Raw genomic sequence first — 576,716 nt, forward strand, 5'->3', positions numbered from 1 at the left:
GATCATTAAAATGACATACTGTCCATATCTACGTATAAACAATGTTGACATCATTTCAGATTTACATTGGCTACACTCCATGTTGTGATCCGCTGCATTTACTAGCTTATTAAAGGAGACTGATTTACTGTCTGGCAAAGTTAAATATATAAATCTTTCTGAGTCTACACTAGTAGTACTTGATACCATACAGTTCTCGCAGTCATGCTGCCATTGATAAGAAAGCCCAAACAGGTGATCTACATCTACACCCTCATCTTGCAATACATCAAGCATATACATTAAAAACTCCTGACAATCTTGCTGATTATTTTCAGAGAAGTCTGTTTGACCTGAACATTCATCTAACAGATAACGAACTTCAGACACACTTCCTACTTTTGTACGATCAGTGCTACATTTCTCGAAAACAGAATTCAACAAACAGCATAAAAGTTGTTCTGAATTCAACAGAATCTGTTCTTTTAAACTCTCTAGTGAAAAGAGAACATTAACCACTACATTTGCATAGCAGTTGACACCAGAACTGTTTTCAAATTGAAAACCGACAACATCTTCAACAGAATCCACTTTCTTTCTGCTAACAATTTTCGGTTCATCGACTTTTGGTCTTTTTGCTACAACCTCCCTACTATTACTGATATTTCTACGTTTCCGGCCTACCACACGTTTCTCAAACAAAGGATATTGAGGCAAATGTGGCGCATACTCTCTTCTTAACCTATTGTATTCCTTAACACAATCTAGATCCGCACAAATGTTTGTGACATCACAGTCAATCAAGTACAATCCCGATAAAGTTCTAACTCGTGACAATGCCACATATGCCATACCCTCCTTGAACACAGAACTGCCAATATTCACCAATGCACTGTCTACACTTAAACCTTGCGATTTATGGATTGTTACAGCATATGCCAAGCAAACAGGAAACTGTTTACGGCGAACATATAAGTCTTTAACAAGCAAAAACCTAGCAGAACAACGACCAATTACCTGTACTTCCTCAATGCCATCAAATGTAATTTTTAAAAATTCAATTCCATCTCTACTTTTGTATTTCTCAAAATCAACAACATTACCCATTGATCCATTTACCAGACCTCTTTCAACATGTAAATTCCTTCTCAAAATGATTCGGCAATTTAAACACACATTCAGAGTCTTTTCAAAACCCGCTGTTTTAGATATAGTCTTCTCTAATGAATCCAATTTTGATTTCAAATTCTCTGACAAAATAATTGTTGATCCCATATGCTCTATTTTGTCAATTGCTTCAAGTTTCACAATCTCTTGCTTTTCTAAATTCAACATTTTGTTGTTGAAGATGGCACATTCTGCAAGAGTTGGCATCAAACATATTCCGGATTTCTTCTCAGTAATTTTCTGAAAAATATTCTCTGCCACAATCTCTTGTCCAGGATATAAATTTGAAAGTAATCGTGCATTTAAAGCTTCTTTTCCATGCTCGGTCACTTTTCCAATTCTAATATCTTGTAGAATATTCTTGTAATCTTCATCTTTTGCCTGACGCATATTTTCATGCAGTTCAGCATAATTGAAGTTTAACCATATATTGACGTTGCCAATGCTCCCTAAGCACTTCCTGGTATCTTCATGCGTGAGTATTTTGAACACAGGTTGTCCTTTTACTGGTGTCAGCTGCAGCAGATCTCCGAAAACAATGATGTGTTTGCCACCAAATAACACATCATATTCAGTTTTAAGTACTTCTTGCATTCTCAAATGCACAAAGGCAAGCATGACATTGGAAACCATGCTTACTTCGTCAATGATAAGTAGCTTCATTTTCCTCAAGACTCTTGAAACTTCACAGCAAGCATCCCCAGATAACTTGTTGTATTGTAATTTGTTGTCATGCTCCACCGGCAGCATCAGTAGACGATGCAAAGTAATACCTTTAATGTTATGTGCTGCAAGTCCAGTAGGAGCGGTGACAACACAAGATAGCGATGACTCAGTCCTTTCCTGCAGATAGCATGAAATTGCTTAAATGAGGAAACTTTTTCCAGTTCCCGCTTCTCCACTCACATACAGTCGGACAGGCTTCAACGATGTACATGAGCACTCTTTCTTCTCATGACTTAATCCATGCTCAATTTGCGTGGTAACTTCATCATATATTTTCCTCTGCTCAACGTTGAGTTGTTTTTCCAAGTCTTCTAACTTAACTGAATCCTCCTGAGCATGTGCCATGGCTCTTTCCACTTCATTCATAGCAGTGGCAGCTTCATTTTCGATAATAGGTCCTCCAAGTGGATCTTGACTCAATGAAACAGAACTCTGACTGTCCTGAGAACTGTCTCTGGCAATCTCGGCTGCAATCGTTGCTTCCTGCTCAATTTCCAAAGTTAGCATTTCTTGATATTTGTGAAAAGCAGGACATTCTATGGTCTCCTTAGCAGCAGTGAAAGAGTCTTCGTAACAGAGGAAATCTCCAAGCAGTTCCTCTTCTGCACGCCAAGGCTTGAAAAGTTGCAAAAGTGCTAAATAGAAAAACTCCTTTTTTTCTGGAGATTCGCCACTCAATTTTCGATGGTTTACTAATTGGCATTTTCTTTGCTTGACCAGGCATCCCTCACTTCCAATTACAGCATACACTCCTTTCTCAATATCTTCTTTGATGTTCCTCTTGAATATATAATTTTGTAGAACCTCATATAGACAAACATTCTCAAGGTGACTGCTTCGATTTGGATAATATGTATCCAACATGTTGGTCTTCAAAATGTCGGTACTGTTTGGTTCCTTTTATGCCAAATATTCAATTTCCCGGACAGGTTTTAGAACCCGATTTTGCGTTGCAGCAAGACCAAGACTCGCCCAAACAATACTCCTGGATTTGGCATAGAGACTTGCTGAAGACAATCGATCTGAACATTCGTAAGCTCCGATTTCTCGATGCGACAACATCTTCAGACTGAAACTGTACAACTTCTTGCTGAGGCTCTTTTCATGGGAAATGTCCTCCCACATATCCTTCAGTTCTGTCTTTTCTTTTTTGGTGATGTAAGATGTCACATACCGAGCCACAGCCATACAGTTGTCACCCACAAACTGTATATCCATGTTAGCATTCCACATGGACAAAATCACTGGGTTGTAGTCGTTGATGTACTTGGACTCTTCGTTCCTTTTCAAATTGTATGTATTTTTGGGTGATTTCCTCGTCACATTATGTCGTAGTGAAGACATCAAACTGTTCACTTTTCCTTTAGAAATCACCGGTCGTGGAAAGTTGAAACGACATTTGGTGTAGAACTTGTCCTTGTTTCTGAATTTACGACGACAGTACTTTCCACAACAATGGCTTTGGAAACGTAGAACTTGTTCTCTTAGGCTTTTCTTCTCTGTTGCGTTTGGAACAGCACACGTAGAATACTGTTCTATGAAATTCATCACTAAGTGATCCGGATCTGTTCCAAATTTAGGTGCATCCTTGATCCATAACAACATATGTATATGAGGAGCACCTCTTGCTTGGTACTCCTTTCTCCAGAAGAAATCCAACACCTCTCCAAGAGGTGGATTCTTATTTGTGATGAAAGACATCATAGCTTCAAATTTATGATTGAAGTACCTGCATACATTCACAGGATCCAAAGAACACAGTTCTCCAGGTGTCTTGAATTCAATGTTTTCAATATTTCCATTTGCTTCTCGTAGAAATTCAAGTAAGTCTTCCCAGCCATACTCGGCACAGCTCAGAGTGAGGAACCATGTCGGAGTTCCTAAGTTCCTCAGCATACATTTTAAATCACCATGACGACGGTACCAGTACTCATTAGTACCACGCTGACACGCCATGAGATTAATTAAGTGAGAATCCAAAATACTATCTTGGACATTGACTTTATGCATAAAGTCTCTTGCCGAGATATTTCGCATCTGTATACCACTTTTTAAGATGTGGTTCACTGCATATGACAGTCCAGACAGATCGCTTTCAAACAGGAGATGAAACAAATAGGGAATGCATTGACGAAACCTAGGATCTTCTGCATACAATCGTAAAGTCCGGTATTCAGACGCAGGAATTTGATGAGATCGCTCATCATATCTTCCTCCTCGACCTGTGGGAAATAGCTGTGGGAAACACCGAGCTTCCAAACTTTCCTCCCAAACACTAATGGGACTCCCTTTGGCTTGTTTCATTTGAAACAACTCAATAGCATTCCCCATGACTTCCTTGGAATGCAAAGGATGAACACTATAATGTTCATATATTTCTTCACTTTTAGAGGCCTCTACTTTCTCAATTTGGCCAGCACACAAATCGCTATCCTCTTCATCACTTACTTCCTCTTCTGCAACATACACATTCTTATAATACTTATTATTTTTCTTCAAATACACTGTTGCCTTTTTGACTTTCCTAACATCCACTAAATCTTGCCATATTTTCTTATTCTTTGTCGGAACCCCATTAACCAAGATAACCAGAGGTTCCTCTTCCACTTCTTCTACTCCAATTGTGTTAATGTTTTTATTCAAATCTAGAGGCAAATACACAACTCTTCCCTCTAATCCTCTCTGTAAATCTGCTGGAGGCAACTTCCCTGTCTTTGGCTCCATTCTTACAATAGCCTGAAAGGGATGGATACTTTGAATCAAAATAGATTCATAAGTATTTAAATCCTTCAATTCAGAAGGAATCTCAACCAATTCCAGATTATTATGAACTGCCCTAGCAGGCATCTGGTTTTGGTTTAATTTATTACAACAATAAGTACACACACGTTGATCCGATCCCAAATCAAAATTATTTTCTACCATCAAGTATGTGGCAAAATCCTTCCATTCACTATTATTTTCCCTTTCACTTTTTGCATATAAATCCACTACCTTAGTCTGATTCTTATAATAAGTGCGTCGACAACATACACAAGTGAAATTAGGCCTCTCACTTGATTTCATCTGAAACGTGGCAATTTCTTTCTGAAAATTATCTGTACTGTAAACCTGTACATTATCTTCAACATTACTCTCTACTTCAGGGTCAATTTGAACATTCTCATCTTTACTACTAAAGTAACAAAACTCAATTTCTTCACAAATATTCTTCACATCTATTTCAGAACCATGTAAAAGAGCAGCACATAATTGTTTAAGCATAATTGCTGGACTCTTTGCATAATACAACATTCTCACAAATTTTCTCACTTTATTATGATGCACTGCTAGCATCCTGAAATGATGAAAAACACTCTGGCATACTCTCCTGGAAAGACAAGCCAGTGAATGACCACGCAAACCTGTCATTTGTCTCACTCTGCAAGGATCTAAATCTTGCAACAACTTCATTTTGTGCTTCAAACTTTTCTTATTAAATGTCCGTATAAAATCACAAAGCAAATTGATGGAAACCTGTCGCACACTGCAAATAGAACTACACTTCCAAATGTACACAGGACCCTTAGGACGTCTTCCTAAAACCTCATCACTTAGCGCCTCTTCTGTCTCTGTTGTCACAAGTTTTTCTTTTTCAACTGCACAACCATCCTTCACTTCATAAGCTCGACCACTGGTGTCAACTGCATGCACCAAATCATTATCCTGAAAATAACTCTCCTCATTAAAAAATGCCTCAGAACTTGAACTATGCATCCATTCTCCGGAAAAAACTTCACAAAAGTTGCTACGATTTACTACTCTCTTCCATCTACTGTTTGTTTTGAAATCAGAAATTACCTTGCTTAGTTTCCTAATTCTATTGATTACCAAAATAAACAACTTTCGCTTAATTTCAAAAGCATGATCAATAATTTTCTCTACATTTTTCTTCTTCTTATAAAATGCCGCTTTCTGTTTGCATTTCTTAATATTTTTTATTAAATTAACTATTATCCTATTACGGAACATTCGTTTTCGAATGTCCCTAAACTGTTCTTTCCTTCTACTATCATGCACAGAGTTATCTCTTCCTCTACCAGTAACATTTTTCATGGGTCTTTCCTTTCCATTTAAATTACTCTTCTTTTTCTGAACTGAAACATTTTGTCGATAAATACATTTTTTACTACAAATATTTTTTAAGAAAGATTTTGTGCTCTTACCCGGAGCTTTCTTGGTGTTTTGATAAGTATTTAGGGAAGAGGACTGCTGCAATAAAACATCACCGTGCTGTCTTTGACGTTTTCTAGCCTTTCTAATTCTATTTTTTGTAGGCATTTTCCAAACTATGAAAGAATCTGCAGTTGAATCTGTTGAAAAATATAATAAAAAATGTTAATAACCACTATTACCAAACAGTAAATGAATAACCGTCATCAAAAACTTAATGCCCTACTTATTATTTAACATAGCAAATCTTTTGCACCAGCACTGCATCACAAAAATGACACACAGTGCTACAAAACAGGCATACAACAGTCATAAATCTCTCCCTAATATTTTTTTAAGTTTGAAAGCTTTATTAGAGTAAAATCAGATATTACAATAAGGTGACATCAGTAAAATATAAGAAAAAGTTAAAGATTGGAATAAAATAAACATAGGTAACCAATATCACAGTGAAAAAACCAAGCATTTTGAAGTATTTTACGGGGGGAGGAGGGGGAGGTAAATAAAAAACATGGTAATAGGAAAGGAATGAGTAAAAACTAGAGAATTCAATAAATGTCAGTCAAAAGAGTACAGTAAAATACACAATATTTAGCGACTATTTGAAATAAGAACCTTTAGCGAAAAGGAAACAAGTATCCCTCCAGGTATGTTTAATAAATCTCTCCCTAATATTTTAAATGATTAATTCAGAATAACGATAAGGTGTGGCCTATCTACAGGTTTATTTAGGCCCAGATCTTTTGACTGGGGTGAAAGTGTATCATTGATCCTCATTCAGTCCATCGCCTGTTTTGTTTATTTGAGGTAAGGCCAACACATGGTTGCAGATAAGATTTTCACTTAAGAAAAAAAAAGAAATAATACATGTGAAGGCCTACCAATGAAATAAGTCATTATTTGAAATCAATTACATTTCTGGATATGTACTGCTAAAGCTTCTTAGGTTGTTTTTGGTCATATTTATAAGGCATATGAGTGTGTATGATGTTATTTTTCTTTTTTAAATGGAAAGCGTTCTTCATGGTGCAAGTTTCTTGTAAATACGCTCCCACCTGCGAAAAGGAACTTTGCAATGCGAAGCTGATTGGGTCCCCGGTGTCTGTCAACATTCTGAACAGTCCGGAGCGGCCGCCATCTTATCTCTCGGTAGGATCGAGAGAGAAGAACAGGTGAAAAACGAAGGGGAAATTTAATGAAAGGGGGCAAGGTATACCCCTGTTGACCCCCTAGGAATGTTGTTGGGATTTTTAAAGGGTCCCCTGGGGAAAATAAAAAATATATATTTTTCACGATAGAAGCGCTTCCCAAACACCGAACTGGGCCGCAAACTGCACGGGAATACGCCATTTTGTGCTTCGTTTTAATTAAATTACTAGGTATAAGGAGGTGCGGGAGACGTATCCTAATCCCTTATATTTTCTGAGGGTGGCTGCGGAGTCTCACATATGTTGATACATGTGTTCCAGCGGCTGTGCGTGAGCTTTTTTCTTTTTTTTTTGCTGCGTGACGTCTGTTAACGTTCGATTCGAAGGAAATCAGGAAGTGTTGACCACCAATTTCTCAGTGCGATAAAATATTTTGGGGCATATTATCAAGCCTGTGCGCAAGGCTTGATAATATGCCCCATTGTTATAAATGAATCCTTATTGATAAACAATGTCTGCGCCAACTTGCCTTTTTTACAATGCCACAATTTTGTCGTGCACGGCAGCCATTTTACATGCTAGGCTGGTCCCAGCCTATCACCTAGCCCTGCGAATGTAGGGAAATATTATCAAGCCTGTGCACTAAAATTATCGTCGCTTTATCGGCCGAAAACGGCCGATAAAGCGGCGATAATGGGCTTCATAATATGCTCTGTGGAATTCCAATCGAAGCCCATTTTAGATGTCTTCACATCTAACATGGGCTTCGATTGGAATTCCACAGAGCATATTATGAAGCCCATTATCGCCGCTTTATCGGCCGTTTTCGGCCGATAAAGCGACGATAATTTTAGCGCACAGGCTTGATAATATGCCCCGTAGTTTATGGCCCTAGCTGTAGAGAATCAAGACATGCCAACCCTCCCGATTCAGGCGTCAGACTACAGATTTCAGTGCTACTCTCCCGCATCCCGATTCCTGCAAACAAAAACCTGGGGGCATATTACTAACAACTAGCGATAACTTGTTTAGAGACAAAATTTATCGCCGCACATCTGCGATTTTTATCGTAGATAAACATTGCTATTAGCAAGGTTTATCGCAAATGCGATAAAAAACGGCCACAATGCATGAATATCGCTGAAAAGTCAGCGATATTCATGCATTATCCAGCAAATGCTCTTAACCATGTTATCCACCTCCCATTGGATAACATGGCTAAAAACTGCTCAGCACCATTTTTTGGACATTATTAACATGGCTATGTAACTCCCATAATCAAAATCTAAATTTGCCAAGCACACTTGTGTTACTGCATGCCAGAATGCTACACCGAATATGCAATTACAATTTCGCAAAGTAACAAAATCTATTTCTATATCACTACAGACAAAGCCACAGTTTAAAAACACAGCTTTCTTCATCATTTTCTCCTTAGCAAGGTTTATCGCAAATGCGATAAAAAACGGCAGCAATGCATGAATATCACGCTGAAAAGTCAGCGATATTCATGCATTATCCAGCAAATGCTCTTAGCCATGTTATCCACCTCCCATTGGATAACATAGCTAAGAACTGCTCGCAAATGCGAAAAAAAACGGCCGCAATGCATGAATATCGCTGAAAAGTCAACGATATTCATGCATTATGCACCAAATGCTCTTAGCCATGTTATCCACCTCCCATTAAATAACATGACTAAGAACTGCTCAGGGCCCCATGAGGAACGCTTTCCATTTAAAAGAGAAAAAATAACAACATAGAAAAGAATCGTTTTTAAACACAGCATATAAATCAATTGTATACCTGCATTCAAGAGGAAATGACTGAAAATGTCCTTGAGACACATGAAAGCGTTTTCTGGAATGCCCTAGCACCATTTTTTCGACATTATTAACATGGCTATGTAACTCCCATAATCAAAATCTAAATTTGCCAAGCGCAGGTGGGAGCGTATTTACAAGACACTTGCCCCATGAGGAATGCTTTCCATTTAAAAAGGAAAAAATAACATCAAAGACACTCAAATGCCTTATAAATATGACCCAAAACAACCTATGAAGCTCTAGCAGTACATATCCAGAAATGTAATTGATTTCAAAAATGGTTTTTAAAAACAACATATCTGTTTCAGCTTACATAAGAGACCATGGAATGGGCTTCATATACAACAATAACTTGAGTTACTGCATGCCAGAATGCTACACCGAATATGCAATTACAATTTCTCAAAGTAACAAAATCTATTTCTATATCACTACAGACAAAGCCACAGTTTTAAAACAGAGCTTTCTTCATCATTTTCTCCTTAAATCATACTATTCTCTATCTAAAATAAATAAATTTTTTCTCACCTTAGCAAATATTTTTTGAGTTTTGAAAACAGTCTCAGAAATACACCAAATTGTCTTCAGCAGAAGAAAAAGGATGCACTCCAGAGGCTGCAGCTATTGAAAGCACAGAAATACAGATATTCATTTCACATATCTCTCATATTAGCCAATCATAACTCTTCCCTCACTTTTTTCAAATCAAAACCCTTCCCCCCTCTGCCCTCTCTGCCTTTTTTCCATAGCAACGACCTCCTGGAAGACCTCTCATGTTTGCAAATTCACACAACAATGTTTCAATTGAACTCTGAACTCTCAGTGCACCTGCGTATCCAGTGCAATCTTTCATTAAAAGTTTCTTCCTTGACCATTCAAATTACATCTTTCAAAGAACACATCCATGCACCCTAACTTTCTGTTTTCAGAAATGGAATGCACCAATCACTGCTAATGAATCATTAGCATTGGAAATCCACAGTTTTTTTTCTTTACAAACTCCTACTGTTTCAACTGCCCTTTCATTACCACACTTCATCTGACTGCAGCCCAACCTTCTCCCACCACGTTTAAGGTCTGGATTTTGGACATAGTTACATCCACTGGGCTCAAAGGTATGCTGACAACAGAAATTTACACAACCTCAATTTACAAGATGTGGAAATTAAATGGTTGGGCCAAAGAGGATTAAAATGTCACCAATTGATACCATTGGTGAAAACCTTTATGCATTTGCCAAAACCTGACCTGTTAATAGTGCATTGTGGAGGTAATGATTTGGGCACTTTAACAGGAGTAGGTCTGGAAATGCTTTTAAAGGACACCTTTGAGCAATTAATGGCACTTTTTCCTCAAACTGCCTTGGTATATTCCAATATATGCCAAAGACAGAAATGGAGGTGGTCCAACCAATTTGGTCCACAAATTGAGAAAGCGAGGAAGCATGTAAACAAATCTGTTTCAGCTTTCATGAGACACCATGGAATGGGCTCCCTGTACAATAATAACTTGCGTTACTACATGCAAGATATCTACAGAGGAGATGGAGTTCACTTCTCAGATGAGGGCAACAGAATTTTCATTCTGAATTTAAGACTGTGCATTGGTACCTACTTATAAGTACCTAAATGTACCATAAACCCAAAAGCTCTTCTCAGAGCTACCCTTCATCTGATCACTCACAATTAATACTTTTCTCTAACTTATTTCTGTAATTTTCAACAAACTACGCTCAAAGAGCGCTACCCGGTACGCGAACTGGAAGCTAACCGCCCAAAATTATTTAAAAAATGTTTTTTCTCCGCACATATGGTCCTCCTCAGCCACCCTCAGAAAACCTGGGGGGTCAAAATACTTGTACCGTGTCCCCTTCTACCCTTTCTGAACATTATTTAACCTCCATTTTATATCTTAATTCGACCGAAACACAAAATGGTGGACTCCCGTTACGCTTCTAGTTCGCGGACTAAACCGCTTCCCGGGAAGCGGTCCAAACAAAAGGTGGGAAAGTAATTCACAGAAAAAGGACTGGAGACACTCTCACCAAATATAGATTAGCTTATACTACATAACAATCCCTTTCATTTTCACAAATTTGATTGAAATTCCATTTAGCCATTAAGCCTGTAGACCTCTCTAAATACCTTGAGGTAAATTACTTCACAAAACACATCTGAAGTGTTGGAATTGACAACCAATGAAAATGTTACTTTCATTTTCTACTTTTATTACCTGATATTTGATTGGTTATATACCTGAATATATATAAAGGAAGAGAAGAAAACACAGCCATTTTGACTACTACTTCTTGTTGTACATCACATTTCAATACTTACCTAAGACTTCAACTTGTTTCTGAAGGTAAGTTGTTATTTTTAAAACTGAAGTATATTGTGCACTATAATTTGATATGGTAGACTTTTTCTGATAGATATACACTATCCCTCTGTAGTAGTTATGGATTTAGATAGACTTCTCTGTTATAGTTATGAATGGAGTTAGGCTTCTCTTCGTTAAATTACATACACTTTTTTATAGTCATATTTCCACTCTGATACTATACACTGCCAAAAGAAAAATTCACTGATAAAAACTGCCTATCTAAAATTAATCCCAACAGTGCCCAATCTCTACTAATATATATTTTTTTATTCAAAATTTCAGGCAAAATGGAAGGCGAACAACAAGTTACATTTTCAATTGAACTAAAGGAGAGCAGCCAAGACAAAATTGATGACTTTATGGATGAAAGTAGAGACCACGAACTTCTACAATGTGTTGAAGCAGTGGACAACCTGCTTCAAAATGAAAAAAAGTTACACCCTATATTCAATTTTGACATTTCTGACAATGAAATGTTAGAAAGTTTAATAAAGTATGAAACACAATCATAATAAAAAAAATAAAAAAAATAAAGAAAACAAAAAAAACCCAACAAATACAACAAATAATTAACATACAGTATTAGAAAAGTCTATCATTCTTTTATCCTTATAGTACGCTGCCCAGAACGCTTCCCGGTTCGCGTACTAGGCGCTCACCACGCAAAAATATATATATATATATTTTTTTTTTTGCCCTGCAGGGACCTTTTACAACCTCCACATAAAACCTCGGGGGTCAGGGAGGATCTACTATGCCCCCTTATCGAAATTTCCCCCTTTGTTTTGGCCTCCTCTTGTCTCTCGATCCTACCGAGAGACAAGATGGCGGCCGCACCGGACTGTTTAGAATGTTGACAGACACCGAAAAGCCAATCAGCTTTCCGTGCGCAAAGTTCCGAAACGCGAAAAGTACGCGAACCGGATCGCTGCCCGGAGCGCTGTTACAGATATATATCTTGATTTAAACGTTAATTTCTCAAAATCCACTGAAGCACATATATTGAGACCTAGCAAAGGCACATCGGGCTAACAGTCCCTACAATTTTGCCAAGTTTCGTGCAAATCCATTCAGCCGTTCGAGCTAAAAGTGAGTCCAACCGCCCTATGGAAAACTCAATGTTAAAAACGCGTTTTGGGACCCCCCTTTTTTCTCAGCCCCCCCTTGACGAAACCACCCCAAATTTCCAGGAGCTGCTCAGAACCAAAATGTGCCATTTTCCTGAAAATTTCAGCCGATTCCGTCCACAAACGCCAAAGTTATTAGACATAGAATTTTCAGAAATACCATAGGGAAAAAATCCTAACTATATATACCTACTGGCGACCGCCAGCAGGTAATATATATATATATATATATATATATATATATATATTACCTACTGGCGGTCGCCAGTAGGTAGTTATAGTTAGGATTTTTTTCAATGTTAAATCTCAAAATTCTATTTGGAATAACTTTGGCGCCGGTTGACGAATCTAACTCAAAATTTCCTCAAAATGGCCTCGCGGCGTTCCGGTCCTTCCCTGAAAGTTTGGGGGGGATTCGTCAAGCGGGGGCTGAGATAAAAGGGGGGTCCCAAAACGCGTTTTCCCCATGTTAATTTCCATAGGGCGGTCGATTTCACTTTTAGCCCGAACGGCTGAATGGATTTCCACCAAACTTGGCAAAATTGTAGGGACTGGTAGCCCGATGTGCCTTTGCTATGTCTCAAGATATGTGCTCCAGTGGATTTTGAGTAATTAAGGTTCAAAAAAATATATATATCTATAGCCGCGCTCCGGTACGCGCACCGGTACGCGCACCGGGCGCGCCACGCGACTTGCGCGCAGAAAGCTGATTGGCTCTGGGGTGTCTGTAAACATTCTAAACAGTCCGGAGCGGCCGCCATCTTGTGTCTCGGTAGGATCGAGACACAAGAGGTGGCCAAAACAAAGAGGGAAATGACCATAAGGGGGCAGAGTAGACCCCCCCTTGACCTCCTAGGTTTGATGTGGGGGCCATAAAAGGGCCCCGCGGGGCAAAACATTTTTTTTTTCTTTTTTTGATTTTCGCAGGGGGAAGCTCCCGGTACGCTCACCGGTGCGCGTACCGGGGAGCGTACCGGTGCGCGTACCGGGGAGCGTACCATGGGGAAAAAGAATGACAGTTTTAAAAGTAGCTGTTTAAAAAACAAAATGTTTTGTTGTTTTTTTTATACATACACATACATATATATAAATGCATATATGTGTATATGTGTGCGTGTAGAGAGAGGTAGAGAGGTAGAGGTGTAGAGGTAGAGAGGTAGAGAGGTAGCGGTAGAGAGGTAGAGAGAGAAGAAGAGAGAGGTAGAGAGTAGAGAGTGAGTAATAGAGAGTAGAGAGTGAGTAGTAGAGAGTAGTAGAGAGCAGTAGAGAGAGTAGCAGAGAGTGAGTAGTAGAGAGTAGTAGAGTGAGTAGTAGAGAGTAGTAGAGAGTGAGTAGTAGAGAGTGAGTAGTAGAGAGTAGAAGAGAGTAAGTAGTAGAGTGAGTAGTAGAGAGCAGTAGAAAGTGAGTAGTAGAGAGTAGAAAAGAGTGAGTAGTAGAGAGTGAGTAGTAGAGAGTAGTAGAGAGTGTGTAGTAGAGGGAGAGTAGTAGAGTGAGTAGTAGAGAGTGAGAAGTAGAGAGTGAGTAGTAGAGTAGTAGTGAGTAGTAAAGAGTGAGTAGTAGAGAGAGAGTAGTAGAGAGTGAGTAGTAGAGAGTAGTAGATAGTGAGTAGTAGGGAGTAGTGAGTAGCGAGTAGTAGGGAGTGAGTAGTAGAGAGAGAGTAGTAGAGAGTAGTAGAGTAGTAGAGAATGAGTAGTAGACAGTGAGTATTTGAGAGTAGTGGAGTAGGAGAGAGTAAGTAGTAGAGAGTAGTGGAGAATATTCCAAAGTTTGGCACAGCACCACTTTCACAATGAGTCCAATCAAATCATATCACTTAGAGTCCTTATTGAAGCGCTGAATCTTGGTGTATATTCAAATGCTTTTATTTTCCTTAAGTTTATGTACCACAGCCAGCCGAAACGTTTCGTTCTGTACAACAGAACTTCTTCAGGGCGTTCCAATTTCCTTCAAGTTATGTCGGTATCCAGTTGTCATATAACTAGATATTTCTTCCAAATGTTAGACGAGACATAAGTATATTCTTATTCAAAGTGACTAGGTATCAATTTTACCCACACAATTTGGGCAGACTTGAGTAATTTATAGCATCCTCAAAGTCAGTCTTTCAAAAATTCCAAAGTATAGGACATGATAATCCAAATCCAAATGTTTCTCAAGAAAAGTCACTTACAATCGTTCGGAATATCGGTGTTTGGGCAGATATGATCCAGGGACCCCCAGTATGCAAGGGGAATTAGTCCCCCCTCTACAAACGCGCCAGTGGCCTGCATTGCAGAGAGGTGTAACAAGGGTGTGGCCTCATTACACTTCTCTGCAATGCAGCTCCCTCGCGCATACTGGAGGCTCCTGGTGGACTAGTTGACCCCAGGGACCCCCAGTATGCAAGGGGAATTAGTTCCCCCTCTGCAAACGCGGCAGTGGGCTGCGTTGCAGAGAGGTGTAACAAGGGGCATAGTCTCATTACACCTCTGCAATGCAGCCCCTGGCGCATACTGGAGGTTTCAGGTGGGCTAATTGGCCCCCAGGGGCCCCCAGTATGCAAGGGGAATTAGTTCCCCCTCTTCAAACATGCACGGGGGCTGCGTTGCAGAGAGGTGTAAAAAGGTTGTGGCTTCATTACACCTCTGTGCAATGCAGTCCCATGGCGCATACTGGAGATTCCTGGTGGGCTTTCAGGTCTTATATAGTTAGGAATTAGCATTAAAAAAACCTTTGAAATTCACTGAAAAAAACATAGGTTTCACACCAGTTAAAGTTAGGAATTAGCATTTAAAAAACCTTTGAAATTCACTGAAAAAACCATAGGTTTCACACCAGTTATAGTTAGGAATTAGCATTTAAAAAACCTATTAAATTCACTGACAAAACCATAGGTTTCACACCAGTTATAGTTAGCTGGAAATTTTACTGACATAAAACCATTGAAATTCCCACGTTATAGTTAGTTGGACTCACTATAACTTGCGCGCCTGCAATGCACTGCTGATGACGTCACATATTACATCACTCATGACATGGTCAGTGACATCACTCATGACATCACTGATGACACCATCCAGTGAATGTGTGTCTTTCTGAAAAATAAATTTGTTTTATATATGTATTTGTAAAGGTCGGTGGAAGAATAAATGTTTAAATAAGTGTGTAAATGGATGTTTTAAAAAAAAAAAATTGGTTGGTTAACTGGCTTATTAAGTGTATCTTAGTGAATACATATATTAGCGAGTATTGTTTAAATATTTAAATGTTTGTATCAGTGTTTCTCTTTGTGTATAAGTGGCTGCAGGGGTTGGTGACTGACTCACTGTTTGTATGTGTTATGAAGACAGCATATGTGCAGGACTGTATGGGTGGATGAGTGTTTATATGTGTGTGTTAGTGAGTGAATGACTGTCTCACTAGTGTCTTCATTAGTAACGACATATGTTTTAATCTAGTATATGTGAGTATTGATGTATATAAGTGAGTATAGTATATATAGTGAGAGATTGTAGGAGTTCCTGTTTAAATAAGTATGTGTTTCTATAAGTGATTGTTTAAGAGAGTAAGTATGTGTAAGTTTCCTTAGAAGTAAGGTGGTAGTGTGTGTATAAATGTATATGCAAATAAATGGATGTTCAATAGTTTATTTGCATGTGTGAGTATGTGTGTGAGTAACTTTTGGATGACTGCTGATGTGTAACAGGATGTATAGGTGTATCACTTCATATGATGAGTGAGTATGTATATGAGTGACTATATAGAACTGTTGGTGAATGAGTGGATGTGTATATAGATGGTGGAATTACTGAATTGGTTGTTGTTACTGGTTTGGGTATCTCCATTTTTTTGAAAATGTTTGTTTCTATTTTTGAATATGTGTTTCAAGCGTTACATTACACTGAAATTAGGTCTGTCACTCTGTCACATGGTTGGTGTCATCAGTGATGTCATGAGTGATGTCACTGACCATGTCATGAGTGATGTAATATGTGACGTCATCAGCAGTGCATTGCAGGCGCGCAAGTTATAGTGAGTCCAACTAACTATAACGTGGGAAATTCAATGGTTTTATGTCAGTAAAATTTCCAGCTAACTATAACTGGTGTGAAACCTATGGTTTTGTCAGTGAATATATATATATTTTTTATTTATTTTTTTTTTTTATTTATATTTGTCATCACATCAACACATTTTATATTTGAAATATATAGGTATTAATCTTTTAGAATACATTACGTATTTATAGTCGTAAATTCCCTCTTACTTCCCGAGTTCCCCTCCCCCTTTTTATATATAGGCATCTTTAGTAAGATACAATACAATAATTGATGATTCTGTTGAAGCATAATAGTTTACTCTTAACATATGTATGCTCTTTTTCTGCTTACTAAATAGTTATTAATTTTTTACTTTATTTCTAGTTTTAGTGTGCTTTGCAGATTAATTACCTTTATGATAACTGTGTTCTTACTATTTTCAATGAAGCTTTCGAACTTATAAAAGCAAGATTTAAATATTGATAAGACTAACTAATCCAATCACAGCAATTTCCAAAAACTTTACTTTCCGGCTGACTGGACTCACCAGGAGTCTAGTTAAAAACCTAACCACCAGAGTCCGTTTTGCCCGTCAGTCCAGTCTTCCATTTTCTCCATCTTCCTCCTCCTCCATCTTCTCCGCTTCTTCACGGTTCAGCAGCTTCTTGAAGACATGAAACTCTTCTGGATTGGATAATGCAACCTTGGACAAAAACAGATCTTCTGATACATTGATCACCTCCTTTAACTTTGGGTTGCAAATCTGTGTTTGCCCCTTTTTGTCTGGGGTTTGATATCGTCCAAGGCGCTCCAAGAAAGAGTGCCGATATTTTAGCTCAGACAGACTGAAGTCGAAAAGTCTAGACTTCACTACCTCTTGCTGCTGGACACCAAGCCGAAAGTGAGCATACTGAGAATGGAACAGAAAGAAGGAGACAGAAAAAAAAACATGAGTTGGTTGGTTAACAGACAGTTGGATCCTTAACATAACAGAATGGATCAGATGACTCTAAACAGAAACAGGTTTAAAAAAAAAATTTGATTAACAAAATAACTTGCATGCATGCCAATCTTCTCAGGACAAGGGCCTAAATATTTGGTGAATGGAATCTTCATATTTCTGATATGAACTCTTGTCACTGATGAATCACAGAAATGTTGAATGCACATACCACCTACCACAAAAATAAATCCTAGTGACAATGTCAAATACAGCAGTGACGCATCAAACTGTGGTGCAGAGAGGAAACATTGAGGTATCTAATGACAAGGGACGCAATATTATTTTTTGGGGAAAAAGTATGCATGGGCATTTAATCCCTCTCCCCAAAGCGCTGGCATCGCCTGCTGGTCTTAGGTAAGAGACAAAAGGGAATAGTAAGCAGGATGGTTGTCTCAGTATGAACAATAACGGCCTACCTAAATTAGCAACAACAGAGGATAAGGGCTAACACTTTATAAATAGTTTCAACAGTAGAATGAAATATACAGCACACCCATATATTTATCTCAAGAGTCCAAAGCTATGTATAGGACAAATTAGATGGCTTCATTTGTGATACGTCAATGATCATACACTGTTTCTTTTTACACTAGTAAATAATCCAATTCCTTCAATTGTATTAAAAAAGCAGAGTCCATATCACTGGATTTTCCTCAAAGACGGTATTTTTTTTTAAATTGTTTTATGTATAAATAGTTTCGTTACTAGATTTAGGATTAGTACATTGCCATTAAACAGTATTTTTCGTGGGGGAGAACATCTGCGTCTACCTGCAGGTACTTTAGACGGCAGGCACCATTTTCAATACAGCATTTTAATGTTAAGTTGATTTTAAGATTGTATGTTTTACATTCTACATCAGGCTATTATTAGTGTTAACAGCCAATCTCATAAATGCATCTTTATTAGCAATACAGCCTTTGTATCCGTGAAAGCACAAAGAACAACAGATCCTTTTTATGTTTCTTGAAAACTGACCTTTTTGCTGGCATTACCTGGGTCCCCTTGACTGCCGCTGAAATCCCGCAAGCGTCTCCGTGGGGGCTGCTAAGTGGAGAGGGGCGCAATCAAACACCTAGCAGTCTCCCGCAGGTCTCCCTGTCGCCACTACACTCTGACATCTGTGCGCGGCCGCCGAGGGGTGAGACCACAATCCCCAGCACTCCCCGCGGTTGACCTGACCCGGCCCACCTAAGTATTTTGCGCCAGGCGGCGCTTTAAAAGGCGGAGAGAGGTGCTGTGGAGCGGGTGCTGCTTTTTATGTTTTCTGAAAATGGACCTTTTTGCTGGCATTACCTGGGTCCCCTTGACTGCCCTCGACTGCCGCTGCAATCCCGGAAGTGTCTCCGTCGGGGCTGCAAAGTGGAGAGGGGCGCTAATAAACACCTAGCAGTCTCCCGCAGGTCTTCCCCGCCGCCGCTGCACTCTGACATCTGTGCGCGGCCGCCGAGGGGGGAGACCACTATCCCCAGTACTCCCCACCGTTGACCTGACCCGGCCCACCTAAGGATTTCGTGCCAGGCGGCGCTTCAAAAGGCGGAGAGAGGTCCCGCGTTGCGGGACGCGCGTGGGCCCAGCCGGGCCAAGCCCGGGCAAAGGGCGGGCCGTCTGTGGTCGTCCGGGGCCGACCGAGGCCGGGCTGGGCCTCATCTTTTACATCAATGGACAGGACCATATGGACATCACCTACATTAACTACAAGTGAGGTTTAAGAAATTTCTGATTTTATTGATTTGGTAACTCCCATCGAACTGCCGGTTTATTTTGTGTCCAGAAGCCCGTGATATTGAGTATTGACTATACTGACACGTGGCCAAAGCAAACTCCAAAGTGTGTGCAGGGGTTGGGGGTGCGGGGACCTTGGACGCCTTTTCGAAAAGGGCAGAATCTGTCGTGGCCAAAGAGATTGGACCCTTTATGTCATACACTTCTCCCATTAGTAAGCATAGAGCCCAATGTATGTCCTAACATTCCCCCTGACCCCATTGATCCCCCCCAGGTTTCAACCATACTCCCCCAAATTGTCCAGGGGCCAGTCTCAAATGCTATTCTATTACTTACTGATGGATCATCTGTTGGCTCTAGCCCGCCACCCTCACCCCCAGTCACACGCACTAGGCAACTGCGGGCAATGGTGTCCACCAACAGCAAAGTCTCACTGGGGAAAAGGAAAGCGATTGGCGCACCAAAAAGTAGTAGGCAACAAGCCAAACAGGCTAGAAATAAACACTCTGCATCCGGGTTGGGTACACAGGCAGGAAATTTGGAAAATGTAATTAATTTGGATACCGAGGTACGTTCAGTTGGAGGAAATGAGAGTAAGATGACGGAGACAGTAAACAATTTGGGGGAATATGTCAGAGCTGATAAAGCTTATGGAGGGAAAGTTTAAGGCACTTATCTTCCCAGTATTTGATTAACTTGAGGAAATAAGCCACAGACCTAATACCATTGAAACTCATATGAAACAACAGGAAGCCCGAAAGACTGGGCCTAATTCATCTGAAGTTCCTCGTTTGAGCCTCTTACAACCACCGTAACTGATCTGGCAGACTCTATCATAACCACAGTAACCCAAATCGAAGCCCCTAACATCCCATCTATAGTATCAGGAGCCAATCAAGAAGCAAAACCGGACGTTAGGGGCCCAGTCGGGAGATTATATCCTTCAGCCCAGACATCCCACAAAGAGTTATCCCTACACCTCCTTCCGGAGGCATGCCCGTACTCCATAATTCTGGCAAATGTCCTCAAAATGGAAGATGGGAGAGATGAACATTGGACTACACCTAAAAACAAAGCACTCCATTTTCTAAGTAATAAAACAGTATTGGGTGAGCATTTGTTCAACAATTTTAAAATGGTGAGAAGGGTACCATGGGTAGGGAGGACTAAGAAAAGCATGAGCGGTGACTGTGTCGTCGTAAGTTTTGGCACCCCAAAATTGGTGGATGATATCTTGAGACAGACGGGATCAGCCAGGATCCACTATGACTACGTCAATGTACTCCCACTGGGGTACTTTTATCCACCTCTTAATCTCCAAGCCAATATGAATAGAGAGTATCCAACCCAGATAGACCCCCCATCAGCTCTGTCATATTAAGTAATAGATATGAGATACTAAGCTCATTAGATGCAAATGACTGACTTGCATGTGGCCAAGCACAGGAACAGGGAATAGCTTGTACAACTGATCATAGAATGTGTATCCCTGCTGGCCAAGGGATACAGGAATTAAATCCTCCCGTAGAAATAGATAGAATTATCAGAGTACAAACATCCTACAATAAGGTTAGAAGCAAAAATGATCCAGACCTCAGAATCCTGAGCTGGAATGTTGCTGGTTTAGAATCTAGACTAGCTGATACTGATTGGCTACGAATAATATCCTCTCAGGACATAATTATGTTCCAGGAAACATGGGCCACACATGATCTACATATTGAAGGCTTTCATTGTTTTAATTTAGTGGCACCTAAGCCCAATTTTGGAAGAGCAGTTGGGGGGTTATTCATTGGTATTAGTGTAATGTTAGGTGGGAGTTTTAAAACAATACATACAAGCAGCCTTAATTTCTAAGTAATAGAGTATAAAAGTCAAGTACCTTTTTATTTAATCATTTTTTATAACAATGACTTTCACTCTACCCAAAATAAGAATTTGATTAGGCTTTTTAAATTTATTTCCAAATTAGAGAAAGTCGTGGATGATGGTATGGGGATCATTTTGGGCGGGGATTTTAATGCCAAATTATCAATAGATCCAGGAGGTACAGGATTAGACAGGCTGATCAAGCGGAACGGAGGGGAGTGCAATTAGATTCCCTACTTAAGGAACACATTTTGTACAATGTAATGGACCTAGGTGAACCCTCCTCCAACCAGCTGGTACCGACATTTAGAGGAAGGGACAGTGCCTCTACTATTGATTTTATTTTTATAACTCCGAGACTTGCAGATTGCCTATAGGGTAAAGAAGTCCTCGCAACTGATTTTGGGGATCATAATCTGCTTACAGTGTTAAGATTAGCGCAACGCCCTGAGTATACTAATGCATTAGGGGCGAGGGATCTAGCCCCCACAACAGACAAACTAAGATTGAAATGGAGTGGGGTAGATAGTGGGGCAATAACAAAGATCTTATTAGAAAAACACTCTCTTCTAATTGCCTCATGTTTGCCAAATAGAGCACTCTGTCCTAGTATAATTGCAGATTTTATCATACTCTGTTCGGAGATTCGATCCTTATTATCAGTGCCAGTTTGCAAAGGCCCAAAAGACCCAAGATGGTTTCACCACAACTGTTCTAAGGCAAATAGAAGCTTGCGCATGGCACTAACTGCTAAACCAAGAGTTAACGCATATATTAGAGTAGCTAGGAAAGTTTATAAAACTGCTATATCCGAACGCAAGGGGACCTTTTTGAGTGAACGCTGGGGAGCTCTTGTGGTAATAGCCAGAAGATCAACTGGTAAGCCTTTCTGGTCTGCAGTAAGAGATCTATGTAATATGGGCCAGCAGCTAACACCGATTAGCTGCAATATTACCAGCAAATCATGGGAGGATCACTTTTCCAAAATCTATGCATCACCATTATATACCCCAGATCAGTATGTGCAGGGCTACTCAGGAAATTTACAAGTAACACTGATAGAAGTAGAGGATGCTATTGCACAGAGTCTTGGCAATAAGGCCCCTGGACCTGACGGGTTGCCCATAGACATTATAAAATGGAAACCAGATCTTTGGGCCCCAGTTTTATTGAAATTTTTTAATAACCTCCCAGAAGCACCCATGCCTGATTCATGGGCAACTAGTATAATCGTCCCAATATATAAAAAGGGCGACCGGTCGGAACCGGCCAATTACACACCGATCTCCCTGTTGGACAATACCTTAAAGATTCTGGGCCGTATTATTAATAATAAGATTTTGACATGGTCAGAGAAAAGTGGTATTTTATCACCATGTCAACTAGGTTTTAGAAGTAGGGTTGGTACAGTAGAACAGTGCCTGAATTTAAATCTGGTTATTAATAAATATAATACCGCCCGCTCCTCCCCCATTTATTTAGCTTATGGACCTATCATCCGCATTTGATTTGGTAAATAGGTCCAAACTGTGGTCTATTTTAATAAATTATGGTTTGGACGAATCTTTAGTCCATTTCTTAGCATTCTTGCACACTGACCTCAAGGCACAGGTACGGATAAGACAAGGTGGGGAATTGACAGGTGCTAATAAGATAGGAAGGGAATTTAGACAGGGGTGCGTTTTAGCACCCCTGCTCTTCATCATCTATATCAATGGTTTGAGCGACCATCTGAAGAATGGAACCCCAGTTGTTCCTATAATTAATGGCAAACCGCTGCCTATACTCCTTTACGCAGACAATGCGGTCCTAATGGGCCGCACTCCGAATGCCTTGCGCTCCATGGTCCACAGTTTTGTTGATTACATGGATGGGTTGGACCTATGTGTAAACTACAAAAAATCATTTATTATGTCTTGTGGCCCTGGGAAACGCCAACTTAATTCTATACATGTTGGGAGTAACAGACTTACCTCCACCCAGAATTTCCCGTACTTGGGGATGATCTTTGCTGCGAATGGCTCGTGGACTGGGCATGTGGCCCACTCCACGAGCAAATTCTCAAAGGTCATTAACTCCATTTTGAGCCTCCCTCGACCAAGGAAAATAGGTGTCACTGAGGCTATTTTAAGGATTTTTAAATTGCAATGTGTTCCCGTTGCTACCTATGGGGCAGAACTATGGGGTTTGGCAGAGACCAGGTGCATCCAGCAGGAGGAAAATCGGTTTTGTAGAAAGCTGCTGGGAACACCGATCTCTACCTCCCAATATATTTCCCACAAAGAACTATGTTTGCCTTTTATTTGTGATCTTATCAGGGCTCGCCCCGCGTTATTCTGGCACTCAGTCTGGATGAATGATTCAGCTACCCCTACCCAAGAAATTATAAAAGACTGCCTTGGATGTGAAAGAGGGATGGAGATTCCCTGGCTTTTGGGGGTTTATAAAAGTTTGTGCAGTATCGATAAAGGTGATATTTTTCTGGATCTGGGTACATCTAGATCTGTACATAAGAATGACCTGAAGAAAGCACTTTACGATATGGACAGGGTCAGGGAAGAATCCAAGAAAACTACGGTCCTCATTTATATGGGCAGGAAACATTCAATCATATTCTGCTGTTATACCTCATGTTGCCAACGACAAACTGGGAACGAAGTTTATTGTTTCGATTTAGGTCTGGGACTATAAGATTCTTGTTGAATTTTCCTCTAGGCTATCTGTCAACAGGTGATAATATAAAATGCCCCTGTGATGGATTAAGTGCACAAACGGATCTGCATTTCCCTTTTATTTGTAAATATTACTTAAAATTTATAAAATGGTTTTTAATCCCTCTTTTTTAAAAATATAGACCAATTACCACGGGGGAATCTTATCAATTACTGCTCTCCCTGGGTAATGAGGAAATAATTTGTCGCACTAGCACTTTCCTGAGGACCTCGGCCCGTGCACGAAAAATGATGGACAATCCTTGACTACTCTTTATCTAATAACTGGAAATGTTGTCTTGCCTGATTTAAATTTGTTTGCTTGCATTATGTAATATTTTATTGCTTTTTGTATGTGCTTTTATGAATTCATGGAATTCGAATAAAGATTCCTGAACTGAACAACTGATCCATGGCCTCGTGTCATGCTCTTTTCATGTGTCTGGGGCATGTGTACACTTATTTCGGAGCCAGTCTCCTCCTCACCTGAAACTTGTACTCCAGCTCATCTGGCTGCTCTTTCAGGATCCCAGGACAGGTCCGCACAATCTCTGCTAACTGCTGTGCCGAAAACAGGCAACGCTCTTTCAGGCAGCGCACCACAGCATCGGCATGCTTTCGAGAGACCATAAGAAGACAGGGGAAATGAGCGATAACTTGCTGAAGACTTCCTAGAAGGAGAACAGTGAAAAAAATAATAATTAATTGCGGGTTTCTAACACGCTAGAATCGACTCCCGAAGGAGTATCTCTGCGCCATAGACCGCTGGGGAACCCGTCCTGGCTTTCCCTGTGAGATGGTCCCTACTGGGTATCTCCAAGGTGAAACTAGGCATCCCCGGCATATGTGGGGGGCCGTTGTGGAGATGAGGCAACCTAATGCCCTGAGTTGCCGAGTGTGATCCCTGGTTAGAGTAGGCACAGAGGTGAGAATTATCGAGTCCGCTGACCCTGGTCCACAACCCTGCCGCGTCGGGAATTGAACCCTGGTCCCGGGCCGTCCTCTGTTCCCGGGTCTGCCGCCTCTAACCAGTGAGCCACACCACTCCGCAATAGTACTAGGGTAATAAGAAGGGAGAATTGCCACCAACAGTACCGTCATTTAACACCAAAATGCAGAACTATCAGACAAGATAATCACCACAGTGAAATTAGCTCTAAAATTATATACCTTACAGTAACGTTAAAACAAATTAATGTAGAGTTCAGTAATTAAGGAACAAGATCACACTGTATCTTTTAACTGACATGAACTTTGAAAACCACTGGTAAGCGAGTCATGTCAACCACCAATAGGAAGGCCATAATGACAGCTTTTTATGGTGAATGAGGCCCCATGAAAAGAAAAAGCCAAAGTGCTACGAATTCTAAGCAGAAAAGGGCAAGAGAAAACGAGGGAAGGTGTTATGTGTATATTTTACATATACATATATATTACATAAGTCACAGTAGTGGTTATATAGTTAAGGTTAGGTTTGAGTTTCCGCTGAAAATTTATATTTTGTTTTAATATTTTTGTTTTCTTCCTAGCGTTGTTAAATGAATTTGCACGAAACTTTAAAAACAAGGTTCATCCACAGTGTATTCACTATGTCAAGTTTTGCGCAGATCTGTCAAGTAGTGGTAAAAAAAAAACAAGCACTGCTAAATGCACTAGGTTGCGCCTATGCGATTAATAATAAGCTGTTTTTTGTTCCAGCAACAGAACCAAGCTTTTAGACTGATTGTCAATCGCATACCTGCTCACCCTCTTAACTTTATAATGCAGCGCTACACAGAACAATACAATGAGATCTGGGAGGCTGCCAACATGGAGGCACTGGAAGAGCAAGGTAAACAACTTCCGTTTCTGACCCTCTTTAACTCATTCTCCACTGATCAGCACCTAGTAGACAATTGACATGACGGCATGGCTGGTATTTGGCCACTGCATTACCTTTGCTAACTACTGTAACTACACAATGAGCAGTGTGCAAAATATTAACACTGCAAGCTTTCCTAGTATATCTACAGCTAGCACTGCCGATAATGAGTAGTGTGCATACATTAACACTGCAAACCTTGGGGTATAGCGACTGCTAGCACTGCCGAAAATGAGCAGTGTGCAATATACCAATCCTGCATGCCTGGTGGGGTATATCTACTGCTAGCCCAGCTGACAATGAGCATTGTGCATATATTAATACTGCAAGTCTGGGGTATAGCTACTGCTAGCATTGCTGACAATAAGCAGTCTGCAAAGTATTAATACTGCAAACCCTCGGACTATATCCACTGTTAGCACTGTGGACAATGAGCAGTCTGCTAAATGAAAGCACTGCAGGTTTTGAGCAGTATACCCACTGCTAACTATGAACAATATACCTATTGTAAACACGCAAGTCCTGAGCTGAATGCTTATACCCTTTACCCACTGCTGCTACTGCTAGCATATAAGAGGATAGCCACTGCATATACCGTAATGCCTTGAAAACACCTGCCGAACCTCACCCTGCACCTTAATGACATATGTAGACACCCTCCCTTACAGTTTGAAAGCCTCCGTCCAACCATCCTCATACGCCCCAAATCACCTTCTTTTGTCAAGGAGTGGTTCCGTTTGAAGATTTGTCTCACTGCAAGGGAGCGCGTAAGGGTGAAATTGATAAACAATGTCCTCCGCGTTTCTATGGTGATTTCAATGTTTGCTGGAACCGAAGCAATTATGCTAGTAATCAACACGACCCAACTGTGGTTGATAATGAACCAGCTCAGACCCCGCGGCTCAGCATTGTGTTGAAGCTTGCAGTAAGGCAAGTCTGCGGGCTCTGCAGAGCAAGCAACAGCTGCAAAAAACAAAAAAAAACAGCCTTCTGAGCTGAAAATGATGCATGTAACCTGTGAAACAACGAATGGAAGGATGGACGCTTTTTTATCGGAGCTAATATATTTTCTTTTAAATGAATAAGTACTCCTTGTTGACTAGTGGATCTTGCCGGCTGACTGAGAGGACAAAGTTTCCGCCCACTGCTAGATAGAACGCGCTTGAAGAGTAGAGAAAGAAACGGTACCTCGATTGTATAGGAGAGTCTGCTTCCTATGGTTACCCACACTTTTTGCTGTGCTTCACTGGTTTTTCGACTTTAGTATGGCTGTTGCCCTGCTGATCAGGCCCTCAGCCTAGCTGTACTCTCTCTAAATTGATACCATGTACTTTAGGTACATACTAGATTGATTACTGGGTCGCCCTTGTGAGCCCCTGTATAGTGTACCCTAAGTACCCAGGGCATAGGTCTACCAGGGGTTGCAGCATGTATTATGTCACCCCTAGTTAGCCTTCCAAACGGACACAACAGGTCCGCACCTGCAGCCTGGGTAAGGTGGTGTAATCACCCCTTACTGGGAGGGTGGGAGGGATATATATATATTATGCAAGAAAGGACTCCCCAAGCCACCTCCAATCCAGTTGATCGGCGAAGCAAACTAAGGAGACGGACCACAGGATCTGGCCTCAGATGTATTTAATGGCACGGGTGAGCAGCAACAGCAATGACACGTTTCCGGCCCATAGGCCCTTGATCACATACAAAGTAGTTACATATTTTTTAGATTTTTATATGCTGTGAAATAATGGCCAATCCCCCTGTTTGACCAGATCTACTTGGTCACATGACTGTAGACATAGTAGACACACTTACATTGTGACTACGGTGTAAAACACATGTCTCTTGCAAAATAAAGTGCATTAATGCTTATCTATCAGTTATTACCTATTGGCGGTCGCCAGTAGGTAGTTATAGTTAGGACTTAGTTTCCATAGGAAATCCTCAACATTCTATTTGGAATAACTTTGGCTCTGGTGGATAAATCTTTGCGAATTTCTCAAAGAAGATGGCTCGGTCCGTTGCGCTCCTTCCCTGAAAGTTTGGGGGGGATTGGCCAAGTGGGGGCTGAGATAAAAGGGGGGTCCCAAAACGTGTTTTCTCCATGTTATTTTCCATAGGACGTTTAGACTCGGCTACAGGTCGAACGGCTGAATGGATTTATAAGAAATGTGGCAAAACTGTAGAGTCCGGTTCGCAGATTACGCTTTTTTTGGAATGGTGTAAATCCGTTCAGTAGTTGCTGAGAAAATTAAAGTTAAAGTCAATTATATATCTATACGCGCGCACGGGTGCGCGCACCCAAGCGGCTGCGCGTGAGCGGAATTTTTTTTTGCTGCTTGACGTCTGTTAACGTTCGATTCGAAGGAAATCAGGAAGTGCTGACCGCCATTTTGTCACTGCGAGTAAATATATTGTTCATTTCAAAGCGTTGGAACATGGAAAGGGGAGAAGGTAGAGATTGTCTTGCTGCGTAGGTTTTCTCAGGATGTGTAGTAAGGCCCTTAAACGCGAAAAGATATATATATTTTTTTTTTAAAGTTGCGGGGTGCGCGCACCCGGTCGCGCACATCTATTTACAAGAGTGTGAAAATGGAGATAAATTAGAAGTTTGAGTGCTTAGATATAAGGTGGCTCTGAAAAGAGCCCTTGTGTTAATTGAGTTTTTTCTGCATTTATAAGTAAGTACCGATGCAGAGCCTGAAGTTGCAGAGGAAGATTCTGTTTCCCTCATCCGTGAAATGAACACTGTCTCTCCTATAGACGTCTTGCATGTGGTAACGTAAGTTGTTGTGGTAAATAGAACCCATGCTATAATCTCTGAGGAAAGCAGAAACAGATTTATTTACATGTCTCCTTGCTTTCTCAATTTGTGCACAATGTTGATTGGACCAATTCCATTTCTGTCTTTGGCATATATTGGAATATACCAAGGCAATTCGAGGAAAAAGTGTCATCAATTGTCGAAAGGTGTCTTTTAGAAGCATTTCCAGACCTACCCCAGTCATTGTGCCTAGATCGTTCCCACCACAGTGCACAATTATAAGGTCTGGTTCTGTGAGATGCATAAAAAGTTTTCACCAATGGAATCAATTGGTGACATTTCAATCCTCTTTGGCCAATCCACGTTATGTGTACATTTGCTAAATCAAGGTTGGACTTTGGCCTGGCCTGCAAAGATGGCACTGGGCAACCGTGGAACTCGGACGCTTGACTGCTAGGGCATGGGCCCCATTCCCAAAAGAGTCCCCTCAGCCTTGAAGATTCTACAACAGTCACCGGGACCCCCGACTCCCGTAGACTTCCGGTGGGGAGCGACTGCCATGATTGCTCGCGGAATGGCCACGACGTAGCCACAAGATGGTGGTGCTCTCATGCCGACGCCAGCAAACACTGTAGACTACCAATTCGATCACTTCCGGTGGGGCCCCAACGTGACCCGGTAGAGAAGAACTTGCCCTCCCCTCTTTGACTGATGGTTCTTTTTTTTTTTTTTTTTTTTATTTATTTTATATTTTTCTTTGTTACAACAATTAATTATGAGCATTCCAAATACAACAAGCATTGAATATTGAAAATTAAATTATACAATAGACTTTTGGCCAAACACAAAGTACACAGTAATATAAGTCTTCTAAGGTTAAAAAACATAGTCTAAGATCAACGAAGAAGGAGCCAAAAACAAACATTTAACATCAAGAATAAAGGCTACTGCCTCCCTCTACCCCTAGCTATTCCTTCTTTGGCCCTCTTTCCATTTGCATAGTGGCTCCCAGATTCTTCTCCCCAACCGTCTTCCACTCCTTCCCTTCCGGGCAAAAATTTTTTCCTCTATATTATATGCATATAGAGTGTTTGCCAGCCAGCATTGCATATTCGGAGGGTTTTTATCAAGCCATGCCCTGGCTATTGTTAGTCTATAGACAGCCATTACTACAAAAAGGAATTCAGCATATTCGGCATATTGTGTCTGCACATCGTCGCTCACCCCTAACATAATCAAGGCTGGCGTAAGTGTTATCGCAATATCCAATGAATTCGCCAAAAACCCCTCAATTTCCCTAATCAAAGTTCTTAGCTGTGGGCATGAAGCAAAGATGTGTACACTATCTGCTTCCAATTCATTACATCTGGGACAATTGATTCCTTGATTCCCGCCCCATTTAACAATCTTTGCCGGTGTAAAGTACAAAGAGTACAATGTTTTGTAATGCTGCGATTGCAGCGGGGCAGCACATAATATCGTTGATCCAAATTTCAATGAGTCATAAAAATATCTTGGATCAATACCCAATTTATCTTCCCATTTTTTACTAAATTTATCTAAATCATCCTGCTTGTCTTTCACCAATGCTGCATAAAGAGATTTAATGGTACAATCTCCTGACAGTTTTATTTTCTCCAATATATCAACTTTATTAAAGCCTGCCGGACCCCCGACTTTGTTGTTGAGGAAACTTCTAACCTGTAGGTATTTGAAAAATCCCCTATTATCTAGCCCATATTTTCCTCGCAACTCTGAAAATTGCATAAAGCCATCTTGTGCATACAAGTCTCCAATTTGTGTAACCCCCTTTAGTGCCCACTCTGCCATAATATAGTCTCCGAAAATTTCCTTTGGTAGTGACCTATTGTTATTTAATAAAACATATCTATTGTATCTCCCAAGTTTTACCCTCTTCAAAAATGCATTCCATGTCGTAACGGCTGCCTTAACAGTTTTAAACTTAGTCCTCTTGAAGTAACTGTAATCAATACACTTTAAAAAACAGTTCTCTGCATTTACCCCAAGGGTTACAGCATACACATCTGTAGACATTTTCTGGATTCTATCGTCGTCAGGGTTTCCACCAATAAGACCTTGAATATATTGCAGCACACAGGCCATATAATATAAACGGCCGCCGTGGGGGGGGCAAGAGGCCGCCGTGGGGGGGGCAAGATGGCCGCCGTGGCTCTGTAGAGAGAAGTCGCATTCTATACTCTCTCCTATCCTAGGATGATGGAGCATTGGTGACCCCAGGGATGTGGGTTCTGACTGACCGGATTTTCCTTGCCACAGTTGATATACTCAGCCCAGACTGGTTGAGGGTCTTCCCTGTAAGAGGAGTGAAGAAGAAACTGATAGACTGGTTGAGCTATTGGAAAAGTCTGCTCAACGGTGTGAAAGTGCCTCCGAAGATGTCTCAGAGACTGAAGGCGGATAAGGACAAAGCTACAGCAGCAGGACCGATTAAGCCCTCAGGAGCCGCTGTGAGAGAGGGGGCTATCCCAAAAACAGCCCCTGCGAGAAAAGCGCCGGATATCTCGGGCCGAAATCTGAAGAACACACCAGCAAAGAAGCAGGAGAAGAAATCGGAAGCGGGACCTGAGACCCGATCAGCACTACATAAATCTGCGAAGGATATTGCACCAGACGGGAAGCCCCAACGAGTGCATGCAGCTCAAGGAATCGGTAGGGATCAAAAGAGGCAAGCGACCTTACCAGAGTCGTTCACCGCAAGGACCCCTCTGTCGGTTCCTATTATAGAGATTTCCGCAGACACTCAGCAACAAAGGGAGCAGCAATCGACGGTTACCGGCGAGCAGAGGATCAGCAGAGAGACAAACGCGGAAGCAGACGCAGTAGACCGCGAGGACGCAAGCGAAGCCCCGGTTGCTAGGCAACAGAGAAGCAGCGTAGGAGGCGGTATGGTGAACACAGAGCGGCAAGCAGAAGCCGTGAGAGGAGAGGAGACGGAGCTGGCGGCCGGTAAGGCTTCGGGTTGTGACCCGGTCAACGACAATGTTAATGTCCCTAAACAACTTGTAAATACAAATAACGAGCAGATGCTAGACGCTCTCCTGTCAGTAGAGGCAGAACTGCTTAATAATCATCCGAAGGCTACTGAGGCAAGCTGGGGCAGTACGCAGAGTCTAACGGAACAGCAGGGGCTACAGAACGGGCTATGTCTGAATCCGGACTTGGGGAGAAATAATAAAAGCCCAGACAGAAGTGCGAGGGGAGGCTCGCCAGAGTTTTTCTCGGTTAATGAGGGCACAGACTCATCAGAACCAAGTGAGATGGAAACAGAGGAAGAGGAAAGTGGGACTGAATGTACTCCTGACTCAGACATTAGTAACAGTCCCAGTGAATTAGACACAAAAAAGAAAAAGGGTACTCTAGGAGCGAAGACAAGAAGCGGAAGAGACTCAAGAAGTAGCATGTCTAAGAAGCTATCATGGGACTATGCCGCTACTTCAGAGACCTACAAAGAAAGTGAGCAGGAAGGAGGGGAAAAGGAGGGAAGGCAGGATAACCAAAGGGTAACCCTAGAAATGCTGTTTGGAACCCTGATGCAGATGCAAAAGGAGGCAAGAAATGAGAGCAGAAGGGCGAAAAGAGACACAAAAAAACTGCAACTGTCATTAAGGAAAGTAAGTAGAAAACAGGAAGAGGTTGAGGAAAGAGTTTTACAAGTGGAAGAGAGGACAAGTAGGGTGGAAGACGAAGTGACAGATTGGCAGACTTTTAAGACGGATCAAGAAAAAGTGGTTGAAGACCTCCAGTGGAAGCTAGAAAGCTTTGAAAATCGTCAAAGAAGGAACAATGTGAGACTTTTGGGTCTGGAGGAGGGAAAAGAGGGACAGGATCCTAGAGGGTACGTGGTTAGGATCTTGGAAGAGGCCTTTCCTGACTCAAAATGGCAATGGGATGTGGAGGTGCAAAGAGCACATAGGTACCCACTGTACAAAAAGAAAACCCGGGGAGGACAAGAGAAGGAACTTCCAAGAGCAATGTTGGTGTTTTTGGGTAACTTCCTAGCAAGACAGGAGATAATCGATAAAGCTAGACCTGACTCAAGAATTACAGTGGATGGAAATACTTTCTTTTCGAGGCCAGATTTCTGCCACGTCACCGTGGAAAGAAGGTGGAAATTAAGACAGATGATTGGACCTTTCCAGAAGCAAGGGGCAGAAGCATATCTCTTGTTTCCATCTAGATTGAAAGTTATCAGGAAAGGCTATGTTAAAATGTTTACATCTGAGATAAAAGCGGCAGAATATCTGGCAGAAATCGAAGAAACCAACAAAGGGAAGGAGAGGGGAGCAAAAACCAGAACCCCATCACAGTCTCCCCGGAGAACTCCACCAAAAACTCCATAAGTCGGTTAGAAGGTAGCGCCAAATGGTTCATTTGGCACTATCGAAAAGAGGAGTAGAAAGGATGGGAGAGAGTAGCGACACTGCAGAGTACGGTCGGCTACACATAGGCCAGGATTGGCCTATTTGCCTGTAGAGAGGGGGGGGGGGTTCCCAAAGGGCGGGGGGCAAGGGGGGAGGGGGGAGGGGAGGGGAGAGACATACAGGACGGTTATGGGCACAGTTATGGTGTGGTAAAAGGAGGTAAAAAAGGCTTTATTTAAAAAAAAAGGTTGTAGGGATTGAGGTACACAACCTACGGGTATTTATTAATTCCGGCTGGTTAAATTGGGAAATGGTAATGTCAAGAAGTATAAATGTCCTGTAGAATTGTATCAGTTAATATTTGTGGACTTAATGAGATCAATAAGAGGCTAAAAACAGCGGCACTGTTAAAATCTTTTAAACCAGACTTAGTGTGTATCCAGGAAACACATATAGAGGGGACCAAGGCCTGTTTACTTGACCAACTAGGCTTTAAGGTGTTGGCAAAAACCAATCAGAACACTAAAACAAGAGGAGTGGCGATATTGGGGAGGAAACAGGATATAATAGTTAAGAGAAAGTTGGAGGATAACTGGGGGAGATGGGCTATAGTTGAACTACTGTTTAGGGGGGAAACTTTCACACTTGTTTCAGTGTATGGCTCTACTGGAGACGATCCAGATATTTTACAATTTCTAGACACAGAACTTGCTCGTTGGCCTGAGCCTATTATACTATGCGGTGATCTGAATATTCATGACTTAGATAGTAGCTTTTTAGACCCTAATAGGAAGTACTCGGGGAGGAAAAAAAGAACTTATAGGGCCCTAGCAGACTTAGTAAAGAACAACTCTTTAGAGGATCCTTGGGTACACTGCCATCCGAATCTCGACGGGAGTACTTTCTTCTCAGCACCACATCAGATTTTAGTCAGGTTGGATTATTTTTTAATAACAAGAGGGCTGATAGCAGGTGCAAGGATAGTAAGAGAACCTAGGATCATATCAGATCACAGCCCACTCGTATTAGATGTAAATATTGGGCAAAGGAGAAATAAGGAGCCGACACAGTGGACATTTGATAGAGCACTCCTTCAGGATAGTGAATATAGGGAAAGGATGGTGGTATGGATTAATGAATTTTGGACAATCAATAGAGGTACTTCATCACCGGGAATTGTGTGGGATGCTTTTAAAGCTGGTATAAGAGGAGAGACCTTAAGCTACGTTATCAGATCACAAAGAAGAGAAAGGGAGGAATTAGAAAGAAATAATGAAGTAGTCAGGGAGGCAGAGGAGGAGCTTATGTTGGCCATACAAGCACATACGCCAGTGGAGCAGATTTTGCTAAAATTAGTTGCCCTTAAAGCAGTAGTCATGGAAGGGATGGCAAAAAAGACGGTGGAGAAATATCTAGCCAATAAAGAAAAGGCATATGAACTCAGCGAAAGGGTAGGGCATATTTTAGCGGTGCGAGCTAGACAGAGAGATGGGATGGCTGATATTAAGGAGATGAAAAATAGTCACGGAATTAAAGTTAAAGGTACAGAGCAGATTAAGGAAGTCTTTAGGCAGTTTTATATGGAATTGTATCAGGCAGATGGGCACGGATGTGAGGAGGATATGAGGGCATACCTGAGGGATATTGAGCCATCACACCTGGAGGAGTCAGACAGAATCGAGCTGGAAGAAAAGTTTAAGGTGGAGGAATTTGTAGAAGCACTGAAGGAACTCCCATCTGGGAAGGCTGCTGGCCCAGACCAAATCCCAGTTGAATTTTATAAGGTATTTCAGACCCCTCTATTAGTGGATATGTTTAAAATAATGGAGTTAGCACAACTGGGTGAAACTGTTCCATGTTCCTGGGGTGGTGCGGACATCATAGTTATTCCCAAAAAAGGTAAACCACCAGACGTCCCAGGCTCCTACCGGCCCATCACTTTGATGAATGCCGATGCAAAGGTGTTCTCAAAAATAATGGCAAAAAGACTATCTAAGAAAATCGAATCCTTAGTTATACCCTCTCAGCATGGATTTATCCCAGGGAGAGGGACAACCCACCACACCAGGCAGGTAATTACGGCATTCGATGCTGCAGATATCCTGGAAGATCCAATGGCAGCGGTGCTTCTTGACGCTGAAAAGGCCTTTGACAGGGTCTCGTGGGGATATTTGTGGGAAGCTTTAAGGTGGCACGGCATAGGACCAGGTTTTATAAAGGCTATGCAAACGCTATATATAGCCCCGACGGCCAAGATAAGAGTCAGTAGAGGCTACACAGACGCAGTTAACATCCAGAGAGGCACAAGACAGGGTTGTCCCTCTTCTCCCTTACTGTTCGCTTTGTACCTTGACCCTTATATTCGCAAATTGGAAATGAATCAGCAAATATTGCCATTAGTAATAAACGGGTGTAGACTTAAATCACTAGCTTATGCGGATGACGTTGCTATTTTGACTCCAGAACCAGTAGCCGCCATTAGGGTAATTGAATCGGAAGCTGAGAGGTTTGGCAAGTTTTCTGGGTATAAGCTGAATACAACTAAGACGCAGATAGTTAAAAACCAGTGGGTAAGGTGTAATGATGGAAGAGTGACAAATACGGCAACTTATTTAGGGGTACAAATGACGGCAGAGATAAGTAAAATTGTGGAGAATAATATGGATCCCTTGATAACTCAAATGAAAAAAGATCTAGATAGAATGAACAATCTGCACCTGTCGCTAGTTGGCTGTACAAATATCATCAAAATGCTGATTTTACCAAAATTTTTGTATGTATTTAGGGCTGTACCATTGTTGATTGAAGCCAGTTGGTTTAATTGCATAGAGGCTATATGTAATAGGTTTATTTGGGCCCAAGGTAAAACCCGGAGAGCTTATAGGTACATGACACTCCCTAGAGAAAATGGGGGGTGGGGGGCACCAGATTTTCGTTTATATTATATGGCCTGTGTGCTGCAATATATTCAAGGTCTTATTGGTTGACTGATGGTTCTTGTTGCCTGTCCCTTCTGTTGTCATTTAACAGAACTTTTTTGACTACTGAAAGGGGTTGTGTTCCGACCGCTGGTTGGTGGAGACATTTAGACTATATTCTGGACCTGCGTTGTCGCGTAATGCGTCATATGACGCGCCGCGTTAGCGCACCCGGAAGTGCTAAGGTGCGCAAGGCGCAGCTTCCCGGAAGCGATCCAGAGCGCGGCGCGCAGCGCGTAACGTAAGCATAACAGGTCATGTGACTTGTTAATAAAACTTTTCATTGGTTCATTTTACTTTTGTTATTCTAATGATGAAAGGCTTGGTCAAATGACCTAAAAATAACCCTTTTCATTGCTTTCGAACATTTTTTTTTCCCAAATGATGAAAGCCCCACCTTTTTTTTCTCACTCTGACTTGTAAAGCAAAGGACCCAGATGCATTTACAGTTTATCACTAACAATGTTCCAGGCTAATGTATTTTCCCGGGAAATTTACAACTGTCCTGCATGTAAAATATTCCTATTTCGAGACAAAGGGCGTTTCTTCGTCCCATGAGGGAGCAGTTGAACAAAAGAGGCTCAACCTGCTGTCTTAGTCGCTGATAGGCATGAATATCGGATTCTTATCGATCACTTTATGTTGCAGGAGTGGAAAACACAACAGCCCTTGACCATTTATCTTTACTGCGTTCCTGCGTATTATACCTTTTAACCGTCATGTAATCGGGTTGCTTTATTTCACTTGCCTTTAACTGATTCGAAAACAGTGGCTATTATTCAAAACTTTACCAATCTAGGTACTACTACCATGTTTTGTTTTAAAAACCTTTATTGTGAAAATGTCAGTATACAAATACGGGCTTATAACCACGTGGGCCGGCCACGGAGCAAACTGGAATCGTATATGATGAGGGGACATTTACACTGTAGATGAACGTAACGGGCGACCCATTAGGTTGCAAGAACTAAGGTGTCTAACAGTTGCGGAATCGGTGGACGTACATTTTATAATTAAAGTACGACAGGGCCAGTTACAATAAAATGATCTAGATATACATTTGCGGGCAAGTACCATGGGTGACGTTAATTCGAACTTTCAATAGTACAGTAATCAATAACACATCAGAACTTAATATCAATAGGGATGTCCAAATGTTCAATCAGTACTCGTCCCCGCCCGCCATGTGCTTCAAAACTGCATATGTATCTCGTGATATCAAGGTTGGGCAACCAGTACACAACAAGGAGTTACGAGTCCCATTTATACCGGCGCCATTTTGGGCGAGGCCGGGCAGGTCCAGGATATAGTCAAAATGTCTCCACCAACCAGCGGTCGGACCAGAACCCCTTTCGGCAGTCCAAAAAGGTTCCGTTAAATGACAACAAAAGAGATAGGTAACAAGAACAATCAGTCAAAAGAGGGGACGCTTTCGTGAATGGGGCCCATGCCCTAGCAGGCAAGCGTCCGAGTTCCAAGGTGTTCCAGGGCCATTTTAGTGGACCAGGCCAAATCCAAAGAGCCGGCCGTTGTGCGAATAGGCCGAAGGCAGCACAACGCGCCGAGATCCGGACGGCACCCAGGTGGAGGCTCCTCTGCTGCAGTGGGGCGCCCCTTTAGCGTTTCAGTCGCCATTCAGCTGTTTACCGCCCGCTTTTGCTGCACTGTGCCTCATCCGCCATTCAGCTGAGTTGCGCCCGCTCTTGCGGCTACAGCGTCTCGCCCACCATCCAGTTGAATTGCGCCAACTCTTGCGGTGCAGCGATAGGCGGCTGCCACAGGATTCTTAAAATGGCGGCCGGCTCTTCGGATTTGGGCCTGGTCCACTAAAATGGCCCTGGGACACATATGAACTCGGACATTTGCCTGCTAGGGCTTGGGCTCCATTCTCGGAAGCGTCCCCTCAGCCTTGAAGATTCTACAAAAGTCACCGGGCCCCCGACTCCCGCAGACTTCCGGTGGGGAGCGGCTGCCATGATTGCTTGCGGAATGGCCACGACGGAGCTACGAGATGGTGGTGCTCTCATGCTGACGCCAGCTTCAGTCTGAAACATCCAGAAACACTGTAGACTATCAATTCGATGACTTCCGTTGGAGCCCCAACGTGACCCGGTAGGGAAGAACTTGCCCTCTCCTCTTTTGACTGATGGTTCTTGTTGCCTGTCCCCTCTGTTGTCATCTAACGGAACCTTTTTGGATTGCCGAGTGAGAAAAAAAAAAGGTGGGTCTTTCATCGTTTGGGAAATTTTTTTTTTTCAATCCAATGAAAAGTGTTATTTTTAGGTCATATGATCAAGCATTTCATCATTAGGAAACCAAAAGTAAAATGAACCAATGAAAAGTTTTATAAACAAGTCACATGACCTGTTATGCGGCTTTGGGCTATAAAAAGCCTACAAAATCCGTTGGCCTGTGAGGCGGCGTCAGTAGCGGACCGATGTGCGAATAGGCCGAAGGCAGCACAACGCGCCGAGATCCGGATGGCACCGAGGTGGTGTCCAGCGAGTTGCCGCACTGGTGTGGCCATCCTACAATGCTGCGCCGAAAGACGGCGAGGGGTGCCCGGGGGGGGGGGGGGGAGGCGGCGCGAAGTGGCCTCTCCCGCCTCCCCAGGTGGAAGCACCTCATCTGCAGTGCGGCGCCCCTTACCGTTTCACTCGCCGTCCAGCAGAGTTGCGCCCGCACTTGCTGCTACAGTAGGCCGAAGGCAGCACAATGCGCCGAGATCCGGATGGCACCGAGGTGGTGTTCAGCAAGTTTCACTGGTGTGGCCATCCTACAATGCTGCGCCGAAAGACGGCGTGGGGTGCCGGGGGGGGGGGGGGGGGCGGGGAGGCGGCGCAAACGGGCCTCTCCCGCCTCCCCAGGTGGAGGCACCTCATCTGCAGTGGGGCGCCCCTTAGCGTTTCCCTCGCTGTCCAGCTGAGTTCCGCCCGCTCTTGCAGCACAGTGCCTCACCCCCCATCCAGCTGAGTTCCGCCCGCTCTTGCGGTACAGCGTCTCGCCCACCATCCAGCTGAATTGCGCCCACTCTTGCGGTGCAGCGATAGCCGGCTGCAACAGGACTCTCAAAATGGCGCCGAGTTCTTCCAGCCAAATGCGCATGCGCGGTCGCCCGCGCATTTCTCGCAAGAAATGCGCATGCGCGGGTGCCCGTGCATGCGCATTTGGCTGGAAGAACTCGGCGCCTCATCAGAAGAGGGAGCCCCGTGACGCCGCATATAAGGTAAATGCTTTTAATTTACTTTAACTGCATTTTAAATTAAATGAGGCATGTAGAAGAGGGCTGGAGGGAGGCGGGTGGCGGGCAACTTTGCTTCGTCCACTGAGTGTGCGTAATGTTGCCTACAATGACTACTTTGCAAAGAGCGAAGTAGGCAACACTACGTACACTCCGTGGACGGAGCATAGCACTGCGCGCCCAGGGTTAATTATAGGACAAATGCGGCAAATCCATCATTGTGTGGAAAAGGCTGTTACCGCACATATTGCCTTTCTCAATAAGGAAGTCATAACTCTTACGAAGTTTCAGTAACTTATATGGAACAACTGCTCACCAAGCTAAACTATACATCCTCAAAAAATGTATTAGTAATCACATAGGCAAAACCTAACACATTTACCAAAGCTTGCTTAAAATAACAGAGGCTTGAAATAGTAGAGGATGTTGATTAATTTCAGAAACACATCCATCCTCAAAAATACGGAAAAAGGAGAAGGTGGATATGATTTCGAAATGTTCAAAGAAAAAATAATGCATAGAAGCTACAATATGAATTTTAAGGGGGTTTTATTGTAAAAACGAAAAAAGAATTGGTGTTTAACTCTCTGCGTGCTTGCAGGTGAAGCCGCTGTTCTGCTCAACAAATGCACTTGTACTGGGTGCAGCTTAGCTCTTATTAAATCGTGAGGGTGCCTTAGCTGGTGACGATTTTTTTTAATGTAGCATGACGTTGATTAATCCAAGGACATTACAGCGCTTGTCTGATTTTTTTCTAATGCACAGACAGTTTAAGTGATTTGTTCATAATCACAGGAGGTTGAGCAAACGCCAGGACTTGAACCCCATTTCCAATTTCGGCTGCTCTAGCCTTTATAGGAATAACGCAGCTCAGCATGTACTGAACTTGAAAACGATTTTATAGAAGTTTTTACTGTGAGCAGACACAGAAACGCCTTGTCCAGATTGCAGCCTTTCAGTGATCGCACCTACTTCTACTTGCTCCTGGCCTCGTGCTCTGTCTGCTCAAGTAGCCAAGCTGTGTGTATTAGGTTGCAGGAGGCCCCATCCCCAATGTCTGACACTCACGGCCTGGAGGTGTGAGCATTTGCACATCTTTGGCTGACCCATGGAAATGCCCTTTCTTTCTCTTTGCACAGGAACACTGGCCAGAGCCTCTGGGATCTTGTTTACAAGAATCGAGGGAACCACGTAATTTTGAATGCCAGCACATATCAGAAAAGACTCGGCGCTTGACAGCAGGAAAAGCTGTAATTTTAGACATAATCATTAGGTGGAAAATAAGTATGCGTATACTATGGTGCATCATGCTTCTGCTATTCACCTTTCATCAACCAATCATAGACATTTATAGAGCGCTCTACTTACCCGGAGGGTCTCAAGGCGCTAGGGGGGGGGGGGTGCTGCTACTGCTCGAACAGCCAGGTCTTGAGCTTCTTCCTGAAGGCGAGGTGGTCTTGGGTCAGGCGCAGGTCGGTCGGGAGGGAGTTCCAGGTCTTTGCGGCCAGGTAGGAGAAGGACCTTCCTCCTGTCGTCGCTCTTCGGATGCGGGGGACGACGGCGAGGGCGTGACTGGCTGATCGGAGGTGACGTTTGGGAGCGTAGAAGTTGATGCGGTTGTTGAGGTAGCTCGGGCCTTGATCGTGAAGGGCTTTGTGTGCGTGGGTGAGGAGACGGAAGGTGATTCTCTTGTTGACCGGGAGCCAGTGCAGGTCTCTCAGGTGTCCGGAGATGTGGCTGTGTCGTGGGACGTCGAGGATGAGTCTGGCTGAGGCGTTCTGGATCCGTTGGAGTCTCTTCTGGAGCTTGGCGGTGGTTCCGGCGTAGAGGGCGTTGCCGTAGTCCAGTCGGCTGGTGACGAGGGCCTGGGTGACCGTCTTTCTGGTCTCGGTGGGGATCCACCGGAAGATCTTACGTAGCATGCGCAGGATGTTGAAGCATGACAAAGAGACGGCGTTGACTTGTTTGGTCATGGAGAGGGAGGAGTCCAGGATGAAGCCCAGGTTGCGTGCGTGGTCTGTCGGTTTGGGTGCGGTGCCCAGGGCGGGGGGCCACCAGGAGTCGTCCCAGGCGGAGGGCGAGGTTCCCAGGATGAGGACTTCCGTCTTGTCCGAGTTCAGCTTCAGGCGGCTGGTCGACATCCACTCGGCTACCTCTTTCATCCCTTCGTGAAGGTTGGCTCTGGCGGCAGCGGGGTCGTTGGTCAGGGAGAGGATCAGCTGGGTGTCGTCGGCATAGGAGATGATGTTCAGGTTGTGTTGGTGTGCGATGGCCGCGAGGGGGCTCATGTAGACGTTGAAGAGGGTTGGGCTCAGCGAGGATCCTTGGGGTACGCAGCAGATGACTTCGGTGGCCTCTGACTTGTACGGTGGTAGGCGGACTCTCTGTGTCCTTCCGTCGAGGAAGGAGATGATCCATTCCAGTGCCTTCTCCTGGATTCCGACGTTGTTGAGGCGCTGCGCTAGAGTGCGGTGGCAGACGGTGTCGAAGGCCGCGGAGAGGTCTAGGAGGATGAGGGCCCCTGTTTCTCCGTTGTCCATCAGGGCTCGAATGTCATCGGTGGCAGCGATGAGGGCGGTCTCGGTGCTGTGGTTGGCCCGGAAGCCAGACTGCGAGGGGTTGAGGGATCCATTCGTCACGAGGAAGGCGGCCAGCTGCTTGTTGACGGTCTTCTCGATGACTTTGGCCGGAAACGGGAGCAGCAAAATGGGGCGGTAATTCTTGAGTTTGGTGGGGTCCGCTGTTGGTTTCTTGAGTAGAGCGCTGAGTTCGGCGTGCTTCCAGCTCTCAGGGAAGGTGGCGGTGGTGAAGGAGGTGTTGATGATGTCCCGCAGGTGGGGTGCGATGACAGCGTCGGCCTTGTTGAAGATGTGGTGAGGGCAGGGGTCGGTCGGAGAACCGGAGTGGATGGAGTTCATCATGCGGACGGTGTCTTCGGTGTTGATCGGGGTCCAGGCACGGAGGGTGGTGGTGGGGGGCGTTGGTTCGGTCGTGACGGTCGTGGCGTTCGTCAGTTGGGTGCTGAAGCTGTTGTGTATGTCCGCGATCTTGTTGTGGAAGTAGGAGGCGAGGGAGTTGCAGAGTTCTTGCTAGAGCATTTCTTGATATTTCGAAAATATTATTTTAAGAAATGCGAAAATGCATTGTGTATGACCAAAAAGATAACTTTAGTCCCTCATCAGTACATATACTGAAAGAAAGTATTTATTGATGTTTAAACCGCCCACAGTTTTTATGTACAGTGTGCTGCTAGATTTTGCCGTTTTATAGCGCTGTGTGGCTGCTTATCTCAATGTAGCCTATTTAAGCCACCTCGAAAAGGAAGAAAGCCCGCACTGCCCTGCCAAAGGTTTCAACAAAGGCATGCAGTAAGTTTCAATAGGGTGGCAGGAGTGAATACTTAACCCACTGCGCTGTCTCTCTCGCCAGCTTTCAGTGAGTATTCAATACACCGATTGCTTCTGTAAAAAAGTGCACATTGCAATAAAAAAAATAACAAATGGTAATAAAGCATCAATAAGTCTTTATTCTAAAATGTCTCAAGTCAGAGGGCACTGAAATATCAGGCAAGCCACAGGGGTTTTGCAAAGATAAGGCATGTGAGAATATATCCCATTCAAACCCTCATGCCCCACACAACACCCTAACCCATTTGACATACAGCCTAAGTTAAAAATAGCTTTTCAAACTAAGATGGCTACATAAACTTGGTCCAGTCTCTGAACAAGTTCAGATTTTTGTTATTAACTTTAGAAATAGAACAAAAATGTATTTGGGCACTCTTTTAATGGCCAATATTAACAGACAGCCTTAGGACAACATTCAGAAATTACTACACATCTTTCTGATACTAGCTATTGGTGCTAATATTTTAAATGAGGTATCACAGCTTGAGTCCATCTACTGGTCCTGTGGAAAATTTCCAATTATAGTTCTACTATTGGTCTTTTGAAAGTGTGCTCAACAATGCACAGTAGGCTACAGAATCCATCATAACACAAACTATTGTTCAAGCAGGCACAACAATAAAACTAAAGGTTGAAAACATTATGGTTGATTTAAAACTTCCACATACCTTTAAGATTAAGGGCCATATGTATCATTCCAAATTGCGATAGTAAACGCCAAAATTCGCAGAATTTCGGCGTTTGCGATCGTAATTGGGCTCAGTGGTTTGTATGAAAGAAAAACTGCCTCACAAAATAAGGAATCGCAAAACTTGCGATTCCCTATTTTGCCATTGCATTTAAGGAATTGCAAATTGCTATTCCTTAAATACAATGTAAGAAGCACAGAAAAAGTGCAATTTGGCCTTAAGGAACCGCAAATTACCACCAACACCAAGATGGTGGTAATTTGCGATTTCTCTGAAAAATTCACTTTTTGCATTTTTCGAAGTGCCATGTGGCGCACATACAAGCCCATAGGGCATGTATGTATGCCACATGTGCACACATGCACATTTCAGGGGTGCAACAGGGTGTCCTTTTGACACCCTGTCACCCTTGAAATTGCATTCTCAATTTGCGATTCTCTAATTGAGAATCGCAAATTGAGAATGTCTTCCCATTCATTTCTATGGGCCTCTAGGCCCATAGGAATGAATGGGGAGGTATTCCTTAATTGCGAATCGCAGTTTGCAATTTGAAATTAAGGAATATGTAGGATTCGCAAAATTATTTGCAAATCCTACATACATAGCGTTTGGCGATTTTCAAATAGCGATTCACAAAAAATCGCAATTTGAGAATCGCAAAATCAGGGTTTTATACATATGTCCCTTAGTCACTTATCACACCACTTGCCGCTGTGCCAAGAGAAACAAATACTGGTAGAGCCAATATGTCTGGCTTTACGGTAGGAGTACATGTGAACACATGCCGAGTACTACAGTTAAGCTACCCTACTAGTTTTGCCACTGTGTGAAAAACTAGCAAAAATTATTCCTTTTTGCACAGTGTGCACACAGCAGATAAGAACTGAATTTGACAAACAGTGTAATACTTCAGTACTTTTAGAATTTAAAAGAGTCCATGGTGTATTATAATGTAAGCATTTGCTGGAAGGTGGAATACTATAACAAGTAGCCAATAGTATGAGGGGGGAGACTAACCCTCCTCGGGGGAGAGCAACAGACCGCAATATGTATAGTTGAAATAGCTGGTAACAAATAGGGCTTACAGAGAGTTGCATGGTCAAGTTAGATCTAAAAAAGCCACACACAAAGGGCACCTTTGCATAACACACAGAATGACATTTTAGAGGGTAGTGGGAATTCTTTCATGGGCCACAGTCGGTCCTTGAATGATGGCACTAGGAAGGAAGCTCCAAGGCGATAAAAAATACCATGTCATAACCTCCTTGAAGGACTTGTGCTGCGTGGATGACAGTCACTGTACATATTGGAGAAGCCTGTGTCACTGCCAGCACAAATACGAAAGCTTTGTGCCACATGTTCAGAGTCTACAAATAGGTAAAGAATAGCTCAGCTGTTCATGTGTTCTGCCTTTTACAACTGTCCTTTCCTATGCTGGAGGTTAATTGTCAAAATACAGGTCTCTTCAATAGGATAATCCCTGGACCAACAGTAAGTACCATTTAAAAACTCACAAGTTGCGCGATCAGACTACTCTTACAATCCCATCCTTCCACACAAAATACTACATGGCTTTTGAAAGAACTACGGTTGAGTGGTGACTTATTATTAAAGATGAAACTCAACAAACCACATTCACATGAAGACTTTAAGGCAGATTAGCATTTCTGGTGGTAGTCCTGAGTGCGAGTCCCACATGCCATTAACCACATGGCTGCTGCCATGATTTTTCCCGTATGCTGGAAATTGCTCTTTTGCTTCACTTATGACGAGCTCAGCTCGTCATCAGCACACGACACCCGTGGGTGATGACGAGCTGAGCTCGTCATCAGCAGCGAAAGGGTTAAAGGAATTTTCATGAATCTTGCGCTACTATCAGAAGAGGTCACAACTAACATGAATTAATTGTTAGTAAGACATAGGCTACAGCAGGGGCGAACGACCAAATTAACAATTCGGAGAAGTTAAGTGAGGGTAAATGTAGAGGTACACACTATAGTTTAAATTCCAAAACAATGTTGATGTTTTATTATGTAAACAGTAGGCCTACTGCCCCTATCCAATTCTCCGGTTTCCCCATCATTTGAATAATAGCAGATCTAACGGCCACACTTGCTTCAAGACCCCACATCCTGTGCTGCTAAGCTCTTAATAGCACACTGTAATACAGAAAAAAAACTCTTCGCAAACACATACAACAACTTCACACACCTGCATCTACAAACTTAGAGCACTGCCAATCAGCACTGCCCTCACTCAGATCATCACCTCCATCACATTCAACACATGACTGCAAGAATTCAGAAGTCAAAACCCTTCTCAAGAAGCCATCAACCGACCCGAACTAACTGAGCAACTTCCACCCACTCTCCCAGCTAGAGAGGACATGGAAAGCCAGCCACAAAATCACCACTAGAGCCAACTGGAAGGCCACACTCTGACACTACTACCAGCAATGAGAGAGACAAAGAAACCAGTACTAGCAGAATGCATAGAAGGGAGCTCTAACAGCTGCAAGGAGATCTTCTCGATCATCAAGGAATTCAACACACCCTGTGCCTCTGCCAACAGCATCACTCATCTCAAAATCTCTGTGAAGAACTGTCAAACCTATTCCATTGAAAAATCGTACACCCATAACAACTTCACACACAAACCACACCCCAGAGATCTCATTCCCAGCCTGCCCACCACTTTTCAAAACGGCCACCTGAACAAATTGAAAACTCTCACCAGAGAAGATACAGCAACAATCATACTGACCATCGACTCGGGCCCCAAAAAATTCATGCCCCCACTGCATCTACAAACTTGGAGCACTGCCAATCAGCACTGCCCTCACTCATCAACACCCCCATCACATCCACCACAAGACTGGAAGCATCCATAAGTCAATGCCCTTCTCAAGAAGCCATCAACGGACCCCAACCAACTAAGCAACTTCCACCCAATGTCCCTGCTCCCCTACCCAGCCAAAGTGATACAGAAGGCCATCAAAATGCAACTCACAAGCCACCTCAAACTATAAAAACTTCTGGGCAACAATCAATCAGGTTTCAGAAAAAAACACAGCATCATAACAGCCTTCATCGCAGCCACCAATGGCATCTGGATCATCATGGACCGAGAAGAAACAGCAGCCCTCACCCTCCTTGACCTCTCTGTGGCATTTCGGCATATGGTATGGTCTCCCACAACACACTCATCAGAAGACAACAAGAGATCAGAATCCAAGGACCCACACTCAGCTGGACCTGATCCTTCCTCATGGAAAGAACCTAAAAAGTTAGACTCCCTTCACTTCGGAGACCAGGAACCTGATCTGCGGAGTCCCCAAGGTTTCATCTCTCAGCCCAACCCTTTCAATATCTATGTGACATAACTTACCAACATCATCTGAGCCCAGGGCTTCTCCACCCTCTCCTTTGCCAATGACACCCAACCCATCCTTTCCCTGAAGGACATACCAACCTCCACCAGGACCAACTTCACCAACTGCACAACTTTGGTAGATGAATGGATGAGAACCAAATGTCTAAAGATCAGCGCAGAGAAGACAGAAGTACTGATGTTTGGAAAGAAGACCTCCCCATGGGACCACACCTGGTGGCTGACAGGGCCAACACTAACACCCAACAACCAGGCCAGAAATCTGGGGCTCATCCTGGGTGACAAACTCAAGATCATGGCACAATCAAAATCATTGAGTACTGCCTGCTTTCACATCCAACATATGCTACAAAAAATCTGCACATGCACCAAAGTACTCGTCATGCAAGCACTACTCACAAGAAGGCTCGACTATAGCAATGCACTCTATGCCTGAATCGACAAGCAACTCCTGTAGTGTAGTTCCTATATTCCCAATAGACTCTGCGCATTAGTATAGTATATCCTGTTGTTCAGACGTAGGACTGAAGTCGACTATGTCTCTACCGAGTATACTAGACTTGTGTGTGTGCCAGCTAGCTCAGAGGTCACTAGAAACTTTCTCGAATGAACAAGAAGGGATTAGTTTCTGACAACCGCTTAAAACATGACAACTTTGTTTCCCAAGAATAACTAAATATATCTCTAGAGTCACTGAAGCAATAGATAGTTATTTCACTTAGTCAATTGTGCATGCTTCGTTTCATCAGAGGTGCAGAGAAATAGAGAGACGGGCGTTTTCAATAAAAGGTATTTATTGAACAGTCTTCTTTCTCAAGCATAAGAAATGAACTGCTGCAATCGTAATACTTGTGGTAAAGTACATAGCGTACAGTACGAAGAGTATTATAAAACAATATTGTAAAAGCATGATATGGTTTCTAAGCCATAAAATACCTAAAATACATACAGTGATAAATAATGACTAAAAGTACTCAACTGGTGCTTCTAAAATACGCCTACCCTGGTGTACCTAACCAAGGTCTAGTACAAGGGAAGAAGTAAGTAAAGTGTAGCCTATTTTTAGTATTCTTTGCCAAGATTCTATTCCAAGAATTCTCTTAGGGTCTAATCAGCTCCGTACTTTGGTTTAGAATGAAGGAGGTCTGGTATCTCTCTCTCAGGACTCTATTTCCCAGCAACCCGCAAGGGCGGCCTGGACACACTGGAGCTGGATTTCTCGGCTGGAGAAAGTACAGCGTCTCTCAGTGCTTCAGCTGGAGGGTCGGCTTCCTTCGGCACTTGCTGCAGCAGGGCGCGTCGGTCAAGTAGATAGTCGAACTGCTCCAAACCACTGTGTGTTTGTTTGGACAAGTGTGGGCATATTTATACCTTGAAGGTGCCGAGTTTGACGTAAGATTGGACATAATAACGTCATTGGAGACTTAATTCTCTGAAAACTCCATGAGTTCTTGGATAAATTAATATTCATGCAGGGGGAAGTCCCTGACTGCTGAAGGACGGTTTTTCCAAGAAATTGTTGTAGATTTTCGGAACTAGTGGAAGTAGCCAAGCCGTATTAGGACTACTTGAGCTATGTCTTAATATGGTTATGATTTCTTTGCCTATATAAGGATACGATATTTTATACCTATATAATCGGAAAATTACACTTGGGTCCTAAAACGCTATACAACACCCACTCCACATGTTATGTCTAATATTACTAAATCTATAAGCATAAAAACATAACTAAAGCATGTGTTCATAATCCCACCCAAAATACATGAAATGCATCAAATATGGTACATACAAATACATGAGTATTTGTCTTGCACATATTTTATAAGCAATAGCTGTCATTAAAAAATTTTATCTAAATGAAACATAAAATAACAGTCATGAAATGGCTCTAAATTTACAGAACAAAAAAGGTCGACGCCATTCCATAGCATAATATATAAACTGTTAACGTTTTCATGAGATAATGCTAAATATGTGTCTATAGGAAGTGTCAAATGAATTTCTTGTTCTCTAAGAATAGTTCTACTATACGCAGATTACTTTGTGCCAAGTGAAAAGGGTCTATTCTGGGATGAAGAGAAACAGTTTTCAAATGTAGATTGTAGAAACTTAGAGTTCCCAAGTTAGAGGGTTTGTTTAGAAAAGCTGAAGGCCGAATTTCAGAGTTCATGGAACGCTGTGTGCACTTTCAAAAGTTATTCTTGGTGTCGGGAGAAAACATCAAATCATCTAAGCTGGCAAAGAAGCCGTCTACCACAGTTGGTGAAAGTGGAACTACTTCATCAAGTAGATCAAATGTGCATAGATGTGAAGCATCGCCGTCAGCGATATTCGCATTAGCAATGTTCGATGTAGATGGTACCTGTGTGCCTGTTGTTCCACGTACCTCACGAATAGCTGGATTTGCTGGTGAGATCTAAATGAATGCAGTCATCAGGATTGGCAGCCGTTGGGGGCAATACGATGTATGAGTCGTTACAGGACCCAGCAAGGTGTCAACATCCGCTGGCAGTGCTGATGGAAGTGTAGGACAGATGTCTAACACGCATTCTTCTCCACAAAGCAGTCATCGTAGAACAGGTAAGATGCAATCTTGCCAGATTGGTCTGAATGAAAGGAACCAAGTGGTATTCAGATCTCTTAAATGAGTCAAGCCAAGAATCTGTGTACTTCTGTCACGATACTGCATGGCCAGGAGAGCCTGTTCCATTGTAGTCTGGGTATCGTCGGTGACTGGACTTGCCATATCGGAGCAGGAGAAATTAAAATAGAATTCCTGTTACGAGTCCCAAAAGTAGAGGCAGACCACCAAACCTAGAGTGCACGAAATTTGGAAAACTGCTGAGGACTGCTTCGAATGGTGTTAACAGTCCTGAAAGGATCGTCTTATATGTGCGATGCCACTGGTATCAGACATGTTTAAGATTTGACCTACCATTTCTGCGAAATGTACTGGGCAGTTTGTTGATATTAATGCATGTATCTCTGCAGAAGTCCTTGCAATATGTGGAGTTTATGCTTCTAATCAAGATGAACCTTTAATCTTTGACCAAATTAACATGGAATTACTGGGATGGAGGGGTGAGATAATTGTGCTAGGAGATTTTAATTGTATAATGAATTATAAATTGGATATTACAAGAAAAAATGCTTTTCAAAGGATGAGGAAAACTAGGGCTGCAATTTTGGATCTGGCAGCAATTCATCTTTTAAAAGATGTATGGAGATCTTTATATCCTGATACAGGTGGATATACTTTTTATTCTGCTGCTCATAAGGTGTGCTCACGCATTGATATGATATGGACATCAGGCTTGATTCTTGATAAATGTAAATGTTCAATGGATATATATCCAAGGGTGACATCTGATCATAATCCGATCTCTATAACATTTACACTTACAACGGAGGAAAATACTACTCGCTCCTTCTCTTTTCCACGCTACTTATTCTCTGACACCATGTTTATAAATCAGCTTAGGGAGCATATAAAGGAATTCATTGACATCAACAGACAATCAAGTTTACCATGGATAGTCTGGGATGCATGTAAAGCTAGTGTACGGGGATTTACCCAACAATACATATGGCGACAAAATAAAGAACTTCGAACTATTAATCAGCAAAGGTTAAATGAAATAAGGGATACCGAACTCCAGATATCTGAGGCCATATGTAACAATGCTTCAAACTTAGAAGATCTGAACCCTCAAATTAATCGAGCTTAAAGCTGCAATTAAAAACCTTTTGAGGGATAAAAGTATTAATAAACTTAGAAAGTATCATATGGAACAGTATGAAAATGGAGATAAAAGTGGGAAATTGCTGGCTTACAAAGTTGCGGAAGATCGCTCCATTAATATGGTTAAAGAAATTAAAGGGGACAATAATCAATTATTTTGTGAGCCAAAATCAATTTTACAACAGTTTGCTTCTTTCTACCAAACTCTTTATACACCGGAAGATGTTATCTTAGATGATTGTATTAAGAATTATATTGATGTTAATAAAGTCAAGAACTTAGATTTAGACCAATCGGCTCAATTAGAGGCCGAGATCACGCCTTTAGAAGTGAGGGGTGCAATTAAATCTCTTGCAATGGGTAAAGCGGTCGGGGAAGATCTTATTCCCTTGGAACTGTACAAATATTGCACTGAAGAACTATTACCATTATTTGTTGATGTGATCAGTGCTATTGGTAATGGGCAACAAGCACCCAGATCATGGAATTTGACCCAAATTATTTTCTTTTTGAAAAAAGGTAAAGCACCACAAGAGAGGGGATCTTACAGGCCTATCTCCCTTATTAACAGTGATGCCAAAATCTTCGCTAAAATACTGGCTACTAGATTAGCTCTATATATGTCCCAACTTGTCTCTCCCCAACAACATGGATTCATCCCTAAACGTGACACCACAGCACATATTAACATGGCTATATCAGCCTTTGATGCGGCGCGGATTAAACACACCCCACTCGGTATGATTTTATTAGACGCTGAAAAAGCATTTGACCGGGTGGGGTTGGGTTTTCTGTGGGCCGTACTACAAGCATTTGGGATTAAAGGAAAACATTTACGATGGATCCAATCTTTATATGATAATCCTATGGGTAAGGTTTCATATATGGGAAAATGCTCCTCTTTGTTTCCCATTAAAAGAGGGACAAGGCAAGGGTGTCCTTTATCACCATTACTCTTTGCTCTTGCAATCGAGCCCTTTTTAATTGCTCTACAACATCAAACTTTAATCTGCCCTCTTTTTAATGGATTAGAGAAATTAGATATCACTGTATATGCTGACGACATCGCTGTTTTTACCCCAGACGTCGCTAAGACTATGAAAGGTATATTAAAAGAAGCTGGCATTTATGGCTCAGTTTCTGGCTACAAACTCAATACCACCAAAACCCAAGTTGTCATGAACTATCAAGCTACTACCCCTGTCCCTGGAATTAGCAATATAGCCACCTACTTAGGTGTCAAAATCTGTGCGGATATTGATTCCATAATAGGATTGAATTATGAGCCCTTATTAAAAGAAACTGCCATGCTACTTAAGAAATGGCATAAACTTCCTATCAATATCATTGGTCGAATAAATTTAATAAAAATGAAAATCTTGCCTAAATTCCTGTATTTGTTTCGCACAATCCCTCTGCGGGTCAATAATTCCTTCTTTTCCAGGTTAGAAGGTATAATTGGCAGCTTTGTATGGGGGTACAAAAAGGCCCGGCGTGCTTTATCACTACTTAAACTTCCCTTTAGTCAAGGAGGATTGTTATTTCCGGACTTCAAATTTTACTATTGGTCAGCATTTATGACTCGGATCCGCAGCTTGGCTGTTCTGGATAAATGCATATATTTTCACAAGTTTTTACTAGGACTAGATGTCAATATGTTTGTGTATAGGATGAACGACCCCAATTATTTTAAAAGGGTAAAATTTAAGACCATAAGGGATACTGTGAGTATTTGGCGATCTATTATGGCTAAATGCAATACCTCTCTTTTTCATAGTCAAACACCTTTATGGGGCAACCCCGGCTTTCCTATTATTTTTCATGATGCAGCTTGTCAAGTGTTTTTAAACTCTGGTATTAGACTTCTGGGGGATTTATATGACAATCTTGGTTTTATGGCTTTTGATAAAATGAAACTATGCTTCAGTCTACCAGAAATAGCTAGGTTTAAGTACTATCAGATCAGAGATTACCTGGTGAAAAAAATAGAACTTACTACAATCGCAGAATCTGAGATATGGGATTGCATTTATAGGGATGATGATAAATCTATCATAAGTCTGGGCTATAAGCTCTTTTCTGATCTCAAGACCAGTGATGTTACCATTTTAACAGAGAAATGGAATAGGAAACTGGCCATAAATATTCCTACAGATTTGATTGTTAAAACATTTAAAAGCCTAAGCACAACAGTTCAATCTTCCAGCTTAAAACTGCAGATGTTTAAAACAATATGTCAATTATATTACACGCCTGACAGGATACTTAAATGGTCAACGAATAATACTTATTCAGATAAAACGAAATGTCCTAAATGTGATTTGAGGGGGGCTGACATTGTTCACATGTTTTTTACTTGCCCTCACCTCAAGGAATATTGGGAAGGAATCACTAAGGTTATTATTGAGAGACTGGAGCAACCTTTTTTACTCTCAAACACTGATGTTTGTGTAGGCATCAGTGGGGGGGAAAGGTTTAAAGATCTGCTGAATGTTCTAATTACTTGTGGAAGGTTAATTGTTGCCAGAGCCTGGATTGAAAAGAACCCACCAACAGTTCTAGAATGGTGGAGTTTAGTAAAGGAGATTTATAGTATGGAAGCCGCTATTGCAGATTCAAGAGGAGTGCAGGCCAGGCGGAAAATTGACAGAATATGGGGCCTATTCATGTCTTAGTAGGTGTATTTCAAAACACAAGTTTTTCGATCCTTAATTTTATGCTTTGCACTGTTTAAGTAATGCTATTTTTATATTTATCTAAATGTAATTATGGAATATTGTCATCTTCTTATTTCTGCTCCTGTTTTCTTACGTGAAAAAATGAATTGTTTATTGCTTATGTGATCCTTTGATGCAAATAAAAAACATTTAAAAAAAAAAAAAGAAGTCCTTGCAACTTGTAGATCATACGTTTCTCTAGACGAGGTCAGTGGGCACAGTTTTTTGTAAAAGAATGGCTTTCATTCTGCTTAAAGTATCAATTCGTATAGAAGAGATATTCAGTGAAGGCCATAACACCGTCTCCCTGTCTGTATTACTTTTTGGATACAATACTTGCATACAACAAGTGACCCTGGCCGACACACTAACCAGATAGGCTTTTCCTGGCAACATGCCACAACAGCTGTGATCATTAAGCATAACGTAGCTCCCATTTGAAAGTTGCCTGAAAATCGGGTCTATCACGGCCGCTGGAGTACCGTGCAAGTGGCAAGAAAGGTTATTTAACGAACCTTCGCAGGCTCCATGTAAATTAATACCTTCACATAATAGTGTACCGCTTAGTGAATTTTTACAATTTTTTGTACTAAGAAATACCTCCTTTCTCCCACTCCAACATTTGTGTGTGTATGGTAAATTCCGAGTTGACTTAATGTATCCTTTACCCAACCTTTCATACAGGCCTGCTGGTACATGCTGTACTGGATATGGAGGTGAGCAACCCAATATACCCTTGCGGGCTCAGGCAAAACTTGTTATAAGGAAAATGGCCAGCAAGGGGTTTTATTGTTTTCTTATTTCTCAGCACTGTTAGGACCTGTTTTGAATAATCAAAGTACCTACACCTGAGTTTAATCAGTGGCTGTTCTGTGTTATTAAATTTTAAGAAAAGTCCCACAAAGTCAGAACAAAAAGTGTTACCACACTAACACCATATATACAATAAATGATTAATAAAATACGAAAAACCAGGATTTTGTGTTGTCTGAAAGTGATTATTTGTTTTCAAGACAGAATTTATATACAAAAAAATGAGCATTCATGTAGAATAGGGTACATACATGGATATTATTTAGATATTCAAGGTATTAGTTATTTCCCCTTAGACATATCCAAATATTAAGTCCAGACTGCTTAGGCACAGTAGTTAATTGATTTCAACTTATAATCAGAAGAAAATCAAAAGATGACATGAAACAAAACGTGCAGAGTTGGACTAGAATAGTCGGCGTTTCGGTCTTTTTTGAAGTTTTCATAAGACCATCATCAGGACAAAACTAGTTGTATATACAATTGATGACCCTTTTTACTTTGTTAGAAAGCACGTCAATATAAATTCAAGACGGCAGCAACACGTTCAATAGTGGCGTAGATGTGGGGCAAAGAAGTAAATCTTGTATGCCCAAATTTCACTTGTATTGAATACAGGAGTACAGTCTACAATTTCTGACGGAATTGTCCAAATTCGATCAGTTTCAAATCACTTGTAAATTTTTTCAATCTCGCGCCAACAAACGTCAAACGAATCCGGTTGATGCATTATATTTTTATTGTGTATAATTTTGGTGACATTCTGTTTTTAGCATTATGAAATTGTGGAATTTATGTATTTTTAATGTGTAATGTTATAATTCAATAATAAATTTACAACAAACTCAACATCATTTAATTTTTGTTATATTTACAGCATTTAGTTGTTGATTTGTCTAGGAGTATTTTGATCTCTGACACTGGAGTGAATGAAGGGTGGTTGCAACTTTATCATTAAGTAAGCCTTTTACTCAAGGAGTCTTTCTTTTTGTTGATTATAATCAGTACCCAGCCCCTTGATAGGTGGGTCACTTCCTTTTTCCCTTTTGAGTTTCTTCCTCCTTTGACATGTTTGTATAGTCAGATGCTACATCGTTGTAGACAGGAGTTTCTTGACGAACTGATATTTGGGTATCAAGAGGGACGAGTTCCATTGCAGTGTTGCAAAGTCCTTCTTTTCTCACAGCAGGTTTATCAAAAGTGATAAGTCTTTCAGTTTGAACCTCTTGAATAGTAGCCAGATTTGGTTGTCTGCTACTTCTTGGGAGTCCTCTGGGCCTACTACTTATTATCGGCCACATGATGTGGTTTTACCAGGTCAATTGATACTGTTCTGTTCTCCTTTTTCCAGCAAGCGGCGGTAGTAACACTGATCTTGTTCCAAGAATTGCTAAGACAGGTACAGCTTTTCTATAAGAAGGCCCAAATTCCTTCTGTACCGCGATCTTTTCCCTGACTAGATCCCCAATCTTTGGAATCCAGACAGGTCTTGCTGGGACAGGTGTTTTTTCCTCAGTAATCGTTGGGCTTTGTGTTGTGTTACTCAGATTTCTTCTTGTTTCATTTAAGTCCTGTAAAACAGCCAAACTGTCTTTGATGTCAAAGGGTGTCTGTTCCACAACTGAAGTTTGACAATCAAGGTCCTGGTTAAGCTTTCTAGTACCAAATAATAGTTCATATGGAGTGATTCCCCCCACAGAATTTCTTTCCAGATTATTAAGACTATGTTGGACACTATTTAGATGTCTGACCCACCAGTCCACAAACCGCATACCCTAGCTGTTATAGATTGCTTTATGTCATGTTTTTTTCTTTCCACTACCGCATTTCCCTCAGGATGGAAGGGACTCGAAAACCGCAATGCAACGCCCAAGCTGGCTATGGCCTCCTTGTAAGCTTTGGAGCTAAACGCAGGACCCTGGTCAGAATGTAGCGTGCCGATTGCGTATGTGCCGATAAAGACTCTCAAATCTTTTATAACAATGCTGGCGCCAGCCGAGCGAAGGGGCCACATCCAAATGAATCTCGTCTTAATACTTGTGGAACTGCGTACGTGTATGGCGACATCTGCGTGTAGATAGCCTAATGCTGTCTAACAATGGTGTCTGAACTGGGCTTGTTACACTGTAGTTAGGTACCTGGTGGTCTTCGAAGCTGTGCTCTATGTAACAGGTATCACAGTTAATTCCGAATATGTAAATGTCAACGCTCATTCCCGGCCACCAGTACATCTCTTCTAATTCTATTAGAGATTGCTAGATCCCTTGATGTGTCAGACCCTCTCCCATATGTGCTTCCTGAACCAAAGCACCTCTCTTGTTCCTGTTTGGAATTACTCTATCCCCCACTCCAGGGATTTGAGCAAAAGGAACAGAGTTTGCATCAATTATGTATGTATCACCAAGTGGATAGTTTAGTGGTAATGGTGCATAATTGCCTTTCATTGAGGCATTCACTGCTAGCATTGTTTCACCGTCTATTTTTGTTTTTGAACAAGTGATTGCAGCTACGGAAGCCGTTTGCACAGCTGCCTTCGCGGCCTCATCAGCCAATGAATTCCCTTCAACGTGAACGCCGTCACGCTGATGACTCAGTGTATGAGTCACGTTGGTCTTTTGTAGTTCTTTTTGCAAAAGAACTACTTGTTCCCATAGCAGTTTATGCTTAATTGTGCCACCTTTAGTGTCCTTGAAGCCGTTCTGAACCCAGTTCTGCAAGTATTCGTTATAAGACTGGACGCAGTAATACGAATCGCACACTATGAGTGTGGGGAATTCGCAATCGGTATTTTCAAGCGCAATCTTGAAAGCCTGTAGTTCAGCTCGCTGAGCTGTACAGTCTCCGAATGATTGAGTTTTAATGACCATGGGTCTAAATTTACCTTCGTGCCTGCGACCTTTACCAATCGCGCACGCAGCACCATAGGCTCGTTTACCCCCAATTGCGGGTTGTGCTGATCCGTCTGTATAGATTATACAGCCGTAATGTTCAAGTGTCAGAATTTCAGTCGGCAGAGGACATTCTAATTCGTATTGTAGGAATACTTGTGTTTTTAAATACGGGTCAATAACATATTCAACATCTGTTGCAGCAAGAGAATTAAACCACTGTATACATCTCGGATGTAGAGCTTTTGCATTTGGAATGCATGCTTTTGTCACTGCCTCTAAGGCAGGTACAGGTGTAACGGTTTTAATGCGTTTACCCTGTGCGAGTCTCTTTCTTTTGCTACAGCAGTCTGAACCGCTGTCTGTTTTTTTTCTGTTGAAGTGAATTTAATTTCAGATTGTGTGCACAAGTGTGACTTGTATGCTATTGGTACCGTCTCACCTTCGTTAAAGGTTAGGTATGTGAATCCGCATCTCCCTGGGATGATTCGGATCACTAGGTTGCGCACATTGTCGCGTGTTTGTAACTGTGTTTTTGCTAAAATGTCTGTTTGCACTGAAAGTAAAATTTCTGTGTGTTTTTGTGTCCAATTTGTAGATTTGAAATCAGGTTTGATTAGTTCGTAGAGAGGTTTAACCCTTTCTGCGTAGTTTAGAACATAAATTCTTCCAAAATTCAGGAAACCTAGAATTGACTAAGCTTTTCAGTGTTTTTGGAGGTTGAAGCAGCGCACATTTCTCTAGAAAGTTGGCTGCCAGGCTTTTGCCTTCACTTGATAATTCGTATCCTAAGAATAGGATGTTGAGGTGGGAAATTTGTGATTTCTTAAAATTGAATTTGTACCCCTCAGAAGCGAACCCAAGAATGATGGTGTTCACTCTTTTCAAGTGTACGTTCAAATCATCGTCTGTAAGATAGATGTAATCGACATAGGATAATGCCTCATCATCATATCTTTGTGGTAACTATGTTACTCTGGCTGAACATAAACCTGGACTATTCTTGAATCTCTGGGGGAGATGGCAAAATTGTCCCTGTGTCCCCATTGTTGAGAAAGCGGTCAAGTACCTACTTTCTGGTGCAATGTATTGACAGAAGAAACCGTTACAAATATCTAATGTAGTTTTATATTTTTTCCGCACGATATTATTCATCAGTGCTGCACTGTGTGCGTTTTGTACTGCAAAAGTTTTACAACAAGAGTTTAAGTGTCTTTAGTCCAAAACTAGACGATATGTATTGTCTGGCTTGGAGACAGGAAACAAAGGATTGTTCATAGATGAGGTGCATTTTTCAATCACCCCTTGGTATTCAAGATGATCTAAGATCTCCCTGGCCTGTTTTTTTAGCTTATTGCTTAAATGGATACTGCCTCTGTGCAGTAGGTTGATTTTTTAACTGGATTTTATGGTGAGGAGAGTCCTCATCCCATCCTACGTGATTTTTGTATAATGCTGGAGCCTGGGCTACAGCCCATTTCCTGGCATAGGTGTATTTTTATGAATTGGAATGTGATTAGAGAAGGCTGGCATAAATATCTCTTCGCCATGTGGGCACTCCCTGACAAATTCAGGTGACCAGTCTTGTTCAGCTAAAAGAATGTCATAACTCTTAGATAGCTTCTCCCAAAAGAGTGCTTTTATTTTCCTAGTTATGTCCCCCTCCATTCGGAGTGTTACTTCATATAACTTAAGGGGTACACTTGACCCCGTCTTCTCCTCCAGCAAGGACATCTCCTTCAGCCACGCCACCGGACTGCACTGGACAGACCACAGCTGCGTCCACTTCAGCTTCAAAAGGACCACGACCCACCACCACCCGCAACAGGTTGCCCGCAGGAGCTGGAACAAGATCACAGCCGACCAGCTCGCCACATCCCTGAGCCAGAACCCTCCCGCCAGCTCAGCGAACCCCAACCAAGCCGCCAATGACCTCACGAGGTGGATCAGCAACAGCGCAGATGACCTCGCTCCACTGAAGCCCCCCTCCCCCCCGCCAGACCCGGCTCCAAGAAAGCATCCTGGTTCACCGACGAACTCAAGAGCTCCAAGAGGAACTGCCAAGCCCTCGAGAAAGCCTGGCGCAAAGACCCTACTACAGACAACATGACCACCCTCAAGCTTGCCACCCGAAAGCATCACCAGCTGATCCACGCCACCAAGAGAACCGCATTCTAGGAACGACTGGACAACAACGCCCACAACAGCAAGGAACTCTTCAACATCGTCAAAGAGCTCTCAAACCCTAGCGCCGGAAACAACAACATCACTCCCTCGCAAGACCTCTGCAACTCGCTCGCCTCGTATTTCCACAACAAGATCGCTGACATACACAACAGTTTCAGCACCCAGCCGACGCGCCCTACGACCGCACCAACGCCCCCCACCACCACCCTCCACGCCTGGACCCCGGTCAACACAGAAGACACCATCCGCACGATGAACTCCATCCATTCCGGCTCCCCAACCGACCCCTGCCCTCACCACATCTTCAACAAGGCCGACTCCGTCATCACACCCCACCTACGGGACATCATCAACGCCTCCTTCGCTACCGCCACCTTCCCAGAGTGCTGGAAGCACGCCGAACTCAGCGCCCTACTGAAGAAACCATCAGCGGACCTCACCGACCTCAAAAACTACCGACCCATCTCGCTCCTTCCTTTTCCTGCCAAAGTCATCGAGAAGACCGTCAACAGACAGCTGGCCGTCTTCCTCGAGACGAATGGATCCCTCGACCACTCGCAGTCCGGCTTCCGGGCCAACCACAGCACAGAGACCGCCCTCATCGCAGCCACCGACGACATCCGAACCCTGCTCGACAACGGGGAAACAGCGGCCCTCATCCTCCTGGACCTCTCAGCGGCGTTCGACACGGTCTGCCACCGCACCCTAGTGCAGCGCCTCATCAACATCGAAATCCAGGAGAAGGCACTGGAATGGATCATCTCCTTCCTCGCTGGGAGAACACAGAGAGTCCGCCTCCCCCCGCTCAGATCCGAGGCCACCGAAGTCATCTGCGGCGTACCACAAGGATCAACACTCAGCCCCACGCTGTTCAACATCTACATGAGCCCCCTTGCGGCCATCGCACGCCAACACAACCTCAACATCATCTCCTACGCCGACGACACCCAGCTGATCCTCTCCCTCACCAACGACCCCGCCACCACCAGGACCAACCTACACGAAGGGATGAAAGACGTAGCCGAGTGGATGATGACCAGCCGCCTGAAACTGAACTCAGATAAGACGGAAGTCCTCATCCTGGGATCTTCGCCCTCCGCCTGGGACGACTCCTGGTGGCCCCCTGCCCTGGCTAACGCACCCAAACCAACAGACCACGCACGCAACCTGGGCTTCATCCTGGACTCCTCCCTCTCCATGACTAGACAAGTCAACGCTGTCTCCTCGTCATGCTTCAACATCCTACACATGCTACGGAAGATCTTCCGGTGGATCCCCACCCGAACCAGGAAAACGGTCACCCAGGCCCTCATCACCAGCCGACTGGATACGGCAACTCCCTCTACGCCGGAACCACAGCCAAACTCCAGAAAAGACTCCAGCGCATTCAGAACGCCTCAGCACGCCTCATCCTGGACATTCCCCGACACAGCCACATCTCCGCACACCTGAGAAACCTGCACTGGCTCCCCGTCAGCAAAAGAATCACGTTCCGACTCCTCACCCACGCACACAAAGCCCTCCACAACCAAGGCCCAAGATACCTCAACGACCGCCTGACCTTCTACACTCCCACCCGCCAGCTACGATCAACCAGCCACGCCCTCGCAGCCGTACCCCGCATCCGAAGAGCCACAACGGGAGGAAGATCCTTCTCCTACCTGGCTGCCAAGACGTGGAACTCCCTCCCCATCCACCTCCGCCTGACCCAAGACCACCTCTCCTTCAGGAAGCAAATGAAGACCTGGCTGTTCGAGCAGTAGCGGACCCCCCTTCCCCAAGCGCCTTGAGGCCCTCCGGGTGAGTAGCGCGCTATACAAATGCTTTGATTGATTAATTGATTGATTGACACTAACTATTGAACTTGGATACTTTCATTCAGGTCCACTGTCTCCAGATGATCCTTCCGGATCTTGCGAGCTATGGTTACCTCTGCAGTGCTGTCTAGCATTGTTTGGGCCCACTCCCCGTTCTTGAGCTGTGTCCTCAAGATCCTCGGCATGTCTGATCTTTAGACTTGCTACCTTCTTCTTGGTGAATTGAGTTTTCTCATTTTTGGGAATGTGCTGTTCGTCATTGGACTTTACGCATTCTTCTTTTTGGTCTGAATGTCCTCTTTCGGTTTTCTGCGAGGAAGTCTGAAAGGTACGAGAGGAACGTGTATCATTATCTTGATATCTATCAGGTTTTCTCAAATTATCCCTATTTCTAAGGTTGTATCTTTTTTCAGGGGGTTCCTGTTGAGGAGACCATCCTCTGGACTGTGAACGCTTCTCTCTAGGAAGTGTCTGTTTGGTTTTTTCACCACTTCTTCTTTGGAGTAGTGAGATTATTTTTAATAAAAACTTGTTCTGGATTTTACTGGTTTCCCATCCAAACTATCTCTACCTAGTTCTTCATATGATTTTTCAATAATTCTGGCAAGTTCAAAAGGTTGCTCTATTTTATCCGTTTCTTTTAGTCTTTGGCGGATCACCACTGATGCTTCTTCACCTTTTATGTTGGCTAATAGTATAGGCGAGAACTGTTTGAAATCTTTCAGTAACTTCATACCCAGATTTAAGGCCGGTTCTGGACCGTATTTATTTTGAATCTGTCTCAGAACGTCTGGTATTACCGTCATACACGGGACACCATGTGTTTTTGTGTAGATCGAAGCAAAGACTGTACCCCATGTGTTGCAGTCTTCTATGTTTGGTGTAATCCCCATTGGTAAACAGATTGTTAGATTCCTGTCTTTCTCATGAGGTATACTATCAGGGAATACTGCCTCTATTTGAGTTATTTTTTGAGCTAACCAGAACGGAATTTGTTCCCGTGTTGCGGGCAATTTACCAATGACTGACTGTATATTCTGTGGTGTAATTTTGTTTGTGTTCCCTTGACGAGGGATGTGCTGTGGAATTCTTACAGCTGGTTGGACTGTTAAAGTCCTCATGACATATTGAACCAACTGCCTGTGTATTTTAATCAGCTGTTTTAGCTGAGCTAACAGTTAAGGACCGGTCATTGTTTCAATGTCAGGACGTGGTGTATAGCTGGCTGAGACCGGCCATGTTGCTCCTGGTCTACCTAGTGGACCGAGCCTGGTAATGTGATTTTGATGTTGTAGGGCGCCATTAAACCAGAGCTGATGCTCCTGGTAAGTTAGTGGAATTTTAACGTCCTCGAAAGGAACGTATTCCGCTGGAGGTTCCTCTACTTTGTAGTAGTGGAACATATGTGTTGTTGGATTTGCTTGTGGAAAGATAATCCATGAGTAGAATACCTCTGTCTGCCGATATTCAAGTGCCTATATGACAAATATAACTCTACGACCTCTGGGTGATAGACCATTTTCTATAAGTTTTATAGCTATAGTTTTCCTTAAGTTTTCCGGGATGAATATAGCATCATCGTCTTCTTCATCAAACCCTGTAACGTCTACACCCGGCTGGGTTGCATTTACTGCAGCTCCACCGGTTGCGTTATTGTCGCCGTTATCCAGCATTGTTTAATGAAAGTTTGCAGAGCAAGTTTCAAGGAAACAAAGATTAGGTGCACAATATTTTGGAACACTGTATCCTTCAACTTTGAACAAACTAAAAACTAATACATATGATTTTTTCGTCCTACTCTGTTTAAAGTGGATATTGTATCCTTTAACCCACTCCAGACGTCTATTGGAGTATTTTTTACGAGAAAAAGGGGTCTGTGTGAAAAGCACGACTGAGTTACTCTAATATCTAGCGTTAAATTATCGCCTTACCAAACGTTGGGTGCCATGTAGTGTAGTTCCTATATTCCCAAAAGGCTCTGCGCATTGGAATAGTATATCCTGTAGTTTAGACGTAGGACTGAAGTCGACTAGGTCTCTACCGAATATACTAGACTTAATTGTGTGAGTGCCAGCTAGCTCAGAGGTCACTAGAAACTTTCTCAAACGAACAAGAAGGAATTAGTTTCTGACTACCGCTTAAAACATGACAACTTTGTTTCCCAAGAATAACTAAATATATCTCTAGAGCCGCGGAAACAATATATAGTTATTTCACTCAGTCAATCGTGCATGCTTCGTTTCACCAGAGGTGCAGAGAAACAGAGAGACAGGCGTTTTCAATAAAAGGTATTTATTGAACAGTCTTCTTTCTCAAGCATAGGAAATTAAGTGCTGCTATCGTAATACTTGTGGTAAAGCACAAAGCGTACAGTACGAAGAGTATTATAAAATAATATTGTAAAAGCATGATATGGTTTCTAAGCCATAAAATACATACAGTGATAAATAATGACTAAAAGTACTCAACTGGTGCTTCTAAAATACGCCTACCCCGGTGTACCTAACCTAGGTCTATACAAGGGAAGAAGTAATTAAGGTGTAGCCTAGTTTTAGTTTTCTTTGCCAAGAATCTATTCCAAGAATTCTCTTAGGGTCTAATCAGCTCCGTACTGGAGTTCTGGACTTTTTGGTTCCGTCCAGAGGTGTCAGGGTACAACACCCGAAGACCCCGGAGTTCCACCTGCCTTGGTGCACAAATGAACAGAAACACGGGCTTCTCGATGGTGGCGTCAAAGACCAAAGGTTTATTACTGCAGGGACACAGAAGTCACAGAAACTACGCATGGGCAGTAACTAGGAGCCTGTTCAAATTGTACAAAGAGGGTTGCTCCTTATATACTACTTTTTGGCCTTCAGGCGAATTCTTCACATGTTGGTACATTCCCAAAACCTTTGTGTCATAAACAATAAATATTTGGCGTACACAGGAACCGTTGATAAAATCTGATACGAAACAACTACGAAGAGGGGTTCCCACTAGTTCATCACAATCCCTTGTCAATATTGCATTCAAGAGCCGGACCGCCTCATCGTAAATTTCGTTACCTCCCTTTAATAAAGATTCAGAAAGAAAGGAACGGAGCCAGGTGTGCAAGATAGGAAAGCGGGATAAGAGATGTTTGTGGGTTGTAAATGGGCAAGGCTACCGGCTTCGGCCGCCTAATCGTGATCAGGACAATGGACACGAAGACCAGTTTAGCAGGGCTGGCCTCGGGCAGAGGAGGCAGCCTTTGTCGAGTCATGCAGCTACAGCGTGATCTGGTTTAAGGTGTACGTGTCATGAGAGAGGTGAATCTCCGGCTAAGGCTACGTGTCCTTAATCGAAATGAAGTGATCAGAGGTTATTGCGTATGTGAGGGCAAGAAACACAAAATGGCGGCCATGATCTAAGATGGATGCCGTGGGTAGATCAGAAATGTGTTTATAAAAGGAGTGCTCTTGCTCGTAGCATAGCGAAAACACCAGGATATGCTAAATGGATCATTTGCGGTTCGCTGATACCAATATTATGTATTTCCGACAATATTGAATACACGGGTTCAAATCGTCACGGAACCTCAGCCCCTCCTTTTGCCCTTACATAGGCAATTACTCAATCTATGTCAGAATCTAACTCTATGCTCATCAGGTCAGTGACATGTTGTTGTATCATCATCCTTTCTCGTGCCTTTTCTCCAAACGCAGGTGGTTTTCTGAGACAAGTTGCAGCACAAAGACTACACAGAGCAGGACCACACTGGATAATCAGGCAGCATGAGAATAGGAATACTAAGATGACACCAATGACCATTAGAACCTTCCATCCCCACGCTGAGATCAGAGTCCAAAACGACTCCATAAAGGACCAGTTTCCCTTGTCTACGTGAATAGAGTCGGAAATCTTGTGTAGCTTAGAGATCGCCTCATAGACTGTTGGAGCATTATTAGGAATAAAGACACAGCAGCTCGATTGGATCATTCTACATACCCCACCTCGATCTGCAAGTATAACGTCTAGAACCATACGATTCTGCAACGTCATGAGTCTATCCGCCTGAAGCTCAGCTGTCAAATTGCTAAGGGCACCAGCAGTTTCGGTAATAGTAGATTCAACTACCCGTGTTAGCTGACGTATGTTTCTACTATTGGCCATAGGCCCCCAAAATGGAAGGAAGCCTTTGAAGAAGTCTCCAGCTTCCTGACCAGCAGTATCTTCCTTGCTGAAGACACCTCTCGCTACTCTGGTTCTGTGGTAATCAGATGAAGCAGTGTATGTCGGAGGCAACAGTCGAGCAATATAACATGATCCTGAAAAGTCGGCAGGCAGCCATGTATAAGCTCTATCTCGACAGATGAAGTAGGTACCCCTAGCAGTAAGAAAGGCAGGGGAAGAGTTAGCCGGAAATACATAAGTCTCTACGCACTCACTCCTCCCTAGCTGAGCTCTCGGATTTCTCCCATTACCTTGCAAACAGACCTGACCTCGGTGAGGTACGACCCAGATTGGAGTTGAGCTTTTACGCTTGCTTTCTCCCAAACTAAGGCGATACTCTGAAGTATTCCAACTTAAATATACTCGCAATTCGTCTCTAGGGTAAGATGGAGTATTATTGACGTCCTTGACCATGTCAATAATTCCCTGGACTAAGGCTTTGTTGGCAGAGTTATATTTAGTGGAACGTGGTGGACGTGGAGGATAGGTTTCAAGGGCATAAGCAAAGATGGTTTGAAGGGCCTGGAATGATCCATTGTAGCTGAAAGGCAAAACCAGATAGGGAATACCTTTATCCATAGTGTGGGGTATCAAGCCACACACCCAGCAGTCTGTAGTGTTAACTACCAGTTGGTGTTGATGCAAGAGCTGTACAAAAGTGTTGTTAATGAATTCTGAGCGTCGGGCTTGCTCATGTTCCGGAAACGAGTGAAAAGAGTGTATAGAAGAAACAGTAGAAGTAGCAGGATCAAGGGGAGGTACTGTGGTTACTGGCACAAAAATCAAATTTATACTGAAAACAGTTCCACCCACCAACGTTGCTAAAATAATCAAGAATGTAATGGCACATTGCATCAGAAAGCATTTGCTATGAAGAATTCTATAAAGTCTGTTTCTGCGAATATAAATCACATTTTCTCGTTGCAGCGCAGGAAGCTCCATCTTCTACAATCCGCTCGCGACCACTGATGATGTGTACGTAGATGAAAATGCCTCTATCAGCCCTGGGAGTTCCCAGAACCAACAGAAAGATCGACCTTGTGTCAGACCCCCGCAGATTCAACTAGGCACACAGCCACGACCCTACGGCTACCCAGACGGCAAGGCAATTTTTAAAACAATAAAACAATAGCAAACTTCCTGGCTGAAGGCAAAAGTTCAGTATTTCAAAACATCACAGTATGCAGTTGCCTGCTTTATTTGTCCATTTTACGATTTCGTAAGTTATTTCTTTGCTTCGCAGGTACTGTCTGATCAGCAAATAGCGTTTCACTGGTAGTTGTTGCAGTGTTCAGGTTCGCAGATGACAGAGTTCTTTCTGATGCAGATAACAAATGTTCAGTGTTCAAAGGAGTCTTTTCAGAAGGAGAGTCAGAACTTGGAGTGTCATTGATCAATTCGGCATCGCTGAAAGGGATGAACTTCGGCGTACTTTCGAATTTGGAGGAACCAATTCCCTTCTTCACCCAGTCGTCGTAAGGAAGTGGCAAGGGTACACGCTTTACATGTGACGCGTGCACCCAGTGCTTGCGTCCGGCCACACGAACCGCTGTCCTTGTTGAAAGTAGGACTTGGAAGGGGCCGACAAATCTCGGCTGAAGGTTCTTCGTCCTCGCGAAATTTCTGATGACCACAAACTCGCCTGGTTTCAGCTGATGCCCTGGACTCTCCGGAGGCTTTGGCAAAGCATCGAAAACCTGTTGGTGAATAAGACTCAATTTAGCAGTCAAGTCGTAAAGGTAGTCTATCAACATAGGATATTCTAGAGAACAAAACTTTTTAGGCCTCGGCACACCCCAAATATTTGCCGGACGGCCAAAAATTATTTCGTAGGGGCTAAGCCCCACTCTAGAATGTACAGTTGCTCTCGTTGATAACAAAGCCAAAGGAAGTGCGTCTGGCCAGGCTAAACCTGTGGATGCTTGTATTTTAGCTATCTTCAGCTTGAGGGTGCCATTGTAACCCTCCACTAAACCAGCAGACTGGGGATGGTTTGCACTGTGGAACTTTTGTTTCAGCCCTAGGCCTGCACACACACTCTGCATAACTTTCCCTATAAACTCACTTCCGTTATCTGACCATACAATCCGTGGCATTCCATACCTAGGGAAATATTCCTTGAGAAGAATTTTGGCAGTTGATAGGGCAGTGTTGTCCTTTAGTGGATATGCTTCGATCCACCTGGAAAAAGCACAAACCACCACTAGGACATATTTTAAATTATTACAGCGATCCATGTGAATAAAGTCTAACTGAATCACTTCAAAGGGGCAGGAAGGAGGAGCGAAATGACCAGCTGGAGTTGGAGTTCCCTTGCCAGGATTATGCATCAAGCATACCATACAATTTTTCACCACTCTCTCTGCACACTTACTGATCCCATCATTCTTCCAGACTGGAGCCAACATCTTACAAATTCCTTTAGAGCTTATATGCGCTACTCCATGCGCCATCGTCACTACTGCAAGCACATACGCATCAGGCAACATCCAACGCTGCTGTTCTGTCAAATCAATCCAACACCCATTCGAATCCAACTTGCCCGTACTTTCTTTCCATACACGTTTTTCCTCCTCCGTTGCTTCTTTCTGAATCTCTTTCACACTTTCCATAGTATCCTCACACATTCCAGACTCAGCGATCCATCTTGCAGACGTAGCAACATACATTCTGCTCATCGTGTCTCTAGCTGTTTGTTTAGCGGTTTCATCAGCAAAAGCATTCCCGCGACCAACATCATCCGTGATTGCTTTATGAGCACTGCACTTTACAATTGCAACTTCAGTCGGCAAGGTTAGAGATTCCAACAAGTCGTTAACTAGCTGACCATGTTGGATCTTAGTCCCATGGGACGTAATGAAACCTCTTTCTCTCCACAAACGGCCAAAACTATGGGCCACGCCAAATGCGTACTGACTATCTGTAAACACATTCACTCTCTTTCCCTTCGCTAAAACACACGCTCTTGTTAGAGCTATTAATTCTGCAGCTTGGGCAGAATTCTGACTCACTCTTGCAGTCTCCACAATCGTCTTCAAAGTCGTTACTGCGTAAGCAGCAGTCACATCACCATTCTCCAATTTAAAACATGACCCGTCCACATACAGCGTACCATCTGGATCTGATAATGGAGTATCCTTCAAGTCAATGCGTCCTTTTGTCTCTTCCTCCGTTTTAAAACAACAATCATGTGGCTCGGAATCACTCGACTCTTGATCAGTCGGCAACAGTGTTGCTGGATTCAATACATTACATCTTTTGATCTGAATATGACTCGCTAGTAATGTCAGCTCGTAACCAGATAGTCTCGCACTGGTAAGGTGTTGTGTCTTCGTTCGGTTCATGAGTGTATCCACTGCATGAGGAACCATGACCACTAGCATGTTGTTCATCACCAAACCAGCAGATTGTCGAATGGAAGCCGCAGCTGCCGCTGTAGCTCTCAAACAACTAGGCAACGCTCTGGCTACCGGATCTAATGTTGATGAGAAATACGCACAAGGGCGTTGTTTATCACCAAACTTCTGTGTCAGAACACTCAACGCGCAACCTTCTCTCTCGTGAACGTAGAGCGTGAATGGCTTACTGTAATCAGGTGTACCCAATACAGGAGCTGAACACAATGCTTTTCGTAATTCAGTAAAACTCTCTTGACATTCATCAGACCATGGCACCGGACTCGGAACATTTTTCCCAGTCAAGGCTACCAACGGTTTCGCTAAAAGAGAAAAATTTGGGATCCACTGCCTACAGTAAGAGGTAATACCTAGAAAGGCACGTACTTCTCTCTGTGTGCGCGGAACACTCATCTGTGTAATTGCTTTTATTCTTTCTGGGGTCAACTTCCTTCCCTCCTTTGACAAGAGATGACCTAGGTAGGTCACTTCTTGGCAGCAGTATTGCATTTTCGAAGGCGACACCTTGTGATTCAAATTAGACAAATGATGCAATAAGGAAATTGTAGCTGCTTTGCAAGTTTCCTTGTCATCGGCAGCCACTAGAAGATCATCTACGTACTGTACTAGGGCAGAACCTGGAGGAAGGACAAAGGAATCTAACTGGCCTTTTAATGCTTGACTGTAAATAGATGGGCTCTCACAATAGCCTTGTGGAGCGTGTTTAAATCTGAAATTTCGACCTCCTAGACAGAAGCCGAAAATATCTCTGCTTTCCTCTGCTATTGGAATGCTAAAAAAGGCATTTTTTAAGTCTATGACTGAGAACCATGTGGCTGTAGCAGGAATCAATGTTAGCAAGGCAGTAATGTCTGGAACCACAGGAAACTGCGGGACCACAATCTTATTAACTTCTCTGAGGTCTATGACAAACCTGTACACTGGAGGCTTTGTGGGATCAGTTCGTTTCAAAATCGGTAATACAGGACTGTTACAGACATTTCCTCTAGTTTCTTCAATTACACCTTTTTTAATCAAATCTTGCACAATCAATAAAAGTGCACGCTCACCTTCACTAGATATTTTATATTGAGGAATTCTTGGAAATTTTACATTCGCTTTTAAAGTTACCACATAAGGTGGAATTTCTAAGAGACCTACATCATTAGGACCAGTCGCCCAAAGAGAATCAGGGAGAGAACGTAGCTCTGGCGGGAGTGCATCCATTGACAAGTACATCGGAGAAGTGTACCCCTTCCGGAGAACAGTACAATGTCGCATATAATCGTTTTAACAAGTCTAAACCAAGCAGATTTTCATTACAACCTGTCGTCAAAATCAGAGGTGCTTTCAATTGACATGGTCCAACAGAAATAGACAAAGGACCAGATATCGGGTTGTAAACAGGGGCGCCTGAAAAACCTACAGAAACATTTGTTGAGCCGGACAAAGGTGCGCCAGGGAGTTTCGCATGAATGATAGAACTTTTTGCGGCACCAGTATCCAACAGAAACGGTTCGACTACACCTGATGTTGCTACTGCGACATAAGGCCCACTCTGATCCGCTGGAACTGATACTACTCCCTCTCTCTGTCCATGGCTGTCCTAGTACCCATTTTGCTGAAATTCCTCATCCACTTCACAATAATCTTCAACAAGATATTGTTGAGATCTATTTTGCTGAGTAGACTGTCCATTTCGTTGATCAAAGTGATTGGAGGGACGATCATTCGTTTGTGGAGGCATAGCACCTCGTCCTCGACCTCTAGAATTCTGCACAAAACCACCACGACCTCTTTGAGCTGCTGCTGCATTATTTTGCGCTAAGATCGGACATTCATTCTTATAGTGACCCTCTTTCTTACAGTACGCACACTGATTCCACTGATATTGAGGCCTTGATGAACTATAATCTGTCCTTTGGTACGAACCTTGCTGCGTATTAGATTGATTCGTGCGAGGCGGATACGCCTGCTGCAAAAGAACTTTAGTCTTTAAATCCTTCGTTTTCTTCTCTGATTTCTCTTTTTCCTCCTTATCCCTATTTTCGTAATACTGTGCAGTTGCAAGTATTTGCGCAGTTGTGGAAACAGCCCACGCACTCTCTGAATCTTTTAATTTATTGCCTAACTCAGGTAACAAATTATGCACAAATTTATCGACAAACAGCCTCTGTCCTCCCTCTGTACTCATATCCTGACCACTATGATCTACAAAAGTCTCTTCGAACCTCGTGAAAAAGTCGGAGACACTTTCGTCTTTCTTCTGCCTGCATGCGGACAACTTGTCCCAATTAACACGCAATGCGGGCATCAGAGTCTTCATTAAGTCGATTATTCTACCTGGAAGATTAGCGATTAGGGGTTCAGGTTTTGCACCACCCGTTTGCTGACCATCCGCTGCAGTGATAGCTGCCCAATCACCACCTAAGGCAGCTTGATGATCCTCTCTACGAATTTTAGCCCACACTGGTTGCGGAACTACATTGCCAAATAACATATCAATGTCTGCTAAGTTCATTATACAAGCCTCAACTGTCTGTGTTAATTCCTTGTAATATCCAGCAGGATTCTTACGTGGATCTGGCAAGGCCTGCTTCACTGCTAGCACTTCGGCTCGCTTCCACGGAATGTGTATCCACACCCTTTGGAATTGCGCCGGAGCGGCTACAATACCATTAATATTATCAGCTTGCACAGCTTCACGCCAAATTGGAGGAACCTCCCTCATTGGATATTGGCGACTCAACTTCGTCTTGCTTTTCTCTAAATCTCTCGGTGAACGAAGAGATGGATCATTCCTAAAACTTAAAATTAGTTCCATTGCTTCTTCTATGTTTGGGCCTACTATCATTCCTGCAGCAAAGTCTTTCTGAACTTTAATTAAATCTTCCAAATCTGATTCAACATCATCTTCTTCTATTTCTTCACGTAACAACGAGCACATCTCATCAAAGACATACCGTTGCGTTGGTTCCTTCCACTGCATAAATGTATCTAGCACATCTTTCGTACTATATCTTCTACTCTTCGAAATCCATCTGAGAGCCGTGGAATCTAAAATTCCCCGTTCCTCAGTACTTGGAAGCTGACTACGTCTCTGAACAGAGTCAGGAGTAGGAGTCTTAATTAAGGTTTTATATAAAGGAGACAGCATATTAGTAACAGAATCAGTGATTCTTCGACGAACAGAAAGTGGAGTCAACACACTCGCAGACGTAGAGAACGCAGTAGAGGTAGGAATAGATAGTGGAACAGTAGGAGTATCGAGAAAAATAGTTTGTGGAACAGTAGGTGCAAGCGAGACAGATACAGGTATAGAAGTCGGCAATCCAGGAAGAGGAGGAGCTGTAGGAACATTCACATTGATCACAGGAGGTACGGGAACTTGATTCTGAGGGACAGGAGCAGGAATACCAGGTTGTCCAGCAACCGGCAATTGAACATTTGGTACAAGTGGAGCCGTAGCACCTTGTGCATACGGTGGAGGTGACCGTAACAGATAAGACAACAGAGGATCGTTTTCGGAATCCTCCAGTATCTTAGCCATTTTCGATGGCAAGGCAGGATAGCACTTGTCAATCGCTAAATTATGCTCTCTAATGGCCACGTCTATGGCTTTCTCACACTCGTTAGCCTGCAGCTGCTTAGCCGCTTGCTCTAGAGTCAACTCTTCTTGTTCTTTTTGTTCTTTCTTCAACCTTTTCATTTCTCTCTGTTTGGATTCTTTTCGCCAGTAACGGAAAGAATCAAACATTGCCGGCCGGGCTTTCTTCCTAAACAATTTCGCTTCTAAATTGTCGAGAATCTCGGGTTCAAAACTACCATGCAGTGGCCAACTAAGGACACCATCCTTCTCAGTGTAACGGACCCACACCTCATTATAAGATATAGGACCCACACCATGTTTACAATATAAATCATATAGGGGAGTCCCAATCGGAGGAACCAGACAGGAGTCCTCCAATCGTGAGTCACGGTTGCAACCAAAACAAGACAACAAATTTCTCCGACTTACCATTTTTCAGTCCGGAACACAAAACAAACAAAACGAGAAACAGATATGTGCCCCTGAACCAAGAACTTAGGCCTACCAAAACAAACTGATGTATCGATACCCAAACTGAACCAAATAGATTATCGTAACCAGAACAACCAGTGATAATCCTACGAAACCAAACCAAGAACCAATCAAGGATTTTAACAACCCTCACGAAGTAACCAGCTAGCGACCACTAAATACTTAACTGAGTCACTGAAGACGTCACCAAGGAGAAACCCGTCACGTTTCGCTGTACTAAGGACTGCACCTCGGGTCCAAGACAGGGCGACGGTCAAGGCAACGGCCCACTGCAGCCGTCCTGAACGGGAACCCTCGTGGAAGAGAACTTCGGGCCACTTTTGCGATATGCCGGGATCGATGAAGTGGGGCGCCTCCCTCAGGAATCTTCACACGAAGCTTCTCGAACTCTTCAGGCTTTTGGACCGGTACCGAATGACGTCGCCCCACGTTGGGCGCCAATTGGAGTTCTGGACTTTTTGGTTCCGTCCAGAGGTGTCAGGGTACAACACCCGAAGACCCCGGAGTTCCACCTGCCTTGGTGCACAAATGAACAGAAACACGGGCTTCTCGATGGTGGCGTCAAAGACCAAAGGTTTATTACTGCAGGGACACAGAAGTCACAGAAACTACGCATGGGCAGTAACTAGGAGCCTGTTCAAATTGTACAAAGAGGGTTGCTCCTTATATACTACTTTTTGGCCTTCAGGCGAATTCTTCACATGTTGGTACATTCCCAAAACCTTTGTGTCATAAACAATAAATATTTGGCGTACACAGGAACCGTTGATAAAATCTGATACGAAACAACTACGAAGAGGGGTTCCCACTAGTTCATCACAATCCCTTGTCAATATTGCATTCAAGAGCCGGACCGCCTCATCGTAAATTTCGTTACCTCCCCCTAATAAAGATTCAGAAAGAAAGGAACGGAGCCAGGTGTGCAAGATAGGAAAGCGGGATAAGAGATGTTTGTGGGTTGTAAATGGGCAAGGCTACCGGCTTCGGCCGCCTAATCGTGATCAGGACAATGGACACGAAGACCAGTTTAGCAGGGCTGGCCTCGGGCAGAGGAGGCAGCCTTTGTCGAGTCATGCAGCTACAGCGTGATCTGGTTTAAGGTGTACGTGTCATGAGAGAGGTGAATCTCCGGCTAAGGCTACGTGTCCTTAATCGAAATGAAGTGATCAGAGGTTATTGCGTATGTGAGGGCAAGAAACACAAAATGGCGGCCATGATCTAAGATGGATGCCGTGGGTAGATCAGAAATGTGTTTATAAAAGGAGTGCTCTTGCTCGTAGCATAGCGAAAACACCAGGATATGCTAAATGGATCATTTGCGGTTCGCTGATACCAATATTATGTATTTCCGACAATATTGAATACACGGGTTCAAATCGTCACGGAACCTCAGTACCATGGTTTAGAATGAAGGAGGTCTGGTATCTCTCTCTCAGGACTCGATTTCCCAACAACCCGCAAGGGTAGCCTGGAAACACTGGAGCTGGATTTCTCTGCTGGAGAAAGTACAGCGTCTTTCAGTGCATCAGATGGAGGGTCGGCTTCCTTCGTCACTTGCTGCAGCAGGGCGCGTCGGGCAAGTAGATAATCAAACTGCTCCAAACCACCATGTGTTTGTTTGGACAAGTGTGGGCATATTTATACCTTGAAGGTGGCGAGTTTGACGTAAGATTGGACATAATAATGTCATTAGAGACTTAATTTTCTGAAAACTCCATGAGTTCTTGGATAAATTAATATTCATGCAGTGGGAAGTCCCGGACTGCTGAAGGCGGGTTTTTCCAAGAAATCGTTGTAGATTTTCGGAACTAGTGGAAGTAGCCAAGCCATATTAGGACTACTTGAGCTATGTCTTAATATGGTTATGATTTCTATGCCAACATAAGGATACAATCTTTTATACCAATATAAGGGCATGAATCGGGAAAATTACACTAGGGTCCTAAAACGCTATACAACAATCCTACACAGACTTCAGACCATACAGAACTCTGCCGCTAAGCGCATAGTTAACCTACCTCACCGCACTCACATCTCACCTCACAACACTCACATCTTACCTCACCGAGCTCCACTAGCTACCCATCCACACACACAGCCAATTCAAACTCCTTACACACACTCACAAAATTCGGCACAACACAGGACCAACATAACTAAACAACAGCATACACTTTGACCACCCTACCAGACACCTATGCTCATAATCACTCTCACTTATACACAACCCCTGTATCCACAAAAGCAGCTGCTTGTTCCTCTACATTGCACCCAAAGCATTGAACAACTTCCTACAAAAAATCAGAGCCTCCTCCTCACTGCATGAGTTCTGCAAGAAGCTGAAGACCTGTCTCTTCAAATAACTCTGGGGAGACCACATGCATGCTCAAGGTCAGGATACCTCGCAGGTGATTATTGCGCTGTACAAATCAACGTAACATAACAACATAAGATTATAGCTATCGGTTCTCCAAAATGATTCACAATCTACATAATGTGGGCAAAGAACAGGACTGGATCAGTGGTCCTAGGAGACGTGAAGCTAAACTCATCTAAAAGCGGTGAGGTGTGTGAATATAAACTAGCACCACTCACTAAGACACCGTTAGGGATCTTTTAAACAGCCAGAGTAGAAGGGATGATTCCCTATGAGGTATATTTTATGTACCTCAAGAGATTTTGACTACCCTCACCCAACAGTCAAGATGCAACCTAGGGTGCAGTGGATGGGGAAAAAGGCATATTGGGACCTTTCCTGAAGGTTTTTCATGAGTCATGACCTGTGAGGGCACGACGAAGAGCAATAACATGTTGACGACACTCAGGAGAGTTATAAAACAATAATTCTAGTACTTTCAGTCATGTGAGAGTGAGGTAAATAAAAATAGTAGAATATTTGCCAGCCCCTACATTCTTTCACCACCAGGAGAAAAGAGTAAGAAATACTTGCGTTGTGAGAAGAGAAACAGGTGTTCTCTATTATAAGTGGGAATTGGCGTCTAGGATTAAAAAACCTCACTGAAGCGCTCCAAAAGGATCCCTCGTGAATCAAGAAATATGATGAAGCAGAGGCAGAATCCACTTATGCATAATACCACAGTTTAGTAAGGGAGGGTTTCTATGATTCCCATTTTGTTGTGTTCGCTTACTCTCCTCCTACCAATTTGTTTTTGTATGTCACAGGTTTTTTTCCTTCCACAGCTTTGTTGGCACATTTTCCCAAATAAAAGGAATGTCTGCAGTAATGCAATTGTGTCCCCACACTTCTAATCTGCATTAGGCTCGAGGATTACCTTTTAAATCAAAGAAATAAAGTAAACACCATCCACCACTCAGTCTGTCAAAGTGTTTCATATCTACTATTCACAGTTTGCAAATTCTGAAACACCTGTATCCTAGACAGATTTTGTATTTCCAATTAGCTATTTAATAGCAACGTCATGTGCATATACACATGGAATTTTGAAGGGGACTCCCAATATATATTTCTATTTTCTTTTTTTGATCATGACATTGCACTGCTCTCAAGGTTGTGCTCACCAGAGTCTCTGTTTGGTGTGCCTCAGCCGCTGCTGCTATAAGGATATAAAGTCAGCCACATCCAGTGCTGCTGCTCTGTAAGCTAAATTTCAAGGTGCGTGATTTTGCAGCACCTCTCCCTCTCCATTCTGGGAGTTTTTATGCGCCACGTCTCTTTTTAGGCTAATTGACTGTTTTGTGATGCATGATTGAGCATCTGCAAGTGGCCATACCGAGTCCCTGCTTTGGACTCGGGTTTTCTTTTTGTCAGTAGTGCTAGGATAGGTTGGGTTTTCAAATAAAAGTTGATTTCCTTATATATCAAAGATTGAATTGTATTTCCTTTCAAATGGGCAGAAGATAATGTATTATATGACGGGGTGCAACTCTAATGTTTAATATGCCTGCTTTGCCCTAGCATGCTTTAACTTCTTGGCTTTTCGGATTTAAAAAATCGTGTGCGTCTATGCAATTGGCAGAATCAATTTTCTCTGGCAATATTGTTGTTACTAAAGTTTGTAGAAAAATGGGTGGCATTGCTCATTTATATTCTGCGACAAACAATTTGTGTTATCCTGAGCACTCTATAAACTCTTTCAACAAAGATTGCTTTGAATTTCCTGGTGGGAGCCCTCGTCGTCGCACGTAGCCTGAACGTGCCTTAGAAACTGAAATGAGTATTGAGGTTAGGACAACTAGCCTCTAGACTGGGCTCTCCAATTATCACGAAAACACAGTTTTCTCATTAGGTTATTCACATTTATTGCAGTTCAAACATTTCAAAAACTGTTTTTAGACTTGATATTTGATGTTTATATTTCTTGCCAACATAATAAACTCTTATGTTGTGTTAACCATAGTTGAATTAATCCAAAACTTCCAAGTTTTCGAAATACCCAATGCATTTCGGGTCAAACAACAGCCATGACCCTTCGTCAGGGGTCTAGATAAAGGAAATCAAACAGGACCAAATTAGTCACCCGGCAACATGGTCAAAAATATTGTCACCTCGCTATACATCTCACTGTATGGTAAAGGAAAACGGAAAAAGTAGTGCAACAAGAACCCAAATGAGCCAAAGTCAAACAATTCATACCTAGCTAAACAATGCAGAAACGAGCAGAAGAAGGCTCCACCTATGTGCTTATAAAAGAATCTACGCGTTAGTTGCTGGCTTGAGTTAAAACGCACTAGCATTGCTGTACACAAACGAAATGCAACACTAATAAACAAACTTACAGGTTTAAACGCGCGTTCGCGCTTCCATGGACATCAACCAGTTTGTCACTTTCCAACTAACTGCGTACTCATAGGTTGTGCTGGGTGTCACGTGATCGCGGTTGCAACCAATGGCGTTGCAGAACGGCGGTCACGTGAGATGAGTATAATGACTTCAAAACAACGAAAATGCAATGATCGCGTTAAATAAACATGCTAATCAGCGCATAGTGAACGCAAAGCATAAAACATTGCAACTGAAACTGAATGAAAAACGGAACTCACAAATATAAAATGAAACGAAAAGATATCAGAATAATTAAACATAGCTACTATCGAACTTCATCTCATGGCAACTTGACATTTTATGTGGGGAAAACAGGGTCTGGGCACAAGTCGATGAATCATGAAACCCACGCATACTCTATGCGATCATTCAACCCAATCGGCTGGGCAGAGTTCAATTTTTTAATCCAATGAAACTCTGCTTTGAGTCTTTGTTTCATAGGATCCATGTCGGGGCGCTGATGGATGACCTCTAGAACCATGAATTTTAACTGAGATATCTGGTGATTCGATTCTTTCCAATGGCACGCTATTGCTGACTTCAGGTTACTGAGCCTGATGTTACTTTTATGTTCTGTGATACGGATTTTCACTTTGTGCTCGGTCTGTCCGATATATACTTTGCCACATGGGCATTTTATTAAGTATATGCAATTCATAGTATCACAACTGCCAGAATATTCCAATTCAATAGGAAAGCCTTTGGTTGGATGCATCAAGGTGTTTCCACAGATGACGTTGTTGCAATGAATGCAATTAAAACATTTAGACATTCCTTTCCAGTTCTTTTTCTCTTTACTAGGGGTATTCAGCAATTCCTTCAAATTTTTAGATCTTTGATATGCGAAAGTGACATGATCATTGTATATGTCTTTTAAATCCGGCTCATTTTGTACCAGGTGCCAATGTTTGTTAATAATTCTTTTGATTTTTGCAGAATCAGTAGAATATTTCAATACACATACAGTTTTTTGGGTGGTTGATTTGATTTTGGGTGTCAATAAATCAATTCTCTTTATTTTGTCAACTTTAGCTATGGCTTGTATAAGAATGTCATCAGGGTACCCTCGTTTTTTGTACTTTGCTGTTTGTTGCAACATTGATTTTTTGGCTTGTTCTCCGTCCGACGTTATTCGCTTTAGTCGTGTATATTGCGAAAATGGCAAATGTTTTTTCAGTGGCTCCGGATGGAAGCTTTGGAAAAGTAAACTGGAGTTTCTGTCAGTAGGTTTTTGGAACACTTTGGTACTGATCTCATAATTGGCGATGTTGATGTGTACGTCAAGAAAAGATATCGAGTCTTGAGATATGGTGTGGGTGAATTTAATCCTTTCATTTTGATGATTGAGTATCTTAATGTTGTCTTCCAATGTCTCTCTAGAACCGCACCAAATCAAAAAAATATCGTCGATAAATCTTTTAAACATGGTGAGACCTTCAGTCCATGTTCGATTGCCAAGTATATGATCATTTTCAAATTTTTGCATAAAAATGTTCGCATATGAGGGGGCCCCCCCAAAACCCATGGATGTGCCATTGGATTGATTGTAAAATGCTCCATTCCATTCAAAATAGCTGTGATACAGTGCATACTGCATCAGTTCCAATATCACAACTCTCTGGTAATCTTCTAAGTCACTGTTCAATAAACTCCATTCCAGAGCTTCAATACCCTCTTTGTGTGGGATTGAAGTATACAATGCCACGACGTCAATCGTGCATAACCAGTATGTGTCGCTGGGTGATAGTTTCACACTGTTTAACATGTTCAAAAAAGAAGTGGTGTCCTTGATGTATGTAACGCTTTTTTGAACAAGCGGTTGTAAGAATTTGTCGACAAACTTGCCAATTGGTTCCGAGATCGACCCACAGGCCGAGACAATGGGTCTGAATGGTGGTCTAATGGGGTCCTTATGTATCTTGGGCAACATGTAGAGTTGCGGTCTCCTGGGAAATTTAAGATGAAAGAAAGCATGAGTCTTCTGGCTTATCCATTTCATACTCAAGGCGTGGTCTACAATTTGGTACAAAATTTTTTGATACTCTGCTGTTGGATCTGCAGTAAGTGGTAGATAGATATCTAAATTCTGAACATGATCATTAACGCTGGATGTGTAGAATTCAGTGTCCATGACTATCAGGGCACCACCCTTGTCGGCTTTTTGGAAAGTAAGATCTTTATCTTTACTGAGGTTTTTTAGCGTGTTCCATTCTTTGATGCTTAAGTTTGATCTCTTGGCTTTGCTGAAGGAAATTTTTTGAATTTCAGACATCACTGATCTCTCAAATGCTTCTAATGTTTTGTGAGTGGTTGGAGCACAGAAGGTGCTTGGTGGTTTGAATTCTTGATCCCAAACTGGGATGAGATCGGTTTGGCTGGTGTCTTTAAAGAAATATTTCAACTTTAAGTTCCTAAAAAACCTAAAGAGTGAAAGTTCCGTCTCTCCAATATTCGACCTGTAAGTTGGTACAAATGTGGTTCCTTTATTAAGTACTGCCAGCTGCATCGAGGTTAATGGTTTCTCCGAGATGTTGATCACTAGGTTATTTTCTGTACTTGACTCCGTGTTCGCTTCGCGATTTCCTCTGCTGTTTCTTTTCCTTTTTGCCCTTCTTGTTGCGACATTGTAGGTGGAGCGTTTGCTGCTGGACTTATGTCTAAAAAAGTTGGTTGTGACACGTTTGTTTGGCCAGCTGATATTACTTCTGTTTGTTTGCTGGTTTTCGTTAAGGGTAGTCTGTTTTGCGCAATATCTGTGTCGGATACTACGCTTTCTTGAGAGGATGTGGTTGCTGATTGTTTTTGTTGAGATTGTGGTTGCCATTTCCTCTTATTATATATTTCAGCCCAAGAATAAACCTCTTCCAGTTTATAGTCTAATGTATCACGGCGATACTTGCGGATTTTCCTTTCGTTCACCTCCTTAGCGTATCTGTCAAGTTTCAAGTTTATATCCTCCAATAGTTTTTCTAGATCAGGAATATTATTCAGCTCCTCTTTCACAGTTTTGATCTCTTCTTCTATTTCTATCAACACTTTCGATAGTTCCTCGACTATCAACAGTATCAAGTCTAGAGAACACTTGTTCAAAATTTGGTACCACTTTTCCAAAAAATTTTTGTTGTTAGAGCAAAGCATCGGCTTGAGCGCTATCCTGAGTCCCCTGGGGATCCTTTGGTTTTTATGATAATGTATGAGGGTGGTTGCGTGCAACCGTTGATTTATTTCTTTTTTACTTATGTATTCGAATTGCCTGAGAATTTGCGCGGTAGTAGTTTTTTGAGGGGTGATTCGTCTGGTCTCCTGGATGAGTCCATATATTTCCTTGGCGGCTTCTGTTGTATAAACTAAAGTTTCAGCTCTATTGGTGGTAGAGAGTGCTATGTCATACAATTGCATATTTAAGATTGGTGCTCAAGGATTTATGAGGCTGTAATCCTGTGACAAACAATTTGTGTTATCCTGAGCACTCTATAAACTCTTTCAACAAAGATTGCTTTGAATTTCCGAGTGGGAGCCCTCGTCGTCGCACGTAGCCTGAACGTGCCTTAGAAACTGAAATGAGTATTGAGGTTAGGACAAAAGGAAGAAACCATTAACCTCGATGCAGCTGGCAGTACTAAATAAAGGAACCACATTTGTACCAACTTACAGGTCGAATATTGGAGAGACGGAACTTTCACTCTTTAGGTTTTTTAGGAACTTAAAGTTGAAATATTTCTTTAAAGACACCAGCCAAACCGATCTCATCCCAGTTTGGGATCAAGAATTCAAACCACCAAGCACCTTCTGTGCTCCAACCACTCACAAAACAGAGGAAATCGCGAAGCGAACACGGAGTCAAGTACAGAAAATAACCTAGTGATCAACATCTCGGAGAAACCATTAACCTCGATGCAGCTGGCAGTACTAAATAAAGGAACCACATTTGTACCAACATGGCACATCCATGGGTTTTGGGGGGGCCCCCTCATATGCGAACATTTTTATGCAAAAATTTGAAAATGATCATATACTTGGCAATCGAACATGGACTGAAGGTCTCACCATGTTTAAAAGATTTATCGACGATATTTTTTTGATTTGGTGCGGTTCTAGAGAGAGATTGGAAGACAACATTAAGATACTCAATCATCAAAATGAAAGGATTAAATTCACCCACACCATATCTCAAGACTCGATATCTTTTCTTGACGTACACATCAACATCGCCAATTATGAGATCAGTACCAAAGTGTTCCAAAAACCTACTGACAGAAACTCCAGTTTACTTTTCCAAAGCTTCCATCCGGAGCCACTGAAAAAACATTTGCCATTTTCGCAATATACACGACTAAAGCGAATAACGTCGGACGGAGAACAAGCCAAAAAATCAATGTTGCAACAAACAGCAAAGTACAAAAAACGAGGGTACCCTGATGACATTCTTATACAAGCCATAGCTAAAGTTGACAAAATAAAGAGAATTGATTTATTGACACCCAAAATCAAATCAACCGCCCAAAAAACTGTATGTGTATTGAAATATTCTACTGATTCTGCAAAAATCAAAAGAATTATTAACAAACATTGGCACCTGGTACAAAATGAGCCGGATTTAAAAGACATATACAATGATCATGTCACTTTCGCATATCAAAGATCTAAAAATTTGAAGGAATTGCTGAATACCCCTAGTAAAGAGAAAAAGAACTGGAAAGGAATGTCTAAATGTTTTAATTGCATTCATTGCAACAACGTCATCTGTGGAAACACCTTGATGCATCCAACCAAAGGCTTTCCTATTGAATTGGAATATTCTGGCAGTTGTGATACTATGAATTGCATATACTTAATAAAATGCCCATGTGGCAAGGTATATATCGGACAGACCGAGCGCAAAGTGAAAATCCGTATCACAGAACATAAAAGTAACATCAGGCTCAGTAACCTGAAGTCAGCAATAGCGTGCCATTGGAAAGAATCGAATCACCAGATATCTCAGTTAAAATTCATGGTTCTAGGGGTCATTCATCAGCGCCCCGACATGGATCCTATGAAACAAAGACTCAAAGCAGAGTTTCATTGGATTAAAAAATTGAACTCTGCCCAGCCGATTGGGTTGAATGATCGCATAGAGTATGCGTGGGTTTTATGATTCATCGACTTGTGCCCAGACCCTGTTTTCCCCACATAAAATGTCAAGTTGCCATGAGATGAAGTTCGATAGTAGCTATGTTTAATTATTCTGATATCTTTTCGTTTCATTTTATATTTGTGAGTTCCGTTTTTCATTCAGTTTCAGCTGCAATGTTTTATGCTTTGCGTTCACTATGCGCCGATTAGCATGTTTATTTAACGCGATCATTGCATTTTCGTTGTTTTGAAGTCATTATACTCATCTCACGTGACCGCCGTTCTGCAACGCCATTGGTTGCAACCGCGATCACGTGACACCCAGCACAACCTATGAGTACGCAGTTAGTTGGAAAGTGACAAACTGGTTGATGTCCATGGAAGCGCGAACGCGCGTTTAAACCTGTAAGTTTGTTTATTAGTGTTGCATTTCGTTTGTGTACAGCAATGCTAGTGCGTTTTAACTCAAGCCAGCAACTAACGCGTAGATTCTTTTATAAGCACATAGGTGGAGCCTTCTTCTGCTCGTTTCTGCATTGTTTAGCTAGGTATGAATTGTTTGACTTTGGCTCATTTGGGTTCTTGTTGCACTACTTTTTCCGTTTTCCTTTACCATACAGTGAGATGTATAGCGAGGTGACAATATTTTTGACCATGTTGCCGGGTGACTAATTTGGTCCTGTTTGATTTCCTTTATCTAGACCCCTGACGAAGGGTCATGGCTGTTGTTTGACCCGAAATGCATTGGGTATTTCGAAAACTTGGAAGTTTTGGATTAATTCAACTATGGTTAACACAACATAAGAGTTTATTATGTTGGCAAGAAATATAAACATCAAATATCAAGTCTAAAAACAGTTTTTGAAATGTTTGAACTGCAATAAATGTGAATAACCTAATGAGAAAACTGTGTTTTCGTGATAATTGGAGAGCCCAGTCTAGAGGCTAGTTGTCCTAACCTCAATACTCATTTCAGTTTCTAAGGCACGTTCAGGCTACGTGCGACGACGAGGGCTCCCACCAGGAAATTCAAAGCAATCTTTGTTGAAAGAGTTTATAGAGTGCTCAGGATAACACAAATTGTTTGTCACAGGATTACAGCCTCATAAATCCTTGAGCACCAATCTTAAATATGCAATTGGATGACATAGCACTCTCTACCACCAATAGAGCTGAAACTTTAGTTTATACAACAGAAGCCGCCAAGGAAATATATGGACTCATCCAGGAGACCAGACGAATCACCCCTCAAAAAACTACTACCGCGCAAATTCTCAGGCAATTCGAATACATAAGTAAAAAAGAAATAAATCAACGGTTGCACGCAACCACCCTCATACATTATCATAAAAACCAAAGGATCCCCAGGGGACTCAGGATAGCGCTCAAGCCGATGCTTTGCTCTAACAACAAAAAAATTTTGGAAAAGTGGTACCAAATTTTGAACAAGTGTTCTCTAGACTTGATACTGTTGATAGTCGAGGAACTATCGAAAGTGTTGATAGAAATAGAAGAAGAGATCAAAACTGTGAAAGAGGAGCTGAATAATATTCCTGATCTAGAAAAACTATTGGAGGATATAAACTTGAAACTTGACAGATACGCTAAGGAGGTGAACGAAAGGAAAATCCGCAAGTATCGCCGTGATACATTAGACTATAAACTGGAAGAGGTTTATTCTTGGGCTGAAATATATAATAAGAGGAAATGGCAACCACAATCTCAACAAAAACAATCAGCAACCACATCCTCTCAAGAAAGCGTAGTATTCGACACAGATATTGCGCAAAACAGACTACCCTTAACGAAAACCAGCAAACAAACCGAAGTAATATCAGCTGGCCAAACAAACGTGTCACAACCAACTTTTTTAGACATAAGTCCAGCAGCAAACGCTCCACCTACAATGTCGCAACAAGAAGGGCAAAAAGGAAAAGAAACAGCAGAGGAAATCGCGAAGCGAACACGGAGTCAAGTACAGAAAATAACCTAGTGATCAACATCTCGGAGAAACCATTAACCTCGATGCAGCTGGCAGTACTAAATAAAGGAACCACATTTGTACCAACTTACAGGTCGAATATTGGAGAGACGGAACTTTCACTCTTTAGGTTTTTTAGGAACTTAAAGTTGAAATATTTCTTTAAAGACACCAGCCAAACCGATCTCATCCCAGTTTGGGATCAAGAATTCAAACCACCAAGCACCTTCTGTGCTCCATCCACTCACAAAACATTAGAAGCATTTGAGAGATCAGTGATGTCTGAAATTCAAAAAATTTCCTTCAGCAAAGCCAAGAGATCAAACTTAAGCATCAAAGAATGGAACACGCTAAAAAACCTCAGTAAAGATAAAGATCTTACTTTCCAAAAAGCCGACAAGGGTGGTGCCCTGATAGTCATGGACACTGAATTCTACACATCCAGCGTTCATGATCATGTTCAGAATTTAGATATCTATCTACCACTTACTGCAGATCCAACAGCAGAGTATCAAAAAATTTTGTACCAAATTGTAGACCACGCCTTGAGTATGAAATGGATAAGCCAGAAGACTCATGCTTTCTTTCATCTTAAATTTCCCAGGAGACCGCAACTCTACATGTTGCCCAAGATACATAAGGACCCCATTAGACCACCATTCAGACCCATTGTCTCGGCCTGTGGGTCGATCTCGGAACCAATTGGCAAGTTTGTCGACAAATTCTTACAACCGCTTGTTCAAAAAAGCGTTACATACATCAAGGACACCACTTCTTTTTTGAACATGTTAAACAGTGTGAAACTATCACCCAGCGACACATACTGGTTATGCACGATTGACGTCGTGGCATTGTATACTTCAATCCCACACAAAGAGGGTATTGAAGCTCTGGAATGGAGTTTATTGAACAGTGACTTAGAAGATTACCAGAGAGTTTTGATATTGGAACTGATGCAGTATGCACTGTATCACAGCTATTTTGAATGGAATGGAGCATTTTACAATCAATCCAATGGCACATCCATGGGTTTTGGGGGGGCCCCCTCATATGCGAACATTTTTATGCAAAAATTTGAAAATGATCATATACTTGGCAATCGAACATGGACTGAAGGTCTCACCATGTTTAAAAGATTTATCGACGATATTTTTTTGATTTGGTGCGGTTCTAGAGAGACATTGGAAGACAACATTAAGATACTCAATCATCAAAATGAAAGGATTAAATTCGCCCACACCATATCTCAAGACTCGATATCTTTTCTTGACGTACACATCAACATCGCCAATTATGAGATCAGTACCAAAGTGTTCCAAAAACCTACTGACAGAAACTCCAGTTTACTTTTCCAAAGCTTCCATCCGGAGCCACTGAAAAAACATTTGCCATTTTCGCAATATACACGACTAAAGCGAATAACGTCGGACGGAGAACAAGCCAAAAAAATCAATGTTGCAACAAACAGCAAAGTACAAAAAACGAGGGTACCCTGATGACATTCTTATACAAGCCATAGCTAAAGTTGACAAAATAAAGAGAATTGATTTATTGACACCCAAAATCAAATCAACCGCCCAAAAAACTGTATGTGTATTGAAATATTCTACTGATTCTGCAAAAATCAAAAGAATTATTAACAAACATTGGCACCTGGTACAAAATGAGCCGGATTTAAAAGACATATACAATGATCATGTCACTTTCGCATATCAAAGATCTAAAAATTTGAAGGAATTGCTGAATACCCCTAGTAAAGAGAAAAAGAACTGGAAAGGAACGTCTAAATGTTTTAATTGCATTCATTGCAACAACGTCATCTGTGGAAACACCTTGATGCATCCAACCAAAGGCTTTCCTATTGAATTGGAATATTCTGGCAGTTGTGATACTATGAATTGCATATACTTAATAAAATGTCCATGTGGCAAGGTATATATCGGACAGACCGAGCGCAAAGTGAAAATCCGTATCACAGAACATAAAAGTAACATCAGGCTCAGTAACCTGAAGTCAGCAATAGCGTGCCATTGGAAAGAATCGAATCACCAGATATCTCAGTTAAAATTCATGGTTCTAGAGGTCATCCATCAGCGCCCCAACATGGATCCTATGAAACAAAGACTCAAAGCAGAGTTTCATTGGATTAAAAAATTGAACTCTGCCCAGCCGATTGGGTTGAATGATCGCATAGAGTATGCGTGGGTTTTATGATTCATCGACTTGTGCCCAGACCCTGTTTTCCCCACATAAAATGTCAAGTTGCCATGAGATGAAGTTCGATAGTAGCTATGTTTAATTATTCTGATATCTTTTCGTTTCATTTTATATTTGTGAGTTCCGTTTTTCATTCAGTTTCAGTTGCAATGTTTTATGCTTTGCGTTCACTATGCGCTGATTAGCATGTTTATTTAACGCGATCATTGCATTTTCGTTGTTTTGAAGTCATTATACTCATCTCACGTGACCGCCGTTCTGCAACGCCATTGGTTGCAACCGCGATCACGTGACACCCAGCACAACCTATGAGTACGCAGTTAGTTGGAAAGTGACAAACTGGTTGATGTCCATGGAAGCGCGAACGCGCATTTAAACCTGTAAGTTTGTTTATTAGTGTTGCATTTCGTTTGTGTACAGCAATGCTAGTGCGTTTTAACTCAAGCCAGCAACTAACGCGTAGATTCTTTTATAAGCACATAGGTGGAGCCTTCTTCTGCTCGTTTCTGCATTGTTTAGCTAGGTATGAATTGTTTGACTTTGGCTCATTTGGGTTCTTGTTGCACTACTTTTTCCGTTTTCCTTTACCATACAGTGAGATGTATAGCGAGGTGACAATATTTTTGACCATGTTGCCGGGTGACTAATTTGGTCCTGTTTGATTTCCTTTATCTAGACCCCTGACGAAGGGTCATGGCTGTTTGACCCGAAATGCATTGGGTATTTCAAAAACTTGGAAGTTTTGGATTAATTCAACTATGGTTAACACAACATAAGAGTTTATTATGTTGGCAAGAAATATAAACATCAAATATCAAGTCTAAAAACAGTTTTTGAAATGTTTGAACTGCAATAAATGTGAATAACCTAATGAGAAAACTTTGTTTTCGTGATAATTGGAGAGCCCAGTCTAGAGGCTAGTTGTCCTAACCTCAATACTCATTTCATTTATATTCTGCACCATAAATTCATTCACATGCACGCAAACTAAATTACTTTCAACTTGTTGCAAATCATTAAAAGAGCTAAACAAGATGCTCGGTTGCCAAACTGGAATTTCGGGGCTCATTAGATCCATGATGTAAAATGACTTTTATGTGGACTATTGCTAAAAGTAAAAAAAGGATTGACAAAGCCAATATTATTGGCATACGTGCAGTTGGAATGATTTCTTTAAGAACATAGATACACAGATGTATTTGGCAATGAGGACTATTTGGAGGAGAAAACCAACAGAGAGGGTTTCAGAAGAAGCTGTAAAATTACACCACAGGAAATATGTTACTTAAAAGGTGCGCTGGCTATTTCTATATGAAGCCAAATTGATTGGTAAGATAACTTGGGCACAAAAAACGACATAATATCTGCTGAATATGTGGGAATATGATGTTTGTTAACGACTGAGCACAACATTCAGTAATATTTCTCTGATGTATAGAGATGATGGCCTGGTAGAGCAACTGTACATTAACATTTACAATGTTTCATAGAAAACACAAAACGCAGAACACCAACCTGATTACTCTAAGGTGGCGCCTTCATCTAAGAACATATCCAATACTGCATATTATTATGTGAACAAAGGCAAAGCAACACAAATAGTCCAAAATCATGGTACAAGCATTAAAATATACCAATTTGCATGGATGCCTTTAGGATATTTGGGGAAAACGTTAAGATCAGTTTATATTTTATCACAGCGCAGTGCACCATCATTCTTTAATTCTTTATTATTGTTGTTTGCCACTATCAAACAGCAATAGTGACATATTCTTGGATTCAAAACTAACCCTAATTCCTTTTAGCAATGTTTACAAAACAACTAACAATTTTTAGACATAAAGTCTAAATTTAGTAGCGTCATACACATACAGTGTTATTTGAATGAATAGAGAAAAGGTTAATTTGCATGACAAATATTTGGATAAATACTGGATTATGCAGCTTTCCCTTTGAAATGTCACTCCTTTCTACTGCTATCATGTATTTCTGATAAGCAATGTGTGTTTAAATGCAAAGTGTGTTTAAGTCTGCAGTACCACCACCTGTCTCCGGGGGCAGAGCGAGCAAAAATATAAACACACTTGATGAAACACAGGTCCCCACAAGGCAATTTTAAAAAAAGTTGTAAAAAATGACAGACATTCCTGAATTCATTTTATATCATTTAGAAGACACTGCCTTGTGGGGACCTGGTTTCAGGTCCCCCACAGTGCAATTAAGTCCCCACAGCGTGAGTGTGTTATCACACCCAAGTCACCACAAGGATAGTAACACAAACCCAGAGACAGAAAGAGACACACACACATACACACACGAGATATGAGGCCCCTGGTGGAATGTGAGAACTGAAGAGAGAGACAGATTAGACAGCAAGTGTGAGAGCTCCAAGGTGGAATCTAAAAATGAGGTGGGATGAGAATGGCGAGGCGATGGCTCGAAGAACAAGCGAAAGATGCAAGGTGAGGCCTCCAAAGAAAGCTTGGAGGGCTCAAGGTGGAGTCTGAAGATATGGCACCCAGAAGAGAGACCGAGCTGTAGAGGTGCTCGTGCTCCAGGAAGAGAGGGGGCGCAGAGGCCCCAGAGCAGTTGGATAACAGGACCTTAAGCAAACACTGGGTAAGGCCTGGAGCAAGCACCCAAGCAGACAGCTCACAGGGCCAGAACAGGCCCCCGTCGGGTGCCTGGAAGACCCTGGAGTGCTCACGAAGGCAGGCTCCCTGCAGGACCTCCGATTTGCCCCAGAGCGGGCACCTCAAAGTCCCTGCAGGTAGGCACCATGACAGCCACTGACAGGGCCCAAAGGTGGCCATTGGCAGGCTGCTCCCTAGGCACAGAGCTTGTGCCAAAGCATGCAATACCAAGGGCCTCAAGAAGGCATCATAGCTAGCGGGGCTTCATGGCAAGCACCTGGAAAGGCATGAGGGGCACCCTGCTGGGCTGCTCAGTCTGGGGTGGCACCAGGGCATAGCTTCAGGGAAGCACCACCTCAGGAAGCTGGCAGGGACTGGAGTGGGACCCATAGCAGGCAGCTGGCAGGGGCTGGAGTGGGATCGGGCATTGACAGGCAGCTGGTAGAGCCTGCAGGGGCACCAGACCATGCCAGGCAGCTATCGGGGCGCTAGGCCCTGCAGTAGGTACCATAGTTGCACCATGGAGGCATTGCCAAAGTGGTGGAGGGGCCTCATTGCAGGCAGCTGAGAGGGCTCAGAGCGCAACCTATTTAAAAAAAAAAATTATTTATGCGTTTTTATATAGCTCGGACTTTACCCGAAGGCGTCAGAGCGCTTCACCATAGGAACAGTAATGATACATGAGGAGAAAATTACAAGTGAACAAATTACAAAAGCAAACATTAAGTTACATGAAGCAAAAGTAACATTTGTGAGCAAACAAAATACATGAGGTAGCAAACGGTGCATTACAGGAGGAAAAAGTGACATGTGTGCAGGTTACAAGAGAAAACAAAGTACAATTAGAGGTATAATACTGCAATATATGGTAGACACTCAAGCACAAGAACAAACGTTACGTAGGCAATGGTGGCACTTGTGCAAGTATCAAAAAGCAAACAAAAAATGTGAGAGGTAGCAAACAGTATGTTACAAGAAAACCTAAACCTAAAAATGAGACTCTTGCCACACACAAGACCACAACAGTGGATGTGATGTCTGCCTCACCACACAAAACAAATACGGTGGGGTACGCCACGCACAAAATGCACACATGAACGCCACAAGTAATTTGTCGCCACTTTAAGTCCACTGGTTTATAGACTCACTTTCAGGGAATGTACACCCACCCAAAGGATGTATTCCTTTTTTCCACTTAAGTAGAACAGTAAATGGGTATACTCGATGCCTCCTTAACTATATAATATTACCCGCCATAGGGCCACAACATCGTAACAATTGAGGTACCTTGACTCATGTCCATTGCTGCTGCTTTGTAAAGACTCGTCCACTTTAGAAACTTCTGTATTGTTGAACCCCCCAACCCCCCCCCCCCCAACCCGGGCTAATCAAGTTACATTCTCCAGTATGTCTCCTGCTCCAATGCATCCACAAAAGCTTCACACACAAACTAATCCACAAGATCGTACATTACACGTTGGTCATTTGGCAGTAAACGTACCTGCCTTGAGGCGCTAACCGGGGGAAAATAAGCTGAAAAGGACCTTTCCAGAGCTCGAGTATGTTGTATATATGCGACATTGGAAACAGTTGTCGTGTCCTACCCCGCTTTAGTTACTCACCAAACTTACGTGCAAACCCTCCCCCACTCTCTAGATCGATTACATTCTTACCTGCTCAAAGGCCGGCACCTCAACCCGGGAAGGATGAGCTTCTTGCAGGCGGATCGCTTGGCCTCCACAGGCTGGGGGTCGCTTTCGGATTCCGGACGAGCTCGCTTCTACCTGGTGGCCGAGGAGCAGGGGGTGCACACAGCGGGCGAGTCAGTGCCTGGCGGCGTGCGGGCAGGGGGAGCTCGACGGTCCGCGTGGGGCTGAGCGCGGCGGGCTGCTCGGCCAGCAGCTTCTGGCTCTTGCTTCCTCGGGGCCGGGAGCAGGGAAGGGTGCCGGCCTTGCTCTGGGTGAAATAATTGGTCATCCGAAGCTGGGCCATCGCGGGTCACAATGGAAGGGATACACTGTGTTCTGAAAGAGAACCCAGGGGAAGCGGTGACCAATGGACCCGGCCACGGAACGTCTCTTATGGCAACGCCAGGCAAAATCACAATAGAGAATGGAAGGAACCACGGACACAATACAGAGGACGATACCTAGTGAGGGGCGAATTCTCAGCCGGGACCCTGGGGAGAGAAACGAAAACGCAAGGATCAGAGGCAGCTCCCATTTTGGCGGAGGACTCAGACGTTCTCCCTTGCTTCTCCAGCGGCGGTCAAGCAGAAATGGCTCTCAGAAAAGCCCTGTCATTTTCCGATTGGGGGCGTGTTTTTCTTTCTCTCCTCTTCCCATTGCCTGGAATGTAAAATTCCAGCCAATGGGAAGAGGAGAGAAAGAATCTAAAAAACACACCCCTCAATCCCAAAAAGACGGGGCTTAAGTGGAAAGACGCCCGTCTTCTCCAATGGCTGGCCTCCGTTTAGGAAGCCAGCCAATGGAGAAGAGGGGCGGGTTCAAGTCCCACTCTGAAAAACATAAGATCTCCCCAGCGAGTCTGCGCAAGCACAGCCTACGCAGGCCGAGACCTAAAAATACACAAACTTTCACACACAATGTAAAGTCAGAGTAGACTACGGCCAGTTAACAGAGCAGAATTTGTTTTCTTGTTAACATTCAGAAAGCGTTTGAGAGCATGGGCTTGTGTGTCCTTTCATACTGCCATTGCAAATTTTGTCATGGGAGTGTATGGCACAGGTGTAGCGCTCGAGCCGCTGAGCTCATGCTGCAAAAATTCTCACAGGATGGGGTGGATCACATGGGAAGTATGCTCCCTCTGCCTATACCGCATCTGTATAAAAATCACACCATCATAAAGCAAAAATGTAAGAATGCCTGGAAGCTGGGAGGAGAGAAGAGGGCCTGCAGATGCACTCGTATGGAGAGCACAATTGGAAATGAAAAAAAAAGTACTGAGTGAGTGAGTAGCCAGTGGAAGGATACTGGCCGCAAGCCTGTGGCCAGTGACTGGAAGCTGTACTTGGGCCAAGCTCCACACCACAGCATATAGACGGCAAAGCAGAGCAGGAAGTGAAAGCAGATAAGGTGCTGGCCACTCATAAGCATGTAAACTAGAGTGACGCTTGAATCAACAAATTTTATGCTCAGATAAGTATTGGGTGGGACCTTTCAAGATTTTGTTTTTTTTAATACAAGAGATTTCACAAGCAGAGTGCAAGCACTGTGCAGGTGACACCTACAAATTCATTTGATCTTGTGTACTGGTGTTCATGGATCAAATTCACTCTATAAAAAGTACAATAAAAAATGTAATAACTACCCATTTGTTCATGTTTTAAGATTCTGTAAGAGCAGGAGAGTTATGCTTGAAAGGACTCTCAGTCACAGATCAATAAGGCAGCTTTAGACCACATTTAAAAGTGCTTTCGCCTTACCTTTACCATTTAAAATACATACTGATCAGAGGAAAAAACATCGGCTTTGGGAGATTTTTTTAATTTGTGTACAGTCCAGAATATTAAAGTACCTGTCATGCCAGTAAAAATGGTCATGTAGCAACCTTAGCCACATCGATATTGAGGCCCTCGGGCCATTTTATTTCATCTCGTCCGTCAAGCCAAAATGCTGAGCTTCAGGTTTTCACCAATGTTACTGCTTCTATAAGGTTTAAAATACTTACTTTTTTTGCAGTTTTATACAGCGCAAACTCGACCAAAAGGTAATCGTTTAAACAAAAGCACAGTTAAACATTCAAAAGTTGCACAATTTTGGATAGGCCGGGTGGCCACTCTAACCATATACTAAAATAGTGGTATAAGTACCACCTCTCGAAGAATGGTAGGGCCTAGGGCCTTGTGACTCGCTGGGACTACTCGGGACTAACAGTGATGAAGTCGGGAGAGGCCCGCGGGATACGGGTGCAGGGCCTAAGGCACACGCATGCACCAATGCAAAGTCAATGGAGCGTAAAAGTTACAAAGTTACTGTTTTGGAAGTCTTCCGCCTGGATTAGAATTAAGTCACTTTAAACTAGGACACTAGAGGTGTAAACCACTACAGGAGCACCGGTGTTTGATCGTTACCTCACCCACAGGAAACGGGTGCATAGGTGCCAAAGTGTGTCAGGTTTCGTTGTGGAGTTCTATGGAGCCTGGAGATTAAGACGCTGCAGGCGGCCAGGAGAGAAGAGTCCAGGTGGATCCAAGGGTGGATCGAAGATGTAGAGTACCTGAAAGCAGAGGGGACACTAGTCAGTGACCAGGATGGAACCAGGAAGTCTTGTCCTTTCTGGTGAAGAATTGGCTTGGTAGTTTGGTCTGCCCTGTTCCCATCATGCACTGGGACAGGAACAGACTAATTTGCATGTAGCCAGGTTCTGAGCTGGGATGGTGCAGTGAGCTAAAAAACGGTGATGGATCAAGCCCTGATCTCTTGACTGAGTAGGAGTATTCTGCATCATTCAGAAACTCTGTCCATCACCTTTTCCAAAATTGATTTTATCCACACTAAGTGTGGGAGGGTATACTCAGAAGTGAGTCCCTAGCTCATTGCACCATCAGGATTCAAGCAAGCCGGGCCGATGACGGCTGAAATGCCAGAAACCGGTCCCCGGCAGCTTGTCTCCTTTCTGGTGAAGAATTGGCTTGGTAGTTTGGTCTGCCCTGTTCCCATCATGCACTGGGACAGGAACCGACTAATTTGCATGTAGCCAGGTTCTGAGCTGGGATGGTGCAGTGAGCTAAAAAACGGTGATGGATCAAGCCCTGATCTCTTGACTGGGTAGGAGTATTCTGCATCATTCAGAAACTCTGTCCATCACCTTTTCCAAAATTGATTTTATCCACACTAAGTGTGGGAGGGTATACTCAGACGTGAGTCCCTAGCTCATTGCACCATCAGGATTCAAGCAAGCCGGGCCGATGACGGCTGAAATGCCAGAAACCGGTCCCCGGTAGCTTGTCTCCTTTCTGGTGAAGAATTGGCTTGGTAGTTTGGTCTGCCCTGTTCCCATCATGCACTGGGACAGGAACAGACTAATTTGCATGTAGCCAGGTTCTGAGCTGGGATGGTGCAGTGAGCTAAAAAACGGTGATGGATTAAGCCCTGATCTCTTAACTGGGTAGGAGTATTCTGCATCATTCAGAAACTCTGTCCATCACCTTTTCCAAAATTGATTTTATCCACACTAAGTGTGGGAGGGTATACTCAGACGTGAGTCCCTAGCTAATTGCACAAAGGCAACCCACGCAGGATTTGAAGATCGCTTCTTACTCGGAACAGCAAGGTCAGAGCGGCGGCTCCTTTTCAGGGGAGCGAGGGCCAGTCTGGAGCAACCAGACAAGAGGTGTAGTTTCAAAGATTCGTCGCCGTAGAGGCCACTAGCCAACGGGCAAGTGACCGGACAGACGCGTCGAGCAGGAAAATGCAAAAGGGCCCCACGTAGCACTCTATGAGTGTGGAGGGGAGATCTTCGGTGCAAAAGCTGCTCGGGACTGGGGCTTCTCAAACCCCAATGCACAGTTTCGAGGGAGCCTCGGGGGCTGCACAGTCAGCACTTCGCAGTCTTTTCAAGATGGCCGGTCCCACGTCTCACGTCGCCTCCAGGGGTCTCAGCTTTGCTGTGGCTGTGGATCGGGCTGTTGGATGTCTGGGAGTCCGGTTCTTGTCGATCTCTGTCGCTCGAGCTCCGGCGGGAGCTGCAACAAAGCAAACCGTTGGGCGATGGATGGTGCCTGTTTGCACAGGGTGGTCACTCCTTGACCACAAGGGAGATTCTTTAGTCTTCCATCTTTTGTCCAGGCCTCCCCTGCCGGAGTTTCGGTCAGCAGCAGGAGGCCAGACCCGTGTCTGTGGCAGCAGCATCCATTTTGTGATGCTGAGGCTCTGGTTAGATTTAACCGCATTTAAGTAAAGTAACATGTCTTCTCCCTCTAGAAGGGTGGAATGCTACCCCCGTCGCCAGAACTGGCGAGGGGGTAGTATTCCAAAGTGTATGACACCTTACACAACATGTTTTGATAAACCCAAACCAAAGTTAGCAATAACTGCGAGGATTAAAATGCACTTAAGAGTATATGGTATGGCAATACCCTGGAACAGCTATAAGGATATGGTTCCAAAAGCTGCAGACAGGCTCAGCTCATGCTAGAGCACCATCTCACATAAAACCAAGCACTCTGTCTCCAGGATTGTTAAGGCCTGCCATAGGAGTGACTGATAGGCATATATGTGTCCAGATATAGGTTTAGATATAGGTATACTATATCTAAGCAAGGGGTGATTACACCACCTTGCCCCAGATGAGTGATCAGCCAGTCGTGTCTGTTTGAATGGCCAGCCAGGGGTGGCAAAAGATATGCTGCAACCCCTGGTAGGCTTGGATGCACCTATGCCCTGGGTACCTATAGTACACTGTACAGGGGCTGATAAGGTGTCCCAATACCAAATTGGTGATGTACCTAAAGTACATGTCTGTGAATTTAGAGAGAGAACAGCAGGCTTTGGGGTCTGATTAGCAGGCCCAGAGCCACATTATGTCGAAAACCAGTGAAGCAAAAAGCAAAAATTGGGGTGACCATAGGAAAGCAGACCCTACACTCCTACATAATCCCCCCAACGCAGGGACATTAAACTTAACCTTGACCAGATAAGTTCTCATGTTCTAAGTGGATAAACTTGGAGAGACCATCTGCATTGCCATGGTCAGTCCCTGGTCTGTGCTCCACTGTGTCCATCCCCTGTAGGGAAATGGACCACCTGAGCAGTTTGGGATTTTCACCCTTCATCTGATTTAGCCACAAGAGGGGCTTATGGTCTGTCTGAATCTTGAAGTGAGTGCCAAACAAGTATGGTCTCAACTTCTTCAGGGCCCAAACCACAGCAAAGGCCTCCCTCTCAATGGCTGACCAACGTTTCTCTCTAGGGGTCAGCCTTCTGCTAATAAAAGCAATGGGCTGGTCTTGACCATCTACATTAAGTTGTGAAAGCACAACTCCCACCCCCAACTCAGAAGCATCTGTTTGGACAATGAACTCTTTGGAGTAGTCAGGACTCTTTAGGATAGGTGCAGAGCACATGGCCTTCTTCAGGTCATCAAATGCCTTTTGACAGCTAACTGTCCACTGAACCTTTTTTGGCATCTTCATGGATGCCAGATCATTCAATGGTATCACAATGGACCCATAGTTCTTTACATATTTCCTGTAATACCCAGTCATGCCCAATAAGGCTCTGACTTGTGTCTGGGTAGTTGGAGGAGCCAAGTTTTGTATGGCCTGATCTTGCTCTCCAATGGTTGAACTGGACACCCACCTACTAGGTGGCCCAAGTACACAACCTTACTCTGCCCTATCTGGCACTTTGTGGCCTTGATAGTTAGTCCTGCCTTTTGCAGGGCCTCTAAAACCTTCTTCAGGTGGATCAGGTGATCCTCCCAGGCGGAACTAAAGACAGCAATATCATCTAGATAAGCTGCGCAAAAGTCATCCAACCCAGCAAGGACTTGGTTCACCAACCTTTGGAAAGTGGCAGGTGCATTCTTCAAACCAAAGGGCATTACCACAAACTGATAATGACCTCCAGGGGTTGAGAATGCTGTTTTGGCTTTAGACTCCTCAGCTAGCCTGATTTGCCAGTAGCTGTCAAATCAAATGTGCTCAGAAATTTGGCAGAAGCCAATTTATCTATGAGCTCATCTGCCCTTGGAATGGGGTGAGCATCTGTCCTAGTGAAAGCATTGAGACCTCTATAGTCCACACAGAACCTCATCTCTCTCTTACCATCTTGGGTGTGAGGTTTTGGTACAAGGACTACTGGGCTGGCCCAGGGGCTCTCTGATGGCTCAATTATTCCAAGCACAAGCATTTTCTGCACCTCAGTCTTTATACAATCCCTGACATGGTCAGGTTGCCTGTAGATCTTACTTTTCACAGGCAGACTGTCACCAGTGTCCACTTCATGGGTGCACCAGTTAGTCTGACTAGGTGTCAAAGAAAACATATGTCTGTGAGCATGCAGAACTTGTCTGCAGTCCCATTGCTGCTGATCAGAGAGGTTTCCTGCCAAGGCTACTCCATCCACTGAACCATCATCAGGGTTTTGGGATAACAGGTCTGGGAGAGGGTCACTCTCTTCCTCCTGGTCCCCATCTGTAGCCATGAGTAAACCCAGGTCTGCCATGTCCACATATGCTTTCAATCTGTTTACATGGAGCACCCTGTAGGGGCTCCTACGGGTGCCAAGGTCCACCAAGTAGGTGACCTCTCCCTTTTTCTCCAGTATGGTGTGGGGTCCTGTCCATTTGTCTTGGAGAGCTGCTGGGGCCACTGGCTCCAACACCCGCACATTCTGCCCTGGCTGGTACTCAGTCAGAACAGCCTTTTGGTCATGCCAAGCTTTCTGTAATTCTTGGCTGGCCTCCAGGTATTTGGTTGCCTTCTCCGTGTATTCAGCCATCCTGGAGCTGAGACCAAGTACATAGTCCACAATATCAAGCTTAGGCTTTTTGAGAGGTAACTCCCATCCTTCCTTCACAAGACACAGTGGACTCCTTACAGGGTGGCCAAACAAAAGTTCAAAAGGGCTGTAGCCAACCCCCTTTTGTGGGACCTCTCTATAAGCAAAGAGTAGGCAGGGTAAAAGGATGTCCCATCTTCGCCTTAGCTTTTCAGGTAACCCTTTTATCATTCCCTTTAGGGTCTTGTTGAACCTTTCAACAAGCCCATTGCACTGTGGATGGTAGGGTGTGGTGAACTTATAGTTCACTCCACATTCTTTCCACATTGCTTTCAAATATCCAGACATGAAGTTGGTACCTCTGTCTGAAAGCACCTCCTTTGGAAAGCCCACTCTGGAGAAAACTCCAAGTAGGGCCCTTGCCACAACAGGTGCTTTTGTGGTCCTCAGGGGAATTGCCTCTGGGTACCTGGTGGCATGATCCACTACCACCAGGATACATCTGTGCCCAGATGCTGTTTGGGGATCCATTGGTCCAACAATGTCTATCCCAACTCTCTCAAAGGGTACCCCCACCACAGGTAGGGGTATAAGGGGGGCCTTTGTGGTGCCACCTGATTTGCCACTGGCTTGGCAGGTGTCACAAGAGCGACAACACTCCTTGGAATCCTCTGACACGTGAGGCCAGTGAAAGTGAGGGACAATCCTGACCCAGGTCTTGTTCTGGCCTAAGTGTCCTGCTAAAGGACTATCATGGGCCAAGGTGAGAAGGAAGCCCCTAAACTGCAGAGGAATAACCAACCTCCTGGAAGCACCAGGCTTGGGGTCTCTAGCCTCTGAATAAAGGAGCCCATCATCCCAATTCACTCTATGGGTACCTTGAGCATTCCCAGCAGCAGCCTGCTGTCTGAGGGGTTCAAGAGAAGGTGTGAACAACAGGAGGGGACGGAAAAAAGGACAATATTTATAGGGGTCCAGTGTACCTGTCCTAAGAACATGTAACCAAGAAGTTGTACAAAGTTCCCCTGGGAATAATTTTGTAACAGAGTCTCTTTCTCTGAATCAACTTGTGAAGTCGACAGTCAGGGAACCAGACAGGTCCCTTGTCGGAACTAAGAAACCTCACACAACTAATAAGCTGGATGACTTGTTTCATTCAGCCCTATGGTTGTCTTGTCTCATCATCAACTTCTTGCTCCAACGTCAAGCTGGCGCTGCAATGCCTGACGGGTAACAGCGGGTGTTACACTTTTGTGGAGATCTTTTGTTCCTTGCCGTGGTTTGAGAGCGTGTGAGGGACCTAGAAAAGTGAAGTAGTGAGCAGGGTGTGATTAAAAAAGGTTGGTTAGTCCACTAGGTATCCTTTATTCGTGTGGTTAACCGCCTTATTAAAAAGTGAGATGAGGGGTACCGAGAACCAAAGTTACATTAGTATGGCCTCATTCAACCCTCATATGTGGTCAACATGTTTCATGCCCTAAAGGCAATTCTTCAGGACCGGATAGTGCTCATAAACTAATCAGGGGCCCAAAGATGGGCTAAAGTGTATACAGTATACAACCTGGTGGGTCAATAACCAGAGCAGGCTGGTGGTCCTGCGACAAAGTCAGACCTAGGGGTGAAAAGAAAGTATTATTCACAAAATAGTACATGCTAACTTCTTGCATGTCACAACCTTCCAAAGTCTAGAAATATCACCCGGGCATCAGTGATCATCCAGGTGCTCGGAGGTATAGAGGTGAACTCGTGAAGGGAGAGAGAGAGAGAGACTCGAATTGCTTATTAAATATATATAATATATATATATAGCCCATCTTTGGGCCCCTGATTAGTTTATGAACACTATCCGGTCCTGAAGAATTGCCTTTAGGGCATGAAACATGTTGACCACATATGAGGGTTGAATGAGGCCATACTAATGTAACTTTGGTTCTCGGTACCCCTCATCTCACTTTTTAATAAGGCGGTTAACCACACGAATAAAGGATACCTAGTGGACTAATCAACCTTTTTAAATCACACCCTGCTCACTACTTCACTTTCCTAGGTCCCTCACACGCTCTCAAACCACGGCAAGGAACAAAAGATCTCCACAAAAGTGTAACACCCGCTGTTACCCGTCAGGCATTTCAGCGCCAGCTTGATGTTGGAGCAAGTAGCCGATGATGAGACAAGACAACCATAGGGCTGAATGAAACAAGTCATCCAGCTTATTAGTTGTGTGAGGTTTCTCAGTTCCGACAAGGGACCTGTCTGGTTCCCTGACTGTCGACTTCACAAGTTGATTCAGAAAGAGAGACTCTGTTACAAAATTATTCCCAGGGGAACTTTGTACAACTTCTTGGTTACATGTTCTTAGGACAGGTACACTGGACCCCTATAAATATTGTCCTTTTTTCCGTCCCCTCCTGTTGTTCACACATATTGCGTAGGTTGCCCCCACGGGACACTTAGGTTACCAAGAGTGACACTACTTCACTTCTTTGGCCCTTCACACACTGGGTTTCACCCAGAACACCACATGTGTGGTTTAATCAACTGCTTCGAACACACTTAAACCTGGCCACACTCCGCGAAAATATGGAAGATGTACCGGGTCTCAGCTTTGATGAGGACGCCATTGCCGAAGCACTCAGGGCAGCACCCAGCTTACTTAACACCTCGGCTGCCTCTGCCTCGGGCGCTACCAATGATGACTGGGTCGTTCTGACCGAGATGAAGAAAGAACTGATAAGGATTACGATACATGGGACAATGATGACCGAATACCTGAGAAGCAATATTGCCCCACAGGGCCTAATTGGTAACATTATACCCAGTCTCTTCTTAGATGACAAACAATTTAAGGTCGATTGGGTTCAGGTATCCTGGAAATGCACTAAAGATTTACTCTTTCTAATTGTGCAAACAGTGAAACGATTATCTGATGCTCTATTAGAGAAAATCACAGCCATAGAAGCCACTATGAGGAGTGCGGTCAACAAGAACAACAAGGCGAACTTCACCACCAAACTAGCTGATATCAATCAAGAAATGGCTGATCATCACGAATATCTCCTGAATCAAAAAACAGCCAAACTGCAGAAAGATATCTCAAAGTTTGAGAAGGAGAAAGTATACCTGTACTTGAAGGATGGCTTCAAGAATAAAAAGACAAGCTACTCCTCGGATGACAACTCGGACAATAACAGTAGACGAGGCTCTACTAGCAGCGATTCCAGTGGAGGATATAACCCAAAGAACAATTGGTTCCCACAACGTCCTAACTGGCAACCAGGTTACCAACAAGGACCTATGTTCCATGGGCCCCCACACATGGCACCCCCGTGGCAGTACCCCTTCTACCAACAGGGCCCGCCACAATTTTACCCTTTGAACTCGCCACCTTTTCAAGGCAGAGGTTGGGGCAGAGGAAGAGGGCGAAAGCGAGGCGGACAGAAAGGGATCCAGTGGCAAGATCAGCCAACCCCACAGACCACGGTGGAGACCAGGAGTACAACCAGGGGGAGAAGAGTTTGACGGTGAACCTCTCGAAAAGAGTCCTAACCCCCACTGAAAATAGAGTTTTAGAAAAGGGACTTGGTTTCGTCCCCACTTCTACTCCAGACAACTTCCAAGAAATGATTGAAATTAAACAACTCTTCAGAAAGATACGCTTGCAAGCTTTCTTTGATGACAAACCCGAACCAGAGAGTCCAGATACAGGACTACGGAAACCCTCCACCTTCACTCCCACGGATGGGATGGTTCCTCCGGAGATTCTGGCATTTGAAAGAGCAGTTCTAGCCAGCCTTACAAAAAACCGCATATCAATCAATTCAATAACCTGACCGAGGCAGAGAGACAAGCCTCCCTTGCTTTAGGCAATGACAACACTATCGTCATCAAACAGGCGGACAAAGGGGGAGCAACGGTTATCCAAGACTATGATGAATATGACCGGGAATGTAGACGACAGCTGTCCAACAGTACCCATTACAGACCCCTCACCATAGACCCTACCAAACACCTGACTACTACCATCATGAGTCTCGTGATCGAGGGGGAAACAAATGAATGGCTAACCAAGAAGGAAGCAGAATTCCTCATCACCACCGAACCGGTAACGCCCTATTTCTACACGCTACCAAAAATTCACAAGGGGGTCACCCCTGTGCCAGGCAGGCCCATCGTGTCCGGAATAGGCTCCTTACTGGAACCACTGTCCCAATTTTGTGACGAATTTCTACAACCTATAGTTAAGAAAATTCCATCTTTTCTTCAGGACACCAGAGATGTCCTGCGCTTGATTGAAGACATGGACGGTAGGGAAGATGTCGATCTCCTATTGACATTGGACGCGGAAGCCCTATATACGAACATCCCCTAACAAGCAACTTTAGAGGCAGTAGAGTCTGCTTTGAGGTCGGAGGAATGGACATCCCCCACACCCATCTCATTCATTATGGCTTTGGCAAACATAGCTCTGACGGAGAATTTTTTCAGATACGAGTCACAGTTGTACCACCAGATCCGTGGCACGTCTATGGGTTCAACTTTTGCGCCAAGTTTGGCATGTATATACATGGCCACTTTCGAGGAGAACTTCATCTACTCCTCCGATACTAATCCGTTTCTTGAACACTTGACCCTTTGGCGTCGCTATATCGACGATATTTTGATTTTTTGGAAAGGTGACCGGGCCAGTTGAGAAGCCTTCTGCACATGGATTAACCTCCAGAACCAATTTCTTAAATTCACGGGCACCATTTCCGAACAATCACTCCCCTTCCTCGACCTGACCATTAGGTTGGACCCCACAGAGATCACCACCACTCTCTACAGGAAAGAGACCGACAGAAACAGTCTCCTCCTTTACAACAGCCATCACACCAGGGCATTGAGGGAGAACCTGCCGTTCGGGCAATTCCTGCGGATCCGCAGAAACTGCACTTCAGTAATGGACTATAAACGAGAGGCTTCCACCCTACAACATAAGCTCCAGGAGAGGGGCTACCCGACGAGACTCCTCAAACAATCAGCCAAAAGAGCACTCAGCAATAACAGAGAAGCCCTTCTGGAGACACATACAAAGGCTACAGAGGATGTCATTACATGTGTAACGTCTTACACAAAAAACTCCACTTTCATTAAAAAAACGGTAAATTCCCACTGGGGGATCATCAATTCAGCTGGACTAGATATCCCACGTCCACGCTTTGCTTTCAAAAGAACAGCCAACCTGAAGGATACTCTGATCCATACTCGACCTAAGAAGACGAGCACTCTCCCTCAGAACACACTTTGGGATTTACCACCAGTTGTAGGTCACTTTCGATGTGGTAATTGCGTCATCTGTCCTCAGTCCACACAAGGCTAAGATATCAAGCTATCAGATACATTTACTTGGCACTTAAACAAGCATACTAATTGCAACGGTAGCAGATGTATCTACATGCTCACATGCCCTTGCGGTCTCAACTACATAGGAATGACGATGCGCACTGTTAAAGTGCGCATTATTGAACACAACAGCAATATCCGCTGTGCAAAGACACACACACGGTTATACGAACACTGCAAACAGGTAGGGCATTCAGCGGAGAGCATGAAATGGGTCGTCTTAGAATGGCACCCCTCCATTAGTCAGCAAGCACTACACAGAATTGAACAGAGGTGGGTACACCGTCTGCAATTAGACACCTGTGGGCTTAATGACTCAGTCCCTTGGAATCTACTAGCCAGATAACTACTATGATTTTCCATAAGCATTCCCCCTGGTCCTTATTGGGTTGTGATCAGTACACTGCAATCCGAGATGTCCAACACACACGATGGGTTACCCCGTCTCCACCTAAACAATAGACTTAATTTCCCCTTCCAACATGGCGCGCACTATGGGCGCAATATCACCACGGATCACGCCAGTCCCGTGCTCATATACCAGAAGTTCTGGAGTGGCCGCGTCAACCTCAGACGTCACCTGGTCCTCCTGTATCTATGAACTATATAACTTTTGGGTATTCCATAATATCCTCTATTTTTTTGGAGGGACCGGCACTCGGCGCTCTTAGAAGCCCAATGCACGTGAAAGGGGTTTCCCGTTTCCTCGAAACAAGAGATCACAAGCCCCGTTCCAACATGGCGCACCACTCCCCTTCCGAAACACTAGAGGCACCTGATTGGCCGCTTCGCTACAGACGTCATCTGGGATACGCCCCCCACCGGGACCTGTACGCTCCTTACTTAATGGCGGCAGGTTCACCAGTATGCCACCAGCTGTTCTGCATGTCGTTACACGCCGGAGTGTGGGGGTAGGTTCCGAATGGCTCTGACCTCGCGCTATCAAGGTAAGCCCGTATGTCTGTAATTGGACTCCCGTGTTGATTGCTGGCGGACCCCCAAGCGAGGCCGTATGGGTCTCGGTCTTCCGCCAGCCTGTGGTCATTGGAGACTGCCCTCATCTGGTTTCCCGACGATGTTTGTTGGGGGGCTTGCGCTACCACCATGGGACTTGTCCCATGCGGGCCCCTTTACCGATGGTCCTTATCTGAGGGGTTCTACGGCCCTGGTGTTTTCACGCAGCACCTGCAGGCGGCGTCGCGACTCATGGCGAGCGATATGCCTTACCGAGCATTGCAGTCTGGTGGGACAGGACTCCATATGGGCTGCTGGTCGGCCCTATATATCTCCATGACCCCGATCGGAGTGTCTGACCCCTTACTTGTTCACCTTGCAGGTAATTACCTCTAAGCACAGGTCCCACAAGAACAAGCTGCGTGGACTTACACATGGATTGCTAGGGTAAGCCACCACTCCTGCTATCTATCAGTTAAATTCTATCCAAATCCTTGGGTTCCCCCACCCTGCTCAGGGTGACATTGGCCCCTCATCAACGCTATACTAACCTATGAAGTCAGTGGTATCATAAGGAAACAGACCTCTAGTCAGAGTTAGCATCCAAAAATTTTTGGGGTCGTCATATATTTAATAAGCAATTCGAGTCTCTCTCTCTCTCTCCCTTCACAAGTTCACCTCTATACCTCCGAGCACCTGGATGATCACTGATGCCCGGGTGATATTTCTAGACTTTGGAAGGTTGTGACATGCAAGAAGTTAGCATGTACTATTTTGTGAATAATACTTTCTTTTCACCCCTAGGTCTGACTTTGTCGCAGGACCACCAGCCTGCTCTGGTTATTGACCCACCAGGTTGTATACTGTATACACTTTAGCCCATCTTTGGGCCCCTGATTAGTTTATGAGCACTATCCGGTCCTGAAGAATTGCCTTTAGGGCATGAAACATGTTGACCACATATGAGGGTTGAATGAGGCCATACTAATGTAACTTTGGTTCTCGGTATCCCTCATCTCACTTTTTAATAAGGCGGTTAACCACACGAATAAAGGATACCTAGTGGACTAACCAACCTTTTTTAATCACACCCTGCTCACTACTTCACTTTTCTAGGTCCCTCACACGCTCTCACACCACGGCAAGGAACAAAAGATCTCCACAAAAGTGTAACACCCGCTGTTACCCGTCAGGCATTGCAGCGCCAGCTTGACGTTGGAGCAAGAAGCCGATGATGAGACAAGACAACCATAGGGCTGAATGAAACAAGTCATCCAGCTAATAAGTTGTGTGATGTTTCTTAGTTCCGACAAGGGACCTGTCTGGTTCCCTGACTGTCGACTTCACAAGTTGATTCAGAGAAAGAGACTCTGTTACAAAATTATTCCCACAGGTTCAAGAGAAGGGCAAGTTAACTGAGCCTGCCCCAGATCTGCCCTTGAGGGTCCCCCTGTCCCCAGAAACTCAACCTGATCAGGTTCAAGTTCTTCCAGGACAGTCTCCTCTTGGATCACAGAATCAGCCTCCTCGGATGGCTGATCCTCATCCTGGGGCAAGTGGGAAGGCACTGCCTTAACCCTCTTGCTCTTCTTCTTGGGTTGTGGTTGGTCTATAGTTTCAAGATCCACCACAGGTAGGCACTTCTTGGCCTGGGGCCTGGTTACAGCAAGGACATGTGCTGAAATACCTAGCATCTCTGCATGAGTCCTATACTCCACTTCTGACCATAAGGAATCCTCAAGATCATTGCCCAAAATACATTCAACTGGGAGGTCTGCACTTACCACAACCTTTTTGAGGCCAGTTACCCCTCCCCAGGAGAAGTTAACAACAGCCACACAATGTGTAGTAGTGGCATTGCTAGCATTGGTCTCTAGGTAATTTTCACCTAGTACAAGTTGTCCAGGGTCCACAAAGTTAGGTGTCACCATAGTGACACTGGCACATGTGTCCCTGTAGGCCTGAGCCACTTTTCCATTTATTAAAGGTGTCTGCCTGTACTTGCCCAGAGTACTGGGACTCATAGTAGTGGACATAGCCAGGTCCACATCACAGATCAAGACTGCCGGAGTAGGGATCCTGATTAGGCCAGAATCTCTCTCAGTACCCATGGTTAACCCCACTATACCCTTGCGTTGTGCACTACTACTGCTTACTGTACTAGGGGTGCAGGTTCCTTAGGGGCTGCAGTGGTAGGGGCTGTACCTTTTTTAGTGCATTCACTACCCCAGTGTTAAACTGATTTACATGTATTGCACCAAGGTTTCTTTGGACCATCATTCTTCTTCTTTTTCTTTCCATTTTGGGACCCCCTTCATTAGAATTATTTTGGGGGCCTGAAGAAGACTTCTGGTCTTTTTCTTTCTTATCTCCACCCTTCTGGTCTGCCTTCTTTTGATCACCTCCTTGGTTCTGGTTTTTCTCCCCTAACCCTGGTTCTGACCCATTTTTCTGCCTTCATCCCAATTCTTGGGGAGAGGTCAGATCTGAGTCAATCAGGTGTTGATGCAACAACTGGTTCGGGCAATTATTAAGGATCAGTTCTCTCTTTATTAGATTGTATAATCCTGTATAGTCTGAAACTTTACTTCCCAGCAACCAACCTTCCAGAGCCTTAGTGGCACAATCAACAGAGCAAGTCCAGTCCTGAGTTTGAGCTTTTTGGGTATCTCTGAACAACAACCTGTATTGCTCAGTGGTTAGGTCAAACCCATCAATAAGAGCACTCTTCCGAACAGTGTAGTTTTTAGCATCCTCAGGTCTAACAGTGAGGAGCTTATCTCTCCCTTTCTCAGAAAAGGAGTACCATTAGATTGCTGCCCACTGGTCTTGGGGGACCTGCTGTACCATGCAGGCCCTATCCAGAGCAGTCATCCATTTGTGGATGTCATCCCCTTCTTTGTAGGAGGGGAAAATCTTTGTCAGGTTTCTATGTTCATAGGACCTGTCTTTATCTCTAGGGATAATGCTGTTATAGTGGAATCTAATCCACTTAAATTTTTGTTCCTTTGCTAAAGCAAGTTTAGCATGTGCCAGGGCTATCTCTTCTCTCTCTATCTGGAGTCGGACAGCTCTCATCCTAGCCCTATGCTCTTTTCTCTGAGGGGAAGCCATTCCCCTTTCGGAGGCCCTTGAGGCATTAGAAAGGTTAGATTTCCTGGAAAGGGATCTCTCTCTTATATTGCCAGGGTATAGTCTACTATTAGGTCTGGGGAAGTGGAACACCTCCCCATCCCCATGTATACTTAAGTTGGCCTGGCTAAGGCTCCTGACCTGAACCTGGCCATCCCCCTGGTCATCTGAATCTTGAGCTCCATCCACCTCCTCATCTTCTACCTCTGGGGTGGTATCCTCATTATCTGGGGGGTTTACTCCTTCTCCTGACTTATCTGAGGGTCTCCACTAGACTTCTCAAGATCATCCTTCTCTAGGACTCCTATCAGGATAGGAATGGTAGGGTTGTGACCCTTTGTCAGCCCCCTTGTAGTGCACAAGGCACTCAAGTCTCTGAAGCTGAGTTTTCCATAGCTGGAAGGTACCTTGGTAAGGTCACCTGTCACAGGTAGAGAACTGGGAGTTTCACCTGTGCCATACATGGCTAGTGGGGTGTAAGTGGTGCACTTACATACACTAACTGTTTTCCTACTGGAACCTTGCTAGTGAGTTGTAGTCAGGGTGTGCTACTCCATTTGGTCTACAACTACTAAGTTCAGTAGAACTTAAGTATGTTAGCTTTGGTTTATATGTACCTATAGTACTTAATGTGATCTTTCAAATGATATCAAGATTACAATTGGTAAAACAACAGCAAGCTCAAATCCCAACCGCTGAACACCAATGTGAGAAGTTGGCCTGATGTATGATGTTCACTATTCTAGTGAGCACCTTGTATCAGTCCAAACAACCCTTATGGTGGTGGTTGTAAAGTCAACCTTATAGACTGTTGCGTGTTTATCTAGGTTCCTGATCGATACTGTGACCTTATGCCCCTATTCGGCTATAAATCCATTTATTCCCTATATTGGCATAACCGTTCAAGTGCGATTTTCTGAAAAGTCATCTCTGGCTTCACACGAACAGAGCCACATTCCAGCATAGTTCCCTCTGCCACTTCCTTTGCGACCAATTAGTGCAATGACAGAGCAGTAGTCACTATCTGATATTCCTAGATAACACTCCGAGTTCTTCAACAAGATAAAAACTTAGCAAACCTGGAAATCCCCGCTTGCTATGTTTTGATTAGTAATGGAACTCTAATGAGCAACTGATAACTATCACTTCCTAGTGACATCTTTAATTGACGTCTTATGTCCAGCAAACTTGCGTCAAACCCGGCACCTGTCAGGTATAAATATTACCAACGTTGCCTTAAGCAATTGCCTGTTGCCTGTTGCCTGTTGCCTGCTGTTGTACGAGCTACTGATGCCAGCTGCCTGCATGACCCCGTGTTGGTAAATCTAGCACTCTGTCGCTGCAGCCTGCTATCCTGTGGTGGTGAAGCTGCTGATACCATTATCGCCGCTACAGCGCAAACTAGGGTGCAGTACGCTTAAGGAGCTGAACAGCCGTCCCTCTGCGAAGACATCCAGCAGATTCCAGCTGCCCGCGGACGCTGTCCCCCCTCCTTCCTCGACGCGCTGAAGAAAAGCTGCTGCCTTTCTCGTGCAGAGAAATCCAGCTACAGCGTTTCCGGTTTACCCTCGCAGGTGACTGGGATATCGAGAGAGACCCCTGAAGGAGATACCAATCCTCCATCATTCTATTCAGAGGTATGGTGTTGACTAAACCCTTAGACGAGAATTCTTGAAACAAACCTTGGCAAAACCAACTTAACTTAAAGCTACTTACTTACTCCCCTTTCACGTGTTAGGCTTAGGTCAGGCACACTGGGGTAGGCTTAGTTAGAAGCACCAGTTGAGTATGTTAGCCTAATGTATATATGACTGTATATATGTTTTATTACTTTTAAACCATTGTATGGCTAAGAAACCATATCAATGCTTTTACAGTTCTATTTCGCAATACTTATCTTACTGTACGTACTTTTTATAATAACAATTATTGCAATTGTGGCAATACATTTCTCTTGTACGAGAAGAAAGACTGTTCAATAAATGTTAACCCTTTATTGACAAACGCCCGTCTCTCTATTCTCTACATCTGTGAAAGTAAACTGCACTAGACTGACTGAGTGAAATACATGTCTATTGTTTCACACAACCCTAGAGATCGACTCTTGATCTGAGGAGCAAAGTTGTCATGTTGCACGGTTGTTGGAAAACTGAATCCCTTCTTGTCTGTGCCAAGGAAGCTGATCACTTCCCATGCAGAGAAGAAAGTTTCCAGTGACCTCTGAGCTAGTTGGTAACACAACCCAATTAAGTTTAGCATAGTCAGTGGAGGCCTGGAATATAAGCAGTTCCACGTCGATACTACTGTTTATGTTATTCCAATGCGCAGGGCCTAGTGGGAAACTAGGAACTACACTACATGGCGCCCAACGTTTGGTAAGGCGATAAACTAACGCAAGACTTATAGAGTAACTCAGTCGTGCATATTTCACACCCCTTTCTCCCGTAAATACTCCAATAGACGTCTGGAGTGGGTGAAAGGTTAAAATCCGCCCGACCTTAGTAGGAAGAGATTCCTATGTAAAGCTCTGGTCTATTCAACGTTGAAGGATACAGTGTTCCAAAATATTGTGCACCTAATCTTTGTCTCCTTGGAGACCTACTCTGCAAACCTTGCATTTTAACAATGCCAGAAAATAACGGAACCAATGGGGCCGCAGCAGATGCGACTCAGCAGGGTCCCGAACACACAGACCCGGATGCTATTATCATCCCGGTCCACTTAAGAAGATCTATAAAGTTAAAACTTATAGAAAATGGACTGACACCTCAAGGTGGTACGGTCGTCTTCGTGATAGAGGCTCACGAGTATCGGCAGACAGAGGTATTCTATTCATGGATAAACTTTCCAGCGGTAAACGCTAGAACAAAAGAGTTTCACTATTACAAAATAGAGAAACCTCCGGAAGAGTACGCTCCTTTCGAGGAGATTGAAATTCCACTTAAATTTCAAGAGCACCTGCTCTGGTTTAATGGCGCCCTAAAACACAATGATCACATAACCAGGCTCGGTCCACTAGGTAGACCAGGAGCAACGTGGCCGGTTCTAGCCAGCTACACACCACATCCGGACATTGTAAAAATGTCTAGAGAAGAGCTGTTAGTACAGCTAAACACATTAATAAAAATACATAGGCAATTAGTCCAATATGTAATGCGGATTGCAACAGTCCAGCCAGCTGTTAATACACCACAGCTGACCCCTCATCAGGGGAATACAAATAAAATTACACCACAGAACATACCGTCATGTCTTGGTAAAACACCCGTAAGAAGGGAACAAATTCCTTTCTGGTTAGCACAGAAAATCACTCAAATAGAGGCAGTATTTCCTGATACTACCCCTATTGAGAAACACAGAATCTTGACCATCTGCCTTCCTATGGGAATCGCACCACACGTGGAGGACTGTGACACTTGGGGTACAGTCTTTGCTTCCATTTACACAAAAACACACGGTGTTCCGTCTATGGCGGTAATACCAGAAGTGCTAAAACAGATTCAAAATGAATTCGGTCCAGAGCCCGCTTTAAATCTAGGTATGAAATTACTGAAAGACTTCAAGCAGGTCTCGGCTATATTATTAGCCAACATTAGAGGAGAAGCAGCATCTGTGGCGATCCGCCAGAAGTTGAAGGAAACAGATATAAAAGATCCTGTTGAGCTTGCAAAAATCATAGAAAAGTGCTATGAAGAATTAGGTAGAGACAGCTTGGGTGGGAAACCGGTAAAGCCCCAACTGCTCGAAAATCCTGAAAAATTATTTATTAAAAATAATTTAAACACTCCTAAAAAGAGCTGGGATGAAAATAAACAATCCACTCCCAAAGAAAAAGTTTTCCAGTCCAGAGGAAGGTCTCCTCGACGGAGGGAAAGAACTCCGACTCGAGAACGCCAGTCTCCCCAACGGGAGCCCTCTGAGAAAAGATATAACCTTAGAAATAGGGATATTATAAAAAACCTGATAGATATCAAAGTATTGACACACGTCCCTCTCGATCTTCTCCACAGAATTCGGAAAGAAGAGGACGGTCAGACCCAGGAGAGCACACCAAGTCCAAAGACAAGGAACCTGCTCAGAGTAAAAAATCTCAATTTCCTAAAAAGAAGGTAGCCAGTATTAGAGTAATCAACCATGCAGAGAATACTGAGGACACAGTTGAAAAACGGGGAGTGGGCATTGACAATGTTGGACAGTGCAGCAGAAATCAGTATAGCGCGCAAGATCTTGATGAGTCATCTGGAGACAGTGGACACGAATGAATACATTCAGGTTGAAACTGCCGACGCCAGACTTAGCGAGCCCCATAAAATATACGAAATAACATTGCGTATAGAGGGTGATAAGACTAGGAAGATTAAGGGTCTATTTTGGGATAAGCTCTCAAAAGGCTATGATATTCTGTTAGCTGAAAAAGATTGGCCCCCAGAGTTTGTCAGGGAGTGCCCTCGTGGCGAAGAAGTGATTATGCCAGCCTTCTCGAATCACATTCCGATTCACAAAAAATATACATATGCAAGGAAATGGGCAGTAGCCCAGGCACCTGCATTATATAAAAATCATGTAGGATGGGATGAGGATTCACCTCCTCACAAAATCCAACTAAAAAGTGAACCAACTGCCCAACGGCAGTATCCCATAAAGCAAGAAGCTAAAAAACAGGTCAGGGAGATCTTAGATCAACTTGAGTACCAGGGGGTGATTGAAACATGCACCTCTCAAATGAACAATCCTTTGTTTCCTGTCTCCAAGCCAGACAATTCATATCGTCTAGTTTTGGACTACAGACATCTTAATACATGTTGCAAAACTTTTGCAGTACAAAACTCGCATAGTGCAGCCCTAATGAATAATATAGTTAGGAAAAAATATAAAACGACATTAGACATTTCTAATGGCTTCTTTTGTCAAAACATTACACCAGAAAGCAGATATTTGACCGCTTTCTCTGCATTTGGGTCGCAGAAAAAATTATGTCGACTCCCACAGGGGTTCAAGAACAGCCCAGGACTATTCTCAGCTAGGGTAACAGAGTTACTACAAATCTATGATGATGAAGCATTATCGTACGTAGATGATATTTATCTCACAGATGACGACTTGGATACTCATTTGAAAAGAGTGAACACCATTATACTTGGGTTCGCAGCAGAGGGTTACAAATTCAACTTTAAAAAGTCTCGAATTGCCCATCTGACAGTACTATTTTTAGGGTACGAATTATCAAGTGAAGGGAAAAGCCTAGCGGACAACTTCTTAGAGAAGTGCGCTGTACTCCAAGCTCCAAAAACGCTGAAGAATTTACAATCCATTCTAGGTTTTCTGAATTTCGGAAGAACTTACATCCTAAATTACGCAGAGAGAGTTAAACCTCTCTACGAACTAATTAAACCTGATTTCAAACAAATCAATTGGACTCAAAAACACACAGAAATTTTGAGATCACTGCAAACAGACATGTTAGCAAAAACAAAATTAGATACACGTGACAACACGATCGATCTTGTAATCCGAGTCATCCCAGGAAGATGCGGATTCACGTACCTAACTTCTAATGAGGGAGAAAAGGTACCTATTTCAATTAAATCTCACTTGTACACACAAGCTGAAAAAACATTCAGTCACACAGAAAGAACTGTGAACGCAGAGCAAATTGCATTAGCAAATGAACGAGAACTAGCACACGGCAAACGGATTAATATCCTTACAGCGGAATCCGCCTTCGAAGCACTATTCAGCCCAGTAAACCTGCCAACAGTGTCCCTGGATCCGAAATGGATACAGTGTATAGATTCTCTAGGAGCGGAAGACGTGAAATACTATTTCGCCCCGCAATACAAAGAACTGAATGATTTAGAATATGAAGAAGAATATCCTCTGCCAATCGAAATTCTGCCTCTCCCACAATACGCCTGTATAATCTATACAGATAGCTTTGTACAGCATTTCAACGTAGAGAAAAAATCCTACGATGCAGCATGTGCGATCATTAAAGGTCGTTGGCTGTGCGGTAAATTCAGACCGAAAGTAACAAAAACTGAATCAGTAAAGTACTGTTCGGTTCAGAGAACTGAAATCAGATGTTTAAAGATGGCGCTCGAAAATGCAGAACGCGAATTCCCGACACTTATAGTGTGCGATTCTCATTTTTGCGTCAACTCTTACAATAATAAACTGCAGAGTTGGATCGAAAACGACTACAAAGATGACACAGGTGCCACAATAAAGCATAAAATTCTATGGAAACAGGTAGCTCTTTTACACAAAGAACTACAAAAGACTCACGTGATTCACGCACAGAGTCTTCAACGTGATGGCGTTCACGTTGCAGGGAATCCATTGGCTAATACAGCCACCGCGGAAGCAACTAAACCGGCTTCCGTAGCCACAAAAAAGCGTACAGATAAGTACATAGACGGGGAAACCATGCTGGCAGTAAAAACGACCGTAAAAGGCGACTGTGCAGCACTACCCGTAAACTATCCACTCAATTATGCATACATCATCGATGCAAACTCCGTTCCTTTTGCTCGAATCCCTGGAGTGGGGGACAGAGTAATTCCAAACACGAACCGGAGAATATTTTTAATAGCAGACGCACATATGGGTTTGGGTCCTCGGCACAGAAAGATCAAGGAATCACTGAATGAATTACAATCAGTATTCTGGTGGCCGGGAATGAGTGTGGAACACCAAATATATGCAAACAACTGTGAAAACTGCAATAGGGATCGCAGTAGCGAACCTTGCTACCGGCTACCAATCAGAAAGAGCGTAACGCTGCCTACACCCCATCCTGCGTCCTATTAATAGTTAAGACGAAAAGCACTTAAAGAATGAGGCCTCCAGCGCTCGGCTGACGCTAGAACGGTTATAAAAGATTTGCGAGTCCATATCGGCATATACGCAATTACCAAGTTCCATTCTGACCAGGGTCCTGCTTTTAGCTCTTGAGCTTATAGGGAGGCCATGGCTAGCATGGGAATTGGGTTGCGGTATTCTTGTCCGTCATACCCCAGAAGGGAATAGTGTGATAGAAAGAAAAAACCGGGGCATAAAGCAATCTATAACAGCGAAGGTATTAGGTTCAGGCGCTGGGTGGGTCAAACATTTAATAAGTGTCCAGACTAGTCTTAACAACATGCCAAGAAATTCTCTAAAAGGTTTCAGCCCATACGAACTATTGTTCGGAATTAGAATGCGAGTTCAGGACCTCGATAGTCAGATGTCAGTGGTACAAGAAGAAACAACGCACTTTGATGTAAAGGATCGTTTGGCTGTTTTACAGGAACTGAATGAAACAAGAAAATCATTAAGCAACATAAAGTTAAAGCAACAGCCAAGTACCACTGACGAGGCACCACCCGCAACAGCCCCAGCAAGGCCTGTCTGGATTCCAAAGATTGGGGATCTAGTCAGGGAGAAGATCGCGGTGAAGAAGGAATTTGGGCCTTCTTACAGAAAAGCAGTACCTGTCTTGGCAGTCACCGGAACAAGATCAGTTGTGCTACCGCCCCTTGCTGGTAAAAAGGAGAACAGAATCGTGTCCATCGATCTGGTAAAACCACAAGCATGTGGCCTATAATAAACAGTAGGCCCAGTGGACTCCCAAGAAACAACAGAATACCCAAACTTGCAACAATCCAAGAGGTTCAAACTGAAAGACTAATCACATTCGATCAGCCTGCAGTGCACAATGAAGGACTATGCAATAATGCCATGGAACTCGTGCCTCTTGAAACACAGATTGAAACAGTTCGTCATGAAACAACACCAGTCTACAATAATGTGGCATCAGAAAGTGCTACCGAAAGACAGATTGAAAGAACAATCCCATCAATTGACAGAACTGCCTCTGGTTATTTCATCAACTTCGACAACTTCTCTGAAGATCAAAACGACCCCGAAGTGATGCCAGAATCAAAAAAGACTTTTAAAGAAAAAGCAACGGAACTCTTTCATCAACTGAAGGAAATCTACCTAATTTCCCCTTGGCTAGAGTTCTGGTTCGGTCTAGGTGTATTTTTCCTCCTGCTTTGGCTCATCATGGTACTGTGTTTGGGAAAATTCATTGAAGGAAAATATATTACAATGGACACAGCAAGTCAGAACATCAACCTAGTCCTGAAACCACACAGATCATCCCACGTGAAGAAAAGAGAACTGTCAACAGTAAATGTCACAGCAATTCCAATACCTGGTGGGGTAGTATGGGAGAAAACAGACTATGAGATCTATGGTCCGGTCGAAATCCTGAAGTATCCTCATCAACTAAAGGTTTCCTTAAGTGACTTTGTGACATCGAGTACATTCTCTGATGATTGGGACTTTAACAGTATTAATGACATGATGTCTGATTTAGTAATGTCAGCTAGATTCACAGATCATGATTATTTACAAAGTTCATCTAGTTATGAGCAGTTATTCTGTTACACCCACTATGGGGATCATTACTTGCGTAAATCTGCACAGCCTAGAAATGTTTTTATGTATAATCAATGGGAACATTGTTCTACACCACCTAAAAGCAGTTCTAAAGCATTTTTTGAGAAATTCAAATACTTCTCAGGGTTTAACACAAGTAATGCAGAAACATTTTATTACAAACTGTTAGATAAAACAGGAATGAAAACAATGCTGACAAATTCTAAATTGATATATTCAGAAGCATTTTATGACAAAATGATGACATTTGGTTTTGATTATTGGAAAAATAATATTGAAACGAAAACAATTTGGGGTACAAAAGATTGGCAGGTGCAAGGCATTGAAGCACTATTTAGAACCTGCATGATACCAGAACAAATGTTATTTTTAAATGACACAGTACACCAAACATCTTGTCTTGGCCTAGCTAAGAACCAAGACCTTAGAACACCGTCTATTCCAAAGCCAATACCTGAGAATGCAACCACAGATATTGAGTTAGACGTGTCACAAATTTTACATTTCAACAGAACACATCCTGATTGGAAAAAGTGGTTAATCTGGCCTACAGACACAAATAGCTGTCAAGATAGATTCCTGAACAAAACACAGGGTTTAAAAATGACCAGATTAGACTCAAGATACTCCCAGAGACAACATCCAGGGATTATAACAACATACAGTGTAGGGAAACTCTGCCTTGAATGGCTAACAACATCCACACTGGCTGAAATTAAGCAACACTTGTCTTTATTAAAAGATGGTGCTGATTTGCGCGATTTCATTCTTGGACTACGCAAACAGCGTCAAAAGCGTTTCATAGCGACCAGCATCTATGCTGCTTACAACGAGGCTTGGAAAGTAAAGCAAATTGAAACTGCTGAAAAAATACGAGAAATTGTTCGTATTAATTTGGAAAAATCACTTTCTGTGGTAGACAATGGGTTAATGACTGTCTTCCAGAATATATTCGTTGGACAATATTGTATCCTCTGCCTTTGATGTGATAGACAAAGATTTGCTTATGTTACAACATGGCCAGTCTCAATTACGCTCTATTATAGAATTAGGCTGGACGCTGCAAAATCTTCGTTCAGGCTATGTGCCTTGGCGTTTAATCAACACAACGTCATTATTTTCCAGTTTTAACCTTACTGATAAACAGATCAGTTTGGCACAGAAAGGAGCAGACTATACAATCCTGAGCATCGAAAAACTCGAGAGATTACCATTGACAATGTCAGAGAGTCCTGTCATTGAATGGATAATACACGGGATTATCACAATTCCGATAACAACTTTTCGATTTAAAAAGTGCCTTGAATACATACCTGCTGGCCAGTATGAACAATTGGGTAAAGGATATGTAAAATCTATATGGAAATTACCATACACTCATTCTTGCTATAGTGACAGCGACAAAAATGTATTTCTTAGTGGTGAGAACTGTAAACATTCACTGAGCGGTATACTTTTGTGTCAGGGTATTAATTTACACGGAGCATGTGATGGAAATTCAAACAACCTTTCATGCCACCAGCTAGTCACACCTGCAACTCAGATAGAGCCCTTCTTTATGCAACTTTCGAACGGGAGTTACATTCTTAGAACGGATCACAGATGTTGTGGCCTCGCGCCAGGGAAAAGTTATCTAGTTGAAATAACATCCATGGTCAAATGCTGTATGCAAGCATTGTTCCCGAGTGGGCCTGCAGACATAGTGACTCCCATCTGGCCTCGTCTGAATCTCTATTCTATACGAATTGATACATTAAGCAAAATGAAATCTGTACTTTTACAGACAACAGTGCCTATAACGTCATCTAAAGAGACGTATGATCTTCTAGTTGCAAGGACAGCTACTGAAGTTCATGACCTTTTATCAACAAATTGCCCCGTGCATTTCGTAGAAATGTTCAGCCAACTCCTTAACATGTCTAGTGCAACAAGCATCCCAGGCATATTTAAGACAGTCTTTACGGGACTGCTAACACCCTTCCAGGCAATTTTGGGAATCTTTCCTAATTTTGTGCACTCCATTTTTGGCAGCATACCATTATTTTTGGGACTCGTCGCAGGGATTCTATTTTTGACCCTCCTGCTACGTTATGGCAAGCCTCGGCTCAGACATAGCTCCCATGGGAATGGAAGAGACAATCCTAGCAATGCGCTACCGGGACAGGATAACTAACGTCCTCGGCTTGGCCAGGCTGAGAGATCTAAACATGACCTGGTTCCTTTCTTTCAGACCGTTATGGCAAAATTGCATTTTACCTGTGCTACGGTGTATGCTTTGCGGCGATGAATGCGTGTTGGACATCTGTCTTTCACTTCCATCAGCAGTACCAATGGACGTCGATACTTTGCTCAGTCCAATAACGGCTCACGCATTGTGTTGTCCCCAGCGGCTACCAATCCTGATGACGGCATTTGTGGAGACTCCTGTACTACGACTAGGTGGTATCAGTGGAGCAAGCGACAAAAGCAACATCATCCAGGTACAACGTTCTGTGAGCATTGCTGGTCCTGCCTTCGATGACAGCAATCATTCTCACACCTGCCAAGTTACAGCGCTATCTAATTTGGTTGAACTATCACCTGAATTTGTAGACCAATTCTTTGAGAGCCTGTCTGATACGATGTTCTCACCCGTAGAGAAACAATAACTTTTAGAAGCTTTTCCGACACACAGTGTTCCCATGAACTCTGAATTCGGCCTTCAGTTTTGATCAACAAAAAACTGCCAGGAGCTTTGAAAATCTATTTTCTTTGAATTGGACACATTTTTTTTAATAATTCACCCTTTTTGGCACGAACAATTCTTTGCTTAACGTAAAAACTATTCTTAGAGAACAGAAGCTTCACACTTTTATTTCTAAAAACACATCTAGAGACATAACAACATTACACCAGCCTCTAGCACACATGTTATTACAATGCATTTTTATGTGATGATTTATCTCGCTTTTCTTCTGTCAGAGATACTTCATGTGTAATTCCTTTTGCGTAATCGTTCATTGATTTCATATGCAATAATTTTTTGAATGATTACTATGCTTTAAAAAACGTACAGTACCTAAAATCCATGTATTACAAGTACGCCTATTTCGAATGCATTTATGTATTTTGGGGTGGGCAATGTTACACATGCATCTAATTGCTTAGTTTTAGTAATTTTGATGGACATTAACCTGTGGAGTGGGTGTTGCGTGTTTATCTAGGTTCCTGATCGATACTGTGACCTTATGCCCCTATTCGGCTATAAATCCATTTATTCCCTATATTGGCATAACCGTTCAAGTGCGATTTTCTGAAAAGTCATCTCTGGCCTCACACGAACAGAGCCACATTCCAGCATAGTTCCCTCTGCCACTTCCTTTGCGACCAATTAGTGCAATGACAGAGCAGTAGTCACTATCTGATATTCCTAGATAACACTCCGAGTTCTTCAACAAGATAAAAACTTAGCAAACCTGGAAATCCCCGCTTGCTATGTTTTGATTAGTAATGGAATTCTAATGAGCAACTGATAACTATCACTTCCTAGTGACATCTTTAATTGACGTCTTATGTCCAGCAAACTTGCGTCAAACCCGGCACCTGTCAGGTATAAATATTACCAACGTTGCCTTAAGCAATTGCAGTTGCCTGTTGCCTGCTGTTGTACGAGCTACTGATGCCAGCTGCCTGCATGACCCCATGTTGGTAAATCTAGCACTCTGTCGCTGCAGCCTGCTATCCTGTGGTGGTGAAGCTGCTGATACCAATATCGCCGCTACAGCGCGAACTATGGTGCAGTACGCTTAAGGAGCTGAACAGCCGTCCCTCTGCGAAGACATCCAGCAGATTCCAGCTGCCCGCGGACGCTGTCCCCCCTCCTTCCTCGACGCGCTGAAGAAAAGCCGCTGCCTTTCTCGTGCAGAGAAATCCAGCTACAGCGTTTCCGGTTTACCCTCGCAGGTGACTGGGATATCGAGAGAGACCCCTGAAGGAGATACCAATCCTCCATCATTCTATTCAGAGGTATGGTGTTGACTAAACCCTTAGACGAGAATTCTTGAAACAAACCTTGGCAAAACCAACTTAACTTAAAGCTACTTACTTACTCCCCTTTCACGTGTTAGGCTTAGGTCAGGCACACTGGGGTAGGCTTAGTTAGAAGCACCAGTTGAGTATGTTAGCCTAATGTATATATGACTGTATATATGTTTTATTACTTTTAAACCATTGTATGGCTAAGAAACCATATCAATGCTTTTACAGTTCTATTTCGCAATACTTATCTTACTGTACGTACTTTTTATAATAACAATTATTGCAATTGTGGCAATACATTTCTCTTGTACGAGAAGAAAGACTGTTCAATAAATGTTAACCCTTTATTGACAAACGCCCGTCTCTCTATTCTCTACATCTGCGAAAGTAAACTGCACTAGACTGACTGAGTGAAATACATGTCTATTGTTTCACACGACCCTAGAGATCGACTCTTGATCTGAGGAGCAAAGTTGTCATGTTGCACGGTTGTTGGAAAACTGAATCCCTTCTTGTCTGTGCCAAGGAAGCTGATCACTTCCCATGCAGAGAAGAAAGTTTCCAGTGACCTCTGAGCTAGTTGGTAACACAACCCAATTAAGTTTAGCATAGTCAGTGGAGGCCTGGAATATAAGCAGTTCCACGTCGATACTACTGTTTATGTTATTCCAATGCGCAGGGCCTAGTGGGAAACTAGGAACTACACTACAAGACAAGCTATCCTAGGGGTAGCATAGACCTAAGCAGTATTAGGCTTAACTCAAGAGGGCATGTGAAGCCAGCTGTTTTACCATATGCAATCCTTTAATACCAAATGAAAGGACACCACACAAGTTATATATTATAAAAATATATGTATTTATTACTAGAATAATCCTCTGTACTCTTTATGAGTGCAGAGGCACACGCGTTTAAACAAAAGCACAGTTAAACATTCAACAGTTGCGCAATTTTGGATAGGCCCGGTGGCCACTCTAACTAAAATAGTTGTATAAGTACCACCTCTCAAACAATGGTAGGGCCTAGGGCCTTGTGACTCACTGGGACTACTCGGGACTAACAGTGATGAAGTCGGGAGAGGCCGGCGGGACATGGGTGCAGTGCCTAAAGCACACGCATGCACCAATGCAAAGTCAACGGCGCGTAAAAGTTACACAGTTACTGTTTTGGAAGTCTTCCGACTGGATTAGAATTAAGCCACTTTAAACTAGGACACTAGAGGAGCAAACCACTACAGGAGCACCGGTGTTTGATCGTTACCAAACCCACAGGAAGCGGGTGCATAGGTGCCAAAGTGTGTTGGGTTTCGTCGTGGAGTTCTATGGAGCCTGGAGATGAAGATGCTGCAGGCGGCCAGGAGAGAAGAGTCCGGGTGGATCCAAGGGTGGATCAAAGATGTAGAGTAACCTGAAAGCAGAGGGGACAGAGTCTGGATCACTAGTCAGTGACCAGGATGGAACCAGGAAGGAACCAGGCAATGTCGGACGCAATCAGGTGGTTGACGTGAAGCTTTTCTCCGCTGCCACGTGGACTCTGGGGCATCGACGATGACCTGGAGTGGAACACGGACTCACCCACGAAGGCTCTCGCTGTTGGCGGTGTCGGCTTCCGGATCGGAGTCAACAGGCCTTGGCAAAGGCAACCCACGCAGGATTTGAAGATCGCTTCTTACTCGGACTACCAAGGTCAGAGCGGTGGCTCCTTTTCAGGGGAGCGAAGGCCAGCCTGCAGCAACCAGATCAGCAGTGTAGTTTCAAAGATTCGTCGTCGTAGAGGCCACTAGCCAACGGGCAAGTGACCGGACAGACGCCTCGAGCAGGAAAATGCAAAAGGGCCCCATGCAGCACTCGATGAGTGTGGAGGGGAGATCTTCGGTGCAGAAGCTGCTCGGGACTGGGGCTTCTCAAACCCCAATGCACAGCTTCGAGGGAGCCTCGGGGGCTGCACAGTCTGCACTTCGTAGTCTTTTCAAGATGGCCGGTCCCACGTCTCACGTCCCCTCCACGGGTCTCAGCTTTGCTGTGGCTGTGGAGGGGGCTGTTGGATGTCTGGGATTCAGGTTCTTGTCGATCTCTGTCGCTCGAGCTCCGGCGGGAGCTGCAACAAAGCAAACGGGCGCTGGATGGTGCCTGTTTGCACAGGGTGGTCACTCCTTGACCACAAGGGAGATTCTTCATCATCCACGTCAAGTTTTATGTCGAAGGGTCCAGAGTTTCGTATCAAAGTTTCAGTCAGGATTATCTAAAGTCTATGGACACAGCTCCTACCTTTATTCCAAATCAAGGGGCAGGATTACCTGCTAGGTCCCTCCTACGGGTGGGACCCAGGAAGGGGGTGGTTACACCTCTTTCCCTTTGTCCAGTTTCGCGCCAGGACTGGGGCTGGAGAGTCCCAGCACCGGTTTGAACTGAGTTATGCATGGGGAGCCTTGTGCCCCCCCCAGGCAGTGTCTAGTTTCACTCGCTCAGCCTGCCTCAATCCACTATCTCCTGTCTGGGGTGGTGTAACACCTCCCTGTGATAGGAAACCTTTTGTCCAGGCCTCCCCTGCCGGAGTTTCGGTCAGCAGCAGGAGGCCAGACCCGTGTCTGTGGCAGCAGCATCCATTTTGTGATGCTGAGGCTATGGTTAGATTTAACTGCGTTTAAGTAAAGTAATATGTCTTCTCCCTCTAGAAGGGTGGAATGCTACCCCCGTCGCCAGAACTGGCGAGGGGGTAGTATTCCAAAGTGTATGACACCTTATACGACATGTTTTGATAAAGCCAAACCAAAGTTAGCAATAACCGCAAGGATTATAATGCACTTAAGAGTATATGATATGGCAATACCCTGGAACAGCTATAAGGAATGGTTCCGAAAGCTGCAGACAGGCTCAGCTCATGCTAAAGCACCATCTCACATAAAACCAAGCACTCTGCCTCCAGGATTGTTAAGGCCTGCCATAGGAGTGACTGATAGGCATATATGTGCCCAGATATAGGTTTAGATATAGGTATACTATATCTAAGCAAGGGGTGATTACACCACCTTGCCCCAGCTGAGTGATCTGCCAGTTGTGTCTGTTTGAATGGCCAGCCAGGGGTGGCAAAAGAAATGCTGCAGCCCCTGGTAGGCCTTGGATGCACCTATGCCCTGGGTACCTATAGTACACTGTACAGGGGCTGATAAGGTGTCCCAATATCAAATTGGTGATGTACCTAAAGTACATGTCTGTGAATTTAGAGAGAGAACAGCAGGCTGTGGGTCTTATTAGCAGGCCCACAGCCACATTATGTCGAAAACCAGTGAAGCAAAAAGCTAAAATTGGGGTGACCATAGGAAAGCAGACCCTACTCTCCTACAGGAGATAAGCTTTACCTCAAGGCAGCTCCATTTTAACTATGTAATGCCCATTCAAGTCCCAACATCTAATATGACCTATTCCCTCTCGTAGAGCCTTACATTTTACCAATCCAGTAGGGTGCTATTGGCTAACACATTTTACCAGGAGCTTTCTACATGGCTCCTCAAAGAAATAAGCTACACTCCCACCTTGGAATCCTTTTTTTCCTCCCTTGCATCCAGTATTGATTTTTTTCTTTCTATAGATTTGCATCCTTGGTCCATCGAGATGACCATTGGGCAGTGAACCGATGATGAATATAGAATGACAGTCTCAGGCTCCTAACAGAAACTGAAAGTCAAAGGCAAGAGGAAACAGAAAATGATGAACAGGAAACCCAGCGACCAAGATGGATTGCCATAGAGAAGTTTTCAATGCAATTGCTGGTTGTCATGCTGAATTGGGAAGAACAAAACCTTCCACTTCTTGTGACATGGTTAGTGAAAACATGACAAAGTTCTATAAAGTAAACATGCAATTCAAACTCCTTGGCTCACCAAAGCTGTACCTGAAATGGAAGGGCAATAATCTAAATCATAGCTGAGGGAACCACGAACACAACATCAGAAGTAGAGAAAAAGGATTCTGTTGTGACGTCCCGGCGACATGCTCAGGGTGCCAGCGAATCTTCAGCATTCTCCCTGCCGGGCTCGCAAGTCACCATCCAGGCTTCCCCTGTCTCACAAGCATAAACACAGGGGTTCTTCTTCTCTGTCAAGCAGCTGGGAAGACAATAGAGGATGAACGCCCCATATATCAGAAGATGCTGGTAAGTCAGCTTGCACTACACCCAGGAATGATGTCTCCTAAACAGCAACTAACGCATATGTCTGGCTAGCTCTGTTTTAAGTATAGCAATGTTTTCCCTCCCCAGAGCTCCAGGTTGACAGGGAAGGTGTTAAAAGTGTCACAAATTAACAGAAGAAGCTACCACCCAAGACCATTTGCCAGGGGGATATCCCTTCTATTCACTAGGAACTGAAGACATCCTGGAAAGAAATGGGGGTTACACATTTCCTGTATCTCAAATCCCAGGTGACTTTGTACCATGATGGGTGGGGAAACATATTTCTCTATGAAATGACCACGGTCATAATGTTTTCATTGGAAAATGTTTTAATTGGAATACCAGAAAGACTGGGTGGCTCTTCTACGTGCTAGGTAAAGTTAGATGAAAATTCACTGGCATAATTGTCTGTAAATGCAAAACGGATGGCAGGAGCAGGAAGCAAAGGAATAACATGTCACTGGAGTTATTATTCTTGACAGCAGTAGGTGGGCATGTAAATAATGGAGTTTCCCTAGGAAAGCCATGGATGCCCCCATTTTCCGTGTGGAGTGCGCTCTAGGGGGCACTGTTAAAGTGCGTTTAGCTTTATTTGATTTTTTTTAAACAATTTTTATTTTATTTCATCAGTTAAACATAACAATCAAGTACAGTCTCATCCAGTTACAGTTCCGCATGAGCGGTGTCTCATGTCTATTTCTAACATTAGAACACTACATCTAACAGCAGAGCATATTCCTGATCGACCCCCCTCCCTCTCTCCCCACCCGCACCTCTAGTCCTCGTCCAGTACATAAATCTTATCACTTATGGACTGTTCTCAGGTGTGAGCTCTGTACGTGGAGGCTCACAGAGATTCCCTCTGGCTTCATTCCACTTCCCCCATACTCGTGTCCACTTCTTGGGGAAACCTCTGTGTATGTATACCGCCTTTTCAGCTATCATTGCCATGTCCATATCTTCTTCCCACTGTGATTGTGAGGGCGTCACTCCGGAACCCCAATTCTTGGCTATATTCCGTTTTGCAAGTGCCATCGCCATTGTAGCCCATGTTTTTTGTGCCATATTAAGATCTGTCGGTTGCCATATGTTTAGAATACAACATCGGGGATCTGCCCTAACTTCTACTCCACTCACTTTTGAGATTTGTTCCAACACCCCTTCCTAATACGCTTGAATTTTGGGGCAAGCCCATAGCGTGTGGTAGTATGTATCCGTTTCACCACATCTCCTGAGACACAGTGGGTCAGGCGCGCGCGCCCTATTTTGTGTATCAAGGTACGGGAGTAATACACTCGATGGAGGATTTTAAGCTGAACCAGCTTCAATAGGGAGGGGATCGCCACTTCTCTAGCCGACGCAAGCGCCTCCATCCAATCTGAATCGTCTATATCTCCAAGTTCTATCTCCCATTTGCTGCGCAGTACCACCATGGGGTCTGGGAGGTTGTTAACCAGTTTTTGGTATGTTAGAGAGATGGCTTTCTTACTCAGATGGTCAGTGAGGAGCCTGTCCTCTAGTGGTGAGGCATCGACCAATGTGGTGTCGGGGGTGATAGCACCTTGAAGTGCGTGCCGCATCTGGGAGTAGCGGTACAACTCCGAATCCGCCATACCATATTTGTCTTTGAGCGCGGCAAAGGAAAGGATTTCTCCCCTGACCCACAAGTCCCCAATGCTCGTAATGCCTATGAGGTCCCAGTGTCTGAATCCCTTGGTGTTCCCCAATGTGCCTAATCGCCTTGTTTCCCAGAGTGGTGTGGCCAGTGTCAGCACCCCTTCCCATCCCAATGCTTTTTGAGCCATGTGCCATATTTTAATAGTGTGTCATGGTGCCAGTCAGTGTTTGACGTTTTCTGGTGTTGTATAAAACCCTCATCAGCCTGTCATCCGGCACTATCTCTCTGTCCAGTCGATAAGCCGGGTCGTCGTGGGGTGCATGGAGCCACTGGTTGATAACCACTAGTTGCGTGCCCAGTAATATAGCTTGACGCTTGGTAGCGCTATACCGCCATCATACCAACTGCGGGTCAGCTTGGGGTGCGCTATCCGCGCCGGACGGCCATCTCACAGCAAGTTTGACACTTCAGCATTGATGGACTGGAAATAGGAGCGCGGAACCGGGAACGGAGTGTCCTGGAGTGCATAGAGGAATCTCTGGAGCGCCAGCATTTTAAAAAGCGCTGCTCTGCCCAGCAAAGTGAGCGGGAGCGATCGCCAGTGTGTTACGTCAGATTTCAGCCTATTCAGTAGTTTCATCAGGTTTTCCGTCACAAAGATGTTGGTCTGGGGTGCTACATAAATTCCCAAATACATAAACCCCCTGGTCGCTATTTGCACAGGACATTCCAGAGGCAGGGGCGGGCCGTTCCGTGCAGTAGGTAGAGCATAGATTTGGGCCAGTTAATAGTGTAGCCCGACTGTTTTCCGAACCTTGTAAAAATATCCAGGAGGGCCTGTAGGGAGTCTGCCGGGGAGGTCATGTAAATCAGTAAGTCATCGGCATACAGGGAAATTCGGTCTTCCCATCCCGTCTCAACGGTTATCTCCTTAAATAGCGGTGTTGTGCATGTCCAGACTGCCAGTGGCTCCAAGACCAGGGCAAAGAGGAGCGGCCAAAGCGGGCACCCTGCCTTGTCCCTCTGCCAAGCGTAATCTCTCTGGAGATATGACCATTTATGATCACATGTGCCAGTGGTGCCGTATAAAGAGGCCGTACCCAGCCACAAAATTTGGGACCAAACCCCATCCGACCCATAACGGCAAACATGAATGGCCACTCTACCTGGTCAAAAGCCATTGTCGCGTCTAGGGAAAGGATTGCCGCGTCTTGGCGAAGAAGGTGGTTCCGCGGCAGCACGGTGTGTAGGCGCCGCAGACTGAGGGAGGTGCTGCGGCCCGGCATAAAGCCTGATTGGTCTGGATGGACCAGTGTCGCCAGATGCAGTCGTATCGCCAGTGTCTTGGCTAGGAGTTTCACCTCCATATTAATCAGGGATATCGGGCGGTATGATGACGAGCGCTCAGGGGGCTTACCCGGTTTGTGTATTGGGATTATTGTCGCTAATCTTTGATCTCTGGGCAAAGTTCCCTGCTGGAGACTGTCATTGTACATGTGGACCAGATGGGGGGTCACTTTGCTGGTTATCTTTTTATACAATTCCACCGGTAGCCCAGTGGGCCCCATTGCTTCGCCCGTGTTTAGCGCCCCCAACGCTTTCCCAAGCTCTTCCGCCGACAAGTCGGCTTCCAGTGCTTCCATATCCTCCTCCTGCAGCATTGGGAGCGGTATGTCTGCCAGCCAGTGCCCGCATTCCTCCTCCGTTGCCTGTGCAAGTGGAGTGTAAACCTTTTCATAGTGTGTTGCTAGCTCCATGACAATGAGCCGGGGGTCAGTGATTGTCGTGCCATCTCCTAGCGTGAGTTGCGCTACCCACCTACTCGCTCTTTCTTTCTGTTCCAGCCATGCCAGCATTTTCCCGGTTTTGTCCCCCAGCTCGTACATTCTGTGCATAGTGGTCCTGTGCCTTGCCTTAGAGTCTACCTCCGCAGCCGCCCGAAACTCCTGTCCTGCTAGCGCCGCTGCACGTGCCGTAAGTTCATTGGGGTCTAGTGCATGCGCTTTCTCCGCCTGTAGTGCTGTGGCTTCAAGTGAGTCTATGACTAGCCGTCGTTCCCGCTTGTGGCGGGTGATAACAGAGATTGCGTGTCCCCTAAGTACTGATTTGTAAGCTTCCCAGAGTACACATGGAGAATCCACTGATCCCTCGTTCTCAGCAAAGTAGAGATCTGTAGTAGTCACCAGGGTCTTAGCTATTTTGGGATTCTGAAGAAAACCAGGGTATAGTGGGTAAACCCGCTGCAGTCGTGGGCGGTGGGCAGTGTAGGTGAGCTGTATAGGAGAGTGGTCTGAGATTCCCCGGGCTAGGTGGTTAATCGCTTTGACGTGCTCTGGAGGGACCGCCAATGTAAGGATATAGTCAATATGGGAGAGGCTATTGTGTGCTGCTGAGTAAAACGTGTACTGTTGTTCCGTGGGATGTTGGAGTCTCCACATGTCAGTCAAACCCATGGCTGCAAGAAAGTCTCTTACGAGTTGGCTCGGTCTATTGCTGTCTCTGGGTGGGCAGCGGTCTAGAGTTGTGTCGCAAGCTGCATTCAGATCCCCACCTAGGATTAATTCACCTACAGGCAATTCTAATATCAGTTTGCTCAGATCCTGCAGTGTTGTTTGGTGAAGTGTCGGGGGGATGTACACGGAGACCATGTTGTAGCTGCGCCCCTCCCATTGGCAATTGAGTGCTGCAAACCTTCCATAATCATCTCTCCATGTCTTGGTGATCACTAAGGGGGAGTTTTTATGTACCATGACGCCTACTCCTCTAGATCCAGAAGAGAACTTAGCGTGTGCTGCCATTTTAAACCCCCAGCGGTTTAGCGGCTTGCATGCAGCTTCCATTAAGTGGGTCTCTTGGAGGAGAACTACAGTTGGCGCTTTCCGCTTGAGAATATTGCAAGACTATACCCCTCTTAATTCTATGGCCCAAACCATTGACGTTCCATGATATGACTGTCAATGGGGGGGGGGGGGGGGGGGGGGGACACCATTTGTGCTATTCGGGGATCATCCCCGGTGTGACTGGTGTTCTGCATGGTATCTGAGGAGTGTCAGGAGTTAAGCCAGAGTGGATGCACCCGTGCCCTACGTGTGTGTCCTGGGTGTCAGACCTGCGTGTTACTGTCTCTAGGCTGGACTGCATAACTAAAACTTGAGAACAAATGCATACAACTATTGCATAAATACAAACCCCGTCCCTCCTCCCTGCCTCCCAGCCCGGCGGATCTAAAATTATCCACCTTCCCAACAGAGCAGAGTGCTTACAGTCTCTTGTAACCTGCATAATGCTGGAGGGTGAGATCTCGCCATCCCCGGTGAGTCCCTTTGCGGAATCAGTCTCATTAAGGCCATGAAGGTGTAAGATCTACCTTTTGCCGCCTTCCAAGCATGATCTGTAATGTCTGTTCACCTCTGTCATGGATGATCATGATAGAGAGGACCCCCCCCGCTCCCACAAACTCTCCCCTATCATCCTTAGACTGCAAAGTTATGTGCTTGATCCAATCTTCAGGCAAAGCACTACCTCGCAGGTGTGTTCTAGTCCCACCTCTGCAGTGTCTCCTTCGGCAGTTCGGCCCATATTAGCTACCTTCCTCCTGTATGTCGCGGGTCGGTCCTCGGTGTTTAGGGCTCCTTGCTGGTCGCCATCCCTCCAGCCAGTCTCTAGCTTCTCCCAGTATTTCAAAAAACCACGCCTTCCCCTCGGATTTCACACGGAGCCTTGCTGGGAATAGCATGGAGTATTTAAGTTCTCTACTGCGCATCTCCTTTTTTACTTCGGTAAAGCTTCTCCGTTGTTGCGCCACTGCCGCTGTATAGTCCGGGTAGAAGGTGACCTCTGCGTTGTCGATCTTGATCGGAGGGGTAACACGCGCCGCTTGCAAGATGGCGTCACGGTCTCAGATCAGAAGTTGAATGTTCGCGCCAAAATAGGTTTTGGCGGTTTCCCCGGACGCGGTTTCCCTCCTGGCACTCGGTGGGCTCGTTCCACCGAGAAGTATTTGGAGAGGCCTCGTGGTTTCAGCTGTTTTTGAATTAGGTCCTCAACAAAGAGGTCAAGAGCCTGGTCCGCCGTCGTCTCCTGTACGCCAACGAGGCGCACATTGTTGCGTCTTGACCTCCCTTCCTGCTCGTCCAGTTTAGCTTTAAGCGTCATATTATCTTACTCCAGCTGAGTCATTCTGGCCTGGAGGTCTGCCTTGTCTGCCGACAGTTCAGTTGTAGTTTTTTCAACTTCTCCTAGTCGGTCTGTTACCTTGGCGAGGTCTGCCCGCATGAAATGTAAATGTAAATGTATAGGCATTTATATAGCGCACTACTTACCCGGAGGGTCCCAAGGCGCTTCGACCGCTGCGAAACCCTTCCTGGCTTCCCTGAGAGATGGTCCCTTAATGGGTATCTCCAGGGTGAGACCAGGCATCCCCGGCGGTCTGGTGGGGCCGTTAGTGAAGATGAGGCAAGCTAATGCCCAGAGTTGCCGAGTGTGAACGCTGATCAAAGTGGGCACCGAGGCGAGAGAATTATCGAGTCCGCTGACCCTGGTCCAGAAACCTGCCGCGCCGGGAATCGAACCCTGGTCCCGGGCCGTCCTCTGCTCTCGGGTCTGCCGCCTCTAACCAGTGAGCCACACTACTTCGCATGAAAGAGATGTCGGTTGATATTGTGCCCATGGAGGATTGCAGACTCTGCAGTGTTGCCATGACGTCTTTTAGCGTGATTTCCCCAGTGACCCCCGAGCCGGGAGACGGTTGCTTGGAGGACTGCGTCGTCGTACCCGTTGTCACCTCCGGGCCATCTTTAGTATAGGCAAATTTGTCCGGTTTTGGGGCTTGCGTCTGCCCCCTTGTCCCTCTACCGCTCATAATGACTCCTGGGTCCACCGCGTAGTATCTTCTTGTCTTGCGGTCGTCTGACGAGTACTGGGTCACCTGAGCCTCTTTTGCTCCCTTGGTTACCGATGAAGGAGGGGGGGGAAAACACTTCCTACCTCTTTGCACTTCAACAGCTTTCCCAGGCCCCTGTAGATTGGTGCAGGGGGTAACAGCTATGGATCCGCGTTTCTGGCTGCTTATGTGGCACTGGCTATCACATTCCTGTTTGTGTCGGAGCTCAATTCCCCAGGCGTTTGGAATGGGGGGAGGTGGGGAGGGCCCACGATTCAGGAGGCCCAGGAGATCTCCGGTGGCCCACCGCACGTCTTTTCCGTTTCTCCTGCTTCCTCTCCGGCCGCCCGCACTGCGTGTCCTCTTAGCAGGCGGCGGGAACTCCAGCAGCAGGGAGAGTTTGGCCATGTTGGTAGACGGGCGCCGCCGGGAGATTGCCTTGTGTGCCGGGTCCGGTCTTGTTTGGGCGCCCGACCCGCTCCTTCCCAGAGTTTTGCTTTTCCGGGTCGCGCCTCTACGCGAGTCCCTGGCCTCAGCTGGACATGTGGACCTCACGAAGCACTGGGCCGGATCTCCGCTTCTGGTGGGGTCCGGACGGCGAGAGTGGGCTGCGCTGGGAGTGGATATGCTCCGGTTCTAGAATTAGCCCTTCTGAGACCAATTAGAGGCAGGATTCATATACTGATTTATGCGGGAAGCTCCACTGGTCTCGGAGCTCTCTCAAGCTGCAGCCATCTTCCCTGGTCGCAAGCCACGCCCCCGCGTTTAGCTTTTAGATAACATATTTGAATGCATTTAACTATCCATCTGGCTATTCCTGACTTTGAAATGGGATTTCCTTTGTGTTATGGTGCAAAAGCAACAAACAGTTGTTTTGTTTTTCTAAATGATTTAGTTCTGTCCACATAGTAAAGTAGAGCTCTTTTTACGTCTAGTGTGTGCAGGGCTCTCTCAGCTACTGACTGTGGATTCTGAAAGAATACTGGCAGTTCAATTGCTTGATTGATATGGAAATTGGATACGACTTTAGACATGAATTTAGGGTTTGTTCTAAGAACTTACTTGTTAGCATGTACCAGCATGAAGGGTTCTTGAATTGTTAGTGCTTGCAATTAGCTTACTCTCCTGAGTGAGGTAATGGCACTAAGAATGCAACCTTCCACGTTAAGAATTGCAATTCGCATGAGTGTAGAGGTTCGAAAGGAGGTCCCATGAGTCTGGTAAGCACTATATTTAGATTCCAGACTGGGGAAGGAGGGTGTCTTGGAGGGATCACCCTTTTTAAACCCTCCATAAATGCTTTAATTGCTGGTACCTGGAACAGTGAAAGGTGTTGCCTGTTCTGAAGGTATGCTGCTATAGCAGCCAGGTGTAGTCGTATGGAAGAGTATGCTAAGTTACATCTTTGTAAATGCAGCAGGTAGCATATAATGTTTTGTATGGAAGCGTCTAATGGGTTGATTTGGTTATTGTTGCAGTAAATAACAAATCTCTTCCATTTTGCTGCATAGCACGCTCGTGTGGTTGGTTTTCTTGTCTCCCTAATGATGTTCATGCAGTCTGGGGGCAAGTTAAGGTATCCGAACTCTAAGACCTCAGGAGCCAGATCGCTAGGTTCATCTGAATGGGATCTGGGTGTCTTATTTCTCCATGGTTCTGAGTTAGAAGATGTGGAGCAAGGCACAGTTTTTGATGAGGAACTACCGAAAGTTCTAGGAACGTCGTGTACCATGGTTGTCTCGCCCATGTGGGAGCAACTAGGATTAGAGTGAGTGAGTGTTGTCGCAGTTTGAGTGCCACCAGCGGGATCAGGAATGCTGGGGGAAAAGCGTGCGCAAATCTGCCTGACCAGTTCATCCATATTGCATTGCCCAGTGACAACGGATGTGGGAATCTGGCGGCAAAGTGCTGGCATTTGGAGCTTTCTTTAGTGGCAAACAGGTCTACCTCTGAATGACCCCATTCCTCGAAGAATGGCTGGAGAACTTGGGGGTGAATCTCCCATTTGTGTATTTGTTGGCTGTGCCTGCTGAGCAGTTCGGCAATTTGATTGTCCTTCCCTGGGAAGTGTTCTGCTAGGAGACAGATGTTCTTTTGAATTTCCCACTTCCATATGCTCTGCGCCAGATGGGACAGCTGTGGAGAGCGAGTTCCTCCCTGTTTCTGGATATAGTACATTGCGGTCATGTTGTCCATCTGGATCAACACCGTCTTGTTGTACACGTATTTCTGAAATGCTTTTAGGGCTAGGAAGATCACTAGCAACTCTAGTTGGTTGATGTGCAGCCTTTTTGTTTGTTTGTCCAGAGCCCTTGTACTGTGTACTGAAGGAGATGGGCTCCCCAGCCTGTCAGTGATGCGTTCGCTGTTAGTACTAGTTGTGGAACCGGCTCTTGGAACAGTCGCCCCTTTGAAAGGTTTTGTGGGTTCGACCACTGCAGAGAGTTGTGAGCACGACTGTCCACCAACACTAGGTCTTTTAGTTGTCCACGAGCCTGGTTCCATTGTAGTGCTAGGCATTCCTGTAACGGGCGCATCTGAAGTCTGGCGTGGGGGACAATGGGTGTTCTGTTTGGCCTGTGTCCTGCTGCCTGGGAGCCCTGTAAAACCTATTCTCTGTTGCTGCTGGCCCTAACGACCCTTGCTGACCCGTAGTCCTCCCGCTGCCGCAACTTCATCCAAGCGGCCGCCGAGAGGAGGACTACCTTTCCCAGGGGGCTAAGCGGCGGCCACGTCACACACGCGCCCGGAGGCGCCTTAAATCGTGCTCCCCATCGGTGGAGCGGGTGTTCTGTTTGTCCTGCGTCCTGCTGCCTGGGAGCCCTGTAAAACCTATTCTCTGTTGCTGCTGGCCCTAACGACCCTTGCTGACCCGTAGTCCTCCCGCTGCCGCAACTACATCCAAGCGGCCGCCGAGAGGAGGACTACCTTTCCCAGGGGGCTAAGCGGCGGCCACGTCACACACAAGCCCGGAGGCGCCTTAAATCGTGCTCCCCATCGGTGGAGCGCGTGTGTGTTACAACTAGCCCTGTTGGTACATTCCGTCCACCCCTGCTCCCTGACCCATGTTGGGTTCTCCCATCCGGAAGCTCCCTGTGGAATGTTGGTGTGTTCTCTAGTGAGGAGAGTGGATGGTCAATAAACGAGTATTCTTCTTATCAGCTGTGTCCTGTTTTCTTCAGAACTTCCAACACTGGCGACGGAACTGCGCATTCTTTACTTGCGCCCCTTTCAGTATTTCTTTCTTGATCTCTTGTGTGGAAATCTCCATCGCGACACACCCTGGCAAAATGCCCCCTTCTATTGCATTTCTTACAAGTGACATACCTGGCTGGGCATTGGTAATAGGTGGCAAAATGGTTGTTACTGCCACACCGGTAACACTTAGGACCCTTCTCTCTGTACTCTACCTTGGTGTTAGTATTTTCCTTAAACCTCATCTTGTACACATCAATCCTGTCTTCTGCATCACTAATGGTGGCCACTACCTTCCCCTCTGGTTTCATTTCTTTTACACACCTTGCTGTGTGTTCCACTGACTTGGCTATTTCAATAGCTTCTTTTAGCCCTGGATTCTTTGCTAATAGCTTCTCCTGAATGCGTGGATTATTCGTGCACCCCACCAATTGGTCTCTTATTAAAGAGTCTGTGAGATCCCCAAACTCACATAGCTGTGTCAGTCCCCACAAGACTGCGATATAATTCTGTACTGACTCCTGTTTCCCTTGACACCTTTTAAAGAATTTGTGGCGCTCTAGAACCACATTGATTCTATCCCCGAAATGTTTCTCTAATTTTTCCATGGTCTGCATATACACATCAACCTCCCCCACAGCATTACCTTCCTGCTCTGGCACAGGTAGGGATTCATATACTTTGCGCCCTTGCACACCCAGATTATGGAGTAGGATATGTTGTTTTCTTATAGAATTGAACCTTTGCCCCCCTATGGCTATGAGGTACGACTCAAAAAGTTTCACCCATTCCTTCCAGCTTATCTCAGGTTCCCCTATGTCATTAAGAAAAGGTGGGGGTTGATTCATGCTCGCTGCTGCCATTGTGAAAGGGGAAAGGACCTGGAACTACACAACACTGGGGGATAAAATAACTATTAAAAAGAGAATACTACCCAGTGTATTGAAAACAGCTCTAGAACAGGCAATATTCCCTCAGTACTCACTGTCCCTTTATTATGTGGACCAACAACAAAGAAAATATTGGGAAAACGCTGCGAAGATCAAAGTTAATAGGGTTGTGGGTGAAAGTTCACTCTATTCCATCAAGCACCAACAGTCAGTCACTTTACTTGAGGTGCGCAAGCTTCTTACTTGTATTTTTTCATTCCCTTTTGACTCCCCTCGATAAGTCTTATGGAAATCCTCGACAAAACGTGTTCTGATTGAACAGCTGCTCCTTGCTCTTTATTTTCCGGCCTGATAGCAAGACTCCGGATACAGACGCTATCTTAGGGATGTGACAGAGATAGGCGGCCCTTAACACCTTTTGCGCCGGCACTGCTTCCCAGACAGAAACTCGACACACGGACAATTCTTCTGTGAGCTTGAATTTGAGGTAAAGCGCAGGCGCCGACTTGAGACATCGCAAAGCCCCTGATCTGGTTGACTCTCCAAAGATTCTGACAGGAATAGGCGGTCCTAAGCTCCAGATGCGCAGCCGCAATTCCAGTCAAGACACTACTCACGCAGGCAGACAGCTTCCTACCCGCCGTAACGCAGGTGCCCAACGAGTCTTAAATCCGTCAGCTACTTGGCAGTAAACAAAGCGTACTACCAGGAAATCACTCGCCGTCAGCGCTGTTACAGACACCATGAATCGTAGGCATCGCTCGTTACGCCGCCACTTTGCCCACGCAAGCCCTCTATTGCCCGAAAGCAAATGGCCTGGTGGAGAGAGCAAATAGGGTCATCAAGGAAAATATCCAGCTAGCTACCATAAATGGACAAGACGTAGATAACTGTTTGAGGGAATGTCTGTGGGCTTATCACACTTCACCCAGTAGAATAACTGGGGTCTCTCCTTTCGTGTCTTTACGTGGGAGGGAACCAAGTACCAACTTTAATCCCAGTTGGTTAAACGGTGGCGATGTCAGGGATATAGATTGGGAGGAGGCAGGAGAGAAAGTCAGACAACATCAAACCAAGTACAAACAGTGGTACGATAAAAAACATGGAGTTAAGGTTCAAAAGTGCGAAGTGGGGGACATGGCGCAAGCCAGAAGGAACATCAAATCGGGAACTGTCATCAGCAAGTTTCACTCCCCCAGCAAGATTGTTAAAGTGTTGAAAAATGTAGTACAGTTTGAAAATGGTCAATGGTGGAGTTTTGACAACATTGTAAAAGTGCAGCCATAACCTGTTTTCTAGGTACGCCGGTTATTCCTCTCTCTGGTGTGCCCTGCCTACCAGTTGCTACCCTGTATCTGGCCTTACGCATTGTTGGTACTCTTTATAAGGAAGGGAGATGTGTTACAACTAGCCCTGTTGGTACATTCCGTCCACCCCTGCTCCCTGGCCCCTGTTGGGTTCTCCCATCCTGAAGCTCCCTGTGGAATGTTGGTGTGTTCTCTAGTGAGGAGAGTTGATGGTCAATAAACGAGTATTCTTCTTATCAGCTGTGTCCTGTTTTCTTCAGAACTTCCAACAGTGTTCTGTTTGTCCTGCGTCCTGCTGCCTGGGAGCCCTGTAAAACCTATTCTCTGTTGCTGCTGGCCCTAACGACCCTTGCTGACCCGTAGTCCTCCCGCTGCCGCAACTACATCCAAGCGGCCGCCGAGAGGAGGACTACCTTTCCCAGGGGGCTAAGCGGCGGCCACGTCACACACGCGCCCGGAGGCGCCTTAAATCGTGCTCCCCATCCGCGTCGCGGGGGAGCGCCCGGGGCTAAGCCCGGGCAAAGGGCGGGCCCTCTGTGGCCCTCAGAGGCCTGAGGAGACCGGACTGGACAACCTCTCTGTCAACTGCCAACAAAGAGTGGGGCCTCATCGTGAGTAGTCAGAGTCAAGTCAAGTCAAGTCACAAGATTTGTATAGCGCACTACATACCCAGAGGGTTTCAAGGCGCTTAGGAGGGGAGGAGGATCAATTGTCAAATATCCACGTTTTAAGCTGCTTTCTAAATGCTAGGTGATTCTGGGTGAGGCGAAGGTAAGCGGGGAGTGAGTTCCATGTTTTGGCAGCCAGGTATGAGAAGGATCTGCCTCCCATGGTAGTCTTGTTGATGCGAGGTACCGTGGCGAGGGCTTGGTTGGAAGAGCGAAGTTGGCGGGAGGGGGTGTAGAAGGACAGTCGGGAGTTGAGGCTATCTGGTCCAATGTCGTAGAGTGATTTGTGTGCGTGGGTGAGCAGTCGGAAAGTGATTCTCTTATTGACGGGTAGCCAGTGGAGGTCTTTAAGGTGACCAGAGATGTGTTCGTTGCGTGGGATGTCTAATATGAGCCTGGCTGAGGCGTTTTGGATTCGTTGTAGTTTCTTCTGGAGTTTAGCGGTGGTACCTGCGTAGAGGGTGTTTCCGTAATCCAGTCGGCTCGTGACTAGAGCGTGGGTGACTGTTTTCCTTGTTTCGGTGGGGATCCAGCGAAATGTTTTTCTGAGCATGCGAAGAATGTTAAAGCAGGAAGAGGATACGGCGTTGACTTGTCTGTTCATTGAGAGTGAAGAGTCCAGGATGACGCCAAGGTTCCGTGCGTGATCTGTCGGGATGGGTGCTTTTCCAAGGGCTTCCGGCCACCAAGAGTCGTCCCATGCAGAGGGGGATGTACCTAATATGAGGACTTCTGTTTTGTCCGAGTTCAGTTTCAGACGGCTTTGTTTCATCCATTCGGCGACTTCTTTCATTCCTTCGTGTAAGTTAGTTTTGGCGGTGCTGGGGTCCTTGGTGAGGGAGAGGATCAGTTGAGTGTCATCCGCGTAAGAGATGATGTTGAGGTTGTGTTGGCGGGCAATGGCCGCGAGGGGGCTCATGTATACGTTGAAGAGGGTGGGACTGAGTGAGGATCCTTGAGGTACACCGCAGATGACTTCAGTGGCCTCTGACTTGAATGGTGGGAGGCGGACTTTCTGGGTTCTTCCGGTGAGGAACGAGGTGATCCATTCCAATGCTTTTCCTTGGATTCCGATGTTTCTGAGGCGTTGTAAAAGGGTGCTGTGGCATACTGTGTCGAAGGCTGCAGAGAGGTCGAGGAGGATGAGGGCGACTGTGTTTCCATTGTCTAGTAGAGTTCGAATGTCGTCTGTTGCTGCGATGAGGGCGGTCTCGGTGCTGTGTTTGGCTCGGAAGCCAGATTGTGAGGGGTCGAGTGATTTGTTGGCTTCGAGGAAGGCGGCGAGCTGGTTGTTGACGGCTTTCTCGATGACTTTGGCCGGGAATGGAAGAAGCGAGATGGGACGGTAGTTTTTGAGTTCGGTGGGGTCTGCTGTTGGTTTTTTCAGAAGGGCGGTGAGTTCAGCGTGTTTCCAGTCTTCAGGGAAGGTAGCGGAGTTGAAGGAGCAGTTGATGACGTCTCGGAGGTGTGGAGCTATAACGGAGTCTGCTTTGTTGAAGATGTGATGAGGGCATGGGTCTGTGGGGGATCCAGAGTGGATGGAGTTCATCAGGCGGATGGTGTCCTCAGTGGAGATTGGGTTCCAGGCGTTAAGGATGTTTGCGGGGGGAAGATGGTCAGCAGATGGTAGGGTGGTAGGGTGGCTTCCGGATTGGTTGTCGAAGCTGTTGTGGATGTCAGCAATCTTGTTGTGGAAAAAAGAGGCTAGGGAGTCGCAGAGGATTTGAGAGGGGGTGATGTCGTTGGAGTTGGCCGAGGGGTTGGAGAATTCCTTGACGATGTTGAAAAGTTCCTTGCTGTTGTGGGCGTTGTTGTCAAGTCGATCCTTGAATGCCGTTTTCTTGGCTTTACGGATAAGTTGGTGGTGAGTACGGGTGGCGCTTTTGAAGGCGTTCTTGTTGCTGGCGGATGGGTCTTTTTTCCAGGCCTTTTCAAGGGAGCGGCACAGTTTCTTTGACTTCTTGAGATCCTCGTTGAACCATGAGGCCTTCTTGTTTCCAAGTTTGTGTTGACGTTTTTTCAGTGGTGCTAAGGTGTCGGCGGTGTTGGATAACCAAATGGAGAGGTTGGAGGCGGCTTCGTTGGCGTTAGAAGAGAGGGCTGGGGAGGTTCGAAGGAGCGATGTGGAGATCTGATCCGTGGTGATTTTGTTCCAGTTTCTTTGTAGAGTTGGTTGGGTGTGGATGATGGGTTTCGGCTTGTTGTAGGTGAAGTGAACGCAGCTGTGGTCAGTCCAGAGGAGATCCGTAGTGTGGCTGAAGGAGATATGGTTGCTGGAGGTGAAGATGGGGTCGAGTGTGTGACCTGCGATGTGGGTGGGGGAAGTGACCAGTTGTTTAAGTCCGAGGTTGGCGAGGTTGTCTAAGAGGGTGGCGGTGTTGCGGTCGTGGAGCTTTTCAAGGTGAAAGTTGAGGTCTCCCAGAAGGATGTAGTCTTTGGAGGGGAGTGCGTGTGGGGTGATGAAATCTGTGATGTCTTCACTGAATTTTGCGCGGGGTCCTGGTGGTCTGTAGAGGAGAGTGCCTCTAAGAGTTGTCTTGGGATCGATGGGGATCTGGAAGTGAAGGTGTTCGGAGTTAGTGAGGTTGGCGTCGGAGCTGGTGGAGATGCGGATGGATTTCTTATGGACGATAGCGATTCCTCCTCCTGTATGGTCGGTGCGGTCCTTGCGTGTGATCTTATAGTCATCAGGGATAGCGATGGCGATGTCAGGTGCGGAGGAAGCGTTCATCCATGTTTCCGTTAGGAAGGCGACGTCTGGAGAGATGGTGTCTAGTAGATTCCATAGGTCAATGGCGTGTCTGTGGACCGAGCGGGTGTTGAGAAGGATGCATTGTAGGTGGTTGGGGTCGGGAATCTGTGGTGTGGTCGTAGCGGAGATGTGGTCAGTGCCGATGAATTTGCAGGAGTAGCAAGAGAACGGTCCATGGGTGCGTCCGGGGGCGGCTAGGACGCAGTTGGGGGCTCGACCTGGATTAAGGGCTAGGAGGGTGTCAGCATCGTAGGTAACGCGGGGGGGCTGGGTAGAGCGAGGGGCAGGGGGTCTGGCGCTGGGCGCGGTCCAGGCGCGGACGGGCGTAGACGGGCTTACCTTTGGCGCACCTTCGGCGTGTCCGTAGCGCGTGGACGCTGCGCGTGGGACCATTGACCATAAATGGATGGTGGAGGGGGAGGGGCGAGGGCGCTTCAGCTGGGAGGCGGGTCGGGCTCACGAGGGCTACAATAACAAACAAAATGGAGGCGGGGGGGAGCACAGCCGAGCGCTGGAGGAAAACGCGCTAAACACAGTGAAAACAGCGGTAATTTCAAATTTCAATTGCTAATCAAGCTGGGCGACACACAGGCAGACAGCAGGCAAGGCGATTCAGCCGTTTTTAAGCAGTATGAAGCAAGGCAGCAAAAAGCGATACCATAAGTCTCCAGGGGACACTGGGAGCGACCACCCTGCTCGAGGGAGAGGAGCGAGTCACGCCGATTTCAGGAGGGGAGAGCTGTTTACGGTCAGTGGGAGGGCGCTTCAGCTGGGAGGCGGGTCGGGCTCACGAGGGCTACAATAACAAACAAAATGGAGGCGGGGGGGAGCACAACCGAGCGCTGGAGGAAAACGCGCTAAACACAGTGAAAACAGCGGTAATTTCTAATTTCAATTGCTAATCAAGCTGGGCGACACACAGGCAGACAGCAGGCAAAGCGAATTCAGCAGTTTTTAAGCAGTATGAAGCGCTGGAGGAAAACGCGCTAAACACAGTGAAAACAGCGGTAATTTCTAATTTCAATTGCTAATCAAGCTGGGCGACACACAGGCAGACAGCAGGCAAAGCGAATTCAGCAGTTTTTAAGCAGTATGAAGCGCTGGAGGAAAACGCGCTAAACACAGTGAAAACAGCGGTAATTTCAAATTTCAATTGCTAATCAAGCTGGGCGACACACAGGCAGACAGCAGGCAAGGCGATTCAGCCGTTTTTAAGCAGTATGAAGCAAGGCAGCAAAAATTCATCCAATCCATTGAACTATGCATTACTAAGAGGGTCTTTTGAACAGTTATCGCTGTTATCACTGCCGAAGGGTGCTTGTTACTTGTTAATATCTGGTCTAACTATCCCAGTTCATTGTCCGCCACTGTTGTTAACATGCCAGCTAAGGGGGTCCCCAAAAATGTTATTTCCAAAACTATGACTCTCAAGGGGACAATTGATCATTATTTAACCCGGGCTTCCTCTGCCTTAGAACGGGAAATAACACGAGCTGAACAGGGGTTATCTTTAGAAAATCTACCCACTGTGTGTACAACAGTAGGCCCTTCTGATTCAACACAAAAGTCACCAACACAGGAGGTTAATGAGCTTAATGGATCTACTACTGTCACTAGGAACATTGGGGAGTGGGACAAATCAGGGACATAACTGACGCCAACAACGCGGACATCAAGCAACTGGTCCAAAATAGTTGTATTGATGTCCACACATCACCTAGTTTGCCTACAACTAATGTTGCTAAACATCCCAATTTAAGCCAACCCATGGCTACTAGACCCTCATGCCCAAAGGTGCAAGAATCAAACAATCATAAGGGAGTAACTCCTTTACCAAATACTACTCCCGTAAAGACCACGCTCAATATCCCTAATAAGTTAGAAACTCGTGATAATGGGCAAAGTAACAGATCTAATACCAGAATTGACTTGCAGGCTGAGGCTGCCCCCTATGTATGCGTCCTCTCGGGCGTTCCTGAGCTAACCCATGGGGAAAATAGAGAGGCCACAAGAACTAAAGAACAAAGTTGCCTTTTGGCTTAGTAAAAACAGACCTCTCCCCCCCAATATCGATGGGCGTATTTTAAATGTTAGAAGGGTTGGGTGGCTTGGACACACGACCAAAGACATACCGGGAGACTTGATCATTGTTAATTTCAAGAGTACTAGGGTGATCCCATTCCTGAGAAGCTGGCAACCACAAATGGGAGATGGTTGCATTGTAACATGGGAACTTGTTGACTTTTACCCTAAAGTACTATCTACACCACATGTGAGCACTAGGGCTAATAGATTACCACCCCCGGGCCCTGCAAGTTTGCTTAATATCCAACCGTTGATTACTTATGGCAGATATGCTTCACTGTCCCCACTTGATGAAAACGATTGACTTAGTGTTGTTAGTGATTCATTTATCCCAGGGGCTGTTAGGGGTAATATAATAGTTGTGAAAGCTCTAGCGACCTTATCACCCGTATCTAGCCTGGGGTCTAGTGTTGATTCTAACCTGTGTCCCCCTGTAGCTAACATATGCCCGGTTCCATTGGTTAACTTACCGAGCCCGACTATAACTACAAGTGAACACTCTCCTGCTTTGTTATATACCAAGGTTGCAGGCTGGAATGTAGCGGGGCTTGAGCCTAGATTGTCTTTACCAGAGTGGGAGGAATTTATAGACAAAGATAATGTCTGGTCCTTTCAGGAAACCTGGGTGGAAGCACCTGTATTTCGTGTCGGCTTACAAAATTTCTATAAGCCAGCATCAAAAGGCCATAGAGGGCGCCCTGTAGGCGGCCTGACAACATGGGTTCGCCAATCTCAAGGCGTAACGGTTGAGGAAGTTACAATAGACAGCCCAGATGTACTAATTATTAGGATCCAGTCTTCCAAGGGTCTTAACATCCTGCTTGTTAACATCTATGCCAGGGGTGTCCAGGGTGGGAAAGTCTCCCCAACTTGTACACTTTTGGATGACTTTCTCTCTAAAGTACCAGATGTGGGGCATAAGATTGTGGTGGGAGATTCCAACACTTGTTTTGAGCCAATGGGTGATGAGGACAGCTTACTTACCGAGGTTGAAGATATGTCGTGGGGAATCCCCCAGTTGGAATTGGTACCCATAAAAAAGTGGTCACAATCGGCTATGTATATTAAAGGAATGTGCCTAAATCTAGGATTAAGGGCTGCAAATGGTAGGGTGAAATCTGACAGGATGGGCAGGCATACCTTCAACAACGGCAGACACAGTAGTCGTATTGATTACATCTTGATTGACGTGAAGCTGTGGTCTGTCGTTGTTGATATGGAAGTTGTGGCCAAGACCTGAAAGTGATCACGACCCACTAGTGTTGTCCCTACTGGATCATAGTTTCCAGGGGGTCCTGTGTGATGACTCGAATGCTGTCCAAGCCCAGGTATGCTTAAAATATGATATGAGAATGGTCAGGTGGCCTAAGGTCGCTGTTGATGAAGCAGCCAGAACAGAGATAAGACTCCTAGTTTCTCAAACACTAGAAGTATTACATAATTGCGGGTCACAGGACACGATTAATGCTAAAATCCCAATTGTCCACAGCGAACTATTCCAGGGGCTTAAAAAGATATTTACTAAGAGCATATCCAAACGGGGCAGTAAAAGTAAACCAAGATTGGTTACTTGGTATGATGATAAGTGTAGGCAGTCCCAAGGAGAATTGCTCTTAGCAATTAAATCTAAAGCTCATGGTCAAATCCGTATCTGTAGAGCTGCTTATAAAGAAGCACAGAAAAATGCTAAAATAAAATGGGATGAGGAACGCTGGAAGGCGCTGACTGAGGCATGTGATGGTAGAAATATGCAACAGTTCTGGCACCTTCTTAAATGGGGTAAATGCCAAGATGATCGACCAAGCTCCTCTTTTGTGGACCAACAGCAATGGTTACACTTTTTTGAAAATCAGTTCAGGGTGAATAATGACGCTGTGGCAATTTTGCCCCCCCTAAATTCTGACGAGCCGCTTATTTTTACCCACTCTGAGGTTAAGTATATTTTGAAATCAATTCCAAGTGGGAAAACTCCAGGTCCCGACTGTGTTCCTGCTGACCTGTTTCTGCAGGAGCAGGAACTTTGGGTGCCTTATATTACTATCCTGGCTAATGCCCTAGCATCTGGTGCGAAGGTCCCCGATTCTTGGTACAGGGCTGAAATTTTACCGATTTATAAGAAGGGTGACCATACTGTACCATCCAATTATCGGCCGATCAGCCTAATAGACGCGGTGCAAAAAATAACTGCCCGTCTAGTCTTGGGACGCATCCAGTCACGGATCACCGAATTTGACATTTTGACACCATTGCAGGCGGGTTTCCGCAGTCATGTGGGCACAATTGACCAAGCATTCCGGTTTGTGTTGCTTTGCTGGAAGTCAGTTTTTCTTGGAGGGGGCAAACTATATGCGGCCTTTGTTGATCTTAGGTCCGCTTTTGACCTTGTTCCGAGGGCAAAGCTGTGGGAATGCTTACTGAACTTGGGTATGCCAACTGAATTGGTGAGGCTCCTGGTGAATCTCCATACTCAAACATTCGCACAAGTACGCTGGGGCAAACCTGGAGAGGTGACAGAGATTTGCAGTGGCAAAATGTGTAAGACAAGGGTGTGTATTGGCCCCTACCCTCTTTTCGTTATTTATTAACGGGGTCATAAATTACTTTTCTAATTACCCTACAGACGCCCCAACCCTGGCAGGGATAAAGATACCACTCCTCATGTTCGCGGACGGTACGCTGTCAATATCGAAAACGCCAGTCGGCTCTGTCCAGGTTTGAATTGTTTTGTCTCGAGCATGAGTTAGAGGTAAATGTATCCAAAACTAAGTTCATGGTTTTACGTGGGAAGAAATCTGCCAGAGCCAGGGTAAAAATGGGCGGAACCACCTTTGAACAGACCTCTCTATTTACCTACCTCGGCGTAACCTTCAGTGAGAATCTCAGCTGGGCCCCGCAGCTTGATCTTTTAGCTGTAAAACATGCTCAAATTGGTGGAGCTTTACTTAAAGAACACAAAAGCTCCTATACAAGGCCTATGTCTCCTCTTATGAAAATTTATGGTTTAAAAATCTTACCCACAGTACTGTACGGTGCAGAGTTATGGGGTTTTAGTAAATTAGATGCCTTAAAAGTGGCCCAAAACAAATTCCTTAGGGCGGCAGTACGACTACCGCAATCCACACCACGTATACCCCTCCTTTATGATCTAGGTTGTCAACCAGTGGAGGATATAGCAAGATACAGACCCATTGCGTTCTGGCGGCGCCTGTGGATTACGCCAGAGCTTTCGCTTTATGCGAAAGCGTGTCTTGAAGTCAAGGACCTCCAGGGTTCCCACAAGATAGGTTGGTTGAGAGACCTAAGATCCTACCTATATGACATGGGGCTGGGGGAATTGTGGTCTAATCCGGATACAGCTATTTTTCCTACGAAAAAGGTGTTGAGAAGCATGTATTTGGAGTGGACTTTTTGCAAAAGGCATTCTTTAATGGTAGATGGTTCACTTACGGCATCCTTTGTGTTAGTGAAGGATGCCAGTCAGCTGGAAAATTACTGGGATGTCATTACTAGGCCTATGGACCGTAAACTATTTCATCAATTTAGAGTAGGGTCTCTTCCGCTTAGGGGCCTAACCAAGTCATGGAGCCATCCACGGTGGACCAGCGGACTGCCCACTGTGTCTAGGGTTGGGTGAAACAGTTGACCATCTCCTATTTGTCTGCCCTTTGTATAATGTACCAAGACAAAAGTGGTTACGCCCAGTATGTAGCAAAAACAGCCAGTAGAATTTTAAAAACAGATACATCATCACTGGTTGTAATTGGAGTGGCGAAATTCCTGGGCTGGGCATGGATCTTACGGGCAAGGCTGATCAAGTCTCTTTCTACTGCTGCGTAAACTGTAAACTGGAACAGCAGTTTTCTGTACCACTGAATGTTACTGCCTTTTTTAAACTGTTTTTTAACTGGATTTTTATCATGTAAATGAAGTCTGACGTCAGTGATTTAATACTATTCTTATCTTGTTCTTAATTGTATATTAATATATTGTCTTAACATACTTCACAACTTTTAGCTGTATATTTTATCTGTAATTTTGATATATTACTGGTTATGTTGTATGTTGTGTAGCATGTCTTATGATGAAATATTGAATAAAGACTTGTTTGACTTGAATATGCAGGAGGCCATCATGCCTATGAGCTGCATGAAAACTTGGGCTGGCAGGCAGTGCTGTGGCAGGAATTTGCGGATGAGTATCAGCATGCTGGCTATCCTTGCTGTGTTTGGGTACGCCTTTGCCACTGACGTGTTTATAGTCTCTCCCAGGTATTGCTGTATGTGGGAAGTTCCAGATGCGATTTTGTGTAGTTGATTGAAAAGCCTAGGCTGTGTAGCAACTGGATTGTTTGGGACGTGTGTGCTGCACACTGTTGGTACGATTTTGCTTGTATTAGCTAATCGTCCAGATAGGGGTACACATGGACGTGTTGCCTCCTGAGATGCGACGCCACTGTCGCTAAGCATTTTGTAAACACTCTTGGAGCCGTGGTAACCCCGAAGGGCAAAACCTTGAATTGGTAGTGTTGCCCTTCTATTGTGAACCTGAGGTATTTTCTGTGGGCTGGATGGATGAGTATGTGGAAGTACGCATCCTTAAGGTCCAGTGTTGCTTGGAAGTCTCCTTGCTGTAGCAACGGGAGCACTTGTTGTAGTGTAATCATATGGAAGTGCTCCGATAGCATGTATTGATTTGGGGGCCTGAGGTCCAATATTGGTCTGAGAGAACCGTCCTTTTTTGGAATAAGGAAGTATAGGGAGTATACTCCTTTCCCTTGTTGGTGGAAAGGGACATGCTCTATGGCCCCCTTTTCCAACATGCTTTTCACCTCTTGTTGTAGTAGGGTGATGTGTTCTATGGACATAGGACGATATCTGGGTGGTATGTTTGGTGGCGTAGAAGTCAGTTCTAGGCAATAACCAGACTGGAAAATTTCTCTCACCCACCTGTTTGTGGTAATTGCGTGCCAGACAGGTAGGAACTGTTGTAGTCTGACTCCGACTGGTGTTACGTGGTCTGGAGGCAGCGTAATGAAGTCACTGTTTTGTGGTGGCGGATGTCCTGGTGTTATTGCCTCCCCGCCCTCTTCTATTATTACTGTTACATCTGTAACCACCTCTGGTGGTGTTCTTTACAAAGGAACCTTGTGTGTTGCTTTTGTATGAGGCAGATGTTTGTGAAGTATTTCCTTGTGTATTCGCTCTGTATGAGGAGCGTCAAAAGGAGCCACTATGTTGCAGAAATTGCAGTGCACCCATGGATTTTGCGGTTTCTGTGTCCTTTTTCATTTTGTCCAAGACGGTGTCTACCGCAGGACCAAATAAAAAATCTGGATTGACGGGTTGGTTTAGAATGGTGGACTGCACCTCATTCTTAAAACCTGAAACCCGCAGCCATGCGTGTCTGCGACGGAGGACACTAGTATTAATGGACCTAGCGGCGGTGTCTGCAGCGTCCAGTGCACATTTAATGGAGGCATTTGATATGAATTTTCCCTCCTGAATGAGATCATTTGCTTGTGCTTTAAAAGGCTCGGGCAAATGTTGCATAAGGCTTTTGAGCTGATCATAGTGCGCCCTATCGTACCAAGCCAGTAGGACTTGTGTGTTAGCAATTCTCCAAGAGTTGGATGCTTGTGCCGCTACCCTTTTGCCTGATGCCTCTAGAATTTTTGACTCCTTATCAGGGGGAGGTGCTTCTCCTGTTGTCTGAGAGTTGGCTCTTTTATGTGCGTTAGCAACCACTAGTAAGTCTAGTGGCAACTGGCCCTTGATGTAAGTAGGGTCTGTAGGAGCCGGTCTATACTTTTTTTCTATTCTGGGATTGATTATCCGTGCCCTGGCCTTATCCTTGAATATGTCATGTGCGTGTTTTAGAACTCCCTTCAACATGGGAAGTATTTTGACACTTTTCTCTGCAGTAGTGAATGTGTCAAAGAGGAAGTCTTCTTCCACGGGGTCACTGTGCATGTCCACGGTGTGGAATTGTGCTGCCCTGTCTATGAGTTGGTTAAAGACTACTGTTTCATCGGTGGGTGATGGCTTAGTAAGATAAGTGGACACATTAGGGATGGGATGGCTGTCATAAGGGTCTCTTGGCTCATCCCAAAGTTCCTCTTGGTTAGGATCTTGAGGAAAATCATATAGATGCTGTGGTTTATACCCTGTGTCCCCCTCATCGTCCCCGTGGTGAGAAGGTGAGGTAGGTGCAAAGGGTGTGGAAGGCATATTAGGTTGAAAAGGAATGAAAGATCTTGAGGGAGAAGTGCCAGAGTCCTTTTTCTTCAGTGGAATAGGTGAATGAGTTTCAAAGTCCAAAGGTCTCTTTTTCCTATGCAGGATGGTAACTTTACCAGTGTCTGGGTTAATGTAAATTTTAGCTTGGTCGTCCGATGGATCTGGGTGGAAAGCTCTTCCTCTACAGTCCTGGGTTTAGTGTTGGACTTTTTATTGGTCGACAACACTTGGTTTTTCGACGACTTTTGGTGTTTTGCTGGTCTTTTTTGGCTCGGGGCCTGATTTCGGGTCGACAAGTGGTTTTGGGTCGACCGGAGCTTTCGGGTCGACACGTTTTTTGTGCTCCGTAGGCTTCTTTGGATGAGTGTCTTTCACCGGTTCAATGGTCTTTTTTGGATCTACCGGTGTCTTTGGAGCCGTTTTCTTTGGGTCAACAGGTTTGTCCGGCTTCGATGGTTTCGGTACGGCACCGGATGCCGGGTCGACGGTTTTCGGAACAGCAGGCTTGTGCGGGTCGGCGACCTTCTTCGGTTCGGCGCCCTTCGGCTGCGTGCCCTTGTTCTGATCGACCGATTTTTGGGGGTCGACTGCTTTAGGCTGAACAGCCTTTGTGGGGTCGACAGTCTTCTTTGGCTCGACGCTCTTTGGCTGTGCGGCCTTTTTTGGATCGACGCCCTTCGGGTCGGTGACCTTTTTTGGCTCTGGAACCTTCTTCGGGGCAATGGTACTAGGCCCTGGGGTTTCTGAAGGTTTCGGTTCCGAGCCGGAAGGCGGGGCTGTCGAAAGTTTTTTATGATCTTGGCTAAGGCCTGTTGGCGATGCCTCGACCGGAGCCTTTGGTGACGGGTCAATTGGTGTCGGGGGTAGTGTACACACGATTTGGCCAGACGGGATCTCGTCGTCCGAGTCGGAGTAGTCCTCGACTGTGACGATCTCTAGGTCCGAGTCTCGAGCGTCCGGTAGGTCCTGGTTATCATCGAAGATGTTGTCCGGTTCCGGTGCCTGTCGCTGCATTTCTTGCCTTGCGGCCCGTCGGATCCGTATGATTTTCGACCGAAACTGGACGCAGGCCGGGCAGGTTTCTTCCCTATGGTCTGGGGAAAGGCACTTGTTGCATACTGAGTGTTTATCAGTATGGGGGAACTTGGAGTGGCATTGTGGGCACCTTTTAAAAGGGCTTCTTTCCATCGACGGTCGGCTCACGTGGCGTCGTAAAGGCCCAGAGGCCCGCGTCGACGACCTATTCGAGATGGAAGTTTGTATCGAGTAGAGAGGTACCGAACGAGAACAATACCGTCGAAGTCGAAGGCCTTTTGGCCTTTAGAAAGTTTTGTTTTTGATTCAGAGTTGGAGTATAGGAGTTTGCATCCGAACCCAATGGCAGAAAAAAACAATCTGAGCATGGAGAGGATGCCTATGCGCACTGTAGTCCAGGGGAGGAGTCACCTATCTCGTGATACTTTGAAAACTCTTCCAGGACAACAAAGTGCAATCATCCGGACCCAACACTAGGCGGTGATCTACGCACAGATATGAATTCAGCAGCCCACATGCCTCGAACAACAAGTGACTTACCTTCGGTAAGAGACGTAGATTAGTTATAGATTCCTTACCTTAGAATTACCCCCAGGCGTCAGACTGGATCTGAAATTATTTTTGTCAGCAGTACCCCTGCGCGTCGAAAGGTGGGGTAGGTCGGCTACGGGTTTGTCGTCGTAATCGTGATCGCTGGGTTGACGTTGTGGTAGCTACTTACTTAGACGTCGCCCTCACGCGCTGACGTCAGTTCTTTTACACGACATTCCACACCAGAAGCGCGGAGCCATGCAAGACACAGACCACTGGTGCACAAAACTACAGCCCAAAAAGGGATTCCCTGACCTAGAAGTCGGTTCGCAGAACGGGGATGATGGATTGGGCGGTAAGGAATCTATAACTAACCTATGTCTCGTACAGATATATTGTTTCCAAAGGTAAGTAACAAGTGCCTCTGAAAGAGAAAATTAGTTGTAGATTCCTTACCTTAGAATAGATACCCCAGCAATACCAACCCCAGAGGTGGGTCTGCAAACCAAGTTCACACCAGAAAGTCCTGGAGATCAGAACGGCCAAAGAAGCTGTCTCTCCGGACTTGGCTGTCCAGGCAGTAGTGTTTTGTGAACATGTGCAGAGCTGCCCACATAGCTGGCGGACAGACGTAATTGAGAGGGACTCCCCGTCCCAGGTAGTGGTAGGGCCCGTCGCCCTGGTGGAATGGGCGTGCAGTCCCACTGGAGATTCCTTCTTTGCCAAAGAGTAGCAAGCTTTAATGCACAAAACGATCCACCTAGAGAAGGTCTGTTTGCGCAGAACCCGATCATTTTGGCACCCACGTAGCCCACAACAAGCAGGTCATCCACCCGGAATTGCTTAGTGTAATCCAAATAAAATAAAAGCGCACGTTTTGGATCCAGACGGTGGAGCCTTTCTTCCTCCTTAGAAGGATGCAAAGGCGGAAAGAAGGTGGGCAAAGTGATGGTCTGACCAATGTGGAAAGAAGTAACCACCTTGCGAAGAAAAGAAGGGCTGGTTCTCAGGACAACCTTGGCCAGATGAAGAATGAACAGCCAGAAAAGGAGGTTTTGAAGAAAGGGCTTGTAGCTCACTCACCCAGTGAGCATAGGTGATGGCAACTAGAAAAGCAGACTTTAGAGTAAGAAGTCTGAGAGGACAGTTATGAAGAGGTTCACAGGGAGCGCACATAAGGGAGTAAAGAGCAAAGTTCAAGTCCAGCTGAGGCATTATGAAGGGAACAGGAGGAAAAAGATGAGTAATGCCCTTAAGGAAGCGATTTACAACAGGGGACTGGCTGATCAGGAAGCCTAAGAAAGGCTGAAATGGCTGAGAGGTAGCCCTTCAGAGTGCCCAGAGCAGAGCCCTGTTGGGCCAAAAGACAGGGGGAACAAGAGAACCTCAGAAAGAGGGGCAGAAAGGAGATACACAGCTTTTGCTGTGCACCATGCCACAAATTTGTTCCATTTGTAGGCGTATACTGTCTTAGAGGAGGGACGGCCTGGCTGCCTAGAAACATCACTGACTTCGGGAGGAAGGTCAAAGGCTGTCAACTGTTGCCGCTCAATCTCCACGTAAGGAGGTGAAGGCTGGACAGGTTTGGGTGAAGGACTGTCCCCTGCTGCTGTGACAGAAGATCCTCCAGAAGAAGCAGTTTAATTAGAAGATTGATGGCCAGGTGCAATAGCTTGGAATACCAGACTCTTCTAGCACAATCCTGAGACCCAAGGATAACTTGGGGGTGTTCGCGCTTGATCTTCAGCACTCTGGGCAGAAGTGGTATAGGCGGAAAGGCGTATAGAAGAACAATACTCCAGTCACGGCGAAAAGCGTCGCCTGGCGAGTTCCGCCTTGGAAATTCCATAGTGCAGAATTGCAGACATTGCGCATTCACTTCGGTGGCGAATAGATCTAACCAAGGCTATCCCTACTGCTGAAAGAGACCTGCGCCAGTGAAGACGCCATTCGTGATCCATCATGCACCTACGGCTCAGCTAGTCTGCCCTGGCGTTCAGTGAACCTGCCAGGTGTTGAACCACCAAGGATAGGCCCTGATGTTTCAGCCATGTCCAGAGACAGAGGGCCTCTTGACATAGGGTCTATGACCCCACTGTGCCCTGTTTGTTGCAGTACCACATGGCGGTTTTGTTGTCCGTGAGCACCTTCACTACTCTTCCCCAGACAGAGGGAAGGAATACCTTGAGTGCAAGATGAATGGCCCAGAGCTCCAGCAGGTTCATATGCAGCACAGACTCCGCCGGAGACCAAAGGCCTCTAATCTCCGCCTCTCCCATGTGGCCACCCCACCCTAGGAGTGATGCATCCGTCACCACCGTGTACTCCGGTTGGGGAAGGGAGAGGGATCTGCCATTGACCCAGTCCTGGTTCGTTAGCCACCACTGCAATTGACGTGCAGCGCCCTCCGAGATCTGAACGCAATCGGACAGATTCCCCTGATGCTGTGCCCAATGGAGCGTCAGGTCCCACTACAGAGCCCGCATATGCTACCTTGCATGATCTACTGGCAGGATGCAGGAGGCCATGAGGCCCAGAAGCCTTAGGGTCATTCTGACCAAAAACCGGGATAACGGCTGAAAGATCGGAATCATAGCCTGAATATCCCAGACTCGCTGCGCATAAACCCGAAATTGCGTTCTGTCCAGAAGCGCTCCGATGAAAAGGAGCTTCTAAGAGGGAATCAGGTGTGACTTCAGCACGTTGATGGTTAACCCCAGCGAATGCAGGAGGTCAGCTGTAGTCTGGAGGTGGAAGACGACTGCCTGGGGCAAGCCCACCTTCAACAGCCAGTCGTTTACATAGGGGAAGACTAGAACCCCTGATCTGCGCAGATGAGCTGCGACTACCGCCATCACTTTTGTGAACACCTGAGGGGTGCTGGTTAGGCAAAAGAGGAGCACGTTAAACTGAAAGTGCTTGTGGCCTACCGTGAACCTCATGTAACGCCGGGAGGCCGGCAGGATGGAGATGTGAAAATAAGCATCCTGCAAGTCCAACGCTAGCATCCAGTCTTCAGGGTCAGGGGCAGACAGGACATTTTGAACTTCTCCTTGCGGAGGAAGTGGTTGACTTTCCTGAGATCCAAGATAGGACGCAGGACTTTGTCCTTCTTGGGCACCAGAAAGTAATGGGAATAGCAACCACAACCTACTTCTGGGGCAGGAGCTCACTCGATGGCTCCCTTGGCCAAGAGAAACGAAACTCCCTGATGGAGAAGGGCCTGATGATCCTCCTAAATGCGATGTTGCCGAGGTGGTATGGATGGAGGGGCAGTCTCAAAGGGGAGGGAGTAGCCCCTTTGGACTATCTGCAAAACCCACCTGTCCAACATGATGGTTCGTCAGTGAGGGAGATGATGGCGAACCCTGCTACCCACTGGTGATTGGTGGCCCTGAAAGGTCGGACTAGGAGGGTTTGGAGGCTGCTGCAGAGGGGGAGGTGGTGGACTGGCCCGTTCACTGGTCACCAGACCCACGGCGGTGGGTCCCACGTTTCAGGCCGTGCAAGACTTAACAGCTTGCACCGGTCTGTGGCTCTGGGCTGAACGTGGTGGGGGACCCCTTTCGTAGCCACGAAAGGGGTAAAAAGCAGACCGCACAGGGTGGGTTGTGGAGAGGCCCAAGGACTAAGCTGTAGCCTGAGAGTCCTTGAAGAGCTCTAGCGCATTGTCTGCCTTGTCGCCGACCAGGTGATGCCATCAAAGGGCATGTCCCTAAGGGTAGCTCGGACATCTCCTGAAAAAACGGTCAACCTCAGCTAGGTGTAGCGTCGAAGGGCTACCAAAGTTGAAATCGTCCTGCCTATTAAGTCAGTGGTGTCCAGCACACAGCGAATGGTAAACCTGGCTGCATCTCTCCCCAAGGCAACTGCACGGGAGAGTATGGCCCGAGCCTCCTCCGGGCAGTGTGTCAGCACCTGTGCCACCGTATCCCACACCGAGTGGGTGTAACGACCCAACAGACATGTGGTGTTTACCGACCGCAGTCCCAAGCTCGAGGAAGAAAACATCTTCTTCCCAAGATGGTCCAGCTTTTTGGATTCTCTATAAGGTGGAGCGGTAGGGAATGCGCCTTTGAACGTCGAGGCTTGGACCACCAAAGCTCTCAGTTGAAGGGTGTTGGCAGAGGAAAGAGGGGTCGCCCAGAGCCCGACTGGGGCATCAGTCGATCATCCTATCCGCAGGAGCCCCCGTGTTGGCCCTGGACTAGGTGCCCAAAAGCATGTCAGTGAGGGCTTCATTAAACGGCAGCATGGGCTGCGAAGAGCTCGCTGCCGGTTGGAGCACCTCTGTCAGGAGGTTAGTACTGTCCACCACTGTAGGTAGCTTTAGGTTGAGAGCCTCTGCTGTCCTACCCAATACTAAGAAGCTTCCTCCTCCGTAGCCACGGTAGGAGGAGACAAAATGCCACGGTCTGGAGAAGTATCCAGGCCACTGGTATCCCCAACTCCTCTCACCAGTCTGGATCATATTCAAACTGGTCAGTCAAAGGGTCTCCAGACCCCTGCCAGTCCTCCTCACCCTCCTCTGGTTGCCAATCTGGCTGAAAAGAACCAGGGTGGAACAGGGGCACAAAAATAACCTTTGACGCCAGATCCGGTGTCGGTCGACGTCGGTCCGGCCCGGTGTCCATGTCGGGGTGGAGGCCGGGGTTACTGCCGGCTGAGGACACAACTTGCGTCGGCTGCAGACGTGGTGCTTGTGGAATCGGCACCGGGGGAGGTGTCATCAGGTCAACCGGCGCTGATCCAGGCCTGGATGCAAGGGGACCCTGCAGTGCCGGAGCCTAAGCCGCCTGCGTTGACGACCTAGGGCCCCCAGCCAAGTCACCAGGGCCCGCAGACGCACCAGCGGAGTCGGGCTGCCCAAAGATGGCATGCATTGCTTCGTAACAGCTTCGAAACTGGGCAGGGGTTGCTGCGGGTCCCGGGAAGGGAGGGAAACTTGGAGTCATCCTGTCGTGCTCCGCATGGGGAGGAGGGGCACCAACCGCATTTCTCGTCGCATCAGCTGACAGAAGGGGAGAAGTCGAATAGCGACGATGCTTCTTCGACTTCTTCTTGTGCTTTGACTTAGCTGAGGAGTGCGAAGACTTCTACGACAAATGGTGGTGGTGGCTCCTCACCTCAAGCGCGACGGGGACCTCGAACGGTGTGAAGCCGACTGCTGGGCCTCGAGAAGCTTTCAGGACCACTCCCGCAAAGACTTCAGGCTCATGGTCTGGCAGTTGGAACACGACTTGGAGTCATGGTCGTGTTCCAAGTACGGCAGGCACACGAGGTGCAGATCCATCACCAACAACAGTTTTCGGCAGGAACCGCAAGTCTTGAAACCGGGTATCCCTGATGTGTACCAGGAGTCGAAGACACAAAAATGGCACCGACAAACGTTGGCAAAAAAGTCAGTCAAAAAGTGACTGGAGGTACCGCTCTCTCCGGATTTGCGCTGGCTGGGGAGGAAATAGAAAGAATTGACGTCATCGCACGAGGGCGGCGTCTAAGTAGCTACAGCGACGTCATCCTGGTGACCCAGACACTAACGACTAACGTGGAGCCAACTGACACCACCTTTTGACGCGCAGAGGTAGTGCTGATGAAAAATTCATGGATCCAGTCTGACACCTGGGGTTAATACTAAGGTAAGGAAACTATAACTAATTGTCTCTTTCAGATTTACTTTGCTTTGAAAACTGTTTTCCCTCCCCAGAGTACCAGATTGGCAGGGAAGGTGTGAAAAGTGTCACAAATTAACAGAAGAAGCTACCATCCAAGATCATTTGCCAGGGGAATACACCTTCTATCTATAAGGAACAGAAGACATCCTTGAAAGAAATGGGGGTCACATATTTCTTGTACCTCAAATTTCAGGTAACTTTATACCATGATGGGTGGGGAAATATGAATTCCTCTATTAAATGACCAAGGTCATAAGGTTTTAGTTGGAATACCAGAAAGACTGGGTGGATCTTCTACGAGCTAGGTAAAGTTAGATGCAAATTCACTGGCATGATTGTCTGGAAATGCAAAAAGGATGGCAGGAGCAGGAAGCAAAGGAATAAAATGTCACTGGAGGTATTCTTGACAGCAGCAGGTGGGAATGTAAATAATGAAGTATTGAATTAATTTGCTTTAATGCATGGCCGACAAAAGGATGTGCTTCCCCTGACAACAGCTCGTTAGCTTGCCAGGAGTCGTTTCTGGGAAAACACCAACATTTGCCATGCATGCTATTAAAGTCAAAGATAAATATAAAATAACTATCCCAAGTTTCACCATGCACACATGTTACAGTACCTTCCCCAAGTCCGAGCCTCCTTAAATACTCTGCCCGATCCTTCAGTTGCTTCACGGTCACCCTCTGCACATCTGGGTAATTCTGCAGTATTTTTAATATAGTGCCAGGGTTCAGCCCCAACAAGAGTAACTCGGAGACAATAGTCAGACTCTCCTCAAATCCAACACCACCAGCTTGATTCAGAACCAACAGCTGTATGGCCTGAGCATTACTAAACCCCAAGTCAAGGAATGACGCTGCTGCTTTATTCAAAACTAGGTTTTGTGCACTTCCTGACAGGCAGTGACTGGCACATTCCTGGATAGTTTTTCTCTGCTGTGGATATTCTCTGCCTTCAGGAGAATCAACAGTGAATACAGAGTTAATACTGGACTGGTAGCCAGTGCACAGCGTTCGCCATTCATCATGTTGAGAGCACATGTGTAGGATCAGACTTGTGCGTGGAGCACTTGGCTTTAAATACCCATTAGCAGCAAGACACACAGCCAAGAAAGGTCGTCTCCAATGGGGAACCTGTGGAAATAAATACACACTAATAAATTGTATATATTAAATTGCTGCAGTTATTGTGTACTTTAATTATATCTGATTCATTTTGTCGAAAACTCACCTAAATAATATCTTGCCATTAGCCCCATTTAGTGTTGGTGTCGAAACCCAATATTCAATCACACCCCATTATTCTGACCACCCCAAAATTTACCAGACAGCTCAGCTCCTGCACAGACTTCATGTTTTGATAAGAGACACCACCCGCCTCAACATCAGGCCCAACAAATCTAGCAGAGTAAATAATAACTTGGTCCACTAGATTCTACATTAGGGAAAGAGAAAGCATCGTATTACAAAATCTCAAAATAAGCAGTGCAGAATATTTGTCAAATGCCATGAAAACATAGTTACAGAAGTACATAATCAGAAATCATAATAATTATAAGTACCAAGTAAACAGTACAATTGTACTGGACTAGAAAAAAATATTCAATCATTTAAGACCCTGACGGTTAGGAAAATCTCCATCAAATCAGACAGTCCCAGGAGGAACAGGAAGGAAGTCTTCTGGCTCACCCCCAAAACCAGGGTTTTTTAATACATATTTTCAACATAATTAATGAGTAAAAGCTGCAAACTCACAGTAGTCTGACTAATGATAACACCTTCTAAACAAATCAGAAATTGCCACGTAAATATAATGTTAATAGAACAGCGTCTACACTGTTGTTGTCCGGAGATGCACAATACATTATGTTACATTAGTCAAACAATAACCCATATACAATTATTTCAACCAGGCCCACCAGTAAGTTACAGAAGAAGGACCTTAAAAAATTATACATACGAGCTCAAAGGAAAATAACCAGTTACGTCACATTGTTCTGTGAGTGAAGACTACAGAGACTATAGGGAGAGAAGTCATGCATGGGGACATTGATGAAGGGGGAGGGGGGGAAGTGGGGGTGGGGGATGGAGCAGGAGCAGTTTGTACAATTCACCAGAAAAAAACATCCATTTTAATTAAAATAGTGTCCTAATAGAAAATGTGTCACAACTAAAACACATAACTAAATATACTTCTAAATGCTACAGCAACTTAGTTTTAAATGCAATATTATTAATTCATGGGTTACAACTAGAATTTATCATGAATATTATTAGTATTCAAAATACTTACTCACCTAAAATTACACATTGAGAAAAAAGTTTGACAAATACTCCCCGTCCAATTCTATATTTATAATCACACACATTTATAAATCTTTTTTAATCAACTATCAGTAAGTGAATGCCATTGCCATCTTCAGTTGCTTTCGAGAATTCTCTCGGTCATCTTCATCTTGCTAAAGATACTCTCCTTAAAACATGCCATTTCCAATTCCATAGAATCTTTTTGGGTCTTCAACCTATTACCTTGACCTTTTTTAATTGTATGGATAATAAAATGAATCAAAAGAAAAATAGAATTTTTGCACAAATCATTACTACTGGTGTTAATTTTAATTGTAATGTGCCACTAAAGAAAAGAGTAAGTCGTAGCTTTCTACAGAATTCAATGAACTCAGATTTCATTTTTACAAAATCGGTTCTTTTCGATGGAACAAATGATAAACCCTTGGCCAAAATACTCTCTTCCTCTTGTGTGAGTATTCTTTTAGAAAGGTTTTAACGCTGACCCTTCACTAGATAATAAATAGGAGTCGAATCTAAAGGGCTTCATTCTCCCAACAGGTAAAAAATCTTGTGTTTTGCTCCGGTTTTATCCTGTGTTCCCACCGACTTCAGTTCTTATGACGAAGGCCTACATAACATGGACACCAGGCAAGTAGGCTTTTAGATTCTTCTTAAACCTCCCCTTTTTCTATACATCAGGAGGTTAATTCCAACATATGCCTTTGCATTTATAGATAAAAGACAACTGAATTGTGCCCCCCTTCCTCTCTCTCTGAGTTGGATTCTTTTCCATCGGTAAGACACCAGAGTTATGGAACTTCACTCTGTCAAGTTTGCTGATGTGTGGTCTCTTTATTTAGTAAACACTTCTCTCTGTAATTCTTGTCCTTTTGTCTTATTCTTTTTTGCTATTAGATACTACATAAGGCCCTGAAGAGAATCCCAGGAAAACCAGCGGGATTCGAAACGCGTAGGCCCTTGCCACATGGTGTCTGCGAGAGCGACAAGAGTTTACAGTTGTTCTATCTTAGTCGCTAGTACAATACCGAGTTCTACCAGTAGTAAAAGTTTCGTTTGTAGATCTAGTTAGGATTGTACAGTAAAAACCAATTGTCTTTTCATTTTTGTAAATTGTGTCCGCAGACTGTGGCCTGTTGCTTGGTTTATCTTGCTTTTGTTGTAGTACAGTGTACATATTTTAAGGTTGTTATCTTTGACTCACATAATCCCCGTCCCCGAGTGGTGCGAATGTTTTTTGAATGTCTGTGATATGCCTGGAATATTGTATGATTGATGAACTCCAAACACTCCCCTAAGTTTCATGTGTCCTTTTGTAAATATGTCCCTTTGTAAATGAAAAAATAGAGAAGCTTTCTTTTTTCTAAACATTGCTAAAATAAAAAAACTATTAAATAGTTATTCCCGTCCTTGATTTTTTCAAGTTCTGTTTTGGTCATTAGTTGCACGAATATCACTTATATCAGCACTGGCAATTTCTTTTGTTCATTGTTCATTGTTACTTTGGCTCAGCCTTGCTGATTAGAGCCATCCCACAGTTGTTGTTTTTCACACCGCATCTCTAAAAATGACAGCTGTTGTTCATTAAAATAGATATCTCCCAGCCTCAGTATGCCTTTTTCCTCCCACTGCTTGGCCAGATTATCATACATAATGCAGGAAAGAGAGGGGATCTCCACAATGGAGTATATCTCCATGGTGACCCATTTGTGGGACACCCCCGCGCCGCACGGCCACCAGCTGCTGCGTGTGCCCCTTGCATCCCTGTCCCTTTTGACGAATCTTTGTGCCTGTTTTGTCTGAATTTCGTTTTCCCCGTGTTTTGCCTTCCTTCCTTGTTGCCCGCCGCCCTCCGCCCTCCCTTCCCGCCAAACGCCGCTTTTCCCCGCCCTTTTTTGTATTCTGTACCCTCCCCGCTCCCGCCTCCCAGCTGCTCCGCCCACCCGCGCACTTGGCCTTAAATGGCGACCGTGCGACGCAGGTGAGTGTGACCCACTTGTGGGACACCCCCGCGCCGCACGGCCACCAGCTGCTGCGTGTGCCCCTTGCATCCCTGTGCCTCGCTGCTGCCTCGTTCCTGATTGCCGCCGCTGCGGTTGTTTTGCCCTTTGTTTTCACGTGAATTTGTGCCTGCTTGTCATAAACCCGATTTTTCCCTTGTTTTGACGAATCTTTGTGCCTGTTTTGTCTGAATTTCGTTTTCCCCGTGTTTTGCCTTCCTTCCTTGTTGCCCGCCGCCCTCCGCCCTCCCTTCCCGCCAAACGCCGCTTTTCCCCGCCCTTTTTTGTATTCTGTACCCTCCCCGCTCCCGCCTCCCAGCTGCTCCGCCCACCCGCGCACTTCGCCTTAAATGGCGACCGTGCGAACGCGCAGCGTTGACGCGCAGCGGGCGCGCCGATTGTGCGCCGAAGGCGCGCCAAAGGTAAGCCCGTCTGCGCCCGTCCGCGACCGGATCGCGCCCAGTGCCAGGAACCCTGGACCTCGACGATCCCGACCGACCCGCCGGACGTACGCCGCCGCCACCCTCACCGCTCTCAACACCGGCCGACTTCCAGACTGCCACCAAGCCACTCCACGACGTACCCACGGACCTTTCAGCTGCCACGCCTGCAAGTTCACCTGCACCCGGACCTGCCTCGCACCAGCACCCACCAAGTCGAACGCCAGCAGCACCCACCTCAAGTGCATCCTGATCAACACCCGCTCCGTCCACAGACACGCCATCGAACTCTGGAACCTCCTAGACGCCACAGCCCCTGACGTTGCCTTCCTCACGGAGACCTGGATGAACGCATCCTCAGCTCCCGACATCGCCATCGCCATCCCAGAGGGCTACAAGATCGTCCGGAGGGACCGAAACGCCAACCAGATGGGAGGAGGCATCGCCATCATCCACAGGAACACCATCCGTCTCACGACCAGCACCGACGACACCCTGACAACCGCCGAACACCTGCATTTCCAGATCCACACCAACCCGAACACCACCCTCAGAGGCACCCTGATCTACCGACCCCCGGGACCACGCACACAATTCAGCGAGGACATCGCCGACTTCGTCAGCCCGCATGCCCTCCCCTCCGCTGACTACATCCTCCTGGGAGACCTCAACTTCCATCTGGAAAACAACAACGACCGCAACACCACCACCCTGCTCGACAACCTCGCCAACCTTGGACTCAAGCAACTGGTGTCCACCCCCACCCACCTCGCCGGACACACACTCGACGCAGTCTTCTCTTCCAGCACAGACATCGAGTTCAGCCACGCCACAGAGCTTCAATGGACGGACCACAGCTGCGTCCACTTCACTTTCAAGAGAACGACGACCCACCACCACCAGCAACAGGCCGCCCGCAGAAGCTGGAACAAGATCACAGCAGACCAGCTCGCCACCTCCCTGAGTCAGCACCCCCCTGCCAGCTCAGCGAACCCCAGCCAGGCCGCCGACAACCTCACGAAGTGGATCAGCAACTGCGCGGACGAACTCGCCCCTCTGAGGACCCCGCCTAGCAGACCTGGCAGCAAGAAGGCCCCATGGTTCACCGACGAACTCAAGAGCTCCAAGAAGAACTGCCGAGCCCTCGAGAAAGTCTGGAGAAGGGAACCGACACCGGACAACAGGACCTCCTACAAACTGGCCACCCGGAAACACCACCAGCTGATCCGCGCCGCCAAGAAAACAGCATTTAAGGACCGGTTGGACAACAACGCACACAACTGCAAGGAACTCTTTAACATCGTGAAAGAACTTTCCAACCCCAGCGCAGGAAACAACGACGTCACCCCATCGCAAGACCTCTGCAACTCCCTCGCTTCATACTTCCACAACAAGATCACGGACATACACAGCAGCTTCAACAACCAACCAACGCACACCGTGACCGAACAACCACCCCCCACCACCATCCTTCACGCCTGGACCCCGATCAGCACCGAAGACACCATCCGCACAATGAACTCCATCCACTCCGGATCACCGACCGACCCTTGCCCTCACCACGTCTTCAACAAGGTCGACGCTGTCATCGCACCCCACCTGCGAGACATCATCAACACATCCTTCGACACCACCATCTTCCCGGAGAGCTGGAAGCACGCCGAACTCAGCGCTCTACTCAAGAAACCAACAGCGGACCCCACCGACCTCAAGAATTACCGCCCCATCTCGCTTCTCCCGTTTCCAGCCAAAGTCATCGAGAAGACCGTCAACAAGCAGATGGCCGCCTTCCTCGAGACGAACGGATCCCTCGACCCCTCACAGTCCGGCTTCCGAGCCAACCACAGCACCGAGACCGCCCTCATCGCCGCCACCGATGACATCCGAGCCCTGATGGACAATGGAGAAACAGCGGCCCTCATCCTCCTGGACCTCTCCGCGGCATTCGACACTGTCTGCCACCGCACCCTAGTACAGCGCCTCAGCAACGTCGGAATCCAGGACAAGGCGCTGGAACGGATCATCTCCTTCCTCGACGGAAGAACACAGAGAGTCCGCCTACCACCGTACAAGTCAGAGGCCTCCGAAGTCATCTGCGGCGTCCCCCAAGGATCATCTCTGAGTCCCACCCTCTTCAACGTCTACATGAGCCCCCTCGCGGCCATCGTACGCAAACACAACCTCAGCATAATCTCCTACGCCGACGACACCCAGCTGATCCTCTCCCTGACCAACAACCCCGCCGCCGCCAGAGCCAACCTGCACGACGGGATGAAAGAGGTAGCCGAGTGGATGACGATCAGCCGCCTGAAACTGAACTCGGACAAGACGGAGATCCTCATCCTGGGCTCCTCACCCTCCGCCTGGGACGACTCCTGGTGGCCTCCCGCCCTGGGCACCGCACCCAAACCGACAGACCACGCACGCAACCTGGGCTTCATCCTGGACTCCTCCCTCTCCATGACCAGGCAAGTTAACAAAGTCTCCTCGACGTGCTTCAACATCCTACGCATGCTACGGAAGATCTTCTGGTGGATCCCCACCGAGACCAGGAAGACCGTCACCCAGGCCCTCGTCACCAGCCGTCTGGACTACGGCAACGCCCTCTACGCCGGTACCACCGCCAAGCTCCAGAAGAGACTCCAGCGGATCCAGAACGCCTCAGCCAGACTCATCCTCGACATCCCACGAACCAGCCACATCTCCGGACCTCTGAGAGACCTTCACTGGCTCCCCGTCAACAAAAGAATCACCTTCCGCCTCCTCACCCACGCACACAAAGCTCTACACGACCAAGGCCCGAGTTACCTCAACAGCCGAGTCAACTTCTACGCTCCCAAACGCCACCTCCGCTCAGCCAACCACGCCCTCGCCGCCGTCCCCCGCATCCGAAGAGCGACTACAGGAGGAAGGTCCTTCTCCTACCTGGCCGCCAAGACCTGGAACTCCCTCCCCCCCGACCTGCGCCTGACCCAAGACCACCTCTCCTTCAGGAAGAAGCTGAAGACCTGGCTGTTCGAGCAGTAGCGCCCCCCCCCCCCCCCCCCCCAGCGCCTTGAGACCCTACGGGTATGTAGCGCGCTCTACAAGTGTCATTGATTGATTGATTGATTATCTGTTATAGTTAGATATCCTAATAAGCTCTATCATTCTTTTCCATATGCACCAAACTGCACTTATAATCTTAAATTTTGTCTTCTTGTAATAGCTAGGCTCTAGTTGGCGTAGGAGTACTCCTTGTGCATTCCTGCCTATTGCCAGCTCATAGATCGAGGGGGGTTCTATATTCATAGCCTGCTGGTTGTTGCCCACCCCAGGTATAATCGTTATGGCCATTTGTTGTAGGAAAGTTGCATAGTAATAAATTCTGAGATTAGGGACAGACCATCCACCACTGTCTTGTGGTAGCACCAAAAACTTACGGGAGCGCCAAATTTTTGAGTATTTCCAGACAAAATTACTAAAAATAGCATCTACTTTTTTAAAGAATGAATCCTCTATTACTAATGGAATTGATCTAAACAAATAGAGGACCTTCGGGAGCATGACCATATTAAGAATATTACATCTGCCTATAAGAGTTAAGTGTAATCTATCTAGGTTACGCTAATCTTGTCTATCATAGGAGTCATATTTATATTCCAGTTTTCTTCTGGCTTACTGCTGATTTGAATACCTAGATAGGTTACTTCATCGAGCCTTCGAGAGTCATTACACGGGGTGCTAGAGTTACATAGGATCTGGGTTTTCCCAGCGTTTAATAGATAGCCAGACGTACGACCGTATTCATGAGCTAAGTTCTGAATTTGACTAATTGCATTTACCGGATCAGTGGTGACTACTACCAAGTCATCAGCATAAGCCATGATCTTTGTTTCTGATCCATTCCTCCTAACTGGTGTAATTGCTTGATCTTGTAATATTTGTTTTATAAAGATGAAAAATGTACAAGGCAAATAGAATTGGGGAACACAGGCAGCCTTGCCTTGTCCCTCTTGCGATATCCATCGATTTTGATTCCTGCCCCATGATGTTTAACCTGGCGTAAGGCCTGTGGTACATTGCTTTAATTGCTGTTAAGCAACCAGACCCAACTCCTCTCTGTGTCATGGTTGTCCATAAGTATTGCCATGAAACGCGATCAAATGCCTTTTTGGCATCCAGGAGGATCATAGCCAGCCCTTCACTCGCAGTCTCAGTTATGTGAAACAGAGCGATAGCACGTCTGATATGGTCCGTAGTGCTTCTTTTTGGTATGAAGCCGTGCTGCCATGGTGAAACGAGGTCGGCTATGATCCCCCCTAGTCGTAACGCAAATTTTTTTTATTAAAGCTTGGCGTCTGCGTTCATCAAGGAGATGGGCCTGTATGAAGCAGGGGCGTCAGCTGGTTTCCCTTTTTTCAAAAACACCACTATATCTGCTCCCTGCCAAGAATCTGGGGGTATCCCACTATGTTGTATACCAAGATACAGATCTAGGAGTATCGGGGTTATTTCATCTTGAATTGACTTATATAACTCATGTGAGATCTGATCGGGCCCTGCAGCTTTCCCTGAGGCCATTGATTTCAGGGCTACTAGAATCTCCTCCCTCGTAATTTTTTTTCCAGCTCTTGTCGCTGTGCTTCACTGAGCCTACGTCAACTGCCTAAAATTAGCTCCGTTTCATTGCACGGCATGGGATCAAGGTTATCCTGTTGATATAAATCTTGATAACATTTTTCAAAAACCTTGATAATATCCTTTAATTTAGTATGGCATTTACCATCTTGGGTTCTTATGGCAGTGATATTATTTCTGGTTGTTCTTTGTTTGGTTCGTAGGGCGAGTATCTTACCAATAGACTCGCCATATTCATATCTTTCGTTCCTATGTGTCTGATAGCAGGCTGCCCCCTTTTTATATAATAACTACTTACTTCTGCTTTTACAATAGTTATCTTTAGTCGCAATGCTAGTTCTCCCCCTTCTTGTTTTTGTCTAATTGTCTTGGTGTGCTACTCTTCTAATTGTCCCAATGTAACAGTCAAATCCAATATCTCTTTCTTTTCTTGCTTTGTCTTCTTTCCCACAAAACTTATTGTTTCCCCCCAAGGCCTACCTTAAAGCTATCCCAGACTATGCCTCTCGAGGAACTAAATCGATCATCTCATAGTATTGTATGGCCCATTGTTTAATGTGTTTAAGATATTCGTCATTAATTATTAAAGATCTATCAAAGGTCCATTTTGCCTGTGGTTGGTCTTCTGTCTGAGATGCTAGATCTATGAGAAGAGGGTTATGATCTGACATTAACCTAGGCAGTTTCTTTACGCCAGCGGTCGTGATGAGAGAGGATGACACCAAGAAGTAGTCCAACCTGACATACCTCTTTTGGGGATTTGAAAAATAGGTATACCCAGGATCAGCTGGATGTTTTGAGCCGTATACTGTACAGATAATCAGCCCCGTACTGAGCTGTACAATAGCCTACCTTAAAAACTTGTCCTCCAATACCCGTTTAGCGGGACCAAAACTGCTCTTTGCATGGATTGCTACTCCTCTGATAGTAGAAGTTTGGGTGGAACAGGCAAGAAGGTTATAGCCCCTTATTGCCAATAGATCTCTTTTCCCCCAGGGAATATGAGTTTCTTGTTGGCATATTATATCGACTCTTAAACTTCTTAATATTTCACCAACTCTAAAACGTTTTTGTTTATCATTAAGTTCCCCAATAATAACAGAGCAAATAATTATTCTACCCATCTGGGTCATTTAGTTTGTTTAAAAGCGCTTGCTTGTTTAGGGTTATTTTCTTGTTCCTTTTTGTTATATCCTCTCCATTTATTTGTTTTCTCCACCCTGTGCCCAGCCCCTACCCCCTCCTCCCCCGCTCTCCAACTCCTTCCTCTGCCCACGTCCAGCCATCACCCATTCATCTGTAGAAAGGCATCCAGACTGAGAAGTCTGTTGTGATGAGTGCTGCCCCCCCAACCAGACATTAGTTTTACTACAACTGGATTTCTCGACACCTAAAAGCGTAATTAGGAAAAAGAAAAGGAAAAAGAAAAAATAAGAGGGCAGTTCCCAGCACGTTCTCCTCCATCCCCCAACCCTCCCCAAGCATACTAAAACAAAGAAGAAAAAAAAATCTTCCCGCTAGAGTGTTATTGATTACTTTTTATGCCGGACGGAGAGAGGGAGAAAGGGAAAAATCTTGAAAGATTCACATGTTCAGTCACTAAACAAAGGTCTATTTCTTATAGTCCCAGGCTTCCAGATATTCCTTAACTTTAATTTCAGATGTAAAAAAATGAGTATGGTCTCCGTTGATCACTTTCAGGCGTGCCGGATGCAACAGGTATTCTTGTCCCCCCTGATCCTGAATTGGCTTAATCATCTGACGAAGACGCTATAGTCTCTCCACTGTGTAGTGGCAAAAGTATGGTTGGACAAAGAATGAATAGTCTCCTCCAATGCGCTTTGATATTGGCTTAGCTTTATCGTAGATTGCCTGCTGGAGTAGATAGTTGCCAAAATAGACAAGCATCGCTCGGGGCTTTGTGTCAGGCTTCAGCGGATGCTTAAGGTTGAAGGGAACCCGATGAGCTCTTTGCACCTCCATTGACCATTGTCACTCCTCAAGATCCGTAAAAGCTTTTGATAGCATGTCGACCATATAAGCCCGTGCGTCAGACCCTTCCTTTCCCTCTGGTACACCTATCACCCGCAGATTGTTTTGACGCTGTCGATTTTCATGATCCACTAGTTTCCATTGTATATCGATTAATTGTGCGTCATGTGCATCCGACTGTACGTTCAGCTGCTAAGTCATTCTCTAAAGTCTCTGTTCGGGTTTCCAAAGTGGACCAACGCCCTTTGATGTCGACACATGACTTTTCCACCTTCCTTACGGCCCCTTGAATCTTACACATAGCCGTCTGTGCGCGTTTGCTATCTAGGCGCATTTCTTCGCAGTGGAAAAGAATGCACTGAAGGACCGTGTCCAGCGTAGGGGGTTCTGCGGGTGCTGCGTGATCTTTTTCGGGATTGTTGTTATGCAGTTACTAAGTAAATCTGCGCCTGAATGGTCCCATCTAAGGCTTTTTTTTGTGGATTGGAGTGAGTTGTCTTCCTTACTGCTTTACACACTGTAGCAACAGACTCTTTTTTACCACTTACGGAGGCCTCCTCGCTAGAGTCTTCCAATAAACCAGATCCTGACTCAGAGCCTGACACAGGCCAAACCCCCTCTGAGAGAAAAAAACAGTCCAAATCTTGTTCACTGTGAATTGACGAGGCAGTATGACTTGCCGCTGTAGCCTCTATGGGCGGGGAGTTAAACTAAGTGATATTGGATATACTGGCCAATGTTTGCCCCCCGACTGCATTTAGTTTAGTTCCAACTGTGCTGTCATTGAAGTCCAATTGTGAACAAGGAGTGGACACAGTGGAATCAGTGAGGGAAGGCACCAGGGGGTGGTGAACTGGCTTAATGGGCTGGGTATCTTGGGTTGTATCAGCTGCCACTGTACTAGTCATGGACACAAGTTCTTGTATAACACCAGAGTCCCCATCAGCCTCCCCAGTCTCGTCCTCGGCATCTTTGCCTCTCCCCCTCTGTACCTGCTCACCTTTTTGCGCTGGCAGCTTCTTTAACCCATATGTTACACGTAGGAGATCAAAGAAAGAAGGCTCATTAACAGAAGGCAGTGTAATATGATTTTTCTTTTCTTCTGCCTTATCGCTGCTGGAGCCTACATCCCCCACTATTGGTTTTTTCACTCCTCCTTGTCGCGGTTGGGGCTCTGGGTTGGTAGCTTTGGGAATTGCAGCTAAGCCAGACCTCGTTTTTTCTTTAACTGCTGCGGCAGGGATTTTAGGAGCCATGCTTATGCAGTGACACACCGGGGAGCAGCCCAAGCAAAACCAACAGCAAAACCAACAGCACTTCCCCTGCTCTTCACCGGCCGTCAGAACTCGCAGAGAAGCGAGGAGTGCTTTTGCCAACTCCGCGCAGCACAACACAGTCTCCCACTGATTAGAGCCGTCGTGAAGACTCGGGTGAGTAAGAAACGATCTCGCTCCATCTATCTCCGGTGCTCCAGTCCACTTTTTCCCTTCCTCTTGGTTTAAACTCTCGGCAGAGTTATTTCAGCTTCAAGGAAATATTTGGCGTTTTTCATCAGAGAGAATTCACCTATGATTTATGAGGCTCTCACGGGTTTCTCTTAGTGCCGATTATTTGCATCGCATATTCATTTTCTATTCTGTTCCAAATGTCTAGACATGGTTCAGGGGCAGCCGACCGACTGACTCACTCAGTCGCCATCTTGCCTTCCTCCCCCGCTGAGCACCATTGCAGTTTCTAAGCAAATTTAAATAAGTATTATTTCCTTGACTCACTCCCTCCCAAATCTTCTACCTTATCTCTACCTGTACTCCTTCTAATCAAGCATGATTCACTCTCTCTAGTTCCATTCACAATTTTAGATGTAATTTTTCCTATAATTGTTCATCTACAGTCTCCCCTTCTTCTGCATGCTTCACAAATTTAATACATCTCTCATTATAGTTCTTAATGAACTCTATTTAATCTTTACTAAGACTACACACACTTCCATTAATATGATTAACCTCATGCTTACATTCTACGATAGCACTCATATACAATCCTGCTTTGCTTTTCACGCTAGCATCACACCAGCTTCTAGGGAATTCTAGAGGCTGCCAGGGATCTCTCTGCCCTGCACCTCTCGATGCGCAGGCTCCATAAAACAGGCATGTAGCGGTTTATAACGACGGATCCATAGGTGGCAGCTAACTTGGAGCAATTTTGCCCGCTTAAGCCTTCTGTCCCCCTTCCTTGATCTACGGCTCACTTCACTTGTTTATTGCACAGTTCGCCGTACCACACCCCAGGGCAGACAGTGGACAGGTATAGGCCCTGCGGCCTCACAGCACATTAGCAAGGGCTGCAGGGGCTGATGACGGTGTGCTAGTGATCTAGCTACTTTGAGGATAATAGCTGCCATTCATATGCTAGTCAGTAAGCAATACGAATTAAGGAACAAATTAGTCAAGCAAAGTGAATCAGGCTACTCATTTGCAAACCAAGTCACCATACTTGTGAGACATCAATTACACTTGGGCATACTCTCAATTAACAGCCTGCACACAGGCCCAATAAAGGGGACTAGGAACTACCCCATCCCAGAGTCTACAGGTGCGTTAGAATGTTTCAAGGCAGTTGGAAGCTATCACAAAAGGTGATTAATCAGAGGCGGACATCTGCTATGTGCAAAAGGAGAGCCAGGTACAACAGATGCCAAACTAAGAGACCAGCAACGAATAAGACCAATAACAACGTTCACACCCTAAAAGACCTGCGCCCAGGGCCCATGCCCCACCTTACAAGAAATATTTTATAATAGCCGCAAATCCGAAAAAAGAAAACTTCTATGGAAAGTCCACTACATCAAATATTCCTCACTCGGGAATGCTCAAAAACAATGTCAGGATATTAACATTTGAGTATATTTCACATGGAACTATGGACATTCTGAACAGAGCGAATATACTGCAAATTCTGAAAAATATTCCAGATTTAGCACAGTATACTTCTGACGATCTGCTACAAGTTCAGTTTAGGACACTAAGCACACATGCAACCAAAGAATCTATAGTGGTCACCCGGAAACACAGTAAACAAACCCGAAAGATCTTGGACAAGAAGAACAAATTTGCTTTCTGGGGACTCCAGGTCCAGCCCCCCCCCCCCCCCCCCCCAATAAGAAAGGTATCCACAGATACCATAGGGAAACACCAATATACAGCCTATTCAACCATCAGGGAGATGCATATTAAGGAGAACAACATTTACAAACTCCAATAAAAAAACACCTACTCTGAAAATTCTGTGTTCTTTCAATTAAACTAGTCAACAGCTGCGCACATAATTATTGCTCACATGCTAGATCCAGAGCCAGGAAGTGAATGGGATTGGCTAGCCTCCAACCTTGTAGGGAGGACTTTGAACTCTTCCTAGCTCTCCAGACAGATCAAGGCCAATATTTTACAATCCTGCCCCAATGAAGCCCCTTTTAGTCATCCCATTAATCTCATGGAAGGTAGCAGGGATAAAGAGCACCATAAATAACAGTGAAGTGCTAGCATTCCTTCAGAGAGGCGATCTGCTGTGTTTGCAAGAGACCTGGTCCACAGCCAAATTATTCATTCCTGGCTTTGCAGAAATCTAACAACTTGCTAAGAATCTCAATCTCTTTGACAGACCCTCAGGAGTACTCTCCATATACATAAATCTGCCGCTAGATATAACATCTGCAGAAATTGAATTCACAACTAACCTGGCCCAGGCTCTGCTTCTCAACCTCATACAGATTGTTGGACTTGGCCCTTTTTGCAGGGTCATCCCTGAACTTTTTGCCTTCCTCCTGTATTTTGTCTGACCTGGGCACTTTACCACTGCTGATCAGTGCTAAAGCGCATATGCTCTCCCTATTGTAAATTGATGTATGGATTAGTGATTTCATGATTGGCTGGTTTGGTTCAGCTGTCAGAACCTGATACAGTGCACCAGGAGTGCCCAGGGCTGGTAATCTAAATGCTGCTAGTGGGCTTCCAGCACTGGTTCTGCCACCCACAGAAGAAGCCTGCAGAAGTGTGTCTAAGGCCTGCCATTGCAGAGCCTGTGCGCAGTCTGGTACTGCCATGCTGACTGGGCAAGTGCACCCACTTTCCAGTCCCTAAACCTTCGCTTTTCTTCATATCAGACACCCCTATGGTAGGCCCAAGGGCAGGGTGCATTGTAAGTATAAGGTAAGACATGCCCTGGTGTGTGTGGCATGTCCTATAGTGAATTACAGCCATTTTCGTTTTTCACTATTGCAAGGCTACCTGTTCTCCATAGGCCTGAATGGGCAGTTAGATTATTACATTTTATAATCCTAACTGACTCAGGGAACATGGTAGAAATTCGAGTTTAGTATGCCTGAACTCAGAATGATAAAATACATATTTTAGTGAAGTTGGTTTTAACATTCCGTGTTTGAAAATACCACTTTTAGAAAGTAGGTATTTTCTTGTCTAACTATCCAAGCCTGCCTCTGCTATGTTGTGTATTCCTTTTCCGGAGTTTGAGTGACAGGGCTGGGGGATTCCAGGAGACAGTGTGAGTCAGCCCAGTGTGAATAGAGAGATCTGCATCTAGATGGGAGGGAGGAGTTGCACCTGGGACCTGAATAGGGCTGTGCCGTCCCTCCACAATGCTGGCTCCAACTCCGGTGGTGCGTCTGATGTCTCTGCCCTGCACTGTGAAAGGAGAGAAGGAGTCATGTCAACAGAGTGCTCCAGGCTGTGCCTTCCCACCACAATGCTGGCTCCACATCCTGTGGGGCGTCTGATGTTTCTGCTCTGCAATGTGAAAGGAAAGAAGGAGTCATGTAAACAGTGTGCTCCAGAACTGGTTTGGACTAGGCAAAGGCCCCTCTGCCCTCAGAGGACAAAGGATTCTGGGGTATAAGTATTGGGACCCTGATCGCAAGAATTTAGATCACTTTTGGACAACAAGAAGAAACCTTTGCTGAAGAGAGGAACCTGAAGAAACTGAGGAGAGACTATCCCTAAGTTGAAGTGCTGCTTGGGGGATTGGCCTGCAGTGGTTGACTGACTGCCAAAGAAAGGAGAAAGGACTTTGTGTGCACTTTATTCAGCTTGTGAAGGATCTCCAAGGGCTTGAGAAAATACCTTGCCTCCTGCTATAGTCTCAGGGACAGCAGACTTTAACCCCCAGCTTCCAAGAGTTCTTTGGAAGTGCCTGTTGCAATTTTGGGCCTTCTGAGGGACTGCGTATTGCAAGGAGCTGGAAGCGCGACTCAAGAGGGAGAAGCGTGTCACAGCCGCCGCATCGTGGATGTCGCCTCTGTAGCCGACGCATTGCACCGCATCTCAAGAAACGTCCCGCAACCCTCGAAGAAGCGTGTTGCCATCGCAGCCGCTGCCGTTGTATCGTAGATGTCGCCGCTGTAGCTGACGCATTGCACCGCATCAAGCGAAGCATCTCGCAACGAGGAAGAAGCGGGTCGACGTAGCAGCCGTCGCATCACTCAGTAAGAATGTCGCTGCTGTAGCTGTCGCATTGCACTGCATCACAAGAAGCGCCTAGCATCCATTGAGAAGCGTGCCACCGTCGGAGCTGCTGTCGTCGCATCACTGGACAAGGGTGTCGCACCTGCAGTTGTCGCATCGAGTGGAAGCGTCTTGCATCGTCGGAGAAGAGTGTCGCCGCCAAAGCCGCTGTCGTCGGATCACTGGACAAGGGTGTCGCCGCTGCAGCTGACGCATCGAGCCGAGACTTCTCGCAACATCGGAGAAGTGTGCCACATCAGGACGAACTTGGCGTCCTTATTTCTTTGCACCGGATCTTTGTCGCATTTCCATCGTTGCAACACTTTCGTTCCCCTGCGCGTCGCATCTTTAGACTCAAAGTGTTGCATTTTCAGAACTAAGCTAAAACTACCATTTTAAGTACAGTATTGTGGATTTTTGTCATTTGTGGTCTTGTGATAAGTCTATATAAAGTATACTTATTTTTAATATAAATCCTGTGTGGTGTCCATCTGTAATGTTGTCACTTGATTACTGTATGTGTTCACAAGTGCTTTACACACTGCCTCTGAGATGAGCCTGTCTGGTCGAGCCAAGCTACCAAGAGGGTGAGCAGGGGTTATTTTAGGAGTGTACCCACTTACCCTGACTAGAGGCAAGTGTCCCTATTTGTCACAAGTATCAATCAATCAATCTATCAAAGATATTTATAGAGCGCACTACTTACCCGGAGGGTCTCAAGGCGCTTGGGGGGGGGGGGTGCTGCTACTGCTCGAACAGCCAGGTCTTGAGCTTCTTCCTGAAGGAGAGGTGGTCTTGGGTCAGGCGCAGGTCGGGAGGGAGGGAGTTCCAGGTCTTGGCGGCCAGGTAGGAGAAGGACCTTCCTCCTCTTGTCGGTCTTCGGATGCGGGGGACGGCGGCGATGGCGTGACTGGCTGATCGGAGATGGCGTTTGGGAACGTAGAAGTTGATGCGGTTGTTGAGGTAGCTCAGGCCTTGATCGTGTAGGGCTTTGTGTGTGTGGGTGAGGAGACGGAAGGTGATTCTTTTGTTGACGGGGAGCCAGTGCAGGTCTCTCAGATGTCCGGAGATGTGGCTGTGTCGTGGGATGTCGAGGATGAGTCTGGCTGAGGCGTTCTGGATCCGCTGGAGTCTCTTCTGGAGCTTGGCGGTGGTTCCGGCGTAGAGGGCGTTGCCGTAGTCCAATCGGCTGGTGACGAGGGCCTGGGTGACCGTCTTCCTGGTCTCGGTGGGGATCCACCGGAAGATCTTCCGTAGCATGCGCAGGATGTTGAAGCATGACGAGGAGACGGCGTTGACTTGTCTGGTCATGGTGAGGGAGGAGTCCAGGATGAAGCCCAGGTTGCGTGCGTGGTCTGTCGGTTTGGGTGCGGTACCCAGGGCGGGGGGCCACCAGGAGTCGTCCCAGGCGGAGGGCGAGGGGCCCAGGATGAGGACTTCCGTCTTGTCTGAGTTCAGTTTCAGGCGGCTGGTGGTCATCCACTCGGCTACGTCTTTCATCCCTTCGTGAAGGTTGGCTCTGGCGGCGGCGGGGTCGTTGGTCAGGGAGAGGATCAGCTGGGTGTCGTCAGCGTAGGAGATGATGTTGAGGTTGTGTTGGCGTGCGATGGCCGCGAGGGGGCTCATGTAGACGTTGAAGAGGGTGGGGCTCAGCGAGGATCCTTGAGGGACGCCGCAGATGACTTTGGTGGCCTCTGACTTGTACGGTGGTAGACGGACTCTCTGTGTTCTTCCGTCGAGGAAGGAGATGATCCATTCCAGTGCCTTCTCCTGGATTCCGACGTTGCTGAGGCGCTGCACTAGGGTGCGGTGGCAGACAGTGTCGAATGCCGCGGAGAGGTCTAGGAGGATGAGGGCCGCTGTTTCTCCGTTGTCCATCAGGGCTCGGATGTCATCGGTGGCAGCGATGAGGGCGGTCTCGGTGCTGTGGTTGGCTCGGAAGCCAGACTGAGGGGTCGAGGGATCCATTCGTCTCGAGGAAGGTGGCCAGCTGTTTGTTGACGGTCTTCTCGATGACTTTGGCTGGAAACGGGAGGAGCGAGATGGGGCGGTAATTCTTGAGTTCGGTGGGGTCCGCTGTAGGTTTCTTTAGTAGGGCGCTGAGTTCGGCGTGCTTCCAGCTCTCCGGGAAGGTGGCGGTGTCGAAGGAGGTGTTGATGATGTCCCGCAGGTGGGGTGCGATGACAGCGTCGGCCTTGTTGAAGACGTGGTGAGGGCAGGGGTCGGTCGGAGATCCGGAGTGGATGTAGTTCATCATGCGGGCGGTGTCTTCGGTGCTGATCGGAGTCCAGGCGCGGAGGGTGGTGGTGGGGGGCGGTGGTTCGGTCGTGGCGTGCGTCGGTTGAGTGCTGAAGCTGTTGTGTATGTCCGCGATCTTGTTGTGGAAGTAGGAGGCGAGGGAATTGCAGAGGTCTTGCGATGGGGTGATGTCGTTGCTTCCGGCGTTGGGGTTTGAGAGCTCTTTCACGATGTTGAAGAGTTCCTTGCAGTTGTGTGCGTTGTTGCTCAGCCGGTCCTTTAATGCGGTTTTCTTGGTGGCGCGGATCAGTTGGTGGTGCTTCCGGGTGGCAAGCTTGAGGGTGGTCATGTTGTCCGGTGTTGGTTCCCTTCTCCAGGCTTTCTCGAGGGCTCGGCAGTTCTTCTTGGAGCTCTTGAGTTCGTCGGTGAACCATGGGGCCTTCTTGCTGCAGGGTCTGCTGGGCGGGGTCCTCAGTGGGGCGAGCTCGTCCGCGCAGTTGCTGATCCACTTCGTGAGGTTGTCGGAGGCCTGGCTGGGGTTCGCTGAGCTGGCGGGAGGGTGCTGGCTCAGGGAGGCGGCGAGCTGGTCGGCTGTGATCTTGTTCCAGCTTCTTCGAGCAACCTGTTGCTGGTGGTGGTGGATCGTCGTTTTTCTGAAGGTGAAGTAGACGCAGCTGTGGTCCGTCCAGTGGAGTCCAGTGGCGTGGCTGAAGGCGATGTCTTTGCTAGATGAGAAGACGGCGTCGAGTGTGTGTCCGGCGAGGTGGGTGGGGGTGGACACCAGCTGCTTGAGTCCGAGGTTGTCGAGGTTGTCGAGCAGGGTGATGGTGTTGCGGTCGTTGTTGTTCTCCAGGTGGAAGTTGAGGTCCCCCAGGAGGATGTAGTCAGCGGAGGGGAGGGCATGCGGGCTGACGAAGTCGGCGATGTCCTCGCTGAATTGAGTGCGTGGTCCCGGGGGTCGGTAGATCAGGGAGCCTCTGAGCGTGGTCTTCGGGTCGGTGCGGATCTGGAAGTGTAGGTGTTCGGCGGTAGTCAGAGGTGTCGTCGGTGTTGGTCGTGATGTGGATGGTGTCCCTGTGGATGATGGCGATGCCTCCTCCCGTCTGTTTGACGCGGTCTCTTCGGGTGATCTTGTATCCTTCTGGGATGGCGATGTCGGGTGCTGAGGAGTCGTTCATCCAGGTTTCCGTGAGGAAGGCAACGTCAGGAGCTGTGGTGTCGAGGAGGTTCCAGAGCTCGATGGCGTGTCTGTGGACGGAGCGGGTGTTGAGCAGGATGCACTTGAGGTGGTTGCTGCTGGTGTTCGGCTTGGCGGGTGCTGGTGCGAGGCAGGTCCGGATGCAGGTGAACTTGCAGGCGTGGCAGCTGAAGGGTCCGTGGGTTCGTCTCGGGGTGGCTCGGTAGCATCCCGGGATTCGGCCGGTGTTGAGTGCGTTGAGGGTCGCGGTGTCGTAGGTCCGGCGGGTGGGCTGGTGTCTGCGGGGCCCAGGGGTCCTGGCACTGGGCGCGGTCCTGGCGCGGACGGGCGCAGACGGGCTTACCTTTGGCGCGCCTTCGGCGCACAATCGGCGCGCCCGCTGCGCGTATGCACGGTCGCCATTTATGGCGAAGTGGGAGGGAGGGCGGAGCAGGTGGGAGGGCACAGAAGGAGGGGGGCGTGGCCGCACGCAGGCGGCGGGAAGCAGGTGGGGGGGGCACAGAGAGCGGCGCTAAAACAATGCAAGGCAAACAAAGGATAACAGAGGGCACAGAACAGAAGGGGAAAACGATACAGGCAGTACAAAAGAAATAAATAAAACACACGCAAAGTATGACGGCGGTGGGCGGGGTCGAAGGGGCGGGCTCAGCGAGGCTGAGGACAGCAGCGAGGGGATGCACACGCTACAGCTGGTGGCCGTGCGGCGCGGGGGTGTCCTTAGGTCAGGTCACACTCACCTGCGCTGCACGGTCGCCATTTATGGCCAAGTGGGAGGGAGGGCGGAGCAGCTGGGAGGGCACAGAAGGAAGGGGGCGTGGCCGCACGCAGGCGGCGGGAGCGGGGAGCGGGTGGGGGGGGCACAGAGAGCAGCGCTAAAACAATGCAAGGCAAACAAAGGATAACAGAGGGCACAGAACAGAAGGGGAAAACGATACAGGCAGTACAAAAGAAAGAAATAAAACACACGCAAAGTATGACGGCGGGGGGCGGGGTCGACGGGGCGGGCTCAGCGAGGCTGAGGACAGTAGCGAGGGGACGCACACGCTACAGCTGGTGGCCGTGCGGCGCGGGGGTGTCCTGAGGTCAGGTCACACTCACCTGCGCTGCACGGTCGCCATTTATGGCCAAGTGGGAGGGAGGGCGGAGCAGCTGGGAGGTGGGAGGGCACAGAAGGAAGGGGGCGCGGCCGCACGCAGGCGGCGAGAAGCGGGGAGCGGGAAGCGGGTGGGGGGGGCACAGAGAGCGGCGCTAAAACAATGCAAGGCAAACAAAGGATAACAGAGGGCACAGAACAGAAGGGGAAAACGATACAGGCAGTACAAAAGAAATAAATAAAACACACGCAAAGTAAGACGGCGGGGGCGGGGTCGACGGGGCGGGCTCAGCGAGGCTGAGGACAGTAGCGAGGGGACGCACACGCTACAGCTGGTGGCCGTGCGGCGCGGGGGTGTCCTGAGGTCAGGCCACCCCCGCTGTACCAACTAGGGACCCCAAATCTAACACAGATGAACAGCAAAAACATAACCACACTGTCAATAAATGTATACTTCAACTGTAGAGACAAGCCGTAAACAGGCAAGAGGGGATAAATAATTGGTGCGCACTTTAGAAGAATTAATTTACTCTCATTCCTCCAGTGAGTTAATCATTGCCAGTGACTTCAACATTCACAATGTGGGTAAAAGCCCTGTGTGGCAATGGGGCTGTTGATGCAACAGGGAATATACTAAACACATTTCTTACAACCTAACAACTAATGTCCAATCAGAATCGAGGTGTGGCCTGTATCCATTACAGATCTGAGTGTATTGTTATGTTTGGTGGGCTGCCCCCCTTTGCTGAGTTGTGAGGGGTGTGCCATTGCCAGCACCATCTCCTAGTAACAAGGTGGTAGAGGCCTGAAGTGGGAGTGGCCGTTTTTTGAAGCTAATAAAAGGGCCCAGAACCCAGACCTTGGGATTCCGGTGACCACACTGGCAACTAGAACGTTTGTGTGTCACTTATTTTGGCAAGGCCTGGCCCGTTCACAGAACCCCCGTAGCTAGCCAGTAGCTGCCCCCACTTAACAAACTGGTGACGAAGGTGGTATTAACTCTGGTGCCTGCCGCTACTGATACCTGCATCTCGCGGAGATGGTCTTGGCAAGCGTTCTGCTTGAGGCGGCCGTACTTCGTCTGTTGCGGGGCTGAGGCGGCCGCAGAGCATTGTATGCAGGGTCAGCATCAGGTGAGACTGTTGCTAGCCTGTTTATTGCCCGCCTTTACCCGCCTACTGTTCTCCTGCGGCCCAGCAACAATTCGCCGGCCACGTGTGCGGTGAGCCCCGCTGCAGAGACCGAGAGGATTGGCCTGCCCTGCGTCGTGCGCCGCGCCTCACTGCGGAGGCCTAAAGACTGTTTACCTGTGGACACAGAGCACCTGGTATGCTGTCGGAGCAGTTTCACCTCCATCCGGGCTCCTTTTGAGTGAACTGCGGCCGGGGATGACAGGAACAGAAGAAAAAGAAAAATTAAGATTTATAAAGAAAACAACAAACCTAGTACCTCATAGCTGTGTATACGATACGTCCTCAGGACAGAGAAAGGCAAGCTGTACCTTTTACTGAGGGAGCAATCAAGGCAGTCTAATACCTTATGAGCCAGGGAGTCAGCACAGGCCTCCGCCTAGTTGCACTGAGTGGGCCACTCCAGTGTACGATGTCGGTATATCACTGTGGCGACATTAGGACTACAGTCACGCCTATGTACATGCGTTTGGGTCATTTGTACTTTAACATCTTTACTTCAACATCATGTCCACTGTGCCACCGGTTGAACTGTTCCTGCTTGATGGCTCACCATAGGCGCAGGCAGCCAACTGGACAGACTGGTTAGAGCACTTTGAGACTTACTTTGTGGCAGTAGGCCTACAAGTCGGACGTCAACGCCCCATATTACTGCACCTTGGTGGTGCTGCACTACACAAGCTTGGGAAATCAGTAGTGGAGGCTGGACCGCCGCATACATACGCTACGCTGAAGGCAGCCCTGACCTCCCACTTAGGACCTCTCATGAACCCAGACTACGAACGCTCCCTACTGCGACAGGAGAGACAGCTCCCAGTTGAGTCTGTAAGAGCTGGCAAGTACGTGCACATTGCCGGACCCAACGACAAGATACGAGCGCAACTTATCCAAGGGTGTCCGTCGGCTAAACTGAGGGAGCACATACTCCAAGACCCGGGGATGGCAATGGTGGACATGATGACAATGGGAAGATCAACGGAGTTGTCAAAGGTGCAAGCGGCGCACATGGAAGCAGCCTTACAACGCCAGGTAAAAATGGAGCCGGTCAACGCTGTGGTATCTGGAACTTTTGCCAGGAAGTTGGTGCTCAGCAAGACACTTACCTCCAACTGAACATGCTACGAATGTGGTGGGCCCTTTTCCCCACCAAGGCCCTTGCCCTGCTCAAGGACAAAGGTGCTCAGCATGCAATAAACTTCATTTTGCACAGGTGTGTCGCTCTGCCGCCCGTAGGGAACAGCGAAACAAACAAGTTAACATCTTGAACACTCCTCAATCCATGGAGGACGATGGGGACATGGATGAAGACGACATGGAGGGAGCCGTCCATTTCATTCACACCATGCAACCAGACAGAGGGCTAAGGAGGCAGACACCGGGGGAACCTTTATTTGAGTTCCCACTTCTCACGGAAGACGCATTTAGTGGGCTGGCTAGGGGGATCTCCTCCGGGTCTCCTTTGGACCCCGTGCCATACAAAATTTGGAAGGAGTATGAGGAGGAACTATTTCCTACACTCCGCCTAATCTGCAACCAATCCCTTGCTACTGGTACTGTCCCAGCCCAGTGGAAACCGGCGGTGATATCTCCCCTGTTGAAAAAGCGCTCTTTAGATCCGGGTTGCTACAAAAATTATAGACCCATTTCCCTTCTGCCTTTCCCAGCCAAAGTTGTAGAGCGTCTGGTCAGTGCTACCCTCTCTAAACACCTGGAACAGCATAATTTACTAGAGGATGATCAATTTGGTTTTCAGCCAGCTCACAGGACCGAAACGGCCTTGGTCACCGCTGTGGACGACCTTCAGAGGCGCGCAGACAGGGGACAGGCAGCATTTCTGATCCTGCTAGACATGTGTGCCACCTTTGACACGGTCAACCATAAGATCTTGTTGAACCGGTTATCTGAGGCTGGGATGAGAGGTAGCGCTTTGATGTGGTTTCGATCATTTTTGCAGGATAGGCAGCAGGCGGTGTCCTTGCCCCCCTTCCAATCGGCTTTTACTCAGGTGCCTCATGGGGTCCCACATGGCTCAGCAATTAGTCCCATACTTTTTAATCTGTATCTAAGACCTTTGATCTCGCTTATTAAAACTTATAACATCAAGACTGTGAACTATGCTGACGATAGGCAGATGATCCTCTCCTTTGAGGGAGAGGAATCGACATCTGTGGAGGACTTCCACAACTGTCTGCGGGATAAGTCACGGTGGCTAAAAGATAACTCCCTTCAGTTTAATGCTGGTAAGACGGAGGTGCTCTTTAGTGCCGGGAATAAGATCTTCCACCCGTTTCCAGAAAACTTTTGGCCTCCTGAAACAGCGACTAAAGTTCGGCCTGTGGATTCAGTCCGGAACTTAGGGGTCATGCTTGATCAAAAGCTCAGTATGGAGACTCATGTCAAAAAAACGACCGCCTGCTGCTTTGCCATCCTACGGTCCCTGACGAAAGTCTTGCCACTTTTACCATCTCAGGCACGTGCTCAAGTGGCAAGGTGCACAATCCTCAGTTGGCTGGATTATTGTAATGCCCTTCTGCTGGGGTCCCCTGAGTTTCTGTTGGATAGGCTCCAAAGGATGCAATCAGCGGCTGCTAGGTTGGCCCTGGGGCTTCCCAGAAGATCACATGGGCCGACTGCCCTTGCGAAACTGCACTGGCTACCTATGAGACATAGGATACAATTCAAGGCCTTCTGCCTGGTTTTCAGGGCTCTCCATGGAATCGGACCTGTGTCCCTGCAATCGAAATTTGCTTGGTACACTCCAACCAGGCTGCTTCAATCTTTGACGGCTAGGCTGGTGAAGGTACCTAGATTTAGGAAGGCTAGAGCAGGGGGCAGAACCTTTGAGGTGGCTGCTGCTAAACTATGGAATCTGCTCCCGCTCGAGATTAGGCAAATCACAGAACTTCTCCCGTTTAGGAGAAAGATCAAAACCTGGCTGTTTCCCAAGTAACTTTCTGATAGGTCACGCACTGCCCGACACTTGCCCGCCCTTTTTGAGCCAGTCAGCGCCAGGATGCCTGCAAGGTGACAGTGCGCTTTATAAGTTAAATAAATAAATTATAAATAAATAAAAATAATACCGAAGTGCAAGGAACTGATCGCAGGACGCCCGGTTCCAGCATTGATCGACACCGGGGCATCTATAAACATCATGGCGCGCTCAATGCTGCAGACTCTTCCCCTGCAACTGACTATGATGAACGTCAACTCAAGTGTTCACATATGGATCCACCACTCCTCTTTCATTTGCTGGAGTATTCTCCACCAATATCTCCCATGATTCCCATTCTAATCACATATATGTCTACCAGAAAGGAGAGGGGATGCTGCTAGGGTGCCGAACAGTGTACCATCTGCAATTAGTGGCTGTCACAATTGCCATTGAGCGAGAGAGCGTGGAGTCATCAGTGGCAGAATTTACACTTCTATTTGAGGGGATAAGATGCATCAAAAACCATCTGGTCCATCTTCACATTGATCTCTCCATTCAGCCAGTGGCCCTAAAGCACAGAAGAGTGGCATTTCATCTTAGGACGAAAGTGGAGGAAGAGTTGAGAAAACTCGAGCAGGCTGATATCATCAAACAGGTTGATGGCCGGACTCCCTGGGTGTCTCCCACCGTTGTGGCACAGAAGCCTAAACAACAAGGCGAGGTGAGAATTTGCATGGACATGAGGCTACCAAATCACGCAATCAAAAGGGAGCGTCATCTGACCATCACCGTGGACGACTTTGTGGCTGATGTGAGTGGCTCTAAATGGTTTTCCAAAATGGATCTGCGAGCAGAATACCACCATATGCTATTGGTTCCGGAGTCAAGAGCCATAACCACGTTCTCAAAACATGTCGGAGGTATAAACGCTTTAGCTTTAGAGTGTCCAGTGTCGCTGAAGTCTTCCAAGACACCATACGAGGGGTGCTAGCGGGCCTAAAAGGGGTCTTAATTGTCAGCGATGACATTCTTGTGCATGCCCCCATGTTGGAAGAACACATGGACTGCATGAGAAGCACTTTCCAGTGTCTGCAGGAATGTGGCCTTACTCTCCAGCGAGAAAAATTTGAGTTCCTCAAGAAGAATATTGTGTTTTGGGGATATCGTTTCACCCAGCACAGAGTATAACCAGATCCGTCCAAGGTCCATGACATCCAGATGGCGCTGGCTCCCACGACAGTGACCGGCGTAAGGAGTTTCTTAGGCATGGTCACACACTGAGGACATTTCACTCAATATCTGACAGGCCTCATTGCCCCTCTGAGGGAGCTAACGAAGTCCAACGCCATCTGGGACTGGGGGCCGGCCCAAGAAAAAGCTTTTCAGGATACCAAGCAAGCACTCTCAGCTGACACTACTCTGGTGTATTTTGACTCAACAAATTCTTTTTGTTCAATGTTCCTTCCTTTTTTGGTACAATTTCCAAAACACAAGCTCTCAATTGGTTTAGATTGTGTCGTTTTTCTTCAAAATGGATGGCTATTGTGGATTTCATAGGGTGACTGATATTCGACCCCTTGATGATGTTGTGACAGTTGGCACAATTTAAGCACGGTACTGTTCCTCTGTATATCTGATGGGGTGTGGCTTGTTTGGGTTTTTTTAACAGATCACTTAGGTTTTTGCCTCTTGAGTGAGGCAAAAACCTAAGTGATCTGTTAAAAAAACCCAAACAAACCACACCCCATCAGATATACAGAGGAACAGTACCGTGCTTAAATTGTGCCAACTGTCACAACATCATCAAGGGGTCGAATATCAGTCACCCTATGAAAGGACACAAAATACCTCTGAGGGTTAATGCAACTTGCGACACCACGAATGTGGTTTATCTTTTAAAATGCCCATGTGGAAGCGTATATGTGGGACATACTGAAAGAAAACTAAAAGTAAGATTGACAGAACACAAGAGCAATATAAGAACCCATTCCACGAACTCCACAATAGCCATCCATTTTGAAGAAAAACGACACAATCTAAACCAATTGAGAGCTTGTGTTTTGGAAATTGTACCAAAAAAGGAAGGAACATTGAACAAAAAGAATTTGTTGAAACGTGAAAATCACTGGATTTATTATTTGAACAGTCTTAAGCCGAATGGCTTAAATGATCGAACAGAATTTTTATGTTATTTATAACCCAGTTTGTACATAACACACCACATACACCAGAATGAGCCATTAACATAGCAACTCTAAACCACTTCACGGTTTTGGAGCGCGTTGATTAACTTCGACCCATTGTATTCAAGTGTAACACTCATAACATCGAGTAGGTAAAGTTACATGAGTTGAAAACTTTATGTTCACCACACACAGCAGTTAACAAGAAAAAAAACACGATAAACTCCCATACTGCGCATGCGCAACTCACGCAGCGTCAGCGTCATTACTCAGAGTTAGAGAGCTCATTTCGTAACAGACCCACCCGCAGGCAGGAGCGGAAGGAAACGATCGAAGTAGCACAAGGTGAGCATGGGCGAGAGTAAGGACAACCAGAATGGTAGCGAGTTTTTAACCGCGTGCAGTACAGCTTTAAAGCCCATTCTTCCCTTTTTTTAAAAAACCACCGCCTAACGGACAGCTAATATTTAGCGCTTTAGTATCACGGTAACCGAATGCACATTAGCCCAACTCGAGTGGGAGGCAAACTTTCAGTTTAAAAACACACAGATACGCATGTGAGAGCAACAAATGTTATAACAAAATGTGAATGTAACTACTGTTCATTTAAGGAAAGTTACAATGTATACTGTTTATTTTGTTTGTAGAAAATCCCTGACGAAGGTGAACCTTTTCACCAAAATGCATTGGATTATGTCGCTACAAACGATGAATGAAAAAACATTGTGATAACCAAGAACAATGTGAAATATAATTTTACTTTCAAAAAAACATAACGGCTGATTGGAATTTTTTGAATTAAAACTTTAGCTGATTCAGCAAACAAACTGGTGCCATGGGAGATGCACCTATGGATCTATAGGTGTGCAACCGGTGAGCATTTATTTAGAACACTCCAGGAGGGCAGTGATTCCCATGAGCACAGTATAAACCATTGACAAAGCCAAGGCGGTGCACGTTCCCTATATCCACAAAGCCATTTCCATCTATACCAGTATGGACAGCCGTTAATAGCCCACACGGACCATACGCCGTTGATTCCACTTTTTATGGGCCGTTCCTAAAAGTCTCCATCGAGGATGGAAAAGTAAATTTTGCAGTTACAGAAGTATCAGTTCCAGGTAATCTCTCGCCCAGGGGCACCGAACCCCGAAGATTTTCTATCAAGGAAAGCTGGAATGGCCACGGAGGAGGAACAGTTTGTAGCAAACGAGGTAGAGGAATACATCAGGCTAGAGGTAGAGCGATCATGCGCGTGGCCCATCTCCTTGAAAGAGAACGTGAGTGCCACGTCGAGAGACGAGTGCTTGCAGCTGGCCATTGCTGCAGTGACTTCAGGGAGATGGCACCTGCTGCTGGAGAAACTACCTTGTAGGACTGAAGAGGCATGTGCATCCTTGAGCGATTTACACAACATTAGTGTTGAACTAGCCACGTCTCCAGAAGGTTGCCTCATGAGAGGATCTCGTCTATTCATTCCCAGGACACTACAGCAGTGGGTTGTCGATTTAGGACGCATGGCCCATCAGGGGATTGTAAAGACTAACGCTTGTCTGCTCTGGAAAGTGTGGTTTCTCAACCCCAACAATGGTGTGTCAAGCAACTGTCCCAGCGGAACCTCCTGCTTCAATTATAACAGAAGAAATACCACCTCATCCCTGCCACCGAGCTAGCGCCGACTTCGGATGCCTCCCGGATGGAAGGCACATGTTAGTTGTCATTGATGACTTCTCGAAATATCGAGTAGTTGAAATCCAGGATTCAACAACAGCGAGCAACACCATAACACGGCTGGAGAAAATAATGGCCACACACGGTCTCCTTAAAGAATTGCGTACACATAATAGCTGTAGGAGAGTAGGGTCTGCTTCCTAGGGTTACCCCCACTTTTTGCTGTGCTTCACTAGTTTTTCGACATTAGTATGGCTGTGGCCCTACTAATCATGCCCACAGCCTAGCTGTTCTCTCTCTAAATTGATACCAAGTGCTTTAGTTACATATCAGATTGGTTACTGGGTCACCCTTGTGAGCCCCTGTACATGGTACCTTAGGTACCCAGGGCATAGGTGCAGCCTAGGCCTAACAGGGGCTGCAACATGTATTGTGCCACCCCAGGTTAGCCTTCCAAACTGACACTACAGGTCTGCACCTGCAGCCTGGGTAAGGTGGTGTAATCACCCCTTAATTAGATATAGTATATCCAGGGCTCGACAAATCCACTCGCCCGCTCGCATTTGCGAGGGAGAATGGATCAAGACGAGCTATTTTTAGGTCCTACTCGCCCTTTCTGGCGAGTAGGAAGTCAAACTAACTTTTGTCCCCTGTCTTTGAAAACAGAGCAAAAGTGACAAGATAACATGATTTAAAAGCACTTTTATTGCTCATAAAGGGAATGAGCAATAAAGATGCCTTTAAATCTTGTTATCTTGTCACTTTTGCTCTGTTTTCAGAGACGGAGGTCAAGTGGGTTGCAGTCAGGTCGAGGGGATTTTCCATGGTACTAAACCTGCAGGACTAGTACAATTTTTCGGATTTGTCGAGCCCTGATATCTATCTATCTATATATCTATCTATATCTATATCTATATTCACTGAAAAAACCATAGGTTATAGACCATATATAGTTAGGGATTAGCATTTACAAAACCTTAATTTACTCGCACAAAACCATTGAAATTTGCATATATAGTTAGTTGCACTAACTATATATCGCGCACCCGCAATCCACTGCTGATGATGTCACATATTACATCATTCATGACATGGTCAGTGACATTACTGATGACATCTCAAATGACATCACTGATGACATCACTGATGACATCACTGATGACATCTCAAATGACATCACTGATGACATCACTGATGACATCTCAAATGACATCACTGATGACATCTCATTTGACATTACTGATTACATCACTGATGATATCATTCATGTGATAATACGATGAACCTCTTCCGACTAATATAATCTTAGATACAATCAGTGTAAACAGACACTTACAGACTGTCACTTATCCATGGAGTTACTCACACACCTAGTCAGTCATGCAAAGAATCAATCACACCTCCATTTTCTCAACTATACAGTTATACACACCTTACGTATTCAAACATATACTAACACATATTTACTCTCTTATACAATCCCTGATACAAGTTCACAATGATCCATACAGCCACTCACACATTCACTGGCTCTTATGCACAGTTATTTATATATGTCAACTCTCACATGTACTGTTTTACATATGTACTTACTTTGACATGTAGCACTGAGAAATCCATTCACTCACCAATACACTCATGCAGACAGTCAACCGCCCATACAGCTGTTTTCACATGCACTTTTGATCCCATACATCTAGTGAATCAACTGCTCACACATCTATGCACAGAGTCACACACCTCCCAGCCACCCACACACACACTCAGTCTCCCATACAAATATACAAATACTTGGGCAACCAATCAATAACCCATATAGTTACTCATATAGCTACTGATCAACACATGCAGCAGTTTACAAAACAACAGACATAATGATGCACAAATTAAGACAATTTAGTCACTAACCCATGCACTCAGTGAGACACATTTAATCACTCACTCATACAGTCAGTCATGCACCTACTAAATCCTTCATCCAGACACTTATACATCCACTCATTCTTCAATATGTAAGACATATTTTAACTTTACAGAAACATGCATTCACTGGGTGTTGTCATCAGTGATATCAGTGACGTCATTTGAGATGTCATCAGTGATGTCACTGACCATGTCATGAATGATGTAATATGTGACATCATCAGCAGTGGATTGCGGGTGCGCAATATATAGTTAGTGCAACTAACTATATATGCGAATTTCAATGGTTTTGTGCAAGTAAATTAAGGTTTTGTAAATGCTAATCCTTAACTATATATGGTCTATAACCTATGGTTTTTTCAGTGAATTTTCAAGGTTTTGTAAATGCTAATTCCTAACTATATATGGTCTATAACCTATGGCTTTTTCAGTGAATTTCAATGTTTTTTTAATAGCAAATATCAAAAGCTGTAAAATGTCAAGTACGTGGTAGGTAAAAACATTTTCGTATTTATGCACGTGATGTGCTTTGAACGCTGCACCCCCCCCCCTCCTCTTTTCTTTTAGGAGTATTCTCTCTTTGCAGATAGTGAAGGGTAGGTAACACAGGCCTTTGCCCCCGTTGTAATCCGTCGTGCCTGCTTCCCTCTCCATTTGATTGATTGTTATCCTAGCATTTATTGTTTTGGAATTGGTTCTCTTTGGTTCATTCTCTATTTACAAACAAGCACAGAGTCGCAATACTCTGTTTAGTCTTTGCAGATAGTGAAAAATCGTTAAAAAAGCAAAAGGAATCAAGCAAAATCAGTAGGCCACTAATGGGATCTCTTTTTGACCTCGCTAAAATAGAAACATTATGAACAACCCCTCATGACAAATACGAAACTAGTGAGAGGAACGGAGCTCGACACCATGATAGCTGCAAGACAGCTCGGCTCCGCCGCCCACCCCACCCAAAATAACGACAAACACTATGCAAATATTATAAATATATACAACACACCAGCAAAGTAACAGGCTAAAACGTTTTATTAAATAACTATTTACATGGCAGCCTGCTGCAACATCGATCCAAACAAGCCTTTGTATTTTGGGCTCAAAATAAACCATTAATAGTAAGATTTTCATAGGTGAGTGTAGGTTCATGGTTTTCCATCCACAGACTAAAAGCCTGGAGTGGGAGTGAAAAAACAATAACTAGGTAAGAAGGAAGGCAGAGGTTGTGGTAAGGACTCTGGATATGGTATGTTGCTTGGTCCCTGAGATGCTTCGATGTCACTGCCTTGCACAAATGGCTTAAGTCCTGGATGTTGGGTGCCATAGTTAAGGGTTCCGAGCAACGCTTGTAACACTATCTGAAGCTTATTTGCACCTGCTACAGCTTCACTATTCTCAAAGTAAATGGGGGCTGTTTGTGGACCGGACTGCATTGGAAAACAATGTGATGCGGTGCCTCCCTGAACCACTTGACGGAGGCCCCCGAGATAATTGCGCCTGCTCCACACCTTGTCCCACAATCCGTTTGACCTGAAGACACGTCCTGCGGTGCCCTGGTCCGACCATCACATATACCTGCGCCAGGAGACGGCGTGGGGTGCAGTAGAAGGGAGAGGCGGCGCAAACGAGCCTCCCCCACCTCCCCAGGTGGAGGTTTCTCAGCTACACCCCAGCGCTTCACTCGACCAGCTGACTTGCGCCCGCTCTTGCGACAGTGCCTCGCTCGACCAGCTGAATTGCGCCTGCTCTTGCTATTACAACGTCTCACCCGCCATCCAACGGAATTGCACCCAATCTTGCGGTACAGTGACAGGCGGCTGCTACGGAGCTCACGAAATGGCGGTCGGCTCCACAGACTTGGGCCTGGCCTGCAAAGATGGCTCTGGGCAACAGTGGAACTCGGATGCTTGACTGCTAGGGCATGGGCCCCATTCCCAAAAGAGTCCCCTCAGTCTTGAAGATTCTACAACAGTCACCGGGACCCCCGACTCCCGTAGACTTCCGGTGGGGAGCGACTGCCATGATTGCTCGCGGAATGGCCACAAAGTAGCCACGAGATGGTGGTGCTCTCATGTTGACGCCAGCTTCAGTCTGAAACATCCAGAAACACTGTAGACTACCAATTCGATCAGTTCCGGTGGAGCCCCAACGTGACCCGGTAGAGAAGAACTTGCCCTCCCCTCTTTGACTGATGGTTCTTGTTGCCTGTCCCTTCTCTTGTCATTTAACAGAACTTTTTGGACTGCTGAAAGGGGTTGTGTTCCGACCGCTGGTTGGTGGAGACATTTTGACTATATTCTGGGCCTGCGTTGTCGCGTAATGCGTCATATGACGTGTCGCGTTAGCGCACCCGGAAGTGCTCCGGTGCGCAAGGCGCAGCTTCCCGGAAACGATCCAGAGCGCGGCGCGCAGCGCGTAACGTAAGCATAACAGGTCATGTGACTTGTTAATAAAACTTTTCATTGGTTCATTTTACTTTTGTTATTCTAATGATGAAAGGCTTGGTCAAATGACCTAAAAATAACGCTTTTCATTGCTTTCGAACATTTTTTTTTCCCAAATGATGAAAGCCCCACCTTTTTTTTCTCACTCTGACTTGTAAAGCAAAGGACCCAGATGCATTTACAGTTTATCACTAACAATGTTCAAGGCTAATGTATTTTCCCGGGAAATTTACAACTGTCCTGCAAGTAAAATATCCCTTTTTCGAGAAAAAGGGCGTTTCTTCGTCCCATGAGGGAGCCGTTGAGCAAAACAGGCTCGGCCTGCTGTCTTAGTCGCTGATAGGCATGAATATCGGATTCTTATCGATCACTTTATGTTGCAGGAGTGGAAAACACAACAGCCCTTGACCATTTATCTTTACTGCGTTCCTGCGTATTATACCTTTTAACCGTCATGTAATCGGGCTGCTTTATTTCACTTGCCTTTTACTGATTCGAAAACAGTGGCTATTATTCAAAACTTTACCAAAAAAGGTACTACTACCATGTTTTGTTTTAAAAACCTTTATTGTGAAAATGTCAGTATACAAATACGGGCCTATAACCACGTGGGCCCGCCACGGAGCAAACTGGAATCGTATATGATGAGGGGACATTTACACTGTAACGGGCGGGCCATTAGGTTGCAAGAAGTAAGGTGTCTAACAGTTGCAGAATCGGTGGACGTACATTTTATAATTAAATTACGACAGGGCCAGTTACAATAAAATTATCTAGATATACATTTGCGGGCAAGTACCATGGGTGACGTTAATTCGAACTTTCAATAGTACAGTAATCAATAACACATCAGAACTTAATATCAATAGGGATGTCCAAATGTTCAATCAGTACTCGTCCCCGCCCGTCATGTGCTTCAAAACTGAATACGTATCTCGTGATATCAAGGTTGGGCAACCAGTACACAACAAGGAGTTACGAGTCCCATTTATACCGGCGCCATTTTGGGCGAGGCCGGGCCGGTCCAGGATATAGTCAAAATGTCTCCACCAACCAGCGGTCGGACCAGAACCCCTTTTGGCAGTCCAAAAAGGTTCCGTTAAATGACAACAGAAGAGATAGGCAACAAGAACAATCAGTCAAAAGAGGGGACGCTTTCGTGAATGGGGCCCATGCCCTAGCAGGCAAGCGTCTGAGTTCCAAGGTGTCCCAGGGCCATTTTAGTGGACCAGGCCCAAATCCAAAGAGCTGGCCACCATTTTGAGAGTCCTGGTGCAGCCGGCTATCGCTGCACCGCAAGAGTGGGCGCAATTCAGCTGGATTGCGGGTGAGTCACTGTACCGCAAGAGCGGGCGAAACTCAGCTGGATGGCGGGTGAGACGCTGTACCGCAAGAGCGGGCGGAACTCAGCTGGATGAAGGGTGAGGCACTGTGCAGCAAGAGCGGGCGGAACTCAGCTGGAAGGCGAGTGAAACGCTAAGAGGCGCCCCACTGCAGATGAGGTGCCTCCACCTGGGGAGGCGGGAGAGGCCCGTTTAAGCCGCCTCACCCCCCCCCCCCCCCCCCTGGCACCCCACGCCGTCTTTCGGCGCAGCATTGTAGGATGGCCACACCAGTCAAACTTGCTGGACACCACCTCGGTGCCATCCGGATATCGGCGCGTTGTGCTGCCTTCGGCCTACTGTAGCAGCAAGTGCGGGCGCCACTCTGCTGGACGGCGAGTGCAACGATAAGGGGCGCCGCACTGCACATGAGGTGCCTCCACCTGGGGAGGCGGGAGAGGCCCGTTTAAGCCCCTCCCCCCCCCCCCCGGGCACCCCACGCCGTCTTTCGGCGCAGCATTGTAGGATAGCCACACCAGTGCGGCAACTTGCTGGACACCACCTCGGTGCCATCCGGATCTCGACGCGTTGTGCTGTCTTCGGCCTACTGTAGCAGCAAGTGCGGCCGCAACTCTGCTGAACGGCGAGTGAAACGGCAAAGGGCGCCGCACTGCACATGAGGTGCCTCCACCTAGGGAGGGGGGACAGGCCAGTTCGCGCCGCCTCCCCCCCCCCGGGCCACCCACGCCGTCTTTCGGCGCAGCATTGTAGGATAGCCACACCAGTGCGGCAACTTGCTGGACACCACCTCGGTGCCATCCGGATCTCGGCGCGTTGTGCTGCCTTTGGCCTATTCGCACATCGGTCCGCTACTGACGCCGCCTCACAGGCCAACGGATTCTGTAGGCTTTTTATAGCCCAAAGCCGCATAACAGGTCATGTGACTTGTTTATAAAACTTTTCATTGGTTCATTTTACTTTTGGTTTCCTAATGATGAAATGCTTGATCATATGACCTAAAAATAACACTTTTCATTGGATTGAAACATTTTTTTTTCCCAAACGATGAAATCCCCACCTTTTTTTTTCTTACTCGGCAATCCAAAAAAGTTCCGTTAGATGACAACAGAGGGGACAGGCAACAAGAACCATCAGTCAAAAGAGGGGAGGGCAAGTTCTTCCCTACCGGGTCACGTTGAGGCTCCACCGGAAGTCATCGAATTGATAGTCTACAGTGTTTCTGGATGTTTCAGACTGAAGCTGGCGTCAGCATGAGAGCACCACCATCTCGTAGCTCCGTCGTGGCCATTCCGCAAGCAATCATGGCAGCCGCTCCCCACCGGAAGCCTGCGGGAGTCGGGGGCCCCCAAGACTTTTGTAGAATCTTCAAGGCTGAGGGGACGCTTTCGAGAATGGGGCCCAAGCCCTAGCAGACAAGCATCCGAGTTCCAAGATGTCCCAGGGCCATTTTAGTGGACCAGGCCCAAATCCGAAGAGCCGGACGCCATTTTAAGAGTCCTGTGGCAGCCGCCTATCGCTGCACCGCAAGAGTGGGCGCAATTCAACTAGATGGTGAGCGAGACGCTGTAGCCGCAAGAGCGGGCGGTAAACAGCTGAATGCCAACTGAAACGGTAAAGGGTCGCCCCACTACAGCAGACGATCCTCCACCTGGGGAGGCCCGTTCACGCCGCCTTCACCCCCCCCCCCCCGACCCCCTCCCCCCCCCCCCCCCCCCCGGAGCGCCCCACGCCGTTTTTCGGCGCAGCATTGTAGGATGCCAAGACCAGTGCGGCAAGTAAAGGACATCACCTGGGTGCCGTCCAGATCTCAGCGCGTTGTGCTGCCTTCGGACTATTCGCACAACAGACCGCTACTGACCATTGTTGCTTTGTTTCATTTTTTTTTTTTTTATATGTTTACTGTTTTTGGTGCTTTGTATATATTTATAAGTTATTAAAGTGTTATAATTCTACTACTTTGTTGGAGTGCTATATATTTTTAATGTGACACATAATTGTGAAGACTTTGATGTACAAAAAGGCATCCCTGGAATCTTCCGCTTCAGGCTCGGTCCCACACACCCTCACAGTGAGAATCCCCCCCCCCCAATCACAATACAGGATCGTTATCAGATAGTAGGAACGCGTGTGGTGTGACGGATCTCATCGGGTGGGGGCCTTGATCTACTGTAACTCCTTTGAAGAGGGGTGATTCTTTACAGTTAAGGCCATAAACTACATCCGCAGGGCTAGGTGATAGCCTGGGACCGGCCTGGACAATCAGACACAAAGGAAGAGGAGTGTCAGAGGGTGCGGTAGTGAATAGGGTGAAAGGGAGGTGTCGGGCGGGCACAGGGTGTGATTCTCAGGGAAGAGCAGCACAGATGGGGGGAGGTTTATGGCCCATGCATAAGAGAGAGAGCGGGGGTGACCAGTGCGTGGGGGAGATGCTTGCGAGGGTGGGGAGCCATGCTGAGGATCGGCGGCGTGCAGAGAGTGGGTCTGGTCAAGGCATCTAAAATGGCTGCCGTGCACGACAAAAGTGTGGCATTGGAAAAAAAGCAAGATGGCGCAGACAATGTTTATCAATACGGATTAATTTATAACAATTATTTTTAACAATATATTCACTCGCAGTGTCAAAATGGCGGTCAACACTTCCTGATTTCCTTCGAATCGAACGTTAACAGACGTCACGATCGGCGGCGATAGATATATTTTAGATGCCTTGACCAGACCCACTCTCTGCACGCCGCCGATCCTCAGCATGGCTGCCCACCCTCGCAAGCATCTCCCCCACGCACTGGTCACCCCCGCTCTCTCTCTTATGCATGGGCCATAAATGGGACTCGTAACTCCTTGTTGTGTACTGGTTGCCCAACCTTGATATCACGAGCTACGTATGCAGTTTTGAAGCACATAGCGGGCGGGGACGAGAATTGATTGGACATTTGGACATCCCTATTGATATTAAGTTCTGATGTGTTATTGATTACTGTACCATTGAAAGTTCGAATTAACGTCACCCATGATACTTGCCCGCAAATGTATATCTAGATAATTTTATCTTAACTGGCCCTGTCGTACTTTAATTATAAAATGTACGCCCACCGATTCCGTAACTGTTAGACACCTTAGTTCTTGCAACCTAATGGCCCGCTCGTTACGTTCTGTAAATGTCCCCTCATCATATACGATTCCAGTTTGCTCCGTGGCTGGCCCACGTGGTTATAGGCCCGTATTTGTATACTGACATTTTCACAATAAAGGTTTTTAAAACAAAACATGGTAGTAGTACCTTTTTTGGTATAGTTTTGAATAATAGCCACTGTTTTCAAATGAGTAAAAGGCAAGTGAAATAAAGCAGCCCGATTACATGACGGTTAAAAGGTATAATACGCAGGAACGCAGTAAAGATAAATGGTCAAGGGCTGTTGTGTTTTCCACTCCTGCAACATAAAGTGATCGATAAGAATCCGATATTCATGCCTATCAGCGACTAAGACAGCAGGCCGAGCCTCTTTTGCTCAACGGCTCCCTCATGGGACGAAGAAGCGCCCTTTTTCTCGAAATAGGAATATTTTACTTGCAGGACAGTTGTAAATTTCCCGGGAAAATACATTAGCCTGGAACATTGTTAGTGATAAACTGTAAATGCATCTGGATCCTTTGCTTTACAAGTCAGAGCGAGAAAAAAAAAGGTGGGGCTTTCATCATTTGGGCAAAAAAAATGTTCGAAAGCAATGAAAAGTGTTATTTTTAGGTCATATGACCAAGCCTTTCATCATTAGAATAACAAAAGTAAAATGAACCAATGAAAAGTTTTATTAACAAGTCACATGATCTGTTATGCTTACGTTCCGCGCTGCGCGCCGCGCTCTGGATCGTTTCCGGGAAGCTGCGCCTCGCGCACCGGAGCACTTCCGGGTGCGCTAACGCGGCGCGTCATATGACGCATTACGCGACAACGCAGGTCCAGAATATAGTCAAAATGTCTCCGCCAACCAGCGGTCGGAACACAACCCCTTGCAGCAGTCCAAAAAGTTCTGTTAAATGACAAGAGAAGGGACAGGCAACAAGAACCATCAGTCAAAGAGGGGAGGGCAAGTTCTTCTCTACCGGGTTACGTTGGGGCTCCACCGGAACTGATCTAATTGGTAGTCTACAGTGTTTCTGGATGTTTCAGACTGAAGCTGGCGTCAGCATGAGAGCACCACCATCTCGCTGCTACGTCGTGGCCATTCCACGAGCAATCATGGCAGTCGCTCCCCACCGGAAGTCTACGGGAGTCGGGGGTCTCGGTGACTGTTGTAGAATCTTCAAAGCTGAGGGGACTCTTTTGGGAATGGGGCCCATGCCCTAGCAGTCAAGCGTCCGGGTTCCACGGTTGCCCAGAGCCATCTTTGCAGGCCAGGCCCAAGTCTGTGGAGCCGACCGCCATTTCGTGAGCTCCGTAGCAGCCGCCTGTCACTGTACCGCAAGATTGGGTGCAATTCCGTTGGATGGCGGGTGAGACGTTGTAATAGCAAGAGCAGGCGCAATTCAGCTGGCCGAGCGAGGCACTGTGTCGGAAGAGCGGGCGCAAGTGAGCTGGTCGAGTGAAGCACTGGGGTGTAGCTGAGAAACCTCCACCTGGGGAGGTGGGGGAGGCTCGTTCCCGCCGCCTCTCCCTTCTACTGCACCCCACGCTGTCTCCTGGCGCAGGTATATGTGATGGTCGGACCAGGGCACCCCAGGACGTGTCTTTAGGTCAAACGGATTGTGGGACAAGGTGTGGAGCAGGCGCAATTATCTCGGGGGCCTCCGTCAAGCGGTTCAGGGAGGCACCGCATCACATTGTTTTCCAATGCAGTCAGGTCCACAAACAGCCCCCACTTACTTTGAGAATAGTGAAGCTGCAGCAGGTGCAAATAAGCTTCAGACAGTGTTACAAGCGCTGCTCGGAACCCTCAACTATGGCACCCAACATCCAGGACTTATGCCATTTGTGCAAGGCAGTGACATCGAAGCATCTCAGGGACCAAGCAACATACCATATCCAGAGTCCTTCCCACAACCTCTGCCTTCCTTCTTACCTAGTTATTGTTCTTTCACTCCCACTCTAGGCTTTTAGTCTGTGGATGGAAAACTATGAACCTACACTCACCTATGAAAATCTTACTATTGATGGTTGATTTTGAGCCACAAACACAAAGGCTTGTTTGGATCGATGGTGCAGCAGGCTGCCATGTAGATAGATATTTAATAAAACGTTTTACCCTGTTACTTGTTGATTTTGAGCCCCAAATACAAAGGCTTGTTTGGATCGATGTTGCAGCAGGCTGCCATGTAAATAGTTATTTAATAAAACGTTTTACCCTGTTACTTTGCTGGTGTGTTGTATATATTTATAATATTTGCATAGGGTTTGTCGTTATTTTGGGTGGGGTGGGCGGCGGAGCCGAGCTGTCTTGCAGCTATCATGGTGTCGAGCTCAGTTCCTCTCACTAGTTTCGTATTTCTCATGAGGGGTTGTTCATAATCTTTCTATTTTAGCGAGGTCAAAAAGAGATCCCATTAGTGGCCTACTGATTTTGCTTGATTCCTTTTGTTTTTTTAACGATTTTTCACTATCTGCAAAGACTAAACAGAGTATTGCGACTCTGTGCTTGTTTGTAAATAGAGAATGAACCAAAGAGAACCAATTCCAAAACAATAAATGCTAGGATAACAATCAATCAAATGGAGAGGGAAGCAGGCACGACGGATTACAACGGGGGCAAAGGCCTGCGTTACCTACCCTTCACTATCTGCAAAGAGAGAATACTCCTAAAAGAAAAGAGGAGGGGGGGGGGGGGCAGCGTTCAAAGCACATCAGCGTGCATAAACACGATAATGTTTTTACCTATCACGTACTTGACATTTTAAAGCTTTTGATATTTGCTATTAAAAAAACATTGAAATTCACTGAAAAAACCATAGGTTATAGACCATATATAGTTAAGGATTAGCATTTACAAAACCTTATTTTACTCACACAAAACCATTGAAATTTCATATATAGTTAGTTGCACTAACTATATATCGCGCACCCGCAATCCACTGCTGATCATGTCACATATTACATCATTCATGACGTGATCAGTGACATCACTGATGACATCACTGATGACATCTCAAATGACATCACTGATGGCATCACTGATGACATCTCATTTGACATTACTGATCACATCACTGATGACATCATTCATGTGATAATACGGTGAACCTCTTCAGACTCTAATATAATCTTAGATACACTCAGAGTAAATAGACACTCACAGACTGTCGCTCATCCATGGAGTTACTCACACACCTAGTCAGTCATGCAAAGAATCAATCACACTTCCATTTCCTCAACTATACAGTTATACACACCTTACTTATTCAAACATATACTAACACATATTTACTCTCTTATACAATCCCTGATACAAGTTTACAATGATCCATACAGCCACTCACAAATTCACTGGCTCTTATGCACAGTTATTTATATATGTCAACTCTCACATGTACTGTGTTTTACATATGTACTTACTTTGACATGTAGCACTGAGATATCCATTCACTCACCAATACACTCATGCACACAGTCAACCGCCCATACAGCTGTTTCCACATGCACTTTTGAACCCATACATCTAGTGAATCAACTGCTCACACATCTATGCACAGAGTCATACACCTCCCAGCCACCCACACACACACTCAGTCTCCCATACAAATACTTGGGCAACCAATCAATAACCCATATACTTAATCATAAAGCTACTGATCAACACATGCAGCAGTTTACAGAACAACAGACATAATGATGCACAAATTAAGACAGTTTAGTCACTAATCCATGCACTCAGTGAGATACATTTAATCACTCACTCATAGTCATTCATGCACCTACTAAATCCTTCATCCAGACACGTATACATCCACTCATTCTTCAATATGTAAGACATATTTTGACTTTTCAGAAACATACAGTCACTGGATGTTGTCATCAGTGATGTCATTTGAGATGTCATCAGTGATGTCACTGATCATGTTATGAATGATGTAATATGTGACATGATCAGCAGTGGATTGCGGGTGCGCGATATATAGTTAGTGCAACTAACTATATATGAAATTTCAATGGTTTTGTGTGAGTAAAATAAGGTTTTGTAAATGCTAATTCCTAACTATATATGGTCTATAACCCATAGTTTTTTCAGTGAATATATATATATATATATATATATATATATATATATATATATATATATATATATGCACATATTAACCTATAAGTCACTCCTATGGTAGGCCTTGACAATCCTGGAGGCAGAGTGCTTGGCTTTGTGTAAGAGGGTGCCCTAGCATGAGCTGAGCCCCTCTGCAGCTTTCAGAACCATCTCATCTCCTTATAGCTGTTCTAGGATATAGCCATACCATATACTCTTAAGTGCATTATAATCCTCGGGGTTAATGCTAACTTTGGTTTGGCTTTATCAAAACATGTTGTGGAAGGTGTCAAACACTTTGGAATACTACCCCCCGCCAGTTCTGGCGGTGGAGGTAGCATTCCACTCTTCTAGAGGGAGAAGACATGTAGTTACTGGTATACCCGGTTAAAGTTAAACAGAGCCCCAGCATCACAAAATGGATGCTGCTGCCACAGACACAAGTCTGCCCTCCTTCTGCTGGACGAAACTCCAGCAGGAGAGGCCTGGACAATAGGTTTCCTGTCCAGGGAGGTGCTAGCACCTACCCAGACAGGCTTTAGTGTATTAGGTTGCATTCAGTGAATGCTTTTCAGACACTGCATGCGTCACACAAGGTGCTCCATGCATTTCCCAGCCCAAACCGGTTGCTGGGGCGCTCAGCTCCAGCTCTGGCGCGAAACTGGACAAAGGGGAAGGGGTGTAACAACCCCCCTCCCCAGGTCCTCCCATAGGTGGGACCACAAAGTTAGTCCAACCCCTGAACTTAATGTATGTAATGTATGTGTCTTGTAAAGCGCACTGCTGCCCTGAGGCGTCGTGGAGCTGTAGACCGCTGGGGAACCCGTCCTGGCTATCCCTGTGAGATGGTCCCTACTGGGTATCTCCAAGGTGAAACCAGGCATCCCCGGCGAATGTGGGGGCCGTTGTAGAGATGAGGCAAGCTAATGCCCAGAGTTGCCGAGTGTGATCCCTGGTTAGAGTAGGCATAGAGGCGAGAATTATCGAGTCCGCTGACCCTGGTCCACGACCCTGCCGCGTCGGGAATTGAACCCTGGTCCCGGGCTGTTCTCTGCTTCCGGGTCTGCCGCCTCTAACCAGTGAGCCACACCACTCCACTTACTATAAGTATAGAACCCCAGTCCCTAGGACTTTAGATTACCCTGGACGAAACTCTGCAACATATATCTTGGACCTTCGTCATTCCTTATAGACTGGAAGACGGAAGAAATCTCCCTTGTGGTCAAGGAGTGACCACCCTGTTCAAACAGGCACCAACTGCATCTTTGCCGGTTCTGCATTTTTGAGGCTCCCACCGGATCCCGATGAATCTGCGACACAGGACACATCTTTCCAGACATCTCTGAAGCTGACCCGAGCTTCCAGGAAAGCGGAGACCCGTAGCTGACACGAGAGACGTGGGACCGGAACCCCTGGACATCCTACATTTTGCAACCAGTGCCTACTTCCCGAGGTATCCTGAAGTTGTGCATTGGGGTATTTGAAGCCCATGCCCCGAGCACCTTTTGTACTGAGGCACAGAGGCCCACACGCCACAAATGTCCCGTGGGCCCGCTTTGTGCATTTCAGCTCGACGTGGATTCGCGGTTTTTAGTCCGTTGGCTAGTGAGCTCCCACAAAGACCGATCCTTGATTTACTTTGCTTTCCTGGTTGCCACAGGCTTGCTCCTACTCCTCTCCAAAGGAGGAGTTTCTCAGAACTTGCTGGTCTGCACCAAAGCCAATCTCGACATCCTGCGTGGATTACGTTTGCCAAGGCTTGTTGGGTCCAATCCGGATACCGACACCGCAGTAAACTAGATCCTTTGTGGGACAGCTCGAATCCAGCTCCTGGTCGTCGTTGATTACTACTGGACCACGTGGCTGAAGAGAAAAGCTTCACCTCTTTCACCTGAAATCACCAGACATTGGCTGGCAGCTTCCCATCGCCATCCTTGCCACTGGCTAGTGACCCAGACTCTGTCCCTTCTGCTTTCAGGCACTTCAGATCTTCGATCCACCCTTGGATCTAAAAGGACACTTTTCCTCTGGTCGCCTGCAGCACTTCTTAGTAGCTCTCTATTGGAATCGATGACGAAACCCTACATCAAAAGACACCTATGCACCCGGCTTCCCTGGGTAAGGTAACATGAGAACTCTGGTAGTCTCGAGGGTATTGGCCCTCCAAGTGTCTAAGTCTAAAAGGGTTCCATCGTAGTTAACCTAGAAGTGTCCTTAAACTGTAAATGTGTAACTTGTTTGTTCTCCATAAAAAGACAATGGTAACCCGCGGCTGTGTTTAGACACTGGACGCGTCTCCCGTGGGCCTCCTGCATCCTAACCTTTGGTGGTTCTAGGTAGCCCCAGCGATTCCACAGGCCCTAGGCCTGCTTTCTATTCCACACGAGGTTCTTATACCACTATTTTAGTATATGGTTTGTGAGGCCCCTAGGGCATAACGTATACTGTGCAACTTATCGTATGCTAATTAAGTTCTTTGTATTGTACTTTTAGCTCTGACCTCATAAAGAGTCCAGAGGGGTTGTGTTTAGAATAAATACATCTTTATATATTTGATATATACCTTGTGTGGTGTGCTTTCATTTGATCATTCAAGAGATTATAATTGGTAAAACAACTTGCTTAACTCGCCTCTAAGTCTTTACAACCTACCATCATTAAGGGTCGTTTGGACTGGTGCAAGGTGCCCACTAGAATGTTGGACATCATATACCAGGCCAACTTCTCACATTGGTGTGCAGCGAGTGGATTACAGCTTCCATTGTTTTACCAAATATTCTTGAGAATATAATTTGAAAAATCACATTAAGGTACCAGTAGGTACATATAAATCAAGACTTATAATACATACGTTCCACTGAACTTAGAAGTTGTAGGTGTTAAGTGCTTAGCACAACCCTGTCTACAACTCCTAGAGAGGTTCTGGCAGGAAACTAAGTAGTGTCGGTAGGTGCACACACCACACCTCACTAGTCATGGCTTTAAAGGCAGGAGCTAGCAAATCTCTGTCAGATGTTAGCAATGTGCAGACATCTAAATATGACACATTCTCTTTCCAAGAGTTAAGAGGTTTGTGTGCCATAAGGAAATTAAAGCAAGGACAGAGTCCCACCACCGAACACCTGATAGATATCTTAGTGGCAGATGATTTAGCAAAAGCATCAGATCCAGATACCCAAGGTAGTAGGGATGGAGGTCATCCTTCATTAGAGGAAGATCCTAGTGGGGTACCTCACCAGGACTCTGAAGATGATGAGGATGCAATTCTGGTTGATGGCAATGACCCCAACCTGCGAGACACAGGGCTACCTGGAGATGAAGTGGGCCAAGATGGGCCTCCCCCCATCCTCCCAAGTAGACCTACTGGTGGGCCTGGAAGGGTAAGATCACCTTCAGTGGAATTTAACCATTCTGGTTCCTCAATAGGGTTCTCTGTCTCTTCTCATAGGAGGAGAAGAAATTCTCCTGAGAGGAGGGAACATGAAGCTAGTGTAGGAGGATGGATATCTGACTATGGTTACCCCAGATTTTTTGCCTTGTGTTTAGCTGGTTTTTGACCTAGTTGGCCTGGGATCCTGCTAATCAGGGCCCTAGGCTATCTGCTCTCTCTTTAAAATGGACTCCATGTACCCATGGTACATAACTAATTGGATATTGTGTCACCTTAACAGCCCCTGTATAGTGTACTATAGGTACCCAGGGCATTGGTGCACCCAAGGCCTACCAGGGGCTGCAGCATATCTTTTGCCACCCCTGGCTGGCCATCCAAACTGACACAACTGGCTGATCACTCAACTGGGGCAAGGTCATGTAATCACCCCTTGCTTAGATATAGTATACCTATGTCTAAACCTATATCTGGACACATATACACCTATAAGTCACTCCTATGGCAGGCCTTAACAATCCTGGAGGTTGAGTGCTTGGTTTTATGTGAGATGGTGCTCTAGCATGAGCTGAGCGCCTGTCTGAAGCTTCCGGAACCATGTCCTTATAGCTGTTCCAGGATATTGCCATACCATATACTATTAAGTGCATTATAATCCTAGCGGTTAGATGCTATCTTTGATTTGGCTTTATCAAACCATGTTGTGTAAGGTGTCATACGCTTTGGAATACTACGCCCTCGCCAGTCTTGGCGACGGGGGTAGCATTCCACCCTTCTAGAGGGAGAAGACATGTTACTTTCCTTAAACGCGGTTAAAACTACCCAGAGCCTCAGCATCATAAAGCGGATGCTGCTGCCACTGACACAAGTCTGGCCTCCTGCTGCTGACCGAAACTCCGGCAGGAGAGGCCTGGAAAAAAGGTTTCCTGTCACAGGGAGGTGGTAACACCACCCCAGAAAGGAGATAGTGGATTGGGGCAGGGAGGGCTGAATGAAACTAGACACTGCCTGGGGCACACAAGGTGTCCCATGCATAGCCCAGTTCAAACTGGTGCTGGGGTACTCCAGCCCCAGCTCTGGTGCGAAACTGGGCAAAGGAAAAGGGGTGTAACCACCCCCTTCCTGGGTCCCACCCATAGGAGGGACCTAACAGGTAAGCCAGCCCCTTGATTTGGAATAAAGGTAGGAGCTGTGTCCATAGACTTTAGATAATCCTAACTGAAACTTTGAAACAGAACTCTGGAGCATTCGACATTCTACTCGACGTAGAAGACTGAAGAATCTCCCTTGTGGTCAAGGAGTGACCACTCTGTGCAAGCAGGCACCATCAAGAGCTCCAAGGTTTGCTTTGTTGTTGCTCCCGCTGGAGCTTGAAGACCTGAGATCGACAAGAACTGGACTCCCAGACTTCCAACAGCCCGATCCACAGCCACAGCAAAGCTGAGACCCGTGGAGGCCACGTGAGACGTGGGACTGGCCATTTTGGAAACCCAGCGTAGTGCTTCCTGTGCAGCTCCCGAGGCACCCTCGAAGCTGTGCATTGGGGATTGAGAATCCCCAGCCCCGAGCAGCTTTTGCACCGAAGATCACCTCTACACACTCACCGAGTGCTGCGCGGGACCCTTTTGCATTTTCCTGCTCGACGCGTCTGTCCGGTCACTTGCCCGTGGGCTAGTGGCCTCTGTGACGACGAACCTACGAATTTTCACTGCTGGTCTGGTTGCTCCAGACTGGCTCTTGCTTCCCTGAAAAGGAGCAGCCTATCAGACCTTGCTGGTCTGATCCAGAAGCCATCTTCGATTCCTGCGTGGGTTGCATTTGCCAAGGCATGTTGACTTCGAATTGAGATCCGACACCGCCGACAGCGAGAGCCTTCGTGCGACAGTCCGTGTCCACCACCTGGTGGTCGTCGATACCTCCTGGTCCACGTGGCAGCGGAGACAAGCTTCACGACATCACCTGATCGCAACCCAACATCGCCTGGTTCCTTCCTGGTTCCTTCGTGGTCACTGGCTTATGACCCAGACTTTGTCCCCTCTGCTTTCAGGTACTCTACATCTTCGATCCACCCTTGGATCCAACCGGACTCTTCTCTCCTGGACGCCTGCAGCATCTTTTCTCCAAGGCTCCATAGAGCTCCACGACGAAACCCGACACACTTTGACACCTATGCACCCGCTTCCTGTGGGTAAGGTAACGCCAGCACTACGGTGCTCCTGTAGAGATTTACATCCCTAGTGTCCTAGTTTTAAGTGGTTACGTTCTAGTCCAGTCAGAAGGCTTCCAAATCTGCAACTTTCTAACTTTTACGCACCATTGACTTCTATTGGTGCATGTGTGTACATTTAGACACTGCACCCACATCCTGTGGGCCTTCCACTTCCTAACTGCTGTTAGTCCAGTGTAGCCCCAGCGATTCTCAAGGCCCTAGGCCTTACCATGGTTTGTGACGTGGTTCTTATACCACTATTTTAGTATTTGGTTTTAGGGGCCACCGGGCCTATCCATATTTGTGCAACTTTTGTATGTTATATGAAGTTCTTTGTTTAACGCTTGTGCCTCTGCCCTCATAAAGAGTACAGAGGATTATTCTAGTAATAAATACATATATTTTATAATATATAACTTGTGTGGTGTCCTTTCATTTGGTATTAAAAGGATTGCATATGGTAAAACAGCTGGCTTCACATGCCCTCTTGAGTTTAGCCTAAGACTGCTTTTGTCCATGCTACCCCTAGGATACCTGGTCCGTAAGGTTGACTTACAACCAATCACCATAAGGGTTGTTTGGACTGGTGCACGGTGCTCACTAGAATAGTGAACATCACATACCAGGCCAACTTCTCACAGCTAGAATGAAAGAAGTCAAGCTCAGGATCAAGAGGCAAGAGATTGCTTAGAAAAGGAGACCCTAGCTCTTGAAAGAGAGAGAAAATTAGGTGGACTAGAGTCTCATGGTAGCAGCAAGATCCCTAGTGGTAGGGATAGGTCTTATGATCATAAACACCTAAGCAAGATTGTCCCTCCCTATCAGACTGGGGATGACATCCACAAAAGGATAACTGCTTTGGATAGGGCCTGCAAAGTACAACAGGTACCCCAGAGTCAGTGGGCAGCAATCTTGTGGCTCGCCTTTGCAGACAAAGGTAGAAACAAGCTCCTCGCTGTCAGAGAAGAGAATTCTGACAATTACAATGTCCTGAAGAGTGCTCTAATAGATGGGTTTGGCCTAACCACTGAACAGTATAGGTTGCAGTTCAGAGATACCCAGAAGACACAGACTCAGGACTGGACTGACTTTGTAGAGTGTGCTACTAAGGCTGTAGAGGGCTGGTTACTGGGCAGTAAAGTGAGTGACTATACAGGATTGTATAATCTTATAAAGAGAGAACAGATTCTTAATACTTGTCGGAATCAGTTGTTGCATCAGCACTTGGTTGACTCTGATCTGGCCTCTCCCCAAGAATTGGGAAAAAAGGCAGACAAATGGGTCAGAACCAGGGTGAAGCAGAAGGTACAGAACCAAGGTGGTGACCAGAAGAAGCAAGACCAAAAGGGTGGGGAGAAAGCTAAGACCAGAAGTCTTCACAAGGCCCCTAAAAAGCTTCTAATGGTGGGGGTCCCCAATCTTCCAAAAAGAAAGAAGGTCAAAGAAAACCATGGTGCAAAGTTTGTAAGGTTAATACTCACTGGTCTACCCAACACAATTTTTAATCGAAAGCGCTACAGAACAACGCCCCAAAGCTACATCAATATTGAGAGGAGCACTCAGTCAGACACCGGACCACCTAGGGAGGCCTCTTCACATGAAAACCGGCCCAAGAAAACCACCAACCGTGAACTCAGGTATAATACTACGTACAACAACAAACAGAGGTGAGTAGTGACAAGAGTGCCTAGTAAAGCCCCGGGAACTCGCAAACATGACTACCCTTAGAATATGTATCTGGAACATCAACGGACTGACCAACAAACTGGAAGATGAGGAAACATTAAAATATCTAAGGTCATTTGATATTATATTATTGCAAGAAACCTGGGAAATAGATGAGATAGCCCTGGAAGGATATATGACGCAAACTGTCCCAGCAACCAGGTCCTCATTGTTTGGACACAGCTCAGGAGGATTGACAATCCTTGCCTCAGTACTCACAATAGGAACAATGAAGGAAATCAAAACTAAAACCATAGCCCCCAACATGATACAGGCTGCAGACTTTACAATCAACCCAATGAAGCACGACCACCACCTCATAATAATTAACTCATATATACACCCCAAACACAAGCAGAAGGGCGCAAGAGAGTTGGTTAAGGAAACAGCAAGAATCTTGGAAGAGGGGGACGCCGATGACCTAATCCTGGCAGGAGATTTTAACCTCTTTCTATTTGGAAGCACAGAGGACGAGGAACTCGCACAAGAACTCAATAGAGCCTGGGGAATCCCACCGCAAGCACAAGTGCAGGCGATCAAACAAACAAAGTGCTCAAAGCAATTATTAAAAGACTTAGAGCAACTAAACCTGAGGGCACTGAACGGCGGGTTTAAAGAAGATACCCCCCCAACATCGACCTACCACACCTCCACAACCTCCACCTTCCTAGACTACACATTTGTAACCCTCTCTTTCTTCGACAGCATCAGATCATTCCAACTAGGCGCCAGTGATCAAAGCAACAATCTGCCACAAGAAATTGTCTTAAAAACCCCTACTGAGAACCCCAACGAACCCAGTGCAACTATAGGCAATGAGTACACAACAGACTTCAAACGCATCAGACTTAAACAAAACAACATCGAAGCTCTGTTCACCGATGTGCAGGAGACACTACAGCAAAGCCACATGGCTGCAAATGAAATAGAGGCCTGGGAAGGGTTCACTAAGGCCCTTGGGACAAAATACGCAACCAAACCAAGAAAATTAAAAGGCAAACCCCCGAAGAACACACTGAGAAAGACATCCACACCGGAGATAAAAAGCCTTAAAAAGGACATAAAGCATACCTTTAAAAAAACTGCGAATAAAGCCTATAAAAGAACCTCTACAACACACCCTACATGGTCTAAAAGCAAGTTTAAAAAAAGCAATTTGGGAAAACAAAAGGAAGGCGAACGACGAACTATGGGCAAAAATAAAGCATTATTCCAAACTAAAGAACAGCACCAACTTTTGGAAAACAATTCATAGCTTGCAACACCCAGGGCACCAAGGGATAAGCTCATACATAGCAGAGCCAGCCTGGGCAGACTACCTGCATAATCATTTTAATAAACCAAACGAAGATACATCCACAGGCTCGTCAGCAAATAAAAGAGACCATAGCAAAGAGGACAGAGCAGCAACAAAGGTAGAAAAAGGGCTCTGTAATGTAGCAGAAGGCAAAAGAGCACTAGACAACGAAAAGATTGCAGGGGGAGAAAAGGATAACAGCACCCCAACAAACAAAACCGAATACGACATCAAAATACCCGCGAACCGGATAAAAACCCAAATAAAGAAGGGGAAAACTGAGGGAGCCCCGGGTCCTAACGGGATTCCACGTCAATATTTTAGCACGATATCGATTTCTGGAGCAACACACTAGTCCCACTTTTTACAAGCACACTGGAACTAGAAGCATGCCCGGAATCCTGGAAAGGCTCTATTATAAGCCCAATCTACAAGCAAGGAGACAGGAGCAACCCAGGCAACTATCGGCTGATAGCCCTTTTAGACATAGAGGCAAAGTTCTATGCCGGCATAATACTAGAAGAACTGACACAGTGGGCAGAGACAGAGCACATAATCCCACCAACCCAAACAGGATTCTGTAGAGGGCAGGGAACAACCACCAACATCATGGCACTATCGTTACTAACAGACGCGGCAAAACTAGGAAAAACCCCACTGTTCCTATGCTTCATTGATTACAGTTCAGCGTTTGACCATGTGGACCGGGGCAAACTATGGCAAAAGCTTAAAAAATGAGGGATTCCAGAACTGCTCTTGAAACAACTTATCCTACTCCACACCAATACCTGGGTCCGGATCAAGCTGGGCAAAGGGACACACCTCTCAAGGCGAATGAACACCTATAATGGCCTGAAACAAGGGTGCATCTTAGTCCCCACCTTATTCAACCTCTATCTGGCAGACCTCCCAGAGGAATTGGACAAAACCAACTCGCACGCGCCCCGGTTGGGGGATATTACGCTGACCAATCTCCTTTATGCCGACGACCTGGTTCTAATAAGCCGCACTCCAACAGGCCTACAACATCTCATAAATACCACCAGTTCATTTTCACATCGTAACGGCCTAACCATCAACCTGAAAAAAACAAGAACCATGGCAGCGAACAATAATAAGACCAGGAAGAACAGCTGGTTCTTGGATGGTCACAAACTGGACCAAGTGACATGCTACAAGTACCTGGGTGTCCTGGTGGACAGCAGAGGGTCATTCAAACCCCAACTGGAGACACTTTAACAAAAAGGAACCATGAGTTACCTCGCAATGAAACCCCTTAAGAAGATTCTGCCAGACCACACGCTCGATCCCTTCCTACAAGTACTGAGAGCTTGTCTCCAACATACGGGAGCGAATCAACCCTAAGAAAGGATGCACAGACACTAGACAAAGTGAATAGTAAAACCTACAGGTCAATCTTTCAGCTTCCTAGATGCGTATCACCAGCACAAATTCGTCTGGAATTTGGGATACAAAAGCAAACGGTGGAAAGAAGGGGAAGCTTTATAAAATGTTGGCACAAGATCAGAAACGGAGAGCCTGGCACCCTAAACACCCACCTCTGGACTGAACTGCAAAGACGTGAACGATCACACGCTAGAGAGTACTTGATGCAATCACTAGAAAGCCTAGAACTGACTGGCCTCTGGAACAGCTCAGTAGATCATAAAAGCTTTAAAAAGCAAGTAACAAAAACAACGAAAATAGTATCGCTACTTGAAGATAAAGAAACCCTGGTGAAAAGAGCCCACGGCTGGATAGTCTTAAACGACTATAAAACCCTCAAACCACAAGCATACTTAGACCACGGCTTCAAGCAGAAGACAAAGGAGAAATTCCTAAATTTCCGACTAGGCGTACTACCGATCCTCCCTCATCTGGCGCCATGGGAAAGGAACTATAAAGATCAAACCTGCCGTCTCTGTGGGGCAGGACCTGAAGACCTAACCCACATAATATGTATTTGTCCCAGCTTACTGGACATAAGGAGAACACTACTACGTGTAAAATGGAACGAGGAGGGGTTCAGGTCGTGCCGACAGGCTGTTAAACTGTGCTTCAATCCAAGCAAGATCCAACTAAACTGCAGAACCACAAAATTTCTTGATGCAGTGGCAAAGAGAATCAAGGAGGCACAAAAAGAAGTAATTGCCCAATAGCCGGAAAAATGTCCTAGGGCATCTTTCGAACTTTTGGCCCGAATGCAGAAGAAGTTGAACCACTGAATCATTTTAACTTTTGATACTTATTCTTTTATTCCTGTTAGTAACCATTTTCTCTTTTAAACAATGTATTTTAAATTGTGAGTTTTAATTAACTCTGCAATAAAAAAAAATTAAACACTGGACTAGTGAGTGCACCAAAAAGGGCACAGCTCCAGCCACCATTGCCCTAAGGCAACTGTTCCCCCTAGTTCTGCTCCAAGTGGTGGTTCTCTACAGAAGGGTGTAGTAGGGTTAACCCTGGGAACTGAGATGGGTTCTGGCCTAGTCAGAACACCAACTCAAGCTGTTTTGATCTGTGATGGAGGCATGGATATGTCCTCCTCTGTGAGTACCAATAACTTGGGAAAGTACAGACAAACTCCTTTAGTCAATGAGAAAAAGGCTCAGGCCTACAGGGACACAGGTGCCAGTGTCACAATGGTGATACCTGACTTTATGGACCCTGGACAGATCATACTAGGTGAAACTTACCTAGTAACCAGTGCTAGCAATGTAACTACCACACATAGTATGGCAGTTGTTAATTTCTCCTGGGGAGGGGTAACTGGCCTTAAGAAGGTTGTTGTTCGTTCAGACCTCCCTATAAAATGTTTGCTTGGCAATGACCTAGAGACTTCAGCCTGGTCTGAAGTGGAGTTTAAGACTCATGCAGAAATGTTAGGAATCTCAGTACATGTCCTTGCAGTGACTAAGTCACAGGTCAAAATGTCTAACACTGAACAGGCACTGGATTCTGGAATAATGGACCAGTTGCCTACCTGGAAAAGGAGCAGTAGGGTTAGAGCAGTGCCTTCCCCCCGCCCCAGGATGAGGATCAGCCTTCTGAGGAAGCGGATTGTGAGCCTGAAGAAGGGACTGTCCTAGAAGAACTTGAACCTGATCAGGTTGAGTTTCTTGGGACAGGAGGACCTTCCAGGGCAGATCTTGGGCAGGCGCAGTTGGACTGCCCTTCTCTTGAACCCCTCAGACAGCAAGCTGATGCTGAGGATGCTGGGAATGCTAGTGGTACCCATAAAGTATATTGGGACGAAGGGCTCCTGTATTCAAAGAATAGAGACCCCAAGCCTGGTGCTTCCAGGAGGTTTGTCATACTTTTGGCATTCAGGGGCTTCCTTTTAACACTAGCCCATGATATTCTCCTGGTAGGACATCTTGGCCAGAACAAGAATTGGGACAGGCTAGTCCTTCACTTTCACTGGCCTCACATGTCAGAAGACACCAAGGAGTTTTGTCGCTCCTGTGTAACCTGCGAAGCCAATGGCAAAGCGGGTGGCACTACAAAGGCCCCCCTTATACCACTACCTGTGGTGGGGGTTCCCTTTGAAAGAGTGGGGATTGATATTGTTGGGCCAATGGATCCTCAGACAGCATCTGGGTACAGGTTTTATCCTGGTGGTAGTTGATCATACCACCAGGTACCCAGAAGCTATACCACTTAGGACCACTACAGCACCTGTTGTGGCAAGAGCCCTCTTGGGGGTTTTCTCAAGAGTGGGTTTCCCTAAAGAGGTTGTATCAGACAGAGGTGCAAACTTCATGTCTAGTTACTTAACTGCAATGTGGAAGGAGTGTGGAATGAACTACAAGTTCACCACACCCTATCATCCACAATGCAATGGTCTGGTTGAAAGATTTAACAAGACCGTAAAGGGTATGATTAAGGGTCTCCCTGAAAAGCTCAGGCGGAGATGGGATATCCTGCTACCCTGCCTTTTGTTTGCATACAGGAAGGTTCCACAGAAGGGGTTGGCTATAGCCCTTTTGAACTTCTGTTTGGGCACCCTGTAAGAGGACCACTTTGTCTGGTGAAGGAAGGATGGGAGTTACCTCTCAAAACTTCCCAAACAGGATATTGTGGACTATGTACTTGGTCTCTGCTCCAGGATGGCAGAGGACATGAAAAAGACAACCAAAAACCTTGAGAATAGCCAGGAATTACAGAAGGCCTGGCATGACCAAAAGGCTGTACTGACTGTTTACCAGCCAGGACAGAAAGTGTGGGTGTTAGAGCCTTTGGCCCCAGCAGCTCTCCAAGACAAGTGGAGTGGACCCCACACTATTGTTGCACAGAAGGGAGAGGTAACCTATTTGGTAGATCTTGGAGCTCCCAGGAGCCCGCATAGGGTGCTTCACGTCAACAGACTGAAACCATATGTTGATAGGGCAGACATGGGCTTTCTCATGGCTACTGATGAAGGACAGGAGGAAGAGAGTGACCCTCTCCCAGACCTGCTCTCTCAGAATCCTGATGATGGGTCAGTTGATGGTGTAGACTTGGCCAGTAGCCTCACTGACCAACAGCAAAGTGACTGCAGACAAGTTCTGCAACAATACAGACATATGTTTTCACTGACTACCACCACATAAGGTATATATCAAATATATTTTTATTTATTCTAAACACAACCCCTCTGGACTCTTTATGAGGTCAGAGGTAAAAGTACAATACAAGGAACTGAATTAGCATACGATAATTTGCACAGTATACGTTATGCCCTAGGGGCCTCACAAACCATATACTAAAATAGTGGTTTAAGAACTACGTCGGGAATAGAAAGCAGGACTAGGGCCTGTGGAATCGCTGGGGCTGCCTAGAACCACCAAAGGGTAGGATGCAGGAGGCCCACGGGAGATGCGTGCAGTGTCTAAACACAGCTGTGGGTTACCATTGACTTTCTACGGAGAACGAACAAGTTACACATTTACAGTTTAAGGACACTTCTAGGTTAACCACAATGGAACCCTTTTAGACTTAGACACTCGGAGGGCCAATACCCTCGAGACTACCAGAGTACTCGTGTTACCTCACCCACGGAAGCTGGGTGCATAGGTGTCTTTTGATGTCGAGTTGTCGTCGTCAATTCCAATGGAGAGCTGCGAAGAAGTGCTGCAGGCGACCAGAGGAAAAGTGACCGGGTGGATGCAAGGGTGGATCAAAGATCTGAAGAACCTGAAAGCAGAAGGAACAGAGTCTGGGTCACTAGCCAGTGATCAGGATGGCGATGGGAAGCTGCCAACCAATGTCGGATGATTTCAGGTGACAGAGGTGAAGCTTGTCTCTTCAGCCACGTGGTCCAGGAGGCGTTGACGACGACCCGGAACTGGATTCGAGCTGTCCGACGAAGGATCTAGTTGACTGCGGTATCGGTATCTGGATTGGACCCAACAAGCCTTGGCAAACGCAATCCACGCAGGATGTCGAAATTGGCTTCGGTGCAGACAAGCAAGGTCTGAGGAACTTCACCTTTGCAGGGAAGTTGGAGCAGTCCTGGAGCATCAAGGAAAGCAAGTTAGATTCAAAGGAAAGTTTTCAGGGGGCTCACTAGCCAACGGACTAGGTACCGCGAAGACGCGTCAAGCTGAAATGCACAAAGCGGGCCCACGGGACACTCGTGGAGTGTGGGCCTCCAAGCTTCGGTGCAAACGGTGCTCTGGGCTTCAAGCACCCCAATGCACAACTTCGGGATACCTCTGGAAGTAGGTGCAGCGTGCAAAATGCAGGATGTCCAGGAGTTCCGGTCCCACATCTTTCGTGTCCGCCACGGGTCTCGGCTTTGCTGGGATCAGAGGTCAGGGTCAGAGATGTCTGGAAGTCCGTGTCCTGTGTCGCAGATTCTTTGGGATCTGGCGGGAGCCTCAAAAATGCAGATCGGCAAAGTTGCTTTTGGTGTCTGTTTAAACAGGGTGGTCACTCCTTGACCACTAGGGAGAGGTCTTCCAGTCGAAATGGAATGTCGAAGGTCCAGGATATATGTCGTAGAGTTTCTTCCAGGGTAATCTGAAGTCCTAGGGACCGAGGTTTTATACTTATAGGAAGTTTAGGGGTTGGACTAACTGTAAGGTCCCTCCTATGAGTGGACCTGGGGAGGGGGTGGTTACACACCTTCCCCTTTGTCCAGTTTCGCGCCAGAACTGGGGCTGAGTGCCCCAGCAACCGATTTGAACTGGGAAATGCATGGAGCACCTTGTGTGCCCCAGGCAGTGTCTGGAAAGCATTCACTGAATGTAACCCTCCCTGCCCCAGACCACTAAAGTCTGTCTGTCCATTTTGTGATGCCAGGGCTCTGTTTAACTTTAACCAGGTAAACCAGTAACTACATGTCTTCTCCCTTTAGAAGGGTGGAATGCTACCCCCGCCGTCAGGACTGGCGGGGGGGGAAGGGACTAGTATTCCAGAGTGTTTGACACCTTACACCACATGTTTTGATAAAGCCAAACCAAAGTTAGCATTAACCGCGAGGATTATAATGCACTTAAGTGGAACAAAAGGGGGTGGTAATGGACGGAGCATCTGTACCAATCAAACACTCACACCCAGTCAACAGATCTGGGTTTAATCCATCACCGTTCTTTAGCCCACTCTGCCACCCCAGTTCAGAAATGGCCATATGCAAATCATTCTGACCCTGTGCCTCATGGGAACAGTCCAGCCCGAACTGCCAAGCCATGCCTTCCCTGGACCGGAAACAAGCTTCCGAGGACCGGTTTCTGGCATTTCAGACGTCTTCAGCCCGGCTTGCTTGAATCCAGTGGCAAAGTGAGCAAGGGACTCACGTCTGAGCATACCCTGCCAACTTATGGCGAACAAAGTGGTACAAGGGGGTGGTGATGGACGGAGCATCTGAACCAATCAAACACTCACACCCAGTCAACAGATCTGGGTTTAATCCATCACGGTTCTTTAGCCCACTCTGACACCCCAGTTCAGACAAAGCCATGCCTTCCCTGGACCATAGGTTGGCAGGGTATGGTCAGACGTGAACCCTTGCTCACTTTGCCACTGGATTCAAGCAAGCCGGGCTGAAGACGGCTGTAATGCCAGAAACCGGTCCTCGGAAGCTTGTTTCCAGTCCAGGGAGGGCATGGCTTGGCAGTTCGGGCTGTACTGTTCCCATGAGGCACAGGGTCAGACTGATTTGCATATGGCCATGTCTGAACTGGGGTAGCGGAGTGGGCTAAAGAATGGTGATGGATTAAACCCAGATCTGTTGACTGGGTGTGAGTGTTTGATTGGTTCAGATGCTCCATCCATCACCACCCCCTTTTGTACCGCTTTGTTCGCCATAAGTTGTCAGGGTATGCTCAGATGTGAGTCCCTTGCTCACTTTGCCACTGGATTCAAGCAAGCCGGGCTGAAGACGGCTGTAATGCCAGAAACCGGTCCTCAGAAGCTTGTTTCCGGTCCAGGGAGGGCATGGCTTGGCAGTTCGGGCTGGACTGTTCCCATGAGGCACAGGGTCAGACTGATTTGCATATGGCCATGTCTGAACTGGGGTGGCAGAGTGGGCTAAAGAACAGTGATGGATTAAACCCAGATCTGTTGACTGGGTGTGAGTGTTTGATTGGTTCAGATGCTCCGTCCATCACCACCCCCTTTTGTACCGCTTTATGATGCACTTAAGAGTATATGGTACGGCCATATCATAGAACAGCTATATGGAGATGGTTCTGAAAGCTGCAGAGGGGCTCAGCTCATGCTAGGGTACCCTCTCACACAAAACCAAGCACTCTGCCTCCAGGACTGTCAAGGCATGCCATAGGAGTGACTTATAGGTTAATATGTGTCTATATATATATATGGGTAAAGGTATACTATATCCCAGTAAGGGGTGATTGCACCACCTTACCCAGGCTGCCATGGCAGACCTGTTGTGTCAGTTTGGAAGGCCAGCCAGGGGTGGCACAATACATGCTGCAGCCCCTGGTAGGCCTAGGGTGGACCTATGCCGTGGGTACCTGGGGTACACTATACAAGGGCTCACAAGGGTGACCCAGTAACCAATCTGGTATGTACCTAAAGTACATGGTACCAATTTAGAGAGAGTACAGCTAGGCTGTGGGCTTGATTAGCAGGGCCACAGCCATACTAAAGTTGAAAAACCAGTGAAGCCCAGAAAAAAGTGGGGGTAACCATAGGAAGCAGACCCTACTCTCCTACACGTAGGTCCCCAGATATAAGGAGGTACACTAAGGGAGGAGCCACGCGCGAGACCAAGATGGCCGCGTGAGCTCTCAGCTCCCGAGCCGCCTCCGGATCTATCCTGGCATTTATCCTGTGCCCCTTGCTGAGAATTCAGTGGCTGAGGGGAAGCAACGCCCGACGGCGTGTTCCGCGTCTCGCTCCGGTGCGGCGTTTTGGAGAAACGTTGCCTTCGAGGTGTGCGGCCTACTGTCTGTCGAGCGGGGGTCTCGGGTACATCTAGACCCCGGCCGCAGTTGAACAACAACGGGGCCGGCAACCGGAAGTTGTCGGTCCGGCCCCTCGTGTGGTCCGCGCTTCCCATTGTTTTGACGGCGGCTTTGATCAAGGCGAGATCTACCTGGAAGAGGGTGGCATCAGAAAGCACCCCAGAAGGCGACGGGAATTGGAGGCACAGCTGTGGAGTATCCCGAGAGCGGGGAGAGTCGCAGTGATTTGACGCGGCCCGAACTCGGCGGGCGGCGACTGTGGCAGTGTCCTCAGGGACCAGAAGATGAGTCAGGGGCACTTCGGTGTGCACCGAAGACTGCGTTCTTTGCCCGTGGGGGCCTTGCCGCGCGCATTAAGGTAGGTGCATATCCGGGGCATGTAGATGTGGAGCCGGGCAGGGAACAAGGTTCGCCTGTGATGCCTGGGAGTGCCGTAATGAGAAGCCATTAATGGGGGCCAGAACAACCGCTTGGGGAGTCCAGCGGCCAGATTTGTGAGCAGACTGTGGTGTTGGTGGCAGTGGCTGAGGTGAGACTTGTGGGCTAGCACACAGCTACCGCACCGGCAGCAAGAAGCAACATCGAAGGTGGGCCTGGACTCTACCCAGGGGATATGACCTATTGGGGGGTGTGGTCTGTGTCGCCCGCTCCATTGACTGCAGCTATTTATTGTGGAGTGCGGTGCAGCTGCAATCACAACCGACTTCTGTGGATGTACCCGGGGAGAGATTTGAGGCGTGGTGCTGCGCATGGTGAAAAGGCTACTGGCTAAGGCAACCACGGAGACTGGGTACTTCAGTCGGGGTCCTACGACACCGGATCATTGCTAATCTCTGATGTAAAGTGCCCAGTGGAGACCAGCAGCTTTCCTTGCGAGTGAGGAGATTGAGGCGATGGCGATGAAGCCTGACTCAGACAAGCCAGTGCGCAGGTCCTCGAAGGGGGCGAAACATGTGCAATACAACAAACTAGATCGCTATACGATGCCCAGGGGATCCCCGGTGGAGCCCAGAAAGACCCAGTCAATAGTGGGAGACACACCTGACGCTCTAACTGAGCCAACCCTGACGGACGTCATGGCGGCGATTAACGGAGTCCAGTCTTCACTTGGTGGTAAAATGGAATCCTTGGATAATAAGTTGGATGCAGTCACTATAGAGGTGAATCTGATACGGGCAGATCTCACGAAGGCTAACGAGAAGGTTAAGTCGTTAGACATCAAGACGGCGAGCCTGACAGATGATGTGGCGGAACTGCAGCAGGAGGTGCGCGCCTTAAAGACGTCACGAGAAGCCACGGACCGGAATCTGGACGATTATGAAGGGTGAGCCAGGCGCAAGAATGTGCACATTCTGGGAGTGCCCGAGAAATCGGAAGGTCAGACGCCGGAGCTATTTGTGGAAGACATTATCCTAAATCATTTCAAGCCGAAGGGTCTTACAAACAACTATTTCACTATAGAGAGTGCCCATAGAGTGCCAGGGGGAAGACCTAGACCCGGGGCGCCCCCTCGACCCATGATCGCCAGAGTGCTTCATTTTTCGTGATCGCGATACCATCGAGGGTGGGGACCCCACTACGGTACGAGAACACGACGCTTTCCTTCTTCCCGGACTTCACCCAGACAGTACAGAAATGAAGACAAAGTTTCATTCCAGTGAAGAGGAAGCAAAGGGATAAAGGGCTGCGGTATGCGATGATGTATCCGGCTGGAAATGGAAGGAAAGGCCGGGTTCTTCAATAATCCGGAGGTGGCAGCAAACTGGATCGATAGTAGGCCCACGGTTGGGGCTGCAGAACACAAATCCAGATCTGAGGAGGAGAGGCTTGAACAGTAAGACGGTGTCCAGGGACCTATAGACGCTGATGGAGAGGTTCAAAAGTTGGGGCAAAACGCAACCATTTCTGGCGATCAGAATAGAAATAATTACTAACGTGGGCACAAGAGACTACCTTTGAGGCGGGGGAGGGGCGGGGCTTTGGTTACCTCCCTGTTACTACTTTTAGTTAATTGATTAGGGGAAATATGGGGCAACAGGTACACTGCATTTGAAAGATCCTGCTACCAAAAAGAGGTGATCCAGGTTTCGGAACGTTATTTCCTGGAAAATATGGGTACTGTTGCTTCAGCGCAGTCTTTGTGGGAAGCATATAAAGTAGGGGTGAGGTCCTATCCTTGGTGCCTGGTAGGAGGAGGAAACACCAGGTGGAGATGCTCAGGTTGGAGGGCAATGTGATAAGGTTGGAGGAAAGGGTGGCTAGATCTGCCGCTCAGGAGGACCTTCACCTTTTGAAGTTAAGACAAGATGAATATAAAGGCCTTGCCAGGGAGAGAGCGATTGTCCAGAATAACGCCATACAGAGTTGAATATATGAACATGGGGACAAGGCTGGTAAATTGATCGCTTGGCTGGAGCGTGAGGAATGGGCATTGAGGCTGGTGCCTGGGTAGAGGGATTAAGATCTGGTAGAATTACAGACCCACAGGCAGTGGCGGATGAATTTTCTGATTACTACAAAGGGGTGTACACCACGGATGGTGGGTTTACGGAGGCCAAAAATAGTGAAATGATCAAGGATATTTGCATGCCGGGATTGTCTGAAGATGATAGGAAATATTTAGACTCCCCTTTCTCTGACGATGAAGTCGCGAATGCGATTAGAGGGATACAATCTGGGAAGGCGACGGGCCCCAATGGGACACCAATAGAATTGTACAAATTGAATGCTCATAAACTCACCCGTATATCCGTGCTATGTTTCTGGAGAGTAGGGAGAAGGGGCAGCTTCCATACGACCAGCGGGTGGCAAATATTGTGCTTATCCACAAGGCAGGCAAGCCTAAGACATTATGCTACTCGTACAGGCCCATTTCGCTGCTTAACGCCAAGCCTAAAGTCTTGGCGAAATTACTCGCTACCTGGTTAGTCAAGGTAGTCACAACCTTGATACACCCCGATGAGTCTGGCTTTATGCCGCGTCGGAACATGTCTCTAAACCTGCAGAGGCTACATTGGATCCTGGGTGGTTCCCCAAAGATACAGGAGCTGGCGGTCCTGGTGTCCTTAGATGCCACCATGGCATTCGATAGGTCGAATGGACCTATTTGTTTGCGGTGTTGGCGAAGTTGGGCTTTGGTGCAGAGTTCATTGGATGGGTGCGATTATTGTACGCTAATCCTTTGGCCAGGGTAGCTGTAAATAATTGTAAGTCGCTCGATTTTTCTCTTGGAAGAGGCATGAGACAGGGATGCCCTCTCTCTCCGCTTCTCTTTGCTCTGGCACTGGAACCCCTGGCGGCGTGGGTTAGATGGGATCGGTCTATACGTGGCTTGCGATGGACGCCGAGTGGGAGGATAACATTTCGCTATATGCTGATGATATTCTGCTCTACCTCACCAACCCTAGGGCGTCTTTCATTAGTTTCCTGGATGTGCTAGCCATATTTGGTAGGGACTCCGGATTTGCTATCAACTGGTCGAAGTCGGTGCTATTTGTTTTAGCGGGAGAACCGACTGTGATTCATGCCCTATAAAGGTTGAGCCGGTAGGTTTTAAATATCTAGTTATATACATAACACTAGACCCGAAGTTGAGATATGCTAATAATTTGGGCCCCCCCTTGAGCCGGTTAAAAAAAGACGTGGAGCGCTGGAGAGCTCTTCCGCTATCATTGCTCGGGAGGGCGGTGCGGTTTAAGATGATGGCCTTACCTCGATTTTTGTACGTACTCCAGAATACAATGGACCCAGTACCGACATCCTATTTTAAAGAGATAGAGGCACTTCAGAGGCAGCTTCTCTGGGATGGTAGATCCCCAATAGCTTTTGTTAAATTAACTCTCCCATGGTATGATGGGGTTATTGGACTCCCAGATTTAAAGAAATATTATTGGGCCTCGCAACTTTCAGCGGTGAATCATGTTGTTTATGGTCCCCCCGGGGACCCAGGCTATGCTATGGACCGCGGGCAGGCATCGGGTGGGGATATCATCAGGGCTTTATATGCCGGGCCTAGGAGGTTCTCACTGTCGGGCCCGACCGCGCATGCGTGGCACGCTGCTACTAGATGTTTGGGCTGAGAGGAAAGGTTAACGTTGGCCACCCCACTGTTCAATTCCGAGAGACTCTGGAGCTTGTGGAAATCTAAAGGATTTGACAAGTGGGATCTCATCGGGATCAGCCAGGTCAAGGATGTGTGGGGAGGAGACAAAATACATATGTTTGACTTTCTCAAACAACAGTACAGTTTGCATGATAACAAGCACTATCGATATCGACAGGTTAGACATGCCCTCCTCGCTCACACACCTAGGGGCACCACGCTTCCAGTGGCCTCTCCTCTTGAGGATCGAGTGTTAGATGGACACCTCCCTGAGAAAACTATCTCCTTAATATATAAAAAGCTTGTAAATAATATGGAGGACCCGCTGGGACGTATTAGAACATTGTGGGGGGCAGATGGGTTAGAGTTGGATGACGAAGATTGGGTGGAGGCAGTTTCCTCCCCGAAAGTGGTGGCAATTCAGATGAGGCTTAGATTGGTGCAGCTAAAGATCTTACACGGATTGTATATTACAGGGCCTCGACTAGTGCATATGGGGCAGGCGGTGAGTGGAGAGTGCAGAAGGGGTTGTGGAGAAATTGACACTTTTATGCATTTCTTGTGGCATTGTGTGGAGATACAGGAATTCTGGACAAGGGTTCATGGTAAGATTAAAGAAGTATTGGGGGGGGGGGAAACGACCAGAAGCCCGGAGATGTATACTGAATGTGTGGGAACCCACGGATTTGAATGTGTATCGTGTGTGTGTATGTGTACTGGCGTGCATGGTGGCGTAACAAAATATTGCTCAGCTGTGGGGGGCTAGCCAGCCACCCCGTGTTTCCAAGTGGGCGGAGGACTTGGACTGGTGTATGTTCAGGGACAGAGCTGTATATGTGGCTAGGGGTTCCCCGGAGAAATGGGGGAGGATCTGGGGGCATGGAATAGTTATCGTGGTGATCTATGTATGCCTCCGGCGCGGCGAGTGGAAGCAGAAGCGCAGGAATCCCCATGATCCTATCAAGTATATACTGTTTTATAAGATTCTGAACAAACAATAATTTGACTTTTGCAACGAGAAAGTTGTTATTTCACCTGATCTTTTCCTTTTTGTTCATTTATCAATAAAAAGACATTTTAAAAAAAAGGAGGTACACTAAACAGGAGTATTGGAGCTTATGCCAGGAGGTAGTATACGGAGATGTCCCAGTCTCACGGTGAAACAAGGAGTTAATCGACCAGTTGGGGTGTGTGACATTTGTGGCTTACAGCTGCCTACCCTTCTCGATCAACCAGCCTGTGGTCCTCACACTACGCCCCCTTTTAATCATTTTAATGATACTAGACCCACAAAATGTGTTCTTTTTACCTCCAGGTCCTTAGTTAAGCATAGTACAGAATATGCACATCTCTTAGAAGAACACAATATTAAAGTTGCATTCATTACGGAAGCCTGGACAGGTCAAGCCTTGGGCCTGATCTGGTGAAAGCCACGCCTCCAGGTTTTTCCTGCTACTCCCTAGATAGACCCTTGAGTAAAGGGGGGGCGGTTAGCTGTCATTTATCATAACACTTTCAATGCAGTTTTCCATCCTGCATCTAATACAATCTGTGAAGCACTTTCTTTTAACATCAATGCTCAGGGTTTTGGTATCTCTAAGGGGGAGCTTCTTTATCGTCCGCCTGGCCCTAGACCGGGTTTTTGGAATCGATAGGCACCCTGCTTGAAGATGGTATGAGCTTAAATTTTTTCATGGTACTCCGTGACTTCAATTTCTATCTTGAGGATCCTAATGATTCGGACACCATCTGCCTGAATAGAGTAATGGAAACTGAGGAGCTCAAGCATCTTGTAGTGGGTCCCACACATCTTAAATGACACACCTTAGATGGGATATTCTCTAACAACCCTTATATATCTTTTTCTGAGTTATTCCCTCTGGCCTAGTCTGACCACAGTGCTATCATTTTTTAATTGAGGGAGCCATTAGATCCAATTCCGAATAGGGCCCAGTTGAAGACGTTGGAAAAAAGGGCGAGGAAAAACTTAGAAGGTTCTCAACTAGAGGAGGCATTGATGAGTACCTTACCTCTTCCTACTTCTGAGTTTGATGAAGCTGCTAAGGCCTATACTGATTGGATAGACTCAGCTTGTAAAGAGTTGGCTCCAATCACAAAATGGACTCTTAAGCGAGCTCATTCTTCGGCTCCGTGGTACTCTGATATGCTCAAGCAGCAGAAGCTGGCCTGCAAAAAACTAGAGCGAATCTGGAGAAGCGGTTACAACATCACTGACAAAATGAACTCCAAGCATAGTCTTAAATTCTATAAAGAGTTGTTGTTGGATACAAAAAAGAGCTTCTTTTCTAGTAAAATCCTTCTTGCAAAATCAAACCCTAAAGAGCTTTTTAGAACAGTGAAAAACGTAACCTCGCCTAACATCATTAAAAGGATAGCAGTCTAGTATTGTGTGAAACTCTGGCCACCTTTTTTGTTCAAAAAGTCGAAGATATTTTTTCTACTTTTTCTCCGGAATCGTACGAAGTGGGTTTACTTCCAGAGAATTCTAACCAAAAATAACCCGATTCCGGATTCGTTTTTGACCAGTTTTTACATCTTAGGCTGGAAGAAACTGTTAAAACTCCTTAGCTCTGCTCGTTCAGGCTCCCCCATTGATCCCTGCCCAGTCTCAATACTTAATTTGCTTCCGGAAATCATCTGTTCCGTTTTAAGCCCATTGATTAACAACATTTTCTCTACTGGGATTTTTCCGAAAGACTGGAAAAAGGCGTCTATTCTACCTCTTTTTAAAAAAAAACACCTTAGACCCTCTTGATCCTGGCAGCTATCGGCCTATTTCTCGGCTTCCATTGCCTGCAAAAATTATAGAGAAAGCCATGAACATTCAACTTAGTTCCTATTGTAATAACAATAATGTTTTTGACAAGACCCAATATGGCTTTAGAGCGAATCACAGTACAGAACTTGCTCTATTTAAATCATGTGAAAATATAAGGGAGGCTCTTGACTGTGGTGGGAAGGCTGTTTTGATAATGTTGGATTTGTAGGCAGCTTTCGACACGGTCCATCATAGGGTGTTGATGGATCGGCTGTCTGGGGTTGGGGTTTGTGGGGTTGCTTGGAAACTCCTTCAATCCTTCCTATCTGATAGAACCCAATCTGTCTACCTGGATAACCATAAATCAAGGCCGTTTAGCCTCCCTTGTGGGGTCCCTCAGGGGTCCTCGCTGAGCCCCACCCTTTTTAATATTTATGTGATACAATTAGCGGCACTGAATAGATCTTTTGGTTTCCAGTTAACCTCATATGCTGACGATACACAGATAGTTTTATCCATCAAAAACGGTCATGAATAGGAGGCTGGAGCTTGCTTCCATGACGGTATGCAAGCCATAGTAGGTTGGATGGCTTTACATTGTCTAAAGCTGAATTCAAGCAAGACTGAGGTGATTGTATACGATAACAACCCTCATATTTGGACCCCGGATTGGTGGCTCTCAGAGTTGGGAAATCAGCCAACTCCAACTCTGAAAGTAAAAAACTTAGATGTCATTGTGGACAACAGATTGACTTTCAATGCTCACATACGTTCACAGTAGTTTCCTCCTGCTTTCTGAATTTGCTTATTCTGAGGAAAATTAAACCCTTTCCCTCTCAAAAAAACTTTAGGACAGTAGTCACAGTCCTTGTTATGTCACACCTAGACTACTGTAATGGCATTTATCTGAATGCCCAAAAACAACATCGTAATAGGCTTCAGATAGCTCAGAATGCAGCCGCCAGGCTTCTGACAGGCATACTGATTTTTTTTTCGGTAAAAAGAGAGTTAACTCGGCTACAATGGCTCCCAGTGAAGCAAAGGGTTCGTTTTAAGGCCTTATGCGTAGCATTTAAGGCACTCAATGGTCTAAAGGAGCAAAAAATGTCCAGATCCCCACTGTTAGGAAAACCAGCTGGGGAGGCAGGAGCTTTATCACCTGCGCGTCCAAGGCTTTGAACGAGCTTCCGTTCTTTCTGAGAAATGCCGGAGACCTTCTCTCCTTTTGAAAGGGTCTAAAACCCTGGCTCTTTACGCATTGAACCCCCTCCGAATATCGCCTAAGCAGAGCTCAGCGCCAGGAAACCCTAGGGTAAGTGAGCGCTTTTTATAAATTTAATTAACATAACATACACCACTCCGGAATCCTCTGATGAGGTCTTCTCGCCAGGGACACTAGGCGTGGATCCTGTTGGAAATTCTGTGACTACCACCTGCACGGCATCAGAACCTTTTCCCTATTTAGTCCCTTATGACTGTCAGCGCCCCGCAAGGGATCGGAGGAGATGACGACCGGGAGAGTGATGGTCGGCACGGGAATGGGAGGTACCATCTCCGACCATGTACTGCAGCATCCTCCTGTTTGAAGGGCTTTGGGTTGATGTAAAGTATAGACCTGTGTTTATGGTATATGATTCTTTTCTCTCTCTCTCTTTTCTCTCTCTCATTTTTGTACTTTTTTTCTTTTCTTCTATTTGAAATATAGGAGGAATGCTATGTTTGGTGGGCTGGCTCACCTTGCTAAGATGTGAGGGGTGTGCCATTGCCAGCACCCTCTCCTAGTAACGAGGTGGTACAGGCCTGAAGTGGGAGTGGCCGTCCTTTGAAGTTAATAAAAGAGGCTGTTAACGACTGAGATAAAATCAGCAGCATTCCTGGATTTCTTAAAGTTTGTCGGCGGAGGCGGGGGAAGCCGTGGGCTTTGCAGCACGAAGCGTGCAGCGAAGCGAGTGTCTCTTTAAGCTCGCTGCGATGCTGCTGCTCTCGTGAGCCGATGTGCACTCGGGCGGAGGTACTGTGCCTGCCTCCCCAAAACACGCCTCCGGGATCCGAGCAGGCACGAAGGAAGTGAGACTGCTGGCTCGGTGCGAGCGAGGCACGGTGGAAAAGAGAGAGAAAGCTCGCCACTGAGGAGGAGCGCGGAGGGCCAGGCCGGCCAGCCACAAGCTGTTGAAAGTTGGTCAAGTTGACTAGGGCGATAGATCATGAGGTCACTCTACTTTCTTCTCCCTACAATTGCTGTCCTGTTGTGCTGCACATGGATCTTGCCAACACTGGGCTGCAACAAAGCGCTTTGTGCTAGTGAAGTAAGCAAGTGCCTCATTCAGGAGCTTTGCCAGTGCCGCCCAAGTGACGGAAACTGCTCATGTTGCAAGGAATGCATGCTCTGCCTCAGCACACTGTGGGAGGACTGTTGCGACTGTGTGGGAATGTGCAATCCAAAGAACCACAGTGACACACCCCTGACATCCAAGAGCACAGTGGAGGATCTCCACGACCCGGTCCCGTCCCTGTTCCGGGCACTCACAGAAGGAGAAAGACATCTGAACTGGAACATTGTTTCATTCCCCGTGGCCGAAGAGTTGTCCCATCATGAAAATTTGGTATCTTTTTTGGAAACCTTGAATGAACCTCAGCATCAAAATATATTGGTTCCAAAGAACAACGGCCATGTGACACGCAGCAATGATAAAGAGCGAATATGCACTGTGATCTACTTCAATGACTGCATGTCCATTCACCAGTGTAAGCTATCTTGTGAGTCCGCAGGCGCATCCAAGTATCGCTGGTTCCACAACGCGTGCTGCGAGTGCTCCGGCCAGACTGCGTTGACTACGGCAGCAAAACGGTCAAGTGTATGAACTGCATGGTTTGAAGATGAGGAAAACAACAAATGCAGAAAACATTTTTATAATTTTATTCTTGCCTCCGCCAAAGCTGTGTTCTTTTTTAAAACTGAAAAGAGAAGAAGGACTGGAAGACCCCTGTGTTGGTAAATAGATATCTGTTGGGTACAGCTGAATACTGGCAAATTGGGAGAGATGTGCACGATTTCGAAAGTAGTTTTTGACCATTTGATAGTCTGAATTCTTTTTATTTTATAAGAATTGTGCACTTTTTTATGTCATTTCAGTGTAAAGCTTTCTTTATTAAAAATCGGATCAGACCTTCTGGATCCTGAACGATAAAAAAAAAAAAATAAACAAAAGGGACCAGAACCTGGACCTCGGGATTCCGGTGACCACACTAGCAACTAGAACGTCTGTGTGTTGCTTATTTTGGAAAGGCCTGGCCCATTCATAGAGCCCCCCCCGTGGCTATATCCCGTGGCTGCCCCCACTTAACATGTATGACCAGCCATTCCTCACTGTGTCCTCCTCCGACCGCCCCCCCCCCCCCCCGGCAACAGTACCATACACAATCTGGATGCCCGGAACTGCACACCGGCTTCTGTACATGGTAGGCTCCCCCCGGCTTCCTAACACGGTCACCAGTGCCCACTGGAAGTTGCCACCAGGTAACCTGCTCTTTCTTTTGAACCCTTCAGCAGACCAATTTCCCTGACTCGCAGTGCATGCTAACACTGGGGTATACTACTTAATACAACACAGATCAAGTGACTTCGCTCATAGGTTTTGACCCACTTTTCGAGTATACTCCCCAAGAGGCCATCACCTGGTACATATCTGACTACTAGTTAAAGGGTATACTTGTCCTAATTTTTCCCTTATTATTATTTTCCAGATATTACCCTTACACACCAGACCGGAAGCGCATCTCCTCCGTCTATCCACCTGGATTCTCCTGCACACCTGAAAGCCACCCACTAAAATACAGCCCACTGGGCACTGGCCCAGTACCAGAATGAGTAGTTCACCACTCTAGGCCTGATATGGTATGTTATAAGCATTTTATAGCACACAGCTGCCATTAGCTTTGCCTGCTGGAACTTTTCCAGAAAGGAATGGTTGCTTTAATTATCACAGGCTGCAACATGCGATGCATGGTTGCAAGAAGGTTGGGTTGATTGACAACTATGTTGGATGTTGTCACAATCTACAAGGCGTCATGTACCATGTCATTGAATTCAATTCAATTCAATTCAGTGATTTATATAGCGCGCTACATACCCAGAGGGTCTCAAGGCGCTTGGAGAAGGGTGGGGAGTTACTTGTCGAATATCCAGGTTTTAAGTTGCTTTCTGAATGCTAGGTGGTTCTGAGTGATGCGAAGGTGAGTGGGAAGTGAGTTCCAGGTTTTAGCCGCCTGGTAGGAGAAGGATCTTCCTGCCATGGTGGTTTTGTTGATGCGAGGTACAGCAGCAAGGGCTTGGTGGGAGGAGCGTAGCTGGCGTGAGGGGGTGTAGAAGGAAAGTCGTGTGTTGAGGCATTCGGGTCCAAGTTCGTAAAGTGCTTTGTGTGCGTGGGTTAGAAGACGGAATGTTATCCTCTTATTGATGGGGAGCCAGTGGAGGTTTTTCAGGTGACCCGAGATGTGATCTTTACCCGGAATGTCTAGAATGAGTCTGGCTGATGCGTTCTGGATGCGTTGGAGTTTTTTCTGAAGTTTTGCGGTGGTACCGGCGTATAGGGTGTTTTCGTAGTCCAGGCGGCTTGTAACCAGTGCGTGGGTGACCGTTTTTCTAGTTTCAGTGGGGATCCAGCGAAATGTTTTTTTGAGCATGCGAAGAAGGTTGAAGCAAGATGATGAAACTGCGTTGACTTGTCTGGTCATCGAGAGTGAGGAGTCCAGAATGACGCCCAGGTTTCGTGCGTGGTCTGTTGGGATGGGTGCTTTTCCAAGGGATTCTGGCCACCAAGAGTCGTCCCAGGCGGAGGGGGAGGTACCTAAGATAAGGACTTCTGTTTTGTCGGAATTCAGTTTCAGGCGGCTGTGCTTCATCCACTCGGCTACTTCTCTCATTCCTTTATGTAGGTTGGTTTTGGCGGTGTTAGGGTCTTTGGTGAGTGAGAGGATCAGTTGAGTGTCATCAGCGTAGGAGATGATGTTGAGGTTGTGTTGACGTGCGATGGCCGCGAGAGGGCTCATGTATACGTTGAAGAGGGTGGGGCTGAGTGAAGATCCTTGTGGCACGCCACAAATGACTTCAGTGCCTTCTGATTTGAATGGTGGGAGGCGGACTCTCTGAGTTCTTCCGGCAAGGAACGAGGTGATCCACTCCAGTGCTTTTCCTTGAATTCCGATGTTTCTGAGGCGTTGTAACAGGGTGCTATGACAGACTGTGTCGAAGGCTGCGGAGAGGTCGAGGAGGATGAGGGCGACGGTGTCACCATTGTCCAGTAGAGTTTGAATGTCGTCTGTTGCTGCGATGAGTGCGGTCTCAGTGCTGTGTTTGGCTCGGAAGCCGGATTGTGAGGAATCGAGGGATTTGTTGGTTTCGAGGAAGACGGTGAGCTGGTTGTTGACAGCTTTCTCGATGACTTTGGCCGGGAATGGAAGGAGTGATATGGGGCGGTAGTTTTTGAGTTCGGTGGGGTCAGCTGTGGGTTTTTTCAGAAGGGCGCTGAGTTCGGCGTGTTTCCAGCTATCAGGGAAGGTGGCGGAGGTGAGGGAGCAGTTGATGACATCTCGGAGGTGGGGTGCGATGATGGAATCTGCTTTGTTGAAGATGTGGTGAGGGCATGGGTCTGTGGGGGATCCTGAGTGGATGGAGTTCGTCAGGCGGATGGTATCATCCGTGGAGATTGGGTTCCAGTCATTAAGGATGTTCAAGGGGGGTGAAGGTGTGGCAGAAGGTTGGGTGGGTTGGTGTTCGGGTTGGTTGTCGAAGCTGTTGTGGATGTCTGCGATTTTGTCGTGGAAGAACGAAGCTAGGGAGTCGCAGAGGTCTTGAGAGGGAGTGATTGAACACCATGTTGCTCAATTACAAAGGGCAAGAGTACAGTAAAATAGAGTTTTTCACAGATACAGAGGACCATCAACCAACCATAGCAAACAGCCATAGTTTCCTAATGTATTTGGTACAGTGACATGGTGGTGCCTGATCCACTTCATACAACATTGGTGCTGTGTGGTTGCTTGCAATGTGTCCTGGACCATGTCATAACGGTACTGTGTTAACACACCTACTGCATGCATATACATCAGTGTAGGGTTTTTTGTACCGGGGAACAAAGGTGATTTGATCATAGTCTTATGCATAAGACCATTATTGCCCTAGTACATGACTGGAGTATTTATTTCCGGTGTATGACAAAAAGTTTGGCGTCAATTATGGTGGTTGCAGCACATTGCTGTTATCACTGCAGCAAATGTGCCGGATGGGGAGTTGATTAATGAATAGCCCTCTTGCTGTGTTTGGACTAATCTGCGCATAGTTGGGTCTCACCAAAGATGTTTGCAAGCCTGAAAAATCCTACACTGCTAGATATGGGAAGGTGCGATGGATACAGGAGCAGGTGTCACCACAGCCAATAAAGAGCTGCATCTGATCCCAACAGAGTAGGTTTGAGAAGAGCAAAATTTCAAATTTACCTATTAACATCTACGTGCAAAGTCTCAGGAGACACAAGTTTTGAGTGCTATGAAAAGTGGTCGCCCGCTATCCAGTGAATGTGCTTCAGGGTGGCCTTCCAGAGATTTGCTGCTTGGACAGCGCCAGAAGTCTCACCACTGGTGCTCCTTCATGAATTGACATTTCAATAAACAGAATACCTGACAACATTGATCAAAATATTTCTTTTGCCACACTAGTCCTTTTTATTGACACTGGGCTTCAATTCTTAATTTCTCTTTTCTCAAACCTTATTTTCATTTAAGAATCCCGTCATCGAGTAGATTTCAAAATCTCCTCAATATTTTTCAAAAAACATGAAACATTTATATACAAAACATATACACATTATGTGATTAACTAGACAAGCTCATAACTTGTTACACATCAATAGACTCATGTATTAACAGATACTATAAACATGATATTTCATGTGATTCACACACTGAAATACATGTTCTCAATACTTTTATATCACTTTTTTTCTGATGTTTGATTCACACACTGAAGTACATATTATCAACACTTTGATATCACTTTTTTTTCTTTCATGTCCTACTAGTTGTACTGGGACCTTATTTCTCTTTGTCCTCAGAACTATTTGTGTGGTCCTGCCCGAGGTCAGAGACTATTTTCAAACTATTATAGAAGAGCAAGATCGCTACAGCTCAACTAGCCGAAAATAATTGGCGTCTTGTTTTTCTTGTTTGCTCTGAACCTCTGTGTAGTCAAAGCTAACGCGTTTTGACCTTATGTTGGTGGGACCAGAACACTATGTTTATGTAAAAGTCTTCATCAGGGCTGGGCTTGGTTTGGGTAGGACATCTTTTATCTGTGCAAATAACAATAGGGCTTGTTTTAGTGTGTGCTACAACTTATTGTGGCTGTGAAAATACTTCGATTTTAGTTGCCTTTCGTACCGTTTTCTGTTACTGCATTGTGGTGCAGTGGCTTTCTGCCTGTTTCAATAAAATTAAGATGACATCTCAGTTATACTGTGCCTTCTTGTATATTCTTTATAGTCCGAAATCTAATGAAAAAAGTCCAAACACCTACCAGGTCAATTGCTGTATGTGGGTAAGGATTTCAAAATATTGCTGCCTCTTGTGCTGTGTTTCTTGGTTAATTATTCAGGTTCTGGTGGAAATAAATGAGTACAGCTTTGTAATTTTGCACTGAATTGCCCTAACGAGCCTTCTTACAGTACATGCTGGATAAAGCGGGTTGCTTCCGACTTTCCTTATTGCCAACGATAGGAACAAGATGTTCTCCTGCTCGCATTTTGTGGGCGTTGGCGTTCTATACGCTAAGCGAGAGTGATGTGTCATGTGTTCACTCGTGTCAGCAAGTGATGGTGATTTTGGATATTTATGGGCTCTAAGGGCATAGTAGTGCATGGGCGTTGTTATGAAGTAGTCAGGATACGGTAGAGGTTCTTAAGAATAGGTTTAATGATAACAGCCCCACACCCGAGGTGGTGCGTGGGTCAGTGGAACATCTGTTGTGACAGTTCATAACAGGGATGCAGACCAGGAAGGATTGGAATGTGGGGGAACCAATCAGGAGGGAGGGAAGGGAGCTCACGCGCAGGGGAGGAGAAGATACCAAGCGCGGGTACGGGGGTAGCAAAGGTGAGATACAACACATCTTCCTCTCTTGAGAATTTAAACAACTGTGCCACTAAGAGTGGTAAGATAAACATGAGGGAGGATAAGCTGGGGGCAGCTAGTCACAGAAAAAGTCATCTAAGCGTTTTGGTCTTCGAATGGATCTGCCAAACCTCCCTGAGATTAACGGTAAGTCTGGTGCACACTCAGAGTCAGAATGGGAATCATGGCTAGTACTGCTAAACCTACTACTGAACCTGTGACCGTCAACTTCAGAGTCAGAATGTGGGTCATCGTGACCACTTCGATTGTATGTCGAAGTGCTGGGATAAGCACCAACAGACCGATCTGTCGATTGACCATCATCTGAGTCAGTGTCAGGTTGGAGATCGTGTGTGATGGCATTCCTAGGCAAACTACACTCTTCAACACAAGGTTTGTCAACGTCAACCCACAGATCATTGTTAACAGGGACATGTTGTTGTTGACTATGAGACTTGTCCCCAGGATGGTACTTTGCCAGTCTGCTCATGTGCCATACTTTCCCATCGCTGAGTCTTGCCGCATTGTTGAACAGTTCATCAATGTAAAGAGGGGCAGTGAATCTGCTTTCTCCTTTCTTTACCTTTTTTTCCAAACAAACTTTCACAAGATCACCGACTTTAAAAGCATGCTCTTTAGCACCGTGTTTCGAATCATACCATTCCTTGTAGTATTTCTGGGCTTTGATAATGTTTTTCCTGATATTTTCAGGTGACCACTCAATTTGCTTTGATTTGGGCATCCAACCCAGGTCGATGCTTAAAGGTTGTTTGCTGCTCATGAGAACAAATGGTGCTGTGCATGTGCTGGCACACAGAGATATCCTGAATGCCCAGATGAGTTTGTAAATTTCTTCTTCCCAATTTTGGTTTGCGTTTCTGGAAAGTTGTATATGTCCCTTCAAGACACGGTTGAAACGTTCAGTGAGACCATTACCTTCAGGGTGGTAAATTGAAGTGGTGCGATGAGTGATGCAGTTCCTTGCTAGAAACGACTTGAATGCCTCTGAGCAGAATTGTGGACCATTATCAGTGAGTACTGATTTGGGTAATCCTTCACTCAAAAACAGTTTGTCCAGGAAATTAATGAATTCTGAGCTGTCAATTTCTTCGACAATTTTTATTTCAGGCCATTTGGAGAAATGATCTATCGCCACAAGGATGTATTTGATTTCTCCATCGTGACCTTCGATGGGCCCCACTATGTCCAAGCCCAGTTTCTCCATGCCATTAGGGGGGGTTGAATCGGAGAGAGACTGACCTTTGACGTTTTGAGAGTCTTGTCAGAGTCACAGCATTCTATACAGTTCCTGACCTGGACCTCAATTTGTTTGTCAATACCCGGCCACCAATAACTTGATCTCTGCTTGGTCTTGGTGATGCCAAGATGGCCAATGTGGCACAATTTCAGAATTTTGTCTCTGAGTGTGGAAGGAGCTATAGCTTTACCGATTCTGTACAGCACACCATTTTCCCAACTGAGTTCATTTCTTGTTTCCCAGTACGGTTTGATAATGTCATTTAGGTTGCGTTTTTCAGGCCATGCAGAGTTGACGAATTTGCAAACATCTTGTAGCGTTGAGTCATGCAACATGTGTTGACCCCATTCTTCCGCAGATATTCCGTCCAGGTCTGTGTTGAAGAGCAGCGCCACTTTCTCCTCCTCTTCTTGTGTGGCCGCGTTTTCTACGTGAGGCAGAGGCAGTCTGCTGAGGAAATCTGCAATTTTGTTTTTCACGCCTGGCCAATATTCCACTGTGTAGTTGTAATCCAGCAGTTTGATTGACATTTTGCTCAGTCTCGGCGAAGCATTTTGTAGACCCGAGGCAGACAGTATCTTGATCAATGGTTTGTGGTCTGTGCGAAGATGGATTTCATACCCCCACACATATGATCTGAAGTAATTGAGCGCCCATGAACAGGCCAGCATTTCGCGCTCTATTACCGAGTACTTTTCCTCTGCACAGGTGAGCGACCTGGAGGCAAAGGCTACAACCCATTCCTGGTTCGATGTGTCTTTCTGAGCCAAAACCGCACCAATTCCTTTGTTGCTAGCGTCAGTCGTTATATAGATTTCCGCTTTGGGGTCAAAACCTTTGAGAAAAGGTGCTTCACTGATATCCTTTTTGATGGCATCGAAAGTGACCTGACAGTCAGGTGACCAGGCAAATTTGTTTTTGTTTTTTAGTAATTGTCTTATATAGTAGGTCTTTTCTGAGAAATTCCTTATGAACTTGGAGTAATACTCCGTCAAGCCAAGAAAAGCTCTTACATCTTCTTTGCTCGAAGGACACGGAGCATTGAGGATTGCATCCACTAAACCCTGTTTGGGTTTAATGCCTTCATGGCTGATGGTGTGCCCAAGGTAAATCACTTTGTCCTGTGAGATTTTACATTTGTCAAGTTCTACAGTTAAACCATGCATTTTCAATTTGTTAAAAACTTGCCTAAGGCGTGTATCATGTTCCGATTGGTTGCTGCCCATGACCAGGATATCATCTTGGAAAAACCTGATGCCGTCAACACCTTCCAGAATGGATGTCATGCTTTGCACGCGTGGGTTCGGATCCCATCCTCGTCGCCACTGTTATGAAGTAGTCAGGATACGGTAGAGGTTCTTAAGAATAGGTTTAATGATAACAGCCCCACACCGGAGGTGGTGCGTGGGTCAGTGGAACATCTGTTGTGACAGTGCATAACAGGGATGCAGACCAGGAAGGATTGGAATGTGGGGGAACCAATCAGGAGGGAGGGAAGGGAGCTCATGCGCAGGGGAGGAGAAGATACCAAGCGCGGGTACGGTGGTAGCAAAGGTGAGATACAACAGGCGTGCTTCTGCTCTTTCCAAGGCATCGTACCTCTTTGCAGCGTGAGGGTTCCTCGCACTCAGTTACTTGCTTCTCTCCGGCGTCCATCTGTGAGTCACCAAACGCTCAGTTGGCTCGGCGTGTAGGGAGTTTTTTGTTTCCTGTCTTCATTTGTTTTTCGTGTGACGTACTTGCGTATGTAACACATGCGTGTCCGTTACCTTGGAGAATAGCGAAGCTAAGATTGGGATTGGATAAGATTGAAATGACGCCATTCCGATACTTCCTGGTTACGTGTTCCATGCGTTCTACATATTTTTGGGTTTATTACGCTTACGGGTCTCCTCTGTTGGTCGTTGTCATGGGGATCGAGAAAGCTAGAATTGAGGAACTTTTTTAGCCAGTCTGGTGCCTCGTGTGTTTTCCATGCAGAGGTTTCCAAGCAATGGATAATTGGGGAGTAACGCAAGTCGTGAAGGGGAGAAATCTCATGTGAACTAGAATAAATTAGGCTAAAACTATGGTGTTTTTTAAAAAAAAAACCTCTTGATTATTCACAGTTTGTTAGCTCAGACATTTAATTGAGGCCATTTTCAGTCGTACCCAGAAACATAATGGTTTTTGCTTCTATTTTGGATAGAAGATTCTCAATGTTGTTTCCAGTCACGTGCCTTAACACTGTCGATTTTATTTCATTCGGGCCATGTCCCTTTTCTATGTAGTGGGAGACCATTGGTGCATTAGGAGTCTTACATCTAATGCGAGACCGATGTCGTGTAACCCGTTTTTTTTATGGGCTGGCTGGTTTTCCCAATGTATGCTTTAGCGCATGGACAAATAACGCAGTAGATAACGTTGTGAGTGATACAGTTTGTAAATTCGTCATATTTTGTATACTTGTTACCATATATAAATTTTGTTCCTTCCATCGTACATGACACGTAGTTGCCGCATTTCTCATGTCCTTTAATTGGTGGTAGAGACAGCATTGTTCGTAAAGAAATATCCTGTTTTTTAGCTGTAGTGTTTGCACGCACGTGCTTATCCTTTATGCTGTTATTTTTCTTTATAGCATATATTGTTCTCAGTGTAAATAGTGTAAGGCCTTTCACCGTATTCCAATTTTTGAGGATAATTTTTTGCACCTCATTGGTGAGCCCCGAAAAAGTTGTAACACAGACAAGGGGCATGCGGTCTTCTTTCGTGGTGTGAGAAGAGAATCGCGGGGGTGTACCATGCCCTTTTTAAAGCCCTCTTGAGCAGTTTTTTGGGTAGTTCCTGGCTAGGAGTTTATTCAGAAGTTCTGAAGCGTTATCAAAGTAATCCTCCTTATTGGTACAATTTCGCCTTATTCTGAGAAACTAAGTAAGTGGAAGGTTCTCACATAAGTTGCGCTGGTGGAAACTTGTAAAATGAAAATATTTATTCTTGTCGGTTTTCTTTGTGTATAGGGTGGTGTAGATGTGCCCTTCTTCGTGCTTAATCATGAGATCCAAGAAATTAATTTCCGATTTGCTAGCATTCAAGGTAAACTGGGTATCCGGATTCCTGTTCAGCCAAATTACAAATGCTTTGAGCTGTTCTTCCTTTCCCCTCCAGAGCATGAACACATCATCGAGATATCTACACCATATTGTGATGTGTCCATCGTACGTCTGTGGCATCATCCATCTTGTGATGCCAGGGTCGAGAACGCTGGTACCGGGCAATTTTAAAGTTCGCATTTACCGCGAGGTTATAATGCACGTATGGCTGCATCACAGAAGAACCCCGGAGAATACATTCTGAAGGCTGCAGAGGGGTCCTGCTCATGCATGGGCACCCTCTCACATAAAAACCAGCACCCTGCATCCATGATAGATAAGGCCTGCCATAGTGGTGACTGATAGGTTTATATGTGCAGTGATAAGGTAGATATAGTGCACCTATATCTAAGTAAGGGGCGGATGCACCACCTTAGACAGGTTGCAGTAGCAGACCTGTGGTGTCAATTTGAGTGGCTTCTCCGGGGTGGCATAATACATGCTGCAGCCCCTGGGAGGCCTCTGGGGTACCTATGCCCTGGGTGTATAGTATACCATATACTAGGGACCTATAAGGGTACCCCGGCTCCCGATCTGGATTGTACCTAAATTACATGCAATCAGTTTATAAGAGAAAGCAGCTAGGCTGGGGTCTTGAATAGCAGGATCCCAGCCAGACTAAGTCGAAAACAGTGAAACATCAGCAAAAAGTGGGGGTAACTATAAGAAGCAGATCCTACTCTCCTACATTCAGTCTTTCCCATTCCTCTGTTACTCAGTTTGTGTTGGTCAAAGGGGAGGCAGGGAACAATGATGGACTAGATAGGTTTGCAGCAATTCCTTTCTAGAGTACCTTTAGAAGCGAGTAATTAAACACATTGAGAGGAGGACATGGGTCATATACTTGAGGTGACAACAATGAATAAACAAGCATTTACAATGCAATGGTCTCGGCATCATTAAAGGTAGAGCTATTGGCATTGCTCATGACATTTCTTTTTTTTTCCTTAAATCATAAATAAATGGCATTGTCATTTACATTGCCAATACACAGCACTCTGCACTCAACAGCACACACCACTCTGCACCTGCACTCACTACTCTGCACTCACTACTCTGCACTCACTACTCTGCACTCACTACTCTGCACTCACTACTCTGCACTCACTACTCTGCACGCACTACTCACTACTCTGCACGCACTACTCTGCACGCACTACTCACTACTCTGCACGCACTACTCACTACTCTGCACGCACTACTCACTACTCTGCACTCACTACTCTGCACGCACTACTCACTACTCTGCACGCACTACTCACTACTCTGCACGCACTACTCACTACTCTGCACGCACTACTCACTACTCTGCACGCACTACTCACTACTCTGCACTCACTACTCACCACTCACTACTCACTACTCTGCACGCACTACTCACTACTCTGCACTCACTACTCACCACTCACTACTCACTACTCTGCACGCACTACTCACTACTCTGCACGCACTACTCACTACTCTGCACGCACTACTCACTACTCTGCACGCACTACTCACTACTCTGCACGCACTACTCACTACTCTGCACGCACTACTCACTACTCTGCACGCACTACTCACTACTCTGCACTCACTACTCTGCACTCACTACTCTGCACTCACTACTCTGCACTCACTACTCTGCACTCACTACTCACTACTCTGCACTCACTACTCTGCACTCACTACTCACTACTCTGCACGCACTACTCTGCACTCACTACTCACTACTCTGCACGCACTACTCTGCACTCACTACTCTGCACTCACTACTCTGCACTCACTACTCTGCACTCACTACTCTGCACTCACTACTCTGCACTCACTACTCTGCACTCACTACTCTGCACTCACTACTCTGCACTCACTACTCTGCACTCACTACTCACTACTCTGCACTCACTACTCTGCACTCACTACTCACTACTCTGCACGCACTACTCTGCACTCACTACTCACTACTCTGCACGCACTACTCTGCACTCACTACTCACTACTCTGCACGCACTACTCTGCACTCACTACTCACTACTCTGCACGCACTACTCTGCACTCACTACTCACTACTCTGCACGCACTACTCTGCACTCACTACTCACGACTCTGCACTCACTACTCACTACTCTGCACTCACTACTCTGCACTCACTACTCTGCACTCACTACTCTGCACTCACTACTCTGCACTCACTACTCTGCACTCACTACTCACTACTCTGCACTCACTACTCACTACTCTGCACTCACTACTCACTACTCTGCACTCACTACTCACTACTCTGCACTCACTACTCTGCACTCACTACTCTGCACTCACTACTCTGCACTCACTACTCTGCACTCACTACTCTGCACTCACTACTCTGCACTCACTACTCTGCACTCACTACTCTGCACTCACTACTCTGCACTCACTACTCTGCACTCACTACTCTGCACTCACTACTCTGCACTCACTACTCTGCACACTCACTACTCTGCACACTCACTACTCTGCACACTCACTACTCTGCACTCACTACTCTGCACTCACTATTCTGCACTCACTATTCTGCACACTCACTCTGCACACTCAACTCTGCATTCTGCACACTCAACTCTGCACTCACTACTCTGCATTCTGCACGCACTACTCTGCACTCACTACTCTGCACTCACTACTCTGCACTCACTACTCTGCACTCACTACTCTGCACTCACTACTCTGCACACTCACTCTGCACTCACTACTCTGCATTCTGCACACTCACTCTGCACTCACTACTCTGCATTCTGCACGCACTACTCTGCACGCACTACTCTGCACTCACTACTCTGCACTCACTACTCTGCACTCACTACTCTGCACTCACTACTCTGCACTCACTACTCTGCACTCACTACTCTGCACTCACTACTCTGCACTCACTACTCACTACTCTGCACTCACTACTCTGCACTCACTACTCTGCACACTCACTACTCTGCACACTCACTACTCTGCACACTCACTACTCTGCACACTCACTCTGCACTCACTACTCTGCATTCTGCACACTCACTCTGCACTCACTACTCTGCATTCTGCACGCACTACTCTGCACTCACTACTCTGCACTCACTACTCTGCACTCACTACTCTGCACTCACTACTCACTACTCTGCACTCACTACTCACTACTCTCTACTCTGCACTCACTACTCTGCACTCACTACTCTGCACGCACTACTCACTACTCTGCACTCACTACTCTGCACTCACTACTCTGCACTCACTACTCTGCACTCACTACTCTGCACTCACTACTCTGCACTCACTACTCTGCACTCACTACTCTGCACGCACTACTCTGCACGCACTACTCTGCACGCACTACTCTGCACTCTGCACTCACTCCTCTGCACGCACTCCTCTGCACGCACTACTCTGCACGCACTACTCTGCACGCACTACTCTGCACTCTGCACTCACTACTCTGCACTCACTACTCTGCACTCACTACTCTGCACTCACTACTCTGCACTCACTACTCTGCACTCACTACTCTGCACTCACTACTCTGCACTCACTACTCTGCACGCACTACTCTGCACGCACTACTCTGCACTCTGCACTCACTACTCTGCACTCTGCACTCACTACTCTGCACTCTGCACTCACTACTCACTACTCTGCACTCACTACTCACTACTCTGCACTCACTACTCTGCACTCACTACTCTGCACTCACTACTCTGCACTCACTACTCTGCACTCACTACTCTGCACTCACTACTCTGCACTCACTACTCTGCACTCACTACTCTGCACTCACTACTCTGCACTCACTACTCTGCACTCACTACTCTGCACTCACTACTCACTACTCTGCACTCACTACTCACTACTCTGCACTCACTACTCACTACTCTGCACTCTCTACTCACTACTCTCTACTCTGCACTCTCTACTCTGCACTCTCTACTCTGCATTCTGCACTCTCTACTCTGCATTCTGCACAGTCACTCTGCACTCACTACTCTGCATTCTGCACAGTCACTCTGCACTCACTACTCTGCATTCTGCACACTCACTCTGCACTCACTACTCTGCATTCTGCACACTCACTCTGCACTCACTACTCTGCATTCTGCACACTCACTCTGCACTCACTACTCTGCATTCTGCACACTCACTCTGCACTCACTACTCTGCATTCTGCACACTCACTCTGCACTCACTACTCTGCATTCTGCACACTCACTCTGCACTCACTACTCTGCACTCACTACTCTGCACTCACTACTCTGCACTCACTACTCTGCACTCACTACTCTGCACTCACTACTCTGCACTCACTACTCTGCACTCACTACTCTGCACTCACTACTCTGCACTCACTACTCTGCACTCACTACTCTGCACTCACTACTCTGCACTCACTACTCTGCACACTCACTACTCTGCACTCACTATTCTGCACTCACTATTCTGCACACTCACTCTGCACACTCAACTCTGCATTCTGCACACTCAACTCTGCACTCACTACTCTGCATTCTGCACGCACTACTCTGCACTCACTACTCTGCACTCACTACTCTGCACTCACTACTCTGCACACTCACTCTGCACTCACTACTCTGCATTCTGCACACTCACTCTGCACTCACTACTCTGCATTCTGCACGCACTACTCTGCACGCACTACTCTGCACTCACTACTCTGCACTCACTACTCTGCACTCACTACTCTGCACTCACTACTCTGCACTCACTACTCTGCACTCACTACTCACTACTCTGCACTCACTACTCTGCACTCACTACTCTGCACACTCACTACTCTGCACACTCACTACTCTGCACACTCACTCTGCACTCACTACTCTGCATTCTGCACACTCACTCTGCACTCACTACTCTGCATTCTGCACGCACTACTCTGCACTCACTACTCTGCACTCACTACTCTGCACTCTCTACTCTGCACTCTCTACTCTGCACTCTCTACTCTGCACTCTCTACTCTGCACTCTCTACTCTGCACTCTCTACTCTGCACTCTCTACTCTGCACTCTCTACTCTGCACTCTCTACTCTGCACTCTCTACTCTGCACTCTCTACTCTGCACTCTCTACTCTGCACTCTCTACTCTGCACTCTCTACTCTGCACTCTCTACTCTGCACTCTCTACTCTGCACTCTCTACTCTGCACTCTCTACTCTGCACTCTCTACTCTGCACTCTCTACTCTGCACTCTCTACTCTGCATTCTGCACTCTCTACTCTGCATTCTGCACTCTCTACTCTGCACTCACTACTCTGCATTCTGCACACTCACTCTGCACTCACTACTCTGCATTCTGCACACTCACTCTGCACGCACTACTCTGCACGCACTACTCTGCACGCACTACTCTGCACGCACTACTCTGCACGCACTACTCTGCACGCACTACTCTGCACGCACTACTCTGCACTCTGCACTCACTACTCTGCACTCTGCACTCACTACTCACTACTCTGCACTCACTACTCTGCACTCACTACTCTGCACTCACTACTCTGCACTCACTACTCTGCACTCACTACTCTGCACTCACTACTCTGCACTCACTACTCTGCACTCTCTACTCACTACTCACTACTCTGCACTCTCTACTCACTACTCTCTACTCTGCACTCTCTACTCTGCACTCTCTACTCTGCATTCTGCACTCTCTACTCTGCATTCTGCACACTCACTCTGCACTCACTACTCTGCATTCTGCACAGTCACTCTGCACTCACTACTCTGCATTCTGCACACTCACTCTGCACTCACTACTCTGCATTCTGCACACTCACTCTGCACTCACTACTCTGCATTCTGCACAGTCACTCTGCACTCACTACTCTGCATTCTGCACACTCACTCTGCACTCACTACTCTGCATTCTGCACACTCACTCTGCACTCACTACTCTGCATTCTGCACACTCACTCTGCACTCACTACTCTGCATTCTGCACACTCACTCTGCACTCACTACTCTGCATTCTGCACACTCACTCTGCACTCACTACTCTGCACTCACTACTCTGCACTCACTACTCTGCACTCACTACTCTGCACTCACTACTCTGCACTCACTACTCTGCACTCTGCACTCACTACTCACTACTCTGCACTCACTACTCACTACTCTGCACTCACTACTCTGCACTCACTACTCACTACTCTGGACTCACTACTCACTACTCTGCACTCACTACTCTGCACTCACTCCTCTGCACGCACTGCACGCACTACTCTGCACGCACTACTCTGCACGCACTACTCTGCATCTAGCCGAGACCTAAAAACTCCACACATATTGCTTAACAAGATCCCTGCACTCCAGGCGTAACCCATTATTGATGGTACCTCCACTCAGTAAGGCTCCAACTCGGGGGAACTCCTTTCTGTCTAAGAAGCTAAAGTGTGGAATTCAATTCACTGCTCGAATAAGAAGATTGACAATCACCCCCAATTCCGAAAAGCACTTCGGACTTGCTTCTCCCCACCTCTGATAACACAAGCTACTGACCCGATACTCAAACAAACGGCAAGCGTAAATGCATGGCTGCATCTCCTCTCACACACACCGCAACCTTCCACATGTATGCGCCATGAGATAAGCCGAACCCTATTTGGAGCATGATTTCGAAACTCATGCACCTCAACCAATCTCTCCCACATAGGACTGTACCTAGGGTAGAACCAGATGTGAGCAGTGTACTTTGATATTCAATACACTGACTGACTCCGCTAGCCCCTCATATGTCAGGAGCCTGGTCCATAACTTTACCGATCTCACTGCACTAAATCCTTACTTAATGACGTTATTCATCCTCCAGTCCAGGCGATGAGCATTGTTCTGTAAATGAGCAGGTTCTCTGTTACATCTCAGATGTCCAATTTACATAATTCTAAAATCAGTCAGCCACCTCCTGTCAGCAGCAACAAGTACAACCACCACACACAGCGCTTCTGCACATTCTAAAGCATTTGGCGACCTTCAAATAGTGTATTTAAAGAAAATGATAAGTTCCTCTTTGGAGACTCACGGAGCTGCAGATAAAATTATTTGAGAATCCTGTTGCTGGCAATGCACCGTAAAACCCCAGTTCGCAACTATGTGTCAGGAAAAAAAACTTGAGACCTTACCTAATAAATATTTCACCACCAACCACGAACAAATGCAATGCAAAGCCTAGTTTTACACAGTTGCACTGGTTCAAAGTGATATGAATGCCAGCACCTTTCGTAAACATCCTCTCTCTGGGAGAATAAACCCCAAACCACCTCCATAAATTGTCTTTAACATCTATGCATTGTTAACCGCGGCTACTTGCCGGCCCAGGCTATTGCGCTTGAATGGTCCATTAGCCACTAATATACTCAGCACAATGCCTACCTGCCTACGCACCTGTGCCTGGGGCACTGGGCAGGCGGGGGCACTGTACCCGGAAAAAGAACCCCCACCCCTATCAACTGCTACAGGACTTTTGGGGAGAGGGGAGCCGGACAGAAGGACAGCGACGCGCACCGTACCTGGGGTATGGCCGGAGGTGGTCTCAGGAGGCAGCCGCTAGCCGCTTCGAAATCCTCCGCGGTCCCCCTCACCCAAAGTCGCCCTTCAAATGTAAGGAGGCGGAGGACCCGTGCAGGACAGCACCTACTTCCGGTTTGGCCGGCAATGCTTCCGGGTCGCCGCAGGCAGCGCGGCGGCCCGCCCTGCACGGGGAAGGGAGGCAGCTTTCGAGGAGGACAGCACCTGGCCGCGAGCGCGTTCTCGTGCGCGTGGCCTTAACAAATCGGCGCGCGCGGCCAGTGCTGTCCTCCTGGGAAGCTGAGCCGCTAACAATAAGGTCTCTGGCGAGAGCGAGCTTCGCTCGCTTCTAGCCGAGACCTAAAAAGACTGGGATGATTGCATGGTACATGATGAAATTCTGACTTCACTCCTTACTGGAGAAAGGGTTCATGTGTTCCCTTTTTGCCTGTTTTTAACTAAATCAAACTGACCCCAGAATAAGCTCTACCTAGGGTACAGTCAAAGTATCTTTAACCCACTTGCCCCTTCCCCACATACCCACACTCACCAGTACGGTGTGCCTCTAAAAAGATTGCAGTCAAAAATGCCCTCCTGTGGGCCTGTGGGGGATTGCAGCGCCACCCCCACGAGGAGCATAACGCCCAATGATGAAGCATGACACCTTAACAGGTGTATGAGAGCAGATCTGAGGATTTCCCCTGTATTCAACCGTCATCCAGTGATTGAGACAGGCTGATTCAAACCACTTCTGCACTCTATCTACATGTTACGCTGCCGACTTGGCTAGCATTAAATCATAGGAACAGTTACCCTCTAGTGATTCAGACGTATTACTTAGGAATACGGGTACTGGACCTCTTTTTCTAAAGTCCCTGTCCCTTTCTTTGTGTATTACATAGAAGGACAGAAAACATTTAACAACATAAGTAACTCTTCAGATGAGGCTGAAGTGACTATGTACCAGGCAAACAAAATGTTATTGCTGACTTCCTTTCTAGAGTACCTTTAGAAGCCAGTAATTAAACACATGGAGAGTAGGACATGGACCCTATACTTGAGATGACAACAATGAATAAAAAGACTGGGATGTCTGCATGGTACATGATGAAATTCTGACTTCACTCAAAAGTTAAATAAGAGAGGGTTGACAGAGGCATAAACATGAATTGCGTATTAACTTACACAAATTTTGGGAGGTTAGGTTGGAGTAGTCTTTTTGGTGAGTATGTTTACAGGGGGGAGAAAATTGTACCTCCAAAAGAGATGAGACGCAAAATAGTGGAATTGTCACATGTTGGGCACATAGGTCGTAGCCTCACGAAGAACTATGTGTGGGAGGAATATTGTTGGCCAGGTATGGATGCCAAGATGGATGGTATTGTCAAAGACAGCAGGAAATGCATCAAAGCTCCTTTGTCTAAAGTTTAGGTCCCTGTTGTCCCATGTTCCAAATGGCCCTTGACATTATTGGACTGCTCAACCTCAAAAGGTTAAATTAACGTTTTGTGTTAGTTCTCATCGATTAGCACTCACGATGTGTTGTCATGAGGTGTGTACACCAAATAGACACTAAGTCTCTTGTCCACGTTCTTAAAGATTCTTTCTATGAAGAAGACATACCTGGTATTCTGGTAACAGACAATGGGGTACAATTCACGTCTGATCTTATGAGGGAGTACCTTGCAAACTTTCAAATACAACATCTTAAAATGGCATTCTATTGCCCCCGGGTGAATGGCATTGTTGAGAGGATGAACTGAGTGGTTAATGAGGGTTTGCAAAGGGTGGAAGTGATGGGTGTACCTGCCAAAGCTGCTTTGCAGGACATGATATGGGCCTATCGCACTGCACCCAACTGTGTCACAGGAGTTTCTCCTTTTGTCTCCCTAAAAGGAAGGAAACCTAAAATGAATCTGACTGCTGCATGGTTATGTAGGGACAGATCATGCACTGTGAATAGGACAGAAATAGCCAAAAGGATACATCAGCATCAGGAAAGGTACAAAATAAGATATGATAATACCAAGAGTGTCAAAAAATAGTTCTTCAAACAGGGAGATTGGGTTCGGATTGACCTTCTGAAGTCACGTAGCAAAAGTTATTCCAGGTTATAAGAACCGTTTAGGATAACTAGAGTGGAAAAGAATGTGGTCCAACTAGGGAATGGACAAATTGGTACTAGTCAAAACATCTGAAGACCTTCAAAGGGGATCCAATACTTCTAGTGATATAAATAATCTCACTCGAAGGTAATCAAGATGTTATGCTTGTCCAACGTGGCATAAAGATTATGATTTTGAGTAATCCTTTAGCCTTATCTGCATATTGTACCTTGAAGTTCCAGGATCTGTTATATATACCATTCTGTATGCATGTTTTCTCTGTTATGTTGCTCTTCTTCTTCCTTCTCCCAGCTTGGGGAGGTGTGTTGTAATCTCACTTGGTTGATTCCCCTGCCCTTTCTCCGCTTCCCTAACCTCCTATTAGAATGATCCTGAAGTTGGTGGACGAAGGTTCCACAGCTGACACCAGCGGACACAATAAAGACTAATCTTCATTAACGTCTTTTATAACACTATATTATACTGTTTGTATTACAATTATGAAATAATGACTTACATATCCACAGGGCTTTCTGTTTTAGGCTAGGGCTTCATAGCACTATAAAAACAGGTCAATTCTGCACTGTGCCAACTAGGATTAAATTATGGGATTTTCTGGTTCTACAGACATCTGCAAAGACCGCATTAACAAACTAAGGTCTCATAACTTAAAGGAGCATTCCCAATGATTAGTTTAATTTGTATGCATATTTTATTTAAGATATGTGCATATTTTATATGCTAAAGGTGAAAACAACAAATAACGTATAGCTCTCGGAATCATAGTTGCCATATTTTCTTTATGCACTGTAACCACTGGATGTAAATGAAGACAGCCAGTAAATGTGACAAAGTCCCGGTGCTAGGACAACTTTATTTACAAGTATGTATTGAAGCACTGCCGCCCCTTCCAAACATAGCCACTAACCCCAGGCGGACGCATTCCAAGCCTTTAAGTCCCCTCCATTGAATAATGAACAATGGGAACAAATCCTGAGAAGATATTTTCAGGACACACACACAGTAAGAAGACACTTAACAAAATTCTATATAGAAGGCACCTCACATCACAGACTATACAAGATTGATAAAATGCATTAACATACTGGAGGGAATGAGGGGAGTAGGGCACAGTCAGACCCAATCATGGTGGTTGAGGCCTTTTACTCCTGATATCCTGGGGCTCAACCTACTATGGATCCCGAGCTACTGGACCAAGTACCCCTTCTGCACTTGATTCTCAGTGGAAGCTGTGAACAAGCAGTCAAAGGGGTTTAGATATAGGTAAATGAGCATGACTCATAACTCAAAGTGCACACAGTACGAACAATAAATTAAATGTCCAGTCCAAAACTTACTTTTATAAGAAGTATGTTATTTCTAACTCTACACATTCAAAGGAATATTGACATCTAAGAGCAACGCTTCATATCCTGTGTCCACAACTAAATGCTTAATGGAACAAGGTAAATAGCTCTGAACTAGTTAGAGGCCCATCTGGGATGCACTTAGGAGCGCCTTCAAAGGAAATCTAACCAATATGCAGAGAAAAAGGGAAAACAATTTCCTTCCTACTCTTAGCAGCAAATCAGGAGATTTTCACACTTTTGGGGGAAAAAGAAGCGCCAGGCTTCAACTGATGGTTACAATAATTGTGATTCCTGCTGGGGATGGAAAAGATGGCCAACATGTATGAGAACAGAGCTAAAACATTTGGGAAACTAGAGATCAGGACTTGCATTCTTAGCCCAGGTTTGTCCCACCATAAACAGTCCTAAAAACGTGTAAGTTCTTAGATTAATGGATACTGAGGGAGCGGGAAGAACGGAGTCTAAGGAGGATAACCCCCAAGAAAATGCGGAGTACCAACTGCAACAAATGTAATGATGAAACAAGTGCAACAGGTCGACTGAGGTTCTTGGTTTTTGTTATCAGAATGGAATAAAAATGGAAATACCAATAAAAATAATTGAAACTAAAATAACGTGTGTTGGTGTTGATACCTGTTCACAGTTGTAAAAAACAATGATCACTGCAAGGGATTTAGCAATATGTGTGATGGTGTACCCCACTATTGCATGCATTATTGATGCATTATAAATGGGATAAAGTACCCCTGCAGCACATTATACGGCTGTTGAATTCACAGAGGAGCTTCAAGACATCTAGAGGAACAGTGCCAAAGGCTGGCTTACTTTATAAGGTTATTGAAGCCTGAGGTGACCTGCAATATCCTTATCTTGTAAGCAGGGGTAACTTTACTCCTTATAATAAATGGTCACATCATCACCTTTCCCACAAAAAACTAAAATCGTTAGTGCGTAGCTCTTTCTTATAAAAGGGAGAACATGTTTACAAACATGAGGAATAAAATCAAACTCTCTAGTGCAAAATTAAACACATAAAAAAAGCTGTTGCAAAACGACATTAGAATTAATTTAATATAAATCATTTTCTTAAAAAAAAAAAAAGACTGGGCAACTTGGAATGTATAGAAACGAGCAGAAAGGTTCTAACTTTTCTATAATTACCTAAGCAGTGCAAAAAAACATGTTGCCATAAATATCTCCTTTCTGCTTGTCACTATACAGCTAGAAAAACAGAGAAAAAAATAAACATTTAGTTTTGTTCCCTAAACAGTTGCTTTAATTATGCATGCTCCATGACCTGATCTGCCTTTCTCTTTGGTTACTGGAAGCAGGCATTGTCACGTCAAAACTCAACTTCAATAAATGTATTACAGCGGAGTTATTAATGCAGTTACTTTTTTAACAGACGACAAGGTGCATCGCCTGTTGCCTATTATAAAGAAATTAGAGGCAGATTTTTTACAGGGATTGCGGAATACCATGTATTACATAGAAATACAATAATATTGCATCAACGGCACGGTCATGTAACTACACTGAAAGGAAAGTATAATAGGTGAAAACAATAGTTGGGTTAAGTAGATGAGGTCATAGTAAAGAATTGAGTAAAATACTCACCATGGCAATGTTGTGGCAGATGATGTACTGTATGCCGTAAAACTGTAGGTCGATATCACTGACCTCGAAAGAGTGTCACCCACCTGTCACAGAAAAATAAAATGTAACGGTATAAAAGTGCGGAGGGAACATACTCTGGCTCCACGTAGACAGGGAAACTATAGAGGGATTGTTAAAGAAAAAAACTATCTACATATAAACGGGTAGGATCTGCATACATACGGGGTAGGGGGCATTAAAGTGTTAAAAGCATACATCCTGGATTTAAATTCCATTCAATAAATTCAGATTTGAAAAAAAGGAAGCCTAAACTGGTAAAAAGGGTCAGAGGGCTAAATCCTAGACCCTTCACGCACGAACACAGGGTTTGGTTAAATTCCATCCACCCTCACCTGCAGGCGTAAGGGGGGTTAGGCCTAAGCCATGACTAAAGGCTAGGCCCTGAACTTGGGCAAAGTGTAGGTAGGGCCTGTTTGAAAACGGACTACCTCCAAAGTTATCCAAAGTTCCAAAAGTACACTCATTCATTCCTACAGTACAGAATAGCATACTGTATAGTGAGGGGTTTAATATAGTACTTGATTTGGGGTTAAAAAGTTGCTGGTAGGTCTCCGATATCCTTCCGCCATTTGGCTAATACTTTTTTTAATGAAAATACTTTTTGCATCGTTGAAGATATGAATCAGTATGATAAACAAAGTAACAGCGTCTGCATAAACATTGAGTCAATTTTACAATCAAAGTCGAACAAGCATTGGCAGATCTGAAAAAGAGGAAGAAGAGAAAATAGGAAGAGAAAAAAAATACGTAGTAAGGAAAAGTCTGCTACACTATATTGCACCGCCTTACGTGTTCTCCTAACGCCTTGTCTCTGTGCACGGTACCTGTGACATTTCTCCTCCAGTGTTAGGGGCTGATGGTTCCCCCTCAAATCCCTGCCGTCTTCCACTGCAAATTATTGGTTGCCCTCTAACACCCCCTTTGCTGCTGCACTGCCTACCCTCGTCTCAGCTGCTTAGCACCGTCACACACACCTGTACGAGGGCCCCGGCCACTCTTACTACATCCTGTGGTATCATTTCCCACTATTTGTTGATACGTGGCCTCAATGACCATCGCAAGGCCCGACTAATACACGCACATCTTGTTCGGCTCAAAGTAGACATCTGTCTGCTCCAGGAGACCCACCTGCTCCCTGCATCCGCCTCTAGACTCCTCTCCCGGCACTGGGGAGAAACACACTCCTCTTTCTACTCCAACTTCTCTCGGGGGTATCTATCCTTATTCGCAGAGGACTCCCCTGGCAGACCTCCCAGGTAATCACTGACCCCTCTGGGCGCTTTGTCATCCTCCACGGCTCCCTCCAGGCCCAACCCCTGACGATTGCTGTGCTATATGGCCCCAACAACGATGACCCAGACTTCTTTGCGCAGGTATGGCACCACATTTCATCCCTTGGCCCTGCTGCGTTCCTCGGGGGGGGGCCTCAATGTCACACTTTCCACTGTCCTTGACCGATCCGGCCCTCATGACTCTCACCTGCACGCCGCGGCTCTCCTTAGTTCAATTCTTCATGAGAACTCCCTGTACGATGCTTGGTGTCACCTGCACCCCAAGGTTCGCGAGGGCAACTGCGTCACTGGCACTCGCGGTTGTTGGTCCCGTCTGGATTTCTAGATTGCATCCCCAGGTGTCTTGTCTATGCTCACCTCCCTCAATCACATGACACACTCTTTCAGACCACGCGCAGATTCAGCTTTGCCTCCGTCTTCCCCAGTCTCCTCGGCGTTCTCCTGGCGGCTTCCCCCTAACGTGCTGCGAGACTCTGTCTTCTGTAACCAGATCCAATCCGCAATCACTAACTACTTCGAACTTAACGAGGGCTCCGTGGAATCTCCTTCTATGCTTTGGGAGGGTTTCAAAGTCGTAATTCGCGTGAATATATCTCCAAACAGTCCGGAGTCTTACGCTCCATTCACAGCACCCTTGATAAACTGGAATCGGAAATTAAATCTTTGGATTCCTCCCATGGTCTGGATCCCAGCCCAGATACACTTGCTAGACTCCGCGGGAAACACAGAATTCACTGAGGAGGCCAATAGAGAGCTCTCATTCCTAGGCAGGCAGACCCGGGCACGCCACTTCACCAAGGGCGATCGCCCGGTTAAAACCCTGGCCACTCTTCTTCGTCCACCCCACGCAGCATCCTACATTACAGCTCTTCAAGATGGTGGCCCAGCTCGAATCACCTCCCCTATTGAAATCCAGGCGTGTTTCACAGATTTTTACACACAGTTATACACGGCGGGATCCACCCCCCGCGCAAGGCCTTCGATCAGTATTTTGATACTCTCCGGCTCCTATGGCTTGAAAACTATCATCGGGAATTCTATGTCAGGACCGGAGGCTTCAGATTATCCTATATCTGCCTTCGCTTTATTAACATAAAGACTCCACAGCAGCTTAGGAAAAGATATATAATAGTAACAAAAAATGCTTTAAGGCCTAAAGCATTTGACGGAACGTTCAACAGATCAAAACAACAACTCCCAAGAGTCTCTTTGTATAATGACAGTCCATAGTCCTTCCACTCTGTCCATCACCGCTATAAACCCGGCCTTCTCTTCCTCTTCCTCCTCTTTCTTCGCTGCTCCCGCAGCCAGATAAGTGCTTTTCATGTTTTCCTTTATGTGTTTACTGATTGTATTGTATGTACGATCGTTGGGGGACTCACCCCATGGTTTATTTTTCCATTGCAGAGTCCCCGGTCGCGGGAACGTTCGATCGTTCCTACGGGATCTTTCTTTCCCATTTGTGTGCGGTGAGTAAGTAAGCCGCCAGGGGGCGCCCTAACGTCTCGCCGACCCTTCGGCGTGCCTCCGCAGTTACAGGAGCCGCGCCGTGGAGTCTGCTTGCCAACCCTCGCGTACCCCTCTGACACCTGGTGCTCCGGGTCTGTACCTCCCTGTTTCTGACGCCCCGTTGGGGTCTGTATTGCGGCGCTGACCGCGAGAAACACCTTCGGGTGAACTTTGTGCACCTCTTTGATTGTGTGTGGCTTGGCGCGCTTGAGGGGTGCGAGACTCGGTCCCGGCGAGGAGAGTCTGCGCGCTGGGGGGTTGGTGCAGCCCCACCTGCCACGTCAGTTGGCCCACAAAGTGATCGCAGCCAGTTGGTCTGCCCATATCCGAGACTTATCTCGACTGACGCCCTCCAGGGTGCCCCGGAATTACTCCTGTGCTTCAGGATGGAAGGAGAGTACGAGGAAGAACCCTACTCCTACCTGCAGGGCGATGAATTTTACCAGGCGGTGGATAATTCGATTTATCGCTGCGTGACGGAGGTGGTAGGGCCTATGGAGGACCGCCTATCCGCCCGCATCGTGGAGGAATGCGCGAAGCTGGCGTCCGCGCATGTGACTTGGGCCCACGAACTCCCGGGGACATCCGGTGGGTTGCCGCCCGCACCGAAGAGGCCCTGTAGGGAAGGCCCATCCTCGGAGGCCCAAGGAGTGGACAGGGGCGCGTTTGAGCGTCTCCGGGACGCCTTCCTGGCGAAAGCAACGGCAGTGCCCCCTGCTCCCTTGGCGGATCCGGGTGCTTCAGGGGACGTGTCGACGGCCCCCGCTTCTCCTGTGTACGACTCTCCAGACACCGATGACGACGGAGAGTCGACCCGATCTTGGCTTCCGGCGTCCTCTGCCAAGGAGATGCCACGAGATGAGTCGGGCATGCTGGACCCGGACGAGATCGTCCACCCTCGCTCCGCGGCTTGGACACCGGGGGAGACGGTGGCGAAGTGTGTAGCGGGCAGGCTGCGCAAGCCGCTGAAGAAGGAGGCAAGGGGTTGCCTGCGTGGGGAGTGCCCTAGACCGACTTTGGAGGGTAAGGTGGCCATGACCCCGGAGTTGGATACCAAGATGGCCACCTTCTTGGCAAAATTTATGAAAGATCCCAGGAAGGGCATCGATCGGTCCTGGCGGGCCTGCCAGGATAAGCTGTTGGATGCGGTAGGGCCTGCCACGAAGATCCTCGATATGGCGGAGGAGGCGAAGGCAAATGGCACCGTCATTTCACCGGAGGTGCTTTCTAATTGGGCCCAGAGGGTGATCGTGTTCTTGGGCAACGCCAACTGCGCCCTGTCTACTGAGCGGCGGCGTTCGCTCTTGATTAAATTGGATCCGAAGTTGGGGGACCTGGCCTCGTCGGAGGCGGGTGCAGTTGCCCAGGGAGGCCTCTTTGGCGAGCCCTTTATCAGAGAGCTGGGCAAATTCGTGAACACATTCACATCGCTGGACAAGGCTCAATCCAGCATTAAACGGGTGTTTCACCAACGTTTCTCCGGAGGGGCCGGTCGCGGTAGGGGCCGCGCGACCGGCCGTGGCCAGCAAGCCAACAATAAAGGACAAGGCTCCGGCAGAGGCCAATACCAGACCTCAGCAAACTTTAACAACTTCTACCCCACCAGAGGGCAACGCTTCGGCGGCAGAGGGTTCAGGAAGAACTCTGGACAAGGGAATGCCTCCGGTAAGTGTCCTTTGTTTGGATCAAGTTCCAATTGGGGGGAGGCTGGCAACCTTTTACGAGGAGTGGGAATTGCTCACTGCCGACGCTTGGGTCTTGCAAACTGTACGTGGGTTCCACATAGAATTCTACGACAAGCCCACGCAAGCGGTGCCCCCACGTCCAATGGTGTTTTCAGAGTCCGACGCGCGGTTGATAGACGGGGAGGTCTCGGAACTGCTCCGCAAAGGGGCCATCCGTCTATCAACGCGCCATCCACACGGGTTCCTCAGCAATGTCTTCTTAGTGGACAAGACAGATGGGGGCAAGAGACCTGTGATCAATCTCAAGGAATTCAACGGGTGGTTGATCTATCGACATTTCAAGATGGAGGGTATCCACCTCCTTCGAGACGTACTCCTCCCTCGGGATTGGATGGTGAGACTGGATCTCAAGGATGCCTATTTGGTCGTCCCCATCCACCCCCGCATTGTCGTTTCCTTCAGTTTCTATGAAACGACAGGGTGTTCGAGTTCACCGCACTGCCGTTCGGTCTGTCGTCGGCCCCCTGGTGCTTCACGAAAGTTCTCCACCCGGTAGTGGAGTTTCTCAGAAGTCAGGGGGTCCGAATGTTGGTGTACTTAGACGACATCCTCCTCATGGGGCAGTGCCCGGAGGTGTTGGCGGGCCAGCTTCGGCAGGTCGCGCACCTTCTCCAGAGACTGGGGTTCGTGATCAACGGCTCCAAATCGGTTTTGGTTCCCACTCAGAAGATCATCTTCCTAGGTTTCGTGGTGGACTCGGTGCAGGCGGTCTTGAGCCTGCCGGGTCGAAAAGTCGCGAAAATACGACACCTGCTTCGGCAGACGATCGCAAAGGATCGCACTTCCTTGCGCCATATCGCCAAGGTGGTAGGGCTTCTGTCGTCCTCCATCCAGGCGATTTTCCCAGGCCCCCTGCATTACAGGGCGCTCCAGCGTCTGAAGGCGCAACACCTACGTCGTGGGATGAGTTACGATCAGTGGGTTCCCCTCACGGACGAAGTGAAGGAGGAAATGTCCTGGTGGCTGTCTCACATGGAGGCATGGAATGGTCGGGCGATCTTCGGTTCGGCCCCGGACCTAGTCATAGAGTCCGATGCCAGCAGGTCGGGCTGGGGCGCCCGGTGCGGGGATTTCTCCACCGGCGGCGCCTGGTCTTCAGAAGAACAACGATTGCATATCAACTGTTTGGAGCTCCTGGCGGGCTCCTTCGCAGTCCGTTGTTGGACCAAGGATTCGGTCAAGGCCTGTGTCCTTTTACAGATGGACAATGTTTCGGCGGTTCGTTATGTGAACCATCTAGGGGGTCCTCTATCCCGCGCTTTGGCGGATCTGGCGAAGGACTTCTGGGACTGTTGCCTGTCGCGTCACATTGCGGTGACGGCGGAATATCTACCGGGTCAGGCCAACCAAGTAGCGGATTGGCATTCCAGACACCTCAGGGACGCCAGTCAGTGGAAACTGGATCCGGAGGTCTTCCAGTGGTTACAAACTCTCTGGGGTCCTTTTTCGGTGGACCTGTTTGCGTCCCGTCTCGACCACCAGCTGACGCGTTTTTTCAGCTGGAGGCCGGACCCTCTGGCGGAGGCCACGGACGCCTTTCTACAGGATTGGAGTCGGGAACAGCCGTTTGCGTTTCCCCCGTTCTCCATGATAATGCGAGCGGCGGCCCAAATACGCCGCCAAGGAGCGGAGTTGGTGTTGGTTACACCGCTCTGGAGGTCTCAAGTGTGGTTTCCGGTTCTTCTGGAACTTTCTTGGGATTTTCCAATCCTACTCCCCCCGTTTCCTCTGCTCCTGACAAATCCGGATCGGGAACCGCATCCTCTATTCACGCAGAGCTCTCTCCGCCTCGTGGCATGGAGGCTCTCAGGAGACGCTGGTCGCTCCCAAGCCTTTCGGGGTCTGCTGAACACTTGCTCTCCAAAGCATGGGCCGATAGTACGACGAAGCGCTACAGATCCGCTTGGCTTAAGTGGATGCGTTGGTGTCTACGAAGGGATTTGGATCCCTTGGTCGCAGGCCTCGTTCCTGTGCTGAATTTCCTGGCTCACCTAGCCAAGGGCTTGGCCTATAGAACGATCAATGCTATTCGATCGACGATTTCGGCAGGCCATGACAACATCGATGGCCACCCAGTAGGGGAGCATCCTTTTGTTTGCCGGCTTCTGCGGGCTATTCGTCTCGCGTTGCCTCCTGAACCCAGGTACTCCGTCCTTTGGGACGTCAATTTGTTTCTGAACTTGTTCTTGTCCTGGCCGGCCAATTCCTATCTGTCTCTTAAGGAACTGTCGGCAAAGTTGGCCATGTTGTTATGTTTGATTTCTTGTAGACGCGTCTCCGACGTGCGCGCGCTGGATATATCTGCACGCATTTTTTCCCCGGATGGGGTCACTTTTACCGTGGGCCGACGCACCAAAACGTCGTCGCGATCCATTTCCTATCCAGCTTTTCTTGACACTCCTAAGTTGTGTGTTGTGCAATGCCTCAAAGCATATGAAGATCTGACCTTGGATTTGCGCCCCCCGGGCGAACGTCAGTTGTTGATTGCCCTGCGGAAGCCACACAAAGCTGAATCCTCCCCCACTATTGCTCAGTGGGTGCGGTGGGTCATGCAAGAAGCAGGCATCAATACTACTCTCTTTGGAGCACACTCTGCCAGAGGGGCCATGGCCTCTAAGGCGTTCTCGGTGGGTGCTCGCTTGGAGGACCTAATGCGAGCGGCGGATTGGTCCTCGGATTCCACCTTTAAGAGGTTTTATTTTAAGCCGGTGGTGGATTTGGCTCAGTTGGTGGTAAGTAAGCTTTGAACTAGCATAATCTGAAGCCTCCGGTCCTGACATAGAATCGAAATTTGCCTAGCTTACGTAACGGTAAGTTTCAATTCTATTAAGGACACGTAGGCGAGGATTATCCCACCCAGGCTACACAGTGGTGTCTCTACCCACCCGTATGGCAGTAAGTAAAGCGTTTTCCTTTACATTGTCTGTGCTGTATTAGTCACTGAATGCTCCTCGCCTTATTGTTGCATTCCTGGGCCACCTCGCTTACGCTGTTTCTTTTTCGACAGGCAACGAGGGTGCTAAGCAGGATCAATGAGGTTCAGGCGTGATCTGCGCGAAGAAAGAGGAGGAAGAGGAAGAGAAGGCCGGGTTTATAGCGGTGATGGACAGAGTGGAAGGACTATGGACTGTCATTATACAAAGAGACTCTTGGGAGTTGTTGTTTTGATCTGTTGAACGTTCCGTCAAATGCTTTAGGCCTTAAAGCATTTTTTGTTACTATTATACATCTTTTCCTAAGCTGCTGTGGAGTCTTTATGTTAATAAAGCGAAGGAAGATATAGCATAATCCTCGCCTCCGTGTCCTTAATAGAATTGAAACTTACCGTTACGTAAGCTAGGCAAATTTCGATTCCTTGACGAGCCCTTTTCTAAATAAAAAATACTTGCTGCCATCAATGCTATGCTTGGTGACAAGGCCACTGGTCTGGACGGCCTGTCCGTATCTTTTTACAAGACTTTTGCCCCGCTTTTCATACCGCACTTGGCCGCCATGTATAACGAATCATTCGAGAACCGTCAATTAATTCCCACCTTAACTCCGCGAGGCTATGTTGACCCTTTTTCTCAAGCCCGATAAAACCCCCGAGCTACGGGATTCCTATCGCACCCCGTCCCTTATAATACGGACAACAACATCTTCGCCAAACTGCTCACTTCATCCCTCCTCCTTCTCATGCCACAACTTGCCCTCCCGGATCAGTCCGGATTCATTCCCGCTCGTGTGACCTCTCACAATCTACGGACTATTTTCTCTGTCCTACACCAAATCAACCCGGAGCTCCCTGCGGTTACAGCCCTGCTTGATGCCAGCAAAGCCTTCGATACCCTAGAATGGCCTTTTCTTTTCTCCTTCCTTCCACGCTTCGGCTTCAGTTCGGCCTTCATATGCAAAATCTTACTACTGTACCCCCTTCTCACTGCCCATCTCCAGAATAACGGCCAAGTATCTGATCCCATCCCCATCGGGCGTGGTGCCTGCTCTCACCTATGCCCTTCGCCATCATGATGGAACCACTAGCGGCTAGACTCCGACAACACCACACCCAGAGAGGCATCGGTTCTGCAACCCGCTGCATCTTGGTCTCTATGAATGCGGATGACATCACTTTATATGTCCGAAACCCCCAAGAAAATCTCAGCCCTCTGGTGCGCGAGATCCTAAGGTTTGGGGGATACTCGGGCATACAGGTGAACTGGAATAAGTCAGTCCTCTTCCCTCTCTCAGACGCCACCGCGCTCTTTATCCCGGACTACCCCTTTGTGTGGGCTTCTGGCCCCACCCGCTATTTAGGAGTATGGCTGAGCAGGGACGTTGACAAACTTTGGAGGGCTAATTTTGGGCGCGCTGTGAACTGGCATAGAGGATACATGGTGCAGGCAGAGACACAGATAGTGGAAGCAGACACAGAGATGGTACACACAGAGAATAGATGGTATAGGGTTTCAGGCAGAGGGACAGATAGTAGAAGCAGACACAGAGATGGTACAGATAGAGGATAGATGGTGCAGGCAGTGGCACAGATAGTGGAAGCAGACACAGAGATGGTACACAGAGAATAGATGGTGCAGGCAGAGACACAGATAGTGGAAGCAGACACAGATGGTATATACAGAGAATAGATGGTGCAGGCAGAGGCACAGATAGTGGAAGCAGACACAGAGATGGTACACACAGAGAATAGATGGTGCAGGCAGAGACACAGATAGTGGAAGCAGACACAGAGATGGTACACACAGAGAATAGATGGTGCAGGCAGAGGCACAGATAGTGGAAGCAGACACAGAGATGGTACACACAGAGAATAGATGGTGCAGGCAGAGACACAGATAGTGGAAGCAGACACAGAGATGGTACACACAGAGAATAGATGGTGCAGGCAGAGGGAGAGATAGTGGAAGCAGACATAGCGATGGTACACACAGAAGAGAGATGGTGCAGGCAGAGACACATATAGTGGAACCAGACACAGAGATGGTACACACAGAGGATAGATGGTGCAGGCAGAGACACAGATAGTGGGACCAGACACAGAAATGGTACACACAGAAGAGAGATGGTGCAGGCAGATACACTGATAGTGGAAGCAGACACAGAGAAGGTACACACAGAGGATAGATGGTGCAGGCAGAGGCAGAGATAGTGGAAGCAGACAGAGATGGTACACACAGAGAATAGATGGTGTAGGCAGAGACACAGATAGTGGTAGCAGACACAGATGGTATATACAGAGAATAGATGGTGCAGGCAGAGGCACAGATAGTGGAAGCAGACACAGAGATGGTACACACAGAGAATAGATGGTACAGGCAGAGGCACAGATAGTGGAAGCAGACACAGAGAGGGTAAACACAGAGAATAGATGGTGCAGGCAGAGACACAGATAGTGGAAGCAGACACAGAGATGGTACACACAGAGAATATATGGTGCAGGCAGAGACACAGATAGTGGAAGCAGACACAGAGATGGTACACATAGAGGATAGATGGTGCAGGCAAAGACACAGATAGTGGAAGCAGACACAGAGATGTTACACACAGAGGATAGATGGTGCAGGTAGAGACACAGATAGTAGGAGCAGACACAGAGATGGTACACACAGAAGAGAGATGGTGCAGGCAGAGACACAGATAGTGGAAGTAGACACAGAGATGGTACACACAGAGGATAGATGGTGCAGGCAGAGACACAGATAGTGGAAGCAGACACACAGATGTTACACACAGAGGATAGATGGTGCAGGTAGAGACACAGATAGTAGGAGCAGACACAGAGATGGTACACAGAGAATAGATGGTGCAGGCAGAGACACAGATAGTGGAAGCAGACACAGAGATGGTACACACAGAGGATAGATGGTGCAGGCAGAGACACACATAGTGGAAGCAGACGCAGAGATGGTACACACAGAGAATAGATGGTATAGGACTGCAGGCAGAGGGACAGATAGTGGAAGCAGACAGAGAGATGGTACACACAGAGAATAGATGGTATAGGACTGCAGGCAGAGGGACAGATAGTGGAAGCAGACACAGAGATGGGACACACAGAGAATAGATGGTGCCGGCAGAGACACAGAAAGTGGAAGCAGACACAGAGATGGTACACACAGAGGACAGATGGTGCAGGCAGAGACACAGATAGTGAAAGCAGACACAGAGATGGTACACACAGAGAATAGATGGTATAGGACTGCAGGCAGAGGGACAGATAGTGGAAGCAGACAGAGAGATGGTACACACAGAGGATAGATGGTGCAGGCAGAGACACAGATAGTGTAAGCAGACACAGAAATGGTACACACAGAGAATAGATGGTATAGGACTACAGGCAGAGGGACAGATAGTGGAAGCAGACACAGAGATGGTACACACAGAGAATAGATGGGGTATAGGGCTGCAGGCAGAGGTAGAAATAGTGGAAGCAGACACAGACATGGTACACGCAGAGAATAGATGGTATAGGGTTTCAGGCAGAGGGACAGATAGTAGAAGCAGACACAGAGATGGTACAGATAGAGGATAGATGGTGCAGGCAGAGGCACAGATAGTGGAAGCAGACACAGAGATGGTACAAAGAGAATAGATGGTGCAGGCAGAGACACAGATAGTGGAAGCAGACACAGATCATATATACAGAGAATAGATGGTGCAACAAGAGGCACAGATAGTGGAAGCAGATACAGAGATGGTCCACACAGAGAATAGATGGTGCAGGCAGAGACACAGATAGTGGAAGCAGACACAGAGATGGTACACACAGAGAACAGATGGTGCAGGCAGAGGGAGAGATAGTGGAAGCAGATATATATAGATGGTACACACAGAAGAGAGATGGTGCAGGCAGAGACACATATAGTGGAACCAGACACAGAGATGGTACACACAGAGGATAGATGGTGCAGGCAGAGACACAGATAGTGGGAGCAGACACAGAAATGGTACACACAGAAGAGAGATGGTGCAGGCAGATACACTGATAGTGGAAGCAGACACAGAGATGGTACACACAGAGGATAGATGGTGCAGGCAGAGGCAGAGATAGTGAAAGCAGACATAGAGATGGTACACACAGAGAATAGATGGTGCAGGCAGAGGCAAAGATAGTGGAAGCAGACACAGAGATGTTACACACAGAGGATAGATGGTGCAGGTAGAGACACAGATAGTAGGAGCAGACACAGAGATGGTACACACAGAGAATAGATGGTGCAGGCAGAGACACAAATAGTGGAAGCAGACACAGAGATGGTACACACAGAGGATAGATGGTGCAGGCAGAGACACAGATAGTGGAAGCAGACACGAAGATGGTACACACAAAGAATAGATGGTATAGGACTGCAGGCAGAGGGACAGATAGTGGAAGCAGACTCAGAGATGGTACACACAGAGAATAGATCGTATAGGGCTGCAGGCAGAGGGAGAGATAGTGGAAGCAGACACAGACATGGTACACACAGAGAATAGATGGTATAGGGTTTCAGGCAGAGCGACAGATAGTGGGAGTAGACACAGAGATGGTACACACAGAGAATAGATGGTGCAGGCACAGACATAGATAATGGAAGCAGACACAGAGATGGTACACAGAGAGGATAGATGGTGCAGGCAGAGACACAGATAGTGGAAGCGGGCACGGAGATGGTACACACAAAGAATAGATGGTATAGGGCTGCAGGCAGATGGAGAGATCGTGGAAGCAGACACAGACATGGTACACGAAGAGAATAGATGGTATAGGGTTTCAGGCAGAGGGACAGATAGTGGAAGCAGACACAGAGATGGTACGGATAGAGGATAGATGGTGCAGGCAGAGACACAGATAGTGGAAGCAGACACAGAGATGGTACACACAGAGAATAGATGGTAAAGGATTGCAGGCAGAGGGACAGAAAGTGGAAGCAGACACAGAGATGGTACACACAGAGAATAGATGGCATAGGACTGCAGGCAGAGGGACAGATAGTGGAAGCAGACACAGAGATGGGACACACAGAGAATAGATGGTGCAGGCAGAGACAGATAGTGGAAGCAGACACAGAGATGTTACACACAGAGGATAGATGGTGCAGGCAGAGACACAGATAGTGGAAGCAGACACAGAGATGGTACACACAGAGAATAGATGGTACAGGACTGCAGGCAGAGGGACAGATAGTGGAAGCAGACAGAGAGATGGTACACACAGAGAATAGATGGTATAGGGCTGCAGGCAGAGGGACATATAGTGGAAGCAGACACAGAGATGGTACACACAGAGAATAGATAGTATAGGGCTGCAGGCAGAGGTAGAAATAGTGGAAGCAGACACAGAGATTGTACAGATAGAGGATAGATGGTGCAGGCAGAGGCACAGATAGTGGACGCAGACAAAGAGATGGTACACAGAGAATAGATGGTACAGGCAGAGACACAGATAGTGGAAGCAGACACATATGGTATATACAGAGAATAGATGGGGCAGGCAGAGGCACAGATAGTGGAAGCAGACACAGAGATGGTACACACAGAGAATAGATGGTGCAGGCAGAGGCACAGATAGTGGAAGCAGACACAGAGATGGTACACACAGAGAATAGATGGTGCAGACAGACACAGATAGTGGAAGCAGACACAGAGATGGTACACACAGAGAATAGATGGTGCAGGCAGAGGGAGAGATAGTGGAAAGCAGACAGAGATGGTACACACAGAAGAGAGATGGTGCAGGCAGAGACACAGATAGTGGAACCAGACACAGAGATGGTACACACAGAGGATAGATAGTGCAGGCAGAGACACAGATAGTGGGAGCAGACACAGAAATGGTACACACAGAAGAGAGATGGTGCAGGCAGATACACTGATAGTGGAAGCAGACACATAGATGGTACACACAGAGGATAGATGGTGCAGGCAGAGATAGTAGAAGCAGACATAGAGATGGTACACACAGAGAATAGATGGTGCAGGCAGAGGCACATATAGTGGAAGCAGACACAGAGATGGTACACACAGAGAATAGATGGTACGGGCAGAGGCACAGATAGTGGAAGCAGACAAAGAGATGGTACACACAGAGAATAGATGGTGCAGGCAGAGACACAGATAGTGGAAGCAGACACAGAGATGGTACACACAGAGGATAGATGGTGCAGGCAGAGACACAGATAGTGGAAGCAGACACAGAGATGTTACACACAGAGGATAGATGGTGCAGGTAGAGACACAGATAGTAGGAGCAGACAATAGATGGTACACACAGAGAATAGATGGTGCAGGCAGAGACAAAGATAGTGGAAGCAGACACAGAGATGGTACACACAGAGAATAGATGGTATAGGACTGCAGGCAGAGGGACAGATAGTGGAAGCAGACACAGAGATGGTACACACAGAGGATAGATGGTGCAGGCAGAGACACAGATAGTGGAAGCAGACACAGAGATGGTACACACAGAGAATAGATGGTGTAGGACTGCAGGGAGAGGGACAGATAGTGGAAGCAGACACAGAGATGGTACCCACAGAGAATAGATTGTATAGGGATGCAGGCAGAGGGAGAGATAGTGGAAGCAGACACATACATGGTACACGCAGAGAATAGATGGTATAGGGTTTCAGGCAGAGGGACAGGTAGTGGAAGTAGACACAGAGATGGTACACACAGAGAATAGATGGTGCAGGCACAGACACAGATAATGGAAGCAGACACAGAGATGGTACACAGAGAGGATAGATGGTGCAGGCAGAGACAGAGATAGTGGAAGCGGGCACAGAGATGGTACACACAGAGAATAGATGGTATAGGGCTGCAGGCAGAGGGACAGATAGTGGAAGCAGACACAGACATGGTACACGCAGAGAATAGATGGTATAGGGTTTCAGGCAGAGGGACAGATAGTGGAAGCAGAAACAGAGATGGTACAGATAGAGGATAGATGGTGCAGGCAGAGACACAGTTAGTGGAAGCAGACACAGAGATGGTACATACAGAAGAGAGATGGTGCAGGCAGAGACACAGATAGTGGAAGCAGACACAGAGATGGTACATACAGAGAATAGATGGTGCAGGCAGAGGGAGAGATAGTGGAAGCAGACAGAGATGGGACACACAGAAGAGAGATGGTGCAGGCAGAGACACAGATAGTGGAACCAGACACAGAGATGGTACACACAGAGGATAGATGGTGCAGGCAGAGACACAGATAGTGGGAGCAGACACAGAGATGGTACACAGAGAGGATAGATGGTGCAGGCAGAGACAGAGATAGTGGAAGCGGGCACAGAGATGGTACACACAGAGAATAGATGGTATAGGGCTGCAGGCAGAGGGACAGATAGTGGAAGCAGACACAGACATGGTACACGCAGAGAATAGATGGTATAGGGTTTCAGGCAGAGGGACAGATAGTGGAAGCAGAAACAGAGATGGTACAGATAGAGGATAGATGGTGCAGGCAGAGACACAGTTAGTGGAAGCAGACACAGAGATGGTACATACAGAAGAGAGATGGTGCAGGCAGAGACACAGATAGTGGAAGCAGACACAGAGATGGTACATACAGAGAATAGATGGTGCAGGCAGAGGGAGAGATAGTGGAAGCAGACAGAGATGGGACACACAGAAGAGAGATGGTGCAGGCAGAGACACAGATAGTGGAACCAGACACAGAGATGGTACACACAGAGGATAGATGGTGCAGGCAGAGACACAGATAGTGGGAGCAGACACAGAGATGGTACACACAGAGGATAGATGGTGCAGGCAGAGACACAGATAGTGGAAGCAGGCACAGAGATGGTATACACAGAGGATAGATGGTGCAGGCAGAGACACAGATAGTAGGAGCAGACACAGAGATGGTGCACACGGAAGAGAGATGGTGCAGGCAGAGACACAGATAGTGGAAGCAGACACAGAGATGGTACACACAGAGAATAGATGGTATAGGACGGCAGGCAGAGGGACAGATAGTGGAAGCAGACACAAGATGGTACACACAGAGAATAGATGGTGCAGGCAGAGACAGATAGTGGAAGCAGACACAGAGACGGTACACACAGAGGATAGATGGCGCAGGCAGAGACACAGATAGTGGAAGCAGACACAGAGATGGTACACACAGAGAATAGATGGTATAGGACTGCAGGCAGAGGGACAGATAGTGGAAGCAGACAGAGAGATGGTGCATACAGAGGATAGATGGTGCAGGCAGAGACACAGATAGTGAAAGCAGACACATAGATGGTACACACAGAGAATAGATGGTATAGGACTACAGGCAGAGGGACAGATAGAGGAAGCAGACACAGAGATGGTACACACAGAGAATAGATGGAATAGGGCTGCAGGCAGAGGTAGAAATAGTGGAAGCAGACACAGACATGGTACACACAGAGAATAGATGGTATAGGGTTTCAGGCAGAGGGACAGATAGTAGAAGCAGACACAGAGATGGTACGCAGAGAATAGATGGTGCAGGCAGAGACACAGATAGTGGAAGCAGACACAGATGGTATATACAGAGAATAGATGGTGCAGGCAGAGGCACAGATAGTGGAAGCAGACAAAGAGATGGTACACACAGAGAATAGATGGTGAAGGCAGAGACACAGATAGTGGAAGCAGGCACAGAGATGGTACACACAGAGAATAGATGGTGCAGGCAGAGGGAGAGATAGTGGAAGCAGACATAGAGATGGTACACACAGAAGAGAGATGGTGCAGGCAGAGACACAGATAGCGGAACCAGACACAGAGATGGTACACACAGAGGATAGATGGTGCAGGCAGAGACACAGATAGTGGGAGCAGACACAGAAGAGAGGTGGTGCAGGCAGATACACTGATAGTAGAAGCAGACACAGAGATGGTACACACAGAGGATAGATGGTGCAGGCAGAGATACTGGAAGCAGACATCGAGATGGTACACACAGAGGATAGATGGTGCAGGCAGAGACACAGATAGTGGAAGCAGACACAGAGATGGTACACACAGAGAATAGATGGTATAGGACTGCAGGCAGAGGGACAGATAGTGGAAGCAGACAGAGAGATGGTGCACACAGAGGATAGATGGTGCAGGCAGAGACACAGATAGTGAAAGCAGACACATAGATGGTACACACAGAGAATAGATGGTATAGGACTACAGGCAGAGGGACAGATAGAGGAAGCAGACACAGAGATGGTACACACAGAGAATAGATGGAATAGGGCTGCAGGCAGAGGTAGAAATAGTGGAAGCAGACACAGACATGGTACACACAGAGAATAGATGGTATAGGGTTTCAGGCAGAGGGACAGATAGTAGAAGCAGACACAGAGATGGTACGCAGAGAATAGATGGTGCAGGCAGAGACACAGATAGTGGAAGCAGACACAGATGGTATATACAGAGAATAGATGGTGCAGGCAGAGGCACAGATAGTGGAAGCAGACAAAGAGATGGTACACACAGAGAATAGATGGTGAAGGCAGAGACACAGATAGTGGAAGCAGGCACAGAGATGGTACACACAGAGAATAGATGGTGCAGGCAGAGGGAGAGATAGTGGAAGCAGACATAGAGATGGTACACACAGAAGAGAGATGGTGCAGGCAGAGACACAGATAGCGGAACCAGACACAGAGATGGTACACACAGAGGATAGATGGTGCAGGCAGAGACACAGATAGTGGGAGCAGACACAGAAATGGTACACACAGAAGAGAGGTGGTGCAGGCAGATACACTGATAGTAGAAGCAGACACAGAGATGGTACACACAGAGGATAGATGGTGCAGGCAGAGATACTGGAAGCAGACATCGAGATGGTACACACAGAGGATAGATGGTGCAGGCAGAGACACAGATAGTGGAAGCAGACACGAAGATGGTACACACAGAGAATCGATGGTATAGGACTGCAGGCAGAGGGACAGATAGTGGAAGCAGACACAGAGATGGTACACACAGAGAATAGATGGTATAGGGCTGCAGGCAGAGGGAGTGATAGTGGAAGCAGACACAGACATGGTACACGCAGAGAATAGATGGTACAGGGTTTCAGGCAGAGGGACAGATAGTGGAAGTAGACACAGAGATGGTACACACAGAGAATAGATGGTGCAGGCACAGACACAGATAATGGAAGCAGACACAGAGATGGTACACAGAGAGGATAGATGGTGCAGGCAGAGACACAGATAGTGGAAGCAGGCACAGAGATGGTACACACAGAGAATAGATGGTATAGGGCTGCAGGCAGAGGGAGAGATAATGGAAGCAGACACAGACATGGTACACGCAGAGCATAGATGGTATAGGGTTTCAGGCAGAGGGACAGATAGTGGAAGCAGACACAGAGATGGGACACACAGAGAATAGATGGTGCAGGCAGAGACACAGAAAGTGGAAGCAGACACAGAGATGGTACACACAGAGGATAGATGGCGCAGGCAGAGACACAGATAGTGGAAGCAGACACAGAGATCGTACACACAAAGAATAGATGGTATAGGACTGCAGGCAGAGGGACAGATAGTGGAAGCAGACAGAGATGGTACACACAGAGGATAGATGGTGCAGGCAGAGACACAGATAGTGGAAGCAGACAAAGAAATGGTACACACAGAGAATAGATGGTGCAGGCAGAGACAGATAGTGGAAGCAGACACAGAGACGGTACACACAGAGAATAGATGGTATAGGGCTGCAGGCAGAGGGAGAGATAGTGGAAGCAGACACATACATGGTACACGCAGAGAATAGATGGTATAGGACTACAGGCAGAGGGACAGATAGTGGAAGCAGACACACAGATGGTACACACAGAGAATAGATGGTATAGGGCTGCAGGCAGAGGGAGAGATAGTGGAAGCAGACACATACATGGTACACGCAGAGAATAGATGGTATAGGGTTTCAGGCAGAGGGACAGGTAGCGGAACCAGACACAGAGATGGTACACAGAGAGGATAGATGGTGCAGGCAGAGACACAGATAGTGGAAGCGGGCACAGAGATGGTACACACAGAGAATAGATGGTATAGGGCTGCAGGCAGAGGGAGAGATAGTGGAAGCAGACACAGACATGGTACACGCAGAGAATAGATGGTATAGGGTTTCAGGCAGAGGGACAGATAGTGGAAGCAGAAACAGAGATGGTACAGATAGAGGATAGATGGTGAAGGCAGAGACACAGTTAGTGGAAGCAGACACAGGGATGGTACATACAGAAGAGAGATGGTGCAGGCAGAGACACAGATAGTGGAAGCAGACACAGAGATGGTACACACAGAGAATAGATGGTGCAGGCAGAGGGAGAGATAGTGGAAGCAGACATAGAGATGGGACACACAGAAGAGAGATGGTGCAGGCAGAGACACAGATAGTGGAACCAGACACAGAGATGGTACACAGAGAGGATAGATGGTGCAGGCAGAGACACAGATAGTTGAATCAGGCACAGAGATGGTATACACAGAGGATAGATGGTGCAGGCAGAGACACAGATAGTAGGAGCAGACACAGAGATGGTGCACACGGAAGAGAGATGGTGCAGGCAGAGACACAGATAGTGGAAGCAGACACAGATGGTACACACAGAGAATGGATGGTATAGGACTGCAGGCAGAGGGACAGATAGTGGAAGCAGACACAGAGATGGTACACACAGAGAATAGATGGTGCAGGCAGAAACACAGATAGTGGAAGCAGACACAGAGACGGTACACACAGAGGATAGATGGCGCAGGCGGAGACACAGATAGTGGAAGCAGACACAGAGATGGTACACACAGAGAATAGATGGTATAGGACTGCAGGCAGAGGGACAGATAGTGGAAGCAGACAGAGAGATGGTACACACAGAGAATAGATGGAATAGGGCTGCAGGCAGAGGTAGAAATAGTGGAAGCAGACACAGACATGGTACACACAGAGAATAGATGGTATAGGGTTTCAGGCAGAGGGACAGGTAGTAGAAGCAGACACAGAGATGGTACACAGAGAATAGATGGTGCAGGCAGAGACACAGATAGTGGAAGCAGACACAGATGGTATATACAGAGAATAGATGGTGCAGGCAGAGGCACAGATCGTGGAAGCAGACACAGAGATGGTACACACAGAGAATAGATGGTGCAGGCAGAGGGAGAGATAGTGAAAGCAGACATAGAGATGGTACACACAGAAGAGAGATGGTGCAGGCAGAGACACAGATAGCGGAACCAGACACAGAGATGGTACACACAGAGGATAGATGGTGCAGGCAGAGACACAGATAGTGGGAGCAGACACAGAAATGGTACACACAGAAGAGAGGTGGTGCAGGCAGAGACACAGATAGTGGAAGCAGGCACAGAGATGGTACACACAGAGAATAGATGGTATAGGGCTGCAGGCAGAGGGAGAGATAATGGAAGCAGACACAGACATGGTACACGCAGAGAATAGATGGTATAGGGTTTCAGGCAGAGGGACAGATAGTGGAAGCAGACACAGAGATGGTACACAGAGAATAGATGGTATAGGACTGCTGGCAGAGGGACAGAAAGTGGAAGCAGACACAGAGATGTACACACAGAGAATAGATGGTATAGGACTGCAGGCAGAGGGACAGATAGTGGAAGCAGACACAGAGATGGGACACACAGAGAATAGATGGTGCAGGCAGAGACACAGAAAGTGGAAGCAGACACAGAGATGGTACACACAGAGGATAGATGTTGCAGGCAGAGACACAGATAGTGGAAGCAGACACAGAGATGGTACACACAGAGAATAGACGGTATAGGACTGCAGGCAGAGGGACAGATAGTGGAAACAGACAGAGATGGTACACACAGAGAATAGATGGTATAGGGCTGCAGGCAGAGGTAGAAATAGTGGAAGCAGACACAGACATGGTACACTCAGAGAATAGATGGTATAGGGTTTCAGGCAGAGGGACAGATAGTAGAAGTAGACACAGAGATGGTACAGATGGAGGATAGATGGTGCAGGCAGAGGCACAGATAGTGGAAGCAGACACAGAGATGGTACACACAGAGAATAGATGGTATAGGACTGCAGGCAGAGGGACAGATAGTGGAAGCAGACAGAGAGATGGTACACACAGAGGATAGATGGTGCAGGCAGAGACACAGATAGTGGAAGCAGACACATAGATGGTACACACAGAGAATAGATGGTATAGGACTACAGGCAGAGGGACAGATAGTGGAAGCAGACACAGAGATGGTACACACAGAGAATAGATGGTGCAGGCAGAAACACAGATAGTGGAAGCAGACACAGAGACGGTACACACAGAGAATAGATGGTATAGGACTGCAGGCAGAGGGACAGATAGTGGAAGCAGACAGAGAGATGGTACACACAGAGGATAGATGGTGCAGGCAGAGACACAGATAGTGGAAGCAGACACAGAGACGGTACACACAGAGGATAGATGGCGCTGGCAGAGACACAGATAGTGGAAGCAGACACAGAGATGGTACACACAGAGAATAGATGGAATAGGGCTGCAGGCAGAGGTAGAAATAGTGGAAGCAGACAGACATGGTACACACAGAGAATAGATGGTATAGGGTTTCAGGCAGAGGGACAGATAGTAGAAGCAGACACAGAGATGGTACACAGAGAATAGATGGTGCAGGCAGAGACACAGATAGTGGAAGCAGACACAGATGGTATATACAGAGAATAGATGGTGCAGGCAGAGGCACAGATAGTGGAAGCAGACACAGAGATGGTACACACAGAGAATAGATGGTGCAGGCAGAGGGAGAGATAGTGGAAGAAGACATAGAGATGGTACACACAGAAGAGAGATGGTGCAGGCAGAGACACAGATAGCGGAACCAGACACAGAGATGGTACACACAGAGGATAGATGGTGCAGGCAGAGACACAGATAGTGGGAGCAGACACAGAAATGGTACACACAGAAGAGAGGTGGTGCAGGCAGATCCACTGATAGTAGAAGCAGACACAGAGATGGTACACACAGAGGATAGATGGTGCAGGCAGAGACACAGATAGTGGAAGCAGACACGAAGATGGTACACACAGAGAATAGATGGTATAGGGCTGCAGGCAGAGGGAGAGATAGTGGAAGCAGACACAGACATGGTACACGCAGAGAATAGATGGTATAGGGTTTCAGGCAGAGGGACAGATAGTGGAAGTAGATACAGATATGGTACACACAGAGAATAGATGGTGCAGGCACAGACACAGATAATGGAAGCAGACACAGAGATGGTACACAGAGAGGATAGATGGTGCAGGCATAGACACAGATAGTGGAAGCAGGCACAGAGATGGTACACACAGAGAATAGATGGTATAGGGCTGCAGGCAGAGGGCGAGATAATGGAAGCAGAAACAGACATGGTACACGCAGAGAATAGATGGTATAGGGTTTCAGGCAGAGGGACAGATAGTGGAAGCAGACACAGAGATGGTACAGATAGAGGATAGATGGTGCAGGTAGAGACACAGATAGTGGAAGCAGACACAGAGATGGTACACAGAGAATAGATGGTATAGGACTGCAGGCAGAGACACAGAGAGTGGAAGCAGACACAGAGATGGTACACACAGAGAATAGATGGTATAGGACTGCAGGCAGAGGGACAGATAGTGGAAGCAGACAGAGAGATGGTACACACAGAGGATAGATGGTGCAGGCAGAGACACAGATAGTGGAAGCAGACACAGAAATGGTACACACAGAGAATAGATGGTATAGGACTACAGGCAGAGGGACAGATAGTGGAAGCAGACACAGAGATGGTACACACCGAGAATAGATGGTATAGGGCTGCAGGCAGAGGTAGAAATAGTGGAAGCAGACACAGACATGGTACACGCAGAGAATAGATGGTAGAGGGTTTCAGGCAGAGGGACAGATAGTAGAAGTAGACACAGAGATGGTACAGATGGAGGATAGATGGTGCAGGCAGAGGCACAGATAGTGGAAGCAGACAGAGAGATGGTACACACAGAGAATAGATGGTATAGGACTACATGCAGAGGGACAGATAGTGGAAGCAGACACAGAGATGGTACACACAGAGAATAGATAAAATAGGGCTGCAGGCAGAGGTAGAAATAGTGGAAGCAGACACAGACATGGTACACGCAGAGAATAGGTGGTATAGGGTTTCAGGCAGAGGGACAGATAGTAGAAGCAGACACAGAGATGGTACAGATAGAGGATAGATGGTGCAGGCAAAGGCACAGATAGTGGAAGCAGACACAGAGATGGTACACAGAGAATAGATGGTGCAGGCAGAGATACAGATAGTGGAAGCAGACACAGATGGTATATACAGAGAATCGATGGTGCAAGCAGAGGCACAGATAGTGGAAGCAGACACAGAGATGGTACCCACAGAGAATAGATGGTGCAGGCAGTGGCAGAGATAGTTGAAGCAGACACAGAGATGGTACACACAGAGAATAGATGGTGCAGGCAGAGACACATATAGTGGAAGCAGACACAGAGATGGTACACACAGAGAATAGATGGTGCAGGCAGAGGGAGAGATAGTGGAAGCAGACATAGAGATGGTACACACAGAAGAGACATGGTGCAGGCAGAGACACAGATAGTGGAACCAGACACAGAGATGGTACACACAGAGGATAGATGGTGCAGGCAGAGACACAGATAGTGGGAGCAGACACAGAAATGGTACACACAGAAGAGAGGTGGTGCAGGCAGATACACTGATAGTAGAAGCAGACACAGAGATGGTACACACAGAGGATAGAGGGTGCAGGCAGAGGCAGAGATAGTGGAAGCAGACACAGGGATGGTACACACAGAGAATATATGGTGCAGGCAGAGACACAGATAGTGGAAGCAGACACATATGGTATATACAGAGAATAGATGGTGCAGGCAGAGGCACAGCTAGTGGAAGCAGACACAGATGGTACACACAGAGAATAGATGGTGCAGGCAGAGACACAGATAGTGGAAGCAGACACAGAGATGGTACACACAGAGAATATATGGTGCATGCAGAGACACAGATAGTGGAAGCAGACACAGAGATGGTACACACAGAGGATAGATGGTGCAGGCAGAGACACAGATAGTAGGAGCAGACACAGAGATGGTACACACAGAAGAGAGATGGTGCAGGCAGAGACACAGATAGTGGAAGTAGACACAGAGAAGGTACACAGAGAGGATAGATGGTGCAGGCAGAGACATATATAGTGGAAGCAGACACAGAGATGTTACACACAGAGGATAGATGGTGCAGGCAGAGACACAGATAGTGGGAGCAGACACAGAGATGGTACACACAAAGGATAGATGGTACAGGAAGACACAGATTGTGGAAGTAGACACAGAGATGGTACACACAGAGGATAGATGGTGCAGGGCTGCAGGCAGAGACTGTATGATTTGCTACTTTGCTCAGACACTGTTGCTGTACCTTCAACTTTATGAATCATTGTTTACATCATGTAGTTGTTGTAATTGCTATGTAGTATGTTAGTAGTGGTCTATAACATGTTTTTTTTTTACTTCACAATAGATTTAAAGAAAAGACTAAAGAAAATCAAGTTGCCTACTGAAGAGGTGAAGAGAAGAAAGTATAAAAAGGCTTACTTTTCCAAGACCACACAATTACAAGATGCATCCAGACAACATTTGTACAGAGAAAAAGAAGAATGCTCCTGGTAAGATAACCAAGGATTTTCTAAGGAAATTAACTGTAAGGACAAAAAATGCCGATAATGTGGTAAAGATGAATAAATGTTCAAAAACAACGAAAAGAAAAGTATTAGAGAAAAGAAGGTGGAAAAGTGTGTGTCAATGAGAACATCTTTAGTAATAGACGAAGGAGTCAATTTGTTGAAACTCGAAAGAGAATGATTTATAACAGAATTATCTTAAATTTATTGAAAAGTGGAAAGATTTCTAAAAGGAAAACTGCTTTTTAGAAGCAAAAAAAATTAATCGAAGGTATTGTGGATTAAGCGTTAGAATTAAAAAAGAAATTATATATTTTAGTAATCAATAGACTTCGTACACCAGACAGGGCAATTAATGTTTTGAAAGGGAAAAGTAAGTGGAAAAGACTAATTAATAGAACTAACTTTTGTAATGTTTTTTCTGGAGAATGGAAGCATAGTTCAAGTTCTGAGCCATTTTTTAACGAAGAGAGTTACTTTCAGATTAATGATTTGTTGCATGCAGTTGACACCAGTGGTCGAGCATATGAGGTGAAGGACGGTTGTCCGATTGAAAAAGAGAAAATTGTACCAAGAAATGCAGAAGAGGTGTTAGCTGATGATGTTTTAGGGAGACGTCCTAAGGCTCCAGTGTACACTTGGAATTGTAATAGTATTTGTAGTGTACGGCAGGATTCAATTGATTTTTTCCGCAATTTCTTACGTAAATATAGTAAGAAAAGTATCAAACAGAAGATTAAGATGTTGCAAGAATTAGACTCCTGCCTAGTGAGAGAAAAAACAGGTTTGCAAGGTCATTCACTGGCTTGTCTTTCTAAAAAATTATGCCAGAGTGTTTTTCACCATTTTAGGATGTTGCCAGTGTATCATACTGAAGTGAGGAAATTAGTGAGAAGGTTGAATTATGCAAAATGTCCAGCACTAAACATTTAAAACAGGGCTCTTTTACATGGATCTGTATTAGATGTAAAGAACATTTGTGAAGAAATTGAGGTTAGTTATTTTTCTGAAAAAGAGGGCAGTGCAGAAACTGATACAGTAATAGAAGGAAATGTGGATGAAAATGTTAAAAATTTCGGTACAGAGAATTTTGACCAAGAAATTACAAGGTTTAAGGTCACTTCAGAAGAAAGGCCCAAATTTTCTTGCATTTGTTGTAGAAGAATTCATTATAAAAATCAGACCAGGTTAGTTGATCTATATTTAAAAAGTGAAAAGGAGAATAATAATGAGAGGAAGGAATTTGCAACTTATTTGTTGGTAGAGGATTGTTTTGATTTGGGTTCTGATCAACGTATTTGTAAATATTGTTATAAAAAATTCAATGAAAACAAAATGCCAGCTAGAGCTGTACATACTAATCTTGAGTTGGTAAATATTCCCTGTGAACTGATGGATTTTGTTGGAACTGGCCCTTTTTGCAGGGTCATCCCCAAACTTTTTGCTTCTTCCTCCCTTATTTTTCCTGACCCGTGGCTGTTGGCAATAGGACTCTGCGCACTTTACCACTGCTGACCAGTGCTAAAGTGCATATGCTCTCTATGTAAATTGTTATTCTGATTGGATATACATGTTTGGCATATTTGTATCACCATGAAGTCCCTAGTAAAGTGCACTGGGTGTGCCAGGGCTGGTGATGACAAATGCTACTAGTGGGCCTGCAGCACTGATTGTGCCACCCACAGGAGTAGCTCTAAAATGGTGTCTCAGGCCTGCCACTGCAGCGCCTATGGGCAGTTTAGAACTGCCATGTCCTCCTGGTCAGTGTCCCCACTGACCAGGCCTAACCCTTCCCTTTTCGTGCACATCAGTCACCCCTATGGAAGGCCCAAGGTACCCCCCTGGGCAGGGTGCAGTGTATGTGAAAGGTAGAGCATGTACTAGTGCAGGTACCATGCTCTGGTAGTGAATCACAGCCATTTTCGTTTTTCACTATTGTAAGGCTATCTTGCTCCATAGGTTAACATGGGGAATGCTGGCTACAGTGGTTAACAGCATTACTTCCCATAGGAACAAGATAGGACATAAGTATCTAGTATCCCTGAACTCAGAATTTAATAATACATCTTTTAGGAAAGGTGGTTTTTAAATCCTGTGTTTGAGAACAGCACTTTTAGAAAGTTGCTGTTCTCTTGTCTGACCCTTCTGTGTGCCTGGGCCTGTTTGTGTATTGACTGTCTGGTTTGTGAGTGACAGGGGCTGGGGAATTCCCCCAGAGGCTGGATGAGTCAGCACTAGGCTGAATGAAGCAATTGCAACCTGAGTGGTGGGAGGAGTTAGCACCTGGGCTGAATAGGGCTGTGCCTGCCTGCCACAATGCTGGCTCCACCTCCTGCTGGGCGGCTGAGGACTCTGCCCCTCACTCTGAAAGGAAAGATGCAGCCAGCAAAACAAAGTGCTCAGGATCCACCCAGAACTGGTTCAGACCGGGCTCAGGGCCCACATGCACAGAGAGAACAAAGACTTTAGGGGTATAAGTACAGGACCCCTGACAACAGAAAATTAGATCATCCTGGAATCAAGAAAGAACCTCTGCCAAGGAGAAAGCTGACTCTGAAGAAGGAAGACTGTCCTGCTGTTGCTCTGCTGGACTGACCTGCTGTTGCTTTGCTGCCAAGGAGAGGGGAAGGACTTTGCTGTGAGCTGTGTCCCCTGTCTTGAAGGAATCTCCAAGGGCCTGAGAAGAGCTGGCTCCCTGTTTTTGAAGTCCCAGGAACAAAAGGACTTCACCCCCAGTTTCCCTGAACTCTGCTGAGAGAGTTCTGTCCTTCCTAGAGTGCTTGATCCAGTTGTGGGGCCTCTGGAAGTTGAACCTGAGCTGGGAAGCTTGAAACTAAGCTTGAGAGACTTTTGAAACTGAAAAGTGTCGCATCGCTCGCTTGCGGAGCGCATCCCCGACAGTGCGAGAAGTTTCCCGCCGCTACGAAGGTCGAGATCGGCGCAGCGCCTGACGCCGCTGTCGGAGCCGTCGCATCCTTCGTTTGCGGGACGCACCAGACCGGTGCGGGAGAATCGAACATCGCTGCGAGTGTCGTCGCAGAGCCTGTCGTCGCTGGGTGAGATCGCCGCACCGCTTGCTTGCGGACCGCATCACGTCGCTGCGAGCACCGTCGCAGAACCATCGCATCGAGGAGCTGCGAGAGAGAGGATCACTGCTGGACCGCGCATCGTCGCCCCGGAGATCGTCGCAGCCCCTACGAGATCATCGCATCGTGCCTTTTGCGAGAACAGACTTCCCACGGAACCTACGCACCGGAATCTACGCAAGCTGCCTTCCTCCCCATACAGACCGGATTCGTCGCAACACGCCCGCTGCTGCAGCGGGGCTGTCGCATCGCCTCCCCAGGGTCTCAGGAGTGACGCATCGCTTGTTTCCACCGCACCAGCTTCCTGCTTGTGGAACTTTGTTGCATCTAAAAGGTACTGTGAGTAAACGTGACGCATCTGTGAACTTTTCACGCATCTGTGGATTATTTTAACGCAACTTAAAGAACTTTGATTACAACCTGAAGAACTCTTTTGAAACCATATCCTTGAACTGTGTATGTTGGATTTTTGCCGTTTTGGTCTTGTGTAGTTTAGAATAAATATCTTTATTTTCCTAAACTGTTGTGGAATCAGTCTGTGGTGTTTTCACTGTGTTACTGTGAGTGTTGGTACAAATACTTAACGCATTGCCTCTGGTTAGCCTAGACTGCTCAGGCCAAGCTACCTTGAGGGCGAGCAGGGGTTATCTGAGAGGGTTATCTCCTTGTCCTGACTAGAAGCAAGGGTCCCTATTTGGACATTGGCACCTACCTCTGCCAACTAGAGACCCCCAGTTCTAACATTGGTGGTCAGGCGGTGGGATTTGAACTTGTGTTTGTACTTGACCCACAGTAATTGGTGTACATCACTAGTGAGTGCAGACCACTACGCCACCGCATACTACATTTTTTATTTTTGGTTCTATTTTTGATCGTAACCCTGAAAGAATCCAAGCATCATGTCTGAGAATGGTAAACCAGCAAGTGATGTTGCAGAACTGGAGTTTGATATTGAAATGTTAAGTGATTACAAAGTAGGTCAACTCAGGCAGTTCTGCAGGAGCTTTGGATGTCCCATGAAGCGCAGCTCCAAGAAGGAGGAGCTACAGGAGGCCTTAAGGGCCTGGTGGGAGACCAAAGAGGCTGGGAAGACAGGTGGTGCAGAGGTGGATGAGGATGCACAAAGGGATGGTTTCAGGCCACAGGATCTGCCTGTGTCCGGAGCAGCCTCAAGGGCTGGCAGCAACCATTCAGCTGAAAGTTTTTCCCCAGAGGAGTTGGAGGAAAACCAAAGGGCTAGAGATCATAAATTAGAAATGTTGAGGCTTGAAATGAAGATGAAGCAAATGGAAAAAGAAAGGGCGGCGGAGGAGAGCAAACATGCCCGTGCCCTAGAGGAATTGAAATTGACCTTGGCCCATGAAATAACAATGAGGAAGCTTGAGTTGGAGCTCAAGATGCGTGAGGCTATGAGGGTCTCAGCTGAAGAAGAAACATGGGTAGCTCAAGAAGTGAGCTTTGCTGAGTTGGAGGTGGAGTCCAGCTCAGATGGTGGCAGCAAGATTATAGTTTCCAGTGCTGAGAGAAAGGTACAAACACCCAGAGATGTGGCGCCTGACTTGAGGGAGGGGGTCAACATACACCAGATGGTTCAGGTTTATGATGTAGTTCCAGTGGAGTGCAGTGTCCCTGAAGTAGATTGGGGGACTGGCACAGGGGACCATATTCCCAGCGGTGGGAGGGACACTCTACTGACTCTAGATGAGAGGTACAGGGAGAGGGGTTCCCCCGTGGTAGAAACCTTGGTGTGTGTGAGTGAAGACCAGCCAGAAGAGTGTGGGTTGTGTGACAGAGGCAGTCAGATACTGTCTTGCCAGTCTCAGGAGAGTGGTGTGGGGTACTTGTGTGAGGCACTGGAGGGTGAGGCAAAGGGTAGCTTGGTTAACAACCGTGGGGGGCTGTGTGATTCATTTGATGGAGAGCATATTTTAAGTCCCTGTTTTCCAGAGCTATGCCAACACCCGGTGGAGTGTGAGTTCTCTGACCCCAGAGAGCTTGCGTTGGAGGCAGACCTCTTGGTGAATTCCAGAGAGTCTGAGGAGGCATTGGGGAGTGATCCCAAAAGGAGTGGCTTAGATATCTTCCAGACCTGTGAGGTGGAAGAGGTTCAGTGTAGCCCGGTTAGGTCCCAGTGTAGTGGGAGGGGTGTAGGGGCTCATGTCCGGTCTCAGGGGAGAAGGAATGAGTGTGGGACGGTGTGTCTCACGGTGCCCGAAACCCAGTCTCAGGGCCTGGAGGGTTCCTTAAGGGAACACCAGGTTGAGGACCTAGACTGTACTTGTAGGCCATTTGAGGAGGATCTCCTAGTGTCTGTTGAACGGGGAGTGCCTGTAACCAGGCCTCCATCAGTTCTGGTGTTTGGCAGTGCCGCTCCATTTGGGAGGGTACAGAAGTCCAGACTGAGGGGTGAGAGGGGGAAGGAGTCCCCAGTGGGAGAACCAGTGGGTCAGGGACCAGTCAGAAGGGCTGAGTCTCCCAGGAGTGACCATGGTGACACCACTTCTGTCCTGGGGGATCTTCCAGCACTGTCAGGTGGACAGGGGTCGGGAGATCTGCCCCAGGCAGACTGTCACAGGACACATGAGTTGTGTGTCACCCTCAAGGGGGTACTATGTGAGTCCCCAGAAGTCCTGGCGTGCCAGGCGAATGCACAACCGCAGGTTTTGGTCCCTGGGTTGGGAGACCAGGTTCAGGATCTGCCTGACCTGGAAGGGAGGACATCTGTAACCAGTGTCCTGACCAATATGGTTCCCAGGGGTACCCCTCCAGTAGGGAGGGTGCAGCGCTCTGGAAGGGGGTGCAGAGGGAGGGAGCACTCGCCTCTGACCCCGGTACAACCTGAGGGGTTAAACCCTAGGTTGGGAGACCAGTTGCTGGAGGGAGGTCCTGAACTGGTAGAGAAGTTGTGTTCTTGGTTGTCTTGGTGGACGGATACAGGTCCGGGACTGGTGGGTCAGTGCCAGAGTGTCAGACCTGAACTGACAAGAGAGAGAGTGGAGAAAGGGTGCCAAGCACCTGGGGCTACTGCCCCCCACCCTCTGATGCCACAGGCGTTTGAGAGCCATGAGAGGCATGAGGCCTGGGTCTCATCCCTGATCACTGTTTGTGGTCACTGTGGCTTGCTGTTGGTCTGTTGGGACACACCTGTGAGGAAATTAAGGTTAGGTGCTGCACAGGTGGTGTCCACAGGTGAGGTGAAGGGTTCCATATGGATTGGCATGGTTGACCCCGAGAGTATGGATAGAGTGATACAACTGGGTTTAGGACGGCGTAGAACAGGACTGCCCTGCTTTTTGGGCCAGGTTCCGTGTTCTATCGCCTTAAGCAGGGAATCCCATCGAGGTATCGTTTGGTCTACCCTGGCTTTAGGCTGGAAGGGGGTTGTGTTGGAACTGGCCCTTTTTGCAGGGTCATCCCCAAACTTTTTGCTTCTTCCTCCCTTATTTTTCCTGACCCGTGGCTGTTGGCAATAGGACTCTGCGCACTTTACCACTGCTGACCAGTGCTAAAGTGCATATGCTCTCTATGTAAATTGTTATTCTGATTGGATATACATGTTTGGCATATTTGTATCACCATGAAGTCCCTAGTAAAGTGCACTGGGTGTGCCAGGGCTGGTGATGACAAATGCTACTAGTGGGCCTGCAGCACTGATTGTGCCACCCACAGGAGTAGCTCTAAAATGGTGTCTCAGGCCTGCCACTGCAGCGCCTATGGGCAGTTTAGAACTGCCATGTCCTCCTGGTCAGTGTCCCCACTGACCAGGCCTAACCCTTCCCTTTTCGTGCACATCAGTCACCCCTATGGAAGGCCCAAGGTACCCCCCTGGGCAGGGTGCAGTGTATGTGAAAGGTAGAGCATGTACTAGTGCAGGTACCATGCTCTGGTAGTGAATCACAGCCATTTTCGTTTTTCACTATTGTAAGGCTATCTTGCTCCATAGGTTAACATGGGGAATGCTGGCTACAGTGGTTAACAGCATTACTTCCCATAGGAACAAGATAGGACATAAGTATCTAGTATCCCTGAACTCAGAATTTAATAATACATCTTTTAGGAAAGGTGGTTTTTAAATCCTGTGTTTGAGAACAGCACTTTTAGAAAGTTGCTGTTCTCTTGTCTGACCCTTCTGTGTGCCTGGGCCTGTTTGTGTATTGACTGTCTGGTTTGTGAGTGACAGGGGCTGGGGAATTCCCCCAGAGGCTGGATGAGTCAGCACTAGGCTGAATGAAGCAATTGCAACCTGAGTGGTGGGAGGAGTTAGCACCTGGGCTGAATAGGGCTGTGCCTGCCTGCCACAATGCTGGCTCCACCTCCTGCTGGGCGGCTGAGGACTCTGCCCCTCACTCTGAAAGGAAAGATGCAGCCAGCAAAACAAAGTGCTCAGGATCCACCCAGAACTGGTTCAGACCGGGCTCAGGGCCCACATGCACAGAGAGAACAAAGACTTTAGGGGTATAAGTACAGGACCCCTGACAACAGAAAATTAGATCATCCTGGAATCAAGAAAGAACCTCTGCCAAGGAGAAAGCTGACTCTGAAGAAGGAAGACTGTCCTGCTGTTGCTCTGCTGGACTGACCTGCTGTTGCTTTGCTGCCAAGGAGAGGGGAAGGACTTTGCTGTGAGCTGTGTCCCCTGTCTTGAAGGAATCTCCAAGGGCCTGAGAAGAGCTGGCTCCCTGTTTTTGAAGTCCCAGGAACAAAAGGACTTCACCCCCAGTTTCCCTGAACTCTGCTGAGAGAGTTCTGTCCTTCCTAGAGTGCTTGATCCAGTTGTGGGGCCTCTGGAAGTTGAACCTGAGCTGGGAAGCTTGAAACTAAGCTTGAGAGACTTTTGAAACTGAAAAGTGTCGCATCGCTCGCTTGCGGAGCGCATCCCCGACAGTGCGAGAAGTTTCCCGCCGCTACGAAGGTCGAGATCGGCGCAGCGCCTGACGCCGCTGTCGGAGCCGTCGCATCCTTCGTTTGCGGGACGCACCAGACCGGTGCGGGAGAATCGAACATCGCTGCGAGTGTCGTCGCAGAGCCTGTCGTCGCTGGGTGAGATCGCCGCACCGCTTGCTTGCGGACCGCATCACGTCGCTGCAAGCACCGTCGCAGAACCATCGCATCGAGGAGCTGCGAGAGAGAGGATCACTGCTGGACCGCGCATCGTCGCCCCGGAGATCGTCGCAGCCCCTACGAGATCATCGCATCGTGCCTTTTGCGAGAACAGACTTCCCACGGAACCTACGCACCGGAATCTACGCAAGCTGCCTTCCTCCCCATACAGACCGGATTCGTCGCAACACGCCCGCTGCTGCAGCGGGGCTGTCGCATCGCCTCCCCAGGGTCTCAGGAGTGACGCATCGCTTGTTTCCACCGCACCAGCTTCCTGCTTGTGGAACTTTGTTGCATCTAAAAGGTACTGTGAGTAAACGTGACGCATCTGTGAACTTTTCACGCATCTGTGGATTATTTTAACGCAACTTAAAGAACTTTGATTACAACCTGAAGAACTCTTTTGAAACCATATCCTTGAACTGTGTATGTTGGATTTTTGCCGTTTTGGTCTTGTGTAGTTTAGAATAAATATCTTTATTTTCCTAAACTGTTGTGGAATCAGTCTGTGGTGTTTTCACTGTGTTACTGTGAGTGTTGGTACAAATACTTAACGCATTGCCTCTGGTTAGCCTAGACTGCTCAGGCCAAGCTACCTTGAGGGCGAGCAGGGGTTATCTGAGAGGGTTATCTCCTTGTCCTGACTAGAAGCAAGGGTCCCTATTTGGACATTGGCACCTACCTCTGCCAACTAGAGACCCCCAGTTCTAACAGATTTAAATACTTATGAGTCTATTCTGATTCAATGTATGCATCCATTTCAGGCTATTGTTCGTATGGAGCCTAAGACAGGGAAATTGCCTCCTTGAGATTTATTGAGAGGTTTAAAGGGAAGAGTTGTATATTTACCTCTAAATATAAAGAAAAATACTGAAACAATTGGTGTAGAAAATGTGGAAGAGGAACCTCTAGTTATTCTAGTTAATGGCGTTCCTACAAAGAGTAAGAAAATCTGGCAAGAATTAGTGGATGTTAGGAAAGTCAAAAAGGCAACGTTGTATTTGGTAAAAAAAAAAATCAATGCTACAAAAATGTATATGTAGAAGAAGAGGAAACAACTGTAGAGGAGGACAGTGATTTGTCAGCTTAACCCCTTCGAAGCTAATGACGAGCTGGGCTCGTCATGGCGCTTACCTGCCGTGCGCGGATGACAAGGCCAGCTCGTCATGATGGATGGGATTTTATATTGTTTAGCGCAGGACGGGAAAACGCCTAGCAGCCATGTGGTTAACAAATTGAAAAAGTGGATGTGTTCAGAAGTGAACAAATCTACGAATATTACAGTGTTCATTCACTGCATTCCAAAGAAGTAATGGGGAATGCTATTGAGTTATTCCAAATGAAAGAAGCAAAAGGAAGTCCCATTAGTGTATGAGAAGAAAGCTTGGAAGCTCGTTTTCCTCAGTTATTTCCAACAGGACAAGGTGGACGATATTATGACCGACCTGTGCAGATACCAGCATCTGAATACCGGACATCAAGGTTATATGCAGAAGATCCAAGGTTTCGTCAATGTATTCCATATTTGTTTCACCTTCTGTTTGAGAGTGACTTGTCTTGACTTTCTTATGCAGTGAACAACCTACTAAAAAGTGGAGTACATCTGCAGAATGTTTCGGCAAGGGACTTTATGAATAAAGTCCAACAGAATGACACTGTTTTGGAATCTCAGCGAATTAATCTGATGGCATGTCAGCGTGGTACTAACGAGTATTGGTATCGTCGTCATGGGGAATTTAAATGTATGTTAAGAAACTTAGGAACTCCTACATGGTTCCTTACTCTAAGCTGTGCTGAGTATGCTTGGGAAGATTTACTTCAATTTCTTCGAGAGGCAAATGCAAACATAGAAAATATAGAATACAAGACACCTGGAAAATTGTGCTCTTTGGATCCAGTTAATGTATGCAGGTATTTCAATCATAGATTTGAAGCTATGATGTCTTTTGTAACAAACAAAAAAATCCTCCTTTGGGAGAGGTTCTGGATTTCTTTTGGAGATAGGAGTATCAAGCAAGAGGTGCTCCTCACATACATATGCTGCTATGGATCAAAGATGCCCCCAAATTCGGAACAGATTCAGATGAGACAGTGGTGAGTTTTATTGGACAATATTCTACATGTGCTGTACCCAAAAGTACAGAAGAAAACAATTTAAGACATCAAGTTTTACTCTTTCTAACCCATCGTTGTGGAAAATACTGTTGTCGAAAATACAAATCCAAGGACAAGTTCTACACAAAATGTCGTTTTGCATTTCCACGTCCAGTAACATCGAAAGGAAGAGTGAACAATTTTATGTCTTCTCTGCGACATACTGTGACAAGAAAATCACCGAAAAATGCATACAACCTAAGAAGAAATGAAGAGTCCAAATACATAAATGACTACAACCCAGTCATTTTGTCCATGTGGAATGCTAACATGGATATTCAATATGTTGCTGGCAACTCTATTGCTGTGGCTCGATATGTGACGTCTTACATCACAAAATCAGAAAAGACAGAACTGAAGGAAATGTGGGAGGAAATTTCACATGAAAAGAGTAAGTAAGAAATTATACAGTTACAGTCTGAAGATGTTGTCGCATCGAGAAATTGGAGCATATGAATGTTCTGATCGGTTATCATCAGCAAGTCTATATGCCAAATCTAGAACAATCATTTGGGTGAGTCTAGGTGTTGCTGCAACACGAAACCGAGTTTTGAAATCTGTACAAGAAATTGAGTATTTTGCAGAGAAAGAAACAAACAGTACAGATATTTTGAAGACAAACATGTTGGATACATACTATCCAAATAGAAGTAGTCATCTTGAGAACGTTTGTCTCTATGAAGTTCTGCAAACCTATACTTTTAAGAGGAACATCACAGAAGATATCAATAAAGGAGTATATGCTGAAATTGGATGTGAAGGCTGTCTGGTGAAACCAAGAAAAGGCCATTTGATTAATCATCGAAAATTGAGTTGTGAATCTCCAGACAAAAGGGAATTTTACTATTTAGCTCTTTTGCAACTCTTTAAGCCATGGCGTACAGAAGAGGAACTACTTGGAGATTTTCTTACTTATGAAGATTCGTTCAATGCAACCAAGGATACCATAGAATGTCCTGTTTTTTCAAATTATCTGCAAATGTTGAACGAGGAAATACAGCAAGAAGCTACAATTGCAGCAGAGATTGCTAGAGCCAGTTCTCAAGACAGTCAGATTTCTGCTTCATTGAGTCAGGATCCACTAGGAGGACCAATTATCCAAAATGAAGCTGCCACTGCCATGGATGAAGTGGAAAGAGCCATGGAACAAGCTCAGGAGGATGTAGTTAACTTAGAAGATTTGGAAAAAGAACTAAACGTTGAGCAGAGACAAATATATGATGAACTCACAGAACAGATTGAGCATGGTTTATGTTATTGTTATTGTTAATTTCGATTTATATAGAGCCAAATCACCGACACGTCTCTTAGCGCTTGGAACCAGGGGAGAGGAAACGGCAGCTGGGGGGGTGAAGTTACGCGTGACATCAGGTGTTAGTTTGTGCTTAGTGCTTCTTTAAACAGGAGGGTTTTAAGCGATTTCCGAAAATGAAGCAGGTTGGGTTCTTTGCGGAGATGGACCGGTAGTTTATTCCAGAGCTGCGGAACCAGCACTGAGAATGATCTGCCACCCTTAGTAGACAGTTTATACCGTGGGCATAACAGCAGTTGTGCATTGGAAGATCTTAGCGAGCGTTCAGGATTGTAGACCTCAAGGCGTATGGACGGGTGCCACGCCGTGAATAGCTTTATGAATATGCAAAGGCTCTTGAATTTCACTCTCTGTTTTATGGGGAGCCAATGCAGTTTATAAAACAGTGGTGAGGCGTGGGCCCGTCTCGGCAGCCTAAAGATCAGTCTGGCAGCTGGGGACACTTTTGCCAACAAACCGCTACGGACCTCACCTGCTAGTAACCATCACCAGCAAAAACTCGACGGACCCGCTTCACGGGTCCCGCAGCGGGAGCTCGAGTTGGACCAGGAGGAGGGGCTTGTGCGAGCGAACCGGCAGGGCTGCGAGCTGTGAGCAGGGACTCCGTGGACCAGGAGTCCCTGCGTGGGCTTGACCACCGCCAGCTGGCCAGCTCTCCCTGCCTATTACATCACAAGGGATTTAGCACACATCGTGTAACCGCTGCGCGGGAGCGCGCGGGGGAGCGCCCGGGATAAGCCCGGGCAAAGGGCGGGCCCTCTACGGCCCTCCAAGGCCAGAAGAGGCCGGGCTGGGCCACCCCCCTGGATCCCAGAACTAAGGGTAAGCTACATCTAACTAAAAGTAGGTCCCTAAACTGAGGCACGTCCATGATAATATGCCGGCATCACAAGCAAAGGAAAGCTCCACGCTAGGAGGCAATATGAACCAAGGCACGTTGGACAAGTTTCTTGCTAGGGACATCCCTGCCCTGGATAAAGACATGGCCCTCGCGGAGCGACGCGCTGCTAGACGTCGCTCAGTGGAGTTGATAAAAAACAGACGTTCGTCACTGGGCCCCTCTGGCTTGGCCTTGTCACCAATTCTCATAACAAACACTACCACCACCAGCCTGGTAGAATTCCTAGAAGAATCAATTCCTCTTCTTCTGAGGGAAAAAAGCCCCACACCAACCCATCCCAGCAATATGATTGCAAGTACGTTGCTGTCCCAGTCAACCCCGGGTAAAGACTCAGCAATTCTTATGGATACTCTGCCCCCATTACCAGACATAGCAACAGCACAGAAAAGACACTCTACCTCGCCCCAGAACTATGGGTGCCCACCAAAAAAAAGAAGAAGGAAGGGTAGTGGCCCAAAACAAAAACAAAAACAGAAACAAAAACTGCCACTTAACGCGAAAGAAAGTTTATTAATATCAAACCCTCCGTCTAGTGAGACCATAGATCCTACACCAGGCCAAATAACAAGTCACTTTACAAAAAAAAACACAACTACCAAAGACATCATGGATGGTATGGAACATCTATTAAGAGCAATGATCTTCCCTTTAGTTGAAAGACTAAAACGAATTGCAACTCAACTGGGAAATCTAGAATTAGTGATTAGTGAAATTAAGACAACACGAGAATACCACGATAATGTTCAAACGGCCCCAACACCTGATTCATCTCATCAATCGGATGAAATCCACTCTCAAAAACAGTTAGATAGCGAAAATTTAGGGTCAAACTCCGAGCAAACAAGAGGGGGAATAGAGAGACCAGTACCACCTTCAAGTATACTCGGTACAATCAGGTCTGCTCCCCAGAACAAAGGGACACCCTCCAGCCGCACGAAACACGTGCAAAAAAACACTACATCCAAACATAAACTTCCACCACAGGCAGTACCCGCTGATACAAATCAGGGATCCACAGAGAGAAACCCTATCTCCACACGAAACATAGTAGACCTTCCACCAGAAGCAAGGCCCTTTGTAGTGACCCTCACGGGGGTCCCTCCGTTAAAGGATGGCGTCAGAGAAGAATACCACCAATTAAAAAATAAGGTCATCTTCTGGCTCTCAAACAATTGCCCCCTACCACTAGGAATTAATGGCGACATACTGTTCGTCAGACGTACCGCGTGGATGGGCAAAAGAGGCAAAGACATAGAGGGTGATGTAACCCCAGAGCAGCAAGTTACATCATAAATAAGATACCCTATAACGATAAAAACTCCATAGCCATACATGACCTTTTGTATTTCTATCCGAGAACTCCTTCACCCACACAGATTAGACCCCTATTACTTCCAAGGGTCAAACCTAACCAGAATGTCCCTCGCACTCAGGCTCATCAAGTTTATAATCCTAACCCATGCCACCGAGCTCCTGACCATGTACCAAGGACTTTCACTCCCTCATGGGACAGCTACCCTGGACCCCTACACTCTAACCAACAAAAGCAGTATAGGATCAGGCCCCAAATACCATTCGCTGATATAAGGTCACGCCCTTATCAAAATCCCGAGGAATCAGGTTATCCTTACCCGCTGCCCCCACGACAAGTAGGGTCCTATCCCTTTAACTATTCGGATAATTTATGGAACCCATATAAGCATCAGGGGCCAGTGTATTCCATCCCCGTTCAAAACTTTTACTCCGCTCTTACAGACCTAGAAGGGGTAGACTGACTCCCGATCAGGGGCCAACTAAAACCCCCTCAGCCTTACTCCTGGCAAATGGCAAACCAAGGACGTAAAAAATCCATTGATAATGTAGTAACACCTAGTGAAAGGGAAAATGCAGAGAGTGCAGGAAATCTATCGTCGAATTCAGAAAAATCCTCACACCCCCTGAACAGTAATTCGAACAACTGTCCCATCAATCTCAACCAGAACGTTACACACAAAGGGTGTCAGAACAAAACTCAGCAACTTGTATCATGGAACGTGGCAGGTTTGCGCTCCAAGCTCCATAATGATGAGTGGTTGGCTTATATCCCACAATTTGAAATAATATTACTTCAAGAAACATAGGCTGTAGAGGAATTTCACATTGAAGGGTTTCGCACTTATTCGTCATCAGCAGTGCCGTCTCCCTCTGGAAGGTTAAAGGGGGGATTAATAATTTACCTCTCAAATTTACTAAATACACGGGCCATCTCTACACTAGTAATGGACTCAAGTGTGCAGATCCTCAGGCTGTCCCTATCAAACGGGAGTATTCTCATTCTGGTTAACTTTTATAACAATCTCTCTGACGAGGCCGCGCTAACTGAGATACACAAAATTCTGAAAACTCTCCTAAGCCAGCTCAAGAGATCCAGCCACTCCGCACAGATAATTTGGGCAGGTGACTTTAATCTGGGTCCCTGTCCACTGGAAAATACATGTGGAATCCAGGATGAACTAGCTCTTCCAATCACCCACTTTAAACACTCAGTACTGGGTACATATATAAATGATCTAATATTTGAAATGGACTTCCAAGTGGCAAACTCTATAAATAAACCTGGCATTCCATTAGCGGCAACCTTTCACGGAAGAGGTTATCAGACAGTAATTGACTATATTCTAATAACGCCCGGGGCAAAAAGAGCAGACACCTCATTCATCGTTCATGACATTTCACTAAGTGACCATTTCCTGATCAGTATCACCCTTCCTTGGTTGACCAAATCCCGTACTAACTTGGGCACTATCCTCATTCAGAAAAATCTAGAGATCAACAAAAGGAATGGCTATACTTTGAAATGGGGGAATGCTGAACAATCAAATATAATGAGGTCAGTGCTAGGGAGTGTCCAACCTTCTTTTGTAAAATGCCTTAGCCTTGAATCGAATGATACAGAGGTGATAACCCACTTCATCAAAATCATCACTGCACTTAAGGATGCTGTATGGGTTGACATAAAAAAGACAAAACAAGCCAAAAAAGGTTGGTTCGATCATGACTGCACCGTCGCATATTCCAATCTCAAAACGGCACTAAAGAAACAACCCAGAATTCCTGGAGAGGTTGTGTACTCAAGGAGAAAATACAATGCCGCCATAAAACAGAGGAAAAAAACCCTAAAAACCCAACGTTGGGATCAGTTGTATGAAAGTTGCAAAAACAAGAACTCCCAGTCCTTTTGGAACATAGTGAAACTACCATTCCTAAACAGTGATGAGACTCAACCCAAATTAGAAGTGGCTATCGAGGGAAAAGACTGGGTACAACACTTTTCGAACATCTTTTGCCCTAAGTCTCATGGAACATCAAACGAAAAGTCTGGGCCAGAAGGCATAAAACCTTACAAATTTCCCCTCAAACTAAAATTTGAACTGCCTCAACTTACCCAGGCACTGATGGCCAGCAAAAAAGGCAAGGCTCCCGGACCAGACGGGGTCCCTGTTGACATTTTTAAAGCACATATGGATCTCTGGTCACCACTCTTGACAAGAGTATTGAATGCCACCTGCAATGTTGGTCTGTTGGCATCTTGGTCAAAGTCAATACTGATTCCAATCTTCAAGAAGGGGGATCGATCATCGCCTACGTGTTATCGCCCAATATCCTTACTTGATTCCATCGGGAAAGTAGCTGGCCGAGTTATACTCCAGCTTTTGCAAGACTGGGTAGATGAGGGCAAGATTATATCAGACTTGCAGTACGGCTTCAGGCAGGGGTTGGGAGCCATTGAACAGGCTCTTAACCTTCAACTGATCACGGAAAAGTATGTTAAAATCAAGGGAGGAGACCTGTTTATGGTTTACGTAGATTTTTCAGCAGCCTTTGACTGCGTGTCCCACTCAAAATTATGGATAACTCTTGAGAAGATGGGAACTCCCTCAGGTGAACTAAGTTTCCTAAGAGAGTTGTACTCAGACGCAACAGCCCAAGTCCGGTATGGTCTGGGGGGGGGGGAACTAACAACAGAATTCCCAGTACTAAGGGGAGTTAGGCAGGGGTGCGTCCTGGCCCCCCTGCTCTTCACCCTCTACACCAACGGCCTGGAAGAAGCAATGCTAAAAGAAGCCAAAGATCTCCCCAATATAGCAAAACGGCCTATTCCAGCGCTACTTTACGCTGATGATACAGTGATCCTGGCTCGGACCCCAAATGAGTTGCAACGTAACCTGGATAGATATGCCTCCTTCATGGATAGCCTGGACCTCAAAATCAATATCTCTAAAACTTTTGTAATGAAAATTGGCTCGGGCCGGGCAAACACCACGAGGGGAATCTATCTCAACAAAAGCAAAATAGCTATAACTCGAACGTATAACTACTTGGGTGTCACGGTTGACGATAAGATGTCCTGGAAACAGGCAATCCAGGCACGAAAACTCTTATTTCTGAAAGCAACTTCCGCCCTGACATGTTTCACTAGAAGACTTGGTAAAAGACCCCCAACAGAAATCATAAAGATATATAAGGCCAAATGTTGCTCAGTGGCACTCTATGGGGCCAGCTTGTGGGGATTTTGCGACACAAGTAGTATTCAAAAAAATCGAGAACACTTTCCTGAAGTTTATACTGGCAGTACCACGGAGCACTAGCACATATTCATGTCATCTTGAACTGGGTCTCTCTCACCTAACTGACTTGGCCAGACTCGAACCTATTCTCCTGTGGCGTAGGATCTGGGTCTCAGAAACTGCAATCCTGACACAGAACCTCATACAGGATTGCCTTTCCATGGCCCATTATAAAAATTCTAAATGGCTTTCCTACATTGAAAGGTTTTTCTACGATATTGGCCTGGAAAACTTCTTTACAAATCCAACCACAATATGTGAAATATCCAGGAAAGCCTTAAAAATGAAATGCCTAGCACATTTGGAGGAACAGAGACTGGTGGCAGCAGTCTCCAAGCCGTCAGTCCAGCATAGCTTGATGATTCAATCTACACCGATTATGCAATCATACCTTAAATATAATACCACAAGCTATGAACGCTTCTTGCTTGTCAGATTCAGGCTAAACATTTTTCACAGGCTAGTGACTTTTCCCACTATGAACAATTGGGCAAAGATCTTACCTCCTTGCTCCTGTGATGACACTGCCCAGCAGACGACCCTTCACACCATTATGTTCTGCAAATTCTATTCCAGCCTTATAAAGAGATGGCTTATTCCTGTGTTAAAGACTAACGGATTCAAACAGTGTCGTCCCGCCCTTCTTTTTTTACAGCTTTTACAGGACGAATATATGGTCTTGATTATGTCGAACTATCTTAAAGGCATTTTTAAACTACGTAAAAAGCTGGAGCGTATCCACGCTATGGTATAACTAGACAACCCTTATCCACAGAAAACCCATAAACTGTTCATTGCCAAATTGTTTACATCGTTTTGGACTTTTCAAGAAAAGGAAAACTTGGAGAGCTTCCTTTTACTCTTGGTTCTAAAATGTACTTTTACCAATAATGAATGTACTCTTTTGTAACTGCTTTTTATGATTTTAAAACCAAAATCGAAATAAAGTCAAACTGAAACTGAAACAGTCTGGCAGCGTCATTTTGGGCCACTTGTAATCTACTTGCCAATCCCTGGGGTAAACCCAGGTAGAGGGCATTCCCATAGTCCAGCCTTGAGATTATGATCGCTGAGACTATCGTACGAAGTGTAGAAGTAGAAAGAAGGGGGACCAGTTTCCGTAGCGGACTAATTAGTCCCGTACACATCCCCACCACTGAGGAAACTTGGCTAACCATTGAAAGTTCGTGGTCGATTTTCATGCCTAGACTTTTTACATTTGGACATGGTTTGGGGGTGAGACCTAGGTCCTGGGGCCAGAACAGATCACACCACGGTGAGAAAAAAAAAGAGTGCTCATGTACATCATTTATACCTGTCCGACTGTACGTGAGTGAAGAAGCAGGAACTGGAAAAAGTTTTCTGATTAAAGCAATTGCAACTTATCTGCAGAAAAGAACGGAGTCATCGCTATCTTGTGTTGTTACCGCTCCAACTGGGTTGGCAGCGCATAACATTAAAGGGATTACTTTACATCGTTTATTGATGCTGCCAGTAGAGCAAGATAATAAATTACAATACCACAAGCTATCTGGAGAAGCTTGTTGTGAAGTTTCAAGAGTCCTAAAGAAAATGAAACTTCTTATCATTGATGAGGTAAGTATGGTATCAAATGTAATGCTTGCTTTTGTGCATTTAAGAATGCAAGAAATTCTTAAAACAGAGTATGATGTGTTATTTGGAGGCAAACACATCAATTTTTTTGGAGATCTACTGCAGCTAACTCCAGTGAAAGGACAACCAGTGTTTAAAATGCTTACACATGAAGATACAAGGAAGTGCCTAGGAAGCATTGGAAATGTTAACATAGGGTTACATTTCAAATATGCAGAACTGCTTCAAAATATGCGACAGGCATAGGATGAAGATTATAAAAATATTCTACAAGATGTAAGAATTGGAAAAGTAAGTGAGCATGGCAAAGAAGCTTTACATGCACGATTAATTTCAAATTTGTTTCCAAACGAAAACATTCTCCCAGAGAGTATTTTTAAGAAAATTCCTGAAAACAAATCTGTCATATGCTTGATGCCAACTCTGCAAGAATGTTCAATCTTCAACAACAAAATGTTAAAGTTAGAAAATCAAGAGATTGTGAAACTGGAAGCTATTGATAAAATAGAGCATGAAGGAGCAACTATTATTTTGTCAGAAAAGTTGAAATCAAAATTGGATTCTTTAGAGAAGACAATATCTAAAACTGCTGGTTTGGAAAAGACTCTGTATGCATCTTTAAATTGTCGTATAATTTTACGACGTAATTTACATGTGGAAAGAGGTTTAGTAAATGGAGCAATGGGTCATGTTGTCGATTTTGTGAATTACCGAAATAGAGATGGAATTGAATTTCTAAAAATTTAATTTGATGGTATTGAAGAAGTACAACAAAACAGTTTCCTGTTTCTTTGGCATATGTAGTGACTATTCATAAATCTCAAGGTTTAAGCGTAGATAGTGCTTCGGTGAATATTGGAAGTTCTGTGTTCAAGGAGGGTATGGCATATGTTGCTTTATCTCGAGTCAGAACTTTATCTGGATTGTATTTGATTGATTTTGATGACACAAAGATTAGTGCAGATCTAAATTGTGTAAAAGAATATAATAGGTTAAGAAGAGAGTATGCTCCAAATTTACCTCAATATCCTATATTTGAAAAGCGTGTAGTAGGCCGAAAAAGAAGAAATGAGAAAAATCGTAGTGAAGTTGTAGCAAAAAGAAAAAAAGTAGATGAACCAGTAATTGTAAGCAGAAAGGAAAAGGATTCAGTTAAAGATGTTGGATTTCAGTTTGAAAACAGTTCTGATGTCAACTGCTATGCTAATGTAGTGGTTAATGTTGTTTTTTTCTCCAAACTGTACAAGAACAGATTGTTGAAAATCGTGATCAAAGATTTTGTTGTTTGTTGAATTCTGTGTTTGAGAAATGTAGCAGTGATAGAACAAAATTACAAAGTGTTTCTGAAATTCGAAATGTTTTAGACATATGTTCTGGTCTAAATCAATTTTCACAGAATATTCAGCAAGATTGTCAGTAATTTCTAATGTATATGCTTGTTGTATTGCAAGATGAAGGTGTAGATGTAGAAAATCTTTTTGGCCTTTCTTATAAATGGCAGCATAACTGCGACAATTGCTCCTTTTCAAGTAGTTAGAGAAGCAAATCAAAACATGGTCTGTACTCAATGTAAATCTGCAATGCTATCAACATTATTCATACAAAGATATGGACAGTATGTAATTTTAATGTTCCAACAATGTAGATCTGATGGAACTAAATTGACAACTTTAATTAAAAATGTTGTGGCTTCTCAATTATCAATTTCAGAAAGAACATTTGCAACTGCAGCAATTATTTTCCATGATGGTCCTTCGACAACATCAGGACATTACACAGCTTATTTAAAATGTCAAAAAGGCTGGACTAATTGTAATGATACTCAATTGACTTTCAAACAACATTTGCCTTTTGACTTATCAAATTCTTACCTAGTGTTCTTACAAACAAAAATTTAGGAAAGGTAATTGGCCTATGAAGATTGGAGCAGTTAATAAAACTTAGTCTGCTGTTCAAAATTACTTTGTAAGTGAGAGTGATCAAGATAATAAAAAACTTGTAGTTGTCATAGAGGTAGTGTAAGTGTATCACATAGTGAGTGATATTAGTATTATAGGAAATGTTAATCATAAGTAAGCCAGAGGTGGAAATATAACTATTGTTTCATAATGTAACAGATGTTGGAGCTTTTCTTTCAGAAACTCGGGGAAATGGAAGTTTAAGAATACTATGGAGTAATTTCCAAAGAAATGGACTTTCCATATACTATTTGGCCTCGTTGAAAAGTATGTGGATCAAAAGTGAGTTAAGATATGTTTTTTCTAAATTTTACATTATTTATTGAAACGTTGTATGGGTTTTTTAAACACAATCTTTTTGATTGTGTTTTTTTTTGCCCGCTGTCATATGATGAGTAGTATTGAAGTCACAGTTTTAAGTGAAATTCAATATATTCTGATAACAGCAAAAATAAACCATATAACATGTTGTACAAGTTATTTTGTATTTTGTATTATGAAATATATATTATACGCCCCTTGTCTCACGCTCACTCACCTTTTTCCACCCTCTATCACTCCTCTTAACTCACCCTCACTGCCCTTCTCTCACCCTCCCTCACCTCCCTTCCCTTATTCTGTTAAAATCTGGTTTGCGATGTCAACATAATCGGCGCCACCTTGTCCCCACTCAGGCCCGTACGCTCTAGTAAGCAGCAGCCATTTTGAAAACGCCATGGCCCCTCTGCCCCCCGCTGGTCACCACGCGTCTCCCTGGCGCTACGAACCCCCCTCTCTGACCAGACCCACTCTCTGCATGCCGCCGATCCTCGGCACGGCTCCCCACCCTCGCAAGCATCTCCCCCACGCACTGCTCACCCCCGCTCTCTCTCTCATGCATGGGCCATAAACCCCCTCCATCTGCGCTGCTCTTCCCTGAGAATCACACCCTGTGCCTGCCCGACACCTCCCTTTCATCCTATTCACTACCGCACCCTCTGACACCCCTCTTCCTCCGTGTCCGATTGTCCAGGCCGGACCCAGGCTATCACCTAGCCCTACGGATGCAGTTTATGGCCCCAGCTGTAAAGAATCACCCCTCTTCAAAGGAATTACAGTAGATCAAGGCCCCCACCCCATGAGATCCGTCACACCACACGCATTCCGGGAATCGACGGAATGTCCTGCTGTTCCTACCATCTGATAACGACCCTGTATTGTGATTGGGGAGGGGATTCTCACTGTAAGAATGTGTGGGACCGAGCCTGAAGCGGAAGATTCCGGGGATGTCTTTCTATACATCAAAGTCTTCACAAGAATGTGTCACGTGTAATAAAGCAATAAACCTGTGTATAAGAGGCCAGGCCTCAGATGTGGTTAGAGCACCTCCCGAAGACATTCTGTGTGCGTGTCTGAAATGACAGGCTCTCCTCATGAGAAATAAACCCTGTTCTTGCGTTCCAGCTTCCAGCGCCTGTCTCTTTATTTGGTAACTATTTGCTATGGGAAATTAGAGGCGTCCTTGCGCCAACAGCCTAGGCATTCGACAGTAACTGGCTGCTTTTTCCTCAATTGGCGCCCCAACGCGGGGCCCATCAGCGACATGTGGGTTCAGTAAGAGAGGTCCTGACGACGGGGTGAACGTCTAAACGATTGGAGTATACCTGCCTGGAGAGGACCCACGTCTTGCTGCCGATCGAGTGAACTTCACCGATTCTGAACGGACCTCTCTTGAGTGACCTGCTGTCCTGACTGGGACCCCACAGGAGTGCTGCAGTAAAACTGGAGTAAGAGGACGATCGGGCACTGGAAGGGGAAGGCGAAGAACTGTCCTCGTGGTCCGGGTAAGGTTAAGTAGGACGTTTTTACATCTGATTGGCAGGATGGTTTTATCCACCTGATTGACTATTTGATTGATTGTTTGTATCGGAATTGTTTGAAAATACTAGTATTATTCGTTGATTGGTTCGTTTAGCCTTGGTCGCTACTTGATACATTGGTCCTCTTTGGAGATTCTCTGTCTACAAACGGAGAGGAATACGAAGATTCTCTCTTCCTTTGCAGGTAGTGAAGGGTAGGTAACGCGGACCTTTGTCCCCGTTGTAACCCGTCGTGCCTATCTTTCTCCCCCACTGATTGATTGTTTGCCCGAACATTGTTGTTCGCGGATTGTTCTCTGGAGATTCCCTGTCTGCAAACGGGGAAGAACAGGTTCTCTCTTTGCAGGTAGTGAAAGAGTAGGTAACGCAGACTTTTGTCCCCGTTGTAACCCGTCGTGCCTACTTATTCTCCCCATTGATTGCTTGATTGACCGAACATTGACTGTTCGATATTGGTTCTTTTGAGGTATTCTCTGCTTACAAATCACGAAGAATAGAAATATTCTGTCTAGTCTTTGCAAGCAGTGATAAGATAGGTAGTGCAGACTTTTGTCCCCGTTGTAATCTGTCATGCCTATCTTCTCCCCACTAATTGGTAATTGGTTCTACCCGGACCATTTATTAGAGGTAGCTCGTCTGGCCCCACCGGAGGGCACCCCTAATAAAGAGGACATATATATATAATACGGATTAGCCACGGTACCTTCCTAGCAAATTATGGCAAAACGAAAGGAATCGAACAAAATCAGTAGGCCACTGATAGGATCCTTTTTGACCCTGCTCAAACAAGAAACACTAGGAAATAGCCCTCCGCAAAAAGTATGAAACCAGGGGGAGGAGCCAAGCTCGTGGTCGAGATGGCCACGAGGTAGCTCGGCTCCGCCGCCCTCGCTGCCTAAGCATGCCTGCCCAACCACCCACCCCGCCCAATAAACGACAAACCCTATGCAAATAAAAGCCTGCTGATACCCACTATCGGCGTCACCAGATTGGGCTAGATCACGCACAATTGAACTATGTCTTTTTCTGGTTATACAGTAACATCTTTTGTGCTCGTTGCCACATTACAAATATATAGCACTCCAACAAAAGTAGTAGGATTAAAACACTTTAATAACAGATATAAATATATATAACGCTCCAACAAAGTAAACTCGTTAAAAAACATTTTTAAACAACTATTTACATGGCAGCCCGCTGCAACGTCCATCCCAAAGCATTCACCGTCCGCTTGACACTGTCCCTGCCCCTCCCTCCCCGGAGTAGCAATAAAGGGCTGCTTTGGGCAGTCTTTTAGTCGGCTTTGGGCTATAAAAAGCCTACAAAATCCGTCGGCCTGTGAGGTGGCGTCAGTAGCGGACCGTTGTGCGAATAGGCCGGAGGCAGCACAACGCGCCGGGATCCGGACGGCACAGAGGTGGTGTCCAGCAAGTTGCTGCACCGGTCTGGCCATCCTACAATGCTGCGCCAAAAGACGGCGTGGGGCGCCCCGGGGGGGGGAGGCGACGCGAACGGGCCTCCCCCGCCTCCCCAGGTGGAGGCTCCTCAGCTGCAGTGGGGCGCCCCTTGGCGTTCCACTCGCCGACCAGCTGAGTTGCACCCACTCTTGCGGCACCGTGCCTCACTCGACCAGCTGAGTTGCGCCCACTCTTGCGGCACAGTGCCTCACCCAGCCAGCTGAATTGCGCCCACTCTTGTGGAGCAGCGATAGGCGGCTGCCACAGGACTCTCAAAATGGCGGCCGGCTCTTCGGATTTGGGCCTGGTCCACTAAAATGGCCCTGGGACACCTTGGAACTCGGAAGCCTGCCTGATAGGGCATGGGCCCCACCCTGGAAGACGTCCCATCAGCTTTTGCAGAGTCTACGGGAGTCGTTGGCCCTCGACTCCCGCGAACTTCCGGTGGGGGCAACCGCCGCTATTTGCTCGATCATTCCACATCGACCTGTCTTTGCCCCGGGCGGCAGCCACCCTGTCCCCATTTGGTGCCGCGAGAGAGGCTGATTCAGGGCGTCGGCAAAGGGACACGCCTGCTGTCCCGCTCTCCGGAAGGACCACGACGGAGCCGAGAGATGATGGTGCTCTCATGCTGACGCCAGCTTCAGTCTGAAACATCCAGAAACACTGTAGACTACCAATTCGATCAGTTCCGGTGGAGCCCCAACGTGACCCGGTAGGGAAGAACTTGCCCTCCCCTCTTTTGACTGATGGTTCTTGTTGCCTATCTCTTCTGTTGTCATTTAACGGAACCTTTTTGGACTGCCGAAAGGGGTTCTGGTCCGACCGCTGGTTGGTGGAGACACTGGAGTTCTGGACTTTTTGGTTCCGTCCAGAGGTGTCAGGGAACAACACCCAAAGACCCCGGAGTTCCACCTGCCTTGGTGCGCAAATGAACAGAAACACGGGCTTCTCGATGGTGGCGTCAAAGACCAAAGGTTTATTACTGCAGGGACACAGAAGTCACAGAAACCACACATGGGCAGATTCTAGGAGCCTGTTCAAATTGTACAAAGAGGGTTGCTCCTTATATACTAAATTTTAAGCTGGGGGCGAATTCTTTACATGTAATACATTCTCAAAACCTTTGTGTCTAAAACAATAAATATTTGGCGTTACACAGGAACCGTCGATAATATCTGATGCCAAACATTACGAAGAGGGGTTCCCACTAGTTCATCACAATCCCTTGTCAATATTGCATTCAAGAACCGGACCGCCTCATCGTAAATTTCGTTACCTCCCCCTAATAAAGATTCAGAAAGAAAGGAACGGAACCAGGTGTGGAAGATAGGAAAGCGGGATAAGAGATGTTTGTGGGTTGTAAATGGGCAAGGCTACCGGCTTCGGCCGCCTAATCGTGATCAGGACAATGGACACGAAGACCAGTTTAGCAGGACTGGCCTCGGGCAGTGGAGGCAGCCTTTGTTGAGTCATGCAGCTACAGCGTGATCTGGTTTAAGGTGCACGTGTCATGAAAGAGGTGAATCTCCGGCTAAGGCTACGTGTCCTTAATCGAAATGAAGTGATCAGAGGTTATTGCGTATGTGAGGGCAAGAAACACAAAATGGCTGCCATGATCTAAGATGGATGCCGTGGGTAGATCAGAAATGTGTTCATAACAGGAGTGCTCTTGCTCGTAGCATAGCGAAAACACCAGGATATGCTAAATGGATCATTTGCGGTTCGCTGATAACAATATTATGTATTTCCGACAATATTGAAAACACGGGTTCAAATCGTCACGGAACCTCAGACCCTCCTTTTGCCCTTACATAGGCAATTACTCAGTCTATGTCAGAATCTAATTCTATGCTCATCAGGTCAGTGACATGCTGTTGTATCATCATCCTTTCTCGTGCCTTTTCTCCAAACGCAGGTGGTTTCCTAAAACAAGTTGCAGCACAGAGACTACACAGAGCAGGACCACACTGGATAATCAGGCAGCATGAGAATAGGAATACTAAGATGACACCAATGACCATTAGAACCTTCCATCCCCACGCTGAGATCAGAGTCCAAAACCACTCCATGAAGGACCAGTTTCCCTTGTCTACGTGCATAGAGTGGGAAATCTTGTGTAGCTTAGAGATCGCCTCGTAGACTGTTGGAGCATTATTAGGAATAAAGACACAGCAGCTCGATTGGATCATTCTGCATACCCCACCTCGATCTGCAAGTATAACGTCTAGAACCATACGGTTCTGCAACGTCATGAGTCTATCCGCCTGAAGCTCAGCTGTCAAATTGCTAAGGGCACCAGCAGTTTCGGTAATAGTAGACTCAACTACCCGTGTTAGCTGACGTATGTTTCTACTATTGGCCATAGGCCCCCAGAACGGAAGGAAACCTTTGAAGAAGTCTCCAGCTTCCTGACCAGCGGTATCTTCTTTGCTGAAGACACCTCTCGCTACTCTGGTCTTGTGATAATCAGATGAAGCAGTGTATGTTGGAGGCAACAATCTAGCAATATAACATGAACCTGAAAAGTCGGCAGGCAACCATGTATAAGCTCTGTCTCGACAGATGAAGTAGGTACCCCTAGCAGTAAGAAAGGCAGGGGAAGAGTTAGCCGGAAACACATAAGTCTCTACGCACTCACTCCTCCCTAGCTGAGCTCTCGGATTTCTCCCATTACCTTGCAAACAGACCTGACCTCGGTGAGGTACGACCCAGATTGGAATTGAGCTTTTACGCTTGCTTTCTCCCAAACTAAGGCGATACTCTGAAGAATTCCAACTTAAATATACTCGCAATTCGTCTCTAGGGTAAGATGGAGTATTATTGACGTCCTTGATCATGTCAATAATTCCCTGGACTAAAGCTTTGTTGGCAGAGTTATATTTAGTGGAACGTGGTGGACGTGGAGGATAGGTTTCAAGGGCATAAGCAAAGATGGTTTGAAGGGCCTGAAATGATCCATTGTAGCTGAAAGGCAAAACCAGATAGGGAATACCTTTATCCATAGTGTGGGGTATCAAGCCACACACCCAGCAGTCTGTAGTGTTAACTACCAGTTGGTGTTGGTGCAAGAGCTGTACAAAAGTGTTATTAATGAATTCTGAGCGTCGAGCTTGCTCGTGTTCAGGAAACGAATGAAAAGAGTGTATAGAAGAAACAGTAGAAGTAACAGGATCAAGGGGAGGTACTGTAGTTACTGGCACAAAAATCAAACTCATACCGAAAACGATTCCACCCACCAACGTTATCAAAACAATCAAAAATGTAATGGCACATTGTATTAAAAAGCATCTGCTGTGAAGAATTCTATAAAGTCTGTTTCTGCGAACATAAATCACATTTTCTTGTTGCAGCGCAGGAAGCTCCATCTTCTACAATCCGCTCGCGACCACTGATGATGTGTACGTAGATGAAAATGCCTCTATCAGCCCTGGGAGTTCCCAGAACCAACAGAAAGATCGACCTTGTGTCAGACCCCCGCAGATTCAACTAGGCACACAGCCACGACCCTACGGCTACCCAGACGGCAAGGCAATTTTAAAAACAATAAACAATAGCAAACTTCCTGGCTGAAGGCAAAAGTTCAAAATTTCAAAATATCACAATGGGCAGTTGCCTGCTTTATTTGTCCATATTACGAGGTCGTAAATTGTATCTTTGCTTTGCAGGTACTGTTTAATCGGCAAATAGCGTATCACTGGTAGCTGTTGCAGTGTTCAAGTTCGCAGATGACAGAGTTTTTTCTGGTGCAGGGGACAAATGTTCAGAGTTTAAAGGAGTCTTTTCAGGAGGAGAGTCAGAGTTTGGAGTGTCGGTGATCAATTCGGCATCGCTGAAAGGGATGAACTTTGGCGTGCGTTCAAATTCGGAGGCACCAATTCCCTTCTTCACCCAGTCGTCGTAAGGAAGTGGCAAAGGTACACGCTTAACATGAGATGCGTGCACCCAATGCTTGCGACCAGCTACACGAACTGCGGTTCTTGTCACAAGCAGGACCTGGAAGGGGCCGATGTATCTGGGCTGAAGGTTCTTCGTCCTCGCGAAGTTTCTTATTACCACTTGATCGCCGGGTTTCAGCTGATGCCCTGGACTCTCCGGAGGCTTTGGCAATGCATCGAAAACCTGTTGGTGAATAAGACTCAATTTAGCAGTCAAGTCGTAAAGGTAGTCTATCAACATAGGATATTCTAGAGAACAAAACTCCTTAGGCCTCGGCACACCCCAAATATTTGCCGGGCGGCCAAAAACGATCTCATAGGGGCTAAGCCCCACTCTAGAATGTACAGTTGCTCTCGTTGATAACAAAGCCAAAGGAAGTGCGTCTGGCCAGGGTAAACCTGTGGATGCTTGTATTTTAGCTAGTTTTAGTTTGAGGGTGCCATTGTAACCCTCCACTAAACCAGCAGACTGGGGATGGTTCGCACTGTGGAACTTCTGTTTTAGACCTAGGCCGGCACACACACTCTGCATAACTTTCCCTATAAACTCACTTCCGTTATCTGACCATACAATCCGTGGCATACCAAATCTAGGGAAATATTCTTTGAGAAGAATTTTGGCAGTTGATAGGGCAGTATTGTCCTTTAGTGGGTATGCTTCGATCCACCTGGAAAAAGCACAGACTACCACCAGGACATATTTCAGATTATTACAGCGATCCATGTGAATGAAGTCTAACTGAATCACTTCAAAGGGGCAGGAAGGAGGAGCAAAGTGACCAGCAGGAGTTGGAGTTCCCTTGCCAGGATTATGCATCAGGCATACCATACAATTTTTCACCACTCTCTCTGCACACTTACTGATCCCATCATTCTTCCAGACTGGAGCCAACATCTTACAGATTCCTTTAGAACTTATATGCGCTACTCCATGCGCCATTGTCACCACTGCAAGTACATACGCATCAGGCAACATCCAACGCTGCTGTTCTGTCAAATCAATCCAACACCCATTCGAATCCAACTTGCCCGTACTTTCTCTCCATACACGTTTTTCCTCCTCAGTTGCCTCTTTCTGAATCTCTTTCACACTTTCCATTGTATCCTCACACATTCCAGACTCAGCAATCCACCTTGCAGACGTAGCAACATACATTCTGCTCATCATGTCTCTAGCTGTCTGTTTAGCGGTTTCATCAGCAAAAGCATTCCCACGACCAACATCATCCGTGATTGCTTTATGAGCACTGCACTTTACAATCGCAACTTCAGTCGGCAAGGTTAGAGATTCCAACAAGTCGTTAACTAGCTGACCATGTTGAATCTTAGTCCCATGGGACGTAATGAAACCTCTTTCTCTCCACAAACGGCCAAAACTATGGGCCACGCCAAATGCGTACTGACTATCTGTAAAAACATTCACTCTCTTTCCCTGAGCTAAAACACACGCTCTTGTTAGAGCTATTAATTCTGCAGCTTGGGCAGAATTCTGACTCACTCTTGCAGTCTCCACAATCGTCTTCAAAGTCGTTACTGCGTAAGCAGCAGTCACATCACCATTCTCCAATTTAAAACATGACCCATCCACATACAGCGTGCCATCTGGATCTGATAATGGAGTGTCCTTTAAGTCAATACGTCCTTTTGTCTCTTCCTCCGTTCTAAAACAACAATCATGTGGCTCGGAATCACTCGACTCTTGATTAGCCGGCAACAGCGTTGCTGGATTCAATACATTACATCTTTTGATCTGAATATGACTCGCTAGTAATGTCAGCTCGTAACCAGATAGTCTCGCACTGGTAAGGTGTTGTGTCTTGGTTCGGTTCATGAGTGTGTCCACTGCATGAGGAACCATGACCACTAGCATGTTGTTCATCACCAAACCAGCAGATTGTCGAATGGAAGCCGCAGCTGCCGCTGTAGCTCTCAAACAACTAGGCAACGCTCTAGCTACCGGATCTAATGTTGATGAAAAATACGCACAAGGGCGTTGTTTATCACCAAACTTCTGTGTCAGAACACTCAACGCGCAACCTTCTCTCTCGTGAACGTAGAGCGTGAATGGCTTACTGTAATCAGGTGTACCCAATACAGGAGCTGAACACAATGCTTTTCGTAATTCAGTAAAACTCTCCTGACATTCATCAGACCATGGCACCGGACTCGGAACATTTTTCCCAGTCAAAGCTACCAATGGTTTTGCTAAAAGAGAAAAATTTGGGATCCACTGCCTACAGTAAGAGGTAATACCTAGAAAGGCACGTACTTCTCTCTGTGTGCGAGGAACACTCATCTGCGTAATTGCTTTTATTCTCTCTGGGGTCAACTTCCTTCCCTCCTTTGACAAGAGATGACCTAGGTAGGTCACTTCTTGGCAGCAGTATTGCATTTTCGAAGGTGATACCTTGTGATTCAAATTAGACAAATGATGTAATAACGAGATCGTAGCTGCTTTGCAAGTTTCCTTGTCATCGGCAGCCACTAGAAGATCGTCTACATACTGTACTAGAGCAGAACCTGGAGGAAGGACAAAGGAATCTAACTGGCTTTTTAATGCTTGACTGTAAATAGATGGGCTCTCACAATAGCCTTGTGGAGCGCGTTTAAATCTGAAACTTCGACCTCCTAGACAGAAACCAAAAATATCTCTACTTTCCTCGGCTATCGGAATGCTGAAAAAGGCATTCTTCAAGTCGATGACTGAAAACCATGTGGCTGTAGCAGGAATCAATGTTAACAAGGCGGTGATGTCTGGGACCACAGGAAACTGCGGGACCACAATCTTATTAACTTCTCTGAGGTCGATGACAAACCTATACACTGGAGGCTTTGTAGGATCAGTTCGTTTCAAAATCGGTAATACAGGACTGTTACAAACATTTCCTCTAGTTTCTTCAACCACACCTTTCTTAATCAAATCTTGCACAATCAATAGAAGTGCACGCTCACCTTCACTAGATATTTTATATTGAGGAATTCGTGGAAATTTTACATTTGCTTTCAAAGTGACTACATAGGGTGGTATTTCTAAAAGGCCTACATCATTAGGACCAGTCGCCCAAAGAGAATCAGGGAGTGAACGCAGCTCTGGCGGGAGTGCATCCATTGACAAGTACATCGGAGAGGTGATTCTTTTACCCAATGTAAGCTGTACTCCTTCCGGAGAACAGTACAATGTCGCATATAGTCGTTTTAACAAGTCTAAACCAAGCAGATTTTCATTACAACCCGTCGTCAAAATCAGGGGTGCTTTCAATTGACACGGTCCAACAGAAATAGACAAAGGACCAGATATGGGGTTGTAAACAGGGGCGCCTGAAAAACCTACAGAGACATTTGTTAAGCCGGACAAAGGTGCGCCAGGGAGTTTCGCATGAATGATAGAACTTTTTGCGGCACCAGTATCCAACAGAAACGGTTCGACTACACCTGATGTTGCTACTGCGACATAAGGCCCACTCTGATTCACTGGAACTGATACTACTCCCTCTCTCTGTCCATGGCTGTCCTAGTACCCATTTTGCTGAAATCCCTCATCCACTTCACAATAGTCTTCAACAAGATATTGTTGAGATCTATTTTGCTGAGTAGACTGGCTATTTCGTTGATCAAAGTGATTGGAGGGACGATCATTCGTCTGTGGAGGCATAGCACCTCGCCCTCGACCTCTAGATTTCTGCACAAAACCACCACGACCTCTCTGAGCTGCTGCTGCGTTATTTTGCGCTAAGATCGGACATTCATTCTTGTAGTGACCCTCTTTCTTACAGTACGCACACTGGTTCCACTGATATTGAGGTCTCGGTGAACTATAATCTGTTCTTTGATACGAGCCCTGTTGTGTATTAGTCTGATTCATGCGAGGCGGATACGCCTGTTGCAAAAGAACTTTAGTTTTTAAATCTTTTGTTTTCTTGTCTGATTTCTCTTTTTCCTCTTTATCCCTGTTTTCATAATACTGTGCAGTTGCAAGTATTTGCGCAGTTGTAGAGACAGCCCACGCACTCTCGGAATCTTTTAATTTATTACATAACTCAGGTAACAAATTATGCACAAATTTATCGACAAACAGTCTCTGTCCTCCTTCTGTGCTCATATCCTGACCACTATGATCTACAAAAGTCTCTTCGAACCTGGTGAAAAAGTCAGAGACACTTTCGTCTTTCTTCTGCCTGCATGCGGATAACTTGTCCCAATTAACACGCAATGCGGGCATCAGAGTCTTCATTAAGTCAATTATTCTACCTGGAAGATTAGCAATTAGGGGTTCGGGTTTTGCACCACCTATTTGCTGACCATCCGTTGCAACGATAGCTGCCCAATCACCACCTAGGGCAACTGGATGATTCTCTTTACGAATTTTAGCCCAAATTGGTTGTGGAACTACATTACCAAATAACATGTCAATGTCCGCTAAGTTCATTATACAAGCCTCAACTGTCTGTGTTAATTCCTTATAGTATCCAGCAGGATTCTTACGCGGGTCTGGCAAGGCCTGCTTCACTGCTAGCACTTCGGCTCGCTTCCACGGAATGTGTATCCACACTCTTTGGAATTGCGCCGGAGCGGCTACAATACCATTGACATTGTCAGCTTGTACAGCTTCGCGCCAAATTGGAGGAACCTCCCTCATTGGATATTGGCGACTTAACTTCATCTTGCTTTTCTCTAAATCTCTCGGTGAACGAAGTGATGGATCATTCCTATAGCTTAAAATCAGTTCCATCGCTTCTTCTATATTTTCACCTACTATCATTCCTGCAGCAAACTCTTTCTGAACCTTAATTAAGTCTTCTAAATTTGATTCAACATCATCTTCTTCTATCTCCTCACGTAACAGCGAGCACATTTCATCAAAGACATACCGTTGTGTTGGTTCTTTCCACTGCATAAATGTATCTAGCACGTCTCTCGTACTATATCTCCTACTCTTCGAAATCCATCTGAGAGCCGTGGAATCTAAAATTCCCCGTTCCTCAGTACTTGGAAGCTGACTACGTCTCTGAACAGAGTCAGAAGTAGGAGTCTTGATTAAGGTTTTATAGAAAGGAGACAGAATATTAGAAACAGAATCAGTGATTCTTCGACGAACAGAAAGTGGAGTCAACACACTCGCAGACGTAGAGAACACAGTAGAGGTAGGAACAGATAGCGGAACAGTAGGAGTATCAAGAAAAATAGTTTGTGGAGCAGTAGGTGTAAGCGAGACAGATACAGGTATAGAAGTCGGCAACCCAGGAGGAGGAGGAGCCGTAGGAACATTCACATTGATTACAGGAGGTACAGGAACTTGATTCTGAGGGGCAGGAGCAGGAATACCAGGTTGTCCAGCAACCGGCAATTGAACATTCGGTACAAGTGGAGCTGTAGCACCTTGTGCATACGGTGGAGGTGACCGTAACAGATAAGACAACAGAGGATCATTTTCGGAATCCTCTAGTATCTTAGCTGTTTTCGATGGCAAGGCAGGGTAGCACTTGTCGATCGCTAAATTATGCTCTCTAATGGCCACCTCTATGGCCTTCTCACACTCGTTATCTTGCAGCTGCTTAGTCGCTTGCTCTAGAGTCAACTCTTCTTGCTCTTTCTGTTCTTTCTTTATCCTTTTCATTTCTCTCTGTTTGGATTCTTTTCGCCAGTAACGGAAAGAATCAAACATTGCCGGCCGGGCTTTCTTCCTAAACAATTTCGCTTCTAGATTGTCAAGGATTTCGGGTTCAAAACTACCATGCAGTGGCCAACTAAGGACACCATCTTTCTCAGTGTATCGGACCCACACCTCATTATAAGATATAGGACCCACACCATGTTTACAGTACAAGTCATATAGGGGAGTCCCAATCGGAGGAACCAGACATGAGTCCTCCAATCGTGAGTCACTGTTGCAACCGAAACAAGACAACATACAGTTTCTCCGACTTACCATTTTTCAATCCGGAACACAGAACAAACAAAACACGAAACAGATATGTGCACTTGAACCAAGAACTTTAGGCATACCAAAAGCGAACTGATGTATCGATACCCAAACTAAACCAAATAGATTATTGCAACCAGAACAACCAGTGATAATCTTACGAAACCAAACCAAACCAAGAACCAAAAAGGATTTTAACAACCCTCACAAAGTAACCAGCTAGCAACCACTAAATACTTAACTGAGGCACTGAAGACGTCACCAAGGAGAAACCCGTCACGTTTCGCTGTACTAAGGACTGCACCTCGGGTCCAAGACAGGGCGACGGTCAAGGCAACGGCCCACTGCAGCCGTCCTGAACGGGAACCCTCGTGGAAGAGAACTTCGGGCCACTTTTGCGATATGCCGGGATCGATGAAGTGGGGCGCCTCCCTCAGGAATCTTCACACGAATCTTCTCGAACTCTTCAGGCTTTTGGACCGGTACCGAATGACGTCGCCCAACGTTGGGCGCCAATTGGAGTTCTGGACTTTTTGGTTCCGTCCAGAGGTGTCAGGGAACAACACCCAAAGACCCCGGAGTTCCACCTGCCTTGGTGCGCAAATGAACAGAAACACGGGCTTCTCGATGGTGGCGTCAAAGACCAAAGGTTTATTACTGCAGGGACACAGAAGTCACAGAAACCACACATGGGCAGATTCTAGGAGCCTGTTCAAATTGTACAAAGAGGGTTGCTCCTTATATACTAAATTTTAAGCTGGGGGCGAATTCTTTACATGTAATACTGTTGGACAGGCCACATGAAGGGCCACTCTCCCCCGGCCCAACCAGGCCCGAGTCCAGGCCCACCAGTACCACACACCACCATTGCACGTCCTCTGTCCCCTCAGGGACCCCTGCCCGCGAGCATGTCAACCTCGTGGGTCCGATCCACTGCCGGCCCTCGCGCCCATCCTGGGGCGCCATCTTGGACACTCCACCACGAGGCCGCCTGGCCCCCGATCGACCTCAACCCTGGGCCTGGCCAGGCCTCAGACATCCCGGCACCACCATCCACCCAGGAGGTGAGCGGGCTACTTGGCGAGTCAATGGGAGAAAGAGGTGTCGATGGCTCTCCCCCGCCAAGTGCCGCTCGCCCATCGCCTCCCCGGGCGCCGGCTCCACCCCCCTGCTGGGTGTCTGGACTCCCTCATCCCGGACCTCCCGACCTCCAAGTGCGAGGGTCCGGACATCAAAGCACACCAGCCCTATAACTGGGGCAGCTCCAGAGCAGGAAGGCAGTTGTATCTTGGAGTCGAGAGACGCAAAGAAGAACTCATCCTTGACGGACTACTGGCGCTGCCGTAGCTCTGTCTTGTGCACCATCGTCTGGCCTGCTGGTGCTGCCGCAACCTTCGTAACCTTCATATCCTTCATCGTCGTCGGGACCTGCTGGCGTGGCCGCGGACCGTTTGTAACCATCATCTTCATCGGGACCTGCTGGCTCCGCCGCGGACCGTCGTTTCCTTCGTCCATCTCGGGACCTGCTGGCTCCGCCGCGGCCCGATCATCTAGAACGCCGAGCTCGAGGATTGAGAGCTATTCCCATCTTTTTGGTAACAAGACTGTCCCGCTACCCTTTTCCCGAACCAGAGACCAGAATCGAGGGGACCCCAGAGTCCAGACCTCCTTGTACCATTCCATCGTAACTTAAAGAATTGCCTATAAAGTCTCGTTGAACTTTAACCTTGTGTGGTGTCCGTCTGTGGGGGGGAAGTTACTTGTCTGTACGATCGCTGGAGACGGCTCTCCCTGGAGACCTCTCCCCTTATCCTCGGCCGACCCTCCCGGTCCGTCTAACATTGGTGGCCAGCGGCGCGATCCGAATCCCCGCATAAACGTACAGAGAGTAGCTCACCCCACGACGAAATCACAATGACAACTAAAGAAAGCGGATCAACTGAGAAGTTCCAGATGGAAAAATTGGATGAGGACAGCCATCGTGAACTAAAACAATTCTGCATCGAACTAGGTATCGCTACCACCGGACTAAGTACAAAAGACGATTTTAAGCATGCCCTAGAATCTTGGGCAGAAACCGGGGCTGCCGGAACCCCCGATCAAAGCACCACAGCAAAAACCACCACGGCCTCGGAAGAGCAAAGAACGGGTCTCTCGCAAGACGAGATCCAGGAAAGAGAAAAAACCCGACTACACGAGCTGGAAATGGCCCGACTCAAAATGGACGTTGAACTTAAGTTGGCCGAACAAAAAATTAACTTAGAGCACCTGCGTCTCCGAGAAGAAAGAGAGGAGAAACAGAGACAAAGGGAGCTCGAGGAAAAGAAACTGGCGTACGAACACGAGCGGAACCTAGCGGAGATCAACCTACGCAAGCAGAATAAAGGAGTAGGGGTGCCCGAGCAAACCCACACCCCAGGGGCAACAGAGAAAAAGGTACACATCCCCAAAGATGTCGTTCGAGAATACTTCCGAGAGGACGACATCCAACAATGGTTTAAGGCTTATGAAATCGCTATGACTGCACACCGGGTCGATAGGAGCGATTGGGGAGCCGGTCTATGGGGGAGATTCCTCAATGAGGGCCGCGACGCCCTACTACAGCTCCCGGATCACCAGATGACCTCCTATGACCATATGAAAGCTGCACTCCTCACCCGCTATGGCCTCACACCCGAGATGTACCGCCAGAGGTTCCGAGACTGCACCCGCATCCCGGGTACAACTTGGGTGGACTATGTAAACTACTTTAGCCGAGCCTTCGAGGGCTGGATCAAAGGAAGCAATGTCACAACCTACGAACAACTGTTCAATCTTATGGTATGGGAGCATCTGTCGAACAACTGCTTCATTGAACTCCGCCAGCACCTCCTCGACAGCAAGTTAACGGATCCCCGGCAGCTCGCAGCCGAAGCTGACCAGTGGGAGATCACCAGAGTAGGCCGAAATGGGTCCTACGAACAGAACCGGAACAACAATGGTCAGCACCGACCCCGAGGAGGAGGAGGGGGCCAAGGACGCGGAAGAGACAACGGCCCGGTCGCCCCCGTTACCAGCACCACCCCCCCGGCCAACCGGGGCAGCACCCCAGCGCGACCGGGGTACCGAGCCAATGTTACGTGCCATCGATGCCAACGAGTCGGCCACTATGCAAACGACCCAAACTGCCCGCAGTACCAGAGCCCAAGACCCCGCCAGGTGGCTGCTGCTGCCCTAGGGGAGGAACAGATCACAGAGGAACAAGAGGAATATGAACAAGAGCACCAAGAATGGGAGCCAGCCGCCATGGCTCTAGCATGCTTAGGGGGAAAAGACATGGTCCCGCGGGTCCCCCTACCCGCTAACACCCGGAAGTACAGCCAATGGGTGAGCATCAATGGACACCGGGCCGAAGCCCTTCGTGACACCGGGGCCAGTGTAACAGCCGTCCGCTGTCACCTGGTGACCCCAGAACAGTATCTACCGAACATTCTCTGCCCTGTACGCTCAGCCGATAACTCAGAAAGTCTGTGTCGGATGGCCTGCGTCCCCTTCGAATGGGGAGGGGTCTCCGGCATGTTGAAAGTAACGGTCCGAGACGATGCCCCCGTAGACTGCCTCCTGGGGAATGACCTTGAAAGCTCCCCGTGGGCAGCCGTAGAACGAAGAGAACACCTGGGGATGCTAGGCGTCCCGGACTGGGCGTGCGTCACCACCCGGTCCATGGCCGCCCGTGCCAACCACCGCCCAGAGGAGCCCGAATGGCCGGCGCCACCGCCTCCGGTCGCCCCAGCCGAAACAACCGACCGTGACGTTCCCCCAGAACCAGCTCAACCTTCCGACCTCGCTAACCTCGACCAGTGGCCTCAAGAGGGGGGGCCCACGCAAGAACAATTTCGCCACGAACAGAAGACCTGTCCCTCCCTCGAGGGACTCCGCCAGCAAGCACTCGCCCAAAGCGCAGGGGATACCTCCGGAACTCACTGGGTCTACTGGGACAATGATCTGCTATACAGTGAGCAAAGAATCGCAGAACTGGGGGCCAGCCGAGTACTAGTGGTGCCACTCCGTTTTAGAGACTTTCTGCTGAACCTGGCCCACGATGTCCCCCTGGCAGGACACCTGGGACAAGATAAAACCTACAGTCGCCTAGTGACCCACTTCTTCTGGCCCAAAATGAGGAACGATGTACACCAGCATTGCCGGTCTTGCCCCACGTGCCAAGCCAGTGGAAAGAGCGGCCGCAAACTAAAGGCCCCCCTGCAACCTTTTCCCGTGGTCACCACCCCGTTCGAGAGGGTTGGGATAGACATCGTGGGGCCCCTGGACCCGCGCACAAAACAAGGCCATCGATTCATCTTGGTGCTAGTGGACCACGCCACCCGCTACCCTGAGGCTGTTCCCCTGCGGACCGTGACAGCCCCGGTAGTCGGCCGGGCTCTGATGGGGATCTTCTCCCGGGTGGGCTTCCCCCGAGAAGTCGTCAGCGACAGAGGCACGAACTTTATTTCTAAATATATGAAATCCCTCTGGCAACAGTGCGGGGTTACCTACCGATTCACGACCCCCTATCACCCTCAAGGGAACGGACTCGTTGAGCGGTTCAACCGCACGCTAAAAGGGATGATCGGGGGGTTGGAAGAACCCCTCCGTCGCCAGTGGGATGTGCTGCTGCCGTGCCTCCTCTTCGCCTATCGGGAGGTCCCTCAGAAATCCCTGGGCTTCAGCCCGTTTGAACTGCTATATGGACACCCAGTGCGGGGACCACTCAGCCTAGTCAAAGAAGGCTGGGAGATGCCCCCGCTAAAGAACCCTCCAGATGTCTTCCGGTACCTCCTAACCCTCCGCAACCAGACCCGGCGGTTCAGGGAGCTGGCGAAAGCTAACCTAGAGGCCAGCCAAGAGGACATGAAAAAGTGGTATGACCGGAATGCCTCTTCCATTGAATTTGAACCTGGCCAACAGGTATGGGTGATGTCCCCCACCGAGCCATGCGCCCTGCAAGACAAATGGACGGGGCCCTTCAAAGTAGTCGAGCGCAAGGGCCCTGCCACCTATCTCATCGACATGGAATCGCCCCGGAACCCCCTCCGGGTCCTCCACGCTAACAGACTGAAGCCCCACTTTGTGCGTACAGAACTCAGCCTCCTGATGGCCACAGACAATGGGGCTGAAGAAGACTCCGAGCCCCTCCCTGACCTCCTACGGACTCGGGAGCAAGACGGCTCCGTGGATGGGGTCCGACTCTCGGAGGCCCTCACCAGAGAGCAACACCAGGAGTGTCGAGTCCTCCTGTCACAGTTCGCCAGCCTGTTCTCCCTCACCCCAGGTGTCACTTCCTGGTGTGTGCACGATGTGGACACGGGAGACAGCCCCCCTATCCGCCACCGGGCCTACCGCGTGCCAGATCGGGTACGGGCCTGCATCCAGGAAGAAGTAGCCAAGATGCTCGCGCTCGGGGTCATCGAGCCCTCAGACAGCCCCTGGGCCAGCCCTGTAGTACTGGTCCCCAAAGCAGCTGCCCCCGGCACCACACCAGAACTCCGGTTCTGCGTTGACTACCGGGGCTTGAATGCGGTCACCAGAACAGACGCACATCCCATCCCCCGGGCAGATGAACTAATCGACCGCATGGGAGCTGCCCGCTACCTCAGTATCTTCGACCTGACGGCGGGCTACTGGCAAATCGGCCTCACACCCCGGGCGCAAGAACGCTCTGCCTTTTCCACCCCCGATGGCCATTACCATTTCACAGTCATGCCCTTCGGCATGAAGAATGCCCCAGCAACATTCCAACGGCTCGTCAATCAGGTCCTGGCGGGGCTCGAAGAATTCAGCGCCGCCTACCTAGACGACATCGCTGTATACAGCCACCATTGGTCCGAACACCTCCACCACCTCCGAGCAGTGCTGCAAGCCCTTCAGCGAGCTGGCCTCACGATCAAGGCCAGCAAGTGTCAAATTGGGCAAGGGTCTGTAACCTACCTCGGGCACCAGGTGGGAAGCGGCCTGGTGGCCCCTCTGCAGCTAAAAATTGCCGCCATCCAATCCTGGCAGCCCCCCATCACCCAGACCGAAGTACGAGCCTTCCTGGGCCTCACGGGCTATTACCGAAGGTTCGTGAAAGACTATGGTACGATGGTGGGGCCCCTCACAGAACTCACGTCAAAGAATCAGCCCAAGAAAGTCAACTGGACCCCCGAGTGTCAAGCTGCATTTGAACAATTGAAAGCCGCCATGTGTTCCGCCCCTGTGCTCCAGGCCCCCGACTACAGCCGGGAGTTCGTCGTCCAGACGGATGCCTCCGACCATGGCATTGGGGCAGTCCTGTCTCAAGTGAACGCCGAAGGCCTTGATCAACCGGTGGCCTTCATCAGCCGGCGACTCCTACCACGGGAACAACGCTGGAGCACCATAGAGAGGGAGGCCTTCGCTGTAGTCTGGGCCCTCAAGAAACTCCGGCCCTACCTTTTTGGCACCCACTTCCGGGTGCAGACCGACCACCGACCCCTGCAGTGGCTGATGCAGATGCGGGGGGAAAACCCGAAGTTACTACGCTGGTCCATCTCCCTGCAGGGTATGGACTTCACAGTTGAACACCGGCCTGGGCCAGATCACGCCAACGCGGATGGCCTGTCCCGATTCTTCCGCCTCGACGAGGAGAGTCCCCAAGAGGATGGGTAACTCTCCCCGCCTTCAGCTGGGGGGTACGCATGTTGGACAGGCCACATGAAGGGCCACTCTCCCCCGGCCCAACCAGGCCCGAGTCCAGGCCCACCAGTACCACACACCACCATTGCACGTCCTCTGTCCCCTCAGGGACCCCTGCCCGCGAGCATGTCAACCTCGTGGGTCCGATCCACTGCCGGCCCTCGCGCCCATCCTGGGGCGCCATCTTGGACACTCCACCACGAGGCCGCCTGGCCCCCGATCGACCTCAACCCTGGGCCTGGCCAGGCCTCAGACATCCCGGCACCACCATCCACCCAGGAGGTGAGCGGGCTACTTGGCGAGTCAATGGGAGAAAGAGGTGTCGATGGCTCTCCCCCGCCAAGTGCCGCTCGCCCATCGCCTCCCCGGGTGCCGGCTCCACCCCCCTGCTGGGTGTCTGGACTCCCTCATCCCGGACCTCCCGACCTCCAAGTGCGAGGGTCCGGACATCAAAGCACACCAGCCCTATAACTGGGGCAGCTCCAGAGCAGGAAGGCAGTTGTATCTTGGAGTCGAGAGACGCAAAGAAGAACTCATCCTTGACGGACTACTGGCGCTGCCGTAGCTCTGTCTTGTGCACCATCGTCTGGCCTGCTGGTGCTGCCGCAACCTTCGTAACCTTCATATCCTTCATCGTCGTCGGGACCTGCTGGCGTGGCCGCGGACCGTTTGTAACCATCATCTTCATCGGGACCTGCTGGCTCCGCCGCGGACCGTCGTTTCCTTCGTCCATCTCGGGACCTGCTGGCTCCGCCGCGGCCCGATCATCTAGAACGCCGAGCTCGAGGATTGAGAGCTATTCCCATCTTTTTGGTAACAAGACTGTCCCGCTACCCTTTTCCCGAACCAGAGACCAGAATCGAGGGGACCCCAGAGTCCAGACCTCCTTGTACCATTCCATCGTAACTTAAAGAATTGCCTATAAAGTCTCGTTGAACTTTAACCTTGTGTGGTGTCCGTCTGTGGGGGGGAAGTTACTTGTCTGTACGATCGCTGGAGACGGCTCTCCCTGGAGACCTCTCCCCTTATCCTCGGCCGACCCTCCCGGTCCGTCTAACAAATACATTCTCAAAACCTTTGTGTCTAAAACAATAAATATTTGGCGTTACACAGGAACCGTCGATAATATCTGATGCCAAACATTACGAAGAGGGGTTCCCACTAGTTCATCAAAATCCCTTGTCAATATTGCATTCAAGAACCGGACCGCCTCATCGTAAATTTCGTTACCTCCCCCTAATAAAGATTCAGAAAGAAAGGAATGGAACCAGGTGTGGAAGATAGGAAAGCGGGATAAGAGATGTTTGTGGGTTGTAAATGGGCAAGGCTACCGGCTTCGGCCGCCTAATCGTGATCAGGACAATGGACACGAAGACCAGTTTAGCAGGACTGGCCTCGGGCAGAGGAGGCAGCCTTTGTCGAGTCATGCAGCTACAGCGTGATCTGGTTTAAGGTGCACGTGTCATGAAAGAGGTGAATCTCCGGCTAAGGCTACGTGTCCTTAATCGAAATGAAGTGATCAGAGGTTATTGCGTATGTGAGGGCAAGAAACACAAAATGGCTGCCATGATCTAAGATGGATGCCGTGGGTAGATCAGAAATGTGTTCATAACAGGAGTGCTCTTGCTCGTAGCATAGCGAAAACACCAGGATATGCTAAATGGATCATTTGCGGTTCGCTGATACCAATATTATGTATTTCCGACAATATTGAAAACACGGGTTCAAATCGTCACGGAACCTCAACACTTTGACTATATTCTGGACCTGTCCGGCCTCCCCCAAAACGGCGCCGGTATAAATGGGACTCGCAACTCCTTGTTGAGTACTGGTTGCCCAGCCTTGATATCACGAGATATGTATGCAGTTTTGAAGCACATGGCGGGCGGGGACGAGTACTGATTGAACATTTGGACATCCCTATTGATATTAAGTTCTGATGTGTTGTTGATTACTGTACTATTGAAAGTTTGGATTAACGTTACCCATGGTACTTGCCCGCAAATGTATATCTAGATAATTTTATTGTAACTGGCCCTGTCGTACTTTAATTATAAAATTTACGTCCCCCGATTCCGCAACTGTTAGACACCTTAGTTCTTGCAACCTAATGGCCCGCCCGTTACGTTCTTCTTTGCAGACAAAGGTAAAGACAAGCTCCTCACTGTAAGAGAAGAGGAGGCTGTTAATTACAGTCTTGAAGAGTGCTCTGATAGAAGGGTTTGGCTTAACCACTGAACAATACAGGATTAAGTTCAGAGATACCCAAAAGGCACAGACTCAAGACTGGGATGACTTTGTAGATTGTGCTACTAAGGCTCTAGAGGGCTGGTTACTTGGCAGTAAGATGTGTGAATTTAAAGGATTGTACATCTTAATTATGAGTGAGCAGATCCTTAATAATTGTCAAAATCAGCTGTTGCATCAGTACCTGGTGGACTCTGACCTCTCCCCAAGAAATGGGTCAGAAGGCAGTCAAATGGGTCAGAACCAGGGTGAGGTAGAAGGTTCAGAAACAAGGTGACTCCAAGAAGCAAGATTCTAAGAACTCTGACAAGGGTGGGGTAAAGACCAGAAGTCTTCCTAAGGTCCCCAAAAATCTGCACCTGGTGGAGGCCCCAATCTAGCAAAGGAAAAGGCCAAAGGAAACCATGGTGTAAAATCTGTAAACAGAAAACCCATTGGGCTAGTGATTGTAATAAGTCCAAAGACTAATCTCCAGCCACCATTGCCCCTAAGGCAACTGTTCCGCCTAGTTAGGCTCAAAGTGGTGGTACTCAGAATAAGGGTGTAGCAGGGTTAACCCTGGGTTCTGAGATGGGCTCTGGCCTAGTCAGGGTTCCAACTCAGGGTGTTCTGATCTGTGATGGAGGTATGGATATGTCCTCCTTTGTCAGGTCCAGTAATCTGCGCAAATACAGACAGCAGCCTTTGATAAATGGAAAGGAGGCTTTGGCATTCAGGGACACAGTAGCAAGTGTCACCATTGTGATACAAGACCTTTTGGCTCCTGAGCAGATCATACTGTCAGGTTCCTGCAGCACCGCGCCTACCCAATCTTTAGGGAACTACATCTACCATGATCCTTGTAGGGAGGAAGTATAAGGGAGGTGTTTCCAGGAAGAGAGTTGCTCGTAATTTTGTGTCCTTTCTTTGTGTTTTCGAGTTCCTGGGAGAAGACAGCGTCTATCGAGCTGCTTCAGAGTTTTGTGAAGTGAGAGCGCTGATCAAGATTTCCCGGCATTGAGGTATTGCAACATTGTATCAGCTGGGAGCCCTGTCCGGGCGCTTGCCGGCTTTGCAACATTGTATCAGCTGGGAGCCCTGTCCGGGCGCTTGCCGGCATTGTAACATTGTATCAGCTGGGAGCCCTGTTCACGGGCGCTTGCCAGCATTGTGAGAATTTCTACTTTGTTTCCTTGGCTAAGGAAAGCACCGTCTTGTGTGTGCCATTTCCAAACCCGGCTCCTGGGTTTTCTGTTCTCGGAGCTTGGCGGCGGCTGCTGCAAGTTACCGTGGAAGGATCATTTCTTGTCCTGCAATGTCCGGAGTAGAGTGGTATTCCACTACCTACTGCCGGCTAGTTGTTTTTGTTTGATCTGAATCAGATTCTAATAGCGGAGCGTGGTGGTGGTCGCAACCACACACTGCCGTTATATGGTTTAAAAGACTCTTGTTACTACATAAGTGTACACCAACGTATCGCATCTTTTGGGCTTAAAGATATCATATGCGAATTCAAGGGACAGTACTGTGCTTAATGGAGTGACAACGTGGGGGATTATACCACAAACTCTTTTAGAATAAATCCGGATGATAGACTTGTGCATTATCTCAAAGACTAATTTAGAGGAACAAGTCATTTTTACCCGGGGGGGGTCTATTACAAAGGTTCTTTCTCCGCATAACACGGTGTGTATTACAAAGGGTACACTGCTGCTAGATCTTACACCTGTGTGTTATATGTTATGATAACCATTGTGTTTCCTTTCAGGAAGTTGAACTGATATCTCATTTAAACTTGTTGGAGGAAAGTGCACAGCCCTGCAAGGTATTCAGAGTTTGAGAGAGTATTACTGAGAGTACCCTTGATATTTGATTGGTGTTATAAACGTATGCTCTGTCGTTTCAGATCCCTTGTCCCTGCTGACCCCTTCCCGTCCCCGGTCTCTTTTCATTATTTATCCCTCGCCTGATGGTTCGAACCCCCTGTGTACACATTCAGGGTGTTGGTAACATCAGGAGGTGGACCCCTTTGTTCATCAATCGGATTCTGCGGAGCAGGCCCTGACAGAATTACGAGCCCACGATATATGCTCCGCCTGATACGATTGGTGAACAAACATGGCTACCCTAGAGGAAGTGTTGCAAGCGCTTGTTATAGTCCAACAAGAGTTAGTGGCCTCTAGAGCTGAGGCTACGGCTTCTAGAGCAGAGGCTACCGCCTTGAGAGAAAGGGTGGATAGGTTAGTTGGTAACCCTTTTGATGCTGCTACGCTCAATCCCCGTATCCAAGTAACGGTACCCCCCCCTATACCGTTGGCAAGTCCTGAGAGGTATTCGGGGGATTCATCCAAGACGCAGATATTTCTTACACAAATCATGATGCACTTTTCTTGCAAACCCGCGTCCTTTCCCAACCACCATTCTAGAGTAGCGTTTGCCATCTCCTACATGATAGGGGATGCAGCAAGCTGGGCTGTCCCACTGGTAAGGAGAGATGATGCTATTCTTTCAGATTGGGGGGCCTTTAGGACCGAGTTTGAGAGGGTGTTCGATAGACGGGCCACCACATTCAGGGCTGACAGGGAATTGATGGAGTTAAGACAGGGACGTAATGAATTGATTACATACTTAACGTCATTTAACAGATTGGTGGCAGAGTCTTCCTGGCCTGAAGAGAAACAGATGTCCATTTATTATCAAGGGCTACGGGATGGGATGAAAGATGTCATAGCGCAAATAGATCCCCAACCGACTACCTGTGCCGGTATGATCAATCTTTCCTTACGACTCGATGGTAGAATGTCAGAAAGATCAGGGGACAGGAGAAAATGGGACAGAGGTTCCCCTAGGCCAGAGTATTTCAGCAAGAAGGGGCCATCATCAATAGGGGAGAGCCATGAACCCATGGAGATAGGAGCAGTGAGAGCTCCCTTAACTAGAGAAGAAAAGGAAACCCGTAGAACTCAGGGGCTGTGCATGTATTGCGGAAGAAAGGGACATTATGTGAGAGAATGTCCCTCCAAGCCAAAGACTACAGGGAGTTGGGTTAAGAAAAGGTTAGCCATATCTAGCACCGAGTCATATGACAAAGATAATGAAGGAAGGGGTGATCAGACTCCCTTAAAGCTACCTTCTTTGGTTTGTGAGGTTCTTCAGGATTCGGTATCCCACATCGTGTTGTCCATGTGTCTGGTGAGTCAGTTAGGGGGTCATCAAGTTCTGCTGATGATTGACTCTGGGGCCACGGGCAACTTCATAGACAGCGGACTAGTAACATCTTTGAACTTGAGACGCATACCCCGGATGCACCCAGAAGAAGTGTGGGCGGTGGATGGGAAACCCTTAAAGTCTGGGAAGATCACTGAACAAACAGAAGAAGTGTTGTTGGTGATAGACTTACCCGAAGGGGAACACCAGGACAGGTTAACCCTCAACATAATAGAGGCTCCACAATATGAGGTGATTCTGGGCATGCCCTGGCTATCCTACCATAACCCAGATATTGATTGGAAAGAGAAGAAATTGAGGTTTCTTTCACCTGTATGTCAGGAACATATGTCAGCACATCCGGTTACTCAGGCTAGAGAGCTGTCTATTCCTTTTCAGGTGGCTACTGCGGCCGAAAAGGAGGTTTCATTACCTAGTGCATATCAGTCGTTTGCGGATGTATTTAGCGAACAGTTGGCTAATGAACTACCACCCCATCGTTCATACGACTGTTGCATTGATATGGTGGAAGGAGCCCTGATGCCCTCCTGTCGTGTGTATGCTTTATCTGTGCCCGAAACTACTCACCTCAAAGAGTATCTAACTCATTATCAAGCTATAGGTTTCATCCGCCCTTCCAAGTCCCCTGCAGCCTCTCCTTTATTTTTCATAGCGAAAGCTAATGGTGAATTGAGGGCTTGTGTTGATTACAGAATGCTGAACAAAAACACTGTCCGTAACCGGTACCCTCTTCCCCTTATTCCGGTGCTGTTAGATCAAGTAAGGAAGGCCTGCATTTACACAAAGTTAGATCTTCGGGGGGCGTATCACCTTGTGAGAATGAGGGAGGGCGATGAATGGAAGACGGCCTTTAAAACATGCTATGGGTTGTTCGAATATACTGTTATGCCATTTGGATTGTGTAACGCCCCGGCCGCTTTCCAATACTTCCTGAATGATGTTTTGAGGGATCTGGTAGACATCAGTGTGGTTGTTTACATTGATGATATCTTGATATATTCTTGTAATGTAGGGATTCATCACGACCATGTGTCACAGGTCCTACAGAGATTGAGAGAGAACAATCTGTTCTGCAAGCTTAGTAAATGTGAGTTTGGAGTAACCACTGTGGCGTTCCTGGGGGTCATGCTATGTCCAGAGGGGGTTGCAAATAGCAGAGAGAAAGGTGCAAGCAGTACAATCCTGGCCCACACCGAAAACAGTGAAAGAAGTCCAATGTTTCCTGGGTTTTGCGAACTATTACAGGAGGTTTATTGATGGCTTTTCGCGCATTGCTGCGCCTCTTTCTCGATTACTAAGAAAAGGGGTGGTGTACGGTTGGTCGCAAGAAGCAGAGCATGCTTTCACTCATCTCAAGAGGGCGTTTGTCACCGCGCCCATTTTGGCTCATCCACAACCTGAATTGCCGTATATTGTGGAGGCTGATGCCTCGGATGAGGCAGTTGGGGCTATTTTGTCTCAGAGACATGTGCAAACAGGTCAACTCCATCCAGTAGCGTACCTCTCCAAAAAACTGAGCCAAGCCGAGAAAAACTACACCATAGCAGAAAAAGAACTACTTGCTATTAAAAAGGCCTTCCAGGAGTGGCGACAGTATTTATGGGGGGCCATACATCCAGTGACTGTGTTCTCGGACCACCGTAATCTGCAATACATGCGAACAGCTAGACATCTGTCGCAGAGACAGATGCGGTGGATGCTGTTTTTTGCGGAGTACAATTTTTTGATAACCTTCCGCCCAGGTGCCGAAAACAGGAAGGCGGATACTCTGTCACGCTTGGGTGATACATTGGAGGTAAAGGCCGATCCTCCAATGGATGCCATCATTGAACCTAGTAAAGCGATCTGTGTTCTTAATGCTGATGTCTTCCTAGAGACAATCAAGGGACAAAAGACCGAGGCTGCCTGGAGGTCATGGAGTAGCAAAGACACCAGACGATCCCTCGTCCGTGGTCTGCCCTTCGTAGAAAACAAACTATTTTTGCCTACCATGGAAAGCAGGAAAAAGGCTTTTGAGTGGTGTCACTCTTCACCAATGTCAGGTCATCAAGGCATAAAGAAATCAGTGCTCTTGGTTCAAAGACAGTTCTGGTGGGATACCTTGTCCAGAGACGTAACACTTTGGGTGGGTCAGTGTGAGGAGTGTGCACGGGCCAAGACATTGCAGAGTCAGAGCAAGGGAAAACTTATGCCATTGCCCACCCCAAAGAAACCATGGCAGAGTATCAGTATGGACTTTATCACAGGGTTGCCTTCTGATCATGGACATACAGCTGTGCTAGTGGTAGTAGACAGCCTCACGAAAATGGGACATTTTATACCATGTAGGAACCTCCCCACGGCTGGTCAAACAGCACAGCTGCTTTTGTCTAATGTCTTCCGTTTCCATGGGATTCCTGAAGTCATCATTTCAGACAGGGGACCTCAGTTCATTGCGAGCTTTTGGAAGTCGTGGTGTTTGGCGTTGAAGATCAAAGCCTCTTTGTCAACCAGTTTCCATCCCCAGACAGATGGTCAGACTGAAAGGCTCAATCAGACATTGAAGAAATATCTACGATGCTATGCTACTGAGGCTCATGATTCCTGGGTGTCCCTGTTGTGGCTAGCTGAATTTGCCTATAATAATGCCTGGCATAGTTCGTTGGGGGTGTCCCCTTTCTATGCTAATTACGGATTCGATGCCCGGGCCTTGCCTATCACCATTCCTGAAGAAGTGGGTAATCAACCTTCGGTGTTGGGTTCGGTCCAACGTTTGCATGCGGTCCAAAAGAAAGTGTCCAAACATTTGGTTCGAGCCAAACAAGAGTACAAGACATGGGCTGATAAGCATCGAGGTGTGGGTCCTGTTTACCAGGTGGGGGACAGGGTGTGGTTGTCCACCAAAAACATCAGGTTCAAACTCCGTTCGGTGTTCCATCCTAAATATATTGGTCCGTACGATGTTGTGAAACAGGTGAACCCTGTGGCGTATAAACTGAAACTTCCTGCCTCGCTTCGAATCCACCCGGTTTTTTCACTGTAGTTTGTTGAAACCGGCCTTGTCTGCTCGACGGAGGGCTCCTCCTCCAGTGCTGTGCAACGATGGACTGGAGTATGTGGTACGCTGCATAAAAGACTCTAAACGTCGCAGAGGCACATTGTGGTACTTGGTGGCCTGGAAGGGTTACTCGGCTGAGGACGACTCCTGGGAGCCATCTACGAATGTGCATGCTCCTGTTGCTGTTAGGTCATTTCACCAAAGACATCCTGCCAAGCCGGGGCCTAGGAGGCGCTAGGAGGGAGGGCATACTGTCAGGTTCCTGCAGCACCGCGCCTACCCAATCTTTAGGGAACTACATCTACCATGATCCTTGTAGGGAGGAAGTATAAGGGAGGTGTTTCCAGGAAGAGAGTTGCTCGTAATTTTGTGTCCTTTCTTTTTGTTTTCGAGTTCCTGGGAGAAGACAGCGTCTATCGAGCTGCTTCAGAGTTTTGTGAAGTGAGAGCGCTGATCAAGATTTCCCGGCATTGAGGTATTGCAACATTGTATCAGCTGGGAGCCCTGTCCGGGCGCTTGCCGGCTTTGCAACATTGTATCAGCTGGGAGCCCTGTCCGGGCGCTTGCCGGCATTGTAACATTGTATCAGCTGGGAGCCCTGTTCACGGGCGCTTGCCAGCATTGTGAGAATTGCTACTTTGTTTCCTTGGCTAAGGAAAGCACCGTCTTGTGTGTGCCATTTCCAAACCCGGCTCCTGGGTTTTCTGTTCTCGGAGCTTGGCGGCGGCTGCTGCAAGTTACCGTGGAAGGATCATTTCTTGTCCTGCAATGTCCGGAGTAGAGTGGTATTCCACTACCTACTGCCGGCTAGTTGTTTTTGTTTGATCTGAATCAGATTCTAATAGCGGAGCGTGGTGGTGGTCGCAACCACACACTGCCGTTATATGGTTTAAAAGACTCTTGTTACTACATAAGTGTACACCAACGTATCGCATCTTTTGGGCTTAAAGATATCATATGCGAATTCAAGGGACAGTACTGTGCTTAATGGAGTGACAACGTGGGGGATTATACCACAAACTCTTTTAGAATAAATCCGGATGATAGACTTGTGCATTATCTCAAAGACTAATTTAGAGGAACAAGTCATTTTTACCCGGGGGGGGTCTATTACAAAGGTTCTTTCTCCGCATAACACGGTGTGTATTACAAAGGGTACACTGCTGCTAGATCTTACACCTGTGTGTTATATGTTATGATAACCATTGTGTTTCCTTTCAGGAAGTTGAACTGATATCTCATTTAAACTTGTTGGAGGAAAGTGCACAGCCCTGCAAGGTATTCAGAGTTTGAGAGAGTATTACTGAGAGTACCCTTGATATTTGATTGGTGTTATAAACGTATGCTCTGTCAGAACCGGTTCTGCGAAGGAGGCACTACAGGTCCAAAGCTGGCTCTGGCTAGAATTCCTGGCCAATCCCTTGCCACTTCAAAAACCTTGAAGCAAAAACTCCTTAAAACTAGCGTGTTTTTGAGAAGGGAATCCCCCTCTCACACATAGATAAACACTTTAGGGCGTGTAGACACATAGTCTGTATCACACATCCACTAGTTTTAATTACACACACCTTTTAATTGTCCTGAAGAAAGCCAGCATATTCATAAGGCACTGGCTGAAACATGTTGACCTACCAAAGGACGTGGGAGGTCGTAACTCGCCTCTAACGTCCCACAGCCTTATTTTTAACCGCTGGCGGTGGCCCAGGTATTAAAGTTTAATTTACCTTTGGGTACTGGGACCTCCGCCAAGCCGTTTTAAATTCACACTCAAAGCACCCTTCACCGCACACACAGCGACATACCTGCTCCGCTGTAATCAGGCGTCGAAGCACAACCGGGACACGCTAGGTGTCACTGGGTGGGCCCGATGATGAAGCATGCCACCAACTAGGTTGGTGGGTGAGGGCTTCATGAGCACCCCTACTAGGTGTCATTACCCCTTAACAAAACAAGACTGAGTCACTGAGATTTCAATACCAAATCTTGTTAACCCTCCCTCAACTCTAGCTAGTCTCTTTTTGACCCAACATGATTCATTGCCATTACTTGTGTTGTGGCGAATTCGTCAGAGCGTGGGGTTCAATCTTTCGCCTCATTGGACAATAACTTTTATGTTGCGGATCGGCTAATAGAACAAAACACAACAGCAGTTCTGTTTTAGTAAAAACTGACCAACTAGATACAGTAAAAGTCACACCTAATATACAACAATCACTCCTGCATAAGGAGTATATTTACCAGGCACAGACTGATGGCACTCATACCAGCCTCCACCAAACCAACATGGGGTGTATTCTGCACTCTTCCCCTGATTGAAATAGCACTTCGGTTGCCTAATCGTTACACCTATGGAATGTGACAAGTTCATTCATTAAAATGTGCGCCATTCATTTACTTGAAATGTCATACCTTTTTATCAAAGACTGGGGGGGAGTGTTTGATTTGCTCAAACGCTCCGTCCATCATCCCCTTTGGTATCACTTTGTTCGCCCTAAGTTGGCAGGGTATGCCCAGACGTGGGTTCCTTGCTCACTCTACCACTGGATTCAAGATAGCCTGGCTGATGAGGATTATGAATCCGAAACCGGTCCCAGGATGCTTGTTTCCAGTCCAGGGAAGACATGGCTTGGCAGTTCTGGTTGGACTGTTCCCATGAGGCACAGGGTCAGACTGATTGCATATGGCCATGCCTGAACTGGGGTGGTGGAGTGAGCTAAAGAATGGAGATGGATTAAACCCAGATCAGTTGACGGGGGGTGAGTGTTGCTCAAACGCTCCGTCCATCATCCCCTTTGGTATCGATCTATTTACTCGCAGCGCTTAAACGCGTTTGTTGCGTGCATACCACGTGGTCCGCTAGTACTGTGCAGATCACGTGGTTATACCTCGCAAACACGGCAGCCATTTTAAAAGTCTGTGTAAGTGCAATCGTTAAGGGGCTGCATACTGTCAATTCCATAATCGGTGCCTGGGCTCCAGCATTCAGCCCCTCTTGTGTTTTTTCTATTTTTGGATTAACATACATCCATTACAGTGCCAGCCGTATTATGAAATTCATTAATTACTCGCCCACTGACAATACATACACTCTGATCTAGCTCTAACTCACGGAGTGTTAGACCCAGGCTGTACTTTTTGCACATTATCTCGTTCAGGCTCAGAGTTCCTCAATATTCTGTAATGTTATGTCAAGGTGCTGCGACCTCACAGGGTGTACTATGTGTATTTTAAAAGTCACATGGGAGGTCTATGTGAATTTCAAAAGTCACAATTAGAGTCCTTACTCATAGACATATCATTCACTATTTATTCATGGTCTCATTCACTCAGTATATTGGGATTTTTCTCAAAGGTGCTGTTAGTTCGCAAGGGAGGTCTATATTTATTTCCAAAAGATCATGAATTGTGTCCTCATTCCTCACACCTAGGCACAGTGCTCCAAAATTTAGCCACCTCATTCTTCACCCACAATTATATGTTCTGCTCACTAGCGAAACCTTTCACCCATACATTTAGTAATGTAATTATCCCTTCCATTGCATAGTGCCTATATAAGTTAGCACTTCAATAATATACAGAAGTGGGGGGCGTGGCTAGCAGCCGATCGCAATGGCTGCCTAGTTGAGAGCTCCGGTGGAGCTTCGGCCCTTTAAACTATCCTGAGCAGACATCCGGCAATATTTCGGTCTCCGAGGGCTGGGACTGAGGCCCGACACCGAGCGGTACCGGCTGGATCGAAATCCGGTGCTGATCGGCGGTATGGAAGCAACGCAAAGATCCGATTACCCAAGCGGCAGCGGCCTGCGCCTGGAGCAGACACCATGGACTATCGTTGAGGGGAGGAGCCGACGGTGGAACCGAGGCGGGCCGGAGATGGAGCGGTGAAGTGCCGGTACGGAGGGTCGCCTGCAGCGTAACTGACAGCGGAATAAGGCGAGTACACCCCAGAGACACTGTTGGCCGGAGACCCCCGCGCCTGCCCGCGACGCTGAGGGATATATTGCCTATGCCGGGCAGACCACAATATGCTCCATAATCAGAGGGCCAGACCGGCGAGATTGGCAAGATGGCGGCAGGCGGCTGCTGAAGTGCTCGGCTGCTCGCAAAGCAGGAGGCAATGTGGAAGTGCTCCTTACAAGCGGACGAGTAATCCCAGACCCCCCCAGGGGACGAGGCGGGTCCCTGGAAGTGCAGCTCCTGGGAACAGCGAGACTTGACAGCCCAGGCATTGGCATATGAGGTGGAACTAGCGCCGGCTCTGCTGCGGATGCACCCCCCCCCCCCATGAGGACGAAATCACACCTACTTTCTCCATCGCGGTAGCGGCACAGGGGGACCATTAAAGTGCAAGCCCTACTGTTAGTCAATAAGTGAAGGGGTGCGTCAGGACATAACCCACCCAGCTCTGCCACATGGACTTAGCGCGCAGGCAATAATATACCCCAGTGGGTCAGGATATAACTACTGGTGTCAGTAGAGACGCTGGCGACCTCGCAGATACTCCACCCCACTACAGACGCGCTTTTCTACGCCGCGCCACAGTGGGGAGCAGGGATACAACAGCAGAGACACAACACCGGAGGCGAGGGCAAGAAGGAGTCCGTGGCGGGGACTGGCTGCGCTCATACCCGCGGCAGGCAACAGGTGCGAGAAGGACGAAATCCGTGTGATACACACACGCGAGCGAGAGGCAAAGTGGTGGAACCCGAAGCAGCCGCCCATCGGACCGATTCAAGGTGAGGACTACCCGACTGATTAGCCGAGGTCATCATGGCGGGGAGAGGCCCTAAAGCAGACCCTACACAAGCAAACGTAGACAAGTATGCTTTCGACAGGAACTCGACAGCCCACTCAGAAGGGCGCACATCTACAGGGAAAAGTCCAGAAGGGGATGGCGCAGGAGGTAAAAAAATCACGCTGGAGGACGTCATGAAGGCACTGGCCGGAGTGCAAACCACGGTGGGCTCGATCTCGACAGAAGTATCTTTGCTCCGAGCAGACCTACACAAAATGGCAGACAGGGTGAAGGAAGTCGAAATTGTGGCGAAATCGCTGGTAGCAGACACGTCTGAGTTGCAATCCGCCGTCTCCCTTCTCCAAAAAGAAAATAAATTATTAACAGAGAAGCTGGACGATCAGGAAGGAAGGGCACGACGGAATAACATAAGGATCGTAGGCATTCCAGAGACAGAAGGTAAACAATCGATGGATCTCTACGTGGAGGAGCTGGTGAAGACTAGGTTGCAACCCAAGGGGCTCACAAACTTCTTCTCTGTCGAGCGCGCACATCGGGTGCCAGGCGGCAGGCCGAAATCGGGGGCCTTCCCAGGCCAGTTCTTGAAAAGTTGTTCAATTTCAGAGATAGAGACGCTATTCTTCAGGCGGCGCGGATGGCCCCGCCCATTCGAGTTCAAAACTCGACGATAAACTTTTTCCCGGACTACACTGCAGCGGTCTCTAGACTCAGGCGGAGCTTCCAGGAGGTGAAACGGCTACTGAGAGCCGAAGAACTTCCGTACTCTATGATCTACCCGGCGAAACTTCGTGTGGTGGCGGATGGGCGGACGTGGTTCTTCGACACACCAGAGGCAGTCCAGGACTGGATCGAAGGATGGCGAACGGTGTGAAACCAACGTCGTGGGAACAGACAGCGACGACGTCGAGAGGGAGAGGAGGATGACTTAGACCTGCAGGACACACATCACTCGGGCACGTAGCAGACGCTGACCCAGGAGAAAGGATAAATAGGAGGTCGCGGTGATTAACACCAGCCGCTCTGCCGGTGGACCGATCGGCAAGGACAAGTAACTTGTATCGCACCCAAGGCTGGGCCGGCCATGATGGCGGACCGAGGTGGGCTCCGGAGGATAAGGAGGGCTCAGGCTTCAGCTGGACCTCTTACCCCGGACACGCAAGTACTATGTTGTGGGGAGGGAAGAAGCACTCTACTGAGTTGGGGAGGCGGGTAGTTACAAGTCCGCTAAGCAGGGAGGCAGGGAGGGGGGGAGGGTTGGGGGATAACAGTTATGGGTTTTTGTTTCTGGTTAGAACTGTTTAGTGGCAAAGTTCACATGGCAACACAGCACACACAAGTCAGGCCTCCGACGCAGGCAATGTACATTTGGTTAGCACGGTTTAATGACGAAGATCAGGGGGGAACACGGCACTTCATAGGCAGACACCTAGCACAGGGTTCGCATCACACATCAGAAGTACCAAGCTCTCGCACACACGGAGTACGTGGGTTCATAATCCTGGCAGACGCCAACTACACCTGTTCAGTGACGCGTCAGTTGACACCACGGTAAGTGGGACACCAGGCACAGACAGATGTTCTCAATGACACCGACAGCATTCCCTAGAGGCCCGGGGACACGACACCAAGAACTTCAATACTCCCCCTTAAAGTGTTAACGTGAGGGGACTAGGTGACAAAATAAAGAGAGGACTGATACTACACGCACTGAAACGTCACAAACCGACACTAGCACTCCTCCAAGAAACGCATCTCACCGGGACAACTTGTAAAGCATTAGACAGGTGGGGTTACCAAATGATCGCACACTCCGAATTTTCCTTGGGATCAAGAGGGACTGGTATCCTGATCAAGAAGAGATCGCCGTTTCTGGTCTTGCAGACTAAGGTCGACGATCAGGGGAGATTTGCTGCGGTACAGGGCCAATGGGAGGGCAAGCTCCTGAATATAGTATCGGTATTCATACCGCCAGCACTCCATTCGGTGGCCCTACCGGCTCTTGGCGACTTCTTACTTGCACTCCCAGAGGGAGACCTGGTCATCGGGGGAGACTTCAATGCCGCAATCAATGTTGAAGTAGATAGATACCCCGCGCGGCGGCCACAGCAGGGGCCCTCGCGCATCCAGGGCTTTATAGAAGCAATGGGACTCATTGATACATGGAGACACACACATCCTACTGATTGTCAATACACGTATCACTCCGCGGTACACAACAGCCTTTCCCGAATAGATCATTTTTTTACCTTGGGTATCAGCCTCCAAACTGTCGGGGAAGTGGACATAAAACCGAGCAGCATCCTGGAGCACTACCCGATGACGCTAACACTCAAGAGTCCGCGAAAAGCGAGGCGGCGGCTCTACCCCATTTATCCGGGGTACCTTACAATCCCGGACATTAAGAAAGAACTCCACGCAGCAACAAAACACTACTTTACCGAAAACGCAGATTCAGTTGACTCTGCAGTAATCCTATGGGAAGCATACAAAACGGTGTTTAGGGGACAGGCCATTGCGTCCATCACTGGACACAAGAGGCGGCGTCAGCGGGACCTATTAGACCTAGAACTAGCTGTAGCGGAGGCAGACTCTGCCTATACAGGCCATCCTACTCATGACGCGGCGCATACCTTGAAACTATGCCAACAACGACGCAAAGCCTATCTCGAACAGCTGACCGTGACCGACATTACGCAGACCAAACATAAAGTTTATGACGTGGGGGATAAGGCAGGTAAGATGTTGGCATGGCTCGATCAGAAGGGAGAAGGCACGAAAGGCATACGTCAATTGAGATCGCGGGAAGGATCTATGCACACACACCCGGAAGAAATAGTACAACTCTTGGTTGAACACTTTCGAGAGGTGTACACTCCTACCACACAACTGACAGACGCAGAGATACAGGACGCCCTGGAGCAGATTGAGATGCCGACTCTGGCACCCGAGACGGCATTGGAATTAGAAGGGCAATTGACTCTTGAGGAGCTACAGACGGCAATTAGGGCAGTGAAATCGAGAAAAGCGATGGGACCGAATGGGTTACCCATAGAATGGTTCAAGCTAATGTCGAACATACTAGGCCCACCCTTATTGGCAATGCACAATGAGAGTCTCGTAGCAACCGAACTTCTACCAGACCAACGTATCGCAACAATAGTGACGATTCCGAAGCCTGGAAAACCCCCGACGGGATGCGCGTCCTACCGCCCGATTTCTTTGTTGAACGCGGAGGCGAAGATATTGGCGAAATAATTGGCGAATAGGTTAATGAGCCATTTATCATACTTGATCCACCCGGATCAATCCGGTTTCATGCCGCACAGGAACAAGGCGCTCAATTTGAGGCGCGTGCACGGGGTGCTGGCAAGGGCCTCATCCCGGACAAGTCCTACGGCACTATTATCATTGGATGCGAGAATGGCATTCGATATGGTCGAATGGCAATATTTATTCGGAGTATTGAGGCAGGTGGGCTTTGGCCCCAACTTCTGTGCATGGGTGCGGCTCCTGTATACCGCTCCGGTGGCCCGGGTAACGGCCAACGGCCATTTATCAGAAGAAATACCGCTGGCGCGAGGCACAAGACAGGGATGCCCACTATCCCCGTTGCTCTTCGCATTAGTACTGTAGCCCCTGGCAACGCTGATCAGAACGACCCCGTTGCTTAAAGGCATCGACTGGAGTGAGGGCTGGGAGGACCGCCTGTTGCTCTACGCCGACGGCATGTTGGTATATTTCAAAGACCCGGAGAGCGGCATTCCGGCACTTCTTAATCTCTAACTCCCATGGGAGGCTTTCGGGATACACGATTAACTGGTCTAAGTCAGTCATTTTCATCCTACAGGGTCCCCCCCCCCCCCCCCCCCCCCAACACTGCCGACGGAATGCCCTTTGTTGATAGCGGAAGACTGACTCCTTTAAATATCTAGGAATACACATCACCAGGACTCAGGCAGACTTTTTTGTTAAAAACCTGACACCACCATTAGAAAGACTGAAACGGGAAGTGACACATTGGGCATTGGGCATCCCTGCCCCTTACACTGCTTGGGAGAGCAGCCTTGTATAAAATGAAGGAACTCCCTAGATTTCTCTACATCCTAGAGAATACGCCAGATACTGTGCCACCCCGTTATTTTCAGCAGGTGGCAACACAAGTGACACTCCTTCTTTGGGGGGCACAGCAGGCCCGTATCGCTCAAGTGAAACTCTATAAAAGCTGGTACTATGGAGAAATCGCACTCCCTGACCTCCGATTGTACTATTGGGCAGCGCAACTTAAAATAATAAATCACTGGATACACATTTCCCAGACTGACCCAGCGTATAGAGCAGATAGGGAACAGCTGGGAACGAATAATATGCTGGCGGTACTATACAACAAAGGTTCGATTTCACGATTGATTGGCCCTACTAAACACACGATCCAGGTTTGGCACCTTGCGCAAGCTAAATTGGGGTGGAAAGAAGTGATAACCAAAATGACGCCACTGTGGGACACCAAGAGGTTAGGGCACCTAAGGCGTAGTAAGGGTTTCACGCATTGGGACAATATAGGACTCTCCACAGTGGGAGATTTGTGGGATAGGGGAACAGTGCTACCCTTTGAGCACTTACAGCGACATTACCAGCTAGGAGCGAATGAGAAATTTAGGCACGTACAAATACGTCACGCCCTACAAAAAGCAATACCGCCTGTGACAGACTTGCAGGAGGCCTCCACTTTGGAGGACCGGCTTCTCACAGAGTTCATGGAGGAAAGAGCCACCTCATTTACATATCGGAAGTTACTGAATAACTTACCAGACCCTCAGCCACACTTCGAATCAAATGGGAGACAGACGTTGGGGAATTCGATGATCAGGAATGGCAAGAAGCTATAGCCTCGCCTAAGGAGGTCAGAATCTCTAGTAGGCTCAGATCAGTGCAACTCAAAGTCCTGTACCGCATATATTATACAAGGGCCACCCTACACAAAATACAAAGAGCATCGCATCCATTCTGCCTCAGGGGTTGTGGGGAGGAGGGAACCTTTCTACATACTATATGGGACTGTCCGGTCTTGGCAGGCTACTGGAGACAAGTTTTACGTATGTCAGCCCCCATCGCCATCAACACTCGCAGGGCACCACTCCACTGTAAGGTAGGCCAGACTCTGGGGCCCCAGGCCCGGGCTTCTCTCCAGCCGGCCAGTGCAGGGACAGCAGCCGCGCCTGTTGACCTCCAACTCACCGCTGCTGCTCAAAGCTGATTACACACTGGGCCTCAGCACCACATCCTCCAGCCCACCGCAAAAGGCCTCTGGGCTCCGCCGCAACTGCTCCGGGTGCCGCAAGGCGACGATCGGGGCACCCCCCCCCCCCCCGTATGGCAGCGCCTCCGTGAGTCTTTCTCTGTCTGCCCCGGGTCCCACTCCTCACCGTACAAGGGCCATGCTGTATAATGATTATGTCCTTAATTGTGCGGCATTCGCGCTTCCACAGCAGGCTGGCAGCGCCGTAGGCGGGCGAGTCCACGGGTCTCCACGGGGCACAAGGCCCCAACTTCGTTAGGCCTCGAGGGCCGCCGCACCCTCCGCCAGCACTGTCTCGCCCGTAGGCGCAGGTCCTCTGGTCTCTGCCACACCAAGCGCGGCAGCCCGCCCAGGCCACGGGCTCAGGCCTCGTCCGGGGCGCTCAGCTGCCGCCCACTGTCCACCAGCTTCTCCGGGCCTCACCCCGACTCTCACCGCCCAGCAGCGACCGCCAGCAGCACGGAACCTCAGTGCCCGCCGATCCTCCGGGGGGCACCGCTCAGCTAAGTCCACAGGGCGCTCGGGCCCAAAGCTATGCCCAGCGCCTCTCAACAGCGCCTCAGTAGCAGCGCGGGGCTCTTTGGCGGTCGCCGGACCCCGGGGTACTTTTCGCGCCTTTCCCCTGCAGGGCCGCACTGCCTCAGTCAGTCTGCGATCTAAGGCCACAAGCTCCAATCTGAGATCTACTGAGCCCCACGGGCTCCTCGCCGCGTCCCCACACCTACTCCACGCAACGTGGACACAAAAGACACCTCTGGAGGAGAACTTACAGGAGAAATAGGGGTCTAAGGACGGAGCTCTAACAGATCACGTCCGCCCTGTTGGCTAGTTGGCCACGCCCCCTTTAAAACCACCATCAATAAGGGTCGATTAGACTGATGCAAGGTGTTCACTAGAACTAGTGGACATCATATGCCAGGCTAACTTCTCACATGGACTGATGCAAGGTGCCCACTATAACTACTGGACATCATATGCCAGGCCAACTTCTCACATTGGTGTGCAGCGGTGGGATTCAAGCTTGCTATTGCTTTACCAGATAATCTCGGAGTGACTAACTGGAAACCACTATAGGTACATAGGTAAATATAAATCAAGTTTAGAATAAAGTAAGTTCTACTGAACTAAGAGTTGTGTGTCAAGGGTCTAGCACACCCTTTCTACAACTCAAGAGAGAGTTTTGTAGTCCTACTAGAGTAGGTAGGTGTAAACACCACACTACACTAGTATGTCTTCAAGGGCTGAGGCCAGTGGCCCCAGAGTAACCAAGTATGACCATGTCCCATCTACAGAATTGAGGACCATCTAGGAAATTGAAGACAGGGAGACATGCAGACACCCAACGCCTCATAGAGGTATTGCTATTAGATATTCTCAGAAAGACTCCTAGGTCTGATGAATTAGGCAGGTTGGGTGGGGCGGCAGAAGAGAAAGGCTTGGAGGTGAACACCCCCAAGACCTGGACTCTGAAGCTGACCAGGGGGATCAAGATGATTCTAACCTGGATAACCAATTTCTTCCTGTGGATGAAGAAGAGATCCCTAGGGGTCCCCTATTCCCCCGTCAGGTAGAACTCACAGTGTACCTAGAAGGTCTAGAACTCCCTCCATGGAATCTCACCATTCTGGTTCATCTGTAGGGACCTCTGTATCTCATAGGACCTCAACCTCCTACAGGAGAGCATCCTCCACTGAGAGAGAAGGCAGACTGCTGGTCTTTGAGAATGAGAAACTCAGGATCAGAAGTGCACAGTTGGCTTTAGACAGGGAAGCCCTGGAGCTCCAGAGAGCTTCTAAAAAGATGGGACTTGAGTCCCATGGTGGCAGCATCAGTGTCCTCAGAGTTAGAGAACAGACTCTTGGACCATAGGAACCTGAACAAGATTGTCCCTCCCTACCAGAGTGGGGATGACATCCACAAATCGATAACTGCACTTGAGAGGGCCTGTAAACTACAGAGGGTCCCTCAGGAGCAGTGGGCAGTAATCTTGAGGCTCTCCTTTGCAGACAAAGGTAGAGACAAGATCCTCACTGTAAGAGAAGAGGATGCTGATAATTACAGTCTTGAAGAGTGCTCTGATAGAAGGGTTTGGCTTAACCACTGAACAATACAGGATTAAGTTCAGAGATGCCCAAAAGGCACAGACTCAAGACTGGGATGACTTTGTAGATTGTGCTACTAAGGCTCTAGAGGGCTGGTTACTTGGCAGTAAGATGTGTGAATTTAAAGGATTGTACATCTTAATTATGAGTGAGCAGATCCTTAATAATTGTCAAAATCAGCTGTTGCATCAGTACCTGGTGGACTCGGACCTCTCCCCAAGAAATGGGTCAGAAGGCAGTCAAATGGGTCAGAACCAGGGTGAGGTAGAAGGTTCAGAAACAAGGTGACTCCAAGAAGCAAGATTCTAAGAACTGTGACAAGGGTGGGGTAAAGACCAGAAGTCTTCCTAAGGTCCCCAAAAATCTGCACCTGGTGGAGGCCCCAATCTAGCAAAGGAAAAGGCCAAAGGAAACCATGGTGTAAAATCTGTAAACAGAAAACCCATTGGGCCAGTGATTGTAATAAGTCCAAAGACTAATCTCCAGCCACCATTGCCCCTAAGGCAGAGGTCTTCAAACTTTTGGATGCCGAGACCCCCCCCTGTCAACATTTTGAGGCGTAAGGACCCCCTCCTGACAAACATTTCTAAACCTGTAGGCAGGGCTACTAGAATTATGAGGCAAGTGAGGACCAAATTACGCGACAGGCTTGACTAAATTGTGTGGTAAGAAAATGTAAGTGATGTTATGTGATGCCGAGTATTTTGTGATCGGTACAAAAGGGGGTGGTGATGGACGGAGCATCTGAATCAATCAAACACTCACACCCAGTCAAAAGATTTGGGTTTAATCCATCACCGTTCTTTAGCCCACTCTGCCACCCCAGTTCAGACATGGCTATATACAAATCAGTCTGACCCTGTGCCTCATGGGAACAGTCCAGCCCGAACTGCCAGGCCATGTCTTCCCTGGACCGGAAACAAGCATCCGAGGACCAGTTTCTGGCATTCCAGCCGTCTTCATCCCGGCTTGCTTGAATCCAGTGGCAAAGTGAGCAAGGGACTCACGTCTGAGCATACCCTGCCACACTTATGGCGGCCAAAAGCGGTACATTGTGATAGCATTGCTTCATTATTTTGACTTTTTTTACGAACACTAACACTGAGGAAAGATTTCACCCCATCAGTACCCGTTCATAACCAAAATACAGCAGTTAACATCAAAAAGATTTCTAGTCAACTTTTGAGAAGGGTCTTCCACTCCGCAGGAATAGGTGCTGCCACATTAGACGCTCACCTGGCCCTGGCCAGGAGAAGCAGGGGTCCCTTAAAAACCTGGCGGTTTTGTGCAGAGTTAAGCAGTTTACCCATGCAGCTTTCCTCTCTCCCCCTCCCTTTCATCCCTCTCTCCTCTCCTAACCCCGGATCCTTCTCTCACTTTGCAGGCCATTTTCTTTCACCCCTTTTTACGCCATCCCCATTCAACCTCTCACTTTAACAATGCACCTCTTCTTTCTATAGCACCTTTCTGATAAACATTTCATTTTTTTATAGCGCTACTCATAGTTTACTCACACTCAGTTCTGTGATCTGCATGGTACACGTTCTTTGTAGCAGGCACATTAACCCTCTGCACACTGTGTGGGTGACAAGAGTTCCCATGTGAGTGCACAGTGAGCGATGCAACAGTACGAGAGTAGGGTAAGAGACGTTACTGCAGGGTGAGTGAGGGGGAGTATGAATTTGGGTACGGATGCAAGTTCAGAATGGGACGAACGAATGTATGATTTCTGATGGGCTTGTTTGAGTGAGTTGCTTATTGAGCAGTGAGGGGGTCAGGTGAATGAAGTGTCACATGAGTGCAGGATGAGAAGTGTACTCCTGTGACTGCAGGGTGAGGTGGTGAACAGCGCAAGTGCATTGTGAGTGCAGAGTGATCACTGTGAGTGCAGGGTGAGCAGGTGAATTGTGTGAGTGCATGGTGATCAGTTATGTTAATATGTATTTATTCAGCGCACGTACGCCTACAGGCTTCATGGCGCTATCGGAATTTAGGGAACACAACATAGCACTTTAGAGGGCACACTCCACACTACTCGAAGGGTAGACCTGTTAAAAAAGCCACGTCTTAAGGGCGTGTCTAAAGGTAAGAAGATCATCACACTGTCTTAGAGGCAGTGGTAAAGAATTCCATAGGGAGGCAGCAAGAAATGAAAGCAATTGCCTCCCTGACGTTTCTTCTTAAAGAAAGGGACAACTAACAAGTCTTTGTGAGCAGAGCAAAGGTTACGTGAGGGGGCATACTTAAGTACCAAATTCCTTATGAATTTGGGACCCTTACTCTGCAGGGCTTTAAAAATGAAGCAGCCAGCCTTAAATGCAACCCTTTGAGCCACCGGTATTCAATGTAGTTTTTCTAGACCGGGTCTGATGGACTGCCATTTAGGTTGCTTACAAATGAGTCTGGCTGCCTGATTCTGAACAAACTGCAGTCTTTTTAGCTGACCTGCTGGGAGTCCTAAGTACAGACTATTCGAGGAGTCAAGTCGAGACAGTACTAGGGCAATAGTTACCTGGATCAGGGCAGAGTGAGTTAAAAAATTGGCTTTTTTCTTTATCTTTCTAAGCTGAAAGAAGCTAGATGATACTACCGCCCCTATCTGACCTTTGAGTGACATATCTTCACTAAGAGTCACCCCTAAACTCTTAACCATGGGCGATTTAGTGGGTGGAACCCCCATGTTAGGTGGCCAAAAATGAGTGCCCCAACTGATTTCACTCTTCCCGGGCAAGATCAGTTCTGTCTTGCCTGGGTTTAGTTTGAGGTGGCTCAGATTCATCCACCTTTGGATGCGAGTCATAGTGTTCTGAAATTCAATTGCAGCATCTGCAGAGTTTAAAGAAAAAACAAGTTGCAAATCATCTGCATAATTAAAAATCGTAGCTTTTTGATTTTTTAGGGAATATAATAATGGGCGAAGGTACAAATTAAACAATAATGGGGACAGAGAAGATCCCTGAGGGACCCCACAAGTAGACGAGGTTCTTGGGGCCGTAAAAGTCCCTAATCTAACTGATTACGTGCGTTCAGAGATAAAGGAAGTTAGCCAGCTCAGAGCAGGTCCCCTGAGGCCGGCCTGCTCGACACTACTGACAAGGATGGAATAGTCAACTGTGTCGAACGTGGCCGACAAGTCAAGGAGCACAAGAGCCTGATGGATGTCTTTATCCGCATTGGATCTAAGAGTGTTCTGAACAGCAAGTATCACTGTCTCAGTAGAATGGCATGGACGGAAGCCTGCCTGATTCGGCTCCAGGAATTCAGACATTTCAATAAAACTAGAGCGGCAGTTAGAGACATTGGCTTCCAACATTTTTGACAAGTAGGGTAAAAGGGAGATTGGCCTGTAATTAGTTAGGTCTTGTGGGTCAATACCAGGTTTCTTTGTTAGAGGGATTAACAATGCATTCTTAAAGCTACTAGGTACCTTGCCCTGTGCAAGTGACTCATTAAAAAAAGAGAGAATGCTTTATGGGATAGCCATACCTATCTCTCTGATAATGTGAGGTGGACAAACATCAGGTGATCCAGACTTAACACGCGAGAGAAGTTCAGAGGTTTTAAGATCGATAAAAGGAAGGGTATCTAATGTAATGGGGTTATGAACTATATCATTCAACAGGATCGGGGCAGGGGAACTAATTATGCTCTGTTTTATAGTGATAATTTTCTCTCTTAAGAACTCATTTAGAGAGTCGCATAATTTTTGTGTGGGGATCACGAGAGGAGCTGTTCTGTCACTGTTACAGAGGTAGTTCACTATATTGAACACCTCCTTTGATTTATTTAGTGAGTTTAAAATTTTGGCCGAAAAATAATCAGTTTTATGTTTGAGAATGGTCTTTATCTTGTGGTAAATAGTTAGTTCTCCAGTTCCTTTCTTTTCGTCTTATCTCAAGCTTTTGTTTCTTCAGTTCCGGGGTAAACCATTTATGGGCATCAGTCGTGCGTGATCTGGAAAAACTCACAGGGGGAGCGTGGATATCCGCAGCCTGTCGAAGCCATTGTGAAAGCAACTCCTCCCTGAAATCTGTATTCTTGCATTCTGAGGGCAGGGTAGTGGCCAGGGTATCTAAAAATGCCGGTAGGTTAATGGACTTCCATTTCCTATTTTCCCCACCCGCCCGCAGCATCGACTTAATAGTCATATTAACAACAAGTGAAAAGTGTATGAAAAAATGATCTGACCAAATACAAGGTTGTATGGAGGGGGGAGACAGAGAGAGATTATGGGACCAGATTTGGAACAAACTGTGACCTTTCTGATGGGTGGGAGAGTGTATATGCTGAGTTAAGTTCATGTCCAGTAATAGGTCCTTAAGTTCTGCTGCCTGGGAATCAACGGCCACGTTATCGAACCAGTAGTTAAGGTCCCCAATTAAAACAATTTTAGAATAGTTAGTCACATGAGAAGTCAGTTGTTCTGCTAATAACGAAGGAAAGGTAGGCATGGATTGAGGGGGACGATACAGTAAGACTAATAACAGAGCCCCGCTATCGGTGTCGATCTTAATGACAATATTCTCTGTATCGGTAAGAGACAACGATGGAAGTTCTCGAAATTTATGAGTTTTAAGAATGATAGCGGCTACTCCCCCACCCATTTTCCGGGGTGGACGGTTGGCCATAATAATATAGTAGTCAGAGGGGAGTGATCCAAGAATATCTGGCAATGAATCTTGAGTAAGCCAGGTTTCTGTTAAAAAGAGAATGTCTGGTTTTTCAGAGGTCAACAAAAGAAAAATATCCAACTGATGTTTAGTCATTGAGCGTGTATTAAGATAAATACACCGAAGCTCAAGCGTAGAGTTAGTAGACAAAGGGGAGCTAGTATGCGAAAATTTCCTGAGCTTAAAGTCAGCTGCTGAGGTCTTGACTTTTGAAATACCATACTGGGAGGTGCATTTTAATATATGCAAGGGTAAAGGAGGGCACTGGTTTTCAGGGGGTCTAAGTGTAAGTAGGTCAGAGTCAGTGTAAATATAATTTTGGCCAGAATCTGAGGCCCCTGGCCCCGAACGTTCACGGACGGGCGCTGACGGGCTTACCTTAGGCGCACCTTTAACGCCCCATCATCGCGCCCGCTGCGCTCACGTAGACACATTGCGTTTTATGGGAGGGAGCCTCAGGCAGCTGGACCGCTGACTCGGGTCTAAGTGCCCATCAGGCTCCTCCTAATATGGCGCCCGCTCTCCACCGACCGGCACGAAGAGCCACGGTGAGAGAGCCGCCCGCCACACGAACGGCAGAAGGAGCCGCGATGGACCAGGGCGGATGGGAGCACACAACAGGTGATGACACAGTACCCAAATTAAAATAAACAATAAATTTAAAAAAACCTAAGCGCCTGCCTCTAAACATGCAGAGCGCCGCGATAAAGCAGATACAAGAGATAAAAATATATTTGTGTGCCACAGTGTTGCCCCTTGAGCGTGCTGGCTCCCCGTGGAAACCAGGAACTGCCACTAACCTGGAAAGCCACAGGAGACCAGCAATCCTCAGCCGCTTTATGCGAGGGAGCCTCGGGCAGCTGGACCGCTGACTCGGGTCTAAGTGCCCTTCAGGCTCCTCCCAATATGGCGCCCGCTCTCCACCGACCAGCACGAAGAGCCGCGGTGAGAGAGACGCCCTCCACACGAACGGCAGAAGGAGCCGCGATGGACCGGGGCGGATGGGAGCACACAACAGGTGATGACACAGTACCCAAATTAAAAGAAACAATACATTTAAAAAAAGCTAAGCGCCTGCCTCTAAACATGCAGAGCGCCGCGATAAGGCAGATACAAGAGATACAAATATACTCATGTGCCACAGTGTTGCTCCTTGAGCGTGGTGGCTCCCAGTGGAAACCAGGAACTGCCACTAACCTGGAAAGCCACCAGTGTGAGTGCATTGTGGTTACTGTGAGTGCAGGGTAAATTATGTGAGTGCATGGTGATCAGTGTGAGTGAACGGTGAGCGTGAAAGTGAAGGGCGAGAATGAGGAGCGAGTTGTCTGAATGCAGGGTGCATTTCCATACACTTGAAGTAACTTAGCATGTTCTTGACGGCGGCGTAGGGTTTAAGATCTAGGTTAAACTACTGCGGCATTAATCGGGGATCGAGGGTGGAGGAAATAAATAATGTGCTGATCCTGCAACAAACTTACAGTCCTATGGTTAGGGTTGCCAGCTGATTATTTTGATGGCCCAGTCGGTACAAAAATAAGCAGTCACCTAAAGCTGTTTTTTAAGCAATTATCTGTGCATACTTCGAACAACAAATATAAATGGAAAGCACTTTTAATTGTGTTCTAGGGCTGCCTCAATGATCCCTGACTGACAAAGAGAAAAAAGACAGAAAAGTCACATAACTAATGCATAGATACTTTTGTATTTAAAAGTCTATTTAGTGTCAAGAGGAGATCTTTGCAGGCTCTTTAAACAAAACAGGCAGGAATTTTTCTTTTGGCAAACCCTACTTTATATTCCTTTTCATTAAATAAATTTTCACACTACAGCAGTAATTATAAAATACAAATGTCAGGTACAGGCACAGTGGGGGCCCAGGGGTACTGAAACCAGGAAAAAAACGAAGTCTCTGTAATCCGTTTACAAAGGCATGTAAATATGCAAATGGTCTTTAAAGACCTGTGAAAAACTCGGGCGTGTTGGAGATGACTCCAGACACTGCCCAGCCCACACCTCGAGTTACACTGCAGCAGCAGCAAGGCTGAGAGACAGGACGGAGGAGGAGGGGGCTGAAGCCCTTGGGCCTGGGAAGAAGTATGACCGTGAAGGCGCGACCCCCTTTGCATCGCTCACGGCCCCCCTGGGGGTCGCGCCCCACAGTTTGAAGACCCCTGCCCTAAGGCAACTGTTCCGCCTAGTTCAGCTTCAAGTGGTGGTACTCAGAATAAGGGTGTAGCAGGGTTAACCCTGGGTTCTGAGATGGACTCTGGCCTAGTCAGAGTTCCAACTCAGGGTGTTCTGATCTGTGATGGAGGTATGGATATGTCCTCCTTTGTCAGGCCCAGTAATCTGCGCAAATACAGACAGCAGCCTTTGATAAATGGAAAAGAGGCTTTGGCATTCAGGGACACAGGGGCACGTGTCACCATTGTGATACAAGACCTTTTGGCTCCTGAGCAGATCATACTTGGTGAAATGTACCAAGTGACCAATTCTAGCAAAGTCAGGACTGACCATTCCTTGGCAGTTGTTAATTTCTCCTGGGGAGGGGTAACTGTCCTTAAGAAGGTTATAGTAAGTGCAGACCTCCCTATTGAATGCTTGCTTGGCAAGGATTTAGAGACTTCAGCTTGGGCTGAAGTGAGCTCAGGACCGATGCACAAATGTTAGGAATCCCTGCACATGTTTGCTCTGACCGGGTCACTGGCCAAAATGTCTAAAACTGAACAGGCCCTGGATTCTGGAAGAATGGACCAGGTACCTTCCAAGAGGAAGAGCAGTAGGGTTAAGTCAGTGCCTTCACCCCTGACTCAGAATACAGATTAGTCTCTTGAGGGAGATGTTAGTCCTGAAGAAGGACCTGTCCCAGATGAGCTTGAGCCTGATCAGGTTGAGTTCTTAAGGACAGGGGGCCTTTCCAGGACAGATCTGAGACAAGAGCAGCTGAGCTGCTCCTCTCTTGAACCCCTCAGACAGCAGGCTGCTGCTGAGGCTGCTAGGAATGCTAGTGGAACCCATAAGATATATTGGGATGATGGACTCCTGTACTCAGAGAGTAGAGACTTCAAGCCTGGTGCAGCCAGGAGGTTGGTTATACTTTTGAAGTTCAGGGGCTTCCTATTAACACTAGCCCATGATATTCCCTTAGCAGTCACCTGGGCCAAAACAAGACTTGGGACAGGATTGTCCCTCACTTTCATTGGCCCCATATGTCTGAAGACACCAAGGAGTTTTGTCGCTTCTGTGTCACCTGTCAAGCCAGTGGTAAAGCAGGTGGTACAACAAAGGCCCCCTGATACAACTACCTGTGGTGGGAGTTCCCTTTGAAAGAGTGGGGATTGACATAGTTGGTCCCATGGATCCTCAGACAGCCTCTGGGCACGAATTTATCCTGGTGGTGGTCGACCAAGCCACTAGGTACCCAGAAGCCATTCCATAGGACCACCACAGCTCATGTGGTGACAAGAGCCCTCCTGGGAGTACTTTCCAGAGTGGGTTTCCCTAAGGAGGTAGTATCAGACAGGGGTGCAAACTTTATGTCTAGTTACTTGACTGCTATGTGGAAGGCGTATGGAGTGAATTACAAATTCACCACACTCTATCACTCACAATGCAATGGTTTAGTTGAGATTCAACAAAACAAAGGGCATGATCAAAGGTTGTAGCAGGGTTTCCGTTCTCCCACAGAACTGTGCATAGAGATCTAGAACCTTAGTGAATTAGGGTGACCCAAAACTCACCTTAGTATCCAAAATCCCCTTACCGAGCTAGCTACAGTGTCTCATTGGTCATAACAAACTCCCAATGACTTAGACAAACCAGAACATGAACTTAGGTTACCTCAGGTATCGTGGAGCACATGAACACTCTTTCGCTCTATAATAATTTCAAACCAGAAGCTGGAGTAAAGAGGACACGTGCATATTTGAAATATTTATTAATCAATGCAATGTTCTCAAACGCAGTATCTTATACAATACTAACAAACAGATTATAAGAATCAAAGTTATCAGCATAGTTACTAGTCCATAGTACGCAAACGGTGATAGCATATTATAATGCTGAAATGAATAGGAATTACCAACACCTATTTCTCACCTCCCTATTTAGCATATTATATTATATTATGAAGGTCTCTTTTGGGTTTTAGCAGGGCGGGCCCATACCTCTAAATGTCAGTAGGAGAGGATCACATCATCAGCTACCAGCTCTCTGCATGCGAAGCACCTTCAAGTGTTTTCTTGCATTTCCTGTAACTCTTTCTTAAACCGCTTAGAGCCCAATGTTGGCAGCAACTGTATTTATGTTATGTCTAATGTGGTGCGAAGATCAGACCTCCCAGCAACCTTGTATCGAGTTATTCTTAGAGGGTTCAGCACTCACTGTTCAGACAGTGTACCAAGCAAAACTGATATCAGAATAATAACACATTATTCTCAAATAAATCAGATCGCTCTTCTAGGTTGAAAGCTACAACAACAAGTATGTGTCATGTGCAAACTGAAGCCGAAGGAAAAATGGCGTTTAAACATGTAATAAGCTCATGCTAACTTAACACAGTATATATAAAGAAGTATCTATATGACACCCCCCCAATGATCCGAGCATGGTCAAAAAAGGAAAGCCAATACTAGAATAGAGGCATAATATGAAAGCAGAGTTCAACAATATTGAGCTAAGCTAAATATAAAAATATGTATGAATGCATATGTATGAATGCCTATAGTGGCCAAACAAAGTTTAACAAAAGACTGCAATGCAAGGCCTCCAAAGTACAAGGATATAGGACTAGGCCGCATAAATTCAAATGTTTATAAGAAAAAAGGCACTTTTCAAAAAATATAAAGTCACGTGCCATAATAATGAAAGTCTCCAAGGCATTTCATGATTGGACAGTATATGCAAAATAAGCAGCAACAGCCTCCAACATGAAATCATTGTCATCATCCGAAAACAGTTCAGCCATCCAATTAAGTAATGGGAAAGAACACACGTGCTCCTCCAGCACCGGATCCTCTTGCAACATCAGAGGACAACTCGGTGGGTTCTCAAGAACGTTATGTGCCAGAAAGTCATGCGCCGCTGCGGGTATGTCCCACTGACCCATTAGTCCATGCATCGCTGCCAAGGCCATAACCCTTTCGCCAGAACAAACCAACTCGTGAGCAACTACGGGGCTCATCAGGTGATTAAAATCGACGTCAGGAGATGTCTTCAAGCAGAGACACAAATCATCAGCCCAGTCGAAATCGCAGCTCAGGCAATGAAACACAGGCTGGACACATGTGAAATGGGAAAATCGAAATGATAATCCAAAAGCCGTGCTTAAAGTCGCAAGCGGCAGGGTGCCATAGTAATCAAGCATCCGGTTACGAAACAGTGTCAGGAGGCGTTGAACGGCTTCTTGCGCAGGAAGGTCATCCATGTTTTATAAAGCAAAACAATATCAAAATGCCTGCAGCCAAAGCCAGCAAAACAGGGAATCCGCCAAACAAACTTAAAAATTTAGAATGGAAGAACGCGGGGATAACACCAAATATTTTTTCAAAGGTAGTCACGAGACCACTGCTAACCAATTTAAAAAAATGTTGCGAGGCCAGACGTGGAGGAGGCAATAAAGATTTGATGAACCAGCTCGCAGAAATGAAACGGCAAGTCAGTATTTGAAAGTGCCTGCACCTCTGTGCGTGTGTTAGCTATGTGAAGGACATAAGTTTCACGGGCCGAGCTCAGGGCCACTTCTTTTTGAGACAAAAGGGCTCTTATTCTACTCATACCATTGAACTCCGCTTTCAAGGTTGGGATGCGCGGCCAGATGGAAACATCTGAATTCCCATGTGTGGGAGGATATAGAACATTTTTGCAACACACCACCCGCTCAGATACAGTTACCACATAAGCGATACCGATAATTAAACCACAACACTCCTTGTTATTCAAAAGCAAATAACTACAATTTGTCAATAACGTAAATGTGGGAACTATCGCTTGAACTGGTCTGCCTTTCAAAACACAGGCTAAATTAGGCCGGTCCTGATTACAAGAACCGTGCAACTGGATGTGTCTGCATATTAATGAACGGTCAGGCGACTGCGTGCACTCTTCACCATTAAGATTTACTTCCTTTCCATCTTTTAGACATCGGTATGTGTATGGTAAAGACCATGCCTCATGGAGGAATGCGCTGCCTAATGGCTCATATCGCCCTATTGCAATATACCTCATACAATTAGTGAATTTGTACAAAGCAAATGGTAATGTAATTAATCCATGGATAAGCCACGTTGCAGCAGTGGCTTCAGCTACAGAAAAAGGTAAAAATTCTAACCTTTCAATATGTAACATAGAAAATGATGCATCACGCATTGAAAGCATGCGCTGCTTGTCAGTCAAATTAAATGGGGCAAAAAGGGAAGATACGTTCATGTAACTCCAGGGCACACGACCTGCCTTAAGTGTCTGTAGGGTCCATGCAAACTGCATTACAGAACGCAATTGATTTTGACCATGGTATAAAACAGAAACCTCATCATGCACAATGTCAACAACAGAAGAAACAATGTTATTCAACGTATAAATTCGGGAAGAAAGCATATTAATACTGTTATCGACAACTGCAAGCACTTTTTCCAAATTAGCTTGGTCAATAGCCCTTAGACGTTTAGCAGCCTCAATTTGTGAAAATTTCTGAATCTCATTGTAAACTGCGTAAATCCAGCGTTTAGTTCTACCTTTAGCTGGGCCTTTTATAAAATCATTTAAATCCACATTATCACTCAACTGGGACAGATGTAGTTTAACTGCAGCTAATGTGGAATGTTGTAGCCAATTTTGACACAATTTACCCACTGAGTAAGTAGTAACAGTGTGATCAGCTTCAAAACGGGGATCAGGTCTGACTTGTGTAAAACCTTCAGACAAACCCAGAAAACGACGTTGGCAAGAATCAGAGCTTCTATGCCACATCAGCCAACCCTTTGGATCCAAACTGGATACATTAAAGGATGAATTGTGCAATAGTGTTTGTAAAACACGAATGGACAATTTAGTGTAATTACTCCAACCTGAATATTCTTCCGATTCGGGGATAGTTGGTGTATTTAATTTTTTAGAAGTAGCCAATCCAAAGCATGTGGTTTGAGAAATGGTAGAATTTAGAAACAACATGTGATTCGGGATGAGACATGCACGATGCAAAGCCTCAGTGCCTTCTACCTGCCAATTTTTGGTACCCCAAACCGATTTAAAGTCAATAATCTCCTTCCATAGCTCGTAGCCAACCACAGCTAACTTGTCTAGAAAGGACTTCGAATACAGCATTTTAGTATTGGTAAGTCTAACTTTGGACATGGACTTTTGTGTCATTTTAAAATAAACCGACTCAGGATTTGATTGATTAAAGTCTGTAAAATAAGTGTATTTTTCCAGAAACGTACTGGAGCTCCCCTGTAATGGAGCTGGGCAATGTTCCCACTGTGTGTAATTTACATTAACCCTCCTGGAACTTGTTTTATGCAGAAAATGATTTCCATAATGTTGAAAGCAAAACAAATCACCAGAATTAACAGAATCTAAGTATAAATCCTCAGCATCAAAGGCAGCATAATATTTTAAATCAGAGAATAATGCTTCTACGACCTGAATATCCCAATCATCAGAACGTATGTTTTGTGTCACTACATCCCCCATATTCACTCTAAGCACATTAGGAACATTAATCACTTCAGTGGGGCCATGTATTTGAAATCCAACCGCATCCCACACAATCCCATCAAGGACAGGCCAAGCAGTGATGTTAACTGTATTCAGTTCTCTTTTCAGTCTGTGTGCTGAACGTGAAGAGGAATGTGGGGCCAATGTTCCATTAAGGTGCCGTATTCCTGTTCTCTCTTTGACATAGTGTCCATCAATCAGACGGAAAAAATAAAACACAAAACCAATTGACATAAAAAGATAAATTGAAAGAAGAACCATCCAAATATATGTCCAAGGGGGAATTAAAAAATGTTTTTTAAACAAGGTGACATATGTTGCTAAACGTGATGGTTGTTTCGAATGTGTTGAACTAGAGTCAAAAGAAAATCTGGATTCTGTGGCCAAACGAGTCTGTAAATCGGGCATTGATAAATCAGTTGGATAGGTATAATTCAGGTCATCATTGTCATTAACAGGAAAAGTGTTCAATAAAGGATGGGGACCTACAGGCATCTCGAGGGTCACCGCTGGCTCAGCACTGGAAGTAATGGCCAACACATAATGTCTCACCATGGAAGGACAAGATACTGCTGGTGTCATGCTATGAAGAATCGGCCACCCTGTTTGTCTTGACATTGTCAATTGAGATAAATCGGTTTTCCTTACGACCTGGAAGTGGTGGTAATATGACTGTTCTCGTGCCCTTCACTCCAAAAACTCGAACCGGTGCACGATATGAGGGACCAAATTCTTTCTTGTTATCGATCTTCTCTCGAACCAGTTCTCCAACTTGGGGTGGCCAGCCAACTACCGGGATCTGCAACGCATCATCCGACGTGGAGGGCAAATGTTCCTTTGCTAGACTGTCTCTGGTCTTTTGTAGATTCTGTAAAACATTGCAATGTTCATCTACGTCAAAGGCCGCGGCCTGGGCCTTGCTGTCTAGACCGTCGAGGTCAGGAACATACATCTTGATACCAAAGAGCATTTCGTATGGGGTCCGCCCACCCAGAGACCTACTAGGGAGATTATTAAGAGCACGCTGCACGCCATTGAGGTGGGCCAGCAAGTTTCTGCCAATGCCTATAACTCGAGCTGTCAAAGATTGCTTTAAGTCACGGTTCATTCGTTCCACTACGCTATTACCGTCAGGTCTGTACGGAGACGAAAACTTGACTTGGACCCCCAACAAAACCATAGCATCCTTATACGCCTTAATGGCGAAAGCCGGACCCTGATCCGAATGGAAGGTACCACAGGCAAAAATCCCTATAAAGACACGCAAATCTCTTATGACAGTCCGTGAATCAGCGCTGCGATGGGGCCATACCCACACAAAGCGTGTGCATGAATCAACTGCTACTAAGATATACTTATACGCAGTATCAGAAGAAAAAGGACCGCAGTGATCTAGATAAACGCATCCCAGTGGTTTATTAGAAATGTACAACTGTGTCTGTGGCGGACGCGTAGCAGTCGAAAGCTTGATCTGCTGGAAAATGTCACATTGAAGGACATATTCACGCTTCTGTTTGTACAGTCCCCGCCACCAGAACCTCTGTTGCAGCTGAGTTACAGTGGCTGAGACGCCCGCATGCGCAGACGCCACACCTTCATGAGCCGCTGTAATCAGAGTTGCTCTGCGATCCGAGTTGGGAACCAAACGTTTACCAACATCAGGAATTTTCACATAAGGAACCTTATCGGGACTTAAGTGGTATGCTTACTTCGAAGGCAACCCCGCAGGATATTTACCTCCCTTCTCAGTGGCAACAACAGCCGCCAAGATGTCATCATCTATTTTACTTTTGGGCCGTGTAACAGCTGCAACTAAGTATTTTGATACTGCTGATTTCGCCGCTTCATCAGCAAGCGAATTACCGACAGCGTGAACTCCCACACGCTGGTGGCCAAGAGTATGAATCACAAACACGAGTGGCAACTTTTCCTTAAGTTCGGCCACTCGGACCCAGATCATTTTATGTTTTATTGTGCTACCTTTGGAATCACGAAAATAGTTCTGAATCCAAAAGAACAAGTTCTCATTGTAAGACTGGACACAGTAGTAAGAGTCACTTACGATTAAAGTCATCACACATGGATCAGCGTACTCTAATGCGAGCATCAGAGCACGAAGTTCTGCTAACTGTGCGGTGCAGTCCCCAAGTGTCTGTGTGTGCACGACACTGAACTTGAACTCATCGTTCACCATGGCACCGACCACAATGGCGCACGCGGAAACGTAGGCATGTTTAGAGCCATGCGCAACCTGCGCCGATCCATCAGTGTAAATGATGCAATGGAAATCTTCCAACGGCCGCATTGCTAAAGGAGCAGGATGAACGAATTCATACTGTAAGTACTCCTGCGACCGTAAAGTGGCGTCAAAAATAAACGTGACATCCTGGGATGTCAAGGATGCAGCCCATTGAATCCACCGAGGGTGCAAAGCTTTGGAATTTGGTACACTGGCTTTCGTAACTGCCTCCAAGGCAGGACACTGGGTAACAACCAACATGCGTTTTCCCTGTGACAGGGCACGTTCCTTGAGAATTGCCAACTGCACAGCCGTCAAAACTTTCTACACAGTGGAAAATCGCATTTCGGCCGAAGTGTACAAGTGTGACTTGTAAGCAATAGGTACTGTATCTCCTTCATTAAAAGTCAGGTACGTGAAACCCACCGTCCCAGGGATAATTCTTATCACCGAGTTGGTTTGGTTATCACGAGTCTGTAAGTATTCAGAAGCGAGCAAATCAGCTTGCAAGGACTGCAGAATAGCTGAATGCTCAGGCAGCCAGCATGATTTGGAAAAAGATGGTTGTATCAAAGCATACAAAGGCTTGATACGCTTGGCGTATTCCGGAATGTATGTTCTCCCGAAATTTAAGAAGCCCAGTAAAGATTGTAATTTTTCCAGTGTTGTTGGAGAGCGCAATTGTGCGCATTTCTCCAGGAAATGAGGAGCCAACCCCTTCCCTTCATTGTTCAATTCGTAGCCTAGAAACAACACTGTGTACTCCGCAATGTGCGATTTTGCAAAGTTAAACTTGTAACCCATGTTTGCAAAGTTACAAATTATGCTATTAACTCGACACAGATACTCCCAAAGTTCGTCATCTGTGAGATAAATGTCATCCACATACGAACAAGCAACTGGGTCGATTCTCTCCAAAAGAGAGTCTATGCGGGCGGAAAGAACTCCAGGACTATTCTTATAGCCCATTGGGAGACGCCGAAACATTTTTTGCACACCGCCGCATGTAAAGGAGGTCCATTGGGAACTTAGACCATCCAATCGATGGGCATAAAAACCATTGGAAATGTCAAGCGTGGTTTTGAACCGTTTACGCTCAAGACTATTCACTAGGGCAGAGCCGTGAGTATTCTGTACTGCACAGTTACGGCAATGCGAGTTCAAATGCCGGTAATCTAAAACCAAACGATATGAGCCGTCCGGCTTGTTTACAGTAAAAAGGGGGTTATTCATCGGTGACACACACGTTTCAATTACACCTTGATATTCCAATTGTTCAAGGATAGCCGCGACTGAAGCTTTGGCTTCACGAGGTATGGGATATTGGGGTTGAGGCTGCGGCTGAGACCGTAAATGAATCTCGTGGCTTGGAGACAATTTATCCCAGCCACATTGATTGCGGTACACAGCCGGCGCAAGCGCCAGAGCCCACTCTTCTGCAAAATGCAGCGCTTCCACTCTCGAAACTGTGTGCGCGAAACTGGGGAGGATCATCTCCTCCCCTCGCGGAGCTGCGAGAACAAAAGGCCAGTCAGCCTCCGATAACAAAATGTCATGCGTAGATGAAAGATTTTCCCAAAATACCCCTTTTACAGTTCGCTGTATGTCACCTTCAATCAACAGGACAATTTCAAAAAGTCTATCAGGGGGAGCAACTCTTGTATCAGCTGTTTCAATCACAACATAAGTATCAGTCGCTGTCACCTTCAGTAGTGGATGGAGGGCCTCTCTCACTATGGTAATCTCCGCCGCGCTGTCCAGCAAGGTCAGAGCCCACGTCAGATTACGAAGCCTCGTTCTCACAATCTGGGGCATATCGATGCGCCGTTAAGGCTGCGACTTTCTTCTTGGCAAACAGCGGTCTCTGAGGCGTAGAGCCCTCCTGCTTGTCTGCACCGTTGCGCGGGCGGGGCTGACCACGTCCTTGTTGGCCACCCCGGCCCCTGCCGCCCCCTCCACCACCGGTTGTCGGGGCCGATGAGTCCTGAAAGGAACGAGAAGAGCGCTGGTCAGAAGCCTGAAAACGTTGAGGTGATTTAATCATCGCGCGATCGCGCAAATCATAAACTCGATCCGACTGCGCAGGCAACGGAGACGCAGGACGAGAAACCTGTGTTTGTTGTTGTTGCTGTTGCTTACCCTGCTTCTGTTTTTTAGGCCAATTTTGTTTCTTATTGGTATTGGGCTGAACACCCGCTACCGAAGCTTGTCCCTGGGGCTGCTTTTTTTCCTTATCAGAAAAAGGCTTAAGACCCTTGGCATTGCGGCCAACCGTTTTATAAGCCGCCACAATTATTCTCGCTAACTGTCGGGGTTTCTCGGCATCGGGAAGCACCGCCAAAGCGTTAGCCACCTGAAAGTTCACTGCATCTCCCTTGACATTCGCAAGGATCAGATCGCAAACTACATCAAAGGTGCAACACAGGCGCATGCCCAATTAAACCGCAGACTCCGGCCCGTGATCATCTTGAACACGTTTAAGGACCGTAGCAAAAGTCTTACCCCAGGTCTCACAGTCAACAAGCTCAGGGGCCAAATCTTTCGGCAAACTAAGCGTAAGAATCCGGTGTTTTTCACCAGGAGTCGTATTAGGAAACACTGCTTCCAGTTGGTCAAATTTCTCGGCAAGCCAGAAAGGAAAATCATCCTTATCCTGGGGCTTCTTGCCCATTACGGAATTTACCATGACAGGACTGATTTTCAAACAAGCCTGCCCAGCCGGAAGCGCCGCACCTCCAGGGGCTGCACCCTGAACATTACGGCTTGTGTAATGTACTAGCGCTCTGATCACGGCAATAGCGACTACATGAAGTCGCCGAATTTCAGCCAGGATACAATTGCCGTGATTAGGGTGAGGTGTAAATCCAGCCAAAGCAGGCCAATTTGCGCCTGGAATGGACAAAGGACCTAATCTCGGAGAGGTCAAGGAATGGGGTAGGGCGCCACCAAACTCCATGCTGCCAAACATCAATAGGAACTTCCTGTGCTCTGTACGGAGCATATACAGCAGGTACAGGAGTGGCAGTGTATGTGTGGAACACTCCAGAATTTGCGTCCACTGCCGGAAACGTCACCCACAAATAAAACAATTCGTATGGATAAGCGTGTTCCGCACTAACCACCATTATCACAGCCAAGCCTTCCAAAGGAACATTATAAGCCCGCAACTGATCACGCACCGCAATGCGACTATGCAGCAGAATGTCTACGGCTTGAGCCATGACCGCACAGGAATGTGAAAAAAAAAACAAAGAGTACTTTGTAGCACAACTGGGTAGTAATTTAAGGAAACCGTTTTAGATAGATTCAAGCTTGAAAAGACCTATTTCAAAAATAGGTAGGTTTTTGCCGACACCACCATTTTCCGGAAACGGCAATGAAGGGGTTAGGTTTGAATGATATACTACTCGAGTGTCATGATATAAGACCACCAACGTATGGGCGCCATGTAGCAGGGTTTCCGTTCTCCCACAGAACTGTGCATAGAGATCTAGAACCTTAGTGAATTATCGTGACCCAAAACTCACCTTAGTATCCAAAATCCCCTTACCGAGCTAGCTACAGTGTCTCATTGGTCATAACAAACTCCCAATGACTTAGACAAACCAGAACATGAACTTAGGTAACCTCAGGTATCGTGGAACACATGAACACTCTTTCGCTCTATAATCATTTCAAACCAGAACCTGGAGTAAAGAGGACACGTGCATATTTGAAATATGTATTAATCAATGCAATGTTCTCAAACGCAATATCTTATACAATACTAACAAACAGATTATAAGAATCAAAGTTATCAGCATAGTTACTAGTCCATAGTACGCAAACGGTGATAGCATATTATAATGCTGAAATGAATAGGAATTAACAACACCTATTTCTCACCTACCTGTCGCAGGGTTTCCGTTCTCTCACAGAACTGTGCACAGAGACCTAGAACCTGGGTGAGTCAGGGTGACCCACAACTCACCTATGTTTCAGAAATCCCCTTACCAAGCTAGCTACAGTATCTCATCGGCAGTGAATACTTCCCGATGTCTTAGACAATCCAGAACATGAACTTAGAATACCTCAGGTATCGTGGAACACATGAACACTCTTTCATTATATTATCATTACAAACCGAAACTGGGAGGCAATGAAAACACGTGCTAGTTTGAAATGTTTATTTTTTCAATGCAGCATTCTCAAACGCAGTATCTTGTATAATACCAACATACATATTATAAAAACCAGAGTCAGCAGCATAGTCACTAATCCATAGTAAGCAAATTGTGATAACATATTATGATGCAAAAATCTATAGAATTCTGTATCACCTATATTTCGCGCACCCTAATTAGCATATTATATTATATCTAAGAAGGTCTCATCTGGGCTTTAGCTGGGCGGACCCATACCTCGAATTCTCGGTAGGAGGAGATCACATCAAAAGCTACCAGCTCTCAGCATGTCCAGCATCAAGTGTGTTTTCTCATTCCCTGTAACTGTATCTTGAACTCACGTAAAGCCCAAAGTTGGCACAAACATTATTTGTGTTATGACTAACGTAGTGCGAGGATCAGGCCTACAGCAACCTTGTGTTAGAGTGTGCAGTTCTCAGTGTGCAGACAGTTGTACCAGGTGTTCCAGGCACGACTGATACCAGTACAATAATATATTATTCTGAAATAAATCACATCTTTCGTCTAGGTTAAAAGCTGTAATAACAATTAGGTGTCGTGTGCAAACCGAAGCAGAAAGAAAATATGGCGTTTAAACATTTAATAAGCACATGCTAACTTAACACAATCTATAGAAACGTAATAACCATATGACACCCCCCCAATGATCCGAGGACGGTCAAAAGACAAATATATAAGCCAATACTCTATGAGAGGCAAGACTCGAAAGCAGAGTTCAATGATATTGAGCCAAGCTAAATGTATGTAATGTATGTAAAATTTAAAAAATACAAAAAAAATGTATGAATGCCTATAGTGGCCACACAAAATATAAAAAGTCGAACTTGAGGCCTAACTATAAGTAATAGGCCTAGAACATATGAAAAAATCGAATGTTCGTATTGAAACTGGCACCATTCAGAATTACTAAAAAGTCACGTGCCATAATGATGGAAGTATTCAGAGTCATTCCTCGTTGAATGAATATGCAAAATATGTAGCAACAGCTTCCAACATGAAATCACTGTCATCATCCGAAAACAGCTCAGCCATCCAATTAAGCAATGGGAAAGAACATACGTGCTCCTCCAGCACCGAATCCTCTAGCAACATCAGAGGACAACTCAGTGGGTTCTCGAGAACGCTCTGTGCCAGAAAGTCATGCGCCGCTGCGAATATGTCCCACTGACCCATTAGTCCATGCATCGCTGCCACAGCCATAACCCTTTCGCCAGAACAGACCAACTCATGAGCCACTACGGGGGACATCAGCTGATCAAAGTTGACGTCAGGAGAAGTCGGTAAACAGAGACACAAATCAATGGCCCAGTCGAAATCACAGCTCAGGCAATGAAATACAGGCTGGACACAGGTGAAATAGGAAAATCTGAAAGATAATCCAAAAGCCGTGCTTAAAGTCGCAAGCGGCAGGGATCCATAATAATCAAGCATCCGGTTGCGAAACTGCATCAGTAGGGGCTGTGCGTTTCTTTGCGCAGGATGGGCATCCATGTTTTATGAAATAAAATATCACCAGAACGCCTGCAGCCAAAGCCAACAAAACAGGAAATCCGCCAAACAGACTAGCGAATATAGAATGAAAGAACGCAGGGATAATACCAAATACTTTTTCAAATGTAGTCACGAGACCACTGCTAACCATTTTAAAAAAATGAGCGAGGCTGGATGTGGAGGAGGCATTGAAGATTTGATGAACCAGCTCGCAAAAATGAAACGGCAAATCAGTACTTAAAAGCGCTTGTACTTCTGTGCGCGTGTTTGCTATGTGAAGGACATAAGTTTCGCGGGCAGAGCTCAGGGCCACCTGTTTTTGAGACAAAGGGCTCTTATACGGCCTAAACCATTGAACTCAGCTCTCAAGGTTGGTATTCTTGGCCAAATTAAAACTTCTGAATTCCCATGCGTGGGTGGATACAACACATTCTTGCAGCAAACGACCCTTTCAGACATGGTAACCACATATGCGATACCAGGCTCTAACCCACAACAAAACTCGTTATTCAAAAGTAAATAACTACCGTTGGACAACAACGTGAACGTGGGAACTATTGCAGGAACTGGTGTGCCTTTCAAAACACAGGCCAAATTAGGTTTGTCCTGATTACAAGAACCATGCAACTGGATGTGTCTGCAAATAAGTGAGCGGTCAGGCGACTGTGTACATTCTTCACCATTCAGATTCACTTCATTCCCCTCCTTAAGTGTATGGTAAGGACCAAGTCTCATGGAGGAAAGCGCTGCCTAATGGTTCATTTCGCCCAATGGCAATATATTTCATACAATTTGTAAATTTATACAAAGCAAAAGGTAATGTTATAACACCATGAATAAGCCATGTTGCTGCAGTCACTTCAGCCACCGAAAATGGCAGGGATTCTAATTTTTCAATATGTAACATAGAAAATGTTGCATCTCTCATTGACAACATGCGCTGTTTTTCAGTCAGATTAAATGGGGCAAATAATGACGAGACGTTCATAAAAGTCCATGGCACTCGACCAGACTTAAGGGTCTGTAGTGTCCAAGCAAATTGCATCACAGAACGCAATTGATTTTGACCATGATATAACACAGACACTTCATCATGTACAATGTCAACAACAGATGACACAATATTGTTTAGCGTGTAAATTCGGGAAGAAAGCGTGTTAATGTTATTGTCAACGACAGCAAGTACCTTTTCTAAATTAGCTTGATCAATAGCTCTCAGGCGTTTAGCAGCCTCAACCTGGGTAACTTTCCAAATTTCATTGTAAATCGCATACAGCCATCGTTTAGATCTACCTTTAGCCGGGCCTTTTATAAAATCGTTCAAATCCACATTATCATGTAATTGTGACAGATGTAGTTTAACTGCAGCTAAAGTGGAATGTTGTAACCAATTTTGACACAGCTTCCCCACAGAATAAGTCGTGACAGTATAATCATCTTCAAAACGTGGATCGGGCCTGAGTTTTGTGAACCCCTCAGCCAAACCCATAAAACGTCGCTGGCAAGAATCAGCACTCTTTTGCCATACTAGCCAACCCTTGGAATCCAAACTGGAAATGTTAAAGGACGTATTATGCAAAAGAGTTTGCAACTCTTGAATGGAGGAACCAGTGAAATTAACCCAACCTGTATATTCATTTAAATCTGGGATGGTCGGTGTATTTAATTTTTTAGAAGTAGCCAATCCAAAGCATGTTGTCTGGAAAATGGTCGAATTTAAAAACAACATGTGATTCGGGATGAGACATGCACGGTGCAAAGCCTCAGTGCCTTGTACCTGCCAATCTTTGGTACCCCAAACCGATTTAAGGTCAATTGTTCCTTTCCAGAACTCGTAGCCATCTACAGCTAACCTGTCTAAAAAGGACTTCGAATACAGTAATTTTGTATCGGTAAGTCTAACTTTGGAAATGGGCTTTTGTGTCATTTTGAAATAAAATCACTCGGGATTAGACTGATCAAAGTCTGTAAAATAGGTATATTTTTTCAGAAATGTATTTGAACTGCCACTGAATGGAGCAGGGCAATGTTCCCATTGTGTATAATTTACAGCAACCCTCCTGGAATTTGTCTTATGTAAAAAATGATTACCATAGTGTTGAAAACAAAACAAATCACCATAATTAATAGAATCTGTATACAGATCCTCAGCATCGAAGGCAGCATAATACTTCAAATCCGAAAACAATGCTTCTACGGCCTGAATATCCCAATCATCAGAACGTATATTTTGTTTAATCACATCTCCCATGTTTACTCTAAGCACATTTGGAACATTAATCAATTCAGTAGGCCCATGTATCTGAAATCTAACCGCATCCCACACAATCCCATCAAGGACAGGCCAAGCAGTAATGTTAACTGTATTTAAGTTTCGTTTCAGTCTGTGCGCAGAATGTGAAGAGGAAAGAGGGGCCAATGTTCCATTAAGGTACCGAATTCCTGTTCTTTCTTTAACGTAGTGACCATCAATCAGGCGGAAAAAATAAAACACAAAACCAATTGACATAAAAAGATAGAATGAAAATAGGATCAACCAAATGTATGTCCAAGGCGGAATTAAAAAATGTTTTTTAAACAACGTGGCATATCTTGCAATGTTTGTGGGTTTCTTTGATGTTTCCGAAACAGAGTCAAAAGAGAATCTGGACTGGCCTGCCAAACGGGTCTGTAAATCAGGCATCGATAAATCAGCAGGATAAGTGTAGTTTAGCTCATCAATGTTAGTTTCAGGAATAGTATTTGATAAAGGACTGGATATGGCAGGCATCTCGAGGGACACCTCCTGTTCTGCACCAGATGTAATAGCCAGCACAGAGTGCCTCACCATGGAAGGACAGGATACAGCCGGTGTCATGCTATGAAGAATCGGCCACCCTGTGTGTCTTGACATTGTCAATAGAAATAAATCTGTTTTCCTTACGACCTGGAAGTGGTGGTAAAATGACTGTTCTTGTGCCCTTCACTCCAAGGACTCGAACTGGTGCTCGATATGAGGGACCAAACTCTTTCTTGTTATCGATCTTCTCTCGAACCAGTTCTCCAACTTGGGGTAGCCAGCCAACTACCGGGATCTGCAACGCATCATCCGATGTGGAGGGCAAATGTTCCTTTGCAAGACTGTCTCTGGTCTTTTGTAGATTCTGTAAAACATTGCAATGTTCATCTACGTCAAAGGCCCCGGCCTGGGCCTTGTAGTCCGGCCCATCAAGGTCAGGTACATACATCTTGATACCAAAGAGCATTTCGTATGGGGTCCGCCCACCCAGAGACCTTCTAGGGAGATTATTAAGCGCACGCTGCACGCCTATGAGGTGGGCTAGCCAGTTTCTACCAGTACCTATAACTCGGGCTGTCAAAGATTGCTTTAAGTCGCGGTTCATTCGTTCTACTACACTATTGCCCTCAGGCCTGTAGGGACTTGAAAACTTGACTTGGACTCCCAATGAAACCATAGCAGCCTTGTATGCCTTAGAGGCGAAAGCCGGACCCTGGTCCGAATGGAAAGTACCACAGGCAAAAATTCCCACAAAGACACGCAAATCCTTAATGACAGTCCGCGAATCAGCGCTTCGATGCGGCCATACCCATACAAAGCGTGTGCATGAGTCAACTGCTACTAAGATGTATTTAAACGCAGTTTCAGAAGAAAAAGGACCGCAGTGATCCAAATAAACGCAACCAAGTGGTTTATTAGAGATATACAACTGTGTCTGAGGCGGACGCGCAGCAGTAGAAGGCTTAATCTGCTGACAAATGTTACATTGAAGAACATATTCACGCGTCTGTTTGTACAGACCCCGCCACCAGAATCTCTGTTGTAGCTGAGTTACAGTGGCCGAGACACCCGCATGCGCAGACGCCACACCTTCATGTGCCGCTGTAATCAAAGCAGCTCTGCGATCCGAGTTGGGAACTAAACGCTCGCCAACCTCAGGGATTTTCACATAAGGAACCTTATCGGGACTTAAGTGGTATGTGTATTTAGAAGGGAATCCCGCAGGATATTTACCTCCCTTCTCCGTTGCAGCAACAGCTGCCAAGATGTCATCATCAATTTTACTTTTGGACCTCGTGACTGCTGCAACTAAGTATTTTGATACCGCTGACTTCGCTGCTTCATCAGCAAGCGAGTTGCCAACAGCGTGGACCCCCACGCGCTGATGACCGAGAGTATGAATCACAAACACGAGTGGCAGCTTCTCTTCAAGTTCCGCCACTCGGACCCAGATAGTTTTATGTTTTATTGTGCTACCTTTGGAGTCACGAAAATCATTCTGAATCCAAAAGAACAAGTTTTCATTGTAAGACTGGACACAGTAGTAAGAATCACTTACGATCAAAGTCGTCACACTAGGATCTGCGTACTCCAATGCAAGCATCAGAGCACGAAGCTCTGCCAATTGTGCGGTGCAGTCTCCAAGCGTCTGCGTGTGCACGACGCTGGACTTGAACTCATCGTTCACCATGGCACCGACCACAATGGCGCAAGCGGAAACGTAGGCATGTTTAGAGCCATGCGCAACCTGCGCCGAACCATCAGTGTAAATGATGCAATGGAAATCCTCCAACGGCCGCATTACTAATGGAGCAGGATGAACAAATTCATACTGTAAATACTCCTGTGACCGTAAAGTGGCGTCAAAAATAAAACGTGACATCCTGGGACGTCAAGGATGCAGCCCATTGAATCCACCGACGGTGCAAAGCTTTGGAATTAGGTACACTGGCTTTCGTAACCGCCTCTAAGGCAGGACACGGGGTAACAACCAACATGCGCTTTCCTTGTGACAGGGCACGCTCCTTAAGAATTGCCATCTGCACAGCTGTTAAAACTTTCTCCACAGTGGAAAAACGCAATTCAGCCGAAGTGTACAAGTGTGACTTGTAAGCACTAGGTACTGTATCCCCTTCATTAAAAGTCAGGTACATGAAACCCACCGCCCCAGGGATAATTCTTATCACCAGGTTGGTCTGGTTATCACGAGTCTGTAAGTATTCAGAAGCGAGCAAATCAGCCTGCAAAGACTGCAGAATAGCCGAATGCTCAGGCAGCCAGCATGATCTGGAAAAAGATGGTTGTATCAAAGCATACAAAGGCTTGATACGCTGGGCATATTCCGGAATGTAAGTCCTCCCGAAATTCAGAAAGCCCAGAAGAGATTGTAATTTTTTCAGTGTAGTCGGAGAGCACAAATGTGCGCATTTCTCCAGGAAATGGGGTGCTAAACCCTTCCCTTCATGGTTAAGCTCGTAACCTAGAAACAACACCGTGTACTCTGCAATGTGCGACTTTGCAAAGTTAAACTTGTAACCCATGTCTGCAAAGTTACAAATTATGCTATTTACTCGACACAGATGCTCCCAAAGATCGTCGTCTGTGAGATAAATGTCATCCACATACGAACAAGCAACTGGGTCGAAGCTCTCCAAAAGAGAGACTATGCGCGCGGAAAAAACTCCCGGACTGTTCTTGTAGCCCATTGGTAGTCGTTTAAACATTTTTTGCACTCCGGCGCATGTAAAACTGGTCCATTGGGAACTTAGACCATCTAATCTATGCGCATAAAAACCATTGGAAATGTCAAGCGTGGTTTTGAACCGTTTACGCTCAAGACTATTCACTAATGCAGAGCCGTGCGTATTCTGTACTGCACAGTTACGGCAATGCGAGTTCAAATGCCTATAATCCAAAACCAAACGATATGAGCCGTCCGGCTTGTTCACAGTAAAAAGTGGGTTATTCATCGATGACACACACGTTTCAATTACACCTTGATATTCCAATTGTTCAAGGATAGCTGCGACTGAAGCTTTCGCTTCACGCCGTATGGGATATTGAGGTTGAGGCTGTGGCTGTGACCGTAAAGGAATCTCATGGCTTGGTGACAATTTATCCCAGCCACATTGATTGCGGTACACAGCCGGCGCAAGCGCCAGAGCCCACTCTTCTGCAAAATGCAGCGCCTCCACCCTCGGCACTGTGTGCGCGAAGCTGGGTAGGATTACCTCCTCCCCTCGCGGAGCTGCGAGAACAAAAGGTGGGGGCCAGTCAGCCTCCGAAAGCAAAATGTCATACGTAGATGAGAGATTTTCCCAAAATACCCCTTTTACAGTTCGCTGCATGTCACCTTCAATTAACAGGACAATTTCAAAAAGACGTTCAGGGGGAGCAACATGCGTATCTGCTGTTTCAATCACAACATAAATGTCAGTCGCTGTCACCTTCAACAGTGGACGGAGGGCCTCTCTCACTATGGTAATCTCTGCTGCGCTGTCTAGCAATGTCAGAGCCCACGTTAGATTCCGAAGCCGCGTTCTCACTATCTTCGGCATAACGATGCGCGGTCAGGGCAGCGACTTTCTTCGTGGCAAACTGTGGTCTCTTGGGCGTAGAGCCTTCCTGCTGATCTCCACTGGCACGCGGGCGGGGCTGACCACGTCCTTGCTGGCCACCCCGGCCCCTGCCGCCCCCTCCACCACCGGTTGACGGAGCCGATGAGTCCTGAAAGGAACGAGGAGAGCGTTGTTCAGAAGCCTGAAACCTCTCAGGCGATGTAATCATCGCGCGGTCGCGCAAATCATAAACACGATCCGACTGCGCAGGCAATGGAGACGCAGGAGTAGAAACCTGTGTTTGTTGTTGTTGTTGCTTACCCTGATTCTGCTTTTTAGGCCAATTTTGTTTCTTGGACTTTTGTTGAACACCAGTTTCCGATGTCTGACCCTGGGGCTGTTTCTTCTCCTTATCAGGAAAAGATTTAACCCCCTTTGCATTGCGGCCCACCATTTTGTAAGCATTCACAATAATCTTTGCTAACTGTCGGGGTCGGTCGGGCTCGGGAACCAACGCTAACGCGTTAGCAACTTGAAAGTTCACTGCATCCCCCTTGACATTCGCAAGGATCACACCGCAAACTACTTCAAAGGAGCCACACAGGCGCATGCCCAATTCAACAGCCGCCTCCGGTCCGTGTTCGTCCTGAACACGTTTAAGGACCCCACCTAGATTGGTCACAGACGGGGAGCCATAGCACCTCGAATAGACCGCTGCAAACGTTTTTCCCCAGGTTTCACAGTCAGCAAGGTCTGGAGCCAGATCTTTCGGCAAACTCAGTGTAAGAATCCGGTGCTTATCACCTGGACTCGTATTGGGAAACACAGCTTCCAGCTGGCCGAATTTCTCAGCAAGCCAGAACGGAAAATCGTCCTTTTCCTGGGGCTTTTTACCCATCACGGAATTAACCATGACCGGGTTGATTTTCAGACCAGCATGTTCTGCTCGAAGCTGTGCGCCTCTAGGGGCCGCGTCCTGAACATTACGGCCAATGTAATGAACGAGCGCTCTAATCACTCCCACCGCGACTTCATGAAGTTGCCGCAGTTCAGCTACGTTACAAGCGTTACGTCGAGGGTGAGGAGTAAATCCACCCAAAGCAGGCCATGTAGTGCCCGGAATGGACAAAGGACCTAACCTCGGAGCGGTCAAAGCGTGCGGTAGGGCGCCACCAAACCAAACTCCATGCTGCCAAGCGTCAATAGGAACCTCCAGTGCCCTGTACGGAGCGTACGCAGCCGGTACAACCGTAGCTGTGTATGTGTGGAACACACCAGTATTAGCGTCCACTGCTGGAAATGTCACCCACGAATAAAACAGTTCGTACGGGTAAGCATGTTCCGCGCTCACCACCAGAACCACAGCCAAGCCTTCCACAGGAACATCATACATCCGCAAATGGTCACGCACCGCAATGCGACTATGCTGCGGGATGTCTACGGCTTGAGCCATGTTAGCACAGGAATGAGAAAATACAAAGTATACTTTGTAGCACAACTGGGTAGTAATTCAAAGAAACCGTTTTAGATAGGTTCAAGCTTGAAAAAGACCTATTTCAAAAATAGGTAGGTTTCTCCGACACTGCCGTTTTCCGGAAACGGGAATGTAGGCGTTAAGGTTTGAATGATATACTACTTGAGTGTCATGTTATAAGGCCAACCAACGTATGGGCGCCATGTCGCAGGGTTTCCGTTCTCTCACAGAACTGTGCACAGAGACCTAGAACCTGGGTGAGTCAGGGTGACCCACAACTCACCTATGTTTCAGAAATCCCCTTACCAAGCTAGCTACAGTATCTCATCGGCAGTGAATACTTCCCGATGTCTTAGACAATCCAGAACATGAACTTAGAATACCTCAGGTATCGTGGAACACATGAACACTCTTTCGTTATATTATCATTACAAACCGAAACTGGGAGGCAATGAAAACACGTGCTAGTTTGAAATGTTTATTTTTTCAATGCAGCATTCTCAAACGCAGTATCTTGTATAATACCAACATACATATTATAAAAACCAGAGTCAGCAGCATAGTCACTAATCCATAGTAAGCAAATTGTGATAACATATTATGATGCAAAAATCTATAGAATTCTGTATCACCTATATTTCGCGCACCCTAATTAGCATATTATATTATATCTAAGAAGGTCTCATCTGGGCTTTAGCTGGGCGGACCCATACCTCGAATTCTCAGTAGGAGGAGATCACATCAACAGCTACCAGCTCTCAGCATGTCCAGCATCAAGTGTGTTTTCTCATTCCCTGTAACTGTATCTTGAACTCACGTAAAGCCCAAAGTTGGCACAAACATTATTTGTGTTATGACTAACGTAGTGCGAGGATCAGGCCTACAGCAACCTTGTGTTAGAGTGTGCAGTTCTCAGTGTGCAGACAGTTGTACCAAGTGTTCCAGGCACGACTGATACCAGTACAATAATATATTATTCTGAAATAAATCACATCTTTCGTCTAGGTTAAAAGCTGTAATAACAATTAGGTGTCGTGTGCAAACCGAAGCAGAAAGAAAATATGGCGTTTAAACATTTAATAAGCACATGCTAACTTAACACAATCTATAGAAACGTAATAACCATATGACATCCCTATTTAGCATATTATATTATATTATCAAGGTCTCTTTTGGGTTTTAGCAGGGCGGGCCCATACCTCTAAATGTCAGTAGGAGAGGATCACATCATCAGCTACCAGCTCTCTGCATGCGAAGCACCTTCAAGTGTTTTCTTGCATTTCCTGTAACTCTATCTTAAACCCGCTTAGAGCCCAATGTTGGCAGCAACTGTATTTATGTTATGTCTAATGTGGTGCGAAGATCAGACCTCCACGCAACCTTGTATCGAGTTATTCTTAGAGAGTTCAACACTCACTGTTCAGACAGTGTACCAAGCAAAACTGATATCAGAATAATAACACATTATTCTCAAATAAATCACATCGCTCTTCTAGGTTGAAAGCTACAACAACAAGTATGTGTCGTGTGCAAACTGAAGCCGAAGGAAAAATGGCGTTTAAACATGTAATAAGCTCATGCTAACTTAACACAGTATATATAAAGAAGTATCTATATGACAAGGTCTCCCAGGAAAGCTTTGGCGCAGATGGTCAGACCTAACTTCTATGTGCCTAAAGGGCGGTTCCTCAGAATGGGGTTGGTCACAGCCCTTTTGACTTCTGATTGGACATCCTGTTAGGGGTCCATTGCGCCAAGTGAAGGAGGGGTGGGAGTTACCTCTCAAACCTCCCTAACAGGATATTGTGGACTATGTACTTGGTCTCTACTCCAGGATGGCAGAGTGTATGAGGAAGGCCACCAAAAACCTTGAGGTTAGCCAAGAATTGCAAAAGGCTTGGCATGACCAAAAGGCTGTGCTGACTGTTTACCAGCCAGGGCAGAAAGTATGGTAGTGGAGCCTGTGGCCCCAGCAGCCCTCCAGGACAAATGGAGTGGCCCCCATACAATTGTTGAACAGAAGGGAGAGGTTACATACTTGGTAGACCTTGGGAAGTCCCTGGAGCCCCCACAGGGTGCTCCATGTCAACAGACTGAAACCATATCTTGACAGGGCAGACATGGGCTTGCTCATGGCTATTGATGAGGGACAGGAGGAAGAGAGTGATCAACTCCCTGACGTGCTCTCACAGAACCCTGATGATGGGTCAGTGAATGGTGTAGCCTTGGCAGGAAGCCTCACTGCCCAGCAGTAAGCTGATTGCAGGCAAGTGCTCAATCAGTATAAACATATGTTCCCTCTGACTCCAAGTCAGAATACCTGGTGCACTCATGAAGTGGACACTGGGGACAGTCTGCCTGTTAAAAATAAGATTTACAGGCAACCTGACCATGTCAGGGACTGTATCAGGACTGAAGTCTAGAAGTTGTTGGATTTGGGAGTTATTGAACCCTGAGATAGCCCTTGGGCTAGTCCAGTAGTCTTGGTGCCCAAACCTCACACCCAGGGTGGTATGAAAGAGATGAGGTTTTGTGTAGACAACAGGGGTTCTCAAAACAAATAAAGGCCTGGCTAACCAAGAGCCAATAATATTTCTCTTAGGACCCGCTTCTAACGTGGGGCTACCTATCTCCACCTGTTATCTGCCACTTTATCCAGTTTACTAAGTCCTAGAGCTCTCAAATAGAAAAAAAAAATTAAAAAGGAAAAAACTTCTATCAGTCAAACTGCAACAACATACATACTCCTCCACAGCATATGAGCGACAGATACTAAGAAAATAAGGGAAAGAGTGCAAGGGCACCTCACGTATGCACCACCAGGGAGGCTACCAGCAGGTTCTCGCCAGTATGCCCACGTATATAATCATCGGTTGCCCACTCACAGAAACAAAAGAATATATAGTGTGTCCAGTAGAGAAAGAAAAAAGGGCAGAACAAAAGAGTTGACTGTCCCAAAACAAAAACCCTGTGTTTTGCTAAGAACAGTGTGTTCCATGCAAAATTAAAAAATTGAGTTAAGACTCCCTGTTAAGTTGCCCTCTTTATTCACAGTTGTGAGCTTACGCCAATTAAGAGCACAGCATGTTGCAAACATTTTCCAAGAAGGCCAACATGATTCATTGCCATTACTTGTGTTGTGGCGAATTCGTCAGAGCGTGGGGTTCAATCTTTCGCCTCATTGGACAATAACTTTTATGTTGCGGATCGGCTGATAGAACAAAACACAACAGCAGTTCTGTTTTATTAAACACTCACCAACCAGATACAGTAAAGGTCGCACCTAATATACAACAATCACTCCTGCATAAGGAGTATATTTACCAGGCACAGACTGATGGCACTCATACCAGCCTCCACCAATCCAACATTGGGTGTATTCTGCACTCTTCCCCTGATTGAAATAGCACTTCCGTTGCCCAATCGTTACATCTGTGGAATGTGACAAGTTCATTCATTAAAATGTGTGCCATTCATTGACTTGAAATGTCATATCTTTTTATCAAAGACTGGGGGTGAGTGTTTGATTTGCTCAAACGCTCCGTCCATCATCCCCTTTGGTATCACTTTGTTCGCCCTAAGTTGGCAAGGTATGCCCAGACGTGGGTCCCTTGCTCACTCCACCACTGGATTCAAGATAGCCTGGCTGATGAGGATTATGAATCCGAAACCGGTCCCAGGATGCTTGTTTCCAGTCCAGGAAAGACATGGCTTGGCAGTTCTGGTTGGACTGTTCCCATGAGGCACAGGGTCAGACTGATTGCATATGGCCATGCCTGAACTGGGGTGGTGGAGTGAGCTAAAGAATGGTGATGGAATAAACCCAGATCAGTTGACGGGGGGTGAGTGTTGCTCAAACGCTCCGTCCATCATCCCCTTTGGTATCGATCTATTTACTCGCAGCGCTTCAACGCATTTGTTGCGTGCACTAATACTGTGCAGATCACGTGGTTATACCTCGCAAACACGGCGGCCATTTTAAAAGTCTGTGTAAGTGCAATCGTTAAGGGGATGCATGCTGTCAATTACATAATCGGTGCCTGGGCTCCAGCATTCAGCCCCTCCTCTTGTGTTTTTTCTATTTTTGGATTAACATACATCCATTAGAGTGCCAGCCGTATTATGAAATTCATTAATTACTCGCCCACTGACAATACATACACTCTGATCTAGCTCTAACTCACAGAGTGTTAGACCCAGGCTGTACTTCTTGCACATTATCTCGTTCAGGCTCAGAGTTTCTCAATATTCTGTAATGTTATGTCAAGGTGCTGCGACCTCACGGGGTGTACTATGTGTATTTTAAAAGTCACATGGGAGGTCTATGTGAATTTTCAAAAGTCACAATTAGAGTCCTTACTCATAGACATATCATTCACTATTTATTCATGGTCTCATTCACTCAGTATATTGGACTTTTTCTCAAAGGTGCTGTTAGTTCGCAAGGGAGGTCTATATTTATTTCCAAAAGATCATTTATTGTGTCCTCCTTCCTCACACCTAGGCACAGTGCTCCAAAACTTAGCCACCTCATTCTTCACCCACAATTATATGTTCTGCTCACTAGCGAAACATTTCACCCATACATTTAGTAATGTAATTATCCCTTCCATTGCATAGTGCCTATATAAGTTAGCACTTCAATAATATACAGAAGTGGGGGGCGTGGCTAGCAGCCGATCGCAATGGCTGCCTAGTTGAGTGCTCCGGTGGAGCTTCGGCCCTTTAAAGTATCTTGAGCAGACATCCGGCAATATTTCGGCCTCCGAGGGCTGGGACTGAGGCCCGACACCGAGCGGAACCGGCTGGATCGAAATCCGGTGCTGATCGGCGGTAGGGAAGCAAAGCAAAGATCCGATCACCCAAGCGGCAGCGGCCTGCGCCTGGAGCAGACACCATGGACTATCGTTGAGGGGAGGAGTCGACGGTGGAACCGAGGCGGGCCGGAGATGGAGCGGTGAAGTGCCGGTACGGAGGGCCGCCTGCAGCATAACTGACAGCGGAATAAGGCGAGTACACCCCAGAGACACTGTTGGCCAGAGACCCCCGCGCCTGCCCGCGACGCTGAGGAATATATTGCCTATGCCGGGCAGACCACAATACGGTCCATAATCAGAGGGCCGGACCGGCGAGATTGGCAAGATGGCGGCGGGCGGCTGCTGAAGTGCTCGGCTGCTCGCAAAGCAGGAGGCAATGTGGAAGTGCTCCTTACAAGCGGGCGAGTAATCCCAGACCCCCCCAGGGGACGAGGCGGGTCCCTGGAAGTGCAGCTTCTGGGAACAGCGAGACTTGACAGCCCAGGCATTGGAATATGAGGTGGAACTAGCGCTGGCTCTGCTGCGGATGCACCCCCCCCCCAGGAGGACTAAATCACACCTACTTTCTCCAGCGTGGTAGCGGCACAGGGGGACCATTAAAGTGCAAACCCTACTGTTAGTCAATAAGTGACGGGGTGCGTCAGGACATAACCCACCCATCTCTGCCACATGGACTTAGCGCGCAGGCAATAATATACCCCAGTGGGTCAGGATATAACTACTGGTGTCAGTAGAGACACTGGCGACCTTGCAGATACTCCATCCCACTACAGACGCGCTTTTCGACGCTGCGCCACAGTGGGGAGGAGGGATACAACAGCAGGGACACAACACCGTAGGCGAGGGCAAGAAGGAGTCCGTGGCGGGGACTGGCTGCGCTCATACCCGCGGCAGGCAACCGGTGCGAGAAGGCCAAAATCCGTGTGATACAGACACGCGAGCGAGAGGCAAAGTGGTGGAACCCAACGCAGCCGCCCATCGGACAGATTCAAGGTGAGGACTACCCGACTGATTAGCCGAGGTCATCATGTCGGGGAGAGGCCCTAAAGCAGACCCTACACAAGCAAAACTAGACAAGTATGCTTTCGACAGGAGCTCAACAGCCCACTTAGAAGGGCGCACATCTACAGGGAAAAGTCCAGAAGGGGATGGCGCAGGAGGTAAAAAAATTACGCTGGAGGACGTCATGAAGGCACTGGCTGGAGTGCAAACCACGGTGGGCTCGATCTCGACAGAAGTATCTTTGCTCCGAGCAGACCTACACAAAATGGCAGACAGGGTGAAGGAAGTCGAAATTGTGGCGAAATCGCTGGTAGCAGACACGTCTGAGTTGCAATCCGCCGTCTCCCTTCTCCAAAAAGAAAATAAATTATTAACAGAGAAGCTGGACGATCAGGAAGGAAGGGCACGACGGAATAACGTAAGGATCGTAGGCATTCCAGAGACAGAAGGTAAACAAGCGATGGTTCTCTACGTGGAGGAACTGGTAAAGACTAGGTTGCAACCCAAGGGGCTCTCAAACTTCTTCTCTGTCGAGCGCGCACATCGGGTGCCAGGCGGCAGGCCGAAAGAACACCAAACGGAAAGAACTGCGGTAAGGAAGAATCAAAGAAAAGTAAAACATACGGACGAACATACCCATTCTCCTTTAGAGAAGAAACATGAAAAAGTTAGGAAGACAAAAAGAAACAAGCAAGAAAAACATACAAGAACCCATCCGCTTTCCCTTCAATAACAGAAGAAAAACAAGAAAACAGCAGACAGGAAGACCAAGTTTGAAAGTACCAACAACTAACCGACATACATACCCACTGGCCAGACAGGAATGTAAGACGGATAGACAACAGTACGAGAACCAAGATAACGTTTAAAGTCCAACCCTCAGAGAAGAATAGTAAGGAACCCAAAACGAGAGTGAGGACAAAGAAAACAAGAGAAAACAGATAAAATGAAGCATCAAAGAAGACAAAATTACCCGTTCTCCCACCAGAAAGTTAAACATAAGCATGTAGAAATAACTTTTACAATGAAGAAAAACTCTCCCATGAGAGGGATCCAGCGTCTCAAACAGAAGAACAATGAATGTAAGACATGGGATACCCAAATCCAACCCCAACAGCGGGGCAGAAAAGGCTCCCCAAATAGAGAAGCAGCATGTAAACTGCGTATATGGGAAAAACCCAACTATGCCCCTTAGCACTGAGAAAAAGGGACTAAAACCAAAAAAAAATTAGAAACCTAGGTGGGACTAACACCCCGAAAACAGGTGGGACTGACATCCCCTAAACCTAGGTAAGTCCCTTAGCACTGAGAAAGTGGGACTTAGACCAAAAGAAAATAGAAACATAGGTGGGACAAACACTCCCTTACCAGGTGGGACTGACACCCCCTAAACCCAGGTGGGACTAACACCCCCTAGACAGGTGGGATTAATACCCCCAAAACCAGACACGTAGGTGGGACAGAAACCCCCTAACTACATGCACGCAAAACTACATGCATAGGTGGGACTCAAACCCCCTAAAAACATACAAGAGAGTCAAACGAGAAATAGGTTTGAAACCCAGTAAAACACCAACAACAGAAATAGGATATGGGACTTAAAACCCACCCCTAAGGATAATGGGACTAAAAACCCACTCTTACAAAAAAACGCATGCCAGTTCAAAGGTTAGCAAACTGCACTTAAAGCGTAAACATTTTTCCCAAAACTGAGAAGTAAAACATTTCGCCTATGTTAAAGTTTGTATTAACAACATGACAAAGGTGTGCCTGAAAAAAAAACGAGATAAATTAAAATGTAACATACTTCAAGAGAAAACATTACATAAAGCAATAAGGTGCACTATTGCCAAAATAAAACACTAGATGGCAGTGTAACCTTTTTTGAACTAATCTTGTTGCAACACCAGCTATTAAAAGAAACGTTATACTCTTTAAAAATACCGAAGACTTAATCTGCAGACTAAAAGACTCTTCGAAGAAAAAGAAATTTTGCAAATTGGCACATTGCAGAACGCAGACTGAAAAAGAATACCGGAACAGTCATTGACAGAATAATAAAAACGCACGATGTCAGTCAAAGAACAATGAACATTTTAGAAGAATCCTTAATGTAATTTCATCCGGTTAATCAAAAGTGAGATGCTTTTCCACTGTCAAACATGGGATGTTTTTTTCTTAAACACAACTTTATGGACAACAAAAAAAAACGTGAGCAGCAGGCAATTCCTCGTTCTCCGATTGAAGGGAGGACGTGACTTCCGATTGAAGGGAGGACGTGACTTTTCAAGATGGAGGCACGTCTATTGACGTGAGGCCGGGTGGTTCTAGAAGTGGTTACGCAGCTCAGGACGTAAGTGCTGTATGATAAGAAAGACTGCGTCACAAGGGGCAGAGGAGAAGGTAGGCTTTCCGCGCTCCTCTTGCAATGTTTTAAATAAAAAGTTGTCGGTTGAAATGTGCTGTTGAAATGGTTTCCTTGCAAAACAAACATGTACAGCACTGAGATATGTACCATCAACTGTGCCTCCCAAACGCTTGATCACACGCTTGATCACAAATTGAGGCGATCGTCTCGAAGAGCTGTGAAAGGCACGCAGTTTTCTTCACATTTTAACTAATAACAGCTTTCAAAACGCTTGAATACAGACAGTTCTAAAAGCGAAGTATCAAACAAGTAAACCAGTTCCTCGAATGCACAACTGTGAAAGGCACGCAGTTTTCTTTTCCTTTAACTGATGACAGGTTTTAAACAGCTTGAGTACAAACAGTCCCAAAAGCCACGTATACACAACTGTCAGATTACCTCGAGTATAAAGCTGACGTCTATGGCGCACTCATCATTGCACAGATAATAACATGCAGGCCTTTTGAAAACGAAGGTCAGACGGACATTTATATTCCACTTGGCAGGTGCGCAGTTTCAAACGTGCTGTGGCTAAACATAGGAACAAACATCTGCTTCAAAGCATTTAAATAACACTGAATAGCACGCATCAGCTGACGCAGAACATCTCTTCAAAAAAAAATGTCCTTGCATAGATTTCATTACAGCAGACACAAACAAGGAACAAAAACGTGCTTACTCTTATTGAATGTCCAGGTGAGCCACGCATAAAACGCTTGATCAGGGCTGTCCGATCTGAAGGACACTGGTGGGGCTTTAAAGCGTGCTGATGTTCTCTTAGTGGCTCCTTGGTTTTTGGCTCAATATGTTCCTTAGTTTCTTCATTTAATTCATGTAGGTCACGCTTGTTGTGACATCTTGTTGAAAACTGCGCCATCTCTAGTTGCTGTAAGCTGCGCCTTTAGCTTTTTAAAAGTGATGCAAAGGTTTCCTTTTGTTAGTAAATCCAAGTAGAGGTATCAGAAGTAGGTTCTTTTAACAGGATCGTCGCCAATAATTTTGTAGTGATGAAGTCCACACAGATGAAGATGTAGAGATGTTTATTAGTTGTCAAGTAGTTAAGATGGTGATAACACCCCACCTGGAACATCTATCCTGATGCTCAGCCCAATGCCAACTGTCATCCACAGCCCACAGAGCCCCAACATTCTACTAAGCATCATAGCTGTAAACATTCTACAAGCTAGAGTAAAGAGGGAGATAACATGCAAAGCATAAACAGTATGCTAGGATACTACAGGTTCGCATCACACATCAGAAGTACCAAGCTCTTGCAAACACGGAGTACGTGGGTTCATAATCCTGGCAGACGCCAACTACACCTGTTCAGTGACGCGTCAGTTGACACCACGGGAAGTGGGACACCAGGCACAGACAGATGTTCTCAATGACACCGACAGCATTCCCTAGAGGCCCGGGGGACACGACACCGAGTACGTCAATACCTCCCTTAAAGTGTTAACGTGAGGGGACTAGGTGACAAAATAAAGAGAGGACTGATACTACACGCACTGAAACGTCACAAACCGACACTAGCACTCCTCCAAGAAACGCATCTCACCGGGACAACTTGTAAAGCGTTAGACAGGTGGGGTTACAAAATGATCGCACACTCCGAATTTTCCCCGGGATCAAGAGGGACTGGTATCCTGATCAAGAAGAGATCGCCGTTTCTGGTCTTGCAGACTAAGGTCGACGATCAGGGGAGATTTGCTGCGATACAGGGCCAATAGGAGGGCAAGCTCCTGAATATAGTATCGGTATACATACCGCCAGCACTCCATTCGGTGGCCCTACCGGCTCTTGGCGACTTCTTACTTGCACTCCCAGAGGGAGACCTGGTCATCAGGGGAGGCTTCAATGCCGCAATCAATGTTGAAGTAGATAGATACCCCGCGCGGCGGCCACAGCAGGGGCCCTCGCGCATCCAGGGCTTTATAGAAGCAATGGGACTCATTGATACATGGAGACACACACATCCTACTGATTGTCAATACACGTATCACTCCACAGTACACAACAGCCTTTCCCGAATAGATTATTTTTTTACCTTGGGTATCACCCTCCAAACCGTCGGGGAAGTGGACATAAAACCGAGAGGCATCTCAGACCACTCCCCGATGACGCTAACACTCACGAGTCCGCGAAAAGCGAGGCGGCGGCTCTACCCCATTTATTCGGGGTACCTTACAATCCCGGACATTAAGAAAGAACTCCGCGCAGCAACAAAACACTACTTTGCCGAAAACGCGGATTCAGTTGACTCTGTAGTAATCCTATGGGAAGACAGGCCATTGCGTCCATCACTGCACACAGGAGGCGGCGTCAGCGGGACCCATTAGACCTAGAACTAGCTGTAGCGGAGGCACACTCTGCCTATACAGGCCATCCTACTCCTGACGCGGCGCATACCTTGAAACTATGCCAACAACGACACAAAGCCTATCTCGAACAGCTGACCGTGACCGACATTACACAGACCAAACATAAAGTTTATGACGTGGGGATAAGGCAGGTAAGATGTTGGCATGGCTCGATCAGAAGGGGGAAGACACGAAAGGCATACGTCAATTGAGATCGCGGGAAGGATCTATGCACACACACCCGGAAGAAATAGTACAACGCTTGGCTGAACACTTACGAGAGGTGTACACTCCTACCACACAACTGACAGACGCAGAGATACAGGACACCCTGGAGCAGATTGAGATGCCGACTCTGGCACCAGAGACGGCATTGGAATTAGAAGGGGAATTGACTCTTGAGGAGCTACAGGCAGCAATTAGGGCAGTGAAATCGGGAAAAGCGATGGGACCTAATGGGTTACCCATAGAATGGTTCAAGCTAATGTTGAAAATACTAGGCCTACCCTTATTGGCAATGTACAATGAGAGTCTCGTAGCAACCGAACTTCCACCAGACCAACGTATCGCAACAATAGTGACGATTCGGAAGCCTGGAAAACCCACGACGGAATGCGCGTCCTACCGCCCGATTTTTTTGTTGAACGCGGAGGCGAAGATATTGGCGAAATTATTGGCGAATAGGTTAATGAGCCATTTACCATACTTGATCCACCTGGATCAATCCGGTTTCATGCCGCATAGGAACACGCCGCTCAATTTGAGGCGCGTGCACAGGGTGCTGGCAAGGGCCCCATCCCGGACAAGTCCTACGGCACTATTATCATTGGATGCGAGAATGGCATTCGATATGGTCGAATGGCAATATTTATTCGGAGTATTGAGGCGGGTGGGTTTTGGCCCCAACTTCTGTGCATGGGTGCGGCTCCTGTATACCGCTCCGGTGGCCCGGGTAACGGCCAACGGCCATTTATCAGAAGAAATACCGCTGGCGCGAGGCACAAGACAGGGATGCCCACTATCCCCGTTACTCTTCGCATTAGTACTGGAGCCCCTGGCAACGCTGATCAGAACGACCCCGTTGCTTAAAGGCATCGACTGGAGGGAGGGCTGGGAGGACCACCTGTCGCTCTACGCCGACGACATGTTGGTATATTTCAAAGACCCGGAGAGCGGCAATCTCTGTAACTCCCATGGGAGGCTTTCGGGATACACGATTAACTGGTCTAAGTCAGTCAATTTCATCCTACAGGGTCCCCCCCCCCCCCCAACACTGCCGACGGAATGCCCTTTGTTGATAGCGGAAGACTCCCTTAAATATCTAGGAATACACATCACCAGGACTCAGGCAGACTTTTTTGTTAAAAACCTGACACCACCATTAGAAAGACTGAAACGGGAAGTGACACATTGGGCATCCCTGCCCCTTACACTGCTTGGGAGAGCAGCCTTGTATAAAATGAAGCACTCCCTAGATTTCTCTACATCCTAGAGAATACGCCAGATACTGTGCCACCCTGTTATTTTCAGCAGGTGGCAACACAAGTGACACTCCTTCTTTGGGGGGCACGGCAGGCCCGTATCGCTGAAGTACTACTTCCAGCGCTCCGCTCCCTCGTAACGCTGTGACTCGCTCTTCTCTCCCGAGCCGAGTGGTCGCTCCCCAGTGTCTTGACGACACCTGGTATCGTTGTGCAGCGCCTCATTGTCATTTCCTGCATTCTGCCTTGCTTAGCGCATTTGTGCTCCGTTATCATTTTACATTGCCGCTTTTGCTCTGTTTTCTTTGGTAATTGCCTGTGTAACTTTGGCTGTGCTTGCGCGTTATCCCCCAGCGCTCCGCTGCCATTTTGTTTGTTGTTGTGGTCGGAGGAAACCCGCCCCGCCTCCCAGCTGAGCCGCCCTCGCCCCTCCCCCTCCACCATCCATATATGACAGCAGTTCCCGCGCGCAGCGTTTACGCGCAGCGATCGCGCCCAATCCGCGCCGAAGGTGCGCCAAAGGTAAGCCCGTCTACGCCCGTCCGCGCCTGGACCGCGCCCAGCGCCAGACCCCCTGGCCCTCACACTGCCCAGCCCTCCCGCACTACCTACGATGCCACCACCCTCCTAGCCCTTAACCCCGGCCGCTCCCCCAACTGCGTCCAAGCCGCTCCTGGACACACCCATGGACCTTTCTCATGCTTCTCCTGCAAATTCTTCTGCACCGTCAACCACTCCGCTACGATCACACCTCAGATTCCCGACACCAACCACCTACAATGCATCTTGCTCAGCACCCGATCGGTCCACAGGCACGCCATTGACCTCTGGAATCTACTAGACACCATCTCTCCGGACGTCGCCTTCCTTACCGAAACATGGATGAACGCCTCCTCCGCCCCAGACATCACCATTGCCATCCCAGAAGATTATAAGATTATACGCAAGGACCGTACCGGCCACACAGGAGGAGGAATCGCTATCGTCCATAAGAAATCCATCCTTATCTCTACCAGCTCTGACGTCAACCTCGCCAACTCTGAACACCTTCACTTCCAGATCCACATCGACCCCAAGACCACACTCAGAGGCACCCTCCTTTACAGGCCTCCAGGACCCCGCGCACAATTTAGTGAGGACATCACGGACTTCATCACTCCACACGCACTCCCCTCCAAAGATTACATCCTCCTGGGAGACCTCAACTTTCACCTTGAAAAGAACAACGACCGCAACTCCTCCACCTTGCTGGACAACCTCGCCAACCTCGGACTTAAACAACTGGTCACCTCCCCCACCCACATCGCAGGTCACACTCTCGACCCTATCTTCACCTCCTGCAATCATGTCTCCTTCAGCCACACCACGAATCTCCTTTGGACTGACCACAGCTGCGTTCACTTTACCTACAACAAGCCCAAACCCAACTACCACCCGCAACCAACTCTGCAAAGAAACTGGAACAAAATCACCATCGACCAGATCTCCTCATCGCATCTTCTATATCCCCCAGCCCACTCCTCAAACCCCGATCAAGCCGCCACCAACCTCACCCTATGGCTATCCAACAGCGCCGACATCCTAGCACCACTGAAAAAACGACAAAGCAAACTTGGCAGCAAGAAGGCCTCATGGTTCAACGATGATCTTAAGAAATCTAAGAAACTCTGCCGCTCCCTTGAGAAGGCCTGGAAAAAAGACCCAACCACCAGCACCAAGGACGCCTTCAAAAACGCCACCCGCATACACCACCAACTGATCCGAAAGGCCAAGAAAACCGCCTTCAAGGAACGACTAGATAACAACGCCCACAACAGCAAGGAACTTTTCAACATCGTCAAGGAATTTACCAAACTCTCGGCCAACTCTAACGACATCACCCCCTCTCAAGCCCTCTGCGACTCCCTAGCCTCATTCTTCCACAACAAGATTGCAGACATCCACAACAGCTTCGACAACCAACCCGGAGACCAACCCACCCAACCATCTGCCGGACCTTCACCCCCCTCAAACATCCTTAATGACTGGAACACAATCTCCACTGAGGACACCATCCGCCTGATGAACTCCATCCACTCAGGATCCCCCACAGACCCATTCCCTCACCACATCTTCAACAAAGCAGATTCCATCATAGCACCGCACCTCCGAGACGTCATCAACTGCTCCTTCAAATCCGCCACCTTCCCGGAAAGCTGGAAACACGCCGAACTCAGCGCCCTTCTGAAAAAACCCACAGCGGACCCCACCGAACTCAAAAATTACCGCCCCATCTCGCTCCTTCCATTCCCGGCCAAAGTCATCGAGAAAGCTGTCAACAACCAGCTCGCCGCCTTCCTCGAAGCCAACAAATCCCTCGACTCCTCACAGTCCGGCTTCCGAGCAAAACACAGCACTGAGACCGCCCTCATCGCAGCAACAGACGACATTCGAACTCTACTGGACAATGGAGACACAGTCGCCCTCATCCTCCTCGACCTCTCCGCAGCCTTCGACACAGTCTGCCATAGCACCCTTCTACAGCGCCTCAGAAACATTGGAATCCAAGGAAAAACACTGGAATGGATCACCTCGTTCCTCTCCGGAAGAACACAGAAAGTTCGCCTCCCACCATTCAAGTCAGAGGCCACTGAAGTCATCTGCGGCGTACCACAAGGATCTTCACTCAGCCCCACCCTCTTCAACGTATACATGAGCCCCCTCGCGGCCATCGCCCGCCAACACAACCTCAACATCATCTCCTACGCGGATGACACTCAACTGATCCTATCACTCACCAATGACCCTAGCACCGCCAAAACTAACCTACACGAAGGAATGAAAGAAGTAGCCGAATGGATGAAACACAGCCGTCTGAAACTGAACTCAGACAAAACAGAAGTCCTCATCTTAGGTACCTCCCCCTCCGCTTGGGACGACTCTTGGTGGCCAGAAGCCCTTGGAAAAGCACCCACCCCAACAGACCACGCACGGAACCTGGGCATCATCCTGGATTCCTCACTTTCAATGAACAGACAAGTCAACGCCGTCTCCTCATCCTGCTTCAACATTCTTCGCATGCTAAAAAAAACATTTCGTTGGATCCCCACCGAAACTAGGAAAACGGTCACCCACGCTCTGGTCACGAGCCGACTGGACTATGGAAACACCCTCTACGCCGGGACTACCGCTAAACTCCAGAAAAAACTCCAACGAATCCAAAACGCCTCAGCCAGGCTCATATTAGACATCCCGCGTAAAGAACATATCTCTAGTCACCTGAAAAACCTCCATTGGCTTCCCGTCAATAAGAGGATCACTTTCCGACTCCTAACCCACGCACACAAAGCACTTTACGAAATCGGACCAGAATGCCTCAACACACGACTGTCCTTCTACACCCCCTCCCGCCAGCTTCGATCTTCCAACCAAGCCCTTGCCACTGTACCTCGCATCAACAAGACCACCATGGGAGGTAGATCCTTCTCCTACCTGGCAGCTAAAACCTGGAACTCACTTCCTACCTACCTTCGCCTTACCCAGAACCACCTAGCATTCAGAAAGCAACTTAAAACGTGGATATTTGACAAGTAATTCCCCACCCCCCCTTAAGCGCCTTGAGACCCTCTGGGTATGTAGTGCGCTATATAAATCCTCTGACTTGACTTGACTTGACAAGAGGTTAGGGCACCTAAGGCGTAGTAAGGGTTTCACGCATTGGGACAATATAGGACTCTCCACAGTGGGAGATTGTAGGATAGGGGAACAGTGCTACCCTTTGAGCACTTACAGCGACAATACCAGCTAGGAGCGAATGAGAAATTTAGGTACATACAAATACGTCACGCCCTACAAAAAGCAATACCGCCTGAGACAGACTTGCAGGAGGCCTCCCCATTGGAGGACCGGCTGCTCACAGAGTTCATGGAGGAAAGGGCCACCTCATTTACATATCGGAAGTTACTGAATAACTTACCAGACCCTCAACCACACTTCGAATCAAATGGGAGACAGACGTTGGGGAATTCGATGATCAGGAATGGCAAGAAGCGATAGCCTCGCCTAAGGAGGTCAGAATATTTAGTAGGCTCAGATTAGTGCAACTCAAAGTCCTGTACCGCATATATTATACGAGGGCCACCCTACACAAAATACAAAGAGCATCGCATCCATTCTGCCTCAGGGGTTGTGGGGAGGAGGGAACCTTTCTACATACTATATGGGACTGTCCGGTCTTGGCAGGCTACTGGAGACAAATTTTACGTACCATATCTCAAACAGCAAAGGTGTCACTTCTACCTGATCCGAGAAGGTGTTTACTAAATGTGTGGGAACCCAATGAACTTTCCCGCTACCTGCAGATTTGGGCTACGCTGGGATTTATGATTGCTAAGCGGGATGTGGCACAGAAATGGGGAGCCGCAGACCCCCCAACATTGTCATTATGGTGCAGGAATATGGACTTGGCAATGATCACTGAGCGAACAGTATATGCCAACAGGGGTAGCCCACTGAAGTGGAATAAAATTTGGATGATGTGGAACACTTATCGCGGTGACATGTGTGACCCACTGCCAGAATTTGAGGGAGATAGCTCAGACGAGGAGGAGGAGGAAGGGTGCAGTAATAGTGGGGGATAACGGGAGGACATGATAGGGAGCAGTTATACAATGCATAAAGTTACCAAAGCCGAGTGTATATGTTTATGTGATTTATCATACTGTAACTTATCCGAATTATGCCATTGTATGTAATGCCACTTGCTTATTGTTTTATTAAAAACAGTTTGAAAAAAAATAATAATATACAGAAGTCAGTTATAAGACTCTACTGTCTACTGACTTTATTCCATTCAATGTGGTCATTTAATCCTGTTTAGTCCACCTTTTCAGAAAAAATCCAACAAGCTTCCTTTGTTGCCAATACTCTCTCTGAGTTGTCATTGCTGGTTCTTACCCTTTCCAACACGACCCATTTAAGAGCTCGAGGGTCATGTTTAGATTCACAAAAATGTTGCACCAGGCGTGTAGTGAGTTTGCCTGTTTTAATGGTACTCGGGTGCTCTTGGATCAGTACCCTCACTTTCCTGGTGGTTAAACCAATGTACTGTAACCCGCATTGGGAAGTGAGTTTGTATATTATGTTTACTGTGTTGCAATTAGTAAACTTATTTAGATACCATGTTTTGCCACTCTTTGAAAGCACACTGTTGGTCTTCTCTGTCAATTCACACACAGAACTACCACAAGGGTAGTGCCCTGCTAGCATTGTTGTTATTTTTGTTTTCTGTAGTGGTCGTGTGTGTACTAACTTGTCTTTCAAATTATTCACACGTCTAAATGCAAATCTGGGCTGAGGCATTTTAAAATCTGCAGTCGACAGCAACGACCAATGTTTCCTCATAACTTGTCTTATTTTTTAGGCTAAAGGGTCAAATGTCATGACGACCGGTAAACAGTCATGCGCTTCTCTTTGATTCCTTTCCAGTAACGCCTCCCGAGGTGTAATACAAGCTCTTTTGCGTGCTTTATTGACTATCTTCTTAGGATAGGCTCTTTGTGTCAATTTGTATGCTAAATCTTCATCTTGCTTTGAAAAAGTCTCTACAGTAGAGCAATTGTGTTGATATCTTAAAAACTGTCCCACTGGTATGTTATGCGGCAGGGCTCTGGGATGATACGACTGATAGTGTAACAATGAGTTCCTATCTGTCCCTTTTTGATGGACCAGGGTACTCTTTGTTCCGCTGTACAATAATGACGAGATCTAAGTAAACTGCATGTTTGTTACTTATCTTCCACGTAAATCTTAAACAGGGGTCAAGGTTGTTCAACCAGTTCAAGGATTCAAGGAGGATAATCTCCTCTCTAGTCCAAATACAAACCACATCGTCAATATACCGCTTCCAGAGACCAATGTGTCTCTGGACTACAGGGGTTTCAATGCACTCACTAGGACTGATGCCCATCCAATACCCAGAAAAGATGAGCTCATAGACACTTTGGCCCCAGCCAAGTTTCTGAGCACATTTGATCTGACAGATGGCTACTGGCAGATCAGACTAGCTGATGATGCAAAGCCCAAGACAGCATTTTCTACCCTAGTGGGCACTACCAATTTGTGGTGATGCCCTTTGGTTTGAAGAATGCACCTGCCACTTTTCAAAGGTTGGTGAATAAAGTCCTAACAGGCCTGGAAGACTATAGTGGAGCATATCTAGATGATATTGCTGTCTTTACATCCATCCACCTGGGAGGATCACCTGGTCCACCTGAGAAATGTTTTGGAGGCCCTGCAGAAAGCAGGCCTAACTATCAAGGCTACTAAGTGTGAGATAGGGCAGAGTCGGGTTGTGTACCTGAGTGAGCCACCTTGTAGGTGGAGGCCAGGTTCAACTATTGCAGAGTAAAATCCAGACCATCATGGACTGGATTGCTCCAACCATCCAGACTCAGGCCAGAGCTTTCTTGGGCCTGACTGGGTACTATAGAAGATTTGTCAAGGGGTATGGATCCATAGTGACCCCCTGGATGACTTAACTTCAAAGAGAATGCCAAAGAAAGTTCAGTGGACAGTTAGCTGTCAAAAGGCATTTGATGACCTGAGCAGGCAATGTGCACTGCTCCCATTCTGCAAAGTCCTAACTACTCCAAGGAATTCATTGTTCAAACAGATGCATCGGGGTTGGAGGTTGGGGCTGTGTTATTACAATTGAATGATGATGGTCAGGATCAGCCAGTAGCTTTTATTAGAAGAAGGCTGGCCCCCAGAGAGAAACGTTGGTCAGCTATTGAGAGGGAGGCCTTTGCTGTGGTTTGAGCTCTGAAGAAGCTGAGGCCTTACTTGTTTGGCACTCACTTCATTGTTCGGACAGACCATACGCCCCTCCTATGGCTAAAACAGATGAAGGGTGAAAACCCCAAACTTTTGAGGTGATCCATTTCCCTACAGGGGATGGACTATATAGTGGAACATAGACCTGGAAACAACCATGCCAATGCAGATGGACTCTCCAGATATTTCCACTTAGAACATGAAGACTCAACTGGTCAAGGTTAACGTCCCTGCGTTTGGGGGGGAAGGGGGTTATGTAGGAGAGTAGGACCTGCTTCTTATAGTTACCCCCACTTTTTGCTGATGTTTTACTGTTTTCGACTTTAGTCTGGCTGGGGCCCTGCTAACCAGGACCCCAGCCTAGCTGCTTCCTCTCTAAAATGATTCCATGTACTTTAGGTACACTCCAGTTTGGTTACTGGGGTTCCCTTATGAGTCTCTAGTATATGATACACTAGGTACCAAGGACATAGGTACCCCAGAGGCCTACCAGGGGCTGAAGCATCTATTATGCCACCCCTGGGCAGCCTTCCAAAAGGACACCACAGGACTGCTACAGCAGCCTGTGTAAGGTGGTCTATGCACTCCTTCCTTATATTTATATACATATATTTATAGTTTCCCTATATCTACCTTATATCACTACACATATGAACCTATCAGTCACCCCTATGGCAGGCCATATCAATCATGAAGGCATGGGGATGGGTTTTGTGCAAGAGGGTGCCCATTCATGAGCAGGGCCCCTCTGCAGGCTTCGGAATCTGTTCTCCGGGGTTGTTCTGTGATGCAGCCAGACCTTATACTCTTAAGACTATATAACTCTACTGAATCAGCCATCTTGAGTGTCTTGGATGATCTGAAGGGAGGAGTAGACTGAGGGTGTACTCAGGCCTTGGTACTACTAGACCTGTCTGATGCAATCAACACAGTGGGTCATTCCATCCTAGCGGACAGAATGGCAGCGGCAGGTCTGAGAGGTTCGGCTCTGGATTGAATGCTCTCCTTTTTGGGGTAACTCACCCAGTCAGTAAGGCTGGCACCTTTCAATTCAGCCAGGGTCAATACCAAATGTGGCATACCTCAGAGGTCATCCCTTTCTCCCCACCTGTTCAATATCTATATCTGTCCCCTGATCCAAGCTCTTCAAAAAAGGGAAGTGAAGGTATACAATTACGCAGATGACATGCAGCTGATATTTCCGATTGATGATACAAATGACTCCAAGGATTTTTTCCAACATACTAAGCTCTTAGTCAAAGAATGGATGACTCGTAATTATCTCAAATTAAACTCGGACAAAACTGAGAAAATTATCTCCAACAACAGAATAGAACTCCGGCACACTGACCAACTGCTCTGGGGATCCACCCATCCCAAAAAATTCAGTCAAAAGTCTGGGCAGTAAGATAAATGCTAATCTATCCCTGCAGGAACAGATTAACCTGGTAACGTCCTCGTGTGTTTTTCACCTGAAGTCCTTTAAGAAAATCAGGAAATTTTTCTCCAGGGTGGCCAGCATAGCCATCATGCTTGCCTTAATAATGTCCAGGCTGGACTATGCCAACGCCATCTATCAAGGGCTCCCTGCTAATCAAACTCACAGGTTACAGCTGATCCAAAATCAGGCGGCTAGGCTAGTCTTTCAGCAACCTGGACACTGCCATACCAAGCCGCTAATGAAGCAGCCACATTGGCTTCCAGTGATTCAGCATTCATGTTTAAAACCGGATGCATGATTTTCAACGCACTTCACGGGACGGCCCCCAAATTCATTACCACAAAGATCTCAAGATACTTACCTAAACGGAATCTCAGATCAGCTACTATGATAAGCAGACCATTCCTAGATTCAAGCCAAAGACAATGGGTGTATTTACAACAAGGGGTGGTGAGGGACAGAGTCTCTGAATTAAGCAGAAAGCTCTCACCCAGTCAAGAGATCAGGGCTTGATCCAACACCGTTTTTTAGCTCACTGCACCATCCCAGTTTCAGAACCTGGCTGTATGCAAATTAGTCTGTTCCTGTCCCAGTGCATGATGGGAACAGGGCAAACCAAACTACAAAAGGCAATTCTTACACTGGGAAGGAAACAAGCTCCCGGGGACCGGTTTCTGGCATTACAGCCGTCTTCGGCCCGGTTTGCTTGAATCCTGATGGTGCAATGAGCAAGGGTCTCACATCTGAGAATACCCTTCCACGCTTAGGGTGGACAAAAATATTTACAACAAGGGGTGGTGAGGGACAGAGTCTCTGAATTAAGCAGAAAGCTCTCACCCAGTCAAGAGATCAGGGCTAGATCCAACACCGTTTTTTAGCTCACTGCACCATCCCAGTTTCAGAACCTGGCTGTATGCAAATTAGTCTGTTCCTGTCCCAGTGCATGATGGGAACAGGGCAAACCAAACTACAAAAGCCAATTCTTACACTGGGAAGGAAACAAGCTCCCGGGGACCGGTTTCTGGCATTACAGCCGTCTTTAGTCTGCCCTGTTCCCATGATGCACTGGGCCAGGGACAGACTGATTTGCATATAGCCAGGTTCTGAGCTGGGATGGGGCAGTGAGATAAATAACGGTGATGGATCAAGCCCTGATCTTTGGACTGGGTAAGAGTGGTCTGCTCAATTCAGACACTCTGTTCATCACCACCCCCTTTTGTAAATCGTTTAAGACAATGGGTGGGTCTCACTTTTCGGTGCTGGGCACCACTCTATGAAATGCCTTGCCAATAGAAATCAGATTAACACCAGAATATGCCAGTTTTAGGAAAAAACTGAAAACATGGTTATTCACTTTAGCCGACTGTTAGAGCCCGTAAGACAGCTCTCCCTCTCCTCCCAGCGCCAAAAGACCGTTGGTATTTGTGTGCTTAATAAATTCCCTAAAAATAAACCAACATTAAGTGCATTATAACCTCGCAGTAAATGCTAACTTTGGAACGGCTGCAAGGAAACAAGTTGTGTTTGGTGTCAAACACTTTGGAACCATACCCCGCCGCCAGTCCTGGCGGCGGGAGTACAATTCCACCCTTCTAGAGGGAGAGACCTGTACACACCAGTACACCCGGAACCAGTTTAAAAGAATAGGTTTCCTGTCACAGGGAGGTGTCACCACCTCCCAGACTGGATTTAGTGTATTTGGGGCTGGGTGGGTGCACTCCAAGAGTGCTTTGAAGTCAGCACTGGGGGCACATTAGGTGCCCCTGTGCATAGCATAGTTCAAAGTGGTTGCAGGGGGTACCAGCCCCTGCTCTGGTGCGAAACTGGACAAAGGAAATGGGTGTAGCCACCCCTCATTCCGAACCCTCCCATAGGTGGGTCCCCAGACTTTGTCCCACCCCTTCCTTGGGTATAAGATAGGAACCCCTGACTACAGGACTTTAGATTATACCTGGACGAAACTCTGATGCTGAATCCTGGTTCCTCGACGATCTGCACAACACTGGATGACTGAAGAATCTCCCTTGGAGTAAAGGAGTTATTCACCTGCGTGGCAGGCACCAAAAACACATCTGACCGGTTTGCATCTCTGAAGCTCCCACTGGACTCCGAACTATTTGCAACAAAGGAGGTGGATTTCCAGACTTTCCAGAGGCTGACCCAAGTCCCCAGCAAAGCTGAGACCAGAGAGCCCTCGTGGGTACCGAGGAACTGGAACCCCTGGACATCGTGCACATTTTCAAGTACATCAGCTTCTCGACGATCCTTGAGGCAGTGCATTGGGTTACTTGTAGCCCAGACCCAAGCACCTTTTCCACCGAGTGTTCCGTGAGCCGGACCTATGTGTTATTGCTTGAGGTACCTTCACGACCCCTGGTCCGTCGACTGTTGGGTCCCTGAGAAGGCAACTGACTTTCCTAGGGCTTCCCTGGTTGCTCCAGACGTGCCCTGACTCTTCATCGCTTGTGGAGTCCCCCGGACCTTGCTGGTCAACACCGAAGCATCTTTTCTCTTCCCGAGTGGGTTGCTGTTGCCAAGGCTTGTTGTGTACAATCCGAGCTCCGACGCCGCAGCACTCGACATCCTTCCTGGGACAGCTCAAATCCAGCTCCTGGTCATCGTCGGCACCTCCTGGTCCTTGTGGCTGCAGAGTCAAGTTTCACCTCTTCAACCTGGAAACCTCCGACATTGGTGAGCCTTCGTCTATCGTGCCCCTGGTCACTGGCAAGTGACCCAGACTCTGTCCCCTCTGCTTTCAGGTTCCTCCCATCTCCGATCCAGGCCTGGATCACACCGGACACTTTTCTTCTCCACGGCAGGAGCACTTTGCAGCAGGTCGCCATTGAAAACAACAACGATTCCCAACACCATTTGACACCTATGCACCCAGCTTCCCTGGGTGAGGTAACTCGAGTACTCCGGTGCTCCCGTGGAGGTATGTCCTAGAGCCCCTTAAGTCTAAAGGGGTTTGCTCAAAGTCCTCTCCTACTTTATCTTTAAAATTCCAACCGCGTCTTTCCCCATAGAAGCTAACGGCGTCCCACGGCTGTGTTCTCATACTGCACGCGTCCCCGTGGGTCCCCTGTGTCACTACCTAGGGTGGTTCCTTGTGGTCCCAGTGATTCTACAGGTTCTATGCCTTGTGTCTAGTCAAGTCGTGGTTCTTATACCACTTTGTTAATATATGGTTTGGCCCCCCCCGGGGCCCAGTGTACATTGTGCTATTTACTGACGTTCTATTGCATTTAAAGTGTGTACTTTGCTCTGTAATCTCATAAAGAAATTACTAGCGAGTGTTTAGTAATAAATACATAATTATATATATATATATATATATATATATATATATATACATATATATATATATATATATACACACACCTTGTGTCGTTCTCCTTTCATTTAGACATTCAAGAGGTTAGAATCTGGTAAACCAAGCTGCTTTACACTCTTTCAAGACTTAGCCTGAAGGCTGCTCTCCATAGCTACCACTAGGATTGCTTTCAATAAAGGTTGTCTTGAACCTATCATCAATAAGGGTTGATTGGACTGGTGCAAGGGGCCCACTATAACTTGGGGACAGCATATGCCAGGCCAACTTCTCACACTCCTCACTGTTAGAGAAGAGGATGCTGACAATTATTCAGTCCTGAAGAGTGCTCTCATTGATGGGTTTGGCTTAACCACTGAACAGTACAGGATTAAGTTCAGAGACACCCAGAAGTACCAGACGCAGGACTGGGTTGACTTTGTAGATTGTGCTACTAAGGCTCTGGAAGGCTGGTTACTTGGCAGTAAGGTGTATGGCTTTAAAGGATTGCACAAATTAATTATGAGGGAGCAGATCCTTAATAATTGCCAACATCAGTTGTTGCATCAGTACTTGGTTGGTTCTGATCTGACCTCTCCCCAAGAGTTGGGAAAGAAGGCAGACAAATGGGTCAGAACCAGAGTAAAGCAGAAAACTCAGAAACAAGGTGGTGACCAAAAGAAGCAAGATGCTAAAACCTCAGATAAGGGTGGGGAGAAGGGTAAAGACCAGAAGTCTTCAAAAGGGCCCCAAAAGCCTGCATGGGGGGGTTAGAGTCATAGTCTAACAAAGAAAAAGGCAAAAATAAACCTTGGTGTCATATCTGTAGAGAGAAGACAAATTGGACAAAAGATGCCAGTTGTCCAAGGGCCAAGTTATCTACTCCAGCCACCAATGCCCCCAAGGCAACTGCTCCCCCTAGCTCAGTTCCCCTTTTTTTTTTTAATAATAGAATTTTTTGTCAGCTGAAATTAGTAAAAAGACGTATAAGCATAACATAGCAAAGCAGCCAGTTCAAATAGACATACAGAATCCTGAATTATACAGATCAATATGATCACAAAATCTTGTCAAATATTTATACAAATAATCATATTGGCTAGCACTAAGATCCTAGCCAGTTAGCAATCAGCTCCCATAACTGGCTCCCTTGCCTTTTCTTTCGGATGCCCTTTGTTCTATAGAGCGCCATCTCCAAATGATATGTCGAGAGCAGCCTAGTTTGCCAATTGACAAAAGTTGGAGGGTCGCAATCTAACCATTGTGATGTGATGCACAAGCGATACACGGCCATACAAATAAATATCAAGCCCTCCTCAGCAGCCGACAACCAGTTTCCTTGCCTTCCAAAGATTACCATTGTCGCTGTGAGCTGCGATGAAATACCCAGATTGCCCGTGATAAAGGTCTGTATTTCCTTTATGAAGTTGCTAAGTTTAGGGCAGTTAAAAAACATGTGAGATGCATCGGCTGCATACTGTCCACAGCGATTGCAGCTAGTGCCCCTACCAGTATTCCATTTTGCCAATTTCCCCGTGGTATAATAGAGTCCAAAAATTGACATATAATGCTGGCTCTTTAAAGGGCCATTAAACAATACATTAATTGCTATTTCAATACTTCTAGTCAGATTGACCCCTTCAGTACCAAGTTTGTTAGCCCATTTTAACTCATAGAATTCTAAATCGTCTTTAACCTTATTCAAGAATAAATCATAAAGGGGGCGCATTTTGCAACTAGACTTAAGTAGCTCAATGATCTCAATTTTCTGTAATATGATTGAGTTTTGATTTTTTTTCCGTTCACAGTAGCTACGCAACTAGCTCAGTTCCCAGTGGTGGTGTACAGAACAAGGGTATAGTAGGGTTAACCTTGGGATCAGAGATGGATTCTGGCCTAGTCAGAATTCCAACTCAGGCTGTTTTGGTCTGTGATGGAGGCATGGATATTGCCTCCTTATTTGTCAGTCCCAGTAATCTGGGCAAGTACAGACTATAGCCTTGATCAATAGTAAGGAGGCTATGGCATACAGGGACACAGGTGCAAGTGTCACAACGGTGACAAAAGGCCTTGTGGACCTGGAACAGATCATACTTGGTGAGATGTACCAAGTGACCAATGCAAGAAATGTCAGGACAGACCATTCCTTGGCAATTGTGAATTTCACCTGGGGTGGGGTGACTGGTACTAGGAAAGTTGTGGTTAGCTCAGACTTCTATGTAGAATGCTTATTGGGCAATGATTTGGAAACTTCAGTGGAACTCAGGACACATGTAGAAATGCTGGGCATCCCTGTAGATGTTTGCCATGGCTAGTCACAGGCAAAAATGTCTTCCACTGAACAGGCCCTGGATCCTGAAAAGATGGACCAGGTGCCTTCCAAGAGAAGGAGCATATGGGCTAAGGCAGTGTCTTCCCCCTTGCCTCAGAGTGAGGATCAGTCTCTTGAGGGAGATGATCTCAGTCCCTGTGAATGAACGGTCTCAGAGGTACGGCAGAGATTGTGTATTAAAATCAAGGCATTTACCGACTTGGTGATTGAGGCTGCCAAGTCGCATTACAGAGCCACACTCAGCAGAATCTATGATGTAGGCGACAAGGCTGGCAAACTACTAGCCTGGCTAGATCGAAGAGATCAGGCCCGTTGAGTTGTGGTGAAATAGAGTCAGACTCTCACTCCCACCTCACCGCCCCCCCCAGGACATAGCAGACGCATTTGGCCAATATTACCAGTCACTCAATACATTCCAAACTCCACACATGGAGGAGGAGGCTTCCTTAATTTTGCGGGATATCCCTTTGCCCTCGCTCACTGACTAGGATCGCTCCGTCCTTGACCTAGACACCACATTGGTGGAGGTCAAAAAAGCCATCCAGGACTTGCGCGGTGGGAAGGCATTGGGCCCTAACGGCTTGCCCATTGTATTGTTTAAGCTCACGGCAGGTAAGTTAGCACCCCATCTCACCTAAATGTTTTGGGATAGTAAGACGAGAGGGATACTGCCCAAGGATCAGCGGCTTGCTAATATCGTAGTCATCCACAAAGAGGGCAAACCGAGTACCAAATGTTCCTCCTACAGACCCATTTCGCTGCTCAACTGTGAAGTAAAAATCCTCGCGAAGATCCTTGCCTACCGGTTGCTCAGGGTCATCACCCGTCTGGTCCACCTGGACTAGTCGGGATTTATGCCCGCTAGGAATACCTCCCTCAACTTACGTAGGCTCCACAGAGTACTGTGCCATGCTGACACAATTAGAGAGGACGCTGTTGTGGTTTCCCTTGACGCTGCTTCCGCATTTGACATCATCGAGTGGCCCTATATGTTTGCGGTCCTTCATAAGTTGGGTTTTGGGCCCAAGTTTATGGGCTGGGTTTGACTTCTCTACCAACAGCCGCTAGCCCAGGTAGTTGTTCATAACAGGAAATCTCCTGTTTTCACTCTTAGTAGGGGTACCAGGCAGGGATGCCCACTGTCCCCACTTCTTTTTGCCCTGGCCCTCGAGCCTCTGGCAATGCGGGTCCGCAACGACCCATCCATAAGGGGCCTCAAGTGGACGTCCGGGTGGGAAGACCGTATATCGCTGTATGCAGATGACATCTTGCTGTATTTGGCGTCCCCGGCTGCATCCCTCAATGTGGTGCTGGACATATTCCATGTGTTTGGCAGATATGCTGGCTATTCCATAAACTGGACTAAATCACTGTTATATACCCTATATGGGAAGAGGCTACGCTCTCTCTGGGATACCAATTGGTGGAGGCTGTTGACGGCTTCAAATACTTGGGGATCTGTGTTTCTAAAGATCCGTCCAGATTGTATCTACTGCCACCTCTCGCGTGCCTGAAATCTGACGTCCTACATTGGAAATCGCTTCCGTTATCACTCTTGGGGCGTGCTGCCCTATTCAAAATGATGTCTCTTCCCAGGTTCGTTTATGCTCTCCATAATACTCTGCACTCCGTTGCACACTCGTACTTTAAGGCAATCAACTGTATCATACAAGACCTGCTGTGGGAGGGTAAGCCTCCTCGAATCGCGACACACAAGCTCACGCTGGGCTGGTTCGATGGGGTCATCGGACTTCCAGACATACGGAAGTACTATTGGGCATCACACCTTGCGGTGATTAATCAATGTACATATAGGCCACAGGAAGACCTAGCCTTCCAGATGGACAGATGGCTCCTCCCGGGACCTAGCTTTGAAGGGGGACCCGCCCTGACTGGCCCAACTGGACATGCTGTGCAGGTGTGGAAGGCGGCCACCAAAGGTTTGGGATGGGAGGGGAAACTAACACAGGCCACACCACTTTGGCATTGTGAGCAACTGGGCAGGTTGATTAGTTCGAGGGGTTTTGATCGCTGGGATCTTATTGGTATAACCAGGGTGGGTGATTTGTGGAAATCAGGGGGTGTGGTCCCTTTTCCTCGGCTTCAGCAGGAATACGATTTAGCACAATCGGAATATTTCAGATATCTCCAAATTAGACATGCTCTTCTGGCGGTAGTGAACTCCTCGAGTCCTCTCCGATTGAGGATAGAGTATTAGATGGCGACTTGCCGGAGAAGGCCATCTCACTCATTTACAAAAAACTGGTTATCAACATGACAGATCCCCTAACTCATCTGAGGGTCAAGTGGGATTACGACGTAGCAGGATTACATGATGACGAATGGTTGGCAGCGGTTGCCTCTCCACGAGAGGTGGCAATATCTTCCAGGCTGCGCCTGGTGCAGTTGAAAATTCTCCATAAATCCTATCTCTCTGGGTCAGTATTGATTCATATGGGATTTCGCTCTGACGGCTACAGTGTTAGGCAGTGTGGGCAGGAGGGAACTTTTGTTCATACACTCTGGGAATGTATGACTATCCCGAGATATTATGAGGAGGTAGCCAACCTTATGGAAGAAGTGTAAGGGCAGCAGATAGCCTTACATTAAATTGGCCCTCCTAAACGTCTGGGGCCCTACTGATTTAAACGCCAGGGAGCGCACTTGGGTCACCTTGGGGCTGATGGTGGCAAAACACAATATCGCGAGAATGTGGAGGGCTCAAAGCCCATTGGATATCGAGGACTGGAGCAAAGACATGGACTGGTGTATGGTCTCGGAAAAATCCATATATGAAGCCTGGGGGTGCCCGAATAAATGGTCGCAAGTCTGGCGTCAATGGAACATTCACAGAGGAGAGATTTGTGAACCTCCAAGATCGAGAGAAGAGATTGTAAATGGGTCCTGAATGTGTCTAAATGGGGACTCAAAGTACTGTTTTGTGGCCGCTAAGTCTTAAGTAACTTTTGAAGTGTAACTAAATTGCCAATATATGTGTACCGTGATATTGTCATTGATCATGCCTTGTGTGATAAGTTGGCCTGATGTATGATGTTCACAATTCTGTGGGCACCTTGTATCAGTCCAAACAATCCCTTATGGTGGTGGTTGTAAAGTCAACCTTCTAGACAAGCTATCCTAGGGGTAGCATGGATAAGCAGTCTTAGGCTAAACTCAAGAGGGCATGTGAAGCCAGCTGTTTTACCATATGCAATCCTGTAATATCAAATGAAAGGACACCACACAAGTTATATATTATAAAAATATATGTATTTATTACTAGAATAATCCTCTGTACTCTTTAGGAGCGCAGATGCACAAGCGTTTAAACAAAAGCACAGTTAAACATTCAAAAGTTGCACAATTTTGGATAGGGCCAGTGGCCACTCAAACCATATACTAAATAAGTGGTATAAGAACCACGTTTCGAACAATGGGTAGGCCTAGGGCCTTGTGAATCGCTGGGACTACCAGTGATGAAGTCGGGAGAGGCCCACGGGACTCGGGTGCAGCGCTAAAAGCACAAGCATGCACCAATGCAAAGTAAATGGTGCGTAAAAGTTATCGAGTTACTGTTTTGGAAGTCTTCCGACTGGAATAGAATTACCCCACTTTAAACTAGGACACTAGAGGTGTAAACCACTACAGGAGCACCGGTGTTAGATCGTTACCTCACCCACAGGAAGCGGGTACATAGGTGCCAAAGTGTGTCGGGTTTCGTCGTGGAGATCTATGGAGCCTGGAGATGAAGATGCTGCAGGCGGCCAGGAGAGAAGAGTCCGGTTGGATCCAAGGGTGGATCGAAGAAGTTGAGTACCTGAAAGCAGAGGGGACAGAGTCTGGGTCACTCAGCAGTGACCAGGGTGGAACCAGGCAATGTCGTGCGCAATCAGGTGGTTGTCGAGAAGCTTGTCTCCGCTGTCACGTGGACTCTGGGGCATCGAAGACGTCCAGGAGTGGATCACGAGCTGTCCCACGCAGGCTCTCGCTGTCGGCGGTGTCGGCTTCCGGATCAGAGTTAACAAGCCTTGGCAAAGGCTACCCACGCAGGATTCGAATATCGCTTCTTACTCGGACCAGCAAGGTCAGAGAGGTTGCTCCTTTTCAGGGGAGCGAAGGCCAGTCTGGAGCAACCAGACTAGCAGTGTAGTTTCAAAGGTTCGTCGGTTCTGGGGCCACTAGCCAACGGGCAAGCGACCGGACCAACGCGTTGAGCAGGAAAATGCAAAAGGGCCCCACGCAGCACTCGATGAGTGTGGAGGGGAGATCTTCGGTGTACAAGCTGCTCAGGGCTGGGGCTTCTCAAACCCCAATGCACAGCTTCGAGGGTGCCTCAGGAGCTGCACGGTCAGCACTTCGTGGTCTTTTCAAGATGGCCGGCCCCACGCTTCACGTCGCCTCGTCGGGTCTCAGATTCACTGGGACTGTGGATCGGGCTGTTGGAAGTCAGGGAAGCTGGGTCTTGTCGATCTCGGTCGCTCGAGTTCCGGCGGGAACTGCAACAAAGCAAACCGTTGGGCGCTGGATGGTGCCTGTTTGCACAGGTTGGTCACTCCTTGACCACAAGGGAGATTCTTCAGTCTTCTACGTCAAGTAGGATGTCGAAGGTGTTGGGAATGTACATATGTTCACATGAGCTGTCACGAGCGTTCAGGTGTGTCTGGCAGCTCGTGACAAGCTCGTGCTTTGGGGACACTGTGTTATTCTTTGAATATGAGAATGTGGGGAGTTAAGGCTGGGAACTGTTATCTGCATTACTGACTTGGAACTGAAGGCGAGAGGATCTGAATAAACTCCGTCTATCAACTACAACCTTCCTGTGTGATCTCTGACTTCCCTACACTGGCGACGGGCGGGATCTTCGTTACCTGCGTCAGAGGGACTTCGATGGAACAAGATTTTGATTTTTTTTTTTTATTTGTTCTGAATTTCACCTCTGCATAAGAATCGTTCAGCGCTATCAAGATTTACACGGAACAGCGCTGGACCACTACTATTCTAAGGGAAGCGGAAGATTATTGTTTTCTCAACAGGGAACTTAAGGATTATTTGCTTACTTTTTTTTTGTGGCGTCTTTTGAAATCGTCAACTTCGACTCGCGAGCATTCGTTACCAGCATACGCGTCCAAAGGTTCGCGCATGAGTACTTGGAACGGCACTGAACAACGCGACGTCTGACGTCATCGCGCAACTTTGGGAGCAGTAGAGACGAGCTTCTCGGAGACGATCTTTCAAGTCTTCCTGATCTCGTTGTTTTGAGACGCTTCTCAATCTTGAAATAACAGCGCAGATCACAACAACGCTCAGAGTCATCGTCTAATCGTGTTTTCCATCACGCTGAGGAAATCATATTGAAGATATTTATCCATTGGAAGGTTTTCAGTGACACGCACACTGCGTGTTGTGTAATTTTAAATTATTTATTGTGACTTTAAAGTTTGAACTTGGAATTATATTTTATTTTTTTATTTTTTTTATTTTCTTATTTTGCATTCAAACTTACACATAGTGTGTTAAATAGTTGAATTGACATGTCTGGTATTGTACCTCCTCCTTCATTTTTGTCATCACCTGGTGAACCACCCATGGCTTGGGAGATTTGGGAACCTGTATTCTTAGCTTATGTAGATGTATTGGAAGAAGGGGAGTGTGAACCAGAAAGGAAGCTGTCACTGTTAAAACATTGTTTGGGTGGTATAGCTTTGAAAGAGTTCAAAACATTACCAGCTCTAGTAAATCCGGGGAACATTAATGTGTATGAATATTCCTCATTACAGTTAAGCTTGAGATATGGAAAGAAAAAGAACGTTGTCATGGAGAGGTTTATCTTTTATTCTCGGAAGCAACGTACAGATGAACCTGTAGAGGATTTTGTCTCAGCTTTAAGATCCTTGGCTGTTACGTGTGATTTCGAACACATATCTTATGAGCAAGTATTAAGGGACCAGATTTTGATGAGAACTAATAACAAAAAAGTGCGGGAACGTCTTTGGACAACCTCTGATATGTCTCTTAATAATGCTATAGATATTGCGAAGTCTATAGAACACTCAGAGAAATTTGTCAAGGAGATTAGGGGCAATGATAAAAGTGATGTCTTTAGTGTACCTAAATATTTGGATAAGTCTAAGAAAAGTTTTTTGCAGAGAAATGAATTTTCTTCTAGAAATGATAACAAGTTCAGGAATCAGAAATATGAGAGGAAAACCTCAAAACTATTATGTTTTAGGTGTGGAAGTGATGGACATTTAGCAGATTGTAAGAATTGTCCTGCTTTAGGGAAAACATGTTAAAGTGCTACAAGAAGGGCCATTTTACAAAATTTTGTAGGTCATTACCGGGGAAGATGAATTGTATACATGAATGCTGCGAAGGTTATCAATTGGATGATGAAGAAACATTTCAAGTTAACACTGTTATCAATGTATGTGAGGATGGAGATTGCACTAAATTTCCATCTTGTAATATAACTATTGATGAAGTGAGTTTGGAAATTTTCGTAGATTCATGTGCATGGTATACCATCATTTCTTTAAGTGTTTTTAGAGAAAAATTTCCGAATAAGAAGTTACTCGAATCTGATGTATCCCCTGGTGGCTACACAGGCCACAAAATTGACCTAATTGGTTATTTTATTGCAAATATACAATTTTCTGACCAACACATATCAGGAAAAATGTATGTGTCAAGATCTGGGTTGTCGCTTTTAAGTTGGCCACACCAACACCAATTAGGGATGAAAATTGACCCCAGGGCTAACCCTCCTGTTTATGTTGTGCAACCGTTGATTGTTTCAAGTGTTGCTGGGGATAGTTCACTACTTGTAGAGAATTTACGTAAATCCTTTCCCACTGTCTTCAGTGGCACTTTGGGTCGGTATAAAGGATTCGAACATGTCATCAAATTAAATGAGAATGCCATTCCTGTGAGGCATAGAGTAAGGAATGTTCCTTTATCCTATAGAGTCAAACTCAAAGAAATGCTAAAAGATTTATGTGAGAAAAACATAATTGAACCAATAGAGTCGTCACCTTGGGTTTCCCCTATTGTAATTTCGGTTAAGTCCACTGGCGAACTCAGATTATGCATTGACCTCCGCAGTGTCAATGGTGGCATTTGGGTGGATTCGCACCCCTTACCCAACCTCCATGAGATGGTTTCAACACTGGCTGGTGCACAAGTCTTCTCGTGTGTTGATGTAGCCAGTGCTTACCATCAGGTGGTACTTGCTGAGGAGTCCAAGAACATAACTGCATTTATCACGCCTGAGGGTTTATACAGGTTTTGTTGCATGCCTTTTGGATTGGCGAGTGCAGCCTTAGTGTTCCAGAGGTTAATGAAGGATACCTTGGAGGGTTTGAGTGGTGCCATAGCATTTCAGGATGACATTTTGGTGCATGGAAAAGATGACATAGAACATGACAATAATCTAAGGTGTGTGATTGCTGCTTTAGCGGAAAAAGGTCTTACGCTACGTCTTGACAAATGCAAATTTAGGCAAAAAGAGGTGGAATACCTAGGGCATACTATTAGTGGAATGGGAATCAAACCAAAGAAAATTCATGTTAAGAGCATCACAAATGCTCCTGTGCCCACATCGAAAGAACAACTTGTGGCTTTTTTAGGTCTTATCGAATTTTATGCTAAGTTCATCCCAAATTTTTCGGTAAAGGTTGACCCGTTCAGGTGTTTATTGAAGAAAAATGCTAAGTTCGTTTGGACTGATGAAATGACACATGCTTTTCAGTCTTTGAAAATGTTTGTTGTGAATGCTCCGTGTCTCAAACCTTTTGTTGTTGGCGTGAAATGTATCATTATGGTAGATGCAAGCTCTTCTGGTTTGGGTGGAGTACTTCTGCAGAAGGATAGTGAGAAAGAATGGGTTGTTGCCTATGCGTCAAGAGCCTTGAGAGATGCCGAAAAGAATTATTCTGTCATTGAAAGAGAGTTACTGGCGTGTGTTTGGGGAGCTGAGCACTTCAGACCTTTTTTGTGGGGTACGAGATTCTTGATAAAAACTGATCATAAGCCTTTGGTGTATCTCATGGCTCCAGGTGGAGGCAGAACTATGTCGGCACGTCTTGCAAGATTAGCCTCAAGACTGCAATCTTTTCAGTGCACTATTGAATATGTTCAGGGCAAGGCGAATGTACATGCCGATTGCATGTCCAGACTGATCTCTGATACGAATCCTTCTGAAGTGGTTAACGAAGAGGAGTGTGAAGTTGCTTTCACTTTTCTTGATGTCAATTTAGTGCGCGGTGAACGGTCTTCCTTGCAGGAGGATGTTTGGATGGAAGAGAGGAGTAAGGATTTGGAATTGTGCAGTGTCAAGAAGTATCTTGTGCATGGTTGGCCGGAACAGAGGAAGTTATCTGGAAATATGATGGGTTTTTTTAAGGTTCAAGAAGAACTTGCTGTGGAAAATGATTTAATTCTTCGGGGTGACAAGATTGTTCCACCTTTTCCTATTAGAAACTCTCTACTTGAAATTGCTCATGAGGGACATTTGGGGATATCTTTCGCCAGAAGACGTTTAAAGGAGTCTTTCTGGTGGCCAGGTATTGACTCTTGTGTGGACCATTTTGTGCGCTCCTGTTCGTATTGTTCTAACAGTGACAAAACAGCTGTTGCTTTACGTCCAGAACCATGCCCCATTGATTTACCTTCAGGTCCCTGGCGGAAACTGGGGATAGACATCATTGGGCCTTTTAGTTGTTTACCAAAACAGGAGGCTTTTGGTATTGTACTTATAGGCTATTATTCCAAATGGCCGGAGGTCAAGATGGTTAAAGAGGTCACTTCGTGTCAAGTAATAGAGTTTTTAGATGAGATTTTTTGCAGAGAGGGCATTCCTCAGGAAGTTGTGACTGACAATGGTCCGCAGTTCGTGAGCAAGGAAATGGAACAGTTTTTTGTTAAATGCGGTATTGTTCATAGGAAGATTGCAGTTTTCCATCCTGAAGCAAATGGCCAGGTTGAACGCTTCAACCGTGTGATCAATGAAGCCATACAACTTTCTATCAAGGGTAATTTGAATTGGAGGAATGCTTTGCAATCTATGTTGTTAGCTTACAGGACTTCTCCCAACTCAGTGACCTTGGTTACTCCCTTTGAGCTTTTAAGAGGACGGAAGCCTAGCACAAAGTTAGTTCCTTGGTGGCTAAAAAAAAACTTAGCTGGTTTTGAAAATTGTTTGAAGGTAGATTTTGAAGCTGTTCAACACAGGGTTCAGTCGTATAAGGATAAAATGAAACATGACATGGTCAAAAGAATTGGATCTACGTCCAGTCATTCTATTAAGGTGGGTGATTCTGTTCGCATTAAAAAGAAAGAGGGTGTGAGTAAAGGTTTTCCTGTTTGGTCAAGACCTAGGAAAGTTATTGAAGTTTTTAGAAATGCGGTCAGGGTTGATGGTGGTTCTGTGTGGAATTTGAGCAGAGTTTCTTTGTTTAATGGGCCTAGTCAATCGGTGGATGATTTGGACAGCAACGTTTTTTTTATGTTGGGGAACAGAGAGACAATGGGGAACGCTTTCATGCTGAATGTAATTCTGACAATACTAGAGCCACACGTGCTCATCGTTTACCTGTTCGGTTTAATGATTTTGTGATGAACTGATTTTTTTTTTTTTTGTTTTTTTTTGTTTTGTTTTTTAAGGGGGGAAGGTGTGTTGGGAATTTACATATGTTCACATGAGCTGTCACGAGCGTTCAGGTGTGTCTGGCAGCTCGTGACAAGCTCGTGCTTTGGGGACACTGTGTTATTCTTTGAATATGAGAATGTGGGGAGTTAAGGCTGGGAACTGTTATCTGCATTACTGACTTGGAACTGAAGGCGAGAGTATCTGAATAAACTCCGTCTATCAACTACAACCTTCCTGTGTGATCTCGGACTTCCCTACAGAAGGGTCCAGAGTTTCATTTCATAAGTTTCAGTCAGGATAATCTGATGTGCATTGGCACAGCTCCTAACTTTATTCCAAATCAAGGGGCTGGATTACCTGCTAGGTCCCTCCTATGGGTGGGAGCAGGGAAGGGGTGGTTACACCCCTTTCCCTTTGTCCAGTTTCGCGCCAGAGCTGGGGCTGGAGTGCCCCAGAACCGGTTTGGCTGGATTTTGCATGGGACACCTTGTGTGCCCCTGGCAGTGTCTAGTTTCTTTCAACCCTCCCTGCTACAATCCACTATCTCCTGCCTGGGGTGGTGTGACACCTCCATGTGACAGGAAACCTTTTGCCCAGGCCTCCCTTGCCGGAGTTTCGGTCAGCAACAGGAGGTCAGACTTGTGTTTGTGGCAGCAGCATCCATTTTGTGATGCTGGGGCTTTGGTTAGATTTAACCGCGTTTAAGTAAAGTAACATTTCTTCTCCCTCTAGAAGGGTGGAATGCTACCCCCTTCGCCAGAACTGGCGAGGGGTAGTATTCCAAAGTGTATGACACCTTATACGACATGTTTTGATAAAGCCAAACCAAAGTTAGCAATAACCGCGAGGATTATAATGCACTAAAGAGTATATGGTATGGCAATACCCTGGATCAGCTATAAGTAAATGGTTCCGAAAGCTGCAGACAGGCTCAGCACCATCTCACATAAAACCAAGCCCTCTGCCTCCAGGATTGTTAAGGCCTGTCATAGGAGTGACTGATAGGTATATATGTGTCCAGATATAGGTTTAAATATATGTATACTATATCTAAGCAAGGTGTGAGTACACCACCTTGCCCCAGCTGAGTGATCAGCCAGTTGTGTCGATTTGAAAGGCCAGCCAGGGGTGACAAAGGATATGCTGCAGCCCCTGGTAGGCCTTGGATGCACCTATGCCAGGGGTACCTATAGTACACTGTAAAGGGGCTGATAAGGTGTCCAGTACCAAATTGGTATGTACCTAAAGTACATGTCTGTGAATTTAGAGAGAGAACAGCAGGCTGTGGGTCTGATTAGCAGGTCCACAGCCACATTATGTCGAAAACCAGTGAAGCAAAAAGCAAAAATTGGGGTGACCATAGGATAGCAGACCGTACTCTCCTACACCTTGTTTTCAATAAAAATAAGATTTACAAAAAAACAAAAAAAAACAATTGTGATGCCCAGTAAGTAGTATGCCCTAATATTGGTTACGATATGTATTTGGAATCCACACATTATTTAGCAGGGACCTGATCTTTGGATTTTTTGGTTAAAGCAGGTCATACCCGCATCACACGATAGTATCAGAATGATTATGGCTAACACTAGCAACACAATACACCTTTCACGCTTTTCCTCCGCTCCCACCACTGTTATCACTCATACTTTCACCTGGTTAATGTGATCTATGGTCAACGCCAGATTTATAGGTATAACAATAGGTTAGCGAATAAACACTTGTGTATCGATCAATAATGCATGAACACATGTTTATAAATAGAAAATTGATTACTAGATATAGATTTTGTCACTCTTGATAATGTTATGAACTTCGAACAATGACTTATGCAGTATCCTAATGGTAGTTATTTAATTTTTGATTTAGACATTCCCCTGAAGAAGTGCGCATGGATGCACGAAATGCATTGGGTATGCCATATGAATTTTGTATCTAAATTTTGGATATGAGAACAAAATTTCAGCGGATACAGAAAAGAAAAGATATATGATTTACGTTTCAATAAAATGAACTTTAAGTTGACTCAACACAAAGGAGTACTCATTTGATTATTAAAGGACGGCGAATGATTTAATCGCAGACCTGCGACTACTGTTGTGCCCAGAGGGTCATCCTCTAAGTGTAGAGGTTGCTTGATCCATACTAATATTTGTTACCACAAGCACGCCCATAGTATACTCCTCTGCAATTTGCCCAGTGCAATGTGTGAGGCATCACCATTCCATAGCAGCAAACAAAGCTCATGGCCTATTTTGCAGGAGAAATCCACTAGGATCAGAGAAGGTGTATTTTGAAGCATGTATATAAAACATGGGCGAGCCATCACTTTGCAGAGCGCAGCCCTACCCATTAGGGACAACGGAAGGGTACGCCAGTGTGTCAGGTCACTATGTAGTCTCTCCAGCAAGGGCAACAATGTCCTTCAAAGGAAGGTGCACAGGCCTCTGGTAACATACATCCAGGAATATCAGAAGCCCCCAGTCACCACCCAGGCCGTGCAGTCCGAAGGGAGCTGTGGCATCGGTCCTGACAAGAGGAAGATGGTGGACTTGGACCAGACGGATGGATGGGGATTAATCACAGATGGCTACAGAAGTTCTCAGTGTGGCCATCTTGGTCGGCAGGAAGCCACACCCCTTATAAAAAGTATTTTTAAACAAGTACTCTATTGCACGCCTAGCCCATCAACACTGCTTCTAATCAATATTTGAACTACGGCAGATTAGAACAGATGAATTCTTGCTCCACTAAAAAAACATTTATATTAACCATCAAATAAGTGAGATAATAGGTTTTCTTGTATTGTTCACAATATGAATGATATCACATGCATGTGCTTGACAGGTTGGATTCAAGGGATTTAGGACTAAGCATTACAAGTGATCAGGTGAACTGGCTGAGTAATGGAAGGTAATGGGGGTTGTGTTTTTTTGAGTAAGAACATTTGTGTTTGTATAGATCATAATCTACAAGAGGGAAGCAACTAGAACAAGAAATTGTAGACGCTCTCACAACATTGCAGTTAGACTGTGGAAAGTGTTGTTACTTTTCAAACAATAATAATCTTAACATACAGATAGAAACAAACAAGGCCAACCCAACTGAGCTTTGAGCCAACTGACCTTAACTTTAACAGTTAGTCTAATTAATAATAATATAATAATAAAGAGCATCGGTCGAGGTGTCCCGGCCCTAGCGCGACAGACAGCAGTGGTCCTTCTGCTTTCTTCCGGCAGGAAGCCAAGTAATTTTCTGATGGTTCTCATCTTTCGAAGCAGGCTGCCGAAACTTGCCTGACTTGTGCCGACCGGGCAAAGTCCTTGTCCCACCTGACTCCAAGGTTTTTGATTGAGTCTTTGGGTACTGGTGGGGAGCAGAGTTCTCCGGGCCACCAAATGCCTGAAGGAGGGGGAGGCTGAGCCCTGAGGCATTACGCATCTGAGCGGTTTTACTGAGGAGATGAACGGGCAGAGAAGAACTTTCTGGCAACAGCCACTGAGATAGGAGGCAATCCACTCAAGTGCCACCCCCTGAACACCTATCTGCTTAAGTCTTTCCAACAAGATCACGTGCGACACAGTATTGAACGCCACTGAAAGGTCCAGGAGCACCAGCATTACCGATGAGCCACCGTCCACCGACAAATAGAGCCTGCTACTTCCAGCAGTACTGTTTCCTTGATATACCTTGTGAGCAAGCCAGACTGCGAGTCATGTAACAACTCAATGGCTTCTACATAGCTGGCTAGTTGTAAATGGGACAGCTTCTCTAGCACTTTGGCTGGTGCCGACAGTAAGGAAATAGGCCTGAAGTTGCTGGGTATTTCTGGGTAGGCGTGGCCTTCTTCAGGAGAGGTAATAGGTAAGCATGTTTCCACACGGAAGGGAAGATTCCAGACGTTATTGATATATTCCAGATATGATTAAGGACTGTGTTAAGCCACTCGGCCAGAGGCCTGAACTGCCAAGTTGGGCAGGGATCCCCAGCCGAACCAGATTTGCATTTCTGCAGTTCAGCCAGAGACACCTCTGTGGGAATCTGGAGAAACGACGTAAAAACAGGTTGGTTATTGGGGGGGGGATGTGGTTGTCTACTGTTGCTCTGGGTTCAGAAGCCGGGGGAAATAGGAATAGAGCTGCATTACCTTTTCTTCGAAGTAATTCGAAAGGCTACTGCAAAGGTCCTGGGATGGTCGGAGGCCATGCTCTAATGCTGCTGGATTAGTGAAGGATTTCACTATCCTAAAAACTTCCCTGGAGAAGCTTTTAGCGCTGGCAATAAGGTCAGCCAGTAATTCCCTTCTCTTGAAGTGGAGTAATTTACGGCAATCTTTCAAGGCGTTTTTATAGATGTTTTGGGTGTCTCATGAGTAGTACTTTCTCCATTAGCGTTCCAGCCTGTTACACTTGCTCTTTTCACGTCTGACTTCCTCTGAGAACCATGGGGCAGATCTGGAAAGGCAAACAGATTTCAGAGGGGCAAGTTTGTCAAGAGCAGACGTCATCCATGTGTTAAAATGCGTGGCGTTGTGGTCGGGATTGTCCATGAGGTGAGGCCTTGAGCCATCCAGCACTGGACCTAGGGTCTCAGCGATGATCCTACCCCAGTTCCTTTTGACTTCAATGGATAGAGTAGTGGCCATTGGTGTGGTCTTCCGGAAAATCTGGAAAGGGGCCAGACCAGATAATATGCAGCGGTTTATCAACCCTAAGCTCCTGCATGTTCGTGCAGATGATGTCAAGTGTGTAGCCAGCCTTGTGGGTGGTGAATGAGATTAGCTGGACTCGATTGAAACCCGCAAGAGTCGTTATTAAATTAGCACTATAGGTGCATTGGGGGTCGTTGACATGCAGGTTGAGATCCCTTAGGACAGTAAAGTTTGCGTAGAGTGGATATCTGGGCGATGTAATCTGCCAGCATCGGCGTGACACTATGGCAGCAGTCCGGCGGCCAGTAGAACAGAAGCCCTAAGCCAAATGTCTAATCCCAGGAAGGCACATCTACTGTAGTCAGAACATTAATGATATGCCTGTAAAGTATGTCGTCATATTTCATTTCTCACCATGGCAGAGTGGTTCCTGTGGCAGAACGGTGTCCTGTGTTAGATTATGATGTAGATGCTTATACTTACAGAGTATTTAAAAAGGAAGGAAAGTCGCATATGGAAATTCATGTTTGCTTACTTCTGTGTCTGTGGTGACAGGCCTTTTTACTCATCTATTATGGATTTCTCCTCTGTTAGACGTGGTACCATTGGCGTGGGTCTCCTTCCCATTGTTTCTGCTGTTGCCTCCTGTGTTTTTGCTGGTATCGATGCATTGGGCAATTTGCCACTGCTGTTCAGTGCCAAAGTGCAAGTGCTCACTTTTGTAAATTGATGTTATGGATTAGTGATTCCATGATTGGCTATTTCATTTACTTGTCAGACCCTAGTACAGTACACCATGTGTGCCCAGGACCAGTAAATCAAATGCTGCTGGTGGGCTTGCAGCACCGATTGTGCCACCCACAGAAGCAGCTTGTAAAATGTGGCTCAGGCTTGCCATTGCAGAGCCTGTGTGCAGTCGGGACTGTCATGTCGATTTGGCAAGTGCACCCACTTGCCAGTCCCTAAACCTTTCCTTTTCCATGTTTTAGTCACCCCTGTGGGTAGGGTACATTGTATGTGAAAGGTAGGAAATGCCCTGATGTGTATGGCATGTCCTGATAGTGAAATACTGGCAATTTTGTTTTTCAGTATTGCAAGGCGATTCGTTACCATAGGCCAGAATGGGGAGTTAGTTTATAACATCCTATAAACATAACTGACCCCAGAAACAAGATGGGAAAATAAAGTTCAGTATGCCTGAACTCAGAATGTTAAGCTGCATCTTTTAGTTAGGGTGATTTTTACATTCTGTGTTTGAAAATACCACTTTTAGAAAGTGGGTATTTTCTTGCCTAACCATCCAGTGTGCCTCTGCTAGGTTTATGTATTGCATGTCTGGCTTTTGGATGACAGGGGGCTGTGGCTCCAGACGTCTGATGAGTCTGGTCGGGGCTGAATAGACCTGGGTTGCATTTGGAGTAGGGGGAGGAGATTTCCTTTTCACTTGAATGGGCCTGGTCTACCTTCAACAATGCTGTCTCCACCTCCTGCCAGGAAGCTGCACCAGTGAAGACAGAACTGGTTTGGCTGGGTACAGACACTCTCTGTCTTCAGAGAACAAAGGATTGTGTGGCATAAATATTGGGGCCTAGACCTAGAACTTTAGATCACTTCTGGGAAACCAAGAGGAAACCTTTGCCAAGAAGAGCCGGATAAGCTGAGGAGGAATACTGCCCCTGTGCCTGTGCCTGTTTACTGCCTGGGGTTGGCCTGCAGTGGCTGCTTGCTGCCTAGGAAAGGATAAGAAGGACTTTGCTATTTAGCTTTGTCACCTGCTTGAAGAAAAGATCTCAAAGGGCTTGAAAAAGCTTGCCTCCTGTTCTAAAGTCTCAGGAACACAAAGACTTCCCACCTTCTGTTTGCCTGCATCTAGAACTGCTGTTTCAGCTGCTACAGAAGGAAATTGCAACACCGACCTGCAACACCGGAATCTGCACCGAAGCCGTGAGTGCTGCTCCGACTTGCAAAGTAGACACGACACCGGCCGCCGTGCCACATCGACACCAGCGAGCGACGCTGTAACCGGCCCGAAGCCGTGAGCACTGCTCCGACTTGAGACGTGGGCCAGACACCTTCTGCTGTGCCGCATCGACTCCGAAGCAGACTTCATCATCGCAAAGCCGATCCTCGACGTGGGTGACCCCCCCCGAATCCATCGACATAGTGACATCGTAAGGAACAGAGGTTTCAGCGCCATCGTGACGTCACCTACCCAACCCAGTAAGGAACAGTCGTCTCACCTCCCCTGCGCTGCAGTACGGAGCAGAGTCTACAACTCCGCTGGGGTCGTAAGGAACAGACGCTGTGCAGCGCCAATGAAGCCGCACCTCCCAGACGCAGTGAGCCATCTTTGTTTTTCATCGCTTTTCCAAGGTACTGTTCTTTGTGGGTCTGTTTGACTCCGGGCCCAATGCCGCGCACCTCCCAGTCTGCACCATACTTTGGGATTTCTTCTGTCACAACGTCGTAATAACTCCAGGTGGAATTATTTGTTGCTAGAGACTGCACTTAAGTGAATAACCTATTTTTAAGGATATTTTGATCACTGTATAGTGGATTTTTGTCTTTGGTTTTGTTTTAGGTTTACATAAAGATTACTAATTTTTCTAAACTGATGTGGTGTCCATTTGTAGTGTTTTCACTGTTACTGTAAAATGCTTTACACACTGCCTCTGAGATAAGCCTGTCTGCTCGTGCCAAGCTACCAAGGGGGTGAACAGGGGTTATATTAGGAGTGTATCCCCCTTACCCTGACTAGAAGCAAGGGCCACTACTTGGACAAAGGTACCTACCTCTGCCAAATAGAGACCCCCATTTCTAACACCCTCTATTATAACATTCCTTTCTAACTGCTTGCAGCAATAGGATATTGTCACCAGTCTTTAATGGGGCAGTTGATGCACCAGTTTCTATTCAGTCAAATATATGGAGTATAACAGGAATTCTTTAGGGGGGGCGTGGCTTGGCCAGCAAGGGAGTCTGATGTGTTTGCTTTAAAGCTCCGTCATCTTCTCCCTTCTCTGGTCGCATTACTCCGTATTTGCCTGGACTGGAAAGGCCACTGCCAGCTGGGACTGCTCCTGAGGTCCATGACATCCCGGTGAAGAAACAGGACAAAGGGGCTGAGAAACACTGAAGTGGACCTCCCTACCTGCGCTTCTGCCGAGAGTGGCTCCAGGGCATCGGGGCAGCGAGGTACGTGGCGTTGGGGATGGACTCCGTCCCTAGGCCCCAACGGACGCTGCGGCCCGTCTCGCTCCGCAAACCACCAATCGTCACGTATGGCCCAGAATCGGCCCGGTCAGAACCGAGAAGCGACGCAGAGGCAACCCCGCCTGACTCTGGGATAAATCCCGCCACCCGCAAGACTGCCAGATGTGAACCGGTGGAGCCAACTGCGGCGCTTCAAGTGAGGCCGGGGTCTGACTCTGACACTAGGCCGGACCAAGCAATGTGCAGCTAGATCGAAGTGGAGGCTGCGACCTGCTGTGGGGACCTTAAACTCACCATTGAGATTCCGCTGTGGAGGAGAGGTGGAGACGCTAGTGTTTGAAGACTGGCCCACCTTACTGTCTAGCTGCTGCGTGGGGCAACAAAGAGGCACTGAGCCCCGTGGCCCGCCTGAGACCGGCGACTGCCTCACCCCTGCGGCTGGGCAGATGTGTTGGAGCCCTTCATTGAGGCCATTCTGCCCCGTTTGTGGATGAGAGGTGACAATTCTGTGGACCTGGGCGGTGGTGGCACATGACTTGCTCGCGTCTGCACATGTGGCCTGTGGTGCTGAGGCCTGACCACCCTCCCGAGTGCTGACTGACCAGCGGAAGTCAGGCCTATCGGAGCGGATTGGGATATAAAATCCAGTGTGAGGAGAAGGGCGTGTAGGGTCACTCTAAGAAGTTTAGGGTGAGTTATGCTGGCGACACCCTGTTATTGTGCGTCTTGATTTGTGCGATTTGCCACACCATGTGCCTTTTCCCCTGAGTTTTTCTGATTGGGATGACGCAAACTGGCAATGGGCCACGCACCAGTCTACTACACCTGGCACACCCTGCCTCCAACGACTGCAAAGCCGGGTTCAAAGGCGGTAGGACCCGCCTGACTACTTCCACACCAGGGTTCTAGCGGTACAGTCACGCACAGCACTGGTGAGACGCATCTGTCCTGTCTAATTGATCTTGGTTCTGATTGCTGCGGATGGTGGGTGTGGATCCCAGGGACTGCTCCAGAGGCGCCAGAGGGGCGATACACCCAGCTTTGCACTCGCTGACTGCTGCTCCATGTCACAAAGGGGGTCGAATGTAGGTTGGCACCGGGGGTGCGGCAGTCCCTCACCCATAAACTCGGGCACAGGCAGACAGGATGGAAGAGGCGGAGACGGCAGGCCCCATGGTGCATAAGCTCGACGCAGTGATGGTGGCAGTTGAGAAGCTTGGAGAGACGATGAACCAAATCAGCACTTCTTTAGAAAGCAAAATAAACAAAGCGCCACTTAATCTTACGCTGCTACATGCGGATCATCGGAAACTCGCAGACCGTACTGCTGCCACTGAAGGGGAAATTGCAGAGGTTTCACTGCGAGTGTCCATGGCTGAGAAGAACATTTGTGATTTACTAAATTGAGTGGAATTCCTGGAGGACAGAGCGTAGGATGCTGAAGGCAGGTCCCGCCGCAATAATGTATGCGTCATGGGTCTTCCGGAGGGAGTGGAAGGAAGAAAAGCAGTGAACTACGCAGAAGACTGGATCCGATCGCTGCTGCCAGGAGAGGCCCTGTCTCCACACTTTGTTGTTGAAAGAGCGCACAGGGTACCTGCCAAACCCCTGCCTCCGGGCTCGAACCCAAGGCCGTTTTTTATCCGCTTATTAAACTACAGAGATAGAGGTGCCCTTCTCCAAGAGACTCGAAAATTGCAAGAAATACAAGTGGATAATCACATAGCTATGATCTTCCCAGAATACACTTTCCAAGTCCAGAAACAGAGGCACTCTTATCTAGTAGTGAAGAGGCGCTTGCGGCAAAGTGATCTTAAGTACTCTTTGCTGTTTCCTGCGAAACTGAGGGTCGTCGCAAGTGGTAAGACCCATTTTTTCACCACTCCAGAAAGCACAGAGGAATGGCTGGACTCTTTCAACTCATCACCAACTGGACGAAGAGAGTCACTGCCAGAGACTACCCCACGACGTTGCCGAACAAGATGAAGAAAGTCCCAATCCTCTGCCCCTCAGGCCTCTGGCTTAACACCAGAGTTGAAATTAAGCAGTCAACTTGAGGCGGTACAAGCAGTGGTGAATATCAGCGGATCGCCAGAGGGGGAATCCAATTCAGACTCTGATAGGCAGGGGCCGCACAGTGACAGGGAACTTTCGGACAATTTTCCTGTTTCCCAAGGCTCCTGCGTGCTGTCCCATGTCACCCTGCAGACTTCTGACAATATTGCTTGAGCATGCGTATGTCAATTGTTTACCTTTCCTATCCTCCATAGACTGAGCATCGCACAGCCTCACTGGTTACGCAAGTATAAAAGACTCTATATGCGGTTTTTGAACTGCAATGGTTATGCTTGGCATTCATGCAGATGTTGCTCTTGCAGGGTGGGTCCTGGAATTACCGGCATGTTCTATTTCTTAGCTTCTTCATGTATGGGAATTTTATGCATAACAAGCTGGCAGCGGCCCTGTCTTACAAGTTTCTGGCCAGGGAAAGGCTTAGCCGCACACGACGGTCCCCTCCTTCTCTTTCATTAGTCCTTAGAGTGCTGTGCACAATAGTCTCCCCTATCGTTAGTTGTGTGCTATTGTAATCCAAGTTTGGGCGATTGCTTGTGCAAAACTGCTCTCATGGTATTTTTGAAAGTGAGTTGTTTATATGATTATTACGCCATCATTTTTCGACAAGGGTATGATTGCTGTAAAGTCAGTCGGCGCAGGGAAAAACACACTAGAACGACCTCTACCCACCTACTGCCAACCTTCACCAACATTCGGTTGGACAGGTCCACTTACACCCCTGACACTAACCGGTTATGGCGCCCGTTAAGATAGGTACGTGGAACGTGTGAGGCATCCATAGCACGGAACGCCGTTATCTCATATACTCCTATTTAAAACGCCATCACATACAAATAGCGCTCCTACAGGGAACAAATTTAGCTCAACCAGAAGTCACACGCCTTCATAGACGTTGGAGGGGGCAACTGTATGTGACTGGCTACTCTGCATACGCACGGGGGTCCGTGTGTGGGTGAGACCAGGTACTCCATTTCGTGTGGTGGACACAATGGTGGATGGGGAGGGCAGATATGTCATAGGTAAGGGGGTACTTGATGGTAAGCCGGTGGTAATAGCATCACTTGACGCGCCCAATACTGAGCAGGCAGCCTTCTTAGATCGGATATCGCAAAAATTATCCACATGGCACGACACCACTATGATCTAAGGCGGTGACTACAACTGTGTGCTGGACGTTTCCTTGGACTGATCCTTCCCTCTCGTGCCTGGCACTGCTACACAAACAGTGGCGAAAGCGCTGGCGCACTGGGCTATGCAGTGGCGCTTCTCTGATGTATGGCGGCAGAGAAACGCACTAGATAGGGTATATTCCTACTACTCCGGGGCCCACATACTCCATTTATGCCTGGACTGATTCATGGTGTCGAATGACCTCCTAACATGCATTCTCAAATCCACCTATATGGGACGCACACACTCTGATCATAAACCGCATGTCACGGAGTTACAGTGTGAGGTCGAGCTGCCACCGATCCCGATATGACGCCTCCAGACGGATGTCCTCCTGGACACGCCCTTCCGGGACTTACTGGCCACCACTGTGGAGCAATATTTTGAAGAAAATGTGGGTACAGCTTTGTCGCCATTGGTGGAGTGGGACGTCCTTAAGGTAGTTGTTAGGGGGTACTGCTTGGAGACACAGGCAGGCATACGCGCGCAACTGGAAAAGGAACTCACTATTTTAGTGTGGAGAATGGCCACTAGTGAGTAGGCAGACACAGATGGCACTCAGGGGCAGCACGACCACCTTAAGGAGGAGCATGCGCAATTACTAGAGCGACTGAGGTGCCTCAATTATGCCGCTCACTCAGCGAGGACACACCAAATGGGTGACAAAGCAGGCAAGCTGCTAACATGGCTCATCCGTCAGAATGAGTTGTCAATGCCAATAGCTTCGGTGAGAAAGGCGAACGGGGAAATCGCATATGCACAGCGAGATATTCATGGTGCGTTTGTAACGCATTATCGATGTAGGAGACTAGGATCTGCTTACTATGGTTACCCCCACTATTTGCTGTGTTTCACTGGTTTATCGACTTTAGTCTGGCTGTGGCCCTGCTAATCAGGACCACAACCTAGCTGTTCTCTCTCTAAATTGATAGCCTGTACATTAGCCACACTCCAGATTGGTTACTGGGTTACTCTTGCGAGTCCCTAGTATATGGTACCTTAGGTACCAAGGGCATAGGTACCCCAGATGTCTACCAGGGGCTGAAGCATGTATTATGCCACCCGTGGGAAACCTTCCAAAATGGCACCACAGGTCTGCACTTGCAGCCTGGGTAAGGTGGTGTAAGCACCTCTTACTTAGATATGGTATACTTATATCTATATCTATATATACACATATAAACCTATAAGTCACTCCTATGGCAGGCCTTGACAATCCTCGGGGCAGAGTGGATGGTTTTGAGTGAGAGGGTGCCCCCAAGCATGAGCTGAGCCCCTCTGCAGCTTTCGGAATCCCTGCCTTATAGCTGTTCTATGATATAGCCATACTATATACTCTTAAGTGCATTATAATCCCCGCGATTAATGCTAACTTTGAAATGACTTTATCAAAACATGTCGTGTTTGGTGTCAAACACTTTGGAATACTACCCCAAAGCCCCCCCCCCGCCAGACATGGCGGCGGGCTGGCAGTCAACCCTTCTAGAGGGAGAAGACATGTACACACTGGTCTAACCGGTAAAAGAGCCCCTGCATCACAAAATGGATGCTGCTGCCACAGACGCGGATCTGACCTCTTGCTGGACGAAACTCCGGCAGGGGAGGCTTGGACAATAGGTTTCCGGTCCAGGGAGTTGCCAGCACCTCCCCAGACAGGCTTAAGTGTATTGGGGCAGGGTGGGTTGCATTCGGTGAATACTTTTGAGACAGTTAATGGCAAAGGTAAATACCCAGGAAAAAACAATGTAGATATCGGGCACCAATTCAATATAACAATATAAACACAAGAAAAAAAAGATAATATAACAAAATATTATGATGACATATAACATTTAATAATATTGATAAAAATTGATATAAACATGTTCAATCATATAAGAGAAATATACTAAAAATACAATAAAAGAGAGTTAGATGTTCAATTATAGTAGTCTCTAATGCTCAGGGGAAAATTAAAACTTTGGTGGTTCCCAGAACTGATTGTCGGAGCTGATGTCTGTGTCTTCATCAGGACAATATCAGCATAGTTCTTTAATTCTTCAAATGGCGTTTACCTCATATTCGAATATGTGAAACTTCATAGCTGATGGGCACTCATCTTGTTAAAAACATTCTTGTAGGATTATAACGAACTCATTGACGGTACGGTACAACTTTCGAAAACAACGATAGCATAGACGCGAATCAAGCAGTCTGGGTCATGGGTTTGCTAAAACATGCGTGATAGTTGAACACACTGTCCGTTCACGTTGCAATATTCTGTTTGATTGAAGAGACAGGAGAGCTCTACCGCTGCGACGTGCGTTCAATTGGGTTGAAAATGAACTGTTTCGAAGTTGTAGACCGGCGTCGTCAATGGCGTCAAGTGAGTCAGTTACGAAAAAAGAGACAGTGCCTGGGGCACACAAGGTATCCCCATGCATTTCCCAATTCAAACCGGTCGCTGGGGCACTCAGCCCCAACTCTGACGCGAAACTGGACAATGGGGAAGGGGTGTAACAACCCCCTCCCCAGGTCCTTCCATAGGTGGGACCTTTAAGTTAGTCCAGCCCCTAAACTTGGTATAAGTATAGGGACCCAGTCACTAAGACTTTAGATTACCCTGGACGAAACTCTGAAACATAAATCTTGGACCTTCGACATTCCATATCGACTGGAAGACGGAAGAAATCTCCCTTGGAGTCAAGGAGTGACTCCCCTGTTCAAACAGACACCAAAGAAGCATCTTGCCAGTCTGCATTTTTGAGGCTCCCGCCGGATCCTGAAGAATCTGCGACACAGGACACGGACTTCCAGACATCTCCGAGGCGGACACAAGTCCCCAGCAAAGCTCAGATCTGTAACTATGATGAGAGATGTGGGACCGGAACTCCTGGACAGCCTGCACATCCTGCACATTTGCTAGTGCATCTACTTCCCAAGCTTTCCCGAAGTTGTGCATTGGGCTACTTGTAGTCCAAGCCCTGAGCACCTTTTGCATCGAAGATTGTGGCCCTACACTCCACGAGTGTTCCGTGGGCCCGCTTTCAGCATTTCCACTCGAGGCTCCTTCACGATCTCTAGTCCGTTGGCTAATGGGTCCCCCCGAAGGTAAATCCTTTGTTTCTTGAGCTTTCCTGGTTGCTCCAGACGTGCCCTAACTCCCCTCCAAAGGGTGAGTCCCTCAGGCCTTGCCAGTCTGCACCGAAGCCAATCTTTGCATTCTGCGTGGGTTGCTGTTGCCATGGCTTGTTGGGTCCAATACAGATACTAATGCTGCAACACTCAACATCCTTCGTGGGACAGCTCGAATACAGCTCCTGGTTGTAGTCGACGCCTCCTGAACATCGGGGCTGAAGAGTCAAGCTTCATCTACATCACCTGAAATCACATGACATCGGCTGGCATCTTCTTGTCGCCATCCTGGTCACTGGCTAATGACCCAGAATCTGTCTCCTCTGCTCTCAGGTTCTTCCGATCTCCGATCCACCCTTAGATCCATCCAGACACTTTTCCTCTGGTCGCCTGCAGCACTTCTTTGCAGCTCTCCATTGGAATCGACGACGAAACCTGACATGAAAAGACACCTATGCACCCGGCTTCCCTGGGTGAGGTAACATGAGTACTTCGGTGCTCCCGTGGGTCTTGACTCTCGAAGTGTCCAGTTCTGAAAGTGTTTCACCGTAGTCAACTCCTAAGTGTCCTTAAACTTTAAAACTGTAACTTGAATTTCCTCCGTAGAAGTCAATGGTGATTCGCGCTGTGTTTAGACACTGCACGCGTCCCCCATGGGTCTCCTGCGTCCCTACTATGGGTGGTTCCTGGTTGCCCCAGCGGTTCTACAGGCTCTAGGCCTTGTTTCTATGCTCCTCGTGGTTCTTATACCACTTTCTTAGTATATGGTTTGTAAGGTCCCTAGGGCAAACATATACTGTGCTATTTAAGTTCTTGTATTGTACTTTGGCCTCTAGCCTCGTAAAGAGACTAGAGGGGTTGTGTTTAGAATAAATACATATATATTTGATATATACCTGGTGTGGTTCTCCTTTCATTTGATTATGCAAAGGGTTATAGACTGGTAAAACAAGCTGCTTTACATTCCTTCAAAACTTAGCCTGAAGGCTGTTCTCCACAGCTTCTACTAGGATAGGTTTCTACAAAGATGCCCACTAGAATAGTGGACATCATATGCCAGGCCAACTTCTCACAATCGGGATCTGTATAAATCGCTCGTGCAAGCTACGCCCCTAGAGTTACAGACATACCTGGAAGGCCTATATCTACTGTGGCCTACACGAGCACAGGATGAAGAATTAAATGCCCCTCTTCACTCAGAGGAAATCCAAGACAGTATTTTTTCACTGTCAAATAGGAAGTTGCCAGGACCAGATGGCCTACCGACTGAATTGTACAAGGCATATACACACATCTTAGTGCTGCAGTTGCTAAAAGTATACGAAACTGCGCTAGACGACTCTACTCCCACCACCACGCACAATGAGGCCCTGTAGGTCTCCCTCCTTAAACCTGATAAAATCCCGACCTCCTAGGCTCCTATCGCCCGCTTGCGTTCCTTAACACAGATTTTAAAATCTTTACATCGCGCCTAGCCAGGCGTCTTTCAGCCCTAGTGAAAATGTTGGTACACCCCGATCAGAATGGTTTTGTTCCCACACTGTGTACTTCTCTTAATATACACAGGTTTTTTAGAGTGCAACTGTACGCAATGCATAATTGGCCCCGTTCTGGCTGCCTGGTACTAGACTTGGAGAAGGCCTTTGATTCATTGGAATGGCCTTATCTGGCATCTGTGCTGAGTAAATATGAACTAAGGGAACACTATTTAAATATGGTTAGTTTATTGTATCAACGGCCCACTGTCCGGGTTCGTACTGGTAGGTTAATCTCAGACTGCATTAGAGTGAGGCGAGGGACGCGCCAAGGCTGCCCATTATCTCTTACTGTTTTCCCTAGCTATAGAGCCTTTGGCAATGTTGCTCCAGAGAGATGGCGCAGAGTGGGGGACACGGCTGGGAGATGGGCTACATAACATTCCCCTGTATGCAGACAATTTGTTGTTATATCTTCGGGATGATACTGCAATCCCAACGTCCATTGCAGATATACTCAAAACCTTTGAGGAGAAGTCAGGGCTCCGGGTCAATTGGGCCAAATCAGGGATTTATTCATTTAACGCCGACACAGTGGAGGTAGATGTGTTCCTGAATGGCGCGCCCCTTACATGGTATCCCACCACGTTCAGATATCTTGCCATTTTAATTTACCGATCGCCTGATGACTTATTAAAGGGCAATCTGATGAGAGCAATCTCGGCCATACGAGCTCAAATGCAATTTTGAAAAATGCTTCCGCTGAATGTAATGAGCCGCATCACCTTGCTGAAAATTATTGTGCTTCCCAAACTGCCATATTATTTCTCGAATCTCCCACTTTATATCTTACCTAAGATTTACCTAGAACTGGAACGGTTATTCTGGGACTTAATATGGAACAAGGGGAGACCGTGAGTCGCTTTGTGGAAGATGTACGCTCCCTCTAGTCAGGGTGGTCTGGCTGTCCCCAATATGGAATTGTATTACTTAGCTTCCCAGCTCCCATGGGCGATGAAATGGCTGGATGGCAGGTGTCTGGAAAACACCGCGACTATGCACCAGCCTTGGACTCACTCAAGTTTGTCATTTGTTTCATCCCGTCGCCAAACTTCAGTGACCACCACAATTACACTTTGGATTGGCTCTTAAATGTTACAAAAGAAGTTTATATCCCCCGATTTTGCCACTGATGGGGATACCAAGGGGTAGACTGGGCACATCGGAGGCAGCCCTGGCGACCTGGCATGCGCGGAGCTAGACACTTTGGGAGATTTATATAGAGACGGCGTATTACTAACATTTGAGACGCTGGTCAAAGACGCTGAGTTGCCAGTGGGTCGATTCCTTTTACATACCTCCCTTCTGAAGGCTTTGTCAGCTGCCTGGGGGGGATCTGGCAACTGAGCCACCAACGCACCTATTAGTACAATATTTATATGTATTGGTAGCGTGATCGCATGTGGTGTATTGGCTGATAGAAGCGCACCTTACACATACGTTGAAGCCGATGCAACGTCTCCAAGTAATATTGGAGGCAGCTAGAGACCAGCCTTGGACTGATCAGGAGTGGGACACCATATTAGCGGGTGCTAGAAACATACCCGGGAACTCTAGATTCAAGCTTATACAAACATACATCATACAGAGGGCATACCTCTCGCCTAACATGATAAATAGATTTTTCCGCATCGCCACTTCTGCATGACCGCGCTGCCAGTATCCTGATGCAGACCTGCTTTATATGCTGCAGGCTTGTGCATCCCTTCAACATTATTGGTAAGTGGTAGTCACAGTCCTAGCTTTATGCACAGACACGTCGCTGCCGTTGTCATTGGAAGTTTGCGTTCTAGGGCTCTATGCCAGGTCCCAAAAAAAAAAAAGGTTACCTTGAGATTCCGAGATTTAGGGCTAATTACTGCAAAACTTCTAATAACTAAGAAATGGAAAAATGCAGAACCTTCAGAGACACTTAGCTGGAAGCGTTCACTCACAATATGGGCACACACGGAAAGTGCGGCACTGCAGAGAGGAGACGGTGGGGCTCCGCAAACATACCATTGCGCAAAGCTGGGACGCATTACTCACTGCCCTACAAACAGCAACACAATGGAAGTAGATAATACCCAAACTGCTGATCAGTGACAGAAACCCTAGTTCCTCACTAGCCAGCTAAATGGAGTATATATGCTTCAAAACACACAGACTTGAGCACTATTGCACTCCCTGGTCCGTTGTGGATGATCACTTACACCCCATCCGTCTTCAGGCATAGAGGTCCCCTTTGCTGGTTGGTGATTATGCTTCGTTATGCGCACTGTTTCAATCTCTGGCAAGATGTATTGTTATGTGGAAAAGAACCGATAATACAACTTCGTACCCAGTCATGTAAGATTGATTTTGTTTGTATTTCGTAGATGGCAGATTCTCTTTTTATTTTATAAGTTTCAGTTTGGTTTGTATATTTTAGAAAATAAGTCTTATTGGTATTCTTCAGTGACTACTACTTGCGTTCTATCATCATATAATTCCCTTTTTTTCTCTCGCAGTAAATTGATGATCAGGCCCGAAAGGCAGGTTTCGTATGTAGATGGCATATAACAATTAGATCCTGTCATAACAGTTTTGGTCGATTGTGTTATAAGTAAGATGCGCATAGTAATGATTACAATTTATAAACCATGATGTAGCAAAACTGCGAGCAATGGCACGCAGGGACCCCAGAACACATGCTCACATAAGATGCAAGTATCTGTAATAGAGAATAGCACACTAGTGTCAACTATATGCAGCTGCAATAGATAATGCTATTGTATATGTGTGTTCTGTATTTATATTCAGAACGTCTGAATATTTTGTATAAAATCGTGATGATAGTCATGTTAAAATCAGAAAATACCAATAAAGATATTTAAACAAAAAAAAAGAACAGGAATTCTTTAAAATCAATCAGCCATTGAGTTTCTGTTTTGCTAATTCCAGCTTTCCATTACATTTACTGCAGAATTTGGTTAAGAGTGAAGCACGGTTATTCTTATGATCAGAAAACTACACAACAAACAAATGAATTACAGTGGTAATTATTGTGCATTATCAAACTTTACGTTCTGAGGTGACCAAGCAGTTATTTACATTTCAATTATATTTGCAATTGAAATCAATTAAAAAAATCTTTCATGAGAAAAGCATCACATTTGTCAAAGAAGCATACATTACTAATAAGAGATGTTACAAAATGGTAAGAAAGTTGCACCTGCCTCGTACAAGACAAAAATGTTCCCTGCCAGGTATATGGGTGTGTTCCTCTGCCTCGTGTACTCCACTGCGTATGTATCTGATGTTCTGACCTATTTTGGTCCTGGTGTAAGGTCAATCTAACCACAGAAGCCCAAGCCTGTCCCCAACTATGCAATGTTCTGGACCTCTCGTATATCCAGGAGAGGTGCAGGAACCGTACCCTCATAATAGCCTGAGAACTACTACACTTGTGCTGGGTGCAGCACATAAAGCAGTTGTGACACCACTGCAAGTTTCTGACATTGCCAGCGTGAACAGAGATTTGTATCTATGTTACTAAGAGTACAGCCTACATGATCTTCTTAAGTAAAGTTCTAATGTTATATGGGTACCCAGACCTTTGCACTGACATTCTGTGTGTATGTCAAGTGCATGTGTAGAATGTGTGTAGCACATCAAACCCTGTGTGTGAGTGAGTCTAAGTGCTGAAGTCAGTGGGCTGCATTTTGAAAACCTATTACCTCCTCGTTAGTCTTCCTCGCCCCCTGAGTTACAAAGTGAGCTTTAGCTCCACAACAGAACCCTCCAAAGCAAAAAGAAAACCCCTCCCACCCCCTCCCAACATGGCCGACCAGTCCCACCTGACCTCTATAAGAGGCGGGCCGGCCCAACCAATCAGCCTGTTTTTTTTTTGTTCTGCACGATTCTCTCCAGAGCACTGTTCAGGTAAGATGGGCCGGCGTGAGCTGGCCCTTGGGGTTTAGGGTGGAGGACCTGCTCTAGCGGTCTCGAGGGCCTTATGCCTGAATAAATCCCCCCCCCCTCTTCCTTCCCCCGGTCCTGTGGGGCCGGTTAGGTACTGCTATTGCATACCAGTGGTTTACAGGGGGGGGGGGGCGGCAGGGGATATGGGGTGTTTGGTCATCCCGGTGTATCCCCAGGTCGTTACTGATGGGCCCGGGCCACTCTGTGGGCTTTTTGGGTCCTACGCGGCTGATACCCTTCGTGTGTTTGCTCATATGTGTGTGCTGCTCTGCCTGCTCACAAACACAGCTGTTGAAAGTACCTGTTTCTACCATTCTGGCTGTCTGAGTTGCTAAGGGTATTGGAATCGAGCTGCTCCCCTGTCTGCCTGCAGTTTGTTATTCCCGTCATGTTGTTTTCTTGCTGCGGTAGGGGGATGTATTGTACACACCTCTCCCGACTGTGTTTTGTAATTGATTTGGAGACTTCTCATTTACATGCTTATTTTACAGCGCCCCGGCGAGGCGGGCGACTTCAAGGTACACACAGCGTGTGTTACCCGGCCTCGAGGGTGTCGCGAACGCTCCCTCGTAGAGGGGTTGGGTTTCTGCCCGTTCCGGTCAATCGGTTACAGCGCGATACTTAACTGGGCCTTGCCGGGGTTGTGAGTTCGTGCCTCGCCTGACTATAATGTATGGATTAGACTCAGAATAAAGAGAGAGTCTTTACTTCTTTTGACAAACCAGCAACAGGGCTGGCCTACCTTGCCTGTCGGGGTCCTCGGGGGCTCCGCTGTCCGGGTCCGGTTGCTCTCTCCGCGGCTGCTGGGCGGCTGCTGTGCGCCGCCGCCGCCATGCGTGTCTTTTGGCCCTACGGGCCGCGGCGGTCTGCGGAGCTGTTGTTGACTCCGAACGCCCCCCGCCCCCCGGGGGCGGGGCTTGGTTGCCTCCAGGTGTTTTTCTTCGTACAGTCCCTGGCGGGCTCAGTTGGAGTGTTAGACTTACCTTTTATTGGTCCCTGGTTCAATCCCAGGTTTCGGCACTGTGGAGAGGTTCCTAGTGTTTCACAATGTGAGTCTTGGAAACAGCTGTAGTACATAGGACGCTGCGGGCACCCATGGAGCTATGGCTCGAAGGTACGGCTTATGCCTTTGGTAGGGACTGTCCTCACTTCAAGTCCGGCCAGTGCTGTGGTAATATCCCAGGGTGGAAACTTTTCAATACTGTGAGAGGGGGCGCGTCTGTCTCCTCCTCGAAAGGTCCGGGGTTCGTTCCTCGGTGAGGGCAAGAATATTTTTAGTTCTGTATCACTGGCACGATGTGATTGCTGTTTCACTACCGTTATGTGTCCGGAGTGCAGTAGTATGGCTCATGGGTTAGGGCTGCAGACCCTGATGCAGAGGTCTGGCCCGGGTCCAGGGTTCGAATCCCCGCCTCGGCGGGTCTTGGGCTCAAGATTCACCAGCCCTGATTAATTCTCGACTCGGGGCCTATTCCGCTGATGGGGTCCCACTTGGCTACTCTGGGCATTTTACTTGCTTATTCTCCACAACGCTAAGGATGCCTGGCCTCCACTTTATCCCAGTTTTACCTGGCTGGCGCAGGCAGCACTGTGTTTGTGTTCACGTTGTTTGGGGACTGACAGTTGGAGTACGGGCTTTGGTGCTGACACCCGCGGGTCGACCCTCGGGGTCGACTGCACATCCTGTACTTCTGAGCTAATGTCTTACTTTCCTTGTGTGATCTTGGACAAGGTGTCAGGTCCTGCTTCTCTGTGAATGCGCGGTACGACGTAGGGTCTGTTCCCTGGTGTCTGTTTTCCCATTCTGACGCCCTGGCCCGTCCTGGGCCGTCAGGTTGCGCCGGACCCGTGGAGTTTGAGTGGCCGGGTAGCTGCGCCTCCTGGTCTCCTTGGGGGGGGGGAGTGGGTTCCCTTCTGTCTCCTTCTGCGGGGTCTCCCTGTTTGGCGACGCTTGCCCTTCGGGCCTTGCGCGGCGGGGACCCCTTGACCCCCCCCTCGCTTCGTCTACCTCTCGTCCAGGGGGAGGGGGCCCGATGGGTGGTGCAGCGGTCCCGGACTGGCCCGGGACCTGTAGGCGGTTCCACGCCTCGGCGGATCGGGGGGGGCCGGTGGCGTCCCCGGTCCGGGGTTTTCTAGGCATCGGTGCCTAACCAACCTGGTGTCACGTTCACCGGCTCTGTGCATTGGTGTGCAATTAGGGCCCCTATGCAGGGATGGTGCTGGGCGTTAGGGTGGTGGAATTGTCTCCTTTGCCGGACGCAATGCTGGGGATGGATATGCGTCCCTGTCGGCAGTGGCGGCTTTTCATTGGGGCCCGCTCCCTCGGACACGTCCTTCCTTCAGGCTCCCCATCCGTCGGTGGATCCGGGCCCGTGTTTCGACTCTCCCCGGTCTTCCTCGGGTCACCCCTTGGTTCTGGCTTTCGGCAGTTGGGGGCCGGCTCCGTCCTTGGTATCGCCTGTTGGTGTTTCCGGACACCTGGGGTCGGCCTGTGGCCTTGCCTCCCGGCCCGGGGGTGGGAGCTGTGCTCCTGGCCCGCCTGGTGGTGGTTCTTCGCCGGGTGTGGGTCTTGGCGCTCCCGGTCGGGAGGGGGGATTCCTCTCGGCCTCTTCTTTTTCGTGGACTCCACATCAGGCGGTGTCTCTCCTCCGTCGGGGTCCCTTCGGTTCCCGTTTCTGGCTTGTACGCCTTCGGGGGTCGTTGGGTGCTCGCTTCGGCGGCCCGTTTGCTGTAATTGGGGGCCTGGCGGAGGTTCGCAGGGCCCCTGCACTCGGTTGGCTCGCGGTTGCGTGAGTGTCACGCGGCTCCTCGTGCTCCGGTTGGCCGTGGGGTCTTCGGCGCTGTGCCGCTGTCTCCTCTGGAGGCGTGGGTCTTGTGTCCCACTAGCGACCCTCCGGGCCTGCCATCTGTCGCACCGGTGCATTCGGTGTCCCCGGGTCTGGGTCGGGTCGGTCGTCCGGCTGGTGTATGTGCCTCCGGCTTGCCCGTTCGGGCTGTCTTTCCCCCGGGGTCCGACTGGGTGGGGGCGGTTCGACTGAGTCGGATCTTCCTTCGTTGCCTGGTCTCGCCCTGACCCCGGTGGTGCACGGCGCCGGGGGCCTCGACTCGGTCTGCCTCCGGTGGCCCTGTTCACAGTGGGGGACTCACCCCTTCTGCCCAGTTTTTACTCTCTCCTCCCGGGTCCTTGTGGTTGCCCTGTCTGTCGCTTGTCCTTTCGGTCTGAAGTTCGCGTTTCCCCCGTGCCCTCTGTTTTCACGGTTCCTCTGCGGGATTCGCTTGGGCAGGGCCGCTCCTGGGCGCACGCTTCGGCGGCGCATGGACTTCTGTTGGTGCGATACTGGGATGAGTGGCTTGGCCCCCGCGCTTTGACTCGCAACTTCGGGGGGCGTTCCAGTGTGTGGTACCCGGCGGGGCCGCCGCCCCTGGTACCCACTCCCCTTGCGCTTCTGGCGGTTCGAGCCTTCTGACCGTACGGTGTTCTTCTCGTTCCAGGGTTGGGTCCCCCGCACCCGGTGGCGGGGATGAGCCGGCCCTTGCTGTTGGACTGCCTCCATCTGCAGGCCTGATTCTTGAGCGGTTGTCGCTGCTTGCTCGGGTTGGTCTTCTCACTTCTCTTACTGTGCCTGGCGAGGGGCTTCCCTCTGGCTTGGTGCGGTCGGCTTGGTACTGTCCACGCCTCCGTGGTCCCCTTGCGGGGCTTGGTCCCAGTGGGACCGTTGGGCTGCCTTGCGGGCCTTCCTCGGTCCGGTGTTCGACGGGCTGGTCTCCCTGGTGGCTCGCTTGGCTCCGAGGTTATTTATCCTTCGCCCACGGACGCTCTGCCAGTCACCCCTTGGGTGCTCGCTTCAGCTGCACATATACTTCTATTGGTACGGTACGGTGGAGATTTGCGGGGCCCCTGCGCAGGGGTGACTCGCAAATTCGGGTGGCGTTCCGCGGGAGTCTCTCTCTCTCGTTCTACGAGCTCTTCGGGGTCCGCCCTGTTGGGCCCCGGCCCTCGGTGGCTTTGCGGTTCCTCGCCTTTCAGGTGGTTTCCCTGGTGGCGATGGTGTCTGCTGGGCGGTTGGGTGTGCGGGGGTCGCTCCTCCGCTCCCCGCCCTTCTTGCGGGTTTTTGCCGGACGGGGTTCTTCCTCCGGCATGTCCCCCGTGTCCTTCCCGGGGTTCCTTCCCTGGGGCCTCGGACTCTGGCTCTTTGCCGCTTTTCCCGGCCGACGGGGTTCCTCCCTTGTCCGGGCTGGTTGTTCGGCGTGCTGTTTTGGCTTCTCTTAGCCGCACGTTTTTTCCTTTCCCGGTGGGATGACCTGTGTTATGCCTTTTTTTGGGCCCATTTGTTCGGGCCGCTTGCCCTCGTTCCCCCTGGGTTCGCGGGCTTACACACGCTGGCATCCTTCCCTACGCTTCGCTGGGTTCGGTGGATCCGGCGGGGGCCCGGGGTCGGTCCGCGAGGTATGGCTCTGTTCCCTGGGCCCCCGTAGTGGGTGTCTCCTCTGTGGAGTTTTATCGGTATTCGGCGTGGTCGTCCCCCGCCTGGTATGTGGGTCTCTGGCGGTCCCGGGGGGACTTCGCTGGGGCCTTTCTGAGTGCTGGAGCTGCGGCTCCTGGTTGGCCTCCTTTTCCTGGAGGTCTTGATTTCAGGTTTCCTGTGGTCCCTGTTTTCTTTTCAGTTGTTTCCTTCAACCTTGGGTTGGTTTCTCTGCTTCACCATGTGGTGTTGTGGTTATGGTGGTCAATGAAGCCTTGTTGGCTTGGGTATTGGCTCACTTTGTAACTCAGGGGGCGAGGAAGACTAACGAGGAGGTAATGCCCCGGTTACTTACCGGTAATCTTCATTACTCCGAGTATAGTCTTCCTCGCCACATGAGTTCCCTCCCCCCCTCCCTGTCTGGCTATCGGCTTCATTGTTTGCTTGGTAGATCAGGCTGATTGGTTGGGCCGGCCCGCCTCTTATAGAGGTCAGGTGGGACTGGTCGGCCATGTTGGGAGGGGGTGGGAGGGGTTTTCTTTTTGCTTTGGAGGGTTCTGTTGTGGAGCTAAAGCTCACTTTGTAACTCATGTGGCGAGGAAGACTATACTCGGAGTAATGAAGATTACCGGTAAGTAACCGGGGCATGTTCTGGCACGGCACATGATAAAGGAAAAGAAATACTACCCTGCCCCCAGAAGTAGAAGTGTACTGCTTGCATTCTTCTAGTAGCTGGAGAGTGGATATCAAGACACTCAAGTGAGGAAGATAGAGGCAGAGCTACATTTAGAAATTCCCTGAAGCCTTTTGTTTTTCTTGAGTACTGCCATTTGGTTTATGGTACTGGTGTGTGCTGTGGGGCAGCAGTTTCGGTTGTGCAATGTGAAAATATTTGTAGGAGAGGTCTGGCCTTTTATCTGTCTCGAACTACTGCTTCAGGGAAGTTGATGACAGCCAGGTGAAGTAACTTCACACTTAATTGTAACCATGGTTAGAGCACTCCTGTTTGGAGACAGCCTCAGTGCTACCAACTGTAAGAAACATCACTCCATCTGCAGGTGGAGTGACTGTCCAAGAAGAAAAGCCTAGCATTTCCCTAGGCGGAATGACACGATCAATCAATCAATGTATTTCTAAAGCGCACTACATACCCATGAGGGTCTCAAGGCGAGGGTGAGGTTGGCAGAGCGGAAGCTGTGGGTGGGGGTGTAGAAGCTGAGTCGGTCGTTGAGGTATGCTGGTCCGGTGCTGTGAAGGGCTTTGTGTGCGTGGATGAGGAGCTTGAAGGTGATCCTCTTGTTGACTGAGGTGGCCTCTCAGGTAGGGTGTGATGAGAAAGAGAAAGATTACTGCCTAAGAACAAAGCCAGGAGCAACCCGGGCTGCAGAGGGTCTGCCAGTATCTCAGAAGGGTCCTGGTGGGAACCGCAGAAAACTAACATGTCCCCAGTCAGGCTGCAACTGTCATGAAGATTGTGTCAGCCTGGTGGGGGCTGCAACTACTGCGGTGACTGTGTTCGCCTTTTCAGATTTGCCACATGCAGTAGAAGCACTGGGGGTGCTGACTGACAGTGGACTGAACCTGTACACTCATGCGAGAAGAGATGGGTGCTGCATCTGGCCTCCTAGGAGGAATCCAAGCATTGCCTCCAACCACTAGGGGCATCCCCCTCCAGTGGTGAGGGAGGGGGTAATTTATGAGATCCATGCTAGTCCAGTGCAAGAGACTAACTTCTTACCCACTAAACCACCAGTAGTATGAACACGATACAAATGAACTGGTTGAAAATTTGAGTTGTGGGACACCAGTGTCTGTTTCTGAGACTGATTCAAGTTTCTTCCATAATTCATGTGGGTCAGAGGGTCAAGTTTATCAACGGTAACTGGGGTGGGAGATAGCACAAGGAGAAATCTGCAGGTGTAGCACCACAAGGGATGAGAAAGATCACTGACTAGATCGAATTGGGTAGTATTTAGTACTACTAAGATAAAAAAAATTACCTCCTTTTATAAAAAAACTAACACTGGGCTGAACACTGGAGCTATTGTATCTGTGAACTGATTACCAAATTCTGAGCATGGGCATCCTACCCTACCTTCCTAGAAGCCTCCACATGTGCGCCCTCACTACCCTGAGAGTCAAGTACTGAAAGGGTTGTTCTTGGCCCAATTTGCAGGATGGACCCCACACACAAATTTCCTTAACCCCTCACAGTTGCGACCCTTTCTGTCTTGTGTCCCCATGAACAACATTTGCAAACTACAAAAAAATAGCAGTCTGTCGTAAAAGACAAATGGTACTCTCTGGGTCAGCCACTGCTTACGATTGTTTGGATTTCTTGTCAATCTCATTTGCTTGCTTCTCATTTGATGGCTGTGCTTCCACGTTTAGAATGTGCTCCTTCCTAGAAGCATAGTTTCTTTGCCGTCCTTTTAATTGGATTACTTGTATCTTTCCGTTGCTTACCTTGAGGAAACTGCTGTTTTATAACAGCACTCAATGGGAGCGCATGTGTTGTCTTACTGTATTTTCAATGTACTGCTTCTCCCATTCAAATCCTTACAGGTGCTCTTCAATAACTCCTCAATCGTCACCTCCAATTCATTTGTTGCTTTGGTTTTTATCTTTATTTTTAACTCTTGATCCCGGCGTATGTACCCAGCCTGATGGGCTGCAAGATAGATCTAGCATTTGAAGTGCATTAAACAAAAAGTATGGGGAGTGACATTCTGAGCCCAATGGGGCAGGGTCAATTAGCGTGGGGGCCGGATCAAAGGCGCGGCTAAAAAGAACAAAATATTCTGTAATTTTGTTGTTGGTCTTTCACCTTCAAGTGACTGCATTTAAAATAACACACCTTAAATGAAAGATGAAAGTGAGTTACACTAATCAGTGAGAAATGCACTTTTTTATATTGTGAAACCTCTATTGGTTAATGCGATCACTGCATATATCCATGTCCCTAACTAGCGGGCCCTAAATCGGATTGACCAGGACAGAACCCTGGGCATAAAGAAAATGTGGTGGTTATTGTGGGGGTGGTTGCAGTGTGATGGCAGGTGTGAGAAAGATGGGAGGAGGGCAAGGGGTTGGTGGGGTGCTAACAATTAAACTGAGGTACATTAAGGGCGGACTACAAAGTCTTTAACTGGATCCGACTGCGCCAAAGTAGAATGGGCGAGCTGCTGTTTGCATGACATTAGATCAGGAAGCTCCTTGCTGTCCCATTCGGAATATTTGGCACTTCGGTCCTTGGCCCAGCTTGCCCATACCAAAAGCCTGCTCTACCAGAGAGCCACAGAATTGGATTCTGGTTGGTGCAGTGGGGAATACTGACGTGTATTTTTCCTGAAACAGGATCCCAACCTGTAAAAGAAAGCACTGTGACTATGTACTGACTTACACACAGCATAAGACAGGCTACCGCAAAGTGCACAAAAAGATTTAGGTTCAAGATTAAAAAAAAGAAATCCAGAATATAGATCTGAATATTATGCAAACTGCACCTACTGCAAACATTTTGTATAACTGTCCATTATAAGCCCACACTCCACAGCACATCAGGTGGCCTTACAAATACCACAAAATCAACACTCTTTAAGTGACTCCATCAATTAAAGCCAAAACCTGCTTTCAAACAGCCTTTACATTTACAGATTAACCAAATGCGTAAATGTACGTCTTTAAAGCAGCAGACACCACAGCAAGAAGGCTTGTCAGCTATCTGTCCCGCCCTTGCTTGACGATAGCACAAGATATTCTTTCCACTCCCACTTCAGCGGAGGCATCTCAAATGTCGGAATTAACACCGCTGGACAGCTGCCTTGTAATATAAAGTAAGGGCAGGGCTTTAAGTGGGCAGTTTTATTAAGGGGTCCTCGAAACGGGTCCCTATCGGGCTCTGTTTTATGCACTGGCCGCACTGTTCGGACTGCAGGCACATTGATGTGCGCTTCTCACTAGTGGAGAAGTGAAGACATGACGTCATACCAGGTGAGCGTTGTAGGAGAAGGGAAATCCTTTAAAGAGTAATTTTCTCTCTCTGGAGTTCCCTTCTCTTTTTTAAACTCAGGAGCAGCATCATTGTTGTGCGGTCACCAGGGCTTTAAGGTGAAGCATTTTCAATATTATAAACAAGTCATAGTTGCTGCTTATTTATCTTATGCAACTAACTCATATGTACTTTACCAACCAATGTCAACTAAACTAGACTTCTATATCCTAGCTGACTCCGCTCTCACTAGACCATCAAGGATAGGTGGTTACAGGGCACAAGTCCTATAAAAAGGAGTTGGGGGGCTGACAATATGCAAATGACCTCATGGCGTCACGTGCTGAACGTGTCCCAGTGTCTGAAAATTACACCGGGACACGTTCAGCATATTTCTGTGGGGCCCAGCTTCTTGGCGGGGGGACACCGTGCACCTGCGTGTACCCCCGACTCGAGCCCTGGGTGGTTACTTGAATGTGGTTTTCTCCCTCCCCTTCGCTGTTTGCCATATTATGTTTTACTTATGTCTTTTTGCTTCCTTAGGTCCTACTATGTAATGCAATTGTTTTTCTCTCCTGTGTGTATGTAAAGCGCTCTGATACCCACGGGTCAAGCTAGCGCTATGTAAACTTTTTTTTTTTTTTATTAAATCTGGATGCAATAACAGAAACAGCAAACTACAAGTCGGGCAGCACACTGCTAAGCACACATGTTAAGCCTACGTGTTTTAAGCCACGCCCATACATTGACAACAGCCCTTCGAGAGACCCCCCACTTAAAGCCCCGAGTAAGAGGAACCTTGTTGTCAAATTTACAAAGTATGGGCACCTCGTGCTACTCAGATCCTGCCCATTTCGACTTCTGGATAGAGCCAACAAAAGGTAGCAGGGCGACAAACGTACGACGGAGATTGGAAGATTAAGAGGACGTAAACTCTGCGGTCGCTGGCGGCTGCTTTCCTCCACAAGGTTAGGACCCAACTATCACCTTCGGTCTGCCACATAATGCTTGTTGTGTACTTTAGCATTGTTCTTTTTACAGTGCATTTATCACTATCGGACGTTATTTCAGCAGTGCGTTGATTTGCCATTAACGTTACCTTCTGCTAGATTAGTGGGGATTCCTCTGAAAACGGCTCAACACACTTCGCTTTCTCCCTCCCTGCAGCCACTCGTATTCCTGTTGTGCAATATTTGGTATACTCTCGGGATGGCGTGTCCCTGCTCTTCGGCAGTCTTCGGAGGTCTTTCCTATTGGACAGCTCCGACGGCTGCACAATGGCCCCGCCCACTGAATCAGAGGTGAACCTTGGCATCAGCAGACAGAAGCAGCAGCGCTCCGAGCTGAGCCCGCTGCTAGTATTTATTTATTTATTTATTTATTTATGCATTTTTATATAGCGCGGACTTTACCCGAAGGCGTCAGAGCGCTTCACATTAGGAACAGAAATGAAACATAATGAGAAACATTACAAAAGAACAGATTACAAAAGCATACGTTACGTTACATAAGGTAATAGTGACAATTGTGAGCAAACAAAATACATGAGGTAGTAAAAATTGAGAGCAACCAAAAATACATGAGGTAGAAAAGGTAATAGTGACAATTGTGAGCTAACAAAATACATGAGGTAGTAAAAATTGTGAGCAACCAAAAATACATGAGGTAGTCAAAAGTGCACAAGAGGAAAAGTGACAAGTGTGCAGTTATAAGAGAAAACAAAGTATAATTTGAGGTATAATACTGCAATAAGTGCTAGATACTCAGGCACAGGAACAAGCGTTACATAGGCAAAGGTGGCACTTGCAGCATCCATTGGTCCTCTTCAGGGACATTCCGAAAGGCTCTGACTAAAGTGCTTAACTGTAACTTTTGTTTATCCTGCTGTGATGTCTGACTATTGCACTGAACACCCTTAAGATTTTTATTTAATGATTAACTATAATTATAGGGTGACCAGCTTTTGTGAAGACATAAAAGTAGGACTAAATCTTTTTTAGGTCTCGCCTTTTCCATTCCGAAGGAATGGGAAATGGCGAGAATTCAAGTGCTCAAAATACTCGTGAAACCACTGGTTTTTTCGTGCGGTTTTCTTCGAGTTCACGTGGCCACAGGCACGCGCTTTTGGGCCATAAACTTTCACGGCCATCTGTTCCCCAGCTCCAGCACCTCCCCTCTCTCTCCCTGCGCACACCCTTTACTTGCATTTCTCCTCCCCCTCCCCAGCCAGCTTCCCCCAGGCCGTGTTCCCTCCCAACTTCACAACTCACAACTCACACCATTCACAACTTGTTGTGACTGAGGAGCTTTAATGTTTTTGGGTGGCGATGTATTACTTTAGTAAAGCTGCCGCCCGTTCCTGGTTGCCGGACTCATTTGTATGTTTATGTACTTTTTAACAGTAAAGCTGCCGCCCGCTTCGGGTTGCCAGACACGTTTGTTTGTTTATGTACTTTTTAACAGTAAAGCTGCCGCCCGCTTCTGGTTGCTGAACGCATTTGTTTGTTTATTGTGTGCAGACATACTTTTACTTTAGTAAACTGCCCCCGCTTCTGCTTGCAGGATGCATTTGTTTGTTTATGTACTTTATAACAAATGTGGACATACTTACTTTCACGCGTTTCACAAGCACCACACTGATTTCGCTTTCACTGTTGTGTCTTTCCCAGTTTCTCTACACTCTCCCTCCCAATCAGTGAGCAGGCTCCTGCCTCGCAACAGAGCCAACAGACGGACCAGGGGGAGGGCTGTGCTACTTAACTCAGAGTAGAGGGCACTGGTCTGTGTTTGCTCCTCACAGCTGCCCCAGGCGTAGACTGGCTCTGCTGTCCGGTTAAAACTGGAGGTATGAGCTCTATCAGCACTGCGCTCTTTCATGTGCGCTGCACTGGTTAAGCTTTAATTGTGTCTCTTTCCTCACTCCTTCACCCCACTCTCTCTGTAAACATTACCTGACCATGGCTGCACTTAATTCACTTAACCAACCTCTAGCATGGCCAATAAATATATGCAGAACTGTGATAGCTTTTGTTAGCATTTATCACAGACAAATCGGGCTAAAGACGTGCTACATGCTCTTCCATCAACGCGCCTTAATTTCAGGTGTCCATAAATGTATAATGGAATTGCTTTACCCTGGCAGGCAGCATGCTGCTGCAATTTTGGAACACCTAATACAGCGTGGTATTTTCATCTGCTACTTTTAAAAGCAGCACTTTGGCTCCGTGAGTAATAAACAACCAGATCTTTCAATTAGGGAAACAAGTAGCCGAGCGCAGCGGAACTGCAGGGTTCACAGAGCGCTGAACAGGAGGCACGGAAAGTGTATGTTTATGTACTTTTTAACAGTAAAGCTGCCGCCCGCTTCGGGTTGCCAGACACATTTGTTTGTTTATGTACTTTTTAACAGTAAAGCTGCCGCCCGCTTCTGGTTGCTGAACGCATTTGTTTGTTTATTGTGTGCAAACATACTTTTACTTTAGTAAACTGCCCCCGCTTCTGCTTGCAGGATGCATTTGTTTGTTTATGTACTTTATAACAAATGTGGACATACTTACTTTCACGCGTTTCACGAGCACCACACTGATTTCGCTTTCACTGTTGTGTCTTTCCCGGTTCCTCTACACCCTCCCTCCCAATCAGTGAGCAGGCTCCTGCCTCGCAACAGAGCCAGCAGGCGGACCAGGGGGAGGGCTGTGCTACTTAACTCAGAGTAGAGGGCACAGGTCTGTGTTTGCTCCTCACAGCTGCCCCAGGCGTAGACTGCCTCTGGTGTCCGGTTAAAACTTGAGGTATGAGCTCTATCAGCACTGCGCTCTTTCATGTGCGCTGCACTGGTTATGCTTTAATTGTGTCTCTTTCCTCACTCCTCCACCCCACTCTCTCTGTAAAAATTACCTGACCATGGCTGCACTTAATTCACTTAACCAACCTCTAGCATGGCCAATAAATATATGCAGAACTGTGATAGCTTTTGTTAGCATTTATCACGGACAAATCAGGCTAAAGACGTGCTACATGCTCTTCCATCAACGCGCCTTAATTTCAGGTGTCCATAAATGTATAATGGAATTGCTTTACCCTGGCAGGCAGCATGCTGCTGCAATTTTGGAACATCTAATACAGCGTGGTATTTTCATCTGCTACTTTTAAAAGCAGCACTTTGGCTCCGTGAGTAATAAACAACCAGATCTTTCAATTAGGGAAACAAGTAGCCGAGCGCAGCGGAACTGCAGGGTTCACAGAGCGCTGAACAGGAGGCACGGAACGTAAGGACAGCTTCTGCTTTGCCAATAAACTCACTCTTATAGCCGGGTACCACAAGGGCTAGAACCCTGTAAAAAGACTGTGATTCATTTAAATTCTCCATCAATCAAGGCACCAGAGACTGATTACTGATTATGGCAATCCTAATATTTTATTAGTATAAATGACTGGGAAGTGCCACAGAAACTGGGTGTATGTCAGTGTGTGTTTGTGAGATATTGGTATTGTTAATGACAATGCCTTTTATTATTGCAGGTTTTTTGATCACATAAATAAAAGGCATTGCCATTTACAATGCCAATAGCTCAAAATCTCGTTGTTATTTTCTTGGGTTTTTAATGCCAGTAGAGCAGTATGTCTAACCCACGAAAGAAGAGACTGTGATCAGGGTAATCCTAAAAATACAGTAAACTTTGAGCAAGATTCCTAATACTCATAAATGGTTTAAAGTAGGTGTCTTAATTCTGTATGATCGAATGAGGCCCTGTCTGTGTGTGGTGTGAATCGTGTAGTGTTTGTAGCTTCATAAGCTCACAGGCTTTCTCTCCTTTTGTCATACCCCACAGCCATCTGTTGCTTTGCGATCGGCCTCAGGCCGGCATTTCTCCTCCCCTAATTATTCACTGCATGGCCGCCCGGCACATCAAAGGCTGCTGCTCTCCATGCGTCTCGTCACCCTTCCTCCCTTGTTGTTCTTTGCCTGCTGGTTTATTTTGTAGACCGTAGTTTTGAGTAAGTACTATGCAAGCAGCTTGAAACACCACGCACCATTCCCTCTTAGGTCCCAAGTTTGTACGGCAACACTTTGACTTAAAATGTAACTCCACTGAGCCGCTTTCAATACTAATGTAAAGGAGTAGCAGAGGTGAACGCCACTAACACAATTCATGGCAGTGTGCCTTTATTTATTTATTAAAGGTGCAGCTTTCACTTTGAGCTTGCATTTCTTTGTTCAGAATCAGCGCCACTTTCATGCCCCCTGATTAGTTAATTAAATACTATTAGATTTGTGTTTTCCTTCATTACAGAAAATTAAAATAAACACCTGACTATAGTATGAATGCAGCTCATTACAAGAAGAGCCCGGGTGCTTAATTTGTGACACAGAGTTTATCATGATTATATTGTACACTACTCCGGTGTGGTGGGACTGGCTGACTCACTCCATTATGGTTATGAAGATGAGCATCCAGATGCCCTGTGCATAGGAACACCTTTTTTCAGGCATTGCTGGGCACAGGCGTCACCGTAAATACTGTTTCATTGTGTTTGGCTGGGAGTGGGCAGGTTTCGTTATTAAATTTTGTGTGTGCTTGAAGTGAGCATCCATGATGTCCTCTCCTCTTTATGTTAATTGTAATATCAATACATCTAAGTCAAGTCAATACAAAACATGTGACATTACAAATACTAAAAGTGTTACATATGCTAAAGTTAAAAGTATTGGCATTGTAAATCACAAAACATAAATATAAAATGTAATTTACAAAACCAATAGCTCCAACTTTCCTACTGCGAGACCTATTGGCAACGCCAGTGCTTGTTAGCTTTACTTTTAAATCTGGCCTGTCGTTTCGTTTTTTACGTAGCCTTGTAAACAGTGCTTTAAATGTGTTGGCACACACACTACTAAGTACGACACTTCAGATTTTTTGTCGCGTGAGTATCGGAACTTCTCCTTGGTCAAAGAGAGTACTGGTACTCCTGGGGCAGCAAGGCAAGCTTAGTGAAATGGGTATGTACAAAAGATAAGCGCAACACAGCTGACAATGAGTGCAGCACTCTGATAGTCGAGTGCAACAGAGCTGACAATGCAGGCCGACCGACACTTCCCCGCAGGGGACACAAGTAAGAGGGTGGCCCCCATAGTGCCACAAGATGGCACACGGGGCAGCCCAGCGCTAAGAGATCCCGTACAGTCCTGCGCGTCACTTCCGGCCTGGTGTGGGCGAGGGAGAGTATATATTCCTCCCCCGCCCACCTAGCGGCCTCTTTGTCCGCCGTCCCCTCACCCTGACACCGTTTGGTGTGACGTCTGGTAGCTCGTCCAGAGGCCCTGGTCTAGCGTCGGGTGCTTTCCGCCGGGTTTGCCTTTCGGTGAGTTGGGTATTTAAGGGGGATGTCGGCGCTTTCAAGCAAGGGAGCAGCGGGGTTGCTTATGTCTTTGCCGCGGGTCATGTGCGCTTCCCCTTGCCCTGCACCCCGGGAGTTTCGGCAGAGACACTGCCTCGGTCTCTGCGAGGACTTGTGGGGACGCGTGTGTTTCCCCGAGTTTCTTTGTTTGGGGCAAGGTTTTGAGCACTTGTGGGTATGCTGCTTGCCAATAGTTAACAAATGCTCACGTCCGGAGATGCCTGGTGCATGTGGGGGCGCATACCTTGGCCCACTGTTGTGGGTCAGCCGGTAGCATGGCTTTAGGTCTGTCCGTGCCGCCAGGGTATGCACGGAGGTTTTGGAGGACAACGCTTCACAGGCAGAGGGGCAACGGTCATGAGAGCTTGTTGTTTAGCGAGCGGGGGAGTCACGGTGCTCCCTGACTACCAGTTTTACCGCACGACGAGACGGGTAGGCTAATATTGTTTGTTAGCGAAATATACCTTGTAGCGGGGCGCCCCGGCCCCTTACGTGGAAATTGGATATAGAAGACACAGTGTGTACGGGGGTGTCGCACTTATGGCTCGGCCTGTTAAGTGGCGGGTGCAGTGAGGTATGTCGCCACAGGGCGGCTCTGTTCCTAAGTTCTATCGCCTTCCGGCTGTCTTTGTCTTAGTTTGCGGTCCTTTTCCAGCTTTCTTGCAGTAGCACGGTGTCCTTTAACCCGTGTCCTTGTGATGGCTTCCTTGAGCGGCCTGGCGTAAGGGGTGCTGGTGTTTTCAGGGCCCTCCACATGTGGCGTGTTTTCTTGGGAAACCTCTCTCGCTTGCCTCACTCCGATGCGGCTTCTTTTACCCTTAGCTGCGCTTGGGAGTTAGGGTTCTCGTTTTCTTAGCCCCCCCCAGCAGGAGGAGCGTAAGCGGGGTGAGTTCCTTGGTTTATCGCTTATCCCTGTAAGATGGCCCTGGCTTCACGTTGTTTCTTCAAGCGCTGCTTCCACTTCTCCTTCATAGTAGTATTTTGGCAAGTTTAGCAGCAGCCTTCCGAGGTTCCACGCAGTCAAGCTGTGTCGGGTTTTGGTAAGCACAGTCTCACAGTGTCGAAACGGTGTGCTGGTCAGGAGGTAGTGGGGGCACGTTGATTAGTACACTTATGCGGTAAGATAGGTTATTGGGTGATGTAGACATTTTTAAGGTTTTGACGACCGGCGCCTCGATCTTTGCTTCCGGTGCCGTGGAACGGGGCTGCCCTAGGCTCTGTATTCGGTTTTGGGGTTTTTGGCCGCTTTTACACACTTGCCGATGCCCGGCGCAAGTGGGTGATAGCATCTGTGTGCGGCCATTTTTAGGGGCACTAGTTGTGGGATGTCCGGCGCAGAGGGGTAATGGCGCCCAGTGCGCCCATTTTCTAGGGCAGTTTGTGTCTCTATGTCTGACGCACAAGGTTAATGGCGTCAGTATTCGGCCATTTTAGGGGCACTACTTGGTGATGTCCTGCGCATGTGGGTAAGGGCGCCCGGTGCGACCAATTTTATGGGCAGTTTCCTGCGAGATGTACGGCGCATGTGGGATATGGGGCCCGTTGTATGGCCTTTTTTAATTCTTTGTTTCATTTTGCGGGGACTTGCATGTCGGATTCTTTTTGAAATTTGTGTGCAAGTGTTTCTGGCTGCAGACTTGCGGATTTGCATCTTTTTAGTCTCCTATCGAGTGGTTAGGTGTGTCTGTATTACCTTTGTTCACACGCAGGGGCATTGTACGGTCATCTTGGTATGCGCGGTCCGCAACGGGAGCGGAGAGAGTTGCGTTTGCTCTCGTGAGTTAGTGCCGGCCTTTTATCACTAGGATTGCTGTTTCCGTACCGCTTTCTTCTACTTCATGTCACTGGTCTATATTCCCTTCGGAAACACTTTAGGTTCTTGTAGCGAAGCCAAGCCCTTGCACTCCATGGTTCGCTTCCCCCGCTTGGCCTTCTCGTGGGGCGCAGGGTTTGTCCTACAGTTGCCTTTCGTCCTGGGCAGGCTCGTCTTATGGTAAGCAGCGGTTTCCCTGCTTTCCCACTTTTACAGGGATACGTCTTTCCTCTGCTTTTACGATCCGACTCGACTCAGGGCGGGGGAACTAGTCGGATACAGCGGTGGGGGGGACACTGGTTTGGCTGTAAAAGCCCGTTGGCTCTTACAGCTGCAGTCCCCTCCGGAGCTCAGAGCTCCCAGCGTCTCTGGTTCCTCGGTGTCCTGTTTTGGGGCCTTTGTTTGTTTTGCAGCGGGGCTCAGTTTAGTCGTGCATGGGGGCACTGCATGCGCATACGACCTCAAATGTTGGCGTTCTCTAGTGCTGTCGGCACTGCCGCTGCAGGCCAGCCAGGTTGCCTTTCTCTCGAAGGTATGTGGGCTACATTTGCTTCTCTCTGTGGTGCGTGCTTTAGTGGGCCGCTGTTGCGTGTCCAGGTTTTCAGAGACGGCAGCACGGCGGGGCATCTGCACTTGTGGAGCCACCACCGTCAGGTTGTGTAGGGTGCAGGAGAAGGCTTTGTTTCGGACTCGCCGCCATGTCCGTTTTATGTTGTTTTCATACATATTTATCAGATACGGGTGGCTAAAGTGTCGTCGCTCAGGCCACGGTCCTTCAGGCGGCAGAGCAGTGTGTCTCGCATGCAGTTCCCCGCCGCACTAGATTCTCGGTGGATTGCAGGGGAACCAGGTTCGAAGCTATCCCGCCTCCCAGCCCCCGCCAGTGCCCATTTCTCGTAACCACACTTTTTAATGGCCTTCAGTTTACACAGACATTACAACAGGTGTCAGGCGCCCCATTTTAGGGACATATCTGATCATGGGAGCACTTTCAGCAAGCACCTGAATATATCTTAACAAGTCCTTGGAGTGGCGACTTTCATGGGCTACGATTCGGGCAGCAGCTATCAGGGCTTTTCAGGGGATATAAATTTCAAGGGTGCAATTTTCTCATTAGTACATTGTCCACTTAGAGGTTTCGACTGTGTCACTTGGCAGCTGTCTACACCAGAACAATAGTGACGTAGGCATTGGTGGCATTGGTACAAGTACAGGAAGCATGCAAGATGTAGGAGGTAGCTAACAGTGTGTCACCAATTAATAGTGAGCTTTGTTTTACATAGAGTACCTTTTATTAGGTAGTAGGAATTTGACGGCATCCAGAGGCAGAATCTCTATCGACATGTCACTAGGAAGACACTTCCATAGTCTAGCTGATTAGAACTTTCCTATTTTTGGGGGGGAGGTCTTCATCTTTTCCGAGAAGGAGCATATTATTAGGGAAGTGTCTCTAAGGGAGAGGAACTTTGAGGTCTGCCTACTGGCCTGGGATGAGGAGGTGTGCCTGGGTAGAATGGTAAGGGGACAAGTTAGATGTTATTCAATATAACACACAACAGTGCTAGGGTCATCCGCTGACCTAGCATTCCAGCAAGACTCTGTTTCTAGACACGTATTCTCCATTCGCTATTCGGTAGCCATGCTGCTTGCCATGCATTTTGTATTCAGTGATTTTACCGACACCCTGTGAGGACCTTATGTGGAGCTGCGTGCCCACATGTTTGAGTCTGGGCACTCTGTGGCTTTACTAGGCATTGTTTGGGGTGTCCTCTCCGTAAGCAGTGGCGGAGCGTGGCATAGATGGCACCCTATGTATCTCACTTGTATACATTTTCTTATAATATATGGGGGTGTCTGGGCTTTTCATGCATCCCATGCGCATTTATTTGGTATGTGTTCATTTTCACAGCAGATGGGACACAAGTAAGGGGCTGATCCTGGCGATCAAGTTAGCAACAGTTTTACTGGTATTGCTGGGTAGGGGCCTAGTAGCGAGACACTTCCCTGCACTACTGCCTCGGGGGCTGTAGATTCGCATTGGCTTGCCCCGCCCAACTCCTACAACAATTTTTTTTTTGGGGGGGGGGAATATCAGTTCTCGTTTCTGACTGACAGGCTTGGCCTAGTAGCAAGTGGGCAGTTGCCCCGGTCTCATTGTATAGAATCCACCATGTTACTTGAAGGGGGGCGGGGCTTCTAGTGGTTGTTTTATGTCACATATACAGGAACCGCGCTGGAGACCCGCCCTCTCCCTTGGGGGCCGCCCGTACATTCAACAGGTAGAAAGGTGACCAGTGAGCTAGGGTAAGGGACACCCAGGTTCTCACAGTGAGTCTTTTCGGCCCAATACTTATTTGGCCCGTTTTGATACAGTCCTGCTCTTTCATGCCCTCGTTGGGAAGAGTTCTGTCAGTGCCCGGCATACTCTTTCTATTTCAGAATGTGTTCCCGTCATTTTTAAGGGATGGTTACGTGTGTGTATTACGTCACGCAGCAGCTCCCCAACAGTAATGGAAACTTTGGGTGACTCTTCCTACTTACATTTGGAGGTCAGTTTTGATTAGTAAGAAACCTCTTAGTGATGTTATAAGAGTAGAACACATTGCCCTGGCGGCGCAGCGTGCAGCTTTGCAGGGAGGCATACTAGACTCAGTGATTTATACACTGTGGGGCAGTAGTGCGACCATCGTGTTGGTTTCGCTCTTACAGGTTTAGAAGAATATTTAGAGACTAGTACTTGGTCGGCGTCATTCTGATAATAGACTGGGTTGGCGTTCTCAGGAGGAGGCGAAGCCGGCGGAAACCATTTTCCTCCCTCAGCGCAAGGTGTGTCTTCACGCAAGGCATTGTTTGCATTTGCCCTTCTCATGTTTTACGGTGCCTGTATAATTTTGTGTTACTCTGCTCCTTCTGAGCTACGCAGTTTCATACGTTACCTGGCACTTTTTACTCCCAAAGTAGCGTAGATATGTCATTGTTTCACACAGGCACTCTTCCAGCTCGGGATTATCGGTCATAAGCAGCCTTATTCCTTGGCCTGCAAGAGTTTCTTGTTGGTCAATTGGGTGTCTTTTCTGTTTTAGGTCTCACTCAGCTTCGTTGTTCGATGGCTGGCAAGAAAGTGTTATTCAGGTCTTTCATGTCACTCTTAGTGCACTGATATGATGGACATGTCACTCTTAGAAGTTGACACCTTGGTAGCTATGGTTGGGGGCGGCTATTTCTTGGTTGGCTATGCACGAAAACTATGTTTGTGGCTTTGTTATATTAAGCACTAAGAAGCATTGACTAAACTAACAGTTGGGCTTGTTGTATGGGAGCACTCCTTTTGTAAGTGAAGATAGGGAGGCTTTGGCATAGCGGCCAATCTCCAAGCATTTCTCAGCACCTTTGCCTGAGCAAGCTGTGTAGCCCTGCAGATTAGTTGTGCTTGCATTGCCACACTTATAACTCTTTCTTTCAGGCCCACACTGAGACACCCGCATAGTTGTACCCAGCCTCGCCAGTCTTCTATACCCCAGCAATGTGGCACTATGGTGATGCATTGTCAATTGTCAATTGGCACAGAATTTTGGGCCTTCTTTAGCACACATTCCCCCTCCTGCCTGATCCCTCCTAGAACCCTCAGCTCTGACACCACTGGAGTCAAGCTAGCCGGGCTGATGAGAGGTGTTACCTCGAAACCGGTCCGGTCCTCGGATGCTTGATTCCGTTCTGGGAAGGACATGGCTTTTGTAGTTCGGACTGGACTGTTCCCATGGGGCACAGGGTCAGAGCTGATTTGCATATCGCCATTGTCTAACCCGGGGTGGTGTGGAGTGCAAAATAACGATGGATTTGGGCCCAGATCTTTGGACTGGGGTGAGTGTGTGACATTGATCCACATTCGGTCCATCACCTGTTGTGTTTGCATATTCCGCCCTAAGTGCGCTGGGGATGCCCAGACGTGGGTCCCAGGCACTCCACACCACTGGAGTCAAGCTAGCCGGGCTGATGAGAGGTGTTACCTCGAAACCGGTCCGGTCCTCGGATGCTTGATTCCGTTCTGGGAAGGACATGGCTTTTGTAGTTCGGACTGGACTGTTCCCATGGGGCACAGGGTCAGAGCTGATTTGCATATCGCCATTGTCTAACCTGGGGTGGTGTGGAGTGCAAAATAACGATGGATTTGGGCCCAGATCTTTGGACTGGGGTGAGTGTGTGACATTGATCCACATTCGGTCCATCACCTGTTGTGTTTGCATATTCTGCCCTAAGTGCGCTGGGGATGCCCAGACGTGGGTCCCAGGCACTCCACACCACTGGAGTCAAGCTAGCCGGGCTGATGAGAGGTGTTACCTCGAAACCGGTCCGGTCCTCGGATGCTTGATTCCGTTCTGGGAAGGACATGGCTTTTGTAGTTCGGACTTGTGAGAAGTTGGCCTGATAGGTAGTGTTTCCAATTCTGGAACCACTTGGTATCAGTCCAAACAAACCCCAAAGATGTCTGGTTGTAAGTCAACCTTGTTAGACAAGCTATCCTAGTGGTAGCATGGACTAAGCAGCCTTAAAGGCTTAACTTAAGAGGTCGTGTTAAGCGAGCTGTTTTACCACATACAATCCTGTAATCAAATGAAAGGACATCACACAAGTATATATTATAAAAATATATGTATTTATTTCTAAATTACTCCCCAGTACTCTTTATGAGGAAAGGGGCACAAGCGTTAAATCAAAAGCACAGTATAACATACAAAGTTGCACAATTTTGGATAAGGGCCGGTGGCCACTTAAACCATATACTAAAAAAGTGGTATAAGAGATACCAATCGAACAGTGGTTAGGCCTAGGGCCTAGAGATTCGCTGGGAGCAGTCAAGACTAGCAATGCTGAAGTCGGGAGTAGCCCACAGGAGACGGGTGCAGCACGGAAAGTGCGGCTTGCACCAATGCAATGTCAATGGTGCGTAAAAGTTACACAAAGTGAATTAAAAGATACTTCCGCTGAACCTAGAGGAACAAAACTTTAGACACAGACCCTAGAGGTATGTACCAGTGTGGGAACACCGGCGTTGCAATGTTACCTCACCCACAGGCCGTGGGTGCACAGGGTCGAAGTGGCGTCGGGTTTTGACACGCAGGTTCTTGGCGCTTGAAGCTGAAGATGCTGCAGGCGATGTGAAGGAGAAGTGTCCGGTGGATCCAAGGGTGGATCTGAAGTGGTGAAGACCTGAAAGCAGAGGGGACAATGTTCAAAGTCACTGACCAGTGACCACCGTGGAACCAGATTGGAACCAGGCAAAGTCGGGTGCAAACAGGTGATCAGGGGTTGCTTCTCTCTGCAGCCACGTGGACACGAAGAGGTCAAGGATGTCCAGGAGTCGATCACGAGCTGTCCCTCGAAGGCTCTAGCTGATGGCGGTGTCGGCAACTCGATTGAAGCAAACAAGCCTTGGCTAATGCAAACCACGGGGAACATGAAAAAGGCTTATTACTCGGACCAGCAAGGTCAGAGCGGGTACTCCTTTCTACAGGAGCGAGGGCAGGTCTGGAGCAACCAGACCCAGAGTGTAAATTGTAGGTTTCGTTGCCAGGATGGCCGCTGACCACGTGACAAGCGGCCGGGATGGCGAGTCGAGTGGCACAAAACAAAAGGGCCCCACGCAGATCGTGGAGATGCTGGAGGGCTGATCTTTGGTGCAAATGTTGCTCGGTTGTGGGGCTTTTTAAACCCCAAAGCACAGAGTCGAGGGTGCCTCGGGTGCTGCGCAGTCAGTGTCTCAGGGGTCTTTCAAGATGGCCGCTCCCACGTCTCTCGGTGCCTCCACGGGTCCCTTCTTTGCAGGGACTGTGGATCGGGCTGGGAGAAGTCTGGGAAGCTGGGTCTTGTCAGGCTCTGCACTCGGGCTCCGGCGGGAGGCGGCGGCAAAGCAGACGTCGATTCGCTGGTTGGTACCTGTGTTCACAGGGTGGCCCCTCCTAGGCCACAAGGGAGATTCTCTTCAGTCTTCTATCATCAGAATGTCGAAGTCCAGTCGTCTTCTTAGTTTAAAGTTGATTTCAGGATGATCTGAGTTGCATTGGCACTGCTCCCACTCTTATTCCAATCTGAGGGGTGGATCTCCTGCTAGGTCCCTCCCCTATGGGTGGGACCAGGAAGGGGGGTGGTTACACCCCCTTTCCTTTGTCCAGGTCTCACTGGAGCTGGGGCTGAGCTGCCCCAGAACCGGTTTGACCGGATTATGCAAGGGAAAGCCTTGTGCTCCCCAGGCACTGTCTGGTTTCATTCAAACCTCCCTGCTACAATCCACTATCTCCTGTCTGGGGTGGTGTCACACCTCCCTGTGACAGGAAATCCTTTGTCCAGGCCTCCTCTGCTGAGTTTCGGTCAGCAGCAGGAGGTCAGACATGTGTCTGTGGCAGAAGCATCCATTTTGTGGATCTGAGGCTCTTTTAAAAATCAACCGCGTTTTAGCAAAAGTAACATGTCGTCCCCTCTAGAGGGGAGGAATGCTACCCCCGTCGCCAGGACTGGTGAGGGGGTAGTATTCCAAATTGTATGACACCTTACACGACATGTTTTGATAAAGCCAAACCAAAGTTGACATATAACTGCGAGGATTATAATGCACTTACTAGTATATGGTTTGGCATTATCCCGGAACAGCTAAGGGAATTGGTCCCGACAGCTGCAGACAGGCTCAGCTCATGCTAGAGCACCAACTCACATTAAACCACGCACTCTGCCTTCAGGATTGTTAAGGCCTGCCATAGGAGTGGCTCACAGGTTTATATGTGTCCAGATAGGTTTAGATATAGGCATACTATATCTAAGCAAGGGGTGATTACACCACCTTGCCCCAGCTGAGTGATCAGCCAGTTGTGTCAATTTTAGATAGCCAGCCAGGGGTGGCAAAAGATATGCTGCAGCCCCTGGTAGGCCTTGGATGCACCTATGCCCTGGGCACCTATAGTGCTCTGTACAGGGGCTGATAAGGTGACCCAAGCCAATCTAGTTATGCATCTAGGGTACATGGAATCCATTTTACAGAGAGAGCAGATAGCCTAGGGCCCTGATTAGCAGGGAACCAGGCCAACTAAGTCGAAAACCAGCTAAACACAAGGCAAAAAATCTGGGGTAACCATAGTCAGGTAGCCACCTTCCTACATAACCCCCCCCCCCAAACGAAAGGAGATAAGGCTATCCTTGGCCAGGTAAGCCTATATTGCCCGAGTAGCCATATAAGGAAGTACCTGCACTAGCATGGGTACCCCCTGTCTCATGGTCCACTAAGCAGTCCCTCACCCTAGGGGTATTAGAGGGTCTCCACCATAGGGAATCACTACCTTGGGTGTGTTTATGCAAAGTTAAAGGCTCGTTTGGATATGGAGTATTGAAGTGAGACTCCACTAATTTTGGGCTCAACTTCCTCCAATTATCTTCCACCATGTGGGCCTTTCTTTCTTCAACTGAGTTGCACTGAGCTCTCAGGGTCAACCTCTGGCTACCTAAAGCTGGAGGCTGGGTCCCTCGGTGTGGCTTTCTGGAGGGACAGTTCAGGTTTGGGCCCTTTGGGTCCCAGGTTTGGCTGTGCCCAACAGAATCCATCTGTGGGAGGTCCCTAAGTACTTTTAAGGGGGCTCCCTCAGGAGTTTTTAAAGTTTTCACCTTACTAGGGCTACTCGTTTTGGTGCCCCTAATCTGTTGATGGGGGGGCTTTATTTGACAGGGGGCCCTCTGGGTCTCACTGTCCTTCTTGTCCTCTGCAGCCCTGGGCTGACTAAGGCAAGGTAGAGAGGGGCAGGTTACCTGCTCCAGACTGGATCCCACCTGAGAAGGGTCCACTGCCATCAGAGGCTCTGTCAGGCCAGGCCTAACAACCTCTGGGGCAGTTCCTTCATCAGGGGTAAGATCAGTTCCCTGAGGAGGCTGATCCTGTCCTACTGTCTGGTGAGGGGGAGATTTCTCTTCCTCCTCCATGCTCTCAGTTTGGGTGGAGTGATCCATCATTTCAGGCTTCACAACACACATATCTGTTTGAGTTTGGGCTGTGGCCATCACAGCCCCACCAACCTTTTCAGGAGGAGACTCAGTTTGGGTTTCTGCTGTTATCATAACAGCTTTGCTATTCTGTTTTGGAAGAGCTTCTGTTAAAGATGGGGCAGAGAGTTGCTCAGCCCTACCAACCTTTTCAGGAAGGACATCTTGGATTGGGGCTGTAGCTATCACAGCCCCACTAACCTTTCCATTGGAGTTTACCATTCTGGAATGGATTTCTTGTTCAACCTCAGCCCAGGCTGAGATTTCTAAATCATTACCCAGTAGGCAATCTACAGGCAAGTTTGGTGACACTGCCACTCTCTTTGGGCCAGTGACACCTCCCCAGCTGAGACTTACTACTGCCATGGGATGATTTGTTTGGATACCATCAATGTTTGTCACCTGGTATGTGGCACCTGGTAAAAGTTGCTTAGAGGGGACTATACAGTCAGCCACCATGGTGATGCTAGCCCCTGTGTCTCTAAAAGCTTCAACTTTCAAACCATTGATGATGGGTTCTTGTCTATATTTGCTCAAGGTATTTGGGCAAACAGAGAAGTTGGCAAACCCCATGCCAGTCTCATAAACAAGATCATTTGGGGATGGGGACCTGGATAGGCCAGGGTCCCCCTGGGCTCCAAAAGTAAACCCACCCAGATTCCTGGGTGTGCTCCCACTTCCTGGGGGATTACTGCTGACAGTAACAGGAGGTGTTGGAGCTGGCTTTGGAGGTATGTTTTCTTTATTGCCATTCTTGGGACAACAGCTGTCTGTTTTGTAATGGCCAACCTGTTTACAGGCATGACAATAAGGCTTTTTCTCAGTTGATGAAGTGTCTTGGGACCCACCCCCCTTCTTTGAGTTTTGGGGCCCTGGGGAAGTGTTTTCTTTACTTTTATCCCCACCCTTATCTTGAGGCTTGGTAGACTCCTTCTTCTGGTTATTGTCCTGATTCTTAGGCCTAATCCTGGTTCTGACCCACTTATCTGCCCTCTTTCCCAATTCTTGGGGAGAGGTCAAATCTGAGTCCACCAGGTGCTGGTGTAAGAGCTGGTTCTGACAATTACTTAGGATCTGCTCCCTCATAATCAAATTATACAATCCTGTGAAGTCATGTACTTTGCTGCCATTTAGCCAACCCTCCAGAGCCTTAGTTGCACAATCAACAAAATCAGTCCAGTCCTGAGTCTGTGTCTTCTGGGTGTCTCTGAACTTTAACCTGTACTGTTCAGTGGTTAAGCCAAACCCATCTATTAGAACACTCTTCAGGACTTTGTAATTGCTGGCATCCTCATGTCTGACAGTGAGGAGCCTATCTCTCCCTTTCTCTGAAAAGGAGTACCATAAGATAGCTGCCCACTGTTCCTCAGGAACCTGCTGTACCATGCAGGCTCTCTCCAGAGCAGTCATCCATTTGTGGATGTCATCCCCTTCCTGATAGGGGGGCACAATCTTTGTCAGGTTTCTACTATCATAGGACCTGGGTTTCTCTTTAGGAACTTTGCTGCCACCAGTGGCATCTAAGCCACACAATTTTCTTTCTCTTGCTAAAGCAAGTTTAGCTTGAGCCAAGGCTACCTCTTCCCTCTCTATCTGGAGTTGGACAGCCCTCATTCTGGCCCTATGCTCTTTCCTCTGGGAGGGAGTCATCCCTCTTTGAGATTCTCTTGAGGCACTAGAAAGATGAGAATCCCCTGATTGAGATCTCACCCTCCTGTTACCTGGGAGAATTTGGTTTTGAGATCTGGAGTGGTGCTGGCCCTCTCCATTCCCATGTAGGTCTAGGTTGGCCTGGTTAAGCCTGGCAACCTGTACCTGGGTCACCCTCTGATCCTGATCTTCAGGCTCTTCTACATCTGAGCCTTCCTCTTCCTCTTCCTCTTCCTCCTCCTCTTCTTCTTCATCTGGAAGATCCTCATTCTCAGGGGAGTGTATCCCTTCACCTGATTCTAAGGGAGCCTGACTCACCTTATCTAAGTCATCCTTTTCTAGGAGAGCTACTAGGGAAGGAATGGTAGGGCCTCTGCCCTTTTTTAGCCCCCTGGCTGTGCACAAGGCACTCAGGTCTTTGTGGCTAAGGTTGTCATATCTGGATGTTGTCCCTATAGGATCAACTACTACAGGAGCAGAGCCTGAGGCTCTACCTGTATCAGACATGACTGCTAGTGAGGTGTAAGTGATGCACTTACCTACACTGAGTGTTTTCCTACTGTACCTTGCTAGTGAGTTGTAGTCAGGGTGTGCTAATCCCTTTTATCTACAACTACTAAGTTCAGTAGAACTTAATATGCTAAGCTTTTGATTTATATGTACCTAAGGTACTTGATGTGATCTTTCAATTTGATGTAAAGATTGCAATGGTAAAACAAACAGCAAGCTCAAATCCGCACCGCTGCACACCAATGTGAGAAGTTGGCCTGATAGGTAGTGTTTCCAATTCTGGAACCACTTGGTATCAGTCCAAACAAACCCCAAAGATGTCTGGTTGTAAGTCAACCTTGTTAGACAAGCTATCCTAGTGGTAGCATGGACTAAGCAGCCTTAAAGGCTTAACTTAAGAGGTCGTGTTAAGCGAGCTGTTTTACCACATACAATCCTGTAATCAAATGAAAGGACATCACACAAGTATATATTATAAAAATATATGTATTTATTTCTAAATTACTCCCCAGTACTCTTTATGAGGAAAGGGGCACAAGCGTTAAATCAAAAGCACAGTATAACATACAAAGTTGCACAATTTTGGATAAGGGCCGGTGGCCACTTAAACCATATACTAAAAAAGTGGTATAAGAGATACCAATCGAACAGTGGTTAGGCCTAGGGCCTAGAGATTCGCTGGGAGCAGTCAGGACTAGCAATGCTGAAGTCGGGAGTAGCCCACAGGAGACGGGTGCAGCACGGAAAGTGCGGCTTGCACCAATGCAATGTCAATGGTGCGTAAAAGTTACACAAAGTGAATTAAAAGATACTTCCGCTGAACCTAGAGGAACAAAACTTTAGACACAGACCCTAGAGGTGTGTACCAGTGTGGGAACACCGGCGTTGCAATGTTACCTTACCCACAGGCCGTGGGTGCACAGGGTTGAAGTGGCGTCGGGTTTTGACACGCAGGTTCTTGGCGCTTGAAGCTGAAGATGCTGCAGGCGATGTGAAGGAGAAGTGTCCGGTGGATCCAAGGGTGGATCTGAAGTGGTGAAGACCTGAAAGCAGAGGGGACAATGTTCAAAGTCACTGACCAGTGACCACCGTGGAACCAGATTGGAACCAGGCAAAGTCGGGTGCAAACAGGTGATCAGGGGTTGCTTCTCTCTGCAGCCACGTGGACATGAAGAGATCAAGGACGTCCAGGAGTCGATCACGAGCTGTCCCTCAAAGGCTCTAGCTGATGGCGGTGTCGGCAACTCGATTGAAGCCAACAAGCCTTGGCTAATGCAAGCCACGGGGAAAATGAAAAAGGCTTATTACTCGGACCAGCAAGGTCAGAGCGGGTACTCCTTTCTACAGGAGCGAGGGCAGGTCTGGAGCAACCAGACCCACAGTGTAAATTGTAGGTTTCGTTGCCAAGATGGCCGCTGACCACGTGACAAGCGGCCGGGATGGCGAGTCAAGTGACACAAAACAAAAGGACCCCACGCAGATCGTGGAGATGCTGGAGGGCTGATCTTTGGTGCAAATGTTGCTCGGTTGTGGGGCTTTTTAAACCCCAAAGCACAGAGTCGAGGGTGCCTCGGGTGCTGCGCAGTCAGCGTTTCGGGGGTCTTTCAAGATGGCCGCTCCCACGTCTCTCGGTGCCTCCACGGGTCCCTTCTTTGCAGGGACTGTGGATCGGGCTGGGAGAAGTCTGGGAAGCTGGGTCTTGTCAGGCTCTGCACTCGGGCTCCGACGGGAGGCGGCGGCAAAGCAGACGTCGATTCGCTGGTTGGTACCTGTGTTCACAGGGTGGCCCCTCCTAGGCCACAAGGGAGATTCTCTTCAGTCTTCTATCATCAGAATGTCGAAGTCCAGTTGTCTTCTTAGTTTAAAGTTGATTTCAGGATGATCTGAGTTGCATTGGCACTGCTCCCACTCTTATTCCAATCTGAGGGGTGGATCTCCTGCTAGGTCCCTCCCCTATGGGTGGGACCAGGAAGGGGGGTGGTTACACCCCCTTTCCTTTGTCCAGGTCTCACTGGAGCTGGGGCTGAGCTGCCCCAGAACCGGTTTGACCGGATTATGCAAGGGAAAGCCTTGTGCTCCCCAGGCACTGTCTGGTTTCATTCAAACCTCCCTGCTACAATCCACTATCTCCTGTCTGGGGTGGTGTCACACCTCCCTGTGACAGGAAATCCTTTGTCCAGGCCTCCTCTGCTGAGTTTCGGTCAGCAGCAGGAGGTCAGACATGTGTCTGTGGCAGAAGCATCCATTTTGTGGATCTGAGGCTCTTTTAAAAATCAACCGCGTTTTAGCAAAAGTAACATGTCGTCCCCTCTAGAGGGGTGGAATGCTATCCCCGTCACCAGGACTGGCGAGGGGGTAGTATTCCAAATCGTATGACACCTTACACGGCATGTTTTGATAAAGCCAAACCAAAGTTGACATATAACCGCGAGGATTATAATGCACTTAATAGTATATGGTTTGGCATTATCCCGGAACAGCTAAGGGAATTGGTCCCGACAGCTGCAGACAGGCTCAGCTCATGCTAGAGCACCAACTCACATTAAACCACGCACTCTGCCTTCAGGATTGTTAAGGCCTGCCATAGGAGTGGCTCACAGGTTTATATGTGTCCAGATAGGTTTAGATATAGGCATACTATATCTAAGCAAGGGGTGATTACACCACCGTGCCCCAGCTGAGTGATCAGCCAGTTGTGTCCATTTTAGATAGCCAGCCAGGGGTGGCAAAAGATATGCTGCAGCCCCTGGTAGGCCTTGGATGCACCTATGCCCTGGGCACCTATAGTGCTCTGTACAGGGGCTGATAAGGTGACCCAAGCCAATCTAGTTATGCATCTAGGGTACATGGAATCCATTTTACAGAGAGAGCAGATAGCCTGGGGCCCTGATTAGCAGGGAACCAGGCCAACTAAGTCGAAAACCAGCTAAACACAAGGCAAAAAATCTGGGGTAACCATAGTCAGGTAGCCACCTTCCTACAGGACTGGACTGTTCCCATGGGGCACAGGGTCAGAGCTGATTTGCATATCGCCATTGTCTAACCCGGGGTGGTGTGGAGTGCAAAATAACGATGGATTTGGGCCCAGATCTTTGGACTGGGGTGAGTGTGTGACATTGATCCACATTCGGTCCATCACCTGTTGTGTTTGCATATTCCGCCCTAAGTGCGCTGGGGATGCCCAGACGTGGGTCCCAGGCACTCCACACCACTGGAGTCAAGCTAGCCGGGCTGATGAGAGGTGTTACCTCGAAACCGGTCCGGTCCTCGGATGCTTGATTCCGTTCTGGGAAGGACATGGCTTTTGTAGTTCGGACTGGACTGTTCCCATGGGGCACAGGGTCAGAGCTGATTTGCATATCGCCATTGTCTAACCCGGGGTGGTGTGGAGTGCAAAATAACGATGGATTTGGGCCCAGATCTTTGGACTGGGGTGAGTGTGTGACATTGATCCACATTCGGTCCATCACCTGTTGTGTTTGCATATTCCGCCCTAAGTGCGCTGGGGATGCCCAGACGTGGGTCCCAGGCACTCCACACCACTGGAGTCAAGCTAGCCGGGCTGATGAGAGGTGTTACCTCGAAACCGGTCCGGTCCTCGGATGCTTGATTCCGTTCTGGGAAGGACATGGCTTTTGTAGTTCGGACTGGACTGTTCCCATGGGGCACAGGGTCAGAGGTGATTTGCATATCGCCATTGTCTAACCCGGGGTGGTGTGGAGTGCAAAATAACGATGGATTTGGGCCCAGATCTTTGGACTGGGGTGAGTGTGTGACATTGATCCACATTCGGTCCATCACCTGTTGTGTTTGCATATTCCGCCCTAAGTGCGCTGGGGATGCCCAGACGTGGGTCCCAGGCACTCCACACCACTGGAGTCAAGCTAGCCGGGCTGATGAGAGGTGTTACCTCGAAACCGGTCCGGTCCTCGGATGCTTGATTCCGTTCTGGGAAGGACATGGCTTTTGTAGTTCGGACTGGACTGTTCCCATGGGGCACATATTCAGAGCTGATTTGCATATCGCCATTGTCTAACCCGGGGTGGTGTGGAGTGCAAAATAACGATGGATTTGGGCCCAGATCTTTGGACTGGGGTGAGTGTGTGACATTGATCCACATTCGGTCCATCACCTGCTGTGTTTGCATATTCCGCCCTAAGTGCGCTGGGGATGCCCAGACGTGGGTCCCAGGCACTCCACACCACTGGAGTCAAGCTAGCCGGGCTGATGAGAGGTGTTACCTCGAAACCGGTCCGGTCCTCGGATGCTTGATTCCGTTCTGGGAAGGACATGGCTTTTGTAGTTCGGACTGGACTGTTCCCATGGGGCACAGGGTCAGAGCTGATTTGCATATCGCCATTGTCTAACCCGGGGTGGTGTGGAGTGCAAAATAACGATGGATTTGGGCCCAGATCTTTGGACTGGGGTGAGTGTGTGACATTGATCCACATTCGGTCCATCACCTGTTGTGTTTGCATATTCCGCCCTAAGTGCGCTGGGGATGCCCAGACGTGGGTCCCAGGCACTCCACACCACTGGAGTCAAGCTAGCCGGGCTGATGAGAGGTGTTACCTCGAAACCGGTCCGGTCCTCGGATGCTTGATTCCGTTCTGGGAAGGACATGGCTTTTGTAGTTCGGACTGGACTGTTCCCATGGGGCACAGGGTCAGAGCTGATTTGCATATCGCCATTGTCTAACCCGGGGTGGTGTGGAGTGCAAAATAACGATGGATTTGGGCCCAGATCTTTGGACTGGGGTGAGTGTGTGACATTGATCCACATTCGGTCCATCACCTGTTGTGTTTGCATATTCCGCCCTAAGTGCGCTGGGGATGCCCAGACGTGGGTCCCAGGCACTCCACACCACTGGAGTCAAGCTAGCCGGGCTGATGAGAGGTGTTACCTCGAAACCGGTCCGGTCCTCGGATGCTTGATTCCGTTCTGGGAAGGACATGGCTTTTGTAGTTCGGACTGGACTGTTCCCATGGGGCACAGGGTCAGAGCTGATTTGCATATCGCCATTGTCTAACCCGGGGTGGTGTGGAGTGCAAAATAACGATGGATTTGGGCCCAGATCTTTGGACTGGGGTGAGTGTGTGACATTGATCCACATTCGGTCCATCACCTGTTGTGTTTGCATATTCCACTGTGGTTCAGGCTGATATTTTATAGCCTCGACTTCTTTATATCGTGGGTCACATGTTGGCACGCACGCGGCCATGTAGGCGATTGCTTTAGCTGTACTTCATGTATACACAGTTGGATAGGCTGCGTGTTTCAAGCTTCTTAGGGTCCAACGTAGGACAGGCAAAAGGGGGACGTTTTGTCATTTTGACAAACTTGAGGAGATTCCTTACACAGTGTTAAAGGGATGTTGCCTATGCAAACTCAATACGGCCTTTTACGCATGAGGGAGAAGCTTGCGGCCACGAAGTGAGTTGTCCAACTTATGTTATTGGGCACCAGGCACCATATGTGGCACTTCGTTTTGATGTACTTTGTATTTTGACGTACCTGTAGGGCCCAGAAGGGGCAGGTCATATCAGTATTTATCAAACTACAGGGAACAAACCAATGCCCCCTTTGTGCACTGAACTAATGGACATGTCACACATAACAATTTTTCCGTGAGCCCTGTCAAAGGGTGGCCAGTTTGTGGTTGGCTATTCACGAAAGCCTTAAGTGTGGCTTCTTTATCTTGTGCATCTAAGCAGCATTGACTATGTCAACAGATGGGCTGATGGAAGGGCAGGCATGCACCACGAGATGGTTCATCTAGATCATCCTAGACAGTCTAAAAGTCCTGCCCTTTAGACAGGTTTCGGCATACGTGACCAACTGTCTTGCTTAGTTGGGGTGCATCATGTTGAGGGCAACATGGGGGGAGAACTTACTTTGGCACTTTTTGCTGGAAGTAGACTTGTGGGGCATTTCTCTGCTCTCTTATCTGGCATCTGGCATGTTTTCGGTCACTGACCCCCCTGCGGATCACTGCAAGTTCACTTCCCCAGGGCTAGATAGTCAACTAAGGGGGGGGGGGGGGGGGGGGGCTGGCCTCCGACATGCCTTGCCAGGTCAGGGGTAGCCAATCTTTAGCTAGATCCTGTGGTGGTGCTAATGTGCAAAACTCAGTCTGGGGGGTTCAGGGCCAGTTTTCCCTCGCTATGCGCTGCGGGGGGCAGCGGACGCTAGGTGCCTTTTGAGGAGCAGGCATGGGTTTTCCAGACTGAGGTGCGTGTTACTGTATTTCACGTTCACAGATGTGTTCCAGCGGATGCTCCTTGTCTACCATTTAGGGAACCTTGTTGTAGGAGAGTAGGGTCTGCTATCCTATGGTCACCCCAAATTTTTGCTTTTTGCTTCACTGGTTTCTGACTTAATGTGGCTGTGGGCCTGCTAATCAGACCCACAGCCTGCTGTTCTCTCTCTAAATTGATGCCAATGCACTTTAGGTGCATTACAAATTGGAACTGGTTCACCTTATGAGCCCCTGTAATAGTGCACCCTAGGTGCCCAGGGCATAGGTGTATCCAAGGCCTACCAGGGGCTGCAGCACGTATTGTGCCACCCCTGGCCTGGCCTCCATCTTTGACACAACTGGCTGATCACTCAGCTGGGGTAAGTCGGTGTAACCACCTCTTACTTAGGTACAGTATGTCTGTGCCTAACCCTAAACTGGACACATATGTTCCTATCAGCCACTCCTATGGAAGGCCTCATCAATCCTGGAGGCAGAGTGCTTGGAAATATGTGAGATGGTGCTCTGGCATGAGCTGAGCCTGTCTGCAGCTGTCGGGAACCACTCCCTAAGCTGTTCCGGGATATTGCCATACCATATACTCTTAAGTGCATTATAATCCTCGCGGTTAAATGCTATCTTTGGTTTGGCTTTATCAAAACATGTCGAGTAAGGTGTCATACGAATTGGAATACTATCCCCTCGCCAATTCTGGCGACGGGGATAGCATTCCACCCTTCTAGAGGGACACGACATGTGTGTAGCCTTAACCCCGGTTAAAGTTAAACAGAGCCTCAGCTTCACAAAATGGACGCTGCCACCACAGACACAAGTCTGGCCTCCTGCTGCTGACCGAAACTCGGCAGATGGTGGCCTGGACAAAGGGTTTCCTGCCTTGGGAGGTGCGAGCACCACCCCAGACAGGATTTTGTGTATTAGGTAGGACAGGGCTGAAAAGAATCAGACATGCCCGGGGCACACAAGGTGTCCCCGTGCATAGGCCAGTCCAAACCGGTTCTGGGGCCTTCCAGCCCCAGTCCTGGCGCGGAGCTGGACAAAGGAAAGGGGGTGTAACCGCCCCCCTTCCTGGTTCCTCCCAGAGGAGGGACCTAGTAGGTGATCCACCCCCAGTTTGGGAATAAGAGGGGGAGCAGTGCCATTGCACAGCAGATCATCCCGAAATCAACTTAAAACTAAGAAGAAGACTGGACTTCGACATTCTGCTGCACAGAAGACTGAAGAAGAATCTCCCTTGTGGCCAAGGAGTGACCACCCTGTGAACACAGGTACCAACCAGCGACTCGACGTCTGCTTTGCCGCCGCCTCCCGCCGGAGACCGAGCCCAGAGCCCGACAAGAACCAGACTCCCAGACCTCTCAAAGCCCGATCCACAGTCCCTGCGAAGAAGGGACCCGTGGAGGCACCGAGTGACGTGGGACCGGACCTCTTGGAAGACACTCGTAAAGCTGACTGCGCAGCTTCTGAGACATCCTCGACGTTGTGCTTTGGGGATTGAGAACCCCCACCACCGAGCAGCCCTTGCACCGAAGATCAGCCCCCCAGCATCTCCACGATCTGCGTGGGGCCCTTTTGCACTGTGCCACTCGACGCGCCATCCCGGCCACTAGCCACGTGGCCAGCGGCCATCTTGGCGACGAACCCGAAGATTTAAACAGCAGGTCTGGTTGCTCCAGACCTACCCAAGCTCCTGTGAAAAGGAGCACCCGCTCTGACCTTGCTGGTCCGAGTGAACAGCATCTTTCAACTTCTGCGTGGCTTGCATTTGCCAAGGCCTGTTTGCTCCGATCAGGTCGCCGACACCGCCAACAGCGAGAAGCCTACGTGGGACAGCTCGTGACCGACTCCTGGACGTCCTCGACCCCGGGTATCCACGTGGCTGCAGAAAGAAGCTACCCGACATCGCCTGGTTCCAATCTGGTTCCACGGTAGTCACTGGCTAGTGACTTTGAACACTGTCCCCTCTGCTTTCAGGTCTTCAACTCTTCTGATCCACCCTTGGATCCACCGGAACTCTTCTCATCGAGCCGCCTGCAGCATCTTCAGCTCCAAGCACCATCGACCAGCGTGACGAAACCCGACACATCTTCGACCCTGTGCACCCGCTTCCTGTGGGTGAGGTAACTCAGCTCCGCCGGTGCTCCTGCACTGGTACACATCCCAAGGGCCTGTGTTTTAAGTTTCAGCTCCGTAGGTCACTCGGAAGGTTCCTAACTTTCTAACTTTGTGCTTTTTACGCACCATAGACTTTGTATTGAGAAGTGCGTGCACTTTGAACACTGCACCCGAGTCCCGTGGGCCTTTCCCGACTTAGTTAACTCCAGTCTCGAATAGCTCCAGCGATTCCCAAGGCCCTAGGCCTCTTCACTTTCCTTTAGGTATCTCTTATACCACTTATTTAGTATATGGTTTAGGTGGCCCCTAGGGCTCATCCATATTGTGCAACTTTTGTGTATTTTAAACTGTCTTGTGATTTAACGCTTGTGCTTCTGTGCTCATAAAGAGTCCAGGGGATTTTATAGTTAATAAATCAATATATATTTTCAATATATATCTGTGTGGTGTCCCTTTCATTTGGTATTCAAGGGGGTTGTGTATGGTATAACAGCTGGCTTCACATGCCTTTCAGAGTTTAGCCTAAGACTGCTTTGTCCACGTTACCACTAGGATAACTGGTCTACAAGGTTGAATTACAACCATCATCATAAGGGTTGCTTGGCATGGTACAAAGTGATCACTAGAATTAGTGAGCATTATATACCAGGCCAACTTCTCACATTGGTGAGCAGCGGATTGGGATCTGAGCTTGCTGTTGTTTTACCATTACAATCTTTGAGATTATCATTTGAAAGATCATACAGGTACCTGCTAGGTACATATAAAACAAGACTAGTATACTTAAGTTCTACTGAACTTAGTTGTTGTAGAGCAAAGGGAGTAGCACACCCTAGCTACAACTACTAGATAGGTTTAGTAGGTAAACACCAGTGTAGGTAGATTGCAACACATCCACCCACACTAGAGCAATGTCTGGAGCAGAGGGGTCCAGTGGACTTACTCCTGTTGAGAGTGACCCTCCAAGGGCACCATCCAAATTTGCTATTTTTTCCTTTAAGGAATTAAGACAGCTTTGTGTCTTAAGGGGTCTGAAGACAGGGCCTTCCCCTACTACAGACCACCTAAGAGAGCTCTTGGACCAGTCTGAGACTCTAAAGCCCTCTAAGGCAAACCCCACAGGGGATGCTGAAGGAGGCCATCCTTCAGAGGATGACACTGTAGACACCCCTACCCCTATCGTCCTAGTAGATGAGGAAGCCTCCACCACTGGAGCTCCTCAGGTAGATGAAGAGGAAGAGGAAGAAGAAGAGGAGGAGGTGGAAAGCAGTGAGTCAGATGATGACAGAGATAGTCAGGTGCTGGTCAGTAGACTGAACCAGGCTAACTTAAGTCAACTTGGGAATGAATCAGGTAACAACCCATTCAGACCCCCAGGTGGACTTAACCAGGGCCATAGGAGGAGAAGGCATCACTCAGGTGAATCCAATACCTCCCATGTCTCTAGAGGCTCTCATGGTCACTCCAGAAAGGAGATGACTAGCCCTCAGAGAAGGGAACATGAGGCCAAGATGAGAGAGGCTGAGCTTAGGATCCAGAGGCAAGAGTTAGAGGTTGCCCTGGCTAAGGAGAAACTTGCTAGAGCAAGACAGCCTAGAGAGAGTGGGGTAATAGAACCCACTGGTGGCAGCAATATCCACAAGGATAAAGACAGGTCTTTTGATAATAGAAACCTGAGTAAGATTGTGCCCCCCTACAAAGCTGGGGATGACATCCATAAATGGATTACTGCAATGGAGAGAGCCTGCAGAGTACAGCAGATCCCTCAGGAGCAGTGGGCAGCAATCTTGTGGCTCTCCTTTGAAGGTAGAGGCCGAGACAGACTCCTCACAGTTAGTGATGGGGATTCTAGAAACTACCTGGTCCTGAAGAGTGCTCTGATTGATGGGTTAGGCTTAACCACTGAACAGTACAGGTTAATGTTCAGAGATACCCAGAAGACACAGACTCAGGACTGGTCTGAATTTGTTGAGTGTGCCACTAAGGCTCTGGAGGGATGGTTGCTGGGAAGCAAGGTTACAGACTATGAAGGATTGTACAATTTGCTGATGAGAGAACAAATTTTAAATAATTGTCAGAACCAGCAGTTGCATCAACATTTGGTTGACTCAGATTTGACCTCTCCCCAAGAATTGGGAAAGAGGGCAGATAAATGGGTAAGAACCAGAGTTAAGCAAAAGAACCAGAACCAGAACCAGGGTGGTGACCAGAAGAAAACAGACCAGAAGGGTGGGGAGCAGAAAGCTAAAGACCAGAAGTCTTCAACAGGGCCCCAAACTGAGACAGAGGGTGGGTCCCAAACTTCCAAGAAGAAGAAGAAAGAAGGTCAGAAGAAACCCTGGTGTAAAACTTGTAAGAACACCTCTCACTGGACAAGTGAGTGTAAAAAGGGTGGAGCCCCCAGCACTGCAGCCCCTAAGGCACCTGCACCCACTAGTACAGTTAGCAGTGTTGGTCCTCAAGCCAAGGGTTTAGTGGGAATCACTTTGGGAACTGGAGGAGATTCTGACCTAGTCAGAACTCTTACACAGGCTGTTCTGGTTTGTGAAGGGGACCTAGATTTGGTCCCTGACATAAGTCCCAGTAATCTGGGCAAATACAGACAGACACCTTTGATTAACAACAAAGTGGCTCAAGCTTACAGGGACACATGTGCCAGTGTCACTATGGTGACACCTAACTTTGTGGACCCTGGACAATACATGCCAGGCGATGATTACCTGGTGACCAATGCCAGCAATGTCACTACTACACATAGTGTGGCACTTGTTAACTTTTCCTGGGGAGGGGTAACTGGCCTAAAGAAAGTTGTGGTTAGTGCTGATCTCCCAGTAGAATGTTTGTTGGGCAATGACCTGGAGAACTCTCTATGGTCAGAAGTTGAGTACAGGACTCATGCAGAGATGTTAGGGATATCATCACATGTCCTTGCTGTGACCAGGTCACAGGCCAAAAAGTGCCTCTCTGAACCTCAGGTCTTGGATCCTGGAACAATGGACCAAGTACCTCCCAAGAAGAAGAACAGGAGGGTTAAGGCTGCGCCTTCCCAACTGCCTACAAGTGAGGATCAGGCTTCACAGGAAACTGATCTTGAGACCCCTGAAGGAACTGTCCCTGAAGAACTTGAACCTGATCAGGTTGAGTTTCTGGGGACAGGGGGACCTTCTAGGGCAGACTTGGGGCAGGCTCAGTTAACCTGTCCTTCTCTTGAACCCCTCAGACAGCAGGCTGCTGCTGAGGCTGCTGGGAATGTGCAAGGTGCCCATAAAGTATATTGGGATGATGGACTCCTTTATTCAGAGGCTAGAGACCCCAAGCCTGGTGCTACCAGGAGGTTGGTTATACCTCTGCAATTTAGGGGCTTCCTACTCACCTTGGCCCATGATATTCCTTTAGCAGGACACCTAGGCCAGAACAAGACTTGGGACAGGCTTGTCCCTCACTTTCACTGGCCTCACATGTCTGAAGACACCAAGGAGTTTTGTCGCTCCTGTGAAACCTGCCAAGCCAGTGGTAAAGCAGGTGGAACAACAAAGGCCCCCCTGATACCACTACCTGTGGTGGGGGTTCCCTTTGAGAGAGTGGGGATTGATATTGTTGGTCCAATGGATCCCCCTACAGCATCTGGGCACAGATTCATACTGGTGGTAGTGGATCATGCCACCAGGTACCCAGAGGCAATTCCCCTTAGGACCACAACAGCTCCTGTTGTGGCCAGGGCCTTACTTGGAGTTTTCTCCAGAGTGGGGTTTCCTAAGGAGGTAATATCAGATAGAGGTACCAACTTCATGTCTGGATATTTGACAGCTATGTGGAAGGAATGTGGTGTAAACTACAAGTTCACCACTCCTTATCACCCACAATGCAATGGGCTTGTTGAGAGATTTAACAAGACCCTAAAGGGCATGATTAAAGGATTACCTGAAAAGCTCAGGCGAAGATGGGACATCCTTCTGCCCTGCCTTTTGTTCGCTTACAGAGAGGTCCCTCAAAAGGGGGTTGGCTTCAGCCCCTTTGAATTGTTGTTTGGGCACCCTGTAAGAGGACCCCTGTGTCTTGTGAAGGAAGGATGGGAGTTACCTCTCAAAAAGCCTAAACAGGACATAGTGGACTATGTACTTGGTCTCCGCTCCAGGATGGCAGAGTACATGGAAAAGGCATCCAAAAACCTTGAGGCTAGCCAAGAATTACAGAAAGCTTGGCATGACCAAAAGGCTGTCCTTGTTGAGTTTCAGCCTGGACAGAAGGTATGGGTGTTGGAGCCAGTGGCCCCAGCAGCACTCCAAGACAAATGGTCTGGACCCCATACAATTCTGGAAAAGAAGGGAGAGGTTACCTACTTGGTGGACCTAGGAACTCCCAGGAGCCCCCACAGGGTGCTCCATGTGAACAGATTGAAGGCATATGTCAGCAGGGCAGACATGGGCTTGCTCATGGCTACAGATGAGGGACAGGAGGAAGAGAGTGACCCTCTCCCAGACCTGCTCACTCAGAACCCTGAGGATGGCTCAGTTGATGGTGTGGCCTTAGGTGGCAGCCTCACTGAACATCAGCAACATGACTGCAGACAAGTTCTACAGGCATACAGGCATATGTTCTCATTGACACCCAGTCAGACTAACTGGTGTACACATGTGGTGGACACTGGTGACAGTCTTCCTGTAAAGAGCAAAATTTACAGGCAACCTGACCACGTCAGGGACTGTATAAAGACTGAGGTGCAAAAGATGCTGGAATTAGGTGTCATTGAGCCTTCAGAGAGCCCCTGGGCTAGCCCAGTGGTTCTGGTCCCCAAACCTCACACCAAAGATGGCAAGAGAGAGATGAGGTTCTGTGTGGATTACAGAGGACTCAATGCTGTCACCAGGACAGATGCACACCCTATTCCAAGGGCAGATGAGCTCATTGACAAGTTGGCTTCTGCCAAATATTTGAGCACATTTGACTTGACAGCTGGCTACTGGCAAATCAGGTTAGCTGAGGAGTCTAAAGCCAAGACAGCATTTTCTACCCCTAGTGGGCATTATCAGTTTGTGGTGATGCCCTTTGGTTTGAAAAATGCACCTGCCACCTTCCAAAGGTTGGTGAACCAAGTCCTCACTGGGTTGGATGACTTTTGTGCAGCTTATCTGGACGATATTGCTGTCTTTAGCTCCACCTGGGAGGATCACCTGATCCACCTGAAGGAAGTGCTTGAGGCTCTGCAGAAGGCAGGCCTCACTATCAAGGCAACAAAGTGCCAGATAGGGCAGAGCAAGGTTGTATACCTGGGCCACCTTGTAGGTGGAGGCCAAGTTCAACCACTGGAGAGTAAGATCCAGACCATCAAGGACTGGTCCCCTCCAACTACCCAGACTCAGGTCAGAGCTTTCTTGGGCCTGACTGGGTACTACAGGAAGTTTGTTAAGAACTATGGGTCCATTGTGACTCCTCTTAATGACCTGACATCCAAGAAGATGCCCAAAAAGGTTCAGTGGACAGAAATCTGTCAAAAGGCATTTGATGACCTGAAGAAGGCCATGTGCTCTGCACCTATCCTGAAGAGTCCTGACTACTCAAGAGAGTTCATTGTCCAAACAGATGCTTCTGAGTTGGGAGTGGGAGCAGTGCTTTCACAGCTTAATGTAGATGGCCAGGACCAGCCCATTGCTTTCATTAGCAGAAGGCTGACCCCCAGAGAGAAACGTTGGTCAGCTATAGAGAGGGAGGCCTTTGCTGTGGTGTGGGCCCTGAAGAAGTTGAGACCATACTTATTTGGCACTCACTTCAAGATTCAGACCGACCATAAGCCCCTCCTATGGCTTAATCAGATGAAGGGTGAAAACCCCAAACTACTCAGGTGGTCCATTTCCCTACAGGGGATGGACTTTACAGTGGAGCACCGCCCAGGGACTGACCATGGCAACGCAGATGGTCTCTCCAGGTACTTCCACTTAGAACATGAAGACACAACTGGTCAAGGTTAGTCTAATGTCCCTGCGTTTGGGGGGGGGTTATGTAGGAGAGTAGGGTCTGCTATCCTATGGTCACCCCAAATTTTTGCTTTTTGCTTCACTGGTTTCTGACTTAATGTGGCTGTGGGCCTGCTAATCAGACCCACAGCCTGCTGTTCTCTCTCTAAATTGATGCCAATGCACTTTAGGTGCATTACGAATTGGAACTGGTTCACCTTATGAGCCCCTGTAATAGTGCACCCTAGGTGCCCAGGGCATAGGTGTATCCAAGGCCTACCAGGGGCTGCAGCACGTATTGTGCCACCCCTGGCCTGGCCTCCATCTTTGACACAACTGGCTGATCACTCAGCTGGGGTAAGTCGGTGTAACCACCTCTTACTTAGGTACAGTATGTCTGTGCCTAACCCTAAACTGGACACATATGTTCCTATCAGCCACTCCTATGGAAGGCCTCATCAATCCTGGAGGCAGAGTGCTTGGAAATATGTGAGATGGTGCTCTGGCATGAGCTGAGCCTGTCTGCAGCTGTCGGGAACCACTCCCTAAGCTGTTCCGGGATATTGCCATACCATATACTCTTAAGTGCATTATAATCCTCGCGGTTAAATGCTATCTTTGGTTTGGCTTTATCAAAACATGTCGAGTAAGGTGTCATACGAATTGGAATACTATCCCCTCGCCAATTCTGGCGACGGGGATAGCATTCCACCCTTCTAGAGGGACACGACATGTGTGTAGCCTTAACCCCGGTTAAAGTTAAACAGAGCCTCAGCTTCACAAAATGGACGCTGCCACCACAGACACAAGTCTGGCCTCCTGCTGCTGACCGAAACTCGGCAGATGGTGGCCTGGACAAAGGGTTTCCTGCCTTGGGAGGTGCGAGCACCACCCCAGACAGGATTTTGTGTATTAGGTAGGACAGGGCTGAAAAGAATCAGACATGCCCGGGGCACACAAGGTGTCCCCGTGCATAGGCCAGTCCAAACCGGTTCTGGGGCCTTCCAGCCCCAGTCCTGGCGCGGAGCTGGACAAAGGAAAGGGGGTGTAACCGCCCCCCTTCCTGGTTCCTCCCAGAGGAGGGACCTAGTAGGTGATCCACCCCCAGTTTGGGAATAAGAGGGGGAGCAGTGCCATTGCACAGCAGATCATCCCGAAATCAACTTAAAACTAAGAAGAAGACTGGACTTCGACATTCTGCTGCACAGAAGACTGAAGAAGAATCTCCCTTGTGGCCAAGGAGTGACCACCCTGTGAACACAGGTACCAACCAGCGACTCGACGTCTGCTTTGCCGCCGCCTCCCGCCGGAGACCGAGCCCAGAGCCCGACAAGAACCAGACTCCCAGACCTCTCAAAGCCCGATCCACAGTCCCTGCGAAGAAGGGACCCGTGGAGGCACCGAGTGACGTGGGACCGGACCTCTTGGAAGACACTCGTAAAGCTGACTGCGCAGCTTCTGAGACATCCTCGACGTTGTGCTTTGGGGATTGAGAACCCCCACCACCGAGCAGCCCTTGCACCGAAGATCAGCCCCCCAGCATCTCCACGATCTGCGTGGGGCCCTTTTGCACTGTGCCACTCGACGCGCCATCCCGGCCACTAGCCACGTGGCCAGCGGCCATCTTGGCGACGAACCCGAAGATTTAAACAGCAGGTCTGGTTGCTCCAGACCTACCCAAGCTCCTGTGAAAAGGAGCACCCGCTCTGACCTTGCTGGTCCGAGTGAACAGCATCTTTCAACTTCTGCGTGGCTTGCATTTGCCAAGGCCTGTTTGCTCCGATCAGGTCGCCGACACTGCCAACAGCGAGAAGCCTACGTGGGACAGCTCGTGACCGACTCCTGGACGTCCTCGACCCCGGGTATCCACGTGGCTGCAGAAAGAAGCTACCCGACATCGCCTGGTTCCAATCTGGTTCCACGGTAGTCACTGGCTAGTGACTTTGAACACTGTCCCCTCTGCTTTCAGGTCTTCAACTCTTCTGATCCACCCTTGGATCCACCGGAACTCTTCTCATCGAGCCGCCTGCAGCATCTTCAGCTCCAAGCACCATCGACCAGCGTGACGAAACCCGACACATCTTCGACCCTGTGCACCCGCTTCCTGTGGGTGAGGTAACTCAGCTCCGCCGGTGCTCCTGCACTGGTACACATCCCAAGGGCCTGTGTTTTAAGTTTCAGCTCCGTAGGTCACTCGGAAGGTTCCTAACTTTCTAACTTTGTGCTTTTTACGCACCATAGACTTTGTATTGAGAAGTGCGTGCACTTTGAACACTGCACCCGAGTCCCGTGGGCCTTTCCCGACTTAGTTAACTCCAGTCTCGAATAGCTCCAGCGATTCCCAAGGCCCTAGGCCTCTTCACTTTCCTTTAGGTATCTCTTATACCACTTATTTAGTATATGGTTTAGGTGGCCCCTAGGGCTCATCCATATTGTGCAACTTTTGTGTATTTTAAACTGTCTTGTGATTTAACGCTTGTGCTTCTGTGCTCATAAAGAGTCCAGGGGATTTTATAGTTAATAAATCAATATATATTTTCAATATATATCTGTGTGGTGTCCCTTTCATTTGGTATTCAAGGGGGTTGTGTATGGTATAACAGCTGGCTTCACATGCCTTTCAGAGTTTAGCCTAAGACTGCTTTGTCCACGTTACCACTAGGATAACTGGTCTACAAGGTTGAATTACAACCATCATCATAAGGGTTGCTTGGCATGGTACAAAGTGATCACTAGAATTAGTGAGCATTATATACCAGGCCAACTTCTCACACTTGTTGACACACTATCTTTCTAGTCTACACCTTCTTGGTGTATTCATCAGGGTCTCAAGCGGTTAGCAGGGTCCAGGCATCTGCGACCAGTCCCTGGTTTAGCAAGCAGTGTAGATTGACACTTGGCATAATTTTCGCAGTGTTTCATGTTCGGACCCTATACCCTTATTCCCCAATCATGAACGTGACACCTGGTGTGTGCACTAAGGATCTTTTTTACGAATTTTGCACTGGCCATTACGGCATGCTATGCTCCTGATAGAATGACCACATTTAACTCATGGTGGGGTTTCTGCCACCAGTGGGGGTCAGGTAAATTGCAGTGGTCAGACATGTCTCTATTCTCTGTAGGCAAGGCGCTCGTCTAGGGAGGCGCTGGAGCCAATGGACAGGAAGTCCTGCGCTGCTTATATTTCAAAGGGCAGAGGAGACAGGATGTCATTAGACCTGGGAGACTTTACGCCAAGCGCAAGGGGCTTTGGGAGGATATCTTGGCACTCCTGCCCGTTTTAAACTTGGACTGGTTCAGGCTGGTTAGGGGAGAGGCCCTAGAAATAACGAACTAGAAATAGTAGGAGGAATGCCGGCCTTGGTGGGGGGCCCTGGCTGTGACGGTCGCCACACCCAGGGCTGTGGCAAAGTTACAGGGCGATCCAGGGGCGGAAAGGTACCCGGGAGTACCCTCTTCAGGAGCACAAAGGATGCTGAAGCCTAATATCTCCAGAAAGTCTGTGCGATGGACCCTGGGAGTGCGACGGCGCCCCGCTATCCTACGGGCGGTTGGAAACCTGTACAACCGGGGGTTGCTTGAACACTCCTCCCCTCATAGGGGGGGCTTGAGCAAGAGGGTGGACCAATGGGAGGTGCTATCTCCTCACCACAACCGCTAAGCAACGATTGGCTAAGGCCACGTTGCAAATTGGCCCATCAGGTGGTAGGTCGCGAGGGGCGGCTTGCCTTTGGATCATCTGTAAGATAACCTACCTTGTTGGCATGTGCATATGCTAATAAACCTGCAGCTACTTTTCTCCACAAAAAGTTGTCTTGTCTGCTTATTTCTGTGACATGCATGTTGCTGTGAGCGGGCTGGTGAGTGGGCCGATATTGGCACTATGCAGGCCGACCGCCACGTCCCCGCAGGGGACACAAGTAAGAGGGCGGCCTCCATAGTGCCACAAGATGGCACACGGGGCAGCCCAGCGCTAAGAGATCCCGTAGGGTCCCGCGCGTCACTTCCGGCCTGGTGTGGGCGGGGGAGAGTATATATTCCTCCTACGCCCACCTAGCGGCCTCTTTGTCCGCCGTCCCCTCACCCTGACGCCGTTTCCCTCCCTAACGCATACCCGCCGTTTTCAGGGTGGGGGGGAAATGTCTTCTAATGTTTTCTCATTCGTGTTGCAGGCGGAGTTACAGGGCGATCCAGAGGCGGAAAGGTACCCGGGAGTACCCTCTTCAGGAGCACAAAGGATGCTGAGGCCTAATATCCCTAGGAAGTCTGTGCGGTGGACCCTGGGGGTGCGACAGCGCCCCGCTATCCTACGGGCGGTTGAAAACCTGTACAACCGGGGGTCGCTTGAACGCTCCGCCCCTCGTAGGGGGGGGGCGTGAGCAAGAGGGTGGACCAATGGTTCACCGGAAATGGGAGGGGTTATCTCCTCACCACAACCGCTAAGCAACGATTGGCTAAGGCCACGTTGCACATTGGCCCATCAGGAGTTAGGTCGCGAGGGGCGGCTTGCCTTTGGATCGTCTGTAAGATAACCCACCTTGTTGGCATGTGCATATGCTAATAAACCTGCAGCTACTTTTCTCCACAAAAAGTTGTCTTGTCTGCTTATTTCTGCGACATGCATGTTGCTGTGAGCAGGCTGGTGAGTGGGCTGATATTGGCACTATGAGTACAGCCCTCTGATAGTCGAGTGTTAATATACCCTTACAACCTGCTAATTTAGCAGCGGCCCTATGCATCAATTCAGAGTTGGCAGGCAGTTTGGGTCACATTGTGTTATTGACAGTGTCCACTCAGGCTCTGTGGAGTCAATAGCACATTAGGTGTCTGAGCAGGGTCTGCTCACACATAACTCGTGACTTGCTGAAAAGCTAAATAAAGACTTCCAGCTGGTATAGCAGAGTACGCTAGAACTTGTTTGGAGCCAGATTGAAGAGGAAGGTGGTGATAGTGACGCTGAGGCAGAGCTGATGGGAATTAAGGTTTAGTAATGCCATACGTTAGCATATGTAAGCATTTCTAAAACAAATGTATTGAATGTCCTGTGTGCATGCATTAGTGCTTGTATGCCAGTGTGTGTGTTCTTGTATGCATGTTGTCTGTAGTGTTCAGCATGGCAGATATATAGTTGCAAGCCAAACAAGTCCTGCATTACCACACCCTGCCCATGCAGCCACATCACTGAACACCTGAGAGAACTCCACTGGCTCCCAGTCAAAATAAGTGTCACCTTCAAGCCTACAAGACCCTACTCGACGTGGAACCTGCATACCTCAATCACTGCCTCTCATTCCACGCACACACCAGACACCTCCGCTCTGCCCATCAGGCCCTGGTTACCATTTACATGGATCCGTAAGACCAGGGCCGGAGGAAGATCCTTCTCCTACTTCACCACGAAAACCTGGAACACCCTGCCTCTCCACCTAAGGCAATCACAGTCGCTGCCCCAATTCATGAATGACTTCAAGACCCTGCTCTTCGACTGATCCACAGTGCCTAGATGAATCAGCCGCCCCCAGCACCTTGAGACCCTTACGAGTGAGTAGCCGCACTTTACAAGCTTTTGATTGATTGGTTGACTGGTGAAGCACTTGTGAAAGGGTTCTCTTGTAGCAAGTGCTAGGCCACTCTCTCTCCAGTGTGCATCTGCTTTGTCCGCAAGGTTTCAACACAATTTTATTTTGTTTTTTAGTGGCCGTTTTCTTTTGGGTTAATGGAAGGGCTCTGAGAGAGGTAGAGGTAGGAGAACCAACAAATCAAAAAGGAGAGCCCATTCAGAGCTGAACCAGGATGTCTGGCTAGGGCTTAAAAAGCCCATGCACAAGTTGAGCCTGAAAAACATTACCTTGAAAAAAAAGTGTATTCTTTAACATGTGGAAGCATTTTACCTTGGTGCATCAGCTTATATGACAGCATTGAGAGGTGTTTCTAAAAGTGATAGTGAAGTTAGAAACATTTGTGCTTCCACCGTGACAACAACACTCTTAGGGAACTAGGAAGCAAGTCACTTTTCATTTGTACATTATATATGGTCTATTTTCTTAACATGAATAAAGCAATATTATAGTGTATTTAATCTAACACAAGATGTGATTGTACAGCACACATCCTAAACTTGCGAATTTTGAATATACTCTCATATGTGCTAATGAAGAAAAAGGAGGCTTGGTGTGTTAAAATATTTGGCTAGGATCACACAATTTTGTCAAGCGGGAAAGCCAGGATTGATCTCAGAATTTCTGCTTTCACACTGTGCAATTCAGCCTCTAGATGACTATCTTTCTTAATCTCGTGTATTACAATAAAGGCCACAATTTTGTCTTTATTCTTTGCACATGAGATTAGAGTTTGGTTGGCAGGCAGATGCAACATCAAAGTTCAGTTCATTTCGGGCTTGAGGGTTCAAGAGGACCTGGCATCCTGGCTCAAGCTTTCAGCTGCTTGCCCACCTCCAGAAAGAGGGGAATCCGACTTAACCACAGTCAAGGAGCTTTAAGGCAAAGCTGTGCCATCTAGGAACGGCTGGGGGGTGTCTGCAAGGTGGTAATGAGACAAGAGAGGTAACCATAGTTACATGTTTCCCAAAAATGTTAAGGAAAATAGCTTGTACATATGTGATTTAAGTGTTGTACCATGAGAAGCCCACTTTAATATTAAAAATACCCTTTTGTACATATAAGGACAAAAGGAATACTCAAAATATACCGGAACTGCTTTAGTATCATTATGCACATAGAAAATCTCAATCAAATTAAATGTTTGCCCCTAGCCGTGTCCCTTAGCACTAACTGTAACCCTGCCCCAGTAGCCCAACCCCTAAACCCCACCCCCTAGTCCAAATCTCAATTTGGTGAGCGCCTGAACTTATGCTTTTTTTCCATTCAAAGCACTGATTGTAAATGTGTGTGTGTGTGTATGTGTATATATATATATATATATATATATATTCACTGAAAAAACCATAGGTTATAGACCATATACAGTTAGGAATTAGCATTTACAAAACCTTGAAAATTCACTGAAAAAACCATGGGTTATAGACCATATATAGTTAGGAATTAGCATTTACAAAACCTTATTTTACTCACACAAAATCATTTAAATTCCATATATAGTTAGTTGCACTAACTATATATCGCGCACCTGCAATCCACTGCTGATGATGTCACATATTACATCATTCATGACATGGTCAGTGACATCACTGATGACATCACTGATGACAACTCAAATGACATCACTGATGACATTATCCAATGACTGTATGTTTCTGTAAAGTTAAAATATGTCTTACATATTGACGAATGAGTGGATGTTAAGTGTCTGGATGAAGAATTTAGTAGGTGCATGACTGACTGTATGAGAGAGTGATTAAATGTGTCTCACTGAGTGCATGGGTAAGTGACTAAACTGTCTTAATTTGTGCATCATTATGTCTGTTGTTCTGTAAACTGCTGAATGTGTTCATCAGTAGCTATATGAGTAAATATATGGGATATTCATTGGTTGCCCAAGTATTTGTATGGGAGACTGAGTATGTGTGTGAGTGGCTGGGAGGTGTATGACTCTGTGCATAGATGTGTGAGCAGTTGATTCACTAGATGTATGGGTTCAAAAGTGCATGTGGAAACAGCTGCATGGGCGGTTGACTGTGTGCATGAGTGTATTGGTGAGTGAATGGATATCTCAGTGCAACATGTCAAAGTAAGTACATATGTAAAACACAGTACATGTGAGAGTTGACATATATAACCGTGCATAAGAGCCAATGAATGTGTGAGTGGCTGTATGGATCATTGTGAACTTGTATCAGGGATCGTATAGGAGAGTAAATATGTGTTAGAATATGTTTGAATTAGTAAGGTGTGTATAACTGTATAGTTGAGTCAAGTCAAGTCAAGTCAAAACATTTATATAGCGCACTACATACCCAGAGGGTTTCAAGGCGCTTAGGAAGGGGAGGTGGATTATTTGTCAAAAATCCACGTTTTAAGCTGCTTTCTGAACGCTAGGTGGTTCTGGGTGAGGCGAAGGTAAGCGGGGAGTGAGTTCCATGTTTTGGCAGCCAGGTATGAGAAGGATCTGCCTCCCATGGTGGTCTTGTTGATGCGAGGAACAGTGGCGAAGGCTTGGCTGGAAGAGCGAAGTTGGCGGGAGGGGGTGTAGAAGGACAGTCGAGAGTTGAGGCAATCTGGTCCGATGTCGTAGAGTGATTTGTGTGCGTGGGTAAGCAGTCGGAAAGTGATCCTCTTATTGACGGGTAGCCAGTGGAGGTCTTTAAGGTGACCAGAGATGTGTTCGTTGCGTGGGATGTCTAATATGAGCCTGGCTGAGGCGTTTTGGATTCGTTGTAGTTTCTTCTGGAGTTTGGCGGTGGTACCTGCGTAGAGGGTGTTTCCGTAGTCCAGTCGGCTCGTGACTAGAGCGTGGGTGACTGTTTTCCTTGTTTCGGAGGGGATCCAGCGAAATGCTTTTCTGAGCATGCGAAGAATGTTAAAGCAGGAAGAGGATACGGCGCTGACTTGTCTGTTCATTGAGAGTGAAGAATCAAGGATGACGCCAAGGTTCCGTGCGTGGTCTGTCGGGATGGGTGCATTTCCGAGGGCTTCCGGCCACCAGGAGTCGTCCCATGCAGAGGGGGATTTACCTAAGATGAGGACTTCTGTTTTGTCTGAGTTCAGTTTCAGACGGCTTTGTTTCATCCATTCGGCGACTTCTTTCATTCCTTCGTGTAGGTTAGTTTTAGCGGTGCTGGGGTCCTTGGTGAGAGATAGGATCAGTTGAGTGTCATCCGCGTAAGAGATGATGTTGAGGTTGTGTTGGCGGGCGATGGCCGCGAGGGGGCTCATGTATACGTTGAAGAGGGTGGGACTGAGTGAGGATCCTTGTGGTACGCCGCAGATGATTTCAGAGGCCTTGGACTTGAATGGTGGGAGGCGGACTCTCTGGGTTCTTCCGGTGAGGAACGAGGTGATCCATTCCAGTGCCTTTCCTTGGATTCCGATGTTTCTGAGGCGTTGTAAAAGGGTGCTGTGGCAGACTGTGTCGAAGGCTGCAGAGAGGTCGAGGAGGATGAGGGCGACTGTGTCTCCATTGTCCAGTAGAGTTCGAATGTCGTCTGTTGCTGCGATGAGGGCGGTCTCAGTGCTGTGTTTGGCTCGGAAGCCAGATTGTGAGGGGTCGAGTGATTTGTTGGCTTCGAGGAAGGCGGCGAGCTGGTTGTTGACAGCTTTCTCGATGACTTTGGCCGGGAATGGAAGAAGCGAGATGGGGCGGTAGTTTTTGAGTTCGGTGGGGTCTGCTGTTGGTTTTTTCAGAAGGGCGGTGAGTTCAGCGTGTTTCCAATCTTCTGGGAAGGTAGCGGAGTTGAAGGAGCAGTTGATGACGTCTCGGAGGTGAGGTGCTATGACGGAGTCTGCTTTGTTGAAGATGTGGTGAGGGCATGGGTCTGTGGGGGATCCAGAGTGGATGGAATTCATCAGGCGGATGGTGTCCTCAGTGGAGATTGGGTTCCAGGCGTTAAGGGTGTTGACGCGGGGAAGATGGTCAGCAGCTGGTAGGGTGGGTTGGTTTTCGGGTTGGTTGTCAAAGCTGTTGTGGATGTCTGCAATCTTGTTGTGGAAAAAAGAGGCTAGGGAGTCACAGAGGGTTTGAGAGGGGGTGATGTCGTTGGAGTTGGCCGAGGGGTTGGAAAATTCCTTGACGATGTTGAAAAGTTCCTTGCTGTTGTGGGTGTTGTTGTCAAGTCGATCCTTGAATGCTGTTTTCTTGGCTTTTCGGATCAGTTGGTGGTGAGTGCGGGTGGCGCTTTTGAAGGCGTCCTTGGTGCTGGTGGTTGGGTCTTTTTTCCAGGCTTTTTCAAGGGAGCGGCAGAGTTTCTTGGATTTCTTAAGATCATCGTTGAACCATGAGGCCTTCTTGCTGCCTGGTTTGCTTTGCCGTTTTTTCAGTGGTGCTAAGGTGTCGGCGGTGTTGGATAACCATAGGGTGAGGTTGGCGGCGGCTTCGTTGGCGTTAGAGGAGAGGGCTGGGGAGGTTTGAAGGAGTGATGTGGAGATCTGGTCTGTGGAGATTTTGTTCCAGTTTCTTTGTAGAGTTGGTTGGAGGTGGATGATGGGTTTCGGCTTGTTGTAGGTGAAGTGAACGCAGCTGTGGTCAGTCCAGAGGAGATCTGAAGTGTGGCTGAAGGAGACATGGTTGCTGGAGGTGAAGATGGGGTCGAGAGTGTGACCTGCGATGTGGGTGGGGTAAGTGACCAGTTGTTTAAGTCCGAGGTTGGCGAGGTTGTCTAAGAGGGTGGCGGTGTTGCGGTCGTTGATCTTTTCAAGGTGGAAGTTGAGGTCTCCCAGAAGGATGTAGTCTTTGGAGGGGAGCGCGTGTGGGGTGATGAAGTCCGTGATGTCTTCACTGAATTTTGCGCGTGGTCCTGGTGGTCTGTAGAGGAGGTGGAAATGAAGGTGTGATTGATTCTTTGCATGACTGACTAGATGTATGAGTAACTCCATGGATGAGTGACAATCTGTGAGTGTCTGTTTACAGACACTCACAGATGAGGAGGAAATGGAGGTGTGATTGATTCTTTGCATGACTGACTAGATGTATGAGTAACTCCATGGATGAGTGACAATCTGTGAGTGTCTGTTTACACTGATTGAATCTAAGGTTATATTAGAGTCTGAAGAGGTTCATCGTATTATCACATGAATGATATTATCAGTGATGTTGTCAGTGATGTCATTTGAGTTGTCATCAGTGATGTCATCAGTGATGTCACTGACCATGTCATGAATGATGTAATATGTGACATCATCAGCAGTGGATTGCGGGTGCGCGATATATAGTTAGTGCAACTAACTATATATGGAATTTCAATGGTTTTGTGTGAGTAAAATAAGGTTTTGTAAATGCTAATTCCTGACTATATATGGTCTATAACCCATGGTTTTTTCAGTGAATTTTCAAGGTTTTGTAAATGCTAATTCCTAACTATATATGGTCTATAACCTATGGTTTTTTCAGTGATTTTCAATGGTTTTTTAATAGCAAATATCAAAAGCTTTAAAATGTCAAGTACGTGGTTGGTAAAAACATTTTCGTGTCTATGAACGCTGATGTGCTTTGAACGCTGCCCCTCCCCCCCTCTTTTCTTTTAGGAGTATTCTCTCTTTGCAAATAGTGAAGGGTAGGTAACGCATGCCTTTGCCCCCGTTGTAATCCGTCGTGCCTGCTTCCCTCTTCATTTGATTGATTGTTATCCAAGCATTTACTGTTTTAGAATTGGTTCTCTTTGGTTCATTCTCTATTTACAAACAAGCACAGAGTCGCAATACTCTGTTTAGTCTTTGCAGATAGTGAAAAATCGTTAGAAACAACAAAAGGAATCAAGCAAAATCAGAAGGCCACTAATGGGATCTCTTTTTGACCTCGCTAAAATAGAAACATTAGGAACAACCCCTCATGAGAAATATGAAACTAGTGAGAGGAACTGAGCTCGACGCCATGATGGCTGCAAGACACCCCGCCCACCCCGCCCAAAACAACGACAAACCCTATGCAAATATTATAAATATATACAACACACCAGCAAAGTAACAGGGTAAAACGTTTTATTAAATAACTATTTACATGGCAGCCTGCTGCAACATCGATCCAAACAAGCCTTTGTATTTGGGGCTCAAAATCAACCATCAATAGTAAGATTTTCATAGGTGAGTGTAGTTTCATGGTTTCCATCCACAGACTAAAAGCCTGGAGTGGGAGTGAAAGAACAATAACTAGGTAAGAAGGAAGGCAGTGGCTGTGGGAAGGACTCTGGATATGGTATGTTGCTTGGTCCCTGAGATGCTTCGATGTCACTGCCTTGCATAAATGGCATAAGTCCTGGATGTGGGGTGCCATAGTTGAGGGTTCGGAGCAGCGCTTGTAACACTGTCTGAAGCTTATTTGCACCTGCTGCAGCTTCACTATTCTCAAAGTAAGTGGGGGCTGTTTGTGGACCTGACTGCATTGGAAAACAATGTGATGCGGTGCCTCCCTGAACCGCCTGACGGAGGCCCCCGAGGGGCGGTGTGATGGCGCGGACTCGGAGGGGACTCTTGGCTCCTGCCCCCTCCCCAAGTCTTGTTGCCCTGGTGTGGCCTAAGATCGCCCCCGACATAGGCGGCGGGCTCCCGGGGTCAGGCGGAACTTTTTGCCTTTTAGTGACTCTTCCATTCTGGACCTTGTCCCACAATCCGTTTGACCTGAAGACACGTCCTGCGGTGCCCTGGTCCGACCATCACATATGCCTGCGCCAGGAGACGGCGTGGGGTGCACTAGAAGGGAGAGGCGGCGCGAACGAGCCTCCCCCACCTCCCCAGGTGGAGGTTTCTCAGCTACACTCCAGCGCTTCACTCGACCAGCTGACTTGCGCCCGCTCTTGCGACACAGTGCCTCGCTCGGCCAGCTGAATTGCGCCTGCTCTTGCTATTGCAACGTCTCACCCGCCATCCAACGGAATTGCACCCAATCTTGCGGTACAGCGACAGACGGCTGCTACGGAGCTCACGAAATGGCGGTCGGCTCCACAGACTTGGGCCTGGCCTGCAAGGATGGCTCTGGGCAACCGTGGAACTCGGACGCTTCACTGCTAGGGCATGGGCCCCATTCCCAAAAGAGTCCCCTCAGCCTTGAAGATTCTACAACAGTCACCGGGACCCCCGACTCCCGCAGACTTCCGGTGGGGAGCGACTGCCATGATTGCTCGCGGAATGGCCACGACGTAGCCACGGGGTGCTCTCATGCTGACGCCAGCTTCAGTCTTAAGATGTTTCAGACAGAAACACTGTAGACTACCAATTCGATCAGTTCCGGTGGAGCCCCAACGTGACCCGGTAGAGAAGAACTTGCCCTCTTCTCTTTGACTGATGGTTCTTGTTGCCTGTCCCTTCTGTTGTCATTTAACAGAACTTTTTGGACTGCTGAAAGGGGTTGTGTTCCGACCGCTGGTTGGTGGAGACATTTTGACCATATTCTGGACCTGCGTTGTCGCGTAATGCGTCATATGACGCGCCGCATTAGTGCACCCGGAAGTGCTCCGGTGCGCAAGGCGCAGCTTCCCGGAAGCGATCCAGGGCGCGGCGCGCAACGCGTAACGTAAGCATAACAAGTCATGTGACTTGTTAATAAAACTTTTCATTGGTTCATTTTACTTTTGTTTTTCTAATGATGGAAGGCTTGGTCATATGACCTAAAAATAACACTTTTCATTGGTTTAGAACATTTTTTTTTCCCAAATGATGAACGCTCCACCTTTTTTTTTCTCACTCTGACTTGTAAAGAAAAGGACCCAGATGCTTTTACAGTTTATCACTGTTAGACGGGGACCTGGAGGGTCGGCCGAGGACAAGGGGAGAGGCCTCCGGGGAGAGCCGTCTCCAGCGATCGTACAGACAAGTAACTTCCCCCCCACAGATGGACACCACACAAAGATAAGGTTAACGCTTTTTATATGCAGTTCTTGAAGGAAGGTAGTACGGTACAATGAGATCAGGACACAAGGATCCTCTCAATTCTAGTCTCTGGAAGGGCAAGGGGGTAGCGGGACAGTCTTGTTACCAATCTGGTATTGAGATGGAATGATGGGTAGCTCACAATCCTCGAGCTCGGCGTTCTTGGAGGTCGGGCCGCGGCAGCGCCAGCAGGTCCCGAGGAGGTCGTAGGTAGCAACGGGCCGCGGCAGCGCCAGCAGGTCCCGACGAAGATGGTGGTTGCAAGGGGCCGCGGCAGAGCCAGCAGGTCCCGACGAGGACGTAGGTTGCAAAGGACCGCGGCAGCGCCAGCAGGTCCCAACGAGGATGGAGGTTGCAGAAGGCCGCGGCAGCGCCAGCAGGCAGGACGACAGTTCACAAGGCAGGGCTGCGGCAGCGCCAGCAGTCCGTCAAGGATGAGTTCTTCACGGTGTCTCTCGACTCCAGGATACAACTGCCTTCCTGCTCTGGAGCTGCCTCAGTTATAGGTCTGGCGCCCTTTGATGTCCGGACCCTCGCACTTGGAGGTCGGGAGGTCCGGGATGAGGGAGTCCAGACACCCAGCAGGGGGGTGGAGCCAGCGCCCGGGGAGGCTGGGGGCGATCGGCACCTGGCGGGGGAGAGCCATCGACACTCCTCTCTCCCATTGACCTGCCAAGTGGTCCGTTCACCTCATGGGTGGATGGTGGTGCCGGGATGTCGGGGCCTGGCCAGGCCCAGGGTTGGGGTCGAGCTGAGGCCACGCGGCCTCGTGGTGCAGTGTCCAAGATGGCGGCTGGGCCCGGGCAATGGTGCTGACGGTGGCCCGGGCCAGTGATACAGAGATGTCCGGGCAGGCGTCCCGTAGGGGACGGGTTGCGGGTTGCTTCTGTGGGTAGCACCTGGAGAGCCGGTGTCCGGGCTCTGTCATGCGGGGAGGGAGCGAGCCCTTCCTGGGGCCTGTCCAACATGCGTCCCCCCCAGCTGAAGGCGGGGAGAGTCACCCATCCTCTTGGGGACTCTCCTCGTCGAGGTGGAAAAAGCGTGACAGGCCATCCGCGTTGGCGTGGTCCTGGCCAGGGTGATGCTCCACAGTGAAGCCCATCCCCTGCAGGGAGATGGACCATCGCAGCAGTTTGGGATTCTCCCCCCGCATCTGCATTAACCATTGCAGGGGGCGATGATCTGTTTGTACCCGAAAGTGGGTACCGAAGAGGTAGGGCCGGAGCTTCTTGAGGGCCCACACTACTGCAAAGGCCTCCCGCTCGATGGTACTCCAGCGCTGTTCTCGGGCCAGCAGGCGTCGGCTGATGAAGGCCACTGGTTGGTCGATTCCTTCGGGGTTCAGTTGGGAGAGGACGGCCCCAATGCCATGGTCCAAGGCATCAGTCTGGACGATGAACTCACGGCTGTAGTCGGGGGCTTGGAGCACAGGGGCGGTGCACATGGCGGCCTTCAGCTTCTCGAAGGCCGTTTGACAGTCTGGGGTCCAGTTGACTGTTTTTGGGTGTTTCTTGGATGTGAGTTCCGTGAGGGGCCCCACAATGCTGCCATAGTCCTTTACAAACCGCCGGTAGTATCCGGTGAGCCCCAAGAAGGCTCGGACCTCGGTTTGGGTGACGGGGGGCTGCCAGGACTGGATGGCAGCGATCTTGAGCTGGAGAGGGGCCACCAGACCGCTCCCCACTTGGTGTCCGAGGTAGGTCACGGACCCCTGGCCAATTTGGCACTTGCTGGCCTTGATTGTGAGGCCGGCTCGTTGGAGGGCCTGCAGGACCTCTCGGAGGTGGCGAAGGTGGTCTGACCAGTGGCGGCTGTATACCGCGATATCGTCCAGGTAGGCGGTGCTGAATTCTTCGAGGCCCGCCAATACCTGGTTCACAAGTCGTTGAAAAGTGGCTGGAGCGTTTTTCATGCCGAATGGCATCACTTTGAAATGGTAGTGTCCATCCGGGGTGGAGAAAGCGGATCGTTCTTGGGCCCTGGGGGTGAGGCCGATCTGCCAGTAGCCCGCTGTCAGGTCGAAGATGCTTAGGTAGCGGGCAGCCCCATGCGGTCAACCAGTTCATCTGCTCGGGGGATGGGGTGAGCGTCGGTTCGGGTGACAGCGTTCAGACCCCGATAGTCGACGCAGAATCGGAGCTCGGGGGTGGTGCCCGGGGCAGCAGCTTTGGGGACCAGTACGACTGGGCTGGCCCAGGGACTGTCTGAGGGCTCGATGACTCCGAGTGTGAGCATTTTGGAGACCTCTTCTTGGATGCAGGCGCGCACCCGATCTGGGACTCGGTACGCCCGGTGTCGGATAGGGGGACTGTCCCCAGTGTCCACGTCGTGCAGGCACCAGGGGGTGACCCCGGGGGTGAGGGAGAACAGGTTTGCAAACTGCAGCAGGAGGGCCCGACAGTCTTGGCGCTGCTCCGGGGTCAGGGCATCAGAGAGTCGGACCCCGTCCACTGAACCATCTTTTTCACGGGACCTCAGTAGGTCAGGGAGAGGCTCGGAGTCTTCTCCCGCCCCACTGTCTGTAGCCATCAGTAGGCTGAGTTCCGAGCGCACGAAGTGTGGTTTGAGTCTGTTGGCGTGGAGGACCCGGAGGGGGTTCCGGGGGGATTCCATGTCGATGAGATAGGTGACGGGGCCCTTGCGCTCGACCACCTTGAAGGGTCCTGTCCATTTGTCCTGCAAGGCACAAGGCTCGATGGGGACATCACCCATACCTGCTGACCAGGCTCGAACTCGATGGAGGAGGCATGTTGATCGTACCATTTCTTCATGTCCTCCTGACTGGCCTCAAGATTGGCTTTAGCGATCTCCCTGAATCGCCTGGTCTGATTGCGGAGGGTCAGGAGGTACTTGTAGACGTCTGGAGGGGTCTTCAGGGGGGCCATTTCCCATTCTTCTTTAACTAGGCTGAGGGGCCCTCGGACAGGGTGTCCGTACAGGAGCTCGAAGGGGCTGAAGCCAAGGGACTTCTGGGGGACTTCTCGGTAGGCGAAGAGGAGGCACGGGAGTAGCACGTCCCACTGGCGACGTAGGGGTTCCTCCAGCCCCATGATCATCCCCTTGAGAGTGCGGTTGAACCGCTCGACCAGTCCGTTTCCTTGTGGGTGATAGGGGGTTGTGAATCGGTAGGTGACTCCGCACTGCTGCCAGAGGGATTTCATATATTTGGAAATAAAGTTTGTGCCCCTGTCGCTGACGACCTCCCGGGGGAAGCCCACTCGAGAGAAGATCCCCATTAAGGCTCGGCCTACCACTGGTGCTGTCACAATTCGAAGGGGAACGGCCTCGGGATAGCGGGTGGCGTGGTCCACCAGGACCAGGATGAATCGGTGCCCTTGTGCGGTTCGGGGGTCCAGGGGCCCCACAATGTCTATTCCCACCCTTTCGAACGGGGTGGTGACGACGGGGAATGGTTGTAGGGGTGCCTTGAGTTTTTGGCCGCTCTTCCCGCTGGCCTGGCAGGTGGGGCAGGCCCGGCAGTGGTTGGAGACGTCATTTCGCATTTTTGGCCAGTAAAAGTGTGTTACCAGGCGGTTGTATGTTTTGTCTTGCCCCAGGTGCCCAGCCAGGGGGACATCAGGTGCCAAGTTCAAAAGGAAGTCTCTGAAGCGGAGGGGCACCACCAGCACCCGACTGGCCCCCAACCCCGCGATTCTTTGCTCGCTGTACAGTAGGTCATTGTCCCAATAGATCCAGTGGGCCCCTGCGGTGTCTCCCGCGCTCTGGGCGAGTGCTTGCTGTCGGAGTCCCTCGAGGGAGGGACAGGTCTTTTGCTCCTGCCGGAATTGTTCCAGGGTGGGTCCCCCCTCTTGACGCCACTGAGCCAGGTCTGGAAGGTCTTGGGGCTGAGCGGGCCCTTCTTGGGTTTGTTCCTGGGGGTCAGTATGGACGGTGTCTTCCTCTGGAGTGATCGGGGGAGGAGGTGCTGGCCACTCGGGTTCTTCGGGTCTGGGGATGGCGCGGGTGGTCATGGACCGGGTGGTTACGCACGCCCAGTCCGGGAGGCCCAACATCCCCAGGTGCTCTCTTCTTTCAACGGCCGCCCACGGGGAACTCTCGAGATCGTTTCCCAGGAGGCAGTCCACAGGGGCATCATCGCGGACAGTCACTTTTAGCATGCCGGACACTCCTCCCCATTCGAAGGGGCCACAGGCCATCCGACACAGGCTCTCCGAATTGTCGGCCGATCGGACGGGGCAAAGAACGTTTGGCAGGATTTGTTCTGGGGTCACCAGGTGACAGCGGACAGCCGTCACACTGGCCCCCCTGTCACGCAGGGCTTCGGCCTTACGCCCATTTATGTTCACCGACTGGCTGTATTTTCTGGTGTTGGCGGGTAGGGGGACCCGCGGCATCATGTCTCTTCCCCCTAGGCAAGCCAGGACCATGGCGGCAGGTTCCCACTCGGGCTGCTCCTGCTCGTACTCTTCATGCTCTTCGGATATTTGCTCTTCTCCTAGGGCGGCGGCAGCGACCTGGCGGGGCCCGGGAGTCTGGTTCTTTGGGCAGTTCGGTTCGCTGGCATAGTGGCCGATTCGCTGGCACTGGTGGCACGGAACCCTGGGCGCATCGGGGGGTTTCCCCGACCGGCCGGGGGTGTGGTGGTGTTGGCGGGAGCTGCCGGGACGGCATCTCTGCCCTGGCCCTGGCCTCCTCCTCCTCCTCGGGGACGATGGTGACCTTGGTTGGTTCTGTTCTGCTCGTTTGTCGCACTCCGGGCCACTCGGGTGCTTTCCCATCGGTCAGCCTCAGCGGCGAGCTGCCGAGGTTCAGTCAATTTACTGTCGAGGAGGTGCTGCCTGAGCTCGACGAAGCAGTTGTTGGAGAGGTGCTCCCACACAATGAGGTTGAAGAGTTGCTCGTAGGTGGTTACGTGGCTACCCTTGATCCATCCCTCGAAGGCTCGGCTGAAATAGTTCACATATTCTACCCAAGTCGTACCCGGGATCCGTGTGCAGTCGCGGAACCTCTGGCGGTACATCTCGGGCGTGAGCCCATATCGAGTGAGGAGGGCGGCCTTCATGTGGTCATAGGACGTCATCTGATGGTACGGGAGCTGTAGCAGGGCATCGCGGCCTTCATTGACGAACCTCCCCCATAGTCCGGCTCCCCAGTCACTTCGATCGATCCGGTGGGAGGTCATGGCGATCTCGTAGGCCTTGAACCACTGTTGTATGTCGTTGTTCCGATAATATTCTCGGACGACATCTTTAGGGATGTGGACCTTTTGTTCTGTAGCGCCTGGGGTGCGCGGTTGCTCGGGCACCCCTAGTTCTTTGTTCTGTTTCCGCATTTCTATCTCTGCGAGCTTGCGCTCGTGTTCGTATGCCAGTCTTTTCTCTTCGAGTTCTCTTTGTCTTTGCTTTTCTTTCCGTTCTTCTCCGAGCCGTAAGTGTTCTAAGTTTATCTTTTGTTCCGCCAGTTTCAGCTCTCCGTCCAACTTGAGCCGTGCCAGCTCTAATTCGTGGAGTCTGCTTTTTTCTCGTTCTTAGATCTCTTCCCGGGAGAGATCCGCTCTCCTTCCTTCGGTCGGAGTGGTGTTTGTCTCTGGTGCTTCCACGTTTTGGTCCCGGGGTCTGGCGGCACCTGTTTCTGCCCACGATTCTAGGGCGTTTTTGAAGTCCTCTTTCGTGCTCAGACCGGTGGTAGCAATGCCTAGTTCTATGCAAAATTGTTTTAGCTCTCGATGGCTGTACTCTTCTAGTTTTTCCCTCTGGAATTTCTCGGTGGATCCGCTCTCTTTGGTTGTCATTGTGGTTTAGTCGTGGGGTGAGTTACTCTCTGTACGATTACGCGTTGGTTCGAATTGCGCCGCTGGCCACCAATGTTAGACGGGGACCTGGAGGGTCGGCCGAGGACAAGGGGAGAGGCCTCCGGGGAGAGCCGTCTCCAGCGATCGTACAGACAAGTAACTTCCCCCCCACAGATGGACACCACACAAAGATAAGGTTAACGCTTTTTATATGCAGTTCTTGAAGGAAGGTAGTACGGTACAATGAGATCAGGACACGAGGATCCTCTCAGGGCAAGGAAGGGCAAGGGGGTAGCGGGACAGTCTTGTTACCAATCTGGTATTGAGATGGAATGATGGGTAGCTCACAATCCTCGAGCTCGGCGTTCTTGGAGGTCGGGCCGCGGCAGCGCCAGCAGGTCCCGAGGAGGTCGTAGGTAGCAACGGGCCGCGGCAGCGCCAGCAGGTCCCGACGAAGATGGTGGTTGCAAGGGGCCGCGGCAGCGCCAGCAGGCCCCGACGAGGACGTAGGTTGCAAAGGGCCGCGGCAGCGCCAGCAGGTCCCAACGAGGATGGAGGTTGCAGAAGGCCGCGGCAGCGCCAGCAGGCAGGACGACAGTTCACAAGGCAGGGCTGCGGCAGCGCCAGCAGTCCGTCAAGGATGAGTTCTTCACGGTGTCTCTCGACTCCAGGATACAACTGCCTTCCTGCTCTGGAGCTGCCTCAGTTACAGGTCTGGCGCCCTTTGATGTCCGGACCCTCGCACTTGGAGGTCGGGAGGTCCGGGATGAGGGAGTCCAGACACCCAGCAGGGGGGTGGAGCCAGCGCCCGGGGAGGCTGGGGGCGATCGGCACCTGGCGGGGGAGAGCCATCGACACTCCTCTCTCCCATTGACATACCTTACACTTTCCTCACGGCCAATTAGTGTCAGATATATCAGTATTTTTTAATTTGAGATCCACTTAAAGTATGTACATGAGATAAATAATTTAAAATATTTGATTAACTAACTAACTAACTAACTTTTAATATCTATTCCCGACTTCAAAGGCCAATTCCCTTTACTAAAACTTTGGTTTTAAAAACACTAGATAAGAATTTGTAGAGTCATAAGGCAAACGTTGTTTATAAGTTAAATGAGAATCATTGCAGTAACTCCATCCTTTTTCAGATTTTAAGTAGCTTGTATAATGTCCTGAGGTTGTCGAAGAACCGTCATGATAAATAATAGCTTCAGTTGTGAAGGTTCTTCCTGAAATTGATAACTGAGAAGCCACAACATTTTTAATAGAAGTTGTCAATTTAGTTCCATCAGGTCTACATCGTTGGAAAAATAAAATGATATACTGCCCATAACTTTGTATAAATAATGTGGACAGCACTGTACAGTTACATTGGGTACACACCATATTATGATCTGCTGCTTTAACTAGATTTTTAAATGACACTGATTTACAGTCAGGTAAAGTCAAATATATAAATCTTTCAGTGTCTATTCTAGTAGTACTTGATAAACTACAATTGTGGCAGTCATTCTGCCATTGATAAGAAAGGCTGAAAAGATTATCTACATCTACACCTTCATCTTCCAAAACACCAAACATATACATTAAAAATTCCTGACAATCCTGCTGAATGTTCTGTGAAAATTTATCTTGACCAAAACACATATCTAAAATATTTCGAATTTCTGTTACACTTTCTATTTCTGCTGTATCACTGCTACATTTCTCAAACACAGAATTCAATAAACCACACAATCTTTGATCCCGATTTTCAACAATCTGTTCTTGTAAACTTTTAAGAAAAAAAACAACATTAACCACTACATTAGCATAGCAGTTGACACCAGAACTATTTTCAAACTGAAATCCAACAACATTTTCTTCACAATTCTTTTTCTTCCTGTTTTCAATTACATTTTTCTCTACTTTTTGTCTTTTTGCAACTACCTCTCTGCAATTATCCTCATTTCTTCTTTGTCGGCCTACCACACGTTTTTCAAACAGAGGATATTGAGGCAAATGTGGAGCATATTCTCTTCTTAACCTATTGTATTCTTTAACACAATCTAGATCTGCACAAATTTTTGTCTCATCACACTCAATCAAGTACAATCCTGATAAAGTTCTGACTCGGGATAATGCCACATATGCCATACCCTCTTTAAACACAGATCTTCCAATGTTCACCAAAGCATTATCTACACTTAAACCTTGAGATTTATGAATTGTTACTGCATATGCCAAACATACAGGAAACTGTTTTCGGCGAACATATAAGTCTTTTACAAGTAAAAATCTAGCAGAACCACGACTTATTTGTTGTACTTGTTCAATGCCATCAAATTTTATTTTTAAAAATTCAATTCCATCTCTATTTCTGTAATTCACAAAATCAACAACATAACCCATTGCTCCATTTACCAGACCTCTTTCAACATTTAAATTCCTTCTCAAAATGATACGACAATTTAAACACACATTCAGAGTCTTTTCAAAACCAGCTGTTTTAGAAATACTTTTCTCTAATGAATCCAATTTAGTTTTCAAATTTTCAGACAAAACAATTGTTGCACCCATGTGCTCTATTTTATCTATTGCTTCCAGTTTCACAATCTCTTCATTTTCTAACTCTAACATTTTGTTGTTGAAGATGGAACATTCTTGCAGAGTTGGCATCAAACATATCCCAGATTTCTTCTCAGTCATTTTTTAAAAAATATTCTCTGGAAGAATGTTTTCATTTGGATACAAATTTGAAATTAATCGATCTTGTAAAGCTTTTTTCCCAAGATCGCTTACTTTTCCAATTCTTACATCTTGTAGAATATTTTTATAATCTTCATCCTTTGCCTGTCGCATATTTTGAAGCAGTTCAGCATATTTAAAATTTAACCATATATTAACGTTTCCAATGCTTCCAAGGGACTTCCTGGTATCTTCATGTGTGAGCATTTTAAACACTGGTTGTCCTTTTACTGGAGTCAACTGCAATAGATCTCCAAAAACAATAATGTGTTTTCCTCCAAATAACACATCATACTCTGTTCTAAGAATGTCTTGCATTCTCAAATTCACAAAAGCAAGCATTAGATTTGAGACCATGCTTACTTCATCAATGATAAGAAGTTTCATTTTCTTCAAGACTCTTGAAACTTCAGAACAAGCATCTCCAGATAACTTGTTGTAATGCAATTTATTATCATGCTCAACTGGCAGCATCAGTAAACGATGTAGAGTAATCCCTTTAATATTATGTGCAGCCAGACCAGTTGGAGCAGTTACAACACAAGACAGCGGTGAATCAGTCTTTTTCTGTAGATAACTTGCAATGGCTTTAATTAGAAAACTTTTTCCTGTCCCTGCTTCTCCACTTACGTACAGTCGGACAGGGTCAAATGATGTGCATGAACACTCTTTTTTCTCATGTCTGAATCCATGTTCAATTTGCTCTGTGACTTCGTCATATATCTTTTTCTGCTCAACGTTTAGTTGCTTTACCAAATCTTCTAAGTTCACTCCATCCTCTTGAGCTTGTTCCATAGCTCTTTCCACCTCATCCATGGCAGTGGCAGCTTCATTTTGGATAATAGGTCCTCCTAGTGGATCCTGAGACAGTGAAGTAGAACTCTGACTATCTTGAGAACTGTCTCTAGCTATCTCTTCAGCAATTGTGGTTTCTTGCTCCATTTCTTCATTAAACATTTGCAGATAATTTAGAAAAATAGGACATACTATGGTTTCCTTAGTTGCATTAAAAGAGTCTTCATAACAGAGAAAATCTCCAAGTAGTTCCTCTTCTGTACGCCATGGCTTAAAGAGTTGCAAAAGAGCTAAATAGTAAAATTCTCTTTTGTCTGCAGCTTCACAACTCAATTTTCGATGATTAATCAAATGGCCTTTTTTCTGCTTCACTAGACATCCTTCATAGCCAATGACTGCATATTTTCCATTATTGATATCTTCTGTGATGTTCCTCTTATAACTGTAGTTTTGCAGAACTTCATACAAACAAGTGTTCTCAAGGTGAGTACTTCTATTTGGATAGTATGTATCCAACATATTTGTCTTCAAAATATCTGTACTGTTTGGTTCTTTTTCCGCCAAATATTCAATTTCTTGTACAGATTTCAAAACTCGGTTTCGTGTTGCAGCAAGACCTAGACTCACCCAAATGATTGTTCTTGATTTGGCATAGAGACTTGCTGATTATAACCGATCAGAACATTCATATGCTCCAATTTCTCGATGCGACAACATCTTCAGACTGAAACTGTATAATTTCTTGCTTAGACTCTTTTCATGTGAAATGTCCTCCCACATTTCTTTCAGTTCTGTCTTTTCTTTTTTGGTGATGTAAGATGTCACATATCGAGCCACAGCAATAGAGTTGTCAGCAACGAACTGAATATCCATGTTAGCATTCCACATGGACAAAATCACTGGGTTGTAATCGTTGATGTACTTAGATTCTTCATTTCTTTTCAAATTGTATGTATTTTTGGGAGATTTCCTCGTCACAGTATGTCGTAGAGATGACATCAAATTATTTACTCTTCCCTTAGAAATCACTGGTCGTGGAAATGCAAAACGACATTTCGTGTAGTACTTTTCCTTGTTTTTATATTTCCAACGACAGTACTTTCCACAACGATGAGATTGAAAACTTAAAACTTGTTGCCTTAAACTGTTTTCTACTGTAGATTTTGGAACAGCACATGTTGAATACTCTTCAATGAAACTCATCACTGTTTCATCTGAATCTGATCCAAATTTGGGTGCATCTTTAATCCACAACAACATATGTATATGAGGAGCACCTCTCGCTTGATATTCCTTCCTCCAAAAGAAATCCAAAACCTCTCCAAGGGGAGGAATTTTTTTGTTGGTAATAAAAGACATCATAGCTTCAAATCTATGATTAAAATATCTGCAAACATTCACTGGATCCAAAGAACCCAGTTCTCCAGGTGTTTTTAATTCTATATTTGGTATGTTTCCATTTGCCTCTCGTAGAAATTCAAGTAAGTCGTCCCATGCATACTCAGCACAGCTAAGAGTGAGGAACCATGTAGGAGTTCCTAAGTTTCTTAGCATACATTTCAATTCTCCATGACGACGGAACCAATACTCATTGGTTCCACGTTGACATGCCATGAGATTGATTAGCTGAGATTCCAAAATACTATCTTGCAGATTAACTTTCTCCATAAAGTCCCTTGCAGAAACATTTTGCAAATGAGCTCCACTTTTTAGTATATGATTAACTGCATAAGAAAGCCCAGACAAATCACTTTCAAACAGTAGATGAAACAAATATGGAATGCATTGACGAAACCTTGGATCTTCAGCATATAATCTTAAGTCCGGTATTCAGCTGCAGGAATTTGAACTGGTCGATCATCATATCGTCCACCACGACCTGTTGGAAATAATTGTGGAAAACAACGAGCTTCCAAACTTTCTTCCCATACACTAATGGGACTTCCTTTTGCTGCTTTCATTTGAAACAAGTCAATTGAATTTCCCATTACTTTTTTGGAATGCAAAGGATGAACAGTATAATGTTCATATATTTCTTCACTTCTAGACACATCAACTTTTTAAATTTGACCAACTGAACAATCACTATCTTCTTCTGTAGCTGTTTCCTCTGCTCCAACACTTACATCTTTGTAGTACTCATTGTTTTTGACCAAATACAACGTTGCCTTTTTGACTTTTCTAACATCCACTAAATCTTGCCAGATTTTCTTACTAGAGGATCCTCTTCTACTCTTTCTACACCAATTGTATCAATATTTTTCTTTACATCTAGAGGCAAATAAACAACTCTTCCCTTTAATCCTCTCTGTAAATCTGATGGAGGCAATTTCCCTGTCTTAGGCTCCATGCGTACAATAGCCTGAAAAGGATGGACACATTGAATCAAAATAGATTCATAAGTATTTAGATCCATCAATTCAGAAGGAATATCTATCAACTGAAGATTATTATGAACTGCTCTAGCAGGCATTCTATTTACATTTAATTTTTTTAAACAATAATTACAAATACACTGATCAAAACTCAAATCAAAAGAATTCTCCACCAACAAATAACTTACAAAATCCTTCCATTCACTATTATTTTCCAATTCACTTTTTGCATATAAATCAACTAACCTAGTCTGAATCTTATAATGAGTCCGTCGACAACACACACAAGTTAAATTAGGCCTTTCACTTGATTTCACCTTAAACTTGGTAATTTCCTCGTCAAACTTTTCTATACTTGAAATCTGTCCATTATCTTCCACATTATCATCCATTACTATATCTATTTCTACACTGTCCTCTTTGTTCCCAAAATAGCAAAACTCAATTTCTTCACAAATAGTCTTCACATCCACTTCAGATCCATGCAAAAGAGCACTGTTTAACAGTTTAAGCTTAAGTGCTGGACTTTTTGCATAATACAACTTTCTCACTAATTTCCTCACCTTATTATGATGCACTGCTAACATCCTAAAATGATGAAAAACACTCTGACATACTTTTCTAGAAAGACAAGCTAGTGAATGCCCATGCAAACCTGTGCTTTCTCTCACTCTGCAAGGATCTAACTCTTGCAAGATCTTCATTTTTTGTTTGAGACTTTTCTTACTATATGTTCGTAAGAAATTTCGAAGCAAATCGATTGAATCCTGTCGCACACTACAAATACTACTGCACTTCCATGTGTACACTGGACCCTTAGTACGTCTCCCTAAAACTTCATCAGCTAACACCTCTTCTGCATCTCTAGATACAAGTTTCTCTTTTTCCATCACACAACCATCTTTCACCTCATATGCTCGACCACTGGTGTCAACTGCATGCACCAAATCATTTTCCCGAAAGTAACTCTCCTCATTGAAAAACGGCTCAGAACTTGAACTATGCATCCATTCACCAGAAAATACTTCACAAAAATTACTCCGATTAATAATTCTTTTCCATCTACTGTTCGATTTGAAAATATCAATTGGCTTATTAAGTATCCTAATTCTATTGATTATTAAAATAAATAATTTTTTCTTAACTTCAAAAGCCTGATCAACAATCTTTTCTACACTTTTCTTTTTCTTGTAAAAAGCAGCTCTCAGTTTACTTTTCTTATCATTTTTTAGCAAATTTAAAACTACCCTATTGCGAAACATTCGCCTACGAATGTCCCTAAAAAGATTTACCCTTCTATTGCTATCCATTCTCTTCTCTCCTGCTCCAATCGAGACATTTTTTGTGGGCCTCTCCTTCCTTTTTAGATTTGTTGACTTTTTCTGAATATTCACATTAGCAATATCATTTCTTTTTCTACGACATATGTTGCGAAGAAAAGACTTAATTGGCTTACCAGAAGCTTTTCTGGTGTTTTTTGAAGTAGTTGTTGTAGAGGATTCCATACATTCTGTTGTTGATGTTCTCCTTTTCCGTATGGTATTTTTGATAATTCTTTGCCTTGAAGGCATTTTTGCTTGCTTTTCAGAAGTTGATTTGAATCTGTTGTTCTGTAAAAAAAAAAAACACATGAAAGACCACTATTAGCAAACAACAAAGTAATGTCAAAAAGCAAACAATATAAACAATAAATTGCAACATATTTAAATTTATACAATAGCAACTCAGGGCTTTATTTATAAAGGCCTTGCGCCACCAGTGCGTCACTTATTACCCATGTTTAACGTGATGCATCAACTGCACAAGGCAATCATAAAAAAGGGCCAAATGAAAATACCATTCATTTGCACCCAAAATCGTTTTTTGAATAACATTTAAGAAACACTGCGCAGAACCTATGTACAACCACTCAATATCAGCAAACAAAGTCAGGGCCTTATTTATGAAGGTCTTGCGCCACAAGAGTGTCACTTATTTCCCATGTATAAAGTGATGCACCAGTTGCATAAGGCAATCATAAATAAGGGTCAAATGAAAATACCATTCATTTGCACCCAAAATCGTTTTTTGAATAACATTTAAAAAACACTGCGCAGAACCTATGTACAAGCACAGAATATCACTTTTGAAATGTCACTGTTTCCCCAAATACAAATCCTCTATCTTTCAAATGTTGATATCAAGCATTATCAAAAATCCAAAAACAAATCAACAGCAAACAAAGTCAGGGCCTTATTTATGAGGGCCATGCGCCACCAGTGCGTCACTTATTACCCATGTTTAAAGTGATGCATCAGCTGCACAAGGCAATCTGAAAAAAGAGCCAAATGAAAATACCAATCAATTGCACCCAAAAATCGTGTTTTGAATAACAGATAAGAAACACTGCGCAGAACCTATGTACAACCACTCAATATCAGCAAACAAAGTCAGGGCCTTATGTAAGAAGGTCTTGCGCCACAAGAGTGTCACTTATTTCCCATGTATAAAGTGATGCACCAGTTGCATAAGGCAATCATAAATAAGGGCCAAATGAAAATACCATTCATTTGCACCCAAAATCGTTTTTTGAATAACATTTCAAAAACACTGCGCAGAACCTATGTACAAGCACAGAATATCACTTTTGAAACGTCACTGTTTCCCCAAATACAAATCCTCTATCTTTCAAATGTTGATATCAAGCATTATCAAAAATCCAAAAACAAATCAACAGCAAACAAAGTCAGAGCCTTATTTATGAAGGCCTTGCGCCACCAGTGCGTCACTTATTACCCATGTTTAAAGTGATGCATCAACTGCACAAGGCAATCATAAAAAATGGCCAAATGCAAATACCAATCAATTGCACTCAAAAATCGTTTTTTGAATAACATGTAAGAAACACTGCGCAGAACCTATGTACAACCACTCAATATCAGCAAACAAAGTCAGGGCCTTATTTATGAAGGTCTTGCGCCACAAGAGTGTCACTTATTTCCCATGTATAAAGTGATGCACCAGTTGCATAAGGCAATCATAAATAAGGGCCAAATGAAAATACCATTCATTTGCACCCAAAATCGTTTTTTGAATAACATTTAAAAAACACTGCGCAGAACCTATGTAGACGCACAGAATATCACTTTTGAAACGTCACTGTTTCCCCAAATACAAATCCTCTATCTTTCAAATGTTGATATCAAGCATTATCAAAAATCCAAAAACAAATCAACAGCAAACAAAGTCAGGCCCTTATTTATGAAGGCCTTGCGCCACCAGTGCGTCACTTATTACCCATGTTTAAAGTGATGCATCGGCTGCACAAGGCAATCATAAAAAAGGGCCAAATGCAAATACCAATCAATTGCACCCAAAAATCGTTTTTTGAATAACATTTAAGAAACACTGCGCTGAACCTATGTACAACCACTCAATATCAGCAAACAAAGTCAGGGCCTTATTTATGAAGGTCTTGCGCCACAAGAGTGTCACTTATTTCCCATGTATAAAGTGATGCACCAGTTGCATAAGGCAATCATAAATAAGGGCCAAATGAAAATACCATTCATTTGCACCCAAAATCGTTTTTTGAATAACATTTAAAAAACACTGCGCAGAACCTATGTACAAGCACAGAATATCACTTTTGAAACGTCACTGTTTCCCCAAATACAAATCCTCTATCTTTCAAATGTTGATATCAAGCATTATCAAAAATCCAAAAACAAATCAACAGCAAACAAAGTCAGGCCCTTATTTATGAAGGCCTTGCGCCACCAGTGCGTCACTTATTACCCATGTTTAAAGTGATGCATCGGCTGCACAAGGCAATCATAAAAAAGGGCCAAATGCAAATACCAATCAATTGCACCCAAAATTCGTTTTTTGAATAACATTTAAGAAACACTGCGCAGAACCTATGTACAACCACTCAATATCAGCAAACAAAGTCAGGGCCTTATTTATGAAGGTCTTGCGCCACAAGAGTGTCACTTATTTCCCATGTATAAAGTGATGCACCAGTTGCATAAGGCAATCATAAATAAGAGCCAAATGAAAATACCATTCATTTGCACCCAAAATCGTTTTTTGAATAACACTTTAGAAACACAACACAGGACTTACATACTAGCATACAATTTGACTTCTGAAACATAACTATCTGCTTCCAAATATTCTCCATAGAGCAAACAAGTCTCTATCTAAATTAAATAAATCATTACTTACCTTTACAAATGCTTTGGGAGATTGAAAACAGTGGCAGACACACACACCAATTTCTCTTTAGCAGAGCAAAAAGTGTGCACTCAATACACTGAAACCAAGACTGGCATAGAAAATCTCTAACTTTGTACACATATGCCTTAATTCAACCAATCAAAAGTCTTCCCTCACTATTTTCAAACCAACACCCTTCCCCCTCTCAGATCTTTCTATCTGTTACCATAGCAACACCCTCCTAACTGAACTCTCAGGTTCAAAAGTTTATTGTACAATGTTGCAAATTAACTCAGCAAGGATGTTTGACCTCTCAATACACCAGCTTATCCAGGGTATTTTAGCTTTTAGTGACTTTTTTAACCATTCAAATTGCTTCTTTCACACAACACAACCATGCACCCTAACTTTCAGTTTTCAACTATCTGAATCCACCAATCATTGCTTGTGATTCAAGAGCAGTGAAACTCCACAATTATTTTTTTGTAAACTCCTACTGTTCCAACTGCCATTTCATTCCTACACTTCATCTGACTGCACCAGAACCTTCTCACATCATCTATTCTGTATGGATTATAGGACATAGCTACATCCACTGGGCTCAAATGTATGCAACAAGCAGAAATTATCACAACCTTGATTTATCAAATGTGGAAATCAAGTGGATTGGCCAGAGAGGATTAAAATGTCACCAATTGATACCATTGGTGAAAACCTTTTTGCATCTGCCAAGCCCAGACCTCTTAATAGTGCACTGTGGTGGAAATGATTTGGGCACTATGACTGGGGTTGGTCTGGAAATGCTCTTAAAGGACACCTTTCATCAATTGATGACACTTTTTCCACAAACTGCCTTGGTATATTCAAATATATGCCAAAGACAGAAATGGAACTGGTCCAACCAATTTTGTCCACAATTTGAGAAAGCACGGAAACATGTGAATAAATCTGTTTCTGCTTACATGAGAGACTATGGAATGGGTTCAATATACAATAATAACTTGCGTTACAACATGCAAGACATCTACAGAGGAGATGGTGTGCACTTCTCAGATGAAGGAAATAGAATATTCCTCCTGAATTTAAGACTGTGCAATGGAACCTACTTGTAGGTACCTAAATCAGCCACAAAACCCAAAAGCTCTTTTCAGAGCTACCCTACCTCTGATCATTCAAAACGTTTATCTTTTTCTAACTTTTTTCACTATTTTTCACCAAACTACGCTTCCCGGTACGCTTTCCGGTGCGCGTACCGGGCGCATTCCCCGCGAAAAATTAAAGATTTTTTTTTTAACGTTTATGAACCTCCTAAGCCCCCCTCCGAAAACCTAGAGGGTCAAGAAATCTCTACTGTGCCCCCTTCTAGCCATACCGAACATTGTTTGCCCTCCATCTTGTGTCTCGATTGTACCGAAACACAAAATGGAGGACTCCTGTTACACTGCTGGTGCGCGTACCGGAGCGCACACCGGTAAGCGCTCTATAAAAAAAGGTGGGAAAGTAATTTTCAGAAAAACCACTGGAGACACTTTCAACAAATATAGAATAGGCCCTACTACATAGCAGTCCCTACCATTTGCCCAAATTTGGTGGAATTCCATTGAGACATTTAGGCTACAGACCTGTCTAAATATCCTGAGGTAAATTACATAACAAAAACATATATGAAATGTTAGAATTTACAACCAATTAAAAAGTTTCTTTCATTTTCTACGATTATTTCCTGACATTTGATTGGTTATGTACAAAAATATATATAAAAGAAGAGAGGGAAACACAGCCATTTTGACTACTGCTTCCAGAAGTACATTTGAAAACAAATAACACTGACAACTTCAACTGATTTCTCCAAAGTAAGTTGTTATTTTGGAAGTATGTTGTACACTTTAAGTTAATTTCAGAATAAATATTCTGTTAGTTATATACTATCCCTCTGTAATAGTTATAGATTGAGATAGACTTCTCTGTAATAGTTATGGATTGAGTTACGCTTCTCTGGTATACAGTACCCTAACTCTACTAATATAGTTAATTTGTATGCAATTTTCAGAAAGAAAATGGAAGGAGAAAATCAAGCAAATGTTACTTCTATCGAAGTAAAGGTGGAAAAACCAGAAGAGCAAAAAGATGAAGTTGATTTCATGGATGACTCTTTGGATCAACAGTTTATAGAATGTTTGGAACAAATGGAATCATGTACTTATAATTATGAGGAAATACCAGACAATATTATGTTACAAGTTTTATTAAATTATGAAAAAGAATCAGAGGAATAAATTTATATTTAATAATTTTAAATTGTTTGAGACAATATTCATTTTTATATGTAATTCATAAAGTATTACCAAAATAATTACATTATAAAATGGAAGGCGCCAGCCCCATCGGGGAATGGCGTCGTTAGTGGCAGACCCGGAGCCGGGTCACTTCCGGTTTGCGTGACCCGGAAGTGAGCGTCGCGTCAGGACCAATGGGAACAAAGGTCGAGGTACGCCCCGGAAGCGTTAGTAGGGCGCGAGGATTAAAAGCCCGCGACCAGCCTAGAGGCCCCCTCTTTGTCCGCTGATCATCCAGGAGTCGGACGTCTCCAAGAGAAGACATCGTGGGAGCATCGCGTTCGAGTCTACAGCGAGAGTTACCCCGACTCGTGGTTTAGGTTAGCGGGCCTTGCAGTGTGTGCTAGATTTCCTTAATTTTACAGCCTTTCGTGCTTAGTTTCTGGATTTAAATATTGTTGGCAGGGGGGGTTTGCTGCGGTAAATCCTCGTGTCCGGGGGGAGGGCGAGCGCTGGCGCTCGATCATCCGATTTCCTGGGCCCGGGCCCATCCGCGGGGCGGTGGGCCTAAAAAGTCGTTTGCGTCTCTCGATAAGTTTTTAACGTTGTTTTCTTTAAGTGCAGGATGCCGTCGAAGAAGGTACCGAAGGGTAAACAACCCGCAGCCAAGAATGAGGAATTCCTTGCCTTTACCGAACTGCTGGAGTTCACAAGAGAGAAGGGCATGGATTGGGTACTAAAGAATATGAGAGACGGGGCTAAAGCAGATGCGAACTCTCAGGAGGAGAGGGGGAGAGGCAAAAGAGCGAAGCAGACCCCAGAAAAGCTTAGAAGCTCGGCAAGAGGCAAGCGGTCTAGGCCAACGGATTCACGACCAGTATCACCAGGTGAGGAGGAGGCGCCAGAGACAATTGATTCGAACTCAGGCGCAGAAAACGACCCAGATGACGCAGATGGGCTGTATGAGGCAACTAGGCCTACGCAGATAGGAGGGTTCCCCGTCACTTCTGTGGGGGGGTCCGGTCCGCACGGTATGTTACCGCCAGTAGTGGCACAGCCGGGTAGCGGAGTGTCGCAAGTTTGGGTTCAGCCCGGGGGGGTCGCTCAGTTACCAGGGATGCAGTTATATGGGTCGCATGGTCAAGCGATAGGTAGCAGCCCGGTAAGCTCAATGTTTCCTGCTTACACAGCTCACGGGTCCCCCTTAGCGATGACTGCTTTCTCTAATCTAGGGTGTCCAAGTCAGGGCTCAAGGGCGAATGCCGTGGGTGATGTTCCGGGTCCCTCTAATGGCCAGATAAATGGAGGGTTTGGGGGGCAACCAGCTGGTTCCCCATTATTAGCTTTCAGCCCTCTAATGTTCGGTTCTTCCTCGATGACCTTATCGCCATCCGCGGGGATAACTTGGCATGTGCCAGCAGATATGAAGGACAGGATACTCAGAGGCGAATACATAGAAGTGTTCGACCTTAACAATGCCGGGGTGGCGGCCGGAAAGCCCAAAGCCGGAAAGGAGGGAGATTACAATCAGAAGAAATCATGGGTAGAATGGTCCATGAAGAATTGGATCACGGGATTTGCAATATATGCCGCTGTTATGCTTGAGAAATATCCTGTTTTAGGCCCACAAATGATGAGCTATATATCATTGATACATGGAGCGGCAACGGAGTTTCCAGGCCAGGGGTGGCTGAAATATGATAAAATGTTCAGGCAGATGAAGGCAGTTCACCCGGGTATAGCTTGGGACCAACGGGAGATTAATTTGTGGCATACAGTCTTTTATTCCACCCCTTCAACGCCTACCCCAGTACCCTCAACTCAGAGCCAGTCCTTTCGGACTGACAAAGGGGTCGGTGAGAAAAAACAGGCCTGCTGGCAGTTTAATAGAAATGAGTGTACCAGGGGGGTCTCGTGTAAATTCAAACACTGCTGTTCCTACTGCGAGGGTACCTCTCATCCCGAGATTAGGTGTTTTAAGAAAACCGGTAACCCCAAAGAACAAGCCAGCCACAGTGCCCCAAAAGGAAAGCCAGCTAAGACCCCTGACAAAACTACCAACTCCAATTAAACGGCATGTCCTGACACACCTCCTCAGTAAATACGATAATCTTGGGGAGGCTCAATTCCTACTGCAAGGTTTTACAATTGGCTTTCGTATCCCTTCTTCAGCCCCACCTTCCAATGTCCCACCTCGCAATCAGAGCTCAGTGTTGCGAAATATGGAGGCAGCTCGAGAGAAGATCATGAAGGAGGTAGCATTGGGGCGGGTTGGGGGCCCTTTCACAGAACCACCTACCCATAATCTGGTTTGCTCCCCTTTGGGTCTAGTTCCGAAAAAGGAGGAGGGTAAATTCTGTCTGATCCATAATCTGTCGAGTCCCCCAGGGCTCTCAGTGAACGATAAGTTAGACCCGGATCTGTGCTCAGTGAAGTATACCAAATTTGACACGGCTATTGAGAAATTGCAGGCATTTGGGGAGGGAGCCCTAATGGCTAAAGCCGATATTGAATCAGCCTTTCGATTACTGCCCGTGCACCCAGACGACACCAGGTTCTTGGGCTTCACATTTGACGGTAACTATTTTCTGGATTTGTGCATGCCTATGGGGTGTTCTATTGCCTGTGCAGTTTTCGAGACTTTCGCAAGGTTCCTAGAATGGGCGGTCGAGCAGTTTCTGGCCTCGGACAACTCACATGCCGTAGTCCACTACCTGGACGATTTTCTGTTCATGGGTCCTGAGGGTTCCCAGTCGTACAGGAAGGCCCTGCTGGGCTTCCAGCGCTTGGCTGAGGCGCTCGGAGTACCTTTGGCGGCGGAAAAAACCGAAGGCCCGACCACGTGTTTGACCTTCCTGGGCATAGAGATTGATACGACAGCAGGAGTGTGCAGGCTGCCAAAACTCAAGGTCGATGCCTTTAGGGCCGCTATTGATGGCTGCCTGGGGGCAAGGAAGGTAACCTTACATCAGCTACAAGTTCTTCTGGGCCAACTGAACTTTGCTCTGCGGGTCATTCCTATGGGCAGGGCCTTCTCCAGGAGTATAGCGAGGGCGATGTCTGGACTGCGGGCCAAACACCACAGAGTGAGGCTCTCAGCCGAAGTTAGAGAGGATCTTATGATTTGGAGAAGTTTTTTGAGGGACTTCAATGGCACGGTATTGTGGCGAGCAGCCTGTTCTTCTAATACGGATCTTGAGCTATTCACCGACGCTGCAGGTAGTATTGGTTTCGGAGCTATATTCGGTCAAAAATGGTGTATGCAGTGCTGGCCAGATGACTGGATCGAGCGAGGCCTGACTACTAACATTTCCTTCCTTGAACTTTTCCCCATAGTGGTAGCTTTGCACTTGTGGGGAGATCTGCTGGCAAACAAGAGTATAATATTCTGGTCGGACAATATGTCCGTAGTCATGGTGATTAATAGCCCTGTATTTGGGTACTCAGGTTGTTGAAAGAATTGGTTTTGCAATGCCTGAGCCATAATGTCCAATTCACTGCGAAACATGTTCCAGGTGTAGAAAACAAAGCGGCTGATGCATTGTCTCGTTTTAAGTTAACAGAGTTCCGGGAGCATTGGCCCCAGGCGGAGACGTCAATGTCAGCCTTCCCAGCGGAGCTATGGAAGTTTGGTGCCCCACAGCCCCCGAGTTGATATCTGCATCCTTGGCTCCAAGGACTATGAGTATGTATCAGAGGTCATGGGAGTCGTATATGGCATACCTGAGGGGGGTGGGCGTAGCGGACATCTTTGACCCCCAGAGTGTATTAGGCTTCATCGTGCAGCAGAAAGAGCAAGCGAAGTCGGTAGCATTCATGAAAAGGCAGTTGTCGGCGTTAGCATTTTATGCGGGTCTACGGGGGGTGTCTGATCCGACAAAAGATCAGAGAGTTAGAAGAGCAATGAGAGGTTGGGAGCGCCTAGCGCCCGGGGAGAAAGATGGTAGGAGGCCGATAGACGTAGAAAAACTGATAAAAATCTTAGGAGCTCTCCCTTTCGTTTGTTTCTCCCAGTATGAGACACAATTGTTCCGGGTGGCCTATACCTTAGCCTTTTGTGGAGCGCTGCGAATTTCAGAATTACTTCCGGCGTCTAAATCGGATAAGGAAGGGGGTCTGAGGTGCTCTGATATAATGAGTCCAAAGGTGTCCTGCGGCTAAGGGTGCGGAGATCGAAAACGGATCCGCTGGGTAGAGGTACCTGGTTACAACTGGGTAGAGTAGAGGGTGAGCCCTTCTGTCCGGTCAATTTGCTGAGGGTATTTCTCCAAGTCAGGCCCCAGGGAACCGATGATAGACTCTTGATTCATGAGAATGGGTTACCCCTTACCAGGTTCCAGTTCACTCGAGTAGTAAAAATGGCCTTGGCACGGATCGGAGTGGATCCGGCCGAATTTACATCACATTCGTTTAGAATTGGAGCAGCGACAACGGCTGCTGGCCTAGGCCTACCCGAACAGGTAATCAAAAGGTTGGGTCGCTGGAAATCATCTTGTTATGAACGTTATATCCGCCCGCAATTAGTCTGACGTATCTTTCGCTTGCGTTCCTTTTGTGAGAATCGGCTGCCTGTATCTCTTCACATTTACTCTTCATATTTACTTTAGGTACCTCCCCTAAGAGAACCCAAATCTGTTGGTGTGGCCACTCCTTCATTCGCAGGGCCGGGGCGCACTTCGAAAAGACACTCAGGGACAGGGTGACCATGATGCGAGGTTGTGACCATCATTGGGTGGGGATAGGCGGGCAGCGCCTGGCGGACGTCCCGAGGGATGTAAAAGTGGCTTTGGCAAAAGGCATGCCTTCGCCAGATGTATTCGTGTTGCACTGCGGAGGCAACAACATGATTCCAGGCGGGAGGAGAGAAGTGAAGGAGTCCCTGTTTTCTACCCTAGCAGCAATCAAAAACATTTTCCCAGAAGCTATAGTACTGTGGTCGGAAGTCATCCCGAGACTCGTGTGGGCTCGGGGCGCACCCATGAAGGCAATAAACAGATCTGTCAAAAGACTGAACCAATCGGTGGCGGAAATTCTGAAAAAATCGAGTATTAAAGCGATTCGCCATAAATTAATTCAGGCAGAAAGACCGGAGCTATATGCAAGGGACGGAGTCCACCTGTCGGAGGCGGGTATGGAGATATTTATAGAAACAGTTCTAGGAGCCGTCTCCGAAGCCCTTGAGCGCAGGGGGGGGAGTTCGAGTCCGCCAGTAAACTCATCGTCCTGTGGCGGGGTTCCGGACAAGAAAACCACGGGAACTTCTTGTCTAGAGACAGTTAACTCTGAACAGGTTTGCTAAATCAGTATGGACTCTGGGCTGGCGGGAGAGTTGGGGCCGACCTGCTGGTGGACTTGGCTTTTCAGCCCTACCCCAGAGGCCGCTGGTTGCCCAAGTGGGCCCTTCCTCACCTGCGGCTCTGTTGACCAGAAGGGGGTTAACGTTATGGGGCAGGTGATCTGGATTGAGGCCTGCTGGCGCAACCCTGAAGTCAAATAAAAGTCCCAGTGGAATGGGCGGTGAATGTATATATTGTATTATAAGTGCAAGTTTATTCTTAAATACTGTATTGGAATATGTACGAATAAATAAAGAGATTGGTGGGTCAATGAGGTAATTGACCAGAGAACTTAAATTTTTAATAAACAAGCAGCACACTGCAGAAAATCAAGTACGACTCCCGAGTTTGATGTGGGGTTGGGTCCTTGTAAAGCATGCAGTGTGGCGGGGGGAGAATGCACTTTGTCTGCCATCTATGGAAGGCGCCAACCCCATCGGGGAATGGCGTCGTTAGTGGCAGCCAAAGGGCCGACCCGGAGCCGGGTCACTTCCGGTTTGCGTGACCCGGAAGTGAGCGTCGCGTCAGGACCAATGGGAACAAAGGTCGAGGTACGCCCCGGAAGCGTTAGTAGGGCGCGAGGCTTAAAAGCCCGCGACCAGCCTAGAGGCCCCCTCTTTGTCCGCTGATCATCCAGGAGTCGGACGTCTCCAAGAGAAGACACCCACCCACCCATCCCTATTAATAAGGATTCAATTAGGGCAATAGCGGGGTTCCGGACAAGAATACCACGGGAACTTCTTGTCTAGAGACAGTTAACTCTGAACAGGTTTGCTAAATCAGTATGGACTCTGGGCTGGCGGGAGAGTTGGGGCCGACCTGCTGGTGGCCTTGGCTTTTCAGCCCTACCCCAGAGGCCGCTGGTTGCCCAAGTGGGCGCTTTCCTCACCTGCGGCTCTGTTGACCAGAAGGGGGTTAACGTTATGGGGCAGGTGATCTGGATTGAGGCCTGCTGGCGCAACCCTGAAGTCAAATAAAAGGCCCAGTGGAATGGGCGGTGAATGTATATATTGTATTATAAGTGCAAGTTTATTCTTAAATACTGTATTGGAATATGTACGAATAAATAAAGAGATTGGTGGGTCAATGAGGTAATTGACCAGAGAACTTAAATTTTTAATAAACAAGCAGCACACTGCAGAAAATCAAGTACGACTCCCGAGTTTGATGTGGGGTTGGGTCCTTGTAAAGCATGCAGTGTGGCGGGGGGAGAATGCACTTTGTCTGCCATCTATGAGACTTATAGTATACTGTGCAACTTTTTTTCTGTTACATACTAAGTTTACTCATAGTTACTACCTTTCTCCCACTATATTATCTCCTATGTATATTTTACACCTCTTTTTCATCATAAGGGATCAGAATAGACTACCCATGATTCCCTAGAAATTCTCAGGGAGTGCGTAAAAGATCTGTTTCTGCTTTCCTGACAGACTATGTTATGGATTCCATATACCACAATAACTTCTGTAACAACACGCAAGATATCTACAGAGGAGATCGTGTACATTAAATGTAAGTCTCTGCATTGGTACCTACATGTAGGTACTTAAATAAAATAAAAAATAAAAAAATATATTGATGAACATAAAAATGTTTTAAGGTGATTATTTTTCCCATAGTACGCTATCCGGTGCGCACCCCGGTGCGCATACCGGGCGCTCCCCCCGCGAAAATCTAAAAAAAAAAAAAAAAACGAGACCCCGCGGGGCCCTTTAATAGCCCCCACATCAAACCTAGGGGGACAGGGGGTGTCTACTCTGCCCCCTTATGGTCTTTTACCCCTTTGTTTTGGCCACCTCTCATGTCTCGATCCTACCGAGACACAAGATCGATTTACAAAAGGGGGTGGTGATGAACAGAGTGTCTGAATTGAGCAGACCACTCTTACCCAGTCCAAAGATCAGGGCTTGATCCATCACCGTTATTTATCTCACTGCCCCATCCCAGCTCAGAACCTGGCTATATGCAAATCAGTCTGTCCCTGGCCCAGTGCATCATGGGAACAGGGCAGACTAAACTACCAAGCCGAGACACAAGATGGCGGCCGCTCCGGACTGTTTAGAATGTTTACAGACACCCAACAGCCAATAAGCTTTCTGCGCGCAAGCCGCGTGGCGCGGCCGGTGCGCTCCCCGGTGCGCGTACCGGAGCGCTGTCATAGATATATATATTTTTTGGAACTTAAATTACTCAAAATCCACTGGAGCACATATCTTGAGACATAGCAAAGGCACATCGGGCTACTAGTCCCTACAATTTTGCCAAATTTGGTGGAAATCCATTCAGCCGTTTGGGCTAAAAGTGAAATCGACCGCCCTATGGAAATTGACATGGGGAAAACGTGTTTTGGGACCCCCTTTTATCTCGGCCCCCGCTTTACGTATCCCCCCCAAACTTTCAGGGAAGGACCAGAGCGCCGCGAGGCCATGTTCAGGAAATTTTCAGGCAGATTCGTCAACCGGCGCAAAAGTTATTCCAAATAGAATTTTGAGATTTAACATTGAAAAAAATCCTAACTATAACTACCTACTGGCGACCGCCAGTAGGTAATATATATGTGTGTATGTATATATATATATATATATATATATATATATATATATATATATATATATATATATATATATTACCTACTGGCGGTCGCCAGTAGGTATATATAGTTAGGATTTTTTCTCTATGGGATTTTTGAAAATTCTATGTCTAATAACTTTGGCGTTTGTGGACGGAATTGGCTGAAATTTTCAGGAAAATGGAACATTTTGTTTCTGAGCAGCCCCTGACAATTTGGGGGGGTTTCATCAAGGGGGGGCCGAGAAAAAAGGGGGGTCCCAAAACGCGTTTTTCCCATGTTAATTTCCATAGGGCGGTTGGCCTCACTTTTAGGTCGAACGGCTGAATGGATTTGCACGAAACTTGGCAAAATTGTAGGGACTGTTAGCCCGATGTGCCTTTGCTAGGTCTCAATATATGTGCTCCAGTGGATTTTGAGTAATTTAGGTTCAAAAAAAGATATATATCTGGGCGGAGCCTAACCACACATCTGATCTGATTGGTTGTCAGCACTTCATCCAAGAAGTGTTGGCAGCCATCTTGGGACCAATATACATGATAGCACCTCATTAAAAAGCATTGTAGTTAATAGAGGGTTTTAGGACTTTAGTTACATTATAAATCATTTGTTGATGGTACCATACTCGTTTTAGGAATTGTGGTGGGTTCTAAGGTGATTTTACCATGTGAAAAAACCTTCTGCTGTGATATCATGAATATTGTTTGAAAGAAAACTAATATCTCATGATTTTCCCACAGTGGTTTGAAAGGGGATCTATAAGCTAAACTGAAAGCATATTTTCTGTAAATTCACATTATCTTTCTCAGTCATGTGAAAATGAAGTCTGACATTCTCAGTAAAACATGTACATCCAACAAGGACAGAGACTGTCAGTTGATTCCTTTGTGTTCTACTGCAGCCTCCTAGAGTGTTCTAAAGAACAACTAGAGCGCTAACAGTCCTACTTATTACAAAGGTATGGCACACCTGAAGCCATCTTGATTGGAATAAAGTGGTAACTCTTAAAACATTTAATTTAAAAAGAAACAGCATGAGGGGGTATATTTTGCCATAGAAAGTATGATTAGTGCTGCAGAATGAAAAATTAGGGCACATTTTGAGTGACTTCTCAAATCCTTTTCTATTTCATTAAAACATTCTGACATGCAGTCTCCCAAAATGGCCACCAGAGACAAAAGAGCCCAAATGTAGCCCAAATATCACCCAGATGTAGCCCAAGTATAGCCCAATGACAGAATGTCCCAGAGTGTTCTAAAGAACAACTAGAGCGCTAATAGTCCTACTTATTACAAAGGTATAGCACACCTGGAGACATCGTGATGGGAATAAAGTGGTAACTCTTAAAACATTTAATTTAAAAAGGAACAAAATGAGGGGGTATATTATGCAATAGAAGGTATTATTAGTGCTGCAGAAAGAAAAATTAGGGCACATTTTGAGTGACTTTTCAAATCCTCTTCTATTTCATTAAAAAATTCTGACATGCAGTCTCCCAAAATGGCCACCAGAGACAAAAGAGCCCAAATGTAGCCCAAATATCACCCAGATGTAGCCCAAGTATAGCCCAATGACAGAATGTCCCAGAGTGTTCTAAAGAACAACTAGAGCGCTAACAGTCCTACTTATTACAAAGGTATGGCACACCTGAAGCCATCTTGATTGGAATAAAGTGGTAAGTCTGAAAACACTCAATTTACAAAGGAACAACATGAGGGGGTTAATTTTGCCATAGAAAGTATGATTAGTGCTTCAGAAAGAAAAATTAGGGATCATTTTGAGTGACTTCTCAAATCCTCTTCTATTTCATTAAAAAAATTCTGACATGCAGACTGAAACATGCACTTTGAATACCAGCAGCAGACGTCCCTGGTGAGCAGTAGCTTTACTACAGTGATCTAATGTGCAACTAGAGTGCTAACATTCAGAATTTATGGCAAATGTGTGACACATCTGAATGCCTTCTTGATGGAACCAAAGTAAACAAGCATTGAAAATGCAATAGATCTCGCCCTCGTTTAAGATAAAGCCATTCTGTTTGTAATGAGGTGGCTTTTTAGCTTTGCTTTTATTAGTGTTTTTTCAACTTTCATGTAAATAACATGCATCTGTATGCATATAAGTATATGTATGCATGCATTTATGTTTGTATTTATATAGATATACAGATGATATATGTTTATATATGTATGTATATATATATATTCACTGAAAAAACCATTGGCTATAGACCATATATAGTTAGGAATTAGCATTTACAAAACATTGAAAATTCACTGAAAAAACCATAGCTTATAGACCATATATAGTTAGGAATTAGCATTTACAAAACCTTGAAAATTCACTGAAAAAACCATAGGTTATAGACCATATATAGTTAGGAATTCGCATTTACAAAACCTTATTTTACTCACACAAAACCATTGAAATTCCATATATAGTTAGTTGCACTAACTATATATCGCGCACCCGCAATCCACTGCTGATGATGTCACATATTACATCATTCATGACATGGTCAGTGACATCACTGATGACATCACTGATGACATCTGAAATGACATCACTGATGACATCACTGATGACAACATCCAGTGACTGTATGTTTCTGTAAAGTTAAAATATGTCTTACATATTGAAGAATGAGTGGATGTATAAGTGTCTGGATGAAGGATTTAGTAGGTGCATGACTGACTGTATGAGTGAGTGATTAAATGTGTCTCACTGAGTGCATGGGTTAGTGACTAAACTGTCTTAATTTGTGCATCATTATGTCTGTTGTTCTGTAAACTGTTGCATGTGTTGATAAGTAGCTATATGAGTAACTATATGGGTTATTGATTGGTTGCCCAAGTATTTGTATGGGAGACTGAGTGTGTGTGTGGGTGGCTGGGAGGTGTATGACTCTGTGCATAGATGTGTGAGCAGTTGATTCACTAGATGTATGGTTTCAAAAGTGCATGTGGAAACAGCTGTATGGGCGGTTGACTGTGTGCATGAGTGTATTGGTGAGTGAATGGATATCTCAGTGCTACATGTCGAAGTAAGTACATATGTAAAACACAGTACATGTGAGAGTTGACATATATAAAAAACTGCATAAGAGCCAGTGAATGTGTGAGTGGCTGTATGGATCATTGTGAATTTGTATCAGGGATTGTATAAGAGAGTAAATATGTGTTAGTATATGTTTAAATAAGTAAGGTGTGTATAACTGTATAGTTGAGGAAATGGAAGTGTGATTGATTCTTTGCATGACTGACTAGGTGTGTGAGTAACTCCATGGATGAGTGACAGTCTGTGAGTGTCTATTTACTCTGAGTGTATCTAAGATTATATTAGAGTCTGAAGAGGTTCACCGTATTATCACATGAATGATGTCATCAGTGATGTGATCAGTAATGTCAAATGAGATGTCATCAGTGATGTCATTTGAGATGCCATCAGTGATGTCATCAGTGATGTAATTTGAGATGTCATCAGTGATGTCATCAGTGATGTCATTTGAGATGTCATCAGTGATGTCATCAGTGATGTCACTGACCATGTAATGAATGATGTAATATGCGACATCATCAGCAGTGGATTGCGGGTGCGCGATATATAGTTAGTGCAACTAACTATATATGGAATTTCAATGGTTTTGTGTGAGTAAAATAAGGTTTTGTAAATGCGAATTCCTAACTATATATGGTCTATAACCTATGGTTTTTTCAGTGAATATATATATATATATATATATATATATATATATATATATATATATATATATATATATGCACAAACAACTCCCTTCACGAAAAAGAAAGTAGGCAGAGGCCACAGCAGGGGAAGATCAAGGAAGCCATTTATTCACTGGAAACGGGCGAATGCATTTCGGCATAGGTTTGCCTTCTTCAGCGCCCAGGTGGTCAGGAAGCTGTCCTTTGCTAAATTGAGCGCCCTGCCCTCCATTTGAAAGTTCAAAGGGTTCCGCCCCCTTTACGATGTTCACACACCTGTTGCCCGTCCTGCGTTCTTCCAGTGGACTGCAATACCCAGAATACCCTGTTAGGATCCCAGGTAAGATGTGTAGGGGGAAATGCTGCCAAGTGGTTTGCGCTCGAAGCAGGACACTGCGCAAAGGGAAAGCCGAATTTTCCTGCTTGTTGTTCAAGTGTTAGTAGCCTCCTCGGGTCCCCAACTGCTCCAGCCTCACTGTAAGGAAGTCCAATAGGCAGGGGCAGAAAGACAGTGCTCGCCGCCCTGTGTGCGGTAGGTACCACACCACCACCAGCTTCTCCCCCCACACAGCGAGGCGGGCCCAGGCTGCCCGATAACTCGGGATACAAAAACTGTCAAGCAGCAGGGTGCCAGTGAAGTCCGGGCCACTTTTGAGAGCAGGGGCCTCTGTAACACGTCTCTGGCTGACGTGAATTGTATGCACAAACAACTCCCTTCACGAAAAAGAAAGTAGGCAGAGGCCACAGCAGGGGAAGATCAAGGAAGCCATTTATTCACTGGAAACGGGCGAATGCATTTCGGCATAGGTTTGCCTTCTTCAGCGCCCAGGTGGTCAGGAAGCTGTCCTTTGCTAAATTGAGCGCCCTGCCCTCCATTTGAAAGTTCAAAGGGTTCCGCCCCCTTTACGATGTTCACACACCTGTTGCCCGTCCTGCGTTCTTCCAGTGGACTGCAATACCCAGAATACCCTGTTAGGATCCCAGGTAAGATGTGTAGGGGGAAATGCTGCCAAGTGGTTTGCGCTCGAAGCAGGACACTGCGCAAAGGGAAAGCCGAATTTTCCTGCTTGTTGTTCAAGTGTTAGTAGCCTCCTCGGGTCCCCAACTGCTCCAGCCTCACTGTAAGGAAGTCCAATAGGCAGGGGCAGAAAGACAGTGCTCGCCGCCCTGTGTGCGGTAGGTACCACACCACCACCAGCTTCTCCCCCCACACAGCGAGGCGGGCCCAGGCTGCCCGATAACTCGGGATACAAAAACTGTCAAGCAGCAGGGTGCCAGTGAAGTCCGGGCCACTTTTGAGAGCAGGGGCCTCTGTAACACGTCTCTGGCTGACGTGAATTGTATGCACAAACAACTCCCTTCACGAAAAAGAAAGTAGGCAGAGGCCACAGCAGGGGAAGATCAAGGAAGCCATTTATTCACTGGAAACGGGCGAATGCATTTCGGCATAGGTTTGCCTTCTTCAGCGCCCAGGTGGTCAGGAAGCTGTCCTTTGCTAAATTGAGCGCCCTGCCCTCCATTTGAAAGTTCAAAGGGTTCCGCCCCCTTTACGATGTTCACACACCTGTTGCCCGTCCTGCGTTCTTCCAGTGGACTGCAATACCCAGAATACCCTGTTAGGATCCCAGGTAAGATGTGTAGGGGGAAATGCTGCCAAGTGGTTTGCGCTCGAAGCAGGACACTGCGCAAAGGGAAAGCCGAATTTTCCTGCTTGTTGTTCAAGTGTTAGTAGCCTCCTCGGGTCCCCAACTGCTCCAGCCTCACTGTAAGGAAGTCCAATAGGCAGGGGCAGAAAGACAGTGCTCGCCGCCCTGTGTGCGGTAGGTACCACACCACCACCAGCTTCTCCCCCCACACAGCGAGGCGGGCCCAGGCTGCCCGATAACTCGGGATACAAAAACTGTCAAGCAGCAGGGTGCCAGTGAAGTCCGGGCCACTTTTGAGAGCAGGGGCCTCTGTAACACGTCTCTGGCTGACGTGAATTGTATGCAAAAGTGCATGTGGAAACAGCTGTATGGGCGGTTGACTGTGTGCATGAGTGTATTGGTGAGTGAATGGATATCTCAGTGCTACATGTCGAAGTAAGTACATATGTAAAACACAGTACATGTGAGAGTTGACATATATAAAAAACTGCATAAGAGCCAGTGAATGTGTGAGTGGCTGTATGGATCATTGTGAATTTGTATCAGGGATTGTATAAGAGAGTAAATATGTGTTAGTATATGTTTAAATAAGTAAGGTGTGTATAACTGTATAGTTGAGGAAATGGAAGTGTGATTGATTCTTTGCATGACTGACTAGGTGTGTGAGTAACTCCATGGATGAGTGACAGTCTGTGAGTGTCTATTTACTCTGAGTGTATCTAAGATTATATTAGAGTCTGAAGAGGTTCACCGTATTATCACATGAATGATGTCATCAGTGATGTGATCAGTAATGTCAAATGAGATGTCATCAGTGATGTCATTTGAGATGCCATCAGTGATGTCATCAGTGATGTAATTTGAGATGTCATCAGTGATGTCATCAGTGATGTCATTTGAGATGTCATCAGTGATGTCATCAGTGATGTCACTGACCATGTCATGAATGATGTAATATGTGACATCATCAGCAGTGGATTGCGGGTGCGCGATATATAGTTAGTGCAACTAACTATATATGGAATTTCAATGGTTTTGTGTGAGTAAAATAAGGTTTTGTAAATGCGAATTCCTAACTATATATGGTCTATAACCTATGGTTTTTTCAGTGAATATATATATATATATATATATATATATATATATATATATATATATATATATTCACTGAAAAAACCATAGGTTTCACACCAGTTATAGTTAGGGATTAGCATTTAAAAAAACCTATTAAATTCACTGAAAAAACCATAGGTTTCACACCAGTTTTAGTTAGCTGGAAATTTTACTGACATAAAACCATTGAAATTCCACGTTATAGTTAATTGGACTCACTATAACTTGCGCGACTGCAATGCACTGCTGATGATGTCACATATTACATCACTCATGACATGGTCAGTGACATCACTGATGACACCATCCAGTGAATGTGTGTCTTTCTGAAATATCAATATGTTTTATATATGTATTTGTAAAGGTCGATGGACGAATAAATGTTTAAATAAGTGTTTTAATGAATGTTTTTTTTTAAAAAATTGATTGGTTAACTGGCTTATTAAGTGTATCTTAGTGAATACATATATTAGCGAGTAACTTTTAAATATTGAAATGTATGTATCAGTGTTTCACTTTGTGTATAAGTGGCTGTATGGGTTGGTGACTGACTCACTGTTTGTATGTGTTTTGAAGACAGCATATGTACAGGACTGTATGGATGGATGAGTGTGTATATGTGTGTGTTAGTGAGTAAACGACTGTCTCACTATTGTCTTTATCAGTAACGACATACGTTTTAATCTAGTATATGTGAGTATTGATATATATAAGTGAGTATATGTGAGAAGTGAGAGATTGTAAGAGTTCCTGTTTAAATAAGTATGTGTTTCTATAAGTGATTGTTTAAGAGAGTAAGTATGTGTAAGTTTCCTTAGAAGTAAAGTGGTAGTGTGTGTATAGCTGTATATGCAAATAAATGGATTTTCAATAGTTTATTTGCATGCGCGAATATGTGTGTGAGTAACTTTTGGATGACTGTCGGTGTGTAACAGGATGTATAGGTCTATCACTACATATGATGAGTGAATATATGTATAAGTGACTATATTGAACTGTTGGTGAATGAGTGGATGTGTATTAGATGGTGGTATTACTGAATTGGTTGTTGTAACTGGTATGGGTATCTCCACTTTTTTGAAAATGTTAGTTACTATTTTTGAATATGTGTTTCAAGGGTTACTTTACAGTGAAAGGAGGTCTGTCACTTTGTCACAAGGATGGTGTCATCAGTGATGTCATGAGTGATGTCACTGACCATGTCATGAGTGATGAGTGATGTAATATGTGACGTCATCAGCAGTGCATTGCAGGCGCGCAAGTTATAGTGAGTCCATAACGTGGAATTTCAATGGTTTTATGTCAGTAAAATTTCCAGCTAACTAAAACTGGTGTGAAACCTATGGTTTTTTCAATGAATTTAATAGGTTTTTTAAATGCTAATCCCCAATTATAACTGGTGTGAAACCTATAGTTTTTTCAGTGAATTTAATAGGTTTTTTAAATGCTAATTCCTAACTATAACTGGTGTGAAACCTATGGTTTTTTCAGTGAATTTCATAGGTATTTTAAATGCTAATTCCTAACTATAACTGGTGTCAAACCTATGGTTTTTTCAGTGAATATTACCTACTGGCGGTCACCAGTAGGTAGTTATAGTTAGGACCTAGTTTCCATAGGAAATCCTCAACATTCTATTTGGAATAACTTTGGCCCTGGTTGAAAAATCTTAGCGAATTTCTCAAAAAAGATGGCTCGGTCCGCTGCGCTCCATCCCTGAAAGTTTGGGGGGGATTGGTCAAGTGGGGGCTGAGATAAAAGGGGGGTCCCAAAACGTGTTTTCTCCATGTTATTTTCCATAGGACCTTTAGACTCGGCTACAGGTCGAACGGCTGAATGGATTTATAAGAAATTTGGCAAAACTGTAGAGTCCGGTTCGCAGACTACGCTTTTTTTGGAATGGTGTAAATCCGTTCAGTAGTTGCTGATAAAATTAAAGTTAAAGTCAATTATATATCTATAGGCGCGCACGGGTGCGCGCACCCAAGCGGTGCGCGTGAGCGGAATTTTTTTCTGCTGCGTGACGTCTGTTAACGTTCGATTAGAAGGAAATCAGGAAGTGTTGACCGCCATTTTGTCACTGCGAGTAAATATATTGTTCATTTCAAAGCGTTGAAACATGGAAAGAGGAGAAGGTAGAGATAGTCTTGCTGCGTAGGTTTTCTCGGGGTGTGCAGTAAGGCCCTTAAACGCGAAAAGATATATATATATTTTTTTTTAATTGCGGGGTGCGCGCACCCGGTCGCGCACACCTATTTACAAGAGTGTGAAAATGGAGATAAATCAGAAGTTTGAGTGCTTAGATATAAGGTGGCTCTGAAAAGAGCCCTTGTGTTAATTGAGTGTTTTCTGCATTTATAAGTAAGTACCGATGCAGAGACTGATGTTGCAGAGGAAGATTCTGTTTCCCTCATTCGTGAAATGAACACCGTCTCTCCTATAGACGTCTTGCATGTGGTAACGCAAGTTGTTGTGGTAAATAGAACCCATGCTATAATCTCTGAGGAAAGCAGAAACAGATTTATTTACATGTCTCCTTGCTTTCTCAATTTGTGCACAATGTTGATTGGACAAATTCCATTTCTGTCTTTGGCATATATTGAAATATACCAAGGCAGTTCGAGGAAAAAGTGTCATCAATTGTCGAAAGGTGTCTTTTAGAAGCATTTCCAGACCTACCCCAGTGATTGTGCCTAGATCGTTCCCACCACAGTGCACAATTATAAGGTCTGGTTCTGGGAGATGCATAAAAGTTTTCACCAATGGAATCAATTGGTGACATTTCAATCCTCTTTTCCCAATCCACGTTATGTGTACATTTGGTAAACCAAGGTTGCAAATTCGTCTGCTTACTGCATATTTTTCACTCCAGTGAATATAACTGTGTCCTATTAGCCAGACCTTCATTTTCAAGGGATTTGTAGTCGTCCTCCGATCGGTTCTGGAAGTGGAATGGTAGTTAGAAGCTGAAAGTCAGGATAAAAAAAAAAGGATGAGGCTGGGTGTGGTTAAAAAAATAAAAATGATTGGTTGATTGTAATAAGTGGAGATTGAAGAGTACGTTGCATGTTAATGTTTATGTTAAACGAAAAGTACTATTGGGTGTGAAAAAAAAGACATGTAACAGAGCTGTGGATTGGCAGGTGTTTCTGGAGGGAAAACAGTCTTCTTAGTTTGCTGTAGAACGTTGAGACATGAACTTTTGACCTGTGCCTTCAGCCAGGTGCAGAATGAGGTGTTACCATGGAAACAGCCGGAGATGGCAGTTGGTGATGGGTGACTCTCACGTGAGATTGAAAATATTGTGAAGGACAACCAATTGAAATGTAAATTTGATTTTACAATTTTGCGTGAGGAAATGTGATTGGCTGAAGAGAGTTATATGAGTGTGTATTGACTGGATATCTGTGCCATTGAATTTTGGTTGCAGTGATAGAAGCTTAATAGACAGTTCCGTCAAACGAATATCTGTTTTGTGTCTGTCACTGTTGTACATCGTACAAAGCATTGGTAAAGGTAAGTCTGTAACAGTTTGTTTTGTCATGTACCGTAAAATATAGTTTAATCACAAACAATGATTGATTTTCCTCGTAATAACTCCTTTTTGGCTGTCATAATGTGTTGTATTTCTAAAAGTAATTTCTTCCATTTAAATGTTGAATACGCAGTAAAAAATATTTTTAATATAGAGAGTAATTATTTTTGAAATTTTGAAGCGTTTATATATAATGAGAGAAGTTGTTCAGGAAGTGAAGAAATGATATTAGCAGACAGACAGATAATACAGAAAGAGAGAGAAATGGTAAATTACTAGTGATACAGTTGTCAAAAAATGCTAATGGTTAATTAATTCGTAAACTTTTTGTCAGTCGACAAAATGTCAGGCTGGTTGGTGGCCGTGGCCTGCACTGGTGGGGGTGGGGCGAGAGGGAGGGGGAAGGGGGCTAAAGTGGTAATGATTAAGGTATTCACAAAGTTTCTGTTAGACGACAAAATTATAGTGCGGTTTCTGGTCGCGGTTTGCACTGGTGGGGTGAGGGAGGTGGTCGAGTGAAATAAAATGAAAAGTTTTGACCATGAGGTTGTACAGAGATTTGTGCAGTAATTGTGTTTGTACATTGAGGTAGGAAACGGAGTATATAAATATCTCTCTCAGTCCTGCAGTTTGACTGCATCTTCATGTCCCTTCTGTTTTCCATCTCCGTTGCCCTGTGTTATCTTATTGTCTGTGTGTCTGTCTGTGTCTGCCTTCAGTCCGGGCGGAGGAAGTTTGCTGTGGAGGCACACACAGATAGTCCTATCAAAGTAATTGGAACGTTTTCAAAAAAATAATTATATAATTGCATTGGTATTTTTAAAGCGCTACTGAATGTTTTCTTTCACAATTACCGCTTGGTTGCTTTCTCAGGGTAGAGGGTATGTCATATTTCACTTGTTGGTGCCTCTGCATCTGACTCTGTTCTCTGGTTGCTGGCGGAGAACTGTTTGTTATTGTGGAGATGAAAGGGCGATAAGGAGAGAAATACGACATAGCGTCTGGCCTGTAGAAGCGTGGGAGCAGTGATTAACTCTGAGTGAAGCGGAACTGTGGCGGTGCTTGTTAACAGTAATACTTTTTTTTTTAACAGAGGTACAACTGTCTGTACGGTGCGCGACCTACTATGAAAGAGTTCACGGGCCATAATTGGCTTGCAGGTTCTAGTATCAGTAAGTGAGGTCGAGAAAAGAAAACATTTAGGGCTTTATTTATGAAGGCCTTGCGCCACCGGTGCGTCACTTTTTCCCATTTTAAAAAATGACGCACCGGCGGCGCAAGGTCTTCATAAATAAGGTCCTCAGTTAGTACAGTTGAGGTTACGTGGAACACATGAATAGTTTTTCAATATATAATCATTTCAGTTGAGATTATGGATTAAAAGAGAAAACGTGAATATTTGAAATGTTTATTCAGAAATGCACTGTTTTGAAGGCAAATCATTATGTAATATGAGTACAGAAATTGCAAAAAACACAGTAATTGGTATTGTCAGTAGTACATGGAATACAAACGCTATAGTTGAAGAAAAATGAATATAGTTTGGAAAAAAAATTGTACACTCTTATAAGGAAGTATATTATATTTTAATAAATGGAAGAAGGTCTCTGGCTTTTCAGTTTAGGAACTATATATGAAAATGCTAGTGGTTATACATCATCAGTTTATCAATCAGCTGTGTACATGCAAAGCACTATTAAGTTTTTGTTATGTTACTGTGTGAGGGGAAAAAAAGGCGCCAAAAGCGACAAAATGGTGAGAGGTGCATGTATGTAATCTGTTGGATGGTGCGCAAATCACTATTGAGGAGAACTACTGTATTGAGATATCTTTTGAAGGTTGCAGTATTGCATTTGAAATACAGCACAAGTAACAATGGAAATATTGTTGAAAGAACATATTTTTCTGTAAAGTATTTAAAAAAATTTTTTTTATAGAAAATTAAAGGAGCAGAGGCGTGTGAGGCGGAAATGAGCAGTTGAGAGGCGAAATGGCATTTACAGTTATAAAAAACTCGTTTAAAATTTACACATTAATTAGGGCACATGTAGCATATATTAGCGAGTTTTGCATTGAGTACGTTTGAAATAACCTTAGATAAGATATGCAATAGAATTGTTGAGATTAGAGTGTAAAAAAATAAAGTTGAAAATCGAGTAGCTGAAGAAAAAAATGTAGTCCACATAAAAGACCAAAATTTAACCAGCACGAAATCATAATGTCCACTGTTAGTAAAGCCAATAGGTCTGTTCTTCATAAGAAAATATGGAAAAGAACGTGAAGAATATAGGGAAGCAAAAGGAAATGAGAACGTCAATGGCTTGCATAAGAGTTATCGAAGCATTGTTTAGGCAAAGTAGGTAGCTTCTGCTTGTAAAAGGAAATCATTGTTATCATTTGAAAGTATGTCAGCTATTCAATGGAAAAGAGTAAAGCAGTATTCATGATCTGTTATTATCGGAGCTTCTTTTACCATCAGAGGACAGCTCGGTGGGTTTTCGATGTAGCTCTCTGTTAGGAAAGAGTTAACCGTCCATTGTGTAGGCAAAGTAGGCAGCAAGTGCTTCTAACAGGAAATCACTGTTATTATCTGAAAACATGTCAGCCATCCAATTGAGAAGAGGAAAGGAGCATTCATGATCTGTCATTATCGGAGCGTCTTTTACCATCAGAGGACAGCTCGGTGGGTTTTCGATGTAGCTCTCTGTTAGGAAATCTTGCGCCGCTGCGAATATATTCCAATGACCCAGAACTCCTTGTATCGCTGCAAAGGCCATAAACCCTCCGTTGTAACAAAGCTGTTCATGATCAATTAACGGATTCATGAGGTGATTGTAATTCGCTTCAGGAGGTACCAAATTGCAGAGTCATAAATCCAGGGCCCACGTGAAATCACAGCTCAGGCAATGAAATACAGGCTGTACACAGGTGAAATACGAATATCGAAATGATAATCGATATGAAGTATTCAAAGTTGAGAGTGCTAAGGTGCCGTAGTAGAGACGCATTCTCTGTCAAAATAGTTCTAAGTGGTCCGGCTCGTTTGCGAAGGCAGGAGGGACATCCATTTTGAATTTACCAAGATGGTAAAGGAAACGGCGCAGCACTGCCGGCTCTATAGCAACTCCACAGAAATAGGTCGCCGGCTATGCAGTGGAGAGGAGCAGAATGACTTGATAAATTTTCTAGCAGTCTAGTCACTTAAATATTGCTTAGTAGTTATCAAAAAAATAGCCTGTCTTGAAGTGGAGGATGCGTTAAAAAATAAGGGAGTCATTTGAGCAAATTGTAAAGGAAGGTCAAATTTTTTTTACACCAATGGTGTTTTCTGTGAATGTTAGCTAAGTGAAAGATATGTGTGTGAGCAGATGCTACGTTCAGTTTTAAATGTGACAATGGAGCTCTTGTTCATGTCTTCCGATTCGAGGTCGGTATTCGCTGCCAAATGCAAATATCAAGGAACGCATGCGTGGGGTACATAATCTACATTCTTAAAGGAAAGCAAATGGAGAGTTATTTTTACCGCGTTAGCATTGTTGTTTGAAACGTTACAGTGATTTTCATTATTTGTTAAGAAAGTATCACTGATGAAGAATGAGAATAAATCCTTATAAATAACAGGGACTGGTGTATTTTAGACAAGGTGTGTAACATTACATGAATTGTAAATAAATAAATAATGTAATTGAAAGTGTATGGTTTAAAAATGAAATGTAAAGGTTTATAGTTGACGTTTTGAAAGCGGTTCTAGCGGGCCAGTTGCATGATAGATTTAAAAAAAATACTACATGTTTTCAAAAGTATTATGTAAAAAATATGTGTCTTTATGTACTATTTAGTTTATCTGCCTGTTGCTTATTCTTTGAGTTTTAGTAAGGCTGTGTATTATAACTTTACCAGGGGCGGTTTGAGGCTCATGGTGGCCTTGGGCAGGGAGGGTAGGTAGGGGTTTTGTAATAGGGGGTCCGGGTGGGGTGGAGTGCGGAGTTTAGTGAAGAGGGGGGGGGGTTAGGGTGTTTGGTAGTGGATCAGAGTCAGAGGACGCCAAATTTATGTTATGGGCTGCCACGCAAATATGTATCCATTCTCAGAGGTTTATTATATTAAGGATATATATTAACATGGTGGCCCTTGGGGTTTTGTGGTTCTGTGCAAGTGTACTGCTTGCATGTGTATAATGCTGGCCCTGTAGTTTTTGTCTATGGACATGGTGCCTTATTTATGACGGCCTTACGCCACACGTGCGTCACTTTTCCCATGCTAAAAGTGACGCACTGGCGGCGCAAGGTTTTCATAAATAAGGCTTTTGTTTTTTTGTGACTTGGCCTTTTAGTTATGAAAGCCTACTGTTGTAGGTGCATGAATTTTAACATGGGGAAAAGTGACATATCTGTGGCACAATGCTTTTATAAATTAGATATTTTGTATTTATTTTTAATGGAGAGGATTTTGGGGAACTTATTAGTTATGCTTGTTCAATGCTATAATGATTGTTTATTGTGTAGGAAATAAGTTTGTAATAAATTAATAAAATGTTATTATTTCCATTTTTAGAGTGTTTGGTGCTTGAAAGGAACAACTTGCCATTTGAATTGATAAATTGAGAGTATATATTCTTTTTTTCAGGTGAGTTCCTTTTTTTGCTTTGGCAATTTCTGTGGGTGGTGATGAAAAAAATAAAGAATATTTTCTGAAATGTTTAGAACATGATTTTATCTTACATTTTTCACATGTGGTTCTATCTGCTTATACTACATATGTTTTTTGAGATGTTCTCCATTGACAGTTCAAATTATCTTTTAATGAGCTTGGTACATGTGTTCTTTTGCAAGAAGTTCAGATTTAGAAATCATTGGAGTATAATTCTTTCAGGTTTCTTTTAATTAATACTTGTGAAGTGCTCATTATTTTTGAAATCTTGTTGTATTATGTTTGGCAGTGTTCCACCTTTATTTACAGAGAGGTATTATGATATGGATCTAAATGTAATGCTCATGTTTCCTGCATATCTGTGAATATACTTTTTTACATATTAATGTAGAGCTTTATTATGAGGTGGTTGTTCATGGTTAGTATGACATTTTGCATATGCTAAGACATTGACATGGTGAGTATGCTGTTGTAACATAAATGGAACTGTCTCTCTGGGAAATAGTAATCTGTTAAGTGAATTAAATGGTTTGTATAGTGTGATCCTTTTCTTCAGAGTGCATAAATTTATATTGCACTTTGTAGTGATGAAATAAAAAAATGGGTCTCTAAAAATTATTGTACAGGTAATAAATATTTCAAATATCTAGAAAATCTAAAAATAAATTTTACAGTGAAATGTCTTTTATCAACAGTAATTATTTAATGGAAAAAAAGCTCAGTGTCAATGTTTAGAGTTATATTGCCAATTTCTTTTTCAAAACAAGAGGAATGTGGTATCTTACAATATATAGAGTTAATAAGTTAGAGATTATAAAATTATATGTAGTTTAAAAATTAGTAAAGGTAGTTTTCAGTTATACACTTATGGACAAAGATATAATTTAGTCTCTATATTTTTTTAAAAGGATAAAGAAGAATTTAATCAAAATAACTATGGAGAATTGTTCAGAAGATAATGAAGTTCATTTTGATATCATAAATGAACTGATGGAAGAAATTTTAGACGCGGTTGTTCAAGAGGAAGCTGATGAAAGTTATTATTTTATGGACATATCCTTAGATTCAGCCTATTTAGAGCTGATAGAAGAAGATGAGGACAATGGACTTGAAGAAGTCCCTGATAAACTAATGTTGGAAGTTCTTTTAAATTATGAACTTTTGAATAAATAAAAAAAAATGATAGCAAAGCATTCGTGATGATAGTTTTCTTGATATATTCGTCGATGAAGTGCTTCATGAGAGTGATAAGATATGTTCCCATGAAGTGTAAAAGAGATCGTAGAAAAAAAGATTAAAACACTTATGATGACCGATAGTTCTTGAAAAAAGTGTACTGTTTGTATGCTTTAAAATATATTTTTTAAATTGTCTATAAAGTTAAAATAAATATAGAGTGTGATAAATTTACAAGGAACATTCACTACAGGATTTACTACTTTGTTCAGAGATTTTCTGTTATTATCTGTATTTCATTAGAAAATGAATGTGTGGTTTTAATTTGTACGGTATATGCTAGTAGTGAACTATAATATTTGTTATTTTTGTGTTTTACAGATTCACAATTTCATCAAAATTTTAAATTAAGATGCCGACCAGAATTGAAAAAAAGAAACTCTACAAACGGACTTACAGTTTGAAGAAGAAAAGTATAGAATTATTTTCAAAGAAGGAGAGGACGGATACAAAGAAGAGTGCTCCTGGTAAGCAAACTAAAAAGTTTTTTTAATGAATTTTGGGAAGGAAAAATGTAAATATTGAAGTTCAGAAGGAGAAAACGATATCACTATCTAAAAGGAGATCTGGAGTCAAAGATAATAATGTTTCTGGAATTGGGAAAGATGAAAGTGCGTACAGTAAAACCCAGAGTAATCAATTCAGCCAAATCAGGAAGCGTATGTTTTACAACAGAGTCGTTTCGAATTTATTGCAAAAGGAGAAAGTTTCTAAAAGAAGATCTGCTTTTTTTAAAAAGAAACAATATATAGAGGGTATCGTTGAGCGCGCATTTGAGACAAAAAGAAAATTATTTATTTTAATACTTAATAGAATAAATATTTTAAATAAGGCGATTCGAGTTTTCAAAGGTAAAAGTAAATGGAAGAGACACATAAATAGGAGTAATTTTTGTAAAGTGTTTTCTGGGAAGTAGATGCATACTTCAACTTCTGAGCCATTTTTTAATGAAGAGAGTTACTTTCAAAGTAACGATCTGTTGCATGCAGTTGACACCAGTGGTCGAGCGTATGAGGTGAAGGATGGTTGTGTTATTGAGAAAGAGAAAATTGTGGTTAGAAATGCAGAAGATGTTATGGCTAGAGAAGCTTTAGAGGGACGTCCTAATTCTCCTGTTTACAGTTGGAATTGTAGTAGCATTTGTAGTGTACGACAGGATTCAATTGATTTCTTTCGCAATTTCTTACGTAAGTACACTAAAGAAAGTCTAAAAAAAAAATTAAAATGTTGCAAGAATTAGATGAATGCAGAGTGCGCGAGAAAATAGGTCTGCAAGGCCATTCTCTGGCTTGTCTCTCTAAAAAAATATGCCAGAGTGTCTTTCATCACTTCCGGATGTTAGCAGTGCATCCTTCTAAAATGAGAAAATTAGTGAGAAAGTTGTACTATGCAAAAAGTCCAGCACTTAAACTTAAACAGTTAAATAGTGCTCTTTTGTATGGATGTGAATTAGATGTTAAGAAGATTTGTGCAGAAATTGAGGTAAGTTATTTTGGTCCAGAGGAAGATAATGCAGAAACTGATATAATTATAGAAGGAAATGTGTTAGAAAATGTTGGAAATGTAAATATTGAAAATTTTGAACAGGAAATAATAAAGTTTAAGGTAATTGCAGGTGAGAAACCAAATTTTTCATGTGTCTGTTGTCGACGCATTCATTACAAAAGTCAAACGAGGTTAGTTGATTTATATTTAAAAGGTGAAGATGAAAGTAATGGTCAATGGAAAGATTTTGCAACTTATTTGTTGGTGGAAAACTATTTTGATTTGGGTTTTGAGCAACGTGTTTGTAAATATTGTTATAATAAATTAAATGAAAATAAAATGCCTGCTAGAGCTGTTCATAATAATCTAGAGTTGGTAAATATTCCATCAAAATTGATGGATTTAAATACTTATGAGACGGTTCTGATTCAATGTGTACATCCTTTTCAGGCTATTGTTCGAATGGAGCCTAAGACTGGTAAATTAAATCCTTCAGACTTACTAAGAGGATTAAAGGGTAGATTTGTGTATTTGCCTCTTGATCTAAAAAAAATATGGAAACAATTGGTGTTGAAAATGTAGAAGAGGAACCTCTAGTTATTCTAGTTAATGGTGTACCTACAAAGAGTAAGAAAATCTGGCAAGATTTAGTGGATGTTAGGAAAGTGAAAAAGGCAACGTTGTATTTAGTGCAAAATAATAAGTATTACAAAGATGTATACGTAGAACAAGAAGATGTAAGTGAAGAAGAGGATAGTGATTTGTCTAGTGGACAAATTGAAAAAGTTGATGTATCCAGATCTGAAGAAATTTATGAACATTACAGTGTTCATCCACTGCATTCCAAAGAAGCAATAGGGAATGCTATTGAATTATTTCAGATGAAAAAGGCGAAAGGAAATCCTATTAGTGTCTGGGAAGAAAGTTTGGAAGGTCGTTGTTTTCCACAGTTATTTCCTACAGGTGAAGATACATGATATGATGATCGACCTATGCAGATTCCTGCATCTGAGTACCGGACAACAAGAATATATGCAGAAGATCCAAGGTTTCGCCAATGCATTCCATATTTGTTTCATCTTCTGTTTGAGAGTGACTTATCTGGTTTGTCTTATGCAGTAAATCATATCTTAAAAAGTGGTGTACATCTGCAAAATATTTCAGCAAAGGAATTTATGTATAAAGTGCAACAGAAAGATAGTGTTTTGGATTCACATCTAATTAATTTAATGGCTTGTCAGTGGGGTACTAATGAGTATTGGTACCGTCGTCATGGAGATTTGAAGTGCATGCTTAGAAACTTAGGAGCACCAACATGGTTTTTAACTCTAAGCTGTGCAGAGTATGCTTGGGAAGATTTAATTGAATTTCTTCGGGAGGCGAATGCAAACATAGAAAACATAAACTACAAGACACCTGGAGAACTGTGTTCATTAGATCCAGTTAATGTTTGCAGATATTTTAATCATAGATTTGAAGCTATGATGTCTTTCATTACAAACAAGAAAAATCCGCCTCTTGGTGAAGTACTGGATTTCTTTTGGAGAAAAGCATATCAAGCAAGAGGTGCTCCTCATATTCATATGCTGCTATGGATCAAGGATGCTCCTAAATTTGGAATAGACTCGGATGAGACTGTACTGTCTTTTATTGAACAGTATGCCACTTGTGACATACCTAATAGTACAACTGATAAGGACTTAAGAGGAAAAGTGTTACGTTTTCAAACTCATCGCTGTGGAAAATATTGTCGGCGAAAATTCAAATCAAAGAGCAAATTTTACACCAAATGTCGCTTTGGATTTGCACGACCGGTACTTTCAAAAGGAAGAGTCAATAATTTGATGTCATGTTTGCGACATAATATCAGAAGGAGGTCACCTAAAAATACGTACATTTTAAGAAGAGGTGAAGAATCCAAATATATTAATGACTATAACCCAGTCATTTTGTCCATGTGGAATGCTAACATGGACATACAATATGTTGCAGACAACTCTATTGCTGTGGCTCGATATGTAACGTCTTACATCACGAAATCTGAAAAGACGGAACTGAAGGAGATGTGGAAAGACATTTCTCATGAAAAGAGCCTGAGCAAGAAATTGTATACGTACAGTTTGAAGATGCTGTCTCATCGAGAAATTGGAGCATTTGAATGTTGTGACAGATTATCATCAGCAAGTCTTTATGCGAAATCAAGGACTATTCTCTGGGTGAGTTTGGGCCTAGCAGAAACACGAAACCGTGTTCTGAAACCTGTGCAAGAAATTGAGTATTTAGCCCAGAAAGAACCAAACAGTACAGACATTTTGAAAACAAATATGTTGGATACATACTATCCAAATAGAAGTACTCTGCTTGAAAACATTTGTCTGTATGAAATACTTCAAAATTATACTTTTAAAAGAAATGTTACGGAGAATATTGATAAAGGTGTACATGCTGTAATTGGACATGATGGATGTCTGGTAAAACAAAGAAAAGGACACTTGATAAATCATCGGAAACTGAGTTGCGAAACACCTGATAAAAGAGAATTTTACTATTTTGCTCTTTTGCAACTCTTTAAACAATGGCGTAGAGAAGAGGAACTACTTGGAGACTTTGATAGTTATGAAGATTCATTCAACGCATCTAAAAGTAATATTGAATGTCCTGTTTTTAGTAATTATCTGTTGAATGATGAAATAGAGCAAGAAGCGACAATTGCAGCGGAGATTGCTAGAGATAGTTCACAAGGTAGTCAAAGTTCGGCTTCATTAAGTCAAGATCCACTGGGACAACCAATTATCCAAAATGAAGCAGCCACCGCCATGGATGAGGTGGAAAGTGCAATGCAGCAAGGTCAAGAGGAAGTAATCGACTTAGAAGAATTAAAGAAGCAGTTTAATGTTGAGCAAAGACAGATATATGATGAAGTGACAGAGCACATTGAGCATGGCTTTCGTCATGAGAGAAAAGATTGCTCATTTATGTCATTTGAACCTATTCGATTATATGTAAGTGGAGAAGCTGGGACTGGTAAAAGTTTCCTAATTAAAGGAATTACTACATATTTACAGCAAACAACTCAGTCAACACTGTCATGTGTTGTTACTGCTCCAACTGGATTGGCAGCACATAATATTAAAGGTGTTACTTTACATCGTTTACTGATGCTGCCAGTTAACATGAAAATAAATTACAATATCAGAAGCTATCTGAAGAAGCTTGTTTTGAAGTTTCTAGAGTCCTTAAAAAATGAAACTTCTTATTATTGATGAAGTAAGCATGGTCTCCAATTTAATGCTTGCTTTTGTGCATTTAAGAATGCAACAGACACTTAAGACAGAGTATGATGTGTTATTTGGAGGTAAACATGTCATAGTTTTTGGAGATCTACTGCAGCTAACTCCTGTGAAAGGACAACCTGTATTTGAAACTGTTACACATGAGGAGACCAGAAAGTGCCTGGGCAGTATTGGAAATGTAAATATATGGTCACATTTCAAATATACTGAACTTATTCAAAATATGCGACAGGCAAAGGATACTAAATATGGAAGTATTCTTCAAGATATTAGGATTGGAAAATTAACTGAAGATGCGAAACACACTCTACGAACCCGATTACTTTCCAAGCTGTTTCCTAATGAAGATAATGTACCTGAGAAAATATATAGTAAAGAGGTAGCAGATAAGTCAGTGATATGCTTGATGCCAACTCTGAAAGAATGTTCAGTTTTTAATTTTAATGAGAAAATGTTGAATTTAGAAAATCAAGAAATTAAGAAACTGGAAGCTAAAGATAGAATAGAGCATGAAGGTAGTACTATTGTTTTGTCTGAAAAGTTTAAATTAAAATTGGATTCTCTTCAAAAAACAATATCTAAAACTACTGGTTTAGAGAAAAATCTGTATGTATGTTTAAATTGGCGGATAATTTTAAGGAGAAATTTACATGTAGAAAGAGGATTGGTAAATGGAGCAATGGGTAATGTTGTTGGTTTTGTCAATTATACAAATGGAGATGAGATTGAATTTTTGAGGATAAAATTTGATGGGATTGAGGAAGTTCAACAAATTAGTCGATGTTCAACTCATTTTTTGCTTGTGAAAGACTTATATGTCCGTCGTAAGCAATTTCCAATTTGTTTGGCATATGCAGTGACTATACATAAATCTCAAGGTTTAAGTGTAGATTGTGCTTTGGTAATATTGGAAGCACTGTATTCAAAGAGGGTATGGCGTATGTTGCTCTATCGCGAGTTAGAACTTTATGTGGACTTTATCTAATTGATTATGATGAGACAAAGATTAGTGCAGATTTAAATTGTGTGAAGGAGTATAATAGGTTAAGAAGAGAATATGCTCCAAGTTTACCTCAATATCCTTTAATTGAAAGGCGTATAGTTGGTCAGAAAAGGAAAAATGAGGACAAATGTGCTGAAGTAGTCGAGAAACGACGAAAAAAAGATGTAGCTGTTGTTGGTAGCCGTAGCAAAACTGTTAGTATTGAAGAGATTGTTGGATTTAAGTTTGAAAATAGGTCTGGTGTCAACTGCTATGCAAATGTAGTAGTTAATGTTGTTTTCTTTCTGAAAAATGTTAAGGAACAGATTATAGAAAACCAGGAGCATACATTTTGCTATTCTTTAAATTCTATATTTGAAATGTGTAGTAGTGGTGATAGTGAAGTAGCAAGTGTTTCAGAACTAAGGAATGTTTTAGACATATGTGCAGGAGTAAATCAATTTTCTCAGAATATTCAGCAAGATTGTCAGGAATTTATCATGTATATGTTTACAGTTTTGGAAGATGAAGGTGTAGATATTGATAGTCTTTTTGGCCTTTCTTATAAATGGGAACATAAGTGTGATAATTGCTCATTTTTAAGTAGTACTGAGATACCCAGTGAAAGATTTTTATATTTGACATTACCAGATTGCAAAGAAGTGCCTTTTAATAAACTAGTTAAATCGCCCGTTCTCGGTGTAAAAAATATCACCGCTATTTGCGGTATTTTCTACGGTGTTAGTGCTTGAAGGAGAATGGTGTCAGGTACGCTCCCCAGGATCCGGATGATGATCATACAGCCCACCTCCAAACGTCACAAACCCTCTGATTAAATGTCAACAGAGGATTTGAGCCATTAGGCGAGGGGTAAATGCAAAATAATAAACAGGGAAGGAAAGGGAGGGGTCTGCGGGGAACGGGAATATCTGAAATGACAAAAGATACAGAGATAAGAAACACTGTTCTTTTCTGTAATATGAACACTCATATAGTTTCTTTCTACTCTAAATACCTGTGGATAAATGCAGGAATGCTGAAAAGGTATCACTGTTATTCCTCTTTTCCTGTACCCTGGTCCTATACAATACATAAACACAGTGAGACCTAGAATTACATACACAATATGTGAGAATGGAACCTGGTATATTATGGTATGCTTATATCTTTCAATACCTTCTTCATGCAACTGTAAGTTATAATAAGGGGTTCCTGAGAGCACGTTCACTAATCACACTGAAGAGAAGGACTGGTATTAATCCAAAGAGAGGCAGCACAGAAGATGAAAACACAGAACACGGTAATGCGTGGGATGCAAGAACCACAGCATTCCGCTCTGCCGATTCCCAAAGAAAAACAATCAGTTTAAATCCACAGATAAGGATGAAAGCGTTCAAAAGAAAAAAACAAGGTTGTTAAATAGTATAGTCTTGGACTAATACTATAAGGACACAACACCTCTTGTAGTAACACACACGGAAACGCGTAGCTGCGACCGCCACGGCGTTCCGCTCACCTTTGTACCACATTAATGCCAAGATGTGAAAACAAGCAGCTTGTTCTGGTGACACGCAGCAACCACCGACGTGCACCACCTACTGTACAGTAGAAGACAGTATCTGATCAAATAGGCAAAGGTCACGAAGACACGGCGGCGTGTGGGGTCTAAGCCACTCCGCTCCGCTCTTCCGATGGTTCCTCTATCGCCAAAGAAAATATCCGTCAATACTTTATCCAAGGACACGGCAACGTGTGGCAGAAACCACCACGCTCCGCATCAGAAAATGACCCAAAGAAACACTGCGCTACAGTTAACTTCACTGTGCACAGAACAAGACGGCAACGCGTGGCGGAAGTACCACAGCGCTCCGCTTAATGCCGGAGAACACGGAGGCGGGGAACCGCTCCTACCTGCAGCCGCTGGTCCAGAACACCCGACCCCCTGAAGATCACGCGAAGCAGTGAGAGACAGACACCTCTCTCCTTCGAACACGAAACCCGAAATAACACGCAACAGGAAGCGTGTCAGACATCCTAAAGTAGCCTCAGCCGAGGCTTCTGGGAAATGTAGTTTTCCCTTCACAACAGTCAAAGTAGCGTGATGCAGTTTCTTCCACAACAATAATGCAGGCGCCTAGTCCGACCCTGACAAATGGTAACATATATGTGAAAGAAAATTCTGTAACAGGCTCAGTATTTCACATTATCGCGTGAAAACAAAAGTTGTTTTCACATAGCAATATGTCCCTTGTAATTAAGGGACGGAGTGCATCTAGTGTTATTTACTACACTGCTATGTGAACGATGTCGAATGTTTGATAAGAGGAGGGTTTAAAAGTTTTTCGATAAACTTTTTCTCCAGGGAAGTGGGTGGAGTGTTCCGTGTAAATTGGAGAATAGAAACTACTAAGAACCAATTGGAAGTGTTGTTTTGAAGTCACATGACTTCACATGCGTGTCTCGATGCCTGTACGTGATAGGTGGGTGCGCGCACCCGGTCGCGCACTAAAAGAAAGCGGCGAAAAAACATCTAATAATATGCTCTTGGAGCTCGTTTTGGTACAAAGAGTTAGTTCTGAAAATAATTTTTTTTTTTTTTTTTTGGAAACAAGTGTTATGATGCTTTTGATTTCTTAAAGTTGCTACGACATTTTTCAGTATGTCATACTATCAAAATAAAGTGAAGAAATTTAACTTTTCTCGGAGTATTTATGACTCTCAATTTTGAGTTTAATTAGAATAAGGCTTTGCTCTCCGTATAGAAGAAGTTTTCCACAGTCCTTGCATTTCATGTGCACGTTCGCAAGATATGGTCTCAAGTCCATCTCAGCACTCGATGGAGATACAGGTCGTCCTGCAGAAGATGTGCTGGTCACTTCTGATGGTAATAGCGTGGCCTCCTTTTTTCTTCTCAAAGGTGGTCGCTCATTTCCTTCAGATTCGGAAGATGAATACGGAACGGCAGCCATTTCAGCAAAGTCTTCGGGAAGATGTTCGACGTTGTTCTCTCTTGAGAGTAGAAAAGAAAGTGATGGAAGTGGGTGGAGTGCTGCGTGTAAATTCCAGAATAGAAACTACCAAGAACCAATTGGAAGTGTTGTTTTGAAGTCACATGACTTCACATGCGAGTCTCAGGTCCTGTACGCGATAGGTGGGTGCACGCACCCGGTCGCGCACTAAAAGAAAGCGGCGAAAAACATCTCATAATATGCTCTTGGAGCTCGTTTTGGTAGAAAGAGTTAGTTCTGAAAAGAACTTTTTTTTTTTTTTTTTTTTTTGGAAACAAGTGTTATGATGCTTTCGATTTTTTAACGTTGCTACGACATTTTTCAGTATGTAATACTATGAAAATGAAATGAAGAAATTTATCTTTTCTTGGGGCATTTATGACTTTCAATTTTGAGTTTAATAAGAATGAGGCTCTGCTCTCCGTACAAAAGAATTTCTCCACACTCGTTGCATTTCATGTGCACCTTCGCAAGATATGGTCTCAAGTCCATGTCAGCACTCGATGGAGATACAGGTCGTCCACCAGAAGATGTGCTGGCCACCTCTGATGGTAATAGCGTGGCCAGGGCTCTTGTCGATGCTTTTGCATAATGCTCAGGGTGCCTTTGTTTAACATGCCGCTGCATGGTATGTATAGAAAAGGAATATTTTCTATTTGGATTTCCCCTTGAGAGCTCCGAATTGCATATCGTGCAGGTTACTTTTGGCGCATTCACTTTCTTTTGATCTTCAGGATAAGTGAAAAATTGCCAAATGAAAGATTCCTTTTTTCTTCTTAAAGGTGGTCGCTCATTTCCTTCAGATTCGGAAGATGAATGCGGAACGGCAGCCATTTCAGCAAAGATGTTCGACGTTGTTGTCTCTTGAGAGTAGAAAAGATAGTGAGGAAAGTGGGTGGAGTGCTGCGTGTAAATTCCAGAATAGAAACTACTAAGAACCAATTGGAAGTGTTGTTTTCAAGTCACATGACTTTACATGCGCTTCTCAGGGCGTGTTGGCGGTGACACTATCTAGTTACGAACGTGATTTGGAAATAGCGATGTTCTTCAGCGAAGTTTAAAAACATGAAAAGAAGTGAATTCAAACACATACGGATTTCACATATTTTTAGAGCTCGATTTAAGTATACAATTGTTAAATTATAAAACCTTTTATATTTTTTAAAAAAAATATTAAGGTGTGTACAACCAGTCACGCACGAACGATTAAAAAGAAAGTCAGCTCCATTTAATTAAAAGGTTTATATGACAAAAAAAAAGCCTAGGTTCAGTGTCTTTAACGTACTATAAGTTCTTTCATTGGTCTATGAAGAAATTCATTAGGTTTAAATTGCAAAGCTTTCATGAAATAAATAGGTGGGTGCGTGCTCTCGGTTGTGCACGTAAGATTGGTATGTCGATATTTATTTCAGGTATATCCTTCATACTTAGGAACTAGCATTCAAAAAACCTATGAAATTCACTGAAAAAAACCATAGGTTTTACACACGTTATAGTTAGGAAGTAGCATTTGAAAAACCTATGAAATTCACTGAAAAAACCATAGGTTTTACACATGTTGTAGTTAGGAAGAAGCATTTGAAAAACCTATGAAATTCACTGAAAAAACCATAGGTTTGACACATGTTATAGCTGGACATTTCACTCATATAAAACCAATGAAATTCCCCGTTATAGTTACTTCAGCTAACTATAACTCGCGCGCCCGCAATGCACTGCTGATGATGTTACATATTACATCACTCATCACATGGTTAGTGACATTACTCTTGATATCACTGATAATATCTAGTATCTCACATATGCTGCCTACAACATATAGGAATAGTATGTCACTGACTCTTGCATGAATGGAATACGTAAAATCTCCTAATGTAGCATATTAACACTTAGACACTGAGATACTTTTGGTAATAATAAAGAAACAATAACCTATATAGATATAATGTATCAGTGATAAAGCTACTTATCAACACATTGAGCCACTAAAAAAGAAACTGATAGACAGACACAGATAGGTATATATTTAAATATTACTCAGTAACACATGTACTTATTAAGATATTTTTAATCAGTCAGTTATAGATCTATTTTTCACCCAGATAGCAACCGATTATACACTTATATACTACAATTTTTTCAACCAACTTTCAGATCTACATATATAAAATATATGTAATTTTCAAAACTAACCCATTTAATAGATGATGTAATGAGTGATGTGATGTGTGACATCATCATCAGCAGTGCATTGCGGGCGCGCGAGTTATAGTTAGCTGAAGTAACTATAACGGGGAATTTAATTGGTTTTATATGAGTGAAATGTCCAGCTAACTATAACATGTGTCAAACCTATGGTTTTTTCAGTGAATTTCATAGGTTTTTCAAATGCTTCTTCCTAACTATAACGTGTGTAAAACCTATGGTTTTTTCAGTGAATATATATATATATATTCACTGAAAAAACCATAGGTTTTACACACGTTATAGTTAGGAAGTAGCATTTGAAAAACCTATGAAATTCACTGAAAAAACCATAGGTTTGACACCAGTTATAGTTAGCTGGAAATTTTACTGACATAAAACCAATGAAATACCACGTTATAGTTAGTTGGACTCACTATAACTTGCGCGTGTAATGCACTGCTGATGACATTACATATTACATCACTCATGACATGGTCAGTGACATCACTTATGACACCATCCAGTGAATGTGTGTCTTTCTAAAAAAAAAATATGTTTTATATATGTATATGTAAAGGTCGAGGGAAGAATAAATGTTTAAATTATTGTCTTAATGAATGTTTTTTTCAAAAAGAAATGATTGGATAACTGGCTTATTAAGTGTATCTTAGTGAATACATATATTAGCGAGTAATGTTTAAATATTTAAATATATGTATCAGTGTTTCACTTTGTGAATAAGTGGCTGCATGGGTTGATGAGTACCTACATGTGTAGGTATTTGGGTTCTTAGATGTTTTTTTAGTATCAGTATGAGTGTTTGTATGGTTTTGTGGGGGTATTACTAATCACATAGATGCATGAATGACTAACTCTCTCTTTGTATGTGTTTAGAAGACACCATATGTGCAGGACTGTATGGGTGGTTGAGTGTGTATATGTGTGTGTTAGTGAGTGAATGCCTGCCTCACTAGTGTCTTTATCAGTAACGAGATATGTTTTAATTTAGTATATGTGAGTATTGATATATATAAGTCAGTATATGTGAGACTAAGAGATAGAAAGAGTTCCTGTTTAAATAAGTATGTGTTTCTATAAGTGATTGTTTAAGAGAGTAAGTATGTATAAGTTTCTTTAGAAGTAACGTGGTAGTGTGTGTATAGTTTTATATGCAAATAAATGGATGTTCAATAGTTTATTTGCATGTGTGAGTATGTGTGTGAGTAACTTTTGGATGATTGTCGGTGTGTAACAGGATGTATAGGTGTATCACTACATATGATGAGTGAGTATATGTATGAGTGACTATATAGAACTGTTGATGAATGAGAGAATGTGTATATAGATGGTGGAATTACTGAATTGGTTGTTGTAACTGGTATGGGTATCTCCATTTTTTTGAAAATGTTAATTTCTATTTTCCAATATGTGTTTTAAGGGTTACATTACACTTAAAGGAGGTATGTCATCAGTGATGTCATGAGTGATGTCACTGACCATGTCATGAGTGATGTAATATGTAATGTCATCAGCAGTGCATTACACGCGCAAGTTATAGTGAGTCCAACTAACTATAACGTGGAATTTCATTGGTTTTATGTCAGTAAAATTTCCAGCTAACTATAACTGGTGTCAAACCTATGGTTTTTTCAGTGAATTTCATAGGTTTTTCAAATGCTACTTCCTAACTATAACGTGTGTAAAACCTATGTTTTTTTCAGTGAATTTCATAGTTTTTTTGAATGCTAGTTCCTAAGTATGTAATCACGTTCGTAACTAGATAGTGTCACCGCCTACACGTCCTGAGAAGCGCATGTAAAGTCATGTGACTTGAAAACAAGACTTCCAATTGGTTCTTAGTAGTTTCTGTTCTGGAATTTACACGAAGCACTCCACCCACTTTCCTCACAATCTTTTCTACTCTCAAGAGACAACAACGTCGAGCATCTTCCGGAAGACTTTGCTGAAATGGCTGCCCTTCCGCATTCATCTTCCGAATCTGAAGGAAATGAGCGACCACCGTTAAGAAGAAAAAAGGAATCTTTCATTTGGCAATTTTTTACTTATCCTGAAGATCAAAAGAAAGTGAATGCGCCAAAAGTAACCTGCACGATATGCAATTCGGAGCTCTCAAGGGGAAATCCAAATAAAAAATATTCCTTTTCTATACACACCATGCAGCGGCATGTTAAACAAAGGCATCCTGAGCATTATGCAAAAGCATCGACAAGAGCCCTGGCCACGCTATTACCATCAGAGGTGGCCAGCACATCTTCTGGTGGATGACCTGTATCTCCATCGAGTGCTGAGATGGACTTGAGACCATATCTTGCGAAGGTGCATATGAAATGCAACGAGTGTGGAGAAATTCTTTTGTATGGAGAGCAGAGCCTCGTTCTTATTAAACTCAAAATTGAAAGTCACAAATGAAGAAAAGATAAATTTCTTCACTTCATTTTCATACTATTACATACTGAAAAATGTAGTAGCAACTTTAAGAAATCGAAAGCATCATAACACTTCTTTCCCCAAAAAAAAAAAGAAAAAAAAAGTTCTTTTCAGAACTAACTCTTTCTACCAAAACGTGCTCCAAGAGCATATTATGAGATGTTTTTTCGCCGCTTTATTGTAGTGCGAGACCGGGTGCGCGCACCCTCCTATCGCGTACAGGACCTGACACTTGCATGTGAAGTCATGTGACTTCTAAACAACACTTCTAATTGGTTCTTGGTAGTTTCTATTCTGGAATTTACACCAGCACTCCACCCACTTCCATCACTTTCTTTTCTACTCTCAAGAGAGAACAACGTCAAATATCTTCCCGAAGACTTCGGTACAATGGCTACCGTTCCGCATTCATCTTCCGAATCTGAAGGAAATGAGCGACCACCTTTGACAAGAAAAACGGAGGCCACGCTATTACCATCAGAAGTAATCAGCACATCTTCCGGTGGACGACCTGTATCTCCATCGAGTGCTGAGATGGACTTGAGACCATATCTGGCGAACGTGCACATGAAATGCACGAACTGTGGAGAACTTCTTGTATACGGAGAGCAAAGCTTTACTCTAATTAAACACACAATTGAGAGTCATAAATGCTCCAAGAAAAGTTAAATTTCTTCACTTTATTTGGATAGTATGACATACTGAAAAATGTCGTAGCAACTTTAAGAAATCAAAAGCATCATAACACTTGTTTCCAAAAAAAAAAAAAAAAAAAAAGTTCTTTTCAGAACTAACTCTTTCCACCAAAACATGCTCCAAGAGCATATTATAAGATGTTTTTTCGACGCTTTATTTTAGTGCGAGACCGGGTGCGCGCACCCTCCTATCGCGTACAGGACCTGACACTTCCATCTGAAGTCATGTGACTTCTAAACGAAACTTCTAATTGGTTCTTGGTAGTTTCTATTCTGGAATTTACACGCAGCACTCCACCCACTTCCATCACTTTCTTTTCTACTCTCAAGAGACAACAACGTCGAACATCTTCCCGAAGACTTCGGTACAATGGCTACCGTTCCGCATTCATCTTCCGAATCTGAAGGAAATGAGCGACCACCTTTGACAAGAAAAACGGAGGCCACGCTATTACCATCAGAAGTAATCAGCACATCTTCCGGTGGACGACCTGTATCTCCATCGAGTGCTGAAATGGACTTGAAACCATGTCTGGCAAACGTGCACATAAAATGCAACAACTGTGGAGAACTTCTTGTATACGGAGAGCAAAGCTTTACTCTAATTAAACACAAAATTGAGAGTCATAAATGCTCCAAGAAAAGTTAAATTTCTTCACTTTATTTGGATAGTATAACATACTGAAAAATGTCGTAGCAACTTTAAGAAATCAAAAGCATCATAACACTTGTTTCCAAAAAAAAAAAAAAAAAAAAAAAAGTTCTTTTCAGAACTAACTCTTTGTACCAAAACAAGCTTCAAGAGCATATTAGCTGATATTTTCTCGCCGCTTTCTTTCAGTGCGCGACCGGGTGCGCGCACCCACCTATCGCGTACAGGCGTCGAGACACGCATGTGCAGTCATGTGACTTTAAAACAACACTTCCAATTGGTTCTTACTAGTTTCTATTCTGCAATTTACACGGAACACTCCACCCACTTCCCTAGAAAACTAGTTTATCGAAAAACTTTTAAAGCCTCCTCTTATGAAATATTCGACATCAATCACATAGCAGAGTACTAAATAGCACTATATACACTCCGTCCCTTAATTATAAGAGACTTATTGCTATGTAAAAGCAACTTTTGTTTTCACGCGATAATGTGAAATGCTGAGCCTGTTACACAATTTGCTTTCACATATATGTTACTATTCTCCTTCGAGCACTAACACTGTAGAAAATACCACCAATAGCGGTGATATTTTTTACACCGACAACGGGCGATTTCTATCGCTTAGAGCCCTTACAATTATAAAGTTTTATTTCCTAAGTCTCTGATCTCCAACTGTGCAACGTAGCTCCCCTGTGTGTCGTAATAAGGTCCATAAACAAAAACTACAGGGCCAGCATTATAAACATGCACAGAACCACAAAACGACAAGAGCCACCATGTTGATATATATCCTTAATATAATAAACCTCTGAGAATAAATACATATTTCCGTGGCACCCCATAACACAAATGTGGCGTCCTCTGACTCTGCTCCATTACCAAATACCGTAACTCCCCGCCCCCTCACTTTTCACTGAACTCCGCACTCCACCCCACCCGGACCCCCTATCACAAACCCCCAACCTACCCTCCCTGCCCAATCCCACCATGAACCTCAAACCGCCCCTAGAAAACTTATAAGACACAGGATTACTAAAACTCAAAGAATACGCAACAGGCAGATAATGTAAATAGTACATAAAGGCACATATTTTTTCCATAATACTATTTAAAAACATGTTCTATTTTTTGTAAATCTATCATGCATCTGACCCTCTAGAACTGCTTTCAAAACGTGAACTATAAACCTCTACTTTTCATTTTCAAACCATACACTTTCATCTGACCCTCTAGAACTGCTTTCAAAACGTGAACTATAAACCTCTACTTTTCATTTTCAAACCATACACTTTCAATTACATTATTTTTTTCCACAATTCATGTAATGTTACACACCTTTTCTAAAATACACCAGTCCCTATCATTTATAAGGATTTATTTTCAGTCTTCATCAGTGACACTTTCTTAACATATAATAGAAATCACTATAACTTTTTAAACGACAATGCTAACGCGGTAAAAATAACCCTTCATTTGCTTTCCTTTAAGAATGCAGACTATGTACCCCACGCATGCGTTTCTTGATCTTTATATTTGGCAGCGAATACCGACCTTGAATCGGAAGACATGAACAAGACCGCCATTGTCACATTTAAAACTGAACGTTGCATCTGCTCACACACATATCTTTCACTAAGCTAACATTCACAGAAAACATCATTGATGTAAAAAAAATTGACCTTGCTTTACAACTCCCTCAAATCACTCCCTTATTTTTTAACGCATCCTCCAGTTCAAAAAAAGCTACTTTTTTGATAACCACTAAGCAAAATATAAGTGACTAGACTCCTAGAAAATGTATCAAGTCATTCTGCTCCTCTCCACTGCATAGCCGGCGACCTAATTCTGTGGAGTTGCTATACAACCAGCGGTGCTGCGCCGTTTCCTTTACCATCTTGGGAAATTCAAAATGGATGTCCCTCCTGCCTTCGCAAACGAGCCGGACCACTTAGAACTATTTCGACAGAGAATGCTTCTGTACTACGGCACCTTACCACTCTCAACTTTGAATACTTCATATCGATTATCATTTCGATATTCATATTTCACCTGTGTGCAGCCTGTATTTCATTGCCTGAGCTGTGATTTCACGTGGGCCCTGGATTTATGTCTCTGCAATTTGGTACCTCCTGAACCGAATTACAATCACCTCATGAATCCGTTACTTGATCATGAACAGCTTTGTTACAACGGAGGGTTTATGGCCTTTGCAGCGATACAAGGAGTTCTGGGTCATTGGAATATATTCGCAGCAGCGCAAGATTTCCTAACAGAGAGCTACATCGAAAACCCACCGAGCTGCCCTATGATGGTAAAAGACGCTCCAATAATGACAGATCATGAATGCTCCTTTCATCTTCTCAATTGGATGGCTGACATGTTTTCAGATGATAACAATGATTTCATGTTAGAGGCACTTGCTGCATACTTTGCCTACACAATGGACGGTTAACTCTTTCCTAACAGCGAGCTACATCGAAAACCCACCGACCTGCACTCTGATGGTAAAAGAGGCTCCGATTATAACAGATCATCAGTACTGCTTTACTCTTTTCCATTGGATAGCTGACATACTTTCAAATGATAAAACTGATTTCCTGTTACAAGCAGAAGCTACCTATTTTGCCTAAACAATGCTTCAATAACTCTTATACAAGCCATTGACGTCCTCATTTCCTTTTGGTTTTCTATATTCTTCATGTTTTTTTCCATATTTTCTTTTGAAGAACAGACCTATTTGCTTTACTAACAATGGACATTATGATTTCGTGTTGTTTGACAGCTGATTCATAAAGTAATGATGTATAACCACTTGCATTTTCATATATCGTTCCTAAACTGAAAGGCCAGAGACCTTCTTCCATTTATTAAAATATAATATACTTCCTTATAAGAGTGTACAATGTTTTTTTCCAACTATATTCATTTTTCTTCAACTATAGCGTTTGTATTCAATGTACTACTGACAATACCAATTACTGTGTTTTTTGCAATTTCTGTACTCATATTACATAATGATTTGCCTTTAAAACAGTACATTTCTAAATAAACATTTCAAATATTCACGGTTTCTCTTTTAATCCATAATCTCAACTGAAATGATTTCATTTTGAAAAACTATTCATGGGTTCCACATAACCTTAACTGTAGACACTGAAGACCTTATTTATAAAGACCTTCCGCCGCCAATGCCTCATTTTTTAAAATGGGAAAAAGTAACGCACCGGTGGCGCAAGGCCTTCATAAATAAAGTCCTGAATGTTTTCTTTTCTCGACCTCACTTACTGATACTAGAACCTGCAAGCCAATTACGGCCCGTGAACTCTTTCTTAGTAGGTCGCGCACCGTAAAGACAGTTATACCACTGTTAACATTTTTTTTTTACTGTTACTAAGCACCGACACAGTTCCGCTTTACTCAGAGTTAATCACTGCTCCCACGCTTCTACAGGCCAGACGCTATGTCGTATTTCTCTCCTTATCACCCTTTCATCTCCACAATAACAAACAGTTCTCCGCCTGCCACCAGAGAACAGACTCAGATGCAGAGGCACCAAAGAGTGAACCCATCACCAACTGCCATCTCCGGCTGTTTCCATGGTTACACCTCATTCTGCACCTTGCTGAAGGCACAGGTCAAAAGTTCATGTCTTAACGTTCTACAACAAACTAAGAACACTATTTTCCCTCCAGAAACTCCTGCCAATACACAGCTCTGTTACATATCTTGTTTTTTCACACCCAATAGTACTTTTCGTTTAACATAAACATTAACATGGAACGTACTGTTCAATCTCCACTTGTTACAATCAACCAATCATTTTTATTTTTTAAACCACACCCAGCCTCTTCCTTTTTCTTTATTTAGAATTTCAACTTCTAACTACCATTCCACTTCCAGAACCGATCGGAGGACGACTACAAATCCCTTGAAAATGAAGGTCTGGCTAATAGGACACAGTTATATTCACTGGAGTGAAAAATATGCAGTAAGCAGACGAATTTGCAACCTCAGCTTACCAAATGTACACATAACATGGATTTCCAAAAGAGGATTGAAATGTCACCAATTGATTCCATTGGTGAAAACTTTTATGCATCTCCCAGAACCAGACCTTATAATTGTGCACTGTGGTGGGAACGATCTAGGCACAATCACTGGGGTAGGTCTGGAAATGCTTCTAAAAGACACCTTTCGACAATTGATGACACTTTTTCCTCGATCTGCCTTGGTATATTCCAATATATGCCAAAGACAGAAATGGAATTGGTCCAATCAACATTGTGCACAATTTGAGAAAGCAAGGAGACATGTAAATAAATCTGTTTCTGCGTTCCTCAGAGATTATAGCATGGGTTCTATTTACCACAACAACTTGCGATACCACATGCAAGACGTCTATAGGAGAGACGGTGTTCATTTCACGAATGAGGGAAACAGAATCTTCCTCTGCAAAATCAGGCTCTGCATCGGTACTTACTTATAAATGCAGAAAACACTCAATTAACACAAGGGCTCTTTTCAGAGCCACCTTATATCTAAGCACTCAAACTTCTGATTTATCTCCATTTTCACACTCTTGTGAATAGGTGTGCGCGACCGGGTGCGCGCACCCCGTTATTTTCCCGAAAAAAAATATATCTTTTCGCGTTTAAGGGCCTTACTGCACACCCCGAGAAAACCTACGCAGCAAGACAATCTCTACCTTCTCCCCTTTCCATGTTTCAACGCTTTGAAATGAACAATATATTTACTCGCAGTGACAAAATGGCGGACAAAACTTCCTGATTTCCTTCGAATCGAACGTTAACAGACGTCACGCAGCAAAAAAAAATTCCGCTTACGCGCAGCCGCTTGGGTGCGCGCACGTGTGCGCGCCTATAGATATATAATTGACTTTAACTTTAATTTTCTCAACAACTACTGAACGGATTTACACCATCCCAAAAAAGCGTAATCTGCGAACAAGACTCTACAGTTTTGGCAAATTTCTTATAAATCCATTCGGCCGTTCGACCTGTAGCCGAGTCTAAAGGTCCTATGGAAAATAACATGGAGAAAACACGTTTTGGGACCCCCCTTATATCTCAGCCCCCACTTGACCAATCCCCCCCAAACTTTCAGGGAAGAAGCGCAGCGGACCGAGCCATCTTCTTTCACAAAGACTCATCCACCAGGGCCAAAGTTATTCCAAATAGAATGTTATTTCCTATGGAAACTAGGTCCTAACTATAACTACCTACTGGCAACCGCCAGTAGGTTATATATATATATATATATATATATATATATATATATATATATATATAACCTACTGGCGGTCGCCAGTAGGTAGTTATAGTTAGGATTTTTTTCAATGTTAAATCTCAAAATTCTATTTGGAATAACTTTGGCGCCGGTTGACGAATCTGCCTGAAAATTTCCTGAAAATGGCCTCGCGGGGTTCCGGTCCTTCCCTGAAAGTTTGGGGGGGATACGTTAAGCGGGGGCCAAGATAAAAGGGGGGTCCCAAAACGCGTTTTCCCCATGTTAATTTCCATAGGGCGGTCGATTTCACTTTTAGCCCGAACGGCTGAATGGATTTCCACGAAACTTGGCAAAATTGTAGGGACTGGTAGCCCGATGTGCCTTTGCTATGTCTCAAGATATGTGCTCCAGTGGATTTTGAGTAATTTAGGTTCAAAAAAATATATATATCTATAGGCGCTCTCCCGTGCGCGCACCGGAGTGCGCTCCAGGCGCGACACGCGACTTGCGCGCAGGAAGCTGATTGGCTCTCAGTTGTCTGTAAACATTCTAAACAGTGCGGAGCGGCCGCCATCTTGTGTCTCGGTAAAATCGAGACACAAGGGGTTTGAAAAAAAAAGGGGCAAATGACCATAAGGGGGAAGAGTAGACCCCCTCTGACCCCCTAGGTTTGATGTAGGGACTAAAATAGGGTCCTGCAGGGCATTAAAAAAATTTTTTCGTTTTGCGCGGGGGAAGCGCATGGTACGCGCACCGGCGAAGCACGGGGAAAATCCAGGACCATATTTATGAAGGCCTTGCGCTGTTAGTTTTGCGCTTCCTGTGCGTCAATTTTTGTGACGCACCAGCGGTGTAAAAAAATGCGCATTGTTATGCAATATTTAAAAAGTGACGCATCTATCTAGATGCGTCACTTTTTAAATATAGTGCAACGAGGTACATTTTATTACACTGCTGGTGTTATGCGTCACTTTTCTGTGCGCACTCCTTATGACATTCCAGATGTGTCATATTTAATGTATGACGAATCATGTTGCAAGGAGTTACAGATACGTCAGTATTTCTGACATATCTGTAAACATAAAAGTGATGCGAGGCAGGTGCAAGATTTTGACGCAACAGCATCCTAAAAGTGACGCAGAGAAATCTTATAGATTTCAGTACGTCGTTATTACCAAGCTTTTTGCGGGGGAATGCCCCCTTTGCATACATTATACCTGATGCAGATACAATATGGCGCAGAGTTTTAAAGTGACCCATGTACCTAGATGCGTCACTTTTTAAAAATAGCGTCAGGTATAATGCATGCAGAGGGGGTGTTCTCCCGCAAAAAGCTTTGTAATAGCGACGCAGTGAAATCTTTGAGATTTCACTGCGTCAGTTTTAGGATGCTGTTGCGTCAAAATCTTGTGCCTGCTTTACAGCAGGTGTTAGACTGAGGCAAGACCTTTCACATGCTGCTTTCCCCATTTGAAAGGACACATTACTGGAGTTGCGTCACTTTTGTGACGCACTCCAGCAATGCGTTACTTGGAATGTCATAAGGAGTGTGCACAGAAAAGTGACGCATTGCACCAGTAGTGTAAAAAAATGTGCCTCGTTGCGTTATATTTAAAAAGTGAGGTATCTAGGTAGATGGGTCACTTTTTAAAATCAAGCGCCACATTATATCTGCGTGAGGTATAATGCATGCAGAGGGGGTGTTCTCCCACTAAAAGCTTTGTAATAGCGACGCAGTGAAATGTTTGAGATTTCACTGCGTCACTTTTAGGATGCTGTTGCATCCTTTAAATATAGTGCAACGAGGCACATTTTATTACACTGCTGGTGTGATGCGTCACTTTTCTGTCCACAGTCCTTATGACATTCCAGATGTGTCATATTTAATGTATGACGAATCATGTTGCAAGGAGTTACAGATACGTCAGTATTTCTGACATATCTGTAAACATAAAAGTGATGCGAGGCCGGCGCAAGATTTTGACGCAATAGCATCCTAAAAGTGACGCAGAGAAATCTCATAGATTTCAGTACGTTGTTATTACCAAGCTTTTTGCGAGGGATTGCCCCCTCTGCATACATTATACCTGATGCAGATACAATATGGCGCAGAGTTTTAAAAAGTGACCCATGTACCTAGATGCGTCACTTTTTAAAAAATAGTGTCAGGTATAATGCATGCAGAGGGGGTGTTCCTTGCAAAAAGCTTGGTAATAATGACGCAGTGCGTCACTTTTAGGATGCAGTTGCGCCAAAATCTTGCGCCTGCTTCACAGCAAACCTTTCACATGGTGCTTTTTCCATGTGAAAGGACACATTACTGGAGTTGCGTCACTTTTGTGACGCACTCCTGCAATGCGTTACTTTTGTGTTTACAGATATGTCAGAAATACTGACATATCTGTAACTCCTTGCGAATTGATTAGTCATATATTAAATATGACATATCTGGAATGTCATAAGGAGTGCGTCCAGAAAAGTGACGCATCGCTATTTTCACGTAGCGATGCGTCACTTTTCAGAAATGAGGCCTCCAGTTTATTCACTGTGTCATAACTTTCTTTTCTAACACTCACCTTCTTTCATTCCTCCTACTTCACTTCCTTTCACCTCTCATACCTTTCTGTTCTTTCTTACTCATTCTCCTTTCAATTATCAATGCACTATATTTCACTTACTCTTCATTTTTTAAGATTATAGCTCTTTGATGAGAATTGGAGGTAGTTCTGAAAAGAACTTTTGGTTTTCTTCTTTTAACTGAACAGGAACAAAAACAGGGAATAGAAACTGCTCAACAGGAGCAAAAAGAAAAGAAAAAAATTAGGGGTGGGAAGGGCAGTGATGGTTCTCCAATGCCCGAACCATGAGCAGGACACTTTGCTCCCCATAGGTGAGGAGTTGATTGCAGTATCTGCATCTGACGACCCCATGGTTGAATGCAGGTTGAATGTTTGCTACCTGCCCCTGAGATTGTTCTCTTCCAGAAGAAGTTGCTCCTCCTGTTGATGTAGAGGCCCCATCTCTGGGAACCTCTTGTGCCAGAGCCCTGACACTTTCCCGGGCAAAATTCTGGGGGTGCTTCCTCTCCACATGGCGAATCATGGTGAAGTTGCCAAAAGAGTATTTTTTTGGGGGGTTACCCCGTGACAGGACCTGTTTGCAGATCCTGCACTCTACTTTTGGTGCATTCACCTTCTTCTGGCCTGCTGGAAACTTAAAAAATTTCCAGATGAAATGTTCCTTCACCTTTGGGGTAGGAGGCTCTTCATCAATGAAATCATTGGAGTCATCTTCACTGCTGGATGGTCTGGCAGCCATGATGAATCCAGGAATATGGAGCAGCAAAAAGGCAGGTCTTTCAGTCACAAAAGTGAAAGAAGAAGTGAAGGAAATGGGTGGGGATTTCATTCATTGTAAAAAAAAACTGTTAGCAACCAATGAAAAGTGTTATTTTAGGGTCACATGACCCGACGCGTTTACGCTGCGCGCTCCGGAGCACTTCCGGGTGCGTTTACGCAGCGCGATCGTAGGCGCTTCCGGGGCGCAAACGTGGCGCGATCGTAGGCGCTTCCGGGGCGCAAACGTGGCGCGATCGTAGGCGCTTTTCCGTGCGTTTAGGCGCCGCGCACGTATGCGCTTCCGAGGGCACTTACGTTGCGCGCCGAAGTGACGTCATCAATCTTTTATAGAAATGCATAATCATTTTCCATATTAAAAAAAACAAATTTTATTTGTATGGTACGAAATGTTTTGCATTATTATTAACTTTTCATTCATATTTTTTTTTCACGAACGACAGTTGCGCTCTGGGTGCGCTTTCAGATGAGCTCTCGGAGAAGCTTACAGGAGAGCTTAGCTGATAGCTTCCCGGAGCGCGCACCCAGAGCGCAAAAGAAAAAAATTATTAAAAAAAAATGAATACTTAAAAAAAAACAGCAAATTGTAAAAAAAAAAAAGGTTAGAAACTCGATATACAAAGGAATTAGCATTTAAAAAACCTATGAAATTCACTGAAAAAACCATAGGTTTCACACCAGTTATAGTTAGGAATTAGCATTTAAAAAACCTATGAAATTCACTGAAAAAACCATAGGTTTCACACCAGTTATAGTTAGGAATTAGCATTTAAAAAACCTATTAAATTCACTGAAAAAACCATAGGTTTCACACCAGTTATAGTTAGCTGGAAATTTTACTGATATAAAACCATTGAAATTCCCACGTTATAGTTAGTCGGACTCACTATAACTTGCGCGTGCAATGCACTGCTGATGACATCACATATTACATCACTCATGACATGGTCAGTGACATCACTCATGACACCATCCTTGTGACATAGTGACAGACCTTCTTTCACTATAATGTAACCCTTGAGACACATATTCAAAAATAGAAACTGAAATTTTTAAAAAAATGGAGATACCTATATCAGTTACAACAAGCAATTCAGTAATTCCACTATCTATATACACATCCACTCATTCACCAACAGTTGAATATAGAGTTATACACACACTTCCACCTTACTTCTATTTAAAATTACACATATTTATTCTCTTAAACAATCACTTATAGAAACACATACTTATTTAAACAGGAACTCTTACAATCTCTTACTCTCACATATACTCACTTATATACATCAATATTCACATCAATATTCACATATACTAGATTAAAACATATGTAGTTACTGATAAAGACACTAGTGAGACAGTCATTCACTCACTAACAAACACATATAGACACTCATCCACCCATACAGTCCTGTACATATGCTGTCTTCAAAACACATACAAACAAAGAGTCAGTCACTCATGCATCTATGTGCTAAGTAATACCCCCACCAAACCATATAGACACTCATACTGATACTAATAATAATATCAAATAACCCATATACATACACATGAGTGGATGTGTATTAGATGGTGGTATTACTGAATTGGTTGTTGTAACTGGTATGGGTATATCCACTTTTTTGAAAATATTAGTTTCTATTTTTGAATATGTGTTTCATGGGTTACATTATAGTGAAAGGAGGTCTGTCACTGTGTCACAAGGATGGTGTCATCAGTGATGTCATGAGTGATGTCACTGACCATGTCATGAGTGATGTAATATGTGATGTCATCAGCAGTGCATTGCACGCGCAAGTTATAGTGAGTCCGACTAACTATAACGTGGGAATTTCAATGGTTTTATATCAGTAAAATTTCCAGCTAACTATAACTGGTGTGAAACCTATGGTTTTTTCAGTGAATTTAATAGGTTTTTTAAATGCTAATTCCTAACTATAACTGGTGTGAAACCTATGGTTTTTTCAGTGAATATATATATATATATATATATATATATATATATATATATATATATATATATTACCTACTGGCGGTCGCCAGTAGGTAGTTATAGTTAGGATAATTTTCAATGTTAAATCTCAACATTCTATTTTGAATAACTTTGGCGCCGGTTGACGAATCTGCCTGAAATTTTCAGGAAAATGGTCTCATGGCGGTCCGGTCCTTCCCTGAAAGTTTGGGGGGGATTCGTCAAGCGGGGGCCGAGATAAAAGGGGGGTCCCAAAACGCGTTTTCCCCATGTTAATTTCCATAGGGCGGTCGATTTCACTTTTAGCCCGAACGGCTGAATGGATTTCCACCAAACTTGGCAAAATTGTAGGGACTGGTAGCCCGATGTGCCTTTGCTATGTCTCAAGATATGTGCTCCAGTGGATTTTAAGTAATTAAGGTTCAAAAAAATATATATATCTATAGCCGCGCTCCCGTGCGCGCACGGGAGTGCGCTCCAGGCGCGACACGCGACTTGCGCGCAGGAAGCTGATTGGATCTCAGTTGTCTGTAAACATTCTAAACAGTGCGGAGCGGCCGCCATCTTGTGTCTCGGTAAAATCGAGACAGAAGGGGTTTGAAAAAAAAAGGGGCAAATGACCATAAGGGGGAAGAGTAGACCCCCTCTGACCCCCTAGGTTTGATGTAGGGACTAAAATAGGGTCCTGCAGGGCATTAAAATTTTTTTTTCGTTTTGCGCGGGAATATGCGCTCTCCCGTGCGCGCACGGGAGAGCGCTCCAGGCGCGACGAGCGACTTGCGCGCAGGAAGCTGATTGGATCATAAGGGGGAAGAGTAGACCCCCTCTGACCCCCTAAATCCAGGACTATATTTATGAAGGCCTTGCGCTGTTAGTTTTGCGCTTCCTGTGCGTCAATTTTTGTGACGCACCAGCGGTGTAAAAAAATGCGCATTGTTATGCAATATTCAAAAAGTGACGCATCTATCTAGATGCGTCACTTTTTAAATATAGTGCAACGAGGTACATTTTATTACACTGCTGGTGTTATGCGTCACTTTTCTGTGCGCACTCCTTATGACGTTCCAGATGTGTCATATTTAATGTATGACGAATCATGTTGCAGATACAATATGGCGCAGAGTTTTAAAAAGTGACCCATGTACCTAGATGCGTCACTTTTTAAAAATAGCGTCAGGTATAATGTATGCAGAGGGGGTGTTCCCCCACAAAAAGCTTTGTAATAGCGACGCAGTGAAATGTTTGAGATTTCACTGCGTCACTTTTAGGATGCTGTTGCATCCTTTAAATATAGTGCAACGAGGCACATTTTATTACACTGTTGGTGTGATGCGTCACTTTTCTGTACACAGTCCTTATGACATTCCAGATGTGTCATATTTAATGTATGACGAATCATGTTGCAAGGAGTTACAGATACGTCAGTATTTCTGACATATGTGTAAACATAAAAGTGATGCGAGGCCGGCGCAAAATTTTGACGCAATAGCATCCAAAAAATGACGCAGGGAAATCTCATAGATTTCAGTACGTTGTTATTACCAAGCTTTTTGCGAGGGATTGCCCCCTCTGCATACATTATACCTGATGCAGATACAATATGGCGCAGAGTTTTAAAAAGTGACCCATGTACCTAGATGCGTCACTTTTTAAAAAATAGTGTCAGGTATAATGCATGCAGAGGGGGTGTTCCTTGCAAAAAGCTTGGTAATAATGACGCAGTGCGTCACTTTTAGGATGCAGTTGCGCCAAAATCTTGCGCCTGCTTCTCAGCAAACCTTTCACATGGTGCTTTTTCCATGTGAAAGGACACATTACTGGAGTTGCGTCACTTTTGTGACGCACTCCTGCAATGCGTTACTTTTGTGTTTAGAGATATGTCAGAAATACTGACATATCTGTAACTCCTTGCGAATTGATTAGTCATATATTAAATATGACATATGTGGAATGTCATAAGGAGTGCGTCCAGATAAGTGACGCATCGCTATTTTCACGTAGCGATGCGTCACTTTTCAGAAATGAGGCCTCCAGTTTATTCACTGTGTCATAAATTTCTTTTCTAACACTCACCTTCTTTCAGTCCTCCTACTTCACTTCCTTTCACCTCTCATACCTTTCTGTTCTTTCTTACTCATTCTCCTTTCAATTATCAATGCACTATATTTCACTTACTCTTCATTTTTTAAGATTATAGCTCTTTGATGAGAATTGGAGGTAGTTCTGAAAAGAACTTTTGGTTTTCTTCTTTTAACTGAAGAGGAACAAAAACAGGGAATAGAAACTGCTCAACAGGAGCAAAAAGAAAAGAAAAAAATTAGGGGTGGGAAGGGCAGTGATGGTTCTCTAATGCCCGAACCATGAGCAGGACACTTTGCTCCCCATAGGTGAGGAGTTGATTGCAGTATCTGCATCTGACGACCCCATGGTTGAATGCAGGTTGGATGTTTGCTACCTGCCCCTGAGATTGGTCTCTTCCAGAAGAAGTTGCTCCTCCTGTTGATGTAGAGGGAACCTCCTGTGCCAGAGCCCTGACACTTTCTCGGGCAAAATTCTGGGGGTGCCTGGTCTCCACATGGCGAATCATCGTGAAGTTGCCAAAAGAGTATTTTTTTAGGGGGTTACCCCGTGACAGGACCTTTTTGCAGATCCTGCACTCTACTTTTGGTGCATTCACCTTCTTCTGGCCTTCTGGAAACTTAAAAAATTTCCAAATGAAATGTCCCTTCACCTTTGGGGTAGGTGGCTCTTCATCAATGAAGTCATCTTCACTGCTGGATGATCTGGCAGCCATGATGAACCAAGAAAAAAGGAGCAGCAAAAAAGCAGGTCTTTCAGTCACAAAAGTGAAAGAAGAAGTGAAGGAAATGGGTGGGGATTTCATTCATTGTAAAAAAAAACTGTTAGCAACCAATGAAAAGTGTTATTTTAGGGTCACATGACCCGACGCGCTTACGCTGCGCGCTCGGGTGCACTTCCGGGTGCGTTTACGCTGCGCGATCGTAGGCGCTTCCGGGGCGCACACGTGGCGCGATCGTAGGCGCTTCCGGGGCGCACACGTGGCGCGATCGTAGGCGCTTTTGCGTGCGTTTAGGAGCCGCGCACGTAGGCGCTTCCGAGGGCACGTACGTTGTGCGCTGAAGTGACGTCATCAATCTTTAATAGAAATGCATAATCATTTTCAATATTAAAAAAAACAAATTTTATTTGTATGGTACGAAATGTTTTGCATTATTATTAACTTTTCATTCATATTTTTTTTTCACGAACGACAGTTGCGCTCTGGGTGCGCTTTCAGATGAGCTCTCGGAGAAGCTTACAGGAGAGCTTAGCTGAAAGCTTCCAGGAGCGCGCACCCAGAGCGCAAAAGAAAAAAATTATAAAAAAAATGAATACTTAAAAAAAACAGCAAATTGTAAAAAAAAAAAAGGTTAGAAACTCGATATACAAAGGAATTAGCATTAAAAAAACCTATGAAATTCACTGAAAAAACCATAGGTTTCACACCAGTTATAGTTAGGAATTAGCATTTAAAAAACCTATGAAATTCACTGAAAAAACCATAGGTTTCACACCAGTTATAGTTAGCTGGAAATTTTACTGATATAAAACCATTGAAATTCCCACGTTATAGTTAGTCGGACTCACTATAACTTGCGCGTACAATGCACTGCTGATGACATCACTCATGACATCACTGATGACACCATCCTTGTGACAGAGTGACAGACCTAATTTCAGTGTAATGTAACGCTTGAAACACATATTCAAAAATAGAAACAAACATTTTCTAAAAAATGGAGATACCCAAACCAGTAACAACAACCAATTCAGTAATTCCACCATCTATATACACATCCACTCATTCACCAACAGTTCTATATAGTCACTCATACATATACTCACTCATCATATGTAGTGATACACCTACACATCCTGTTACACATCAGCAATCATCCAAAAGTTACTCACACACATACTCACACATGCAAATAAACTATTAAACATCCATTTCTTTGCATATACATTTATACACACACTGCCACCTTACTTCTAAGGAAACTTACCCATACTTACTCTCTTAAACAATCACTTATAGAAACACATACTTATTTACACAGGAACTCCTACAATCTCTCACTATATATACTATACTCACTTATATACATCAATACTCACATATACTAGATTAAAACATATGTCGTTACTAATGAAGACACTAGTGAGACAGTCATTCACTCACTAACACACACATATATACACTCATCCACCCATACAGTCCTGCACATATGCTGTCTTCAAAACACATACAAACAGTGAGTCAGTCACCAACCCCATGCAGCCACTTATACACAAAGAGAAACACTGATACAAACATTTAAATATTTAAACAATACTCGCTAATATATGTATTCACTAAGATACACATAATATGCCAGTTACCCAACCAATTTTTTTTAAAAAAACATCCATTTACACACTTATTTAAACATTTATTCTTCCATCGACCTTTACAAATACATATATAAAACAAATTTATTTTTCAGAAAGACACACATTCACTGGATGGTCTCATCAGTGATGTCATGAGTGATGTCATCAGCAGTGCATTGTACGCGCAAGTTATAGTGAGTCCGACTAACTATAACGTGGGAATTTCAATGGTTTTATATCAGTAAAATTTCCAGCTAACTATAACTGGTGTGAAACCTATGGTTTTTTCAGTGAATATATATATATATATATATATATATCCAACACATAGTTTGCCCTTTTGAATAAAGCCACCAGCCACAGGTTAATTCCAGCCATTTATTCAGGATGAAAGTAGCAGCCTGCAAGCCAAACCAGAGTCCTCCATATTCAAACGCCCAACGCGTTTCGTGCTGCCTGAGCACTTGGTCACGGGCAATGTTTGTAAGCAGTCCCAGAGTCTATTTCTAGCATCAGGGTCCGATTCACAGAATGAACGTAAGACTCAATCCTAAACTTACTACTATTTTGGTATTCACAGAATGCACTTACTACTTTTGGCATTCACAGAATGAACTTACTACTTTTGGTATTCACAGAAGTTAGGATTTGGTCTTAAGTCTGTCTTAAGTCTGTCTTAAGTTTGTCTTAAGACAAACTTAAGACAAAATCCTAACTTCTGTGAATACCAAAAGTAGTAAGTGCATTCTGTGAATGCCAAAAGTAGTAAGTGCATTCTGTGAATACCAAAATAGTAGTAAGTTTAGGATTGAGTCTTAAGTTTATTCTGTGAATCGGGCCCCCTGTGTTCAAGTGAAACTCGCCTCAGTGGGCGTGGCAGCAGGCACTGCTTGCTGGTCCTTGTAGTGCTAGGATCTTCTTGCTCTAGTGAGTGGCTCGTGGGATGCACTGTAAAACAAAATAAAAACCCCAGTGGGTTGAGAACAAATGTCCTGGACTTGAAAGGTTGCACAATAACACCAGCATCCCGGCTCTCGTGACTCTCCAAAATGCTGGCATGTTTAAGTTCCAGCGAAGATCTGCAGCGTGGCGGGGCTTCGTTCGCGACCAGGCTTGGCCGCCTTTAATTTCCAACACACGGTTTGCCCTTTTGAATAAAGTCACCATCCACAGGTTAATTCCAGCCATTTATTCGGGATAAAAGTAGCAGCCTGCAAGTCAAACCAGAGTCCTCCATATTCAAACGCTCCACGCATTTCGTGCTGCCTGAGCACTTGGTCACGGGCAATGTTTGTAAGCAGTCCCAGAGTCTATTGCTACCTCCTGTGTTCAAGTGAAACTCGCCTCAGTGGGAGTGGCAGCAGGCACTGCCTGCTGGTCCTTGTAGTGCTAGGATCTTCATGCTCTAGTGAGTGGCTCGTGGGATGCACTGTAAAACAAAATAAAAACCCCAGTGGGTTGAGAACAAATGTCCTGGACTTGAAAGGTTGCACAATAACACCAGCATCCCGGCTCCCGTGGCTCTCCAAAATGCTGGCGTGTTTAAGCACCAGCGAAGATCCGCAGCGCAGCGGGACTTCGTTCGCGACCGGGCTTGGCCGCCTTTAATTTCCAACACACAGTTTGCCCTTTTGAATAAAGCCACCAGCCACAGGTTAATTCCAGCCATTTATTTGGGATGAAAGTAGCAGCCTGCAAGCCAAACCAGAGTCCTCCATATTCAAACGCCCAACGCGTTTAGTGCTGCCTGAGCACTTGGTCACAGGCAATGTTTGTAAGCAGTCCCAGAGTCTATTTCTACCACCTGTCTTCAAGTGAAACTCGCCTCAGTGGGCGTGTCAGCAGGCACTGCCTGCTGGTCCTTGTAGTGCTAGGATCTTCTTGCTCTAGTAAGTGGCTCGTGGGATGCACTGTAAAACAAAATAAAAACCCCAGTGGGTTGAGAACAAATGTCCTGGACTTGAAAGGTTGCACAATAACACCAGCATCCCGGCTCCCGTGGCTCTCCAAAATGCTGGCGTGTTTAAGCACCAGCGAAGATCCTCAGCCTGGCGGGGCTTCGTTTGCGACGCATGCCTGACGCGTTTCTGTGCTGCCACACATCATCAGAGGCTTCGACAGTCTTTTGTGCTGTTCTGACCCATACACACACAAGGGAAAATTTCATCCAACGATCGTAACCAAGGTGTTTGTAACACCGAAACGCGTAGATCGCTCGCTTTGAATCCTGTGGAATGGTCTTTTGAATAAAATCAAGCAGCTGTGGAAATTACTGGCTGGGCGCCTGTTTTTCCTTCGTGTGGCAGGCGCATCCTGTATATTTTACATTGCGGTGGGCGGTGCTGCAAGCAGCACCCACTGCAATGTAAACTATACATGTTGTGCTTTTACCACAACAGGCCCCCAACAGCAGGAACCGCCAGCCTTTCCATGGCGACAATATAGCCAAGGAAAGGCTGCTCTGAGCCTGCATCGTAATATAGATGGCAGAGTTTTCCAGACACCGCCACCATATTAAACCCGAGGCGACCGGCGGAAAAGCGGGGGATGGTCTTTCTGTCCGCCGCAGAACCCCAAGCCATCATAATGTGGCAGAGGTCTTTGCTGTCAAGATGGCGGGCAGATCGCCCCCCGCTGGGCCGGCGGTGACCACCGATGGCCCGGTGGGGGCGATCTGCCCGCCATCGTAATCGTCCCCCAAGTTTCCATAGGAAGAACATTTTTTGTTTTGCTTATAACTTTGGCGTCATTTGATGAATCTTCCTAAAAAATTGTAAACTAATTCTTTGTTGATATCAGCTCATATGTTGAAAGTTTGGAGGTGATTCATCAAGGGGGGGCCGAGATAAAAGGGGGGTCCCAAACCGTGTTTTCTCCATGTTAATTTCCACAGGAAACTTTAGACAAGGCTACAGGTCGAACGGGTACACGGAATTACACCAAATTTGGGAGGGAGAAGGGTCTTGGTCTAGAAAGCACGCTTTTGTTTATTTGGTGTAAATCCGTTCAGTAGTTTTTGAGAAATATTGAAATTTACAGATATCGATATTTGGGAATTCTGCCATCTGATTGGCTGAGGCGTTACGAGCACAGGCTTTCTGCTGATTGGCTGCGAGCGGTTGCAACGAGGAAGTGTTGGCCATCATTTTGTGATTCTGATAACATGAGTAAGGGGAAAAAAGGGCAAAAAAAGTGGGAAAGAGGAGGGTAGGAGAACTGTCACCTCTGTGGGGTGTTTACGGTGTGCTATAGAGGGGGTGCGAAGCGAAGTATTCACCCCCTGAAAGTGGTGAGATACAGAAATTAAGTGAGGTATTGCTTAGAGTGCAATGCTGCTACAGTAAGCTTGTGCGGGACTCGGGGATTAAAGCGTGGGCCCAAACTGTGTGTCTTATGCTGTGAAGTCATGTGCCCTGACCGCTGCAATACAGTTGTTTAAGTAGTGTCAGCATGTGTTTATACCTACTAGGATGAACTACTGACCCGTACTGTTCTGAAAGTCCTGGGGTACGGAAAATATGTGAGGTATTGTCTAGAGTCTTGTGCAACTAGAAAGTGTTGGCCACCATTTTGTGACTCCATTCAAGTGAGTAAGGAAAAAAAAGGGGAAAAATGTAGGAAAGAGGAGGGTAGGAGCACTTTAACCTCTGTAGGGTGTTTGAGATGTACTATACAGGGGGTGCGAAGGTAACTACTCATATCTACCAGTCTGAAAGTGCTGGGCTATGGAATTCAGGTGAGGTATTGCCTATAGTTTGATGCTGCTAAGGTGAGCTGGTGCGGGAGTTGGGGATTAAAGAGTGAGCCCAAATTGTGTGTCTTATGCTGTGAAGTCATGTGCCATGGCGGCTGCACTACACCTGTGGAAGTAGTGTCAGCATGTGTTTATACCTACTAGGATGAACTACTGACCCGTACTGGTGTGAAAGTCCTGGAGTACGGAAAATATGTGAGGTATTGTCTAGAGTCTCATGGTGCTAAGCTGAGCTGCTGGCGGACTCGGGGATGAAAGCGTGAGCCCAAACTGTGTGTCATATGCTGTGAAGTCATGTGCCCTGGCCCCTTTGCCACATCTGTCGAAGTAGTGTGAGCATGTACTTATACCTACTCGGATGAACTTTTGTTTCTAACATTGTAACTTGTGTATGGTGCTTAGGAGGTGTTATACAGGGAGTGCAAAGGTAAATTTGCACGTATCAAATCAATTCGGTATTTGTGAAGTGGAAACTACTCACTCCTATGGGTGTGATGACGCTGGGGGCGTAAGCTTATCTGCTGATGGACTCGGGGTAAAGTTGCTGAACTACTGACCCCTATCGGTCTGAAAGTGCGGGTTACGGAAATTAAGTGAGGTATTGCCTAGAGTGTCATGCTGTTAAATTTAGCTGCTGCTGGACTCGTGGATGAAACCTTGTGTCTCAACTGTGTGTGCTATGCTGTGAAGTCATGTGCTCTGGGTGCTGTGCCACACATGTCCAACTTGTATATGGTGCTTAGGTGGTGTTTTATGGTGAGTGCGAAGGTAAATCAATACAGTATTTGTAAAGTGCAAACTACTCACCCCTATGGGTGAGTAGAGTTGGTGATCAAAGCGAGAGTTATGTGTTTAGCTGCTGCTGGACTCGTGGATGAAACCTTGTGCCTCAACTGTGTGTGCTATGCTGTGAAGTCATGTGCTCTGGGTGCTGTGCCACACATGTCCAACTTGTATATGGTGCTTAGGTGGTGTTTTATGGTGAGTGCGAAGGTAAATCAATACAGTATTTGTAAAGTGCAAACTACTCACCCCTATGGGTGAGTAGAGTTGGTGATCAAAGCGAGAGTTATGTGTTGCCAAGTGAGATGATGTGGCCGCTGTTGCACAGCTGTGTGGCGAATACATTTTGGCGAGGGTCCGGGAGTTGCTGTTACCGGTCCTAAAATAGCGGGCCTAAGTTGAAAGTTATAGGGTGGCACTAAAAAGAGCCCTTGTATTTGTTAGTTGGAGCTACATTAAGTGTGAATGCACAGCTTCAAGTTATTCAGGAAAACTCAATTTCCCTGATCTGTGAAGTGTACTCCATCACTTCTGTAGATATCATCCATATCAAATCGTATGTTGTTGTTGTACTATACCCTATTATGTGGTCTCTGAGGTATGCAGACACAGCTTTGTTGACTTTCTTCCTAGATTTTTCAATCTGAGGACAAAATTGTCTTGACCATTTGCACTTCTGTCTTTGGCATATATTGGAATATACAAAGACAGTTTGAGGCAAAAGTAACATCAATTGTCCAAATGTGTCTTTCATAAGCATTTCCAAACCTACCTCAGTAAATGTGCCTAGGTCGTTTCTACCACAGTGCACAATCATGAGGTCAGGATGTTGGAGATGCAAACAGGTTTTAACCAAAGGCAACAATTGGTGCCACTTCAATCCTCCCTGTGGAAACCTTTTAATGTCTACATTTTGTAAACCTAGGCCAAAGTCAATACGTCTCTGTTCTGCATACCTCTTGCACCAGAAAACATAGCTATGTCCTCCGATCCACACTAGCATTGTGAAGGTATGGGTGGAAGGTATGGAAATATGTCTGGAGCTTATGCAGTTCCTTCTATGAATAAGAGATATGTCTAAAGATGGGGAACTTGTTTTTTCTCAGATACAAAACGATACCTGATTGGGAGATGAAAAGCATTGTTTTTTAAAAGTAGGGTGCATATTCGTTTTGTGGAAAAGCATCTTTGTGATTGGTTAAGAAAACAAAGTTTGAATGTGGAGTAAATATTATAGGATAAAATTTGCTCAACTCAACCAGACATGCTACTTGCATTTGGAAGGCAATGTCCAAACTTAAAACAATCGTGAACTTTTAACCTGCACGTGCTGTTGAATGTTTGAGAAAATGTTGCAAAAAAATATTGTTAGGTTTAAAAAAATGGAACTGCACGTATTGTAGAATGTTCTAGAAAGTGTGTTAATAGAATATGTTGCACTGCTGACTTCGATGTGTCGTTGAATATGAAAAATACAGTTTATATGGAACATTAAAAAGAAACTAATAGAGAGAAGTTTTGAAACGTAAAAGAAACAAGGAAATATTCTAATTTTTTCTTTACATGTATTTATGTGTGGAGGAGCTAAATTATAGAAACAACAGCAGCAGGAAGAGGAAGAAGCAGGGAGTGAGGGAGTGGGGGAGATGGGCACAATGGCATACATGTACAATCAAGCAAAAGAAAAGACAAACAATGGCCAAAATGAAACAAGCCAACATGGTGCATAAGCCACACAATCCGGCAACATCACACCACTGAAGGAGCATAGAAGTGAAAACCACGCTGCATTCATACAGGATGTGTACAAAGGCCGGTTGTGGGTGTTGTGGGATGTCTGCGACCGTGGTCATCATGATGAGATGCCCAGCTCATGGCACATGGGCGGGTTCACTGTGGGTTATGTTGCCAAACAGCTGCTTCTCCCTCACACGAGCCCCCACACTTTTGTACGGTGCACTGTTGTATCCCGTGTACTAATACGACACAGCATTGTGATGCCTATTCCGGTATGTTCTACAGCATTCGAACTACACCATGAGAGTGCCGTTTGGTGGTGGTGTATGCCACATCGTCTGCTGAGGCCCTTGTGGCAGGCCACACCAGAACACAGAGACACACTTACCACACTTCCTGCACACAGACATGTTGAAGACAACCTGTTTACCTTGCCGGATAGGCACACCCCTGCGCTGACCTGTGTATGCCGGACCGGCACACGTGTGTTGTGCTTGCAGGAGAATGCGTGCGTGGCTACATGTCCAGGGTCACTGCCAACACTGAGGTGACATGGTAACGTCTGCTGAAGACAGCACACTGTGATGTTGCAGGGCCTGTTCCTATCATGTTAAAACAATGACCACATTGACACACTTGCTCAATGCGGGTCTGGGGGGCGTTGGTGGTCCAGGGGTTTTTGCAGTGAGCCTTGTGGCCCTAATGGGTATCCCTGTATTGTGCTGATTGACTCTATGGCACCTGTGGTTGTTCTGATGTGGCCCCTAGCTGTGTTTCCTTTCATGATGCAGGTAGTTGTCCTGCTTAACACCTGCAGAAATCAGGTGTAGAATTCCTGGTGCTAACGTGGGTTATTGCCGGATTTAATTTTGCATTGCATGGGTGAAAGTTGTGATGTTATTTTTTCGTGTGCAGAATAATATACGAACTGGGCAAGGTATCCCATCAAGATCAAGCCCCTGACGCACTGTTCATAATCAATATAAATACAATGAGATTTCTTTATTGATTTTGTGTGTACTCTCTAAATGCAGGCACTACCTCAGTGCAATTCAATACAGGATTTTAGTATTTAGAATAAATCGCAACGGTGCACCTCGTGACTTTTTGCATGGGCACGGCTACTCTGCATTCCATTATTAGCACTTTAATGCAACTAAAGTTGAGATAAATCTAACACAGAATTCAGAAGTTGGTGCAAACTGCAGAGATCACCAGTATTCCCGCGATAAGTGGCCTAAAATGTAATACTATGGTGGATACCAGCAAATAACAGTAGTAAGAACAAGAAAGAGTCACACAGCAGTTAAGAAAACAACCAAAAAGGTTAATAATTTATTTTTGTCAAAATTAATCTTTTTATAAACCATAAACTATTTTAAAATTTTATTTTTTTATTATTATATCTATAAAAAATAAACCAATAAACAAAATTTAACAAACATAATAGAAAAAAACAAGGTGGAAGACTCCTGTGGGGATCATGGATGTCGACGACAGAGCCTGAAAAATAAAGCACAAAATAATATGGCTGAGATACCCGCCACCCCCTCTCAACACAATCCCCAAGGATGGGAAACCGGAAACAGTTCTGAACTTTTGGAAGGCGGGAGGGAGTTACCCTCCCGGCCGTATTTATTAAAATATGAAACAAAATCAAAACATTAAAATAACAGTTTCATATTATGTACAATTTCATTTCCACATTACGATGTTTTGGCTAACCTTAACATATTTCTAATACAAAGGTTCTCCTAGCCGAAACTAACATCCTACAAATACATTTAACTTGAAATTGTACATCCTAACGTTAAGGGCCAACGGCAAGGTCGTAACCGGTGTCAGATCCCTAAACCAGAAATACCCCCTCACTTGCGAGGGGCGACCGCACAGAGGGCTGTACCTCATGTGCACATACCAATTTCCCTTGTCTTGACGGGGCCCCAATTAACTCGACGCCATTTTATGGTCGTCCGAAGACTCGTGTGAGGTGTCTAGAAGGTAGCGTAGACCCCCCTCCCCACCCCACACAACTTACCACATCTGCCGTCGCAGATGTCCTGGCCCCGGGAAATTCCCAGGAGGGGCCCGTAGCCCCTCCTATCCAGGGAGGGGCCTTGACCGCCTTCCCTTTCCTTTCGGCGTCCCATCCTTAGAAGGGACCGCCTCCCCGTTGAGGGGCCAATGGCCACCTCCCCCCGGGCGCTCCCATCCGTAATGGGTGACGCCCCCCCATAGGGATCTTCCAATTACTGCTCACCGAACATGACCTTACCGCCCGACCGAAATAAATACAACATTAAACTAGAACTGCTAAAACTAAAAAACAACAGATGCTCAAAGTATGACTATTGAAACATCACTGACCAACACTGGTGCAAATACTTTATTCGATAAAATATACTGTAAGGAATTATCCACTTTATTGCATACTGAATCACAACTTTGATCACAACAACCTGTAAGAAAAATAGAGTTACCACATCAAAACTTTATTTCAAAAAACCGCTTGCTGTCTCCAGGGGCTGGTGGGTGGGTCAAAAATGGCTCTTCGTTCCGTCTCGAGCTCACGTGCAGCGGGGAGGTGCAGCTTCAGAGCACAGGAACAAGAGGATGCTTCTTTGGCTTGTTGCTCCTTTTATCCTTCTTCGGGCGGGCGTGAACCCGCCTCCGCCCGCCTCCGGGGGCGTGGCTGGCGGCTTCAATGTCTAGGACAACCCACTCTAGGGCGGGAAAAGGCGCGCCCCGGCTACGCCGCTTCGGGCATACCAGCCGAGACTCGCCTCCCACCCAAGATGGCTTCCCGGGGGGATCGGGGTACTCCACCATACGTTCGGGGGGACCGAGTGGTCGCCCCTTTCCATATGGCTGAGATACCCGCCACCCCCTCTCAACACAATCCCCAAGGATGGGAAACCGGAAACAGTTCTGAACTTTTGGAAGGCGGGAGGGAGTTACCCTCCCGGCCGTATTTATTAAAATATGAAACAAAATCAAAACATTAAAATAACAGTTTCATATTATGTACAATTTCATTTCCACATTACGATGTTTTGGCTAACCTTAACATATTTCTAATACAAAGGTTCTCCTAGCCGAAACTAACATCCTACAAATACATTTAACTTGAAATTGTACATCCTAACGTTAAGGGCCAACGGCAAGGTCGTAACCGGTGTCAGATCCCTAAACCAGAAATACCCCCTCACTTGCGAGGGGCGACCGCACAGAGGGCTGTACCTCATGTGCACATACCAATTTCCCTTGTCTTGACGGGGGCCCCAATTAACTCGACGCCATTTTATGGTCGTCTGAGGACTCGTGTGAGGTGTCTAGAAGGTAGCGTAGACCCCCCTCCCCACCCCACACAACTTACCACATCTGCCGTCGCAGATGTCCTGGCCCCGGGAAATTCCCAGGAGGGGCCCGTAGCCCCTCCTATCCAGGGAGGGGCCTTGACCGCCTTCCCTTTCCTTTCGGCGTCCCATCCTTAGAAGGGACCGTGCGTGGCTACATGTCCAGGGTCACTGCCAACACTGAGGTGACATGGTAACGTCTGCTGAAGACAGCACACTGTGATGTTGCAGGGCCTGTTCCTATCATGTTAAAACAATGACCACATTGACACACTTGCTCAATGCGGGTCTGGGGGGCGTTGGTGGTCCAGGGGTTTTTGCAGTGAGCCTTGTGGCCCTAATGGGTATCCCTGTATTGTGCTGATTGACTCTATGGCACCTGTGGTTGTTCTGATGTGGCCCCTAGCTGTGTTTCCTTTCATGATGCAGGTAGTTGTCCTGCTTAACACCTGCAGAAAGCAGGTGTAGAAATCCTGGTGCTAACGTGGGTTATTGCCGGATTTAATTTTGCATTGCATGGGTGAAAGTTGTGATGTTATTTTTTCGTGTGCAGAATAATATACGAACTGGGCAGTGTATCCCATCAAGATCAAGCCCCTGACGCACTGTTCATAATCAATATAAATACAATGAGATTTCTTTATTGATTTTGTGTGTACTCTCTAAATGCAGGCACTACCTCAGTGCAATTCAATACAGTATTTTAGTATTTAGAATAAATCGCAACGGTGCACCTCGTGACTTTTTGCATGGGCACGGCTACTCTGCATTCCATTATCAGCACTTTAATGCAACTAAAGTTGAGATAAATCTAACACAGAATTCAGAAGTTGGTGCAAACTGCAGAGATCACCAGTATTCCCGCGATAAGTGGCCTAAAATTTAATACTATGGTGGATACCAGCAAATAACAGTAGTAAGAACAAGAAAGAGTCACACAGCAGTTAAGAAAACAACCAAAAAGGTTAATAATTTATTTTTGTCAAAATTAATCTTTTTATAAACCATAAACTATTTTAAAATTTTATTTTTTTATTATTATATCTATAAAAAATAAACCAATAAACAAAATTTAACAAACATAATAGAAAAAAACAAGGTGGAAGACTCCTGTGGGGATCATGGATGTCGACGACAGAGCCTGAAAAATAAAGCACAAAATAAGGATGCGTGTAATGCGCATATAAAAGGACTGAGAGAGAGAAACAGAGAAGGAAAAACAAGCCAGAGGGAAAAAGAGAAGGAAGGAAAGAAAGGGAGTGAGAAAGGGAGAAGGGAGAAAGATATACAGGAAAGGAATGAAGAGAGTGAGAGAGAGAGGAGAGAGAGAGAGAGAGAGAGAGAGAGAGAGAGAGAGAGAGAGAGAGAGAGAGAGAGAGAGAGAGACTGTCACCTCTGCGCATCCATGAGCAAATAATTTCCTGGTGGCGGTGAATGTGTGCAGCAGTGGGCGGACTCCACGTGCCCGTCAAAACCCCGCCCATCTCAGATGTGTTGCTGAGTCCTGAGTCGTCAATGGCGGAGACCACCTCAGGGTTTGGTGCCGCTAAGCCTGTGGAACTCAAGTTCGTGCCACATGGTGGTAGGCTCCTGATGGCCGCATAAGTTTTGGGGTTGCACTAACCCTATGCATATGAAGTCCGCATCAAAGGGGTTGGTAGGTCGCTGACGGTCATACAGCTGAGGGTGCGACTAACCGTCTGCGCAACTTTTTATGGACTCTTTATGGTTGAGACCCGTGGAGCGTTTACCAGCTAGTCAGCAATGGCAATAAAGGATGTGATGTTGTTGATCTATTATATTTGCGTGGTCACATGGCCTGTACCCCAAGTGCCGGATGGGTGTGGTGTGTGCGCAAACCTGCCCTCAGGGAGTGGTCGTGAGATGTTGAGAACTAGACCACTGACCTGCACACCAACAGCGAGTACGCCTGCGACAGGTAGCTATGTGGGGCCAATGTCGGAAACCTAATCGAGGTGGTGTGATGTGGCGTACAATGGAACAGGGCAGAGATAGACACAATGACACTAATGGCTCATAGTACTGCGTCTGGGAGTCGAGCAGACAGGCCGCAGCTGTCCCTCTGCGAGCCTGGGTCCGAACTGTTGATAACTCACACTATATAAGTATTGAAAAAACATTTTGTAAGTCAGTCCGTCAGCTGGCATCTGTCCGAGGCATTTGTGAAAAGATATCGGAGACTTCAATCTGTAAATAACCCTCACTAATCAAAGGAAATGAGTGCTGAGGTGGCTGTCACGAAGTTGAGATCGCTGCAATTGAGGACTCGGGACACAGTTACACATGTGGGATCGACTTGTGTTAAAGAGGGTTAGTGGGACTTCATGTTGACAGCCTTGTATATCGAAATATGCCTCACTAATCGAAGGGAGTGAGGTGGTGTGGTCACTGCCACGAAGTTGGGGTCGCTGCAATTCAGGACTCAGGACACAGTTACACATGTGCGATCGGCTTGTGTTACAGAGGGTTAGTGGGACTATGTGTCACCACCCTTGTATATCAAAATATGCCTCACTGATTGAAGGGAGTAAGGTGCTGTGGTCGCTGCCACAAAGTTGGGATCACTGCAATTAGGGACTCAGGACACAGTTACACATGTGAGATCGGCTTGTGTTAAAGAGATTTAGTGGGACTATGTGTCGCCGGACTTGCATATCGAAAGATGCCTCACTGATCGAAGGAAGTGTGGTGCTGTGGTCGCTGCCACAGACTTGGGGTCAGTGCGATTCAGGACTCAGGACACAGTTACACATGTGGGATCGGCTTGTGTTGAACAGAGTTAGTGGCACCAATTATCGCCGCTGTTGCATATGGAAATATGCCTCACTGATTGAAGGGAGTCTGGTGCTGTTGTCGCTGCCACAGACTTGGGGTAACTGTCATTTAGGACTTAGGACACAGTTACACATGTGGGATCAGCTTGTGTTGAACATAGTTAGTGGCAACACGTGTCACTATCCTTCCATATGGCAATATGGCTCACAGATTGAAGGGAGTCCGCTGCTGTAGTTGTCTCACCAAGTTGGGGGTCACTGCTATTCAGGACTCAGAACACAGTTACACATGTGGAATCGGCTTGTGTTGAAGACGGTTAGTGGCAACAGGTGTCGCAGGTGTTCACAGTGTAGGCCAGAGGTAGCAGTGAGCAAGGGCCCACAGTCATGTGCATACGTTGGTGGCCCCACCAGCCTGCGTAGTGCAGGTTCAGTGGCACCACGTGTCGCTGGCCTTCCATATGCAAATATCCCTCACTAATTGAAGGGAGTCTGGTGCTATGGTTGCTGCAAAGAAGTTGGGGTCGCTGCCATTCAGGACTCAGGAACCAGTTACACATTTGGGATCGACTTGCGTTGAGCAGGCTTAGTTGGCACCATGTGTCGCCGGTCTTCTACAGTGTAGACCGAGGCAGCGGTCACCAAAGGCTCACACGCAGGTGACATTGACTTGAGCTGCAGAGATTCAGAGCATTTGGTCTTCTTAACCCATTATAGCCTCTTACACAATTTGCGTTGCTACTAATCTTAAATTGTGAACCGTGTAACCCCAGTGTAGGGCGCAGGCAGTGGTCAGGATGGGTGCACAGCCACGTGGCTTTGAGTTGAGCTGCACAGTTAGTGGCACCTGGAGCACTCAGCGCATGTGCACCCTACTATGATACGTGGTCCAGGCGGGCCACACTGGGAGCAATGTCTTGCCTTGATAAGGCCACGTGGAGATGACTTATGGTGCAGTGAGTTAGTAGCACCTGAAGCACACAGCGTGTGTGCATTCTGCAATGATGTGTGGCCCGTAGGGCCACCCTGGGAGCAACGTGTCTTGCGAACTGGACTGCGTCATCTGCAATCGCCACTGCATCTGAATTTTGAGCCCTGCTGTCCGCAGTGTAGATTGAAGGCAGTAGTTAGCATAGACAATGAGGAATTCTTTATGTCACTTCTTGACAAAATCTGAGGACATAGAGTTCAATTCTCTGTGCAATTAATAAATCAAGGCTGAATTCAAATTGTGAACCCTGCTGTCCGCAGTGTAAATTGAAGACATTAGTCGGTACAGACATAAGTCTGCGGTGCTGTGCCGCTGGGTCGCAGGAGGCCCGTGGTTATGGCGGCAACCCTGTGCCAGGGTGAGGGCCGCCGCTCTGGCAGACTCATTGGTCTTCCCAGAAGTTAACCACGCCTAGGACCTGGCCTATTTATTCATACTCCTAAGCTGGAGTGGCGTACGTTGGATCAGACCACTCCGCTTCTGCTTCCAGGGGGGGACAACACAGCTACATAACTAAGATCTTCCCCACTGCCTGAGGTAACCTGGTTGCGTCCACTGTGCACTACACTACAAGTATCAATAGTATACCTCCACAGTGAGAGGTTTGTGGTTTGCATAGTGCGGTCTGTGCAGCACATCAGCGTAACACTTGGCATTGTGTGCATTATCAATAATGGGTGACTTGCTTTCTACATATATAGTTGGTTGCCACATGTCCCAACATTCAGCTATAGTGGCTGAGGGGCCATAGTCTTTTGGGAAAGTCTGTTGTCCTGTTTTGCACTGCCTCAGTGGTAGTAGCGGGGGTGGTCCATGGGGGAGGTTCTGGTGGTGGTGGCGCTGGGTGTTATGGCCTTGTTGGGTGTCGGAGCTGCAGTAGCTCTATCACGTGTTGGTCTTTAGATGTGGCTGTGAGTTGGGTCTAATTCACGTAGTAGATAGTCGAGCTTCTTACACAAGTTAAAGGTTGATGTTAATTTGTTACTGGTAAGTTGGCTTATTATCTGCTCTTTGAATCGCATTGCAGATTTGGCTGGTTGCTAAAAATGTGGGGAAGTGGTGTTTTTTATTTTGCACAGTAACGCTTACTTTGCATATCATTAGCGTTAGTTGTGGCTCTCATTTGTGGCAAATTTGTTGGAGGAAGGTATCGATGGAAGAGTGGTGAGATTTGCAGTTTTCACCAGGTTGAGAACGGGATGATAATTGAAAAACACAGAAAAAAAGATATGTTTAATAAACATTATAATTAGAAATTAGCATTCAAAAAAACTTTGAAATTCCCTGAAAAAAACATAGGTTTTAGGAACGTTATAGTTAAATCAGCATTTAAAAAACCTTAAAAATTCACAGAAAAAAACATAGGTTTTCAGTGACATTATAGTTAGTTGGACATTTCACTCATACAAAATGATTAGAAATTCCGCTGTTATAGTTAGTTGAGCTAACTATAACTCGCGCCCCTGCAATGCACTGCTGATGAGGTCACATATTACAACATTCTTGACATGGTCAGTGACATCACTGATGACATCACTGATGACATTTCAAATGACATCACTGACATCTCTGTCAGGAACCTAGCCAAAGAGGGCATGGAAGAGATGAATTTGGATCATAAATTCCAAGCTGTTCCGAACAGGGGTCCCCTAAATACATTTGGCCCAGGGTCCCCAAAATCCTTAAGATGTCCCTGTATTAAGGCAAAATGTCCCCTGGTGATTAATCTGAACAGCGAACTGACTCAATGAGAAAGAAAAGAGCCAGAAGGCTAGTCTGCTCATGACTGTGCCATGGCGTGCCTGGGCCCTGCTGTTAATGCACCAGGTAATGAGCACCAGTGATGCACACCTACCTCAATTATGCAGTGTGTATGTATATCTATCTATCTATCTATCTATCTATCTATCTATCTATCTATCTATCTATCTATCTATCTATCTATCTATCTATCTATCTATCTATCTATCTATCTCTCTCTCTCTCTCTCTCTCTCTCTCTATATATATATATATATATATATATATATATATATATATATATATATATATATATATATATGTTAGAGCAAGGTGCGCAAGCACTTTGGGAGGGCTCACCACAGCACCCGAACCCTCCGGTTTCAGTTTGTCTCCCGTGCAGTGTCACAGGCTCCATCCAATTTAAAGTAGGTCCAACGCGTTTCGGGGCCATGAACGCCCTTTCCTCATGGACAAAGTAAGGGAACACCAGGCTCACCTTGCTCTGATCAAACACTTTTTTTATTTGAAAAGAAGGCGTGGTCCTCCCTAAGTGGGTGGAGTTTCAACACCAGGACTTCTGGATATTGTAGTCCTGCAAGGTGAGTAGTCATAATTGCCTTGAGTAGGTTGGGGTTCCTTTACACAATTAATGTCTTTAACATCCATAAGTAGGAGGGGAGGACAAGCTGTGAAACCGCTTGTTGTATGTGGATGTTGCGCTGTCAGGCGATGATCACTCTCCTCGCCTCAGTCCTCATAGGTACGGATACTTGTTCCGCCTCTGAAGCGGAGCTCCTCTCCACGACTAAGGCCTGCCATAAATATATGTTAGAGCAAGGTGCGCAAGCGCTTTGGAAGAGCTCACCACAGCACCCGAACCCTCCGGTTTCAGTTTGGCTCCCGTGCAGTGTCACAGGCTCCCTCCAATTTAAAGTAGGTCCGACGCATTTTGGGGCCATGAAACTCCCCTTCCTCATGGACAAAGTGAAGGAACACCAGGCTCACCTTGCTCTGATCTAAGCATGGGTGAATTTTGCGAATTCGCGATCCGTGAATTTGCGGATTTGCGAATTCGCAATCCGCAAAATTCACGAATTCATGCAAATTTGCGGATTTTTTATTTTTGCGTGTTCGCGCGGAACTTTGCGTATTCGCGGGGCGCTTTGCGTGTTCACTGTTTTTTTTTTCCTGGTTCATCACTGCCACCCTCTCGTTATTTATGCCCTTCTGCCCTCTGCACCACTTGTTTTTCTGCCTTTCTGCCCTCTGCCCCACTCTTGTTTGTGCCCTTTTGCCCTCTGCCCCACTGGTTTCTGTGCCCGTCTACCCTCTGCCTAACTCATATCCTCTGTCGTACTTTGTGCCCTTCTGCCCTCAGCCATAAGTCAGCTTCAACAGGAAGCACTAATAGATAAAGTATAGCAGGTGCTTGAGTTGAAGGTCAAATTAAGTTACACAGTCATTAATCACCCCAAGTTTGGGGTGATTAATGATTGTGTAACTGAATTTGAGATTCAACTCTAGCACCTGCTTTACTTTATCTATTAGTGCTTCCTGTTGAAGCTGACTTTTTGTAACTATTTTAGAGGCTCTGGCAGCTTGCCGGCGCCATTCTAAAATAGTTACAAAAAGTCAGCTTGAACTTTTGACCCAATCCGTTCCGCTTGCGGATTTTGCGGGAAATTCGCGAATCTCGCGGTTTGCGAATTTACTGAAAATCCGCGAGCGGAACGGATTTTCCGCCCATGCTTACTCTGATGAAACACTTTTTTTATTTGAAAAGAAGGCGTGGTCCACCCTAAGTGGGTGGAGTTTCAACACCGGGACTTCTGGATATTGTAGTCCTGCAAGGTGAGTAGTCATAATTGCCTTGAGTAGGTTGGGGTTCCTTTCCTTTACATAATTAATGTCTTTAACATCCTTAAGTCGGAGGGGAGGGTAGGCTGTGAAACCGCTTGTTTTATGTGGATGTTGCGCTGTCAGGCGATGATCACTCTCCTCGCCTCAGTCCTCATAGGTATGGGACTTGTTCCGCCTCTGAAGCGGAGCTCCTCTCCATGACTAAGGCCAGCCGTAAATATATGTTAGAACAAGGTGCACAAGCGCTTTGGGAGGGCTCACCACAGCACCCGAACCCTCCGGTTTCAGTTTGGCTTCTGTGCAGGGTCACAGCCTCCCTCCAATTTAAAGTAGGTCCGACGTGTTTCGGGGCCATAAACGCCCCTTCCTCATGGACAGAGTGAAGGAACACCAGGATCACCTTGCTCCGATCAAACACTTTTTTTATTTGAAAAGAAGGCGTGGTCCGCCCTTAGTGGGTGGAGTTTCAATACCGGGACTACTGGATATTATAGGAGCTGCCTTCCACCTAAACTTGGGAACTACCCAGAGTTCTCTACTTATTTTTTGCATAATTTATGCGTTACTCTATGCCTGCAAGGGTATTGTTTTGACTTATACTGGGTGCTCCCTTGCGTCTGGACAAAGCTAAAACTCTCTGAAGAGCTGTAATGACAGCAAAACACCTATCAGGAGTTGCTTTTATTCATTTCAGGTTGGCTTGGATGGTATTTTACCAATTCAAAGCTGTACTATTGTGCCTGAAGTGATAAATGGCTTTTGACATTTTACAGCTCGGCGTGGATAGCACTTTGCTAATCCTATGCTTAAAGACTTTGCTTTACAAATGGCAAAAGACTTTGTCCATTTCTATCTCGGCGTGGATAGCACTGAGCTAATCCTATGCTTAAAAACTTTGATAGAAAAGCAGACATTTGAGGTGAGCAAATGTAGAGTGTCGCTGGTGTTGAGGGTGCTCTATACAGGAGCTGCCTTCCACCTAAACTTGGGAAATGTATGCGTCACTCTATACCTGCAAGGGTATTGTTTATATATATATAACAAACCCTTTAGGATTGCAAAACATCTGACGTGCAAATCTGACTACTGTGTCTATGCACTGCAATGTCCCTGTCCACTGACTTACATTGGCAGCACGATACATCCCTGCAAAAAACGTGTGTTAGAACACATGCGGGCCATAACGAATGAGGACAAAAACTATCCAATTGCCAAACATTTTAAGGACCTGCATGGAAAAAATCTAAGTGTATTCAAGTTCTGTGCATTAGACAGAGTCCCACCGTCGGAACGAGGTGGAGACAGACTGAGACAACTACGCCAGCTTGAATCAAGGTTCATAATTAAATATGACACTGTACACCCGCTGGGGTTGAATAAGGATGAGGAGTTAGCAGTCCACCTAATCTAAAGAGTCCGTGTAACACATTCACCGTACTGATAATACTCTAGTCATGTAATCCCTTAAAAACATGAATTTGAAGCTGTCTTGGATGTTTAATTATTCGAGTATATTTTAAAGTGATTATATTTTTTATGTTTGTAGGAGACACATATGTCGCCGCACTGGGATGACGTAATACCACTGGTTGCTGCCGATTTGACTTAATTGGATGGAATCACAGGACTATACATTTGTTAATTTGAAAAACTTTTGGAATTCAACTAGGATGTTGAAGTTCCAGGACATTGAGATCAGACTGGTATGATGCAGTCATGCCCACTGGGGCGGAATTGTCATGTTTCATGTATCTGAGCATTGGTACATTTGCCCACTTGGGCTAAATCTTGAGAAACGTTTGAAAAAAACTTTTTGATTTGACATAAGGGTTCAACCTTTGAGCAATTGTAACAAATTGATTTAATGTTACATTAATCTCTGTGGTCCTTATACAGTTTCTTTTGTACATATTGTATAATGTATATTATATCTGTGTCCAATTACACATTCAAATATGGCCGCCACAACAGTGGTTGAACTAACACTGGTGTGAGGACGAGTAGTCCTACGTTTATGTTTATATTTTTTGACTTTAAAAATGTAATTGTTTGTAAACACCGTTACCCGTGACCAAGGTGCGGCTGCACCGAAACGCGTCGGGTGTTGTTTGGCATTCTGTGTGTCAATAAATAACACGCTAAGAGGACCTGGGCTCGAGTCAACTTTGTGATTCATAAGTTGTTTCCTTGAATATTACGAGGGTCGCCTCCTCACTCGAGCCCGCCGCCGTGTGTGGCCGGGAGACTGGCGGACATTTGTGGATTCATATATATATATATATATATATATATATATATATATATATATATATATATATATATATATATATATATATATATATATACATACATACATACATACATACATACATACATACATACATACATACATATATATATATATATATATATATATATATATATATATATATAAACAATACCCTTGCAGGTATTGGTTTCTACTCGTATGCTAGCAATATATATATATATATATATATATATATATATATATATATATATATATATATATATATATATATATATATATATATATATATATATACATATATATATATGCGTTACCTTTTCTAGTGCATCCTCATATTGTTACCTATCCACACAGCCACACAAACCAGCCAATCAATAACAAGCTCCTTCCTTATAAAAAGGCAACCTTTTGGAGTGCTTCATCAAATAATCTTATGAGTTATTGTCAGAGCAGCATACCATTTTGTGTAAATCTTGAGCTTCCACGTTTGCAAACTTTACCGAATAGGACGAATTCCTTTGGGGAAATAAAAGCAGGCGAACATACAGTCCAAATAATTATATGTTATATGTATTCTCCCTTATGACTTAGGTAGAGAATATTTATGCCAGCATTAGGAGCCTATCAGGAAAATATTAGAAGGCACTCGTTTGGTGGGCACAGCAATACGTCAAATATAAGCAGCCTCATAAATGAGCCGGATACCTGCATGATTTGATGTGGAGTGAAAATTGTACGACTGTACTTGCCATCTCCGGAAGAATTTGTCAAGTTCTTTGACACGTTGGTCTGGAAAGAAGTTTTCAAGTAAATTATTTAAGCAGTTTTATTATCATTGTACAACTGTGCATGGCAAATCAATGTACTCACAAGGAACATGTTTCAGTTTTCATTATATGCATTTTGCAGGATTTGGAAATCCTGAACTTTTGCTTTACCTGATGTTGAGATATTTGACCACATTTTTCAGTTGATATAATATCTCCCACAATAAAATCCTGTGCAGGAACTGTGCTTCTCAATTAGAGCTTGCCTGTCACCTCAGCAACCTTGGCCACAGCTCAGCAAGGATATACTGTACTTTCCAATCACCGTCCGCTTTTGAGATCAAGGGAGGCCAGAGGATGTCTAATCAAATAATATGTCATCCGAAGTTATTTTGCAGAAGTTTCAACTGTGTGAGGACATACTTCATATGAGAGGTATTTCTGATTATTTCTTTGATCATACACCAACACCAAGTGGATAATAACAGCAGTATTAATCTCTGCTAGCAATTCCGACATTATTAGTCAAATATGTTCTTTATTTTATAAGTGTTTAAACTAGTTATAGAAATATTATAATACAAGTGAAATACTTTTTCTTATACTAGTGAAATACCTATAAAGCCCATGCATAATAACTTGACTGCGGGACACATATCATTTCATGTGCATCTGAAGTGTACTTGGAGGATAATTCCATAAATGAGATTAAAGAGGAGACGAAGTATAAAGGCTTATAATGTAACAATGCCTTCTTTGAGCACCTTGAGGAAGTCATACTAATAAGTCTTTGTAAAAAAAACATGAGCTCCTCTTAATTACGAATTTAGGACCAGATGTATCAAAGGGTTTTACCCATTCTGTGCATCTGGGAAAATGAGTTGATATATAAAACCGTGGAGTAAAGAATTATACATGATTAAATACCATGGGCGAAACAGACAACTATCTACTAGGGCCTCTTCTTCTGTTCTTCATTGCATTAGGCTGCAATAGATATGGCTGCACATGGGAGAGCTGGATGTGGGGTTACAGCCTTATCAGAGTGCTCCATCTGTCAAACAGCTCTGTTAGAAAGATGCTGAAGAGATCAAGACCTACTCTTCCTGGACAAAGAGAAGAGACAAGAGAGGGGGTTCTGTAAAACTTCAGAGACAATCGGAACGTTTCTGAACATGTTTAGGTTCAAAGAGCATTCCTTTCAATAAACAATTTTCAACGTTTTTTCAAGAGAGTGTAAAGAGGTGGAGTTTCCTGTTTTTTCTTCCCCTGCTGCATTTTGATGAGGATCTTCTATTGGCATCAAGATGTATTACTGTCTGGAGGTCTTAGCCTCACAAGGAACTATCATTTCAGCAAAGACAAATTAAGAGGCTCATTTTAGTCATATATTGTGCCAGTTTGACAAAGCCTATGTCACAAGCTCCTTAAAAACCTTCTAGCTCTCGGTGATTCCTTACAGAAGGAGACATGTTGCATTGATAATCTAAGCATTTTAGAACATCATGTCCACTTTCTCTGATGTTTTCTGTGACAACTTGTGTGTGGCTGTAGTGTCTGCATGATAATCAATAGCAGTCACAAAAGGTAATCCTTGCAAAGGCTTAAATGCTCCTTCCGACAAAGGTTGGTCTAACCTGGCAGATGCTACTTTCGTCCTCTTGCAGGAGTATGTGGGTCAGGTGAACCCTCTCATGAAGGGTTTTTGGATGGTGAGCACACTTTCCTGAACAGTTGTATGTTTCCAAGAACAAGCCGCTCCTTACTCTGCCAGTGGAAGGCAGCTCTCTTGTCCTTGGTTCTCAATGTCGGATTCCTGGATACTGGAAGTTGTATAGAAGGGTATTAAGATTCAACTCCAGTTTCCAGGCAATACCAAGGCCTCACTGAAACAGCAGATTCTTCAACAGGGATCCTTGCTTTGTTAGTAGGCATCGAAATCAGATAGGGCCTGGGTGTTTATTCAACTAGTTTGTATTGAAGTGTAATGTCCAGGTGATGATGTGTCTCAAGGGAGTGAAGTGTCTAAGAATGTAAAGATGATGGTATGCTTGGGATGATGCAGGTGTAATTCACATAAAAAGGTCACATACTGATCCTGATCTAATTGACATCTCAAGAGTTTTTAATATTAGTTCTGGAAAACCTCTGTTCCAGTTTGCTAGTTTACACTTTGATCTTTTGCTTGAACATTTGGCTATTTAGTACTTTTCCAAAGACCGTGGCGGGTGCTAGATAAGTATGCACATTTCTGCAAGCCCATAGCTCCATATTAGGTAGATTGTGTTGGGAAATCACAGTAGAATAGTTTGCATCATTTTTCTTGACACCCGACGTAATTCTTCTTTACAGAAAGCTGAATTAGTAAGTAACCTCAGGCGACAGATTCATTTCAGTCAACAGTCTTTCTCTCTCCATTTCACCTTCTCTCATGATGTCCTGTAGTCTTAAAATTAGTTTTATTGAGGATCATTGAGACTAAGAAGGCAAAGTTTTAGATGAGCTTTGGACTGATAAGTTTCCAGCAGTAAAAATCAGGCCCTTGACATTTTTCCCTAAAGTAAAATGGTAAAATCCGAACTGCAGAGAATATTGAGCTGTGTTAATGGTGACAAGGACACAATAGCGTTTATCTTAGATCAAATTTGGTTTGTCTGAACTAAATGAAAATTGCAGAGAGAGGATTTATTATTTAGTATGTATACAGAGGGCAATGAATGGAAGAGTGCCTTCATGGGCAGAAATTGTTTGGTTAATACCAAGTCATACAATTTAGTTATACAACACAACAGGGCATTCCATCACTTCTTACATCAAACACAACTGTGTTGCTTGTCTTTCTTTGCTAATCTGTTATTGAGGTGAATAATGAAAGGAAAAGTGATGCTTTAAACAGTTTTCAAGGGACAATGAGATGGGTGCCCTGGGTCAGACTAACATATATTTCCATTTTCCACCCTGATTACTTGCTTCATAATAGAGACAGACCATATCTTAAAACAAAGGCGGAATTAGGATCCTTTTCAAATCATTATCCCAGGGCTTTTAGAAGGATATGATTTAAGAGAAGCAAAAGTAACTTTTCGACCATCTGTGTGAGTCTCTTTTCTCTTCCCACTTCTAATTAACAAATTGATGCCATTGATAGTTGCCATGGCAAACTCTCAGCTGGGCATTGAGGCACCACGAAGAACATACATCTAATTGAAAGATACTTTTATAGTCAGACAAAGCTGTCAGATGTCACATACAATGTCTAAACCTGTGATGTGTGTTAATCTGCACATCTAACAAGACCAATATTTTCACCCTAACCCAGTTCTTTTTGAGGTTCCCCAGCCCCTGGATTTCACTGTGGACTCCTCAAAGTATCTGTGTTGGTAGTTGATAATAGGGCCAGGGTCTCTGAGAGGAATCATTAAATACATGTTCTGGGTATGCATAATGGTCAGATTCAGATTGACGTTTTATGCAAAACGTCATGAGATTTCATGGAATTTTGCCTACCATTACCTCAGAACTGGATATCTAATTTGTGCCACACCGATGAAAAGCCTTCTGTACTATGAATGATATAGCAATCAGTCTGCCCGCAGCATTACATCATAAACCTGATGACCCGACCTAATGAGTGAATAAACAATTGGAAAAAAGGTATTTTTCTTATTCCACAATATAAGGTGAATGATTAAAGCATATTTTGTTTGCAAAATTCTTCTACAAAAATATTAAACATTCCTCCTCTGATTTTACTCATTATGTAAACATAGGTACAACCCTCAGAATTTATTGAGGCCTCTTCTGGTCCATCGCATAGTACATGGACCAAGGAAAACCATGATGTGTTAATCAATTGTTTGCAAAAAGCCATTGTTCATCTACCGAACGATAAATAGAACATGAAACCATGCCGTTAGAGACAACAGGTGCTTGGTTATCTCCTTATAGATGCTGGGGGCTAGTTACACAGGTAACCATACAACTGAAAAAATCTACATGAGCAATTTTACTCCTACACTTTGTAGTAACCCTGCTACGTTTGGTTATTTACTAACTGTAAGTATACATTTACTACACAGTGTAGACGCACATGTCTTTAGCCCCTAAAAATTAAGGAGGTGGATCCTAGTTTATGAGTTTAAAGTTACTACTTTTAACTTTTCACACTTAGGAAGACGTCTCTAGCACCTGTGAGGGGATAGTACCATGGTTATGTATAATGAACTTTAAGAAGGGTTATTAAAAATAAAAAAAGGTTAGAAACAAATTCTGTGTTAAATGTTAACATTAAATATTGGTATATATTTATTTTAGGTGTGTAATAGTGTAAAAGTTATAGCATCAATAACTTAAGTTTACATTTAAAACAATTTTTTTGAATATAATACATTTACAAAATATATATTTTTCTGAAGTTTAATTAAAAAAGAAATCCCACTTAAAGTAAAAAATATATTTTTATAATGTAATTATATGTTTAAAAATATTAAAAGTCATGTATTGAATTAATTAACAGTAATGTATTTATTTTTAATAAATAATAATGTCATACGAATTTGTTTACGAAACAAAGTTAAACAATATTTTAAAATACATTTGTAATTCTCTTCTACTTTTCGAATTTTTTAAATATGAAAGAAAATGTTCAACAATTTAAATAATTTAATTTCCTTCTTTCCATTATTATGTGTTGTCGGGTGTTGCAGTGTCTGTGGGCTGCTTGTTTTCAGAGTGGGTGCATGTACCGCCCCCTGAAACCATCCCTCCTACCTTAATCCCTCCTCTTTAGTAGTAAATATTCCCCATTTCCCTGTCACTCCTCTCTGTCCCCCCAACATTTACTACTCAAATATATACTTACATATGTGGAAACATCTACATTCAATGTGATGATCAACGCACGTACAAGATAGGATGACAGGGTGTGGTGAAGTCTATTTTGTAGTACATTATTGGTACTACTATAGTACTACTAAACATCCTACAAAATGCAGATTGTGAACAGGCCCTTCCGCATTGTTGAATATAAAACAAATAGTACTGGCAGAGACTAGAAAGATTTTTATTATACAAGTGAACAATTTTCATTCAAGGATGTTCTATACAAAATGGTGAATTCAGTTCACCATACGCTCTTTCTGTACATCTGAATGTTTATGTGTTACTAATTAAGCCAGTGCTTAACTATGTAATCTACCCGACTAACCAATATAAGTTTGGCAGAGTAAAAAATTAAGGAAATATTATATTCCTCAATGGCCCAAGTATAATTGACTGAAAAAAGAAATTAGCACATAAGTGCAAGCTGTTTCTCATATTGAGAGATCTCCTTTCAATTTATTTTACTAGTGACACAGTCTGGGGTTGGTCTGTTTCAAGACATGAACAGCACTCACTGCTTTTGCCCAAAGTCAGACTATAAAATTAGAAAAAAAGGCATTTTACACGCCTTTAGCTGTCATCTGCACCCGGAAACATAGGAGACTAAATCACCCAGGTTTATGCAGTCCTTGGAGAATTTGGTGAAAAATAAGAATAAATGGCTCATCCTTATAAGAAAAGAAACCATATTCTGGTTTAGGGTATATGGTAAAGTTCAAGACAGATGTTGAAAAGTTTCTATTGAGTATAAATTTAGTGAGACAAACAAATCCTTGCAGCCATATTCTTTTCCGTGGTGGTAATAAAACCAAATCAATTCAGCTGAACACTTTTTCTCAACAAGACTTAATTGGGATACAAGGGAACAATTGTTTGGTGACTTCTTGGGAGCAGCTCTAAAATCTGTTTCTTGTACTCCTTCAGACAACTCAGACATGTATGGAGATAAGGACCATAGGTGAGCAACAATGCGCTGCTGCAGAATGGCATCGGGAGAGTCATCCTGTCTGAGAATTGCTATCAGCAAACGCCTAGATTGTCTTTGGAGTACAACATGTTAATAAACTAGCCATACATACAAACGTGTAAGGACAAGTGGCCTTAAATGTAGATGAAACACATGTGGCAGGTGACAGACTTTGATTTGGATTTTTAACATTAATGTGGCTTTCAAAGGATACAGAATTGGATGCTTTGAACAACTAAGTGTTTGAAGACACAGAATTAAGTGCCTTAAATAGTTATGTATTTGGGTTGATCATCACAATAAGTCTAAAATTAATATTTAGGAATTAGGAACTAGGAAGACAGATGCACATTGCTAATTTTATCATAATAGGTATGTCGACTTAATAGTGATCATTATCCATTGTGTATGTCTGCTCTTCTCCTCGTGAGGGAAAACCTAGGGAGTCATTCAATGTTTTGTAGAAGGAAACGTCATTGTAAATCACAGAGCTCCCACTCTGCCATGTTTTTTGAGGAATGTCCCCACCTCATTTAGTGGTTGCTCAAGAACAGCACTTATCTCTGTAGGCATTTGAGTTGTTTGAAGGAGTCCAAGGAACACACAAGAGGTTGGTCACCAAGAAGACTAGGGCAACATTTCGGGTTCCTGATAAGTGCCGAAAAATGGCCATCAATTATGGGTACTGGGTTAGTCAATCCTGGTGATGTAATGGGACAGGATGTGCTCTGAACTTCAGATCGATTTATGGTGTGCCCAAAAAGAACAAAGGAACAATATGCTTTAATTAATGAGGTATTTTATCCAGCTAAAAGAGTAGGAAGACAGGTGCTTGATCAGAACACCTGACTGATGCTTACATGGTTAGGTGGACCACCAAGTGTGGCTCAGTGATAATTATGCCGGGTTAAGAAGATGATGTTGAGCTTCTGCCCACATTGCACCAGGTGAAGCCAAATGGGAGGAATGGACTGAAAAAAGAAGACTCCCACAAATACAAAACAAATGTTGCTGTAGGTGAATGTGCTCATCAGACAGAGTTGCTGCACAAGAAGAATGCAGTTGCATTCTGTTTTCTTTTCTGCACTCCTTTATCTCTGGTTTGGCACAGCAGTTACTGAGTGTTTTCTACTACCAGTTATGGGGTCTGGGCTCGGCTGAGCGCTCTGTACTGCAATTGATAAGCGCAGTAGGACAGGGCTAATCCTAGTTTTAAAATGGACAGCATATGTCTACAAACATCCATGAAGCCACCAGCATAGGCCATTCAGGGTTTTTGTTCTTGTTAGTGATGGAATTGAACTCTGGCTAGTGGATCATATGAGCAGCATCTTTCCATTATTAATCTCCTTTGTCAGGAAGCCCACATTGTGGTTGGACCCATTTGGGTAAAAACATAACTCTCTCTCTTCCTGCTTTTTTTCCTTGTGTCACTTTTCCCCAACCTTGTTGAGCTGGTGACCTCTCCTTGCATTGGACCATGAGCCTCCTCTACCCCTTATCTCTAATCTTGCTTGTTAGACCCGTCAGCTTTAGTGTGGTCTTCCCCCATATATGTTTGACTTCCTCCTCCATTTTATTTATTTATTTATTTATCTCACTTATAAAGCGCTCTATCACCTAGCAGGCATTCTGGCGCTGCCATTAGAGAGTACTAGGTTAGGAACAACACACATGGGAACTGACAACAGAATCTAGCTTTAGGGAAAAGCTACGTTTTTAATCTCTTCCTGAAGGAAAGAAGGTCCCTACATTGTCTTAGTTCTAGTGGGAGTTCATTCCACAATCTGGCAATGGATACACCAAAGGTTCTTCTACCTGATTTAGTTTTATTAAATCGTGGTATTGTCACCAGTCTGGCCGAGGAGGAGCAAAGGCTTGTCACCGGTGCGTACCAACTAAACTTCCTCTGCATAGATACAGGTCCAGACCCATGCAGGGCCTTGAACACTAAACAGATAGATTTAAACTGGATTCCTTGTCTTATTGGGAGCCAATGCAGCTACACCAAAGCCATTGAGGAGGAAGAGCCTCTGGACCTCCTCAAGGCTAGCTTGACTGCTGTTGACTGAATCCTCTGGAGTCTGTCCAGAAGATATATCCGGGATTCTAACAACAGCGCATTGCAGTAATCGAATCTGCTTAATATAATACTTAGTACTACTAGCGCTCGCACGTGATTGGGCAACAGGGAAAAGATATTCCGCGGGATTCTAATCATAGCAAAACAGCTTCCCACCATTTTATTAACCTGTGACTCCCGCGTTAGTTTATTATTAAACATAATGCCCAGGTTCCGAACCTTCTCAACAGGCCTCAGTACAGGTGGTGTATCTAAGGGCCAAAAGTTCCCAGGTAGTACAGTAGGTATCTTCCCTGCTGAACAATAGAGGACCTCGGTTTTCCCAGCGTTGAACTGCAAAGGGTTCTCCCTCAGTCACTGAGCTGTGGCACGCAGGCAGTCATGAAATACCTCCAGAGATGTCGACTGTTCTCCCTCTAAGGAGAAAATCAGTTGCGTGTCATCTGCATAATTTACAATGTTAATGTTATGCGCCCTTATGACCGCTATCAGGGGTTTCATGTACATAATAAATAAAATTGGGCTGATTGAAGAGCCCTGAGGCAGGCCATGTGTGATGTTAGTAAAGGCAGATTGATAGGGAGGAAGGGCCACTGCTTGTCTCCTCTTTGAAAGGAAGGATTGAAACCAATTTAGAGCCAGGCCAGTCACCCCTACCTCCCTGAGCCTTCTCAACAGGATGGCATGGTCCACCGTGTCGAATGCGGCAGACAGGTCAAGCAGAATAAGAACTGCTGCTTGACCTCTGTCTGCCCGCATTGGAGGTTCATCCATCACGGTCACCAGAGCAGTCTCAGTGTAATGAGCAGACTGAAAACCAAATTGTACGTCCTCTAAGATTCTGTTTGTTTCCAAATGTTTTGAGAGGGACCTGCTAACCACACTTTCTACAAGTTTAGCAGGGAAAGGCAAAAAGGAGATGAGTCTATAATTTTTAGAGCAGGCTGCATCCAATGTGAACTTCTTTAAGAGGGGTTTCACCAATGCCTGTTTCCAATGGGTTGGGACCACTCCACTAGAAGAGACTGATTACAAATCAGCCAGAGTATAGGAGACAAATCTGCTTCAAACGCTTTCTAGATTTTCTGTGGCAGAGTGTCCAAAGGAGAACCAGAGGAGATCCCTAAAGACACTTTACCAAAATTCTCTACTGACAGTGTTGCAAACTCAGTTAGATTATTAATAGGCTGGGTCTCTGTCCCTCTAGTTGTAGTTCCTGTGCCACTCATAATACTGTCGCAAGATCCGTTGGTTTCAATGATTTCTTATTCAGTTTGCCAAGGATCCCCCACCAAGGTCATCAATGATAGTTTTATTTTTGTCATTGAAGAACCTTGCCAGACTATCACAAAGATCTTGTGTAGGAGGCGTCTGGTTCTTCGTGCAGTCGGGACTGATTAAATTTGGGACTGATTAAATTTATCAGTATGTTAAAAATGCTTCTGGATTTATTAGGAGCATTCAAGATAGTATTGGAAAAATAATCTGCTTTACCAATATTTCTTTCTTTCTTGTAGCTCAAAATCGCAGTTTTCCAGATATGTTTGTCCTTATCATCATACATCCTTCTCCACCTTCTCTCCATCTGCTTACAGTCAAGTTACAATTTTTTTAATTTGTAGTTAAACAACGGGGCCGATGGTCTGACCCTCTCTTATGATTTTTTAATGGGGCTTTTGAATCCAATATAGAAGTGATCTGTGAGCAGAATATTACAGAATTCTCCTCCACCTGCTTGTTTAACGAGAAGCAGTCCTCCAAATGAAACACAGGGGCTGAGCCCCTCTATCTTAAGAGGGCCTTCCAGTCCCTACTAACATATTTTCTCATGATACTGGCTATCTGACCTTTATAGGTGGAATTATACACTTGAAATTTAATCAGATATTGATCGGACCAGTTCATGGGCAGAATGTCCAGAATGTTAAGGACATGGTCCTCCGAAAAAATAAAGTCAAGTGTATGTCCTCCCTTGTGTGTGAATTGAGCAACCCGCTGATATAAACCCAGGCTTTCACAAGATTGGAGGACATTGTTGTAGCCAGAATCAAGTGTTCCGTTGAACCAAAGATTAAGATCCGCCAACATTACTAGTCTAGTGTGTGTAGCAGCCATATTACTAATAGTCTCAAGCAGAGACTGCTGCTGCTGCACAGTAAGAGCCCCTGGGGGTCTATAACAGACAATCCCCATCAAAATATGGCCATTTACATCCTTAATGGCAAATCCTAGCATTTAAAATCCTTCAATTGCATCAGTAGCTATTGTAACAATGTTCCAGGAGTCTTTAAATATCACACTAACTCCACCTACCCTCCAGCTCAGTCTAGGTTTGTGGCAGATTTTATACCCAGGCGGACATACCCAGCCTGAATCAACCTCACAATCTAAGTGGGTCCATGTTTCTGTAATGAACAGCACCTCCAGTTCATGGAGTTCCAGCATCAGCTGTATTTCCATGCTGTGTTTGGGGAGTGATCTAACGTTTAATAGCCCCTAAGTAAGAAAGCCTTTTTTTACAAAAGCTGAAGTAGGGAATGCAGTCTCCTCGAATGTAAATTCTCTGCTACCCTTTCCAGACTCACCAATGTTACGCAGTTCCACACTAGTGTATCTTAGAGAACGGCAAGCTATGTCGTTTCCCAAAAACACTCTAAAAGGGGCAGCATGGATTTTTCTTTCTGCTGGTCTCGTTTCTGCTGGCCTTAGGTCTCTGCACACTTAGCCACAGTTGGCCAGTGCAAATTGCATGTGCTCACTCCTTAAAACATGGTATCATTGGCTTATTTTCAATTGGCATGTTTGATTTACTTATAAGTCCCTGGTAAAGTGGTAGTGCATGTATTAAGGGCCTGTAAAGTAAATGCTACTAGTGGGACTGATTTGCATATGGCGGGGTCTAAACTGGGGTGGTGTAGTGAGCAAACGAATAATGGATTTAACCCAGATCTCTTGGCTGGGGTGAATGTTTGAATTAGCATTCCATCCATGCCGCCTCAACTTCTACGCTCCCAAACGCCAGCTTCGATTGACCAGCCACACCCTCGCCGCCGTCCCCCGCATCCGTAGAACCACCACCGGGGGACGGTCCTTCTCCTACCTCGCCACCAAGACATGGAACTCCCTCCCCACCCACCTCCGCCTGACCCAGGACCACCTCGCCTTCAGGAAGCAACTCAAGACCTGGTTGTTCGAGCAGTAGCAGATCCCCCTCCCCCAGCGCCTTGAGACGCTCTGGGTAAGTAGTGCGCTATATAAATGCGATGATTGATTGATTGATTGATTAATCCATAATTTGTTGCTGCATCAAAATGTTGTCCTAAGTGGGATGGTTATGCCCAGATGTGGATCCCTTGCTCGCTGGGGCACTGGATTCAAGTGAGCTTAGCTGGTGAGGGGTGATACCCTGAAACTGGTCCCAGGATGCTTGGTTCCGGTCCAGGGGGGAACCGACTTGGCAGTTCGAGCTGGTCTATCCGCATGAGGAGCAGGGTCAAGGTTGATTTGCATATGGGTGGGACCAAACTGGGAATGGCATAGTGAGAAAAAAACAACAGATTTAACCAAGATCTCATGACTGGGGGTGAATGTTTGATTCATTCAGATTTCCCTCTATTATTTGTTGCTGCAACAATTTTTATCCTAAGTGGAAAAGGTATACCCTGACATAGGTCCCTTTCTCGCTGTGCCACTGGATTAAAGCTAGCTTGGCTGATGACCCATGATTTGCATATGGCTGGGTCAAAACCGGGGTGGTGTACTGATGAATTTAACCCAAATGTCTTGACTGGGGTTGAATGTTTGTTTTATTCATCATTCCGTCCATCATTGATTCTGCAGCAGTTCTAAAAAGTTGGCATTTTCGTACCTTAGCCCTTTAATGCCTGTAGCATGTCTCTGGGGCACATGACAACAAGAGCTGACAGTTGGGTGCTATGTATTCCTCCTAGACACCACACAATATGATGGGCCAGCACTGGCAGGATGGGAGAATGGAGCTTGGAACAGACGTACGTACACTTCATTAGGCTGTGTCCTGCCTTCCACACAAAAAGGTTGCATGCCCTCTGTAATTAGTCTGGAGACAGACCCAGTAAGGCAGAACACTTGTGTATTTCAAAGGGAAACCTCCAGAACCTTCTTCCACCCCAAAAGCACAATTGGGTATGGATATTGAAACTCAGGCACCAACTCTTGAGTACACATCTGGACCTGTGGATCCTCTGTGAAGGAAAATGGACTGCTCTGCTGCTGAAAGGACTGCTAATCTGCTGGACTGCTGCTCTGAAGAACTGCTGTCCTGCTGGGCTGACCTGCTGCCTTCTTGGCAGGGTGAAACAACTGAACCAGCATCTCTTGAACCCAGGACCCCAAAGTGACTTCAAGGGCTAGTTGACTGGCCTCCTGACTACAGCCTCAAGAACAGAAGCCTCAACAACCTTGTACCCAGCCCATGAACTCTGCCATCTGTTAGTCCAGCCTGCCAAGTAGTGCTACCCCGGTCCTGGACTCTTGGAAGTGGGCCTAAGGTGCTCTGCCAGCTTCTGTGGACCCCGAACAGAACTGACACATGGCTACTGCTGTACAGATTGGTGCAGTCGCTTCATTGGAAAAGCAGCTACTCAACAACTCCTCAGTGTAGGCCCTTGCATCCCTCATCAATAGCAGCCTCAACGATGGCGCCAGTCTATGCATCACAGTCTCACAGCTCCTCATAACTGATGCATCACCCCATCTGTGTCACACATCTTCTATGCCGGACTTCTCATTGCAAGCCCTTGATCCTCGACGATGATCCAGGACTTCACACTGCAGCCTCGCTGCATCTCGGAACCGATGCATCACTTCAGCTGCATAACGCATCTTGGACACAGACCCTCACAATGCTCTGCAAACTAGAATTTAAGGTACTTTGTTTAGCAGGCCTAACTGGGTCTCTGTAGCGAGACCACGCTAAATCGCAGTCAGCCTAAATTTGTGACTTTGCCCTGGTCCGGTGAGATCAGATATTCACAGGTGGCATTTTGTGCTTTTTGGAGCTATTGTTTACGGACATTTTAAACCAGCACATCTCTGGTTCTACTAATTGGATATTTGGTGTTTTGGTCTTGTTTTATTTATTAAACATCACTCTATTATTCTAACCTGATGTAGGACCCCTTTTGTGGTGTGTTTCCACTGTGTTACTGTTTGAAGTGTTGCACAAATACTTTACACATTGCCTCCAGGTTAGGCCTGACGTCTCTGTGCCAAGGTACTAAATGGTTGAGCACATAATACTTTGGGGTTTGCTTGTAAATTCACCCTGAAAAGGATTGTGGTTGCTGCTTGACCAGGATTCACACCCAAGTGAACCACAACCCAATGTCTTACATCACTAATAGAACTTTTAAAACGCTCAAGAAAGTAGAAATAATGGTGGTGGCCCCTTGTTTTCCATGTAGATGATGGTACCACCTCCTCTACAGTCTAACCCTAACCCTGGAGGTGAGATGCCAAAATATTGTTGTCAGAATATTGTCTGAATTATGTGCCCTAGATATTGTCTACAAAAATATCATCCCATCGGAATTAGTAAAAGAAAGTCTACACCCAATGAGACAATAGTTGTGACAGATGATTTTTCGGCATATGATGTTCTGACCAGGGCCGGACTGGCTACTGGGCGGTTGTGTGTGCTGCCAAACCGGGGGCTGATTTCATTGATGGGGAATTGCGTGTGCTGAACAAAATTAGTTTTGCTTTTTTTTATTTCAAAACGCACGCAGGTCCTCATCAACAAAATTACCCCCCACTGCAGAGAAATCAGCCCCCAGCTCAGCAGCACACACAGCCGCCCTGTAGCCAGTCCGGCCCTGGTTCTGACATACAAACACTATGAAGCCTCACTAGATTCTGTTCATCTTTCTATCACCTATGAGGTATCCCTTAATATCTCAGAATGCCTTTCAATGCTGCTGAACAGGAGTCACAAGATGTCAAGTTTATTCCTTCCAGTGAAATGGCCTATTAGATTTAGCAGGCTTGTCGACTGGCTACTCGACAGTTCAAATAAGGGCATTTGGGTTTGGCTCCTAGTTTGCCTCTAAAGGTCTCTCTCACCAGGTTCATGTTCTCCTTTTAAAATGTTTGATTTGCTTGGGTACACTTGTTTTTGAGCCTGCAAGTATCCTCCTTCTAGAGCCAAAGGACTGCAGTATTGGCATTTTGATATTCAGGGCCAGCTATTTCCCATTTTTCCTAGAATGAGACTCTGGTGTCTCTTCTGCTTAGTTTTCTGATGAAAGGCCATTTTTTTCAAACCAGTTTCTTCACATGATTCATTTCTACCGGCTTTGCATTTACTACAGGGCCTGTTAAAACGTTTCTCCAAGGTTACCCTTCCTTTTGACCAAAGGTGTTTTTTTTGTGGCAGTGGTCTCAGATCTATAGTTGGAGAACTTTGGGCAATTTAGTATATAGATCAGTCCCTTGGATTTTTTCTGGATGCATTTGTTCTCAGAACTTTAGCAGGAGCCCTTCCTAACACTCTTTTTCTTGTTTTTGTCTTTACTAGGAAATATTTCTGCCTGTTTTCTTTGTAGATTGGGCATCTGACATGAGTTTACGCTGCATCTTTTAAGTTATCATTGTTCTCTATTGTCTTGCTCTGATCGAGTTTGTTTTAGACAGTAAATTCTCTTTTGTGTGACCTTCGGAGCAATAGTAAAGGCCCTGAATATATCAACAACTGATCTGAGCGTCAAAAGCTGATCTGAGCTGATGGATCCATTTGCCTATCGGCCAGCTGGAGTCGCTCTCCCAAGTCCATTCCAAGCAGGCCCATCAGAAGAATGGCAACATTAGTCACAGAATTTCCAGAAGCATTCAACCAAGAGGTCTAGTTTGCCCTCACTTGGGCTTCTCTGAACACCATCAAGCTATATTATCGACTTTTGAAGTCTTATTCTCACCCAACATTTTTTGAATTTCGGACTATCTCTACTGTATCTCTTCAGTATGCAAATGGTTAAATTTCAGTTATGGGATTTTACAGTAGTTTGGATTCTACACTTCCTTTGGGGTGTAATGCTTGCCTGGTGCCTTAGGTGTATGGTCAATGCATAAGGAATGTGACTAGGTAGGTGGACAAGGAGGGTACTCTCTGATCACTTACCAGTAATGTTCATTAGTCAGAGTCCAGCTCTTCCGTGTTACAGTCCTGGCTGGTATTGCCCTTCTACTGAGACATATTGTTCTTGGTCACTGTGAGGGGTTTGATATATCTCAGAATAAATGAAGTAGGCATATCCGCAGAAAGTGGCAATAAGTGATGGATTCCACTCCTAAAGCCTCTGGAAGGGGCGGCGGGGTATTTAAGTTTTATTTA

The 576,716-nt window shown here is 46.0% G+C and overlaps 1 protein-coding gene, 1 non-coding gene and 1 pseudogene across 3 annotated transcripts; 2 read left to right on the forward strand and 1 right to left on the reverse strand.

The window, feature by feature from the left end:
- Positions 1–16,881: 16,881 nt before the first annotated feature.
- On the reverse strand, positions 16,882–424,744 carry MTERF4 (mitochondrial transcription termination factor 4). Of its 2 annotated transcripts, XM_086943980.1 has the most exons (5): positions 424,547–424,744; positions 246,032–246,114; positions 155,273–155,786; positions 24,381–24,565; positions 16,882–17,496 (listed from the first exon to the last, which is right to left on the reverse strand). In XM_086943980.1, the coding sequence occupies exons 2-5, from the start codon at positions 246,032–246,034 to the stop codon at positions 17,179–17,181; spliced, it is 1,020 nt and encodes a 339-aa protein (XP_086800106.1). In that variant the 5' UTR covers positions 246,035–246,114; positions 424,547–424,744; the 3' UTR covers positions 16,882–17,178. The 2 variants fall into 2 exon arrangements, with proteins under 2 accessions (XP_086800106.1, XP_086800105.1); XM_086943979.1 differs by lacking the exons at positions 246,032–246,114; positions 424,547–424,744 and adding an exon at positions 231,894–232,026.
- On the forward strand, positions 222,946–223,897 carry LOC147683577 (twisted gastrulation protein homolog 1 pseudogene; annotated as a pseudogene).
- LOC147683578 (U6 spliceosomal RNA) lies at positions 418,830–418,936 on the forward strand. The gene has a single exon (XR_015301207.1). It is a non-coding gene; the product is annotated as a U6 spliceosomal RNA (small nuclear RNA).
- Positions 424,745–576,716: the final 151,972 nt, after the last annotated feature.

This window comes from Lissotriton vulgaris, chromosome 11 (assembly GCF_964263255.1).
Source record: "Lissotriton vulgaris chromosome 11, aLisVul1.2, whole genome shotgun sequence".
NCBI lineage: Eukaryota > Metazoa > Chordata > Amphibia > Caudata > Salamandridae > Lissotriton > Lissotriton vulgaris.

Coding starts and splice junctions, on each gene's coding strand:
- MTERF4 (XM_086943979.1), bottom strand. CDS start 231,950: ATGGACGCCGGAGAGAAGCAAGTAACTGAGTGCGAGGAACCCTCACGC. Junction 155,787..231,893: donor AACCCTCACGCTGCAAAGAG/GTACGATGCCTT, acceptor TTATTTCCACAG/GTTCCCCATTGGAGACGACC. Junction 24,566..155,272: donor GAGGCTCGGACTTGGGGAAG/GTACTGTAACAT, acceptor TTCTCCTTCTAG/GAAGTCTTCAGCAAGTTATC.